This window comes from Aquarana catesbeiana, linkage group LG07, assembly GCF_042186555.1.
Source record: "Aquarana catesbeiana isolate 2022-GZ linkage group LG07, ASM4218655v1, whole genome shotgun sequence".
Taxonomy (NCBI): Eukaryota; Metazoa; Chordata; class Amphibia; order Anura; family Ranidae; genus Aquarana; species Aquarana catesbeiana.
This window is the reverse complement of record NC_133330.1, coordinates 235,484,820-235,994,734: the sequence shown is the minus strand read 5'-3', so window position 1 is coordinate 235,994,734 and position 509,915 is coordinate 235,484,820. Positions and strand designations below refer to the sequence as shown.

The following is a 509,915-nucleotide window of genomic DNA, read 5'->3' as shown; positions in this document are numbered from 1 at the left end:
ATAACATACTGACAACTGATTAATGGTTCGTGTCTCAAATGTAGTTCCCAATGAATCAGTGACACCAGCTATGTGCCAGCCTCTAAACATATTTCATATAGCCTTAAATGGGCATTGAGCACTGGGAGCAAAGTACATAGCATATGATATTGAGTGTTTTGTTACTCTACTTTTAACTATTAAAAAAAAAAAAACACTAAATATTTGCATCTACTAGACATACTGTAATCCTAATACAATTTTGAAAGAGCATGCAAAAATGTATACGGCGTGAGATCCCCAGATCTCTACACCTAGTATGGCCATTATGAGAAGGTTTCACTCATCCTGTTATACTTTAACAGAAAAGTCTAACCTCCCCATCAGTGAAGTGACAAACATGGTAATGATTAACAATACTATACAGAAATTTTTATATAGATTAAATTACTTATTTCTTTGTCATACATCATGGGACACAGTCAGGCTAATATTCATTACCTGCTGGGTTATACTCCATCATTTGGTAAATTGGACACTGGTAGACCAAAGGTCTTCAGACAGGAAGTGATCCCCTATATAACCACTCTCAAACAGGAAGTACTTTAGTTTTTTTTACCAGTGTCTGCAAAGGTGGATGGCATGGTTTGTTTGAGCTCCAGGTCTCTAGTCCCACAAATGTTTTCAAAAGTAAATCAAGGGATTGACCGATCGGATCCATTTGACACAGGCTTTTATGCTTAAATAAATGGTACCCGAGCCTCGCAAAGAAGACTCAAGATCCTGCAAGGTTTTGCCTGTAACATGGCCTCCAGGTGCTGGACCCTGCGGAGTGGAAATCCTGGACACTACAGTGCTAAGGCATTTCCTGCAGGGTGCTGTACAGGTCCAAGGGAGTGGACATTAAACATGAAGGTCCAAGTGACAGGAACCCACCATGAAGGGTGAAGATTGGCCCTGTGCCTGGATGGGTAAGTGAAACCCCTTTATTTTATTATTGTGGGGTGTCCCAGAGATTGTAACACTCAGTCAAGCTAGCTAAAGGCTGGACACCTGTGTACGGTGACCATACGGGGGTGTTCTGGGCTAGCTGTGGGTGTTTGCAAAGTGTACCTTTTTTGCTTGTGTCTGGCTGTTTTACCTGTATGATGGAGCGCCATTTTTGCCTTGGTTTGCCATGGCGCACGTGCGTTCGCAAGAGTGCCACTGGACTCAGCAGTTTCGCGGCCATGGCGCACGCGGCTTTGCTGCACATGCACCGTAGCTTTTATTTGGGCACACAAAGATTTGCGTCGTATGCAAATACAGTCACGCCTGCTCACCGGGACCACGCAAACATAGCACGTTCCGGCGCACACCCAGCTTATTTAAGCTGTGTAGGCCAAGCATGTGGAGCTTCCAGAAGGCAGCTGTGGGACACAGAGCAGGCTCTGAACAGACACTTGCAGTGTTTTTTTTTTTCCTTACTCGGGTCACGTGAGTCCCCCAGGTGTTGCTTGGCAGGCTAAAGGTGCTTAGCAGGATTGTTGCATAGGGGCTTGGTGAGCCCTATTGAAGGGTCTCCCTTCTGAAGTGTTTTAACTACACCCAAGTACTCTTTGTTTGCGGCATTGAATGTCTTCCAAAAAGAGGAGAGGGACTAACACCACAGGGAAGGGCACACCTATGTCATCAGTAGTTTTTGATGAACCTAGTTGTATCCCCTAAAAACACCAGGGGATCCCGGGCAATCTGAGCTGCTGCGCCTATCTGGTATTGTGCCTACAGTCAAGGCTGCTGCTTCACCCTTTATCACTAAGGATGAACTGTCCTCAGCCCTAGCCAGGTTAGAGCACAGGATTGTTGGCATGATTGCCTCCATCCCGCGGGGTGGCAGGAAGCACGACCGATCCCCCTCCCTGGAGTCTCCTTGTCTGAAGCAGGAATGGGTTGAGGATGGGGAAGAGTTTTAAAGCTCAGGAGTTGTTGGAGTGCCCGGCATATGAGTCTGCTTCCGAGCAATCTGGACAAGAAGATATCCAGTCAATGTCTGCCTCTCAGTCGCAGAGGCTTTTGATCCTGACTCTGACTGAAATGGTTCATTCTGCCTTTTAAGTTGCCTCTTCCAGAGGTGACTGAGCCCCCTGGTCCTCTTTGGGATCTCTGAGACCTTTTCAGGTCGCACAGACTTTCCTGCTGCACCCCCTATTGGAACAGGTGGTGTAGGCTGATTGGGAACATCCTGACCAGACTTTTTTGCCTCCTAAAAGGTTCTCCCTTTTTATATCCCATGGATGAAAAGTTTGTTAAAAATGGAGCGTGCCAGCAGTAGATGCAGCAGTCTCTTCCTTTAAACAAGAACTTGACTTGTCTGGTAGATAACGCACAGGGCTTGAAAGACCCTGTTGACAAGAAATTTGAGTTATTGTTTAAGTTATTATTAAAGGTTTCCTTTTCTTTGGCCAGTTCAGCTATTCGGCCAGCTGTTGCAGCAATTGGTATTTTCAAGTTCGTAAAGAACGGCCGGATAGGCCTAACCAAGAGGATGATCTGCCTAAAAGGAAAACAGATATTTCTTGAGCACTGTGTTTTGCTGTTGATGCTTTAAAGGATTCAATACAGCAGGTTTCTCGTCTGGCTCTCTTGTCTGTACATATGCGCAGACTTTTATGGCTTAAGAACTGGTCAGCCAAGCTTCCTTCTAAAAAGTTATTGGCAGGTAGGGATGAGCTTCATGGCGGAGCAAGAGAAGAAGACAGTTTTATTTTTTATTAAAGGACTTGTCCTCAAGCTGTGTCATGTCATTTTTACCATTTTGACACACTTTTTTTGTCTGAAATGGTAGGGGTACATTTGTACCCCGTTACCATTTCACGGGGGGGGGGGGGGGGAGAGAGGCTGGGATCTGGAGTCCCCTTGTTAAAGGGGGCTTCCAGATTCTGATAAGCCCCCCGACCACAGACCCCCACAACCACCGGGCAAGGGTTGTGGGGATAAGGCCCTTGTCCCCATCAACATGGGGACAAGGTGCTTTGGGGGGCTACCCCAAAGCACCATCCCCATGTTGAGGGCATGTGGCCTGGTACGGTTCAGGAGGGGGGGCGCTCTCTCATCCCCCTCCTCTTTTCCTGCGGCCTGCCAGGTTGCGTGCTAGGATAAGGGTCTGGTATGGATTTTTGGGGGGACCCCCCCATGCCATTTTTTTTTTTTTAATTTTGGCGTGGGGTTCCCCTTAATATCCCCCTTAATATCAATACCAGACCTGAAGGGCCTGGTATGGAATTTGAGGGGAACCCCCAAGCAATTTTTTTTTTTTTTAATTTTGGTTCGGGGTTCCCCTTAATATTCATACCAGACCTAAAGGGCCTGGTAATGGACTGTGGGGGAATCCCATGCCGTTTTTTTCAATGACTTTTATGTGTATTGCCGGGACCGACAATTCACTATAGCCGCGAATAGTTTTAAATGACCTTTTTTTTTTCCTTTAGAAATATCATTTTGCTCTCGGACTGTTCCAAGCACGGGAAACATGCGCCACTTTACAGGTATACTATAGACACCCCCCAGGTATGAAATTTAAAGGAATATTTCACTTTTATTGTTTCACTTCAAGCATTATTAAAATCGCCGCTCCCGAAAAAACTGCTGTTTTTAAAACTTTTTATAACAATAACTTGCATATAAGCCTTTAGAATGAGCACTTTTGATTATTCATGTTCGTGTTCCATAGACTTTCATGGTGTTTGCACAAATTTTTTTACATGTTCTGCTGCGAGCCGAATCGGGGGGGGGGGTGTTCGGCTCATCCCTATTGGCAGGTTTCCCGTTTTATGGGGATCGTTTATTTGGTGATCATATATCCAAAAGATTTCCGGAGGGAAGAGTTCTCTATGTCCTGTGAAGAAAAACACCAAACGTCTCTCGTTTAAAAACCCAGGGACTGCTTCCTGAAATGTCTCAGCGTCAGGGCAGTTCCGCTGCTAACAGGGCACTGGGGCAAGCTGCAAGGCCAGGGCTAGAAAAGGCCCTGGGTCCAAAATTCTTCTAAACCCAGCACCAAGCCCTCCTTTTGAGGGGATGCCCCCACTCCATCGGGTGTGGGGGAAGGCTGCTGCACTTTGCAGACATTTGGAAAACAACAATTCAGGATGAGTGGGCACCTCAATTATATCTCGCGGTTACAAGCTGGAGTTATGGGGGGTTCCCCCTCAGAGGTTTCTAAGATCCAGCTTTCCCTCGGATCCTCCAAAAAGAAACTTATTGCTTCATGCACTACATCATCTAGCGCAGGGATCCTCAAACTACGGCCCTCCAGCTGTTGCAGAACTACACATCCCATGAGGCATTGTAAAACTCTGACATTCACAGACATGACTAGGCATGATGGGAATTGTAGTTCCTGAACACCTGGAGGGCCGCAGTTTGAAGACCCCTGATCTAGCGCATCAAGGATTGATTGTAGAGGTTACGGTTCAGAAACCAAATGGGGACACAAAGCCTATTTTGGACCTAAACATCCCTGAACAAGTATCTCTTGATACAGTCCTTTCGGATGGAGTCTGTCCACTCAGTAGCAACTTCACTCCAGAGGGGAGACTTTTTAGCCTCCATCGATATAAAGAACGCTTACTTACACATACCTATCTTTCAGCCTCATCAGAGGTTCCTACGTTTTGCAGGAGAGGAACTTCATTTTCAGTTTGTGGCTGTACCCTTTGGGCTTGCTACAGCGCCCCAGGTGTTTACAAAGGTCCGTACTGGGTCTTTTAGAGGCCCAAGGGATCCTGGTGCTCGGGTATCTGGATGACCTTCTGCTCAGAGATCGCTCAGTACAGGCTCTAGAACAGAGCATAATATACACAGTGAGGTGTTTGAAAAGCTTAGGCTGGATCATAAATACAGAAAAGTCAGCCTTGAGACCAGCTCAAAGTCTAAGATATTTAGGTCTGAATGTAAATATGCTCCAAGCAAGAGTATTCTTGCCACCCGTAAGGATCTGTGCCCTGAAGGATCAGGTGCGTCAGATAAGGGGCACCAGACAACCCTCCATTCGGCTCTGTATGAGTCTTCTAGGGAGGATGGTATCCTCCTTCGAGGCAGTCCCAGTTCCATGCCAAGCCTTTACACCAAGACATCTTGTTGGCTTGGAACAGAGGAAGAAAAGCCCTGGATTATCCAATGTGCTTATCTCCTCTGGCATGCTTAGGCCTAAACTGGTAGTTGCAGGATCAGAACCCGTGAAAGGGAAAATTCTTTCTCCCGCTAACTTGGAGAGTAATGACTACAGATGCCAGTCTCTCAGGCTGGGGAGCGACCCTAGACAGGCTCACAGCTCGGGGAAATGGTCAGGGACAGAGCAGACCCTGCCCATCAACGTCCTAGAATTACGGGCAGTACATCTGGCCCTGCGGTCCTGGACGGTGGAGCTTCAGGACTGCCCCATCAGGGTTCAGTCCGACAATGCCATGGCAGTGGCCTATATAAACCACCAAGGCGGTACCAGGAGTCGTTCAGTTCTGAAGGAGGTAAAATACATACTAGCCTGGGCAGAGGGACATGTGCCAATGATATTGGCAGTCCATATCCCAGGAGTAGAGAACTGGAAGGCAGATTGTCTCAGCCGCCAGCAGATCTGCCCGGGGGAATGGTCCCTACACCCAGAGGTGTTCCAGAAATTTTGCCAACATTGGGGATGGCCAGAGGTCGACCTACTGACATCCAGGTACAACAACACGCTACAGCAGTTTGTGTCTCGAACAAGAGATCCTCTGGCAATTGGAAAAGATGCTCTGATAATTCCATGGAGCCAGTACTCCCTGGTTTATGCTTTCCCTCCGATCCCTCTCCTTCCACATTTGTTGCGCAGGATTAGGAGAGAGGTGTTCCAGTCATTCTGGTGGCACCAGCCTGGCCCAGAATGTCCTGGTACCCGGAGATTGTGAGTCTGACAATAGACGGGCCATGGATGCTTCCATATCGCCTGATCTACTGTCTCAATTCCACCCCAATTTACAGCCTCTAAATTTGATGACATGGCTTTTGAAGCCAGGGTGTTTAAAGGACCGTGGCATCTTGGGACCAGTGGTGTCTACTCTAGTGAATGCTAGAAAAGCTGTCACTAGGAAGATTTATCATAAGGTCTGAAAGACTTAAATTTCTTGGTGTGAAGCCAGAAAATGGCATCCTCGGAAATATGTGATTGGGAGAATTCTCTCTTTTCTACAGTCAGCTGTGGAAATCAAATTGGCTTTGAGTACAATCAGAGGTCAAGTTTCGGCCCTATCAGTATTCTTCCAAAGGCCTCTAGCCTCCCATTCACTGATCCAAACCTTTTATGCAAGGGGCAACTCGCTTGCTTCCCCCCATTAGGTCACCTATGTGTCCTTGGGACCTGAACTTGGTGTTGTCTGTGTTACAGAAACAACCATTTGAACCTATTAAGGAAATGCCATTTAGACTTGCTGTCACTCAAGCTAGCCTTCCTGATGGCTATCACCTCGGCTAGAAGGGTGTCAGAGTTGGCAAACCTTTCATGCAGGGAACTGTACTTTGATCTTTCACCATGACAAAGTCGTGTTAGGACCTGTTCCATCCTTTTTGCCAAAAGTGGTGTTGGTCTTTCATTTAAATCAGGACATTATTTTGCCTTATTTTTTTTTTTTTCTCTCAACCTCGTTTGGCGGAAGAGAGACAACTGCATTCTTTGGACGTTGTCTGTGCAGTCAAGGTTTATTTGTCTAGATATACGGAGATCCGAGGATCAGACCTTTTGGTTAAAAAAAAAAGACCAAAGAAAGGGCAGGCAGCTTCCATTGCCAATTGGGTCCATCAATTGGTCATTCAGGCCTACCTTCTCAAACATAAAGCTCCTCCCTTTAGGGTGAGAGCTCATTTTACCAGGGGTGTAGGAACCTCCTGGGTATCATCAGCAAACACTGAGATTGAGCTATTTGTACCGACCACTACAGTCAGGTCCATAAATATTGGAACATCGACACATTTCTAATCTTTTTGGCTCTATACATCACCACAATGGATTTGTATATGTGCCTCCCACTTTTTAAGGGACCAAAATTAATGGGACAGATTAAAAATCATCTATCAAACTTTCACTTTTCAATACTTGGTTGCAAATCCTTTGCAGTCAATTACAGCCTGAAGTCTGGAACGCATAGACCTCACCAGAGGCTGGGTTTCATCCCTGGTGATGCTCTGCCAGGCCTCTACTGCAACTGTCTTCAGTTCCTGCTTGTTCTTGGGGCATTTTCCCTTCAGTTTTGTCTTCAGCAAGTGAAATGCATGCTCAATCGGATTCGGGTCAGGTGATTGACTTGGCCATTGTATAACATTCCACTTCTTTCCCTTATAAAACTCTTTGGTTGCTTTCGCAGTATGCTTCGGATCATTGTTCATCTGCACTGTGAAGCGCTGTCCAATGAGTTCTGAAGCATTTTGCTGAATATGAGCAGATAATATTGCCCAAAATGCTTCAGAATTCATCCTGCTGCTTTTGTCAGCAGTCACATCATCAATAAATACAAGAGAACCAGTTCCATTGGCAGCCATACATGCCCATGTCATGACACTACCACCACCATGCTTCACTGATGAGGTGGTATGCTTTGGATCATGAGCAGTTTCTTTCTTTCATACTCTTCTCATCACTCTGGTACAAGTTGATCTTGGTCTCATCTGTCCATAGGATGTTGTTCCAGAACTGTGAAGGCTTTTTTAGATGTTGTTTGGCAAACTCTAATCTGGCCTTCCTGTTTTTGAGGCTCACCAATGGTTTACATCTTGTGGTGAACCCTCTGTATTCACTCTAGTGAAGTCTTCTCTTGATTGTTGACTTTGACACACATACACCTACCTCCTGGAGAGTGTTCTTGATCTGGCCAACTGTTGTGAAGGGTGTTTTCTTTACCAGGGAGAGAATTCTTCGGTCATCCACCACAGTTGTTTTCCGTGGTCTTCCCGGTCTTTTGGTGTTGCTGAGCTCACCGGTGCGTCCTTTCTTTTTAAGGATGTTCCAAACAGTTGATTTGGCCACACCTAATGTTTTTGCTATCTCTCTGATGGGTTTGTTTTGTTTTTTCAGCCTAATGATGGCTTGTTTCACTAATAATGACAGCTCTTTGGATCTCATATTGAGAGTTGACAACAACAGATTCCAAATGAAAACAGCACACTGGACATGAACTCTGGACCTTTTATCTGCTCCTTGTAAATGGGATAATGAGGGAATAACACACACCTGGCCATGGAACAGCTGAGCAGCTGATTGTCCCATTACTTTTGGTCCCTTAAAAAGTAGGAGGCACATATACAAACTGTTGTAATTCCTACACTGTTCACCTGATTTGAATGTAAATACCCTCAAATTAAAGCTGAAATTCTGCAGTTAAAGCACATCTTGTTCGTTTAATTTCAAATCCATTGTGGTGGTGTATAGAGCCAAAAAGATTAGAATTGTGTCGATGTCCCAATATTTAGGGACCTGACTGTATATTGTTTATAAACAAGTTAAACAGGACTGGTCCCAGGACAGAGCCCTGGGGTACCCTACTTCTAACGGCAGACCATTCACAAGATAAGCTTTTTATCACCACCCTTTGGGTGCACCCCTGTAACCAGTTTTCTATTCAGGTACATACACCATCATCAATACCAATAGACCTCAGTTTGTAAATGAAGTGTCTAATGCTTTGGAGGAGTCTAGATACACAACATCTACTGGTCTTCCTTTATCCAGATTATAACTCACTACCTCATAGAATGTTCATAGGTTTATCTGGCAAGAACTATCTTCCATAAATCCATGCTGATTACTACTAATGATATTATTTTCAGCAAATTCCTGGATATGGTCCCTTATCATTCCCTCCAATAGTTTACAAATTATTGATGTAAGGCTGATTTGGCCTGTAGTTTCCAGGTATATATCTTGGGCTAATTCATGAATATTGGTACCATGTCAGCTTTCCGCCAATCTGCTGGTACTATTCCAGTCAGTAGGCTTTCCTTAAAGGGGACCTTCAGTCACTTTTTCAGCTTTCCATCTATTAAACTTTCTGCCCTTGTTGTTTTAAGTTTGGATAGTAAAACATTTTTTTTCTGCCAGTAAATACCTTATACAGCCCACTTCCGTTTTCTTGTCTGGTAAAAAGGCTAGGCTTATGAAATCATGCACGGCTCTCTCACTCTTGTGAGAGTTTGCCAGAAAGGAAGGGGGGATGAGTCAGAGGGCTAATGAGAGCTGCAGAGCTGGAGGTGTGCCTCAGTGCAAATCCAGGAAGTGAACAGGCAGCAGCTTCAGCTGCCCACAGTTAAACTGGCTGCAGCCAGACTTAGTGGAGGGAGATTTCTGCAGCATATTTGGCAACTACAGAATCACAGTATATATAAAATAATATGCAAAGTGGTTGGAGGGAAGCTTAGAATGGCAAAGATGTTTTTATTACAAATTATGTGAGCAGACTACAGTTCCTCTTTAAAGATTAGGAATAATGGTCTAACAATGGCCTGGCTAAGTTCTTTGAGGACACGCGGCTGCAAGCCACCTGGTCCTAATGATTTGTTCACATTAAGTTTTTTTTCCGGTCCTTTTGGAACATGGGTTTCCCCAAACATACAGCCAATGTCATTGAGAACTGTCTTTAGTGTAAAGAAGGACAAGGAGTCCTGGAAGTGATGGTTTGGCCCCCACAGAGCCCTGATCGCAACATCATTGAGTCTATCTGGGATTATATGAAGGGACAGAAGGATTTGAGCAAGCCTACATCCACAGAAGAGCTGTAGTTAGCTCCCCAAGATGTTTGGTACAACCTACCTACCAAGTTTCTTCAAGAACTGAGTGTAACTGAACCTAAAAAGATTGATGTGATTTTGAAAGCAAAGGGTGGTCACACAAAATATTAATTTGATTTAGGTTTCTCTTCTGTTCATTTACTCTTCAATTTGTTAATTGATAAAAAATAATCTATTAACACTTCTATTTCTGAAAGTATTCTTTATAGCATTTTCTCACACCTTCCTAAAACTTTTGCACAATACTCAGTCCTAGTCCTTTTTTGATTTTGCCTTTTAGTACTGCTTTAATATAATTACTCAAGAATCTGTGTAATGATGTTAAAGTAGCACTAAAGTTTAAAGTAGCAGTATAGCCAGAGCTATTTTGACTATACTTCGCCTGGGGGTCACAGGAGTGCATTTCAATCAGCATTCCTGTGACCCGGTTTCAGCCAACAGTGGGATTGATGTCTCTCAGCTAGTCCAGGCTGTGGATCAATCCTGACTTTACAGTCAGGATCCACCCAGATCCCTGGATTAGCAACTGGCTCAGAGAGGCTCAGACTCTCAGAGAGCCACTGAGATCCTGACCCAGCCACTCCCACCCCATACACAGCTCAGCACTCCAGTGAGCGCTGGAGGAGAAGAGCAGAGAGCCAATGACTGACAGTCATTGGTTCTCTTCTCAGTGAAGACTTAGAAGCGGCCTTCTAAGTGGCAGGGGACCAAGACAGCATTGATTTGATGTTGCATCCACCTAGGTGAGTATAAACATATTTTTTAAACCCATACTGCTCTTTTAAAATGAAAAAGGCTGGATTACTTCCTCTGGAGAGCACAGTACAGCAGTTTTCCTATGGATGACTGGTATTACAGGCAGCTTCAACATTCTCTTCAGAGCCTGCCCCAAGCCATTCGCTCTCTCACCTCAGCGTCCCCGTTCGAGAAATTATGCATGTCAACCTCGGCGATTCCTCATTCCATTTCTCTGAATTATGGGATGTTGCAGTCGCTAGAGATTAGGGGGACACTTGCTTACATAAGAGAGTGGGAGAGAGGCCTGCAGCATATGTTTACTAAGACCTAACTTGACCACCTTTGCTGCCAACCCATTCTAGCTCCGTGGACACAAAAATGCAGGAAAATGGTTATAAGATACTTACTCATTGGTAAAGAGTCCCAAATTAAATTTTGGCCAATGTAATTTTAAAATTGTCTCAAGTTTACCCAACCGTGTGGGATGCCTGCTGGAGGGAGTGTGGGCATCGGGGGACATTCCTACACATTTGGTGGGAGTGCCCCAGGTCGGAACCCTAGTGGCTGGACATCCGATCCCAGGTAAAAGAAATTCTGGACATGGAATTACCTGATTCCCCATTGGAACTCCTGCTTTATGTCCCGATCATCCCTCTCAGCCACTATTGTAAGTCTGTACTGCCTCATCTTTTAAACGCAGCTAGGAGGCTGATTCTGATTTTCTGGAAGAAACCTCAGATTCCTAGTCGAATAGACTGGACCTGCTTAGTGAACGATATCATGGCTGCAGAGAAATGGAGGGCAACCTGCAAGGATTGCTATGATAAGTTTTACAGTACCTGGGCCACCTGGATAAATCATGTTAATAAGCCCTCAGGAGGATCTCCCTCACTCGACCTTGGCACCATGTACTGTGTTTCCCCAAAAATAAGCCCAGGTCTTATATTCATTTTGGCAACCAAAAACACACTAGTGCTTATTTACGGGGTAGGGCTTGCCATGCAGGAACCCCCCAGTATGAACATTGTAAAAGAGGTTTTGGAAACCTGTCTATTACAGGATTGTGTGGTGTAAAAGGTGTGTGTTGCTGTGGTATAGTCTGTGCAAATACCTTCTTATATCGGCGCTTCCATAGCCTGCCCCGAGGTGTTGAAGAGCAGAGCAGTGAAGATCAACTGAGCACCTGCAGAGGGAGGGGGGCCAAGATCCCCCGCTGACACCCGGGAAATGAGGAGAGATCAGCTGAGCGCCTGCAGAGGGAGGGGGCTGAGATCCCCCGCTGACACCCAGCACTTCCATGGCCAGCCCCAAGCTGTCTTTCCTGCTCTAAACACTGCAGGGAGGGGGGCCGAGATCCCCCGCTGACAACTGCGAGATGAGGAGAGATCAGCTGAGTGCCTACAAAGGGAGGGGAACGAGATCCCCCGCTGACACCCAGAGCTTCCTTGGCCAGCCACAAGCTGTCAAGTGGCCATCAATGCAGCCTCACCAGTGTCCATCAGTGCAGTCTCACCAATGTCCATCAACGCAGCCTGATCATTGCCCATCAATGCAGTCTGATCAGTGCCCAACTGCAGCCTCACCATTGCAGCCTGATCAGTGGCCATCAATGTAGCCTGATCAGTGCCCAACTGCAGCCTCATCAGTGCCCATCAATGCAGTCTCTTCAGTGTCCGTCCATGCAGTCTCACCAGTGTCCATCAATGCAGCCTGTTCACCGCCCATCAGTGCAGCCTATTTGTGTCCAAAGAATGCATAAAGGTATCGACAGCAACTGGTTAAAAAGAGCTATTTGTACTGATGCATATATTACCTTCAGTTATGGGAAAAGTAAAGACTCCTGTATAGCAATAATATACTGACATATGCAACTATAATTGTATCCTGTTTGCATTATTTTATACTCTGTATGTACATTTGGAAAATAAAAACCTTAAAAAAAAAAAAAAAAATGCATGAAGGTGAAAAACCTCCTTTACAACCACTTTAACTTATTGGGGGAGAGAGAGGGTTAATTAATCTACAATGCTATTTGTAATATGCAGCACAAAGGGGTTAATGGGTTGCCATTGGTCACTGATGCATTAGTGACCAGTGGCAATTAATGAACCCCTTTGTGCTGCATTAGTGGCACCAGTGTCAGTATTTATTAACCCCTTCATGCTGCAGCATCAAGGGGTTAATTAGCACTGCCACTGGTGCCACTGCCACTAATGCAGCACAAAGGGGTTAATAATTTGCCACTGGTCACTAATGCATTAGTGACCAATGGCAACCCATTAACCCCTTTGTGCTGCATATTACAAATAGCATTGTAGATTAATTAAACCCCCTCCCCCCTTAAAAAAAAAAAAAAAAGTTATGCCGCATACACACGGCCGGACTTTGCATCGGGCAAAACTCTGTCGGCATTTACGATGGAAAAATTTAAAACAGGCTCTATATCTAAGTCCGTCGGAAATGCAGACAGAAAAAGTCCGATGGGGCATACACACGGTCGGAATATTCGGTGAAAAGCTCCCATCGGACTTTTTCTGCCGGAAAGTCCGACCGTGTGTACACGGCATTAAACACTGCTGTAGGAGCACACAGATAAGACACAGCAGTACAGTCAGCAATGTTATCAGCCTCTGCTCAGTCACTTATCCATGACAGTGGATGCTCTGAGCAGGTAACAGGGCAGCACTCTTCTTCCATCTGTTTGGCCTACAGATGGGAGCACATGGCTTGCTGCTTCCACCATGTTTGTTTGGTTGATCGCTGTTAGGTGCAGTTTTCAACTTAACTGCTTCTAGTTTATATTGCTTTGCCAAATTTAGCTCTATTAGAAGTAAAACACAGATTCAGAAAGTTTCTGTATATCAGCTCCGAGCCTTAAAGGTCCCGTACTGTCAACTGACCTGTCGGCTCTTTATTGGGGCTTTTTATAGACTGGTTACAGGATCGCATATTTCAGCAAATTTCCATATAAGGTAACAAGCAGTATTTCAACATACATGACGCTGGTCTTACACATCTGGAAAGACTTAAGCTACGTCTTACAACATATACTGACACGCACACATAATACAGAAAAATTAAAAACAACTTAAGTAGAACTCTAGCCTATTATTTCCAACCTTATCAATTTCCCCCTTTGACATCATCCCCTCCACGATTCTGGGTCCTTGCAAACAAGTGAACAGCCGATACTTCAAAGAGTACGATCCCTGACCGCGGGTTGTCAGAGGAGGATAAGTCTTCTTTATTTACCCTCATCCCTCAAATCCATACCTGCATCTTATAAGCAAAGAGAATAGAAAAGGGGTGATGTCAAGTTACCCTTTTTGTCATTAGAGTTCCTAATACCTTTCTCTTTCCATTCTGTCTGTTCGTGCCTTAATCTTCCTATATAAGCAACAGTTTATCACGGTAAGCAGTACAAAAACTAAAATTAGAATAAGTATCGGATTGAGCATCCAATTAAAAATTGCCGTAGCAGTGGGTGACCATCCAGCAAATACATCATACCAATGATGTGTTGTTTCATCTCTTATTTGTGAGGATAAATGTATTCATTTCCCTTTATCTATAACCGCAGATATTAGATTATTTTGAAGGGTATGTTCTTGTGTCTCTATGTGTTTTCTAAGTATTTCGGACTCATTTAAGATTTGCCGTAAGGGCTCTAATGATATTATAAAAGGAGTAGTATCAGTAAGATTATCTACCGTCCATTCTAGATTAAATATTCTATGTGCATCTGGTTCAAAAAGGAAAGTGTCATTTTGCCATTTAAGCATTTTAACATTCTTTACGCATCCTGAAAAAGGGGCCGTTTTATTTAAACTTTCCATAGTTTCCTGATCAGTTGTGATCAAACAAATATGTTGTGGTCCTATCTCCATAAATCTGTTTCCTACACCTACTGGTAATCTCTGAAACTTACATATGTTAGATTGATGTTTCAATAAGCAAGGTTCATAGACTGGAGAACTTCTTCCACAGACTATTCCCTTATTAGTTTTAACACATAGACTTAGATCATGAGTCATGTTTAGTGTATCTACATAGTGTCCATAAATCTCAGGGTACCAAAATTCAGATAGATCCTTTCCTATCAGGAGTGGCATCACTATTAACTTACACATTACCTGGACCTCCTCCACTTTGTATACATCAAACCTTCCAGCACACCATCTTTCCTCACATTCAACTTCTTTTCCTGGTACTTCAAACCATGTACTTTGTAAATTTAAACCCTTGAAATAGTTCATCCAAGTGCGATAATTCCCTAATCGTAGCTCATCTCGAGCTCTATTAATTTGAATGTGATAAGATAGTGTAGAAAAAGCACATTGAGTAATGTTTATGAACTCCTGATTTTCTTTCCACAACTCCAGACTGGCTAGTGCTGTGTGATTAACCATAATATTGAGATATTTAGTTAATTGTACCTGGCTAATTTGTGTTTCGAATGTTGTAGGTAACCATTTGCTTGTGATTATTAAACTATCAGCTATGTGACTTCCTGCACGGTTCCACTTATTTTGTATCATTTCCATCTGTATCCCATTCATTATTCCCATTCCAGTTCCTGCAGCTCCCAGAACTGTATCATACCATTCTCGGCGATACCTACATTCTGGTTACATTAAATTTGATTTTTGTTTTCTGTTGTGATACCGAAACATTTATGCAAGATCTAGGAATAGGAGTTAATACAGAGGATTCGAAGATGGTGGGTAGAGTGTCCTCTATCTTTATATTGAAACCATAATGTTGCCATTGTATATATCCTCCTGTTGTGTTTTCCCATTTCCTTACTGGTACAAAATACCATGCTGTACAAATATAAGTTGCAGATTGATTGGTACTAAGAGGACCTATTAGATTGAATTGCCCACTTCCCCTTGCTGGTCTAGGACCTTTTCCCTTCTGTGCTATCTCGTATTCTTTTGAATTCGGAGTTCTAAGTAACTGTAGTAATTTGTCTTTTACTTCTCTCCATGTTTCAGATGGACCTAACTTATGACATTTATGTGGTGTGTTATTAAAGGGCCATGTTAAATTGTCCCTCCAATGGAAAGTTATGTTTACTTGTGCTTGTGATTTGGCTTGTATCCACACTACTGGCGATTCCATATTCTGCATCATATAAAAAGGACCCTCCTGTCCTGACACCGTGAAATTTCCTACAGTATACCATTCATAATAAGGATATTGCGTTATACTCTTATCCTGATTTACCCATCTAAGATCAGTACTATTTTCATGAACTGTTACATTGATACCCGAGTCCATGTATAAACAAACATTTGAAAACATTCAAGCACTATTATCATAGTTAGAAGGATCTTCATTCTGTTTCTCTCGGTTCAAGACTCTTTTTGCAGTGTGATGCGTGGATCCAGGCTGCTTTTCCTTCCAATTTCACTGAAGTGGCTGTGGTCAAAAGCACTTGATAAGGACCTTCATATCTAGGTTCCAATGTCTTTCTGGTGTGTTTTTTAACATATACATAATCTCCTGGTAGCAGTGTATGTGTACCTGCTATTGAATTAGGGTCTGGAAGAGAAGAATACACACTTTTGTGGATCTTAGTTAGACGTTGTTGTAATTGTATCACATATGCAGTCAAGCTATCACATTGCAATTGCATACTCTGTGGAAAGTATAAACCTAATCTAGGTGCATTCCCAAAAAGTATTTCATATGGGGACAATCCTGTTTTCCCTGTTGGAGTGTATCTTATAGAGAACAAAGCCAAAGGCAGGCATTCTGGCCATGGCTTGTTTAACTCTTGCATGGCTTTTTGTATTTTCAACTTTATTGTCCCATTTACTCTTTCCACTGATCCTGAACTCTGTGGATGATAAGGGGTGTGGAAACTTTGTTGAACCCCTAACATGGTCATCACATTCTGCATGATTTCTCCTGTAAAGTGTGTCCCCCTATCTGATTCTATAGTTTCAGGAAGACCAAACCTAGGTATTAACTCAGTGATCAGTTTCTTAGCGGTGGCTTTTGCTATGGCTGATTTTACTGGATAGCTTTCGGGCCAACCTGAGAATAAATCGATACACACGAGGACAAATTCAAAGTGGCCGCTCTTAGGCATTTGTATGTAGTCAATTTGCAGTCTCTGGAAGGGGTATTGGGCCCGAACCTGGTGTTTTCGTGGGGTTTTTACTCTCTGTCCTGGGTTATTCAGGAGACAGATTTGGCAGGCTGCACAGTAGTTTCTTGCAGTACTACTGAATCCAGGGGCGAGCCATCCTTGGTTCACAATCCTATACATGGAATTGGAACTGACGTGTGTGGGTAGGTGAACTGCCGCTGCCATTGCTGGGTACAGAGAGGCAGGTAGGCATACTTTGCCTCCTTCCCTCCATACATTGTCAAGGTCTGGTGCTGCTCCCATCCTGACCCACTTATCTTTCTCGCTCTCCCCTGCTTGCTCCTGTAATTTACTCAACTGCTGCCATGTTGGTTCTGGGATACTCACCTCTACCGCTGCTAAGGTCTCAGGGCTTCCTTCCCCTAAAGCTGCCTGTTTTGCAGTCAAATCTGCAAATGCATTTCCTTTTGCCTCAATTGTTTTTGTGCTCGTGTGTGCCGCTATCTTCATAATGGCCACTCGTTTAACCTTTTGAAGATTGTTCAGGACTCTCTTAATCCCTTCTCCATGTTTTACAGGTGTACCTGCTGCTGTCAGATAACCTCTAGCCCTCCATATGTGGCCATAATCATGCGCTACACCATAAGCGTAGTCAGAGTCAGTGTAAATATTCCCTTCTCGTCCTCTTAAGTATTCTAGGGCTTGTTCTAAAGCTTTTAATTCTGCTTCTTGTGCTGACATGTGGGCTGGTAAGGGCTGTACTTCAATCACCTGTGTATCAGTCACTACAGCATACCCTGTGTGATATTTACCCTTGTTATCAGCAAACCTACTGCCTTCTATATACAAAGTGTGCTCAGCGTTTAAGATTGGTGTATCTGTAACATGTGGGAATCCCATTGTCTCCTGTTCCATGAGCTGAAAACAATCGTGCTCATCTATCTCTTTAAACAGAAGGGTGTCAGTTTCCTCATCTCCTTCCTTATTAGCACTATTATTCCCCCTTGCCAAATCTGGTGACTGAAGAGGCAAAAAGGTGGCCAAATTTAAGGTTGTACAGCGCTGAAAAGTGACATTTGGAGGTAAAAGTAAAGTACACTGTAACCTCAATTGCCTAGCCATTGAAATGTGTTTGGGCTGTACTTGAGACAAGATTGCATGTATGTCATGTGTGGTGTGCACTACAACTGGATTGTCTAGAACAATCTCTGATGACTTATCTAGGATTATCGACACCGCTGCTACCGCCCGTACACAGGACGGTGAACCTCTGGACACTGGATCTAATGCTGCTGAAAAGTAAGCAACGGGTCTTTGTTTTACATGTGCCTGTGTCAAAACACCTGTGGCGTGTCCAGAGATTTCAGCAATGTACAAATGAAATGTCTTGGTGTAATCTGGAATACCAATAGCCGGGGCAGAAATCAATAACCTTTTCAAAGTGACAAACGACTCATAAGCTACTTCTGTAAGCATATACGGTACAATTTTCAAACAATCGTATAATGGCTGCATCAAAGCGCTAGCGTGTGGTATCCATTGTCTACAATATGACACAATACCTAAAAACATACGCAATTGTTTGAAATTCCGTGGGGGTAACATTCCCTTTATCACTTGAACCCTCTCCTCAGCGAGATGTCTTGTACCCTGTGATATACAATGTCCCAAAAAGATAACTTTTTTCTGACACACTTGCAACTTTTTCTTATTAACCTTGCAACCTTTTTCTGCCAAAAATCGCAACAAATTAAGGGTGGTAGCCAAACAAGTTTCCTTGTCCGGGCAGCATAACAATAAATCATCCACATATTGTAACAACACACAGGAATCAGGTGGTACCCATTCTCCCAACACCGTTTGCAATGCTTGCGAATACAAGGTAGGTGAATGCGCCATACCCTGAGGTAGGCGTATCCAGGTTAGTTGTCGATTTTTGAGGGAAAATGCGAACCACGGTTGGCATTCTTTCGCAAGCGGAACGGAAAAGAAAGCGCTGGCCAAATCTATAACCGTAAAGTACATACTGGTTGATGGTATTTGTGACAGTAACGTATGTGGATTGGGTACTAAAGGTGTCATCGGGGCTAGTATTTTGTTGACCACTCTGAGGTCTTGGACCATTCTGTACTTAACCGGACTACCGGCTACTGTTTTCTTTTTAACCGGATACAAAGGAGTATTCGCCGGTGATTTTACCTCTTTTAGAGCTCCACTTTTTAACAAGGATTGGACCTGCATTTCTATGGCCGCCTCTTGGGGTGCACTGAGTGGATACTGTTTTTGTTGGGGAAGCACTGCTCCTGGAATCAGCTGTAGGGTAACCGGAGGTATGGGCAAAAGTCCAACATCAGCTGGATGTTTCTCCCATAGTTCTTCCGGAAGGGATGACAAGATCTGATCCAAATCTGGAGGAGATGGACTGGACAGTTCCGATTCCTCCTCCAGGTATTGTATCAGGTTACACATCTCCATGTGTTCTTGACTATCCCCTATAGCTAAGGTGACAGTACCATCTGGGTGATAGGTAATGTTAGCTCCTATTTTCTGCAAAATGTCAGCTCCTAGCAAATTAGTAGGGGCTCCTCTAGATACCAGAAAACGTGAAAGGAACATGTGGTTCCCTATTTTAACTTTTAGAGGTTTTGTCAGCGGGGCGTCGGCTAAAATGCCATCATATCCAGTTATCAATATAGTGTCAGGTGATTCTTGCTCAGGGAGTAGTTCAGAATCAGAAAGCAACGAGCGTGAAGCTCCTGTGTCAACTAAACAAGAAATTTTCTTATTACCAACCGTCATAGTGGTCTTAAGCATCTTTGTTTTGGATCTTTCTAAAACCGGGGCGAGTCATGCCCGTGGATCATCTCCCTGTCGCCTTATGTCACCATTATTGTTATTGCCCCTGGGCTGGTTTCTTCTCTGATTAACTGGAGAATCAACACCTTCATCTCCTTCATCCCTTATTCTTTTCCTGCAGTGGCGTCTGATGTGACCAATCTTGTTACAGTAGTAACAGGTAAGGGGTTTGCGAGAGGAACCTCTACCTTGCTCTTGGGGACCCACAATCGCATTGATTGCATGATGTTTCCTCCCTTTGGTTTCTGCTAAGTCCGCCTCTATGCCTTGTGCCTTCTGTAACAACGACCCTCTATCTCTAATTGCCCTCCACTCTGGTGTGCAGGCTTTCAGTCTTTCACTTATCTGTGGATTTAATCCTTCCATAAACTGTCTATTGAAGGCTCGGATCGTGACTGGCAGAGCCAAATCCAATCCCTCATCTGCCATCATACTTTCCATAGATAAGTAAAATTCCGATACAGTCTGTCCTGGCATTTGTTTCATGGGTGATATTGACCCCCTCTCCTGTTGTTTTGCCTGACAGAAAGCTTCTAATCTAACAATAAAAGGGGCCCTTGAGTCTGTGTCTGATGTGTCCTGCCTCTAGATTGCCATCCCCATCAGCTCGGTCTGCAGGTCGGTGCGGACCTATTTCAGTCATAAACTGGTTAAACAGGGTCAGAGTCATTTTATGTCTGCATAAATCCTCCCCATCCTGCCAGGTTGCTTCATGTGTATTCATTAACTGTGTCACAAATCTACAGAAAGCAGCTGGCTTTGCTACCGGGTCTGGGGCGCTCTGTATTAATGCCATAAGGGTGTCTGCTGACCAAGGCTTCCAAGTCCTTATTTGCATCCTACGAGTAATAGTAGGTGGGGCGTGTGGATGGGCTACTTGTCCAAATTCTGGATTATTTACCTGTACAATGCGTGTATCAGTGCGTACGGGGGCTACAGTTTCTGAATGAGGTTTTTGTGCCCCACAATGCACACATTCTATTGCCCATTCTGGGTTCTGGGTTCCACAAACCTGACAAACCCATCCTCTCCCCTCAAGTACAGGATATAACCCTGGCTTATGCGAATTTTGCTCTATGTCAGTGTATGGGGGTGGGATGGTTGAACTAAGATTATTTAAAATTTCAACATTTTTTGTTCTTCTATCTTTCATATCCCAACCATCACAATCTGGATTATATTTCCACCCCTCTTCTTTCGCTCTATTTGAGACCTTAATTAAGCATTAGGGATGAGCTTCGTGTTCGAGTCGAACCCATGTTCGACTCGAACATCGGCTGTTCGCCCGTTCGCCGAATTGCGAACGATATGGGCCGTTCGCGCTAAATTCGTGTGGCGCGTCACGGCCCATAATTCACTGCGGCATCGCAGTGCATTGCTGGCTGATGATTGGCCAAGCATGCACTATGACCCGCATGCTTGGCCAATCACAGCGCCGTCAGTAGAGAGAGCTGTAATTGGCCAAAGCCAGGGTGGCTTTGGCCAATTATGGCTCAGGGGATTTAGTACACACCCCACACTATATAAGGCCGCCTGCACGGCGGCCCTGTGTAGTGTGTGTTCCGGTGTGCTGAGAGATAGAGAGAGAGAGAGACAGTGTCATTTGATTTGAGTTAGATAGATTAGGCAGAACAGTCAGTCAGTTAGCTGCACTTACAGTGTATTGTGTATATATATGCATCCCAGGTGTTGCATATATATATATATATATATATACACTGTATTCAGTTTAGCTAGATCCGTTCCTGTTATCTTCTATCTAGATTATTTACATTTAATGCAGTGCGTCCTGCTCACAGTGTTCAGCTAGATCCGTTCCTGCTATTTACATTTAGTGCAGTGCGTCCTGCTCACAGTGTTCAGCTAGATCCGTTCCTGTTATCTTCTAGACTATTTACATTTAGTGCAGTGCGTCCTGCTCACAGTGTTCAGCTAGATCCGTTCCTGCAATTTACATTTAGTGCAGTGCGTCCTGCTCACAATGTTCAGCTAGATCCGTTCCTGCTATTTACATTTAGTGTAGTGCGTCCTGCTCACAGTGTTCAGCTAGATCCGTTCCTGTTATTTACATTTAGTGCAGTGCGTCCTGCTCACAGTGTTCAGCTAGATCCGTTCCTGCTATTTACATTTAGTGCAGTGCGTCCTGCTCACAGTGTTCAGCTAGATCCGTTCCTGCTATTTACATTTAGTGCAGTGCGTCCTGCTCACAGTGTTCAGCTAGATCCGTTCCTGCTATTTACATTTAGTGCAGTGCGTCCTGCTCACAGTGTTCAGCTAGATCCGTTCCTGTTATCTTCTAGACTATTTACATTTAGTGCAGTGCGTCCTGCTCACAGTGTTCAGCTAGATCCGTTCCTGCAATTTACATTTAGTGCAGTGCGTCCTGCTCACAGTGTTCAGCTAGATCCGTTCCTGCTATTTACATTTAGTGCAGTGCGTCCAGCTCACAGTGTTCAGCTAGATCCGTTCCTGCTATTTACATTTAGTGCAGTGCGTCCTGCTCACAGTGTTCAGCTAGATCCGTTCCTGTTATTTACATTTAGTGCAGTGCGTCCTGCTCACAGTGTTCAGCTAGATCCGTTCCTGCTATTTACATTTAGTGCAGTGCGTCCTGCTCACAGTGTTCAGCTAGATCCGTTCCTGCTATTTACATTTAGTGCAGTGCGTCCTGCTCACAGTGTTCAGCTAGATCCGTTCCTGCTATTTACATTTAGTGCAGTGCGTCCTGCTCACAGTGTTCAGCTAGATCCGTTCCTGTTATCTTCCTACTGACAGGCAGGCTTGTCTGGTTACAGTATATAAAGCTACCTGAAGAAAATTACAGGTGTTCTATTTGATCCTATTAGTACCACGGTCAGGCAGCTAGACTATTTACATTTAGTACAGTGCGTCCTGCTCACAGTGTTCAGCTAGATCCGTTCCTGTTATCTTCCTACTGACAGGCAGGCTTGTCTGGTTACAGTATATAAAGCTACCTGAAGAAAATTACAGGTGTTCTATTTGATCCTATTAGTACCACGGTCAGGCAGCTAGACTATTTACATTTAGTACAGTGCGTCCTGCTCACAGTGTACAGCTAGATCCGTTCCTGTTATCTTCCTACTGACAGGCAGGCTTGTCTGGTTACAGTATATAAAGCTACCTGAAGAAAATTACAGGTGTTCTATTTGATCCTATTAGTACCACGGTCAGGCAGCTAGACTATTTACATTTAGTACAGTGCGTCCTGCTCACAGTGTTCAGCTAGATCCGTTCCTGTTATCTTCCTACTGACAGGCAGGCTTGTCTGGTTACAGTATATAAAGCTACTTGAAGAAAATTACAGGTGTTCTATCCCAGCTTAGTGCAGCTACAGGCCATTAGTATGTCTGGAAGGCCAAGAAGGAGAGGCAGACAGTCACAAGCCAATAAGAGAGGGCAAGCAGGCTCTGTGTCTAGTGCTGGTCGTGGAGACGGTGCATCCTCATCAGCACGTGGCCATGGGACACGCTTGGCCTTTTTTTCGGCAGCTGGCCGTGTTGAGCCGCAACATGCGGAAGACTTGGTCGAGTGGATGACCAAGCCGTCCTCATCCTCCTCATCCTCTCTCACCCATGCCCAGGGTGCTTTGTCTGGCAAAGCAGCGGCCTCTTCCCTCAGCTCAATGTCATCAGTGACTCCTTCCCTAGCTCCACCATGTCCTCATGAGGATTCCCTCGAACTGTTTGACCACAGTGTTGGGTACATGCTCCAGGAGGATGCCCAGCGTTTGGAAGGCTCTGATGACGATACTGAGCTCGATGAAGGCAGTAACATGAGCACGGACAGAGGGGGTGCCCAAGAAGGACAGCAATCTGGCAGTCATGCTCCCCCTGCTGCAGCATACTGCCAGGTTTGCTCCAGTGATGAGGAGGGAGGGGATGATGAGGTCACTGACTCAACGTGGGTGCCTGATAGGAGAGAGGAGGAGGAGGAGGAGGAGGAGGAGGAGGAGGAGGCGGCGGCACATCACCAACGAGGCAGGATGCCCTCCAGGGGCCAGCCTAAGGGCAGCACATTGACTGCATCACACCCCAAAGCTCCACATGTGCAGGGTGCTGCAGTCTCTGCGCGTTATTCAAAAAGTTCTTTGGTGTGGGCCTTTTTTGAGACGAGTGCATCAGATCGCACCGCTGCTATTTGCAACATATGTCTCAAGCGTATCTCGCGTGGCCAAAACATCTCCCGCTTGGGTACCACATGCTTGACCAGACATATGTTGACCTGCCATGCAGTTCGTTGGCAAGCGTATCTAAAAGACCCACACCAAAGAACAAAGAGGATCTCTCCTTGCTCCTCATCAGCTGAGATTTCCAACCCCACTAGACCTTCAGTCCTCTCTGAGACCTGCAGTGAGAGGAATGAAGGTGTAGAATTAGGTGTGTCACAGCCAAGTACTTGTGGGCAATCTGCTTTTGGTACACCGACGTCAGATTGTACCAGGCAAATTTCCCTGCCCCAGCTGCTGCACCGCCGAAAGAAGTTTGCTCCCAGCCATCCACATGCCCAGCGGTTGAATGCTAGCTTGGCAAAATTGCTAGCACTTCAACTGCTGCCTTTTCAGTTGGTAGACTCTGCCCCCTTCCGTGAGTTTGTGGAATGTGCGGTTCCTCAGTGGCAGGTACCCAAACGCCACTTTTTCTCACGGAAGGCGATTCCGGCTCTCTACCGGCATGTGGAAGGCAATGTCCATGCCTCGCTGGACAGGGCGGTCAGCGGTAAGGTGCATATTACCGCTGACTCATGGTCCAGCAGGCATGGACAGGGACGTTACCTAAGTTTCACGGCGCATTGGGTGACTTTGCTGGCAGCTGGGAAGGATGCAGGACAAGGTGCAGTAGTGTTGGAGGTTGTTCCGCCACCACGCCTCCAAAATGCTGATTGTGACACACCTCTCTCCTCCACCCCCTCCTCTTCTTCTTCCTCCATGGCCTCTTCCTCGGAACCAGCGGTGCTCCGTAGGCGTTCAAGGGGCTACGCAAGTACGCAGGCCAAAAGATGCCATGCGGTGCTTGAGCTGGTGTGCTTGGGGGACAGGAGCCACACTGGGGCAGAGGTTTTGTCAGCTCTGCAGGGGCAGGTTCAGAGGTGGTTGACGCCACGCCAACTTAAGGCAGGAATGGTGGTTTGCGACAATGGCACCAACCTCCTCTCTGCCCTCCGACAGGGACAAATGACCCATGTGCCCTGTTTGGCTCACGTCCTTAACTTGGTGGTGCAGCGGTTCTTGGGCAGGTACCCGGGCTTACAGGATGTCCTGAGGCAGGCCAGGAAAGTCTGTGTGCATTTCCGCCGGTCATATAATGCCAGTGCTCGGCTGACGGACCTCCAAAAGGAGTTTAACCTGCCCAAGAACCGCCTAATCTGTGACATGCCCACCAGGTGGAACTCAACGTTGGCCATGCTGCAGCGGCTGCACACGCAGCAGAGGGCCATCCAATGAGTACCTGTGCGACTATGGCACCAGGACAGGGTCAGGGGAGCTTGTTTTTTTTTCCCCACGCCAGTGGGCCATGATCAGGGATGCATGCACTGTCCTGTCACCATTCGAGGAGGCCACGAGGATGGTGAGCAGTGACAGTGCATGCATCAGTGACACTGTCCCCCTTGTCCACCTGTTGGAGCACACGCTGCGTGGAATAATGGACAGGGCACTTGAGGCAGAACAGAGGCAGGAAGAGGAGGACTTCCTTAGCTCTCAAGGCCCCCTTTATCCAGACAGTGTTCCTGCGTGCCCGCCGATCACACAGGAAGAGGACGAGGAGGAAGAGGAGGAGGAGGAAGATTGTGTCAGTATGGAGGTGGAGCCTGGCACTCAGCATCAGCAGCAGTCTTTAAGGGATCAGTCCCAAGAAACACATGGACTTGTACGTGGCTGGGAGGAGGTGGCTGCGGACCATGTCGTTCTTAGTGACCCAGAGGACTCCGGACCGAATGCCTCAGCAAACCTACGCTGCATGGCCTCCCTGATCCTGCAAAGCCTGCGTAAGGATCCTCGTATTCGTGGTATCAAGGAGAAGGACCAATACTGGCTGGCAACCCTCCTTGATCCACGTTACAAGGGTAAGGTTGCGGACCTTATCTTGCCATCGCAGAGGGAGCAGAGGATGAAACATCTTCGGGAGGCCTTGCAGAAAGGTCTGTGCAACGCGTTCCCAGAGACTGGGAGGTTACAAACTCCTGTTTCTGGACAACGTGTTGCTGAGGCTTCGGTCAGTCAAAGAAGGAGCGGTGGAGAAGGTGGCCGTCTGACCGATGCGTTCAGACAATTTTTTGGTCCGCAGCCCCAAGGTATGATCGGTTCCAGCAACCATCGCCAGCGTCTGTTTTACATGGTGCAGGAATACCTAGGGGCAAGATCAGACTTGGACACCTTTCCCACCGAAAATCCTCTGGGTTACTGGGTCTTGAGGATGGATCACTGGCCAGAGCTTGCACAGTATGCAATTGAGCTACTGGCCTGTCCTGCATCCAGCGTTCTTTCGGAACGCACATTCAGTGCTGCTGGAGGCGTGGTAACCGATCACAGGGTGCGTCTGTCCACCGACTCGGTCGATCGGCTGACCTTCATAAAAATGAATGAGTCTTGGATCACCACCAGCTACCAAGCACCTGATGCTGATGTAACCGAATAATTTTTTTTGAAATCTCAGATCCCTTCAAAGACTGCCTATGCTGATGCTGAGTGACTATCCCTGAGTAATTATCCTCTTCCTCCTCAATCATCACGCTGATAGCTTGTAAGAACATTTTTGGTTCTGGGCGCCACCACCAGTGCCTAAGGCACAATTTTTCAGCCCCTGTTTAACAGGGGCGTGTAATTACAATTTTTGATGTAATACTTTGCAGCAGGGCTCGTTCCTGCATTCCAACTAGAGTGTCTGTGAGGGGTTGCAGTGTTGTGGCACCAGCACCAGTGCCTAAGGCCCAATTTTTCTGCCCCTGTCTAACAGGGGCGTGTAATTACAATTTTTGATGCAATACTTTGCAGCAGGGCTCGTTCCTGCGTTCCAACTAGAGTGTCTGTGAGGGGTTGCAGTGTTGTGGCACCAGCACCAGTGCCTAAGGCCCAATTTTTCTGCCCCTGTCTAACAGGGGCGTGTAATTACAATTTTTGATGCAATACTTTGCAGCAGGGCTCGTTCCTGCGTTCCAACTAGAGTGTCTGTGAGGGGTTGCAGTGTTGTGGCACCAGCACCAGTGCCTAAGGCCCAATTTTTCTGCCCCTGTCTAACAGGGGCGTGTAATTACAATTTTTGATGCAATACTTTGCAGCAGGGCTCGTTCCTGCGTTCCAACTAGAGTGTCTGTGAGGGGTTGCAGTGTTGTGGCACCAGCACCAGTGCCTAAGGCCCAATTTTTCTGCCCCTGTCTAACAGGGGCGTGTAATTACAATTTTTGAAGCAATACTTTGCAGCAGGGCTCGTTCCTGCGTTCCAACTAGAGTGTCTGTGAGGGGTTGCAGTGTTGTGGCACCAGCACCAGTGCCTAAGGCCTAATTTTTCAGCTCCTGTTCAACAGGGGCATGTAATTACAATTCTTGATCTAATATTTCACAGCAGGGCCCTGTGAGGGCTTACAGTGTTGTGGCCACAGCAACACCTAAGGCCCAAATTTCTGCTGAGTATATAGGGCAGGACCCTACTTTCAAACATCTAACTTACAAACGACTCCTACTTGCAAACGGAAGGAGACAACAGGAAGTGAGATGAAATCTACCCCTAGGAAGGGAAATTCTTTCCTGTAAGAGTTAATATGGGAAAACAATTTCTCCTTTCCACTGATGCTTTCCAATCCTTGTTCCACAAAAAAACCCAAATTTTCAAAAAACATTTTTCATTGGGACAAAAAAGTGAGGTGAAATCTTCTGAAGAGGAGGAAAGACAGCAAAACAAATGTCACAGGGGTGATAACCCTTCCCTATGTTTTCCAAAAAGCTTAGAAAAGATTTTTTGGCTGGAGCTAAACACGTTAAAAATGTTCAAAATTACAAACAGATTCTACTTAACAACAAACCTACAGTCCCTGTCTTGTTTGCACCGCCTGTATACTGCTGTTCAGAGTATATAGGGCCTGGTGGCCCCACACCTTTCCTTATTTTAATTTGGGTGCGGGGTTCCCCTTAATATCCATACAAGACCCAAAGGGCCTGGTAATGGACTGGGGGGTACCCATGCCGTTTGTCTCACTGATTTTCATCCATATTGCCATGACCCGACATGACATTAAACCCGCAAGCAGTTTTAAATGAGATTTTTTCCTTTAAAAATGACATTTGGTGCAGGGACTGTTCTAAACATGGGAAACACGCGTCACTTTACAGGCATACTATAGACACCCCCCAGGTACGATATTTAAAGGAATATTTCACTTTTTTTTTTTTTTACTTTAAGCATCATTAAAATCACTGCTCCCGAAAAAACGGCCGTTTTTAAAAAAATTTTTTGCATTGATACATGTCCCCTGGGGTAGGACCCGGGTCCCCAAACCCTTTTTAGGACAATACCATGCAAATTAGCCTTTAAAATGAGCACTTTTGATTTCGAACGTTCGAGTCCCATAGACGTCAATGGGGTTCTAACGTTCGTGCGAACTTTCGGTCCGTTCGCGGGTTCTGGTGCGAACCAAACCGGGGGGTGTTCGGCTCATCCCTATTAAGCATTGAACCTGACGCATCCATTGCTTCTCTAACACCTCTCCTTGTCTGTCCCTTTTTATTTCACTCCATACATCCGGGTCTAAACCCGCTGCTCCTTTCACCTTAAATTTACGAAGGACATCCTTTAAGTCCCGCGCTTCATCTTTCCCATAGATGTTTTTAATTATCTGTGGCACCGTATAATGCGCCACAATTCCCTGACGGGGTTTTGTGTTCTGCTGGCCCATTCTGACAGTCCGTGCCTAGGTAGCGTATTGGACACTTAGTGTACAATACAAAATACTAAAAAAGCTACACTGGTTCCTTATAGCCTTCCTCCTAGGGTGCCAGAATACTAAAAACCTCTCCAGGATGAGATTTCTGAAATCGAATTACTTTATATGCTAGCCAACTGACAAATATTATGACCAGACTGACAGCTACAACATATACAAGCATTCCTTTAAGTGACCAGGTATCCGACTAGATCTCCGGGCTTTATGGAGACCTCATTCCCCCCCTGTATCTGGGATCCCTCTCATACACTCTTATCCCTGCTTTATGGAGCAGACAGGGCTTATACTTTCAACCCGTCTATGGTTTATGAATTAAATTGAATATCAAACTTAAGCGTCAGACCCCCCGAAAGGCGCATTCCGTTGCTCATTGGGATGATATTCTTTCAATTCATACCAACCTTGGCAAGGCTCATTCACTTTCTCAACAAGACAGACAGACAACAAACAACAAATAATTCCAGCAATATAAACCAAAATATGCAGTATTCTAGACTCACCACTACAGAGGCTGGTGTTTTAAAACCAGGAGAACCATAACTGACAGAACGGATAGGCACAAATCAGGGGAGCACAGAATATAAGAAAAATAAAGCTTTTTCTTACCTGGCCAGGTTTTCAATCTGTGGTTCCCGGAATGCCTGTCCTTTTGTTCCATCAGTCTAATTCATCCACCTCTTGTAGTATCATCGGTGTGTCCCTACTTCCGGGTGCCAGAAATGTTAGGTGCCGTTTTCAACTTAACTGCTTCTAGTTTATATTGCTTTGCCAAATTTAGCTCTATTAGAAGTAAAACACAGATTCAGAAAGTTTCTGTATATCAGCTCCGAGCCTTAAAGGTCCCGTACTGTCAACTGACCTGTCGGCTCTTTATTGGGGCTTTTTATAGACTGGTTACAGGATCGCATATTTCAGCAAATTTCCATATAAGGTAACAAGCAGTATTTCAACATACATGACGCTGGTCTTACACATCTGGAAAGACTTAAGCTACGTCTTACAACATATACTGAAACGCACACATAATACAGAAAAATGAAAAACAACTTAAGTAGAACTCTAGCCTATTATTTCCAACCTTATCAATCGCCTATTGGATGAAGCAACCCTGTGTGTTTCTGGCTCTTCACTGAGAAGCCGTGGTGTGACGCTACTTACCATTGATTGTCAGGCTATCTACAAGCTATCTAATAGCTTGCCGTCTGGTAAGCGTTTAGCATATACGGTGGTAGATCTTCTCACAAGTCGCTGTCTGTGTGACCGATTAACCTCACTTTCATTTGGTTTGAACACTCTTTGGATGATTCCATTTACGGATTCTTTATCATTTCTATATTTTTCACTGTTGGGACTAATTTTTATTACCCTTTTATGTTTTTACCAACCTTTTATGTTATTGTTTTTTGGCACTCATATTGTTCATTCTTTGGGTCCATCACGGCTCGGCTTATATTTATCCATATAAATTTCATATATTGTACTCACTTTTTGCAGCGCTGCTCACGTTTTTATAATTACTCTTCTTCCAACCCATGCTCCCAGCCTCTGCATGACATTATGCTGGGCGGGGCCTAGGAAGCTCCTGTCGAGCAGAGATCACTCCGCCTGACAGTGAAGTGTCTGTGTAACACTGGCTGGGTACACTCGGCACACTTGTACCGCTCCGCTGCAGACAGCTCTGCAAATATAAAACTGTGTAGCGGCGGCCGTGAGGTGACCACATTTCCAAACTGCCATTCAGGGACACTCCCCTTCCCAAAAAAGATGAGGCGGGGTGTAGTCTCAGTATTGACGGGGAATTCGGCGGTGGGTGTTTCTTTGGGCGAATGTCTGGTGTTAGCACTTAAATCATCCTGACACCATGCTTGATATGGTGTCAGGATGATGAAATCACACTATTTGTATTACTACATTGTAATATGAAATTAAATAGTTCAACTCACCAAAATGGAGAATCAGTGAGAACCCTGAGCTTGTCACTTGCCATCAGATGCAGCTTGCCACCGTTGCCTGCTACCTAATGCAACTTGTTAATTGCCACTGTCGCCTGCTGCCAAATGCAGTGTGCCACTTGCCACCAGCAGCCTGCCACCTGCAGCCATGTCACTGCCACCCACAGCCTACCACCTGCAGCAGTGGCAATTGCCACTGCTGCCTTCCACCTGCAGCCATGTCATTTGCCACCCGCAGCCTGCCACCTGCAGCCATGTCACTTGCCACCTGCAGCCTGCCACCTGCAGTCATGTCCCTTGCCACATGCCACCTGCAGCCATGTCACTTGCCTCACAGCCTGCCACCTGCAGCTATGTCACTTACCACCCGCAGCCTGCCACCTACAGCCAGGTCACTTGCCACGCACAGCCTGTCACCTGCAGCCATGTCACTTGCCACACGCAGCCATGTCACTTGCCACAGGCAGCCTGCCACCTGCAGCCATGTCACTTGCCACACACAGCCATGTCACTTGCCACATGCAGTCTGGTCACTTGCCACATGCAGCCTGCAGCCATGTCACTTGCCACACGCAGCCTGCCACCTGAAGCCATGTCACTTGCCACATGCAGCCTGCCACCCGCAGCCATGTCACTCGCCACCTGCAGCCATGTCACTTGCCACACTCAGCCTGCCACCTGCAGCCATGTCTCTTGCCACCTGCAGTCATGTCACTTGCCACATGCAGCCTGGTCACTTGCTACCCACAGCATGCCACCTGCAGCCATGTCACTTGCCACATGCAGCCTGCCACCTGCAGCCATGTCACTTGCCATATGCAGCCTGCCACCTGCAGCCATGTCACTTGCCACATGCAGCCTGCCACCTGCAGCCATGTCACTTGCCACACGCAGCCTGCCACGCAAAGCCATGTCACTTGCCACATGCGGCCTGTCACTCGCAGCCATGTAACTTGCCACATGCAGTTTGCCAACCGCAGCCATGTCACTTGTCACATGCAGCCTGCCACCTGTAACCATGTCACTTGCCACACGCAGCCTGCCACCTGCAGCCATGTCACTTGCCACACTCAGCCTGCCACCTGCAGCCATGTCACTTGCCTCATGCTGCCTGCTACCTGCAGCCATGTCACTTGCCACCCACAGCCTGCCACCCGCAACTATGTCACTTGCCACCCGCAGCCTGCCACCTGCAGCCATGTCACTTGCCACCCGCAGCCTGCCACCTGCAGCCATGTCACTTGCCACCCACAGCCTGCCACACGCAGCCATGTCACATGCAGCCTGCCACCTGCAGCCATGTCACTTGCCACACTCAGCCTGCCACCTGCAGTCATGTCACTTGCCACATGCTGCCTGCTACCTGCAGCCATGTCACTTGCCACCCGCAGCCATGTCACTTGCCACCCACAGCCTGCCACCCGCAACTATGTCACTTGCCACCCGCAGCCTGCCACCTGCAGCCATGTCACTTGCCACCCACAGCCTGCCACACGCACCCATGTCACATGCAGCCTGCCACTTGCAGCCATGTCACTTGCCACATGCAGCCTGCCACCTGCAGCCATGTCACTTGCCACACACACACAGCCTGCTACCTGCAGCCATGTCACTTGCCACCCGCAACAATGTCACTTGCCACATGCAGCATGCCACCCGCAGCCATGTCACTTGCCACCCACAGCCTGCCACCTGCAGCCATGTCACTTGCCACATGCAGCCTGCCACCCGCAGCCATGTCACTTGCCACATGCAGCCTGCCACCCGCAGCCATGTTACTTGCCACCCACAGCCTGCCACCTGCAGCCATGTCACTTGCCACCCACAGCCTGCCACCTGCAGCCATGTCACTTGCCACATGCAGCCTGCCACCCGCAGCCATGTCACTTGCCACATACAGCCTGCCACCCGCAGCCATGTCACTTGCCACCCACAGCCTGCCACCTGCAGCCATGTCACTTGCCACCCACAGCCTGCCACCCGCAGCCATGTCACTTGCCACATGCAGCCTGCCACCCGCAGCCATGTCACTTGCCACATGCAGCCTGCCACCCGCAGCCATGTTACTTGCCACCCACAGCCTGCCACCTGCAGCCATGTCACTTGCCACCCATGTTCTCCTGTGTCACCTTATCCTCACTAAATTCACTTGTCACCTTCATTACTGTCCAGTGTCCACTGGTGTGACTGTCACCTTCTTCTTCATTACTTTTTTCCCTCACCTTCCAAGTTCCAATATCCCCTGTGGTGAGTGGTCCCTCAGACAGTGAATCAGGCCCTGGGCAGAAGGAGGAGAATTAGAGCACTCGGGCAGCCGTTGACCAATCCAGCAGCAGCACACCAGACAGCTGCTGCCACTCCCTCTCCATGCTGTCGGTTGGTGGGCCACGGGCACCGGAGAAGGAGGTGGGTGGAGAGAAGACACTATCTGGACTCTGGAGAGTCACACACCAGTCCCTGCTGCTTGCCGCTGGGCACCGGAGAAGGAGGTGCAGAGGGAACAGTGCAGTGCTAGGTGCGGGTTTCACTCCTGGCCTCGCTGTCTGAGAGAGTGAGTCTGTGATGTCACTGGTTGCTAGACGCCAGGTGGGGCCAGCCCTAGCAACCAGTTCTGGAAGTGTAGGGAAATGTTACTGGTTAGCAGGGGTGGCTGTGTTTTCAATTTACCCGGCATCAGAGCAGCCCGCATAGCGGCACAGGCGGTGTATCCTCTGCCTTGGTGCACGTACCCCCAGAGGTACGCGTACCATGGGTTGAGAAACCCTGGTCTAGACCACACAACACTGTAATTTCAGTGCATTTTAGGACTTCACAACCCTTCCAAAAAGGGCTTATTTTTGGGGTAAGGCTTATATTGCAGCCCTCCCTGAAAATCACAGTAGGGCTTATTTTCGGTGTAGGTCTTTTTTCGGGGAAACACAGTACGGTCAAGGTTCCCCGGGGCCTCTGACCCTTAAGGCCACTAATTGTGAGTGGACTGAACCTTAGTCCTCATACCTCTAAAAACCTAACTTAAGCTGCTATGTTATGTTGTGTTACATTACGACGTAGAGTGTTGTTCTTGTTCCCCTTCCCTCCTGCCCTTACCCCTCCATGTCCCTTTACCCTATCTCTCTTTCTGAATATGTCCAGATCTATGTCCCAGTTTCAGGTATTGAGTCGCCATTGGCTCTAATATTTGCAGGGGGATATGAGACTTTAAATTGTGATAGTGTTCATCGGATGTAACGCGGTTCTGATGCTTCTCTTGCCTCACTACCCACCATCTGGATAATTTCACATTTGCAATGACTGTTACCTATTCAGACTTGTTTGTTGTTCTAACTGGTCTGTGAATTTCTTGTTGTATTTATGCTGGAAAATTTACATAAAGATTACATATTAAAAAAAAAAGTAAATGAAAAGGGCTGGCTCTATTTTGTAGAGGAGGCATGCAAGACATGCATAAGCTTACCTAACTGCTTGCAGTTTTCTGTGCATGCATGGAAGTTGCATGCCAGCCAAAGACCAACACACGAAAGAAGCCGGGTAAAAGGTCCTCATGGGCGTTGGACTGTAAGCATTGCTGACTTTAGTTCCAATTGTAGCTCTTAGAAGCTTTGTCTTTAAAGAAGTCTCATATCAATTTTTATTAACCACTTCAACCCCTGAAGATTTTACCCCCTTTCTGACCAAAGCACTTTTTACAATTTGGCACTGCGTTGCTTTAACTGACAATTGCGCGGTCATGCAATGCTGTATCCAAACAAGATTTGCATTCTTTTTTCCCCACAAATAGAGCTTTCTTTTTGTGGTATTTGGTCACCTCTGCCATTTTTATCTTTTGCGCTATAAACAAAAACAGAGTGACAATTTTGAAAAAAGAAACAATATTTTTTACTTTTTGCTATAATAAATCTTCCGTCCATAGTATCTACAAACTATGTGAAAGATTTATGACATTTTTATTCTTATTTTTTTTTACTAGTAATGGTGGTGATCTGCGATTTTTAGCAGTACTGCGACATTGCAACGGACAGATCGGATACTTTTGACACATTTTTGGGACCATTGACATACAGCGATCAGTGCTATATATATGCACTGATTACTGTGTAAATGTCACTGGTAGGGAAAGGGTTAACACTAGGGGGCGATCAAGGGGTTAAATGTGTGATTCCTAGATGTGTTCTAACTGTATGGGGATAGGACTGACTGGGGGAGGAGACATATCGTTGTTCCTACTTAATAGGAACAAATGATATGTTTCCTCTCAACCGGACAGATCAGGGATTTGTGTGTTTACACACACAAATCCCCATGCTGGCTCTCGTGCATGCGATCTTACTTTGCCGGTGGCACTCGCGCCTGCCGATCACGCGCATCGAGTTCCCCGCCATGCAGCGGGCGGGCACCCTGTGGCAGCTCTTAAAGGGAAAGCCTTACCCGTATGGGGTTTCGCCCAGGAGAGTCATTCTGCAGTAGTATATCTACGTGCGCCGGTCGGGAACCGGTTAATGAATTCTGTTCCCCAGAGGACAAAGTACATGTAGTATTTTGTCTCATATTTTGGGGTGCTAAGCCCAGCTGTGGGGTTGGACAGGGCACTGCCCTCCCCATACAACCATCTGATCATGCAGCTAGTGAGGAGACAGCTGCTTTGACAGATGGAACTTTTCTCCAATGTAAAGTATAAGGGCAAGTTCATACCACATGCAGTGTGGTGCTTTTTTGATTTTTTTTTTTTGCATCAAAAGGCATGGAAAGTAGGTTATATAGGTTCCAATGGCATAGTTCACAGCAGTGTAGTGTGCGCCACTGCTTTTTACTTCCAGAAAAAAAAGTACAACATGCTGCCTTTTTCCTGCACAGAACTGTACTAGAACACAGTACAAAGTACCATAAAAACCACTGGACCCCAATACAGTGAAAAAGAAAACAGGAAAAAAGAAGAAAAAAACACCTGGAATGCATCTGGAAAACACATAAAAAAAACTTGTTAAAAAAAAACGCATTCGGTAAAGCATCCAGAATAGATCTAGAGGACTTTTTTGTGGTGTGAACTAGCCCATCTAACTTTTTTACAGTTATCTTTTACACTTATTAACACCAGGTGATTTTACTAAGGTCAGCTCAGGTGTACCTAAGCCCTTGATTGACCTAACTTGTCCAAACTTCATGGAGGTGGAGTTCAGAAGATTCTTATATTGACATTCATTTTACAGATATCTTTTGCAACTGTACTGTGGTGGTGGTACTTACTGCAGTGTAACACTCTTTTGCCTAGTATTCTCTGTATGGTAATTTATTTTTTTATACTGTTTGTATTGGAAAAAGAATAAAAACTGTAAATAAAAATGGTGGACGTAGACATGAATTTATTTAACGCTGGATCAATGCTATGGTTTGCTACCTTCCTCAACCCTGTGTCCATAATAGAATAACATACAGCGTCCACTAACCCATAGCAGCTAATCTGCAAACATATTTCATTGTTTGGACTGCATTAACTGCAGAAAGGTGAAATCAAATCAATCCCTTTATTGATATAGCCAGATTTAATTACAGAAAATGTAACCCTGTAATACGTTTAAAGTGTTTCATATCAATTGCTTTACAGACATTACAAAACAAAAACTTCAGTCAACTAAACTTTATTGTTAAGCATGTAAAAAAAGGCCAAGCAAATCTATAAATAATGTAGCCTTCATAACATCTTATAGTAACACAGGCAATACGCAATGTAATTCAATTTGTCATTTGAAAAGGATCCAGCATTAGCCTGCATTCAGAAAAAAAATAAACTAGAGTTTAGAGTATAATTGGATTTTCACCATACATGATGCATTTGTACTAGGCTCCACAGCCAGTCATGAAAAATGCCAATATAATAGGTTATCTTTACGAAAGATTTCTTCACACAATTGATTTCGGGCCACCGCTAGACGGTGCCGTTAAAGCTGGCTACACACTATACAATTTTCTGTAGATTTTTTTCCTTTAGATTTACCAATACCATATAATATGAGGTCAAACCTTCAGAGTTTCAATTTTTATGCAATTAGGCAGGTCCTTGCACTACATGGTTTTGGTAAATCTAAAGGAAATCAGACAATAAAAGTTGTGTTGTGTGTATGGGGTCTTAGAGACTGGAAATCTGCTCTTGACTGAGTTGAATGAGCAACCTGTCTCTATTCAAAGCATACAATAGGTTTTGCTCACAGCCAGGTGGATGTGAGCAGTATTGCTGTAAACAGGAAATGTAAATGTAAGACATCATATTGATATTCCTTCAGAGACCGATGGAACAAATACACATATAGAATTTTTATTAAAAGTTAAAATATGCTTTAATTTGTAAGAGTGCTCAGAAAGAGAATTAGATGTTTGTCTGTACTTTGCTAGAATTAAAGTCTCACACATTTTTATATCATTATAGTCCTGAACTCTGCATGTTGTGATTTGTGACAGATTTTGCTAGAAAATGCCTAAAGTTACCATTTTCCTCTGTGACACTGCTGTGCACTGTTCTGACAGAGCTGAGTGACAATCACACCTCTTATAAGCTTTCCAACACAGATTTTTACTGCAGAGAATTGGAAGGGATAGGTCTGTTGCATTACCGAATGCACTGGATCTAACTCTGACACCTATTATACAGTCTTATTTAGACTCCCTGTACAGCTGATAACTAGAAAGGGGAAGTGAAGGTAAGACGTGGAAAACAGAGGTTGTTCTTACAAAGTGACCACATATCTAATATGTTTTCAGTTGGTGTGACACAGTATTGTAATTAAATGACATAAACCAAGTTTTGATAGCCATACGTTTTGAACCTTTCAAAGTAGTATATCTGTAAATCTGCCTTTGATGATTCAATTTGCTTATTCCTAAAGCTGAACTCCAGGTATGGACATTATTACATAGTTAAAAAAAAAATAAAACACAGCTTGGAACAAAGCATGCATATGCCATATCTATGGAAGCTGGAAATCACTGTTGTAGTGTCTGCTACTATAGTGATTTCAACCTATCTTCCAGGGCCTCTGTTAAGGTGTTTTCTAACTGGATTAGGTAGAGATTAGGGCATCACCGTCCTACTTTTCCATGTCATCCAATCAGAAAACACCTTGCATTCATTGAGAAAAATGCAAGGCATTCTTTGAATGGTGTCCATGTCAACCAAGCTACCCCCATTTATTTACTATGCAACAGGGCAGCCACACACAGACAAGGAAGATAGCAGTGATCTGATCATTGTAGTATTGGTTACTGCAATGATTTCCAGCTTCCACAGGGATCTGATAGGTAGGTATGGCATATGCATACATACATTATTCCAAGATGGAATAATGTAAGTAAGCATATGCCATACAAAATACAAACCATGGCTAAAATTCAGCTTTAAATAGAATTCATTAGAAACTGTAATGAACAGTCCCACCTACAGATAGAGGAAAATTAAATCAGCAGAAAAAAGAACTGTCTCTTCGTATGATTCATATATTGGATTTTAAAAGGGAATAGTCTTTTAGGATTAACATTTAGCATTTGTAACATGGCAGCACTCTGCAGTTCCAACAAAGGGTCTGAATAGTAATTTTGTGATTTAGCTTAGTTAGCATTGTGCAGTAAAATGTGGTGCCTAGAGAGAAATTTTTAGATCTTGAAGCTTAGGCAGGCCCAGGGTAGGAATCAATTTGTTGTTACTTTATATTTGTGTATTACTTTTAGAAGACATGTATTATATAATAACTGAAAACCCATAAAGGGTCCAGGTGCTTGACATTATAAGCCATGGCTACAAAGATTACTTCCATGTTCATTATTAATGTTCTCTGTATTTATCCAACATGCTAAAGTGTCAACCAAAAATAGATTTTACATCAGAGCAGCACTTTTGCAGATGCATTCTGCTCATTTTGCTCTAGGAAACTGTTCTGTAGTGAGGTATGGCAAGTACTGTCACTGTGTGCTAGTTTTGTATGCAGAGTTACAGCCCTCTAGGGTGCCTGTAGATATCATCTCAGGAATCCACTGTCACATTTGGTGAATTACACTGAAAATTAGAGCGAACAAAGCCAGTTCTTTACAAATTTATTTTTCTTTAGGTAGAGGGGCGGGTGCAACTTTGACGTCCCGTGTGGCTCCTGCAACACGAGGATGTAAACGGATATCCTCATCTTCTGTTTGTTGTTTAGCAAAATTTACAAATACCTGTAAAGAACAAATCATAGTTTATAATTATTGCATCATGTTCACAAGGGATGGAAAGTTGAAGCACAAAAGGTGGATTGGTTCAACACATTGCAGTAATTGTAAGCTAAATGTTTGGATGTGACAAATTCTACTTCATAATCCCTCCAATGGGATTTTAAAAGCAACAAATTTAATTTTCCAATTAGGAACAGATTTCTTTATATTGTATACATTACAAAACATGTGCCATGTAATAAAAACAACATACGTACTAATGGCTGAAAATGATCACAAATATTATATAGCAGCCAAGCCCAATTTTGACACAGATAGGACTTTTTACAAGTAAAGCCTATTTTGTTTCCTTATCTAAGTCCCTTGACAAGGTAACCCGATGCTTTTCAATGTCTTTGTCTTTATCTTAATTGGTGGCAAGGGTATGCCACTCTGGAATAAATCAAAAGTCAATCAGCACTGTTCAATATAATACCAAGAATTGCAGAAGTTGGATCTTTCTTCCACTTTAATTGTGGATTTTACATGAAGAAATCGATATTTAAGTGGTTCTAAAGGCTCAAGATTTTTTTACTTTCATGCATTCTATGCATGAAGGTAAAAAACCCTTTCTGTGCAGCAGCCCCCCTAATATTTACCCCATCTCGATACAGCAATGTGTGCAAGAGCCTCGGCTCTCTGAAAACTTTCCCTCCTCATTGGCCATTTGCTCCCGCTGCTGTCAAGCAAGCCAGTGAGTAGAGAGAGGGGTACACAAAAATAATGGAAAAAGAATCCAAACAGCAGTTCTTCAACAAGGACCCACTGATGTGTTTTTTGGTTAACTATCTTTATTGATAAACCCTCAAGTATAAATAAACATATACTGTATTTATTGGCGTATAACACTCACTTTTTTACCATGAAAATCAGGTGCAAATAGTGTGTGCGTGTTATACGCCAATACTTCAATTTTAACTGCCTCGGAGGGGACAAGGAGGGGGACCGGACGAACGCTGTCAGATTACATACAGCGAGAATCTCCTGTTTACTTGGCAGCCTCTGTAATAGGAAGTCCTGTCTCCTGGGCCGCCATTGGACCACTGTTCTGTCTATCATAGGAGATTCTCTTTTTATGTAATCTGTCGGCGCTCATCCCGCCCTCTCCCTGTCCCCTCTAGGCTGCAGGTGGACGTCAATCAGGCTGCACTGATGGCAATGGTGAGGCTGCTGCATTGAAGGCAATCGTGAGGCTGTATTGATGTGGACTGATGAGGCTGCAGATGGGCACTGACCCTTATTTTGCTCCAAAGTTCCTTATTTAAAATTTTTGTTTTTTTCCTGAAACTTCCCTCTTAAAATGAATGTGCGTGTTATACGCCTGTGCGTGTTATACGCCGATAAATACGGTATATACAAAGTAACTACAAATGAAAAGAAACTATTCCTCCCTCCAACCCATGATTAAAATAAAACAGACGTCTTACAGGGGACATGGGTGGCCACCCTACCAAATATACACACCTCTCAACCACTCGCCATGCATACACATACAGGCAATAGTCTTAGACCCGAGTCTAGTGGATAAGTTTAGCCAAAGTTGCTCAGATATAATACTTTGGCTAAACTTATCCACTAGACCCGGGTCTAAGACTATTGCCTGTATGTGTATGCATGGCGAGTGGTTGAGAGGTGTGTGTATTTGGTAGGGTGGCCACCCATGTCCCCTGAAAGACGTCTGTCTTATTTTAATCATGGGTTGGAGGGAGGAATAGTTTCTTTTCATTTGTAGTTACTTTGTATATATATGTTTATTTATACTTGAGGGTTTATCAATAAAGATAGTTAACCAAAAAACACATCAGTGGGTCCTTGTTGAAGAACTGCTGTTTGGATTCTTTTTCCAATATTTTTGTGTATGCTGTTGGTGTAGTTCAGAGGACAACCACCCCGTGATGAGCGATTTGACTATTGCTCACAATTAGGGATGATGATGTAGACAGGTGTTATATTTGAGCAGGTAGGAGGTAAACCTTTCAGACGCTCATATTCACCTGTGGTAATTAGGCAGTTTCATTGGTCTGTTCTCCCCCTTGTTTTCATTATAGAGTAGAGAGAAGGGGCATGGTCCAGCCATTGTTATGTGTGTGAATGAACACGCAGAGCTGCGGCTTGGGAGTGAGCCTTCTAGAGTGCCCCCATTGCAAGCTGTTGCTCTGGGGGCACTTGGCGGAGGGAAGGGCCAGAAGCGCCAGCAAGGGACCCGAGAAGAGGAGGATTGAGGCTGCTCTGTACAAAACGGCTGCACAGAGCCGTTAAGTATAACATACATTTAAAAAAAAAAAAAGCCTTTAATATCACTTTAAATCAGCCATTATTCTAAAATCTGGATGTCTTCTCTCTAGTTAGTAGGGGCACACATCTCCCTCTAAGATCTTCAAATGGATACACAAAGGCCAGCCCAAACCATTGTAAATATCAATGAAGCCAATCTCACATAATGTTTGACTTCTGTAATTCTTGGTAATATAACGCAAAACAGTGTTGATTAATTTTGAATTTATTCCAGAATGACATACCCTTACCCTGATGAAGATAAAGACCATTGAAATGCCTTGGGTTACCCAGTGAATGCTCTTCGATATAGAAACAAAATAGAATTTACATGCAAAAAGTCCTATCTGGGTCAAAACTGGGTTTGGCTACTATATAGTATTTGTAATTCTTTTCAGCAATTTTGCATGTATGTTTTTGTTTTTATTACATGGCATATGTTTTATAAAGTATAAAATAAAGAGAAATATGTTCTTAATTGTAATATCAATTTGTTGCCTTTAAAATCCCATTGGAGAGCATTTTTTATTTTTTTTTTTGGAAATGATTTTTATTAAAGTTTTCCTTATCAACAAAAAGAAAAATACATACAAAACATACAAAATTACAGGTACAACTCGGTATCAGATCTCACCGAGTTAGTAACCTCTAGTTGGTTTTCTATGTGTAAATACAAGAAAAGAACAAAATTCCCCCCACCTTCCTTCCCATATGTGCAACGTTCCTTAAGTGAATAGGAAAACTAGACAAGGACTAAGCGCCCTATCATCTACATTCATCATCATCATCGGATAGTAACCATATGAAGCAGTAAGGATCCCTTGGTTAAAACCCTACAATGCTCACGTGAGAGAAATACGTCAGTGCTACTACTAAAGACAACAATTCAGTTCAACCAAGATTGTCAGTGTCTGAAAGTCAACACTGCCATACTTTTTCAAACCTATTTGGACAACCCCTACTCAAGTATGTGGCCATGTACATAGATAAAACCTTGTTAATAATGCCCTTCCAGTATGGTAGTGAAGGGGCCTCCGGATTCTTCCAGCAGAGCAAGATGGCTCTGCGAGCATAAAAAAGAGCAAATGAGAGAAGGGTCCTTTGTGCCCTACATGGGGTGCTACCTCCTCCACTAGGCCCAGCATACACATTGGAGAGAATTTTGAAGTAGAATTTGTTGCATAGGATTGTGGCAACCCCAAAGAGAGTCCAAATCCCTTTATTGTAATTAAATGTTTGGATATGTGTAATCATCAAATAAATGAAGCTGCGATACATGTCATGAAATTGGTTTGCTGGGCAAAAGCCCAACTCCAGCCAAAATATTTGCATTTCATTTTGGATAAAGTAGGGAAAGGTAAGAACCTCTGTCACATTTTTGTTGTGTTCTATGTCCCTAATAGGGGTATTACAAGAAGTAATGGGAAATCTTGTCAACAGTGACACAGACAAAAACTATATTTTAGTAAAGTGTAAAAGAGTTGGAACACTATTATACCTGGCAAGTTGGCAGTTTCACTAGAAAGTTCCTCTTACCAACGCCCATACACTCACCCAACATGCACTACCTCACAGCTCCTTGCTTCTATGCAGCCAGTGCTGAAATAAGCTGTGTCGGTGACCAGGGGCCAACAATGATGTTCCTCCTCTGGTCATGCGGTGTTGGAGCCTAGTAAATGGCTGCTAGCCCCAGGAATGTCACATAGGAGCAAGTCACATGCTTCTCCATGCTTGGAATTTATTACAGAAAATTGTATGTGTTTTGTAAAAACAAATTTTGTCCTAAACTGAGATATGAGTTTCCATTTTGAGTTAAAGTTTCATCCATTCATAGATCAAGGAATAATGAAGACAGGCTCAGGACTGACTTGACAGTCAATTTCTTACATAGGTACTATCATATGTTACCTGGTCTAATGTTGTCTGAGACACAGAGTATTCTTCAATGTTGAGGCTGTCTTTGTTGGAGATGAGTAACTGAAAAATTTTGGCCAAGGATGAGGATGATATTTGATACTGTAACATATTGTAATGTTTCTCCCTCTGTAAGCTGCCAGGGAAGTTGGCCTGGATGAACTTCTCTACAGGACCTGGGTCAGGGACTGCTCCAAGCTTCTGGGCTCTCAGTTTCATGGTTACAATATAACCATCCCCAAATCTGCAGAAGAAAGTAAACTTTAAACAATAATCCAATATGGAGAAGGTTTGCTAATAACTTCATAGTGGTTTAAATACAAATTAACAATATTACATGAAAGACATAACTGATTCCATATACAAAAAAATGTGACGTTTTGAATCTCTCATGTACAGGATTTGTAAGGAATAAGATTTACCCTGCAGATGAATCTGCCAACAATGGCTTGCCAGTTAACTGTCCCTTTAAAAAAAAATAAAAAAAACAGCTTTCCTATCCCCTTCCTCAGTTCTAAATTAGCTTAGTACACCAGGTAAGTTAAAAAAAAAACACAGTAAAGGGATTGATACTCTCAGCTCATTTGCTATGCTAATACCAGCCTATGTGCCCTTCAGCATTTAGGGGTGCTTTGAGAGGGATTCCCCAAAAAAACAAGGGGCCCCCCTCCCAAGGCTGATGTGCACTAGGCTCTTTGGTACCCCAGGTGTCCAGTGGGAGGTGCTGACAAGGAGCGGCTTATGTACCACCCTATTGGGAGCAAGTATATAGCCATCTCTGATGACCACTGTGCTTGCAGGTAACAACAAATTAAAAAGAAATTACTAAAAAAAAATTATAGTAAAATCTACAGGATCCACCTTCCTCAATGCTCAAACTCTCAAGCAATAAGGAATTGCACGCCAGTGACATGGCTTTAATTGCCCAGGAAACTCTGAGATCTCTGCCTATATCTTTTTTTATAATGAAAAAAAAAACGTAAAACTAAAATTCAGTAATCTTCATGATCAAATTAAAACTCTTAGTTTTGCTCATGCCTACTTATAAAGTTTAAGTCAATTTAGATCAATGCAAACATTAAGTGTGTGACACATAGGAAAAAATCATGATACTTCAGCATTTACCCTGATCACACCTATATTAGGCACATTAGACAAGTAGGCTTAGCACCTCCATGGCCATGGTGATTTTATGGCTCCATAATCTGAGTGATTATGGTCAGAAGGCTTCCAATGAATCTGTTTATTTGTTTTCATGTGGCTGTAAAGGGTTTGTGCATGTGACTTCCCATTAACAGTAAGGGACAGTGGGAAGGGAATTTTTATAACAACTTCTGCACCACTGCTGGGTCAGGGGATCACTATTCTGAGAACAATCATCAGCTGGCAATCAATGTGTTCAGTTTCCAGCACATATATGTCAAACAATTTTAGATTTTTTCTAGCAAGAATGTGGTAGGTGACAATACTTTCTTGGTCAGGATTAAGGAAAACAGTGGTGTCACTATCTCACCTGCAGTTTGCTGACTGCACACCGAAGGAGCAGCAACACAATGATGCATTAATTTTATTCACTATTAATTAGCTTTAATACCATTCATTTTATTATTTGCTTTCAGCACATGTGAATGCAGCAGAACCTAATAGGTCCTTAGTGCTGCCCCACCCTATCACAGTTTGCATGCTGTTGTACAAGGGATGACAAGAGGTTGATATCAAGACAGATTTAGGTACTTACCATAATTATACGTAAATACATTTAATGATTTATAAAGGACACAACTGCATTAAATTGTGTTTTATATATACCTGAAGGTCAAATTAAAAGCGTTATTAAACTCACATAATTAAAAACTATTAATAAATGCTATATTACATGCTGTTCATACTCACTCAGTCACTATGAGATTAGTTTTCTGTATTCTGCTAAAAATCTTGTTCATCCTGCTGTTCTCTGTCTCCCCTCCTGTCCATGTCCCCACTACAGTTGGGTATTTTGCAGAGCAGTGATGGTAGCTAGTGCACATGCTCAGTTTTCAGCCCTCATTCACACTGAACAGGGCTTTGAAATCATGCGAGTTCATCTGAACTCGCACAATTTAAAAGCCGCATTTCAGTCCGGCTTCAGGGGCGACTTGAAAGACATCTGTGCGAGTTCATGCACAGATGTCTATTGAAATCACCCCCAAAGTCACCAAAAGTAGTGCAGTACTGCACTACTTTTGGAAAGCAGTGCTGCACCAGAAAATGGGCGTCAAATCTATTGGAACGCTCCTATTGCCGGCAATAGGCTCCGATTTGACATGCGATTTGACCTGTCAAATTGTGCCGATGTGAACGGGGGGCTCAGTGTGTTTTCTACCCTGAGCATTTCCTCCCTATTACATCTGAGCCGCCCATGTGACTATAGAGTATGACACAGTGCTAAATGACAGCCCACTCCCTCTTTCCTCCTCCATGCCCACTAACCAGCTAAACACAAGGGGTTGGGAAATTACATCCTGATTAATGAAAAATAATAAAGATTTGATTTTCCCCTCCCCTCTTCTTTCCTCTGCCACATTCCTTTTTTCGGGGGGGGGGGGGGGGGGGGCAGTGGAACAGGTATCTGGTTTTGACTACATGTGCACTGGGAATCCGGCTGTGAAGCTGCAAGGCTTCACTGCCAGTTTCCCTTAGTTAAGATGCCGGCACCTGACCCAAAGCCTATTGAAAAATTGGCTCGGTTGAAGACAGCGCTGGATCCCTGGACAGGTAAGTGTCCTTATATTAAAAGACAGCAGCTAGAATATTTGTATTTATTTTTACTCTGTATTCCAAAGGACTTTTTTTATTTTGAACATGTGACCAGTAGTAGAGGACTAGAAGTTCCTCCTGCCACTGTTTCCTTACAGACAGGTTGGGAAAGAGCTGGACCATGTGAAAGCTCTATATCGATTAGGAAAAAAGGTACTTACATTTTTTGAATTAAAATAATTAAAGTGCCATCATCCACATACAGAAAGAGAAGGAATAATGTACATTAAACAGTGTCCGCACAGTGCCTGCACAGCTGAGGCTGAAAGTACCGAACCCTGGACATCGCTGGAAAAGCTGAGGGAGGGGAAGAGGTGGCGTTGCGGGGGAGGAGACAGGGCAAAACACTGGCGGTAATAGGGGCGGTGCGCTTGCTTAACACGCCAGCGGCACGCCGGAGCAGTGCTCCCTACTGATGTGAGCTCCAGGCCGGTGCCTACCTTGCTTATTGGTAGCGCCGGCCCTGGATACAGACCCGGAGCATAGTAAACTGTGGGTACACAATACAGTTTTCCATCAAGTAAATTGCTGGAACTGTACAGGGGAAGAAACATTTCAGACAAGGAGAGAATGAAATGGCAAACAGTGTGGTAGTTTAGGAACTTTCCTTACACGTTGTAAATTATGTTTTGTCATTCTAGACCGTGGGTTGCATAAATTATACCCACCATTAACTATTATAAGTAGAAATGCTAAATAGGTTTTCTGACTGCAAAACAACACAAACATTTATGATGCCACCGATATAATATATAAATTGCCATACTTGTATTTTAGATGCTGAATTGTGCCAAGACATTTAAAGGTGCCTTTAACCATTATGGCAAGACGGGTGCAGAGAGCTTCACATTCTTCCATACTAAAGGAAAACGTAAAAAACAACATAAGGTTAATCTGCACATTTTCATACTGTAGTTGTGTTTTGTCAGAATAGTGGTCAAACTAACTGGCAGCTCTACCTTGCAGAGCTGGAATGCAAAATGTAATTCCCACTGAAACACTATATAACCTGTGTGAATTTCTTTGCACAATCAAAACCAGCTATTTTTAACCAGGATTCTGTAGAACCCTAGGGTTCCTCAAGAGGTTGATAGAGGTCCCTTGAGCTGTGGCTGACTGACTTCTCACCTGAGGGTGCTTGTATAACCCTAGGTCCAGCACCACTTTGGCATACCCAGGAGCATGATGCCAATCTTTTTTTTAACTTTCTAAGAGTGGCATTCTGATCACCTTTGTAGGGAAACTATTCTTCCCACTGACCATAAATGCAAGTAACATTTTTCCTTCTGACGCCATTTAATTAATTTGTCCCCCGAGGCATGAAGGGTTCCTCTGGAGTAAAAGGCTGAAAAGGGCTAATCTAAACATACACATAGGGGGTTATTCACTAAAGGAAAATCCACTTTGCACTGAAAGTGCACTTGGAAGTAAAGTCGCTGTAGATCCGAGGGGGACATGCAAGGGAGATAAAAAAGAGCATTTTAGCTTGCACATGATTGGATGATAAAATCAGCAGAGCTTCCACTCATTTCAGATCTACCCCTTAGATTTAGAGTGACTGCACTTCCAAGTGCACTTGCAGTGCAAAGTGGATTTGCCTTTCGAAAATAACTCCCTCAGTGTTATTAGCTTCCACTCAAACTAGTCATACTGTGTAGGAACGACTGTTGTAGAGGCAAAGAAGTCCAGTAAGCACTGTTTACATCAAACATTACTAAATCATTTATTGTTTTGGAGGATCTTTACCAATAATAATTATACATGTATGTGAAAAAACAGTAGTGGGATTTGCCCCTCTTCCCCAGCTAGTCATATTTATCAATGGTGGGAACAAGCATAGGCATGGCACGACTTTTGGTGCTCTTAACACAAGACATAAACACAAAACGAGAATTCTGTTATTGTAGCCACAAAGTCTTTGATGCTGAAAGCAGCACCTTTCACCTAATTTAGAGAAAACATCTCCTTCTCTGGTTTAGAATATTGTAGAGGTAAATTTATATAAGATGACTGTGTGTGTGGTGTGGCCAATATTTATACACGGAAATCCACCCCTATACCTATTGCCTATAAGCACATACCTTCTCTGCCTAATGGCAATGATATTCTGCTCAATTAGGTAACTAGAATAATTTGCTAGAAATTGTTTGTATATAGCACCACCATCTTTCATATCAACATACAAAGTGATACAGTAAAGGGTAAGGTAATACAAATACATAAAACAGCAAAAAGTATTAAAGGAGAAGTATGGCCAAAGCTCTTTTGGTCATACCTCTCCTGTGGGTCACAGGAGTGCACTCCTGTGATCCAGATTCGGCCGCCAGTGGGCTAAAGTCCGCTATCAGCTGATGTCACAGAGCCGGTCCCGGCTCTGGAGGGATCCTAATAATAATGTTAGGATCCTGCTGATCTCACCTCCTCCACAGCCCAGGGCTCTAGTGAGTGCTGTAGAGGCAGAGTACGGAGCGGTTACTGACAGTCACCACTCTCTGCTCAGAGCAGACGGTGAACTGAGCGATCAGTGGTCTTTGATTGTGCAGTTCTTCTCAGTGTAAAGGCGGTGGGGGACAGCTGAAGCTTGGCTCGATGCTGCAGCCATCTAGGGAAATATGATTGTTTATTATTTTCGAACCCCACACTTTTCTTTTAAGTACATACGGGTGCATAGTATAAACCTCTACATTCATAAAAAAGATATAATAGAATAGATCTTACAATCTAGAGGGACAGTTCTGTTAACATATTATAATTAGAAAACAAAATTACTCTGCCATTAAAAACTAAAGCGTTAATTTCAATAAAAACCGTTCTTTAAATATGTGATTTCTTTTCAGGGGTAGAAAACTGATGAACTGGCTCAGTGTGTTCTGTAAAGTGCTATGTAACATGTTGGCGCTATAAAATGACTGTAAGCAGACGCTATAAACATTTTTAAACAGGTTCAAACTACAACCAAGGGATTTTATACTTGGCATGCTATAAAGAAACAGCTGGGGAAGAGAGGATAATGCCAGTACCAGTAGCGTAGCATTGGTGAGGCAACAGGGGCAGTTGCCATGAGCACAAATTTCTTAGGGGCACAAAATTTCAAAAGAAACAAAAAATAAAAGTATTAATAATAAAAAACAAATAGCTCACTCTTGGAGCTCGCCCTAGGAGGGCTGATGTCACATTATTGCTTTGATTAATAGAGCTTTGTACACAAAGAGTGGCATGTCTAGGACTGTCTGATTCAGAGCCATCGAGGAGCAGAGCTGGGAAGGGGGGCATGAATCCAATATGCAGCTAGCTGGCAACCAGCTGCCACCATGTATGTCAGTTACCATTGGCATGTATCTTTGACCTATGCAAGGTCAGCCTGGGCTCCAGAATTAACTAATTGAACCCAAATATCCTGATTATGGGTGATAACAGGCGCTGGGCTTAGGGTCTGCAGGATCTTCTTCTGGATCCTCACCCTGGATTACACCCTATGGGTCCCCCCAGGGAAAACTGGTGCCACAATGCCTACTCATAAGGACTCTCATCAACTCTGCTCCAGGGGGCAGCCTGAGCTACAGTACTGTGCCTGACTGCTCAACTGTACAGGGCCAAGGGCCACTGCGTGTTGAGGTGTTGCCAGGTGGGCATCAGCCTCCAGTCTCTCCAGTGGTGGCAGAGGGCCACAGGAGGCACCACTAGGAGTGGGGTGGGGTGGGAAAGCCAGGCACAGAAACTCAGGGAAGGCACAGATTTGCCTTACTATGTATTATATACAGCGTCCAAAAAATGTATTTAAACCCATTTAAATTTTTCACATTTTGTCATGTTACAACCAAAAAAGGTGATATATTTATCTATATATATATATATCTATATCTATATATATATATAGATATAGATATATATATTTATTAGTGTAAGAGACTCAGGGGGTTATTTACGAAATGCAAATCCACTTTGCACTACAAGTGCAAAGTGCACTTGAAATTGCACTGAAAGTGCACTTGGAAGTGCAGTCGCTGTAAATCTGAGGGGTAGATCTGCAATTAGGGGAAGCTCTGCTGGTTTTATTATCCAATCATGTGCAAGCTAAAATGCTGTTTTTTATTTTCCTTGCATGTCCCCCTCGGATCTACAGCAACTGCACTTCCAAGTGCACTTTTCACTTGTAGTGCAAAGTGGATTTGCCTTTCGTAAATAACCCCCTCAGAGTGCAAACAGTCCATGAGGGAGGTGCAATACCTGCATTGCCCCAGGTGGCTGGCAACCCATGCTTTGCCACTGGCCAGTACTACAATCTACAATTACCTGTGAGAGGTTAACACAACAGCTCGGCCTTCTTTGATAATACCGACAATAGCATTCCACAGGAAGCGACGAGACTGTGGATCCATTCCGGTTGTTGGTTCATCCTAAATTGTCAAAGTATACACCATTATGGTAATATATTGATGAAATGGCAGTGGCACTTATTGCACAAATTAAAAAAAAAGAATCACTAAATTAACATTATAGATGATACTTTTAACTGCTTGCTGCCCGCCCACCGTCAAATGACGGCAGGGCGGTGCAGATCTCGTTCTGGGACGACGTCATATGTAAGAATAGACAGAGGAAGAAAAACAATATGCTTCACTGAATGGGGAAAGTAGGATAATAGAGGGGAAAAAATCAGCATATAGAAGATTCAAGGAAACAGGAGGTGCAGCTGACAGAGAAGAGTATAAAAATAGACAAAATTAGACCAAACACATTATCAGTGCTTTATACATAAGACGAATAGTTCAAATTGCTAACCAGTAGCAAATACTCATCAAAGTGGCGCTCCTGTCAATTAACAAAAAATGACTGGCTAGTATACGAACATCACCATATACACATAATAACCATTGCAAAACAGAAAAAGGCAGATGATGGTGAAGAAAAGTCTATAGTGGACACAGTAGGTGGTCTTAAACTTGTTAGTGATGCGTGCACCTTTCACCAAATTCCTCCACACTATGCTCCACACAACCCACTGGGGTTTAAATTCACCAAAACGATAATCATCATCATTATCAGTGTTGCCAAAGCACAGAAAGGGGGAAATTGCTAAATCTAGTAAGAAAGGAGATACAACCTTTTTTTAGGTACATTAGCAATAGAAAGAAAAAATACAATGGGATCACTAAAATGAAAACTGGGCACAACATTTATTTTGAGGGAGACCTGAATGTAGAAAACCATTTAAACGATTACTTCTGTGCAGTCTTCTCAGAAAAAAAACAATAAAAAGTTAGGAAAAACCTATTGGTTCTAATAATGACGGTTCATTTTTAGGATTTCTGAAAACAGAGGTAGCAGAGGAACTGGCTCGGTTAAAGCTTAACCACTTGCCGACCGGCTCACACACATTTACGTCGGCAAAGTGGTTCGTTACCGCAAAACGAGGTATTGGTATGTCGGCCCCTTTAAGAGCCATGGCAGGCGTGCGCGGGGTCAGCGGGCGCGATCGCCGCCGGCCACCTGCGTTCGTGGGCATGAGAGCCATAACGGGGATTTGTGTTCGTAAACACACAAATCCCTGTTCTGACAGGGGAGAAGAGACACGTTCTACTGTTTGTAGTAATTACGAACAGCGATATGTCTCCTCCCTCACTCAGTCCCATCCCCCCACAGTGAGAAACACTCACGAGGGAACACATTTAACCCCTTGATCCCCCCTAGTGTTAACCCCTTCCCTGCCAGTGATATTTACACAGTAATTAGTGCATTTTTATAGCTCTGATCGCTGTATAAATGTCAATGGTCCCAAAAATGTGTCAATAGTGTCCGATCTGTCCGCTGCAATGTCGCAGTACCGCTAAAAATCACAGATCACCGCCATTACTAGTAAAAAAAAAAAAAATAATAAAAAAATCCATAAAGATGCCATAAATCTTTTCCATAGTTTGTAGACACTATAACTTTTGCGCAAACCAATCAATATACGCTTATTGCAATTTTTTTTACCAAAAATATGTAGAATACATATTGGCCTAAACTAATGAAGAAATGTGTTTTTGAAAAACATTTTTGGGGATTATTATTATAGCAAACAGTAAAAAATATAGTTTTTTTTTTCCAAAATTGACGCTCTTTTTTTGTTAATAGTGCAAAAAAGAAAAACCGCAGAGGTGATCAAATACCACCAAAATAAAGCTCTATTTGTGGGAAAAAATGTTTTGTTTTTTTAAGTCAGGTAAATGAAAAAATACATTGCGTTTAAATATTATGTAGTCTATTCTGAGCAGGTGGAGCTTTTGGCTCTTTTTTTTTTTACACATTATCCTCTGTATTCTCTTGTTGTGTTGAAGTGGAGCTCCACCCGAAAGAGGAAGTTCCGCTTTAAGGACTCGTCCCCCGCTTCTCTTGAAAAATTGGCACATTTGAGGAGCGTGTGTGTGTGTGTGTGGGGGGGATGAGTACCCAATTTTGACAGGTACTCGCTCATACTTCCGTTCTGACCACCACCAAGGTGGTCAAAACGGAAGTTCTCCTCTAAACTCCCCCCCCCTTCCGCAGTCTTCTGGGACACTGGCAGGTCCCAGAAGAATGCAATCAAACAGTCACGATGCACAGCTCTACTCACGCATGCGCAGTGGACCCCCTGGTAGTGGAGCCGGGTGCCCATAGTAAAGATGCCGGCGCCGAGGAACGAAGATGCCCGCGACCGACTGAGGTGAGCACACCGCTGGATTGTGGGACAGTTTTTGTAGCTGCTGACTTTTATTTTTCTCACAGGTGACTGGAACTCTTCTTTAATATGTCAGTTATGTCAGGCAAGTTAGTAAGAATAGACAGAGGAAAAAAACAATATGCTTCACTGAATGGGGAAAGCAGGATAGTAGAGGAGAAAAAAATCAGCATATAGAAGATTCAAGGAAACAGGAGGTGTAGCTGACAGAGAAGAGTATAAAAATAGACAAAATTAGACCAAACACATTATCACATTATTCATCCTAACATATAGATATCTGTATAAGAATCTCAGTATTTACATTGAAGATCTCAGTGAGGCAGATCACAGGGTAGACTTTATGTTGTGATCCTACTGGTTTCATCCATGACCTCCCTCTCCCCCCCTTCTTCCCTCCCCCTTCCTCATCTCCCCCCTCCTCTCCCCCCTTCCTTCCTCTTCCCCCCCTCCTCCCTGACCCCCCTTCCTCCCCCCCCCCCTTTCTACTAACAACCCTTACCCCTCCCGGCATCTATGGGAAGTGGGGGGATCCTTTGTTCACCTTCCCCCCCTTCATATAGATAAGCAGCCCCCATACGAGCAGAGGCTCAGAACTTTCCTGCAGGAAAGCCAGGGATTTCATGTGGATGGGATGCTCTGACCAGTTGAACTCCATTTGCTTACTGGATGGGCCTCCAAATGGAACCTGACTGTTTTGGTGAAGTTCAAATTTCATAGCCATGTGTGGGTACATATTTCTGTTTATGTTTGCATCTTGCCTTAGTAATTGTTAACATGTCGGTTTATATGTTACTTATGTCCTCCTGCTGACATCATTGTGCAGGCGGTGTTCCTGTGAACAGCACCCATGGGTCTGCTAGGAGGAACATCCCAACTCTAAGGCATTTATTGCTCTGTACTGGCTTATCAGCCGCCATAAGTATTGCTATAGTGAAATTAGGTTTTTTTTTGTTTCTCTTTTCCTGTGGGTCGGGACGAGGAGCCTCTGACCCCCGCTGTGCACAACCACTTCCCCCACATAGGGTTACACCCTGTTGGTGGTCCTCGTTTTTTGTTTTGTGAACTACCTGGGTGTACAGAGAATAATCTCTTCAACGCCTCGGGCGTATTAGTTCTCTCCTCTGTTCTTTTTTTTTCTTTTTAAGGGGTAGGATCTTGGTCTACCCTCCTCTCTTCTTCTCCTACCTTTTCGTCCCCCCTCTCCTCCTCCCCCCTCCCTTTTTTTTCCCCTCTGCCCCCCCGCTCTTCCCATCCAGCCACCACCAAGTATTCAGGCGAGAAAAGTTCCGTCCACCTCATGTCTATTAATGTGAAAGGGTTAAACGCCCTGGAGAAATGCACAATGGTGCGCTCTAACTTGAAACATATAAAAAGCTCACATCTGCTTCCTCCAAGAGACGTACTTTTCGAGCTGACAAACTACCAAAGCTTCAAGAGCTCACTTTTCCGACGGTATACCACAGCTGCTCATCGGACTCCAGGTCAAAGAGAGTCAGCATTCTGATTCGGGGCTCGATCCCTTGGCGGCTGGGTGATCAATGGAGTGAAGTGGAGGGTAGAGCCCTGTTTGTTAAGGGGACACTGGGTGGCTCCCAGGTTACCTTGGTTAACCTATATCTACCTAACTCAAATCAGTTTACATATCTAGAACCGGTCCTAGCCAAGCTGGGTGAATTTGCAGAGGGGATGGTGATCTTGGGGGATGATATGAACTTTACCCCAGATCCTACCCTGGATGCCTGTAGGTGTACATGACAGGTCTCATATGCGGCTATTAAATGCCTGAAAAAGAACTTTCATGCGCTCCATCTCGTGGACGTATGGCGGATCCTCCATTCGGATCAACGAGATTATACCTTCTACGCGCACCCCCATTATTCTTACACCAGGATCGATTTTTTTTTGCTACCCCAATCTCTCCTGTCCATGGTTAAGTCCACGTCCATTGGCTCTATCACATTCTAGGACCATGCCTCAATCTTTGTGGACATAGATCTGCTATCCCCATCTCCTAAGCAATGGTCGTGGAAGATAAATGATTCCTTGCTTCAGAATCCGGAGGTTGCGGAGGAGATCTCCCGGGAACTGAAACTCTTTTTTGCTTCCAATGCCGGTGAGGGCACTGCCCCCATGATGGTGTGGGAGCACATAAAAGTTACGTCAGGGGTCTCCTGATCAAGATTGGGTCACGGATAAAGAAAGCCAGGTCCCAACAAATAATAGATATCTTGGCCAAGATTATATCTCTGGAGTCCATCCACAAGCGGTCCCTAGCAGACAAAAGCCTGGCTGGCCTTACAGCCCTCAGGTCCCAGCTGCGCACTTTGGCTTCGGACAGAGCTAAGTCCCCCTTGATTTTCATCCTGACCCTATAACCCTTTTTATGGACCGTTCGAAATAACCCCGACATCTCAGGCTTCCATCTGGATAACACTCTCTCCCCAAACATTGTGGCTTTTGCGGACGACCCTCTGATCTCTATTCCGAACCTGCTCTTGGAATTGAAGGCCTACGAAACGCTGTCTGGATTCCGAGTTAACTACCAAAAGTCAGAGGAACTGAACGTTTCCCTGCTGGCTTCCACACTAGCTCTGCAACAAGTGGACTCTCCTTTCAAATGGGCCTCGGAACACATCAAATATCTTTGGATTCGTCTGCCCAGAAAGCTAGAAGACGCATTCTCGCTGAATTCCCCCCCCCTACTGATGGCAATCATAGCAGAACGGCATGTTCTCATGGTTCGGGCGGTGCGACATCGTGAAAATGAACGTGATGCCTCGCCTATTGTATCACTTTCAGGCACTACCCATCAGGGTTCAGAGCTCGTTCCTCAGGGTGGGGAACCGTGCTTTGGTCACTTTCCTATGGACACTGAAACCACCTCGGCTGGCACAATCTACATTGAGATTACCCAAACTTAGGGGAGGCATGGCCTTCCCGGACACTAACCTTTACCATATGACATGCCATCTGACACGGGTCTTAGACTGGTGTCGCCATGGTGAACTCAAACAGTGGGTTAAGGTGGAACGTATCCTATGGGGGTTGCCACTCGAGTCCCTACCATGGTGCCAAGGGGACCTACCCCAGCAGGTAATGGACCACCCCATGATAGGGGAGACTAGGAGGATCAGCCGAAAGGCATTCTGGGACTTTTCAGTAGCGCCTCCACCATCTCCGCTCTTGCCCATAGTGGGGAACCCAGCTTTTACCCCTGGTCTCCAAGATCCCAGATTCCAGGACTTGAAAATAGCGGAGCGTTCAGAAGCTCGGCATTTCGTCACCAGCGGACATTGGATGACGAGACAACAAATTATGGCCGGCCCAGGCCTTTGAGGATTGTCCTTCTGGCAAAAGGTCCGGCTAGCACACTTTCTTGGATCCCTCTCTCCCCCAGCGTTGTTCCAGAGGTCTCTCACCACCTTCGAACAGCTTTGCTTGGAACAATCCACACTCCCCCATGCAGTCTCTCTAACCTACCAAATGTTGACAACACCGCCAGCAGATCACAAGCCTCCATATATAGCCGGGTGGGAGAGAGATTTGGGGGTTGAACTGACCAAGAAACAGGTAAACAGACTCCATCTATTTTCTTACAAGACTTCGATCTGCGCTAAACACCAAGAGGCAGGCTTCAAGTCACTAACCCAGTGGTAACACACCCCGGTAAGGATCCATAAAATGTTTCCCCAATGCTCGGATCTATGCTGGAGATGTGGAGAGGAGACTGGATCCCTTCTCCACATTTTTTGGTCCTGCCTGCTCTTGCAACCCTACTGGACAGAAGTTCATCGTATCGTCCAAAAATTTACCAACAGAGACATTCCACAAGATTCGGTCTTTTTCCTCCTGCATCATCACAACATCCCCAGGAAACCATATAGGAAGCCTATTCTGCCCCTCCTGGTTACAGCCGCCAAGGGATGCATCCCACTGTTCTGGAAACAGACACAGCCTCCATCGATTGCCACTTGGTTGAAAAAGGTTGCCAATATAAGTGCGATGGAAGACCTGGTAGCTACTGAGAAAGGCCTTTACGAGAAATATACTAAAAAATGGTACTACTGGTGTGAATTCGTATACTCTGAGGAGTATGCAGGACTAGCTCTAAGTCCCCCATGAAGGAGGACACTTTTGGAGAGCTCTTTCACTGGGATAAGGTTTTAGACTGCTGGATTCCCCCCCCCCCTTTTTTTTTAGTTTTGTTTTGCCCCTCCATTCCCCTTCCCGCCTCTTCCTTCTCTTCTTGTCCTCTTTGAGTCCCTTCGTACCAACTCTGACTCTTTGAACTTTCTATAACACGGTTTCTCCTGAGGAAAATTGACACACGGGATACGGAGACTCCTGTATTGTTTTGTAAGTCTTTTGAATCCAACAACTGCAGATGGTCTCTGTATTATACCGTGTGTCACCCTTTTTATTTTGCAAAAATAAAGTATTGGAAAAAAAAAAATTGCATGTATGCACACCTGGATAAGTCAGCAAGCACTGTAAGGCTGGGTTCACAGTATTGCGAATTGGCTTGCACCACATCCAATTCGCAGAACATTTGAAGGCATGTTGTTTTCAATGGGTATGGTTCACATAAGTGCGTTGCATTCGCACTGAACAAAATTTTGTGCGTTTTCTAGGCAGTTGAGGTGCAAATTGCAGGCACATAATCTTCAATGGCAACGCATCTGATTTGCAGATGTGTTACATTCTGAACAGGAATTCTCTCCCCCTCCTCCTACAGCTCCCCCCTCTCCAGCAGTGGCTTATTCATTAGGGGTGCCTGGACGCCACCCGTCTCTCCTCTCCACCCCCTATATGCAGTGGATAGATTCATGCATTGCATGAATCTATTCATGGCCACTGCTGCCACTCCCTATTTATGTGTCCAGCCCTTTTTGGGGCACCAGGCACATGAATTACAGTGGCCAGGTTTCTTTTTGAAGCACCTGATTAGAGCCATAGGCTCTAGTAGGCTTCAAAATCGGGCAGGCTTGGGTCACAGAGGATGCGTCCGGAGCCCACCCAGGTGTGTTGCAACAGCGAATGAATATTTGTTTTCCAATTGGCCAAAACGTCAGGCTATCCTATTGGACACCTAGCGCTTGGAGGAGAGGAGAGGAGATGCACCGTGGAGAGGACTCCAGGAGAGGACACCGGATCCCGGTGCGCTGGAAGATGGCCACAGCAGCTCTGACCGCTGCTCTCACCACCCACATCCACTGTAAGGACAATGGGTGGTGGGGGGAGGGAGGGTAGCTGGCATTTGTGCTAGTGCCGGCTCGGGGGGGGGGGGTGGTTTGCTACCCCCCTCAAAAAAAACCCACCAGCCACCACTGCCCCTCTCCCTGGTCAGCTGATCCACAGCTACAATGGAGAGGAACCGCTGAATGAATCATTTTTATCTTAGCAGGGAAACCGGAGCTGCAATTTACACCGGACTAGTGTTATACCAGCCTAAGGGTCACGTTCTTTGATTTCTCCAGTGCTTTTGATACTATCAGGCCGGTTCTTTTGAGCGAGAAACTAGCAGCAATACAGATTGATGTTTCCCCTGTGTCATGGATTGTAGACTACCTGACAGGAAGACCGCAGTACGTGCGTTTGCAAGACTGAGTGTCAGATAGGTAATCAGCAATATTGGGGTTCCACAGGGGACAGTTCTCTCTCCCTTTCTTTTTACTGTCTACACCACTGATTTCAGCCACCAGAGTCTTGCCATCTTCAGAAGTTTTCTGATGACTCTGCGGTAGTGGGATGTATCAAGGATGGGGAAGAGACTGAGTATAGGAGTCTGGTGGAGAACTTTGTCATGTGGTGTGAGATTAATCATCTGTATCTAAATGTGACAAAGACAAAGGAGCTGGTTGTGGATTTCAGAAAGAGGAAGCAACCAGTGATGCCAATCTCCATCTGAGGAGTGGATGTGGAGGTAGTAGAGAATTACAAGTATCTTGGGGTGCACATAGATAATAAGCTGGACTGGAGCAAGAACACTGAGGTGCTCTATAGGAAGGGCCAGAGCCGCTTCTAATTTTTCAGGAGACACAGGTCTTTTAACATCTGCCCAGATGATGCTGAAGATTTTTTATGAGTCTGTGGTGGCCAGCGCTCTCCTGTATGCAGTGGCATGCTGGGGAAGCAGGCTTAGGGTGTCGACACCAATAGACTTAACAAACTGATTTGCAAGGCCAGTGATGTTGTTGGATTGAAATCAGAGTCTTTTACAGCAGTGTTGTAGAGGAGAATGTTGCTTACGTTCAATCTTGGACAGCTCCTCCCACCCACTCCACAATACTCTGGTCAGTCTGTGGAGTACTATCAGTGACAGATTGTTACACCCACGATGCACCCCAGAGTGACACAGAAAATCATTTTTGCCTGTGGCGATCAAGATATATAAATTCTTTTCTGTGAGGGCTGGAGGTGAAGATTTCATTCTGGTTTATGATCAGGATTTTGTGTTGTTTTTATAGTATGTTGGTATTGTGTTGGTTATTATTTGTAGTGGTGTTAGAGAAAGTGGTGTATTATTTGTATTTAGTAGTTTGATTATCTGTTATTTTAATTGTATGGATATTTTATCTATCTTAAACTATTTTATGTTTATGCATCTTGTTCAGTTTATGGTTGTGATCTTGTGTTGTCTTTGTGTCGTAATAATTTCCCAATTTCCCTTGGTGGTGATACAGGTCCCTTAGGAATCCTGACTGGTTTTGGATAGTTTTTGGGTGATTTGACAAAAGGGAATGGTGAGACGGTCGAGTTTTGGACTCTGTTTTGTGACTCTAGTAACTACCGATTGGACCGATTGTGTTGGGACTTCTGAAGGCTAGTGAGATATCCAGTTTAGTAGACATCACCCACTGATGTGAGGGTGCCCCCTCATTGTGAAGAGTACTTTGGAGAGGGCTTGGTGGCCTTTTTGGGCCAGGCCTTATGCCAGAATGAAGGGCTGAACTTAGGTTTTGAAGTTGTTGCCTGGGAGAAGCGAGAAGGTGCTTTGCATTTAAAAGAGGTAAAAGCACCTAAAGAGGAGGGTTTTCTTACCTTTCTCTGAAGAAGCAAAACCTTTCCGCCTGTGACTTATTTATTGAATTGTTCAAGTGCCTCACCAAAAAAGGCATCTTCCTTGAAAAGGCATACACTTGAGGCATGTTGTGCTGGCAGGTTCAGCTGTTCAAGCTTTTAACTAGTGAATCCTGCGCATATGAACAAAGATAAGAGCCATTCTGGAAATTTGTCTCATAATGTGTTCCAGGGCATCCACACAAAAAAATAGAGCAGATAAAGGAAGCTGTAATTCTCCACAACTGCATGATACTTATAAGACGGTCATGTTGATTGTTCATTTTCCTGGTCTAATTTGCTGTGGTTGACATATTGAAATAGCCAGCCAGAACTAGTGACAAGGCTGGGCTTGCCAGGGTAAAGAGAGCTTTTAAAAGAGTCTGAAACTTCCTGTCTACTGAGTCTTTAAAAGATAGAACATCTTCAATGAGTACAGTGAGTTTGTTTAGGACAGAGACTGCAGGGTCAACCACAGGGATTGACCGTTTCTTAGTAAACTCTTTCTTAACTGGATAGAGTTCAGTAAAAAAGATTTGAGGAAGTAAAAATCCTTTCAGGAGTCTCCCAATCATCACAGACTGTCCATTCTATCTGTTCGTTAACATTGAATTTTTCCAAGGCTTAGTAGGTCTCTTTGTGCCCAGAGGGGCATGGTGAGACAAAGGTGAACCCTGTACACTACCAAGACTTTCGTGTACAGAGGCAACAAGCTTTTCGACATTAGCAAGCATAATGCGGGAAGCTCTCTATTCAATATGGTGGCAGTGTGGGAAGAGAAATCTCCTGCAGCTTACTTCCAAAACTACTACATCCTCTTCACTTCTGTCTAATTCAGACTCATCTAGCAACAGCATATCAGGGTCTGACACCAGTTGAAAAACAGAAGTAGGAGAAGAGGTGGTTGTATTAAGACCATAAGCTAACTGAGAAATTGTGACATAGATGCAGAAAATGCTGCTTTTGTCAAATCGGCCACTTGTGTGCCTGAAATAAAACTAGAATTGGATTCAGTAGCTAGTGTTAAGACCGGTCCCTGTTCCGATGCAAGGGGTGCATCGTTATTTTGAGGCAGAGTTTTGAGCGGGCCTTTGGCAGAGCAAATGTTCACCTGTTGTTTAGAGTTGGCCCCCTTTCGCCTGGTCTCTGCCATAACGTCAGGTGAGGGTATTCCTCTGGAGGTACTCACAGAGTAGAGTGTTGGTGATACGTAAGCGTGTCTGGTGGGAGTATGCAGTAACCCACGTTTAGACTGTATGCAACAAATGGCAAAAAGGCAGGCAGAAGCATCTGATTTCCTTATGAAGGTTCTAGGACAAAATGGTGGTAAAAAGAGTGAGTAGTGGTATGATGTAACATCTGGTAATTCACCTGAGGCTGAGCTCTGAGTGGCTGGATTTTAGCATCAAGATTGAAAAATGCAAATTGTAAGGTGAATATATTGCAAACATAGCCCCATTTTATATAGTCATGGTCAAAGATACAAGGTGACTCTGTCTTACTTGTTCACAATGCTAGTTAGACTGTATATAAAGTCCAGGCTTCTCCTATCACTGTGGCGTATCCACGGAAAAGTCTGCTAAGACTGAGTTCCATTGTGATGAAACATGGCCCTGGACCTGTATAACACCCTGCAGCTAACTCAGCTTGTTGCATCAAGTGCCAAAGCAAGCACCCATTGCAGGATTCAGTCCCAAAGCAACATTACAGACCATCCGCACAGCATGGGTTGTGGGTATGGTTCCCAAGGCTCTACTAAGGTCACACTGATATATTGCTTATGTAGACAGTGAGGTTGATTGAAGAAATATTTAAAAAATAATAAAAAAATAATAAAGTAGTGATGCAGGTTTCTCAGGGAAGAAGTAGAGATCCATCACCTACAGACACTAGCAAAAAACGGAGGACCCACAGAGTGTGGTGAGTGTGCCCCGGGGGGGGGTTTGGGGGGGGGGGTGGAATAAATAAGTTGGCTGTGTCCTGTACTGTATGAGTAAGGTATATTTTTACTGCCTTTTCTAGAAAGTATTATGCTGCATTTTGTGATTTTTTTGTGTACGCCTCTTTATATCAGTTTCATGTTACAATGTAGTTGGCATTAAAACTTGAATGATAATAGCCCACATAGTGAAGACACAGTAAAAAATATCACTAATAAAACTTAGTTTCAAAGAAACAGATAACAAGTTAAAGGGGTTGTAAAGGTAGAAAGTTTTTTTTCCTTAATACATTCTATGCATTAAGATCTAAAAAAAAAAAAAAAAAACTGTATGCATCTCTCCCCCCATTCCCAAACTCCCCCTTATACTTACCTAAGCCCATTCTCAATCCAGCCCTGTGCCAACGAGCAGCAGCTCTCTCCGCTATCTCTCTCTCTCCCAGGGCTAGACTGGGACAAAAATTTGGCCCTGGACTTCATCCAGACTGGCCCAGTTTGACAGGTCTCTCCCATGACGGCTTGCCACCCAAGCCCCCCCCCCCCAGTAGCCATTAGCCGTTCTACATTATTTCTCTTATAGGCAGTACCAGTGGGGAAGCTAGACATTATTTCACCTGGGGCAAAGAATCAGTTTGGCGCCCCCCCCCCCAATGGGACAAGATTAGGCAGGAAAGTGAGGCCGCCCTCCTTCCAGATCGTATGATGAGCTTCTCAGTGTTGACTCCTGAGCATCATGTCTGTATTCAGGCGCGCTGCATAACTAGCCAGGGAGAGGAGGTGAGCACTGCGGGGGGGGGGGGGACAGAGGACCGGAGGGAGGCAGCGGTCCACTGTCACTGAAATTGGCCCACTGAGCCATCGGCCCACCGGGAAACTCCCTGTAGTCCCAATGGCCAGTACATGCCTGCTCTCTCCTCACAGGGCAGATTGAAAGTAGCAGGAGGCACGGGGAGAGACAATAGGAGGCTAGTGGCAATAGTAGCAATAGTAAAGTAGGTTTGTTATAGTAGATGGAGAGGGGCATTTGCAGCTTCTGCTTGGTGGATGAAAGACTGTGTCCTCATAAAGCTTTCAATTTGGTTCTGGTAGCCTATTGATTGAGCTAGAATAAAATGAACCATTTGAAGAACTGAGATCAGACAGAAAAGAGAAGTATACAAAAATACCAACCAGCAGTACCACTGGAGGACAGCCTATCAAAGCAATCGCAGTAGACAGTTTGCGTTTGTTTCCACCACTGTAGGTTCCAGCTGCCTGGTCTGCATATTTTTTAAGGCCCAACTTTTCAATTCCCCAATCTGCAACCTGTCAAAGAGAATGGAGTTTACACAAAGGGCAGGATACTTATAATATTGGTATAATTACTATAATTATAATTATATAATACAGTCCCAAGAAGTTGCACCACTGATATACAATTCATTAATCTTACCATGTCAATTTCTTCCTCAGGAACTCCCCTAAGACGACCATACAATTGTAAGTGTTCACGTCCAGTCAACAGATGATCAATAGCATCAAACTGAGGGCAGTAACCCATGTTCTGATGTACGTCTGCAATGTCTGACAATATGCTGGAAGATAATCAATATATAATAAAACTTGGAAAATAATTGAGAAAACAGCAAACATGCAGAAATTGACCCACTTTCTATGTTTAAGGGTTACAACTCCTGTCAGGTTACTTGTTTTGTTTCTGTGTACAACTGTTCCAGTGACAACTCTAACATTTTTCATCTCCCTTTCAGTGGCGGTCCGTAATGCAGGGCACAGGGGCGCCGCCCCCCCCCCCCCCCCCCCCATCCATCCATCCATGCGTCTGGCCCCCTAGTCTACATGTGGACCATGGATTCCAATTTTTTTTTTTTTTTTTGAAGCAATTGATTAGAGCCAGAGATTTAGGCTTCAAAAAAGGTTTAGACTTCAAAAAAGGGTGGGCTCGGGGCGCATAGCACTGCGCCCCCGAGCCCACCCAGTTGTGTGACAATAGCAAATCAATATTCTCATTTCAGAGTTCCAGACATGATTAAGTATTTCTCCATCGCTAAACAATGCATCAAAGTTGGAATGGAACGATCTCTACTACTATAATATAATTAGAGCTTTTGAGTTCTCCCAAGATTTCGCACAAGTCACATGTTACGAAAGGAACCAATGAATGACAGACTGACAGAGATTGCATTTTTATATAGGTTACTTTTTTAATATTTGGATTTACTACCAGGTCTGGACTAGGGGGCGTGGCTGGGGTCATTCCCATCTCAGAAAGTTGGGAGGTTACCTGGATGATCTGAGCTCAGTGTAGGAGGAAGGGTTTGTAAGGTGCACACCATCCGCACTATATCTTCCATGGATACGTAACAGCTGGGATATCCAAATGCCTATATGACCTTCCATAATGGAGGGTGCACCATTTGGGGTAAGAGCACATCCTGACTTTACTGTTGGTGACGTCACAAGGTGGACTACTCCTTTTTGGATTTGCTTTGCACAAGCACTTTAGAGTGATGTTCATTCATCTAATTAATTGTTTTTTTTCAATCATCCTTTCTAGCTGAATGGACTTATATTAACACTCTTTGGATTAATATGTTCATGTTATTTATTAACTTTTCACTTTTCTCAAGATTTCTTAATATTTTTCAAAACTCCCACGGCACAGCTGCAAATCTCACGCGGCACACAGTTTGAGAATCACTGGTCTATTTCCTTGTACTAATTCGTAACCAAGTTAAAGGTATCTGCACTTGTGATCCTATAAGTGCTTGCAGTAACTTTCACTCAACCAGATGTATCAGAGGAGCTGAGGTTGTTCTTAGAGTCAAGGCACAGAACAGGGAATCCAAATTACCAAGTGACTTCTTCGAGGTAGTACAACACACAACAGCCATCACATTTACCAGAAACGCTATAAACAGAATACTTTTAGGCTTGGGATGATAATCATAGGATGCCATGTAGCAAATCACAAGAAGCCAATTGCAGCACCAGGGAATCATAATTTATAGAAGGCTGGAAGGTGATCTGCAGTGTACTCATGGCTACTGGTTCAACCTATAAATTAGTCATCATCCATATGAGCAAGCTCTGTCACTGGGAAAGGAGGAGGTGGAAAATCTTCCCAAGTGAATAGAATAAGGATAAAACAAATGAGAGAAAGGGGAACCAATAGGATAGGGCACACCACGATACCAACTGGTATTTATCCACACACTCAGTACGAGCGGGACTAATATAAATAAAAAGAAGATAAGAAAAATAGGTAGTGCACACACAGCATGATCTAAAATTTTCAATGGCTATTTAGAAACCGAATCAGCTCAGGGCCCAAACTAGCCATTATCACTTTCTTATAGCCAGTATTCGGCTTTACAGCTATGAAGAGATATCGCAGAAGTTCTTGAAAGCTCTGATCAGCAGTTCACAGCTGCGCTGCATAGTGCTGCCTTCACAGTTCCACATTAATAGTGAGTAACTGATCCGTTTGTGTCATCAAGCATTGCTATCTGAACCATTGACAATTTCTCACTTTGAATTATGCTACTGTCCGGGAATGGACCATCATTCATTATGTTGTTCCAGTGAAAGTTTGGCAAGTAATAGCAGCTTTGATCACTCATAGGCGAGTCATAGCCTATTGGATCACATAAATCTGTGGACATGCAGCTCTGATTACCCTTCATAGCCTAATGGACTACACATGATCTGTGGACCTGCAGACGGATTTTCTGTCCTTGTCTCCTTCTCACCTTTTGGACTGATGCTGTCACACAGCCCCCCTTATTAGCTACAGACTGGTATATACTCTTGTAGATTTTTTTTAATATTGCAACGGCCAATGCCTTCAATCCAATCAGATATAGACTTGGTTGGTGATGCAGTTACCTTAATCTGTACATACAGTACAATATTGGTGACAATACTTTATTTGGGTGGTGTCTCTCCTTTTGTCTTGAATCGCTGTATTCTCTACAATTGGTCTTTTCTCAATAAATTATAATTAAATTCACCATCATGCAATTCTGGTAATTATTTCCCAGGGCTCACCTATGTGGCACTTGGTACTGTGTCATCTTTATGACACAGTGCACATTTTTTCATTGAATAGAACAGGGGTAGGCAACCCCTGATACAGGTGTCGCAAGTGGCACGCAAAGCCTCTTTTGCCGGCACTTGACTCCCTCCCCATCAGCAGAGCAGCGCAGGGAAGTGTCAGAGAGACACTAATGCTTTCCAATTTCAGAATTCCCCACACCACACCTGCACTGAGGGGGAGGCACTGCACCCACACACATTGTAAAAGATGGGAAACATTATTTGGTTCCCTAACTTTATTGTTGCTGCGATCGTCAGCTTTTGTGATGGGGAAGAGATTGGGTGCAGTTCTGCTGGGGGGGTTGCGATCCCTGGGGGGGGGGAGAACTGTGATTGGCCACTGCTAAAGCCAATCACAGTCCTGCTAGCCCCACCCACCATCTGGAGGAAGATGAATCGCTTTGTTGCCACTACCAATCTCAGAAAGAAGGGATTTCACTGTGATTGAGAAAACCACAATCATGTGACAGTATGTGGAATTACTGTTGAGCTTCTGGGAATTTTGATGAAATTATTTCTGAACCTTTGCGTCACTTACTACTGAACCCCTGCACTCTGTGTCCCTTTAAGCCACAGCCAGTATTCAGCACAATGAAAATCACACCCAACCTTTGCTGCGGCGCAGAGAGCTGCACTTTCTCTCAGCTGCGGCGGCCCAACTTATGATCCTGCACACAGGCCCACTGCTTTCAGAAAATGCCCCTGACCTGAGCTCATCATTTTGCATCCATTCCAGATGCTTGTATGTGACATCACATACATCACATACAAGCACGTGGGCTGGATGCAAAAGGTGGATCAGCAGGATGAGTGTGCCAGGACAGTAGATGTGTCTCATCTCTGCTTCCTTTCACCACTCTGCATATCAGGCATATCATAGATGAGAAGAGGGTACAGCGGTGGAGCAGATGAGCAGGAGGGTACAGCAGTGGGGCAGATAAGCGGGGGGGGACAGGGTGGGGCAGATAAGCAGGGGGGGGACAGGGTGGGGCAGATAAGCAGGGGGGGGACAGGGTGGGGCAGATGAGCAGAGGGGGCAGGGGTGGAAGAGATGAGAAGGGGGTTCAGCAGTGGGGCAGAAGAGTAGGAGGGTACAGTGATGTGGCAGATGAGCAGGGGGGTTACAGTGGCGGGACATACAGTATCTCACAAAAGTGAGTACACCCCTCACATTTTTGGAAATATTTTATTATATCTTTTAATGTGACAACCCTGAAGAAATGACACTTTGCTACAATGTAAAGTAGTGAGTGTACAGCTTGTATAACAGTGTAAATTTCCTGTCCCCTCAAAATAACTTAACACACAACCATTAATGTCTAGACCGCTGACAACAAAAGTGAGTACACCCCTAAGTGATAATGTTCAAATTGGGCCCAATTAACCATTTTCCCTCCCCAGTGTCATGTGGCTCGTTAGTGTACAAGGTCTCAGGTGTGAATGGGGAGCAGGTGTGTTAAATTTGGTGTTATCGCTCTTGCTCTCTCATACTGGTCACTGGAAGTTCAACATGGAACTCTCTGAGGATTTAAAAAAAAGAATTGTTGCTCTACATTAAAATGACCTAGGCTATAAGAAAATTGCCAAGACCCTGAAACTGAGCTGCAGCATGGTGGCCAAGACCATCCAGCGCTTTAACAGGACAGGTTCCACTCAGAACAGGCCTCGCAGTGGTTGACCAAAGAAGTTGAGTGCATGTGCTCAGTGTCACATTTAAAGGTTGTCTATGGGAAATAGACGTATGAGTGCTGCCAGCATTGCTGAAGAGGTTGAAGTGGTAGGGGGTTAGCCTGTCAGTGTTCAGACCATACGCCACAGACTGCATCAAATTGGTCTGCATGGCTGTCATCCGAAGGAAGCCTCTTCTAAAAATTATGCACAAGAAACCCCGCGAACAGATTGCTGAAGACAAGCAGACTAAGGACATGGATTACTGGAACCATGTCCTGTGGTCTGATGAGACCAAGATAAACTTATTTGGTTCAGATGATGTCAAGTGTGTGTGGCAGCAACCAGGTGAGGAGTACAAAGACAAGTGTTTCTTGCCTACAGTTAAGCATAGTGGTGGGAGTGTCATGATCTGGGGCTGCATGAGTGCTGCCGGCACTGGGGAGCTACAGTTCATTGAGGGAACCATGAATGCCAACATGTACTGTGACATACTGAAGCAGAGCATGATCCTCTCTCTTTAGAGACTGGGCTGCAGGACAGTATTCCAACTTGATAACGACCCCAAACACACCTCCAAAACTACCACTGGATTGCTAAAGAAGCTGAGGGTAAAGGTGATGCACTGAACAAGCATGTCTCCAGACCTAAACCCTGTTGAACATCTGTGGGGCATCCTCAAACGGAAGGCTGAGAAGCGCAAGGTCTCTAACTTCCACCAGCTCCGTGATGTCGTCATGGAGGAGTGGAAGAGGACTCCAGTGGCAACCTGTGAAGCTCTGGTGAACTCCATGCCCAAGAGGGTTAAGGCAGTGCTGGAAAATAACAGTGGTCACACAAAATATTGACACTTTGGCCCCGATTTGGACATTTTCACTTAGGGGTGTACTAACTTTTGTTGCCAGCGGTTTAGACATTAATGACTGTGTGTTGAGTTATTTTGAGGGGACAGTAAATTTACACTGTTATACAAGCTGTACACTCAGTACTTTACATTGTAGCAAAGTGTAATTTCTTCAGTGTTGTCACATAAAAAGATATAATAAAATATTTACAAAAATGTGAGGGGTGTACTCACTTTTGTGAGATACTGTATGAGCAGGGGGGTTCAGTGTTGGGCCAGATGAGAAGGGGGTTACAGTGGTGGGACATATGAGCAAGGGGGTTCAGTGTTGGGGCAGATAAGAAGGGGTTCAGCGATGGGACAGATGAGCAGGGGGTTACAGTGGTGGGGCAGAAGAGCAGGGGGGTACAAAGGCGAAAGATATAGTAAGGGGAAGATGAGAAGATGGTTCAGCGGTGAGACAGGGCATGGGGGTACAGGGTTGGAGCAGATATGCAGTGGTGGGGCAGATGAGAAAAGGGGTACATTGGTGGTGTAGATAAGCAGGGGATTACACTGGTGGGACAGATGAGCAGGGGGATACAGAGGTGGAGCAGAAGAGCAGGGTAGTACAGTGGTGGGTCAGATGTACAGGGGGATACAGTGGTGGAACAGAGTTGCAGGGGGGACAGTGTTCTGAGGTGTGAAGGTCCATGAATTGGGGCTGATCTAAAGACTGGAGTTGCAGCAATTAGGGCTTATCTGAGGCATGAGAATGCAGGATGATAATTTCTCACTATTACTCAAATCCATAAGGATCTAAAAAACCCCCCGGGCCGTCCCATAGTGTCAGGGAATGGCTGCCTAACTGAAAAAGCAAGCCAGATGGTTGACGACCATCTCAGACCATTTGTAGAAGATTTAACTTCATACCTGCAAGACACGAGAGATCTTTTGAGAGCCCTTGACGGCTTGGCCCTACCTGAGGGGGCCTGGTTAGTATCCCTGGATGTGGAGGCCCTCTACAACTCCATCCCCCACACAAAGGGGCTGGAAGTTGTGGAGGGCTTCATTTCTCTCAACAGAGAATCCTCTCCTGAGTACAATCAATTTATTCTGGACCTTCTGCGATTCATTCTGCACAACAATATTTTCATTTTTGAACGCTCCCACTACCTCCAGATACAGGGTGTAGCCATGGGAACCAAATGTGCCCCTTCCTATGCAAACCTGTATCTGGGGGGGTGGGAGCGTGATTTATTTTCTGATGACAATATGCAATACTTTCTCGATTGGATGCCAATTTGGCGACGATATATAGATGATATTTTTTTAATTTGGACGGGAAGCCACTCTGATTTACTCTTGTTTTTTGAAAGCCTCAAAACGAATCAATATAATTTAAGCTTCACTATGGAAGCAAATCAAGAAATCTTGACCTTTTTGGACATTCAAATTTTCATTAATGAGGATAGAACTTTAGGCACCACCCTTTATCGTAAGCCCTCAGCGGGGAACTCACTCCTCCATGCCAACAGTTCCCACCCCTTATCATTGAAAACGAATATTCCCTATGGGCAATATCGTCGCCTAAGAAGAAATTGTAGTGACCATAGCCATTTTGAGAATGAAGCGAAGGCTTTACAACTTCGCCTAAAAACTCGTGGCTACAGCAACAAAAGTCTGAAAAAAGCCTACGCTAGAGCAAAAAAACAAAATAGATCAGATCTCATTCATGGTCACTCAATACCTAAATCTTCTCCAGAACTGAGACTGATCACCAGATTCTCAGGCCAACACAAACAAATACGTTCACTATTACAGAAATACTGGTATCTCCTAATGGGTGATCCACGTGTTGCCAAACATCTAAAAGATTATCCTGAGATTACTTTCAGACGATCACGATCTATTAAGGATAAAATTGTCCATAGTCATTATGATCCATCTTCCACTAACACCAATACTCCCAGAGGCACAAGACCATGCCATAAATGTGGTTTCTGTAGGTATATTCACGCAACACGAACCGTCGCCCTTCCCAATGGCCGCTTATATTCTCCAAAATTTTCAGTCACATGTCAGTCAGTCGGCATTGTCTACCTAATGACATGTGGCTGCAATGCCTTTTATATAGGCAAAACCAAGCGCCCATTCTTTCACCGAATACGAGACCATGTCTCTCTAGTATGTAAAAAAAGAATGGAAACACCGATCAGCCGCCATATGGGCTTATTCCATCAATTTGATGACACTTTGATGCGATTTGTCGCCCTGGAACATGTCCCTCCAGGTGATAGGGGGGGCAATTACGATCAAATTTTATTACAGCGGGAGGCAAAATGGATTGTAAACTTAGATGCCTTAAAAAACCCTGGCCTCAATGATGCTTTAAGTTATAAACCTTTTTTATAATTATTATATATTTTTTTTTTTTTTTTTTTTTCTGTTATAGTTCATCATTTTTTGCTTTGTTGTTGTATTTTTCAATATCTAACCTTGCCATAACTAATTCTGTCTATTAAGCACAGTATATTGCTGATAATTTGTGAAACGATCACCAGACAGAGTATTAAAACCATGCTATTTGATTAAACAGTTTTTGATTTTCAGTTAATTATACTGATTCATATACACTTTGTAATATTTATATTTTGTAATATTCACTCCATGTGCAGCTCGTTCTCCAATCTGAATCTCCCTCCTTTTTTACTTGCACGGACACCCAGGCATTTGGAAATTGGGGCTCCTAATCAATGATCCCCTTTCCAAATGCCTTCTGGTTCCCTGCGCTGTCTCCCACACTGTTGAATTGGCATCCACACACTTTAAACGGCGTATTGATCTATACAGTGAACGGCCGATGTCCATCATCAGCCGTGCTCACTTTCTCCTTAGCCGCTCTAACCCCCCTCCCATCAGGTGAGGGCAAAAGATTTTCTAAAATGGCGATTGGGGACTGCATACCCAGGCAGCCTTTCCCATCTGCCATTTCAGTTCGGAGCGCATGCGCAGTGATACCTCTCTTACGTCCGCGGAATGGCGGTGACGTCAGACGCCGTCCACTCCGGAGCTGAGTACTTAAACGGGGAAACTCATCTGTGTTCCCCGTCTTTCCCTCTGCTGGACACCACGAGACAAGGAGGATTTTTCCTCCTCGGACTAAATCTCTGGACAATTTTTCACCAGGTATGAAGCTGTATCTCTCTGGTAGCAGCCTATATCTTTCCCTAAACTCTACATTGAAACTGGATATGGTTATCTCTACTGTTCAGGTTTTGGATATTCAAGCAGATTGATCCTGCCCCCTTCAATTCCAAACATCTCCATATTGAAGCTTTTTGGTTCCTTACATCCCAAAACGGTGCTTATGTCCCTCTTTACACCTAGGATGTCATTCTCAATGAATATTGATTCTATTAAATAAATACATCAAAGGTAAAACTAATTGATAATTATTTATTCATCATGATTTTTGTTTTTGTAAATAATCAATTAGAGTTTTATATAGATACTTTATATAAATACTCTATACAATTATAATTATTATTTTTGCCCTGTTTTTCTAACTAGGACAATTTAATAGCCTAACCTTAAAAAGTACCACCTCTGCAAGTCATTTTGTGGGGATTCAGAAATTTAGTGAGAGCGTGTTCTTCCATGGATGAATTTTCCTTACTGTCTGGTGATCCCCAGCTGCATTTTAGATTCTCTAACTGATCAATTTTGGTCACAGAGCTTTTGTTTTAGGTAAGATGTTGAACTTTCTTTTGAATTTTTTTTTTTTTTTTTTTTTTTTGTGTGTATATAACATATAGATGCTTGTATTGTAGTATCTGCACTATATCAATGCAGATCTACAACATGTGTTTGCAATATCGTTTAGACTTTAAACTAGATTTTCAATTTGATCTCTTAATCTCTTTCACTATTAACAACTCTTGAAATTTATGATCTTGTATTGTAATGATTTACTGATATTTTCTTCTTTATATAAATTACAGTTCTAACGGTACCACATGATCTCCTGAGGAAGCTCCACAGAGCGAAACATGTAGAGAAAAATAGTGGTATCTGGAATGAAAAATTGTTGTTACAATTTTTATCATATCGTTGAAAATATTGTATTATATGTGGCCTCGATTAGGCTCTTTTTAATCTATTTGTAATAAAAATTCCTTTTTTACTTCAACTTGGTCTAAATACCTATTGTAAAATATCGACACCTCAAAAGTCCCTAGGCTTTATGCCTAACAGCCCCTTCTTTATTATTTATCTATAAATACGGGATGTGGTGTCTTATATGTTGGTTTTTCCTGTTTCTATCTTGTAACACACTATTACTCAAGTAGTTTACAGCATTTACTTTATAAACAACCCTTTTCGTGATTGAGAGTGTGAAGTTGACATTTTTTTGTTTAAAATTTATTCGGCACACTGTGTTCAAAAGGTTGCCTACGCCTCGAATAGAATAAGGACACTTATTCTATTCCCAACTAAAAAATAAAGTTTTGACTGGAGTTGGGTATCTTTTCTGTGATGCTGCAAATCAGATCATTATAAACTGCCCAAAACTCTTTTATTGTGCAATTTCTGTATGTTTTAATGCCCAGTTCTATCATTCTATTCAGAAACACTTGACCTATGTATAACTTCAGATTCAGATGAGAACATAATGAGATGCCATATTTTTATGAAGAACTCTTAAATTTAATATTCATAAATACAATGGCAGTTCTTTTCTCTAATAAACTCACTCATCCAGTTGTTGAAGCACTATTTTGGAGTCTATTTACCTTCCATTGACCCATGCCACGCCACCTTGTTTTTACATAAAAGCACTTAAAGTGGTATAACTAAGGCCAAAACTTTTTTTTCTGTTTTGGAGTGGAGGGGTAATAGAACACCTGTCACTGCTGCCTGTGTCCCTGTTAGGGACATTTACACTCTGTATTGGTCATGTTTACCATTATTACTGAAAGTAAAAAAAAAAAAAATCCCACATTTTGAGATATCCCCAGAACAGGAATAGAGGGTTAATCTTCCAATGGGGACACTCGTGATGGCCAGGGATAGTAACGGCCAGGGTAACAAATCTAACCGATCGTGGAATGATCAGGGCCATTCCATCGTGTCCATGCATTCCCCCAAAGTAGAAGCTGCTCCCCTAGTAGCCGATCTTGGAGTAGCCAGGACCCTAACATCATGTCCATGCACTCCCCCATAGTGAAAGCTGCTCCCCTAGTCCGTTACTATGTCTGGAATGCACGCCGCCGGCGGAGGGGGTTGCATGAACATGATGGTTTGGTCCTGGCTACTCCGCGAACGGCTACTAGGGGAGCAGCTTCTAATTTGGGTGAATGCATGGACACAATGGCATGGCCCTGATCATTCCACGATCGGTTAGACTTGTTACCCAGGTGAGTGCTACTAGTCTTGACACTTTGGCCTGAGAGAGACCTTTAGCCCATTTGATCTTGATTATTGACTACAAGCGATCGGTTTAATTACACACAGTGCATGTATCACATGTTGTACATGTAGTAAGGGTTGAGTCACGTTTTTCCAATGGGTGGTCTATACTGTTTTTGGGCCGTCCACTGGGAAAGGGGGAGGGGCCATAAGCCTTGGATTGGTTGACTGGTTGAGGGTGCATATGCATATATGGGGATTGCTGAAGGAGTGTACACTGCTGAGCTCTGAGGAAGAGGGGTTTTCCCCTCGAAACACGTCAGCTGGCAGTGGTCCTGTGATTTCCAAAGGATAATGCACAAGGCTGGTGCGCCCTTTCATTTCTTTTTATATCTTTGATCATTAGGATAGCCCTATCCTTGAGGGCAGCAAGGCCTGTGACATTATATAGCTTGTCCGGTAATCCACATGTGAGCAGGAGCGTTTCTTTTCTGCTATTAATTTCTATACAGGATGCAGACTGGGGCTATGTTCCTGGGAACTCAATGGGAGCACTGGAGGCTGGCGAGTAAAATGGGAGATATGTGTTGGTCTCTTAGTGTGCCTGATCTTCTATACTTGTGGGTTTCTAGAGTTTTTAAGATTACATAAGGTCAAATAAATAAAGACAAATGCACAATTTATCTAGAGCTGCAATGATTTACTGTATCTTGTTTATGCCATTAAATCGATTAATATGTATTACTTATCATGCTGATTTCATTATGACACATTTTAATGATGCATCAGTAGGAAGCATGCAGTCCAAAACAACAGGTACATTTACTGGCAAAAACCAAAACACTCCATCGGGGTTCTCTAATACCATATCATTAACTTGCAGACACCCTCCTAGACATTAACACTGCAGATAAACAGCAACGTGGGTACTGGCTGGCATCAGCTCTGCCCTGGGTCACCAAATTTCCATGAGCTGAACACGTGGCAAATGCTATTTTGCACAGTCTAGATATGAAAAACATGTTTTCAAAATGACCTGCCAGATTGGATGTAAATGCTTTACAAAAACAAATTCATTTTGCTGATGCTGTTTAGTTTAACTACACAAATAAATGTGCGTGTTGACTTTCTGCATCCTGTCAGAGCATGTCCCCAGCACAAGATGCTGCCTCTGGGCAGAGGGGGAAGGGGCATTCATCTGTGGTATATGGCATTTTTCAAGTTTTAGAGCTAGAAATCGAATAAATTAGTAACAAGAAAAACTAAATTACTAAAGCTGCCTGTAATAAATGGTTTTCCTGCATAGATGGTATTATTTTTGTTTTAATTGTTATCTTGGCATAACAAATCTGAGTTATACTGTATAAGGTTTTGAATAATATAGTTATGAAATAAATGTCTGAGATCAGTGCTGATGATGAATGGAGTTACTTCCTATGTGTGTGTAGCGCTACCCCCTGGGGAGTCATTGCCTGATGTTTGTCCCTGGTTGTTGCCCTGACCTTGCAAGCTTCCTGACCCTTCTGACACTCAAGGTTCAGACATAGTTTAACAATAGATAACCATGAAGCAAGAGACACAATTCTTTCGTAACACCTCTATATTAGAATTTGATCAACAAGTAGACCATAGAAAGTAATTGGACAAGTATAAACAGTCCCATTCAGAGCATAGAAGTAGTATATACTAAATACAATCGCATCAATCAATTAGCAATGTTTAACAGGTTTAAACAGTTATGTGTAACTAGATGCAACCACCTCAATGCAACATTGGCTGAAAGAGAGGGAAGAGAGATTTAAAAGTCTATCAACTCCCTCTGGGCCACCAATGCACCAAAAAGCGTGTGCAAGTATATGTATATCTAAGTAAGATACCCTTATGGCTGTAATGATGGCCTTTGGGAGAAGAATGTTTCCTCAACTAGAGAAATTGCAGTTGAGAGTCCTTGTGTTGCTTGAACAAGTTTCAATATTGTGGTAACAATTGTCTTCTGCTAGCAATGGTGGGGCCTGTGGATAGTATTGAGTATTTGTAGGCCAATATGGTTAAAGAGCTGAACAATTGTGCTGCTTACAGTAAAGGTTTCTCAGTGGCTTAGGTGTAAAGTTGTCTGCATGCAGTGTCTCTAACAGATGGTAGTCAGAAAGAGGTTGGGCATCCGCCCACTCACCAACAATGGCGTCCCTGGGGGGGGGGGGGGGCAGAGGGGGCCCTGACCCCCCCAACATTACGCTGTGCCCCACCATGTGCCCCCCAAAAAAACATTTATTTTTTTTTTTTTTAACAAAAAGGCATTCATATCGGATGCGCCGCATCTTACTAGGGCCACCGCTGGAGTAACACAGTCTCTATTGAGAGGGAGAGCGACCCCAGTCAGCTCCTGCGGGTGATTCCACCCCCTCCCTCTGCTCACTGACACTACATAATGCGAGTGCTCACACAACCACGGCCGCCTGATCTGCTCCTTCCCCTGCATCCTCATTGGCAGGGAGAAGAGCGAGTTGCAGGAAGGACTCCACCAGGACTCTCAGTTACTGAAAAAACAGACTGATTTCTCCCGTCCTTAGGACAGGAGAACCAGCCTGTAAATTCCAAGAGATGCCAGACCAGCGCTGTTAATATCAGGGGCAGGACAGCAAGAGGAAGCTAGGGAACCCCACAGTGGCAGAACACCAGGGCCCGGTGGCAAGACAACCTTTGCAACCCTGATAGTTGTCCCACTGCTTTGGACCCTTATATTTTCTTGGTATGCTGGTGACATATATCTCTTGTTTTCTGCCACCCTGGGGGGCCCCAATACAGTAGGAAGGGAGCTCACTGCAGAACATGTGAAATGGCCCATTGTGGGATCGTAGTAAAGGGCCCCAGGATATGTATGTATATATATATATATATATATAAAATTGCATGTATGCATGTATGTAGCTTGCACCTATTTTAAGCAGGTGACCTCTTTTGTTAGCTTCTGTTACAGGTAAATTTAGACAGGCTGATGCTATTTGCAGCAGGCCTGTTTTGTTTGATTTTCATTTTTGAGTGACAGATGGTTTATGTGTTGGTCTCGGCCAATCATTAATTTGCTTGGTAATCCCGGGACTCTCATATAAAAAGGGGGTCATGTGGTGCCCGGGGGGGGGGGGGGGGGGGGGGCGAGTCCAGTCATGCTCTGAGGAGCGAGAGAGCCAGCCTGGTTCCCGGAGGGGAAGTTAAAGGTCTTCCCCTCCGGGGAGCCAACGGAGCTTCACCTTAGCGAGAAGGGTGGAGATCCGAACAGACGACATCTTACCGCGTGTAGTCAGGGATGTCGTAGGCCGCCCCTGCGGGGAGGGGAACGGGCCACAAAGAGATAGAGAACACTGAGGATCATTGCGGATTAAGTAGCAAAATGAGTGAAAGCCCAAGGGAAAGGTACTGCCAGAGACTGAGGGTTGTTGGTGCACAAGTCAGTGAGGTGGGCAGTGATGGCCTATGACTTTCAGTTCAGCATTGCCCCGGGATTCCAATCAGTCAAGCGGGAGGAGTTATTCAGATTGGCTCTCCTTTAGCTTAATTTGGAAGTACCATGTCGGTGGGAAGTAGTGGTAAAGAGGTAGCAGTGAAGCTGCAAGCACACATGTAGAGATATGGATCGTTCTTTTAAAGTTATCCAGATGAAGAAGTTATTCAGAGTGACTCTTTATCAAATCATTCTCTATAAAATCTACTTCCATCGTCCCTGATTGAAGAGATCATTGAAAAATGATTTCTCGACTGTCCACAATTGTACTCAGATTTTCCTGTATGATTCATTGAAAGATGACAATGTAACAGAAGAGCATCTCAAAGGAAGTCCTTCTCCCTTCCCAGTTTATGTTGATGAATAAAGCATTAAGAAAAAGCATTAAGGACTGTGACCTTTAAATCTATGGGCTGCGAGGGTTGAGTAGTAAACGTGAATTACAGATATAGCAAATAATCAGCCACTCCTTCGGGGGTAAGCGCTACATATATATGCTTCCTCAGAATCCTCCTTACTCCACCTGCCCACTGGGATATGTAGTTTAGTCAGCACTCAGGAATACAGTATATATTAGCTGTGGGACCACAGGTCTCAACATCCTCTGCTCTACCAGTAAGTTCAGATCTACTCTGCTAACAGGAAGTGATGTCATTACCGAATACTGAGCACTTGAGGGGAAAGGCTTAATCTATACTGCCGCTTATAAGTGTCCCAGAACGTCATTATTACATAGCCGGCACCTGACTACAAATGATAAAGCCTGATTCTACCTAAGATCCTCCTAAAATATGTTTGTGTTAGAATAAGAGAGGCGATCGGTCACATGAGTGCTGGGAGGAGCTCTGAAATAAGGTAGATATCTGCTTTTTTTTAATAAAGGACATAACAGTGAGGCACATATTGTAACCTAACAGAGAGGGTTGTAGAGACAGGAGGGGAGGATTGGAGAACGGACAGAGCTGACAAGCAGGGAGGGGAAGGAGGAGAGGACAGAGGAGATGACAGAGGAGAGCTGCAGATGACGGAGGTACATAAAGATGAAATTAGATGCTGATTGGGTACCATGCATAGCTGCACCGGATTTTGCACTTTCAAATTTTAGTAAATCAATCCCACTTAGTCAATCATGAAACCATAAATGTTTCTGCATGTTTGTTTTTTGCTCCAATGCAAACAATGTGGTGGGCAAACAGTGGTGGTGGTGGGCAAACAGCAGTGTTTTTGTTCTTAAGCTTTATGACCTACCTTACCACATGCAGCAAAGGCCCTCATGTTAAACTCTTCAATATATACAGGCCTAGAGGAGCTCATCTTATTTCCACTCCTCAGTCTACCTGCTGTTCTGCTATTGAAACTAATTTCTGCTTTATTTGCCTCTTCTCTTTGGGCACCTTAGTCCAATACTATATGGTTTGTACCCATCACCATACCTAGACTTGTTCACCTAATAAATACTTTGCTCATCTAATAACTTTAAGAACCAGTTTACACTACAACTCACCTTATTGCATGAATTGATGCAGGCTGCATTTTTTTGCAGTGTAGCACAGGTACATTTGGGTGACATTTAGCATGAATGGCACCACAGCTTACCACCACACACATGGTTCATTACTACAACAAGATGGTGTGAAGTTTTAGAAAGCTCTAAAATGGTTCTAAAGCCATATTTTTTTCATAATTTTGGATAAACTAGGGAAGGGTTACAACCGCTTTCTTTGTTCTTGGCCTGTTCAATATTGTCCTCAGGTCTGAAAGTGGGCGAAAATCCAAAATGTTGTGTCTTCACTGAAATAAATGGGAATTCTTCTGATGGGGACACTTTTTTTCTGTGGTACTGTCTAAGAAAAGAATTCTCTTCCTTAAAGAGATCAACTCTGACTTGTTGTTGTGTCTTGAGACAGGAAGTGAAAGAAAATCTCTTAAAAGGTAACAGACCGCAGAAATAAACTGACAGGAGTTTTCACTATTCCACAGGCTATCCAAAACTAAAAAAAATATAAGATATATTTTACAAATTCAATAAATAACATGATCCAGGATTTTACATTTTTCCACAATGTATAAACCAATGGCACTGAATTACAAATGTGTTAACAGAGAAAGAAATAGATCTTAAAGGGCATCAAAACAAGGTATAAATTGCTCATTTTTTATGAGAGCAGAAATTTGTTAAATTTATTGGTGAATTCTAAATTACTCCTGAACTACTGAGATGACCAATATTTATTCATGTAGAAAACCAGTGTCAGAATGGCATCATGACTACAGCCTGCACTGGAGAATGGTAGCTGGTTGGAGAAAGAGCTGTATTAGCACCTGCTCATTCAGTCTGTTTCATTTAGCACTGATATACATTAAAGTGTTACTAAACCCACAACAGTAAAATCAGTCTGTATATGCAGTAATCAGTGCTGTATTTAGGCCTAGGCCGACAAGGCCCAGGCCTAGGGCGGCACTTTGCGGGGGGGCGGCAACCCCCCCACGGAAAAAAAGCACCTGCATCCTCCTCCCGACTTGCGCATGCAGGGCCGCCATCCGTGGAGTAAATCTAAATGAGATCGCTATGGGAGTGCGGGGGGGGGGGGCGTACTGCACCCGGGTGACACCAGGAAGCAATTGTAGTGGGTGCAGCCACCGCCCCCCCATCGGCAAAGCGGTGATCACACATCACAGGCAGCGGCGCTGTGACAGGGAGAGGAGAGCTGTGTACACAGCGGCTGTGTATTTCCCCCGCTCGCCCCCCTCCTTTCTCCTGTCAGCTGAAGTTGAACAGGAGAGGAGAGCGGCTCGTTCCCCTAAGCGCCGCCCAGCTCTCTGCCCGCTCTTGTCATAGCAGAGAGCCAATCCAAAACACAGGAATGGGCATTATGGGAAACATAGTCCCAGAAGATTGATGGCCCCAGTATGTCCACAGACATACTACAGGCTACAGTCCCCCAACATACATGCGCTGGGGGGGGACCTGACCTGGAACCTAGCAAACAGCAGAGTGCTACAGGGGAAGAAAAAGAGAGGACTGTGCTGGGGGAGACCAGATAAAGCCACGCTGTACCCGCACCACCAGATAAAGCCACGCTGTACCCGCACCACCAGATAAAGCCACGCTGTACCCGCACCACCAGATAAAGCCACACTGTACCCGCACCACCAGATAAAGCCACGCTGTACCCGCACCACCAGATAAAGCCACGCTGTACCCGCACCACCAGATAAAGGCACGCTGTACCCGCACCACCAGATAAAGCCACACTGTACCCGCACCACCAGATAAAGCCACGCTGTACCCGCACCACCAGATAAAGCCACGCTGTACCCGCACCACCAGATAAAGCCACACTGTACCCGCACCACCAGATAAAGCCACACTGTACCCGCACCACCAGATAAAGCCACGCTGTACCCGCACCACCAGAGAGGGAGCCACGCTGTACCCGCACCACCAGAGAGGGAGCCACGCTGTACCCACACCACCAGAGAGGGAGCAACGCTGTACCCGCACCACCAGAGAGGGAGCCACGCTGTACCTGCACCACCATAGAGGGAGCCATGTTGTACCCGCACCACCAGATAGAGCCACGCTGTACCCGCACCACCAGAGAGGGAGCCACGCTGTACCCACACCACCAGAGAGGGAGCCACGCTGTACCCGCACCACCAGATAGAGCCACGCTGTACCCACACCACCAGAGAGGGAGCCACGCTGTACCTGCACCACCAGAGAGGGAGCCATGCTGTACCCGCACCACCAGATAGAGCCACGCTGTACCCGCACCACCAGAGAGGGAGCCACGCTGTACCCACACCACCAGAGAGGGAGCCACGCTGTACCCGCACCACCAGATAGAGCCACGCTGTACCCACACCACCAGAGAGGGAGCCACGCTGTACCCGCACCACCAGATAGAGCCACGCTGTACCCACACCACCAGAGAGGGAGCCACGCTGTACCCGCCCCACCAGATAGAGCCACGCTGTACCCGCACCAGAGAGGGAGCCACGCTGTACCCGCACCACCAGATAGACCCACGCTGTACCCGCACCACCAGAGAGGGAGCCACGCTGTACCCGCACCACCAGATAGAGCCATGCTGTACCTGCACCACCAGAGAGGGAGCCACGCTGTACCCACACCACCAGATAGAGCCATGCTGTACCTGCACCACCAGAGAGGGAGCCACGCTGTACCTGCACCACCAGAGAGGGAGCCACGCTGTACCCGCACCACCAGAGAGGGAGCCACGCTGTACCTGCACCACCAGAGAGGGAGCCACGCTGTACCCGCACCACCAGATAGAGCCACGCTGTACCCGCACCACCAGAGAGGGAGCCACGCTTTACCCGCACCACCAGAGAGCCACAGGATCACTGTTGCGGTTACGCTGGGTCTGGTAAGAGGGCCTGTTGGCCATTATCCATTACTGTTCTTACGGACTGAGCCGTGCCTAACCTGCTATTCTCTAGGCCTTATTGACAACCACAACAACCCTCTCTGTCCTCCTCCCCCGACGTCCCTCTGTTTTCCTCAGATGAAGAGGACAGGGCGGGTCTTAAAAAGGAAGGGGTGTGGCCTTGACAGGAAGGGGTGGTTCATATTTAAATTAGGGGGTGCCCAAGTTTAGTTAGGCCTAGGGCAGCACAAAACCTAAATACACCACTGGCAGTAATGTTATACTTCCTGTAATTGTGGAAAAAGGCTGTTTGATCCTGTCTTCTCTGATCCTCCCCTTCTTCCACTGTACCCAATCCATCTCCTGATAAGACAAAGCCTTTGGAGTCACTCTGCACATGCTCATTTTGGTACATGTTGTTTTTTAGTTTTTCTTGGGATGGTGCATGTGATCAGCACATAGGCGTGCCCATGGGGTGTGCCGGGTGTGCCTGGGCACACCCTAATCACTCCCAGCTGTCTCCAAAGATCTGCCCCAAAATGTTGCATTTAACAGTGTGTAGCCTGTGCTGCCAGGTAGCCCAGGCAGCAGATCGCTGCGCTGAGTGTGTGAACTGTGCGGTAATGTCACTGCTTGCAGAAAGAAAGACCATCTGTCAAAACTGAGCTGTGATTTCAGGGTTGGGCGGGCCGAACAGCTGTCAAACACCAGCCAATGGGAAGGGGTCTGGGCGGGCTGCTTTATGTGGCTCCGCCCCTTTCTTAAGCAGCTCAATCATTGGCTGGTGGTTGTTAGCTCCTCGGTCCCGCCCACCCCCGACATCATGGCTATGTTGTGACAGCTGGTCTTTCTCCCATTACATGACAGTGTCACACACAACGGCTCTAGCAAGCCTCACTACCTCTCCCCAATCAGTGCCACTCTGTGCTGACAATCGGTGCCAATCTGTGCTGCCAATCAGTGCCACTCTGTGCTGACAATCGGTGCCACTCTGTGCTGACAATCACTGCCAATCTGTGCTGCCAATCAGTGCCACTCTGTGCTGACAATCAGTTCTGCCAATCTGTGCTGCCAATCGGTGCCACTTTGTGCTGACAATCACTGCCAATCTGTGCTACCAATCAGTGCCACTCTGTGCTGCCAATTGGTGCCAATCTGTGCTGACACTGACAATCAGTTCTGCCAATCTGTGCTGCCAATCGGTGCCACTTTGGCAACACAGATTGGCAGTGATTGTCAGCACAGAGTGGCACCGATTGGCAGCACAGATTGGCAGAACTGATTGTCAGTGTCAGCACAGATTGGCACCAATTGGCAGCACAGAGTGGCACTGAGTGGCAGCACAGATTGGCAGTGATTGTCAGCACAATCAGTGCCACTCTGTGCTGCCAATCGGTGCCAATCTGTGCTGACACTGGCAATCAGTTCTGCCAATCTGTGCTGCCAATTGGTGCCACTCTGTGCTGACAATCACTGCCAATCTGTGCTGCCAATCAGTGCTACTCTGTGCTGACAATCAGTTCAGCCACTCTGTGCTGACAATCGGTGCCACTCTGTGACACTCTGACAATCAGTGCTGACAATCAGTGCTGCCAATCATTGCTGCCAGTGTCCATCAGTGCTGCCTATCAGTGCCAAACTGTGCTGCCAATCAGTGCAAATCTGTGCTGACAATCTGTGCCATCAGTGCTGCCTATCAGTGCCCAACAGTGCGGCCTATCGGTGCTGTTTATTGGTGCTGCCTATCGGTGCCAATCAGTGCTGCCATAATACTGGTCTCTGTGATATGCAACTTTATATATAATACACATCAGTTTGAAAACAAGACATAATAGAAACTTAGCAGGAATGGCGGAAACCCCTCTATGGATAATTGCAATACAAATTAACTTCAAGTGCAACAACTTTTTAACTGGGAGGTTCACACCATTATACTTTGGAATTTTTGTTTTTTAAATGGTTACACTTAATGTTATATGTTTTAGTTACTATTATAATGTAAATTATTGCACTTGAAGTTAATTTTCCACCACCCTTCCTAAGTCCATGTCTTTATGGACGTTGCTTTGTGCTCTGGTGCGCAGTCATGTTGGGACAGGAAGGGGCCGTCCCCAAACTCCTCCCACAAAGTTGGGAGCATGAAATTGTCCAAAACTAAGGGGCCAAGCCCAACCCCTGAAAAACTACCCCACACCATAATCCCCCCTCCCCCAAATGATTTAGACCAGTGCACAAAGCAAGATCCATAAGACATGGATGAGCGAGTTTGGGGTGGATGAACTTGACTGGCCTACACAGAGTCCTGACCTCAACCCGATAGAAGACCTTTGGGATGAATTGGAGTGGAGACTGCGAGCCAGACCTTCTCGTCCAACATCAGTGCCTGACCTCACAAATGCTCTTCTGGAAGAATGGTCAAACATTTCCATAGACACACTCCTAAACCTTGTGGACAGCTTTCCCAGAAGAGGTGAAGCTGTTATAGTTGCAAAGGGTGGGCCAACTCAATATTGAACCCTACATGCGTGTAAAGGCAGGTGTCCCAATACTTTTGACAATATAATGTGTGTATCATATTTTATATATATATACACGTATGTGTGTTAGCGCTTTGGGGTGCACACCCTAATGCAATAGGCTGCGCACGCATATGGATCAGCACAGGGCCAATCAGCACTGTCCAGACAGAGGGTCCTGCAGACTGATTGGATAGTCATAGTAGAATGAAAACTCCTCCTACAAGCTTTAACCAGACACTGATAGAAGTCACAAGACTGCTATATACTGCTTATGAGAAAAGGTATTTAGCAGTTTATATTTACTAAAATAATTGCATTTCCATGTTCTCTGTACTGTGGGAGACCAGATATATTGAATGCAGGGTCCTGGGTTTAGTTTCACTTTAAATGTAGACTGATCCTTTATATTATATTTTATAATTCTTGCATAAATTAATTTAATACGTGATACAATCTATCTGAAACTCTAAAAAATGCTGAAACTTTATAAGGAGTTGCAGAAGAGGAAGGGGACATGTCCTCCTCTGTTGCATTTGGCTGTATGCATGCTCTGGATAGCAGATGGAATTACAACCTGTACAGAACAAAGTAATAAAATGCCATAACAAAAGTAACGCAGAGCAGACTGCCTGCTAGCCGTGGACGAAAAATATTAAATACATATATACAATATTTAATATTTATCTGAAAGGAGAAAATGAAATTATTTCAGCTCTAACCATCATAAATAGACTACAATATAAAACACTATACATTGCCTTTAAATATGTCAGGTTTCTTTTTTTATTGTAACAGCACAAATTAAGGACTATGTCTTTATCCTTATACACTGGGCTTACTTGCAAATGTAGACTATGCCTGCTTATTGTAACTTTTGTAACATTTCTTAACACTGTTAACTAAATTAAATAAAACAATCAAATTCAATGAAAATTGGTAACATTTGCATGAACAAAAAGCTGAGATGCTGCAAGTGGCAATGAATTAGAATTTGTTTTTGTCATGTATTTCATGTTTTCTTTCCTCTACCGTGTAGAGTAATCTTTTTCAATCATATTTTCTTTGACAGAGAGCATATCATACATGGCTATATTTTAAGGAACCACTAGAGCAAACATTTTCGAATATTATTCCAACACTTTATGGAGATCATACATGTAATGATAGTATTCAGTACAATTCCTTTTTGTATTTACATGCCTTCATTTATATTTTGCACTAACCTTACATGCAGACCAAGCTGTCCAGTACAAATGACAGTGAAAGAAATTGGAACAAACCACAACACTGCCAAGGGTACATGAGCATTTGCACCGCCAGTTTTTTTGTAAAGAGAAGATTTAAAATTTAGGTCCAACTTGGGCAAAATGATAAAAACAGCAATCCCCAGTAGCAACAAAAATGAAAATAAAAACTCTAACTGCAATATTCACCTTTGCCCGATGCTATCCTGTGCAGACTTAACTGCTCAGTGATCCAGTGCTGCTCCTAAAGATGGTTGAATGATGCCCAGTGTCATTCAACCCACGTCCTGTGCGATGTAGGCCTGCGCTGTCCAGCATTCAAGATCCGCCCACAGCCACAAGAAGAATAGGGATGAAGACCTATGGTGAAGGTACCTTTAGAAAAATAGGATTTTTTATAACAGCTTACCTGTAAAATCCTTTTCTTTCGATGGACATCACGGGACACAGAGCCACAGTAATAACTGATGGTTATATAGGTACCACTAGGTATTGGACACTGGTCACACCCTAATCAGGAAGTTCAACCCCCTATATAATCCCTCCCCTTACAGGGATACCTCAGTTTTGTAGCAAAGCAATATAAGTGTATTAGAAGCGGGGTGGGACCTCTGTGTCCCGTGATGTCCATCGAAAGAAAAGGATTTTACAGGTAAGCTGTTATAAAAAATCCTATTTTCTTTCTCGGACATCACGGGACACAGAGCCACAGTAATAACTGATGGGATGTCCCAAAGCAATGCCAACTGAGGGGGGGAATCACAACCAAGTAGGGTGCAATCAGACCTGAGGACCTTGTACCGCTGTCTGCAGCACACTACGCCCAAAGGCGATATCCTCATGCCTTTTCACATCCACCTGATAAAATCTGGTGAATGTATGGACTGAAGACCAGGTTGCGGACTTGCAGATCTGAGCCATAGAGGCCTGGTGATGCACTGCCCAAGAAGCACCAATAGCCCTTGTGGAATGTGCCTTGATCTGAAACGGAGGAATCTTCTGTTTCAAACCGTAAGCCTGAATAATCAATTGTCTAATCCATTTAGAAATGGTAGCTTTTGACACTGCCTGTCCTCTACTAGGACCCTCTGGCAGCACAAACAAAACGTCCGTCTTGCGAATTTGAGCAGTTGCTTCCAGATAGGCCTTGACTGCTCTTACTACATCCAAAGAATGTAGTACTCTTTCTTCCGGAGAACAGGGATCTGGAAAAAAGGAAGGCAGAACAATGTCTTGGTTTAGATGAAAATCTGAAACCACCTTCCGTAAAAAACTAGGATGAGGGCGCAGTACCATTCTATCCTTGTGTACAATCAAATAAGGCTCTTTACAGGAAAGAGCTGCTAATTCTGATACTCTTCTAGCAGAAGAGATGGCTACCAGAAAAATTAGTTTCCTTGTCAGCAAGATCAAAGGAATCTGCCGTATTGGTTCAAAAGGCTGTTTCTATAACACCGACAGAACCAAGTTCAAGTCCCAGGGGTTTAGGGGCGCCTTAACCGGAGGATTAAGACGCATTCCCCCCTGCATAAAGATTCGGACCAAAGAATGCAAAGCAAGTGGCCGTTGAAACAATACTGATAAGGCCGAGACCTGGCCCTTGATGGTACTCAAGGCCAGCTTCATCTCTAATCCTTTTTGTAGAAAATCAAGAATTCTACCTATCACATATTTTCTGGGATGCCAACCCCTGGGTTCACACCAGGATATATAAGCCTTCCAGACTCTATGATAAATCACTCTGGAAGCTGGCTTCCTTGCATTGATCAAGGTAGATATCACAGGACCTGAAAGCCCATGACTCCTCAGAACGTGGGTCTCAATAGCTGAACCATCAAATTTAGCGTTTGTAAGGCAGGATGGAACACTGGACCTTGAGATAACAGGTCTGGGCGTACCGGTAGGGTCCACGGGGAACCCACCGTCATCCTTACTATTTCTGCATACCAAGTCCTTCTGGGCCAGGCAGGGGCCACCAGAAGTACTGACTTCCTTTCCTGCCTGATCCTGCGAAGGAGTCGTGGCAGTAGCAGAATAGGCGGGAATGCATAAATCAGTGAGAACCGATGCCACGGAATCACCAACGCATCCGTCCCGCATGCAAGAGGATCCCTTATCCTTGCCACAAATCTGTCTATCTTTTTGTTTAATCGGGAAGCAAAGAGATCTACATCTGGAACCCCCCATCTCTGGCATATGGCCAAAAAGACGTCGGGATGCAGAGACCATTCCTCTGGGAGTAACTGCTGGCGACTTAGATAGTCCGCCTGTCAGTTCTCTTTCCCTTGAATGAAAACTGCCGATATGCATTGCACATGCATCTCCGCCCAGATTAAGATCTGGTTCACCTCCTTTTGAGCAGCCCGGCTCCGGGTGCCTCCATGATGATTGACATAAGCCACAGCTGTGGCATTGTCGGACTGAATCCTGATCGGGCAACCCTGTAGCCTGATAGTCCAGGCTTTTAGGGCTAGATATACCGCCCGGATCTCCAAAATGTTGATGGGTAAAGTCCTCGGTCTTGAACCATAGCCCCTGGATCGCAGACTGTTCCAGAACTGCTCCCCAACCTGACAGACTGGCATCTGTTGTTACCACCGTCCAGGTAACCGGTAGAAAGGATTTCCCCTTCTGCAGGTTTTCGGGTATTAGCCACCAATTGAGGCTCTGACGCACCGCATGAGACAGGTGCATCGGAAAGTCTAATGCCTGAACCCTCTTGTTCCAGGTCAACAGAATACTGTGTTGCAGCAGTCTCGAATGAAACTGAGCATAGGGAACTGCTTCGAATGAAGACACCATCTTTCCTAGCAGCCTCATACAAAGACGGACAGAAGGACCCTTCTTGGTCCCGACTGCCAGAATCAGTTCCCTTAAAGCAGTAATCTTTGCCTGAGGAAGAAATACTTTCTCCTGGCTTGTATCTATGATCAGACCCAAATACTCCAGTCTTCTTACTGGCTTTAGTAAAGACTTTTCTAGGTTGAGGATCCAACCTAGGTGTTCCAGATACTTGACCGTGGTCCTCAAGCTCCCGTTCAAGGAGGCTACCGACTGGTCTATCAAGAGCAGGTCGTCTAGGTATGCTATGACAGTTATACCTTGAGCCCTTAATCTGGCCAGAGGAGGAGCCAAGATCTTTGTGAACACTCGAGGTGCAGTGGCTATCCCGAAGGGCAGAGCCACAAACTGGAAATGCGGCCCTCCTATCCCGAAGCGTAGAAACTTCTGATGAGCAGGAAAAATGGGCACATGTAGATATGCATCTCTGATGTCTATCGATGCCAAAAATTCTCCTCCCTGCAGGATGGAGACTACTGTCCGAACTGATTCCATGCGGAAGGACTGAATCCTTAGGAATCGATTCAGATCTCTTAAATCCAGAATGGGTCTGACAACCCCATTTGGTTTTTGGACCGTAAAAAGGTTGGAATAGAAGCCCAATCCCTGATCCTTTGTGGGAACCACCATAATGACCTCTTGCGACAAAAGTCGCTCTAACGCTAGAAGGAGTGACTGCTTCTTCTCTGGGTCTCTGGGAACACTTGATCTGAGGAAACGAGGAGAGAGAAATTCTTGGAACTCTAGCTTGTACCCTAAGGTTACCGTGGAGATTACCCATCTGTCCTGGAAGTCCTCCTGCCAGAGCCTTGAGAACTGCAGCGGGGGCACCCCTTCAGGAAGAGGCCTTAGTGTTTTGTCTAGAAGACTTCTTCCCCCAGGACTTCTTTTGTCCCTGGGGTTTACTCTTGTTTCTTGCCCCAGACGGAGGAGGCCGTCGTGGCTGCCTGGAGGCAGATGCCCCTGGCACTGGGGAAAGAGTCCGTTTGAAAGAGGGACGCTTACTCTTCTTTTTAACAGGTAAGAGAGTGCTTTTCCCACAAGAGATTCTCTTGATATAATTATCCAAGTCTTCTCCAAACAACCTTGCAGCACGAAAAGGAAACCCAGCCAAGAGCTTCTTACATGGTGCTTCGGCTGACCAATTTTTCAACCATAAGATCATATGCATATGCACCAACCCAAGTGAAAGATGAGAGGTTTGCATGATAGAATCTCTGATGGCGTCAACAACATAACATAAGGCCGCTGGAAGGTTAGCCAACCCCTGGGCCTGCTGTTCGGGTAGAACCTTGATGACCTGCTTAACATGGTCTCTTAAGTATTGACAGACTCCAATCGCTGCTACTGCAGGTTGAGCCCCACTTATCCTGCTAGGGAAAAAACATCCTTCAATAAGGATTCCATCTTTTTAGCCACAGGATCCCTGAGCATCTGAGCGTTGTCTACAGGACAAATCAGACTACTATTTATAGAGGAAATGGCCGCATCAATGGCCGGCATTCCCCACATCTTGATACATTTTTCTTCCATAGGATAAAGTGTTGAAAACTTTTGTTGAAAACACTTATCTGGGTGATCCCACTCAGAATAATGGAGCTTTTCAAGCAAATTATGAACAGGACAAGCATGTGCTGTTTGAGAAGGTTTCAGCGACCCCAAAGAAGAAGATGGTTCCCTAACAGATTCAGATACGGGCAACTTAAATGTGGAGTGGACCAATCCAGTAAGGATCTGTACTAAGACTTTCTCCTCTTGGGAAGTCGAAGAGGGTCCCTCTCCGCCTGATTCCTCCGAAGAGGAATCATCCGTCCCATCCTGATCCTCTGAAAGGGATTCTTCTCCTTTATCCCAGAGCTCCTCTGTCTGAGGGTCTTGGGGAGCAGAGGAAGGCCTAGTGCGTTTTCTTACACTGAGTGAAGATGTAATCACGGCCATTAATCTTTCCTCTAAACCAATAAAGGTTGAGGAAAAAACCTCTTGTGTAATGTATACAGGGGCTGAAGTGCCAGAAGCGGGTATAGCCCCTGACCCCAACGGTTCTCCCTGGCTAGCCATCCCTGGCCCCTCAGGGGGGGAGGATGTTGCAGACAGGGGGTCCTCAGAACCTGACTGAGATCCCCTAGTGTCTCTGGTTCTGGGGGTATTTGAACCTCTTCTACCCATAATGTAAAGCAACAAGGTGGAGGTATCCAAAATGAACACTGACTGCTGAGCGATGTAGTCTGGCAAAAGCCTTGCTACCAAATGCCCAGTCTGGTGTTACCTTAGTAAATGCAGCCTAGGAGAATGCCTGTGTCCCACCTTACATGCGACTGTCAGCTCTGTGTCCCTCCAAAGGCTCAGAACACCTGTAAAGTGTGCTTTAAATAGCCCTGTTTCAGGCAATGTGGGCGTCTGAGCACGCTGATGCTGTGCTGACGCCCCGCCCCCCACCTCTACCACCCCCCCTTGTTTTTTTCGAAAAACGTGCGCTTCCCACGCGAGCCGCTTCTGGGACAAGCATGGAGGAAGGCTGGGGGTGGAGGAGGAAGGAGAGAGGCTGGCGGCGGCAGCGACAGTTCGGTGAAAAACCGCCTTACAGTCCTCCCGCGGCCTCCCCCTAGCCTGGGGGGAATATCCCAGAGGAGAAATCCCCCCATCCCATCCTACCTGGAGCCGGTCGGAGGAGCCTGTGCAGCATCGAATGCTGGGACAGAAATCAGCATGGAAAGGTATGTGCTCTTGGCAGCCCCCGGTGGTCACAATAGGCATAGCATGCATCTACCTTAAAGGAGAAAACCTACTAGAATAAAAAAATTCTGTGGAATCTCCTCTTACCTTATCCAGCCGCAGGATTCTGTATATACAGACCCAATCTTCACCTCTCACGGTGGGCTCCGTTTAAAAAACCTTCAGAGACCGGGCCCCCTACGGATAGGGGGATCCACAGTTCTGGCCCTGTAAAGCACCCAGCCAGAAATAAGGTGTTAAAGACCCATTTCTAATATGCGGGGTCCAGCTCTCTAAAAAGAGAAGTATTACAGGTAAAACCTCGTTTCTTCGGACACAAGGCCTGGGTACCATCCAGTTCGGCCATGAAAAGACACTTTGAATGGATCCGGTTCGCCTGGTTTGCCCCAGTATAGGATATCAGGATATTCCCTTTGGAGCTTCAGCACAGGACATCTTTACACGTCCAACACTTAAGACACTGGCGGAAAAACTGAGGTATCCCTGTAAGGGGAGGGATTATATAGGGGGTTGAACTTCCTGATTAGAGTGTGACCAGTGTCCAATACCTAGTGGTACCTACATAACCATCAGTTATTACTGTGGCTCTGTGTCCCATGATGTCCGAGAAAGAAATAATATTTACATTTTTTTTTAAAGGGGCAGGAGTGCTGCAAATGGGGGATGAGACGCAAATAGGGGAGAAGAAGCTGTAGACCGGCACTGGGCTTTAAACTATGGCAATCTTAGGTAACTGTTGAAGTAGGCTTGGCAGTATTATAGTTTGTTTCAATCTGGTTGTTGTGTCTTTTGTGGCCATAGTGGACTTGCTCTACATGTAAATATGAGAAAAAAGGCATGTGGAAAAAATCATATGGTAAATACTACTAGAACATATATCAACCTCATGCAGTTATCAGAATGCAATACTGGTCCTTTAGGTATAAAAAAAAAAAAAAAACTACAACAATGTTTGCTGGACGCTTTTTACACTTTTATTATCGAAAGGCATTTCAGAGAGAAAATATCTCCCTTGCCTGGTTGATGTTCCCCACTGGAATAATAAGTGAGAAGGCAGCAAAGTGCAAATCAATGAAGGTGCTTTGAGATTTAACATTTACAGCAATTCTAATTCTTGGCTTAGCACAAGTCTTTTTTTCTTAAAGTTATTGCTTCATTTCCGGTAAACTGTAATATCAATAAAATACCCTAACATTAAGAAATAAAAAAAATGCAAGCATGACAGAAATCGAGTGAGGTTGTCTAAGGTTAATAAAATTAGGTTGCTTTGTCTGTGTTTTCTGGCTATTTTGTTATGTTGTATGTTATGTTATTTACTATTTTCAACATTTTCAACATTTTTTGCCACCCAAATTCTGTATTCACACCTTCACAACATCATCTTTATGAGGAGCATTACGTTGGGCATATGTATACTTCTCAAACACTACATGTTTATTCATTTCCAGTATTCAAAGGTAGGAGAATCAGACAAAACCCAAGCTATTAACTTGCGTGCCACAAAAAGCAATCTCGCAATAGCCAATACCTGGTCAGGGTTCAGATCGTTGGATTTCACATACCCTTACAGGCATAGGGTCTAAAGTTAACGCAGAGCTGTATACAGTATTTAGAGTATCTAACACCTCCTGCCAATAAGGGTAAAGTTTAGGACATCTCCAAAACAGATGCATAAAGGATCAGGGGACTGAGCACATCTTGTGCATTTAGAATTATCCCTACTGCATACTTTGTGCAAAAGTTCAGGGATGCGATAGACCCTATACAGAATGAAAAGCTGGGTTACCCTGTGGATTGGCGAAAGTGAAACCAGCTGTACATTCTGCAATACTTGATCCCGTATATCTCCTAAAGTTACATCCATATCCATCTCCTATCTATGCCTACAAGCAGTAGGAAATTTAGAAAGAAATTTAAATAACAACCGTATATACAGTATCTCACAAAAGTGAGTACATCCCTCACATTTTTGTAAATATTTTATTATATCTTTTCATGTGACAACACTGAAGAAATGACACTTTGCTACAATATAAAGTAGTGAGTATACAGCTTGTATAACAGTGTCAATTTGCCACCCCCTTAAAATAACTCCACACAGCCATTAATGTCTAAACCACTTGCAACAAAAGTGGGTACACCCCTAAGTGAAAATGTCCAAATTGGGCCCAAAGTGTCAATATTTTGTGTGGCCATTATTTTCCAGCACTGCCTTAACCCTCTTGAGCATGGAGTTCACCAGGTTGCCACTGGAGTCCTCTTCCACTCCTCTATGACGACATCATGGAACTTGTGGATGTTAGAGACCTTGCGCTCCTCCACCTTCCATTTGAGGATGCCCCACAGATGCTCAATAGGGTTTAGGTCTGGAGACATGCTTGGCCAGTGCATCACCTTTACCCTCAGCTTCTTTAGCAAGGCAGTGGTCATCTTGGAGGTGTGTTTGGGGTCGTTATCATGTTGGAATACTGCCCTGCGGCCCAGTCTCCGAAGAGAGGGAATCATGCTCTGCTTCAGTATGTCACAGTACATGTTGGCATTCATGGTTCCCTCAATGAACTGTAGCTCCCCAGTGCTGGCAGCACTCATGCATCCCCAGACCATGACACTCCCACTACCATGCTTGACTGTAGGCAAGACACACTTGTCTTTGTACTCCTCACCTGGTTGCCACCACACACGCTTGAGACCATCTGGACCAAATAAGTTTATCTTGGTCTCATCAGACCATAGGACATGGTTCCAGTAATCCATGTCCTTAGTCTGCTTGTCTTCAGCAATCTGTTTGCAGGTTTTCTTCTGCATCATCTTTAGAAGAGACTTCCTTTTGGGATGACAGCCATGCAGACCATTCAGATGCAGTGTGCGGCGTACGGTCTGACCACTGACAGGCTGACCCCTATCCCTTCAACCTCTGCAGCAATGCTGGCAGCACTCATACATCTATTTCACAAAGGCAACCTCTGGATATGATTCTGAGCACGTGAACTCAACTTCTTTGGTCGACCATAGCAAGGCCTGTTCTGAGTGGAACCTGTCCTGTTAAACCGCTGTATGGTCTTGGCCACTGTGCTGCAGCTTAGTTTCAGGATCTTGGCAATCTTCTTATAGCTTAGGACATCTTTATGTGGAGCAATAATTATTTTTTTCAGATCCTCAGAGAGTTCTTTGCCTTGAGTTGCCATGTTGAACTTCCAGTGACCAATATGAGAGAGTGAGAGCGATAACACCAAATTTAACACACCTGCTCCCCATTCATACCTGAGACCTTGTAACACTAACGAGTCACATGACACCGGGGAGGGAAAATGGCTAATTGGGCCCAATTTGGACATTTTCACTTAGGGGTGTACTCACTTTTGTTGCCGGCTGTTTAGACATTAATGGCTGTGTGTTAAATTATTTTTAGGGGACAGGAAATTTACACTGTTATACAAGCTGTACACTCACTACTTTACATTGTAGCAAAGTGTAATTTCTTCAGTGTTGTCACATGAAAAGATATAATAAAATATTTACAAAAATGTGAGGGGTGTACTCACTTTTGTGAGATACTGTATACCTTAGGCCTTTAGTAGTATCTGTTTGAACTATAGTATCTAGAATAGGGAAAGATGAGAAAGAGATAATGGGAGACAGACTCTGGTTCTGGACTATAGTCAAAGCAGAGTTGATGATGTTTTAAGAACCCCTCCAGTAAATAACTGCATAAGAGTGGTAAATGGAGAAAGATTCAACACAGCTTGTATTGTAATCTGCACCACTGTGCTCTAAGTTGTAGAGCAGTGTTTCTCAACTCCAGTCCTCAAGGCGCCCCAACAGGTCATGTTTTCAGGCTTTCCATTATTTTGCACAGGTGATTTGATCAGTTTCACTGCCTTAGTAATTACCACAGCTGTTTCATCTGTGGGAAATCCTGAAAACATGACCTATTGGGGCGCCTTGAGGACTGAAGTTGAGAAACACTATTGTAGAGAATAGAACACGCGCAATTGTCTGAAGATAAAATATTTCCATTTTGAATATTAACCGCTTCCCGACCAGCCACCGCAGTTATACTGGTTGGCTCCCCTGCGCGAGCCGTCGTAGCTATACGTCAGCTCGTGGGGTCGGGATAGCAGGCGTGCGCCCGCTGCACAGTGGGGGTGCCAATTCTCGTGGCCAACGGTCGCAATGACCCCCGGGCACGAGCGATCGTGAGCAGGAGACACAGAACAGGGACGAGTGTGTGTAAACACACACTTCCCTGTTCTGTTCTGACAGGAGTGACGGATCGTGTGTTCCTATTAGCTAGGAACCACGATCCGTCACTTCCTCTAGTCAGTCCCCTCCCCTTCAGTTAGAATCACCTCCCAGGGAACAAAGTTAACCCCTAGATCACCCCCTAGTGTTAACCCCTTTACTGCCAGTGACATTTTTACAGAAATCAATGCATTTTTATAGCATGGATTGTTGTATTAATGCCAGTGGTACCAAAAATGTATCAGTCACAATCATGACAAAAATCGCAGATCGCCGCCATTACTAGTAAAAAAAAAAAAAAATAATAAAAATGCTATAAATCTATCCCCTATTTTGTAGACACTATAACTTTTATGCAAACCAATCAATATACGCTTATTGCGATTTTTTTTACCAAAAACGTGTAGAAGAATACATATCAGCCTGAATTGAGGAAAAAATTAGCTTTTTTTTTTAAAAAAAAATGGGGATATTTATTATAGAAAAAAGTACAAAATATTGTGTTTTTTCAAAATTGTTGCTATTTTTTTGTTTATAGTGCTAAAAATAAAAACCGCAGAGGCGATCAAATACCACCAAAAGAAAGCTCTATTTGTGGGGAAAAAAAGGACATCAATTTTGTTTGGGTGCAATGTCGCACGACCATGCAATTGTCAGTTAAAGAGACGCAGTGCCAAATCGCAAAAAGTGCTCTGGTCAAGAAGGGGGTAAATTCTTCCGGGGCTGAAGTGGTTAAAAGTGTATCTAAACCCCAAATTTTTTTTTAGTTTTGGATAGAATTTAAAAATATTATTAGAACCTCTGTCTGTTTTTTTTGACAGTCTGTGTTTCCTTTGGGGATTCAGTCCTTTCTTTGTGTCCTGGTCATGAAAGCTATGTGAAAATATTACATTTTCAGTTGCCACTAGAATAGGAACAGAAAGAAAATTTTAAAATAGGGACACTGATCTCTAGTCTCACTGTCAAAGTAAGGACTTACCCCTACACTAATGTTTCCTCTCACTTACTGTTGTGTCTACAGCAGTGGTCATCAACCCTGTCCTCAGGGCCCACTAACAGGACAGGTTTTATGTATTACCTTGGTGAGATGCAGACTAGAATACTGCAATCACTGAGCAGCAAATTATATCATCTGTGATGTATTTCAGTTATCTTGCAAACCTGGTCTTTTAGTGGGCACTGAGGACAGGGCTGATGACCACTGGTCTGCAGGACAGGAAGTTAAGAAAAATCTCCCCAATGGCAAACAGATACCAAAATAACTTGATAGTGTTTTTAATCATTCCCTGCTTTATCCAAAATGAAAAATGTTTTGGCTTTAGATATACTTTAACCTTTTTGAGGCTTTAAAGTAATTTAAGTTGGTCAATGTCACGCATTTATGTTCTGCAAATTCCAACATAATTGTAATTTTAGCATGTACAGCAAAAGAGTTGAAACTCTTTCTCTGTTCATTAGCTTCTGAGGAGAACATGATAGTCACACATGACTCCGACTAGCCTTATAGCACTATCAAGGTTACTAAGGCATACACTTTCCACAATTCTGGTTTGGAGATATGTTCCCCTTATCTGTAACTGGCTTGGTGAAGAAACCCACGTTGATATGCATAATCTACCAAACATAATAAACCAGAGGTCAACATTTTTAAGGAAGGGTTAGAACTTCAGACATTTTGATTGATGTCCGTGCCATCCTATCCAGGAGACAACTGTTTTCCCCCATTTGCTGTCCTGATGTCACACAGGAAAGGAAGTGAGGAAAACTCTCCCCAATGGGTAAGCAAACAGAAGAAAAAACTTAAAAAAAACCTAAGAAATGAACTCTTTCCACTCCATCCAAAAATGTTTTAAAGTCTTATAATCTTTATTGGGTGGAGTTAATTGTTACAGAAGACCAATGTAAAGTGGGTGGTGTGGATGTTATACTATACACTTTAAAAATTATTTTAAATTGTCACAATTGGGAAAATAAAACAACAACACTTCGTGAATTAACCCAGTTTCCTTCTAGTAAAGACTTAACCACATAGAGCAGATCAATATATAGTGATCAATTAAATTCTGTGGAGGACCCTAGGCAGTCAAAACCTTGCCCCCCCCCCCCCCCCTGCAGGTTTCTCGTGCGTCTGTTGTACTGGGATAACATTGACTTAAGTAGTGTGCACATCAGCTGCTGCATGGGGATGGCCATCACTACTGTACATTACACATACATAGGTTGCACCAAAATTTTTTATAAACTGATAGCTGAAAGAAGATGAGCTTTTAAGAGGCAAACTGTAATGTGAACCTGATGTCTATGGTTTCTGTTATTCAAACAAAATGTGGAGTTTAGGAGCAGTGGAGTCTAGGTAAAGACTGGAAATCGCAATCTGGGTGCCTAAGCTGTGGTGTCCCCCCATCCATAGAAAAATATTTTAAAAATATATGCATAGTAACATACAAATACACATACATAAAAAAATTAAGGGGAAAACTATTTGAGAAACAGAATTACATCGTAACGGTGATTCATTCCCTTTGGTATTCTCGTTTGTAGATTGAATATCCACCAAACCTCACGTAACAAAAGTTGGCAGTGTGTATCCCCACCACGAGAAAATGTTTTAACTCTTTCCAAACCTATTAACGAAAAAGATGACATATTCCCACCATGTTCATTCTTAAAATGTTTGGATACGTTAGATAGGTTTTTATCACTGTTATAAGATGCCCCATGGAAATGTTCACTAACTCTTGCGCTTAATGGTCTAGAAGTACAGCCTACATATTGTTTATTGCATTTGCTGCACTCCACAGCATAGACCACGTCATCCGTGCCACAATTTATATAATCACGGATGGAAAATTTTCATCCAGTGGCACACGAAACAACTGTCCTATGCAGTCTCGAGTGTCTACTGCAAAAGCGACATGTGCTGTTATTACAAATGTACAATCCCACAGTGTTAAGCCAGATTTTATTGTGTCTGCCAGACTCAAAGAGACTGGGAGACAGAATATTACCTAATGTTTTACCACAACGGCTTGAAAATCTACAGCCTGTCGTAATGATTGGTGCCAAATCATTATCTGTGGAGAGTATAGGTAAATGTTTTTGTATAATATTTTTATCTTAGTTGAACTCCAAGGAGAAGGTGGTCACAAATGTGACCAGACTCCTCTCCCTGGTATTCATGTCAAATTTACTAGTTTTAACTCTCCCACAGTTGGCATTTTCCAAAAAGGTATGTCTTTTTTTCTCTGAGGCCAGACGGGCTGCTCTAGCAACATTGAATTTGTCATATTGCCGTAACTGAAGCCTTGATGTAATAGTATTACATTCTTTATTAAAAGTGTCTTCAGTAGAGCAGTTGCGTCTGGCCCTAGTAAACTCCCCATCGGAATCGATCGCTTGGTGTGTGCGGGATGACAACTTGAAGCCAAAAGCAAGTTACCTGCACACTCCTTGTGTTATGTATGGATAGTTACGATACCCTGGACAGCATCTCCCATTAACGTTATGCTGTGGAGTGCAGCAAATGCAATAAACAATATGTAGGCTGTACTTCTAGACCATTAAGAGCAAGAGTTGGTGAACATTTCCATAGGGCATCTTGAAAGGAAAGGAAAATGTTTGAGCTAAGAATGATACTTCTTTTTGACACAAAAAACAATGGCCTAAATTTAGATATTGGTTTCCTCACCCACTATACTACAGTTTTATGACTCCCCCTGTGACTGTGATCCTCCCCCCCCCCCCCCCCCTTCCAGTCTACAGCTTTCCCTCTGTCTTATCTCACTTGCTGATAGCTTTATTACCATTGCCATACAATTGATTTGTATGTGTTTGTTTTTCTTTTTTCTTTTTCCTTTCCCTCAGATATTTTTTTTTTGTTTTGTTTTGTTTTAACATTTTATCTTCTGCTAAAACTTTTGTGAATCAGTACTGCTTGGACCTTGAAGAAGGGAACACACCCTGAAAGCTCGTCTACGAAAAATGATATGTTAGTGCAAATAAAAAAAGTATCATGGACAGTACTCAATTTTCTCTGTCACAATTGCACTAATAGGGCTACAATCACCTCAAGTATCACAGGGCATCTTATATCAGTGACAAAAAACTATCTAACGTATCCAAACATTTTAAGTATGAACATGGTGGGAATATGTCATCTTTTTCGTTTATAGGTTTGGAAAGCGTTAAAACGTTTTCTTGCGGTGGGGATTCACACTGCCAACTTTTGTTACGTGAGGTAGGGTGGATATTCAATCTCCAAATGAGAATACCCAAGGGAATGAATCATCGTTACAATGTAGATCTGTTTATCAACTAGTTTTCCCCTTTATTTTTTTATGTATGTGTATTTGTATATTACTATGCATATATTTTTTAAATATGTTTCTATGGGTGTATTTCTCTTCTCTATTACATATATATCAACATGGGATTATTCTGTTTTATGTCACCAGGTGCTGTATTAGGTATTGCTTCCTACCCTCCTTCTGTCAGCATTACACCTGCTGACATTTTGTGATTAATCACTGATTGGTCAAAACACGTCTGCCACTGTCTGTGTACTCACTTGTATGTCAAAATAAAATACTTGAGGACTATGGAGTTGCCAGCTGTCTTTTATCGATGACTGTCTTTGGTTTCTGTATTTTATGTTTTTATTGGATACATTATATTAATACAGGATTTTCTCTATAGTCTTTAAAATGGTAATAAACTGCAGCAAAAAAAAAATAAAAAATTGGGCCCCAGGTAGTTTAACTGCTTCAGCCCCGGAAGATTTTACCCCTTCCTGACCAGAGCATTTTTTGCGATTCGGCACTGCGTCGCTTTAACTGACAATTGTGTGGTTGTGCGACGTGGCTCTCAAACAAAACTGACGTCTTTTTTCCCACAAATAGAGCTTTCTTTTGGTGGTATGTGATCGCCTCTGCGATTTTTATTTTTTGCGCTATAAACAAAATAAGAGCGACAATTTTGAAAAAAACGCATTTTTTACATTTTGCTATAATAAATATCCCCCAAAAATATATAAAAAAAACATTTTTTTTCCTCAGTTTAGGCTGATTGTATTCTTCTACATATTTTTGGTAAAAAAAAATTGCAATAAGCGTTTATTGATTGGTTTGCGCAAAAGCTATAGCGTTTACTAAATAGGGGATAGTTTTATGGCATTTTTATTAATCATTTTTTTTTTTACTAGTAATGGCGGCAATCAGCGATTTTTATTGTGACTGCGACGTTATGGCGGACATGTCAGACATTTTTGACACATTTTTGGGACCATTGTCATTTATACAGCGATCAGTGCGATTAAAAATGCACTGATTACTGTGTAAATGACACTGGCAGTAAAGGGGTTAACCACTAAGGGGCGGGGAGGGGTTAAGTATGTCCTAGGGGGGTGATTACTAACTGTAGGGGGATGGGCTGTGTGTGTGTCGTCACTGATCTCTGCTCCGATGACAGGGAGCAGAGATCGAGTGACACTGTCACTAGGCAGAACGGGGAGATGCTGTTTACATCAGCATCTCCCTGTTCGTCCTCTCCATGAGACGATCGCGGGTACCCCCGCGGCAATTGAGTCCACGGGACTCGCGACCCGACTCACGGAGCTTCCAGCCGGCGCGCACGCAATGGCAAGGCAGGCAATTCAAATGGACGGACCTGTAAGTCCAATTGCCCAGCCGTGCCATTCTGCCGACGTACATCGGCATGCGCCGGTCGGGAACCGGTTAAGTCACAATGTGCTAGTATGCAAGCATACTAGCACATTATGACAGAGTTACCTGAAAACGAAGCCTTTCAGTGGCATGATGTCACCGTTGTAGGTGCTTCCATCTTCACCCAGTCCTCCTTCCAGGTTCGTGGGCTTTGGCGATATGAATGGTGGAGCCGCAATGACGTCACTCCCGCACATATGCGCGCGGGAGTCACTGTTTACGACACAGGGCTCTGAGGGTACGACACGTTATGCCGTTCCTTCAGAGCACATGTGCTGGTGATGTCACCGGCTGCTTCTAAAGTAAATATTTCCTAAATGGTGCACATTTAGGAGATATTTACTGTACCTATAAGTAAAAATTTGCCAAGGGGGTTTACACCCACTTTAATGTAAAGTTTTTATTTCTTATAGTTGATTAATTTTTTCTATCTTTTGTAAACAATTTAAGAAAACTTAATTGTAATTTTCTTTCAAGATCAATTCAATGTTATTTAAACTTTTATCACGGGATCCTTAAAAGGGAAGGGGCCCATAGGCCTATTTGGTAATCTGGCTCTTCCAATATACTTTGAAAATTATACAGTGGATTAGTGAGGCCTGGGATGAACTTCATACCTCTAGTTCCTTAGTTACAATCTAAATTCTTATCTAAAGAAAAGCATGTTTTCTTTACCTAAAAAAGGAATAGCAATTTTTTAAAGGCTTAAACTGAGGAACACCATGTTATTACAATGGAGAGTAAGAACCCCTTTTTGATTTGTATTTCTGTATGTTCACTGAATGTGGAAAAATGCCATTTTCTGACCTTGAGACACCCTGTGTATCGTCGGGTGATAAAGTGTCACTGGGACAGAAAGTGAGGATATGTTCTCCCTCTCCCCCAAAAAAACATCTGACAGATGTTAAGGATTCAGATTATACCTTTCAAGCAGGGTTCGCATTCCCTTACAAGTCTATGGAAAGGCAAAATCCACTTGAAGCTGGTGAAATGCAGGAGGTGGTCAACTGCAGGTCGAATTTACAATTTAATAAATTCTGGATGATTTCAGAAACATTCAAAACCAAAGTCCAAAGCCCATTGACATTGGCCCTCGTGTGGCAGAACTTTTTGGTTTCTGCCTTAACGTACAGTGTAGGAAACATACAAACTATGCATTAAATTATTAACAATTCTTTACTCTTTATTGCCCTAATATTTTGATGTCCAATTTCCATTTTGCAGAGGTTGCAGTGTTCGACCAGTAAGTTTTTCGGTCCTGGATTCACTCAGTCTAAACAACCCCAAATGACCAACTTATTCCACGTACCTGTATCCAGCAATAGTTGCATCTCCTGATGTCACATCAATATCTCCAGTGAGCATCTTGAATGTGGTCGTCTTTCCGGCTCCATTTACTCCCAGCAGCCCGAAACACTAGGTGGAACATATGTACTGTTAATCTATGCCCAAATCACCAAAAAAAAGAAAAACACCCTTTCAAGCATAATAAAAGCCAAATTTTTTAACTTTGGATAGAGTGGAAAAAGGTTTTGTCATGCATTTTTAGTTTTGGATTGGATTCCATTGGGGGAAATGTTTCCTTTCTATACCTGTGACACCAGGACATGAAATGGAGGGAGTGGATATCACTATTGAGCGCCTGTGGCATAAGACTAAGACCCAGGAAGACTTCACACAATATAAATCTGCCCTCCTAAAATACTACTCCTGCCTTCACACTGCCAAACAGACCTACTTTATCACACTCATCAACACCTTCTCATCCAGTCCACGTCAACTCTTCTCTACCTTCAACACTCTACTCTGTCCTCCACTGCCTCCACCCACCAACTCACTCACTGCCCAGGAGATTGCCAATCACTTCAAAACTAAGATTGATACAATTCATGAGGAGATCGCCAATGCGCAAAAACCTCCCCCATGCAACACTCCATGTCCACAGATACAATCATTACTTCCCTCATTCAACCCTGCTACTACTACTGAGGTTGCTAAACTTTTATCTAGCACTCATCTAACCACTTGCCCCCTGGATCCTGTTCCCTCGCAAATGCTACGCTCACCCTCTGACTCGATTCTACGCTCTCTAACTCACATTTTCAACCTCTCCCTCTCTTGTGGCATCTTCCCAAACTCTCTAAAACATGCGCTAGTCACCCCCATACTAAAAAAGCCCTCACTGGATCCCACCAATCTCAACAACTTACGTCCCATCTCCTTACTCTCCTTCTCCTCCAAACTTCTTGAAAGACTGGTCTACAACCGATTAAGCGACCATCTGACCATGAATAAACTTCTTGATCCCCTTCAGTCCGGTTTTCGACCTCAACACTCCACGGAAACTGCTCTCCTTAAACTCTCAAATGACCTACTAATGGCTAAAGCCAATGGACACTATTCTGTACTACTTCTCCTGGACCTCTCTGCTGCCTTTGACACAGTGGACCACCCCCTCCTCCTCAAAAAACTCCACTCCTTTGGTCTCCGTGACTGTACTCTTCGCTGGTTCTCATCCTACCTATCCCACCGCTCCTTCAGTGTCACTTACAACTCTACTTCCTCTTCTCCTCTTCCTTTTTCCGTCGGGGTCCCCCAAGGTTCTGTTCTCGGACCTCTCCTTTTCTCAATCTACACCACCTCCCTGGGTCAATTGATTGCCTCCCACGGCTTTAAATATCATCTCTACGCTGATGACACCCAAATCTATCTCTCCACCCCCCAGCTCTCTCCATCTGTCTCCTCACGCATTACCAACTTATTAGCAGACATATCAGCCTGGATGTCACATCACTTTCTCAAACTCAACCTATCCAAAACCGAGCTCATGATATTTCCTCCCTCAGGTGCCACTTCCCCTGATCTCCCTGTCAAGATCAACGGCTCAACTATCAACCCATCTCCCCACGCCAAGGTCCTAGGTGTAATCCTGGACTCTGAACTAACCTTTCGACCCCACATTCTATCACTATCCAAAGCTTGCCGCCTCTGTCTTCGCAACATCTCCAAGATACGCCCCTTCCTAACCAATGACACCACAAAGCTTCTAATCCACTCCCTGGTCATCTCCCGCCTTGACTACTGCAACTCCCTCCTCATTGGTTTACCTCTAAATAGGCTATCCCCACTTCAGTCCATCATGAACGCTGCGGCCAGGCTCATCCACCACACAAACCGCTCAGCGTCTGCTACACCCCTCTGCCAATCCCTCCATTGGCTGCCACTCAGTCACCGAATTAAATTCAAGATACTAACTATAACTTACAAAGCCATCCACAACCTGGCCCCTAGCTACATCTCTAACCTAGTCACAAAATACCAACCTAATCGTTCTCTTCGCTCCTCCCAAGACCTCCTGCTCTCAAACTCCCTTGTCACCTCATCCCATGCTCGCCTTCAGGACTTCTCCAGAGCCTCCCCCATCCTCTGGAATGCTCTTCCCCAATCCGTCCGATTTTCTCCTACCTTATCCACTTTCAGACGATCCCTGAAAACTCATCTCTTCAGAGAAGCCTATCTGGCCCCCACCTAACAACTGTACATTTATCTTCTCAATCAGCACATCACCCACAGCTATTACCTCTTGTATCTCTTAACCTTCCCTCTTAGATTGTAAGCTCTAAGTGAGCAGGGCCCTCTGATTCCTACTGTATCAAATTGTATTGTATTTGTACTGTCTACCCTCAAGTTGTAAAGCGCTACGTAAACTGTTGGCGCTATATAAATATTGTATAATAATAATAATAATAATAACAGGAAGGCACAGATAGTAGCAAAGACCTGCTGGATGTTCAAACCCTTCCTAATTCTACAAAATATGTCATTTTGTTTTTCCTCATTGGCGAGATTTCCCATTCCTTTCTGTTCAAGCAAAAAATTTCTAATAAGAACACAGACAATAATAAAAACACAACAGAAGTTCTAACCTTTCCCCGCCCTATACTAAAATAGAAAAAAAAAAGTTTGGCCCAGAGTTGGGCTTTAAAAATCACAAGCAGAGTTTAGTTCTATGCAGAATTCATTAATATATAATAATCAAAAATTGGTTTACTGCTGTCAGATCAGAGAAAGAGAATTTCTGATTGTTTGCAATAAGTTACTAGAGACAGTACGTAACGGAGATGAGAAAGGCAGACATGTTTTTAAGTCCAGCCTGGTTGACAACTATAGCTGCCTCTTTTGGTAAAGTAACCCAAGCACAGGACGTGTTTTAGTCTCAAGATTACCAGGCGAAAATAAAGGGAAAAATGTCTGAAAAGAAAAAAAAAAGGTAATGGAGCCTCCACATCTGGAGCCATACAATGCTAGTAAGCTGAAAGAATTTACATATTATTTGGATTTAGATATGCTTTAAACAATGTAGTTGCTTACTGAAGAGTAAAGGCAAAACAGGACACTGATGAGGTCACCTTTTGCTCTTTCCTCCTGTAAGCACATGCAGGAGAGAAAACCAACAGCACTATAAAAAGTGCTGACCTTCCCATTTTTGTTTGTGCTTCTATAGAGAGGAGTACAGTAGGCTTATATCAAGAGTGAAACTGGCAATTATGGTAGTTTTAAATATATATTAAATATATTTAATTATTTTAATGATTACATAACTGGATTAATTGGTGTTTTTATATCTGCCTATAGATCAGCTCCAAAGCTGTCGAGATTTGAGATTTCTATTTCTGTTAGGTATGTCTTTTCTTACCCATACATTTGTCAAGCATGTAACTTTGGGCATTGGAAGAGCTGACCAGTATGGAATCTTTCATATATTGTTACTCACCTCTCCAGGCCGGATACCAATACAAAGCTTGTCCACAGCAGGAGTGTGTTTACCAACATAAACCTGTATATGGTAGAGAGAACTGTGAGTCAGTTTACTAAAACATAATACATGCAGTATTTCCATTTCAGCGCATTATTTTTTTTATCTCTATTAGTTAAATTCTTTATCAAAATCAAGAAAAAATAGTTGAACTCTACAAATGTAAGGCTTTCAATAGTTAAGAAAGAAATCTGATTTCACATGTATATGATGTTAATGTTCATGAACTGAGAAAATTATCATGGGATACAGTAATGAACACAAAAAACACAGTCACTTCCAGCACTAATAGGTCTTCCAAGGTGTGCAGTGACAGATATAAAAAAAAATGGTGGTGTGAAAGGTGAATGGTATCCAAAACTGGGCAGATGCTGCCTTCCTCAGATGGGGTAATCCGAAAGGAACTAAAGGAAAAACAGAAATGGAAGGCACGCACACCTAAGATAATTTAATAATAAAAATGTTTTATATAAAACATTTTTATTATTAAATTATCTTTGGTAATGCACTAGGTGTGCACGCCTTCCATTTCTGTTTTTCTTAAAGTAATGAACACAGTTACAATAAAACTGACCATACACTGTAAGATATCTGCCTATTCCCTCATCCACGCTAAACAACATGGATGGAGGAATCTCCCCTGACAGCTATTGCCTTCCAACCAGAGGCGGCTCTCTAATTAGGCAAATTAGGCAGTGGCCTAAGGCCCCGCACTCTCAGGGGCCTCGCAATCACCTAATTTGCCTAATTGCAGAGCCACCTCTGCTGACAAACAATGCCGCTGCGGTGGCGCTGCGCTCCGGCCACTCAGCCAGCAGAGCTGCCTGAGCTCCGTGGAGAGAGAAGACGGAGCTGTGGCTGTGTCTTGGGGAGAAGGCGTGGCAAGCACTGTGTTGTCCGGGGGAGGAGAAGGGGAGGCAACTCATTACAGCAGCCGGACAATACAAATATTCCCGCTGCTCCGGAGCTGCAGATCGCCCCCCCTCACCTCCCACTCAAGTGCTCCACTGAGTGATCCCAGCACACCCGGAGGAGTCATCCGGCGCCTGACTGGTCAGCAGAGAGGGAGCGGAGGGTCCCGCCGGGGAGGAAGCCTCGCCAGGGCTGTACTGGAGCCGATAGAAGGGGGAGGGAAGAGAGAAGAGCTGAAGAGGTGTCCAGCCGCCCTGGGGCTGTCAATCAGTGCAGGGGTGTCGGGATTCGGGGCTCCAGCTGCAGGGAGAGGCACATCTACCATGCCACAACCCCTTCTGCAGCCAGCCACCACTATCATCAGAGAGAGCCAACCCCTCACCCCTGCTCCTCTAGCATCCCTCAGCCACAGCCACTTGCCTTTATTTCCACCCCTGCCCCATCCCCTCCACTTCCTTCTTCTGGATATCTGTGCCACAGTCAAGGCAGCTCAGTCCTGTGCCAGTGTGCCAACCTATGATTGACAGCCCCTGACCCCTCCCTCCACCCTGCCATTACCCCCACCTATGCAGGGCTCCACTGCGGGTTCAGGACATCCCAGCCCAGTCCAGTGCTGATCCTCAGCCATGGTGGGCCGGGTGCTCTTCATCCTGCGCTGGCAATGCCTGCTGATTGGCTTCTCCACTGCTATCTCCTTCACCGACACCAGCACCGAGATAGAGAGCACCGACACCAGCACCGAGATAGAGAACACTGACACCAGCACTGACATAGAGAACACTGAGACCAGCACTGACAGAGAACACTGAGACCAGCACTGACATAGAGAACACTGACACCAGCACTGACAGAGAACACTGACACCAGCACTGACAGAGAACACTGACACCAGCACTGACAGAGAACACTGACACCAGCACTGACATAGAGAACACTGACACCAGCACCAAGATAGAGAGTACTGACACCAGCACTGACATAGAGAGCACTGACACCAGCACTGACAGAGAACACTGACACCAGCACTGACATAGAGAACACTGACACCAGCACCAAGATAGAGAGTACTGACACCAGCACTGACATAGAGAGCACTGACACCAGCACTGACATAGAGAACACTGAGACCAGCACTGACAGAGAACACTGACACCAGCACTGACAGAGAACACTGACACCAGCACTGACAGAGAACACTGACACCAGCACTGACATAGAGAACACTGACACCAGCACTGACAGAGAACACTGACACCAGCACTGACATAGAGAACACTGAGACCAGCACTGACAGAGAACACTGACACCAGCACTGACATAGAGAACACTGACACCAGTGCTGACAGAGAACACTGACACCAGCACTGACAGAGAACACTGACGCCAGCACCGAGATAGAGAGCACTGACACCAGCACTGACATAGAGAACACTGAGACCAGCACTGACAGAGAACACTGACACCAGCACTGACAGAGAACACTGACACCAGCACTGACAGAGAACACTGACACCAGCACTGACATAGAGAACACTGACACCAGCACTGACATAGAGAACACTGACACCAGCACTAACACAGAGAACACTGACACCAGCACCAAGATAGAGAGTACTGACACCAGCACTGACATAGAGAACACTGACACCAGCACCGAGATAGGGAGCACTGACACTAGCACTGACATAGAGAGCACTGACAGCAGCACCGAGATAGAGAGCACTGACATAGAGAACGCTGACACCAGCACTGACAGAGAATACTGACACCAGCACTGACATAGAGAACACTGACACCAGTGCTGACATAGAGAACACTGACACCAGTGCTGACATAGAGAACACTGACAGCAGCACCGAGATAGAGAGCACTGACATAGAGAACGCTGACACCAGCACTGACAGAGAACACTGACACCAGCACTGACATAGAGAACACTGACACCAGTGCTGACATAGAGAACACTGACAGCAGCACCGAGATAGAGAGCACTGACATACAGAACACTGACACCAGCACTGGCATAGAGACCACTGACACCAGCACTGACATAGAGAACACTGACACCAGCACTGACATAGAGAACACTGACAGCAGCACAGAGATAGAGAGCACTGACACCAGCAGTTTAAAGTCCCTAATGCAATTTATACAGTTAATTTTTTTATCGATGTAATTCTTTTTCCCATTATGGGAGTGAGTGGGGCCTCATGTCTAGGTTTTGCCTAAGGCCTCACAAAGCCTAGAGCCGCCTCTGCTTCCAACAGTCAACACTTGCGGCTGTCAAAATACGCAAACAGTGGCTGCATCTGATTGGATATAGCTGTTGTTTGGCTGTCGATTTTCCTCCGGGTTCTTATATTTTTAGATCAAAAATGGTCAGACTGGAGGGCCACCCATGTTTTGAATTTTCTCTGGTTCATCAGGAACCAGCTTAAATTTGCTCCGGGTATGGCCTGCTTAACTCATACATGAATTGACCCTTTCAGGTTTTGCATGTCTATCTTTGTGCAAACATGATCAACATATACACAGTATATTTAAATACTTTTCAAAAGGGCAGAAACATTTACTTTTGTCAGTTCTTTCAGTTTTAATATATCACTTTTTCCTCCTCCTTTCAGGACTCTGAGTCTCTCCTGTGCAACATCTTCATCTTCTCCTTCAATTTGCTCTTTTGGAGGTTCAGCAAACCTATTAAAGAGAATGACAACTGTGAAAACAGAAGTATCTTGGACTGACCATCACATGCCAACAATAGTAATAAAGCATATATAATGTGAGCATACAGTATGGCTTGAGTTATTAGTGCAATATTTACCTAGAGGTAATTTTTCACGTGACGTTTTTTTACATACTTGGTCATCTATGTTTTCCCATTGTATTAAATCTAGAGATTTGTAAAGTAGCCAGTAGAGGGAGCTCTCTGTTTTTTCACTGTGTGATTTAAACCCTAATGCCGCGTACAGACGATCGGAATTTCCGACAACAAATGTTCGATGTGAGCTTGTTGTTGGAAATTACGACCGTGTGTAGGCTCCATCGGACATTTGCTGTCGGAATTTCCGACAATATAAATTTGAGAGCTGGTTCTCAAATTTTCCGACAACAAAATCCGTTGTCAGAAATTCCGATCGTGTGTACACAATTCCGACGCACAAAATTCTACGCATGCTCGGAATCAAGCAGAAGAGCCGTACTGGCTATTGAACTTCATTTTTCTCGGCTTGTCGTACGTGTTGTACGCCACCACGTTCTTGACATTCGGAATTTCCGACAACATTTGTGCGACCGTGTGTATGCAAGACACGTTTGAGTCAACATCCGTCGCAAAGAAATCCACGGTTTGGTTGTCGGAAATTCCGATTGTCTGTACGCGGCATTAGAATGAACTTCACTTAAAGTGTTACTAAACCCAGTAATATGAAAATAGTTCATCTGCCCACCTACAGTGCCCACAACTTATAAAACTTCTTCTCACTTTAAAATACTGCCACTATATACCTTTTTGGCTGATCTGTATACCAGAGTCCTGAGATAACCTGCAGAGTTTGTCCAGAGCTGCGTTCAGGTAGGAGGAGATTTCCACTATAGCATGTATACACGCCCACATGTGTAATGTCAATATCATGTGACCTGGCTAGCTCTGAGAACAAGGAAATGTTCTCTCCAGCATAAAAGACACAACTGAGCATGTGCAGGTTGGCTACCCTGCCTGTGTGTTAACTGGCTTTCCCCAGATAGACAGCGCAGGCGGGAAGGATCTGTGCATACAGGATAAAACAGCCTTTTTACACAATGCAGAGGATTAACCCCTTAAGTTCCACAGTGAGTATAACAAGCATGCTATTCTGCATATACAGACTGATTTTACTGTTGTGGGTTTAGTAACACTTACATTGCTCTCTTTTGGCCTGTTAAATATACAATTGAAAGCATTTTGTTATATGAATGTGTAAAATACCTGTGATCATTTCAGAAATTCAGAGCTGTCATAGGGCCCTTTAACATGGGTATTCTGATCAGGTCTGTCTGTCAGATTTTCAAGTGGATCTAATTATTATACAGGATTTATATAGCATCAAGAGCTTGCGCAGCGCTTAACAAAACGAAGGCAGACATTAGAGTTACAATAAAATTTGGTACAAGAGGAATTAGAGGGCCCTGCTCAATAGAGCCTACAATCTAAAAGGGAGGGTCAATTGATACAAAAGGTAATAGCTGTGGGGGATAAGCTGATGGAGGAAGTAAAACAGTGTATTAGTTAGAAACAGGATACGCTTCTTTAAAGAGAATGGTTTTCAGGGATCGTCTAAAGATGGATAGATTAGGGGACAGTCGGACGGATTGGGGTAGGGAGTTCCAAAGGATGGGAGAAGTTCTGGAGAAATCCTGGAGGTGAGCATGGGAGGAAGTGACAAGGGAGCTAGAGAACAGGAGGTCTTGGGAGGACCGAAGAGAGGAGCTTGACTAGTATTTTGAGACTAAGTTAGTGATGTAGCTGGGGGCAGAGTTATGGATGGCTTTCTAAAGTATTGTTAGTGCTTTGAATTTCATTTGTTGGGCGAGTGGAAGCCAGTGGAGGGATTGGCAGAGAGGGGTGGAAGACACTGAATGGTTGGTAAGGTGGATGAGTTTTGCAGCAGCATTTATTATGGACTTAAGGGGGGATAGTATATGTAAAGGTAATCCAATGAGGAGGGAGTTGCAGTAGTTGAGGCGAGAGATGACCAGGGAGTGAATTAGAAGCTTGGTGGTGTCATTAGTTAAAAAGGGGCGTATTCTAGAAATGTTGCAGCGGCTAAGGTGGCATGATTTGGACAGGGATTGGATGTGGGCTTGAAAGGACAGTTCAGAGTCTAAGGTTACCCCTAGCACCCTGGCATGAGGGGACGGATTGACAGATGTGCCATTAATCTTGACAGAGAAGACAGGGGAAGGGGCACGTGGGGGAGGAAATTGTAAGAGCTCGGTTTTAGATAGATTCAGTTTGAGGAAGTGGTGTGACATCCAGGCTGATATGTCTGTTAGTAAATCAGTGATGCATGAGGAGACTGATGGTGAGCTGAGGGGCAGAGAGATAGATTTGGGTGTCATTGGCATATAAATGGTAGCGGAAGCCATGTGAGGCTGACTCAGGGAGGATGTGCAAATCGAGAATAGTAGAGGTCCAAGGACAGAACCTTGGGGGACCCCAACGGTAAGAGGAGTTGGAGAGGAGGAAGTGGAGTTATATGTGACACTGAAGGTGCGATGAGATTCGAACCAATGGAGAGCGCAGCCATCGAGACCAAGTAAATTGAGCTTTTTGAGGAGGAGGGGGTGGTCAACTATCAAAGGCAGCGGAAAGGTCCAAGAGTAGGAGTACGGAATAATGACCGTTAGTTTTGGCTGTTAGTAAGTCGTTTGTGAGTTTTAGGAGGGCAGTTTCTGTGGAGTGCTGTGGGCGAAATCCAGACTGAAGGGGATCAAGAAGGGTATTCTCAATGAGGTGGTCGCTCAGTCGGTTATAGACTAAACGTTAAAGGAGTTTGGAGGCAAAAGGGAGTAATGAGATGGGTCTTAGGTTGTTAAGATTGGTGGGGTCCAGTGAGGCTTTTTTTGGTATAGGAGTGACTAGAGTATGTTTTAGAGGGTTGGGGAAGATGCCAGTAGAGAGGGAGAGGTTGAATATATAAGTTAAAGAGTGAAGGATATAGCCAGAGGGGGACTGTAGTATTTGAGAAGGAACAGGGTCCAGGGGGCAGGAGGTAAGGTGAGTGTTAGAAAAAAAGTTTATTGACGTCCTCTAGAGTAGTTGGAAAGTTCATGCAGCCATATTGGAATGGCGATTACACCTGCCTATATCCAAGTCCACCCAGGTCAAAAAAAAAAAAAATAGGCAAATAGCTGCTCACTTTGCAAGGGAAATTTTGCTTTTCGAATGAGGTGAAGCTCTGCTGTTTTTTTATCATCCACTTCTATGCAGTTTTCATTACTTAAGTATTCTTTGCAAAGTAAATGTTCAACACATTTACTAAGCTCTGGGGAAAATTCCCTTAATAAATGAAAATTCCCTTGCAAAGTGAATAGCTTATTTGCTTTTAATATTTAGTGAAAATGCAGTTATACATTTAGGTCCCAAATGCACAAATGTTCATTGCCTTTATCTATGGTAGTAAGGAATACTGTTGTTCTTTGTCTTTTTGTGTCTCTCTTGTAAATAGTTATGCTAAAATGAATTGAATATTTTTTTATTATTATTATTATTATTATTATGCAGGATTTATATAATGCCAACAGGCTGCACAGTGTTTTACAACATCAGGGCAGACCATACAGTTACAATAAATACAGGAGGAATAGGAGGGCTCTGCTCGTTAGAGCTTACAATCTAAGACCCCTTTCACACTGGAGCGCTTTGCAGGCGCTACAGCGCTAAAAATAGCGCCTGCATAGCATTTGTAAAGCACCTCTCCTGTGTCTCCAGTGTGAGACTTTCACAATGGAGCGGTGCGCTTGCAGGACGTTAAAAAAACTCCTGCAAGCAGCATCTTTGGAGCGGTGAAGGAGCGGTGTATACACCGCTCCCAAACCACTCCTGCCCATTGAAATCAATGGGGCAGTGTGGCTATACCGCCGTGTAAAAATTAAAAATAAAAGGTAAAATAAATAAGAAGCTCGCTTGCAGAAGCGAACACATACATGAGCAGCGCCCACATATGAAAATATGTTCAAACCACACATGTGAGGTATCGCCGCAATTGTTAGAGCGAGAGCAATAATTCTAGCCCTAGACCTCTTCAGTAACTTAAAACATGCAACCTGTAGAATTTTTTTTAAAAGTCACCTATGGAGATTTTTAAGGGTAAAAGTTTGTCGCCTTTCTGCGAGTGGGCGCAACTTTGAAGCGTGACATGTTGGGTATCAATTTACTCAGCGTAACATTATCTTTCACAATATAAAAAAAAAATTGGGCTAACTTTACTGTTGTCTTATTTTTTATTTCAAAAAAGTGAATTTTTTTCCAAAAAAAGTGCGCTTGTAAGACTGCTGCGCAAATATGGTGTGACAAAGTATTGCAACGACCACCATTTTATTCTCTAGGGTGTTAGAAAAAATATATATAATGTTTGGGGGTTCTAAATAATTTTCTAGCAAAAAAAACTGTTTTTAACTTTTAAACACCAAATCTCAGAAAGAGGTTTGGTCCCTAAGAAGTTAAAGAGGGAATAGTCTATGTCAGTGATGGCGAACCTTGGCACCCCAGATGTTTTGGAACTACATTTCCCATGATGATCATGCACTCTGCAGTGTAGTTGAGCATGATGGGAAATGTAGTTTCAAAACATCTGGGGTGCCAAGGTTCGCCATCACTGGTCTATGTAAGGTAATCCAGTGAGGATGGAGTTGCAGTAGTCGAGGTGAGAGATGACCAGAGAGTGAATTAGAAGCTTTGTCATATCATTGGTTAGGAAGGGGCTTATTTTGGAGATGTTGCAGAGGTTGAGGTGGCAAGCCGTAAACATGGATTAGATGTGGGGCCGAAAGGATAGTTCAGAGTCCAGGATTACACCTAGAACCCTGTCATGGGGGGACAGGTTGATAGTTGTGCCACAGATCTTAACAGAGAAGTCAGGGTCAGGGGGAAATATTATGAGCTTGGTTTTGGAAAGACTGAGTTTGAGGAAATGGTGTGACATCCAGACTGATTTATCGGTCAGTATATCAATATAATAAATACTGTACATTTTGAGGATGCTTACCATGCAGTGAAAAAGAAGCGGTTCTGAATGAGCAGATTTAAAGCAAAGTATACAATTCCTTCAACTGCCATTGCAAATATGTTTTTCCCCAGAAAATCCCACTGGAAAGGGTTTGTAATATGCTCCTCACCTGCAAGACACAGCAAAGAAATAAGACGACACACCTTGGGCTTTCTGATGACAAAGATTACCTATAGCATGTATAATTGGTTTGTTTTGTTCATTATTAAGCTACTAAGTCTGTACACCTGCCACAATTCATTCATCATAGTACAGCAGGTGTACTAACAAAATTCTCTTCTATAAACACTTGACAAACACAATACTTCTGACGCAAGGTGGTTTTCTCTTCTTAATATTCCTAATAAACCTTAATTAATTCAATAAATTCAATATTTAATTCTGTTCAATAAATGAATTACAAATTACGCTGTGCTCTGGATACAAATCAGCGGCTGTATGTTTCTTGGTTTCCTGTATTTTCAGAGAGGCCAGATGCCAAGACTTAGTATTCCGTGACTCTCTAATTTACGATGAACACAGTACAGCATTTCTTAATTAAACTGAGTGAGGAAGAATAAAACAAAGCAAAGACACAACATTTCATGCACATAAGGTTGGACATTAATCATTTGATTTAGGTAAAACGTTCTATTGTGTTTTTTAGCACCAAAAATGTCACAATGTGTATAATAGTGACCTGTTACTTAGTCTTTTATTTGTATGTCAACTAATTTGTTAAAGTCGCTCTCCCAGCAGCTCAGCTCCCCCTTCCCAGCAGTGACTCCGCAGCTCAGCTCCGTCCTCTCACCAGTGATTTAATAGCTTAGTTCCCCCTGCTCCCTCTTATCACCAGTGACACAGCAGCCTTCTAATCTCTGATTTTTTTAACATGTTTTCTTACAAGTCAGTCTATATCGTATAAAACAGAGCAGGGTGTTTTTAGCATTTAAAAAAATATGTCCTTAAAAAGATATGAAAAAATTAGGTATGCAAATTAGCCATAAAGTTACTGTTAAAGCGGGGGTCCACCTATCTATCGTTTTTTTTTTTTTTGAGTTCATTCACAAACTTTTCTTCTCAGCATTACATACTCACATATTGTGTGTAATATATCCGCCTGTGTCAGATTTTGTTGGAAAGAATAACTTATATTATTCACTGCAGGCGGTTTCCATCTTCATTGTGGGCATTTGAAGCCTAAACAAGCATTTATTTCCTGGATGCGGTGAATGCTGTGCTCTCAGCATTCACCGCTCGTTCCCGCACATGCTCAGTGGCATCCTGGGAAGCCTGAGACTAGCTCCCAGGAGTCTGTGCGGAGTCTGGGAGAGGCTAGAAACACGCCTACTCCCACGAGAGGAGAACCAGGAAGTGCAAAGAAGAATAGAAAAATAAAAGGTAATTACGGCGATTTAAATTTTTTTAAACGGCATGTCAGCATCTAGGCAAGGAAGAGAATACATACAGATATTGTTCAAAATTTGGGTGGAACCCCGCTTTAAATTAACTGACGAATGCTGATACTGCTACATTTTGCCTTGGCATATAGGCATTGATGACCTCTGATCATGACAAGTATGAACCACCAAGGGCATCAAGCAATAATTTGAAGTACTTACATACAGTATAGTTTTATATGATTCCAAATAACTATTATTTTAAAGGCAAAACACTTAAAAATACAAATAACCTTCATATAAAGGCTCTACTCTCATACCAGGCAAAACGGTGTATGTAAAGATATATACAATAAATATACTGTGTGTGTATATATATATATATATATATATATATATATATATATATACACACACACATATATATACTGTGTACAGTGGATATAAAAGTCTACACACCCCTGTTAAAATGTCAGGTTTCTGTGATGTCAGAAAAATGAGACAAAGATAAATAATTTCAGAACTTTTTCCACCTTTATTGTGACCTATAAACTGTACAACTCAGTTGAAAAACAAACTGAAATCTTTTAGGGGGGGGAGAAGTAAAAATAAAAAACTAAAATTATGTGGTTTCATAAGTGTACACACCCTCTTATAACTGGGGATGTAGCTGTGTTCAGAATTAAGCAAGCACATTTAAACTCATGTTAAATAGGAGTCAGTACACACCTGACCTCATTTAAAGTGCCTCTGATTAACCCCAAATAAAGTTCAGCTGTTCTAGTAGCTCTTTCCTAACATCCTACAAGCATCCTACAGCAAAAGCCATGGTCCGCAGAGAGCTTCCAAAGTATGAGAGGGATCTCATTGTTAAAAGGTATCAGTCAGGAGAAGGGTGGAAAAGAATTTCCAAGGCATTAGATACAGTTGTGCTCATAAGTTTACGTACCCTGCCAAAATTTATGATTTCTTGGCCATTTTTCAGAGAATATGAATGATAACACAAAATCTTTTCTTCCACTCATGGTTAGTGTTTGGCTGAAGCCATTTATTACCAAACAACTGTGTTTACTCTTTTTAAATCATAATGACAACAGAAACTACCCAAATGACCCTGATCAAAAGTTTACATACCCCAGTTCTTAATACCGTGTATTGCCCCCTTTAACATCAATGACAGCTTGAAGTCTTTTGTGGCATTTGTGGATGAGGCTCTTTATCTTCTCAGATGGTAAAGCTGCCCATCCCTCTTGGCAAAAAGCCTCCAGTTCCTGTAAATTCTTGGGCAGTCTTGCATGAACTGCACGTTTGAGATCTCCCCAGAGTGGCTCAATGATATTGAGGTCAGGAGACTGAGATGGCCACTCCAGAACCTTCACTTTATTCTGCTGTAGCCAATGACAGGTCGACTTGGCCTTGTGTTTTGGATCATTGTCATGTTGGAATGTCCAAGTATGTCCCATGTGCAGCTTTCTGGCTGATGAATGCAAATGTTCTTCCAGTATTTTTTGATAACATACTGCATTCATCTTGCCATCAATTTTGACCGAATTTCCTGTGCCTTTGTAGCTTACACATCCTCAAAACATCAGCAATCCACCTCTGTGTTTCACAGTAGGAATAGTGTACCTTTCATTATAGGCCTTGTTGACTCCTCTCCAAATGTAGTGTTTATGGTTGTGGCCAAAAAGCTCAATTTTTGTCTCATCACTCCAAATGACTTTGTGCCAGAAAGTTTGAGGCTTGTCTCTGTGCTGTTTGGCGTATTGTAAGCTTTGTGGCATTTGCGTAGCAATGGCTTTCTTCTTGTGACTCGACCATGCAGCCCATCATTCTTCAAGTGCCTCCTTATTGTGCATCTTGAAACAGCCACACCACATGTTTTCAGAGAGTCCTGTATTTCACCTGAAGTTATTTGTGGGTTTTTCTTTGCATCCCGAACAATTTTCCTGGCAGTTGTGGCTGAAATTTTAGTTGGTCTAACTGACCGTGTTTTGATTTTTGGCGTTCTCAATTTCTTGGATATCTTTTTATATCCCTTTCCTGTTTTATACAGTTCAACTACCTTTTCCCACAGATCTTTTGACAATTCTTTTGCTTTCCCCATGACTCAGAATCCAGAAACGTCAGTGCAGCACTGGATGAAAGATGCAAAGGTCTGTCAGGAGTCCAGAAACTCATTGACCTTTTATACACACACACTAATTACAAGCAAATAGATCACAGGTGAGGATGGTTACCTTTAATAGCCATTCAAACCCCTTGGTGTCAACTTATGTGCATGTTATCAGGCCAAAATCACCAGGGTATGTAAACGTTTGATCAGGGTCATTTGGGTAGTTTCTGTTGTGATTATGATTTAAAAAGAGTAAACACAGTTGATTGATAATAAATGGCTTCAGCCGAACACTAACCATAAGTGAAAGAAAAGTTTTTCTGTTATCATTCATATTCTCTGTAAAATTGCCAAGAAATCATACATTCTGCCAGGGTATGTAAACTTATGAGCATAACTGTATACCATGGAACAAAGTGAAGACAGTCATTATCCAGTGGAGAAAATATGGCACAACAGTGACATTACCAAGAACTAGACATCCCTCCAAAATTGATGAAAAGATGTGAAGAAAACTGGTCAGGGAGGCTGCCAAGAGGAGCAACATTAAAGGAGCTGCAGGATTATCTGGCAAGTATTGGCTGTGTGGTACATGTGATAACAATCTCCCGTATTCTTCATATGTCTGGACTATGGGGTAGAGTGGCAAGACAAAAGCCTTTTCTTATGAAGAAAAACATCCAAACCTGGCTAAATATTGCAAAAACACACCTGAAGTCTCCCAAAACCATGTGCATAAAGAAAGAGGGTCGGGACTAAATGAGGTGTGTATATAGCGGCTATTGTGGCATGTTACCATACGTCTCATTTAAAGTCCCAAAAGCCCCCTCTATTGCAACTGATTAGGAATGGAGGTGTAGTGAGTAGTTTTATCGTTGGATCGTGACCCTTAATGACCCTTAAAGTCCTCATATTAATCATGATCAATCTCCCTTATGGGCAGTTCGTTTTTCTATCATGTTTTAGTCCTTTACCCATTTACCATTCTAAGAGAATGCATTAAATATATTTTTTCTAACACTCTTTGGCCTGTGTCTACATGCGCACTGCCGGGGCAAAAAAAATGATTTTTTGCCTATTACCTCCGGGAGCTGCGATGCTTTCTCTGCGCCCCTCCCCTGTCCCCCCTACCCAATTCATTATTGGGTGCGGGGACGTGGGCGGGGCTGTTTTGCCTTGGCATCGGCGGCACGCTACCGCTTGTGCAGTCGATGCTTTTGCACCGTCTGCTTACACAGGCAGGTGTCACTATCTTGGCTGACGGCGAGATGGACGTCTGGGGTTCAGTGAGTGGCCTCCGCTCTGACTCTGGGGCCCGTCCTAAATGTCATGCCTTGTCAGAGCATTAAAACAGCCTCTTTTATTCACAGCCAGTTCTCACATTGATACACAATTTGTGCAGTCTGCACCTGTTACTACAAGTTTTCACTCCCACTGGGCGGGGTCCGCTCATTACATAGGGAGCGTTCAAACACACTTATTTCATTCACAGTCAATCCTCTGACTTATACACATCTTGTGCAGTCTGCACCAGATATCGCTGGCCTTTACTCCTATATCAGCAACACTAGGTAACTACCACTATCATTATGACATTTATTTCATATGTGGTTTCAATCCCAGGACTTTACCAATTTCTGGGGACCTACGCTGATATCAGTTCATACTCATGCTATTTGGGCTCCTTTCTTTGATTAGCTTACTTCTTTATATTTTCAGCACAATTTGGTATTCATATTTTTATTGATCCACAGAATGGAGCCAATTTTTCCTACTGTTCCAGATACTCTAGGTCACACCTACTTTTATGCTCCCTGTGTTCCTGTTGGACCCTACTACCACAGCTTTCCGGACCAGGCATTCCTTCCGGCCCTAGCACCCCGGCGGTGTGTCTGTTTCACACTAAGCAGATATGTGAGTCCTACAGGGATGACTATCCTATTCTCCCTGTATGTATATTTATTCTTTGACAATTTTTGTCTATGAATGGTTGATTTTGATATACTTACCTCTCTTTATATAGATGTATCATGCATCCGCCCATGATGATTTGATAGATCCCATGAAACACGACAGGCTTAACCTAGATGCAATGCATACATACCTACATGGATTTTGGATCCAGGCAATATCGGGGATTAGAACTGTTATATTATAGTGATTTTTTATTATGTAGGATATTTATTATTGTATATTCTATTTATACTTTTTACATATAAATGATTTGGATACATGATTTGTTATATTATGTGCCATTATTGCATGTATTGTCTGCCATGTACCTACTCAATCATGGCAAACAAATAAATACTTGTTCATGTTTTACGTTGACTCCTTCGATTAGCCACAATATACACACCTCATTTAAAGTCTCGACCCTCTTTCCTTATGTACTTGAATAGGGATGGAGATGCATGTTACCATGCGTCTCATTTAAAGTCCCAAAAGCCCCCTCTATTGTCCCAAAATGTGGGAAAATGTGTTATGGTCTGATGAAACCCAGGTTGAACTTTTTGGCCATCATTTCAAAAGATATGTTTGGTGCAAAAACAACACCAAAAGAACACCATACCCACAGTGAAGCATGGTGGTGGCAGCATCATGCTTTGGGGTTGTTTTTCTTCAGCTGGAACAGGGGCCTTAGTCAAGGTAGAGGGAATTATGAACAGTTCCAAATACCAGTCAATATTCTTTTACTAGAAAACTGAACATAAACAGGAACTTCATCTTTCAGCATGACAACAACCCAAAGCATACATTTAAATCAACAAAGGAATGGCTTCACCAGAAGAAGATTAAGGTTTTGGAATGGCCCTGCCAGAGCCAAGACCTGAATCCGATTAAAAATCTGTGGGGTGTTATGAAGAGGGCTGTTCACAGGAGATAGACTCGCAATCTGACAGATATGAAGTGTTTTTGCAAAGAACATTGGGCAAATATTGCCAAGTCAAGATGTGCCATGCAGATACGCCTGGAAATTATTTAGCTTTGTCTCATTTTTTTACATCACAGAAACCTGACATTTTAACAGGGGTGTGTAGACTTTTTATATCTAGTGTCAAAAAAGTAGTTATGATACTTTTCTGGCAGTATGGTCCCTTTAAAATGGCTTGCACCTAATGCAGAAAAGCATTGAAGCAGTTTTGTTAGGAAATTCTATATGTGTGCAAAATCCTTATTCTGCCATTTTAAGGCCCTGATGCTATGGCTGTCATGTGATTAAGGGGCTCCAGGGCTTATGGCTGATGGACAGAAAATTAAAGGGTAACTCCACTTTTGTGGGAAAAAAAATAGCAAATAAAGGAAAAATAATATAGCATATACAGTACAATTGCAACACAAGTCATATTGAAATGTAATGTTATTAAAAATGACCTTTCCTTTTCAATCTGCAGCTCTGTAATTTTCTGTAAAATGTAATGCAATGTGGCTACCTGGAGGTGTCCCCCAGAAACATAATTCCCTGCTTAAAAAAAAATCAAATGTAAAAGGTGTTGGTGCTAAAAACATTCAAAATGAATGTGAACAATATTAAGAAAAAGCATATGGTGATTAAAAAAGCAAATAAATATATAAAGTCCAAAGTGACAATCCCAACACCATAAATAAATGAAATCTTCTGGTTTGATGTTCCTTCAAATAAAAGCTTCACCACGAGTGCTCATGAGGTAGATGGCAACTCGCCAAAGGTGTCTGACCACTTTTTACAGGATAAGGGAACAGACTCCACCAAGGACACACAAAAAGATCTCTTATGGTGTAGTAAGTTTTAATAAAAAATGTTTTAAAAGTTAACGAAAGATTTTGCACTCACATGTGACTGTGCTATGCTCAGCACTAAGGTGGCTATAGCATGTGCGGGTGGATATATTGGAATCGCGGTAGCATGCTGGATATACCAAAAGAATGTCACATAGAGGACACAGAAGTGACGAGTCAGCACCTCTACGTGCGCTTCACCGTACTGGCATCATCAGGAAGTGCCGAACTCCCATTTCCTGTTTGCTTTTATAATGTACAAAGGGGTGTGATTGGCTAGGCTCCCCAAACATGGAGGAATCTACCGTAATACCATCACCATTTCATCTTCGAAATCCAATTTTTGGTATTTTAATTCCCCCACTAGAGGGAGCCAAAGAGTGTTTTGTCCACACATGGTTTACCCAACCTAGGAAACCATGTTTGTGATGGGGGATATGTTATATTAGATATCTATGTCATTTTAAACTAGTTTTATTTTTAAATAGAGGTTTTTATGAATTTATAGCTATCATTGTTAGTTGCAATTGTTTAGGTGTGTGCAGCATGGGCGGATGATATCTGGGAATGAGGTAGAATACTTTTTTGTCCCCAATCTCCATGTTTGGGAAGCCTAGCCAATCACACCCCTTTGTGCATTATAAAAGCAAACAGGAAATGGGAGTTTGTCACTTCCTGATGACGCCAGTACGGTGAAACGTACATAGAAGCGCAGACTCGTCACTTCCGGGTCCTTTATGTGACATCCTTTTGGTATATCCAGAACAAGGCGTGGATCGCACACTGCCGCAATTCCGATATATCCACCTGCATATGGTGTCTGCCTTAGTGCTGAGCATAGCACAGTTACATGTGAGTGCAAAATCTTTTCTTACCTTTTAAACATTTTTTATTAAAACTTAATAAAACTTACTACACCATAAGAGATCTTTTTGTGTGTCCTTGGTGGAGTCTGTTCCCTTATCCTCAGCTGCCATCTGGAGGGGGTCACTCAGTGGAGAGATGCATACCTAGGGTACCTCTGGTCCATTCAACCTAAGCGCATTTTGGCCTACTGTAAAAAGTGGTCAGACACCTTTGGCGAGTTGCCATCTACCTCATGAGCACTTGTGGTGAAGCTTTTATTTGAAGGAACATCAAACCAAAAGATTTCATTTATTTATGGTGTTGGGATTGTCACTTTGGACTTAATATATTTTTTTGCTTTTTTAGTCACCATATGCTCTTTCATAATATTGTTCACATTCATTTTGTATGTTTTAGCGCCAACATCTTTACATTTGATTTTTTTTATACGGTTCAGTGTTTACACTTTCTTAAAGGGGCAGCTATGTTTTAAAGCCATACACTAGGCACCATTTTCAACCCACTCATTATCACATAATTTCCTGCTTGTGTGACTGGCTCACTGATTTTCCCGGAAGTCTACACTAAGATACAAGTCAGATATCAGACATCCCCTGCAACAAAAATGTCATTTTTGGTGAGATTCTACCAATAGGAAATCACATCTAAAGAAATGCAGACCCTGCAATTTTCCTCATTTGTGCCCTGCGGGTGCTGCAGCTGATTGATAATCATGAAACCACTCCCATTAGATTCACTTTCCCACATGGACACAGACAAACACACAGGGATTTATTTGGAATAACAAAAGGTAGGAATATGCAACAAAATTTGTTAAAATTCTTGTAATGTACATATATCACCCAGAGGGGAATGTTTTTGTTAGTTACTGATGGATAGCAACATGACTTAATATCATACTTCTGGAACAGTAACATGTGGTCAGAGTTTTAATAGACTTACTAACTATAGGGATTAGACAAATTAATACACAGATACAATAATATTTATTGTACCATTTTACTTCAGTTACTCTAACTTTTTATTTCTCTGGGTCTCAATAAGGTTTGTTCTAGGTCTTTGAGCCTGGAGGATTGTTGAGTATTGGGTAGGATGAAGCCTCCATTTCTATGTCCACATCTTACTTGGTAGTCAAACCTAATTATTAGTCTCAGCTGACCACAGGCCTTTTATATGTGAGCTGAATGATGCTCAGAGCTGTCTCTCACTCTGTCTGATGTAAGATCCTACTGTTGTGTGAAAAGGCTGGCTGCTGACCAAACACTAAAATGGTACAAATGCTGCTTGTTTGTGTTAGGGAACCCATTAGGGATACCCTGTTAATCAGTTCAGTTAGTGGCTTAACCTTTTTATGACAGTGTCATGTGGCAGCACTGAGGGTGGACCCTAATGCTAAGACATCGCATATATGTGTCTCTGTGATGTTCTCACTGAAAAAATGCATTATTTCTCATTGTATTATTATGCAAAAGATGTCACACAGTGGCAATTGGTAATGTATGCCAAATTTACTCCAGTATGCATAAACACATTTTTCCTCCAATGTAATCATCTTTATCTCCAATATTTTCAAAGAGATAAACTGATGGAACATTTATATATTGGTATATAAATGTAAGCACAAGCCCATTTATAATGACTTTTCCTTTTACATGAAGCTAGTTTTATAAACACTACCAGGAATCTTAAAAACCAGATACTGTAAATGTGGACAAGTAGAATAAAACAAGTCTGCTTCACACTCACCAAATCGAGCATACACGTCAGTCACAGCTTGATTCATAGCCAAGTCAATAAGACCTCGACCAAGGCAGAAGTGTGGGAAGACTAAAAGTAAGTCCTTCAGCCTCTCATTGAATTTCAGCAGAGACTACAAGAAAAAAAAAATGATAATAAATCGAAACACCACTCTGCCAGTAGACTAACAACCACATCACATGATTTATGACAATACTGGCCATACTGACTAATTGTGCAAAAATGTTTTTTCTGTTGCCTCCTGTTGCATAATGTAATCTGCAAAGCATGCCCAAAACCACATGAACATTTCTGCTATTCACTATAGAGACTGTTGTGTTCAATAGTGTCCAGGAGTAAAAGCAATCATGGACTCAGTAAGTGTTGAATATACCTGAGTGACTGCAGGCAGCATTCTTATGTATATTCAGTGTCCACATACCTTTCTATGAGCACTGTAAGCATGTCTACGTCAACATTTAGATTTAGATCTAAAGTGCTGGTGTTTAGGAGGATAAGCAACGGAGGGTGGGGACGGGGCGGGAATATGATATTATTTTCAGAATGGAGGTGTTTGTCAAGGTGAATAACATATTAATATGTGGGTTGTTTTTTTTTTTCTTCCCTGCTCCTTCTCCCCCTTTCTCCCCGCATTTTTAGGGGGGGTTACCCCATATAGTGTATATGAGTAAGAGGGATGATAGGGAAGGTCTCTATAGAAGGGACAAATAGCCGGATGCAGTTATAAAGGGGAATATATTATGATGCCCGGGGGGAGGGATATATACTAATGCGTGGGAGTATGCATGGTAGTATGGGCGTGGGTAGCCCAGTAGGCCAGGTCCGATATAAGGGACTCGATATCCTGCGGTGTAGCAGGAAGGTGGAGAGGTCTAGTGGGGGGGAGACACCCCCTCTCAGAGTTCTTTATCATTTAGTACATATTCCTTGAAGTGGAATATTGGGGTGGAGGAGAGTGGGTGGGGGGGGAAGTGTGGGAAGGGAGGGAAGTGGTGAGGGTGGGATGTTGTGGGGGGGGGGTTTACTTCTCTTTTTGGAATTTATTTTTTTTTACCCCCCGGGGACACCTGCTGGGAGCGAAGAGATATACCAGCTATTGGATGAATATATTGGGCAGCAGCACTATTGGATATGGCAGCCCCAATAAAAGTGATATCATATAACGTGAGAGGTTTATGTTCACCACACAAAAGGGGTCGTCTCTGGCAGGAACTATGCCACCTTAGGGGTGATGTGGTTTTCTTGCAGGAGACGCACTTCGTGAAGGATTCCATTCCAAACATGCCCGTGCACTTGTTTAACCAGTGGTTTCATGCACCATCCCCGATTACGAGAGCCAGGGGGGGTAACGATAACCTTTAGAAAGACATGTCCAATGGTTGTAATAGCCTCACAAATAGACCCAGAGGGTCTATTTCTGTTTGTAAAGGGAAGACTGCATGGCTTCTGCTATACATTTGCTTCAATATATGCGCCAAATACCGCAACGGTAAATTTCCTTGTAAAGACTCTGAGGCTGCTGAAGAAATTTAGGGAGGGCTTTTTGATGCTGGGGGGGGGATTTTAACCTTACCCTAGACTCAAAGATAGATACGTCAACGGGCAAAACTCACATATCTTTTAAAGCGTTAAAGCATCTAAAACAGCTCTTACGTTCCCTTCACTTGGTGGATGGATGGCGTGTAACACATTATCGGAAAAGGGATTATAGTTATTATTCCAAAATACATGATACTTATTCTCGTCTAGATATTTTTTTGGTGGACCAGTTCTATCTTGAAAGGACCCGCTCTTTTACTATAGAGCCAATAACGATTTCAGACCATGCCCGTGACTTTCCTTCCAATTTCTGCTGGCCACCTAGAACGAACTTGGCGGTTGAATGAATCTTTACTAGAGGATAAAAAAGTGGTGGAGGCTTTATCTTGTAAGATAAAAACATATTTTGAAACAAATATGCCTGGAGAAGTTTCTGAGCAGGCTGTTTGGGAAGCCCACAAATCAGTGATTGGGGGGAACTGATAGCACACGGGCCACGGATTAAAAAAGAGAAACAAAATGAAATAGTAGATTTATTGAAAGAGATTAATGAATTAGAAATCAAACATAAAAGACACTTGGACCCAGCAGATTCCCAACAATTGGAGGACCTGAGACATAACTTAGCACAATGCCTAGACCGCAAAGTTAAAAACAAGCATAGATATTATGCACATCAGTTTTATGAGCAGGGCAATAAATGCGGTCGGCTATTGGCTAGACAGCTTAAAAAACAGCAAGAATCCAGGCATGTGTATAGCCTAATAGTCCAAAATAAAAAGATAGTGGAATCTCAAGCCATTGTGGCAGAATTTCACAAATTTTATAAGGCTTTATATAATATTCATACTGTTTCGCCGAGTGCGAAGGGAGAACAGCGCAAATTGGAAATTCGAGAGTATATAGAAGACTCAGCGCTGCCCTCGCTGCTGCCCACGGTAATTGAAGAAATAGATAGACCAATCTCTATCAATTAATTAAACGAAGTAATATCGAGTCTGCCGAAAGGTAAAAGCCCAGGACCAGATGGGCTCACCAATTTATATTATAAGAAATGTATTACCGGATTAGGAGGCCCATTATGTAGCTACTTTAATTCAGTTAATGCCTCCAATCCATTACCTCCAGAGGCCTTGTTGGCATACATAACGATACTTCCTAAACCAGGGAAAGATACCCAGCAGTGTGTGAACTACAGACCCATCTCCTTGTTAAACTCACTAAGGTCTTAGCAAAAATTTTGGCTCTTCGGTTACAGGACCATATATTGAAGCTAGTTCACTTTGATCAGACGGGCTTTATGAAGGGTCGTGAGGCCAGAGATAATACCATACGGGAACTACACACCCATTATTGGATGCAACACGGCCCTGACAAGGCCCCAAGAGTGATGCTGTCAATGGACGACGAAAAGGCATTTGATAGGGTGAACTGGGGATTCATCACGGAGGTGCTAAGGGGGATGGGTCTGGGGGAACGCATGATGGGCTGGGTTGCAGCATTATATGCGACGCCGAGAGCGAGAGTTAAAGTAAATGGCACACTGTCGGATTATTTCCAAATATGTAATGGCACAAGACAAGGGTGTCCATTATCCCCGCTGTTGTTCGCTATGATATTAGAACCATTTCTTTGCAAAGTGAGGGGAAATATTGAAGTTCAGGGGGTATGGGTTGGATCAGTTGAATATAAAGTCTTGGCATATGCCGACGACTTATTATTCTATCTTTCGTCACCACAGACATCACTGCCGGCTTTGATGACAGAGGTTTCTAAGTTTGGAGATTTATCCAACTTCAAAATAAATTTTGAAAAGTCCATATTGTTACCTAGTCATGTACCCCTAGGGATGAAAACGATTTTGCTAAATTCTTATCCCTTTATTTGGAACAAAAACTCATTGACATATTTGGGAATACATATTACAGCAGATCCTAAACTATTGTATGATTTAAACTATGGTTCCTTAATGAAGGGGGTAATTGGGGACCTGCAGAAATGGAGGGGCCGGTTATTAACGCGGTTTGGAAGGGTCAGTGCCATAAAGATGAGTGTACTACCCAAAATAATTTATCTTTTCCACACAGTGCCAATTACACTCCCACAAAGTTTTTTTAAAACCTTACAAAAGGCCTTCATAGCATTTGTATGGAGTGATAAACATCCCAGATTGGCGTATGATATTTTGTGTAGAGGCAAATTGGAAGAAGGAATGGAACTACCAGATGTAGCTATATATTATAGAGCAATGTCTTTAGTGCGGATCCTGAACTGGTGCCACGACTCTGCAAAGAAAATATGGGTCCCCTTAGAGCAGATAATGGCAGGCAGGAAGCTGGCCGGAATCCCGTGGATTCCGAGTACAGACAGGGGTCTCTCAAAATGGACATCACCATTTCACAAAGAGCACACTCTTAATTTGGGATAAATTAAATCAATCAGGAGACTACGCTCCTCGGATATCCCCTTTGACCCCATTGGAGGGGTACCCATGGTTTCCTCCTGGGGAGGAGGTGGGATTTTTTGGAGCTTGGGGGAGGGATGGGGATACGGCATGTGGCAAATTTGCCCCCCATGGAACATTAACCCCCCTGCGAGATCTGACATCGAAAATGGGGAGGATACCTATGGAGGAGTGGAGATACCATCAATTGGGGTGCTTTTTCAAGGGACTTAAACCTGGGACGAGACCAGTGAGTTCTCTTACTGCTTTCAAATCCATGTGTGTAAATATACCCATTGAAAGACACTTGATGTCACAGATGTATAGATTGATTCTCGTGACACAAAACCAAACGGTTCCATACTTTATTAGAGAATGGGAAGGAGAACTAGGTCATAATCTTACCACAGCACAAATTAAGAAACTCATTAACTTGACGTACTCTACATCTATAAGCTCACAGATTCAAGAAATGTCATATACATTTTTGACTAGGTGGTATTGGACCCCAGTTAAGATAGCAAAGAGGTTCCCAACGGCAGACGCCAGATGTTGGAGAGGGTGCGGACAGAAAGGCACCTTTCTCCACCTATGGTGGTCTTTCCCTAAGATTAAGGTGTTCTGGGAAGCAATCGCTTCTTGGGATGAAAGGTTATCCCCCGGACCAATAGAGGTGACACCCTGGAACTTTTTGTTTCAACTTCAATGTCTGTTAGAGCTTATAAGAACAGTGTTATTCCACATCTAAATGCTGCCAAATCATTAATACCTAGGCTATGGAAACAAACAAGAAGTCCAACCTTGGCGGACTGGAAGAAAGAGGTCAACTTAATAATGGAGGCCGAAAGATGGGTGCATGCAGTGAAAGACAAGAAAGATAAAAACATTGAAACATGGGCAGGATGGGTGCGCTGCTTGAAAGAGATTAGATAGAGTAATGATGTAAAGAGTAGTGTGGTCTCTGGGTTCAATCGCGGGTGTCCCGGTGGGGGGGATATATATAAATCTGTTAAAAAAAAATTTTTTCTCTTCCTCTTCTCCCTTACTAGTTTTTTCACTGGGGTTGAATACGGGGAAGGGATAAGGGGTGGGGAAATGGGAAGGGATAGAACACTTTGGTAGGAAGGGGGGCACAGAAGAGAAGGGATAGTCTGAATAGATATAGTAAAGGGAAGATGGTATATTTACTCACTGACCATGAAGGATGTATGGCTCATTGGCTCATAGAAGCCTCATATAGTTTTCCTTTTTATTTTTTTTTTTTTTTTTTTGGGATATTAAGGTTGACTCTTAAGAGTGATTTGAATTGGCTTAGTAGCCTCCTAAACAAGAATTTTTTGTACAGGCTGAAGTTTTTTTCTCTCACAAGGACGGAATGTCTTTTTAAATTTTGTGGATTTGGAAGGGAAGTGTGGAGCACAATGGAAACACTATATCTAGAGGAAGAGATGAGACAAGTGGGGGAGGGAACACTATTGGTGTAGGGGTGGGAGAAATAAGGAAAGGGGAAGGGGGAAGGAAATGTTTAAATTTTATTGGGATTTTTTTTTTTGTGTGTGTTTGAAAGGGGGAAGAATTGTTAATAATTGTTAATTGTTAAGATAAAATGTATTTATTTGGATAAACTCGAAATATTGTAGATTTAAAGTATGAAGTAATGTATATAATGGAAAATAAATAAAAATTTGATAATATAAAAAAAAGATCTAAAGTGCTCTCATGAGTAGGAGCCCACAATCATTCTATTTACCCTGTTAACTGAATACCTTCAAACTCTAAAGAAGATTTTAGACGTTGTATGTGCTGTATGTTCAGCTTTACAAAGCTCTAGCTTTATAGCTTCATGTATGCCATCTTGGGTTTGTACAATCATATCTATCCTTGAAAACCTCAGAAAAATTTTTTTTTTTACCCATCATGCTGGCCATATATTAACCCCCCCCCCCCCCCCCCTCCATGCCAGGCTATAATATTCTGACAGCTCCTGAACATTAGCTGCATCTGATGGGTTCATCCAAAACTTTTCCAGCGGGCAGTCAACTTTTGTCAGCTGGAACAGGGCCGACATGGCCACCCACTGAGTGAATTTCAGCAAGTTTATTAGGTTCCTGCCAAGTTCATTCAGCGTATGGCCAGCCTATATTTAATGCACATTTAAAGTATTTTTTTTATATTTTGGATTGAATAGGGAATGGTTCAAATCTGCCTTAGGTTTATTTTTTCCAAATCTGTACTCATCGGGAAGATTTCTCTTCACTTCCCATCCTGTAAACACAAAAGGAAATGAGGGGAAATCTCTTAAGCACGGTACACACTATAAGAAAATCGGGCGAACGAATTCCGACCTTCCAGATGCAAATTTCTGAAGGGACAAACTCCAAAAATGTTCTTGCACAGGAACAGAACGAACGATTTTCGTTTAATGAGTACCGTTTTCGAACGATTTTCGTATGAGAAATATCAGATATGAAAAACAAAAACAACAGATAACAAAAAAAAGCATTTGTCGTACGAGAATTTTTGTACATTATTTCTATCCTCAGTTACGACTTGCTGTGAAACACTGAGGAAAACCGGACGTTTGTTCGTCCGATTTTCCCATAGTGTGTATGGGGCATTAATGATATACCATTGCAGGCAGCCAGAGCAGATGTTCCCATTAAACAATTTTCCCTCTATTCTTGTTCTGGGAGCAATGTTACCATATCCATAACAAAAAACAAATGCCTTTGGATACATTCTAATAGCTCTAGTGAAAGTCATGCATAACAATGGAAAATTAATGATCAATAATGCTCTCTGCAATGTGTTTCTAAGCATATAGTTTGCAGCATCATTTTACTCACCCTGTTATTTTCAAAGAGATCAAGAATGAAAGTAATGGCGCTACTGTTTATGCCAATGAAGAGATTCATACAAGATAATGCAACATAGGCCGTGCTTGGCACATTGAAGAAATATGATGCTGGATACATCATAGGAATTACAGCCCATCTGAAAATAATCATTCATAGTTTTAAAGGGTAAACATAGGCTGACTACTGAATTTTGGTTTGACTATTGCACTTACTAAGCAAAAGCAAAACTGATAATGCAACAATCTCCATTCAAACCATATCTACTACAAATATTTGTGCCAATTTAACGTATAATGTATATTAAAGCTGAAATTTACTCTTATATTTTGCTTTTCCTGGTTCCCCTTTACCCCATCAACATGCTAATGACATTTTTACATAATACCTTTATGTTGCGTCATATACCTTATTTTAGACCTAGTTACGTCACTATGGAAGATCATGACTGGTGGAAGGGTACAGCAAAGTGCTGCACATAGCTCCTGAAAACATCTTACCCCAGCATTCCTCTTAAAAACCTCCAGCCCTGATGCAAGCAGTAGGATGGTGCTTGGGAGGCATCATGCAAATATCAAAATGCCCATGTAGGTGGATGTCAATCTGGAGGAGTGGAAAATCCAAGGGAAGACTGTAACTGCATGTTTACTTTCTTAGGTAATGCCCACATGTGATGATGAGCCTCCATGATTGAAAGAACTTAAACCCAATAAAGGAAAATGGTAGGCCAAGACACAAGATGATGCTGCAGCTGCTAATGTATGTTATAAGAAGCTCACATTATGCAGTGAAATAAGTAAGCAATTTCAGTACAGGATAGTCTGCCATTGGCCAAGACTGAGGGTAAGGTTTGAGTTCAGCTTAAAAGTGGAACCCCACAGCTGATTTAATCCCCTCCTCTCACCCATCTTCTGCTTCACCATCTTACAAATTTTACCTATGCTGGGTATTTGGGAGCTGGCAAAGACTGGCAGTGCTTTTGCGCGTGTGCTGGGACTTTCTGAGCATGCGCACAAACGTTGACAGTTTCTATGGTCACTCTAGCAGCCTACAGTTTTTGTGCACATGCACAGAACCAAAGGTTGCTGAAATTAATTAAGTTCCTCTTTAAGTTGTGTACAGTTCTATTTAGTATATGTATGTCAAAGTAATAGAGAGTTATCGTTTTTTAATTAAAAAAAAAAAAAAGATGTTTTACTTACCTGCTCTGTGCAACGATATTACACAGAGCAGCCTTGATCCTCCTCACAAATGTTTGTGATTCCCTCTGCACTCGGTGTCTCTTGTGAAAGCAGGAAGTGAGAGGACCAGTGCTGCAGCCAGGACAGCGCTGGATCCGTGATTCAGGCAGGTAAGTGTTTAGGGACAGGGGGTAGATTAGGTAACTGGGTTTTTTTTTTTTTTTTACCTTAAATGCAGATAATGCATTAGGGTAAAAAACAAAACGTTGGATTTAAAACCATAGTTTAGTATTATATTTGTGTAGTGAAAAAAATGGATGGTGGCAGAAAGTAACAGCTAAATATGTCAATATATTGATTTCCATTGTGATCATACTATTAATTCATATTAATTACTTTATTTTATGGTTAGTGTAGGTCAAGTACTGTAAAAAGTCAGTTTGTGAACAAAAAAACAGAGATAAGTGTGTACAACAGCTCTATCTAGAGGACATTTATAGACAAGGAATGATATCTTTTATATTAGCTGTTTTCAAACAAGTTTGGATATATATTTAAAATAAAAAGGATTAATGTAGCTATAAATCTGATCACTAAAATTTCATATATTGTCCTTAACATGTTTGTGAAATTTCAAAATATGTTATCAATCTCTTTGAATCCACGGCTTTTATTGACGGAGCTGCAATTGTATCTTGGGCTGGCTTTCCGGTGCACTGCACAGCAGTGGGAATAAAAGGGTATAAACAGTGTAGCGCTAAAAACATAAATCATACAAATATGAATTAATATGAATCATAAAGTGAAAAAAATTATACAATTGAATATATAGAAAAACTCATAAGCTCATAAACTGTTCATGTTTCAAAGGAGAGTCCATATATTCGTGATTCAAATATTAATGTTCAATCACCCAAGTGAAAAGAAATCATCGCTGTGAAAACCTTCTGCCACCAAATATAGTGTAAGGAGGCTTACCGGAACAGTGGGACCCTATTTAGCATATAACAAATGGGTCAAACGGACTTTGGTGTCTCAACACCTGAATAGGGAATCTTCACTGGAATCATCGCCAAATGCCAACAACCATCATAGCTAATGGAATGGTATGTAAACTTATAAAAACTTTCAGAGTGTGGAGTCCTCTCATCAATACTCCTTTAGGACATGAATCCAAAGAGAAAAGATAGGAGACTCGACAAAAACATAACATTTATTTTAAAAAAATGTAAATCACTCACATTTCAGTACAACATCAAAAGCATAGAGAGTAAAGTTGTAGTGGCATAGACAGGACAGTAGACCCGACGCGTTTCGTCTCAGTCAGCCATCATCTGGGGTGATTGAACATTAATATTGGAAACACGAATATATGGACTCTCCTTCGAAACATGAACTGTTTATGAGCGTATGAGTTTTTCTATATATTCACTTGTATAATTTTTTTCACTTTATGATTCATATTAATTCATATTTGTATGATTTATGTTTTTAGCGCTGCACTATTTATACCCTTTTTTTGCACAAGTTGTCTCTTTTAGTGCTGGCTGCTTTATATTTCTGAACACTAAGCGTGGTTTAACACTATACTACAGTAGTGGGAATGGCACACGCTCCCAACATAGTGCAACAGCTGCAGCCCTCCTGCACCAAACAGATGAACTTGTAGTTCTCAATGGAATACAAATGCAGTTATCAGCAAAATCGTAATTCATCAACCTTTATTCTCTAACTGGAAGTTCATACCCTGGTACAGACAGGGAGCTAGAGGAAGAGTCTACAGGCATTGCAGTTGTAGCCATCCTGCCCGAAGCATCTAAATTTAGTCTTTCTGGGTGGTAGACAGAGCAAACATTTTTATAGTCTATTTGCTCATTTCATTTTTCCCCTAAGCTCAGTGTTGCTGTTGTCTCTTTCTGTTACTAGTAGGTTTCACTGGTGTAATGATAGAGTGAGATGCAACAGTAATTAAGAGTTATGAATATTTATGTTTGCCTGGCCAGTCAGTAGGAGGTTTATTGCCACTGGTGAATGCTGGAGACAGCACAAATATTTAGGGTGCACCTTGTGAGCTCTCTCTTCCCCAGGGCTTGTTAGTCTGCAAGTTAGTAAGGGTGTTTGGAATTCCCTATCCCTCTCTCCCATGTGATGTAGTAAGGAATAAAATCTTTAAAAATACTTAAAGTGACTTTCACCCCATTGTTACACATCATCTATTTTTCAATCATGGACTCATGTCTGGGAAAATGGCAGCCTACCCTGTCTTTGGGAGTAAAAAAACATGCCTCGGGGTTCATTGGGATGCTACACAATAATTGACATGCTCATTTGTTCTCTCATGTGACCATGCATCCTGGTAGTAGAGGCAAGGGTGACAGGACACTGTGCAGATACATAGTGTGCTTGGATTCCATTGGCTGTTCAGCCTGAGACAAGATGCAGGCTGTGCTTGAGCAGAGGGGTTTGTTCAAGAGGCAGGCTGTGATTGGAAGGGTGTGTGTGCCAGAGGCAGGCTGTGATTGGTCAAGGTTGTGGCTGTGATTAGTCAAGGTTGTGATGGCTGAACAAATTACCCAATACAGGCATGATGTGTGTCCTGTACCTCTGAATGGCCAGCCAAAGGATAAAAGCTGACCATAAAAACACAGATCAGCTTCTGAACTTTGTGAGGTCCGTTTAGAACACAGAAGAAAAGTGACTGGCAGGATCAACCAGGTAATTCAGATGAAAGAACTATATGAAAATGATAGAGACTATGATTTATAAAATATGCATATGTAAAACACATAGGTACTGTCTCTAATATCTGTAAAAACACATGAACATGTATAATTACTTACCCATAGAAAAACAACAATGCTATGAGTGCTGGTAGGTTTGTGGATGATGTATATGCTTTCTTTTCAAACGCAATGAATATGACGACCACCATAGCCACACTTATGGCATAGTTTGCCTGAAGACACAGGAACACTTTTTATTTTTAAAATATGTACTATAACTATCACTTCACTAAATACAGTAAAAGTGAAATAAATGTCAACGCTATATAAGTATCTCTAATAAATAACAGGATAACCATATTTTAAATTTGGAAAGGTGCCAAATGTGGCAGTGGAGGGGGGGGGAGGAAGCAAACAAGCGGCGCTTCCCCTTTTGGGTGGAGCTCCACTTTAAGACCCCTTTCCCACTGAGCCAGTTTTCAGGCATTTTACCGCTAGAAATGGCGCCTGTAAAGCACCTGAAAACTGCCACCCATGCCGCCCGAGTGTGAAAACCCGAGTGCTTTCACACAGGGGCAGTGCGCTTGTGGGACGTTAGAAAATGTCATGCAAGCACCATCTTTGGGGCAGAACTCCCATGCCCATTTCAACAAATAGGCAGCACTTTCGAAGCGCCTGTAAAGTGCTTCAAAAGCGCCGCAACATGGGCGTTTATAACCCCTTCTCTGGGGTTAAAAGCGCCTCACTGGCAGACGAAAAGCACCGCTTAAACAACAGTAAAGTGCCGCTAAAACGAGCAGCGCTTTAATGCTAACGAACGGGCGGACCCAGTGTGAAAGGGGTCTAAAACCTTATACATTATTAAAGTGAATCACCTCTTAACAGGATACACACCGTTTAAACCAGACATTGCATAAAAATATAAGGTCCACTTATAAATGAGCCCCTCAAATCCAAAGAAAAGTAAGAAACTAGTGGGTGTTTCATGCATGCTAGGATCCACTAATGGCTGTGTAGAAGAAATGCCTTTTTCCGCTGTAATGCCCTGTACACACGGTCGAACATTGATCGGACATTCCAACAACAAAATCCTAGGATTTTTTCCGACGGATGTTGGCTCAAACTTGTCTTGCATACACACGGTCACACAAAGTTGTCGGAAAATCTGATCGTTCTGAACGCGGTGACGTAAAACACGTACGTCGGGACTATAAACAGGGCAGTAGCCAATAGCTTTCGTCTCTTAATTTATTCTGAGCATGCGTGGCACTTTGCGCCTCGGATTTGTGTACACACGATCAGAATTTCCGACAACGGATTTTGTTGTCGGAAAATTTTATAGCAAGCTCTCAAACTTTGTGTGTTGGAAATTCCTATGGAAAATGTGTGATGGAGCCTACACACGGTCGGAATTTACGACAAGGTCCTATCACACATTTTCCGTTGGAAAAATCCGACCATGTGTACGGGGCATAAGAGTTAATCTTTGATAACCATAGCCAAATACTTCACTAATACTCTCATTGTAAATCTAGGTAAAAAAAATTACACTGTATATCATGTATCCAATGACATTTTATTGGAAAATTCTCACTGAACTATTCTTGTCACTATAAGGCATAAAGTGTTATTAAACCCCAAAACAAAAATGTAATATATTGCAGCTTACAAATCCTTGAAAGCGGTGGCTGTATTTGAATTTTTTTTAGACTATTCCCTTTATTTTCTTATGATCTGGTCAGGATCACCAGGTGAAAATAATGCAGCCACCACATCTGACAATTGGTAAACTGCAATATAAAAAATTTTTGTTTTTGGGTTTATTACCACTTTACTGATTGTTTCTTTTTAAATGTTATCCATTATACTAACTGCAGTAATGGTTTGATTATCTTATTTTAATGAGGATGTGAAACCAGTAATGCTAATGTGAGCATTTAGATAATTATCTATGATTGATTAAGTTATAACTGTTTAACTATAGCACTTTTTAGCACTAGTACTGTACATCTAGGATGCAATATGGTATCAGCTTTAATAAACTAGTCTGACCTGAACTTTGACACTACATGGAGAAAACATTATGGATGACCACTGTACACATCTGAATAAAGATGAGTATTATTTTTGATTAAGCAGAATCTTAGAGGTTTGTATGCATCATTTAACCCTTCCAGACCCTTGTTATTCTTCTCAACATAATGCAAGCTGAAATATTTGTTTTAGATGGAGTGGCCATTTATCAAGCTGAATTTAATTACAGCATATTTCCCCATTTTGCTGATGGATCCAAGCATGTGTCCATGACACCTTACTGCTTTAGTAAATGGATAAATGTCCTGTACAGGCCTGAAACTGAGTGACCATTAGCTTGGCTCAATCTGTATCAGATTTAGAGATCCATGATGATGGTGACATCTGGCAGATATGAAGAATCCAGGCATATACCAACAAGCAATATTGTCTACTGGATATCCTAAGAGATCACTAGAGTCACATAAGTGTGATCATGTTGCCCTTACACCATTGCATCTTCCATTCTGGGAGTTCACTATTTAATCAGATATCAGACAAATGACCACAGCACAATTTTAACAAACACTAACAATAACACATACAACATTATCCACTGTATGTGACTGATGGTTGGCAACATTTATGAAACCTGGCACAAAAAAAGCTCTATTGACAGTATCCTAATGACAGAATCTGGACAACATTTTTTTGTAACAGAAACAGTTTTGAGAAATCTCCCTTCCTGTATTCTATAATGATGAAGTGTATTTACATTTAACAACAAAAACATATAATACTCACGATGTCCCATGCGAAGTTTGTGAACCAGTACACAGCTGGAGTAACTCCGCTAACAAACTGAAGGTGCTTGGCATTGGACACCCTTTCTTGGATCAAATACAACACAAAACTTGCTGGGATGAATGACATAGCAAAAATCACACAAATGGCAACTACAACATCCACTGAAGTAGTCAGCCTGAAAGAAAAAGGGTTTCACTGAAAAGACTTCCTCTAAAAACAAAAGCAATATGGTAAATTCAGTAACATACAGTATGGCAAACTATTGGCAAGTCATCCTTTACCGCTCTGACTTTGCTAAAATGAACCCTTTATTGGTTTAATGAGGATTTTTTACATATGATTACTACTCGCTGCTTTGATTTACTAAATAAGCTCAAATATGTTTAATTTGTTGGGCAGAATAAAGGGTCTAGACTAATGGTCTCCAAATTGTGAACCCTTCACTTGCAGTTATCTGCCCCCTAGGGTTCTGTTAACCCCACTAATATGAGGCACTATTACTCCCATTAACACCAACAACGGGGCATTATTCCTCCCACTGACACCAACAACGGGGCACTATTCTTCCCACTGACAACAGTGTAGCACTATTGTGATGGAAATGCATCAAAAGTGCAACACAAGTAGGACTTAAAGCAGGGGTTCACCCACACTGCCAAAAAAAAAAAATATTAAAAGCCAGCAGCTACAAATACTGCAGCTGCTGACACCTTAATACATGGCCACTTACCTGTCCCGGGGTCCAGCGATGTCGGCAGGGGACGCCGAGAACCCGCTCAGTTCTCGGCAGCTGCCGCCGCCATACTAGGTGAGGGAATCAGGAAGTGAAGCGTTGCGGCGTCCCTAGTGGTCCCCGCTCTCTCCTGGGAGCTGTGTGTTCCCAGCAGACAGCGCGGTCGGGACGGGAAGAGGCATAGACTCCCATGGGAGTCTATGCCGGAAGTGGGTGCAAATACCTGTCTTAGACAGGTATCTGCACCCCCCTCCCCCCTGAAAGGTGCCAAATGTGACACCGGAGGGGGGGAGGGTTCTGAAAAGCGGAAGTTCCATTTTTGTGTGGAACTCCGCTTTAATTTAACTTGAGACAATTGAGTACTGTCCGTGATACTTTTTTTATTTGCACTAACATACAATTTTTCAGGACATACTATCGGGGTATGTTCCCTTCATCAAGGTCCAAGCTCTACAATTACACTCAAAGGTAGGTTCAAATCTCACTGGTGTCTTTGAGAAACTTCTTAGTATTGGCATGCTTTATATGAGTCTGTTTGTGAAAGACAACGAATCTGCAGTGGGTGTGTTTGGGAATAGAGCTCCTTCATCAAAAGCAGGGGTTTCCAGAACTAAAGATTGCTGTACATATGGACCTGAGGTGGAATGATGTTCTATAGAAAAGCCTAGATGAAAAATTGGGGTACTGAGCACGAAGGCTGTGCTCCCTACATGCTGTTCACATTTTATTTTCAGTTTTGACTGGAGAGTATCTTTACTCTTGGATCATTATTCTCAAACCCCTGTGGCAGAAACTAGTGTATACCAGGGTTAGGTAAGGCCTCCTTCACGCAATCGGTTAGCTGCATTTTCCAAATTCCAACAACAAATTCTTACGAGTGGAATGACTGGGGTTTGGTGCTAGCATTCTCTTTGGCGGTATTAATTGCTACGAAGGCAAAAGCACAAGAGCTGAATTATCTGAAATGGCCATCTGTTTGTTCATCTACTTTACAAGCGCTATTGATCTCTTTATTTATAGAGATCAAGGAGCTCTGGTAAGAGGCTGCAAATTATTACATGTGGAGTATGGCTAGACAACATTTGTTTGTTTAAATCCTAGATCACATTTAAAGCGTGTGTTACCCCAACACTACATATTCCTGTGATGTGCCTGCTGTACTATGTACTTGTATGAGAAAGTCTCCTGTTCTCTTTGTATTGCTTCCTTTTATATGAAATCCCTGGTGATCCTGCTAGTCCCCTTGCTTTCTTATTAAAAACTGATCAGACTAAACAGGAGAGCACATTGTGGGCAGTTCTCTAGTTATGCTGGGAACTCAGTGTGTTCTCCTCCAATGAACACACTTATTCTGACACGCCCCTGCTGCACAGCCATTCACTAGGAAGCTCAGTGTACTGTTGCTTCTCCTCCCCCAGCTTTTATGCAACTGAAAACAGAGGGAATGTGATCACTTATAAAAAAAGGGAAAAAAAGCATTTATAATGTTTTTTTTTTTATATCTATAAACAAATGTTTTGCCCTTTATTTCTATTTTAAACTGAATGGGTTGTTTTACAAGGTGATCCTTTACAATCACTTTAAGGTGATGAGTGTACAGATTTTCACTATACTTTCACAATTTCTCACAATTATTGGCATGTGCGCTAATTGTTTTTTTTTTAAATATGTGTGATAACTTTTTTATTACTATTTTTTTGAGGATTATTATTCACTGATTGGTTTGATATGCACACGTATGATTTATCCACTCGTTTGTTTGTATTATCTGTAGCCAGGTGCTGGACCACAAAAACATGGAGAAAGACATTTCTCCCATTATAATCAGTTTACTTTCACTTTCTGCTGTTATGCTAAATGTTGTCAGCAGAGGGAGAATTATAGCCAGAAAAGCCTATGGGTTCCTATGCAGAATGCCGAAGATCATGGGATTTGAAGTCCAGGGAGTAAGCCATATTGTGGAGCTTATGGACTCTATACACTATAATTCCCAGGAGACACTGGGTCAAGGAGGAGCAGTGGACCTGTTTTTCTGAGACTGCTCAGCTATGCTCTCTTATTTGGCACTGAGGGAATAGAAGAGAGCACATATGCTGCATACTGACAAGATTGCTGAGAGGCCAGACCATTGGAGACACCCAAGGCAGCTCAGCACAAATCACAGCAATCACATTTGCACCGTTGCCACAGAGACCATAGCATCCTCTCACCTTCTACTTCCCACTGCTGAAACTACAGAGGCATTCTATGGAGAGACTGAGGGAGCCTTCCTTTTTACAAGTGAAAGTTCACAGCCGCACCACAGGGACTAGTGAGAGGGTGCTGCCCATCATTCACACTGCTAGCAAGAACTTAGTTACTGGAGGTAGGACATTAAGTATACTGCACCTGTACAGCTATACCACAGGTTTACTGCATCTTTACCACAACTTTACTGCTTCTTTACTGCACCTATACTGCATGTTGGTTTACTAAAACTGTTTTTAAGTGTACCAACAACAGCCAGCAGAAGAATAACATAAAGGACTACCCCTTCCGTAAAATCATCCTGCAAGTCCTCTTTGTTCCCTTCTCCCATTCCTTCATTTTCATTAACAGTGCACATCCAGTTTGACTAGGTCTAACATATTCACCATCAATACACTTTGGCAGTATAGTTCTTTTGTTCTGTAAATCAAGCTTTATCACTGCTCACTGCTGCACTTTAGGTGACCTTGCTACTGTTTATGCTGATCTATGCCTAGTCCTTATTGCTAATCACCCTGTATACTAAACTGTGTTATTACCATTGTTAATCCATTTCTATACTTATTTTGTTAACAACCATATAAGGTTATAATATATCAGCTTTGCCTTTACTAACTGGTTTGGTGCCTATTTTCTTTGCTGTACTACTACCAGTGGCGGTCTGGCCATTAGGGGTGCACAGTCGCCACCCCCCATCCATGCATTCGGCCATCTAATCATGTGGGGTGCCAGCACATTGATGCCAATGGGGGGGGTGTTTTTTTTTTTTTTTGAAGCATGTGATTAGAGCCTTATGCTCAAATAGGTTTCAAAAATGGGTGGGCTCGGGGCGCAGAGCTATGCGCTCCGAGCCCACCCAGTTGTGTGACAATAGCGAATGAATATTCCCTATCCTCACACTGATCCTCCTCCTGGCCAATCTGGAAGTGGGACCCGTCACCCAATAGGCTGAAAGGACAGGTGATCCTATTGGATGCCCCAGGAGGAGGAGATGCACAGCGGAAGCCGTCGTGTTGCAGAGAAGGAGACGCCCGCCGTCTGTAGGAGCACTGCCCGCCTGGAACCTAGATGGCATAAGTGCGGGACTGGATTACCGATCGTGTGACCCCGGGGGGATGGTTTGGGGGAAGTTTTTTGCCACCCCCCAAAAAAAACACCAGCCGCCACTGACTACTACCGGGTACTAAGTATTACTTTCAGTGATTTTCTGTGATAGTACATGCTTTGTACACTCAGCCTAGTGTGTCAGAGGGGCTGAAGTTCTTAAAGAGGTTGAGACAAAGAATAGAGGGCCCATCCTAACCAGCAGGTCCTGCTGGGGTAGCGCTATGTACTGATTCATATGATTGTGGAAGCACACCTATTTTTCAGTATTCTAGTTACTATCTTGTATTCAGGTAGTTTCTGTGCAGCATCCACAATTTAAATCACTAAGCGCAAAAAGAGTTTTCATTTGAATGCAAATAGCAGTGGCCGCTAAGCCTATATAAACTAATGAGAGGACAGCAGCTGCTGCTATTCGCATGTAGCCACACACCAAGCATTTACCTGCAGATATCCCTTCCTGAATGCAGCTGACTACATGTGGATGCCCAAGCCTGGATGCAAACACTTACATAGCACACAACTGTCTCTGATTTCAAGGGACTGTCCCTGATTTGGAGCAATGTCCCTCTGTCCCTCTTTCCTCCTCATTTGTCCCTCATTTTGGTTCGATCTATATAGTTGTATATAAAATGCACTTTTTATCTTTCAAAAAGTGTTTCCCAGAGCTAAACCTTTCATCCAAATTATAAATTGCTGCATTTGTAAATTTCAAGTTTAACTATTTTTTTTTTTTATTCTCCTTTAAGGGGGTGTGGCAGGGGGTGTGTCCTATGTCTTCATACTTTTGCTGTCCCTTGTTCCCATCTCAAAAAGTTGGGAGGTATGCACTTAATGTGCGGCTTCATGAGAACAATGGCAGCCACTGTCAGCCTGTTATTAGTTTATATAGGCTGAGCAGTCGCTGCTATTCGCATTCCCGGTCATTCTGGCAGCGAGAATCCGCTGATTCTTACCTCTGGAATTCAATGATGTATCAAAATGGCCATGTGAAAGGGACTCTATACTGGTTATATAAAACACTATCTGGTAATACTTCATATGATGGCTTTGTGCTTACACGGTGACCTCGGACAGCTGATCTTTGGTGAGGTTGAGGGGATGGTTCACTGCAGTTATACCATACTCTTCAGGGTCTTTATCTTCCTCCAGGTTGGCCCTGAGAATAGCATTGTTGGCAACATTGATGAAGATGACCATAGCATGCCAGCCCTTATTATTAAACCAAACCTAGAAAAAAAAGCCATATTATATTTATTAGGTGATGCCAGATAGTTCAAAAACATGTATTCCCTATCAATAATAACCATGATATATTAAATAAATATTAAATAATTATAATATTAAATACTTGCATCTACATATATCCTAAAACACAAACTGTAGCTCTGTCTAAAGGTAGACATTAGATAATCATCTCCTTATCTTGCCAATTATGGCAGGACTTGGCAATGTTGGTTTAATCACCACCACTGACCTTGGTAGACACCCCTAGATGACAAGTCTCTGATAAAAAATTCGATGTCTTTGCTAATGCAGAGACACCAGTGTGTGTCTCTTATAAGTCATCTAGGCCTATTTTAGCAAAATAACTGTAAGGAAGAGGCTTCACAAAGCACACAGCACATCTACAGTATTGGCAAACATCAAACATTCATATGATTATATTTTATAATTACCTGATTAAAAAGAAATTAAGTAAAACGTTTACATTTTATTAAGTATTGAACATAAGTAAATGATTACTGGTTAGTTTGCCTAAAAGGGCAGCAACTATGCACAGGTACACTATATTACCAAAAGTATTGTGACACCTGCCTTTACACGCATATGAACTTTAGTGGCATCCCAGTCTTAGTCCATAGGGTTCAATATTGAGTTAGCCCACCCTTTGCAGCTATAACAGCTTCAACTCTTCTGGGAAGGTTGTCCACAAAGTTTAGGAGTGTCTATGGGAATGTTTGACCATTCTTCTAGAAGCACATTTGTGAGGTCAGGCACTGATGTGGATGAGAAGGCCTGGCTCACAGTCTCTGCTCTAATTCATCCCAATGGTGTTCTATCAGGTTGAGGTCAGGACTCTGTGAAGGCCAGTCAAGTTTCTCACTCCAAACTTGCTCTTCCATGTCTTTATGGACCTTGCTTTGTACACTGGTACACAATCATGTTGGAACAGGAAGGGACCATCCCCAAACTGTTCCCACAAAGTTGGGAAACCAAAGTTGGGAGCATGGAATTGTCCAAAATGTTTTGGTATGCTGACACCTTAAGAGTTCCCTTCACTGGGACTAAGAGGCCATACCCAACCCCTGAAAAACAACCCCACACCATAATCCCCAGTCCACCAAATTAATTGGACCACATTGTGTGATGTTGCCTTTATTAGTGGGACTCATGCACACTGCAGCTCAAAAGAGCTCAAAGAAGCGGCTCGTACAGGCATTTGAGTTCTTTTGAGCTCTTATTTGTTTCTGCCTGGAAACTCACCTCCATGTTAGCCAATGTGTCCATGCACACTATGACTTTTTGAGGCGTTTTCAGTCATATGCTCCTACACGCAGAAAACCCCCCACCAAACTTTCGTTTTTGCGAAGAGCTAGTGCCCCAAAGAAGCTCGAAAATGCGCGAAAATGTTTGTTCCAGCTTTTTGTTTTGTTTATACAGTGGTTAAGAAAATACTATCTAGGAGGGTTTGTGAAAAAAACGCTTATGCTCAAAAAAGCTCAAAGGAGCTTGAAGAAGCTCAATAAAAATGTGTGCAAGAGCACAAAAAAGCACAAGCTTCTCCAAGCTGAAACAAAAGCTCAAATGCCTGTAAAAGCAGCTTTTTTTGAGCTGCAGTGTGCATGAGCCCATACTGTTAAGCCAAACATAAGGCCCAGTTAAGAGGGATGTATCTTAAGTGAGAGGTGGAGCTCAGGCTAGAAAATAGCTTCAACTGCTGCTTACTGCAGTCTAATGCCGCGTACACACGCCCGCTTTTCCCGTCGGAATAAACTCTGAAGGTTTTTCCGACGGAGTTCTGATGGAATTCCGCTGAAACTGTCTTGCGTACACACAATCACACCAAAGTCTAATCATCCAGAACGCGGTGACGTACAGCACGTGCGACGGGACTAGAAAAAGGAAGTTCAATAGCCAGTAGCCAATAGCTTCGGTCTCATACTTCAGAGCATGCGTCGTTTTTGGTCCGTTGGAAAAGCATACAGACGGGCGGTTTTCCCAATAGGAGTTGGTTGAGTCGGAAATATTTAGAACATGTTCTATTTCTAGGTCCATCAGAATTTTCGAAAAAAAAAAAGTCTGATGAGGCATACACACGATCAGAATATACGATGAAAAGCTTCCGTATGACTTTTTCTGTCGGACATTCCGCTTGTGTGTACGCGGCATTAGTCATATATTATCTGAAGGAAAATCATAGAAACAATCAGTAAAATTCAAATATCATTTGTAAACCAAAGAATTTAACAAAGGCTTTGGTTGATGCTAAACTCTGGGCAAACAGCTAGAGGCAGCACAGCCATTGACCTTTATTGCTTGGTCAGGTACACAACCCCAACCCACTGATAGGACAGTGAAGCAGATGCAGCACAGTGATGAGGCTAACATTCAGTTCACTTGCCTTCCTGTAAGCATGTACAACCTCAATTCTGAAAAAGTTGGGACGCAGTGTACAATCTATATAACAACAGAATGCAAATATTTGCAAATTTCATGAACTCATATTTTATTCACAATGGAAAATAGAAAACATATCAAATGTTAAAGTCATTTTAGGAAAAAAATAATGTAATTTTGAAATTGATGGCAAAAACACTTCTCAAAAACTTTGGGACTGGGCAATAAAAAGCTGGAAAAGTACAACCCCATTTCCAAAACATTCCTGTTGGGACAGGGCCATGTTTACCATGGTGTGGCATCCCCTTTTCTTTTAACAACACTCTGTAAATGTTTGGGAACTGAGGAGACAGTTGCTGGAGTTTTGATATTTGTTGCCCCATTCTTGCCTGAGCATATGCGGCTCTAAAACCTGGATATTTTAACATTGATGGTGCCTTTCCAGATGTGCAAGCTGCAATAATGCACCCCCCAAGCTGGAAGGTCTGCACTGTACTGTAGATGATGATATATTTAAAGTCTTTGAAATTTTACGCTGAGGAGCATTATTCTGAAATTATTCGACAATGTTTAGACGCGCCTTTTCACAGATTGGTGAACCTCTGCCCATTTTTACTTACTGAGACACTCTGACTCTCTAAGATGCTATTTTTATACCCAATTATTTTACTGGTCTGTTGTCAATTAACCTAATCAGTTGCAAAATGTTTTTACAGCTCTTCCTTGTTACTTTCTTTTTCAGCTTTTTGTTGCCTTGTCCCAACTTTTCTGAGAAGTGTTGCTGCCATCAATTCCAAAATTACCTTATTTTTTTTTCTTAAAATGGTAAATTTTTTGGAATTAGGGTTGTACCTGTAGCAGAGCCTGATTGGCTATATGAGTTGTTTCTCTCTCACTAGTCCAACTGCGGCAATAAAGGTGATTTACTGAATCCTGATATCAAAATCAGGAACTGATATTAGTTATATATATCAGTCTTATATTAGTCTTAGACCCCTTTTACACTGAGGCGTTTTTCAGGCACTACAGCACTAAAAATAGCACCTGTAAAGCGCCTGAAAAAAGCCTCCGCTGCAAACCCAATGTGAGGCTGGGTTCACACTGCTGCGGTGGCAGACATCGTATGTGATTCGCAGCGCACTGCTGTTCACATCACATGCGATGTCTGTGCTGTGCGATATCAGCCATACAGATAGTATGGCTGATATCGCACCGCATTCGGTCCAAACCCGCACAGGACCCTTTTTTTTGTTCGGACCAGAATCGGATCGCATGGGTGTTCACACTTATGCGATCCGATACATGTCCGAATTGTCAGTTCGCAGTGCGATATGCGGGCTGAACTGGGGGTGTCATTAACATTGTATGACACTCCCCAGCAGTTCGCATATGGCAGTGTGAACTGCCGTGCGAGTTGGTGCGATGCGGGAACCCACAGTAAATTTGCTGCGTTCCCGCACCGCAGCAGTGTGAACCCAGCCTTAAAGCCAGAGGGCTTTCACACTGCAGACCTGCGCTGGCAGGGCGTCACAAAAAGTCCTGCCAGCAGCTTCTTTGCAGCGGTGGAGGAGTGGTGAATACATCGCTCCTCCACCACCCCTGCCCATTGAAAACAATGGGGCAGCGCCGTGATACCGATGGCTGTTTTGCGGGCGGGTTTAACCCCTTTTCGACCGCTAGTGGGGGGTTAAACCCGCCCAGCTAGTGGTCGAATAGTGCAGCTAAAACGCCGGTAAAGCGGAGCTAAAAGTAGCGGCGCTTTACCGCAGACGCCTGGGGCGGCTCAGTGTGAAAGGGGTCTTATGGTAAACTTTAGGCTGCTTGTAGTGGAGGCATAATGTTTAGCATAACACAGCAAGGCCCTCTATCAGCTGCTTTGAAGTACTACATCAGTGCTTTTTAACCTTTTTTCAACCAAGGCACCCTTTAGAATCGCAAACAATCTTGAGGCACCTCTGTCTGAGGGCTCGTTCGCACCAGGAGGTGCATCTGAGTGAAACCGCTTTTTTTGCACGTTCCGATCCTAGCATGACTCCACCAAATCTCCCCATCTAGTACAACCCAACCAAATCCCTCCCTCCTAGCACAACCCCCCCACCCCCACCCAAATAACCCTCCTAGCACAAACCCCCTCCTCCTAGCACAACCCCCCCACCCAAATTCCCCTCCCAGCACAAAATGCCACACATCCTCCCTCCGAGCACAACCCCCCCCCCCCCCAAACCCTCCCTCTGAGCAAAACCCCCAACCCAAATCACTATCCCAGCACAACCCCCCCAAAATCCTCCCTCCTAGCACAAACCCCCCACCTGCTCCCAAATCCTCCATATAGCACAATTACCCCCAAATCACCCCTCTTCCTTACAGTAGTGACGGCAGCCAAGAGGGGAGAGAGCCAGGAGGAGGTGTGGGTTGTGCTTTTACCCCTCCCCCCCAAGCTCCTCTCCTTTCTGAGATCTGAGCGATCTTCTTTTAACCATTAACAGGAGGGAGAGCGCATAGATAACTCCTGTGTACAGAGGAGGCAGAGAGCTGTGCCCACACCTCCCCCGCTCGCTGCTCTTCTCTGTACTCTTGCCGGTGTTCTGTCTAGAAGTGCCCGGGACGAATCGTATGGAACAGCACAACAGCTGATTTTACGCACAGCTGTTGTGAGGGCGAGACGCCCACAATTTTTCTGTGAGATTGTGCCCCGCATTCCCATGAGCGAGTTCATGACGGTGAGGGGCGGATTTGTACATGTTGTGGGCAGATTTCTAAATGATGGGCAGTTGGGGGTGGAATTTTTAAAGATGGCCAGTGCTGCAAAACAAAACTTTTTATGCTATTGCACTGGCGGGGCATGTTTAGCCAGCTGATTGGCGAGTTTGCAGGGCATATTTAGCATAAAAAGTTTTGTTTTGCAGCACTGGCCATCTTTAAAAATTCTGCCCCCAACTGCCCATCATTTATAAATCCACCCACAACATGTACAAATCCGCCCCTCACCGACATGAACTCGCCACAGGAGCGCGGGGCACAATCTGACAGAAACATTTCTTCTGTCAGCTATTGTGCGCAGGCGCCGTCACAACATCTGATCGTAAAATCAGTTGTTGTGCTGTTCTACACGGTGCATGCATGGCTCATGCACCGTTCGTCCCGGGCACTTCTCGATAGCGGGCACTTCTCAACATAACTCCGGCAAGTTCTTTGCAACCGATGATGTCATCAGTTGGCAGGACGTGGTCGGGCGGCCAGCTGAGCTTTCTCTTTTGCTAGCGAGAGTACAGAGAGGAGCAGAGAGTGGGGGGAGGTGTGGGCACAGTTCTCTGCCCCCTCTGTACACAGGAGATAACCCTGTGCTCTCCCTCCTGTAGCACAGGAGCTAACAGACAACCGCTCAGATCGGGCTGTTGCCGTGGCACCTCTAAGGACTCCTCATGGCACCACAGGGTGCCGCGGAACCCCGGTTGAGAAACACTGTACTACATAATGGTTGTGTTTTACTGCATCTTCTCACAAAGCAAGTCTTTATGCCAGCTAACTCACTCATTAACACCAATGAACTATCTGCATGGCTAATCCAATGTACAACAATAATATAAAGATGGAAGATCAAGGAAAGACCTTAGAAATACTTTTTCGATATAATAACAACTCAAAAACCCTGGTGAATTAAAATACTCAATTATTTTCTTTTAAGGTATTCTGCTTAGAAAATTACTATAAACTGAAAGTTTATCATCTTACCACTTCTCCTAGAAATACCTTCCAGGATCTTTTAATCCGTTTGGTTTGGCAGTTCTGCAGGCCCTTGAGATGGTCACAGTGGATCAATGTTTTGGGAGAAATGATTATCATGAATTTGACAATAATGACTATGTACCTTGACATTGTTCTCTGTTTCCAGGTTTATAAGGAAAGCCTGCAAGTCACGGGAAACGGACTTCGCCACAGGGCCCTATCAGATACATAAAGATTTATTATCAGGACCCTCCAATAATGTTTCCCAATCAAATTCAATTTTTTAAACTCACTGCTGAGACATTGGTCATGTCACCCAGATGGCCGAAGAACTCTGCTATATTTTCTCCTTTTATGTCAAGAATAGGAAGCTTTGCTCCAACAGAAAAACCTCCATATCTACAAATAGCAGTGGGTGAAAAACAAACCAAAGTAATAAGTAAGGTTCAAGTTCTCAGTTCAGAACTGTTCAAATATATATTTCCATATATCAACAATGTCATATAATTAGACAAACCCACAATATGTTTACAGTGAACCTGTTCTCACCTGTGACTAATGTAGACGGGTAACAGGTTCACTCTACTGGAGTGTAAAAAAAGGAAAAAGTACTTATTTTTACCTGCCCCCCCCCCCCCTTTTTTTTCCAATCCATTGCCAGATTACCTGAGAAATGCACGTTATGTCTGAGTATGGATGAACATGTGACAATTCACCTCCCTCCTCACAATGCCTCACTCGTTGCCTGAATGGCCTGTCTCCAGGTTTTGTTGGATGGGGTAATGGGGGAGCAAAAAGTTCAAACATAAGCTGGCGATACATTTCTTGAATTTTCGGTTGGAAATTCCTATGATACATAGTGCCATCTAGGGGCAAAATGTTGTATTTTCCATTTTAAATCAATACAGGCATTCAAACAGCACAGGAAACAGCCCAATACTGTTCATTTTGTGTTCAATCTGCACAGAACAAATGTGCATGCCCTTTCACTGGGCAAATAGCAATGAAAATTGTTTTTATAAATACACACCTAAGGCAGTTTGGTAGTAAATCAGGGCAGAGGGGCTACAGGTAGCACTGCCTTCTTCTGATCCCTTTTGTAGAGCATACCTGTTATTTTGCCTGGTATGGGCAAAGTACAGGTTCACTTTTGTGCCACTTTGAACTTTATAAAGAAAGAACTGCACAGGTGATTTTATTGTAAGTGGGAGAGTTACCCACAATATTACCTATTGTGAGCAAGTAGGTAAAATGTTCAGTACCATTAATAAAGAATTTCACTCTGTATTTGTCCATGTGACAATTATCATCAGGACAAATTGTGCAGAGAAATAAAACATGTTATTAGTTGTCACAAGAACAATGAGTTGAGGGGAAAGAACAAGAGTTAAGGGAATTTTTTAAATATCTGTTCGAGTGACATATTTTGCTTATTTTCTAGAGATTCTGAACAAAAAGCAAAACACTAACCCGACAGGGGTTAAACCCTTTCTTACTCTATTAAAAAAAAAAAACTTGACATGGTCCTGGCTTCCTTACAAAGTAGGCCACTGATCACTGATCAGAAATGTGTTCTGAATTATTTACTAAGAAGTGAAGATTAGGATGACAGCCCCACAGCCTGAACCTTAAAAAATATCACCGGCAGTTGCATCAACCATGTTCTTATCCTTATAGGATCACTTCCAAATCACTTACATAGTTTAATTATACCAGCTGCTCCAGATCCAGAAGTAGATTATTAAAATTGCCACTAGAGGGCAGCACAGACCATAATGAAGTAAACATTAAGAAGTATTTTTTTTCTTTCTTTTTTTATAGTACACTTATTTTGAGTTTTTATTTGTGTCACTTACCTTTGTTCATTGACCCAATATTTGGTCTTCATGCTAAAAAATATTTATAAAAAAATGTTAATGATACTAAATAATCAACATCAAATTATAATTACAAAAAATTAGATAATAGGAAAAAAAACCTAAAATTATTTGAAAAACAATGCACTGCAAAGTGAAATTCAGCTGTGAGCCTCATTTTTATATACAATTAAGGAAAGTGGAAAAATAGCACTGGACCCATAGGATTATCTCACTGATATTGCTGTCTTAACTACTTAAAGACCAGCCTCGTTTTGAGATTTTGGTGTTTACAAGTTTAAAACAGTTTTTTACTTTTACTTAGAACCTCCAGAACCATATTTGCGCAGCAGTCTTACAATTCACTTTTTTGAATAAAAAAATAAGACAACAGTAAAGTTAGCCCATTTTTTTATATTGTGAAAGATAATGTTACACTGAGTAAATTGATACCCAACATGTCACGCTTCAAAATTGCGCCCGCTCATGGAATGGCATCAAACTTTTACCCTCAAAAATCTCCATAGGCGACATTTAAAAAATTCTACAGGTTGCATGTTTTGCGTTACAGAGAAGATCTAGGGTTAGAATTATTGCTCATGCTCTACCGATCGCGGCGATACCTCACATGTGTGATTTGACCACCGTTTTCATATGCGGGCGCTACTCACGTATGCGTTCACTTCAGCGCGTGAGCTCGTCGGGACGGAGCGTTTTTAAAAAAAAAAATTTTCTTATTTATTTTACTTGATTTTATTTATTTTTACACTGGTTTTTTTTTTTTTTTTTTTTTTTTTTAAATTGGGTCACTTTTATTTCTATTACAAGGAAGGTAAACATCCCTTGTAATAGAAAAAAGCATGACAGGTCCTCTTAAATATGAGATCTGGGGTCAAAAAGTCCTCAGATCTCATATTTGGAATTAAATGCAATAAAAAAATAAATGAATAAAATTTGTCATTTGAAAAAATGACATTGAAAAAATGTGCCATTAAGAGGTATGGGTGGAAGTGACGTTTTGACGTCGCTTCCACCCTGCAGTGTCATGCAGATGGGGGGGGGGGGATCTTCCCCTCACTCGTCTCCATGTCAGCCCAGGGGACAGACACGATCGCCTCCGCCGCTGCCAACGGCTCCGGTAAGCGGCGGAGGGCCCTCTCCCGCCACCGATAAAAGTGATCTTGCGGCAAATCCGGCGCAGAGACCACTTTTATCTTGTAGCGGACTGCCGGCCGTACACGGGGATACCGGGGTTATGGCAGCTAGCTGCTGCCATAACAACGATATCCATCCCCAAAAAAGGGACGTATATGTGACGTATAAGGGACGTATATGCGGCGGTTGGTAAGTACTGATGTTGATGTAAATAATTTGGTTCCTGGGCAGGCAGCTTCAACATCCAACAGGATCTCCACAGTCTCCTTGGCTTGTAGTGTAATGTAACAAAAATGGGAATGGAAGTGCCATACCACTGCTAAGAGGTCCAGATACAACTTTAATCCTATAAGAGGCAAGTTGTCTTGTCTAAAGCATAGTACATACTACTAGGTTTTTTTTTCATTCAACCCAACTTGCTGAAGGAAAAAAACTGACAGTTCAACTATGTACTAACTATGCAATGTTAGTACAGCGATCATCCCTGCTGTTCTATTCTGTTCTGACAGGGGGATGGCTCCCCTGCCAGAACACTCAGGTCAGTGCTCTCAGCCATAGTTCCCACCACTGTGCTGCCATGGTGTTCACTGGAAAAAGTAGCTCTGCTTTTTTTCAGTGCAGCATGTTATGTACACTAAACAGAATCAGAAACCGCTTCAGTGCATAAAAATCAATGAAATATCATTCTATGACAGTTCAATACAGTTGACATTAAACAAGTAAACACTGTGATGTGTCATTACAATTCATCTACATCTTTCCTTTCACAGAGCCCTAAAGCAAAAGACTGTTGAGATCAAATTAGTGAAAAATACATTGGTTGCTGTAAGTTCCATAAAGTACACTTTGCCTTATCCAAATGACTAGCTTTGTTTTCTTTTAATTGATTACCTTGATTGTTTAAACCAGAGTTTCTCAACCAGGGTTCATCCAGAGGTTGCTAGGGGATCCTTCAGCAATGAGCAATTTCTGTCTCTCAGATAAGTTCCTACTGACACCATTGATCTTTTTAGCTATCTGTAAGGTGGTAAATTTTCCCAATGACCACAAGTAAGGAGCATTCTTCCCACCGACCATCACAATAATGTATCATGAGTTGTAGGCTCCAGGCTTCCCTGAGCGTGGAGAGTTATTTCAAGGGTTCCTCTGTGTTGAAAAGGTTGAGAGAGGCTGGTTTAACCACTAGCCGTAGCTGTACGTCGCTCCTTTAAGACGTCACACAGCTGCGTGTGTCCCCAGAGCCGATGCACCGGAGCGATGACCGCCGGGCACCCGCAATCGCTCGTGACAGAGCGTGAACGGGGGTGTGTGTGTGTGTAAACACAAAAATCCTAGTTCTCTCAGGGGAGAGGAGAGAGATTGTGTGTTTATACTAAGTATGAACACCGATCTCTCTCCTCCCCTAGTCAGTCCCATCCCCCCTACAGTTAGAATACACCTAGGGAACACAGTGAACCCCTTGATCGCCCCCTAGTGTTAACCCCTTCCCTGCCGGTGACATTTATACAATAATCAATGGCTATTTTTTAGCTCTGATCGCTGTATAAATGTGAATGGTCCCAAAAAAGTGTCAAAAGTGTCCGATCTGTCCACCGCAATGTTGCAGTCCTGATAAAAAAAAAATAATAATAAAATTTACATCAATCTATACCCTATTTTGTAGACGCTATAACTTTTGAGCAAACCAATCAATATACGCTTATTGCGATTTTTTTTTTTTTTTTTTTTTACCAAAAATATGTAGAAGAATACTTATCGGCCTTAACTGAGGAAAACTGTTTTTTTTTTAAATTTGGGGATATTTATTATAGCAAAAATTTCAAAATATTGTGTTTTTTTTTTCAAAATTGTCGCTCTTTTTTTGTTTATAGCGTAAAAAATAAAAACCGCAGAGGTGATCAAATACCACCAAAAGAAAGCTCTATTTGTGGAGAAAAAAAGACACAATTTTTGTTTGGGTACAGTGTCGCAATTGTCAGTTAAAGCGATGCAGTGCTGTATCGCAAAAATTGGCCTGGTCAGGAAGGGGGCAAATCCTTCCGGGGCTGAAGTGGTTAAACTACATACCCAACACTGATATGTCACTGCAAAATGTCTATGTATGTTGAATCCATTTATTAGTTATTAGGTCTAAGATGTGGATGTAGATCAGATCAAAGTTTAGGGGCCCTTCATGCAAAAATTAATATGATTACAAAGGGCGCACAAAGGTTTTAGTGAAGTAACACTAGACTCTGGTTTAAAAAAATGAAATGTATTCAAGTACTGTATGTACCCTTAGGCTAGGTTCACACTGCTGCGAAATTTATTGCGAATTTGAGCCGCTGCGATCGCTCAAATTCGCAAGTAATTTTAATAACATCGTTTTCCATGAGTGCCGTTCAAATCAATGCGTTGCGAACCTAACCTGCGTAAAAAAAGGGTCCTGTCCGTGTGCGAATTCAGCTCCATAGATTGCAAAATTTGCAGTAGAATCGCAAGAACACATAAAGAATTCGCAATGCAAATTTGCAACGCAATTGGATCAAAATCGCGCTAAATTCGCACTGCAGCAGTGTGAACCTAGCCTTAACCCCCACAAAAGTACTTTTTATAGCTTTCAGGCTTCTACAAATCTCCAATTTCCTTTTTTTTTTTTTTTTGCTGCTGCTGCAATCCAACTTCCTAGAAGAGCAACTTCCTTAGAGGGTGGCTACATTCGTTCTCCATGGTCCCACCATATGTAGGAATGTACCACCCTCTCTTGCTCACTCCTGAGATGTACTATGGACTATAGGATGTGTAGTGTACATACAGCAGTGCACACAACCACTATTAATGTGTGCTGCTTGTTCCAAACAAACAGGAATAAAAGGGAAAAGGAGAGGTTCAGGAGCTCACTGAGGATATTACAAGGAGTCAGAAAATATAGTAAGAAACAATTTCGTGAAAAATATATTTTAGAACCATTAAAGCTTATCTTCACCGTACAACTCCTACTTAATTTTTTTCTTCCCCCAGCTTACCAGGAGGTGGGTTCTGAACATTTCAAATACTCACCCACCCAGTGGATCCAGCGTTGCCCTGCTGAGAATTCCTTGTCTTCTACCACCGTTCTGTCCCACGTCTCCATGATTTTTTTTACATCAGAGGCCTCTTGATCAGCTTCTGTACAACCAGCCTGTTGGAAAATGTTCTCTCGATCAGTGCCGCCAGCTATAGCCAGCAGTGCTGATGAGTGTATTGAGACAGCAGGGAAGCCTCTCCTCTGTCAGAATAAAATAGCCTCCTTGGGAGCTGAATCAATTCCTCCATCCACACATTTGAGGTGGATGGGGGAATCAATTAATATTCTTTCGTTCAATGCACTGGTTGAGTGAAATAAAATGTATTATGTATGATCTGCCTTGATACTCTTGCTGATTCACTATACAACGGTGAGGATTGGATACAGGTTACGGTTATCCTTGTAGGTGATAACATGAAGATTTGAGGTAGAACGTGCTCAATATCTCTAATAGAAACTTCCCAATTTGTGATCTGATTGGCTGTTTAAGGCAGCACCTACACTTTTCTTTGTTGCTTTGTTTTCTTATATAAATAAATGATAAATGATCAGAAAATGTATACTTTACACACTAATTATATGCCTTCTTATAAGGCCTCATTGCTTCCTTCTATTTCTTTTGTCACCCTAGATTCCAGTTACATGAGTAAAAGAATTTATAATCAGCTTATCCAAGGTCAGATTTAACTGGGCATAATACTACTTGTACACATATGAGATAAAGTCGCTGAGGTAATGACTGGCCAATAGGCGTTTACTAATAATCTGCCTGTCGCCGAGTGCTTTATGTGGCAACAATCCCACTCGTGTCAATAATTAACTTCATATGCAATCACAAAAATGCTTCTGTGCCACAAAGTTGTCTGGCGTTGATATGAATCTGCTAGACAGCTTGATTGGACAATTTACTATATCCCAGAAAATCCAATTTCTTGCTAAGTAAAACAGATTTATCCATCAAAATGACATAACCCAAAGTCCAACACACCTGCTTCTTATCAAAGTGGGGTATGTTTTCAGGAGAAAATCTGAAATATTTCGCTCTGTGAGGTCCTGGAGAATCTCTGAGCTGGGCTGAGTTCTCTGACAAAAAAAGAGATCACAATAAATAATCAGCAGTTTGAAGTTATGGAGTAGAATGAGCCCTACGCAGCATTCACCAACTGATTTATGAACTAAAGACAGTCCACCATTTGTAGTATAGCATAAAGTGTAGGATTCAAAAGTTCCCAAAAGAGATTTCAAGTATATAAAACTTTTATTTAGTTTTGGATACAGAAGGAAAGGTTAAACCCCCTGTCACATTTTTTTCTGCTGTCTTGTCCCTGCTAGGTATAGGTATTCTGTCTATTTCTCCAAAAAGCGAGGGGAAAGTACAACATTTTACAGCTGTCACCAGACCTAGAAGTGAGGGTAAATCTTCCAGTGGGGGCACTTGTTCTGGTGAGAAATGTCTAAGAAGGGATGTCCTCTTGCTTTGTAAGATTTCCTCTCACTACCTGTTAAATCTCTAGGACAAGAAGGGAAGGAAAGTCTCTGGAAATGGACATAGACAGCTAAAAAAAACAAAAAAAAACCCACTGAGGTGGGTTTAACATTTTCCTACTTTATCCAAAACTAAAAAAATACATACTATTTAAGTGTACAGTGCATACTATTGAAGATAATACTTGTATGGCTTCACTGCCAGTATGTTTTGTTTTATTTTATTGTAGCTATCTTAGATTTTTTTCTTTAAATGCTGCTTTACATAAGAAGCCTCACAAGCTTGCCAATAGAAGCTCAAGTACTGAACTATGTCAGTGTGGGCCAAGCTCTGCCATATAGGTTGAAAAAGCGGCATTTTCTGTTCTCATAGTATTTACTCCATTGAGCTTCCCTGTCTTTAGCTCATTAGTTACATTTCAACTGAACCTTCGGTTTAAATGAGCTAAATATATTCCAAATGCATCAAAACAGAAGGTGCGAAAAGTCGTACCTTTTGCTTTCTTAACAAAGCAGTCACATCTTGAGTAGAGAAGCCTATTCTCTGCCAGCATGCTGCTTAGAAATTTCCTTGCTCTCTATGTGAAATCAGTAGTCTCTCTGCAGAAGTCTGACATGTTTCTTGCTGTCAAACCTATAGCAAAGCTCCTGCTCTCAGATGATTAGAACATTTTAGCCATGATTTTGCATGGGGCATGCCGGACCTGTACAGAGAGACCACTGCATTCATATTGAAAGCAAGGGTCCTTCTCTGCTGCATGCTGGTAAGGGGCACGCTTTTCTACTCAGGTTGAGGCCGCATTTTCAAGTAAACAAACTGTAAACTGTACACCTTTTTGTTTTGATGCACTGAAAAAAGAAAATGTGCCATACTTACTGTAATTTTCTTTTCCTGGTGCCTATCTATGGTGGTATACCGGTATGTTGCCATGAAGGCACCAGGAAAACAGAAAATTGTATCATACTTACTGTAATTTTCTTTTCCTGGTGCCTATTCATGGCAGCATACAGGTAGGCACCAGGAAATATATTTACTAGGTTTAAAATGAAGGTTCAATTGTGCCTTAAAGTTGTTGTAAACCCTAAATACCTTGAATGGGCCGCAGCAATCATATGCAATCACCAAACATCTTTGTATGCCCCAAAAGATAAAAAGCGCTGTTTTTTTTACCTTTTTTTTACGTAGAAGTTCACCTATCATGTGACCGCAACACCCCTGCATTAGGGAACACAGTCTGGCCAGTGGGTGTGTACATTCTCTTCCAGCTCCGGAATGCCTCTTTCACAAGGAGGCGAAGTGAGAGGCGGGACTGAGTGGGGCAGAGCAGAGCTGAATGGCTGGGGAGAGCAGGGACCGACAACGGCATATTCAGCTGCACACATCAGCCGTTGTCAGTGTGAGATAAAAGGGCCCCTGAATGGATGGATGAAATGGGTTTTTCTAAAAAGGCCATTTATAAAAGTGAACAATACAGAAGTTAATGTCGCTCATACAAATTTAAGGGAGATTATAATTTCTGTCTGGATTTCCACGTTAATGTAGTATAAAGCCATAACTGCAATGTAGAAGAATCAATTATTGATATTGGTATAGTCAGTGTCATCTTGGGATAGCCCTATTTTACCTGTGGCGGAGGGCGCCCTCCAGCACCCTCAGGACATTCCGGCAGCATTATTAGCTTATTCTTTGTACTACAAGTACAGGAAGGCGATGGATTATTTGGAGTCCATTCGTGAGATAACAGAATGTTGGTTACACTTGGTGACACAGTAGGGATGATCCATTCACTAGAGATGTTTTTACAAGGGAACTTTTTACTGGGGAAGAAAAAGAAGTACAAAGCAGTAGGTCGTTATGATGATTATGCCTATGATTAAAAAGACAATAATGTTGATGATGATCTACCACACTGCCAAAATAGTGAAATTCAGACATTCTTTTTAATAATACTCATCGGACAATGCTTTTTCCTCTTCTTAGCCTTAAACATTGCTATAAAATCCAACATGCCCCCAAAGTAGGCCATTATGAGACATATTTACTTTAAGATTAAAGCTGGGCCACACCTATCACACATTTAGATTCATTGTGGCCACTGTGGTTGAACAGAAGTCATCTACTGATTAACTTCTATTCAACCACCATGTAGAATAAAATCTGTTCAAATAGCACTCCAGGAAATAGGCTGCAGCACTAATCTGTGTATTCTGACAGCGGGGGAGTCTCTCTGTGGCAATGGCAAAGTGGGGAGGATTGTTCTGCCGAGAAAGTTCCCCTCGGCGGATAATGACCCCCCTGTACAGCGCTTGCGCAGTACGAACAACAAGGGAGCCGCGGAAAATATCCGAAGCTGAACAGCTGTGAGTGAGCTGTACACGGCGCCTGCGCAATGAGCAAGACATTGTGGCCGACGCTGCCGCACACTCCCGATGCTCATGCTACTCTGCAAGGGGCGGGTGTATTACTGTGATAATGTGTTTATTATCTGCCCCTTGCAGAGTAGCACAAGCATCGGGAGCATGCAGCATTGTCTGGTAGCATCAGGAGCGTGTGGTAGAATGTGGTGTTAAATGTGCGCAGGCGCAGTGTACAGCTGACGCTCAGCTGTGTATGTTCGGCTATTTTCGGCTCGGTAGTGCTTCGTACTGAGCAAGTGTTGCGCCTGCGCAGTACATTGGGGTCATTATCAGCCGGGGGAACTTTTTCAGCAAGACAAGGATTCCCCCATCCACCTTTGAATAAGTGGATGGGGGAATAGGTTCAGTTTTTTTCATTCAGTCCACTGGTTGAACTACAAAAAAAAAAAAAACAGAACCATGTATGTCCAGCTTTAAAGTACAACTAAAGGTAACACTTCTTTTTTTTTTTTGGAGCGATTGGACAGAGTGAAACTGGATTAGAATACCTATTAGGTTTTTATCGCTGTCCCTGTTAGGGAGATTTATGCTCTCTATTTGTCCTATTTATCATTATCATTGAGTGAAAATGAAAGAATATCCTAAATTTTGGGTTGTCTCCAGAAAAGTAATAGAGGGGAACTCATGCAATGGGGACACTAGTTCTGGTGGCCTAGGGGGGCCACAAGTATATCCCTTAATTTTCAGGGATTTCCTCTCACTTCCTGATTTGGCTTTGGGACAAGAAGTGAAGGTAGATCTCCCCAATGGGACACAGGTGGCAAAATCTGACAGGTGTTATAACCTACCCTTACGCTATCCAAATATTACAAAAAGTTTTGCCTTTAGTTACTTTAGTTTAGCTACTTCAAGGCAGTTGTGCTTGTGCTATATATGTATTTCAATTCTGTTGGGGACTTCCTTGTGTCAGGACTTCTGATTTGAACCCTGTACTGTGATGCAATTTAAACTTGACACCTGTTTAAAAAAAAAAAAAAAAAAAACTTGCCATTTGCCTTTTTTATTATTACAGATGTCCAATGCACAATATGTCCTCATAACCCCTTCACCAGATTGTCCATATCATCATCACCATTCCTAATAGGAACCAGCATGACATAAAAAAATGTCAAGAGCTTGGTCTTACTTTATATATGATAGCTAGGAACAGCAAATCTCAAATAAACTTTACATTTTTGCTTATGTTTTTGTGCAGTCAAAACATGAAATCAAGGTAAAGTTACTGACAAAATTACTGGCATGTCATCTGACACATCATGCCAACTTCTATTTATTTATTTTAGGCTCAATAATCAATTTTATTTAAATTTTATTACAATTTTTAGAGATCCAGTTCCATATCTACATCATTTGGTTCCCATAACCCCAAAGGGATACGGATACACCCATTAAGTGGCTCAGAGCAGAGAGTCCGGTGCGTACCTGTTCACCGTTTCAGGTTCAATTTTGGTCTGAATTTTTGTCTGAATTTGGACCTGAAATGGACCAGAAGACACACAGGACTTCTGTGCAATTCGCTCCGCAGCCGTCCTGGAGCTGTGTGAACAGGCTCCATTGAGAGACGGTCACAGGCTCCTGACATGCAAATTGAATGCAGGGAAACTTGCATCCAATTGGCAATAGTGTGAACCCAGCCTTAATCTCAACGAATGCAGACCTGAAGGGCAATATGGAAACTTTCCATATTTGAATCAGCTTGCCTCAGCTTTTATTTACAAAAGGAAAATGGATCTTGCATGCAGTTTTCTAAATTAAAATAATAGCATGTTACAGTCACAGGATTTACTCCTCAAATGGCAACTCATCTGGGCTGGTAAATCCCACCTTTTCCTTAATATTCTGCCCATATGCAGTCCATGTTTGCCATAAAATCCTAAATCCTGGCCAACCCTCTCCTGTTTGTGTACCTATAAAGATAAATGAACAACCCTTACGTCAATGGCTGGTCTTTCATGCAGCGAGTTCCAAAGCCAGGACTGTTCAGGAAGGCATCTGTAATAGGTACCACTTGCTCACTGCCAGGGTGCTCATTACTGTAACATATTAGATGTAAGGAAAATATCAAACGTGCTCTTCAACAGACAGTATCAAGGACCTAAATGCACATGATAAAAAGCAGCAGAAACAACAGAGGTGACTTATGTAAGTGTGCTTGGTGTAGAGCACTATGAAAATGCTGAAGTGACTCATTTAGAAGTAGGGTACAAGACATTTTATATACTGGGGGTCTTAGGAAGAAGGTAATCTGTTTTAAATAATTCACTAGTGTTTTTTGGTACAATATACCGTTAGGGGCCATGTATGTCTATGCTTATAAGCCCTAAAATGTTTACTGCTTTACAAGCAGTAGAGGGAGGTCCTAGAGCAGGGACATGCAATTAGCGGACCTCCAGCTGTTGCAGAACTACAGGTCCCATGAGGCATAGCAAGACTCTGACAGCCACAAGCATGACACCCAGAGGCATAATGGGACTTGTAGTTTTGCAACAGCTTGAGGTCCGCTAATTGCATATCCCTGTCCTAGAGTATGACTTTGTAATTTTTTTCATAGGCTTAGTTACTCATATATTCATTTACACTAGGGGGAACACTTTACACTGCTGACCTGATGTCAGTTGTAAACTACTACATTCTACAATTACTTAAAATGGAAGTAAACCCTCCTATCGTTTTCAGCCAAAGAAGCAGCCATCTTGGCCTCTCTTTAATCTGCAACTGCCGTGATGCTGCACATGTGATCCATTATGACACCAGCCATTGGATGGTTTGACAGTATGGTTGAGAGCACACCCAATGTGACAGCTAGCATTTACAGCCAGGAATGTTAACTGTTTTTTGAAACTATCAAATCGATGGGTTTACTTCTGCTTTAAAAGGTCAGTCCACTTAATAATGATATTTCTCAATAGTGTTGTCTGATGGCCAGGGTCAATTACTGGCTTCTTTTACATCTAGGGAACCCCGCTTTAGTGTGCTCCCACACCCCTTGTCACTTGTCTGTAGAATAAAAAATATCAGAGATTTCTCCAGTGGAGTCGCAGAGACAATTAGGAAGTTGTGATTCTATCGTCTACAAGAATACAGTAGACACTTTGGGGAACTGACCCATTGAAGTGTTACCATGCTTTTGGTCCAAAGGCCAACTGTCATATTGTACATTATAGAACCACAGCTGATTCAAGATATTACAATAATTTTCTACAGTGCAAACTGGAACATACTATGGGAAGAATCTATTGACTATTCTACTCAGTTGTCTGACCTGAAGAAAATAAACTGTTGTCCGTAGATCCATGGATGAAGGGTTAAGCTGGGGTATTCTCCAAAGGGAGGTACAATCAGAGTAAATACTAGAGCCAGCAACACAAAGCTGGCAGGAAGCACAATCTGCAGGAAGTAAAAGCAATTGCACGTATGTTCGGCTCCCATCATAAAAAAAAGGTAATGATTTGGTAAGTTAGGAAAGAAACGTAAAAGGGTAACCAAAGGGCTTTTAGCATAATGTAATGTACAACTACTATCCTTTGTTTCTAACCTGGAAGTTATGTTGGTCATACATAGATTGCTCTTTTATTTGATAACACACAAAATCAAAGTCTTGAATGTTTTCTACAAAGTCAGCAAACACCATGTGATAGCAATCAATTATTTCTCTTTAAAATAATTTTGTCACAAGGATTTCCAAGACAGATCTTTCTCATTAAAAATAAATAAATAAATATTTACCTCTTTACTACACAGAAGATATTATTTCTGGTACTTTGCTAACGTTAAGATTTCAATAAATATTTTAGATTTCAGAGGGTACTGACATCCCCTCAGCCTCTGGAAAAAAATCTCCAAAAGAAAGGCAGACCTCATATGCAGACAAATCAAACTGATGATATAAACACTGGAGCAGTGTTTAGTATCCTCCAAAATTGAAGGGAAGTGTTGAAACACCTGTGAGGTTTTTATTGCTGTCTCTGCTTTACCCTCTGAAGGTGTCCTGATGACCCTTGGGATAGAAATTGATGGGAGAGCCAAAATTTGCCACTGGAAAAAGCAGATGAGGAGAAGTTTTTCAATGGGATATCTGTATTGCTGACAACTATCTGAGTTAGATACACTTTAATAATAGTGCATTGCATGGGAGGGCCATTATTCTCTATGCAATACTTGGTCCGAATCCTGTCATTTCTATTTGAAACTATACAAAGCATACACGGTCCAGGCAGTGGTGTTTAGAGTGCTCTGTGCTAGAGGATGTGTTCAGGTAAGTACATACTGACTACCAATGCTGGTGAGGAGTATTGGAGACTACAAGCCATTCCCGATGCAGAGACACCCACTTTATTGGCCACGTCTCCAGTGCGCCTGAGCTCCTGAATGGCAAGTGGATTGATATGCTAAGTTCTGTATCTCTGCTGTCTCCCAGCTAATTTTGCTCCCAATCCCAGCGTGCATGACATTTAATTTCATGATGATTAATGGAAATAATTTGGATGCATAGGAGGGTGCTAAAAATTATTTGCCCAGGTTTCAGATAGGTTAGGTACACCACTGGATCCAAGACAGGGTGGTAACTCCCCTAGCTCCTCTTCTAAGTTGCCCCTGAGATGGCTGTGCAAACTTTAGGTATCCAAACAAAAAAATACCTATTATAAAATGGCGTGACTATGCCTGGCTTGAAAGATGCTTGAAAGAAAAGGTTGATAAATCAGCAGATGGCTGTCTATATGGGCAGTGGAATGGATCTGAACTGACTAGATATACCTAACTTTGGCAAATATAACTTTCTTTTTCACATAAAAAATATTTTATTTTAAAGTTTTTAAAGTTCAGGGGAGTATATAAAAATTATGAAGATTAACACTGTAGTGGGAAAAATACAACTTTCAAAGCATTATTAGATTTAAGTATTTGGGTTCTGTTATAAAAATTAAAAAAAACGACCATAGAATTGAATGCTTCTGTAACCGTAGCCAGGAGATATCACGGTCTTCCAAATCTTATGAAAGACATCATTTTGTCTAGAAAATCGAATGCTCATTTTTATAATACACGTATTAAACTGGTAACTATACGAATATAGCAAAAACAAGATGACACTCGGTTGGGGGCCTCTAAGTGGAAAGTCCTCCAAATACAGTTGTGTGAAAAAGTATTTGCTCCCTTTCTGATTTTTAATTTTTTTTGCATACTTGTCACACTTAAATGACTCAGATCATCAAACAAATTTTATTATTACACAAAGATAACCCGAGTAAATACAAAATGCAGTTTTTAAATGAGGGTTTCATTTAATAAGGCAAAAAAAGCTGTCCAAACCTGCCTGGCTTTATGTGAAAAAGTAATTGCCCCCTAAACCTAATAACTGGTTGTGCCACCCTTGGCGGCAACAACTGCAATCAAGCATTTGCGATAACTGGCAATGAGTCTTTGCGATAACTGGCAATGGAGCAATTTTGGCCCACTCTTCTTTGCAGAATTGTTTTAATTCAGCCACATTGGAGAGTTTTCCAGCATGAACGGCCTGTGTAAGGTCATGATACAGCAACTCAATTGGATTTAAGTCCGGACTTTGACTAGGCCACTCCAAAACCTAAATTTTGCTTTGTTTGAACCATTTGGTGGTGGACTTGCTGTTGTGTTTCGGATCATTGTCCAGCTGCATAACCCAAGTGCACTTGAGCTTGAGGTCACAAACTGATGGCAGGACACTCTCCTTTAGGATTTTCTGGTAGAGCTCAGAATTCATGGTTCCATCAATTATGGTAAGTCATCCAGGTCCTGAAGCTGCAAAGCAGCCCCAGATCATCACGCTACCACCACCATGTCTGACTGTTGGTATGATGTTCTTGTTATGAAATGTTGTATTTGTTTTATGCCAGATATAACTGGAGGCACACCTTCCAAAAAGTAAAATTTTTGTCTCATCAGTCCACAGAATATTTTCTTAAAAGTCTTGGGGATAATCAAGATGTTTTTTGGTAAATGTGAGATGAGCCTTTGTACTCTTTTTGGTAAGCAGTGGCTTTGCCCTTGGAACTCTCCCATGGATGCCATTTTTGCCCAGTCTCTTTCTTATTGTTGAATCATGAACACTGATCTTACCTGAGGCAAGTGAGGCCTGCAGTTCTTTAGATGTTGTTCTTGGTTCTTTTATGACCTCCTGGATAAGTCATCGTCATGCTCTTGGAGTAATTTTTGTAGGCCAGCCTATCCTAGGAAGGTTCACCACTGTTCCAAGTTATCTCTATTTGTGGATAATGGCTCTCCCCATGGTTCACTGGAGTTCCAAAGCCTTAGAAATGGCTTTGAAACCCTTCATAGACCGATACATGTAACATTACTTTGTTTCTAATCTGTTCTTTTTCACATAGGGTCAGGCAGGTTTGAACAGATTTTTTCCCTTAATAAATGAAATAATAATTTAAAAACTACATCTTGGATTTACTCGGGTTATCTTTGTGTAATATTAACCCCTTCCCACCGAGCTTACGCAGATGTGCGTACTTGGCTTTGCGGGGTTATACCGGGATAATGCCCGCAGCTGCAGGCATTATCCTGGTGCTGTTTTTTAGAGCCGGCGATCGGCTATCCAGATATAACAACCGATGCAACTAAAAGCCACTCGGCTGTTATGCCAGAGGAGCGGGAGGGGAGGCCCCCCCTCCCGCTGCTCTTACCGGACCTCCCGTTCCATCGGGAGGCCCGATGACCAATCGGCCGCCTCCGGTGGCTGGGAATGGTCTGGAACGAAGCCGTGAATGGCTTCGTTCCAGCCTTCTAATCGTAAACACGGAAGCGACATCATGACGTCACTTCCCGTTTACTCGGCTGCCAATGGCGCCGGTTTAAAAAAAATACACAGTATTCAGAATCGCCGAAAATGGCGATCTGAATACTTTGAAGTGCAAAGGAGGGATCGGGGGTCTTTTAGACCCCCGATCTCTCCATAAAGAGTACCTTTCACCATCTATTACTGTCACAAGGGATGTTTAAATTAAAAGAAAAAAAGAATTGTGCTAGGTGCTAAATAAAAAAGCAAACATTGATAAGTAAAAAAACGTGAAGGAGGTCCTGCAGCTAGGCACTATAACCCCAATACGAGGGCACATAGGAAGAGACTTAAAATGGACAGTGCAGCGCTGGACCAACTGCAAAGTGGATATATATGTGATTAAATATGTTACAAATTATATATAAAGTATATAACCCAAAAAATTACCTATAGTAATAAAAAACAGCCAGAAATGATGGCTAATGAGAAACCATACAATACCGAATGTGCAAGTGATAAAACACAAATGACGTGAAAGTCAAAGTTCATAAATGTGATATAAGTGAAAAATCAAGTCCAAAGATAAATCAATGCAGAGTTCGGAGTTGAATAATCCACCGCTAGTATAGTCCGCCACCAGATGATAAGTAATGGAGGCTTACCAGAGAGCCTGCGACCGCCCTTACTCAGGGGGGTCAAAACAGGCTTAGTAGTGGAAGATGGACTCCTAGGGATGTCCCACGATAAACTCCATAGGTTGTCCTGCCGCTCTCCTTCTCGGGCAGCTGATCAACGGTAGCAGGGGCGCCAATACGGAAGGAATGCTTCCAGGGGCGCTTCCAATACTTTTTCCCAAAGAGATCAGGCGAAGATAAACCACAGATCCCAAAAAAAGAAAGGGGGACTTCAATAGTGCAGATAAACTATGACCGTTTAATTTATTAAGTAAAATACTCCAAGTAAATAGTTAAAAACTGGTATTCAACTCCGAACTCTGCATTGATTTATCTTTGGACTTGATTTTTCACTTATATCACATTTATGAACTTTGTCTCAAATATTTATGCTTTCACGTAATTTGTGTTTTATCACTTGCACATTCTGTATTGTATGGTTTCTCATTAGCCATCATTTCTGGCTGTTTTTTATTACTATAGGTACATTTTTTTGGTTATATACTTCATATATAATTTGTAACATATTTAATCACATATTTATCCACTTTGCAATTGGTCCAGCGCTGCACAAGGGATGTTTACATTCCTTGTGATAGCAATAAAAGTGATCAATTTTTTTTTTTTTTAAACACAATTTATTCATACAAAAATAAATAAGAAAATTTTTTTTTTAAAGTACCCCATCCCCGCGAGCTTGCGCAGCAAAGAAAACGCATACGGAAGTCGTGCCCGCATATGTAAACAGTGTTCAAATCACACGTGAGATATCACCGCGATCGTCAGAGCGAGAGCAATAATTCTAGCACTAGTCCTCCTCTGTAACTCTAACCTGGTAACCGTAAAATACATTTAAAGTGTCGCCTATGGAGATTTTTAGGTACCGTAGTTTGTTGCCATTCCACGAGTGCGTGCAATTATAAAGCGTGACATGTTTGGTATCTATTTACTCAGCGTAACATCATCTTTCACATTATATAAAAAATTGGGCTAATTTTACTATTTGTTTTTTTTAAAATTCATGAAAGTGTCCCTTTTTCCAAAAAGTTGCGTTTAAAACACCACTGCACAAATACCGCGTGACATAAAATATTCCAACAATTGCCATTTTATTCTCTAGATTCTCTGCTAAAAAATATATATATATATATATATATATATAATGTTTGGTGGCTCTAAGTAATTTTCTAGCAAAAAATACGGATTTTAACTTGAAAACACCAAATGTCAAAAATAGGCTTAGGCATGAAAGGTTAAAATTTGCTTGATGATCTGAATCATTTAAGTGAGAGAAATATGCAAAAAAATAAAAAATCAGGAAGGGGGCAAATACTTTTTCACACAACTGTAATGCCCTGTACACACGATAGGATTTTCCGATGGAAAATGTGTGATAGGACCTTGTTGTCGGAAATTCCGACCGTGTGTAGGCTCCATCACACATTTTCCATAGGAATTTCCGACACACAAAGTTTGAGAGCTTGCTATAAAATTTTCCGGCAACAAAATCCATTGTCGGAAATTCCGATCGTGTGTATACAAATCCGACGCACAAAGTGCCACGCATGCTCAGAATAAATTAAGAGACGAAAGCTATTGGCTACTGCCCCGTTTATAGTCCCGACGTACATGTTTTACGTCACCGCGTTCAGAACGACCAGATTTTCCGACAACTTTGTGTGACCGTGTGTATGCAAGACAAGTTTGAGCCAACATCCGTCGGAAAAAGTCCATGGATTTTGTTGTCAGAATGTCCGATCAATGTCCTGCCGTGTGTACAGGGCATATGTGTGGTACGCTTACTTGCAAGAGAAAGATGGCACTGAAGAATCAGCTATTAAATTTATCAGTGGTGTGTTAACTTTGTTGTAAAAATTCCAGAAGTTTAATTAATTTAGGCTTAGGTGTTGACCGATCAGGTCATCTGACAGATAAAAACAACCTCGATTTATTAACCTAATCTGAGGAATGCACCCAAAAGGAAGACCTGAACTATAACTGGAAAGGGTAACCCAACACAGCAAGGATAGGGTATGGAAATTTAAAAGCAGTCAATTACAACCAAAGGATGCCAGAAACACTTGAAGGGGCCCACTCCATGCTGTAAAGCTAATGTATGGATAAATAGGCCTATAGCATGTGTAATGATTTCCGAAGATGCCAACACCAGAAGATGTAACACTGTGCCGGTCTTGGGTAAACCAGGCAGTGGGAATTTGGATTTGCCTGAATCTGAGGCCTGTACATCTAATGTAGAATCTAATTAAAAGGTTGAAGGTGTTTTTTTTCTAAAAGAACACTTACTCTTTAAGCCATTTTAATTTTAAAAGCTTAACAATGTCCTACATTCTGTAAGATGCATTCAACCAGTTCTAGGATTTCTAATGATTATTTTTCATTGTTTACTGTCTGGCTAAGAAAATTAGACAATGCATGGCCAGCATTACTAAAGCAAACTATTGGTTAGTTTTATTCTACATCATTTATGACGATAATGAGCATAAATATAATAATAGACTTCTTGTAAGCAATCAAATTAATTTACGTGCTTTTATACAAAGTCAGTTGGCAGGTATTTTTGTGCATAATACAGAAAGAAAAACTATTGTGAACTACAGGTTTTATTGTCTAATGTCGTAAACATTACCTGGGCTAGGAAATCTTTGCGACTGCGTGTAGCATGCTGGAATCGCTTAATTATAAGTGCTGTAAACTGCTGGTGCATAAGATCTGAGCCTTTGATCTGACGGGATCCTTTGCCATTTGTTTCAGTAGGAGCAGGTTGTTCATTGCAGGCTTCAGATGTAGATGGGACATTTCCTGCACCAACTCTCTGACACTCCCTTCTGATATTTGATGGTTGGTCTGAGATTAGCAACAGTATTAACATGTATTTTATGCAACAAAGTAATCCTAATAATATATAACAGAAATCTTTTAAGGCACAAAGTAATAGAATTAATCATTTGTTTTTAGCATTGGCACTGTGGAGTCTCAGTGTATGCAAGTCAACCTAGGCAGGAGCCCAATGGATGTACAAGGGGCCCAGCTACAATCTTCATGTTCCAGCAGTAAACATGGGGGATAGCATAATCGGTCATGTTCCTGTTGCTTCACAAGACAGGATGCAATTGTAGGCAGTCGGTAGCTGATGGAACTGTTTTTCCAGTGCGGAGAATGTACATGGGGTGCTTCCATGTGCCTAATGCAGTTCTCATTAATTTGAACTCAGTGGATGGATGGCTTAAAGCTGCTACCTTGCTGAGGGCCTCAGTTAGACTTAATGTGTATACAAAGCAAAAACATTTTTTTTTAACAATTTGACCACCAGAAGGTTTTACCCCCTTCATGACCAGGCCATTTTTTGTTATTGCACTGTGCTATCTTAACTGGTAACTGCGCGGTCATGCAACGCTGTACCCAAATGAATTATATTGTTTTTTCACACAAATAGAGCTTTCTTTTTGTGGAATTTCACTGGAAGTTCACCAGTGGGTTTTTTTTATGATATAAACAAAAAAAAGACCAATTTTTTTTTTAAAAAAACAATATTTTTTACTTTCTGCCTTAAAACATCCAATAAGAAAAAAAAAAATCTAATTTCTTCATACATGTCCAATCACAGCGGGAGCCGGTCGGGGGGGGGAGGAAGGGTTGGGAGCGCCCAACCTGAACATGGAAAACAGTGGTGATGTACAGGTACATGATTGTGGCTGTACAAGCCGCTCGCCCGGAGTAAAATTGTTAATTTTGGATAGAGTAGGTGTGGGTTAAAACTAGGTTGTTATTGCTGTCTGTAACTCCCCTTGGGGGACTCACTCCCTTTTTGTCCTGGTGACTATTGCTTCCAAAAAACTGACAGGAAATCCAACATTTTTGAGTTGTCACAGAAACAAGAGGTAAGAAGAAATCTTTCAATGAGTAAACAGAGTTCTGGTTACAACAGTCTAAGACGGGATATTGCCTTGCTTTGAAAATATCTTCCTGCTGTGTTTTCTGGGTATAGAAAATCTTGTGGGACTACCCTAACAAAAACTAAAGAACTAAAAAAAATATTTTTGGATTTACATAGGCTTTAATCCAAGATATTCATTATGATTAGGTAAAAGGGACTGAGTCTACAGGCTTTCTTTCACTTTAAGCAAGTTTTGCATACCCATAGAAGTCTATGGCAAAAGCCAACTTTAAGCAGTCAAATGCAGGTTAGAAAGAGGTCAACTGCAGGTCCATTGCATTGGTCCATCGCACTGGTCAGTGAAATCTGAATGATATAAAACTTGTTTCAAACTGATGATAAATTGATGTTATTGACACAAGCCCAAAGTTAGGGGATTAATTTAAGGGTTAGATTACGTGTCAATGTTAAAGGAAGGGTCAGGAGTCAGTCAGTTGTAAGGAACTATTTTGGATAATTTTCACATGCCTTTAGTGGTGCTGAAAGACTCACACTGAGAGCAAACAGTGCTAGGCTCTTGACAGCAAAATGTATTGCAAACATTTTAGGCATTCTGAAGCTCTAAACTACAAATAATTAGCAACCCAAGCAATCCAAGCCAAGACCAAGCTACTATTTGCTTTATATTAAAAAAAAAAGTTAAGCAATGTTTCACTTAAGCTAGATTAACCATTAGACACAGTGCGCCTGTGCTTATAAGCGGCAGATGGAAAGGTGATCCTGGCAGAGATGTGTTGCTTTGTGTATCAAGGATGTGTGCTTATAGGCTCAAGTGCTGGAAATCTGGCCCTGGCTGTGGTATATGGGTCTGGAACACATTATAGTAAACAAAACATAATGAGCATCATGCTGTTTAGTACAGCTTTACTTAATGGCTCTGTAGCGGAGTGCCCATTTAATCACCATGCTCAGGTGCAGGTGCATGCCCCTCTAAATTATTTTCACACAACTCCTTGGGCTCCTGGACAAGCACAGGGAAGATACATTTTTCTGCTTTCCTCCCTCCCACTGTCAGAATAAGCATGTAGCCAGCTGGGCAGAAGCATAATAGCAACCAGCTTCACCAAAAGACCCAACCTCTTCCACAGTACTCCAGTTTCAGTGGGGTGGCCCTATGTCTTTGGATCCCTCCGGCTATTTGCCTATGTTACCCTGGACCATACTGTGAGTCACAGAGACAAAGCTGTGAAGAGTCCATGTTTGTGCAGCGTTCATTATTCTTCAGTGTATGTATGTTTTTTCATCCTGAACTTGTTTTGCATTAATGCTTCTAACTTTGCATCTCCTTAGTAAACTGCAAGTTACGGCCAGCCATACACGGAGCAAATTTCTCTCCTGCAATCACAGGTTGCAGGAAAGAATGTCGCTCAATTCCCCCTATCAACACAGACAGTGTTGCAGGAATCCCTCCTGCTGGGGCATTGACTTCTCCTAGCGGGGAAGGGGGGGAGAAGCTGTCCCCGCCGGGAGAAGGCAGTGATTATCGCTAGCGGCTATAGCAGCAGCCTGCGATAATCGCAAGCGAATTTGAACTGTGTATGGCCGGTCTTACTCTCTGTTAATTATGCAGATTATCCATTCTATTAAAGATCTTAAAAGGTGATGGCAGCACACATAGCAACCAATCTACCAGTGAATGAATAATTTAATTCAATAATTTAATTTTTTGTCACCTTTAAAAATAATTCCCTGATTAATTCCATGGCAGTATACAAATATGGCCATGGAGTTAATCAGGAAAGGAAAATTATGGTAAGTATTTGATAACAATTTTCTGTTTTATTTACACAAGTTTCTCAGATAAAATATAGATCGACACCTAGAGATGGCAGAATATTTAGGAGCTGTTTGGGTGTAGTCATTTACCAAAAATTTAACAATCTAACCTTTGGTTCATTTAATCCAATGGTCATCAACCCTGTCCTCAGGCCCCACTAACAGGCCAGGTTTTATGTATTACCTTGGGGAGATGCAGACTAGAATGCTGCAATCATTGAGCAGCAAATGATATCACCTGTGATGTATTTCAGTTATCTTGCAAACCTGGCCTGTTAGTGGGCCCTAAAGACAGGGTTGATGACCACTGATTTAATCTACAGCATTTTTAGACAGCAAGCAAGCTACTGCATCTAATTACAGTCATTACATAGACAATAATTAACCCCAGAGAAAAGTTTGTTTCAACCTATAGAGGTATGCTTCAACGACCATGGAAGAGAAGCAAAAGCAGGAAATGGCACTAGTATACCTAGCAAGGAAGGATTTTGTTTCAGGTAACAGATAAGGATGGGTAACCTAGGGAATGTCTGGCATTTAATAAACCATTTCATTTTTGAACAATGCTGAGTGTGCTAAAGTTCTGTATGCACAAACACCTGCTTTATTTAGTTTAGCTGTATTTTTATTGCATGTTGTAAGTCTTCAATATGAAACATGTTCAATTTTACTGAAAATGAGTGTTGTACAAGTATCTTGTGCTGACTTCTGAGTTTTATAATCACGTTTGAAAACCTCTTTTTTGGCCAATTTATCAAGACGGCCTACATAAATATTATTAAGGTTTGGAGTTACAGTTTGTAGTCTCATAGTGTAAACAGGCAGAGCTCAACTCTTCTGTCACATTGGATGTAAAACTGTCCTATGTATTTTCAGCCTGGGAAAGCCTTATCCAACAGACCTGAAGACTTCTACCTTTTTGCTGGTAACCTCGTTTATCACTGCTAAATATGTGGAGCTTATAAGAAAGTGTAAAAACTGGCTCTAAGGTGAAATTGATTAAAATGTCAGAGTCTTAGCAGGCATGGGTCCCTATGACTCTTTCTCAAGTTTTCCAAAATTTCAGAACCATCAAATGGTCAATCAAAGCATTATTATTATGGGGAGGAATTTCGATGCCCTGATCAATCAAAAGCATATATTACATTTTGATACTGGCTAATAAAACTGTCTTAACATTAGCAAAATAAGAAACCTAACATTCCTCATTTAATAAAGTACAAATAAGACTGCAAACCAGGAGAAAATATGTTGAGAAATACCTCTGTGTACAGCATTGGATAGCATTGTAAACATTATTCTCCTGACAATGCATGTGTTTGTACATGGGTCTGAGCATGTGTTAAACTTTTAAAGATGGAGACATCAAGTCTCTAATTAAGTAAACTTTTAACGTGCAGTGACAGTTATTTTATTGAGTGATTGTTGTATGTGGAAAGCAAGGCTCTAGACATTCCTATTATTTTACCCATCGTTATTCTGCCTGAGTCACCTTTATTCTCAATATTGACAACTGTTGACTTTGGATCCACTGCTAGACTGGTTCTGGACTTCCGCTGTTGTAACATCCATTCCTCTGTTCGTGCATTCAACCAGAAGAAAGTCAAAACAAGCACATGTTAACAATAGAATCTAAAATAGAATTGTTTAGAGCCGACTGCCTTAAGTAAATGGTTATAAAACCATTGTTGAATGGGCTTTAATTGAAAATGCTATGCACATTTGAAGGGTCAGCTCTGGAAAGAGCTTTCCCAGCGAAATCTCCACCCCAGACTGTAAAACCTGTATTAATATGATCTCTGCATCCTGCTCCCTTCTACTGACTTGCTGTAAATCAGTATGTGTTAACCAACTACAATCCAAAGACACTAAGGGGTCTATTTATAAAGCAGTGAATGATTTTCACCAAACATTCTATGGTGGAAAATCAACCACTGTCATTTAAAACTCATTGATCCGGAAGATTCATCTGCAGAAAATGTTTGTTAAATGACAGACTCTCTGCTTTAAAAAATATGCCCCAATTCCATGCAGGAGAGAACATGAAGTTGCAAGTAGTTTTACTAAAGCAAGAAAGCCCCTAACACCGAAATGTTCAAGTAGAAGTAAGTCGTCTTAGGAGTCTTGATTTTCATTTCAAAGCTTCAAATACTGTCAAAAACCTTGAGAAGACACTTCAAGTATTTCTACTTTCTACTTCTAGGAAACCTTCATAGGCAGTGGCACACTACCATTATCATGTAAATTTTTTAAAAGGCTTTACGCAACCTCCAATATGAATAACTGACTGTACTGATATACGTTATTATTTACTGTACCATGATATAAAGGAGGCTGCGACCTCCGCTGTTGATGGCTCCTACTGTAACCTGTGGGCCTTGCCCTATTTTTTGAAAATTTTATAAACTTATATTTGAAAATTTTTTTTTTTAAAAGGCTGCCCTCAATTGGGTTCCCAGACCCCTTCCACAAAACTCTGCAACCACCTGCCATTTTTGCTGTCCAGTCATATTAAAGGCACTTTACTCTTGATTAAGCATGAGCTCAGGCGTGTTCGCAAACAGCACGCACAGAGCCCGCCACGAAGTCAGCACTGGGAGCACTCATCACAAGCAGTGAGACATTTTCCGATCTCTGCAGCCGCGCATCGGGACAAAGTCTCACTGCTTGTGATTAGAGCTCCCAGTGCCGACTTCCTGGCGGGCTCTGCGCATGCTGTTTGCGAACACACCTGAGCTCATCCTTACTCTTGATCATGGCCATTTCTGCCAAATGTTACAGACGCTGCATCCCTGTTCTGATACCAAAGGGTAATTAACACCTACTAAGAAGTATAATGTTATGTACATTATAATGTTAACATATACAGCTTAGTACATGCATGATGTTTTTTTACAAATCCTGGGAGGCAATTTGCGTCAATTGTATTATCTTTGATGTATAATAAAAGCAACAGTCTCAAAAGTATGATTTAATACTTGCCAAGCTGTAGAGAAGGTGTCAATACCTGGAGTTTCAGTTCCTGTCACTGAATCAGCTGTAACCTTCAAGAAGATCTGTAAAAGTCATATTGAAAAGGTATACATTGTTATGTATTCTGATACTATAATATAGTATACCCAATGTAAATTTGCATTTAGTGTGTGTTAAATTTTATTTGTGATTGCATGTTTTTCTGGTCAGGCAGCATAGACATTGTAGACACAAGCACCATCTGAAGCCATGATGTTCTGACTACATGTCCCATGAACCATTGCAAGTGTGTACTGTACTGTGCATGTGTGCTGCTGTTTCAAAGACCTTCTGTTGTTTAGTAAGAAGCTGATAGATGAAGCAGACATGTGTGTTGCTTGTGCATAGAACAGTTACCCATCCATCTGCACACACAGTGGCTTCCTAGTTGTCTGTCTTTGCACAGAACAGCCTGTCATCAAGGTGACTATGCTGGGGCACCATAGGGAGTGTAGCCACCCTAAAATTGTAAGTCTGATACAACATTCTTTCAACTTGATATTAAGTTGCAAATATGGGACTGTGAAGAAAAAAAATGAGCCTATATAGCAAGAAGAAAGACTGCTTACAAAACTATATGCTAAGTCTCTTGAATCTAACAGCACTTACGTAACAAATACGTATGCTTACCTACTTAATATACATGAAAACACTGTATGTTGCCTTAATTGCCTACCGCAAAACTTTTACATCATAAAAAATCAGTATATGTTGAAGATTAAAATCTAAAATTAAATGATATGGCAATAATTTACTTGCTATCATTACCTCTTCCAGTGGAGTATCAGAAATGCCAAAGCTGCTGAGACCCAAATCCCCAATAGTCTCCTCCAGCTCTCGGAATAGACTGGCATAGGCTCTGTACTTGAAATCTTTACTAGGGAGCAGAAAAATCAGTTCTTGTCCAATACTTTCTATAAGTTTGGCTTCAGGAACATGGTGATGGATAAGCTCAGTCAATGCGGCTACATCGCCTGTTAAAAATATTTAAATATACACATATATATGAAACATTTTAGTGTTAAAGGATCATTAAACCTAAAACCCCAATTCCAAAAAAGTTGGGACACTATGTAAACTTGACATAAAAACAGAATGCAATAATCTGCAAATATCATAAACCCATATTTTATTGAAAATAGAAAATAGGAACTACAATAAATGTTTAAACTAAGAAAATGTATCATTTAAGAAAAAAATAGGGTCAATTTAAAATTAATGGCAGCAACACATCTCAAAAAAGTTAGGACAGGGCAACAAAAAGCTGGCAAAGCAAATGGTGTAGCAAGACCTTGTTAAAAGAAGAATAAAGATCACAAGAAAAACATCTAACTGGATGTAGCCAGTGCAACTTCCAGGTCATGTAAGGCAATTTGTTTCAACTCAAGTCCTCAAGTACTCCCAACAGGTCATGTTTTCAGGATTTCCCTCAGATGAAACAGCTGTGATAATTACTAAGGCAGTGAAACTGATCAAATCACCTGTGCAAAATAATGGAGAGCCTGAAAACATGACATGTTGGGGGTACTTGAGGACTGGAGTTGAGAAACATTGATATAAGGGGTACTATATGTCCCGTGACAGGAGATTTATTAGCGTAGACTGGAGGCCCTATGGAGGGCGTGTTTGAGATTGTAATTGTTGTTTGGAACCATTTTTGCATGAGGATCTCAGTATGGTTTCATGGTCCTGGCATAAAAAAAAACAGAAAAGGAGGAAAACATACAAGGAAAACAATAGACAAATACTGAGAAGGAGGTATAGGAGATTCAAAATATAGTTTGATTAGGGGTGAAGGAGGGGTAAGGGTGTTGGGTGCCAGGACGAGGAGACAAGCCCCCCAACAAGTCGATTTGCAATGAGAATTTAAGGGATAATGGTTCTGAATCCCGAATGATCCATACGGTCCAAGTGGACACATACATGGGTAACTGTCATGGTGTCAGGCTACTGGTTCTTCTAGGTGCTGGAGGCATGTCAGCTTAGTGTACCACTTAGCCATTGTGGGAGTAGATGTTGATTTCCAATGTCTTGGAATCACATTCCTGGTGGCAAGTAGAGAGAAGTAAAGCATGAATTTCGTGGCCAGGAAGCAATGGTGGGAAACACCGAATGAATACTGTATATGGGAGCCGTATGTTTATTCATTACTGCTTCAGAGCAGAAGTTGTGGATCAGTGGGCATGACCACTACATACAGTAGGTAGTATTTTTCCTGTAGCCCTCCCACATATCCAATACATGAAACACTGCTCATTTAATGTCTAATGCCAAATGTGTCTGCAAAGCATGCAGTGGAGTGGAAGGGTCTAATCGCTAAAATCCAAAAAATCTAAAAGGTACTTTGTTTTAGATATACAAAACTTTATGGGGTCTGTATAAACTAGCAAAGGGTGGGAGGTGTGTCTCTTCTCTGAACCCCTTCCCGCTGAGCGTACGCAAATGTGCGTACTCGGCTTTCCGGGGTTATACCAGGATGATGCCCGCAGCTGCAGGCATTATCCCGGTACTGTTTTTTTAGAGCCAGTGATTGGCTATCCAGTTATAACAACCGATGCGGCTAAAAGCTGATCGGCTGTTATACCGGAGGAGCGGGAGGGCACGTCCCCTCCCCCTCCCGCTGCTCTTACCGGGTCTCCCGTTCCATCGGGAGGCCCGATGACCAATCAGCCGCCTCCGGCGGCTGGGGACGTGTTTGAACGAAGCCGTGAGCGGCTTCGTTCCAGCCTCCTAATCGTAAACACGGAAGCGACGTCATGACGTCACTTCCCGTTTACTCGGCTGCCAATGGCGTCGGTTTTAAAAAAATACACAGTATCTGAATACTGAATACACGGCGATCTGAATACTGTGAAGTGCAAAGGAGGGATCGGGGGTCTTTTACACAGTACCTTTACAGTACCTGTCACCACCTATTACTGTCACAAGGGATGTTTATTCCTTGTGACAGCAATAAAAGTCATCAAAAAATCGTTTTTTTTTTAAACACAATTTATAAAATTAAAAATAAATAAAATAAATAATTAAAAAATTTTTTTAAAGTGCCTCCGTCCCCGCGAGCTTGCGCAGCAAAGAAAATGCATACGGAAGTCGCGCCCGCATATGTAAACGGTGTTCAAATCACACATGTGAAGTATCGCCGTGATCGTCAGAGCGAGAGCAATCATTCTAGCACTAGACCTCCTCTATAACTCCAACCTGGTAACCGTAAAAAAAATTTAAAGCGTCGCCTATGGAGATTTTTAGGTACCGTAGTTTGTCGCCATTCCACGAGTGCGTGCAATTATAAAGCGTGACATGTTTGGTATCTATGTACTCGGCGTAACATCATCTTTCACATTACACAAAAAAATTGGGGTAACTTTACTGTTTGGATTTTTAAAATTCATGAAAGTGTCCCTTTTCCCAAAAATTTGCATTTAAAACACCACTGCACAAATTCCGTGTGATATAAAATATTGAAACAATCGCCATTTTATTCTCTAGATTCTCTGCTAAAAAAAAAAAAAATATATATATATATATATATATATACATATATATATATATATATATATATATATATATATATGTATAATGTTTGGGGGCTCTAAGTAATTTTCTAGCAAAAATTACAGATTTTAACTTGTAAACACCAAATTTCAAAAATGGGCTTAGTCATGAAAGGATTAAGCTGGAGTTGTGAATAGATCTGAAAGGATCAAATCACACGGATTTCTCAAAAGTAATTGGTAAATAAGCTGCACCTCCTGCTGTCTGCAAACAGGGTAAATATAAAATATTCATAGTAAATATTTCGTATTTGCTTGCTTAAAGTACCCAATTGATATTTCAATTGATATTTTTTAGTCCTAAGTGTGATATTTAAAAAGATAAACAAATCATTCTACATTTCATTTAAATATCGTCAGCTCAATAATTTTCCCAAAATCATATATTGATCTATCCTCCCTTTACATCAACTAGTTTAGTTTGCAAAACTAGTAGCTATTTTACCTTGATAAGGCATGATCTATTTCAATCATTTGGCCATCTTACCATCTAACTCTTGTTCCAGTGGATTATCTTTGGCTTTGGGTGCACAGCTGGGACAAGGGCACGAACAATCTGAGCGGCACGAAGTCTATAATAATGATAACAAATAAAGAAGTTTAACCAATATAAAAATTTTGGGAAACAAAGAAAACAAATAACTAAACAATAACATACAGTATCTCACAAAAGTGGGTACACGCCTCACATTTCTGTAAATATTTTATTATATCTTTTAATGTGACAACACTGAAGAATTACACTTTGCTACAATGTAAAGTATTGAGTGTACAGCTTATGTAACAGTGTAAATTTGCTGTTTCCTCAAAATAACTCAACACACAGCCATTATTGTTTAAAACCACTGGCAACAAAAGTGAGTACACCCCTAAGTGAAAATGTCCAAAGTGTCAATCTTTTGTGTGGTCACCATTATTTTCCAGCACTGCCTTAACCCTTTTGGGCATGGAGTTCACCAGAGCTTTACAGTTTGCCACTGGAGTCCTCTTCCACTCCTCCATGATGACATCACAGAGCTGGTGGATGTTAGAGACCTTGTGCTTCTCCACTTTCCAGTTGAGGATGCCCCACAGATGCTCAATAGGGTTTAGGTCTGGAGACATGCTTGGCCAGTCCATTACCTTTACCCTCAGCTTCTTTAGCAAGGCAGTGGTCGTCTTGGAGGTATGTTTGGGTTTGCTATCATGTTGGAATACTGCCCTGCGGCCCAGTCTCTGAAGGGAGGGGATCATGCTCTGCTTCAGTATGTCACAGTACATGATTGCATTCATGGTTCCCTCAATGAACTGTAGCTCCCCAGTGCCGGCAGCACTCATGCAGCCCCAGATTATGACACTCCCACCATCATGCTTGACTGTAGGCAAGACACACTTGTCTTTGTACTCCTCACCTGGTTGCCGCCACACACACTTGAAACCATATGAACCAAATAAGTTTATCTTGGTCTCATCAGACCACAGGACATGGTTCCAGTAATCCATATCCTTAGTCTGCTTGTCTTCAGAAAACTGTTTGCGGGCTTTCTTGTGCATCATCTTTAAAAGAGGCTTCCTTCTGAGATGACAGCCATGCAGACCAATTTGATGCAGCGTGTGTTGTATGGTCTGAGCACTGACAGGCTGACCCCCCCCACCCCTTCATCCTCTGCAGCAATGCTGGCCTCTGCAGCACTCATACGTCTATTTCCCAAAGACAACCTCCGGATCTGACGCTGAGCATGTGCACTCAACTTCTTTGGTTGACCATGGCGAGGCCTGTTCTGAGAGGAACCTGTCCTGTTAAACCGCTGTATGGTCTTGGCCACCATGCTGCAGCTCAGTTTCAGGGTCTTGGCAATCTTCTTATAGCCTAGGCCATCTTTATGTAGGAAAACAATTGTTTTCTATAGATCCTCCGAGAGTTCTTTGCCATGAGGTGCCAAGTTGAACTTGCAGTGACCAGTATGAGAGAATGAGAGGTGTAATGTGAGGGGTGTACTCACTTTTGTGAGATACTGTATACAGGTATGCATAATTATATTCATAAGCATGTGGGTATTTGTAGGAAATTTTACAGTATGGGGGTGAAATGTATTACAAATTGAAGGTAAATACCTAAAAACCAACAGTACTGATAGGAAAGCATTCTGCCTTTTCACATAGCAACAGGTTCCCATAACAGAAAGAGTGAGAGCTCTGAGCATCAGTTAGCTCACATATAAAGCCTGTGGGCAGCTAAGGCTATTTTGAAAGGTCTGCCTACTAGGTGAGATGTGGACCTAGGAATGGAGGCGTTATCCTATCCAAAGCTCTGGGTTTCAGGCCCCAGAACTGAGCTTATTCAGATTCTGATTAAACAAAATGTTTATTTTCTCCACAACAGCCATAGACTCTGGAGCCCCTCCCCATGCATATGTAAAATACCTAGGTGACACATGCACACTGTCCACAATCCTGGCAGTGAGTGCCTCACAATATACAGTACTGCGCAAAAGCTTTTCGTGCATAGGACATGGAAACAAGGCTAAGCGACTCAACTATGCATGAAAACATTGGGACTGGGGAGCAGAAAAATGGCAGCAGGTGCTCTGGACTGATGAGTCAAAATGTGAAATATCTGGCTGTAGCAAAAGGCAGTTTGCTCATGAAGGGCTGAAGAGTAGTACAATAATGAGTGTCTGCAGGTGATAGTGAGGTATGGTGGAGGTTCCATGCAAGTCTCGGGCTGCATTTATGCAAATTGTTGTCCTCAATGCTGAGAAATACAGGCAGATACTTATCCATCATGCCATACCATCAGGGAGGCGTGTGATTGTCCCCAAATGTATTCTGCAGCAGGACAATGACCAGCCAATGTCATTAAGAACTATCTTCAGTGTCAAGAGCAAGGAGTCCTAGAAGTGATGGTTTGGCTCCCATGGAGCCCTGATCTCAACAGAATTGAGTCTGTCACGGATTACATGAAGAAATAAATATTTGAGGCATCCACAGATGATCTGTGGTTAGTTCTCCATGATGTTTGGAACAACCTACCTGCTGAGTTCATTCAAAAACTGTGTGCAAGTGTACCTAGAAGAATTTAAGAATTTGAGTTGTTTTAAAGGCAAAGGGTGGTCACACCAAATATTGATTTGATTTGGGTTTCTCTTATGTTTATTTACTTTCCATTTCTATTTTGTTAATTGATAAAAAAACTACTAAAGAGGAGTTCCAGCCTAGGGGAAAACAAATTAAAAGTCAGCAGCTATAGTATTTAATATAAGGACACTTACCTGTCCAGGGAGCCCGCGATATCGCCACCAAAAGCCTATCCATCCATCGGCTTTGGGTGCAGGTGCCAGCATCCTTACTAAGGGAAACAGGAAGTGAAGGCTTGCGGCTTCACAGCCTTTTTCCTACTGCACATGCGCAAGTTGCACGTCACTTTCTGAATGGTCCTGCTGTCTTCAGGGACCTGTGTGTCTTCCAGAAGGCAGCAGGGGTAAGGAGATGGGGCTGGAAGTTTCGTAGATCGCCACACAACGATGCGGCGAGCTTACACAGAAGTGGGAGCGGATACCTGGTTTTGACAGGTATACGCACCCCCTTGCAAGGTGCAAAATATGTCAGCGGGGGGGGGGGGGGAGTAAACAGGCAGCGCTTCCCCTTCTGGGTGGAGCTCCGCTTCAACACTTCTTTTTCTGAAGGCATTCTTAATTTACAGCATTTTTTTACACCTGCCTAATACTTTTGCACAATACTGTATATTCCATAAAGAGACAGTCTTCATTTTTTTAATTAAAAAATTGAATTTATTGAGCAGTCACAGATGGTCAGAAAATGGTCCATTACTGGTCTTTCCAACTAATATCCCACCTTCAGTTTCATTAATTAATAACAGGTTTCAGTATGACTGATAATTTGTGAGGCTTCTTAGTTGGAAGAGACACTTTGTGTACTACGTTGAACAAGCTGACCCACTCTTCCCAATTCATTTGGCAACATTTTAAAACAAAAAGAGTGAGGGGATCACAGACTTACAGAGTCTTTCTTTCCTGATTCCTTAACATTTCTCATCCTTCGGACCAGGGTGAGGTAGAAGCCAGTTCCAAAACAGTTCTTTAAGAACAATGGTGATCCACTGCAATAGAGCTTTCCTTGAGATATAATTGCAATTCTATCACCTAGGAGGTCTGCCTCATCCATGTGATGAGTAGAGAGAATAATGGTTTTGCCTGGTTTAAAAGAGAAGTCAATACACATAAAGTGGCAAGGCTTATTTTCTAAACACAAACACTACTCCTCCCATACCCCTAATTACACCACTTTTATTTTTTCCCTCTCCATTCTTCTCTCTTGTATGCACCCCTATTACCTTCTCTCTCCTTGTGGAGTTAAAAAGGACAGGAGAGTGGCCCCTCCGAGCTGTATCAGCACATTACACACTCTTACAAAAAAAAAACATTCAAGAAACAATATATAATAAAGCACTATGATTTATTATCCTAAAACCTGCAAAACAAATGTCATTAGTCTTATACATGTATATAATTGCAAACTTTTCAGCTGTACAGATTGTGTATATTGGGAGGACCTCCACCACCTATTATGATATGGTTAAAAAAACAATTTAAAACATAAAATGTATTTCATACTATTTTGTTAGCTCTAGATATTTCAGTCCCTCACTTGGTTTATATATACCCAATTTTACATTTTTTTAATGTTTTCCTGCAATTGAAAACTTGCCACTTACACACTGCTCTGCCATATGCACATATTCATATAGTAAAAATAAAAAGCGTTGATCAAGTTACAGTATATAGATTTGAATGTGATAGCATACAAAAAAAGTAGCTGCATCCAATTTTTTTTTAGAATACAGTCCCATTTTAAGACCTCCATAAAACAATAGTCATAAAACTTTTCTTCAGTTTTGCTTATCTGGTTTATATTAGATTGATCATCTTGGCAGAAAAGGAAAGAGATGAATTATAAAGACAACATTAGCATATTTTCTCGTCTTTACATGGAGAGCTCTCTAAAGGCTCATTGAGAAGTGCTTGAAAATCCTGAGTATTTACTAGATTTTTTATGGGGGGAGGGGCACATAAAAGCATTTTAGGTACGTTTTATAGAATTGCATTTTCATTTTACAAGCTAGTATTTTGAAGCATATTCTGGTGTTTCTTGGCATTGAAAACTTCTCTTGAGTGTTTATGACCTTTTACAGATTTACAAGCCTTTGTGAGTACATCCATAGATTACAATGCCAGTTGAAAGATTTCCAAAACACACCTATGCAATACATGCCCTAGTGTAAACAGTCTCAATTGAAAACAATTACTCAATTGTCTAAAACGATCCAACTCCAAGCATTTTGGCATGTTTTAAACAGCTGCAAAATGTTTGTAAATGGCTATAACGTGCACAGGATGCCAACAGAACTAGGGAGGTTACCCTAAGAAACATGTTAAATGAAAAAAAAAATGCATCAAGTTTTTTTTTAACAATATATTTAACAAAAACTGAAAGCGTAATGAGGTGTGAGTTCTGCTCAGTGCAGCAATACTGTGAGACCAGGCTGCATAATGATGCAGTCTCAGGAGGTGTGTCACTGACAGCTTGGAGTCACAAGACTTGGGTTAAATAATGCTGGGCAACGTTCAACCTGGAAGAGGTGGGGCATCTGGGACCAGTAGTTATGAGCCCAAAGGTAAGAGCACCGAAGTAGAGGCAAGTATTGATGCAAAAGCTGCCTTTTTAAATTTAACAGGTGTAGGGCAGTGTACATTTTAATTGATTTAGGGCTGGAGTTGTGCCTTAAGGTTAATAAAAAAGTGAAATCTTTCCTTAAAATCGATTTAATCCCTTGCCGTCCTGCGCACGACGATATACGTCGGCACAATGGCACGGCTGGGCAAATGGGCGTACAGGTACGTCCCCTTTAAATCGTGGCATAGCGGCCGCACGCGCACCCGCCACTTACTCCGTGAGCGTGCCCGCGGTCTCGATGTCTGCCGGGGGCCCGCGATCGTGTAACGGAGTGGCAGAACGAGGAGATGCCTATGCAAACAAGGTATTTCCCTGTTCTGTCTAGCAACATGACAGAGATCTACTTCTCCCTGTCATCGGGAGCAGCAGGGGTGGCCCGTGCATTGTGGGCGCACGGGCCCCACCCCCCTAATCCCTGCTGCCACCTCCCGATCCATATACCCGGCCCCTTTCAGGACGCTGGACGCATGGACTCCTATGGCAGGGGTGTTTTTTTTTTTTAAAGCACCTGATTAGAGCCTGAGGCTCTAATAGGCTTCAAAAAAGGGTGGGCTCGGGGCGCAGAGAGTGCGCCCTGATCCCACCCTGTTGTGTGACCATAGCGAATACATTTTCGCTATTTTTACACCACAGTGCCTCCCTCCCAATCGGGAGGCAGGTCAGTGAGACCTGTTTCCCGATTGGCCAAAGCGCCGGGCATCCTTTTGGATGCCCGGCGTTTTGGCGGAAGAGACACACAGGGGAGGAAGCTGGAGGATCGGACTCCTCCACCGCTGACACAGGAGGAGAGGTCCCAACAGAACAAAGGCTGCATAAGATGGGCACAGGCTGCATATGATGGGCAGAAGCTGCATATGATGGGCACAGAGGCTGCATATGTTGGGCATAGACTGCATATGATGGGCACAGAGGCTGCATATGATGGGCACGGGCTGGATATGATGGGCACAGAGGCTGCATATGTAGGGCACAGGCTGCTTAAGACGGGCACAGGCTGCAAATGATGGGCACAGGCTGCATAAGATGGGCACAGAGGCTGTAATTGATGGCACAGTGGCTACATTTTATGGGGCACAGTGACTGCATATGATGGGCACAGTGAGGCTGCAATAGATGTTTTTTTCAGAATTTTTCAGTTTGCTGCAATTGATGTTTTTTTTCAGAAATTTTCAGTTTGCTTGTGCCCCCCCCCCCCCAAAAAAAAATTGGGCCACCAGCCGCCACTGGGGAGCAGTGATCTCTGTCATGTTCTAGTGAGACAATCCCCCCTACAGTTAGAATCTCGCCCCAGTACACACTTAACCCCTTGATCGCCCCCTAGTGTTTAACCCCTTCCCTGCCAGTGTCATTTACACAGTAATCAGTGCATTTTTATAGCACTGATCTCTGTATAAATGATAATGGTCCCAAAATAGTGTCAAAAGTGTCCGATGTGTCTGCCATAATATCACAGTCATGATAAAAATCGCAGATTGCCGCCATTACTAATAAAAAAATAATAATAATAAAAATGCCATAAATCTATCCCCTACTTTGTAGACGCTATAACTTTTGCGCAAACCAATCAATATATGCTTATTGTGATTTTTTTACCAAGAATATGTAGAAGAATACATATCGGCCTAAACTGAGAAATAAATTTTTTTTATATATATTTTTTGGGGATATTTATTATAGCAAAAACTAAAATATATTGCTTTTTTTTAAAATTGTCGCTCTTTTTTTGTTTATAGCGAAAAAATTAAAAAACGCAGAGGTGATCAAATACCACCAATAGAAAGCTCTATTTGTGGGAAAAAAAGGACATCAATTTTGTTTGGGTGCAATGTTGCACGACCGCGCAATTGTCAGTTAAAGTGATGTAATGCTGTATCACAAAAAGTGCTCTGGTCAGGATAGGGGTAAATCCTTTTGTGGCTGTAGTGGTTAAAGTATTATGCCGCGTACACACGAACGGACTTTACGGCATACTTGGTCTGGCGTACCGGATTTCGTCGGACAATTCGATCGTGTGTGGGCTCCAGCGGACTTTGTTTTCTCAAGAGTTTGACGGACTTAGATTTGAAACATGTTTCAAATCTATCCGACGGACTCGAGGCCGGTTGAAAAGTCCGCTCGTCTGTATGCTAGTCCGACGGACAAAAACCAAAGCTAGGGCAGCTACTGGCTATGAACGTCCTTGTTTTAGTCCGGTCGTATGTCATTACGTACAATCCGTCGGACTTTGGTTGATCGTGCGTAGGCAAGTCCGTTCATTCGGAAAATCCATCGTAAAGTCCGTTGAAAAGTCCGCCAGGCAAAGTATGCCGTAAAGTCCGGTCGTGTGTACGTGGCATTACTAAACCCACAACAGTGAAATCCTGTTAATCCTCTGCATTGTGTAAAAAGACAGTTTAATCCTGTCTTCTTCTGTTCCTCCCCTTCTTCCACAGTTCCCAAACCATCTTCTGATAGAACAGAGGCTAGGGGACAAGCTGCACATGCTCAGTTTGGTGTGTATTGCTATAAAGTTTTTTTCTTTTCTTGGGAAGGTGCATGTGATCAGCACAGGGCCAATCAGCACTATCTGGGCAAAGGGTCAGGGGTCCTGCAGCCTGATAGGACAGTCAGAGCAGGAGGAAAACTCCTCCTACAAGCATTAACCAGACACTGATAGAAGTCACAAGACTGCTGATGAAAAAAGCTATTTAGCAGTATATATTTACTAAAACTATTACATTTTGATGTTCTGTGTTCTGTGGGAGACCAGATATAATGAATGCAGGGTCCTGGGTTTAGTAACACTTTATTGCTGTGTGCATATAGGCAATTTTTGGTAGAGCCATTGTGCTACCAAAATTCGGCAGCAATCGCTTGCAATGAACTCATATGTGCAAAAAGAAAACTGCACTGTATCCTAACCTCTAAATGTAGCCGCAAAGTGAGATAACACAAATAAATAAGTAAATAATGGGAGTTGCGCTCTAAATAATGACATGTAACCCAAAAAAATGAAGTATGAAACACACTTAAAAAAATGAATATCAACGAGTCCTATTAGTGAGGTGAATGAACCAAAACACACTGTGCTGTGACTTCCTCCTGTGATTATGACTAGATATTAAGAGACAATAGTGAATCCACCACCACAAAGAGTGCATGCTTACCAGCTGCACAAGCTTTAAAGCTTGTGGCCAACACCCAGCCAGGGCCGTTTCCTCCAAGAACCGCAAATGGCTGATCGACCACAGACAGCCTCCATAGACCACTATCAGATTAATGATCTTGTAGATGGTCGGAGAAACCAGCATTCAAATTCACACTCGAAAACGATGATCAAACCAGCCCAAATGAAAGGGAGGAAAGAATCACCATAGGTAAAACCAGATGGTGTTTATTAAATGTAGCGCTGGTAGATTTTCAATATACCGCTTATAGGTAAATTTAGTGGGTTACCTGTTCATACATAGTCAGATTTAGCCTCTGTTCCAGTTTGGCTATGTTGCATGTAGCTTCACACTGTGCCTGTGGGTGTCGTTGTTACCATGGGTTGGTGTTGGAAAGGCAACACGTTAAAGTGTATAAGTGCTCCTCTGTCCCGGAGATAACTCGATGGAGGTGGTCCTCCGAGTTGCATTCTGGGAGAGGGTATTTATGGGACAGACGCCATGTTTTAGGATCTTTCGTCGGCCCTCCTGGCCGACAGGTATGTGTTAGGAGTACTACCTCGTGGCCTCCGACCGGGAGCAGCGTGTGGGTGGGCCCAGAAGCCTGTCTGGGGCCTACCACAGCGGCGAAGGAATGGTCCTGTGCTGTCTGTGCTGCGGGAAGAAGCTGGACAACTGAGAAGATCCCAGGGGAGGACCCGTCATGGAAGGATCATGCAGAGTGCTGGTCTGGAGAGGGGCCTGGTGACTCAGTTGGAGGACGCATCCTAAAGTTAACCTACCACATAGTACTGCCGGGTCAGCTTAAAGGTTCTAGTGCTGTGTTTGCTATCCATCGTAAACCATTACATCCTGTGGCAGAGGATCGTACGGGTTTCTATTACATTCAAGTCTGTGGCAGAGACTTTTGTTCATGCTGCGTATCAGCTGCTATGTTAGTGAGAGAAACCTATCCGGGCGGGCAAAGATTCAACTCTAAAAGGAGAGTATATTCATCTACAAGATTCCTATTTCTAATACTATACAAAGAAAAGGTATTTGAACTTCCCTGCAACACTTCTTCTACCTCTTTCCTGCTACTTCCTTCAGTTTCTCTTTATTAAAACCTTGGAAAAGATACTCAAGTGTCCAATGCCTACATTGTCTGGTATTAAGCTTAACGGGACCCTAGACCCGGTTCTGGTGAAATTGAGGTAACGAAGGTGACGGTAACAGCCCGCTTTAAACCATCAGCTCCACCGAGAGTTAGTGCTACATAAATAAAAACAGTATCACTTACATGTGGGTAAATTGTTACCAGTGTGGAACATAAGCCAGCCGGCTATGGTACAAATGCCCGTCCTATCGGGACGTTAATAGCGCGGTGATGTCAGCAAATTGCTCCTCCCTCCGTATTTTTTAAGTGTGTTTCATACTTAATTCTTTTGGGTTATGTGTCATTATTTAGAGTGCAGCTCCTATTATTTACTTACTTGTAATTAACTGCTGGCAAATGCTACACATACAGTGCTATGTAACAGCGATTGATCGCACACGTTTCGAGCATTGTGTAATCATTAACAATTATTCACACATACATGCAACACTCCTTTTTCCTTATGTGTCATAACCAATTGCTATTAATTATGGACAATATTAGTAGCTAACTAACTTTAGTGTTTAGAATAACTGGTTGAAATAACGTATGTATTAAATTAGCACCTACCTGATCGATATTTCAAAAGCAGGTCCCAAATAGATCTTCTGGAATATGGATCTACACCTGAGGTTGGTTCATCCAATACCACAACTTTAGATTCACCAACAAATGCCATTGCAACAGATAGTTTTCTTTGCATTCCTCCTGCAAGTAAAAAAAAAAAGTACTGAGTGCTAAAACATGATAAAAAATGAAATGGGAAACACAAAGAAGTGCAATCCAACAACAAAAATATATATAGCTACCATACAAAAACATTAATGGTTTGCGAAACATTCTAACATTACATCTAGCATTGGACTAAGCAGTGGCGTACCTGGCACATCTGGCACCCATGCCCGTGTTTTTTTTACATCCCCCCCAAAAAATTAATAAGACAAAGAAAATTGGCATGCTACACATGCCACATCGACTTGCAGGTGTGGCCAATTTGTGCTAAAAGTATAAGGGGATTAAAGAGACATATTTAAATAAAACCTGAGCCTACTCCCCATTTTCTCAGTACACATATGCCACAGTCCTGTACCATAAGCAAGAGTGTAAGGACTTGTTTACACGTGAAGTTGATGGGCAGTAAAACTCTGCAGTTGAACCACACTTTTACTGGCCGTAACAGCTACCCCCTTTAAAGCTGCAAAGTTATTGGCCGGGGGTGTACGCATACCACGTCTATGATGCTTTGCTTCACAGCTGTGGCGGGAATTATAGCCCCTATCGCTTTCAGTGAATGGAGCCGCTCTGCAAGTGCCTGGTAACTGTATGCAGGATTCAAGGAATTTAAGCAGTTGGCGAGGAGGCAATACAATGTCTTTTCACCGCCTGTCAAATGTTCCCTGAAGAGCGATCTGAAGAAGGATCAGCAGCTGCTCCAGATTCTGTCTGCTCCAGTTTAGATAAATTCCCCTAAGTGTCTATAGCACAGGGGTCAGGGGTGGCACAGGGCGACTTTACAGAGTGCAACCAAAACTACCCCCTCTTCCCAGTACAAATCATCTTTCCCCAAGCCTTTCCCACCCCATGGACAGATCTCCCCTAACATCCAAAATCACCCCTCCCAATTTAACCCTTCAGTACAGACCCCCCCCAAACTTCTCAGTGCAGACACTTTGGCACAAACCCTTAGTACAGACTGCACCCAGCACAAACCCCTCAGTACAAACTGCCCCAGCACAGACCCTTCAGTACAGTCAGACCCCCTCCGCACAGTCCGACACCCCCCAACACAGATCCTCCTGTACAGATCAGGCCCCCTAGCACATGCTAACCCTCTTGAACACAGACTCCTCAGTACATTCCTCCAGCACAGACTGCCCCCCTCAACACAGACACTTCAGCACTAATGCCCCCCCTGTACAAAATTCTCATTACAGACTGAGCCCCCAATATTCCTAGATCCCCTGCCCAGTCCTCCCTTTCCAATAGGGAGGACTGGGCAGACTCTGCAGACTCAGCTAAGGGTGCTGGTTAACATTTCTTCATTTGATTTTCATGGTACTGCACTGGATGGGAAAGGGGTGCAGTGCCATACAACTCAAAGAAATGTTGGGTGGCACCCCCAGTCGAGTCTGCACCTGGTGCGAACCGCACCCCCTGCACCCTTATTGATACGCCACTGACTAAATGCAATGTACAGCATATAAGTCTGTCTGCTATGTATTGCTTCTTCCTGTTTGCCAGGTAAAGATGAGAGATTATTTCTTAAAGAGTGGAAAGATCAAAATAATTACCTGATAGGTTTTGGGCTTCCTCGTGTCTTTTTTGAGGAATTCCCATATCCTCCAGCATTGTTTCCAGTTCCCTCTCAGCTTGTCTCGTAGATCTGCCTTTTAGCTGGGCATAAAACAGGATATGCTCTTCCACGGTTAGACTGTAGGAATAAAAATATAGATATAATATTTACATCAGTGGACATAAAGTACTAAGTACGGTATGTAGTTACTGAGTGGCATAATGGTCAACTCCAACTAAAACCAACAATTCTCCTTAAGAGCACACCAGTAGATTATATCTTCTGTCTGTTCACTCCAGTTCTTGGCTGTACCTTCATATGTTACAGCACTATAGTCCCCTTATTTAAGTCTAATATAAAATAAATAAAATGCAGCAGGACCTGACAAATGCCTTCTACTAATTCAATTAAAATGATCACTTGCTAAAAATGTCAGAATTAAGCATATTGTGGAGATTCAGGATTTCCAAAACTAAAAATGATTTGATCGATTGTCTTTCTCTCATATTCACTCTCTTTCTCAGAGGTAAACCTCAGATCATAACTGATAAAATCTACTCTGTTGATATATACATAAACAATATAAAAAAGACATAACCAAGACAGGCCCCGCTATAGAGTACTATGGATCTGAGACACCTTTTCAAGTGTATCAATAGTTCCAACTCTTAAAGGAAGGGTCCACTGTGGGAAAGACCTTTTTATATTTGTTTAATGTTAAAAAACATGGAATGGCCTAGCACATACAACTAAACTCCAAAGTCCACAAAAAAACTAATAACATAGAGGATTTGCATCTGATGCTATCCTGCGTTGGTCAATGTTAATACAAGTTTAGAATGGAGCATGTATAGTTTATGCAGATTAAAGATGCAGTTTGCTTTTAAAATAAAGAAAACTTGTATACATAAAAAATATACACGGGCATTGCTTTTTTCCTGGCCATGTCTGGCTTCATTACTTTCTGGATAACTAACCTGACCAGGCCAATAACTCAGAAAGTATTGCAGTCACTGGCATGATGTTAAAGTGGAACTTAACTCTCTCAATCAACACTGACTATTTTAATTCTTATGCTGTTAGCATTATAAAATACATAGGAAAGTATATTAAAGTATATTATATTTATTTGTTTCAAACTGTTTTTTTTTTTTTTTACATTTCTTCAGTAACTCCCGGGTTTTCAGGCCAGGGTAAATTATGTCATACATCCCAGACTTTGGGCGTAAGGGGGGGGGGGGGGTTAGCTAAGGGCAGATGGATTCCAGAAAGTAAATGCTACATTAATTATTTGCCCTTAATCAAAATGGCCATGGCCAGAAATACTAGATCAGCTTGGTGTAGATAGCCTTATTAATATGCATTTATGCTTTAAAAAAATTGTGTTTCTTATGGGTTGTATTAATAGATGTACACAAAGAAACAATTTTAGCTAAATACAAGTGCAGGCTAGGCTTCCTGATTTGCAGTATTACACCATGGCTGTACTCGACTATTCCTTGTCACAAAGCAAATCTATGAGTCGGTTAAAACACTAAAAACAATGCACTCCCTGTGTGGCTGATATCTTATCTCAACAGTTGTTAGAAGAGAGACACGATAGCACTGAACCACTGATAGCTTCCTCTAGTGGCTAGTTTACAAATATCTACACCAAAGGCTCTATTATCAAAAACACAGAAAAGCAAGTTTGTAAAATGTGAGATTCTAAAATGATTTTAAAATTTAACTCCACAGAAAAATGTAAACATGAGTAACCCAGCACTGGTATCTTCGGCTGCAGTACTCACCTCCTCCCTACAAACTCCCCATTCTGTGATCCAGAGCTAGACTACTTCTCGCTTTAGGAAGGACTTATTTAAAATATTTGCATAGTATAAGGAAAGGTGACTTGAAGAGCAACTACTACATTACAGTTATTACGATTATCTGTCATATTTACTTCAATTGATCTGGGGCAGCTGGCCAAAAACAACATCATTCACCTGTTTTTGTTTTATTTTTCTTCTCATTTCAAGTTGGTGAACTCTTGTTTTAAGTATTTGCAAAAAAAAAAAAAACATTTCTGGCATGATGTGTTCTACTCCCACTCCCATTTTCACAGCCTATTTCCAGCAGGTTGCACATTATGTTCACACTTTATTTTGAGTAACAGAATGAATCCAATCAAATGTGTAAGTAGGAGGTCAGCTACTGTGTCATCTGGTGACAAGCCAGAGGCATCTTCCTTATGTATATTGCATTACCAGAGCTAAACATTTACTAAATGTCCTCATAGTCCTAGTGCAATAAACTCTGGGGGACATTTCTGATAGTCAGAAAAGTGTTGCAAAGGATGTCAGGTGAATAAAGAGATGTTAAAATAGATCAAATCCAGCATTATTTAATATTTAAAAAAATGAAAATTTGCACCATTGTATATGAAGAGTATGTATTAAACATTAGCAGGTGTCTGGAATTAAAGAGGAACGTCACTTGGTTTGTATAAAATTAAAAGTCAGCACCTACAAGTACTGTAATGGCTGACTTTAAGGAAACAGATACCAGTCCATGGAGTTCAGTATCACCTTCCACGCACTGAAATGAGCATGTGCAAGGCACAGCAGTGCAGTGAGATTGTTCCTGCAGCCTCCTAGGATGTGTGCCGTGCCCCAGGAGGTTGCAGACTGCACAGGGGATGGGCCATCGCCCATCATTATTGCCTAGGTAAGGATTGCAGAAGTGAAAAAAGTATCCTGGAAATGTGTTAGAGGCTGAGGGGAGGAAGAGGATGAGCTATAAGTTTCTTTTTGGATGGAGGTCTTCTGGATGCCGGGATCGACACCATACCTCCCCATACTGTGCCCTATGTACCATCTACTCAAAGTGATTGGACATTCCTGAGGAAACATTTGGGGCTCTCTGTATGGGCACATTTATGAGGTTTCAAGATCCCCGGATCCTTATATACATACATCATGATATTTGTGGCTACGCTCTTATGGTCTTCAGGGGGGATACTTGTGTGGAACATGTGGGGCCCCGACCATGCCTTTCGGGACATCTGAGACGCCTCATGTTGCAGCACTGGGGGATACATTTACACATCTGTGTTGATCTACATATGTTGTTTTTATAGTGATTTATTTATGACCCTCTCCTAAACGCCCCTGAAGAAAGGATTGAACTCTTCCTGAAACGCGGCGGGTATTAGAGAGGAGAGTGTCACTTATTGTATATATACCTTTACAAGTCAGCGGTTTTACTGTTGATGTTTTTTACTATTCATAATAATGTTGTACCATCCGATTTTATGGATGTATAAATAAAATTACATGTTTTATACCATAAAAATATCTTCTTTTACTTCAGTTGCCTTTAAAGCACCATCAGTACCTTTTGTAGGTTTCTCCATTTTTCTAATTTTCTACAATTTAGGGATTTAGGGAAAATTATTTACTGTTTTCTGTTTTTTATTGTTCTGTTTTGTCAAACAGGAAGTCCTCCCCTATATAACCCCTCCTTCACAGGAAGCACATCAGCTTTGTAGCAAGCAATAAATTCCCAAAAGAGGGGAGGGACCTCTGTGTCCTGTGTTGTACTCCAAGAAAAGGATTTTACAGGTAAACTGTAGGAAAAATCCTATTTTCTTTATCATACATCACAGGACACAGAGCCGGTTATTATAATAATAACTACTTGGGACGTCCCAAAGCAATATCCTTAAGGGGAGGGAGACACCATCATTAGAAACTGCCACCACAGAAGGACCTACTTGGCTATTTGTATTACGCTGAGGCCAAAAGGCAGTATCTTCTACGTGACTGACATCCACCTGGTAAAAATCCTGTAGAAGTATAAACCAAAGACCAATAGTGGTCTTGCACACCTGGGCCACTGACACCTGATGATGGATGGCCCACACCTGTAGAGAATCTCCCCCTAGAAAAAATGTGTTTTTGCCATTTAACCACTTAAGGACCAAACCTCTTTGTGAGATTTGTTGTTTACAAGTTAAAAACAGGGTTTTTTTTGCTGGAAAATTACTTAGAACCCCCAAACATTATACATTTTTTTTCCTAATAGCATCAAACTTTTACCCTCAAAAATCTCCATAGGCGACGTTTAAAAAATTCTACAAGTTGCATGTTTTGAGTTACAGAGGAGGTCTAGGGCTAGAATTATTGCTCTCGCTCTACTGAACGCGGTGATATCTCACATGTGTGGTTTAAACACTGTTTTCATATGCGGGCGCTACTCACATATGCGTTCGCTTCTGTGCGCGAGCTCGGCGGCAGGGGGCGCGCTTAAAATTTTTTTTTTCTTATTTATTTTACTTTTTAAACATCCCTTGTAATAGAAAAAAAACATGACATGACCTCTTAAATATGAGATCTGGGGTCAAAAAGACCTCAGATCTCATATGTACACTAAAATGCAATAAAAAAAAGTCATTTAAAAAAATATAAATAAAAAATGGTCCTTTAGGAGCTATGGGCGGAAGTGATGTTTTGACGTCGCTTCCGCCCTGCAATGGTATGGAGACAGGTGGGGGCCATCTTCCTCTCACTCGTCTCCATACCCAGCATGTGAAAGGTCCAATCGCCTCCACCGCTGCTGATGGCTTCGGTAAGCGGCGGAGGGCATCGGAGCGCGGCAGGAGGGGGGACCCCTCTCCCGCCGTCAATAAAAGTGATCTTGCGGCGAATGCGCCGCAGAAACCACTTTTATCTGAAAGCAGACCGCCGGCCAAAGAAGAAGATACTGGGGTTTTGGCAGTTAGCTGCTGCCATAACAATGATATTCCTCTTCAAAGTTAGGACGTATATCGGCGTGCGGCGGTCTGTATTAAACCATAGGTATCATTGATAAACTGGCAGATCCACTGCTAAATAATTGACCTGGATGCCCTTCCTTGGCTCTTCTGACAGCAGGAACCAGGATTTCTGACCTGTACTGACAACTCAAGTAGATCCTGAGCGCCTGAACAACCTCTAGAGTATGTAGCGATCTTTCTCCTGCTGACTGCGCATAAGGAGAACAATAAAAGGCAAGACACTGTCCTGATTCAAGTCAAAACTAGAAACCCCTTTAGGCAATAAAAGTGGATGAGTACGCAACATCACCTTATGATGTGAGACCAAGAACGGCTTCTTGCATGAAAGAGCCGCCAACTCTGACACTCCCCTGAGTGAAGTAATAGCAACCAAAGAAGCCACCTTCCGAGATAAAAGGACCAACAGAATCCCCCGATTGGTTCAAAAAGTGGCCTCTGCAAGGACAGTCAAGATCAAATTCAAGTCCCAAGGACACAAGAATGGCCTGACAGGCGGAACTGTCCAATTTACATGCTGTATGAGGTATGACACAAGCAGTGAAAAACAACGGCCTCTGGAAAAGAATGGATAGGGACGAACTCTGACCCTAAATGGTACTTAAGGTCAATCTATTTTCCCTTACTGATTGGAGAAAGAAAAAGAAAACCTCCCACTCACATATTTCTGCAGGTGCCACTTCCTGGCTTCACCCTAGGCCAAAAAAAAAAATTTCAAATCCTGTAATTGAAGTTCCCAGAAGCTGGCTTCCAAGGGCTCAACAATGCTGAGATACAGGACTAAAGACCATCACCTCCCGCTGGACTGGGAGTGTCCAAGGAGCAACCCTCATAATACTCGCTATGTCAGTGTACCAAGCCCTCCTGGGCTAATTTGACCAACACTAATATCAGTGTTACCACCTCACGGATTCTTTGCAAAAGATGTGTCAGATGTCGAAACAGGGGAAAAAACTTCAAACAAGGGAGAAACGATCCTTAAGGTGTTACCAGTACATCTACTCCTATTGGCAGTGGGACTCTCGTCCCGGACACACCTGCCCCAACCTGTTGTAGAACCTGGAATCTAGTAGATTCCCCTGCAGAGTTCCCTTTGCCACTATCCTATACCTGGAATATGTATTGGCGATAGAGACAGCAAGTGTACTGTCCCAGACAGAATGTGGTACACCTCCCTGAGTCGCATGACCTCTGTTGCCGCTCTGGTGCCGCCCTGGTGGTTAATATATATGCCTGCAGAGGCATTTCCAGATTGAACCTACAACTGGTTTGTCCTATAATCCAGCGCAGGGGCGTACTGGCCAAAAATTCCAAGATATTGATGGACAATATTCTTTCATATGGAGACCAAGCCCCCTGAACTGTAGCCAGCCTCAAATCAACTTGGAGACACAGGCATCAGTGGTTATTTCATAAATTCCTGAAAAGGAACCATCAATTTTTGCTCTGCAACACCCCGGAAACAGAGCCTTCCAGCAATCCAATGCCTGGATCTTCAAGTTCCAGACAGAGAGAATGATCCTCTACCAAGACCTGGATTAGGACTGTATGTAGGGAACGTGCTTTAACCTAGACACAGCTTCCTCCTGTAGAAATATATCGAAGGAACCCCTGGAATACACTGCTTCCAGAGCAAAAGATTGAGGCAATGAGTATTGAGGTCAGTCAGCAGCAGACTACTTTCGGAGATAAGCCTTGGTGTGCTGTGAACAAGGCATATCACCTAAACTAGTCTGCTGCAGACTGTACTGTGAAGGCTTTACAATAAATACGCTTGATGTTATGGAGTTGCTGGCTGCTTCTTTTTCTTGATGACCATTTGTCTATTGGTGTGTGGGAGGACACCTCGGCTTGGACACCCTGGCTGCAAACTTCCAAAGTAAGACTTTGTTTTCCACTGTTCTGAGCCATACGATCTTTGATCGAATCAGTATTGAGGTGTCCTTAGCAAGCCCAGCACTGGAGCTAGATGCTTTGTGAACCTTCCCGGAGCCTTCCAAAACCTTCCAGAGCTATGAACAACACAAAGGGAACACTCCCAAAAAAAGGCTTTCCACTGCAAATACAGAAATCCCAGATGAGCCTGGAAACAAACCGCCACATGAAGACGTGCGTTTACAGATGATTTTGGACTCCAAAATCTACCGCTTTCAGAGAGGTTATCACTAAACAGATCTAGTCTAGCTGAAAACAGAAGGATGTTCAGCGGGTTGAGATCTTAAGATAGACCTCATGTCCCTATTTGGTTTTGGAACTGCTACCATTTGATTGTCGCACAATAATGAGCCCATAACTTCTGCTTCAAGACAAAAGACTGACAACTCTGTGGCAGACCCAGACAGTCCCAAGAGGTGCACTTAACTTACCAGGTTTCTGCCGACTAAAGATGGAACAAACCACCTCAGAGACTGCCCCAAGATCTTCTGGCCTGAGGTATTCCCAAAACACAGCCACCTCAGATGCCTCCCTCACCAAGGTGGGGAAAAGCTTACAGCAGCTGGTATTCCTGGGCAGTCTCCCCTCCATATACTAACCAGGCTTGATCCTGCTTAGGCTTTGATCAACTGAGATCAGACATGATCAAGGTGATGCGGTCGCAGTCTATCTGACAAAAAATGAATACATCAGGAAACACTGCAATGCCAAACACCACAGTGGCTCAGGTGCACCTGACACCACTGTCCATCGGGAGATGTGGACACAACCAGATCCCTGAACCTGAGAGCGGTGCACCTGCCTCCCCCAGCTGCTTCTCTTTTCTGGAAGAACTTAACTGGTATAACAGGTAAATAACGCAGCAACTATATTAGCCAACCAAATATACAGTCCTCCAAGGATGCAGGCCTAAAACAATGTTGGTTTACTGCTATGCGACCCCTTAGGTATGTAAGTATGCAGTTACCCAAGTGTCCAGTTGTGACCCAGAATTCTCAACTGGACAGGTTGAGGGGCTCCAGGGAGCTTGTAACATGAAGAGGAAACTGGCCTTTAACCACTTCAGCCCCGGAAGGTTTTACCCCTTTCCTGACCAGGGTACTTTTTTACAATTTGGCACTGCGTCGCTTTAACTGGTAATTGTGCTGTCATGCAATGCTGTACCCAAACTAAATTTACGTCCTTTTTATTCCTACAAATAGAGCTTTCTTTTGGTGCTATTTGATCACCTCTGCAGTTTTTATTTTTTGCGCTATACACAAAAAAAGCAAAAATTTTGAAAAAAAACCCCTATATTTTTTGCTATAATAAATATCCCCAAAAATGTTTTTTAAAAACAAATTTCTTCATCAGTTTAGGCCAATATATATTCTTCTACATATTTTAGGTAAAAAAATCGCAGTAAGCATATATTGATTGGTTTGCGCAAAAGTTATAGTGTCTACAAACTATGGGAAAGATTTATGGCATTTTTATTATTTTTTTTACTAGTAATGGCAGTGATCTGCGATTTTTAACGATATTACGACATTGCGGTGGACAGATCGGACACTTTTGACACATTTTTGGGACCATTGACATTTATACATCGATCAGTGCTATAAAAATGCATTACTGTGTAAATGACACTGGCAGGGAAGGGGTTAAAACTATATCCTGACATCCTCTCCTATGCGTAAATGGAGCTGGATGTTACAGGCTGTACAATGCAGAGATTGCCAAAGTTAAAAGCATTTAATGCGATTGTTGTTAATGTGGAAAGTTGTCTCACAGTGTACTGGATTGCTTCATACAGAGGTTGTGTAAAGACACTCTAGAGTACTGTTGGGCAGGACAGAAGCCTTGGCGGAAGTGCCAGAGGGCACAAACATATGAGATGTGGTTGGGGTCATCAACCCAAAGCTGAAATTGGACACTGATGAGCAGGTATCAGGACAGTTGCTGGAGGAGGTTCATGTGCCAGTGGAGTCGGTGGTTAGTGATGTTGCCATGGGAAACAACCACTCCACTTTGTGCGATTCCCCTCTAGACACTGCCTTGCAGAACACTGGTGAAAATGAGTTCTGATAAATGTGGACAATGAGGAAAAGTGCAACGCACTGGTAAATGTTTCGGTTACCATGGGTAACAACAAAAATAAGGGTAGTCAAGGTGATGTGGTTGCTGTTAATCTTAAAAAATACAGGAAGATGAATAATGGTATGGCAGACACAGAAAAGGGAATAGGTGCAGTAGAATTAGGCCCCCTACAGGTTCAGGAGTGTATTTCTGGGAAAGATTTCCAGAGGTCCGGGAACCTCCCAAGTTGCAAGAGTAAAAGGTCAGAGGACACTGGCCAAAAGCTTAACATGAGGCCCAGGTACCATCCATTTTGGCGGATTGGCTTTTTTCGAATGGATCCAATTGAAGTCCATGATTCCTAATAGAACCGTTCAGACCTCCAAGTATGCTCCAAGAGCACATGCATCAGTGACCACCACCTTACAGACACTGGCAAAAAAACTTCCTGTGAAGGAGGGGTTTTATAGGGCAGGACTTCCTGTTTGATCGATCTACCAGTTTCCACTCACCTATAGGTGATGTATAACCCAAGGAGTTATTATTATAATAACTGTCTCTGTGTCCTGTGATGTACGATAAAGAAAAAGGAATAAGGAACTCTTATATGTACTATATGTGTCTTTCATTTTCAGACTACCTATTTATTTCATACCAGGAGAATTTTAATATTCTGTTTATCTATAGCCTTTTCACAAATTATTTTCTGCTGTCCAGTCTTCATCCAATGATAATGTGTTTGAGCAAGACTGCAGTTGCCTCAGAAAGGTGCTAGAACCATGAAACAAATTAAGAGGCATATTTCTAGATTTAGATTAAAAGCTATAATTAAGACATACATACTGGTAACTAGAGGAATGTAGCAGCAAGGTAAGGAGATAATTGCCCAAATAAGAGCCATTTACCAGGTAGGTTGTGTTAGCTGGCGTATACTGTTATATATTCAGTACTTACTGTCGAAAAATAATGTTATATTGAGGGCACATGCCAAGACTTTGCCGAATGGAGTCCATGTGTGTGTGAATATCTCTGCCACGAATCCACACTGTGCCCGAGGTAGGTGGGAATAATCCAGTTATAATAGACCTGTATTCATGTTTGGTTGGAAATGACAGAATAAAAATAACAGAGTTAAAATATATAAATAGAATTTACATAAACGTACATATTTTGAATAAAGAATGGGAACAAACTTACTTCTGGCAAGAAATCATATGATTTGTGTACATACTGTATACAGTGCCTTGAAGAAGTATTCATACCCCTTGAAATTTTCTACATTTTGTCATGTTACAACCAAAAACCTAACCTGTATTATATTGGTATTTTATGTGATAGGCCAACACAAAGTGGCACATAATTGTGAAGTGGAAAGAAAATGATAAATGGTTTTCCAAATCTTTTACAAATAAATATCTGAAAAGTGTGGCGTGGATTTGTATTCAGTCCCCTTTACTCTGAAATCCCTAACTAAAATCTAGTGGAACCAATTGCCTTCAGAAGTCACCCTAAATAGTAAATAGAGTCTACCTGTGTGTAATTTATTCTCACTATAAATACAGTTGTTCTGTGAAGCCCTCAGAGGTTTGTTAGAGAACCTTAGTGAACAAACAGCATCAGGAAGGCCAAGGAACACACCAGACAGGTCACGTTTAAAGCAGTTAGGTTAGCACGGAGCACTGTTTAATCCTTTATTCAAAAATGGAAAGAGTATGGCACAACTGCAAACCTACTAAGATATGACCGTTCACCTAAACTGACAGGCCGGGCAAGGAGAGCAGAGAAGAGGCCCATGGTAACTCTGAAGGAGCTGCAGAGATCCACAGTTCTGGTGGGAGAATCTGTCCACAGGACAACTATTAGTCATACACTCCACAAATCTGGCCTTTATGGAAGAGTGGCTAGAAGAAAGTCATTGTTGAGAGAAAGCTATAAGAAGTTCCATTTGTAGTTTACGAGAAGCCATGTGGGGAACACAGCAAACATGTGGAAGAAGATGCTCTGATCAGATGAGACCAAATTTTAACTTTTTGTCCTTAAAGCAAAACACTATGTGTGATGGAAAACTAACACTGCACATCACCCTGAACACACCTTACCTGGTGGCAGCATCATTTTGTAGGGATGCTTTTCTTCAGCAGGGACAGGGAAGCTGGTCAGAGTTGATGGGAAGATGGACGGAGCCAAATACAGGGCAATCTTAGAAGAAAACCTGTTAGAGTCTGCAAAAGACTTGAGACTGGGGCGGAGGTTCAACTTATTTATTTTATTTATTTCTCCAGCAGGACAACGACCCTAAACATACAGCCAGAGCTACAATGGAATGATTTAAATCAAAGCATATTCATGTGTTACAATGTCCCAGTCAAAGTCCAGACCTAAATCCAATTGAGGCAAGACTTAAGAATTGCTGTTCACAGACGCTCTCCATCCAATCTGACAGAGCTTGAGCTATTTTGCAATCTAGATGTGCAAAGCTGGTAGAGACACCTCCAAAAAGACTTGCAGCTGTAATTGTCATGAAAGGTGGTTCTGCAAAGTATTTACTCAGGGGGGCTGAATACAAATGCACGCCGCACTTTTCACATATTTATTTCTAAAAAATTTGGAAAACCATTTATGGTTTTCCTTCCACTTCACAATTATGTGCCACTTTCTGTTGGTCTATCACATAAAATCCCAATAAAATACATTTACGTTTTTGGCTGTAACATGACAAAATGTGGAAAATTCCAAGGGGTATGAATACTTTTTCAAGGCACTGTGTGTGTGTGTGTGTATATATATATATATATATAGATCTATATATATATATATATATAGATCTATATATATATATAGATCTATATATATATATATATATAGATCTATATATATATATATATATAGATCTATATATATATATAATTTTTCCTCCCACCCAGAAATTATATCAAAACTTTGACTAGTATATTAAAGATAACCCGTCTCCCTGACTGCAAGACCATCACTCAACTACCCATCAATAACCATAAATAACCAGCAAAAGACAATAATTGGAGTTTATTGACTGCAGCCTTTTATAAACATATTGCATAAATAATAGAGTATAGACAAATACAATCCTGATGACGGCAGATGGACACATACATCCTTTAGGTGGACACCTCTGAGGATTTTTGTTACCACACTTATAGGATAGACAAAATGGGCATAGTCTATCTCTGACTGCATTTCCTTAAAGGGAAATACAGCTCCCCTTGATAGAAGGATTAAATAAATAACCTGCCTCATAACTACCCCCTTCTATCAAGACCTTCTGGGTGACTGCAATTTTAGTCTCTTGTACTCCAGGATATCTCATGTACAGTGCATCCGGAAAGTATTCACAGCGCTTCACTTTTTCCACATTATGTTATGTTACAGCCTTACTACAGCCCTAATCACAAGTAGTATTCACAGCCTTTGCTCAGTACTTTGCTGAAGCACCTTTGGCACCAATTACAGCCTCAAGTCTTTTTGAGTATGGTGCTACAAGCTTGGCACACCTATTTTTGGGCAGTTTCTCCCATTCTTCTTTGCAGGACCTCCCAAGCTTCATCAGGTTGGATGGGGAGCGTTGGTGCACAGCCATTTTCAGATCTCTCCAGAGATATTCAATAGGGTTCAAGTCTGGGGTCTGGCTGGGCCACTCAAGGACATTCACAGAATTGTCCCGTAGCCACTCCTCTGTTATCTTTGCTGTGTGCTTAGGGTTGTTGTCCTGTTGGAAGATGAGCCAGAGCGCTCTGGAGCAGGTTTTCATCAAGGATCTCTCTGTGAGGCTGGGAGATGACCAAATATACCAAGATGGCAGGTTGTCCTCCTTTTCACACTTGAGGGAGCAGTTTGGCATACCTAGAACATGGCACTTCCGATATGCTCAGTTGCATCATGTAGCTATGGCCCAATTTGGGAGAGGAGAAGTTAGAGTACAAAACACTGCTTTAGAAAAGGTTCTGATTGACCCTGACCCGACTAAATGTATATCCAGATATTATAGAGTAATAGGCCTGGGCGACCCTGACCAGACTGTTAGCACTAGATCCCACTGGTTAGCGGTAATACCGGAATTGACTGAGGAATTGTGGCAGGAGGTGCTGGATACGTACCTTGTTTTGGTAATCTCCTCCACAGATAAAATGATACAGCTTCGATATCTACATCAGGTGTATTATACGCCGACCAGATTGTTTAAAATGCATAGGAAAAATTCCGCAGAGTGCCACAAGTGCAAGGGAACAGAGGGTACTTTTATACATATGGTATGGGACTGCCCTAAAATAAGACCCATGTGGTCCAGCGTGACTGAGTTCATTTCTGATCATTTTGCCCTTCTGAATATATCCTCCCCATTAAGATGTCTCCTGGGGGTTTTTGACCAGGAGGAGATGAATGTGCACACTAAATTGTTCCTCAGACTTCTGTACTTTGGAGTACAGAAATTGATCGTATGGAGATGGATTTATGAGGAACAACTAACTTTGGGCATGTGGGTGAAAATAGTAAATGCTGATGTACTTCTATATAAGATGACGTATGAGGCCAGAGGGGCCCCCAAGAAGTTCAGGAAGGTATGGTTTAGATGGATTGATTCCAAACATACCCTGGAGGAAGATGGGGAACTGGGCAGTGGTGACTGATAAGGCAAGGCACAGCAAGCGGGAGTAATAAGGAGGACGGGAGTATGGATATAATGTAATGGAAATGTTGCACTTGTTCAAGGTTTACTCTTTGGGTTGATGTCGACTGTTTCAACATCACAAAACACACACAAAAAAAAAAAATAGACCGAAACAAATGGTGGAGGAATGGAAAGACACTCCAGGAGCACTTATTCTGACACTACAGTAGAAATGAAGAAATGTATGTTTACTGTTATCAGTGTTGATTTGATATCAGATGTCTGTGATGTAATTTTTTAATGTGCTCAATAAAACTTTTTTGAAAAAAGGATGTCTCTGTACATTGCTGCATTCATTTTTTCCCTCGATCCTGACTAGTCTTCCAGTTCCTGCCGCAGAAATACATCACCACAGCATGATGCTGCCACTGCCATGCTTCACTTTAGGGATGGTATTGACCAGATGATGAGCGGTGCCTGGTTTCCTCCAGACAAGACACTTGTCATTCAGGCAAAAGAGTTCAATCTTTGCTTCATCAGACCAGAGAATTGTGGTTCTCATGGTCTGAGGGTCCTTCAGGTGCCTTTTTGCAAACTCCTTGTGGGCTATCAGGTGCCTTTTACCGAGGAGTGGCTTCCGTCTGGACACTCTACCATACAGGCTTGATTGGTGGAGTGCTGCAGAAATGGTGGAGTGCTGCAGAAATGGTTATTCTTCTGGAAGGTTCCCCTCTCTTCACAGAGAAATGCTGGAGCTCTGTCAGAGTGACCATCGGATTCTTGGTCACCTCCCTGACTAAGGCCCTTCTTCCCCAATTGCTCAACTTCTTCCATTTACGAATGATGGAGGCCACTGTGCTCATTGGGACCTTCAATGCAGCTGAAATTTTTCTGTACCCTTCCCCAGATCTGTGTCTCAATAATATAATCCTGTCTCGGAGGTCTACAGACAATTCCTTGGACTTCATGGCTTGGTTTGTGCTCTGACATGTACTGTTAAAGGGGTTGCAAAGGCAGAAGGTTTTTTATCTTAATGCATTCTATGCATTAAGATAAAAAGCCTTCTGTGTGTAGCAGCCTCCCCAGCACTCCCTAATACTTACCTGACCCCCTCTCTGTCCAGCGATGTCCACGATTCCCGTCTGGGACTTACCCTAATGATTGGCTGAGACACAGCAACGGCACCACTGGCTCCCGCGGCTGTCAATCAAAGTCAGTTAGACAATTAGGGGAGAGAGGGGGCAGGGCCGAATGGCATCTCCATGTCTGAATGGACACACGGAGCTGCAGCTCAGCTCGGGTGACCCCACAGCAAGCTGCTTGCTGTGGGGATACTCGACAGGAGGGAGGGGCCAGGAGCAGCAAAGAGGCACCCGAGAAGAGGAGGATCTTGGCTGCACTGTGCAAAAACGAACTGCACAGAGCAGGTAAGTATAACATGTTTATTATTTTTAAAAAATTAAAAAACAAGCCTTTACCATCACTTTAACTGTAGGACCTTATATAGACAGTTGTGTGCGTTTCCAAATCATGTCCAATCAACTGAATTTACCACAGGTGGACTCCAATCAAGTTGTAGAAACATCTCAAGGATGATCAGTGGAAACAGGATGCACCTAAGCTCAATTTTGAGTGTCATGACAAAGGCTGTGAATACTTATGTACATTTTTTTCGTTTTTTCTATTTTTAAGAAATGTGCAAAGATTTCAAACAAACTTCTTTTACAGTGTCATTTTGGGGTATTGCTTGTAGAATTTTGAGGAAAATAATGAATTTAATCCATTTTGGAATAAGGCTGTAACATAACAAAATGTGGAAAAAGTGAAGCGCTGTAAATACTTTCCGGATGCACTGTATATACATGGAATTGGGGTTCATGTATATTAGCCCATCTTTTGTGAGACTTTTAGTAGTTTATACCCTGTGTCCGCCCACCATACGTATGTGACATGGGTATATTTTTTCAGAATATGATACATCATAAGTTGGTCCTGAGGAAGCTATGCAATTTGCGAAATGCATTGACCAGCGGGTGAGAATAGACAGGCCTCTACCTCCATTTTGAATGTTTTCCATGTAAAGAGGTGTCTGTATATTGGTCCCTAGTAGGACGTTTGTACCATATGCAAGTTTCTTGATTTTAAATGATGTACTGATGCAGTGGCGTAATTTTTTAATGATTATTAATAAAATTTGATATTTTTTATAGAAAATTGTCTCATGTGGTTGCCAGTAAAGTCCACTATCAGCAGGACTGGTTCTTGCTAATTGTTCAATATGTCGTAAAGATTTGGATGTGGCACGGGTAAAGGTCTCTATTTTCTCTCTAGACAAATACACTGTAAATGGTGCTTTTGAGGCACTTTACATAAAACCATTGTGTGAGATATCCGTGTAAGCTAGGCCTCCAACACCGACTTGGAGGCATTGCACAATTAACAGAAGATATAGCCGTGAATACCCACTAGTTCATTGGCACTTGACCATACATAATAAAGGGGAACCGAAGCTAAGACGGGTCCCTACCTAGTTAACATTTGATGAGAATAACCACCTTCAAAAGCTTATAACCTCTATGAGTACCTTATACCAAATCCACTACCTTTAGCCTGTCATGCAAAAGCACCCAGGTTGCCAGTAGTGCTGTCCTCCTAAGAATGCAATGTGCCTGGCTATCATATTTACCTTCTGACCTTACAGTGATATTATACTCTCAGTTTTCAAGCACTCTCCATAACTGATTTAATAGTTTACTAAGTATGCAGCTTCTTTATCTTTTAATATTTGCCTATGTTCCTGTTTAACCTGGTGCTATGACCACTGACTCAAGTTTCCTGTTTCAGGGTGGCTCCATTCTCTTGCAGTATCCTATGGAGCCACTCTTGTATGCAGGGACAAGAGTTGTGTAACTGTGTGCATCAATAGAAATACAAAGCCCAGTAGCCTAGGATGTCAAAGCACTGCCCTGCTCCTCCCCCCCTCTTCTCTAAACTAACAGACTGGCTCTAAACTGCACTGTCCACTGTTACGTTTTCTCTGTGAAGACCAGATGTTTGAGAAAGCAGCACTGAGAGCACAGGAGCCAACAGCTTTGAAAGTTGTAAATTGCAAGTGCTGGCATGAGAATTTTAACAAATAGTTTACTGTAAAGTGTGTGTTCAGTTTATTGTGCTCAATGTGTTAGGCTAAAAAAATCTGAGGGTTTAATACTACTTTAATTATTTTAGTTATTAACTTTTCTCTTACTTTCCTAATTTACAATCTTTAATTCAGAGAGTACCGAAGCCAGTAGGTCAGCATAACAACAAGGAACTATTTTAGGAGGTCAGTAATATTAGGCCAACTATTTCTGTCATGGCAGGTTTACTTTCAGTAAAGCCTGCTTTGTATGCAAAGAAAAATTAAAATAATGCAAAGAGTTCTTATACACCCATGTTGTCTTTAGGTTTTTATATAAAGAAAAGTGGTAGAATAACTTACAATATTGTTGTTTTTCCAGCTCCATTGTGCCCTAGGAAAGCAGTAATCTGTCCTTCATAAAAGGTGATATTGACCATATCCACTGCAGGCTTGTAGTTGTTTGGATAGACTTTGACAAGATCTTGAATACACACACCTGGCATTATCCCTGGTGGTTCTGGCTCAAAAAATGGATTCGCTGCAGATGAAAAACAGGAATATCATGGGCTTCTATTTTGTTTTACAGTTTTAATGATTATACCCCCAATAATAGGTAATTAGTCCTTGTCCTGGAAATCACAGAGTTTTTCAACATGAGAGTAGTTAGGTTTAGTAGTATCTTTAGGCTAAGCGTTAATTTGAGGGTTATTTTGAAGTTAAGGGTTATGCCGCGTACACACGATCGGACTTTCTGGCATACTTGGTCCGGCACACTTTCTGACGGACTTTGTCCGCCGGGTGCGCCGGACTTTAAAACGGACGGACTTGCCCACACACGACCGGACTTTCCGGCGGGCTAAGTCCGCCCGTCTTTCCGACGGACTTTTGCCGGAGTTACGGCGGACTTTCAGAATGAACGGACTTGCCCACACATGGACAGGTCCGTTCATTTTGAACGTGACTCAAGTGCGACGGGACTAGAAAAGGAAGTCAATATTGCCGCTTTTATCGGCGAGATTGACACCTTGCAAGCCCCGCCGCGGGTCATACTAGGCCCTTAGGTCTAGTATGGATTTTAAAGGGAAGCCCCCCTACGCCGAAAAAACGGTACCCCTACCCATTCACCTAGGGAAAAAGTGTCAATAAAACACACTACACAAGTTTTTAAAATAATTTATTAAACAGCTCCGGGGGGTCTTCCTCCGGCTTTGGGGGTCCCTCCGGTTCCTCTTCTCCCGGTGTTCCAGTTTTTCGGCCGGCTCCTCCGCTGTCTCCAGGCCACTCTCTTGCCAGCGGAGGTCCGGACTTCTGGGCTTCTTGGCTTCTTGTCTTCTTCCCTCTTCTCTTTTCCAGATGTTGACACAATGCTCTCTCCGGCTGGACTGCTCTCTGAGGGCTCCGTTGTGACTTATATAGGCGGAGACCCCGCCCCCTTATGATGTCACAGTCCCTGGGCATGCTGGGACTGTGACGTTTTAGGGGGCGTGGTCAACATCACCCCTTGATTCTGATAAGCCCCCCACCCGCAGACCCCGACAACCAACGGCCAGGGTTGTTGGGAAGAGGCCCTTGTCCTCATCAACATGGGGACAAGGTGCTTTGGGGTGGGGGGGCCCCGCAGGGCCCCCCCTCCCCCAAGGCACCCCCCCATGTTGAGGGCATGCGGCCTGGTACGGTTCAGGAGGGGGGGGCGCTCGCTCGTCCCCACCCCCTTTCCTGACCTGCCGGGCTGCCTGCTCGGATCGGGGTCTGGTATGGATTTTAGGGGGGACCCCACGCCGTTTTTTCGGCCTAGGGGCTTCCCTTTATAATCCATACCAGACCTAAGGGCCTGGTATGCCCCACGCTCGCCGCAATAGGAAAATTTGTTTTTCCTATTGCAGCGAGCACGAAATGCAATACCCTGCCCTCGCATCGTATCTGGTCCGTTGGACCAGCATACACACGAGCGGGCTTTCCGTCGGACCAGCACACAGACGAGTGGACTTTCCGCCAGAAACTGAGTCAGACGGAAAGATTTAAAACTTGTTTCAAATCTAGGTCTGGCGGGCTTTTGGGAAAAAGTCCGCCGGAAAAGTCCGCCGGAGCCTACACACGGTCGGATTGTTCGGCGGACTCTGGTCCGCCGGACCAAGTATGCTGGAAAGTCCGACCGTGTGTACGCGGCACTAGTGTTAAGTTTACATTTCTGGTTGGTATATTGTATTGATTAAGGTCTCTTGATTTACATCTTCCCCTCTTAAAGCGGAGTTCTACTCAAAAGTGGAAGTTCTGCTTTAAGGACTCCTGTCCCCCTGACATACCACATTTGGCACGTTATTTTTTTTGGGGGGGGGCAAGTACCTAGTTTTGACAGATACCCAGCTCCCACTTCCACTCGGGCCGCCTAGCGGAAGTTCTCCTCTCCCCCTCCCTGCAATCTTCTGGGACACGTCACAGGTCCCTGAAAATTGCCTGGCCATTCAGGACGCGCAGCGCGGCTCGCGCATGCGCAGTGCGCAGCCGGCTGCGGAGCCGCTAGCTGTCACAGACGGGTGCCCACACTAGTGATGCCGGGAGAGGTGGGGGAGAGAACCAAAGCTTTGCTGAATAGTGGGACAGGTGAGTGTGTGTTTATCAACCTGTTCCTGACCAGCCGCCACAGTTGTACTGCGGCAGAATGGCACAGGCAGGCGAATCGCCGTTATGCTACATTGGGCGAGCGGCCAGCTAGGGGGCGCGCACGTACCCCCCCCCCCCGCCGGCTGCGACAACTGAATTAGTTCAGAAACCAGTCAATCCTCAGGCCCAGGCCAATGAAATCTGGCCTGGACCTGGTGATCGCTCCTGACGAATGATATCCTTCCCCTGTCTGTGTAACTGTAAACACTGACAGGGGAAGTAATGTCATCTCCCTTGTATCGGTCTTTTCCGTTCCAGACCGAGAGGAGAGAGGATCAAAAAAGTGAGTTGCACAACACTACACTGACACCAGGTCACGTAGGCACATAATTCACCCCCCGATCACCACCTGTCACTGTGTCATCCAGTACAGCAATCAGATTTTTTTTTGATCGCTGTACTAGTGTCATTAGTGACACTAATCAGTGTTGGGGTAATTAGTCTTAGGCCCAGATAGGTCTAGGGCCCCCCCAACCCCCCCCAATAAATGTTTAATCCCTTGATTACCCCCTGTCACCTGTGATCACAGTATAAGTGTCACGGGTGACGCAGTTTAGCTAGATTTATTTTTATAGCATCAGGGCACCCGTCGTATTTTACCCAATAAAGGTTTAACCCTCTGATCACCAGGCGGGTGATCAAAGTTAGGTTTTAGCGTCAGATAGGGTCTGTGTCGCCCCAGGCAGCATCAGATCAGTGCCAGTACCGCTAACACCCACGCACGTACCATACGCCTCCCTTAGTAGTATAGTGTCTGAACAGATCAATATCTGATCTAATCAGAACTATATTAGCGTCCCCAACAGTTTAGGGTTCCCAAAAACGCAGTGTTAGCGGTGATCAGCCCAGATACCTGCTAGCACCTGCGTTTAGCCCCTCCGCCCAGCCCACCCAAGTGCAGTATCAAATCGATCACTGTCACTTACAAAACACAACACACATTACTGCAGCGTTCGCAGAGTCAGGCCTGATCCCTGCGAATGCTAAAAGTTTTTTTGGTAGCGTTTGAATCAGTCGCTAACAGTCAGGAGCTTTTTTACCTGTGAGTCTCACTACTGTACCACTAAATTTAGAGACCAAAATGTCAAATCGAAGGTACACTAGTGAAGAGGCCTACACGTTTCTGAGCATGACAGATAGTGAAGAGGAAGTCACTCATCTGTCAGATTCAGGCTCAGAATACGATCCTGTAGACGACAGCGGCACCCCGACAGATAGCTCTGACGATGGAGTTGTGGTCCCTGCCAAGGTCAGGTGTACCAGACCCTGATCTTCTTCTGCTGTCGTTGAGGTGCAAGAACCGCAGGTCCCTAGTATGGAGTAGAGAGCCAGTACTAGCGCCGCTATTCCTTCCTGTGAACTGGCAAGCACCAGCGGCCTAGTACATCCTGGTCGTACATCCAGCACTGCAGTAACACTTGGTGATGTGGCGAGTCCCATAAGTGCAGTTCAAGCTGGCGAGGTGGCAAGCATGAGTAGTGTCCCACTGCCACCAAGAAGAAGATAAAGACAGGTCCGTCAAGCCCTTAGTGCCCCCCCTGCTGCATTCGCCAATCCTAATTGGGAACCCACCACTTCTGCAGCACCCATACTTCCCCCATTCACTGGCCAACCCGGCATTCAGGTGGAAACAGTTGATTTTACGTCACTTGATTTTTATTCCCTGTTTTTCACTGAAGATCTCTATAGATCTATTGTGGACCAATTTGTATGCTGGTCAATACATCGCCGCTAATCCCCAGCTGACCCTTGCCAGAGATTGGAGATCCATTACGTTCTCCGAATTTAAGACCTTCTTGGGCCTATCCCTCCTCATGGGCGTAACTAAAAAGAGTGAGTTGAAGTCATATTGGTCCACTGACCCAATTCACCATACGCCTGTGTTCTCTGCCTCCATGACCAGGACACGATACGAGCAGATCTTGCGGTTCATGCACTTCAGTGACAATGAACTCTGTCGTCCTCGGGTGACCCTGAATTTGATCGGCTCTACAAAATTCGTCCCCTCGTAAACCACTTCAACCAACATTTTGCAGCCTTGTTTACTCCCCATCAAGTTGTCTGCGTTGATGAGTCCCTGATTAAGTTTTCTGTCCGCTTGTCATTCAAACAGTATCTTTCCAGCAAGCGTACCAGATACGGGGTCAAGATGTAAAAGCTCTGTGACAGGGCTACAGGCTATACATGTAGTTTTATGGTTTAGGAGGGAAGAGATAGTTACGTAGAGCCGAAAAACTGCCCTGACTACATAGGAAGCGCTGGCAAGATTGTGTGGGGCTTGGTGTCACCTTAATTCGGAAAGGGGTACCACTTGTATGTGGACAATTATTACATAAGCATGCCACTTTTTAGTCACTTGTTTGATCATCAAATTGGTGCATGTGGCACCGTACAATCTAATCGCCAAGGCTTTCCCCAGCGGCTTGTAGATTCTCATCTTAGGCTGGGGGAGTGAGCCTGCTTGAGATGTAATAATTTGCTTGCTGTGAAGTGGAGGGATAACAAGAATGTTTTCGTTCTTTCCTCCCTTCATGCAGACACGACTGTCCAAATTACTACGGCGACTGGTGTTGTGGAGAAACCCCTCTGTGTCCACGAATATAACCTCAATATGGGAGGGGTGGACCTCAACGACCAGTTGTTGGTGCCGTACCTAACTGCCCTTAAGGCCAGACGCTGGTATAAAAAAGTGTCTGTATACTTATTTCAATTGGCTTTGCTGAACGTTCATGTGCTATACAGAGCTTCAGGACAAACTGGATCCTTATACAAGAAAGAAAGGGACCCAGGTGGTCCCAAGAATGCCAATGAAGGAAGAAGCTACCACGTTATGTGATCAAAAAAATATACAAAAAACTTTATTGAGACATCTATATAAAAACATGTGATAAGGATCCCACATCTGCGGATCTAAACCACACAGGTGGGATCTCTACCTCCACAGTATAATGAGACCATATAAAAATAGAAAAGCAAATGACAACGTTGTATTAAAAATAGACAGTGGTGGGTCGACCCACCTACCCCTTGGTACTCCTTCCACTTCCCAAAACCCCCAAGGAGACCACACAAATATATTGGTGAAGAGATGGAGTCCTTGGAGCTGCTAACTTGAATTGCAACCACTGGGGGGAGCCCACTCTGTTATAGAGGTATGGGCAGTAATACCCGATAATGCCTGTGTCACAGTTGGTAGATTAACCCAATATTATTAAATGCATCCACTGATAGGCAACATGAAATTCAAGTCCTCAACATGTAATGGTGTACCATGGGTGAGGATGTCTAATATGACCATGATAAGGAAACTCGCTGTATGTCAAAATGAAAGGTCAAACTGGATCCTTCCTTAAATTCCAGGAAGAGATCGTCAGAGCCCTTCTGTTTCCAGACGGTGTTCTGGCCCAACTTCCCAGTGCAAATGCAGTAAGCCGGCTGCATGAGAGGCATTTTCCGCATGTCTTCTCTGGTACCCCTACCCAAAGAAGATGTCGTGTCTGTAGAAAGCGCGGATTTAGGCGTGACACCCGCTTTTATTGTCCCTCCTGTCCTGACCAACCTGGTCTTTGCATTAGTGACTGTTTTGAACGCTATCACACACTAGTTGAGTATTAGCGTTGGGTACAGCACCACACAGTCATAGGCACACGTACACAGGGTCTCAGGGTCTTGAAAGATGTGATGGCCATCACATTTTGAGAGACCCTAATCTGCGGTGATTGGATTTCGGGGCCCCGTACGTGGCTGGGCTCCCAAAAATTTCCACACATGTGATATCCCCGTACTCGGGAGAAGCAGCACAATGTATTTTGGGGTGTAATTCCACATATGCCCATGGCATGTTTGAGTAATATATAATTTAGTGACAACTTTGTGCAAAAAAAAAAAAAAAGAAGTTTGTCATTTTCCCGCAACTTGTGGCAATATATAAAATATTCCATGGACTCAACATGGCTCTCGGCAAATAGATTGGAGTGTCTACTTTCCAAAATGGGGTCATTTGGGGGGGGGGGGGGGTTTGTGCCATTTTGGCATTTTATGGCCTTCAAAACTGTGATAGGTAGTGAAGAGTGAAATCAAAAATTTACGCCCTTAGAAATCCTGAAGGCGGTGCTTGGTTTTCGGGGCCCTGTACGCGGCTAGGCTCCCAAAAAGTCCCACACATGTGGTATCCCTGTACTCAGGAGAAGCATCAGAATTTATTTTGGGGTGTAATTCCACATATGTCCATGACATGTGTGAGCAATATATCATTTACTGACAACTTTGTGCAAAAAAAAAAGTTTGTAATTTTCCCGCAACTTGTGGCAAAATATAAAATATTTCATGGACTCAACATGCCTCTCTGCAAATAGCTTGGGGTGTCTACTTTCCAAAATGGGGTAATTTGGGGGGGGTTTGTGCCATATTGGCATTTTATGGCCTTCAAAACTGTGAAAGGGAGTGAGGAGTGAAATAAAAAATTTATGCCCTTAGAAATCCTGAAGGCGGTGCTTGGTTTTCGGGGCCCCGTACGTGGCTAGGCTCCCAAAAAGTCCCACACATGTGGTACCCCGTACTCAGGAGAAGCAGCAAAATGTGTTTTGGGGTGCAATTCCACATATAACCATGGCATGTGTAAGCAATATATCATTTAGTGACAAATTTTTGTAAAAAAAAAATTTTTATTTTTGTCATTATTCAATCACTCAGGACAAAAAAATAAAATATTCAATGGGCTCAAGATGCCTCTTAGCAATTTCCTTAAGGTGTCTACTTTCCAAAATGGGGTAATTGGGGGGGGGGGGGGGTTGTACTGCCCTGCCATTTTAGCACCTCAAGAAATGTAGAAAATATCATTTTTTTTCAAAATTTTCGTTTTTTTTCAGCAAAAAATAAAAATCACAGAGGCAATCAAATACGATCAAAAGAAAGCTCTATTTGTGGGGGAAAAAAAGGACACAAATTTCTTTTTGGTACAACATTGCATGACTGCGCAATTACCAGTTAAAGCAGCGCAGTGCCAAATTGTAAAAAGTCCTCTGGTCTTTGACCAGCCAAATGGTCCGTGGCTGAAGTGGTTAAAAGTTAGCAGCTACACTTTTTGTAGATGCTGACTTTTAATAAACACGGAAAGGGCTGAAACTCCGCTTTAACTACACTAGCACTTAAATTAAATGTGCTTAAAGGGGAAGTCCACCCTAACACTAAAATTACTACATCTACTGGCATCCACAATTTAAGACTAATCTATCTAGCCCTGTAAAGAAGAAATCGCTATATATACCTTTTTTGAGCTGATCCGGTTCGGTCTCCAGCAGCGGAAGCTCTGCAAAAGAAACAGCCGACAATGGCTGTGAAATGAATAGGAAGTGACGTCATCCTAAGAGTTACTATGGGGTTTCCATTGTCGGCTGCCTCCTCTGCACCCGCCTCCACAGCAAAGCACCACTGACAGCTCAGCGTGGGACCGGACTGGATTGGCTTCAGAAAAGGTATGTATAGCGGTTTCTTCTTTACAGGGCTAGATAGGTTAGCTTTAGATCGGATGTCTGTAGATGTAGAGATTTTAGTGTTAGAGTGGACTTCCCCTTTAAGACATTTTAAGTGTATTCCATATCTTCATTCTATTTAGTATTCGATCAGGTTCATTCAGGTTTCTCTTAAGAAATCTATCCATTGGTGGACAGGTCTTTCTGATGTACACTGATCAGCTATTTGGTTGCCAGAATTGTTGATTAGATGATTTTTTTTTTACTCTGAAGAATGGAAGACCAACATCTACCATTAAATCCCACTGAATGCCATAGTAATGAATATGATGATCATAATAGCAACACTACTATTATTACAGTAACAGTGGATATACAGTATCTTATGAGTTCATTTGCAAAGACATAAAACACTAATAGTTGGAAGGGTACTAAGCTAATTCTTTTTGAGCCTTTAGGGATGGCTATAAAAGGATTAGATGCCCCCCTTAAGTCTTACATCCATTGTGTCAGGAGAGCAGCAAATGGGCTATGAATAATACTTGAATAACAGTTTAAAATAAGTCCCTGAATTAAGGCAACATTAATTTAATAAAATACACCAAATCATTGCAAGAGGTATAATTTCACAAGCCATGACAGTGTTTCAGGAGGACAAAGCTACAAAACCATAATGGCTGTATGTATTGTTATATTTCCCATCATAGCTGTTATTGCAAACATTTTGTTGTATTGCCATGGTCCATTTCTCTCATATTAAAAGAAAAACTGCTAAAAAGGAGATGGGAAGAAGACAAGAAGGGATAAGAAAGGGATAAAAATGGGATAAAAAGCAACAGACTGGTGTTAAAGTGTACATATAGCCATTTTTTAGCTTTGGATTAAAACCCCTTTCAGTTTTTTTTGTTTTCTTTGCTGTCTGTGTCTCATTGGGTGAACAGTGTTTCTCAACCTTTTTTAGTCATGACGCTCCTTAAAAGTATGCAAAATCTTGAGGCACCAATCTCCATCACCTCAGAGCCACTCACCTCATTTGAGGTATCCTATCACATCAGAGGTCTGAACTCCCCATCGCATTAGAGTCCTCTATAATGTCAGAAACCCCCCATGACACCAGAGTCCTCTCTATATGTCAGCATCCTGCCTGAGAGGTGGAGAAGGTCTGAAGGAGTGAGACTTCCATCCTCTATTGCAGATATTGCTTGCCACTTCTCCCTGGATCAGCATCATAAGCTGCCAAAATGCAGTCAGGCTGGCTGCCAACACCATAGCAGCATACCGCCCTACAATGTCATTGGTTTTTAGGCTGCTGGTAGCCATCCCACCTGCACCATGGCAACTCATGACACTGATTTAGGACAAACTGCTTGGGGCACTAAGGGGAACCTAAATGGCACCCTGGTTGAAAAACACTGGGGTAGACCATACTCTTGGAAGGCAGCCAATGAAATAGTTGTGCCTTTTCTGCTTTGCATACTGTCTAAGAGACTTCTAGAGGTAGAAGCGTCACTATATTTAAACTTATGAATTTCTGTATCTCCCCCCCAATTATTGATGAAGGAAATTTTGGATTTTGCACCCAAATTTTGGGTCTTGGGCTATCAATAACTTTGCTAAACATACTCTTCTTTGGTTCAGGTTCTACTTACTATGTATTCTGGTCTAAAAGCCTACTACAACTAGATTTTACCATATGTTTCATCTTTGTCCTTGCTCTCCTTCTCCTGTTCATCCTTTGCCTGCTTCTCCTCTTTCTCTTTTTCTTTCTTGACTTTATGCTTGCAGTTATCCTTGTCTATGAGTTTATTGTCAAGGGCATTTTTCAGATCTTCAGCTTTTTCTTCTGCTGTTTTATTTTGGTCTTCATTTCCATGAGGTTTATCTAAGAGCATTGAATGACATATTACACATAGAAGAACCTTAACAATACAGGTATATTCATATAATGTCATTAAAAGAGAGCTACAATTTACTCTTTAGAAAGTATAGTTATGCACATTGAAATAACAGATCATTTTGATACATAGCAGTTTAAACTTTTTTAGTTTAAGAATCAAGTTTTTTTTTTTATTTTTTTTTTTTAAATGGGATAAACTTTGATGTGGAAATATATAAAAAAAAAAAAAAAAAAAAAAAACATTAAAGTTTCAATAAAATGTCATTCTATTTTTATATACAGCAATGCATGATTGTACCTTTTGCTGTTGGATTCATTTTACATTTAAAGCGAATGTTCACTTTTGCAGTCGAATTGAGAAACCCCACTATATGTTTGCTATTTCCATTCACAAAGCATACCCTATAATTTTTTTTTTTTATTGTAGATCACTAGACACAGAACAGGCTTTATACTTAACTATCTGGGTTATGCATCACCTATAGGTGAATGGACACTGGCTGACCAAAAACAGAAAGGAAGTCCCCCTCTATATAACCTCCCCCCCAAACAGGAAGTACCTCAGTTTTCCTGCCAGTGTCTCGAAGGTGATTGTTACAGTTATTAAGCTCTCTGTGAGTTCTGATTCTTTTAAAATCAAGGGACTAAAGTGATCAGATCCATTTGGAATGGCTTAAGGGCTAAAATAAATGGTACCTGAGCCTCATGTAGGGATTATGGAAGATACAATAAGGTTTTGCCTGTAATGCAACCTTTTTGCCACTGGACCCTGCGTAGCAGAATCCTGGGCAATGAAGAACTAAGGCAATTTTGGTAGGGTGCTGTACAGGTCCAAGGGAATGGACCCAGAAAGTGGAAAGTGTACCCAGTCCTTGAAGGTCCTTAGTGACAAAACCCACTGTGATGGGGGAAGACTGGGCTTCTAAATCTTATTAAGGCCCTTCAGTGAGATTGGTAAGTGAAGCCCTTTTGTTCACATACACTATATTGTATATTGTATTATACTGCTGATAACAAATAGGAGTAATTATTAAAGGCCTCTTTTTCTCTCACTGGGTCAGCTATTCAGCCTGCTGTGGCTGCAATTGGGGTCTGTTAGTCCTTAAAGAATCGTGTTAAATCGTTTACTAGGCCTGGTCAGGAGGATGATTCTTGTGAGAATATGGCAGATTTACTTCGGGTCTTGTGCTTTGCCGTGGTGCCCTCAAGGACTCAATACAGCAAGCCTCGTGTTTAGCTCTGTTGTCAGTGCATATGCACAGAATTCTGTGGTTAAAAGTTGGTCAGCTGGGCTGCCTTACAAGAAGCTACTGGCTAGTTTTTCCTTCCATGGGGTACATTTATTTGGTGAGGATCTGGATAAATATATCCAGAAAATCTCCGGAGGAAAAAGCTCTCTTCTACCTGTTAAGAGGAAGAACAAGCGTAATTCATTTAAGGGCCCAGGTGCTACTGCTACAAATTTTTCATCCTCCAGGCAGTTTTGACATCTGCAGGGGGCTGCGGAGACAATGATTGAAGACAAGTGGGTCATCTCCACGGTGTTTGTAGGGTACAGGCTGGAATTTGAGGTCTTTCCTCCTCATAGTTTTTTGAGATCCAACGTTCCCTCAGATCTTCTTAAGAAGAGCTTGTTGTTTCAGGCACTAGAACACTTGATGCTTCAAGGGGTGATTGTAGAGGTACCAGTATCCGAAAGGTTTGCAGGGTTCTATTTGAACCTGTTCACAGTTCCAAAACCGAATTGGGACGTGAGACCCATCTTAGACCCAATAGCTTACCATTCGGTCCTTTTCGGATGGAGTCAATCCATTCGGTTCCACTAGGGTTTTTTCTTGCATCCATAGACATTAAGGATGCATACCTGCATCTGCCAATTTTTCGACCTCATCAAAAGTTTTTTGTTTTGCAATAGAGGACCGTCATTTCCAATTTGTGGCGCTGCCCTTTGGACTTGCAACAGCACCCCTGGTGTTTACAAAAGTTCTGGCGCTGGTTTTGGGCCTTCTAAGGTCTCAAAGGATCTTGGTGTTAGGTTATCTAGATGACCTCTTGCTCAGGGAATAGTCAGGACAAAACTTAAAGCAGAATGTGGCTCTCATGGTTTACTTTTTGGAACACCTGGGCTGGGTCTTAATCTTTGAAAAGTCAGCCTTAGAGCTGGTTCAGTGCCTAGAGTATTTAGGACTAGTTCTAGACACAGCTCAAGCAAAAGTGTTCCTACCTACAAGAAAGGTCAATGCTCTGAAGGATCAGGTTTGAGAAATAAGCAGGGGGCATACCTCCATTCGGCTCTATATAGTTCTGCAGGGGAGAATGGTGTCTTTGTTCGAGGCAATTCTTTACATAACAGTTCCATTCCAGACCTTTACAAAAGAACATTCTGTCGGCCTGGAACAAGAGAGTACCAACTCTGGATTGTCGCATGCTTTTGTCTCCCACAGTCCAGCTAAGTCTCAATTGGTGGTTGGTGGATAGGAATTTGGAAAGAAGAAAGTCTTTCCTTCCAGTGAACTGGAAGGTAGTGACCACAGATGCCAGTCTCTCTGGCTGGGGGGCTGTCCTGGAGGACTCCACAGTTCAGGGAGAGTGGTCTCGGTCGGAACAAATTCTGACCATCAATGTCGTAGTGCTATGAGCAGTGTGCCTGGCTCTGATTTTCTGGACAGTCAAGCTCCAGGGTTGTCTGATAAGGGTTCAACCTGACAACCACCAAGGTGGCAACAAGAGCCGTGTAGCTCAGGAGATAAACCACATCCTGACTTGAGCAGAGAGACATGTGCCAGTTCTGCCAGCAGTCTATATTCCGGGGTTGAGAATTGGAAGGTGGACTATCTCAGTCACCAGCGACTGCATTTGGGAGAATGGTCTCTTCACTCCGAGGTCTTTCTGGAAATTTGCCGGCGATGGGGTACCCCGTATGCAGGGCTGAACTGGGACAAAAATTTGGCCCTGAACTTCATCCAGACTGGCCCATTTTAATGAAATAAAATGCTGCCCCCCCCCCCCCAAAAAAAATTGAACCCACCAAAAGGCCCCCACATCCATTATTGTATATCATGCAAGGTTGAGAGAGAGAGGTGGGAGTTAGAGAGAGGGGGGATGAGGGAAAGGGGGTGAGAGGGGGTGGGTGAGAGAGGGGGTGAGTGTAAGAGAGAGGGGGCGAGTGAGAGAGGGGGTGAGAGAGAGGAGGGGGCTGAGAGACAAAGGGGGGTCTGAGAGAAGGGAGGAGAGTTGGAGAGACAGAGGGGGCTGAGAGACAGAGTTGAGGACTGAGAGATGGGGGGGCTGAAAGAGGGGAGGGCTGAGTCAGACCAGGCATACACTATTGAATGCCATGAAGGTGGTCACTAGGAGTATCTATCACAGGGTTTGAAAATCCTACAATGCCTGGTGTGAAACCATAAAGTGGCATCCTCAGAAATATATGATCGGGAAAATCCTTTCCTTTCTCCAGTCTGGTATGGAGATGAAGTTGGCCTTGGGAACAATTAGAGGGCACATTTTGGACTTTCTTGGCTCTATATTTTTTGTGAGGCCTATAGCTTCACAATCTTTGGTTCAGACTTTTCTGCAGGGAGTGACTCGTTTGGTCCCTCCTGTCAAGCCACCCTTGTGTCCTTGAGACTTAAATTTAGTTTTGTCTGTTCTACAGAAACAGCCTTTTGAACCTATTCGTGAAACTCCATTGATTCTTTTGACATGGAAGTTAACCGTTCCGATCGCTATCACTTTGGCAAGAAGGGTGTCGGAATTGGAGGCTCTTTCCTGCAAAGCGACATATTTAGTCTTACACCACGATAAAGTGGTGTTGCAGCCTCTTCCGTCCTTTTTGCCCAAGATAGTTTCTGCTTTTCATTTAAATCAGGATATTGTGTTACCCTCCTTTTTTTCACATCCACGTTCTGCGACAGAAAAACTGATGCATTCTTTGGACGCAGTGCGAGCTGTCAGGGTTTATCTGAAAAGGTCGGCACAAATCAGAAATTCAGATGCCTTGTTTGTATTGCTGGAAGGGCCCAAGAAAGGACAAGCAGTATCCAAGGCATTTATTTCCCGTTGGATCCATCAGTTGGTCATTCAGGCCTATGGTTTAAAGGGTAAAGTTCCTCTCTTCAAGGTAAGGGCACATTCTACCAGGGGTATATGAACCTCTTGGGCAGTTCACCATCAGGTATCTGTTAGCCCGCTACCTGGTCTTTAGTGCATCCATAAGTGGATGTTAGAGCTGCAGAGGATTCTGCATTTGGCCATAGTGTGTTACAAATTGCGGTATAGGTTAATGATTGATGGGGGTTTTTTCTTTATGATGTATCTCCCTCCCCTCAAGGGTATCGCTCTGGGACATCCCAGATAGTTAAAGAGGAAGTAAACCCTTATGGGTTTTACTTCCTCTTTTTTCCCCTGCAAAGTAAAAGCATAATGGGCTAGTATGCATCGTATACTAGCCCATTATGTGGCACTTACCTGCAAATGAAGCCCATGCTGTCCCCGCTAGTGGCCGCATCCATCTTCCTTCCGGGGCCACGGACTCAGACTCTGTGACTGGCCGGAGTCGCGTGACATCACTCCCGCACATGTGCGTGGGAGCCGCCAGTCATGGTACTTGCTAGTGACATCATCAGCGCACTACAAGGTAAATATCTCCTAAATGGCGTACATTTAGGAGATATTTACACTACCAATAGATAAGCCTTATTTTAGGCCTCCCGCCCCCCCCCCCCCATTTGAATGGGTATTGAATACATTGTACCCCTACTCATTTACCAAAAAAGTGTCAAAAAAGTAAAAATGAAAGGAGACTGTTTTGGACAATTCCTTAATTTAAAAAAAAGTGTCTAGCGAAACGTCAGAAGGGGCGGGGTCACCGTTTTCGTCACCGGGTGGCCCCTCCCTCAACTATATAACAGCTGTCATCGTGAAAAGGCTGCAGTCGTGGGGACGCCTCCCATCGAGCCGGAGTTCTTCCGTTTTTTTTTTCTGGTCGTTGGCGCTGTGATGGAAGATGGATTTACATTGCGGGACACTTTTTTTTTTTAAATAAAGGAATGGACAAAAACTGTCTCCTGTCATTTTTGCTTTTTTGACACTTTTTTTGGTGAATGTGTAGGGGTACAATGTACCCGATACCCAGTCACACGGGGGGGCGGGATCTGGGGCGGCCCCCCTCTATAGCTGTACCAGGCCGCATGCCCTCAACATGGGGAGGATGCTTTCAGGTCCCCCCCAAAACACCTTGTCCCCATGTTGATGGGGATAAGGGCCTCTTCCCCACAAGCCCTGCCCGCAGACCCCCACAACCACTGGGCAAGGTTCAGGAGGAGGGGCACTCTCTCGTCCCCCTCTTTTCTTGTGGCCTGCAAGGTTGTGTGCTCGGATAAGGGTCTGGTAAGGATTTTGGGGGGACCCCCAAGCCATTTTTTCTTTTAGCGCAGGGTTCCTTGAGACTGTGGCCTGAGACTCAAGTGGAGACAGATGAAGCAGATGTTTGTGTATCTGTGGCAGGGGACACCATCTGCTTTACAGTGCAGTTCGTGTATGCTGAGCAGGGTTTGTGTGGCAGCAGTGAAAGAGTCACTGTACCACACAGGAAAGAGCGTGCCAGAGAGACCTGCCCAGCAGGAGGAGCCACCACCAGAGAGCCAGCTAGTCAAAGAACATGGGCGGAGTCGTCGCTGGCGGGCTGGCAATCCGATAAATGGGAGGGAGCTGTGACGTTACTTCCACCGCCAAGTACAGCTGAGAAGATGACACGTGACAGAAGCAGCAAGATGGTGGATGCCGGAGTGAACTGGAACCCAGGGGCTGCTCCATCTGTTGGCAGAGAGCCTGCAGAGTGGACTGATATGCAGAACCCAAATGCTGATGGACACCGGAGTCCAGTTGATACCCCGGGGAAGTTTAGCGCTCTGCAGCCAAGGAGACACGGAGCACCTTGGACTGGTATGTGGGAGATGCCAGTAACAGTGAAAAAACACAATAATTGTTGCACTAGGGTGTTCCAGCAGGCAAAGCTGTGTCATCTGAAATGATGACAAATGTGGTGTCAGAATGCTGAACAATGCAGTCCAAGTTCTAAAAAAGAGGCTGTGGGACTTTAAATGAGGTCCATGACCAAAAGGTCAAGGTTATCTCCATCCCTGGTTCTGATAAGAAACTAAATGAAGGGTTGGGACTTTAAATGAAGTATGCACAATAAAAATCAATAATTGTTCGTATCAAATTTATTCCATATAATAATAAATAAAAATCAAACCAAGACACACAGCACTATGAGTCATATAATACATTTCATATATATACATATAGAGTCAATACATATATGTACACACACATACATTGCATAGGCACAATATCACATGATAGTTCAATATAAGTAACTTAAAAAACGAATGATAACATGATAAAAAGTAAGTATCTAGTTTGGCCATAGATAGGCACAATGTTGCACATATCTGGATGTTGCTGTAAATAAAAGATGCATGGGTATAGCATTAGTAGCTCGACACATTTCGTGGTTGGTAACCACTCATCAGGAGCAATTGTGACCAAAAGCCTATAAAAATAATAAGTAATGGGTCAGACTGATTGCACAATTAAGCATATGGGTTAAGTTAAGGGGAAGTGGTATAACATCCACCCATACTTACAGAACCACCCAAGGAACTCGGTGTGGCAGGATCACGCATGGTGGGCCAGGGTCAACAGACGGCATGGGAACTGAGGCGGCATATAAAGGCATGGCATCAGGAAACAGAAAAAATATTGTGCTGATGCAATGGGATTGGACCATCACCAAACCATCCATGGTGATATGGGATTGATCGTCCCAAACATCTAAAAAGTGACTGTAAATGAGTGAATTCCCCTATCACCATGGATTTTATGATGGGAACTCAAATGCTTTTTTAATACACATTCACTCATTTACAGTCACTTTTTTTATTTTTCCTTAGATGTTTGGGACGATCAATCCCATATCACCATGGATGGATCCATCCACATTGATCGTGTGGTACTCAATCACCCAGACAAGAAGAGTCAAGCGTGGGCTATCAATATTCAGGGTCCTGATGGAAGGATGATCCGGATACCACATCCTGATCACTATTACTAAGTAATGTCGAGTTCATTACCTGTTTGAACTGAATGTGCTGTTTGAAAGAGGCTACCAAGCCTGAAGAATCACTGTTGGGCTAGATCCCTTTCCCAAATCCCATTCCCTTCTATCCTTGCAAATAGAGGAGGGGGCAACTGAAGTTTGTTTTTTAATCTGTGAGAGAGGATCTTCTGTTGCAGAGGACTTCTCCTGTTTGAACCAGGGGCTTCTACCTGGAGGGGGGTACACCCCTAGTTGCTAAAGACACCTTGCGAAGATACTCTGCTAAAGACACTTTGGAAAGATACTCTGTTAAAGCCAGTTTGCGAAGATTATTAGCCAGTGGGGCACCATAGTCACCTAGTTGAGCTTGTATGAGTTGCTACCGTGTCAGAAGGTAGTTGCCCGCTGTCTCTTCATGAAGGAGGAATTGAGGAAAAGACTTCCTTAAAGAGTTTCTGCAATTGCCCACAAGTAGGAGAGCCATTGCTATAGGCTCCAGCAATAATGGCTGGCCATCAAGGGAAGATGTGTTGCCTGAATTCTGCAGAAGGGGGTCACTGCGGGCGTCGGTCAAATGGACTCCACACTTCTTCATCCTAACACGTGGGTTCGGCTAATAGGAATGAGTCAGTACCCTGGTATTAGAGAGGGACTTTACCCATTATTAGCCATATGGTTTCTGCTTGGAACACTCTAAAATGTGTTTAGCCAGGTAGAATTGTAGGTTGTTCTGTTTGTCTATTACAGGAACACGATGGGACAACATGTTAAGAGTTGCCTTTAGGGGGCTGGATGCACAAGATATCTCTATGTGAAAGTTAGTGATAGGTGCCTCTTCGGGTGAGAAGGTCACCTCTGAGAAGAGGACAGTCTCACTGTAAGTATGTTAGGTCATACAAATTGCAATGTATTGTGTACTGTCTTTGCGGGCTTGCAAGAAGTCCTTATGCCTCGGCTGAGGTAGTCCATGGAAATTTATTGTACATATGTAATGATACTATTTGTAGTATAGTTACTTAGGGTGTTTAGCCATTTTACCCTACCAACCAGTTATGTTTAGCCGGGGGGGGGGGGTGCACTAATATAGTGCACTTGGTAGATGTTTCTTTAAAAATGTAAATATCTATTGTACAGCAGATGTCTTATATTTTTTCACTCTAATTTATTGTATATACTGGCCACATATGGGGTATGCCCCATGGCCTTTTTCATTGTTATTTCGCTTTTGCCCCTTTTCCAAATTTGTGGGATACTCTGTGTACATTTTTGTATAGGTATTTTTGTAGGGGCGGCTGCCCAAAGCCAATGAGGAGTTTTGGGCCTCCCTGCATACCAGGGAGGCTATCAGGTAAATTTAGGTGTTCTCTGCCTACCAGGGAGCAGTGATCCATTGATAGGGTCTGCTCATTGTGCTCAGATGCTGCTCATGCTGTCTGCCTGTTTTACACTGGTCCAATAGGATGAGGCATATTGGACAGTGGGAGGAAACTTGACAAATGGGAGCATAGGTGTAGTTACAGCCCTGGCCATTGGCAAAAGCAGATGCCTCAGGGCATGCTGGGTGACTGTATATATACCTAGGGCACATGGGCTTTGGCTTTGGATGACGAGCAGAAGAGTGTGTGGGTGTAATGTGGAAATCTCCAAGTGTCTGGCTGCAGAAAAATCAGAGGGAGGCCCAGGGAAAACTATACTCAGCGACTGCATTAAGATAAAAAACCTTCTGCCTTTACAACCACTTTAATTGTGTTTAGGAGACTAGGCATTGCTTCACAGGCTGTGGCTCTGTTATCTCCCCCTGTTTTTTTAAACTCACTGGAAACTTCCAGAACATGCAGGGGTGCAGGGACAGAGGCTGCAGTTTGAATTTTTTGTGGAGTTTCCACCAACCCCTGGGAGGGCGGGCACAGAAGGTGGGGAGACAACCCATAAATACGCAGCAGCCTGGCAGTCTGGGAGCAGAATCCAGGGTTCATCCACCTGGAGGCAACCCCTGTGCTGGGGGATCTGCCCCTGGGGCAGAAGAGAAGGAGCGAGTGCAGAGGAGAGAGAGAAAAGTGGAAAGTCTTCACTCAGCACAGCCTCAGGTAGGCTTATTTGCAGACTCCAAGTCAATCCAGGAACAGCCAGCCCATCAGATAGTCTAGTGCAGCAGCTTTCTGGATATAAGAACTACTTAAAGGGAACTGAGTGAGTACAAACCAGCGCCACACCCAAAGTCATAGAGAGGACAGTGTAGTGCAATACTCTACTATTTCTACTTTGGACTCAAAGCAGCCAGGTGTTGTGTCAATATGTCTTGTCAGCACTAACAGGCTTGGGTGCCCAGCCAGGGAACCCAGTGATGTACAAAAAGGTTTACATCCGTAAATCATATAAACGACATCATTAAAGAAAACGAATACAACAAATAACGGTAAACATAGTATCCACTTATACTTGGTTAGAGCAGTATCTGACCATATATATGACTGCCTTATAAACATGTTACAGAAGCCTGAGTAGACAATGGTCTAAGTGGAAGAACAGTGTGCCTGGTCTAGCAAGTTGGAGTGACTGTTAATCAGTGTGGGAAAGAACAACGCATCCCTAATATATGGGCGGGGGTTCAGCTGATGTAGGTAATCCCATGTATCCCAATCCCCATCCAATTTCAATGTTCCCAAAATAAACATTCTAAACTAAAACTCCTAGACTGTTTCTTAAGCCGTTTTGTTTGGCTGTGGGTGCTGTGTGGTGGAAATAGGCCAAATTCCAGTAGCTCCTTTGGGGGTAGCACTACATACACATCAATGATGATGTACAGTCATGGCCAAAAATATTGACACTCCTGTATTTCTGTCAGATAATGCACCACTTTGCCCAGAAAATTGTTGCAATTACAAATCTTTAGGCATTCTCATGTTTATATCTTTTGTTTGTATTGGTAAGACACAAAAAAGTGGAGAAACAAAAAGCCAAATCTGACACATTTCACGTAAAACTCCAAAAATGAACTGGAAAAAATTATTGGCACCCTCAATTTAATATTTGGTAGCAAATCGCTTTCTGTAACCATCAATGAGTTTCTTATGCCGTGTACACTTTTCGGCATCAAAGGTCTGATGGTCTTTCCGACGGACTTTCGACGGACTTCCGACGGACTTTCGAATATACAGACTTGCCTACACACGATCACACCAAAGTCCGACGGATTCGTACGTGATGATGTACGACAGGACTTAAATAAGGAAGTTGATAGCCAGTAGCCAATAGCGTCGGTTTTCGTCCGTCGGACTAGCATACAGACGAGCGGATTTTTCGACCGGACTCGAGTCCATCGGAAAGATTTGAAACATGTTTCAAATCTAAAGTCCGTCTGATTTTCACCCGAAAAAGTCAGTTGCAGGTCCGATGAAGCCCACACACGGTCGGATTGCCCGACGGATTCGTCCCGGTCGGACCAGTCCGGTCGAAAAGTCTGCCCGTGTGTACAAGGCATAACACCTCTCTACTGGGATTTTGGACCACTCTTCTTTTGCCAAATGCTCCAGGTCTCTCAGATCGGAAGGGTTCCTTTTCCCATCTGATGTTTTGAGATCTCAACACAGGTGCTCTATGGGATTTAGATCTGGACACATTGCTGGCCAGTTCAGTACTCTCTAGTGCTTTGTCTTAAACTATTTATAAGTGCTTTTTGATGTATGCTTTGGGTCATTGTCCTACTGTAAAACCCATGACTTTCTGACACTGGGCCCTACATTGCACCCCAGAATTTGTTGGTAGTCTATAGATTTCATAATGCCATGCATGCGGTCAAGACATCCAGGGCCTGAAGCAGCAAAGCAACCCCAAAACATCAGTGAACCTCCACCATGTTTGACTGCAGGGACTGTATTCTTTTCTTTAAAGGCCTCATTTCTTTTTCTGAAAACAGTGGAATGATGGGCTTTACCAAAAAGCTGTATTTTTGTTTTGTCTGTCCACAGCACATTCTCCCAAATGCATTTTGCCTTCCTCAGGTATGTTTTGGTAAGCGCCTATCTAGCTTTTTCGTGTGTCAGCCGTAGGGTCCTCCTGGGTCTCCTACCTATAGCAACCCTTTTCAGGTGGCGATGTATAGTGCAAAATGACACAGTTGTACTCTGTGCCTGAAGTTCAGCTTGAATTTGTCTGGAAGTTGATCAAGGTTCTTTTATCCACCATTCGAAAAATTCCTTTGTTGCAATCTTTGATCAATTTTTCTCTCTCGCCCACGGAGATTAGCTACAGTGCCATGGGCTGTAAACTTCTTGACAATGTAGCACACAGTGGGCACAGGAACATTAATGCACTTGTAACCTTGAGATTGTCCATGCTTTTCCACATTTTTTGTTCTCAAATCCTCAGACAATTCTTTGCTGCTCTTTCTTTTCCCCATGCTCTGTGTGGCACACAGACACAGACAACAGAAAGGTTGAGTCAATGTTTCATCATTTTAACTGGCTGCCGGTGTGATTTCTATATTGTCAGCACCTGTTAATTGATACAGGTGAGTTAATTTACAAATTAAAGGAGCATCACAGACTGGGAATGCAATTATTTCTTACAATTTTGAGAAGGTGCCAATAATTTTGTCCAGTTCATTATTGGAGTATTGCATGGAATGTGTCAGATTTGGCTTTTTGTTTCTCCACTTTTTTGTGTCATACCAATACAAACAAAAGAAATAAACATGAGAATAGCTAAACATTTGTAATTGCAACAATTTTCTAGGCTAAGTGGTGCATTATCTGACAGAAATGCAGGGGTGCCAATATTTTTGGCCATGACTGTAATTACATATTTCTACTCCATTTTTAGGAAGACTGTTTTCAGCTAGTCCTTACCAGTTCCATCCTCTGCACCATCTTCCACATGTTCATGAACAGAAAACTCTGTGTCTGTTGAATCGGCTGAAGGCAGTATGTTATTTAGGAAAAAAAAAAAAAAAACTTATTTAAGTAAAGTAGAATAAATAAATACAAATGTCATGTTAAAATAGGTAGATTCTAATTGGGTCTTTTTGCACTTAACATCTGGTATGAACCTCAGGCAACAAATGTAACAGTTTCTAGGGACAACCTTAAATAGTACTTAATTTAATTTCAACAAAATAGCAATAGCAAGATTTCCCCTGCAGTACTTTTTGACATTAGGTGTCCTCAGTCTGATGGCCAGCATCATTCAACCCACTTCCTCTGACCCCGGGCTGTCCTTGACCAACCACAGCCTACTGTTACTGGACATGGACAATGTAAGGGCACTTTTCACAGTGTTGAACTCACCTCCTCCTTTCACCATGCTTCTTGTCAGCACATGATTTCATTGATTGATTGATTGAATTGATTGGCTCCCTGTACTGCTTCCCCCTCTCACATCCCAGCCTTACTTTACAAGGACTGCAAAATGCTGATGCCAGGTCAAATTCAGGTACGGTACTTACATTTAATGTATTAATGATTACAAAGTTGAAAGAATTTGTGTATTTTATATTTGCCCAGAGTTTGGCTTTAAATATATTAGTTACTGCTAATATAATATATAATTACTTACCAATTAGTGATGAGACAGGATTCATGACTACCAGCACACTCAGATTGGTGGAAAGATTACATATAGGTGCATCCCACAAAATATGAATATCATTAAAAGTTCATTTATTTCAGTAACCCACTTCAAAAAGTGAAACTCATATATTTTATATAGATGTGTTACACACAGAGTGATATATTTCAAGCATTTCTTTCTTTGAATTTTTAATTTTTTTTTGTAATTCCTTTATTGAACCAACAGTACGATATATAAAGCACGAGTCAAACAAGTTGCAATAGTATACGCATATTAAAGACACATATTGAATATTTGTTGCAGCTTCAGAGGCAGCTTAACAGATTCAAGGCATACTCAGTGTAACATAACTAACACATATAAAATATTCTTAATTGAGAGGGCACAACGATAAGCAAGTCCATGTGACTAATTCTATGTAGAAAGCCCTAGCACAATAATGTAACCCTGTGGTGTAAAAATAAAACAAGGGGGGAAACACCGGGATCAGGGGAGGATCCCGAGCGGTCAGCATAATTTGATAAGCGGACAAAGTCCATCATATCCGATTGGCTACATAAACGTAGTGAGGAAACTACAGCAAGGGGGGTCTCAAGCTGGAAGAGCTCACATTGAAGGGGAGAGAGCAATAGGAGGGAAATCAGGTTGAGGAAGAGTGAGGAGAACAGAGAAGGCAAATTCGCTCACCCAGAGCTTTGCAAAAAACAGAGAGGAAATCACCTGTGTTGCGAGTCTGCCTGCAGATACATATCACTGAAAACTAAATGTTGCCATGGTCTCCATGTGTCATGAAAGGACTCCTCTCGATTGTGGAAGGTGGCTGTAAGTTCCTCCATGTCCCTAAGCTCATTGATTTTAGAGAACCAAAGAGACCTCAAAGGTAGATTCACAGACCTCCAGCACAAGGTAATACACACTTTGGCGCAGGATTGTCAGCTAGATCAACATTGGTCAGATGTTTGATAGTGCAGGCAACCTCTTGCCAGAATGGTTTAATTTTCAGGCAGTCCCAAAAAATGTGTAACATAGTACCTGTCTCAGTATTGCATCGCCAGCATGTGTCCGTTACTTGGGGAAAATAGGGTCGTAGGTACCCTATACCATCTCGTCAGGATCTTGTAGCTGGTTTCTTGCACCTTAGTGGCTATGGAGGGTTTCTGAGCAAAATGAAGGATTTTTTTCCTTTTGCTAGTCGGAAAATTGCATATCAAGGTCAGTCTCCCTGCGTGAGAAGAGAAGTCAGGCACCGGCCGTGTCAAGGCAGCGTAGATGGTAGAAAGGCCATGACGAATTGGTTCCCCCTTATGACACAGGCATTCCAGCTCAGAGAGCTGGCGAGAGATACCTGGAGCCCGACAGCATTGAGAAAATGTCGAAGCTGAACGCCACTTAAAGTCTAAGGGAGGGTCGGCTGCGGAGGCAAGCGCGGCTGGGGAGAGTTTGCCATCTGACCCCAAGAAATCCCAGAGATGTACACAGCTGCTGGACACCGGGGAGGAACTGGGGGTTCCGGAGACCAAGCTCAAACCCTGGATTGCCCAGGATAAGGATCATGGGGGAAGGCAGGGGAGAGATCTACGGCGCTAGGCGCTACGGAACGCTGCCCTAGATACTTGTAAGGTGCTTCCCAACGAGAGGTGGTCACTGAGTGATCTAGGGAGCGGGAGCAGAATCCACAGCCAACTTTTTGACGTGCTGTCTGAATCCTCCAATTCCATAGCCACCCAGTGCTTAGCCTTGGCATGACAGTACCAGTCAATCAACCTTGTGAGATGCGTCGCCCTGTAGTAGGCCCTCACATCAGGCAGTCCCACTCCACCCCGATTTTTAGGAAGATGGAGGAGCTGGAGCTGGATACCCGGTTTTCAATGGGACCAGACAAACTCATGAAATAGGGAGGTTATGCGTATGAAAAAGGAGGGAGGCAGAAGGATAGGGAGCGCTTGCATCAAGTACAGTAACCGAGGTAGTAAGGTCACCTTCAGGGCATTACAGCGACCGAACCATGTCAGGGTAAGAGTATGCCAGTGTAAGAATATATATATATATATATATATATATATATATATATATATGCTAGCGCTCAGGATATGGAAATAAAAGGTCAATGAAAATTATGGCAATAAATACATATATATGGGAAAAAAAGTCAGTGAATGCAGATTTAGAAAATGTCCATAGAACTATAACAAAGGCAGTCTTTTGAGATTGATGTTTATAACATCTCTGTGATGAAACCAACACTGATGGCACAGCTTTTCATATGAGCGAAGCCAGCTCTGGTAGATAAGACTAGAAGAAATAGAAGAAAAGTGCCTCTGAATGCAAGTATTTAATGGGTACAACAACATGTAATCCGACACTTACATGAAAGTAAGGGATAACAAGTGTTTCCCCTACACTCCAGTGACATCACACGCCGGGCGTCCTTACAGAGTGGAACACTTCCATCTACTCCAGTCATTGAGACCACCAGCAGCCTTCCCCGCACAAGTTGGCAGTCACCCCAGCTGGTGACTCCGACTACACAGAACATTCAGAGACGCTGTGGACTGACCCAGGAGCCCTTATCTCCCCGGAGCTTGTTATACTTTCATGTAAGTGTCGGATTACATGTTGTTGTACCCATTAAATACTTGCACTCAGAGGCGCTTTTCTTCTGTTTCTTCTTCTCTTCTTTATGCCAGTGTAAGAGATCAGCCCTCACTCGCGTAAGCAGTGGATCAAAATTGGTTTATTATAGGGCAGCCGGGTCTGAGGTAATGTTAACTACTAGATAGCGGATAACATCGGGCGCCCATCGGAAAGGAAAGGAGGGACAGAGGCTACCAACCATGGCCTGATCTAGCAAGATGGGGGGAGCTGAGGACTTCGACAGGTTAATTTGAAAGTTGGACAATGTGCCATATGTCTGTACCGAATGTAACAGCTTCGTCAGAGACACCAGTGAGTCAGACAAAAAGAAGATCAAATCATCCGCAAAAGTGGCCACCTTATACACCCCAGAGGCTTTCCGGTAGCCCAGGATTTCAGGGTCTAGCCGTACCGTACACAGGAAGGAGAGGATAAAGATTAGAGGCAATAGAGGACAGCCCTGCCATGTTCTGTTTGTGATCGTGAAAAAATCTGAGTGAGTTTTATTGACCTTAACCACAGCTGAAGGGCGTGAATAGAGAGAGGAAATCCAGCTCATCATTGAAGACCCTAGCCCAACATGTTCCAATGTTGCATGCATAAACTGCCAGCTCAGCCTTCAAAAGCCTTCTCCGCATCCATAGACAACAAGTGAAAGGGGGTGATGGGCAGTTCTGGCAGCATGGATCAGGTTCACAACCCGGATGGTGTTGTCTCGAAGTTCCCTCAAAGGAACAAATCCTGCTTGGTCTCGGTGAATTAAGTGTGGAATGCGGGGAAGCAGCCTATTAGCCAATATTTTTGCAAATAGCTTAAGGCCAGTATTTAATAAGGCAATGGGATAATAGCTTCCACATTGGGAGAGGTCCTTCCCTTCCTTAGGGATCAAAGAGATGTAAGCTCTCAAGGTATCTATGGGCATGGATTGTCCCTCTTTAAGGGAGTTGCACACAGCAACAAAGTGTGGGGACAGAGCCTCAAGAAATACTTTATAATAAGCCGGAGTGAGCCCGTCTGGGCCAGGGGCTTTCTTGGGCTTGGAATCCGCCAGGGCTGTCCCCTGCTCCTCTACTGTAATAGGTTCCTCCAATGCCTCCCGCACCTCAGAAGAAAGAAATGGCATGCCCGAAGATGCTATGTAGGGCTGAATTGCCGATAGTGCAGCTGTGGGAGGTCCCACCGCGGAAGAGTGACTGAAAATGTAAAGTCCTTGATAAAAGGTGCGGAGTTCTGATGCCATGGCAGTGGAGGTGGTCAAGGGCCCACGTAGAGCTTGAGCCAGTAATGTACCTGGTTTGTTAGAGTACTCATACATGGTGTGATGAGCCTATGCTAATTTATGCTTAGTTTTATGAAAGAGAAAAGACCAAAGTTCCTCTCGAGCCCTGATAAGGTCCTGGTAGGTGGACTGCATAAGGCCTGCTTTGTGAGAGCATTCTAAGTTGCGCAGCATTGACAAGAGCTCCTCTGTCTGACGGGTTCGTTCCCGCTTAATTCGGAACCCAGTCCTAATCAGGACCCCTCGGACAACAGGCTTATGCATCTCCCAGAGTATGAAAGGGTTGTCAACCGAATCTTGGTTAAGGGAGATGTATTCCATCAGGGCAGTCTGCAGCTCAGCCCTTGTATCTTCTGATTGTAACAGTTTCGCTTCTTGGCCTTTTGGCTAAGATCAAGTGTAGTATCTGTTCTTATTAGTTTCTAGAGGAGGCGCTGTGTCACTCTCATTGGGGAGGGCCAGCAAATCCAATGGTGTTATAGTGCCTGGAAAGGCGGTACTCAGCAGGGACTACGCCGTGTTGCCCAATAGATACTGGGGACCGGCCCATGGTTGAGTCTGAGCCGTCTGGAAGGGTGCTCCTGGTGAGGATGGGTGCTGCATTTTGGTCTGGCCGGAGGGTCGGGTCCCTGGCCTTCTGGCCTGGATTGTGGTAGCTCTAACTACAGACAGTTATTTGGGTAAGAGAACGCTTACTCCCCTTTTGCTGGTTGGGGGGAGTGGTTAGTATCTACCCGAATGTGAAATTGGAAGGGGTGATGGAAGTGACGGTGGAGCCTACGGGGCAAGGGCTCTCACCAAGCTTCCTGAACCTCATGCCTTTTCTGTCTGCGGTGGGGGCTGCTGTGGTCCAGGCTGTGGGCCAGGGTTGGTCTTGAAAGCCTATGGAGTATGTGCCCCTGGAGTGGCAGTCCAGGGGTGCCAAATAATCACTGTGAGTGGCAGTCACTTTGATTTGAAGCACCACGGTCACTGAACCATAACACACTTTTTTAGCACCTGCTTCTTGGGCCGGGCCTTTTGGCTGGGACCTGAGGAATTTTTTATTCCTGGCCGGAGGGCCTGGCCATTGTTTTACACAATGGCCACTTCTTTCACTCTCCTCTCCACTATCCCTTCCCCCACTTTTTATTTATTTTGATTGGAACCTATGTTTGTCCCACTGTGTGACGAGTAAGGATGCGGGTACTCGGGCCAGCCCTGAAAGTCTTGGGAAGGGGTGAACATGGCCTTTTGGCTTAGTTCGCCCTCTCTCATGGGGTCTCCCTTCGGGGGAGCCCCACCTAGTACTTGGGTGGGTCCTGTCTCGGCAGGCCCTCCAGAGAACGGGGTCTGTCTGGTTTCGGCCAGATGGACCATTGTAAAGTACCTTTGTCCCCGTCTGGAGCCTAACGCCCCGGGGGATCAGGGAATTGGCACTTTTTTGTGAGCACTCTTTATGTGTGTGCACATTTTTTTGGCACCGGGTGAAGTTTTTTGGGTATGTTTTGCACACCATAGGCTTTCAAAAAAAAAGAAAAAATCTTCTGATTGTAACACTGCTTCATTCAGCCTCCAAGACGGGGGGGGGCTCAGTGTAACTGGACCCACTTGGAGTGTCAAATGGACCGGGGCATGGTCCGAAAACGAGATGGCATCAATGCGTGCGGTTTCAACCCTAGGCAAATCTCTGTGTGTGATCATAAGATAATCAAGGCGTGAGTAAGTATGATAGGCGTAATCCTACTCTTGGGGATACAGTAACCTCCATGGATCCACCAGATGTAGAAGCTGCAAGTCTGCTTTTAAGCGCTTCAAACGAGAGTACGCAAGGTGAGAGGAACAACACAACACATCTAGCAAAGGGTCCATAGCAAAACTGAGATCCCCTCCGAAGACCAGGAGCCCCTCCGAGAATGCCAGAAGATAAGATAAGATCTTGCAGAAACTGGGGTTGATCTGTATTAGGGAAATAGACGTTAGCAAAGGTGACCTGCATTCAGAATCTTTCCCTTAAGTAAGAGAAAGCGGCCCTGAGCATCCATGTGCACCTCACCAAAGGACCATTGCACCGACTTGGCGATCTGAATGCTGACCCCTTTGGATTCTGTAACAGGGACTGTGGTATGACAACGGAAAGTCTCTATTGGTCAATCTAGGGACAGTGTCACTCATAAAATGCGTTTCTTGCAAAAAAGCAACTTGGGTTTTACATTTCCGCAGATCAGCTAGCAGCCGAGAGCATTTTTCTGGGACATTTAGACCTTGCACATTGAGGGAGGTGACCTTAAGGCGACCCATGGCAAACCACAAACAATTTGAAAGGGCAGGTGACTGGACTGGCAATTACTGCATGAGATGGCCCCAGGTGAGAGAAACAGAAATCACAGATAAAGGTAAGGAGAGAGGAAAGGAGAGAAGGCAGGGAAATTAGGAGAGAAGTGAGGGGGACAGCAAGAGGGGAGGCTGGGAGTAGTCTATAAAATACACAACACTTGGGTCCCTAACTGAGCACCCAAGGTACTCAGTCAGGGAGCCGCCCTAATGGGGGGTGGCTAGTAACGCCAAGGAGTAGTCAAAGATGGAGATGCAAGGAAAGGATCGGGTATCCTAAGAGAACACATTAATCTAAACATAATACAGCCTGACAAACAGAAAGAGAAAATATATAAAGTAATCATAACAGCCCAGGTGATATAGGGTTGGAGCCTTAGGCATCCAGCCCGGCAGCACCGGGCAAAAAGGATATCATCAACCTAGCACAAAAAACAGCTTATAGTATAGCGGTTAAACCTTTCAGAGATCAAGCAGTTGTGCCCAAGATCATCATACGCTACGGTACGGATCCCATAAGCCCCCAGGAAGGCCTACATCCCGGTTGACAGGGGTATAAACAAGGTGGGAAAAAAAAAACCCTATAGTTAAAAAAAAAAAAAATTCTCCCCTGGCACTTTATAGGGATCTAAGCCGAACTGGCAAAACCAGCCAGCTCGACAGGCAGAAAAATATATGGGAAAGGGGATTAGTCCGCTGCCCTCTAGTCATTAATCCCCTTGCATGTTCAATGATTGCCCTCCACCGATTTGGAAGTGGTCAAGCAAACGTCCCAAGACCGGAGCCAGCCACGACATCCCCAGGCACAGAGCACATGTAACAGGTTACTTATAGTAATTTCCCCTCCAACTCACAAAAGCATGGACCGTCTAAGCCCTGTGAAAAACAGCGGCCGAGGAGGGAAATGGGGATCCATATAGAGCCCAGGGGTGTCGCAGGCAGCAACAAGCGAGACTGAGAATGAAGTAACCTATATGGGAGACAATAATAGGCATACTTTATTAAGGAATTAGCCAACATATCATGGGTAACTACATAAAAAATGGCTATGAAGCCAATCCGAGCATGGCAAGTTCACAAAAGAGGAAACTGGTGAGGTTAGTCTTCAGAGGTAGCTTGTGTGGATCTACATGGCTCCCGACTAGTGGTTGGAGAGCGAGGGCGACGAGATTGCTGCGGTCCTGGTGCGGACCGATTGAAGGCCTCTGAGCACAGCAGATAGTCAGACCAGTTGGGAACTGCAACCGCAGGGTGCGCAAGTAAAACTCAGTCCCCTGTTTAAGCACAATGAGGTGAAAGGGATGGCCCCAGCGGTAGGTTGCATCTGCCTCACGTATGACCTCTAGCAAAGGACGTAGCATCCCCCGCATGGCCCGGGTTTGATTGGATACACCCCGGTAGGCTTGGAAAAGAGCCCCGTCAACATCAATGGGACCTCTGGCCCAGGCTTGGCGCAGAATTTCCTCTTTTATGGTGAAAAAGTGGACCCTGCAAAGAACATCACGGGAAGGAGCAGTGGGGCCAGCAACTTCTTGGAAAGAGGGGGGTGCACAAGGAACCTGCACCCGGTGGACATTATCTGATTAAGGAGTGCTACCACCGTGTGGTGTAGATCTGTACCCACGGTGGCCTCTGGAATCCCCCTCAGGTGCAAGTTGTTCTGTCGATTGCGGTTTTCGCCATCATCCAACTGTAGCTGGAAATCTATGAATTGGCAGCGGAGTGCCTGCTGATTAGCCTCTAGTGCAGTGAGGTGAGTGTCCATGGAGGTAGAGGTTTCCTGCACATGTGTCATCTGCTCCTACACAGTATCCACTTGCTTGCGGATGTCCTGCAAGTCCTTAGAGAGTGCATTCACTAAAGAGGTGGCCAAGGCCTGCAGATCATGCTTAGTGGGGAAGTCTGCCAAGATTTCCCGGATGGTAACCTCAGTGCGGCCATCAGTGCCCTGTGTGTCAGCCATCCTGATCAGGGAGTCCGCCTGCAGGAACACTGTTGTCAGTATCGGGGAGTCTGGCCGTGATGTAGCTGCTGTGGCATCACCCTGAGCAGACACCTGCAGTTGTAAGTTCTTCTTCAAAGAGGCAGAGCCAGCGGGGTTGGTGCGCGGCGGTGCCACCTTGGATATCGCCCCGGGAGAAGAGGCCGCATGCTGGCAAAGAAAATAGTGGGTAATATCGGTGACCCTGGCTTCTCCAGCAGTGTAAGGCAGGCACTGGTCTCCTGGCATGAGAAAGGGTCAAAGCGGCTTACGATTCCAGGCTGTTCTCCGGCCCGATCCCTGCAGAGCTCCAGGTTCAGCGTCCGCTCTCTGCCATCGACAAGCTTCGCCCCTGATAATGACTTACAGCTAGTGAAAACCCAAAATTCAGTATCTCAGAAAATTAGAATATTACTTAAGACCAATTAAAAAAAAGGATTTGTACTACAGAGATGTCGGCTTACTGAAAAAGTATGTCAATGTACAGTATAGTAAGCACTCAAGTTACTATGGAGCCATATCATCTGCTCGTGTTGGTCCACAGTGTTTCATCAAGTCCAAAGTCAGTGCAGCCCTCTAACAGGAAATTCTAGAGCACTTCATGCCCTCTGCTGACCAGTAGGGATGGGCCGAACAGACCCCTGTTCGGTTCGCACCAGGACTTTCGAACACCGCGAAAGTTTGGACCCAAATGACTAACCCCATTAAAGTCAATGGGACCCGCACCTCAAGAATCAAAAGTGCTCATTTTGAAGGCTTATATGCAAGTAATTGGGCATAAAATGGTTATAGGGGTCTGGGTCCTGCCCTGGGGGACATGTATCAATAAAAAAAGTGTTTGTGAAAAACGTCATTTTTAAATGAGCAGTGATTTTTTGATTTTTAAAGTGAAAGCCTAAAAATGAAAAATTCCTTCCAATGTAGTGCCTGGGGGGGGTCCCCTTAGTCTACCTGTAAAGTGGCAGATCTGTACCATGTCTAGAATCTGCTGCAGCAATAATTGCATTTATAAAGCATAAAAAAATGACATTTTCCCTGCAAGCTGCCTTTATTTTGCTCAGCAACAGCTGGGGAGCCAGTGTGTATGATGAGGCCACAATGTAGTGCACTGGGAACAAGATTAGAGATTTTTTGGATACATTCTGGTGTCACTTTGACTTTGCATAGAAGTAATGGGTGTGTAAAAATTGGTCTTTGGGTGTCGGTGGCGCCTTCCCACCGTAACCCTATAGAGGTACTCTTGATGAAAGCAAGAATTGGCCTTGATGTAAAAAATTGCAATGATATGCACCTGTCAAACAGGCGCAGAAAAATTACTCTTTGGGTGTCGGGGGCGCCTTATCACTGTAACCCTAGAGGTGCTCTTGATGAAGGCAAAAAAAATTGCAATGATATGCATATGGGTTGTTGCTTTTGCCACGTTTTATGTGCCTGAGACAGTTTGCAGATAGCAACAGTGCGATCTGCTGCAGAAGTGCTGAAAAAAGCCCAGACAGCTGAGCTTTGGGGAGTGGGCCAGGAGATAATAGCTGCAGAATTTGATGGAATAGGGTGGCTGCTCTCTACTCTTTCTTGATGTTGGCCTCCTTGGGGTTGTGCCGCCTCACCTTCAGTTTCCTCCTCTGCTCTATCTGGCACCCAAGTCGCATCAGTGACCTCATCATCATCATCTCCATCTTCAGCATTACCACTGGAGACAACTTGGCAATACGCTGTGGCTTGGGGAACATGAATGCCAATTTGTCTACGAGTGTTCCTCCATCTCTCTAGGCTCATGTTCCTGTCATCCTCAACCTCAGAACCAACATCTGAATCCAGTAATGGCTGGGCATCATCAAGGAGCAAGTGGCTGATGCTCTGGTCAAATAACTCAGCTGACTCCTCAATGGCTGATGTTGGGGCTATGGCAGGAATAGATGTGAACAAAGAGGCAGGTTTATCCACTCTGGCAACTGCAGAGGACTGCACACTTGTCTCTGCTTGCGTGACAGAGGATGAGGAAGGTTTAGTAAGCCAGTCCACCACCTCCTCTGCATGCTGTGGCTGGATAGCACGGGCAAACTCACTAAACAGGGGGAAATTATGCCCTGCCTGAGGACTGACCACCATGTCCACCTGTGGACACATTTGTTGCTAGCCCCCTTACAGTGCCAAGGGAACGTCTGCCTCTCCTTGTGGTCCTCCCAGACATTATTGGGCTTCCATAACACCTCAGCAGTGCCACGGGCTGATCACCTCCATGCCACACCGCATTGATGCAATAATTCATGCAAAAGGGGATCCCGACCAAATATTGCGTGCATACTACACTGTACATGGACATACTTTTCAGTAAACATTTCTGTATTCAAAACCCTTTTTTTATTGGTCTTATGCAATATTCAAATTTTATGAGATACTGAATTTTGGGTTTTCAATAGCTGTGAGCCATAATCACCAAAATTAAAAGAAAGAAATGCTGCTTGAAATATATCACTCTGTGTGTAATGCATCTATATAAAATATATGAGTTTCACTTTTTGAATTGAATTACTGAAATAAATTAACTTTTTAATGATATTCAAATTTTATGGGATGCACCTGTATAGACCAGTTCTTTGTGCAGACAGACTGTGGGGACAATCTTTTGTTATGCACTTTTTTTTAGGAAAAACTATTTGAAACAATGAATAGTTATTAAAGCCACTTTGTAAAAAGGGAAGGCATACTATATGTTAAGTCCAAGGAGCTGTATGATATCTCCTGGGCTTATCTTTATTATTTACATTTGACAGATGTATTGCTCTGGTCATCTGAGAGGAGAGAACACACAGAGCAGCTATGCCCGCCCCTCCCCTCTGCTGCCCATTCACATAGGCCTTTGTAGTTTGTGAATTTGTTCACATAATACCTAGACCTCTGTGATTGGGCAGGAGGAGGGGATGGGCGAGCATAGCAGCTGCAGTGACTCTCCTGTTCAAGATGGAGAGCTCAGAAGAATTATTGTCACTCACCCGGTACTACAGCAATAGCTTCTAGGCAAACTTTAAAGCTGTAAGATATAAATAATAGAGCTAAGCCCAGGAGGTGTCATGCACCTTAAGCGGACTCAACTCATAGTCTGCCTGGAATTCAGCTGTATATATTGTGAATTTGTGAAATACAAAACCAACTAGCAAAAGAGATCTGTGTTTCTGGACCTGTACATGGTTGAAATCCAGCTATTGGCAACTTCTCAGGTTGTGTTGAGCTCTTGTCTAGCTGCACATCTACTGCATTACAAACTTTTAATAAACTAAATCATGTAAATTTATCACAGTGGTTGGTGTTGGTTGATTGTATTATTTCTGTTTTTAATTTTGATTTATTATTATGACTCTTCATCATTTGTAAAATGTGAATTTGTCTCCTAAAATAAGATGTTTTTGGACTTTTGGTATACACTGGTGGTAGATAAGGAAAATAGGAAGGGAATTCCACAGACAAGTGGGTAAAGGCTAGGACTTCTTAGGCTGCTTTCACACTGGGATGGGCGTTGACGGTAAAACGCTGCTAGTTTTAGCGGCGCTTTACCATCGTTTTAGCGGTGCTATTCGGCCACTAGCGGGGCACTTTCAACCCCCGCTAGCAGCCGAATAAAGGGTTAAATGCGCCCGTGTAGGGCCGCTGCCGAAGTGCTTTGCAGGTAATTCGGCAGCGGGGCCCATTAATTTCAATGGGCAGAAGTGTCCCAAAGATGCTGCTTGCAGGACTTTTTTTAACGTCCTGCCAGCGCAGCACCCCAGGTTGAAAGCACTCTGGCCTTTCACACTGGGACTGCAGGGGAGGTGTTTTTCAGGTGCTTTACAGGCGCTATTTTTAGCTCCAAAGTGCCTGAAAAACGTCCCAGTGTGAAAGGGGTCTAACTGAGTTCTTGGATTATTACTCTTAGAACCCTTTCACACTGACAGCGTGGAGGCGTCGGCGGTAAAGCGCCGTTAGTTTTAGCGACACTTTACTGTCGTTTTAGAGGTGCTTTTCAGCCTCTAGTGGGGTGCTCTTAACCCCTGCTAGCGGTCAAATAAAAGGTTAAAAGCGCTCGCTTTGCAGGCGCTTCGGTGGCGCTGCCCATTGATTTCAATGGGCAGGGGCACTTTAGGAGCGGTGTATACACCGCTCCTAAAGCGCCACAAAGATACTGCTTGCAGGTCTTTTTTTAACGTCCTGCCAGCGCAGCGCCCCAGGGTGAAAGCACTCTGGGACTGCAGATGAGGCATTTTATAGGCGCTATTTTTAGCGCTAAAGCACCTGAAAGATGCCTCTAGTGTGAAAGGGGTCTTAAGAGTGGCTGGTCAAAGCTCATACACAGTGCTTATGAACCTAAGATTGCCTCTCTATTTAGCGGAAATTGGCCAGACTGGTAGATTTTAAAAACAAATGCAGGTTTTCTCTGAAGTAAAACTCAAGACAAAGTTCTTGTTATTTCTAATTTCTAGTTGGGTAGTTTCAAAGGGTGATTTCCCCTCAAATTGAAAATAGATCCTCTCACTTCCTGTTATGTCTCTGGGGCAATTTCCCCAATGGGGGCAGACAGCAATAAAAACCTGAGAAAAGTTCTAATCTTACCTGCTCTATGTAGAACATATAAATAAATAATAAATAAATAAAAAAATTACTTCTAACTGTGGTTCTACTTTAAAAACTGTACCCCGGGAAGATATAAAAGTCAGAAATCAAAGCAGCTCTGTAACCATAAATGCACAGTTAAATGCATTTTTAAATGCTAGCAGTGCAGTTACCTAAACCAAAAGGAGCCTGATAGTTGTACAGTTATATTTATAAGCTGTCAAGGGACATGCTGATAGAAGGAGAGAGCAAAATGACAGAGAGAGATGAGCTGCTTCTTCTTTCACTATCCAGTCACAGGGAGTGAGGGTAACAATACCTGTAAGGCCCCTTTCACACGGGCGGACCATATGTCCATTTTTCATCCATCCATTTTAGGATGAAAAACGGACATACATGTATCCCTATGGGATAGCGGATGTCAGCGGATTTTCCGATGGTATCAGTCTCCGCTATGCTCCGTTTCTGATGACAGAGGAAAACCCTACTTTTCCATCCATCTGTGGATTGGATTGGATGAAAGCGGACTCTACGGTCCGTCTTCATCCGATCCCCCATAGAGGAGAGCGGCGCTCTGACAGGTCGGTCCCTGCACAGTGTGCAGAGACCGACCTGTCATCTGCCTGCTCAGCGGGGATCCACGGAGCGATCCCCCGCTGAGCAAAGCTGAGCCCGTACACGGACACGTCCGTGTGAAAGGGCCCTAAGAGTTCATTACTGCAGGAGAGAAGAAAATCATGTCACCTACCCTGCCAGACATGGCTGTGCTGTGCGGTGGAGCTGTGTAAATCTCAGGATTAGATGGACAGAAATGCAAATCTTTTGGCAAGTAAAACAGCTCTCATATGTGTATTTCATCTGTGTATTTAAATGTTAGCCTGGAGTTCAGCTTTAATATTAGATCCCTGCATTTTTAAGATTATCATGAAAAAAATAAATTAACTTAACTTTTTCCAAGACTCTACCATATTATCTTTTATTACATGACACTAAAATTAGACAAGTTTTTATCTGTTTGAAATTTCTTATTAGCATCAAAGTCATTCGGATGAGTCATTGCCCAGTAATTCTCTGAAATAATTATAGGCCAATTAGAAGTTCAAAGCCACTCAATAATATTCCCACTGTACTGAATTTAATCTTTTTATGCAGTCACACAATACCTACATATTCTCATTCAGAAAGATTAGTACAGGATATTTCTTACCATCACCTTCCCAATAATTTTCAAAGGTAACCCAATAGGTTGCCAAGAATGGAAAGTACCACGGTTTTGGGATGCCATATTCCCCTAAAATACAGAAAATTTCAATATTATTGTAGAGCACAGACAGTATATTTTGTGTATCTACAGGTAAATGGGTGTAATGCATTATGCAGGGCTGCATTTACCATATGGTGAAACAAGGATATTTACAGTTTACATTTGCTCACTTATTCTTGGAGCCCAATTCAACCTCTTACTAGGGTTATGCAGTCAATCAAATGCATTCAAAGTAAAGAACATGTGAAATATTTTAAAAAGCGCTTGTAAATATGTTAGTGATTTACTACTATATACTGTAAACTTTCCATGTTCTGACAGCATGCTTAGGACCTGGACCACTAGCCCCACAATCCGGGTCTCCAGTGGTTGAACACGCACTCCACAGTGCTCCAACCAACAACACTGCGTAGAGAGTATAGTGTTATTGATTGGAGAAATGTTCAGGGTGCATGTAGGTCCACTGTGGATCTGGACCACTGCACTTGGTGTGAGAGCTGTAGTCCTATTGTCCAGCATGCTGCTGGCACATGGTCATTTCAAATGGTTGTAAAGCACTAACATAAACTCACATTCTTTACATTTTATGCAGCCTGACAGCATACGCCTGTTAAAGTTAAAGGTTCAAAAGGGATTTTCTTCGAACTTTGACTCCAGCTCCAGGAGCTCCCCTGTCTCTTATGGTTCAAAACTGGCGGACTGTACAGTTCCACAGCAGGAGAGGGGAGGACTGGTTTTGACTTTATCCTCAAAATGCAAGAAGCATATTGAGTGACAAAAGGGCAATCCTGTTGTTCAGAACAAATCTACTACCATCAAGTAGCCATTCAGATAGTATATTGATGATGTAGTGCGTAAACTTATATTTAGATAAAACTCTTTATCAGAAGTTGGAAAGTAGAATCTAAATTAGGACACCCACATTTATGATGATATGACACACCTATAAGGTCAAGTGCTGTTGTATTACAGTGCCTTCAAAAAGTATTCATACCCCTTGAAATTTTTCACATTTTCTCATGTTACAACCAAAAATTTATTTTAGTGGGATGATATATGATAGACCAACACAAAGTGGCACATAATTGTGAAGTGGAAGGAAAATGATAAATGGTTTAACATTTTTTACAAATAAATATCTGAAAAGTGTGGCATGCATTTGTATTCAGCCCTCCTTACTCTGATACCCCTAACTAAAATCTAGTGGAACCAATTACCTTCAGAAGTTACCTAATTAATAAATAGAGTCCACCTGTGTGTAATTTCATTTCAGTATACATACAGCTGTTCTATGAAGCCCTCAGATGTTTCTTAAACGATCTTAGTAAACAAACAGCATCATGAAGGCCAAGGAACATACCAGACAGGTCAGGGATAAAGTGGAAAAGCTTAAAGCAGGGTTAGGTTATAAAAAAAATATCCCAAGCTTTGAAAATCACATGAAGCACTTTTCAATCCATCATCCAAAAATGGAAAGAGTATGGCACAACTGCAAACCTACCAAGAGATGGCCATCCACCTAAACTGACAGGCCAGGCAAAGAGAACATTAAGCAGTGAAGCAGCCAAAGGCCCATGGTAACTCTGGAGGAGCTGCAGAGATCCACAGCTCAGGCGGGAGAATCTGTCCACATGACAATTATTAGTTGTTCACTCCACAAATCTGGCCTTTATGGAAGAGTGCCAAGAAGAAAGCAAGCATGTGAAAGAAGGTGCTCTGATGAGATGAGACTAAAACTGAACTTTCAGCCTAAAAGCAAAATGCTATTTGTGGCAGAAAACTAACACTGCACATCACCCTGAACACACCATCCCCACTGTGAAACATGGTGGTGACAGCATCATGTTGTGGGGATGCTTTTCTTCAGCAGGGACAGGGAAGCTGGTCAGAGTTGATGGGAAGATGGATGGAGCCAAATACAGGGCAATCTTAGAAGAAAACCTGTTAGTCTGCAAAAGACTTGAGACTGGGGCGGAGGTTCAACTTCCAGCAGGACAACGACCTGCTGGAAGCTGAGCTACAATGCAATGGTTTAGATCAAAGCATACTCATGTTAAAATGGCCCAGTCAAAGTCCACACCTAAATTCAATTGAGAATCTGTGGCAAGACTTGAAAATTGCTTTTCACAGACACTCTCCATCCAATCTGACAGAGCTTGAGCTATTTTGCAAAGAATAATGGGCAAAAATGTCACTCTCTAGATGCGCACAGCTGGTAGAGACATCCCCAAAAAGACTTGCAGCTGTAATTGCAGAGAAAGGTGGTTCTACAAAGTATTGACGCAAGGGAGCTGAATACAAATGCACGCCACACTTTTCGGATATTTATTTGTAACAAATTTTTAAAACCATTTATAATTTTCCTTCCACTTCACAATTATGTGCCATTTTGTGATAAACAGGATAATTACCACCGCTCTAGGTGATCGGGTTCAAGCTTCCCATCCTCCGCTGTGTGGATGATTGTGAGAGCCCCAGGTGCCGGCAATTGCTATTCCAATGGTATGTATGTGATGGAAAAATCTGGACAGCCGCACTCCGGATTGGAAAAGTGAAAAATAAAATCCTCTTTATTGAAAAAGTAATAACATGATTAAAATCCGTACATGGCTTTGTTGGGATAATGCAGCTTAACCGCTAACGCGTTTCACGCTCCCATAGAGCGCTTACTCATAGCTGGTTTGTACGAAAGTGATCACCACTTATATACACATAATTTATCTACCACATGACTACATATTGATTATCTGATTTGAAACAGCTGATCGTTAGTCTGTGTGGGATCTTTTTGGCATAGATGTGATTGGATGTGCGTCCTATAGTGGAATCACTAATGAAGACATGAATATATAAATGAAATGTATTCATATTGGCAAATGTCAACATATATAAATAATAAAAAATTCTATTCAAGGTTTTTGAAAAACATGTTTGTTATTTTTCAAAACTACAATAATGAGATGGGTGCTGGAATTTGACGTTCAAACGTATAAATTATCATACGGATAGGTGCAAGTATGGGCAAACTATGTGAGCTGGTGGCTGCGGTATAATGTAAACGGTGTATAGGATAAGAATTGGAATTGGGTCTATATGCATGTGATAAAAAAATGTGCATCCAACACCACTATCAGTGTCTACAAGAAAAGACTAAATATGTGTGTATGGTGCATAAATATATGCAAAAATTTTTAACGACATAAAGATAAAAATAATGATGAAAAGCAATTCTTTATATGTGTGTGTATGTGTATATACATGATGATTTCAACTTTCAAAAAACGTGGTGACATATGTGAATTGGAAGCTGGGCAGAAAACTGGCGTCCTGTCGCAATAATGCGACAAAAAGTCTCCTGATTTACAGGAGTCTATGTGTGAATAAATGCTTTTGCTTCAATTCCTACATGTGTGAATATTATTCTTTGCAACATATAAAGGATTGTGAAACTTATCACTCTCTGATAACCCCGCCACTCCAGCTTCACAAAAGTGCTCATTTAAAACCTTGCATCACTCCGTATGGGATGCATTAATCCCAATCAGGTAACAACATTAACGTTGCTGAACGTCTTTCTTTGAAGCAATCACATCTCTCGTGCCATTTTGTGTTGGTCTATCACATAAAACCCATTTATGTTTTTGGTTGTAAAATGGCAATATGTGGAAAATTTCAAGGGGTATGAATACTTTTTCAAGGCACCACCCCCCGCTGTTTGCCGGTCTACTGGCACTGACGGCATCGAGGATTGGCAGGCAAACAGAGGCAGGGATCGGCAAGCACATCGGCAGTGGATCAGACTGCGGTGGGTATCTGGCAGCGTCTCCTCTTCTCTTCTGAGATCACGGCGGCTTCCACCGTGCATCTTCTCCCCTCCTCCTAGGTGTCCAATAGGATCCCCTGACCTTTCAGCCAATCGGGAAACAAGTATCAGACCCACACTTCCTGAGTGGCGGAGAGGTGATTCAGTGTTAAAAAAGCGAATATTCATTTGCTTTTCTAACACACCTGGGTGGGCTCCGAGCGCAACTCTCTGTGCTCCGAGTCCACCCTATTTTGAAGCCTATTAGAACCTATGGCTCTAATCAGGTGCTTCAAACTCCGCCCCCACTGTAATTCAATTGCCCAGCGCCCTGAAAGGGGCCGGACGCATAAATAGGGGGTGGCTGTGGCGGCCGTGAATAGATTCATGTATGCATGAATCTATCCATTAACCATATGGGGGGGTGGCATAGATAGAGGGGACAGCGCCCATGTGCCCTTAATGAACGGGCTGCCACTGAGGACTGGTGATCTGTGGAAAAGGTCTGATCATCGCAGAGTGCTTGTTTTGCTGCAAATTCATGGTCAGGCAAACCAGTGAACTATTCATCATTGGGCTTTATTTCTTTTTCTCTGATCATGGACACTATTTGGTTGATTTACTAAAGGCACGGACACTATTCACATTCCAAGTGAAGTTGCACTCTGCAAGGTAATTTTCCACAGAGCTTAATGGATGTGTTGAAGTTTTGATAGGAAAAGAATACCCAATCACAAGGGAAAAAAAAAACAGCATTTCTAGGGGTAATTCCCTTGCACAGTTCAACTGCACTTGCAAAGTGAACAGTTATTCCTGCTGCACAGAACTAGTACAATTTCTCAACAATACTGTGAACAAAAGTGAATGATATTCCTGCTGCACAGAACATACTAATTTAAAGAGTAGTGCAACTTCTAAACAAAACTAGTCACTCCATTCACCCGTAAGTACAGAGCTCACTAGTTTTCTTATGCCCACTGGAATAACATTTCAACAGCCACAGAAGAAAATGGCCTATTACCCTTATTTCCTATGATAGGTATGGGGCAGGTGTTGAGGTTAAAATGTAGACTGACAGTGACACAGTGGGGTTGACTTACTAAAACTGGAAAGTGCAAAATCTGGTGCAGCTCTGCATAGAAACCAATCAGCTTCCAGGTTTCATTGCCAAACCTTAATTGAACAAGCTGAAATTAGAAGCTGACTGGCTACCATGCACAGCTGCACCAGATTTTGCAATCTCCAGTCTTAGTAAATCAACTCTAATGCTCTATAAGGCTAGGTTCACACTGCTGCGAATTCTATTGCGAATTTGAGCCGTTGCGATCGCTCAAATTCGCAAGTCATTTAAATTACATAGATTAACATTAGTGCCGTTCACATCGACGCGTTGCGAATATAACCTGCGTGAAAAAAAGGTCCTGTGCGAGTTTACTGCGTTGCGTTGCGAATTTAGTCTCCATAGACATCAATGTAAATCGTTCTTGAATCGCATTGATTGGTTCACATATGTGCGAATTCCACCACACTACTCTCCACAAAAACCAGGAAGTACACAGGAAGTTAAGACCCTTTTTTTTTTTACATTATGATTCCATTGGCTAGACTATCAATCGCAGCTATATCCAACTCCTGAAATTCGCGGTAAAATCGCGGTAAATTCGCGGTAAAATCGCGGTAAATTCGCGGTTAAATCGCGGTAAATTCGCACTGCAGCAGTGTGAACCCAGCCTTAAACACAATACACTACATCGCTACACTGTGGCTCTCACAGCAGACGGACTGACAGCTTCTCTCTCCACTCCAGCTGGATACACATTCTCTGGATGGATATCCGAACACCGGACACACCATCACGGCCACATAGGGCAGCCTGATGCCGACTCCCTGGCTCATTTCACTACTTCCATATGGCCTGCTTTCTTACAACCTCAGACAGAGATCTCAGCTCTCGGTTTACACTTGGACTTCCCATTCATCGCAAACTGTCATCCTTTATCCCACCCACTTGTGAGTGCTACTGTTGTTTATATCGATTTTTAATTCTTTATTACATTGTGCTACACTATGCCTGCCTGGTGCTTTTTTTCCCTCCCCTCACACAATCCTCTATAGCTAAACCACAGCCCTATACCATTTTAATGTAGAGGACACTGGAGCACCAGAAGACAGAAATACTGTGCCAGCCCTGGTCAGGCCAGGTAGCGAGAATTTCATTTCTCTCAATGTAAAGGCTTGTGCTATAGTAACTAAATTTGATATGAAGGACAGGAGGTTGGGATACTATTTTTTTTTATACAGTGCTGTAACCATTTAACTAACATTTTTGTACTCACTCTTAGCCAACAGAATAACATATTATACAACTAATATAATACTTGGAAACAGAAACAGAGGCAGAATTTTCAATCATGGGACCCGACAAACTAAACTGGAGGATTAACACACCTAAATACACAGTGGTTCCACCACACACAGAAAGTTCCATAGGAATGCAGAAGAACAAGTGTTCAGGTGTGAAAATTAGACCCACTCATTACTAATGCTTCTATTAGTTGACTTCAGAGAAAAAGCAGACAGATTAATCTAGTTGTATTTAAGTACACCTCGCACTTGCCCATTTAGGAAAAATGACATGTTCACTGAATTCCTCTTGCCCCCTTCACAGATACCTACCTTCACCACACTCCAATGCCTCTCATCTGCTGGGTGTGAGGGAGCATGTCACCTCCTCTCCTTCTCCATGATTGCATATCCAGTACTTGAGTAGCCAATCACCAAGCTCAAGCATTATTAAATGGGGTGTGGGGAAGGCCATTATCTGTGTAAGCTCTGACAGCTCTGGAGCTTACACTTGAATGGGCAAAATTACATGTTTATTGAAAAGAGCAGTTCCAGGCAACAAGTTAAATCAATTACTGAGCAAATAATGCCATCTATGCAGAAGAGCCTAAATTAAAAAAAACTGTATTCACTCACTTCAGCCCCCTGGATATTTTGGTCTAAAAACCTACAGCCATGGCCAAAGGTTTTGAGAATGACACAAATATTACATTTCACAAGTCTGCTGCCTCAGTTTTTTGTTTTTATGGCAAGTTGCATATACTCCACAGTGGTATGAAGAGTGATCAGATGAATTGCAATTAATTGCAAAGTCCCTCTTTGCCATGAAAATTAACTTAAACCCATAAAAAACATTTCCACTGCATTTGTAAAGAAGGCTTCAGGGTGCCCAAGAAAGTCCAGCAAGCACCAGGACCATCTTCTACAGTTGATTCAGCTGTGGGATTGGGGCTCCACCAGTGCAGAGCTTGCTCAGGAATGGCAGCAGGCAGGTGTGAGGGCATCTGCACGCACAGTGAGGCAAAGACTTTTGGAGGATGGCCTGGTGTCAAGAAGGGCAGCAAAAAAGCCACTTCTCTCCATAAAAAAACATCAGGGACAAACTCATATTCTACAAAAGGTACAGGGATTGGACTGCTGAGGATTGGCGTAAAGTCATTTTCTCTGAAACCCCTTTCCAATTGTCTAGGACATCTGGAAAAAACCTTGTCCGGAGAAGAAAAGGTGAGCACTACCATCAGTCATGTGTCATGCCAACAGTAAAGCATCCTGAGACCATTCATGTGTGGGGTTGCTTCTCAGCCAAGGGAGTGGGCTCACTCACAATTTTGCCTAGGACTACAGCCATGAATAAAGAATGGTACAAAAATATCCTCTGAGAGCAACTTCTTCCAACCATCCAAGAACAGTTTGGTGACGAACAATGCCTTTTCCAGCATCATGGAGCACCCTACCAATAAGGCAATAGTGATAGCTAAGTGGCTTGGGGAATAAAACATTAAAATTGGGTCCATAGCCAGTAAACTCTCCAGGCCTTATTGCCTTCGAGAACTTGTGGTCAATCCTCAAGAGGCAGATGAACAAAAAAAACCCCACAAATTCTAACAAACTTCAGGCATTGAAAAAGAAAAATATTTTTCCGCGCTCACAGATCAAGGCTTGCAGCCTCCCCTTACTCACCCCCACAGGAGTGAGATAAAAGTACAAAGTATATATGGATAGGGGCAAGTGGCGCTACCTATGTTGGATACGTACCAATTGTGCGTTAGCTATATAGCTGTATATTAACTGTGTGCTCTCCTAGAGGTGAAAAAATGTACTATTACAGAACCGTGTACAAGTTGTATATGTGCCCAATGGGATAGATATCCCGTACCAAAGGGTGCAACCAAATTATACAGGTGTACCAACAGAGTATATATATATACAAGTGTAGCAAAAATTACCATCAATAGTGAATAATGGTGACATTACTTATATACATAATAAGTGTATTAACACACACCCCCCCTCCTCATGTGTAAGGGGTTAACCATATATTAGCAGTTCGTTCTCCAGCTATATCACTGGCTAGTAAGGAGACTCTGTTCAGTCCATACCCAGTGCAATGTAATAATTAAGTATATCTCCACCGTGTACAAATGGCGTGTTATGCTGAGGGTCCAATCACAACCCCCTTTCTTACCATAAGTGCAATCAATATTAATACGAGCCAAGTGTAACGTGTGCCATAAATATATAAAAATATACCACATACAAAATAAACTGTGTCAAAAATATACCAATTGTGACATAAATATAAAAAATGTAGATAGTAGAGATCGCTATTTTGAAAATTCTAGCTTGAAGACAGTTCATTCAAAAATTCCTGCGTAAGGTGACTGTGGTGATAGCAGCAGTTGATGATATCCAGTGACTTAAGTGCTCCCCCTCAAGGGTCCCCACTCACCAACTCCCTGCACCCCTGCAGGGGTAACATGCATCCAGTATCCTCGATGTTTTCTTGGAATCCAATGGGGTTTCCGCTCCAGATGTAGCTATCCTTCAGGGTTGGGTTTTATCTCCTCCTCACTGGACACACACTCTCCACACTCACATCCGTCAGCAGCTGCTGGAAAGAGAAGAACAAAAAAATAGTAACATTGGGCTCCTCACATGAGCTACAAGAAAATGGCCGCCAGCCTGTGCTCATGTCCGCGAGTGCGCGTCGCCATAGAGCTCTAGCATCTCCTCTGCAGTATACCAGTCCAGGAGGAGGTACAACGCAGCCGCTTTCACCCACCTCTTTCTTGTCATGGCGACGCGCACGCGCGGACATGAGCACAGGCTGGCGGCCATTTTCTTGTAGCTCATGTGAGGAGCCCAATGTTACTATTTTTTTGTTCTTCTCTTTCCAGCAGCTGCTGACGGATGTGAGTGTGGAGAGTGTGTGTCCAGTGAGGAGGAGATAAAACCCAACCCTGAAGGATAGCTACATCTGGAGCGGAAACCCCATTGGATTCCAAGAAAACATCGAGGATACTGGATGCATGTTACCCCTGCAGGGGTGCAGGGAGTTGGTGAGTGGGGACCCTTGAGGGGGAGCACTTAAGTCACTGGATATCATCAACTGCTGCTATCACCACAGTCACCTTACGCAGGAATTTTTGAATGAACTGTCTTCAAGCTAGAATTTTCAAAATAGCGATCTCTACTATCTACATTTTTTATATTTATGTCACAATTGGTATATTTTTGACACAGTTTATTTTGTATGTGGTATATTTTTATATATTTATGGCACACGTTACACTTGGCTCGTATCAATATTGATTGCACTTATGGTAAGAAAGGGGGTTGTGATTGGACCCTCAGCATAACACGCCACTTGTACACGGTGGAGATATACTTAATTATTACATTGCACTGGGTATGGACTGAACAGAGACTCCTTACTAGCCAGTGATATAGCTGGAGAACGAACTGCTAATATATGGTTAACCCCTTACACATGAGGAGGGGGGTGTGTGTTAATACACTTATTATGTATATAAGTAATGTCACCATTATTCACTATTGATGGTAATCTTTGCTACACTTGTATATATATATACTCTGTTGGTACACCTGTATAATTTGGTTGCACCCTTTGGTACGGGATATCTATCCCACTGGGCACATATACAACTTATACACGGTTCTGTAATAGTACATTTTTTCACCTCTAGGAGAGCACACAGTTAATATACAGCTATATAGCTAACGCACAATTGGTACGTATCCAACATAGGTAGCGCCACTTGCCCCTATCCATATATACTTTAAACTTCAGGCATTGATTATTCAAGAATGGGCTGCTATCAGTCAGCATGTGGCCGAGAAGTTGACAGCATGTCAACGCGAATAGCAGAGGTCTTGTGAAATAAGGGTCGACACTGCAAATATTGACTCTTTGCATAAATGTCATGTCACTGTCAATAAAAGCCTTTGACACTTATGAAATGCTTGTAATTATACTTCAGTATACCATAGTAACATCTGACAAAAAGATCTAAAAACACTCAGGCAGCAGACTTTGTGAACATTAATATTTGTGTCACGGCGGTACGCTGGGAATCTAGTAAAACACTTTACTTCACTTTTTCATATTTTCATGCTCAAGTTTCATATACAGATTAATGGGTATGACTTCTAATAACTAACTTTATGTCAAATAGTGCAATCAGCTGTATTATTAATTGACTGGTGTAAAAAGTGTACATTACAACACACTTAGCACATTATTTCAAATTAAAACCACTTAACAGAACTTAAGTTCAAGTATATTATATATTGACATAAGACATTGGCTTTTGAAGGTGGTAGGCCTACCTGGAAAGACATGGTCAATGTACCATGCTAAAATCCAATACACAAGGGCATCAAAAAGCATCATGGATATGGAAAATAGAAAGCTGTATTCGTCACCCTCCACTGGGCTTTTCCGGATGTTTCCAAATTGGAGGCCCAGGCCTTGTTCTTCATATCTAGATAAATATTCTGTACCAAATCCAAAAGCCACTGGGGACAAAAGGCTCTGCAACAACATTGAATTATATTGCAGATTATCTGAAGATTTTTAGATCCACAACAGTGAGATAAATGTGGGACATGTGTAGAAATTATAACTGCATTGTCAAAATCAAGGGCGCCTATGTGACATATTTTGTTTTGATAAAGACATAGGTAGGCAGAATACCCTTCAATTGACTTCATGTTTTAGGAACAGACCTACATTAATTCTATGAAGGTCTGGATGTGACTTAAGCAAATATAAGCTGTGCCCTCTGCCAATCCACAGTTGCCATATTGCCATTTCTCTCCTGCTCCACCATCCACAGTTAGTTCTGTTTCTTTTCCAAGAGAACCAATTAGTCATGATCAGCTATTATTCCTTTACCCCCACACCATGATCAGCTTCCACTTTGTCGCTACTCCATTGATCAGTTAAAGTATGATGATACCTGACTAAATATTTAGGATTTATAAATAATTAATCTATAGACTCCAGCTAGCGCCCAAGCTTCTTTTATTTCTCCTCCCTCATCTACCCCAAGTTGATGACAAGCTCCTGCTCTGGTTATTTTCCCAGTGGAACATAATCAAAAAAATGTTTTGCGTTATTTAACTCATTGATGAGTAAGCCCATATTCGGTTATATCAATAATAATATTAATAATATTTAGCAATTAAATTATTTCCCCTATGTTTTCTGTCTATTATGTCTCTACAAATGGTCTAAAGTAAACAAACACCAGAATAGCACAGTACTCTGATAAAAGCCAAGCACAAAAACTCACTGCCATTGTTTTCAATTTAAAAGTCATGCGGTCCTGCCAAGCGAAGCACAGGATGTGTGGCAAGTAGAGTGTGAAATAGATGACCCCGCTGCAAGCTGCCGCCAGGTTGGCTTTAGAGAAGAAGACACTCATGAGGAAACCCTGCATGATGGTGGAGAGCGTGAAAGCCATCAGAAAGAGGAACAGGATTAAAGGATTGCTGTAGTGAAGGACTCCGCCACCCTGCAACAAAAAAGGAAACTCAATCAGCGTGAGCTCTTATTGTGGATAAAACAAGGGAGTGCAGGAAAATGTGATTCTGACACAGAGATAAGAAAAGAGAGGAAATAAAGCAGAACCTCTTTCAGAGAACATAGAACTGATAATAAAACAAAAAAACGAAACAAATGACAGAACATACAAATATATGGTAAGAATGAAGCATCACAGGAATTGCTGCTTTTGTAAAAGGCGTAAAATGAAAGTTTGTGGACTATGGAAATAACAGGAAAATAATTATTCAGCCCACAACAAAAAAAGAAGATATTTCAATCCTTAGAGGTCACATGTTCTGTAGCCCAGTTTCTTAAAGCCGGACTCCGGGCAGCTGTATAAAAAGAAAATCAAATGAATGCAGCTATGTACTTATTTATAATACATCATTATGAGCCCGTTCACACCAGATGTCATGGGGCTGCTCTGGCAGCTATTTCCAGCACAACCCTTACACATAGACAAGAAAAAATGCTTTGCTTTTGATTGTATCAGTTCAGGCCAAATAGCTGCTGCAGTATACACTGAAATAAAGTATTGCATGCAGTACTATTTTAGCTCAGTAGGTTACAAAGCAAACCATCACATTGCAATGTCACCATTGTGCATAAAACCACAATGTCGTTCCCTACACAGCAGAACTGGAAGAGAGAGGGGAAAAACAAATAGCCATTCAGTTATGGTGCAGTACTCATTTGTTAAAATGAAACATACTGATAGACAGTGAGAGCAGAGTGACATGAGCATATTAGTCTACTGCTTCTCCTTCACTGTCAAGTCACAGGCTGGGAGTAGGGACAGGACCTCCTCTTAATGTTACAAGGTCAGGAGCCATGAACCCATCCCTTTCTCTTGTTTGGTGGTCTAGATAGTTGACAATGATGAGTAGTTCTGCATATAAAGAGAACCCATGCTGCCTACAATTGCACACTCTAGCAGTGTTCTTTACTAAACTAGTCACATGATGTGGGGACTAAGCTTGTAGAAAATGTCATTAATATTCTGGTGTATGTGAAAAACCATAATCACAGTTATACAGTACATTTATTCGCAATATAACCTAAAACACCTCTTTATACATATACCATACATTTAGATGTAGTGCAATCCAAATAAATAAAAATAAAACAGAAAAGAAAAAATCTAAATGTCCCATCTTAAAATAATATTACAGAAAAGTCCTCCACCAATGTGCTGTGATCCCAATACTTCCTCTCAACTGATAAAAAATCCAATCCAGGTGTCACCTCTGTGCTCATATCAAACGCTCACCTTCTTTTATTGACCCCAATGATATATTAAGGTCATAACACGCTTTTTGCCCCGCCATGGGCTTTTGGGCATCTGCTCTCCTTCAGCCTTTTGTTCTCCACCTGCAATACTCCAGCAGCAATATTCCACTCTCGGGTAGATATGCATGCAAAAACAAAATGGGACCGGAAATAGTGTTCTCTATATAATCCTATTTTATTTTATAAAAACTCCCACATAAATAAAATCACATTAACAAAGCACCCAAGTGCTATGGTAACAGAATAAAATTACATAGGTTATAGCAAATGCATCAACATATCCACAGCGATGTATCTCACTAGTGTGGCCAGGAGATTATACTGAGAGCACCATTTGTGGTTCCATTTTGTTTTTGCATGCATATCTACTTGAGAGTGGAATATTGCTGGTAGAGTATTGCGGGTGGAGAATAAAAGCCTGAAGGAGTGCAGATGCTTAATATGGTGGGCAAAAAGTGTGTTATGACCTTAATAAATCATTGGGGTCAATAAAAGAAGGTGTGTGATATGAGCACAGGGTGGATGCATGCAACACCTGGATGGGATTTTAGAAGTTGAGAGGTTTGGAGTGGCTTTCATTTCCTGAATGCTGGGCATTGTAGTTTCACAAGAGGTAAAGCACTACAGGACACATATCTTTGCTCCAGATTTTCTACGTGCTTTATCAGCTTTATCAGTTCTGACAAGACAAGAAGATAATCGAGGCTTGATCTGGGCATGTGTGTTGGAATGTGGAAAGCATGTTTTCTCTGACTAAAATTCTAAGAAAATGTAAAGCCTGCAGATAATCATTCAGCCATTACGGAAATACAGGTCAAGCAATACACATGCCTTCAGACTGTGTGGAAATGGCTGAGAGGCACCTGTAGAGGGGAAGTCTCCCAAACATACATCTTTATATTTGTCTGCTAGAGGTGATACATAACACGTAGAAGGATGAATGCGTACATTTTTTTTAAACATATGGTGTAAGTATATTAGGATACGAGCTATTGGAACATTCAAGGTTCCAAATTAACACAAATAAAGGTAAAAGCATTGATTTATTGATAAGTCACTAACATCATAATATAAGAGATATGGGTACATGATAGCGATTTCAGAGGATAATTCGAAAGTGACTCTTCGTTAACAAGATTACCGAAAGCTACTCTCAACAAAGAGTCACGTTTGAATTATGCTCTGTAACTGCTATCATGTACCCAGATCTCTTTCATTGTGATTTTAGTGACTTATCAATAAATCAATGCTTTAAACTTAAAGTGGATGTAAACCCAACATTTTTTTTATTTTTTTATTTTTTTTTATATACTGTAGAGTATAAGATTTCTTATCATTTGAGCCCAGTCTTGCCACACAGAGTTAAACCATCTCTGAGCAATCTTCTTTTATTGTTCAGTGAGAAAAATCTTGACAAACTGAGAAAAACTTTGTCAAATCCTCCCCCTTGCTGTGAGTGACAAGTGATTTACATCTCGTGCACCAGCCTAATGCCCCATACACACGGTCGGACATTGATCGGACATTCCGACAACAAAATCCTAGGATTTTTTCAGACGCATGTTGGCTTAAACTTGTCTTGCATACACACGGTCACACAAAGTTGTCGGGAAATCCGATCGTTCTGAACGCGGTGACGTAAAACACGTACATCAGGACTATAAATGGGGCAGTAGCCAATAGCTTTCATCTCTTTATTTATTCTGAGCATGCGTGGCACTTTGTGCGTCGGATTTGTGTACACACGATCGGAAATTCCGACAACGGATTTTGTTGTCGGAAAATTTTATAGCCTGCTCTCAAACTTTGTGTGTTGGAAAATCCGATGGAAAATGTGTGATGGAGCCTACACACGGTCGGAATTTCCGACAACAAGGTCCTATCACACATTTTCCGTCAGAAAATCCGACCTTGTGTACGGGGCATATGACACAGGCATTATTTTTTAATTCCCTCCCCCACTCCTTTCTTCAGCAGCTCTGCAAGGATTGGCTGTTACACACCTCAGTATGATTTGGCATGCTGAAGTCACGTGGTTACTTTTCTGTCTTTTCACTGGATGTTAGTGATCATAGCAGAAGTTCAGCAGAAGTTCAGTGTAAGAAATACACAGGAGAAAATGCATATTCACAAGGGGAGTGTAGAGGTGGGCGGGGAGTCTACTGACATCACGACTCCACCCACCGAGCACCAGACAACAGACCCACCCACAGAATATGCAGTTTTTCGGGTCTAATAACAGACAGAGGGGAGACATTTGACAGGTAAAGATACATGCAGGAGGCATGTATATCCTTATAGATAACCCCTATGGCAGTAGTATAGAAAAGATGACATTGGGTTTACATCCAATTTAATTTGTGTTCATTTGGCACCTTGGAAGTCCAGTTGACTCTTACCCTTTCGTAGTTCCCATAAGTGGGATGTGGTTCTGTAAAAGTATTTTCCTTCCAAGAAAAACATCAGGCAAATGGTATTTTAAGGGCAAAATCAATTTGAAAAATTATATTCATTAAAAAATACAAATTTTATTCTACAAAAAGATTAAAAACAATTTGTACAAAGAACAAACATAGACAGCACAATTCTTCATCCGATGACACTTTGTCTGAGGAACAATATACCATCTTGCTCTTGTTTTCAACAATAGAGGGGTAATCCCCTCTTCTTTTGGCTGCTTCTGTGGTTTGGGCTGCCCTAGTTTCATCTGTGGGGGAGACACACGGCAAAGTTTGATGATCCCTATACTCTCCTTTCCCATCATCTTCCAGGGTTGGGATTTTTTGTTTTATCCCGAGTGGTTTAAATTTCGCCCCTCTTTTGAAGCAAATCCTGCCATATACTTCTCAGTTGGGATATCGCAACTTGCAAAATTTCGTATTTCCACATTACTGCTGCTTACATTTTCGATAAGGCGGTTTCCCGCCTCTTTAATTTGGTGCCTCTCTTGGATCATAATATCCGGGGGTTTCTTTGCACGATAAAAGGCCTATACAGATCGGGTGGATGTCCGATGAAGCATTGGAAATTCTTATGTCAATCACTATTTTTAAATGGCAAAAATTTTCCCTGAGGAAGATTGTATAATTAACCATTTAGAAACGCGTTGGAATCTCACTCATGGATAAGGAGCATCTGTGTAGTGGGATTTTTTGTCATTACTGTAATACACTGTGATTGTGCTGTCTTTATGTTGTTCTTTGTACAAATTGTTTTTTAATCTTTTTGCAGAATAAAATTTGTATTTTTTAATTAATATAATTTTTCAAATTGATTTTACCCTTAAAATCCAATTTGCCTGAGGTTTTTCTTGTACTGTTTAGGAATGGTGGCAAATTCTTGCATCAACTTCTGAGAGTCTATCCTTTTCTAAAGTATTTTCCTTCCAGTCTCCACCAACCTACCTTGGATATGGTGTAAGCTCACTGGCCAACCAACCTAATAAAAACCTGCAAAGTAAAATATACTTTCCAATATATTTTTTATGGGACAATCCAGATTTCAGACCAAAAATAACTGAAATTGGGTGAGGTTTTGGTAAGGTTATTGTAATAAGGAGGGTTGGGGAATGGCTCAAATTTAATGTAGATTCTAAAATGTTCAGTACTATGGGAAAACAGAGTTGAAAAATGCTGCTTCGGACAACACTTTTGTTTAATTTTTTTAACCTTGACTTTTAGAGAAGTGAAGGACTTGTATGCAGCCTTGGACTAATGTCCAGGGTCCTTACAAGCAGAAAGATGTTAATTTGTCAAATGCATCAAAATACAGGTACACTTTAGCATTAATGTTTGTTTTCAGTGGATGTGATGGGTACAATCTAAACCACAACACATAACTTGAGTTGGAACTTACCACAATAACAATGGTGAGAAGTAAGGTACTAAGGGTCATGACGCATAAACTATCAATGAACCATGTCAACCAAATGACATCATTAGTAACACCCAAATTTTTCATGGTCTCTTTCAGACGCAGTTCCTTTTCAAGAACAATGTCCTTCACCAACATGGAGACAGTGTATATCCAAGACAACACCATAAAAATTGGGAAACAGCGATTCAGTGTGATCATAAAGCTGCAAACAAAAAAAAATATAAACATTAAAATCTATAAAAAAAAAAAAAGCATTACATGTGTCACACCTAAAGGCTATGATACTAGATGCCACATAAACTAGTGGGCCAATTCAAAACACCATTTTGGACAAGCGTTGCACATTAGTAATCTTTGATCAGTGGTCAGATACACAAAGAAGCAAAATGGCTTTTTGTTCATAGTCACTACAGCACTGTAGTGAACAGGTATAAGTGTCCTAGCTATCCATATACATATTGACTGGGCAAAGAGCATCTTTCCTATATTACAAAATAAAGATACAAATAACTGATTGGTAAGGGCAGTTGAAGTAAAAAAATAAATAAATAAATTTATAAAAAAATTAAAATATTTTTTTTTAAGACTGTGCTTATTTTTAGATCGTTTAGATCCGCTTTTTAAAGAAAATAAATTATTTAGGTGGCATGGTAAGAAAAGATATTCACCTGAATACCAGAATATGTTAAAGTGAAACTCTAACAATACACTTCTGTTATTTGCTCCCTTGTTCTGTTAAATACACTATATTACCAAAAGTATTGGGACGCCTGCCTTTACACACACATGAACTTTAATGGCAGCCCAGTCTTAGTCCGTAGGGTTTGATATATTGAATTGGCCCACCCTTTGCAGCTATAACAGCTTCAACTCTTGTGGGAAGGCTGTCCACAAGGTTTAGGAGTGTGTCTATGGGAATGTTTTTGACCATTCTTCTAGAAGTGCATTTGTGAGGTCAGGCACTGATGTTAATGAGAAGGCCTGACTCAAAGTCTCCACTCTAATTCATCCCAAAGGTGTTCTGTCGGGTTGAGGTCAGGACTCTGTGCAGGCCATTTAAGTTCCTCCACCCCAAAAACTCACTCATCCATGTCTTTATGGACCTTGCTTTGTGCACTGGCACACAGTTATGGTGGAACAGGAAGGAGCAATTCCCAAACTGTACCCACAAAGTTGGGAGCATGAAATTGTCCAAAATGTTTTGGTATGCTGGTGCCTTAAGAATTTCCTTCACTGGAACTAAGGGGCCATACCCAACCCCTGAAAAAAAAACCCACACCATAATCCTTTACCAAATGATTTGGACCAGTGCACAAAGCATTTATCTCAGCCTTGCCCAGTTCACCTCAGTGAACTGCGGAACATCTACTTCCTGTCTTATGGAGGAAATTTGAAGTGTTCTGTAGTCTTTGGACACTTTCTCTTCAAGGCTGAAAACCCTCCAGAGATTCAGTGCAGCGAGTGAGTGTTGCCACCCTAGGACAGGAAGGATCGCTCAGTGTAAACAAATATGGAAATAAATCCAGAAAAAACTAAGTCAGCTACCACATCTAAGGACTGGCAAGCTGCAATATAATAAATGTTTATTCTTGGACTTATCTCTCCTCCTATCCGCATACTTTTTCAGCTTGAACTCTGCTGTACAGTGTACTTACACTATTTGCATAAAAAAATACATGTATGTTTTGTTAATGAATAGAGGGCTTCATTAATTTGCAAATTGTTAACTTCCTGGAGTTCAATTTTAAATAAACTAGACAAATATATTCTTTTTTTCCCCAGAAATAAAATAATGGTAGTATGATGACAAATAGGTTAATACTATAAACCTACACGTTTGGGGTCCTGTATTTAATTCCAACTCTATGGATCCTGTATGTCCTTGCAGCGTTTGTGTGGTTTTCTCCAGGTACTGTAATAACCTCCTAATGGATGGGAAATTTAATGTACAGCGGAAGGACCTCATGGAATGGGGAATAACTTTAAAGGGTTAAAGATCTTATCTCCTTTGCCCTTCAGTCCTAAACATATTGACTAGTTTTAATAGTCAGTGTATAGCAGTTTGTTTATTGCACCTCCTCATACTCCTTGGCCATTGGTAGCTGTGAAGACATCTGCCATCCGTTGGTCAAGTTGCTCTCCTAGCCTATATAGCCTCCCCTTAATGCCGTTAACATCCAATTGTCAGATCAGGATCACCACTGCAAATCCCTACTGTAGAAGGGACTAGTTTTTGGAAAATATTTGTTTTTATGTTGGCTTGTCCTAAAGCTGGGCCGTTTTGTATAGCTAGATCAACAATACACAGTAAATGTGTCTTTAGTCTTTTTTTTTTAATATATAGTGCTTAAGATTATATTGTAGTCCCATATACCATACCATGTACTATACTGATAAATAGGTTCTGTATAAATTGCTCCATGTTCCAGCAGTGAAGGAACATTAAACTGTATGAAAAACATGGTTATGACTTAATATAATAATTTATTGGAAAAACTCCATGTGGCATACAAGCGCTAGCTAAGTTGTTGTGTTTTGCAGATCCTTTAGTCATTTGACTTTGTAAACAGAAAAATCCATTGTGATTATGTAAATGAAAAATGAAGAATGCCAAGAAATAAAATGATCTATCATGTAGAAGAAATGTGCCAGCAGCGCTTGCCAGCTGAGCAATGACTGCATTACTTCTGAAGAGTTACAATTTAATATCCTGAGCACCAGGGGTGGCCAAAGCATGTATTATCTACCATTTAGCCATTCGGTATGATTTAATGCAGTGCAGGCTTAATTAAAGGTAATTCTATTGAAAAATATGGTTACAGCTATGGACAGAAACAAGGTTTATAAAATATTTACACATATTGATTAAAGCATTTATTTTGAGCTGATCTCTTTTACATGCTTAGCTTACAGAAAAGACTGTAAATAAACATGAAAGCCCTTATAGAATCATTGGGTTTAGTATCCCAACAATATGGTTTCTTCAAAAACAGTTCAGTTATACATCTTTAAAAAGACACTGTTCTCGCTCCCATTCAAGACAAGGTGACAGTGTGTTTGTAAACTTCCCCCTCCTCTATAGCAGTTATACTCACCTTACCAATGCTCCCTTGTCGCTCCTGCCCCAGACGTAGCCAGCGGCAATTCCCAAAAATTTCAGGTATTGGTGAGCATGTGACCTCCTCCTATGTGACAGTTGTTGGGTCTAGTAGCCAATACCTAGGCCTGAGCACAGGACTAGGTAGCAACTGTACCTCTTAACATCCACCAGCAGTCAACACCTTGGATTACTGTGTGGGTTACAGCAGACACAGGAGCTGTAAGGAGTGCTAGTAATGTGTGTGTGCGTGTTTGTGCATGCTTAGATGAGGCACTTTACAAACAATGGAAACACTTATGCTTTTATCAATAGAATTTCTAGAAATCATTATATATTAGTGAGATTAGCCTGAGATAACATAAATAGCCATGTTGGGATTTAGGGCAATTACACATTTGGTAAAGAAATGCATGAAAAAACTGTTCAGTTTCTGTGAAAGTTTCTTACCCCAATATCCATGATCGTTGTATTGCCAGGGTGTCAAGTTTTTACTAATTTGGCTGACTAACCATTAAAAAAATTGAGTATTTGATTAAAGCATAATACTTTCAATCTTGACTAGATTTCTACGTGAACCTAATCTGTACAAAACTTGCAAGCAAATCCACATTTAGATACAGTACATATTAGTTATATCTTACACTAGTAGGAGGAATTGTGGGGAGATATAAGCATTTCACTGCTTTTCTTCCATACTTCCCTATACACCACCCCCTGGGGCCACCTGTCACCCCAGCAGCTAGCAAAGGCAAGAAATGTAATGTACCTAGATATTCTGTTAGATAACTCCACTAGTCAATAATTTCTGTTTTTTTTTTTGGAGTCTGAATCTAATTATAACATGTTATTTGAAGTGGTAGAGCTCTTCCTAGTAAAACTTTCCAGCAAAGGATTTAACAGGAGCATAACTGATTGTAAGTACAAATCTGCTAGGTCTTACGAAATGTAATTGTGTACACAGTAGCTGCCAGGCAGACATAGGACAATCTCATATAAATAATCCCCTTTTACCACTAAATCATTATTATACCACAATGATATTTTAAATCGTTTTTGGTCGATGAATTCCACTAATACATTCTGAACGATGTCAAAAATGAGGACATGAGGCATGGTTCCACATTCTGTAATGCTAGATATAAACTATGTATTCATTCATTCCTTGACACCAAGGCAGATACTGAGTTGCCAGTAGATCTGCTAAGCTGTCCCTAAAATCAATGCAAACAACCATGAGACAACAAGTTTGTATTATATACACAGTTGTGCTCATAAGTTTACATACCCTGGCAGAATTTATGATTTCTTGGCCATTTTTCAGAGAATATGAATGATAACATAAAAATATTTCTTTCACTCATGGTTAGTGTTTGGCTGAAGCCATGTATTATCAATCAACTGTGTTTACTCTTTTTAAATCATAATGAGAACAGAAACTACCCAAATGACCCTGATCAAAAGTTTACATACCCTGGTGATTTTGGCCTGATAACATGCACACAAGTTGACACAAAGGGGTTTGAATGGCTATTAAAGGTAACCATCCTTACCTGTGATCTATTTGCTTGTTATTAGTGTGTGTGTGTATAAAAGGTCAGTGAGTTTCTGGACTCCTGACAGACCCTTGCATCTTTCATCCAGTGCTGCACTGACGCTTCTGGGTTCATGGGGAAAGCAAAATAATTTGAAAGGATCTGCGGAAAAAGGTAGTTGAACTGTATAAAACAGGAAAAGGATATAAAAAGATATCCAAGGAATGCCAATCAGCAGTGTTCAAACTCTAATCAAGAAGTGGAAAAATGGGAATTTTGTACTCACCATAAAATCAATTTCTCTGAGTTCATCGACACAGCACGTCCTTAATCTCGACCATATCGCAGGAGTAGAACTAGGCAGAACAAAAAACACGATGGGCTATCCTCAGTCAGTATATAACCCCCTGCCTGCTCTAGGTATTCAGTTTAGTAGCACGCAATAATAGAAGTATCATAAACTCCATAGAGGGGGTGGGTGCTGTGATGAACTCAGAGAAATGGATTTTACGGTGAGTACAAAAATCCCATTTTTTCTTTTGTTCATCGACGGACACACTCAGAGAAATGGATTTTACAGGGAGTACAAAAATCGACGGACACAGTGCCTCATCAATGATGCTCCTTCCCTTTTTTAGACTGTGGCAGGAAGGTACTCTTCCCCCTGGACACCCTTAATGGTGTTATCCAGGGTAGCCCCAAACAGGCGATCACCTTGAAAGGGCAAATCAATGTGCGCTTTCTTTGAGGCTTGGTCTGCAAACCAGTTCTTAAGCCACAGCATGCATCTAATAACAACCCTTGAAACGGAAAGTTTGGACAGCAGGGGAGTCGCATCCAAAGATGCATCACATATAAACTGCAGCCCTCAGACCAACTGGTCTGCCAGATTAACATAACCAGCAGGAACCTGCTCATTACCCAGACCTTGGTGCAAAACTTTGGCCCATTCGGTTAAGGTCTGAGACACCAGGGCCGAGGCCAGGACCGGATGCATTGCCGAACCAGCCATAGTAAACATGCTGCTTGCCATAGCCTCCGCTTTCCTGTCAGCCGGATCCTTAAAGGACAGGGTTCCTCTACTGGAATCATGGTTGCTTTATTCAACCTGGAGACAGGAGGGTCCACCATTGGTGGACCCACCACTGGGGTAGTCCACTTTTCAAAAAGTGATTCCTTAAAGGGGTAGCGTACTGAGAAACACTTGGGGATCACAAAAGGTGACTTAGGTTTACTTATAAGGAATGGGAGCAACCAATCAAAATAAGGTAGATAAGGAAACACCTTTGGCGTGCGAGGTGACTTATGCTTACCGAAGGACACAGCCACATCCATGGCCCCATCAGCCGCATCCTCCATTTTTAAAGTCTCACGCACCGCAGTAATAAGCGCGTCCACCGGCGCTTTTTTACTCGCTGCTGTGACCGTTGAGGATTCATCCTTACTATCGGACGGATCAGGGGGTGTGATATTAAGCCCCCCTGGATGGGCCTCGTCCCCAGCGGCATCAGGCTCAGAATCAGATGAGACAGACTGAGCAGGGGAAGGCGGGGCACGCTTCCTCCTGGGCTTTTGCCTACATGCTATTTCCACCTGGGATACAAATGACTCTAGGATCGTGGGAAGCTGGGGTTTCCGAGGGTCCTACCACCTCCATGAGGGGGTCAGTGGGGGAGAAGTGACCCTGAGGCTCCATTGGGAAAAAGAAGACCTTGTAGTACAAAAAGATCTTTTGCACCAGTAAAGGATCCCCCAGTGCTCTGGGTACCTATCAGCAGAGAGAGAAATATACAGGGACCCCCAAAAAGACTCAATCCTAACAGCCGGAGGAGCACTGCAATTCGGACCCAGCAACACCATGGACGCCATCTACTTCATATATCCCGGGAAAGGAAGAGGAAAAGAGAGGAGGAAGAGGAGGCATCTCCACAAGGTTCCACAAACATGGCCGCCTGCCGGAGACCAGCCAAACCAAGGGAAAATGGCCGCCGTTATGTCATCGGACCTCCCAAACATGGCTGCCGGCCGTTTGACATGCTGAAGCATGCTGCCAGGATCCGCTCCAAAAAAGGTACTGTACTCCACCAGGGAGGGTGGGCATTTAAGGGGACAGTGCTGTGCTCTCTACACTGGGACCCCCAAACTGCAAACTACCCAAGACAGCACACACAGCAGGGCATGCACCTAGGGATCTCTGCTGCACCCTCTGCACTGGAACCCCCCCCATACCGCCAGGGCAGGACACACACCACCCAGAAGGAGAATGGCAGGGGAGACCCCCAGGGGTCCCTGCTGCCTGCCCTGGGACCCCACCAATCTGTGGGGGGAGGGGAAAGCCCAGCTTAACCAAGGGACATTAGGATGGGAGGAGGGATCCTGCAGGCAGGTCCGACCATCCCTAGAGGGTACCCACGTCCACCCCAAACCACACGAAGAGGAGAGGGGGGACTGTACTTACTGATCCATGGTGCAGGTGACCCTCCAGACAGAACTCCTTGTCACCGAAGTGGGGGGCTGTCGGCCAAGGGACCGCTGCGACTCGGAACAGAGCCCATTCATATGCGACCCTGCGAGACGTTTAACTTGCGGGCCAGCCTCCGTCCATTGAGGCTATGTCATAGCTGAGGTCTGCATGTGCTCGCTGGCTGGCCTGGGGAGACCACTGTATATAGATTATCCAGCCCATCGCCCAACCCGGCAGTTGATTGTAGATCTTCCAGGAGAAAATGCATGGAAGAAAGAAAAAAAGCAAAATTTGCTAGGACCAAAAGATCCTCTGTCAATCAGAGTCAGCTAGCCATTCATGGCAGAGAGAGGGTGGGGCAGGGTCAGGGCTCTAGGTCTGAATGGACACAGAGAGCTGTAACTCAGATCAGGCGCCCCTATAGCAAGCTGCTTGCTGTGGGAGGCACAGAACAGGAGGGAGGGGCCAGGATCACAGAAGAGGGGCCCGAGAAGAGGAGGATTTGGGCTGCTCTGTGCAAATCCACTGCACAGAGGAGGTAAGTATAGACATGTTTATTATTTTTATAGGAAAAAAAAACGAGACTTCACTTTAATGTTTATGAGCACCTGAAAATCTACATTTGTAAATACCAAAGCTGAAAATCATATATCCAGAGGTTATGTGTTAGGCTGCATTCACACTGTTGCGGTGTGTTAACATGCATTATGCTGTTAACATGGCTTGCCTAAAGACAGTATTTATTTGATTAGGCTGCCTAAAAAAAAATGCACCAAAAAGTTGACTGTACTATACCTTCAAAGGCAGTGCATCACAAAGTAAAGTAGTGAATTACTGTACATTGTGGTGCACTGGCTCACAGGTGTGTAATATGCAGTGCTGTTTCTTGTCCTAGGGGCACTTAGGCCCCACCCCCCGCATGAAACCCCTGACCCGTCGTCCCGCCTCCCGCAGTGGTCTGCCAATAGTGTAACTAAGGAGGGTCTGTTCAAAGTAATACCCATTATTTAGGCATTCATCTCTCAATGAAGTGAAGAGGGTTACCTGTCCAAGATTTCCACACACCCCCTATAATGTTAGAATTGGCCCATGAGAGGGGGGGAGGGGGAATATGATAGGTGTACCTTATACTTTGGCCTTGTTAAATTCCCCTTAGTAAATGCTATCTGGAGGTTGCCCCATAATGTTTGTGTATAATCTGCTTGCCATGTTTCTGAGTAAAAATAGTAATGTTTATTGTTTTTTCCTCAACAGTTTCCTTCCACGCCACAGGAATGGCAGACTGTGGCCTCCCACTTTGCCCAGCGGTGGGACTTTCCTAACTGCGGCAATTGATGGGAAACACGTCCACATCGTCCCACCACCCAACTCGGGGTCGTACTATTATAATTACAAGGGGTTTAATAGTATAATGATGTTGGCGGTGGTGTCGGCTAATTACGACTTCTTGTATGTGGACGTGGCGAAGAATGGCCGGATGTCCGATGGTGGAGTCATCGCCCAGACGGAGTTTTACAGGCGTCTCCAGAATGGCAGCTTGGACTTGCCAGCTCCAGAGGACAATGTTGAAGGACTCCCATTTGTGTTCGTTGCTGATGAAGCGTTTGCGCTGGGGGACCACCTGATGCGGCCATTCCCAATGAGGACCCTCACCCCGGAACAGAGGGTTTTTAATTATCGGCTGGCCAGAGCCCGAAGAGTGTGGAGAACACATTTGGAATCCTGGCCAGCCGGTTCCGCCTATTTATGACACCCATCCATATGGCGGAGTATAAACTGAACCATATTATACTGGCGTGCTGTGTTCTCCATAACTTTTTAAGGAAACATTCGGCCAGCTATGCTGGCTCAGTTGGGCCTGAGGCCGGAATCCTACATCAAACCACACTGACGGCGCTTGAAAGTGTCCGTCCTGGCTTGCCCTCCCTGAGTGCCCGTGATGTCCGGTTACGCTACCTGGAGTTCTTTGCGGGTAGGGGGGCTATCAATATGCCAGACAATCTGTGAAGCCTTTTTATAATAAAAAAAAAAAGAAATTCTTGGTGGACATTTACTGCTTGTGTTTGTTTTAGCTGACCCTGACAGAAATGTTTTGAGTGCAGAAAATATCGTGATTGTGTAACCTTATACAAAGCACTGTTGGCTGTTATTTCCTAAATGCAAAAACACTTGCAAATGCACTGAAACTGCACTTGTAGTGCCAAGAGGATTTGCCCTTAGTAAATAACCCCCATTTGCAATGAAAACAGCAATTACATCACCCCAAAAGTGTTGTAGAGTTGAGACAATAATCCACACATTCTTGATTAACAATCTTTTTAATACCTGCACAATCACATGTGCATTTACCAAAGGTTTGGAAAAAAAACCAACATGTTTGTGGTATACCAATTTTTGTGGTGGCATTATCAAAACTCAAAATGTCCATTTTACATAAAACAGGTATGTGTAAAACCAACAAGAAAGACACAAATCTTGAACTTACAAAGTTCACATTTGGTAGAACTTGAAGGCAATATCATACATGAGTATTTAGGAACTGTGTTTGATATTACGTTCAGATGGGGGGAAATCACCCCTGGAAAAGCCAAATTTGGAAGATGCACACAATTTTGCCAATGTCAACATGTGCTAGCTGCCATCACGGGGGATCAAAGGATGTGTTTTGGGGGAGCAAGCCCTTACTCTCAGCTACTTTATAATTGAGGAAGGGGTTGCACCCCCAAAACGCGTCCATTGATCTCCCGTGATGGCAGATAGCACATGTTGACACACTGTGTGCATCCTCCAAATTTGGCTTTGGGAAAAATCACAAAAACATTTAGCACATTGTAGCACACAAAAGAAGAAAGTGATTTTGAGGGGCTTTAAACTCGCCCCAAAACATCAATGATTTTTTTATTTTTTGGAATAACATCATTGATGTTTTGCTTGATGATTTCCAATTGTAAATTACACCCCATGATCTCCCCAATCAGGATCTGGGCACTTTCGGATGTGAAAGGATCTGGATCCACAACCTCACGATCACCTAAAAAGAGAGGAACCCCAAAATAAATTAGGTCTAAAAAAAATGCCGCCATCCATCTCTTATCTGAACCTGTGGTTGCAGACACTCACCTGTTGTGGTGACTAGTTCCACCACATCTTCTTCCTCCTGCTCAGCTTGTGTTGGGGGGATTTCCCCTTCTTCCAGAGGGGGGGGTCTCTGGTCTCCTTGGATGAGGGGTGTCTTCCGAGTCTTTTCTCCCCTATGTAAAGCAAAAATTGTATAATTAGTACACAGATATTTGATGGCAGAACTATAAAGATGAAACATTGCTTGGAAGTGGGGTACAATTGTCTATTTTAGCAGAGTTCCAAGATGTAGCTTTTTTAGTGTCCTTTGTCAAGCTGCAATACTTTACCTGTTTGGTACAAGCTTCACAGATGGAGACCCCCCTATAGTATACACTGGAGCACCTGTGTGGCCCCCTAATAAAAATGGTGTTCTTTTGTCCCACACTAGTGCTCCAGTGTCCAGATGTGTAAACAGCTGCTGAGTGTCCTCTCCTTACACAGAATCTAGTTTGCATTTCCTTCTAGTAACAAAGCCATCTACACAACCCAATTCTTTGAAGACAAGTATAGGGCGTCAAAATGGTGGCCAAATGCATATGGCCTAAACAATGGTATTTTATAGTTGGAACGAAAAATGTTGGATCCGAACGAATAATGTGCCCATGAACATGAAAGTTGCCATTTTAAACTGTACAACAGTTCCTAAAAGCACATGGAGCAGCACGAACGTAATAAACACAAAAAGAATAGGAACACAGCACAACTACTTACTTTTTTGCAGCACTCTCCGGATCTTTCTGTACTGCTCATGTTCTCATAATTTGAGGTCCGACCACCGCTTCCTGAGCTGATCTTTTGATCGTTGTACCCCGAAATTCCGGTGCAGACTCCTGACCACTTTCGCCATGATCTTGGCCTTTCGGACATTGGGGTTGGGGTAAGGCCTATACTTTCCATCATAGTCAGACTTCTTCAGGATGTCCACCATTTCCAACATCTCCCCAAAGGACATATTTGAGTCCTTAAATCTCCTTCTGGATCGGGACGTTTCAGGCTCCGGCCTTTCCTCCCCCTCCTCCTCGTTGCTACAATTAGCACGCACCTGCTGTCTATCCGCCATGTGCTCTTCCCCCACTGCTCCGAACGAAAAGGGGCGGGGAATAGACTGGAAAGAACGTCAGGGGCGGGCGGAGTTATACGCATGCGCAGTGTGTATAAAGCGTAACACACGTGCGTATTACGTACGATCTGTGAGCGGAGGAAGGAGCATCGGAGACGCCGATCGTGATAACGAAGGTAAGATCTAAACTTGCGCCTATACTGCTTCGAAATGGAAGCCTATATTGTAACAAGATTAGGGGAGCTTGGCCTGACATTAGGGTTTGTCTTGTGTTGTGTCTTGCAGAGAAAATGGATGGGTTCAACGACCACAATTTCCTGCCCCTGTTCATTGACAAATACAGGGAGCTGCCCTGTCTGTGGCAAGTGAGACACCCCCACTATAATCACAAACAGAAGAGGCAGGCAGCGCTGGAGAAACTGCTGGAGTTGGTGAAGCCGGTGGTCGCCACAGCAACCATCCCTTATTTAAAATCCAAAATTGGTGGCCTGAGGAGCACTTATCTTAGGGAGCGCAAGAAGGTCACAGATTCCCAGAGATCAGGAGCTGCAGCAGATGACGTTTATGTCCCCAGGCTGTGGTACTACGAGAGACTGCGATTTCTGTCAGACCACACTGAAGTCAGGGAATCCCTCTCCACTCTTCCTTCCACTCTTCCTTCCATCCCAGCTGAGGCTTCCGATATCCAACCTGGGACTTCCAGCCAGGAAGAAGTGGAGGAGCCCAGCTGGAGTCAGGTATAGCATTGTTCTACTGATTTCTGGTCAATAAATAAATGATGTTTACTAGATGTTAGTATTGATCACTAAGTGCTGATTGAAAGTGTTTTACATATCAATAGACAGTAGTGGGCACCCAAAATTGGGACAAGAATGAAAAATGCTGGGCTCAGAATGATAGTCAGTTATATTTGTTAACATTCAATTTGCAACAGTCAGGAGGTGAAAATTGTGTGTGATTGATGAATAAAAAACTCAAACTATGTCCCTTTTTCATACACAGGAAGACCTCAGCCAGGAGGAGGTTGTGGAATGTGGCAGTCAGGAGGAGACGGAGATTAGTGGCAGCCAGGAGGAGGCGGGGCTAAGTGTCAGCCAGGAGAAGCCTGGGACCAGTCGCAGCCTGACTGAGTCTCAGGTCCCTCCCCTCCGCCTGCCATATAAACGAGCCAGGAAGGCCACTCCGAGTCCCGTGCAGGATTCAGCATTCAGGCTGATCCAGGAGGCTTCTGCGTCCCTCAGAGCCTTACCAACTCCTGAAGAGGCCTTTGCCTGCATGGCTGCCACCAAATTGCAGGGCATGCAGGAGGGTCAACGCAGGCTCTGTGAGGACCTTCTGTACAAAGTCCTATGTAAGGGGGTGAGTGGGGAACTAACACCCAAGACGGATGTCATTAAGTTGGACCATCCTCCTCCTCCTCCTCCTCCTGCTGCCACAACTCCACCACCACAGCCACCGCATGGAAGGAAGCGTGGAAGGAACTCCAAAGAGTGATGGCCCTGGGTTCAGTCTGGTCTGACAGAAGCTGCAGTCTCTCGTATGACCACAGCCTGGGGACACAGATGATATCTGCTGCTTTCCGGATCTCTGGGACTTCGGGACCAGACTGCCCTCCCTTAGATAAGGACTCCTCAGGCCACCAATTTGGCTTTCAAATTATTAATGTCTGCCCTGGGGGTCCAAGGCTTCACCCACTTCTGCAGTTTCTCAAGCGTTGCCTCCCTCTTTGTTTAGTTGTGACCCCTTAATAAAAATTTTTAGGTAAATTCTACTCTCCTGTGTGTGTTTTCATCCAAAAAGGACAGTTTGTTGGTGACGATTCAGGTACATTTCTAAAGTACAATGTGAAATTAACAAGGGACAACAACACCAAACAATCTCCTACAGATTAAATAGAACAACATATCAATGGTGTTGTGGGAACTTGACACAAAAAACACACACAAACATTTTCGGGAGTACAAAAAAAAATACAAACACAAAAAAAGAATCTACATTAAAGCCAAAAAATATATAAAAAATATACAAAAATATGTTGTCAGATGTGAGAAATCAAAATATATTGAGGGAATCACGATAAATAGTAACGAAATAAGTTTGTGAGAAGTGTGTGTGAATATGAGCAGCAAAACTACTTAATTTTTGGCACATTATAAAGAAGAAGAGATTGCGCTGTATTAAACCATTTTTAACATTGCAGCGTGACGAAAGTGCTGTATCCATTGCGAACGCTAAGTTTACCAGAACGAGCTGTTCCGTCTTGGAATTTCTTTTGAGCATGCGTGGCACTTTGTGCGTCGGAACAGGCCACACACGGTCGGAATTGGCGCGATCGGATTTTGTTGTTGGAAAATTTTATCTCCTGCTTTCCAACTTTGTGTGTCGGAAAATCCGATGGAAAATGTCTGATGGAGCCCACACACGGTCGGAATTTCCGACAACACGCTCTGATCGGACATTTTCCATCGGAAAATCCGACCGTGTGTACGGGGCATAACATGACGAACTATCATAATGACGTGGTAAAGCACCTTAAGCTTTCTTAAGAGCTGTTCCACAATCAGTGTCAGAACAAGGTCCTGTCAAGGCAAAGAAAGTATTTTTAGCCCTGTCATTCTTGTCTTTGGTGATTTACCCTCACTTTCTGCCTGGTGGTGAACCATTGTCAGCAGAACAGAAGATGTTAAGTCAAATCTTTCTAATGGAGTCCTGGACAATCCAACAGGCGTTTTAACCATCCCCCATCCTATCCATTAGTATACAATATACTGTATATGCTTTTTGTTAATGGACTCTGGGTAAAAGAAAAAAACACCCTTCCAGTGTGGGTCCTCCTAGAATCCAACTGTTAAATGCTAATTTTTACCTGGGGTACCAACAAAAATGACTTTTTTTTTACCTCATAACTTGCTGCCCTGGCAGCCGGCGCTCACCTCTTCTTTCTGATGCTCTAGCTTGTATGCAAGCCATCGGTGTCCTTACTTATAATGTAGGACTGGTGGTCCCCCATTGTACTTGATGATGCCAGAGCTGTGACTACTGGCTGAAACACCCCATAAAAGAGGTTTGGGGGGACCTGGTCTCTTGAAAAGAGGAGGCTGTGGGGATAGCTGCATAGGTAAGTCAACGTTCTTTTTCTAGGACCCTAGGCAAAAACAAGCATTTGACCATTGCACTGTGGGGGAAGCCCCGCTGCAAGGGTTGTTTTTTTACCATTGTACTTGATGATGCCAGAGCTGTGACTACTGGCTGAAACACCCCATAAAAGAGGTTTGGGGGGACCTGGTCTCTTGAAAAGAGGAGGCTGTGGGGATAGCTGCATAGGTAAGTCAACGTTCTTTTTCTAGGACCCTAGGCAAAAACAAGCATTTGACCATTGCACTGTGGGGGAAGCCCCGCTGCAAGGGTTGTTTTTTTACCAGGGCTTCAGAATTGAAATATAGTAAAAATAGTCCCTAGTTCTTAGCTGTTAGTCAGTAGGCACCCACAAATAGCAATCCCTGTTTCACTGAATTTACATATTGTTTGAAGTGTGCTGACAGGATGAGCTACAGGGAAAATACTATTACAGTGTGACATATGTTTAATTTTCTCAGAGTCATTTATTCTCCTCCTTCATCTTTATCAACATATGAGAAAAACAGATAATTGCCATGGCCTCAGAGATATGCTTTGTAGCAACTGTCTTGGGAAACTTGAAATGATCTTAAAACAAGGTCAGAGGGCAAACATCTAAAGTGGAGCAAGTAGGTTCAAGTTTATCAACTCTAACTTTAACTTTAACATATCATTTAGTGTTCAAACTTACACATCATCCACAAAGCAAGGGTATGGCATTTGCTGCACATAGAGACCTGTTGGCAATTTGTTGTTTGTCTGGGACTTAATAATTCCATGGTCAATCATGTCCTGAAGGTAAGCAAAACCTCCCCAGATATAACGAAAGTCTTCTAGTGGGTCAGCCCTTGGGCCTGGATCCCAATATCTATAGGAAAGATAAGTACATTTGTGATACAAAGCAAAATACCAAAAGTAAAGAGCAGAAAAAAAAATGATTATGAGCGACTTAAATAAAAACTGGGATGGCAGTACTCTTTAGTTCCCTTTCCTTCCATATGTGTCCACAAGGCTTAACATTTGGTCTGTTTTAGATACATATTTTGAACCCTTCTGTTTTGCTTTATAAATTACTAAATAATGTCCTGATGTCCCATATGCCATACTGAAATGGCTGATGTCACTTGACACTAACCACAATAGTATATCTTTGTTCACCTAGTTCAATCACTCTCTTTTTTTGTTCTTTAGTTAAAAACGCTGACAAGAAGGAAAAGCCACAGAAGCCACCCTAGGGGTAGTATTATTGTCTAAAGCTGGCCAAACTCACAGAGGTCAAAGCTGTTCAAGGTCACGGGAGCAACTAATAGGATTTCAATCCTGTTTTTCTTTGATCACATTAACCTGCATACTTTACCTGAGACCACCCAACTAAATGCTCATGTGCCATAATCCTGTTACATAGAAACCATGCGTACCAAATAGGATTTCATTTACCTTTACAAAGCTGCCTTGGCCTTGGTAGGGTACAAAATAAGAGCATCAGATCTCAAAAAATATACTGAAATGCTAACTATTAAAATTGTTTTATTGGTAAGCAGACATAGATCAGTTAGGGGAAGATTTCTGATTGGCTGCTGAACTTTGCATATCAGAAGTGCATATCAGAAGTGCCATTTGCGCTGTCCTATTAACGGCTTGCCGACCAGCCGTCGTCATTATACTGCGGCAGGTCGGCACGATCCCACGAGCCATCTTAGCTGTATGTTGGCTCCTTTGAAGCGGTTGTATACCCGCAGGGAAAAAAAACAAAAAACCTGTAAGGCAAAGACATAATGAGCTAATATGCAGCGCATACTAGCTCATTATGAAATACTTACCTTACCTTAGAATGAAGCATCGGTATCTAATCCCGGTCCACGCCGAGGGAGCTGACATTTTGCCTTTGGCGGGTCTTCTGAGTTTGTGACTCCGGCGCTGTGAGTGGCTGACGATGACGTTACTCCCGCACATGCGTGCAGGAGTTTTCTTCCCAGCAAGGTCCGGCAATGTCTGCCGGACCCTCAGCCGAGCACTCACAGCTCATGCGCCGCTGACATCAGCGGCTGCATGCAAAGTGAATATCTCCTAAACTGTACAGGTTTAGGAGATATTAATTTTACCTACAGGTAAGCCTTATTACCTGTATGTAAAAATGTATAATCAGGCTATACAACCGCTTTAAGCGGGATAGCGGGTGCGGCGCACTGCGAGGGTGCCGATGGGCGTGGCTGGAGGTCGCTCTGACTGTCGGCCACGCGCGATCGTGGGCATGAGAGCCAGAACAGGGACGTGTGTGTGTGTAAGCACACAAATCCCTATTCTGTGAGCTGAGGAGAGACAGGTCGTGAGTTCCTACTAGCTAGGAACAGCGATCTGTCATCTCCTATAGTCAGTCCCCTCCCCCCCACAGTTAGAACACGCACTAGGGAACACAGTTAACCCCTTGATCGCCCCCTAGTGTTAACCCCTTCCTTGCCAGTGACATTTACATAGTAATCAGTGCATTTTTTATAGCATTGATCGCTGTATAATTGTCAATGGTCTCAAAAATGTGTCAAAAGTGTCCGATGTGTCCGTCCTAATGTCGCAGTCCCGATAAAAATCGCAGATTGACGCCATTACTAGTAAAAAAAATAATAATAATAAAAATGCCATAAATCTATCCCCTATTTTGTAAAAACTATAACTTTTGCGCAAACTAATCAATATACGCTTATTCTGATTTTTATTACCAAAAATATGTAGAAGAATACATATTGGCCTAAACTGAAAAAAAATAGCTTTTTTTTAAAAAAAAAATGGGGATATTTATTATAGCAAAAAGTACAAAATATTGTGTTTTTATTTAAATTGTCACTCTTTTTTTGTTCATAGCACAAAAAAAAAAAAAACGCAGAGATGATCAAATACCACCAAAAGAAAGCTCTATTTGTGGGAAAAAAGGACATCAATTTTGTTTGGGTACAACATTGCACAACCACGCAATTGTCAAAGCGACGCAGTGCCGTATCGCAAAAAATGGCCTGGTCATTAAGCAGCCAAATCTTCCGGGGCTGAAGTGTCATAAGAGAAATACAGTATGTGGGCTACCTATGTTGACCTTTTGTTTTGAAAATGCTAGTTCCCTGGCTGTTGTGCTTATGCTTTGGCTGCAATATTTGATAGGTAACTGAGGCAGAACCGGTATAGAAATTCTAGAATATACATGTTTGATGTCTCACAAAGAAATACATTTTTTTATTAATGATCATAAAGGTGAAAATTTAATTGATTTGCTTGCAAAGATTTTGTGACAGTTTATCCAGTAGAAGACCAAGCCTTTTCTGGCACTTTTTGTTTACAAGTTGAAATCAGTATTTTTTTCTAGAAAATTACTTATAACCCCCAAACGTTATATATATTTATAAATATATAAATATTATAAAAAATATAAATATTTTGTTAGCAGAGACCCTAGGGAAGAAAATGTCGATTGTTGCAATTTTTTATGTCACACGGTATTTGCGCAGTGTTTTGTTTTTTTTGACAAAATACACTTAAATGAATAAAAAAATAAATAAATAAACCGTATATATCACCCCATTTTTTTTGTAAAATATGAAAGCTCATGTTACGCCTAGTAAATAGATACCTACCATGTCATGCTTTAAAATTGCGCACACTCGTGGAATGGTGACAAATTATGGTACTTCAAAGTCTCCACAGGCACAAGTTAAAAATGTTTACAGGTTACTTTTTTAGAGATTCAGAGGTCTAGTTGTAGAATTATTACTCTCGCTCTAACATTTGTGGCAATACTTTACATGTTGGGTGTGAATAGCGTTTACATATGCAAGCATATCTTACATATGTGGTCGCTTCTGCACATGAGCACGGAGGGATAGAGGCACTTTAAAAAAAATATTTTTATTTTTAAACTGTCCTTTTAATTTTTTTAACACTTATTCCTATTACAAGGAATTTAAACATCTCTTGTAATAGAAATAAGGATGACAGGTGCTCTTTATGGAGAGATCTGGGGTCAAAAAGACCCCCAAATCTCTCCTTTACCTTTAAAAGCAAAAGATCAAAAAAATGTTTTTGATCTTTTGATTAAAAAAAGTGGTTATTTCCGCCCTAGGCCGGAAGTGACATCATGACATTGCTCCGGTCCTGCAAGGCCATAGATGCAATCAGAGATGATCTGGTGTCTGTTTGCCTCTGTGACCAGCCATAATCTGGTAAACCACTTGCAAACCACAACGTATATATAAGTATTGCGGTTGGCAAGCGGATAATTAAAAAAAAAACTATATATTTTTCTTATTTTTTTAGATTCTTTGCATGTCATAAAACAACGAGTTCATAGCCTGGGTTAGAATGCTTGGAAGCAGCATCACGTTAATTTAAAACTGTATTTTTGTACTCCAAAATACTACTTAAGGGGGGTATGGTTTTGTGGGTGTGGCTACAAATGGAGGTGTGGTTTTGCTGGCATGGTCAATTGGGTATTCCCAGATATCATTTTGAAAATCTGGTAACCTTACCCTACAGAAATTCTACTACCCATGACATCACTGAACTGAACCAAAGACTTGTGGAAAAAGGTATGTATACAGATTTTCAAAGAAAGATGGTGAGGATACTTCGGGGGGAGGGGTTAGGGACAACAGACACAGCACATAGATACAAAAGTTTGTTTTTGGAGTGAACTTTGGTTAATGCTAAAAGCACTTGTTTGAACTATACGCTACTCTTTATTGGTCAACTGTAAAGACATTTATAAAGCATATAACATCTACCTATCTTTAATTTTGTTAGTCTTCTCCACAACATCAATATCCATGCGAATTTTGTACTTTACATGAGGTGGAATTTGATTGGTCCATGGGTACATGTCCATGAACACAAGACCAGCCCAAAATTTATTTTCCTCCAGAAGGTAAAGTGCATGGTGTGTCAAATGAGATTCATCATCATGACCTTCAAATTTATCCAAAGTTAGGCACTGCAAACACAAAACAGTATTACATCAAATCAGACAGGTCACAAAACGATATCACAAACATTTATTTATGCAAAAAATGGTTACATTTGCTTCAATATAGTGTTTCCCAAACCTGTCCTCAAGTCCCATCATGGAATGTTTTGCAGGTAACCTCACACAGACACCTATAGACACTATCTCAAGCATTGTTTACATCTACTCTAGAAAAATCTAGTGTGGGACTTGAATTACACCTGAATTGGATGTACCCATATTTTTTGCGCAATGTCCCATTCTACATACCTTTTAAATATCCACTTTGGCAGATCAGGTCCAATTTTCACGCAGTGCCACCAGTACAGCTTTTTGACCTTGGGTTTTGTCTAAACATTATGACTTTGGTGGAAATGTGGAATGGGGCTTAAGGATGTTTTTAGCTTCACATATCCCTGCATAAAATCTGTTTAACGCATTACCAAAGCCAAACTTCTTTTTTCGCTTTGGACATAGTAGAGAATGTTTAAGTGAGGGAAATAAGGGAAATATCCTCTTAAACAGTTGTCACAGGGCAAGTTCCCTCATTGGAAGGTTTCTACTCTACTCTTTTTGGTGACAACTCAAAATTTTTGATTTTTCCCTTGCTTTCAGTTCCAGTGACACAGGACACAGTCCAAACAGAGAGAATTAATCTCTTCAGTGGTAACACAGACAACAATAAAAAGCTGACTAGGGTTCTGGCCCTTCACTACACTATTGAAAACTCACTTTCTATATGCAGCCAAGGAGAGGATCATAAATCAAACTGAAAATGGTTTAGAGGTAGTAAAATTACGATCTTGTCCAACAATTAATAGAGGAAAAAAGATAGGGCAGTTCCAACACTACATTTTTGGATTTCTTAAATATTGTTTTTTTAGGTGAGCCACATATTTCATCATCCTGTGAGACTTGCACTTTTGACAGCTGGGTTTTAATATTGCCTAGATGTAAGCATTACCTATACAACCGGACAGGGCCAGCTTAGCCATTGCGCAGGAGAGGTAAAGAGGTGCATTTTCCCAGTGGTTATTGGTCATATATTTTTTCCCATCATTAACAGAAATACAGTTATTACATATAACCTTACTTACACAATGTTTTCAAATACTTGAGCCAGACATTTGATTTTATAATAAAATAAGCTGGAATTGTATTTGTGAAAGAGATTCTTTGACACATAACTCAATAGCAGGAAATTTGAAATAATCCTGTGCTTCACATTTAGTAATTCCAATAAGTTAAATTGCATGATCCTCTCTGCTGATACTCACTGTTGGTAAAAATCGACCAATTACCTTACATCAAAGTATATGGGCACAGGTCGTTAGTCTTTTGGCAGACATTGTTTAATATATAAAGGCTTCTTTGTCAAAGAACTCTGTTTGCTAAAATTACCTTTTACAGCTTTATAATGTTAGGAATATTTCAGAGATGATGTTCCAAAAGAGATGAAACAGAATATTTTAAATTCTATTATGATAATTTGGGTGTATTGTGTATCCTGTTAACTAATAACAATATAATGAGAAATGAGTCTTATATATTTTGGTTGAATTTATGCCCTCTGAGTAGATAAAGCATGTCTTAATCAAATGTATCTTAATGTACTCACACAAAGTCATTGCTCAATGTGGTTGGATAAGAAAATGGTTAGGGTCATGCATTCCATGACTTCTCTAAATATGTTCTGAGCTTTATTTTCCTGAAAGTGCTGTGGGGACTTTTCTCCTACTAAATCAGTGGTCAGATCATTTCTGCAGGTATATGACAGCTGTTTAACACCTATGGCTTTTTTAATTGACCATATACCATGATCACAGACTTTACCATATCTAAAGTTACCTTCATATCTTAGAGAATGTTTTTCCAATCTGATCATTTACAGTCAGATCAGGGAGGAACTGTATCTTGGTAAGCCTTCCCAGGTGCCTCATAGCCAAGTCTTATCATAGATAGGAGAGGTCAACCAGGATAGAGTTATGTAGGGTACAAAGTAGCTGTCTGTACCAAAGCAAAAAGGAGTGTGCATAGAAAAGAAAGGGTTTTACATAAACCACAGACCAGAATAAGGAACTCCATAGAGGCAGGTTAACATGTCTGGCAGCTATATAAGTAGCTACCAAGGAATATGTAGACAGTATAAGTATCTTGCAAAGACTACTTTATGAATTTCATAACCCATGATTGCCTATAAACATTCACAGTGGCAACCATAAATGATTGAATGTTTCCGGGGTTCAATGTTATACAACCTAGTTTGCATTTGATGAACTAGAATTTTGTACTAGTAAAGGAAGGAGTGCAGCAGGTGCTGCTTAACATGGAAGAGAAGCATAGAAGCTATGCTGTTTTACTCAGTCACTCATCTAAAAACCTCACACAAAAAAATTGAAAACTCTTATCATCATTCTAAATAGATTGTCCACACTTTTTACAAACTTAGCTGTTAAAATATTCTTTTTAATGGACTTATAATATAATGGAGAGCTATCGGGTAAATGAGTTCTCTGGGTGCTCCATTTGGACAGATTTGTGAAACCATGTCATCATGAAAGCTGCAATTTAGCAAGATGAATGAAGGCGTTCTGGGTCACTTCATTATTTTACAGCTGCCAGCGTCATTTAAATCAGTCACATTTTTGTATAGATGTGCAGAGAGTCAAAAGACAACTAAAGTGGTGCACTAAACCCTCCTACACTAAGATGAATGTAATAATGGGCTGTACCCATAGAAGATTAGAGAATGCTGCACAGCGTCTCAGAAGTGCTGGCATTGATTTGCTTGGCTCTGTGTGTAGGGTATGATACATTTGTTTACAGGCAATCGTTGTACTTTGTCTTGGCAGTAAACTCATTTCCCCATATTTTTCAATTATCTGCCTCCCTATGCTGCTATTTCATGGTGCCATTAAGAAATGGAAACAATGCGACATCCCTGCTGATAGAGAAAGAGCTAGATGGGAATGACAAGGGAGGACACGCAAGCCAAGGAATTAATTGTTTACCCTTTGATTAGACAGAGCATGCCTGACTGAGTTTAACTTAACTTCCTGCTCTTATTTTAAGAGCAATTACTAGCTATTTATTTGTATGTAAAAGGAGAAAGCAAGAGAGAAAAATAACCTAGGTTTCATCAACAAAACAGGACCACTCATTGGTTCATGCAAGAACAACAGGGAAATACAGTGCCTTGCAAAAGTATTCACCCCCCCTTGGCATTTTTCATGTTTTGTTGCCTCACAACCTGGAATTAACATGGATTGTTTGAGGATTTGCATCATTTAATTGTCAGAACATGCCCACAACTTTGAAGATTTTTTTTATTGTGAAGCAAACAACAAATAGGACAAAATAACAGAAAAAGTCAATGTGCATAACTATTCACCCCCATAAAGTCAATACTTTGTAGAGCCACCTTTTGTGGCTGTCACAGCTCCAAGTCGCTTTGGATAAGTCTCTATGAGCTTGCCACATCTTACCACTGGGATTTTTGCCTATTCCTCCTTGCAAAACTGCTCCAGCTTCTTCAAATTGAATGGTTTGCGCTTGTGAACAGCAATCTTTATGTCTGACCACAGATTTTTTATTGGATTGAGGTCTGGGCTTTGACTAGGCCATTCCAACACATTTACATGTTTCCCCTTAAACCACTCAAGTGTTGCTTTAGCAGTGTGTTTGGGGTCATTGTCCTGCTGGAAGGTGAACCTCCGTCCTAGCCTCAAATCACATACAGAGAGGTACAGGTTTTGCTTAAGAATATCCCTGTATTTAGCACCATTCATCTTTCCCTCAACTCTGACCAGGTTCCCAGTCCCAACTGCAGAAAAACATCCCCACAGAATGATGATGTCACCACCATGTTTCACTGTGGGGATGGTGTTCTTTGGGTGATGTGATGTGTTGGGTTTGCTCCAGACATAACATTTTCTTTGATGGCCAAAACGTTCAATTTTAGTCTCATCAGACCAGAGCAACTTCCTCCATACATTTTGGGAGTCTCCCACATGCCTTTTCACAAACTCAAAACATGCGTTTTTGTTTTTTGCTGAAAGTAATGGCTTTCTTCTGGCCACTCTGCCATATAGCCCAACTCTATTGAGCGTACGACTTATTGTCGTCCTATGCACAGATATTCCAGTCTCTGCTGTGTAACTCTGCAGCTCCTCCAGGGTTACCTTAGATCTCTGTGCTTCCTCTCTGATTAATGCACTCCTTGCCCGGTCTGTGAGTTTTGGTGTGAGGCCGCCTCTTGGCAGGTTTGCTGTTGTGCCATGTTCTTTCCATTTGGTTATGATAGATTTGATGGTGCTCTTAGGGATCATCAAAGATTTGGATATTTTTTTATAACCTAACCCTGACTTGTACTTCTCAACACTGTCCCTTAGTTGTTTGGAGAGTTCCTTGGTCTTCATGGCAGTGTTGGTGCCTCTTGCTTAGGTGTTGCAGCCTCTGGGGCCTTTCAAAAAGGTGTGTATATGTAATGACAGATCATGTGACACTTATATTGCACACAGGTGGACATCATTTCACTAATTATGTGACTTCTGAAGGTAATTGGTTGCACCAGAGCTTTTTATGGGCTTCATAACAAAGGGGGTGAATACATACGCACATGCCAATTATCCATTTTTTATTTCTGAAAAATAGTTTTATGTATATATTTTTCTAATTTTACTTCACCAACTTAAACTATTGTGTTCTGATCCATCACATATAATTCAGATAAAAAAACATTGAAGTAAAGGCTGTAATGTAACAAAATAAGTAAAAAGCCAAGGAGGTGAATACATTTGCAAGGCACTGTATATGAAATAAGAAGTGAAATCAGGGAAGATACCCAAAAATGTCAGCTGATATTTCAAATCAGACATGTCCAACTATCGCTTTTTACGTCATATGTGGCCCTCCCACTTCTTTGTGACCCTAGGTGAATAAAGATTAAAACTGACTAGGGCACCCATTGTTTTCTAGCTGATAATGGCTATACTTCCTTACATAAATTTGCAGGGTAGTAGTTGGAAATGTTTTAAGGTCCCTTCCTTTGAGATAAAACATTGTATAATTACACAATTGTTACTATAATGTTAAATCCTGATGTGCAATCATCTTTGGTCTGGATTTAAGATTGTGTAGACCTCAACAGACATATTTTTGCCCCATGCAACTTAATTTCACTCTGTTCAGCCAAATGTTTGACATGGCTGATCCATTTATATGTTCATCACAGACAGTGGAATTAGAAATTATGGCCTGGGAGGCAAATCCAATGAACTGACCCCTTCACAGTAGGGACAGTCACGTCTGAGCTAAAGAAAAGTGCATCATATGATGGGCAAGGTGAAAGGTAGGCGTTTTCTTATAGAGAATATAGTATATAAACAGACTTATTTACTGTATATGTGCTAAAAAAAAGGGATAAACTGTAAACAATTAAGTAATTTATGAACAGAGCAAGATGACTACTGCTCTGTAAAAATTAAATTGACTCACTTAAAAAAATACCATGTCATCAGTGGCGGCCCATCCATTAAAAGGGGAGGCCCCTCTTCACTGAACACACAGAGAAAGCTGGGAACTAGCTGCCGCTGAAGGGGACAGAAACAGACGTGGCATGAAGGAGGGCTGTGCTGCCAGGGATACATGTGGGAGGACTCTGCTCTGCTGATGGGGACACATGTGAGGAGGACTCTGCTGCTGATGGGGACACATGTGAGGAGGACTCTGCTGCTTATGGGGACACAGATGTAAGGAGGACTCCGCTGGTGGGGACACAGATGTAAGGAGGACTGCGCTGATGGGGACACAGATGTAAGGAGGGGCTCATATGATGGGGACACAGATGTAAGGAGGGACTCATCTGATGGGGACACAGATGTAAGGAGGGACTCCGCTGATGGGGACACAGATGTAAGGAGGGACCCTGCTGATGGGGACACAGATGTAAGGAGGGACTCCGCTGATGGGGACACAGATGTAAGGAGGGACTCCGCTGATGGGGACACAGATGTAAGGAGGGACTCTGCTGATGGGGACACAGATGTAAGGAGGAACTTCGCTGATGGGGACACAAATGTATAAAGGGGTTTTGCTGATAGGGACACAGATGTGAGGAGGACTCAGCTGCTGGGGAAACAGATGTGAGGAGGGCTCCGCTGCTGGGGGCACCCTTTGGAAAGAGGGACTCCACTGGGGACACTGATGTAAGGAGGACCTCTGCTGGGGGCACCTGATGTAAGGAGGGACTCTGCTGGGGGCACCTGATGGCATCTGGGAGCAGGTGACCTGGCAGGTGACACGCTCAGGGCTCCCACTGATTCTGCATTATGGTGAGTTGAATGATTTAATTTTATATTACAATGTAATAATAGAAATAATGCGCTTCAATCATCCTGACACCATATCAACCATGGTGCCGGGATGATTGAAGTGCTAACACCAGGTGTTTGGAGTATCTTTATCTGCTGATTGTTAAACTTTCTGGAATACACATATTTCTAGTGTTGTGTAGGATCTGGGCCTGCTGTCCCTCCATCCCTCTCTCCCTCCCTCCTTCGTTCATCTCAGATGCTCCACTAACCTTAGAGCCACACCCCTTTAAGTCACGCCCACTATTTTGCTGAAACCACGCCCATTTTCACCAAGTGGGAGGGGTCAAAAAGGAAGGGCAGGGTCTGGGCCCCCCATCCTAAAACTTCACCAGCCGCCACTGCATGCCATCATCACAAATAATCCTTATCACTCAGCTTACTTTACCAAATGTACTCAAGACATTTCATAGTTTTACACCGCTATAGGGTGCTTAGTCATAGCTGTTGGAAGATGGAATGACCATCCATATATATGGGGATGAAGAAAAGGTCATCCAAACAGGAAATCCCTCTGATAGACAACCCACATAGATGTGTCAGTCCAAATTCCTGGACACATACAAAACACCTGGATATCTTAATCAATAAACTTAACCTCTTCCCACCTGCCGGCCATCAAATGACGGCTGGGCTCTCGTTCTGGGGGACGTCATATGACGGCCGCCCAGAACGACCATCCTCACCTGCCGATCGCAGATGCGCCGTGTTGCTAGGACATGGCGCAACCTCCGATCTGTGTAAAGAGCCGCGGCTCTTTAACCATGTGATCGGCTGTGTCCAATCACAGCCGGTCATGTGTAAACACAGAGATGCCGGTAATCGGCGCTCCTCACCTCACACTGACAGAGTGTAAGGAGAGGAGAGCTGATCAGAGGACATCTAGGAATGTAATCAGGGCACTGATCATCAGTGACCTGATTACAATTAAGTGCCACCAGTGCCAGAACTGTGTGCCCACCCCTGCTAGCAATCAGTGCCAATCCAATCTGTGCCCACAAGTGCCACCAATCTGTGGCCACAAGTGCCAGCAATCAGTGGCCATTAGTGATGCCAGTCAGTGCTGGCTATCACTGCTGCCCATCAATGCCCATCACTGCTGCCCATCAATGCTCATCACTGCTGCTCATCAATGCTCATCACTGCTGCTCATCAATGCTCATCACTGCTGCTCATCAATGCCCATCAGTTTCCATCAGTGCTGCCTATCTGTGCCCACCATTGCCACCCATCAGTGCCACATATCAGTACCACCGATCAGTGCCCATAAGTACGTCATAGTCGTGCCTCCTCATCAGTGCCACCTAATCAGTGACCATAAGTGCCATCTCATCAGTGCCCATCAGTGCAGCCTATCAGTGCCCATCAGTGCTGCCTTATCAGCACCCATCAGTGAAGGAGAAAAATTACTTATTATATATACAAAATTTACTGACAGAAACAAAGAAAATCTTTTTATTTTTCAAAATTTTTGCTCTTTTTTTTTTTAGGAAAAAATAAAAAACCCAGGAGTGATTAAATACCACCAAAAGAAAGCTCTATTTGTGTGAAGGAAATGATAAAAAATTTCACATGGTTACAGTGTATCATGACCGCGCAATTGTCATTCAAAGTGTGACAGCGTTGAAAGCTGAAAAATGGTCCGGGCAGGAAGGGAGTGTAAGTGCACAGTATTGAGGTGGTTAAACATGATATCCAAAAATAACCTAGTAGACATACCAGATGCATCAGACAACACAAAAATGCATGATGAACAAACATAATGTGTAAATATTCATACTTAAAATTTAAAACAAATTCAAAAATGAAAAAAAGATATATGAAATGATGAAAAAATAATAAATAAAAGAATGAAAAAGCGAAAAACTGAAAAACCAAGTACCATTGTGCGTATGTATACAAATGCATTTTAAAAACATGAACTTTTGGAAATAAAATAAAACACATTGTCTTTTGGTTTTTCGGTGTTTGTTCTATATAACAGAGTAACCAGAAAGAAAAGAATAGAATAGAATCAGTATAAACCCCTTTCATGACTAAGCCTATTTTTGAAATTTGGTGTTTACAAGTTAAAATCCATATTTTTTGCTAGAAAATTTCTTAGAACCCCCAAACATTATATTTATATATATTTTAGCAGAGGATCTAGAGAATAAAATGGAGATTGTTGCAATGTTTTATATCACACGGTATTTCTGCAGCGGTGTTTTAGACGCAAATTTTTGGAAAAAGGGACACTTTCATGAATTTTAAAAAATCCAAACAGTAAAGTTACCCCAATTTTTTTGTATAATGTGAAAGATGATGTTACGCCGAGTAAATAGATACCAAACATGTCATGCTTTATAACTGCACGCACTCGTGGAATGGTGACAAACTACGGTACCTAAGAATTTCCATAGGTGACACTTTAAATTTTTTTTACGGTTACCAGGTTAGAGTTACAGAAGAGGTCTACTGCTAGAATTATTACTCTCGCTCTGACGATCGCAGCGATACCTCATTTGAACACCGTTTACATATGCGGGCACGACTTCCGTATGCATTTTCTTTGCTGCGCGAGCTCGCGGGGACGGGGGCACTTTAAAAAAATGTTTTTTCTTATTTATTTTATTTATTTTTATAAATTGTGTTTAAAAAAAAATATTTTTTTTTTTTACTTTTATTGCTGTCACAAGGACTGATTGCTAGCAGGGGTGGTGACAGGTACTCTCTATGGAGGGATCGGGGGTCTAAAAGACCCCCGATCCCTCCTTTGCACTTCAAAGTATTCAGATCACTGAAAACGGCGATTCTGAATACTATGTATTTTTTTTAAACTGGCGCCATTTGCAGCCGAGTAAATGGGAAGTGACGTCATGACATCGCTTCCGTGTTTACAATTAGAAGGCTGTAACGAAGCCGCCCAAGGCTTCGTTCCAGCCGCCGGAGGCAGCTGATTGGTAATTGGGCCTCCCGATGGCACGGGAGGCCCAGTAAGAGTGGCGGAAAGCGGCGGGAGGGGGGGCGTCCCCTCCCGCTCCTCCGGTATAACAGACAAGTGGCTTTTAGCTGCATCGGTTGTTATACTCGGATAGCCAATCGCCCGCTGTAAACAACGGTACCGGGATGATGCCTGCAGCTGCGGGCATCATCCCGGTATAACCCCAGAAATCCGAGTATGCACATCTGCGTACGCTCGGCGGGAAGGGGATACAGGGCTTTTTTTCTGCCGGAACTTGGCGGAATGCAGTTCCGGCACCTCTGACAGGCAGCCCTCTCTGCTTTGACCTCTCACACTAGCGCTGAGCACACAGGGCTGCTGCCTTTTGAGATTTTCGGGTCCCAGCATGGCAACATACAGCTGCCTGTGTTGATTCAAGCGGCAGCTTCTGTCCCCGCCTCTTCTCACACTGTAGCACGGAGCAGGGAGCAGAGAAGCCCTGAAACTCCGCCCCAGCTACAGTTCTCAATCATCTGAGGCATAACACATGGACTGGAGCACTGGATCATCAGTGGAAGAGGTGAGGGAGTTCTGAATGAAAAACGTGGGGGGGGGGGGGGAGCCCTCCAGAGACTGAGTTCACAGTGAGAGGATAACTGTGAAAGAAGGGAATGGGGGGGGTGATTGTGCAGTAAGATGGGGGGGTTGAAATTTGTCCAGAGAAGAGAACTGGGAAGGGAGCTTTGTACAGAGGTAAGAGCTGCAGAGGGCAGAAGGCAGGTTGTGTAAAATGAGAGCTGTGGAGGGTGGGGGAGGTTGTGTAGAGGTGAGAGCTGTAGGGAAAGCTGGGGGTGCAGAGGTGGGTGGCAAAGGTGGGAGCTGTGGATTGGGGCGAGCATTAGGCCCCTTCACATTTTTAGGCAGATCTGAACGGTCGCTCCATACATCTCTATGGAGCGACGGATGTCAGCGGTGACATGTCCGCTGAAATCCGATCCGATCTGCAAAATCCAGACGGATGGAAACCCTATTTTCCATCCATCTGGCGGATCAGATCGGATGAAAACGGACAGGCGGTCTGTAATCATCCGATCCCCCCCCCCCGTAGGGGAGAGCGGACTCTCTGACAGGTGCAGAGATGGACTTGTCATCCGCCGGGTCAGCGGACAGAGTGAGAAGGAAAAAAAAGCTGATCACTGGCGGCTGTGAGAGGGACATCAGTCCCGATCACAGCAATCTGCTGCAGACCCTCAGTGCCCACCTGTACCCCCTGCCAGTGCCGCCTAGCACTAGGCAACAGTGCCGCCTACCAGTGCCCACAGTGCCACCCATCAGTGCCCACAATGCCACCCATCAGTGCCACCTATAAGTGCCCGCAGTGCCACCTATCAGTGCCCATAATCAGTGCTTCAACAACAGTGCTGCACATCAGTGCCCATCAGTGTCACCTACCAGTGCCCATCAGTGCCACCTATCAGTGCCATCTATCAGTGGTACCTATCAGGGCTCATCATTGCCACCCATCAGAGCCCATCAGTGCCATCTTATGAGAGGCCATCAGTGCCGCCTTATGTGTCCCCATCAGTGCCGCCTTATCAGTGCCGCCTTAACTGTGCCTATCCATGCCCATCAGTGCCCACCAATGCCGCCTCATCAGCGCATATCAATGAAGGAGAAAAATTACCTGTTTACAAACTATGAAACATGATTTTTTTTTCAAAATTTTCCATCTTTTTTTGTTTGCTTAGCAAAACCCCAGCTGTGATTAAATACTACCAAAAGAAAGCTCTATTTGTGGGATAAATTTATAAAAATTGGTCTGGGCAGGAGGGGGGTTTAAGTGCCCAGTAAGCAAGTGGTTAAAGGCCTCTGGATGGTACCCCTGAATGCTGTATAATGGGTTTTGCATTATATACCCCTGAGCCCTGCACTCTGTATGCGGGACTGCATATTTACATAGCTTTACCACTGTTCTCTGTGTGCTGGTCTCTATGTTACATATTCCTGACCCTTGCACTCTGTACACAGAAATATATGCTTCATATTTCTGAGAACAAGGGATGCTTCGCATTGAATGTAAGTACTATCCTGTTTGCTGTTTTTTTTTCTGTACCCTGTGTGATATGCACCGCTCACAATTGCACAATACACACTCCTGAGCCCTGTGTGTTATAAAGTCCTGAGTCCTGTACTTTGTGTTTTACACATTCCTGAACCATGTGTGATACACAGTTCTAAGGCCTCGCTCATTACAGTTATTTGATGCCACTGTACTTCTCTTCTCTAAAGAAGGTGTGTTTTGGGGTGGAGTTTGGGCATGGTTTGGGGTGGGGTTTGGGCGTGGTTGTGGGCGGGGATTTGGGCTGGAAGGGTGAGTTCCTGCACCTATTTTCTGACAAAAAAAGCCCTGAGTATATATACATCAATAGTATTATAATGCAAAATATGTCACTGATTCCAGCACTACTATGTAAAAACTATCCAAAAGCACCTTGTCCCCTTTTAATGAGGGGGCCCCCAGATCCCAGTGCTCCCTATGTAAATGAGTATGGTGTACATAGTACCCCTACCCATTCACCAAAAAAGTGTCAAAAATAAAAACAGAGAGACAGTTTGACAATTCCTTTATTTAAAAAACAAAAAAAAAAACAGTGTCCCCCCTAAACTGTAAATCCATCGCCAATCAGGCCGGCTCCTGCACCTGAAAAAAAAAAACCCAAAAAATGCTCCCGCCATCCATGAAGGCTGACCCCATACTCATTCACATGGGGGGGGGTGCCAGGATCTGGGGGCCCTCTTGTTAAAGGGGGCGGATTCCGATAACCCCTCCGCCTGCATACCCCCACAGCCACCAGCCAGGGTTCTGGGGAAGAGACCCTTGTCCCCATCAACATCCCCATCAACTGCAATCACGAGTTAATTTAAATGTGATTTAACTTTTTTGGTTATTTAGAAATGTCATTTTTGCCGCTTGTTCTATACACCCTACAGATGTGCCGCTTTACAGGCAGACTAAGGGGACCCCCAGGCACAATATTTAAAGGAATTTTTAGTTTTTATTGCTGCACTTTATGCATTGCTCCTGAAAAAACAATTAAAATAAAAAAAATGTTTTGCATTGATACATGTCCTCCAGGGCAGTACCCAGACCCCCTTTTATGGCCAACTACTTGCATATGAAACCTTCAAAATGGGCACTTTTGATTTTTCCTGTTCAGCTCCCATAGACTTCGATAGGGTTCACCGTTCGGGTTAGAACTTTTCCCCTGTTCGGGCGTTCTGCTACGAACTGAACAGGGGAGTGTTCAGCCCATCTATAGAATAATGTAATACCATAAACTGTAATAGACAAATTACACAAGTATAGTAACAAAGTATCTAGCACAATATATATTCATTATTATATACTGTATCAATGTCAGGGCTGGGCTCAGCCCTTCCTTCTCTGAGCTGGCCGCTCAGCTGTCGGCTAATTGCCAGCTCCTATCTCTCCACAGTGACTCACCTGTTGATGATATCCTGCTCGTCAGTCCTGCTTACTTAAGCCGTCCAGCCCAGATGATCTCAGCCTTTGCCTTGGTCAACATCACAGAGACTTTCTCCTGCGCTCCTGTTAAAGACTTGCTTGGCTGACATTCCTTCTGGCTCCAGATCCTGCTTGCTGTTCCACTACGCTCATTCCTGGCTTCCTGACTTTCTGGCTGGTCTGACTATTCATTCCAGTTAACGAACTTTGGCTATGTTTTGACTACGTTTGTTATATTTACTTTTATTATTAAACAAGTGTGATTTAACTGTACTTCTGTCTCGGTCTGATTTATAGGTTTCTGACAATAAAATTACTTACCTCCATATATTTGTTAAAAAGACGCAAAACCTGATCAGTTAAATTAAAAACATTTCTCCAGTCAAAGTTTGGCTGTCCCTCTGGTCTTGAGTCGGGATTTCCATTGTACAAAAAATTTATGACATCATCAGCATTTATGCCATCATCCCCAAGCTGTCTGTTGAGGAAATCTCTCACTGTTGGGTTTTTAATGGTATCCTAAATTTAAAAAAAAAGCAAACATTAATATTCAACCTTAGTTTCTCCTGTTAAATTATGTCATAGCTAATATGTGACTTTATCTGTCACAACAGAATATATTTTAACGTAAACGCAACAGTAACTTAAAATATGTGCTTGCTGAGATCACGCAGTTCTTTCCCTTTAAATGGAACAACATACAGCATAGCAAATATACATAAAACCATGGAATCATTTAAAGTCTGCAGTGGAACAGGTGTCTTTTATAGGTAATTTGTGATCCTCAGCAATGCATCCAGGCTCACTGAGCATGGAACTTAAAGTCAGACAACAAGTTTTACTTCCAGGTCAATATCAACCTTGAACCTGATGTGACTGGATGACTCTGTCTTTAAAGTGGAGTTCCACCCAAAAATGGAACTTCCACTTTTTGGATTCCTCTCCCCCTCCGGTGTCACATTTGGCACCTTTCAGGGGGGAGGAGGGAGCAGATACCTGTCTAATACAGGTATTTGCTCCCACTTCCTGGCATAGCTCACAGCGGCGCTTGCGGTGACCTATGCCACATCCGGCGCCTACCCCGTCCTCCCCCTGCTGTATTCTGTGAGACACAGAACACAGCAGGGACCTGAGAGGACGCGCAGCGTGGCTTGCGCATGCGCAGTAGGTAACCAGGAAGTGAAGCCGCATGGCTTCACTTCCTTATTCCCTTACCGAGGATGGCGGTGGCAGCAGCTGAGAGCCGAAGGACGGATCGGCTTCGGGTGCCAACATCGCGGGCTCCCTGGACAGGTAAGTGTCCATATATTAAAAGTCAGCAGCTGCAGTATTTGTAGCTGCAGGCTTTTAATATTTTTTTTTCAGCGGACCTCCACTTTAACTACCATCACCTGCAATGTGACTGCTTGTCCAGCTTATCATATATACGAGGGATCTAGTGGTGGCTAGTGTGGTGGTAGATTTTTTTGGGGGGGGAGGGGCGGCAAACAATCCACCCAACACCACCCCCCTCCCGTCGGTCGGTTGGGTCACAGGCAGCCCCGCACTTACCCCATCTAGGTCACAGGCAGCACTTCCTCTGGGCAGCGGGGGGGCGGCTCCTCCTCCTGGTGCTTCATGGCGGCTTCCCCTGCGTCTTCTCCCTCCTCCTCGGTGGCCAATAGGATCGGTTATCCTCTCGGCCAATCGGGTGACGGGTCTCACCCTTTTTTGAAGCTTATTAGAGCCTCTGGCTCTAAATACGTACTTCTAAAAAAAAACCCCATTGTAATCCATGCGTCCGGCACCCCGCATGTACATTAGGGGACCGGTGCATGGATTAGGGGTGTGGTGCCCCTGGAGGGGTCTTCAAAAAGTTTCTGCACTTTTATATATATAAAATGTTTCTGCACTTTTCTTTAACTAAGTTATATGTATATATAAAAGTGAAGAAACACTTTGAAAAACCAACACATAGAGTATCACACAAAAGTGAGTACACCCCTCACATTTTTGTAGATATTTTCATTTTATCTTTTCATGTTGCAAGAAATTACACTTTGCTACAATGTAAAGTAGTGAGTGTACAGCTTTTATAACAGTGTAAATTTTCTATCCTCTCGTCTATACCGCTGGCAACAAAAGTGAGTACACCCCTAAGTGAAAATGTCCAAATTGGGGCCAAAGTGTCAATATTTTGTGTGGCCACCATTATTTTCCAGCACTGCCTTAACCCTTTTGGGCATGGAGTTCACCAGAGCTTCACAGGTTGCCACTGGAGTCCTCTTCCACTCCACCGTGATGACATCACAGAGCTGGTGAATGTTAGAGACATTGCGCTCCTCCATCTTCCATTTGAGGATGCCCCACAGATGCTCAATAGGGTTTAGGTCTGGAGACATGCTTTGCTAGTCCATCACCTTTACCCTCAGATTCTTTAGCAAGACAACGGTCATCTTGGAGGTGTGTTTGGGGTTGTTATGTTGAAATACTGCCCTGCGGCCCAGTCTCCGAAGGGAGGGGATCCTGCACTGCTTCAGTATGTCAACAGTGCATGTTGGCATTCATGATTCCCTCAATGAACTGTAGCTCCCCAGTGTTGAACTTCCAGTGACCAGTATGAAAGTGAGAGCGATAACACCAAATATAACACACCTGCTCCCCATTCACACCTGAGACCTTATAACACTAACGAGTCACATGACACCGGGGAGGGAAAATGGCTAATTGGGCCCAATTTGGACATTTTCACTTAGGGGTGTACTCACTTTTGTTGCCAGCAGTTTAGACATTAATGGCTGTGTGTTGAGTTTTTATGAGGGGACAGCAAATTTACACTGTTATACAAGCTGTACACTCACTACTTTACATTGTAGCAAAGTGTCATTTCTTCAGTCTTGTCACACGAAAAGATATAATAAAATATTTACAAAAATGTGAGGGGTGTACCCACTTTTGTGAGATACTGTATGTATATATATATATATATATTTTTTTTTTTTTTTTTTTTTAAATCAAGTCCATTCAATTTAAATAAAAGAAGGATAAAAGCTGAAAGGAACCCATAACTATAAGAAACCATACAGGGAAGAAAGTAAAGACATAAATATCAAATTTTGTATCTATGGCCGCCTACATAATGTAGTTTGAGTATAAATCTCACAAATAACTTGTAGTAGCATAGCTAACATTAAAACTTCATTGTAAATTGTTGTTTGAGATTGTAAATGCACATACCCGAATGACATTCATATGGACACTGCTTTGAAAGAAGTTCCACAGTTGGGGTCCCAATTCTTCCCAGGCCTTTCCCATTTGTCTCAGCCGCTCTAACTGCTCAAAAGTTGAGTTTGCCTGTAAAAGATATGGAGGGATGGATAGATAGATACATAGATAGATAGAACTATCGAAATCATTCAAAAGGTATGCACATAAGCCCACTTAAAGGAAAACTTTCCAGTATGCAAAAGCTAATTGTCTGTCTGTTAAAGCAGAATTCCATGTTTCAGTGAACTGTAATTAGTTTGTTTGGACCAAGCTGGAACTATTTACTTACTAACAATTACAGCACCTGTGAGCACTGTATAATCTGTATGAAGCCTCAGCTACATACAATATATAGCGATGTGTTATGGCAGCAGGGCAGCAACTTCCCATCCTACTCCCGAAACAAAATTGCTAAGGGCCATTTCACACCATAAGAATGCCGCCCGGATGCGTTCTGGATGCTTTTCTGCATGCGTGTTTTTGACCCATTTTCAGTGTATTTTTAATGCATTTTTAGTGATGAGTTGGCATTGATGGGCACTGATATGCAGCACTGATGGGCACCGATAGGTAGCACTGATAGGCGGCTGTGATGGGCACTGACAGGTGGCACTGATTGGCACTGACAGGAGGTACTGATTGACACTGCCAGGTGGCACTGATGATGAGGTACTGATGAGGTACTGACAGGTGTTACTGCTGGGCACTGATTGGAACTGTGATGGGCACTGTGGTAGGCACCAGCAGGCTATTATTGGGGCACTGCTTGGCAGCTGATGGGCACAACTGATTGGGGCTGTGCTGATAATCAATGTGCTGATTATCAGTACAGACCCCCCCCTCCAATAGGGAGAGCCGCCGATCGGCTCTCCCTGTCAGCACGAACCAAGGAATGCCATTAACCGGCACTTCCTGGTTCACGCGATGATCAGCTCTGATTGGTCACAGCTGATCACGTGGCAAGAAGCCTCTGTCAGAGGCTCCTTACCACGATCGGAGATGCAGCGTGTCAGACTGACTCACCGCGCTGCGCGCCAGCATGTTATCCCACTGGACGTCATATGATGCTCAGTCAGGATATCAGAACCACCGTCCAGCTGTCAATCTGCTATAGGCCAGGCGGGAAATGGTTAAATAACAAACTTGTCATACTTACCTGCTCTGTGCAGTTGGTTTTGCACAGAGTGGCCTGGATCCTCCTCTTCTCGGGTCCCTCTTCTGTGCTCCTGGCCCCTTCCTCCTGTTGAGTGCCCCTACAGCAAGCAGCTTGCAGTGGAGGCACCTGAGCTCAATCACAGCTCCCTTTGTCCGTTCAGACATGGAGCCGTGACCCAGCCCCGCCCCCTCTCTCTCCTGATTGGCTATCCGACTTTGACTGACAGCAGCGGGAGCCAATCGCACTGCGCTGTTGTCTCAGCCAATGAGGAGTCAGGTCCCAGGCAGCTGAGACACTCCTGCAACACTGCTAGATAAAGTTGGATTCATGTAAGTATTCGGGGGGCCGGGGGGGAGGGGGCTGCTGCACACAGAAGGTTTTTTTTATCTTAATGCATTGAATGCATTAAGATAGAAAAAATCTTCTGCCTTTACAATCCCTTTAAATAAGAACATGTGTGTTGCATTTAGGTGTGTTCAGGTACATTTTACTGCATTCCAGTACAGTTCAGTGTAGAAAAAAATTTCTACTTTTTTTTCTGGAACTGGGATGCCCTGAAACTGTCCACACTGGTGCAAACTATGCCATTGAAAACCATATAACCTACTATCCATGCGCTTTTGATGCAGAAAAAAAACGTCAGTGCACTGCATGTGGTGTGAACTGGCCCTAAGTGATACTCAACTGCTCACAGGAAGCTTTGTATTCTATGAATGAATACAAAGTTTCCTCTGATTGGCTGAGGCAGACAAGCGGGTGGATGGCATCACAATCTCCACCAGCTTGGTCCAAATAAATTATTCAAAGTTCACTAAAATCTGGAAATCAGCTTTAATGTGACCTTCTAACTTTAAAGCGGAACTAAACCCATCTATTAACAGTTTAAAAAAACAGTTACATACCCAGAACGTGCCAGGAATGTAATTGTTACGTTGGTTTGCTCTCAACCAAATTGTCAAACCATCAAATGGCTAATGTCATATCTGATCACATGTGCAGCATCATGGCAATTGAAGATCAAAAGGAAGCCAAGATGGCGCTTCCTTGGCTGAAGGCAATAGGAGGGTTTACTTCTGCTTTTGTGCTCACTTAACCAGAAGCAGCATGTAGATATAGAACACTAGGGATAATCTTCAGGTTCAGGTTTGGGGAGCGTTCAACTTGAACTCTGGCTGTTTGAGGTTTGCTGAATGGACAAGCTAAATGGCCAGATCTGGCCTCTTTGCTTGTCTTCTGCTGCAGCTGGAAGAGATTAGTTTAGTGCAGGGGCAGGCAACCCCCGGCAGGGGTGCCACACGTGGTATGCACAGCCTCTTTTGACAGCACTCGGCTCCCTCTCCATCAGCAGAGCAGCGCAGGGAAGTGTCAGTGAGACACTAATGCATTCCAATTTCAGAATTCCCCACGCCGCACCTGCACTGAGGGGGGAGGCACTGCGCCCCCACACACCTGTAAAAGATGGGAAACATTGTTTAACTTGGCTGTAGCTGTGATCATCAGCTTTCGTGATGGGGAAGAGATTGGGTGCAGTTCTGCTAGGGGGAGCAGTCCCTGTTTCCAGGAGGAGGAGGACTGTCATAGGCCACTGCTAGAGCCAATCGCAGTTTTGCTAGCCCTGTCCACCATCTGGAGGAAGATGACTCACTTGGTTGCCATTACCAATCTTAGAAAGAAGGGATTTCACTGTGATTGAGAAAACCACAATCAGGTGACAGTTTGTGTAATTACTCTTGAGCTGCTGGGAACTTTGTTGAAATTATTCCTGAACCTTTGCGTCACTTGCTACTGAACCCCTGCACTCTGTGTCCCTTTAAGCCAGGGCCCAAATTATGATCCTGCACACAGGCTCACTGCTTTCAAAAAATACCCCTGACTTGAGCTCATCATTGCGCATCCAATCCATATGCTTGTATGTGACATCACATAGATCACATACGAGCACGTGGGCTGGATGCGGGAGGTGGATCAGCAGGATGAGTGTGCCAGGACAGGTAGATGTGTCTCATCTCTGCTTCCTTTCACCACTCTGTATATCACGCATATCATAGATGAGCAGGAGGGTACAGCAGTGGGGAAAATGAGCAGGAGGGCTTCAGAGGTGGCACAGAAGAGCAGGAGGGTACAGCGGTGGGGCAGATGTGCAGGGAGGTACAGTGGTGGAAGAGATGAGAAGGGGGTTCAACAGTGGGACAGAAGAGCAGGGGGGTTACAGTGGTGGGACAGATGAGCAGCAGGGTTCAGTGTTGTGGCAGGTGAGAAGGGGGTTCAGTGGTGGACCAGAAAAGCAGGGGGGTAGAGCAGTGGGGCAGATGTGAAAGAAGGTGAATTGGTGGCACAGATGAGCAGGGGGTTACAGTGGTGGGGCAGGAGAGCAGGGGGGTACAGAGGTGAGACAGATGTGCAGGAGGTACATTGGTGGGGCAGATGAAAAAGCAGGTTACAGTGGTGGGGCAGATGAGCAGATGGGTTCAGTGTTAGGACAGATGAGAAGGTGATTCAGTAGTTACACAGAAGAGCATGGAGATACAGCGGTGGAGCAGATGTGCAGGGAGGTACAGTGGTGAGGCAGAGGAGAAAATAGATACACTGATGGGGCAGATGACCAGGGAGGTTACAGTGGTGGGACAGAAGAGCAAGGGGGTACAGTGGTGGGGCAGATGTGCAGGAGGTACAGTGGTGGGGGGGATGAGAAGGGGGTTTAGCGATGGGACAGAAAAGCAGGGGGGTACAGTGATAGAGTAGATGAGCAGGGGGTTACCATGGTGGGACAGATGAGTGGGTGGGTTCAGTGTTGGGCCAAATGAGAAGGGAATTACAGTGGTGGGAAAGATGAGCAGGGAGTTACAGTGGTGGCAAAGATGAGAAGGGGGGTTCAGTGTTGGGGCAGATGAGAAGGGGGTTTAGCGGTGGGAGAGAAGAGCAGGTGGTACAGTGGCGGTTCAGAGGAGAAAGAAGGTACATTGGTGGGACAGAAGAGCAGAGGGGTGCAGAGGAGAAAGGAGGTACATCGGTGGAACACATGAGCAGGGGGTTACAGTGGTGGGGCAGAAGAACAGGGGGAACAGAGGTGAGACAGATGTGCAGGAGGTACAGTGGTGGGGCAGATGAAAAAGGGGGTTACAGTGGTGGGGCAGATGAGCAGATAAGTTCAGGTTTAGGACAGATGAGAAGATGGTTCAGTGGTGAGACAGAAGAGCATAGGGGTACGGCAGTGGAGCAGATATGCAGGCAGTTACAGTGGTGGGGCAGATGAGAAAGGGGAAACATTGGTGGGGCAGATGAGCAGGGGGTTACAGTGGTGGGACAGAAGAGCAGGGTGGTACAGTGGTGGGGCAGATGTACAGGGGGTTACAGTGGTGGGACAGATGAGCAGGGGGTACAGAGGTGGGGCAGATGTGCAGGGTAGTACAGTTGCGGGGCAGATGTGCAGGGTAGTACAGTAGTGGGGAAGATGTGCAGGGGGTTACAATGGTGGGGAAGATGTGCAGGGGGTTACAGTGGTGGGGAAGATGTGCAGGAGGTTACAGTGGTGGGGCAGATGAGAAGGGGGTACAGTGGTGGGGCAGATGAGCAGGGGGTACAGTGGTGGGGCAGATGAGCAGGGGGTACAATGGTTGGGCAGATGAGCAGGGGGTACAGTGGTGGGGCAGAGGAGCAGGGGGTTACAGTGGTGGAGCAGACATACAGGGGGTTACAGTGGTGGGGCAGATGAGCATGGGGTACAGTGGTGGGGCAGATGTGCAGGGGGTTACAGTGGTGGGGCAGATGTGCAGGGGGTTACAGTGGTGGGGCAGATGTGCAGGGGGTTACAGTGGTGGGGAAGATGAGCAGGGGGTACAATGGTTGGGCAGATGAGCAGGGGGGTACAGTGGTGGGGCAGAGGAGCAGGGGGTTACAGTGTTGGAGCAGACATGCAGGGGGTTACAGTGGTGGGGCAGATGAGCAGGGGGTACAGTGGTGGGGCAGATGAGCAGGGGGTTACAGTGGTGGGGCAGATGTGCAGGGGGTTACAGTGGTGGGGCAGATGAGCAGGGGGTACAATGGTTGGGCAGATGAGCAGGGGGGTACAGTGGTGGGGCAGAGGAGCAGGGGGTTACAGTGGTGGAGCAGACATACAGGGGGTTACAGTGGTGGGGCAGATGAGCAGGGGGTACAGTGGTGGGGCAGATGTGCAGGGGGTTACAGTGGTGGGGCAGATGTCCCGGGGGTTACAGTGGTGGGGCAGATGTGCAGGGAGTTACAGTGGTGGGGCAGATGTGCAGGGGGTTACAGTGGTGGGGCAGATGAGCAGGGGGTACAATGGTTGGGCAGATGAGCAGGGGGGTACAGTGGTGGGGCAGAGGAGCAGGGGGTTACAGTGGTGGAGCAGACATGCAGGGGGTTACAGTGGTGGGGCAGATGAGCAGGGGGTACAATGGTTGGGCAGATGAGCAGGGGGATACAGTGGTGGGGCAGAGGAGCAGGGGGTTACAGTGGTGGAGCAGACATGCAGGGGGTTACAGTGGTGGGGCAGATGAGAAAGGGGAAACATTGGTGGGGCAGATGAGCAGGGGGTTACAGTGGTGGGACAGAAGAGCAGGGTGGTACAGTGGTGGGGCAGATGAGCAGGGGGGTACAGTGGTGGGGCAGAGGAGCAGGGGGTTACAGTGGTGGAGCAGACATGCAGGGAGTTACAGTGGTGGGGCAGATGAGCAGGGGGTACAGTGGTGGGGCAGATGAGCAGGGGGTTACAGTGGTGGGGCAGATGTGCAGGGGGTTACAGTGGTGGGGCAGATGAGCAGGGGGTACAATGGTTGGGCAGATGAGCAGGGGGGTACAGTGGTGGGGCAGAGGAGCAGGGGGTTACAGTGGTGGAGCAGACATACAGGGGGTTACAGTGGTGGGGCAGATGAGCAGGGGGTACAGTGGTGGGGCAGATGTGCAGGGGGTTACAGTGGTGGGGCAGATGTCCCCGGGGTTACAGTGGTGGGGCAGAGGAGCAGGGGGTTACAGTGGTGGAGCAGACATGCAGGGGGTTACAGTGGTGGGGCAGATGAGAAAGGGGAAACATTGGTGGGGCAGATGAGCAGGGGGTTACAGTGGTGGGACAGAAGAGCAGGGTGGTACAGTGGTGGGGCAGATGTACAGGGGGTTACAGTGGTGGGACAGATGCGCAGGGGGTACAGAGGTGGGGCAGATGTGCAGGGTAGTACAGTTGCGGGGCAAATGTGCAGGGTAGTACAGTAGTGGGGAAGATGTGCAGGGGGTTACAATGGTGGGGAAGATGTGCAGGGGGTTACAGTGGTGGGGAAGATGTGCAGGAGGTTACAGTGGTGGGGCAGATGAGAAGGGTGTACAGTGGTGGGGCAGATGAGCAGGGGGTACAGTGGTGGGGCAGATGAGCAGGGGGTACAATGGTTGGGCAGATGAGCAGGGGGTACAGTGGTGGGGCAGGGGGTTACAGTGGTGGAGCAGACATACAGGGGGTTACAGTGGTGGGGCAGATGAGCATGGGGTACAGTGGTGGGGCAGATGTGCAGGGGGTTACAGTGGTGGGGCAGATGTGCAGGGGGTTACAGTGGTGGGGAAGATGAGCAGGGGGTACAATGGTTGGGCAGATGAGCAGGGGGGTACAGTGGTGGGGCAGAGGAGCAGGGGGTTACAGTGGTGGAGCAGACATGCAGGGAGTTACAGTGGTGGAGCAGACATACAGGGGGTTACAGTGGTGAGACAGAAGAGCATAGGGGTACGGCGGTGGAGCAGATATGCAGGCAGTTACAGTGGTGGGGCAGATGAGAAAGGGGAAACATTGGTGGGGCAGATGAGCAGGGGGTTACAGTGGTGGGACAGAAGAGCAGGGTGGTACAGTGGTGGGGCAGATGTACAGGGGGTTACAGTGGTGGGACAGATGAGCAGGGGGTACAGAGGTGGGGCAGATGTGCAGGGTAGTACAGTTGCGGGGCAGATGTGCAGGGTAGTACAGTAGTGGGGAAGATGTGCAGGGGGTTACAATGGTGGGGAAGATGTGCAGGGGGTTATAGTGGTGGGGAAGATGTGCAGGAGGTTACAGTGGTGGGGCAGATGAGAAGGGGGTACAGTGGTGGGGCAGATGAGCAGGGGGTACAGTGGTGGGGCAGATGAGCAGGGGGTACAATGGTTGGGCAGATGAGCAGGGGGTACAGTGGTGGGGCAGAGGAGCAGGGGGTTACAGTGGTGGAGTAGACATACAGGGGGTTACAGTGGTGGGGCAGATGAGCATGGGGTACAGTGGTGGGGCAGATGTGCAGGGGGTTACAGTGGTGGGGCAGATGTGCAGGGGGTTACAGTGGTGGGGCAGATGTGCATGGGGTTACAGTGGTGGGGAAGATGAGCAGGGGGTACAATGGTTGGGCAGATGAGCAGGGGGGTACAGTGGTGGGGCAGAGGAGCAGGGGGTTACAGTGGTGGAGCAGACATGCAGGGGGTTACAGTGGTGGGGCAGATGAGCAGGGGGTACAGTGGTGGGGCAGATGAGCAGGGGGTTACAGTGGTGGGGCAGATGTGCAGGGGGTTACAGTGGTGGGGCAGATGAGCAGGGGGTTACAGTGGTGGGGCAGATGAGAAGGGTGTACAGTGGTGGGGCAGATGAGCAGGGGGTACAGTGGTGGGGCAGATGAGCAGGGGGTACAATGGTTGGGCAGATGAGCAGGGGGTACAGTGGTGGGGCAGAGGAGCAGGGGGTTACAGTGGTGGAGCAGACATACAGGGGGTTACAGTGGTGGGGCAGATGAGCATGGGGTACAGTGGTGGGGCAGATGTGCAGGGGGTTACAGTGGTGGGGCAGATGTGCAGGGGGTTACAGTAGTGGGGCAGATGTGCAGGGGGTTACAGTGGTGGGGAAGATGAGCAGGGGGTACAATGGTTGGGCAGATGAGCAGGGGGGTACAGTGGTGGGGCAGAGGAGCAGGGGGTTACAGTGGTGGAGCAGACATGCAGGGAGTTACAGTGGTGGGGCAGATGAGCAGGGGGTACAGTGGTGGGGCAGATGAGCAGGGGGTTACAGTGGTGGGGCAGATGTGCAGGGGGTTACAGTGGTGGGGCAGATGAGCAGGGGGTACAATGGTTGGGCAGATGAGCAGGGGGGTACAGTGGTGGGGCAGAGGAGCAGGGGGTTACAGTGGTGGAGCAGACATACAGGGGGTTACAGTGGTGGGGCAGATGAGCAGGGGGTACAGTGGTGGGGCAGATGTCCCGGGGGTTACAGTGGTGGGGCAGAGGAGCAGGGGGTTACAGTGGTGGAGCAGACATGCAGGGGGTTACAGTGGTGGGGCAGATGAGAAAGGGGAAACATTGGTGGGGCAGATGAGCAGGGGGTTACAGTGGTGGGACAGAAGAGCAGGGTGGTACAGTGGTGGGGCAGATGTACAGGGGGTTACAGTGGTGGGACAGATGCGCAGGGGGTACAGAGGTGGGGCAGATGTGCAGGGTAGTACAGTTGCGGGGCAGATGTGCAGGGTAGTACAGTAGTGGGGAAGATGTGCAGGGGGTTACAATGGTGGGGAAGATGTGCAGGGGGTTACAGTGGTGGGGAAGATGTGCAGGAGGTTACAGTGGTGGGGCAGATGAGAAGGGTGTACAGTGGTGGGGCAGATGAGCAGGGGGTACAGTGGTGGGGCAGATGAGCAGGGGGTACAATGGTTGGGCAGATGAGCAGGGGGTACAGTGGTGGGGCAGAGGAGCAGGGGGTTACAGTGGTGGAGCAGACATACAGGGGGTTACAGTGGTGGGGCAGAGGAGCAGGGGGTTACAGTGGTGGAGCAGACATACAGGGGGTTACAGTGGTGGGGCAGATGAGCAGGGGGTACAGTGGTGGGGCAGATGTGCAGGGGGTTACAGTGGTGGGGCAGATGTCCCGGGGGTTACAGTGGTGGGGCAGATGTCCCGGGGGTTACAGTGGTGGGGCAGATGTGCAGGGAGTTACAGTGGTGGGGCAGATGTGCAGGGGGTTACAGTGGTGGGGCAGATGAGCAGGGGGTACAATGGTTGGGCAGATGAGCAGGGGGGTACAGTAGTGGGGCAGAGGAGCAGGGGGTTACAGTGGTGGGGCAGATGAGCAGGGGGTACAGTGGTGGGGCAGATGTGCAGGGGGTTACAGTGGTGGGGCAGATGTCCCGGGGGTTACAGTGGTGGGGCAGATGTCCCGGGGGTTACAGTGGTGGGGCAGATGTGCAGGGAGTTACAGTGGTGGGGCAGATGTGCAGGGGGTTACAGTGGTGGGGCAGATGAGCAGGGGGTACAATGGTTGGGCAGATGAGCAGGGGGGTACAGTGGTGGGGCAGAGGAGCAGGGGGTTACAGTGGTGGAGCAGACATGCAGGGGTTACAGTGGTGGGGCAGATGAGCAGGGGGTACAATGGTTGGGCAGATGAGCAGGGGGGTACAGTGGTGGGGCAGAGGAGCAGGGGGTTACAGTGGTGGAGCAGACATGCAGGGGGTTACAGTGGTGGGGCAGATGAGAAAGGGGAAACATTGGTGGGGCAGATGAGCAGGGGGTTACAGTGGTGGGACAGAAGAGCAGGGTGGTACAGTGGTGGGGCAGATGTACAGGGGGTTACAGTGGTGGGACAGATGTGCAGGGGGTACAGAGGTGGGGCAGATGTGCAGGGTAGTACAGTTGCGGGGCAGATGTGCAGGGTAGTACAGTAGTGGGGAAGATGTGCAGGGGGTTACAATGGTGGGGAAGATGTGCAGGGGGTTACAGTGGTGGGGAAGATGTGCAGGAGGTTACAGTGGTGGGGCAGATGAGAAGGGTGTACAGTGGTGGGGCAGATGAGCAGGGGGTACAGTGGTGGGGCAGATGAGCAGGGGGTACAATGGTTGGGCAGATGAGCAGGGGGTACAGTGGTGGGGCAGAGGAGCAGGGGGTTACAGTGGTGGAGCAGACATACAGGGGGTTACAGTGGTGGGGCAGATGAGCATGGGGTACAGTGGTGGGGCAGATGTGCAGGGGGTTACAGTGGTGGGGCAGATGTGCAGGGGGTTACAGTGGTGGGGAAGATGAGCAGGGGGTACAATGGTTGGGCAGATGAGCAGGGGGGTACAGTGGTGGGGCAGAGGAGCAGGGGGTTACAGTGGTGGAGCAGACATGCAGGGAGTTACAGTGGTGGGGCAGATGAGCAGGGGGTACAGTGGTGGGGCAGATGAGCAGGGGGTTACAGTGGTGGGGCAGATGTGCAGGGGGTTACAGTGGTGGGGCAGATGAGCAGGGGGTACAATGGTTGGGCAGATGAGCAGGGGGGTACAGTGGTGGGGCAGAGGAGCAGGGGGTTACAGTGGTGGAGCAGACATACAGGGGGTTACAGTGGTGGGGCAGATGAGCAGGGGGTACAGTGGTGGGGCAGATGTGCAGGGGGTTACAGTGGTGGGGCAGATGTCCCGGGGGTTACAGTGGTGGGGCAGATGTGCAGGGGGTTACAGTGGTGGGGCAGATGAGCAGGGGGTACAATGGTTGGGCAGATGAGCAGGGGGGTACAGTGGTGGGACAGAGGAGCAGGGGGTTACAGTGGTGGAGCAGACATGCAGGGGGTTACAGTGGTGGGGCAGATGAGCAGGGGGTACAGTGGTGGGGCAGATGAGCAGGGGGTTACAGTGGTGGGGCAGATGTGCAGGGGGTTACAGTGGTGGGGCAGATGAGCAGGGGGTACAATGGTTGGGCAGATGAGCAGGGGGGTACAGTGGTGGGGCAGAGGAGCAGGGGGTTACAGTGGTGGAGCAGACATACAGGGGGTTACAGTGGTGGGGCAGATGAGCAGGGGGTACAGTGGTGGGGCAGATGAGCAGGGGGTACAGTGGTGGGGCAGATGAGCAGGGGGTTACATTGGTGGGGCAGATGTGCAGGGGGTTACAGTGGTGGGGCAGATGTGCAGGGGGTTACAGTGGTGGGGCAGATGAGCAGGGGGGTACAGTGGTGGGGCAGAGGAGCAGGGGGTTACAGTGGTGGAGCAGACATACAGGGGGTACAGTGGTGGGGCAGATGAGCAGGGGGTACAGTGGTGGGGCAGATGAGCAGGGGGTACAGTGGTGGGGCAGATGAGCAGGGGGTTACAGTGGTGGGGCAGATGTGCAGGGGGTTACAGTGGTGGGGCAGATGTGCGGGGGGTTACAGTGGTGGGGCAGATGAGCAGGGGGTACAATGGTTGGGCAGATGAGCAGGGGGGTACAGTGGTGGGGCAGAGGAGCAGGGGGTTACAGTGGTGGAGCAGACATACAGGGGGTTACAGTGGTGGGGCAGATGAGCAGGGGGTACAGTGGTGGGGCAGATGTGCAGGGGGTTACAGTGGTGGGGCAGATGTCCCGGGGGTTACAGTGGTGGGGCAGATGTCCTGGGGGTTACAGTGGTGGGGCAGATGTGCAGGGGGTTACAGTGGTGGGGCAGATGTGCAGGGGGTTACAGTGGTGGGGCAGATGAGCAGGGGGTACAGTGGTGGGGCAGATGAGCAGGGGGTTACAGTGGTGGGGCAGATGTGCAGAGGGTTACAGTGGTGGGGCAGATGAGCAGGGGGTTACAGTGGTGGAGCAGACATACAGGGGGTACAATGGTGGGGCAGATGAGCAGGGGGGTACAGTAGTGGGGCAGAGGAGCAGGGGGTTACAGTGGTGGAGCAGACATACAGGGGGTTACAGTGGTGGGGCAGATGAGCAGGGGGTACAGTGGTGGGGCAGATGAGCAGGGGGTTACAGTGGTGGAGCAGACATACAGGGGGTTACAGTGGTGGGGCAGATGAGCAGGGGGTACAGTGGTGGGGCAGATGAGCAGGGGGTTACAGTGGTGGGGCAGATGTGCAGGGGGTTACAGTGGTGGGGCAGATGAGCAGGGGGTACAGTGGTGGGGCAGATGTGCAGGGGGTTACAGTGGTGGGGCAGATGAGCAGGGGGTACAATGGTGGGGCAGATGAGCAGGGGGTACAGTGGTGGGGCAGATGAGCAGGGGGTTACAGTGGTGGAGCAGACATACAGGGGGTTACAGTGGTGGGGCAGATGAGCAGGGGGTACAGTGGTGGGGCAGATGAGCAGGGGGTTACAGTGGTGGGGCAGATGTGCAGGGGGTTACAGTGGTGGGGCAGATGAGCAGGGGGTACAGTGGTGGGGCAGATGAGCAGGGGGTTACAGTGGTGGGGCAGATGTGCAGGGGGTTACAGTGGTGGGGCAGATGAGCAGGGGGTACAATGGTGGGGCAGATGAGCAGGGGGGTACAGTGGTGGGGCAGAGGAGCAGGGAGTTACAGTGGTGGAGCAGACATACAGGGGGTTACAGTGGTGGGGCAGATGTGCAGGGGGACAGTGATCTAAAGTGTGGAGTTGCAGGAATTGGGGCTGATCTGAGGAGTGAGAGTGCACAATGTTAATTTCTCACTACTACTTAAGTAGTTTACAGCATTTACTTTATAAAAAAATCCTTTTCATGATTGAGGGTGTGAAGTTGACATTTTTTTGTTATAAAATCTTCACGCTCAATTTCTTCGAAAAAAATGTTTGGCATACTGTGCTCAAAAGGTTGCCTACCCCTGGTTTAGTGATTGTATCACTAGCACCTGTAAATGACAGCACTTGCTTGTTTTAAACATTAAACCAGCTATTGGGTATCCTGTGTGACGCTGTTGACCAAATATGGTCGTGCCCATATTTGGTTAATAATGTCAGCCAGCATCCCTGGCTAGTTTGTTGGCATTCAGCTGGCAGTTGGGAAGCTCTCATTCGTGGTGAGAGTCCAGCTGGAGATGGTCGATCACCATGTGTTTGTCAACAGAGCAATGTTCATCACGATTGATGATGGATCTACATTGCTGGACAATGTGATTAACATTGGATTTGCACATTGTGACTATTTTGGTTTTGTTTTTAAAATTAATGCTTATGAGCATGTTAATTTGCTTTGTCTTTTTTTTGTAAATTAACAACAAGCGGTAATATCTACCCCTTATTTGTCCAAGTGGAAGTCAGTCACCACCAACAAAATAAAAAGTTTGGGCCCCCACCCCAGGAGCTCTTTGCCATATTATGCAATGGACACAGCATATTAGGAAATTATAGCAGACTTATCTTGCAAGCGATCCCCTGCAGCTCTACAATGTCAGCCCTTTGCCAATGGCACACGGGAGTTACTACATCTCAACACAGAAATGTCTATGCAAGTGCTGACATGCAAGAAGAAGCAATTATGAAGAGACACAAAGAGTATTTTCTGTTAAAAAAAACTGCTGATTAAAAAAACAACTTTACTTCTGCATTCATGTAGGGGTGGCAGATATCCAGGGGCCCCCTTATTCTAAAGGGGGCTTCCAGACTCCAATAAGTCCCCCAACAGAACGGGCTAGGTATGCGGGATGAGGCTCTTGTCCCCTTCAACATGGCAAGGTATTCCACCCATGTTGAGTGCATGTGACCTGATACAATTCAGGAGGAAGGGGGAACATGGTTGCTGCCCCTCTCTTCTCTGGCCAGACAGGCTGTATGCCTGGAAAAGGGTCTGGTATAGATTCTGGGGGAGCTCCATGTTGCTTTCTTTTGCCTGGGGGCACCCTTTAATTCAATATCTGACCCTTTTCAAGGATAAAAGTCTGTTATGGATTTTGGAGGGAACTTCTGCCTTGTGCACACCTACTTATCTTTATCAAGGATAAGTGTCCGATATAGATTTTGGGGGGGGGCGGCACCACTTTTTCATTATAAACGACACAACACTTACCCACCAACACAAAAATGATGACCCGCGCTAATGCGCCTCTCCCACCGGACTCTTGTTGCAAATGACAGCTGTTCGCCATCTTACGTGCACTGTATGTGCCATTTTAAAGCATGTTATTTAAAGGAATTGTGTTTTTTTAAAAACTCACTCCCCACTTAACAGTATTTTTTTTTTTAAATGACAAGATTTAGCTCACATAGAGTTCAATAGGAGTCAAGCAAAATTAAGGCTGGGTAACAAATTCTTCTCTGAACCAAAACCCAGCCCAGTTTGCTCATCACTAATAAGTATCTCTAAATTCCTGATCTGTATATTTGTTTCAGGTCAGTGGATTAGAAAGTACTAAAACCATAAATTCAGTATGGCAAACAGGCATTTTCACAAGGAGGTCAGTAATGGTATCTCTCTTAAGAAAGGCTTACTTTAACCACTTACAGACCAGAAGATTTGGCTGCTTAATGACCAGTCCAAATCTGGCCTTTATGAAGGAGTGGCAAGAAGAAAGCCATTGTTGAAAGAAAGCCATAAGATGTCCAGTTTGCAGTTTGCGAGAAGCCAAGTGGGGACACAGCAAACATATGGAAGAAGGTGCTCTGGTCAGATGAGACCAAAGTTGAACTTTTTGGCCTAAAAAACTGTATGTGTGTCAGAAAACTTACACTGCACATCACCCTGGACACACCATCCCCACCTTAAAACATGGTGGTGGCAGCATCATATTTTGGGGATGCTTTTCTTCAGCAGGGACAGGGAAGCTGGTCAGAGATAATGGGAGGATGGATAGAGCCAAATACAGAGAAATCTTAGAAGAAAACCTGTTATGCCGCGTACACACGAGTGGAATGTCCGACAGAAAAAGTCAGACGGAAGCTTTTCATCGTCTATTCCGATCATGTGTATGCCTCATCTAACTATTTTTTTTTCGAAAATTCTGACGGACCTAGAAATGGAACATGTTCTAAATATTTCCGACGGAACCAATTCCTATCGGGAAACCCGCTCGTCTGTATGCTGTTCCGACAGATCAAAAACGACGCATGCTCTGAAGCAAGTACGAGACGGAAGCTATTGGCTACTGGCTATTGCACTTCCTTTTTCTAGTCTTGTCTCACGTGTTGTACGTCACTGCGTTCTGGGCGGTCGGACTTTGGTGTGACCGTGGTTAGGCAAGACCGCTTGAGTGGAATTCCGTCGGAGTTCCGTCAGAGAAACCTTCGGAGTTTATTCCAACGGCAAAACCGGTCGTGTGTATAGGGCATAAGAGTCTGCAAAAGACTTGAGACTGGGTGGAGGTTCACCTTCCAGCAGGACAACGACCCTAAACATACAGCCAGAGCTACGATGGAATGGTTTAGATCAAAGCATATTCATGTGTTAGAATAGCCCAGTAAAAGTCCAGACCTAAATCTAATTGAGAATATGTGGAAAGACTTGAAAATTGCAGTTCACCGATGCTCTCCATCCAATCGGACAGAGCTTGAGTTTTTTTGTAAAGAAGAATTGGCAAAAATGTCACTTTCTAGATGTGCAAAAGCTGGTATCCCCAAAAAGACTTGCAGTTGTAACTGCAGTTAAAGGTGGTTCTACAAAGTATTGACTCAGGGGGACTGAATACAAATGCACGCCACACTTTTCACATATTTATTTGTAAAATATTTTGAAAACCATTTATCTTTTTCCTTCCACTTCACAATTATGTGCCATTTTGTGTTGCTCTATCACATAAAATCCCAATAAAATACATTTACTTCTTTGGTTGTAACATGACAAAATGTGGACAATTTCAAGGGGTACTTGTTCAAGGCATTGTACTGTATATTCTAAATATATTTTTCTTTCTTGTTTTTAAAAAAAAAGTGATCACATACGGTAATTTTCAGCTGCATACGGGGATTGGGAAGCTGGGGTAAAGAAAAAGCAGTACAATTTGTTCTTCACAATGAATGGCTCTGTGGGGGAGGGGGGTGTCAGCACAAGGCTTGGCCATTGGAGGACAGGCTGGCTGTTCCTCCAGCACAGCTAGAAATGGACCACTCTGAGACTAATGTGTTTCCATGCCTAGCGTGGTCAGTTTGAAATAGGGAAGCAGGGGACTGGTAGGATCACCAGGTATTTCACACAAAGGAAGCAAGAAAAGGAGCGGCATGCTTTTTAAACACAAGTACATTGTGCAACAGGCACATATTAGCAATATAAAACGTTGGGGTAACATATTCTTTAATAAGACCAAGACCATGGTCAGCGTGCAAAGTGCAGTGTCACAATGCACATTCGCTATAAATAACAACATTATGCACATCATTTTTGCGCTGCAATTCTTATATGTACTTTGTACACTTTGAATACGTGTACCAGTCAGTGACTCAAAAAGTACTGAAGCCACTGGATCAGCATGATAGCCAGAATTCTAGCAGTTTCAAAAGGAGAGGTTGTCATTGACTGCCTCTTCTTTCAGTATAGGTCTTCTTTGATAGATAAAACTAAAAGAACTTACAGAAACTCTTACAATTAACAGGTAAAACTGCAGGTCTGTGGCAGAATTGTTATAGCAAGCCTTGGTCCCTGGTCAGTAAATATTACAAAAACACACAAATGCCTGAATTCACACACAACATACATTATCGAAAGGCCTAAAGCTATAGGCAGCAAAGACTACAATAAGGTTCTACGCACACAACCAATAGGGGGCACCGTGTGCATGGGACCCATGTATAAAACCTAGCATTCAAATTCATACACAGTAACCCAGACAGATGTAAATGTATAACCTGACACAAAAGAGTTATACTCTGCATTGTTATTACTGACTAAAACATAAAGAAATCATTCAAAGAAAACATTCTATGGCTAGTTACGGCTGACTAAGTACATTGAGAGAATAGCATATAGGATACGAAGGGATGGTGCAGTTTGAACTATGTTATATCAACAACACAAAGATGCCTTACGTGCTTCAGGATTTCACGAATAGCCGGAGCATCTGGGGTGTAAAGGATTTTTCCCATCAGCAAAGGTTTCATTGCACTCCAGGCTATTTTAGTAACAGGGTTAGACTCCATAGTCTGCATCAGTGCATTGCAAAAAGGAGCTGTTAATTCAAAAACATGTATGAGAAGACATAAACATGAAGTACGTAAATATCATTAGGCAACTTCTAGAAAACCTGGAAATGTTGACAAGTCTGGGTTCTATATTGACTGTTTAAAAAAAAAAAAAAAAAGTTATCAAAAAATAAAGTACGAACAATACCTGTGGAATTGATTACAAACTGTTGTTTTTTATCATTATACATTTTAGGCTGTGAAGGTGATGATGAGAGATTGATTGCTTGTATATTATCATCAGGATTTTACCTGCTCTAAAATATTATCCACCCTCTTACCTAAGTTATTTTTAAAGTATTTTTAAAGTTTGAAATATTATAGCTTACCAGTCTTTAGATGTGGTGGCTGCATTTGCTTTTTTTTAAGACTTAAGCTGGCCATAGATGGTTCTGATTTTTTTGTTCAGCCAGTGGGCTGAATGAAAAAACTAACCTGTGCAGCGCTACCCCCCCAGGAGCAGCTGGTATGTTGCCTGCGTCTTGCCCACTTTTGCTCCGCAGCCAGACTCAAGGTAGAGTCACACAGCTAGGTACACACATACACTTCCGATCGTTATCTTCAATGATCAGTCTAGGGTTTTTTGGAGAACTTGGATTGGGAAGGGGATTTAGTGGGATACTCCAATAAATAGAACTATTCACAATTGAGAATATGTAACTAATCTCTCAGTTAAGCTCTGGTGAAGTGCAGATAGCAGACTTCTCCTTAGCAACAGCACACGGTAGTTTTAGAAGTGAGCAACGTCCCTCAGAAGTAGTAGTAGCAGGGCAGAGCTCTTCAGGTACCAGCCAGTTTGTCAGTCCAAAAGTAGTAGAGCTAAGCAAAATCCTATGCAGAAGAAACAGTCCAAGCTCTTCATAACATTAGCCAGTGTTCCCTTTGTTAAGACCCTCCGCTGACTATGTAGTGTTGAAAGAAAAACAGCAGAGTTCCTTTTATAAACTGACAATATATACTGTATGCATTATACCTTTGTGTCCAGCAGGTGGCACTGCAGTGTTATAATGTGTATTCTATGGAAATGTACTGAGGGGAAGTGTTTGTCTTTCCTCACTGTGTTCTTGTATACTTATTCCTGTTCTGTGAAAAAGACATCCTCCATAAAAGCAAAGCTATGCACTTCCAGCGCATTATTTCAATACTCTGCACAACATGTAGTACACCAGAAGGACTTAAAGCACAAGTCTATAGATCCTTTGGGTAGTCTCACAAAATGGCCAGGGACAGCTGGTAGCCTCCTTCCACCTTCCAAGCAACACTATATACCAGTGATACCAGACCAGATCCTGAGTAGACAGCCCCTTTCAGCCAGCTCTCTACGGAACTAGGGTTTCTCCCACTAACTTTAAGCTCTCAGGACTCCCACCTGAGGCCACATGGAAGCACAATCCCTCTCAACCCAGGCCCTCAGGTCACCCACCTGAGGCCACATGGCAGCAAATGTTGGAAGAGCCAGCACCCCTCCCCCAGTTGGTGCAATCCTTTGCTAGGAATGACCACGAATATAAATACAGGCACCCAGCATGCATAGGGGCACCTCCCCTTGCAACTGGCCAGGGTTACATGAATATTCATGCTCCCATCTGCATGGCTTCTGCTTATTATCCAGCACTTTCCTTAGTTGCTAGGATCCAATGAAACTTCAGGACAGAATGAGCACCACCAGAGCACACTAAGCAGACTACACTAACCAATCACCAATCTCTGTTAAGCAGACAGCAATTAAATTTACCTATGTAGCCAGGACCTAACTAAATTGCCGTAACAGGAGACACTCGGCAGCATCTGCCAGAGGGAGACTCTTTCCCCCTAGTGCTCAGCACAGACTCTGTTTACCACATTCTGTATGCAGCGTGAGTGAGGACTTACGAGAGAAGAGCAAAGGATCTTGGGACATGTAGTCCGGAAAGCCAAGTTTACATTGGACCCGGACTGTTGTGGACTACAAGTTCCAGCCGGCTGGAGGGAGAAGACAGAATGCTGGGAGAGGGCATAAAAAGCCTGAGGAAGGGAGAAGTCGGCCTCTTGGGACCACGACCTTCATCTGAAAGAAGTGACCTGGATGGTCAGGGAGAGCGAGCCAGTGGGGGAGTGTGGACACATCCGTTGTTCGGCAGTGTCCGACCGGCCCAGTGACAGTCGGAAGGTCATCATCGTCATCTGCCTTGCACATCTAGCTCAGCTATGGCATCAAGGAGAGTGTGGCCAAGCTTTGTTCCCTGAGCACAACATCTGCAGGATCTTCACATCATCCTTTGAGCCTGGTATCATCCAGACTGGTGAGCGGACAATTGCCCACCCTCTTTGCACCTAAGAACACTGCATGCAGACACCTTTAGTTTGCCTTCCTCATTAGCGCTCTATAAGGAGACATTTACAACAACTATTATACTGCCTGAATGTCATTACTTAAAAGTTAATTTGGGCCCCTTCACTTAAGCTAGCTGAAGATTCAAGACACCTGCATCAAATAGCACTCCTTTGTCTCCCACCCTCCCCCCACAGAGAGAGGAATGCTGGGCATTTGGCCAGCCCCTATTACCAAGGACCCTTTTCTTAAGGACAAGGTGATATACTTGTGCACAAATTATCAAACAGTGTTTGTGTTTAAAGGATTGTGACGGCAGGACGGCCATAAAACTGGTCATTCTCCTTCCCTTTTCTGACCTGCAGCCGTAGGCCTTGATCAGGTATCTGTTTTGCTGTTTTATTCTATGGAGGACTATACCCATAAGCTTCTTATACATTTGTGCTAAGAGTTTAATCATAGCCTCATATTTGTTGAAATCACTTTCTGTTGATACTGTTAACCATCAAGCTTTAAGTAAACCTCATCTGTTTACTGTGTTGGTGTCTGTGTATCATATTTACTATTTCATAAATGTTTGAACTCAGGGTGTCAGGAGACTTACAAGGACAGTGCAACCATTGGGGTACAGTATCTTTAAGTAGCCCTCACTGGGGTAGTACTGCACCTAGTTGTCTCTCTGTTAAGCAGAGAACCCAAAAACTATTCTACATTAATCCTAGCACCTACCTACGAGGGTGCTTCACCTGATTCCCTCATCCGCACGTTCGAGGGAATCACTCCTTATGTGCTATTGTATTCTGACAGCGCAGAGCCTTTCCCGCTGTCAAAATACACTGATTGGTGCTTCCGGCTATAGATCGAGCAGCATTTATCCCACAGGCTAATTCTACAGAAGTCGATCGGGTGCCCATACATGGATCGAAATTTGACAGGTTCCTGTTGAATCGGCCAAATTTCGATCCATGTATGGCCGGCTTAAAGTGGAACTTTAATAAGTAAATGAAGTCCTGCTGGATCACTTCAGGCTGCTCCCTTTTGCAGGTATAGCTATGTAAAACATGAAGGATCCTCATAAATTGGCACTGAATTAGGTATGCCTATTCCCTGTGTAGGCATCCCTGTTAAAAACATTACATCAGTTACAATGTAATTTGCAATACCACAAGACCACTTACTTGTTGTCTTGTCATATAAATAATATGCTTCCTTCTTAGTTGAATTCACACCAAGAAAAGCTTTGTAGTTATTGTCCTCATACCAGTTGAAGGAGAACACTCTTGAACCACCCCCCTCTGGATAACCACAAAACAGGTCTGACAGAGAACTCATAAGTTGACTAAAGGTTGATGGTCCTCCCTCTTGAAGAATAGGCTGTATAACCCATAGCAGATCCTGGATACTTTGCTTCTGTGATAGCTACATCAAATAAAAACAAATTATTAGCAGGATTTGCAAATCAAACATATAATTTCATAAAGCAACAACAATGTTACCAGTATAAAATTTTGCATCTACAGTTTGTGAATTGCTCAACAAAGGACTTCAAGTGATGAGGCCCAGTAGGCTAAAGCGGTACTGTCTATGGTTGAATGTTCAGTCAGTATTAGGGTTGAGAGAAACTGAAAATTTAAATTTCCTTCAAATTTGGCAAAAATCTAAAGATTTTAGTGAAAATTCATCACTGTGGTAAAATACTTTGGAGTTTAATAGGGAAAGGAAAAAAAGATGGCTTTAAGGGTGCAATTTTCTAAATAGCTCTTTTTAATTAAAAAGCACAAGAATAATAATTACCAAATAAACTAAAACACCCTAAACACACATCAAATTTGGCCTAAGAAGCTCAATGAGAGTTTAGCCTTGGTTCACACTGACTGCGGGAATGAAATTATGCGAGTTCAGCTGAACTCACACAATTTAATTCCCCCATGTCAGTCCCGACTTCCAGGGGAATTTCAGAAACATCTGTGCAGGTTTCTGCACAGATGTCAATGGAAATCGCACCCCAAAATTGCCAAAAGTAGTACAGAAACTACTTTTGGGAATCGGTGCGGTGCCACAAATGTGGCGACGCACCGATTCGGACGCTGCCACTGACACCGATTTGGCATGCAATTTGACATGTCAAATCGCATGCCAAATCCTATCGATGTGAACCAGGGCAGACACTTCAGCAAATTTAAATAGAATCACTCCAATTATCTCTAAGGCTGGATTCAAATATGCTGCGGCCGTGGTTTATAGCATGGGATCCAGTGCGTCCCCATTCACCGATTAAGGTGCGAAACAGATCTGAATTTTGCCTGATTTTGCGACTGAATTGAAACCAAAGAGGCACAGGACCCTTTTTAGCGAACCACGGCCACCCTGGAGCTGTGTGAACCAGCTTTTTTGAGAGCCAGGCACACTCTTCTGTCATGCGAATTGGATGCGGGGAGACCCACATCCAATTCGCATATATGCGAATGTGATAATATAAAGTTCAAGTCCTGCTAATACTTATTTGTTTTGAACAGCGTTGGTAAGGGCTAGAGCCTCTGTCAGGCTTGTTTTGCCATCTGTGTCCCTATTAGGGAGATTTCCCCATAAATCTCTCCAACAGGGACAAAGATAAAAACAAAAACATGTTTTTAGTATCGTGAGGAAAGGTTCGAATTTCTGACAATGTTTTCATTACTCTAAGTGCTTTCCTATCCCACGGACACATGTGCCCTCATTTTTTTTATTGACATTAGAGGGACAATAAGTGAGAAAAAAGTCTTTATAGATAGACATCCCATTTATGTCTATGGAACTTTAGTGAGAAGGCAGCCTGGTACCAGATTTTTACTGGCAGACACAGCGGGAAACCACGGCCATCAGAAAAAGGTAAGTACAGACTTGCTGGAGGGGGACCCCAATTTATGTACTGAAGGGGATAGGAAGCAGGCTGGATGACTTTTTCTTGAAGCCTTTACAAGTATTTTAATACAACCCTGACTAATCTCTGCAGATGCAGATAATGTGGAGCAGTTCATCTTCATAGTCACAAGAGATGCAGTGAAGTAGTTTGGCTTCAACATCCTGCTTTCCCTCACTTCCTGTGCCCCTGCTCTGTGTCTACATTAGAAATGAGATATCTAGAAGGCTGTCAAGTCACTACTGGGATGGAAAGAGAAAGTAAAGTATTTTTGCTGTTCTCTTTGAGGATGTATAGATCCCATTTGTCTGCAGCTACTAAAGTCAGTGAAGGTTTATTTTAAAGCTCATGTAGTAGTCAGGAAGTTTTGATTTCTGACTTTCCCTTTTTAGGTTATTTACACACATCTTTTATGCTATTACACTGGATTAAAATAGCAGCTAATTGACTTACCTCTCTCAGTGATTCTGAAACATTAGAAGCAACTGTCCCCCAGAATCTGAGATCTATTCCACGAGAACTGCTGTCTATAACAGTTGGCAGCTGCCGAAAAAGCGAGAAGGAAAAAAATATATTAAATGTAAATCCAATGGATGCAGTGCAAGATTAGCATGTTGCTAACAAATTTCTAAAGATGTCTATAGATATCAACACAATAATAAAAGATGACAATCATTTGGCCCTAACTGCCTCATTGATTTGAGCTTTTTGGCACTCCTATTTTTATTCACTTTATGTCTTCACCCTAGGTCCCTCAATGGGAGCAGGGTAATGCTGGTTTTCGGAGCAGGCCACTTGCTGCACTGATACTACTAAATCTACAGTTCTCCACTTCATCAGGACCTTAGACCCAGCACTACTTCAGACCAAAGCCCTTCAGATCAGTAGAAAACTTAGCAAACTGCAAATCTTTTAAGCAATGCTCTATTTGGAATTGGTCATATCGCATCCCACAATCCTAAGGCCCATTCAGATCTGTGTGATGCGTTAATGTGGGTTGTGTTAAGGCAGTCCATTCATTTTGGAAACCAAAACCAATCACACCAGCTTTGTCCTGTGTGGTGCAATAAACATGGAGTAGCACACAAAAAAAAACAATAATAAACAAAAAAAATGTGGTAGCAAGCATTGTGTTGGAGGGAACATTAGCCCAACATGCATTGTATTAATTGAATGGGCTGCCTAATGTATTACAACCAAATCAAAAATTGTGCACATAGAATTTTTCACCAGCACTGTGTACCTCAACACATGACATTGCATTGGAATGGTGCTTTGGGGTACTATTCAGAATGAATGGTAGCACATCCCACCAGTGCTCATAGCCAGAGCTCACTGGTGTGAACAGAATGTGCTGCCAATGCAAAAGCAATGCTCCTGCACTATTTGTACCAATGCAGAGCACCACAAAACATGATGATTTGTGGCATTACACTGAAATGCACATGCGTTACTTTTGTATGTTGGGTGTAACTAAAAACACAATTAACAAGTCCATGGTGTGATACAGGACATCGTGGTAACATGTACAAATGTGTGAAACTGGCTTATTGCTGTCACAAGAACAGGTGTCCCTAGTAGAAGATTTCCCTTAACCTTCTGTTACAGTGACAACTGTAAAATGTAGGAATTCCCATCACTTTTCAAACAATGGTCACCAGGACACATAAAGAGGGTAAATCTGGAGACAGAAGGTGGTGCAGGAGTGACGAGAACACTAGTTTCCTGAGTCTCTATGTGGCTGCGACTAAAAATGAATGCTAGCATTTCTCAACCATTTTCAGACACAGCACCCTAAAAGTATGCAAAATCAGTATCACAAGACATCCTAGTCCCAAACTGCATTTATTGAGCTGAAGGACACCCACACCCTCTCCTTGGAGCCACATGACAGAGACCACCTTCACATCAACATTTCCCCTTCACATCACAGTCTCATTATATCATTGTCCTCCTTTCACATCAGGGCCTCTCCATCAGATCAGAGCCCCTCCATTACATCAGAGCTCCCTATTCACATTCAACAGAGTCCCCCATACATTAGATTCCCTCGATCATACCAGATCCCCCTTCACATCAGAGCCCTCCATTCACCTTAGACTTCCCTCCTCACATCAGAGTTCCCCCCTTCACATTACAGCCAGTCCCCTTGACATCAGGGTCCTCAGTCGTCCTTTCACAGATAGAGTCCAAGTTCAACTCTTCATCGCAGCTGCATCATGTCAGGGGGTTTGAGACCTAGCAGATCTGGATGAAAGCAGGACTTCCATCATCTTCTGAATCCCTGCCCTGGACGAATGCCATCTGTTTCCATGGTGCAGAAGAAGCTGGCCACCAACACCAAACAACTAATGATGTGATTGATGGTGGATTTACATTGCAGGACACTTTTTTTATGTTTTGTTTTTTAATAAAAACGGTCTCTTGTGGTTTTTACTTTTTGACAGTTTTTTTGATGAATGGGTAGGGGTACAATGTACCCGATACCCATTCACATGGGGGGGGCGGATCTGGGGGCCCCCTTGTTAAAGGGGGCTTCCAGATTCTGTTAAGCCCCCTGGCCGCAGACCCCGACAACCACCAGCCAGGGTTGTCAGGAAAAGGTTGTTGTCCCCATCAACATGGGGACAAAGTGCTTTGGGGTGGGGGGGGCGCAGAGCACCCCTGCCCCCCAAAGCACCCACCCCCCCATGTTGGGGCCTGGCTCGTCCCCCCTATCCTGAACTGCCAGGCTACATGCTCGGATAAGGGTCTGGTATGGATTTTGGGGGGAACTCCACACCAAATTCTTTTTAAATGGACTGGGGGGGGGCACACCACGCCATTTTTTTAAATTGATTTTTTCATCTATATTGACGAGAGCCGGCAATACATTAAAGCCGCGACCACGTTTAAATTACATTTTTCCTTTAGAAATGTCGTTATTGCTGTGGCATGTTCTATACATTGCACATATGCCACTTTACAGGCAGGCCAAGGGCACCCTCCAGGCATGATATTTAAAGGTATTTTTTATTTTTATTGTTATACTTTAAGCATCATTAAAATCACTGCTCCTGAAAAATGATTGTTTGGGCAGTACCCAGCAGTGATGGGAGTAAGTCACACATGTGCAAGTCACAAGCAAGTCTCAAGTCTTAACCTTCAAGTCACAAGCAAGTCTCAAGTCTTAACCTTCAGGTCACAAGCAAGTCCCAAGTTACTGTGGCGAAAAGCAAGCAAGTCAAGTCGAGTCCCTGCTAGAAGTCAAGCAAGTCAAGTCAAGTCATTTATTTTGGTCAAGTCACAAATTAAGTCAAAACACTGATCTACCCCGAAGCCGGGACTCGGGGGAGCTTTCTTTTGTGTGTGTGTGTGTGTGTGTGTGTGTGTGGGGGGGGGCGGCTTTTGCCTAGGCCAAGACACAGAACTGGTGGTGCCAAGTCATTGCAAGTCATTGCAAGTCAAATAGCCCAAGTCAAAGTCAAGTCGCAAGTCATTAGTGACAAGTCAAAGTCAAGTCGAGTCATTTATTTAATTTTGTCAAGCAAGTCGCAAGTCCTCAAACAGGTGACTCGAGTCTGACTCGAGTCAAGTCATGTGACTCGAGTCCCCCACCTCTGGTACCCAGGTCCCCATACACTTTTTATGGGAATAACATGCATATAAGCCTTTAAAATTAGGACTTTTGATTTTTCATGTTTGTGTCCTATAGACTTTATTAGGGTTTGCATGTTCACTAGAACTTTTTGCCTGTTTGAGGTGTTCTGGTGCAAACCGAACCTACTGGCAAGTTACAAATGCATACCTCCCAACATTTTGAGATGGGAATGAAGGACACCTACTTGTAAACATATGTAGGCATAGGACACGCCCCCTGACACACCACCTTAAAGGAGAATTAACCAAAAAAAGGTTAATTAAATCCACAAGGACTTTTTTTTACCACTCCTAATCATTTATATTGGCTTTTAAATTTTAAAATGCAGCAATTTAGAAACTGGATGAAAAGTTTAGCATTGGTAAACTATTTTGAAAGATAAAAAGTGCATTTTAGATACAACTATATGGATCAGACCAAAATGAGGGACAAATGAGGGGCAAAGAGGGACAGAGGGACATTGCTTCAAATCAGGGACAGTCCCTCCAAATCAGGGACAGTTGGGAGCTATGCAAATGACCTTGTGAATCGGATCGCAGGCCTGAAACTGATGGGCCATATTTGTTAGATCTTCTTGCTATACTATATACAGTACATGAGTATTCTGTTACAGTAATATTAAAATCTTCTACTAGACACTAAAAGGTGTCTAGTATTTGTAACCTAGGGATGGCACCAAACATTAACTTATTTTTTTGGAAAAGAATAGCCTGGTGGGGAGAATCAGTTATCTGACTCTCATTTTATTGTTGATTATAAAACATGTAAGCACTGAGCTTAAACCAGCCAGTTTTGTTTTTATTTTATGAATGATACTATGCTGCACATGATAAAATGTTGAGGAAGAACCTTATGGTTTATTATGTTTGCTTTAAACATTGCACAATATTTCTAAATATTTGCAAAGTGCCAAGAAGGCAAATAGCATGCATTGTTTCCTGGTATAAAGAGACTGATTATGTTTTGCTGTGGCTCACAGACAGCTCGGAGGCATACCTTCCATCAGATTACAAATCACTGGCACCTCATGTGTGGCTGAGTACCAGCAATGGTCTAGCAGCAGCTTTAATGTTCTCCTACAACACAAGGTTAAGTAACCTGTTGCTTAGGAAGCTTTCCATCAAAAGATATCTATGGCTTATCAGGCACATTACTGAGTGAGAAACTGAGGCAATATGACCATTTTGGAAAAGATCTGAGCTGAACTGATTAAATACAACCTTTCTCAACCAGGGTTTCTTCAGGTTGCTAGGGGGTCCTTGAGAAATAGTGTCATTGGTTGGATTAGTGGGATCATGCCTAAACCATAATTCCTTCCTGTGTATAGAAAAGATAGTCCATACTCTTGTTTAGGCATTGATTCAGCCATCTACACCAACCAGACACTACAAAGATTGAAGCAGGGTTAATGGGAAGGGAAAGGGGCCTAGGATCAAAGGAAATGTTAATGTTATTAATATTGCATTGAAAATTACAATTATTCATACTATCCTTAAAGTAGAACTAAAGTTGTAAAGTAAAAAAATGTGAACTGGCAGGCTCTTTATTGCAGAAGAGAACCTCCCTGTTCACAATCCCTGTAGAATTCACACTGAGTTGCACATACGCAGCTCAGTTTACATTCACTGTTTTGTGCCAGGATGGTTGCACTCCTGCACATACATGGGAGAGACGTCATGCCATGCACTCCAATCAAGATGGCTGATTACTGGCACCAGAAAGAAACCAGGGAGAAGATGCTGGCACCGGGAGGGGCCTCCTGGTTGTTGGACCTTTGGAACTAAGGTAAGTATTTTTGCCTTTAGTTCTACTTTAAATTCCCTTTAAATTACCTTTACCAAATTGAAATAGCAAAAAAGATGGAATTTTAATGTTTTCTAGAAATTACTGAACCCTGGATATTCCCTGGGTTAACTTTACCTATAAATGTTGGTATCCAGTTATATTATGTACATTTAAGAAAGAATCCAGGCCTTTTTTAAAGCAATCTACTGAGCTGGACAGAACCAGCTCTTGGGGGAGTCTATTCCACATTTTCATAGCTCTTACTGTGAAGAAACCTATCTGTATTTGGAGATTAAATCTCTTTTCCTCTAGACGTAAAGTGTGCCCCCTTCCTCTGTGATGACTATAAAGTGAATAACTCAACACCAAGTTCACCATATGGACCACTTACGTATTTATACATGTTGATCCTATCCCCCCTTAAGTGTTGGGCAGGCTTAAGCAGTTACTGTATACCCGAGACATACAGTATCTCACAAAAGTGAGTACACCCCTCACATTTTTGTAAATATTTTATTCTATCTTTTCATGTGACAACACTGAAGAAATTACTCTTTGCTACAAAGTAGTGAGTGTACAGCTTATATAACAGTGTAAATTTTCTGTCCCCTCAAAATAACTCAACACACAGCCATTAATGTCTAAACCGCTGGCAACAAAAGTGAATACATCGTAAGTGAAAATGTCCAAATTGGGCCCAATTAGCCACGTTCCCTCCCTGGTGTCATGTGACCCATTAGTGTTACAAGGTCTCAGGTGTTAATGGGGAGCAGATGTGTTAAATTTGTTGTTATCGCTCTCACTTTCTCATACTGGTCACTGGAAATTCAACATGGCACCTCATGACAAAGAACTCTCTGAGGATCTGAAAAAAAGAATAGTTGCTCTACATAAAGATGGCCTAGGCAATAAGAAGATTGCCAAGACCTTGAAACTGAGCTGCAGCATATTGGCCAAGACCATACAGTGGTTAAACAGGACAGGTTACACTCAGAGCAGGGCTCACCATGGTCGACCAAAGAAGTTGAGTGCACGTGCTCAGCGTCATATCCAGAGGTTGTCTTTGGGAAATAGACGATGTATGAGTGCTGCCAGCATTTCTGCAGAGGTTGAAGGGGTGGGGGGTCAGCCTGTCAGTGCTCAGCTCATAGGCCACCCACTGCATCAAATTGGTCTGCATGGCTGTCGTCCCAAAAGGAAGCCTCTTCTTAAGATGATGCACAAGAAACCCTACAAACAGTTTGCTGAAGACAAGCAGACTAAGGACATGGACTACTGGAACAAAGAAGTTGAGTGCACGTGCTCAGCGTCATATCCAGAGGTTGTCTTTGGGAAATAGACGTACGAGTGCGGCCTGTCAGTGCTCTGACCATACGCCGCACACTGCATCAAATTGGTCTGCATGGCTGTAGTCCCAGAAGGAAGCCTCTTTTAAAGATGATGCACAAGAGAGCACGGAAACAGTTTGTTGAAGACAAGCAGACCAAGGACATGTATTACTGGAACCAAATAAGTTTATCTTGGTCTCATCAGACCACAGGACATGGACCAGTAATCCATGTTCTTAGTCTGCTTGTCTTCAACAAACTGTTTCCGGGCTCTCTTGTGCATCATCTTTAAAAAAAGCTTCCTTCCGGGACTACAGCAATGCAGACCAATTTGATGCAGCTTGCGGCATATGGTCAGAGCACTGACAGGCCGCACTCTTACGTCTATTTCCCAAAGACAACCTCTGGATATGACGCTGAGCACGTGCACTCAACTTCTTTGGTCGACCATGGCGAGGCCTGTTCTGAGTGGAACCTGTTCTGTTAAACCGCTTTATGGCCTTGGCCACCATGCTGCAGCTCAGCTTAGGGTCTTGGCAATCTTTTTATAACCTAGGCCATCTTTATGTAGAGCAACAATTCTTTTTTTTCAGATCCTCAGAGAGTTCTTTGCCATGAGGTGCCATGTTGAACTTCCAGTAACCAGTATGAGAGAGTGAAAGCGATAACTAGGGATGAGCTTCGTGTTCGAGTCGAACCCATGTTCGACTCGAACATCGGCTGTTCGATCGTTCGCCGAATTGCGAACGATATGGGCCGTTCGCGCCAAATTCGTGTGGCGCGTCACGGCCCATAATTCACTGTGGCTTCGCAGTGCATTGCTTGCTGATGATTGGCCAAGCATGCACTATGACCCGCATGCTTGGCCAATCACAGCGCTGCCTTAACAGAGAGCCATAATTGGCCAAAGCCAAGGAGGCTTTGGCCAATTATGGCTCAGGGGATTTAGTACACGCCCCACACTATATAAGGCCGCCTGCACGGCGGCCCTGTGCAGTGTGTTCCGGTGTGCTTAGAGAGAGAGAGAGACAGTGTCATTTCATTTGAGTTAGCTAGATTAGGCAGGACAGTCAGTCAGTTAGCTGCACTTAAAGTGTATTGTGTATATATATGCATCCCAGGTGTTGCATATATATATATATATATATATATACACTGTATTCAGTTTAGCTAGATCCGTTCCTGTTATCTTCTAGACTATTTACATTTAGTGCAGTGCGTCCTGCTCACAGTGTTCAGCTAGATCCGTTCCTGTTATATTCCTACTGACAGGCAGGCTTGTCTTGTTACAGTATTTTGAAGAAAATTACTGGTGTTCTTTTGATCCTATTAGTACCACAGTCAGGCAGCTAGACTATTTACATTTAGTGCAGTGCGTCCTGCTCACAGTGTTCAGCTAGATCCGTTCCTGTTATCTTCTTACTGACAGGCAGGCTTGTCTTGTTACAGTATTTTAAAGAAAATTACTGGTGTTCTTTTGATCCTTTTAGTACCACAGTCAGGCAGCTAGACTATTTACAGTTAGTGCAGTGCGTCCTGCCCACAGTGTTCTGCTAAACCTACAAGTAAGTGGGGTGCGTCCTGCTCACAGTGTTCAGCTAAACCTACAAGTTAGTGGGGTGCGTCCACCTCACAGTGTTCAGCTAAACCTACAAGCTAGTGGGGTGCGTCCTGCTCACAGTGTTCAGCTAGATCCGTTTCTGTTATCTTCTTACTAACAGGCAGGCTTGTCTTGTTACAGTAAATACAGCTACCTGAAGAAAATTGCTGGTGTTCTTTTGATCCTATTAGTACCACAGTCAGGCAGCTAGACTATTTACAGTTAGTGCAGTGCGTCCTGCTCACAGTGTTCTGCTAAACCTACAAGTTAGTGGGGTGCGTCCACCTCACAGTGTTCAGCTAAACCTACAAGCTAGTGGGGTGCGTCCTGCTCACAGTGTTCAGCTAGATCCATTTCTGTTATCTTCTTACTAACAGGCAGGCTTGTCTTGTTACAGTAAATACAGCTACCTGAAGAAAATTGCTGGTGTTCTTTTGATCCTATTAGTACCACAGTCAGGCAGCTAGACTATTTACAGTTAGTGCAGTGCGTCCTGCTCACAGTGTTCTGCTAAACCTACAAGTTAGTGGGGTGCGTCCTGCTCACAGTGTTCAGCTAAACCTACAAGTTAGTGGGGTGCGTCCACCTCACAGTGTTCAGCTAAACCTACAAGCTAGTGGGGTGCGTCCTGCTCACAGTGTTCAGCTAGATCCGTTTCTGTTATCTTCTTACTGACAGGCAGGCTTGCCTTGTTACAGTAAATACAGCTACCTGAAGAAAATTGCTGGTGTTCTTTTGATCCTATTAGTACCACAGTCAGGCAGCTAGACTATTTACAGTTAGTGCAGTGCATCCTGCTCACAGTGTTCTGCTAAACCTACAAGTTAGTGGGGTGCGTCCTGCTCACAGTGTTCAGCTAAACCTACAAGTTAGTGGGGTGCGTCCACCTCACAGTGTTCAGCTAAACCTACAAGCTAGTGGGGTGCGTCCTGCTCACAGTGTTCAGCTAGATCCGTTCCTGTTATCTTCTTACTGACAGGCAGGCTTGTCTTGTTACAATAAATACAGCTACCTGAAGAAAATTGCTGGTGTTCTTTTGATCCTATTAGTACCACAGTCAGGCAGCTAGACTATTTACAGTTAGTGCAGTGCGTCCTGCTCACAGTGTTCTGCTAAACCTACAAGTTAGTGGGGTGCGTCCTGCTCACAGTGTTCAGCTAAACCTACAAGTTAGTGGGGTGCGTCCACCTCACAGTGTTCAGCTAAACCTACAAGCTAGTGGGGTGCGTCCTGCTCACAGTGTTCAGCTAGATCCGTTCCTGTTATCTTCTTACTGACAGGCAGGCTTGTCTTGTTACAGTATTTTAAAGAAAATTGCTGGTGTTCTTTTGATCCTATTAGTACCACAGTCAGGCAGCTAGACTATTTACAGTTAGTGCAGTGCGTCCTGCTCACAGTGTTCTGCTAAACCTACAAGTTAGTGGGGTGCGTCCTGCTCACAGTGTTCAGCTAAACCTACAAGTTAGTGGGGTGCGTCCACCTCACAGTGTTCAGCTAAACCTACAAGCTAGTGGGGTGCGTCCTGCTCACAGTGTTCAGCTAGATCCGTTCCTGTTATCTTCTTACTGACAGGAAGGCTTGTCTTGTTACAGTATTTTAAAGAAAATTACTGATGTTCTTTTGATCCTATTAGTACCACAGTCAGGCAGCTAGACTATTTACAGTTAGTGCAGTGCGTCCTGCTCACAGTGTTCTGCTAAACCTACAAGTTAGTGGGGTGCGTCCTGCTCACAGTGTTCAGCTAAACCTACAAGATAGTGGGGTGCGTCCACCTCACAGTGTTCAGCTAAACCTACAAGCTAGTGGGGTGCGTCCTGCTCACAGTGTTCAGCTAGATCCGTTTCTGTTATCTTCTTACTGACAGGCAGGCTTGTCTTGTTACAGTAAATACAGCTACCTGAAGAAAATTGCTGGTGTTCTTTTGATCCTATTAGTACCACAGTCAGGCAGCTAGACTATTTACAGTTAGTGCAGTGCGTCCTGCTCACAGTGTTCTGCTAAACCTACAAGTTAGTGGGGTGCGTCCACCTCACAGTGTTCAGCTAAAGCTACCTGTAGAAGGTTGGTGGTGTTCTCATACTACAGGCAGGCAGTTGATTTTGCTAGCTGCAGTATCAGTACATATATATATATATATATATATATATATATATATCCCAGCTTAGTGCAGCTACAGGCCATTAGTACGTCTGGAAGGCCAAGAAGGAGAGGCAGACAGTCACAAGCCAATAAGAGAGGGCAAGCAGGCTCTGTGTCTAGTGCTGGTCGTGGAGACGGTGCATCCTCATCAGCACGTGGCCATGGGACACGCTTGGCCTTTTTTTCGGCAGCTGGCCATGTTGAGCCGCAACATGCGGAAGACTTGGTCGAGTGGATGACCAAGCCGTCCTCATCCTCCTCATCCTCTCTCACCCATGCCCAGGGTACTTTGTCTGGCAAAGCAGCGGCCTCTTCCCTTGGCTCAATGTCATCAGTGACTCCTTCCCTAGCCCCACCATGTCCTCCTGAGGAGTCCCTCGAACTGTTTGACCACAGTGTTGGGTACATGCTCCAGGAGGATGCCCAGCATTTGGAAGGCTCTGATGATGATACTGAGCTCGATGAAGGCAGTAACATGAGCACGGACAGAGGGGGTGCCCAAGAAGGACAGCAATCTGGCAGTCATGCTCCCCCTGCTGCAGCATACTGCCAGGTTTGCTCCAGTGATGAGGAGGGAGGGGATGATGAGGTCACTGACTCAACGTGGGTGCCTGATAGGAGAGAGGAGGAGGAGGAGGAGGCGGCACATCACCAACGAGGCAGGATGCCCTCCAGGGACCAGCCTAAGGGCAGCACATTGAGTGCATCACACCCCAAAGCTCCACATGTGCAGGGCGCTGTAGTCTCTGCGCGTTATTCAAAAAGTTCTTTGGTGTGGGCCTTTTTTGAGACGAGTGCATCAGATCGCACCGCTGCTATTTGCAACATATGTCTCAAGCGTATCTCGCGTGGCCAAAACATCTCCCGCTTGGGTACCACATGCTTGACCAGACATATGTTGACCTGCCATGCAGTTCGTTGGCAAGCGTATCTAAAAGACCCACACCAAAGAACAAAGAGGACCTCTGCTTGCTCCTCATCAGCTGAGATTTCCAACCCCACTAGACCTTCAGTCCTCTCTGAGACCTGCACTGAGAGGAATAAAGGTGTAGAATTAGGTGTGTCACAGCCACGTACTTGTGGGCAATCTGATTTTGGTACACCGACGTCAGATTGTACCAGGCAAATTTCCCTGCCCCAGCTGCTGCACCGCCGAAAGAAGTTTGCTCCCAGCCATCCACATGCCCAACGGTTGAATGCTAGATTGGCAAAATTGCTAGCACTTCAACTGCTGCCTTTTCAGTTGGTAGACTCTGCCCCCTTCCGTGAGTTTGTGGAATGTGCGGTTCCTCAGTGGCAGGTACCCAAACGCCACTTTTTCTCATGGAAGGCGATTCCGGCTCTCTACCAGCATGTGGAAGGCAATGTCCATGCCTCGCTGGACAGGGCGGTCAGCGGTAAGGTGCATATTACCGCTGACTCATGGTCCAGCAGGCATGGACAGGGACGTTACCTAAGTTTCACGGCGCATTGGGTGACTCTGCTGGCAGCTGGGAAGGATGCAGGACAAGGTGCAGTAGTGTTGGAGGTTGTTCCGCCACCACGCCTCCAAAATGCTAATGATTGTGACACACCTCTCTCCTCCACCCCCTCCTCTTCTTCTTCCTCCATGGCCTCTTCCTCGGAACCAGCGGTGCTCCGTAGTCGTTCAAGGGGCTACGCAAGTACGCAGGCCAAAAGATGCCATGCGGTGCTTGAGCTGGTGTGCTTGGGGGACAAGAGCCACACTGGGGCAGAGGTTCTGTCAGCTCTGCAGGGGCAGGTTCAGAGGTGGTTGACGCCACGCCAACTTAAGGCAGGAATGGTGGTTTGCGACAATGGCACCAACCTCCTCTCTGCCCTCCGACAGGGACAAATGACCCATGTGCCCTGTTTGGCTCACGTCCTTAACTTGGTGGTGCAGCGGTTCTTGGGCAGGTACCCGGGCTTACAGGATGTCCTGAGGCAGGCCAGGAAAGTCTGTGTGCATTTCCGCCGGTTATATAATGCCAGTGCTCGGCTGACGGACCTCCAAAAGGAGTTTAACCTGCCCAAGAACCGCCTAATCTGTGACATGCCCACCAGGTGGAACTCAACGTTGGCCATGCTGCAGCGGCTGCACATGCAGCAGAGGGCCATCAATGAGTACCTGTGCGACTATGGCACCAGGACAGGGTCAGGGGAGCTTGTTTTTTTTTCCCCACGCCAGTGGGCCATGATCAGGGATGCATGCACTGTCCTGTCACCATTTGAGGAGGCCACGAGGATGGTGAGCAGTGACAGTGCATGCATCAGTGACACTGTCCCCCTTGTCCACCTGTTGGAGCACACGCTGCGTGGAATAATGGACAGGGCACTTGAGGCAGAACAGAGGCAGGAAGGAGGACTTCCTTAGCTCTCAAGGCCCCCTTTATCCAGACAGTGTTCCTGCGTGCCCGCCGATCACACAGGAAGAGGACGAGGAGGAAGAGGAGGAGGAGGAGGAGGAAGATTGTGTCAGTATGGAGGTGGAGCCTGGCACTCAGCATCAGCAGCAGTCTTTAAGGGATCAGTCCCAAGAAACACATGGACTTGTACGTGGCTGGGAGGAGGTGGCTGCGGACCATGTCGTCCTTAGTGACCCAGAGGACTCCGGACCGAATGCCTCAGCAAACTTACGCTGCATGGCCTCCCTGATCCTGCAAAGCCTGCGTAAGGATCCTCGTATTCGTGGTATCAAGGAGAAGGACCAATACTGGCCGGCAACCCTCCTTGATCCACGTTACAAGGGTAAGGTTGCGGACCTTATCTTGCCATCGCAGAGGGAGCAGAGGATGAAACATCTTCGGGAGGCCTTGCAGAAAGGTCTGTGCAACGCGTTCCCAGAGACTGGGAGGTTACAAACTCCTGTTTCTGGACAACGTGTTGCTGAGGCTTCGGTCAGTCAAAGAAGGAGCGGTGGAGAAGGTGGCCGTCTGACCGATGCGTTCAAACAATTTTTTGGTCCGCAGCCCCAAGGTATGATCGGTTCCAGCAACCATCGCCAGCGTCTGTTTTACATGGTGCAGGAATACCTAGGGGCAAGATCAGACTTGGACACCTTTCCCACCGAAAATCCTCTGGGTTACTGGGTCTTGAGGATGGATCACTGGCCAGAGCTTGCACAGTATGCAATTGAGCTACTGGCCTGTCCTGCATCCAGCGTTCTTTCAGAACACACATTCAGTGCTGCTGGAGGCGTGGTAACCGATCACAGGGTGCGTCTGTCCACTGACACGGTCGATCGACTGACCTTCATAAAAATGAATGAGTCTTGGATCACCACCAGCTACCAAGCACCTGATGCTGATGTAACCGAATAATTTTTTTTGAAATCTCAGATCCCTTCAAAGACTGCTATGCTGATGCCGAGTGACTATCCCTGAGTAATTATCCTCTTCCTCCTCAATCATCACGCTGATAGCTTGTAAGAACATTTTTGGTTCTGGGTGCCACCACCAGTGCCTAAGGCACAATTTTTCAGCCCCTGTTTAACAGGGGCGTGTAATTACAATTTTTGATGTAATACTTTGCAGCAGGGCTTGTTCCTGCATTCCAACTAGAGTGTCTGTGAGGGGTTGCAGTGTTGTGGCACCAGCACCAGTGCCTAAGGCCCAATTTTTCAGCCCTTGTTTAACAGGGGCGTGTAATTACAATTTTTGATGCAATACTTTGCAGCAGGGCTCGTTCCTGCATTCCAACTAGAGTGTCTGTGAGGGGTTGCAGTGTTGTGGCACCAGCACCAGTGCCTAAGGCCTAATTTTTCAGCTCCTGTTCAACAGGGGCATGTAATTACAATTCTTGATTTAATATTTCACAGCAGAGCCCTGTGAGGGCTTACAGTGTTGTGGCCACAGCAACACCTAAGGCCCAAATTTCTGCTGAGTATATAGGGCAGGACCCTACTTTCAAACAACTAACTTACAAACGACTCCTACTTGCAAACGGAAGGAGACAACAGGAAGTGAGAATAAATCTACCCCTAGGAAGGGAAATTCTCTCCTGTAAGAGTTAATATGGGAAAAACATTTCTCCTTTCCACTGATGCTTTCCAATCCATTGGGACAAAAAGTGAGGTGAAATCTTCTGAAGAGGAGGAAAGACAGCAAAACAAATGTCACAGGGGTGATAACCCTTCCCTATGTTTTCCAAAAAGCTTAAAAAAGATTTTTTGGCTGGAGCTAAACACGTTAAATATTTACCCGTTCAAAATTACAAAGAGATTCTACGTAACAACAAACCTACAGCCTGTATACTGCTGTTCAGAGTATATAGGGCCTGGTGGCCCCACACCTTTCCTTATTTTAATTTGGGTGCGGGGTTCCCCTTAATATCCATACAAGACCCAAAGGGCCTGGTAATGGACTGGGGGGTACCCATGCCGTTTGTCTCACTGATTTTCATCCATATTGCCAGGACCCGACATTACATTAAACCCGCAAGCAGTTTTAAATGAGATTTTTTCCTTTAAAAATGACATTTGGTGCAGGGACTGTTCTAAACACGGAAAACACGCGTCACTTTACAGGCATACTATAGACACCCCTCAGGTACGATATTTAAAGGAATATTTCACTTTTTTTTTTTTTCTTTAAGCATCATTAAAATCACTGCTCCCGAAAAAACGGCCGTTTTTAAAAGTTTTTTTTGCATTGATACATGTCCCCTGGGGTAGGACCCGGGTCCCCAAACCCTTTTTAGGACAATACCATGCAAATTAGCCTTTAAAATGAGCACTTTTGATTTCGAACGTTCGAGTCCCATAGACGTCAATGGGGTTCTAACGTTCGTGCGAACTTTCGGTCCGTTCGCAGGTTCTGGTGCGAACCGAACCGGGGGGTGTTCGGCTCATCCCTAGCGATAACACCAAATTTACCACACCTGCTCCCCATTTACACCTGAGACCTTGTAACACTTATGCCCCATACACTCTATCAGAAATTCCATCAGAAAAAACTTGGATGGTTTTTCCGACGGAATTCCGCTCAAGCTTGTCTTGCATACACACGGTCACACAAAAGTTCTCTGAACTTCCGACCGTCAAGAACGCGGTGACGTACAACACTATGACGATCAGAGAAAATGAAGTTCAATGCTTCCGAGTGTGCGTCGAATTGTTTCTGAGCATGCGTGATTTTTGCGCGTCCGAATTGCATATAGAGGAACGTATTTTCGGATAGGAACTTTTTCCGACCGAAAAATAGAGAACCTGCTCTCAATCTTTTGCTGGCTGGAATTCTGCCAGCAAAAGTCCGATGGCGCATACACACAGTCGCAATTTCTGACCAAAAGCTTACATCCGACTTTTGCTGGCAGCAATTCTGATTGTGTGTATGGGGCATAACGAGTCACATGACACCGGGGAGGGAAAATGGCTAATTAGGCTCAATTTGGACATTTTCACTTAGGGGTGTACTCACTTTTGTTGCCAGCGATTTAGACATTAATGGCTGTGTGTTGAGTTATTTTGAGGGGACAGCAAATTTACACTGTTATACAAGCTGTACACTCACTAATTTACATTGTAGCAAAGTGTCATTTCTTCAGTGTTGTCACATGAAAAGATATAATAAAATATTTACAAAAATGTGAGGGGTGTACTCACTTTGTGAGATACTGTATAGCCTGTGTACCGCTGAGACCAATAAGAACGTCTGGCGCTCAAGGTGTGGCCCTAGGAATGAGGGTTTCTGCCACCCAAAGCGCTTTAAAGTCTCTGAGCTTCAGGATCCAGTCCAGAACTTATTAGGATTATAAGAAAACAAGTAAATCGCATCTGACATGGGTCAGTTTGAAATCAGTTTGGAATACATTTTGACTGGCAGGAGGCGGAGCCTAGCGGAGCAGACATGCATTGTTAGAGCTCCACACCGCTGAGGAGAGAAGAGAAGGACAAAGCGGAGCCTGCAGGCTGAAAAGGTATCCATTTGAACCTTTTTGCCCCTGGGAACAAACTGTGAAAGTTTGGGCAGGAAATATGGTACTGGGAGGAAACCGTGGCAGAAATAAAAATCACCTCACAAAGAGCTCACAGGCACTCACTGCAGCTGAAGCAGCTCCAGTCACCTCACAAGATACAGCATCAGGGCGCTCTCACAGACAGAAAATGTCACAGCAAGACTCTCCATTTGAGTCAGATACAGAACAAATCCTCTCACAAACTTCTCCACAAGCCTCCTCAGTATCCCCAGTAATATTATTACAATTTGAAAAGATGCTTCATAAGGCTTTAAAACAAACCTCAGACCAAATAACAAAAAGCCTAACCAAAGAAATAAGAGAGCTGGGAAACCGCACCGCAGCCTTAGAAATAAAAATGGATGAAATTGAAATTACAACCCAAGAAAATATAACAGAATTGGAACAATTAAAAAAAGAGAATTTAATACTTCAAACTAAGCTCGAAGATTACGAAAATAGAGCCAGACGTTCAAACTTGCGCATAAGGGGAATACCTGAAACTGTGACAGACCTGCAATCTACTATTACTGCTCTATTACAAGAACTAAAGCCAGATATCCCTATTGAACGTTTAGAACTGGACAGAGTACACAGAGCCCTCACAGCCAAAAAGAAAGATGGACCCCCACGTGATATAATCACAAAATTTCATTATTACAGAACGAAAGAACAAATACTAATTGCTGCAAGAGAAAAAAAGGAACTTAATTTTCATGGACACAATTATCAAATTTTTGCTGACCTATCCCAACTTACTATTACTAAAAGACGATCCATGAAACCCCAACTAATGGAACTGCAACGCCACAACATTATGTATCAATAAGGCTTCCCCTTTTCAGTCAGATTTAACTACCAAGGTACAATTTACAGAAGCAGATCAGCAGATGAACTACAACAAACCCTTTTAAAATTAAATCTGACAGAACCCACAAGCAGCAACACTTCCACACGCAGAAAAATGGCATCATCTTCACCTTCAGGCAGCACCCAGAAAATTTCAGAACAAAATGGGAATCATCATTCTCACAAAAGAGGCCGTTATGCCACATCATCCATGGACCAAGAAGATTCAATGGACTGACATCCTAATTCCTGATATCTCTTCATTTATTATACTAAGAGATGGTTCTCTATAAAAAACCTGTATTTATAACTGAATGTAACTGCATTCTGATAGTCACACACTGTGTGGGATCATGTTACATTCCAGTTATATTTCTTATTACTTCTGATTCATATAGCCTTAGAATATATAAGCGAAATAAGGAAATTCTTGTTCAGTTATATATTATCAGGTAATAATAATAGATTTATTACTTTTTAGGACAAATATGTTCAATAATCCAGAAGTAATGGAAGCTTTTTCTTTCTTTTCTTAAAACAAATATATTATTACCTAACTAGTTCCTAGAATTATGTTTTTGTTTATTCTAATCTGAAGCAATACAACCTCAATTTTATGAGTTAACATATCTAAACAGTTACATATGAATAAAATATGTAATTGTTTACTCTAAAAGGGTTAAAATCCCAAAATAATTCAAACTATCTTCATCAATACCAAAGTTATTAACAGTACCTTTCTAACTGAATTATTTAGCCTAGGGCAAGACTAACCATATACAACCACCCTGGAATAAATAATTTCAACAAAAACTATATTCTGCACTCCAATTAATGAAACATCATTTTGATGTCTTTTGACATAGCACTTCTCTCCTGTAAGCGGAAGATCCGTGTACCCCCATTAGCCCTCCTCATTCTCCCAACCATATTATGTGGGAGTGTGACGAAGGCACTTATTCCCCTGAGAGAGATATTTATTCTCTTTCACGGGTAAATTGTGATTACTTGCAAAAAATAATTTATACAATGTATCATCTAATCTCATATGTTTTTTGTTTACTCTTTACTCCAGAATTCACTGGTTTCTTTTCTATCTATTCATCTCTTCAGTCCACACAGGTTGATCTGCGCAGTCAGCTCTGCATAACAAAACGTAAGTCAAAACTATTTGATCTATTGCCATGGCACCACTGAATATACTTTCCCTGAATGTTCAGGGAATAAATGTCCCTCAAAAAAGGACCAAAGCCTTCCGTACTTTCCATAACAAGAAGGCTCACATAGTATGCCTCCAAGAAACACACTTCACCAAAGATTCTACTCCAAAATATATTTCTCCTTTTTATCAACAAATTTACACGGCTTCTGCCTGTACCAAGCAAAGGGGAACTCTAATTGCATTTCACCGATCCACACCATTCACCTTATCATCAGAAATTAAAGACCCAGAAGGTAGATACCTGATACTCATGGGTTATATAATGGATACAGCAATCACGGTGATTTCCTACTATGCTCCTAACAAACAACCTACACCATTCCTCTCACATATATTACAAGTGATTAATACACACAAAATAGGAACAGTGATAATGTGTGGGGATTCGAACCAGGTCCTCCTCCCATTTCTAGATAAATCACCTTTTACACCATCCAAAATAACCTCTAGATTACCTTTTTCTCAACTTCTTTCCAAATACAATCTGGTAGATTCATGGAGAGAAAGTAACCCAATGAAAAAGAAATTCACTTATTTCTCGCACCCTCATCAAACCTTCACCAGAATAGATCATATTTTTCTAACAATAGGAATGATACCAGAAATTATTGCATCAGATATAATTCCGATTCCGTGGTCTGACCATAATGCAGTATACACTACTATAGCCTCAGCCATACCAAAAGCGCATGACCCAACGTGGTACTTACCAGACATAATGCTCAAACACCCACTACATCAGATGGCCATTGAACAAGCTTTAAAGGAATACATATCAATTAATAATACAACAGACATCTCCCCAATAACACTGTGGGAAGCTCATAAGCCTGTCTTGCGTGGTACAATACAAAGACAAATGGCACTATTTAAACGGGAACGCAAAAATCTAGCAAAAAAACTAGAACTCAATTTTAATGCAGCCTACATATCATTTCAAGATAATCCATCTCAGAGTACAAAATCTCATCTGGAAAAATCTAGATTGGAATACGATCTATTTCTCACTGAGTCAGTTGATAAATCCCTCAAACGCTCCAAACACAATTTCTACATGAATACAAACAAACCAGGTACATATTTGGCTCGGGCATTAAATTCAACTAACAAATCTTTCAAACCAATACGTTTGAAATTATCAAAAAATGTTTACACTTGTAATCCAGTTAAAATAGTCCATAAATTTCACTCACATCTCGCAACTTTATACAAGACAAACAATGAATTTAATCCTACAGAGGCTGAATCCTTCTTCTCAAAAATAACCTTACCTGAGTTATCTCAGAATCAAAAAAGCAGTTTGGATGAGCCTATAACTATAGATGAAGTTGCTAACACCATAAAAGACCTAAAACTTAACAAAAGACCAGGCCCAGACGGCTACTCGGCTTTATACTATAAAACATTCTCAGAAATACTCTCTCCCATTCTCACTAAAACTTTTAACAAACTTCTAGATGGACATTCTTTTCGGCAAGAAACACTAATGGCAATTGTTTGTATGATCCCAAAACCCCTTTCTGATGATACTTCCTGTGTGAATTATCGGCCTATCTCTCTGTTAAATATTAGCAAAAATAATAGCAAAACGCCTCAATAGCATTATAGGAAAGTTAATACATAGAGATCAAGTAGGCTTCATGCCAAATAGACAGGCAGGCGATAATATACGCAGGGCAGTGTTATTGGCACATATTGCTAAAAAACGGAAAATCCCTTTATGTTTTCTATCTCTCGATATTAAGAGGGCATTTGACACAGTATCCTGGCAATATATGCAATATTCATTACAAAAATGGGGTTTTGGACCCCACTTTTTAACATGGATCAAAGCATTATATAATAAACCCAAAGCCTATATAAAATATGCTGGATACAAATCTGAAGCCTTTAATATCGAAAGAGGTACTCGACAGGGTTGCCCATTATCTCCCTTATTATTTGCCCTTATACTCGAACCCATGGCCCAATACATCAGAACAAACCAAACTATAACTGGCATTGAAGTAGGAGGTATTACACACAAATTATGTATATTTGCAGACGATATATTACTTTTTCTATCATCACCACAGGTCTCTGGTCCTAACTTAATACCAGCTCTTGATGGATTTGCAGCCCTATCCGGCCTTATGATTAATCCTAAGAAATGCCTAGTGCTTAATATTTCACTCACAAACATGGAATTGATCCCGGCTAGGGCTGCACTCCCATTCACATGGGCAGAAAAATCAATCCCATATCTTGGAATTCATTTAACAGCATCTCATTCTGACTTATTCTCAACCAATTATCCTCCTGTATTAAGACAGATCACAAATCTAATAAAACAATGGTCGCAACTTCCTTTATCCTGGATGGGGAAGATTAATGCAATCAAAATGACTATTCTACCCAAATTGCTTTATCTATTCAGAGTCCTCCCTATTCCAATTCCTTCCTATTTTTTGAGAATAGTACAAAAAAGAGCAACTTCGTTTATATGGGGCTCTTCTAAACCACGTATACCTATACACACACACTACATCTTCCCAAAAATAAAGGAGGCCTGGGATACCCTAATTTTACTAACTACTACAGAGCAGCACATTTGGCCAGTCTGTCCAAATACCATGCAAAACAGGAAATCCCATTATGGGTATTTATAGAGGCTTCAGAAAATGACCCTCTATTAATATCAAATTTATTATGGCTTGATCCTAAAGACCGCTTTAAAATTCATAATCCCATAACTAAACACTTCTTATCTCTCTGGGATAAACTAAAAACCAAATATCAGTTACAATCTCCACACAATCCTCTCCTTTCTTTTATCAGAAATCCGGCCTTTTATCCGGCATGGATCTACCCAAATTCTTTTAAAGCTTGGACAACATCAGGCATTCAGACACTAAATGACTTCATAGCATCTAAATCATTCCTTTCATTCCCATCGCTTAGAGAAAAATATGATCTACCAAACTCTGAGATATTTAGATATCTCCAAATCAAAAATTTCTATACACCATTCCTAAAGGGGGATACACCATTATCCCAATTATCCATTTTTGAATCAATCTGTACAAAAGATCCATTTGCTAAAGGTACAATTTCATCACTTTATAATCAATTATATGGAGTAGCAAATCTTAATAGACCCTCTTACGTTCAGAGGTGGGAGGAGGACCTGGGACGAACTTTAGAAGACACGGACTGGTCTAACATATGGCTCACATCTAAGTCATCTTCACCCAACATCTTAGCACTGGAGACAAATTATAAAGTCCTAACTCGCTGGTACCTTGTACCCGCTAGAGTGGCAAAATATTCACCTAATATCTCAGCTCTTTGTTTTCGAGGATGCCCAGAAATAGGCACATATTTACACATATGGTGGACGTGCCCAGTAATCCAAACCTTCTGGAAGGAAGTCTTCGTGATTGCATCTAAAATATTTAAAAAAATAATACAACCAGATCCATATTTAACTTTACTTAATCTAAAACTGGAATGGTTAACACTCTCTCAATTCAAACTAATGATCCAACTAATAACGGCTGCAAAACAAACAGTGGCCAAGGCATGGAAATCTCCTACATTGGTACTAGCAGAAACAATTCACAGAATGAATAATACAATGTCCCATGCTAAGATGGTAGCCATCGATCAAAATCAAATTCCAAAATTTGAAAAACTTTGGCATCCTTGGATAAAACAACAGTTCCTGTCAAACTTCAATGACTCTGTCCTGTTGCCATGGTAACAGATTAAATGACTTACAGAGACACCCATTCTAAGACTTCAAAGAGAACTAAAAAGAATAATAAACTGACGAGCGGGACAACCTTGTGGACCATACCTCTACCTTTCAACCCTTTTTCTTCTTTCTCTTTCCTTTTCTCCACCTTACGATTAAAGCTCATTATCAGAATTTATTTGACCTATATACACTCTACTTGTAAACAATATGTATAGTAGGTATAAATCATTTAAATACCTACAAAAGTAACTAAGGAAATTATATATATCTTTAATTTAGGTTTATTTGAACCCAATGTTTAATATTTGAAATTTCATGATATTTACCTATATAAACCCTACTGTAAAACAATGAGCTTACTTTATAGATCCTTGTAAACTTACTTTATGTATCTTTATAACATTGTATACTCAATAAACTTCTTTTGACAAGGAATACATTTTGATACATTCACATTAACTTGTATGAGGGAATAAAAGCAAAGCAGTTTAATGCATTGCAAAAGCAACAATAACAGTAAGCGTACATGGTATTTAAGATCAAGTTCAAACCTTGCATTCCCCAATGCTAAAAAAAAAAAAAATGCTTTACAAGCTCATGTCAAAAGCAAACACAAATGCCCCCTGTGTGCTAGTCATTCAAGTGTCGAGAATGTGACTCTTATGACTAATAAATGAATAGCAAAAATATTTATTCCTTTATTTAATGAATTTCACTTTAAACCATTTTCCTGATACACATACCATGGCTGCAGTGAGCCTTTTTTCCTGGAACCAGCACAGTGCAGAGGCCAGCTGTAATAACAGGAGCGTTCCAGACAGAGGCTCACTTTACCAGCTACAGCTGAGCAAACCAGATATGAAGCCTTCAGATCACATGGCTTGTTCTCCGCTCTACAGGTACCAATGTGACTTGTTCTGTCCTGTGCCAAGAAAAACGTACTTCCCCTTTCCTATCAAAAGTTTGCCTATAAACACTCTCTGTTTTCCCTCACTGGACACTTTTTATTGAACACAAACATATTTCACTTAGCTGGGAAATAAATGGCTTAAATTGTTATAAACAGAAAATCTAGTTTCGGTTGTCCTCTTATCAAGTACAATTACTCACTACAATCTAGCAAAATTCAGCCAATTAGATGGTATTTAGAAGATAGTTTTCCAAAAACATCCTCTACTGGGCTGTTCTTCAGATAAACTTATGTATGCTTGTATCCCATGAATATATGTATGAGATACATATAAAAACTACGACAAGTAACAGCTGTATAAAGAAAAATACTTTTAATTTTTTTCACACAAACAGCAAACAGTACAGCCCTATGATCCGTGGTGGATCACTTTTGAAATCAAGGTCAACACCTGGTTTACAGGCGTTCAGTTAGCGATCCGGGTGGCATCTTAGATGCTTGTTTTTCGTTCCCCAGGGGATTTTTTTTTCTATCACGATGGGAATATTACATTGAACTACTGCATGGCAACAACTACAGATGCGTTTGGCATGCAGTTGTGGCACAATCCCATTGACTTCAATGGTCAAGTTTGGCAGGCGGGGCTGATTGCCAAACTCCACTTGCTGAGATAAAATTGCAGTGCTGCGACAGTGTGAACTCACCCCTCTGGCTTCCATTTAAATTTGTCAGGAAGTCGGTCAGGAAGTGGACAAAAAATGGATCAACGACCTGTTTTTACCACTCTTCTGCGGCCAGTGTGAATTAAGACTTAATTATTTTTCTTTTCAAAGTCCAAAGACTTAAAAAGGATCATCTTATTGTTATTAATCCTATTAATTAGAGATAGGCTTGATGTCCGTTCGACTCGAACATCCGGTGTTTGTTTGTTCGCAGAACAAATATGGGGCGCTCACGGGACGTTCTCAGTGTATTGAAGGTTGCTGATTGGCCAAAGCATGCACCTGACCTGTATGCTTTGGCCAATTACAGCGCAATGTGCTGTGAGAGCTATGATTAGCCAAAAGCAGGGTGCCTTTGGTCAATCATGGCTCAGGGACTTAGTCCAGGCCCCACACTATATGAGGCTGCTATCAACGGTAGATGTATGTAGTGTGTGCTACAGTGGAGAGAGATTAAGCAGGTTAGTTAGAGGATTCAGCATTCAGTCAGTGTGGTTTAGAATATATAATACAGTGTAGAATACAGTATATAATACAGTGCAGGCAGTGTAGTGTATATAATACAGTGCAGGCAGTGTAGAATATATAATACAGTGCAGGCAGTGTAGAATATATAATACAGTGTAGGCAGTGTAGTGTCTATAATACAGTGCAGGCAGTGTAGAATATATAATACAGTGCAGGCAATGTATATAGTGCAGAGTATATAATACAGTTTAGTGTAGTGTGAGTAACACGGTGTTGTGGTGCTACTGAAGTATTGGTGTGTTCAACACTTCTGTGTCACCACTGATCCCATTTTTTTTCCATTAATCATTTATTTATTTATTCATTTTTCTTTTTTGCTGTATCAGGTTCTGTTGCTGCATTATTAGTACTCCCCCTTCTGAGTCACAGGTGGTCTTCCTTCTGAGTCACCATTGTTTTTTTTTGTTTTTTTTTGCATTTTTAATTTTTTTTTAATCAGAAAGGAGTTCATTGAAAAAACGTAATACACAGAAAACTAGAGCACAGGTGCACTTCAATATACATCAGACATAACACAGTTCCAGATGTCAGCAAATAACCACTTAATCCACTCCACTAATGCCCGTCCTATGCCCCTTACCTCATGTCCATTTCAGATACATTTATTGTGGCCCTTTTACTATGACCCAGAGTCCAACTATTTTTTTTTTTACATTTATTTTATTTTATTTTTTTAACAGCAGCAGTCAAAAAAATCTCCACAATTGCTGCAACCTTATTTTCTTTATTAAAAAAAAAAACACTTTATAATAAAGAGTTATAAAACACCCCCCCACCCCAAAAAAAATGAAAAACAATAATAAAATTATTTATAGTGCACCAAGCACATAAGTATTGCACCCAAGCACCATATTTATTAAAAAATAATAAAAATCCCCCCAAAAAATCCCCCCAAAAAATCCCCCCAAAAAATCCCCATCATGTCCAAAAGGCCACCAAGGAGAGGCGGACACTCACAGGCCACTAAAAGAGGACAAGCAGCTGCTTCAGTGTCTACAGTGAAAAGTGGTGGTTGCGGACATGGTGCATCCTTGCAAGCAGGGCACGCTTGTCCTTTTTTTCTGCTGCTGGCCGTGTTATTGAGCCACAACATGCAGAAGAGTTGGTGGAGTGGATAACTAAGCCGTCCTCATCCTTCTCATCCTCTGTCACCCAGGCTCATACTAGTTTGCCTTTCACCGCAGCTGCCAAGGTGGCCTATTCCACCTGCTCCTTGTCCACAGCTACTCCTTCCATAGCGCCACCATCATGCATGGAGGAGTCACCTGAATTATTCGATCATAGTGTCGGTTACATGCTGCCGATGGTTCCCAGATTGATAAAGGGAGTAATGTGATCCTAGAGAGAGGGGTTGCCATAGAAGGACATTAAACTAGCAGTCATGTTACTCCAGCTGCAGCAAACTGCCAAGTTTGCTCCAGTGATGAGGAGGGAGGGGATGATGAGGTCACTGACTGTACTTGGGTGCCTGAGAAAACAGAGCAGAAAAGTGAGGGGGAAGAGAAGGCACAATTCCAATGAGGCAGGATGTCCTCCAGGGGCCAGCCTAAGGGCAGCCACCCTATTGCATCACACCACAGAGCTCCACAGGTGCGCTGCTGACTCCCCACTGACTTCCAAAAGTTTATTGGTGTGGGCTTTTTTCAACACATGCGCAGCAGATCGCAGCGTTGCTGTTTGCAACCTCTGTCTGAAGCGGATCAAGCATGGCCAGAACATCAGCCGCTTGGGCACCACATGCTTGACAACCTGCCATTCAGTCCCTTGGCAACAGCACCGGAAAGACCCACAGCATAAAAAAATGCAGACTTCTCCTTGTTCCTCATCTGGGATCTCTACCCCTACTATACCGAAGTCTTCTGAAAAACCTCCACTGAGAGGAATGATGGTATAGCAATGGGTGCTACAGGTACTTGCACTGAATCTGCTAGCAGTACACCACCTGTTGATTTCACTAGGCAAATTTCGCTACCCCAGTAGCTGAATCGTAAAAAAAAAACACTGTCTCAGCCATCCACATGCTCAGCGTCTAAATGCTAGCATAGCCAAATTGCTAGAACTACAACTGCTGCCTTTTCATCTGGTAGACTCTACCTCCTTTCGTGAATTTGCGGAATGTGCTGTACCACAGTGGCAGGTTCCTAAAAGCAAAATTTATTTTCACGTAAGGCCATTCCAGCTCTGTACCATCATGTGGAAGGCAATGTTTTGGTCTTGTTGGACAGGGCAGTTAGAAGCATGGTTCACATTACTGCTGACTCATGGTCCAGTAGGCATGGGCAGGGACGTTACATTTCTTTCACGGTGCACTGGGTAACTCTACAGGCAGCTGGGAAGGATGCAGGACAGGGTTCAGTGCTGGAGCTTGTTCGGCCACCACACCTTCAAAAAGCTGGTGGTGATTCTGCCACATCTGTCTGCTCCACCCCCTCCTCTTCTTTTTTCCTCTATGGTCTCTTCTGCTGAATTGTCCTCTGAACCAGCAGTGCTCCCTAAGCGTTCAAGGGGTACGCAAGCAGTCAGGCTAAAAGATGCCATGCGGTGCTTCAGTTGCTTCATAGTTCTGTGTGCATTAAAAATTAGTTCAGCGCTAAAATTGTTGAGCGAAAAAATTAAACATAATACTTAGGTGAATCAAACTAAAACAGAAAACTAAGGTGGACACATTTGAAATATGCTAATGTTGTGAAAATTAAATCACCTAGTGGTGTAAAAAAAAAAAAAACATCAAATATAAATAATTAATATGCACATAAACAAAATGACAATATTGATCCTCTGATGTGGATCAATACACTCCACAATTGCAATATTCAGAATGGCATATAATGTGAGTCTGTTGATCATAGGTGAATTATGATAACATGCGTGATAAATATTAGAATGAGTCCCAATAAACTTGCAAAAAGAAAAGAGAGAATGGCTGGTGAATAATACGATCAACACTGTGGTGAGAAGAAGAGTCCCTTATCCAATGAGGCGGAACACCCAAAGTGAGTAGGTTGTCTCCTTACCAGCTTAAAAGCCCAATAAGTTGGTCTCACCAAGCCCAGGGAATTGGGTCTCCCAAAAACCTTAAAGATAATCCAGGGCTGTTGCATCTGTTTTACCAGAGAAAATGTAAGGGACCAAGGGTTGCTCCATCTGTAGTTGGCGGTATCACTCAAAACATAAAGCAGAGAGGGGCTCCCATAGTGCAGTATGTAAATAAATTTATTAAACTCAAAAAAGATTTGCACTTACAAGAAGGCGGCTAAGTGAATGCAATCACAAACAAGCATGTCGATAATTCCGAACGGCGGCATCTCCAGAGGCTTCCTTCCCACACTAACAGCTATCATACCATCTCCTCCAAAGAGGAAAGGATGATGACGTCAGAGATGCAGGCTCCTCCCTACACGTTTCGTCACTAGCGGACGTCGTCTGGGGATTGGCTGCAGGGTGTGCATTACTGCCAGTTTAATGCCATATAGTTTTGTGTGTGTTACTGCCAGTTTAACGCCATATAGTTCTGTGTGCATTACTGCCAGTTTAACACCATATCGTTTTGTGCATTACTGCCAGTTTAACGCCATTTACTTTTGTGTGCGTTGCTGCCAGTTTAACGCCATATAGTTCTGTGTGTGTTACTGCCAGTTTAACGCCATATAGTTTTGAGTGCGTTATTACCAGTTTAACACCATTTACTTCTGTGTGCGTCACTGCCAGTTTAATGCCATATAGTTCTGTGTGCGTTACTACCAGTTTAACGCCATATAGTTTTGTGTGCATTACTGCCAGTTTAACGCCATATAGTTTTGTGCGTTACTGCCAGTTTAATGCATTTACTTCTGTGTGCGTTACTGCCAGTTTAACGCCATATAGTTCTGTGTGTGTTACTGCCAGTTTAACGCCATATAGTTTTGAGTGCGTTATTACCAGTTTAACACCATTTACTTCTGTGTGCGTCACTGCCAGTTTAATGCCATATAGTTCTGTGTGCGTTACTACCAGTTTAACGCCATATAGTTTTGTGTGCATTACTGCCAGTTTAACGCCATATAGTTTTGTGCATTACTGCCAGTTTAATGCATTTACTTCTGTGTGCGTTACTGCCAGTTTAACGCCATATAGTTTTGTGCGTTATTGCCAGTTTAACGCCATATAGTTTTGTGCATTACTGCCAGTTTAACACCATTTACTTCCGTGTGCGTTACTGCCAGTTTAACACCATTTACTTCCGTGTGTGTTACTGCCAGTTTAAAGCCATTTACTTCAGTGTGCATTACTGCCAGTTTAACGCCATTTACTTCTGTGTGCTGTGGAGAGGAGACCCCAAGTCACTGTGTGTATTAGCACCTTCAGCCTGTTTTTTGCAAAGACAGGCATGATGATTGCACACCTGTTGGCTGGGTTTATATTCCACTCAGGGCTCACACTTGGGAACAGCTCCACCCTACAGGCAGGTGGCCTGGTGTAGGAGTCGGGAGGGCTTTCAGGTGGATGGCTCCACAAAAGAGAGACAGGCAGTCTCTAGGAGTGTGAGCGTGTATGTCTGCAGGAGGCAGATGTGGCCCGCGACCAAGGAGCACGCAGCTGAGCAAGTAAGCTCCAGGAAGGAGTTTGACTAAGTAAGAGTGAGTGAGCCGGGAGGCTGAAGTTTTTCTGTTATACAATGATGGTGGAACCCCCTGCGAGGGAAGACTTTCTGTGAAGTTTGTTTTGTTTAAATAAAATTGGGCTGCCATGCCCTTAAAAAATACAGTCTGGACTGACTGGTGTTCCTGAAAACGCATACACCACTTGAGCATAATCACCCCAGATCGTTATACAGTGCGTTACTGCCAGTTTAATGCCATTTACTTCTGTGTGCATTACTGCCAGTTTAATTCCATTTACTTCTGTGTGCGTTACTGCCAGTTTAATGCCATATAGTTCTGTGTGCGTTACTGCCAGTTTACTGCCATATAGTTTTGTGTGTGTTACTGCCAGTTTAACGCCATTTACTTCTGTGTGCATTACTGCCAGTTTAACTCCATTTACTTCTGTGCGCGTTGCTGCCAGTTTAACGCCATATAGTTCTGTGTGCGTTATTGCCAGTTTAACCCCATATAGTTCTGTGTGCGTTACTGCCAGTTTAACGCCATATAGTTTTGTGCGTTACTGCCAGTTTAATGCCATATAGTTTTGTGCATTACTGGCAATTTAACGCCATTTACTTCTGTGTGCCTTACTGACAGTTTAACGCCATATAGTTCTGTGTGCATTACTGCCAGTTTAACGCCATTTACTTCTGTGTGCATTACTGCCAGTTTAACGCCATATAATTCTGTGTGCGTTACTGCCAGTTTAACGCCATATTGTTCTGTGCGTCACTGTACGTTTGGCACATTATATTGCAGTATATTATAGTGTATCCGAGGAGTGTGTCTGTATAGAGTGAGTACTCAAATTAACCACTTGCCGTCTGCCATTTAGCAGAATGGTGGCGGCAAAGTGGTTGCGATAACCTGACCGGACGTCATATGACGTGATCAGGATAACAAGCCACTTTGCCCCCCGGGGGCGCGCATCGTGGCGATCGTTGTTGCGGCGTGTCACTCTGACACACACTGCAACTCCGATCTAAAAGAGACTCTTTACCATGTGATCAGCCGTGCCCAATCATGGCTGATCAGGATGTAAACAGGAAGAGCCATTTATCTGCTTCTCCTCACTCGCGTCTGATCCGGGGAGCCAATCGGCTGCTCCTCTGCAGGAGGTCTGTGCTGATTGTTTATCAGGGCAGCCCCCCCGTGGATACCCGCCCAGGACCACCAGGGATGCCACCAGGACCACAAGGGATGGCCACCACTGATGACTACCAGGTATGGCATCTCTGGTGGCAATGTGTGCCCACACATAATGCTAATCAGTGCCCCTCAGCAATACCTGCCAGTGCCTCAATAGCAGCGATGCCCATCAGTGCCACTCATCAGTGTCCATCAGTGCCACCTATCAGTGCCCATCCGTGCCCACCTATCAGTGCCCGTCAGTGCCGCCTATCAGTGCCATCCATAAGTACCCATCGGTGCCGCCTATGAGTGCCCATCAGTGTCGCCTATCAGTGCCCATCAGTGTCGCATATCAGTGCCCATCATCAGCGCCACCTCATCTGTGCTCATCAGTGTCACCTTATCAGTGCCCGTCAGTGCAGCCTCATCAGTGCCCACCAGTGAACGAGAAAATGTACTTATTTACAAAATTTTATTTAAAAAAAATTTCAATCTTTTTTTATTTGTTTAGCAAAAAAATAAAAACCCCAGAGGTGATCAAATACCACCAAAAGAAAGCTCTATTTGTGGGAACAAAATGATAAAAAATTTGTTTGGGTACAGTGTAGCATGACCGCGCAATTGTCATTTAAACAGCGACAGCGCTGAAAGCTGAAAATTGGCTTGGGCAGGAAGGGGGGGGGGGGAAGTGCCCTGGATTGAAGTGGTTAAAGTGCACCAAACACCTCTTTTCATTGATTAAAGTGCATCTATGTACAGATTTCAACTTCTTCTTTACATTTGCTTATAAGCACCATCCCCTCCCTCCCAATAATGTCTAGGAGGACAACAAGGAGAGGCAGACATTCCCTTGGCACTGTAAGGGGCCAGCAACAAATGTGTCCACAGGCAAAGGTGAACGTGGTGGTCGGTCCTCAGGCAGGGCATCATTTCCTCTGTTTAGTGAGTTTGCCCATGCTATCCAGCCACAGCATGCATAGGAGGTGGTGGACTGGCTTACTAAACCTTCCTCATCCTCAGTCACACAAGCAGAGACAAGTGTGCAGTCCCCTGCACTTGCCAGAGTGGATAAACATGCCTCCTTGTCCACATCTATTCCTGCCATAGCCCCAACATCAGCCATTGAGACATCAGCTGAGTTATTTGACCACAGCGTCAGCCACTTGCTCCTTGATGATACCCAGCCATTACTGGATTCAGATGTTGGTTCTGAGGTTGAGGATGACAGGAAGATGAGCCTAGAGAGGGGGAGGAACACTGGTAGACAAATTGGCATTCATGTTCCCCAAGCCGCAACGTATTGCCAAGTTATCTCCAGTAGTAATGATGAAGATGGAGGAGATGATGATAATGATGATGATGAGGTCACTGATGCGACTTGGGTGCCAGATAGAGCAGAGGTGGAAACTGAAGGTGAGGCAGCACAACCCCAAGGAGGCCAACATCAAGAAAGAGTAGAGAGCAGCCACTCTATTCCATCACATTCTGCAGCTGTTATCTCCCAGCCCACTCCCCAAAGCTCAGCTGCCTGGGCATTTTTCAGCACATCTGCAGCAGATCGCACTATTGCTATCTGCAAACTGCATCTCAGGCACATCAAACGTGGCAAAAACACCAACCATTTGGGTACCACATGCTTAACAAGGCATTTAACGTCCAACCACTCAGCCCGTTGGCAAGAGCACCTAAAAGCCACACAAAAGGAGCACAAATCTGTCCCTCCTCCTCCTCCTCCTCCTTGCCCACTTCAGTCTGCCCCTGCTATACTGAGTCATTACCTCTCAGCAACCTCCACTGACAGGGATGATGGTATAGCACAGGGTGTCCCAGGTCTTAGCCGCACACGACCAGCTGTAGACTGTAGCCAGCAAATTTCTCTGCTCCATCTGCTGCAGCGGAAAAAAAATACAGTCCCTGCCACCCACATACCCAGCGTCTAAATGCAAGCTTGTCAAAGCTGTTGGCTCTCCAACTTCTGCCTTTCAGCCTCGGGATTCTGCCCCCTTCCGTGGATTCGCACAATGTGCTGTACCACAATGGCAGGTTTCCAGTCGCTACTACTTTTCACGTAAGGCCGTTCCATCTCTCTACCATCACATGGAAGGGAATGTTCTGGCATCGTTGGGCAAGACAGTCAGCCGTAAAATCCACCTTACTGCTGACACGTGGTCCAGCAAGCATTGACAGGGATGATAGTGAACTCTACCTCCTCCGCCACCTCCATGCCCTCCTCTGCAGAATTGTCCTATGAACATCAGGTACCCCTTAAGCATTCAAAGGGCTATTCTCAGAGTCAGGCTAAAAGGTGCCATGCAGTGCTTCAGCTGGTGTGTTTAGGGAACAGGAACCACACCGAATCAGAGATTCTTGCAGCTCTGCAGGGACAGGCCCAAAGGTGGTTCACACCACGCCAGCTGGAGCCAGGAATGATGGTGTGCGATAATGGCTGGCACATGTCCTCAGTTTGATGGTGCAGCATTTCCTAAATACGTACCCAGGGTTGCAAGATGTGCTAAAGCTGGCCAGAAGAGTCTGTAGCCATTTGAGGCGGTCATAAACAGCCAGTGCTAGGTTGGCTGATATTCAGCAGGAAAACCACCTGCCCGTAAACAGCCTGATCTGTGACAAGCCCACCAGGTGGAACTCGACTTTGTCAATGCTGCAGCAGCTATACATGCAGCAGAGGGCTGTCATCAAGTACCTGTGTGAATATGGCACGACAATAGGCTCAGGCCTCCTTAGCTTTTTGTTTCCCCATGCTAATGGCTGATTATTAAGGATGCATGCATGCACTGTATTGTCACCATTTGAAGAGGCCACAAGGATGGTGAGTCGTGACAGTGCATGCATCAGTGACACAATCCCTGTTGTGTTCCTGCTGGAGAAGACTCTGAGTGGCATTATGGACAGGGAACTTGAGGCAGAACAGCAGGAGGAAGAGGAGGACTTTCCTTTCCTCTGAAGGCCCACTTTATCCAGACACCATCATTCCTATGTCACAGAACACACAGGAGGAGAGAGGGGAGGAGGATTCTGGCACTTTCATAGGCTTCGAAGAAGAGGAAGACATGCATCAATCTGTAGGCGATGGCTTTCCAACCCCAGGACCCTTGGGAGTGATACGTGGCTGGGAGGAGGAAGTTCCAGACGCTATCATCCTGAGTGACCCCGAGGAGTCTGCTTCTCAAACCTCGGTAAATTTGAGGCGCATGGGCAACCTCATGCTTCAAAGCCTGCGAAAGGACCCAAGAATACGTGGCATAAAGGAGAAGGATGATTACTGGTTGGCAACCCTCCTTGACCACCGTTATAAGGGGAAGGTCTCAGAACTCATCCCGTCCCCACAGAGAGTGCAGAAGATAAAATCTCTTGAGGACACGTTAAAGAGGATTTTATTGAATGTTTTTCTTGACTCCAGTAGGTTACAGTGTCATGGAAAACATCAATTTGAGTCTTCTGTTGGTCAAGAGAGGAGCATTGGAGAAGGCGTTCGCCTAAGTGAGGCATTTTGGAATTTTTTTAGTCTTCGCCACCCAGGGCTGTCAGCTTACACATCCCATCAGCAGCGTCTGCATTACATGGTGGACGATTACCTTGGGGCCAAAACAGAGATGGAGAGCTTTCCAGCTGATGATCCACTGACTTGCTGGGTCATGAGAATGGAACACTGGCCAGAACTTGCCAGTATGCTATTGAGTTGTTGGGCTGCCCTGCATCCAACGTGCTTTCAGTGGACATTCAGTGCTGCAGGAGGTTTCGTTACTGATCATAGAACACGTCTGTCCACAGACTCCGTGGACCGTTTGACTTTTATAAAAATATATCAGTCCTGAATTACCAGCTATGAAGTCCCTGATGCCGATGTCACTGATTACGTCTTTTTGGGATGTGGAATCTCTGCAGGACTTTGAGGCTGCCTAGCTTTGAGGATGCTCAATCATTTCATTTGGAAGAACGTTTTTGGTATAGGTTTCATGGGCACAATTAACACCCAAAGACCAATTTTTCAGCACCTGTTTCAGGTGCATTTCATTGCAATTTTTTTGCCTTCATCAAGAGCACCTCTATAGTGTTACAGTGGGAAAGCGCCCCCGACACTCAAAGAGTAATTTTTCTGCACCTGTTTGACAAGGGCATATCATTGCAATTTTTTACAGCAAGGCCAATTCTTGTTTTCATCAAGATTACCTCTATTGGGTTACGGTGGGAAAGCGCCACTGACACCCTAAGACCAATTTTTCTGCACTTGTTTGACAGGTGCATATCATTGTAATTTTTACAGCAAGGCCAATTCTTGCTTTTATCAAGATAACCTCTATAGGGTTATGGTGGGAAGGCACCACTGACACCCAAAGACCAATTTTTATGCACCCGTTACTTCTATAAAAAGTCAAAGTGACACCAGAATGTATCCAAAACATCTCTAATCTTGTTCCCAGTGCACTACATTGTGGCCTCATCATACACACTGGCTCCCCAGCTGTTGCTGAGCAAAATAAAGGCAGCTTGTAGGGAAAATGTCATTTTTTTTAGCTTTGTAAATGCAATTATTGCTGCAGCAGATTCCAGACATGGTACAGATCTACCACTTTACAGGTAGACTAAGGGGACCCCTCCAAGCACTATATTAGAAGGAATTTATCATTTTTAGGCTTTCACTTTAAAAATAAAAAAATCACTGCTCATTTAAAAATTACGTTTTTCACAAACTTTTTTTTTATTAATACATGTCCCCCAGGGCAGGACCAGGACCGCAATAACCATTGTATGCCCAATTACTTGCGTATAAGCCTTCAAAATTTTTGATTTTTGACGTGCGGGTCCCATTGACTTTAATTGGGTTCATCATTTGGGTCCGAACTTTCGCGGTGTTCGAAAGTTCTAGTGCGAACTGAATAGGGGTCCGTTCGGCCCATCCCTAATAGTGAATGTACTGTTCCTATTTTATAATGCATGATGTAGTCACCTCTGATGTATTGCACTATTTTATTCTCTTTGTAGTTTTTGTGTTGTAGTAAGTTTTGATTTTTAGTTGATTTTAGCTTAGAAAATACTTAAAATTTGCTTTTGTGTGTTCTTCCTGCCCTCCCACCCAGCACTCTATGCTTGCATAGATGAGTAATGGCCACACCCCTTGCCATATTGTGCCCTTGTAGTGTGAAGGAAGAGCAGAGATGTGTCTGTTCAGAGAGGGGGCATGTCAAAGCTTGGGGCCTGTTGGACAATGCAGTCATATTTAGACATACAGTATAAACAAAAGTGCAGCGCTGGTAAAGCCATAAAAAAAATGTAAGAAAACTGTAATATAAATGAGTCCAAACAGGTTAGTGTAGCGAACAGTGACAGTCCCAAAATGATCAGTGAAATCTTCCTCTGCATGTCATCTTACAGCTCTTCTTAGATTATTACACCGCTGTGATGCACCACCAAGTGCCAAATAAACACGCTTACAAAAGCAACTGGACTCCTTTTAATAAAGAAAGGGTCAAAATGCGCTTGTGTCTCCAAATGGTCTCCGTCTGAGATAGTGTACACCTCCTCCTCCAGGTCCAATCACACCTTCATGGCAGTCATCTTGAGCTTGAATTATTATCTCACTGCCAGTGTCCGCAATCTACGCTCACTTGAACAGTTATGCTTGCTATAGATTCTTCTGATTCCAGCACTTCTTCATAATCGTCCATGTGAATGCAAAGAGGCAGGAGCTCACTTGTTTAACCAGCGATAGTGATAGGTTAGGATCAGAGGCATAGTTTGAAGCTTGTGGGCCCCCACAAGCTTCATGCAAAAGCTGACCTGGGCCCCCACTACCACTCATCACATGCCAAGATACTCCCACCATGTGCCAGGATACTCCAAGTGGTTAAAGAGTTATTTCAGATCTTTATTTACATTTTAAGAGGGTAATTCAAAAGATTTTGGAGAAACTGTCCACATTTTGACATACCTCTCCAATTCTTTTGAATACCCTGGAGTAGGCATTGAGGAATGGAGAACTACCTGAACAACATAAAATAGATCAAAGATCAACGGGGTTTGGCATCCTTTTCTAAAAAAATAAAACTAGCAATGCTTAACCAAACAGTAAGGAAAATTAAGAACTATATAATAAAACAAATGTCACTGTAAAAATAAACTTAAAAGTGGACAGTATCTGTCAGTAGAGCAGTGGACCGTGTCAGTAGGGCAGTGGACAGTGTGTGGATGGTGTCAGTAGGGCAGTGGAGTGGATAATGTCATTAGAGCAGTGGAGTGGATGTCAGAGCAGTGGACAGCACCAGTAGGGCAGTGGACAGTGTCAGTAAAGCAGTGGACATGTCTGTAGGGCCAAGGATGGTGTCAGTATGGCAGTGGACTTTGTCAGTAGGGCAGAGAACTGCGTCAGCAGAGCAGTGGATGGTGTTAGCAGGGCAGTGGACGGTGTCAGTAGTTTTGTATTTTTTAATTTTTTTAAAAAATTATATTTTTTTATTTAATTTTTTACAGATTTTTTTTATTTTTTAGCAGCCCTGTTGGGGGGCTTTGGTGAAATATTAAGGGTCTAACTAGACCCCTGATGTCTCACTTTTGAGACACAGTCCTCAATCTTCATTTCTGCAGCCTCAGCTGCACAGAGGGAATAAACAGAAAGAGCTCTGCGCTGTGTTCCTCTTTACTATGCTTCAGTTATGAATGAACATAAAGAGTGATATGGGCCTGAAAAATGCTGTTTTTTTTTTTATTTTCCTTGAAGTGGAGGAGTCCCATTGTCAGAACAGAATTTCCCAGCGGGGAGGGTTCCTCCTCTATCTCTTTGCTTCTGTGGATGGAGGAAGCAGTTTGTTTGTTTTTTAATTACCGTATTTATCGGCGTATAACACGCACTTTTTTCCCCTTAAAATCAGGGGAAAATCGTGGGTGCGTGTTATACGCCGATCCCCGCTATTTTTATGATCTATCAGAGCGATCGCCGCCGACATTCACATAGCATGTATTTTTAAATATGGTGCCGCGGAGTTCGGACTGACTCGGCGGCGCTCGTTCAACTGAACGAGTGCCGCCGAGAACACAGTGACTGGGCGGAGCCGAGATACACATAGTCGAGGGTTCTCGGCTCTTCTCGGCGCCGTTCACAGTCCCGCCCAGTCCCGCCATTGGACCTCCGTTATGTCCATCATAGGGACTGGGCGTGACTGTGAACGGCGCCGAGAAGGGCCGAGAACCCTCGGCTATGTGTATCTCGGCTCCGCCCAGTCACTGTGTTCTCAGCGGCGCTCGTTCAGCTGAACGAGCGCCGCCGGGTCCCTCCGAACTCCGCGGCGCCATATTTAAAAATACACACTAAACTTGTGTATGTCGGCGGCACTGGGGACAAGGCTGCACTGACTACTGGGGACAAGGCTGCACTGACCACTGGGGACAAGGCTGCACTGACCACTGGGGACAAGGCTGCACTGGGGCAAGGCTGCACTGGGGCAAAGCTGCACTGGGGCAAGGCTGCACTGACAATTCTGCACTGGGGCAAGGCTGCACTGACAATTCTGCACTGGGGCAAAGCTGCACTGACAATTCTGCACTGGGGCAAAGTTGCACTGACAATTCTGCACTGGGGCAAAGCTGCACTGACAAGGCTGCACTGGGGCAAAGCTGCACTGACAAGGCTGCACTGGACACTGGGGCAAGGCTGCACTAACAAGGCTGCAGATGAACACTGATGAGGCTGCATTGATGGGCATTTAAATGTAAGTTTTTTTTCTTAAACTTCCCTCCTAAAAGTTTTTTTCCTTAAAATTCCCTCCTAAACTTGGGGTGCGTGTTATACACCGGCACGTGTTATACGCCGATAAATACTGGCTAATCAAAATAAAAGTCATCTATGGCTAGCTTTAGAATAGCAAAAAACAAAACAAAACCTATAGTTACAATTGTACACAAAAAAGAGGGGGTGCAGCTGTAAATTGGACCATGCCAAGGTAGCCTTATACAGTACGTATATTGATAATGTTCTCTCCATGAACATCTCTGAAGTATGGGGTGTTGTGGTAGGCTCCACCAATATATAAACTGATTTAGAAAGACGGAGAGGGAAAAGCTTAAGGGCAGAGGAGAAGGAAAAGTGGCACCGGCCAAAGTACAAGTAGTAAAGAGTAGGGTACCAAGAGCAGGACAAGGAGAGGCAGAGAGCAGGGGTAGGGGAAAGGGGGGAAGGTGGGAAGGTATCAGGGACCTGGCCGGAGGTTCCCATCTCAAAGGGCTTTAGTACCAATGCAAAAGTAACAAGTGGTCAAGGTTTAAGTAATGAATGTACTCAAGCCACAGGGCATTTTCTGAAATTGACTGCAGTACCACTGTAGACCACGTACACATTCCAAGGAGTAAGAAGTAAAGGTGCAGGAGGGCAAATTGATGCATACAGGAACAAAAACCTAACAGAGCTCGAATAATTCTCCATCCATTCCAAAGCTAAAAAACAAAAACAAAAAGTCTGGGATTCTTCTTTAATACCCATACTATTTAACTGTTCTTCTGAATCCAGAAGTGATGCATAATAAACGTAGCCTAAATGCCTTCCAATCCAATACTTCAGGTTAAGTATGAAATGTAATGTTTCAGATATTTCTAAAAAGCCAGTAGAGAACTTACGATCTCAAAGAGTTTGAAGAAGTCGATGCTGGCATACAGGACATCTTCTATCCTCTGTAACCTCTGCTGAGACAAGACACACATGGCATTGCGGATTGCGTGCATTCCTCTGCGGCTGGTGAAGATAATGAACCGTTCCAAGAGGGTCTGGCTGCAAGCTATGTCTTTCAGTGCCAGATCAGGTATTCCAGAGGCAAACTGCAATGGGAAAAACACAAAGCAAACATCCATCAGCTCAGGTATCGATAAACTTGCTATAGATCAACATGCAACTAGAAGAAATTGTTTATACTTTTATAGAAACAAACCAGACATCACTTTTGGATATTATGCACTGTATTGTTACAATGTTTTTTATAACTTTGTATTGTGATGTTATAACATGTTTTTATGTGAAATGATGATGGCGCTATAGGATTTTACAAAATTGAGCTAATAAACTTGTAATTTTAGATAAAAAATGTTGTGCCTCAAAAATCCCATTTGAATTATTGTAGCCCCTTTAAGATGATGTGCTGTTTTATGATGTGACACTTGAATGTTCTTTAATCCTCCTAGGTATTCTCCTACTCTTCTAGTTGTCAGTTCTAGGCATATAGACATAGAGTGGGGTAGACTCAATGGACCACTTGGCCTTTTTTCTGCCGTCACTTTTCTATGTTTCTATATAAATTGACCCTTCCTGTCTCCCTGACCCCAGCCTCCATGTGTCTTGTTTTTTTGTTAGCATGATATTAAGGAAAGCTAGAAATTTGGCCTAGGATGGCCGGAAGTATAAATAGGTCCCTGATGTTTTTTCATTTTAGTTTGGGATACAGTATGGACCATTAAGACTCTGGCAGAAAGTGTTTTGCTTCATTTTTTCTGTCTGGGAGATCTTACCTTTACTTCCTGGCCGAGTCACATGAGGCTGACAAGGACAGGAAGTAAGTAGAAATCCCAAAGAAGCACACTTTTTATTAGTAGACAGGTAAAGCTATAAAATCTGCTAGATTTTGGTTGTTGTCTGTGACCCCACTGGAGCTTTCCTCTTACTGTATATACCTCTATAGTAACAACATTGTCACCAGGATAGTAAGCTAAAAAATCTCCAATGGGACACAGACAGCAAAAAATGGACAGGGGCTTTATTGGCTTCTTAGTATTTACTGATACCTGTTACAAGACCCCTTGTTTTTTATTTTCTATGGTTATATTCAATTTGATGGCAGCGCCTCGTTTGCTATATTGTGATCCATAAAGTTTCGGAAAATCAGTCTACCTTGGCGTGTGCATAAATCCTTCCTATCTTTCCAAAGGGACAACTCTCATGTATATACGTAATTGTGTGCACATTGTTCTTAAAGTGGTTGTAAAGGCACAAAGTTTTTTACCTTCATGCATTTAAAGCATGAAGGTAAAAAACCTTCTGTATGCAGCAGCCCCCCTAATACTTACCAGAGCGTTCTCTTGATCCAGCGATGTCCACGAGAGCCTTGCCTCTCCGGTGACTCACACTCCTGATTGGCTATTGGCAGCAGCGGGAGCTAATGGCTCCCGCTGCTGTCAATAACAGCCAGTGAGCCAATCAGGAGACAATCCAGCGATGTCTACGAGAGCCTTGCCTCTCCGAGGACTCGCACTCCAAATTGGCTATTGGCAGCAGCGGGAGCTAATGGCTCCCGCTGCTGTCAATAACAGCCAGTGAGCCAATCAGGAGACGAAGGGGTGGGGGCAGGGCCAAACAGAGGCTGTGTGTGTAAATGGGCACACAGAGCCACAGTTCAGGTGCCCCCATAGCAAGTTGCTTGCTGTGGGGGCTCCTGACAGGAGGGAGGAGCCAGAAGCGCCGGCGCGGGAACCTGAGAAGAGGAGGATCCAGGCCACTTTGGGCAAAACCACTGCACAGAGCAGGTAAGTATAACATGTTTATTATTTTAATGAACAAAAAAATTAAAGCTTTTCACTTTAACGTGGCTGTAAACTCTGCATCAAAACTGTAGCATTCTCAGCTTCCTGGCTCTCCCCTTGTGACTGTGAGACATCGATCGAGAAAAAGGGTTGGATAGCACGCGATCACGCATGTGCAATATTTCGGCAGGGGAGACGGGGTAGGGCAGAAATCCACAGGGGAGACAGAAAACATTACTAAAGATGGTGCAGCCTATTCCCTGAAGACAATTTTATTCAAAACACTAAAAAATAGTAAGTAAGAAGCGTTTTTAAAAACATTACCTTGTGCAATGATTGATAATACTTTTTATAATGACATTATATAAGAAAAACGAAATGGAATGCAGAGTTTACTTCCTTTTTAAGGTTCTACTGTTTTTGCTATTCTCTTGCTGTTGTCCCCAAACGATGCCTTACAGGCTATGTTATGCTTCTTTTTCTCATATTTTGTCTGTATGAGACACATGCATTCTTTTATACCGATGTTCAGCATCCTGTGCTGGTATGGTGTCTGTCTGTTTTATGTGCATAAATAAAGGAATTACAAAAAAAATTAAAAAATGGACAAAATGGACAAAAATGTTTCCTACTCTATACCTCCAAGACGTTTTGTTACAGACATTTAACTGGAACCTGAGGATCGGAAATGCAGATATTGCAGGTGAAAAAATGATTGTCTGGTCTGGATATAACTAATATTTGCATTTAGCAGCCTTGTGGTGTTTTGGGTAGACTGAGTTACATTGTGTTTAAGCTGGCCATACTCGCATAGAGGTTTTTTGTTCAACCTGCGGGCTGAATGAAGGATGTTTAACAGGTGGACAAACTAACTCTGCCGGCTATTGTAAACCCAGACAGTGGCTGCATCTGATTGGATGCAGTCACTGTTTGGCTGACAATTTTTCACTTGGCTCATTCAAGAGGTGTTGACTGAACAATCAACTTTAATCGAGCCAGTTGGTATCGACAGGGGCATGTATGGCTTGAATTTTGGCTAATTCAGCAGGAAGATAACAATGTACGCAACAAATGCTACAAAACTTATCATTTTGCTGCCCTTAGTTTTAATATCAAATTAGCCGGGAAAATGATTAAATGGGAGTTATTCTTTAATATATAAAGAAATGCTAAAATATATTTTGAAAGCATTCCAGTAATTCAATATTATTGGAAGATGAACACACATGAATGGATTGCTACTTCTGCTATCTAGATGGAACCATACTCATTCACTACTACAATTACCCAGGTGACCCCACCTCCCTCTCTTGTGAGAGCTGTTTCACATTTTTGCAGGCTTTGGATGGTTATGAATTTATGAATGTTCAGATCATTTATATACTCTATGTGGCATGAGAAGTCATAAAATAAAGTGAACAGACAGAAATTTAATGTACATTTAACAAGGAAATATGGGCCCACAGACTTCCTACATTAGTGTGTCTGTATAGAATAACCTGGAATACTTAATGTGTTACAAAGTGAGCACCTGATCTTAGTATTTCAGTCAATGAGTGGGTTATCAGTATGTAATGATTAGTCTGGCAAACAAGGTAATAGATCTTATACATACAGTAGACATATTTATCAGCTGAGTGCAGAATGGAATGTCTTTTTGTACAAATCAATATGGGAAACGAGGAATCATCAGAGTGGAACTAATGTTAGACTGGATGTATTTAGTTACCTATTGCTGGTTTGGGGTTTAAATATATGCTTCACTGAGACAGATGGCTTAAGCGATAGGGTGGAAGAATAATACGAGCATTCAGCACATGTTCAGATATACAGAGACATATGCTTATTATGCCACATCTGTGTTGGAGAAGTCCCTCTATAAAATGTATGTATCTTTACCTACAGGAATGTGGTAGAGTTATGTTAGACTAACTTAAACACAATTTGATACCAATTGATTTTAGTTTTTAAAAAATTACATTAGAAAGAAAATTTCCAGAAACACAAAGTAACCAATCAGAGATCAGCTTTTAATAGTATTTTAACCTGACATAAATGGCGTCATATTAGAGATTGTGACAGTTGCTCCTTTAAATGTGAAACACTCTATTTCTAAAACCGTAAAAAGTAAAGTAGGTGCTATTTCTCTACAGTAATCCTTACATACTTTGTGTTTACATCCAAATGTGATTAAAACATTCAAATGAGTGGTAAATCAATATCCCATTTATGAAAATATTTTCTAACTCTAACTTACATTAAGGTGAAAAAACACCTGGCAGTGACCCCCCCCCCGTTTTACTTACCTGAGCCCTGGAACTTCATCCGGCGGGGACGCACTCTTCCTCTGCCCAGGGTTCTCAGCTCTTGATTGGATAGATTGATAGCAGCGCAGTCATTGGCTCCCGCTGCTGTCAATCAAATCCAATGATGCGGACAGAGGGGCAGAGTCATACATTTGGACGCCGAATGCTGGACTCGGGAACACGCCCACAAGGTAACCCCCCGAGAGAGCGCCTCTCCTAGGGGGTTATCTGATGTGGGGAGGAGCCGCCGAGGTACCCCAGAAGACGGTGCAAAATGAGCTGCACAGTAAAATAAACAAAGCTTTACAATCACTTTAATCCATACACAGCCATCTGATTGTTCAGACAAAGGCACCGTCTGTCTTACCGTTTTACTGGTAAACGGATGTGACATCACCTGCGCTCCACGGATGTCTCAGCAGCGATCCGACCACTATGCATTTCTCTATATTAGCGTCATCAGGATTCAGGATGACTTGTGAGTCACATTTTATTGCATAATATTGCGGCTATATGACGTTTGCAGTTTTTTTGAGTTAGAAAATCTTTTCACAAATGGGATATTGATTTACCACTCATTTGAATATTTTAATCACATTTGGATGTAAACACAAAATGTGTAAGGATTAATGTAGAGAAATAGCTTTTAATTGTATGTCTGTATGTACATTAAACTGAAAATTGACATGCACCCGATTCATTTGGGTTATGCATATAGTTGTGCTTCTTTCTCTACCAAGACATTAAAAAGGCTGCTGAATGGACACCCATACTGCCTTTTATCCTAATCCTAAATTCTTTTTATTATCCGGTGTTGCTTCTATTACTGCCTGTACACAAACAATGATGAAGGGGGAGTTGTGAGTCACTGAAAGCGTTGGATGTACCTTCAGATTTTTTACCAAGACTAATACATTTATACTGGACTAAGTGCTTGTTTACACATGTGGTTGAGGAGCAGTAAAAATAGGTGTTTGAACTGTGGTTTTACCATCCCCCATCCCTTAAGCCACAAAAACATCTGGATGGGGTTATAAACCGCCGTGTCACCTTGTGCAATACGTGCAGTTGCAGTGCAGGCATTACAAGGTTAAAACAGCCAGTAACCACCTGTTAAATGCTTCTCAAGGGAGAATCACTTTTCAGAAGGGCAGCAAGGTCTGCCGCAAATGTAAACGTAGCTTTACTGTTAGCTTGTGGAGCTCTTCACCTCTGCACCCTTTTAAGAAATATAAAAGAAACCCACTGTAAACCTAGTCACATATTCCTTACAAATCAATAAATGTACTTACATTGTAAAAAAATTAAAAGCTAGTATTAGCTAAATATGTCCTACATTAGCTTCCTTCAAAAGCCCGTACAGCACATCGGTAAAGGGGGCGGTACTGTGGGCCATTCAGCCTCTCCTGTGTTACACAGTGCTGCACAAAGTTGTATAGGCTACAGCAGAGTGATGGTCTCATTAGTGTGATAGTATTGTCCAATTAGCTGTGAGCGTATGGCTGAACTGCAGTGGAGAAAAGTGAGCTCACTGAGCTCGTAATACTGTTTGGCAGGGGTGCCTTGATCACAAGACTATCAGAATGAAAATTGCAAATGCCTTTGGCAGGAAAACCATTTCACATATACTTTGTCACATATACCATATGCAGTTTAACTGTGCATTTAACTTGGTTTTAAGTTCCACTTTAAACAGGTCTTCTTAGAGTTGGTAATTATGCTAATTAAAGTGTCTGTTAAGCCACTGTGTGATACTGCTACACTTCACTCTTACATTAAATGATGTGCCCAGTGTATGTGTTTTAGAAAAAAATATGCCCCTGTATACCTTATTTCATAGCGCTCACATGGCTGCTCGCCGCTCTCCTCCCAAGTCTGATAACTAGAGTGGGAGGGGCTTGGAATCCCCAGCTGAGGTCAGCCGGGAGGAGTGGAGGAGAGGAGGGGAGGAGAGGAGGAGAGAGGCAGTCTGTCATCTCAGCGCCACTCTGAAATAAGGTATACAGGGGCATATTTTTTTTTTCAAAAACACATACATTGGGGCACATCATTTAATGTAAAACAGTGGATTGTAGCAATATTACACAGTTATTTTAGCAGCAGGAGGGGAGGATTGGGGAGCAGATCGGAGCTGACAGGCAGGGAGGGAGGAGGAGAGAGGGAGCAAGGAAAGACAGCGGCTGACAGGGGGGAATGAAAACTGACCATGGTATCAGGGGCTCAGCAGCCATGATAAACGTGGTCAGTTTACAGGGAGGAGGGCAGCACCAGGCAGAATCAACTAGGTATTTTATATGAAAGAAAGGGCCAAATTACACAGCACAAGCACTGTGCTGTATAACATGCTTTAAAGGAACAGGATCAATGTATTTTGGGGGTTACAGCCACTTTAATGCATAAAAAATATCAAATTGACATTACAATTTGATACTGTATATTCTGCATCTCAAGTTCAATTCAAGTGCAGCATTTTTCAAATATGCTGCATGTCACGTTTTACAATCAATACAGCCATAAACACAATCATTATTATTATTATACAGGATTTATGAAGTGCCAACAGTTTGCGCAGCGCTTTACAATATAAATCATCCGTTTCAGTCACTTGCATCTGACAACTGTTGCCTGGACAGGAAGAGAGAGAAAATCTCAAAGTTGGGATATTATCAGCCTGTCCTGACCTGACCTACGACTTATCATTTGGTACTATGTTCTGGTCCTGTCACCATCCAGGCACTCTGTAGGCATTGTATGCATACACTGTTTATAGTTTGTCTTGGGGGTACACACCCAGGTGCTGTATGCACATCTGAACTATCAGCGGCTCTAGCGAAGACCAGATATTACTAGACCCAACAACTTTGGAAAAACCTTATTGTGATGATAAAGAGGACCTATTTTTTGCCAATCATAAAAAAGGACCTATCTACCTCAATACGTGACACTTTGTCAGGTCCCATTAGGGATATTTTTTTCCCTACATAAGTAGAAAGCTCTGTATCGTGACACAAAATATGCCCCGGTGATAACGTTGTTAGGGCAGACCTGGCATAAAAATGCTAGGTCTGCTTATCTGGCATCCCATCCTGGTTTTATGCACTACTGCTTAGTATGAATCATTATGTAGATTATATTTTTATTATTATTGTTGCTATTATTAATAATATTACATAACCCAGTGTGCCTCTGCATAAAACACTATATAGGGGCCTTTGATTTCATGTTCATTGAATGTCATACTATCTAAGCCTATGAATAAGAAGTGAATATTCTTGTTTTCTGCTGCAACACTTCCTTTAAAAAAAATGACCTGTTAATGATTGTGAAAGTTAAGGGAGCTAATTTTATCTGCCTTTAGATTATTAGTGATGTTCTGTACTCATTGTGAAACCAGTGAAATCACTTCATTAGGCATCTCACACACACTCATTCTCTAAGAATGACTTGTCCAACCAAATATCTGGGGAAATAAAGAACATGTGTGAACCTCTTCACCATCCTGACACTGACTCAGTACTTAAGACATCTGCTTTAATGCTCACAGCAACCTAGGCTTGTAATTAGGCCAGATCAATGATTGCATCTCCCACGCATCAGAAGGAAAGTGAGTTATTTCATTTCTTTCTGGCCTTTCCCAGAAATCCATTGGCCATAAATATACAATGCTGTATTGACAATGAAGGCTGAGTCAGTGTGAATCTGGCAATTCTGAGTCTTCCTAAATTATCTCTAGCTAGTGTTCATGAGATTAGTCAGCAGTTCGAGACTGTCAGTATCAAATTCCCATAGAGCTGGCGTGGCACGAGCTACTTAAAAGTTGCAAGCTGGCTACTAGAATGATGACCTATTGATCTGTACTTGACCACAAATGGTTTACTTCACAAGGGGAGAGTTTTAGCGCTAAGACGTGAGATGACTCATATAATTTGGCTGATAATGCAAACAAAAGCAGTGACCTCTAGGCTGATTAGTTGAGGTCACTAAGGGACAATACCTGATCACATGGCTGAGAATGACACTTGAAACCGTAGTCATTTTTATAGAAACAAGAGTTCACAAGACCCCCACCTTGCCTGTTTAATGTGTATTTATCACCAACTTACAAAAGCCTTTTGATGCAGTCCTGCTATTCCTTTACAATTATTGACCTCTCCAACTGCCATGACAAGGAACCTTTGGGATTCCCTTGAGCATTGGGACTCTACAGTGGTAGATATTGAAACAAGCAACAAAGTGCTGCATTTAAGGAGGGGTTGACCTACCTGTTTTTAGGGAGGTGGTAACCTCTGGCGTATAGTGCAGATAAAGCCATGATTTTACAAAGCAAATAATTACCAATTACTTGCATAGAGCCGCTTCAGGCTTCTTGGCTTCATTAATTACAGGATATGGCTTTATTAGCTCTATAGTGTAAAGCTTGTAAGGCTGGCCATACATTATACAATTTCCTTGCACAATTTTCCTTTAAATTTACCAAAACCATATAATATGAGGTCAAACCTAAGCACTTTTAATTTGTATGCAATCAGGCAGGCCCTCGCACTACATAGTTGAAGGTAAAGCTAAAGGACATAGATTAAGAAAATTGTATAATGTATGGCCATCTTAAGTCTAGGGGCACAGTACTACCATTAATGTCACAGTGATGTGGTAAAAAAATAACCTAAAAGCCCCCCTCTAAAGTACTGTGAGATACAGTATTGCCTTCTTATAACAGGAGTAGGGATGAGCTTCGTGTTCGAGTCGAACCCATGTTCGACTCGAACATCGGCTGTTCGATCGTTCGCCGAATTGCGAACGATATGGGCCGTTCGCGCCAAATTTGTGTGGCGCGTCACGGCCCATAATTCACTGCGGCATCGCAGTGCATTGCTTGCTGATGATTGGCCAAGCATGCACTATGACCCGCATGCTTGGCCAATCACAGCGCCGCCTTAACAGAGAGCCATAATTGGCCAAAGCCAAGGAGGCTTTGGCCAATTATGGCTCAGGGGATTTAGTACACGCCCCACACTATATAAGGCCGCCTGCACGGCGGCCCTGTGCAGTGTTTTCCAGTGTGCTTAGAGAGAGAGAGAGACAGTGTCATTTCATTTGAGTTAGCTAGATTAGGCAGGACAGTCAGTCAGTTAGCTGCACTTAAAGTGTATTGTGTATATATATGCATCCCAGGTGTTGCATATATATATATATATACACTGTATTCAGTTTAGCTAGATCCGTTCCTGTTATCTTCTAGACTATTTACATTTAGTGCAGTGCGTCCTGCTCACAGTGTTCAGCTAGATCCGTTCCTGTTATATTCCTACTGACAGGCAGGCTTGTCTTGTTACAGTATTTTGAAGAAAATTACTGGTGTTCTTTTGATCCTATTAGTACCACAGTCAGGCAGCTAGACTATTTACATTTAGTGCAGTGCGTCCTGCTCACAGTGTTCAGCTAGATCCGTTCCTGTTATCTTCTTACTGACAGGCAGGCTTGTCTTGTTACAGTATTTTAAAGAAAATTACTGGTGTTCTTTTGATCCTATTAGTACCACAGTCAGGCAGCTAGACTATTTACAGTTAGTGCAGTGCGTCCTGCCCACAGTGTTCTGCTAAACCTACAAGTAAGTGGGGTGCGTCCTGCTCACAGTGTTCAGCTAAACCTACAAGTTAGTGGGGTGCGTCCACCTCACAGTGTTCAGCTAAACCTACAAGCTAGTGGGGTGCGTCCTGCTCACAGTGTTCAGCTAGATCCGTTTCTGTTATCTTCTTACTGACAGGCAGGCTTGTCTTGTTACAGTAAATACAGCTACCTGAAGAAAATTGCTGGTGTTCTTTTGATCCCATTAGTACCACAGTCAGGCAGCTAGACTATTTACAGTTAGTGCAGTGCGTCCTGCTCACAGTGTTCTGCTAAACCTACAAGTTAGTGGGGTGCGTCCTGCTCACAGTGTTCAGCTAAACCTACAAGTTAGTGGGGTGCGTCCACCTCACAGTGTTCAGCTAAACCTACAAGCTAGTGGGGTGCGTCCTGCTCACAGTGTTCAGCTAGATCCGTTCCTGTTATCTTCTTACTGACAGGCAGGCTTGTCTTGTTACAGTATTTTAAAGAAAATTACTGATGTTCTTTTGATCCTATTAGTATCACAGTCAGACAGCTAGACTATTTACAGTTAGTGCAGTGCGTCCTGCTCACAGTGTTCTGCTAAACCTACAAGTTAGTGGGGTGCGTCCTGCTCACAGTGTTCAGCTAAACCTACAAGTTAGTGGGGTGCGTCCACCTCACAGTGTTCAGCTAAACCTACAAGCTAGTGGGGTGCGTCCTGCTCACAGTGTTCAGCTAGATCCGTTTCTGTTATCTTCTTACTGACAGGCAGGCTTGTCTTGTTACAGTAAATACAGCTACCTGAAGAAAATTGCTGGTGTTCTTTTGATCCTATTAGTACCACAGTCAGGTAGCTAGACTATTTACAGTTAGTGCAGTGCGTCCTGCTCACAGTGTTCTGCTAAACCTACAAGTTAGTGGGGTGCGTCCACCTCACAGTGTTCAGCTAAAGCTACCTGTAGAAGGTTGGTGGTGTTCTCATACTACAGGCAGGCAGTTGATTTTGCTAGCTGCAGTATCAGTATATATATATATATATATATATATATATATATATATATATATATATCCCAGCTTAGTGCAGCTACAGGCCATTAGTATGTCTGGAAGGCCAAGAAGGAGAGGCAGACAGTCACAAGCCAATAAGAGAGGGCAAGCAGGCTCTGTGTCTAGTGCTGGTCGTGGAGACGGTGCATCCTCATCAGCACGTGGCCAAGGGACACGCTTGGCCTTTTTTTCGGCAGCTGACCATGTTGAGCCGCAACATGCGGAAGACTTGGTCGAGTGGATGACCAAGCCGTCCTCATCCTCCTCATCCTCTCTCACCCATGCCCAGGGTACTTTGTCTGGCAAAGCAGCGGCCTCTTCCCTCGGCTCAATGTCATCAGTGACTCCTTCCCTAGCCCCACCATGTCCTCCTGAGGAGTCCCTCGAACTGTTTGACCACAGTGTTGGGTACATGCTCCAGGAGGATGCCCAGCGTTTGGAAGGCTCTGATGATGATACTGAGCTCGATGAAGGCAGTAACACGAGCACGGACAGAGGGGGTGCCCAAGAAGGACAGCAATCTGGCAGTCATGCTCCCCCTGCTGCAGCATACTGCCAGGTTTGCTCCAGTGATGAGGAGGGAGGGGATGATGAGGTCACTGACTCAACGTGGGTGCCTGATAGGAGAGAGGAGGAGGAGGAGGAGGAGGAGGCGGCACATCACCAACGAGGCAGGATGCCCTCCAGGGGCCAGCCTAAGGGCAGCACATTGACTGCATCACACCCCAAAGCTCCACATGTGCAGGGCGCTGCAGTCTCTGCGCGTTATTCAAAAAGTTCTTTGGTGTGGGCCTTTTTTGAGACGAGTGCATCAGATCGCACCGCTGCTATTTGCAACATATGTCTCAAGCGTATCTCGCATGGCCAAAACATCTCCCGCTTGGGTACCACATGCTTGACCAGACATATGTTGACCTGCCATGCAGTTCGTTGGCAAGCGTATCTAAAAGACCCACACCAAAGAACAAAGAGGACCTCTGCTTGCTCCTCATCAGCTGAGATTTCCAACCCCACTAGACCTTCAGTCCTCTCTGAGACCTGCACTGAGAGGAATGAAGGTGTAGAATTAGGTGTGTCACAGCCACGTACTTGTGGGCAATCTGATTTTGGTACACCGACGTCAGATTGTACCAGGCAAATTTCCCTGCCCCAGCTGCTGCACCGCCGAAAGAAGTTTGCTCCCAGCCATCCACATGCCCAACGGTTGAATGCTAGCTTGGCAAAATTGCTAGCACTTCAACTGCTGCCTTTTCAGTTGGTAGACTCTGCCCCCTTCCGTGAGTTTGTGGAATGTGCGGTTCCTCAGTGGCAGGTACCCAAACGCCACTTTTTCTCACGGAAGGCGATTCCGGCTCTCTACCAGCATGTGGAAGGCAATGTCCATGCCTCGCTGGACAGGGCGGTCAGCGGTAAGGTGCATATTACTGCTGACTCATGGTCCAGCAGGCATGGACAGGGACGTTACCTAAGTTTCACGGCGCATTGGGTGACTCTGCTGGCAGCTGGGAAGGATGCAGGACAAGGTGCAGTAGTGTTGGAGGTTGTTCCGCCACCACGCCTCCAAAATGCTAATGATTGTGACACACCTCTCTCCTCCACCCCCTCCTCTTCTTCTTCCTCCATGGCCTCTTCCTCGGAACCAGCGGTGCTCCGTAGTCGTTCAAGGGGCTACGCAAGTACGCAGGCCAAAAGATGCCATGCGGTGCTTGAGCTGGTGTGCTTGGGGGACAGGAGCCACACTGGGGCAGAGGTTCTGTCAGCTCTGCAGGGGCAGGTTCAGAGGTGGTTGACGCCACGCCAACTTAAGGCAGGAATGGTGGTTTGCGACAATGGCACCAACCTCCTCTCTGCCCTCCGACAGGGACAAATGACCCATGTGCCCTGTTTGGCTCACGTCCTTAACTTGGTGGTGCAGCGGTTCTTGGGCAGGTACCCGGGCTTACAGGATGTCCTGAGGCAGGCCAGGAAAGTCTGTGTGCATTTCCGCCGGTCATATAATGCCAGTGCTCGGCTGACGGACCTCCAAAAGGAGTTTAACCTGCCCAAGAACCACCTAATCTGTGACATGCCCACCAGGTGGAACTCAACGTTGGCCATGCTGCAGCGGCTGCACACGCAGCAGAGGGCCATCAATGAGTACCTGTGCGACTATGGCACCAGGACAGGGTCAGGGGAGCTTGGTTTTTTTTCCCCACGCCAGTGGGCCATGATCAGGGATGCATGCACTGTCCTGTCACCATTTGAGGAGGCCATGAGGATGGTGAGCAGTGACAGTGCATGCATCAGTGACACTGTCCCCCTTGTCCACCTGTTGGAGCACACGCTGCGTGGAATAATGGACAGGGCACTTGAGGCAGAACAGAGGCAGGAAGAGGAGGACTTCCTTAGCTCTCAAGGCCCCCTTTATCCAGACAGTGTTCCTGCGTGCCCGCCGATCACACAGGAAGAGGAGGAGGAGGAAGAGGAGGAGGAGGAGGAGGAGGAAGATTGTGTCAGTATGGAGGTGGAGCCTGGCACTCAGCATCAGCAGCAGTCTTTAAGGGATCAATCCCAAGAAACACATGGACTTGTACGTGGCTGGGAGGAGGTGGCTGCGGACCATGTCGTCCTTAGTGACCCAGAGGACTCCGGACCGAATGCCTCAGCAAACCTACACTGCATGGCCTCCCTGATCCTGCAAAGCCTGCGTAAGGATCCTCGTATTCGTGGTATCAAGGAGAAGGACCAATACTGGCTGGCAACCCTCCTTGATCCACGTTACAAGGGTAAGGTTGCGGACCTTATCTTGCCATCGCAGAGGGAGCAGAGGATGAAACATCTTCGGGAGGCCTTGCAGAAAGGTCTGTGCAACGCGTTCCCAGAGACTGGGAGGTTACAAACTCCTGTTTCTGGACAACGTGTTGCTGAGGCTTTGGTCAGTCAAAGAAGGAGCGGTGGAGAAGGTGGCCGTCTGACCGATGCGTTCAGACAATTTTTTGGTCCGCAGCCCCAAGGTATGATCGGTTCCAGCAACCATCACCAGCGTCTGTTTTACATGGTGCAGGAATACCTAGGGGCAAGATCAGACTTGGACACCTTTCCCTCCGAAAATCCTCTGGGTTACTGGGTCTTGAGGATGGATCACTGGCCAGAGCTTGCACAGTATGCAATTGAGCTACTGGCCTGTCCTGCATCCAGCGTTCTTTCGGAACGCACATTCAGTGCTGCTGGAGGCGTGGTAACCGATCACAGGGTGCGTCTGTCCACTGACTCGGTCGATCGACTGACCTTCATAAAAATGAATGAGTCTTGGATCACCACCAGCTACCAAGCACCTGATGCTGATGTAACCAAATAATTTTTTTTGAAATCTCAGATCCCTTCAAAGACTGCCTATGCTGATGCTGAGTGACTATCCCTGAGTAATTATCCTCTTCCTCCTCAATCATCACGCTGATAGCTTGTAAGAACATTTTTGGTTCTGGGTGCCACCACCAGTGCCTAAGGCACAATTTTTCAGCCCCTGTTTAACAGGGGCGTGTAATTACGATTTTTGATGTAATACTTTGCAGCAGGGCTCGTTCCTGCATTCCAACTAGAGTGTCTGTGAGGGGTTGCAGTGTTGTGGCACCAGCACCAGTGCCTAAGGCCTAATTTTTCAGCTCCTGTTCAACAGGGGCATGTAATTACAATTCTTGATCTAATATTTCACAGCAGAGCCCTGTGAGGGCTTACAGTGTTGTGGCCACAGCAACACCTAAGGCCCAAATTTCTGCTGAGTATATAGGGCAGGACCCTACTTTCAAACAACTAACTTACAAACGACTCCTACTTGCAAACAGAAGGAGACAACAGGAAGTGAGAATAAATCTACCCCTAGGAAGGGAAATTCTCTCCTGTAAGAGTTAATATGGGAAAAACATTTCTCCTTTCCACTGATGCTTTCCAATCCATTGGGACAAAAAGTGAGGTGAAATCTTCTGAAGAGGAGGAAAGACAGCAAAACAAATGTCACAGGGGTGATAACCCTTCCCTATGTTTTCCAAAAAGCTTAAAAAAGATTTTTTGGCTGGAGCTAAACACGTTAAAAATGTACCCGTTCAAATTTACAAAGAGATTCTACTTAACAACAAACCTACAGCCTGTATACTGCTGTTCAGAGTATATAGGGCCTGGTGGCCCCACACCTTTCCTTATTTTAATTTGGGTGTGGGGTTCCCCTTAATATCCATACAAGACCCAAAGGGCCTGGTAATGGACTGGGGGGTACCCATGCTGTTTGTCTCACTGATTTTCATCCATATTGCCAGGACCCGACATTACATTAAACCCGCAAGCAGTTTTAAATGAGATTTTTTCCTTTAAAAATGACATTTGGTGCAGGGACTGTTCTAAACACGGGAAACACGCGTCACTTTACAGGCATACTATAGACACCCCTCAGGTACGATATTTAAAGGAATATTTCACTTTTTTTTTTTTTTTACTTTAAGCATCATTAAAATCACTGCTCCCGAAAAAACGGCCGTTTTTAAAAGTTTTTTTTGCATTGATACATGTCCCCTGGGGTAGGACCCGGGTCCCCAAACCCTTTTTAGGACAATACCATGCAAATTAGCCTTTAAAATGAGCACTTTTGATTTCGAACGTTCGAGTCCCATAGACGTCAATGGGGTTCTAACGTTCGTGCGAACTTTCGGTCCGTTCGCAGGTTCTGGTGCGAACCGAACCGGGGGGTGTTCGGCTCATCCCTAAACAGGAGGTATTTGTTTAATCTTATTCAATTAAAGCTTTGCAAAAACAGATATAGCTAGGTGCTAGTTGAACTATAAGTGCAGAACTCCCTTCCTCATCAACCTCTTCCCTCAACAACCGCCTACAAAATTATGTTTTTCCTCTTCTCTTCCCCTTCCCAGCTCCCCCTGCGGTTCCTCACACACCTTCACACACTAGAGGCCAAAGTCCCACTTGTAGGTGGGGTGCAGCAGATTAACACACTCAGCCCCAGTGCAGTGAAAGAACTTGTATTGAACTAATGCAGAGACAGTTCACAAATAACACGGTGGGAGACAGACCAACCGGGAACAGTCACAGTTCCAACAGCGTGTAGAGAGCAGACTGTAGTCGACTGTCAGCATCTGTAGAGAGGGGAAGAGTTCAGTCTGGCAGTCTTGTGCCTAACAGGCAGGTGTCCAGAGAGGTTGAGAATCCTATGCTTTCCCTCCTTGTCAAGAACCTTTCCTTGCAGCTAGGGCTGTCCCTAACAGGCAGGGTACCAGTCCCTACTGAAATCACAAAACAGAGGGCGCACAGGTCTAGTGCATTATCCTCAATAATATCTTTAATGAATAAAAGAGGTAAGTACCACCGGAAAGGGCCCCAACTAAGCTAGCAAAAGTAAAGGAGACTATTTCATCTTGTCTAACAATACTGATATTTGTCACACCATTTATATTATTGGGGATTGCTTTATTTCTCCCAACAAAGCCATGCAGGCAAATTTGGGCTTCACAGGACCACCTTAGAGTCTTAGGGACAGCCTAGCCTCTTGAATATATATATTTTTTCCTTTTGCTTTGCTGTCTTGTCTATTTTCTGGGTGGTCTGAAATGTAATTGTATGTGCCTTGTAGTGAAATCTCGGCCCAATTACCATTAGTGTTATTCCCAAAAGTCAGGTTTATTATTTGACAATATTGTGGTATGTTATAAGTTCACTATTGCAAACTTGTATAACTTTACCATTATTGACTAAATTGACTTCATAATATACTCTGGGTCAATTTAACCTGGTCTGGTTTATTTTGTCATAAGGGTGTGTCGGAGTGGTAGAGGTATTCCACCACTTATGCCGCGTACACACGAGCAGACTTTTCGGCTGGACTGGTCCGACGGACCGAGTCCGGCGGACAATTCGACCGTGTGTGGGCTTCATCGGACCTGCAGTGGAATTTTTCGGTCGAACTTGACAGACTTTAGATTTGAAACATGTTTCAAATCTTTACGTCGGAACTCCGCCGGACCCAGTTCCTATCAAAAAGTCAGTTCGTCTGTATGCTAGTCTGATGGACGAAAACCGATGCTAGGGCAGCTATTGGCTACCAACTTCCTTATTTTAGTCCGGTCGTACGTCATCACGAACGAATCCGTCGGACTTTGTTGTGATCGTGTGTAGGCAAGTCCGTTCATTCGGAAAGTCCGTCAAAAGTCCGTCGGATAGTCTGTCGGACCAGTCCGGTCGAAAAGTCCGCTCGTGTGTACGTGGCGTTAGGCTTGTTGAAAGAAATCAAGCTTCAGAGGGATTACCAAACTAGCCACATTTGAAAAAGGGAGATAAAATAATGACATGGCTAAACAACCTTTTAAAATGGGACAGATCATTTAAATGGAAAAGCACCCCCACACTTTATAACCACATATAAAATACTGTATACAGCCTCAAATTTTTATCAAAATAAATACAGGGCTAAAATTGAACTGAATGTGCTTTTATTTATAGCATGTTTCAAATCACCTTTGCTTTGTTTGAACATGCCTCCCTGCACATACTGTATGTGAGAACTTGAATACAGAAGAATTGTTTGTAAGGAACTCATGAAGTTTCTATTCACAAAAAACAGCACGTCCACCATCACTACACTCATTGTCTAGAAAGGCTTTATTTTTCAACTGCTCATTCTTGAAAGGCAAGATATGTCAATTCCAGGAATGAAAATGGCCAGAAAATAGCGCTGCACAATGAGTGTTTATGAGTGTCCATTCCCTAGAAACAGAAAGTACTGCAGCAATAAACTAATACTTATTGTAAATTATTTTTTTAAACATGTGTGCAAAAATTGTAAAAAACTGCTTTGGCAGCAGAACTGTTGACGTATCCCCCAAGCATGTTATTTAAAGGATTTGTGTATTTTCAGTGTTTTCCTCTTAAAGCCACATAATAAGACCCTCTCCCTGTTGTATGGTATGTTTGTACATCATTTTTGCATTGATGCATATGCCCCATGGCAGTGCCCAGCCTTCCATGCATTTTGTTTGAATGTAGTTTGCCTATTGGCCCTAAAAGTAGCCAGAATTTAAGTTTTGCCCTTTCCCTGCAGACTTCAATGGGATTCATTTCTGAATTTAGGTTTGCTAAATTTTGAACAAGATTCACTGAGCAATGGCAAATCGAACCCAGGCAAAATCACCGGTATCCAAGCACAACAGTGGTGGAGAGCTGGGGGGGATTTGAAGCCAGGGGGGAGAGCATAGTTCTGAAAATCTGTTGGCTTGCCCTGTATGAGCAAAGCGCATATTTACTCTAATAATATGATTCATTTTAAAATGACTTACACTTTTATGCTAAGCATTTGGTAAATTATTTCCCAGTGCCAGATACATAGAAAAAGGGACAGAAGGTGGAGTAAGGGAGAGTTCAAAATAAAAAAAATGGTCAATAATCTAATTTTAGATTAATAACACAACTATTCATTTTTAGGTTTGACATTTACCCTAAAAAAGTGTGCTATGGATGGGACAGGAGCTAAAAGTGACTGCTCACCTCAAGTCAACCACAAAATAAAGTGAAAGACAAAAACGCTTCCAATAATAAGAACAAAAAAAAGCAGGAAAGGGGTTATTTGCCCAAAGCACTAGGAATTAGAATTACAGTTTCCTAATTGACTCTAATCTCTCCCAATGCAGTTTGTTGGCTTTTATTGTAACAACTTACAATTCACTAACAGTATTTCTGCTCTGTACCCCTCTTTTTATAGTGAAAGGGCTGCCTTAACCAAAAACCTCTCACTGGCCTTTCTAAGCTCGCTGACCATAGTTTTAAGTCCATGCAGTGGATTAGAGTTTTTAAAAACCTCCCATGTGAATCTGCACATAAATCTTGATTGGGAAGACCAGGATAAGATGTACGTATAGGCTGTCCTATGATTTTGTATGCAGCTTGTCCTCTATTCTGTAAGTGACTGCTTGGTAAAAAAAAAAGTTATTTTATTAAAAATTTCTAGTGGCTATCCTTGCCTGGCTAACCAAAATCCATATGCTTCAGACATCCTGATAAATGAGGTGCTACATGGAATCTTTTGGGCAGAACCTTCATAGTACAGAGTCAGAATATGGTGTGTACAATGTAGAGTTTGGTGTCAGCATACTTTACAGAGATTGACATTTTAATCAAAGAACACCTATTATCCTTTTATTTACCTGTTCAATCCGAACTTGGGAGTTAATGAGCTGATACACCACAGAGTCAGATAGTCCAATATCTTTCAGCAAAAACAATGTCAGAACTTCATCATCCTTTAAGATGTCTCTGATTCTTATACCGCGCCCTAGGTAGAAAAACATTAGAGGTAAAGCGTTAAACTAATGTAAAAGATTGACATTGGAGCTAACAAATTATACTAAGCCTTTACTTTTAATACAGGTGCTCTAGTTGGTAATGTTTGGGCAACTTAAAAGAAATGTATATTTTTTAAAATATTTTCTTTATTATGGTCAGGACTTTTTTTTAATATTACATATTGCATATGGATATTTTGTGTTCTTTCTTTTGGGGTCTCTAGTCTCCTTTTCACATCTTTCTCAGCTTTGGTTAAAGAAGACTGATGTTTACAGAGCTCAATAGCTCAAGCTAAATGTGTCAAAGAGATAACTCACCTGTTTTTGGAGGGCTAAATCCCAGGTTTCAATTAGGGAAACTACTGACAATCCTTGGCAGCATGACATTCACAGGCAAAGCACATGTTACTTTAAAGGCAAGGCTTTGTGACAGCTGGCTGGTTATACATAAAGAACTTGGTAGAGCTGTGTTAAAGTATATTACAGTACAAACCGCTCAGCACATTGATGAGGTACTGCTCAAGATAAGTGTTTCATCCTTTATTCTCAATTTAGCCTCTAAACCTAACACTTAATCTAGGCCAACCTCTAAATCTTTATAGAAATCTAAAGGTAACCCCTAAACCTAAATTTAAAGTAACCTTAAACCTATTTTTGTTAATCCACCTCTAAACCTAACATTCACCCTTAAGCCTCATGCACACTGGATGCTATAATAACGTTATAAAAATGCCAGTAGCGTTGCAGTGAGTTTTTCAAAGTTGTTCAGCGTTTTTGCAATAGCGTTTTTTTGTGGTTTTTAGAGTTAGCTTTTTTAAGCATTTTTTTTTTAAATCAATGGGATCAAAAACGTTAAAAAACACCGGTGAGACGTGTTTTTGAGCATTTATCAGTGTTTATCGGCGTTAGAGCATTTTTACAGCTGAAAAACGCCTCTCAGAACCCACTAGTTTTGGATTTTTTTTACAGCCCAAAAACACCCCTGCCTAAAACAGTTAATAACAGCCTATGTGTGTATGGACACATAGGATAACATGATGGGGAGTTTATTGACTGTAGAAAAAAAGTCTGAAGCCACAAACAGCAGCTGTAAAAACATCCAAAAACGTCCAGTGTGCATGAGGCCTTAACCTAAACAGAGCTGTTAAACCCAACCTAACTTCATGGTTCTAACTCTAAACCCAATAATCATTGCACCTAAAAAAGATTATCTTAATAAAAAACATGCTTTAACCGCTTGCCGACCAGCCGCCGTCATTATACTGCGGTAGGTCGGCTCTCCTGCGCGAACCGCCGTAGCTGTATGGTGGTCCATGCATGGGAGATAGTGGGTAAGCCGTGCACTGCGGGAGCGTGCCCGTGGGTCCAGCGGAGTAGATGTCCGCCGGTGACCTGCGATCGCGGTGTACAGAGGCAAAACGGGGATCTGCCAGTGTAAACAAGGCGGATCCCCATTCTGCCAGATTACATGTCAGTAATCTTCTGTTCCCAGTGATCGGGAACAGCGATCTCTGTCATGTTCCTGGTAGCCCATCCCCCCTACAGTTAGAACACACCCAGGGAACACACTTAACCCCTTGATCGCCCCCCAATGTTAACCCCTTCCCTGCCAGGGTCATTTATACATTGATCAGTGCATTTTTATAGCTAAACACTAAACGCATTTAGCACCTTGAGGCGATTCAGTTCGCATTTGCAGCGCTTTACAAATCATTAATTCATTCATTCATTCACTGATCAATGTAATAATGTCACTGGTCCCCAAAAAGTGTCATCTGGGGTCAGATTTGTCCGCCGCAATGCTGCAGTCATGCTAAAAATCGTAGATCGCCGCCATTACCAGTAAAAACAATTAAAAAAATATAAAAGTCCCTAAATCTATCCCATAGTTTTTAGACGCAATAACTTTTGTGCAAACCAATCAATATACGCCTATTTCGATCTTATTTATCAAAAATATGTAGAAGAATATATATCGGCCTAAACTGATGAATGAATACATTTTTTTTATTATTTATTTTTTGGGGGGATATGTATTATAGCAGAAGGTTAAAAAAAAACATTTTTTTTCAAAATTGTCAATTTTTTGGTTTATAGGGCAAAAAATAAAACCACAGAGGTGATCAAATACCACCAAAAGAAAGCTCTATTTGTGGGAAAAAAAAGACGTAAATTTTGTTGTGTAAAGCGTCGCACGACCGCGCAATTGTCAGTTAAAGCGATGCTGTGCCATATCGAAAAATATGGCCTGGTCGGGAAGTGGGTAAATCCTTCCGGGGCTGAAGTGGTTAATGCCAAAATTACACAGAACAAAGCTAGAATTATAGTGCTAAATTTTTTTTATCCATTTTCTCCTGTTAGCTCTTGCTCTCTTTCACCCTAAACTTCAGGCTTTATTTTGACCATATTGTAATTTACTCTGTATTGTTAAATGAAAAGTGGAATTTTCTAAATATGTGAATGTTCCATATACAGTACATGTAAAATTCTTTATATAAATGAGGTATGTATACATGTACATGGTATATGGTAGTTTTAAATGTGTTGTTTTGGCAACAGAAGCCACCTACTGTTTAATATGTTTATGTGGTATGTTTCATAAATGTGATATGTTTTTAATAATAGTTATTCCTTTTAAAATAATAAACCATATACATTCATCTGCAAATGTGTTTGGCCATTGTACTACCACTGTTCAGTGTGCAGGAATTCTGCTTATAGTCTAGAACCCAGTTAGAGAACATTATTTATAATTGTTTGAAACTTTTGGTTGTCTGGTATTTGCACTTCAACAAGATCTTTCAAAGTCCCACTTAACTGTGACAGTGACAAACGAGTGAAGCCTAAGAGAGTAGCTTGAGGATATACAGGCATGGGGGTCTGTGTCCTACACACGTTAATCTGAAGTACAGTATCTACACCTAACTACTTTTATCCTTTGTTTTAAATGTATGCTGCACACTTGTAGTTAGCAAATCCCCTTGGCCTCTAATTGTTTAGCCTTTAAAATGCAGGAAATGAGCTTCAGCCATTGTCACAGATTCTGTTTTGGAGCTATCAAAAAGAACTGTTTTGGGTTACCATTTTAGTTTAGATTCTTTGTGGTTAAATTAATAAAAGAGAAGTATGGGGTTCTGTTTTTTTGTAGAATCATACTTACAGGTCTGATGTTGCATCTGTCACTTCCCAGCTCTAACACTGAGAACCAAGCAATGGAACACCACCGATCACTTTGTTCTCAGGGCTCAGTGAGCAGAGAGCTGCTGCGCTCATTGGAGTGCTGGGCTGTGGAGGGGGTGGGAGCGGCCCGCTCAGGCTCTCAGTGGCTCAATGAGAGGCTGAGCCGGGTGCCAGTCCAGGCATGTGGGAAGATCCTGACTTTGTTGCAAACTTGCCCGAGCCTGGACCGGCTCTGTGACCTCAGCTGACAGCGGGCTTCAGCCTGTTGTCTGCTGAAAACGGCTCACAGGAGTGCAGAACGAGCTTTGGCTGTACTTCTACTTTAAAGGAAAATAGGGTGTTCACTTTGAAAGGGAAGGTGCACATTGCAACAAGGGAATTTTCCTTTCACTTTGCAAAAAAAAAAACAATTATGTGCAAGGAAAAAAAAAATTGAATTTTTTCTTGCACATGATTGGAAGTCAGCAGAGCTTCACCTCATTCACTAAGCCCTGGGAAAAATTCCTTTGCAAAGTGAACAGTCTGATTTTCTTTTGTAAATGAACCTCTTTGTGCCTCGATGTATGTTGCTTACTTTTAATATACATGTGATTCTTTTTTTTTTTTTTTTTTGTTTGCGCAGTGAAATTTTCTAAGAAAGAGCAATATAATGTAACAATGCTTTAGAAATGGATGAACAAATACTATGCTGTTTATAGACTGGCTAAAATAACAGTGGAAATGCGCACCAGCCAGGAGCAACCAATCAAAAATCTGCTTTGCTTAGATTACAACTACTGTAGAAGACTATTTTTTTTTTTAAATGAAAAAGGCTATGAATGGCTTGAGGTTTAACAGTGGAACTATCTTGCAGCAGGTTTGATGTACAGTGTCCATGCACAATAAATGTGAAATTGAAACCCATCAGTGTCATGGATCACCACATCTGATCCTCATTAAAATAAATCATAAATTAGGAGAAATATGGAGGGTTGACATTTGTGACCTCCTTCTGAAAATGCTAGTTGCCAGGCTGTCTCCAACCTCATCTTTTCTGGCGCAGCCATCACTACTGCTCAGCAACTGTTGTCAAGTCAGTGCTCCATGTGGAGAGCTCAAAACTGGTTCTAATCGCTGAAGTCACTGTTTTCTCTGTGTCCAGCCAAGTTTTCTCCTGTCTTGAGCCCTGATGAAGGGGGAGTGGTGCTGCCTCGAAAAATGTTGGCTATTTTTATATGATGTTTTTTTACCAACAATTAAAATGATTGGTCTGGAGCTCCTTTCTATATTTCTAACAATTGAGCTACTGTTGGGTGTCCATCAAGGGAAGCCTTGCCTCACAGGAGCTATTGAGCTTGTCTTATGGTTTCCTTCATCTGACTACACATGCAAGTCCAATGCCCTGTACCCATGATCGGACATTGATCGGCCATTCCGACAACAAAACCCATGGATTTTTTACGACGGATGTTGGCTCAAACTTGTTTTCCTGTCGCATCATGGCAGCATACAATTTGGGTTGTGACTCCGCCCCCACAACCTGATAGGACCACATAACTATAAGTTGCAGAAAGGGCCCCCGCCCCAGTATTCTCTTATTTTTCCTCACCTGTCAGGACCGAACGGATTAAGAAGCACCCCCCTTCGCCCCAGCCAGGTTCTAGCCTCTCCTGGGTGGAAGTCCTTACCTGTACAGCCTCTAAACGAGCTAGATGGAAGGAGCCCCACTCTGGTGATCTCAGGGGTATGTCAGCGGCTTTAGTATAAGCCTTAAACAGGCTTAGTTGTTTTGCAGCGGTCTTCAATATTCTGTTTCCTTCACTGGGCGGCGGCCAGTTCGACAGCTTTAAAAACCTCCTGATGCTGTTTTTCTCTGCTCCAGTCCGTTCACTGTGTTTTTGGCTACCTGTGTGCTCTGTCTGCGATCCTGGTGTCCCCCCCCTTCTGGGTAAGTGGCTGTCTTATCGCATGTACACTTCTTGTCTTACTCTGCAGGTTCTTACCTTCCTGTCTCTCTTAGGTGAATCACTCTTTCTCTATGGAGGCCGCTGCCCCAGCAGATCACCATCAGCCTAATAGGTAAGGGGGAGGATCCTTTTGGTAAGTAATGAAGATTGAAAAAGAGAGCAGGATTCCACTAATGCTACCTAAATTGGTCATCCCTATCAGGTCCTCAAGATCGTCCAAATCAAGACGAAGAGAGACCTCACACAGGAGAACCCGCTCCAGCCACAGACGAAGCCACTCACGCGGAAGAAGTTGCTCAGGCTACAGGGGAAGTCGCAGAAGGAGTTGATCCAGATCCTTCTCAAGACATAGCCGCTCTTATCGCAGAAGATCCCCTGCACGCACCAGTCACCAGTGCACCCCTCCCGTCCTGTCGGGAATGTTTGCTGGGTTTGCGGGGGCCGCCGCCCTACCAGATGAACTGGCTTGTCGCAGATGCATCGACGAAGCCACCAAAGGGAAAGAGCCAGATGCCATAGAACTCTCCGGAGTCTCAACTCCGTAAGTCTCAACTCCTGATGCGGAGTTTACAGCCCTAAGCGCCTCACCCACTCATCCCAGTACATCAAGGGAGCAAGAACTCCCATCTGACACCGAAGGAAACATCAGCAGGATTTGATTTTCCGCTAATAGAACCATTTGTTAAATCGGTCAAGGAAGCGATAAACTGGGAGGAGCCCAAGGAGACCCAACAGAAACAGAGGAAATATTTCCCAAATCTCAAAAGAGTTCCAGAGGCTTTCCCGTTCATCAACGAGTTAGATGAGCTGATCAAGGAGGAATGGCAGAATCATGAAAAGAAGACTAGTCTAACTAACAGACTTGCCAAATTGTACCCGCTCAAGGTGCCCAAGGTGTCCCCTCTAGTCTCCCCTCCAGTAGTAGACGCATCCTTGATGCGTCTAGCTAGACATGTGACGCTCCCTATCGAAGATGCGGTGACGTTTACAGATGTGCTCGATAGGAAAGTGTACACTGACCTTAAAAGAGCTTACATATTTGCGGGAGGTGCCTGCAGACCAGCCCTGGCACTGGCCGCGGTGGGAAGAGCCATCTCCAGTTGGTCCTCAAGCACTGCAAAACTCGCTGCTGAGGGCGCGGACCAAGAGCAGATAGTCAAGGCCTTACAAGAACTTAGCCTTGCAGGGGATTTCGTAGCAGAAGCTTCTGTGGACACTATTAGATCCGCATCAAGGTCCATGCTGGCCTCTGTAATGGCCAGAAGGGCGCTATGGCTAAAGCCCTGGTCGGCAGACCCCGCCTCTAAGTCTAACTGGTGCCGAATACCGTATGACCGGGAAAACCTCTTCGGGACGAAGTTGGATACAGCAATTTCGAAAGTGACAGGTGGAAAGTCAGGCCTTATGCCTTCGGACAAAAGACCGAAACAGCAGAGACCGCCTCCCTTCAGACGCAACCTCCCGGAGAGATACAGGGATGCAAAATCCTATAGGCCTGGGAAGGAATATAGAAGGAGCTGGAAGAACCCTCAGACGTCCTTCCTTAAATTCCAGAAACCCAAAACCCCCGCCTCCGGCGATCAGAAGTCCTTTTGAAGGTGCGCCCACCCAGCCAGCGGTAGTGGGTGCCAGACTCACAAAGTTTAGGCTGGTTTGGGCGGAAACAATAAAAGACCCATGGACGGTGGCCACCATCCAATTCAGGCACAGATGGTCGTTCAAAAGACGCCCCCCAAGGGAGCAGTTTTGCTTAACCAAACTACCACCATCCCGGGAGAAAAAGCTGTCATTAATCCAGTACATCCAGGATCTTCTTCAAAAACAGGCAATAGTGGAGGTTCTGCTAACACAAAGAGGCAAAGGCTTGTACTCCCCGCTTTTCTTAGTCAAAAAGAAGTCAGGGGATTTGCGTCCGGTCTTGGACCTGAAAAACCTCAACCGATCAATCCGGATAGAGTCGTTCAAAATGGAAAGCCTACAATCGATCCTCCAAGCAATAAACCTCAGAGATTGGATGCTTTAAATCGACCTCCAGGATGCATATCTGCATATTCCTATCTACGCCACATTCCAGAAATTCCTTTGTTTCACCTTAAATCATCAGCACTTCCAATTCCGAAGCCTCCCGTTCGGGATTTCTACCACACCCAGGACATTTATGAAGGTCCTGTTACCCGTAATAGCTTACTTGAGGGAGAAAGGACTAAGGGTCCACCATTACCTGGACGATATCCTGCTTCTCTCAGACGGCCAGGAGTCTCTCATCCAACATCGGGAAATTCTAGTCTCCACATTGCAGGGTCTAGGGTGGCTAATAAATTGGAAGAAAAGCAATATCCCCCTTCTTTATATATTTTTTATATATTTTTTAAATATATATGTATGTGTATATATATATATATTTATTTATATATTTTTATTTAGAATCTTATGTTTTATGTTTCAATGTCTACTACCCATCATTGATTCCCTTTATTGTTATGGTATCTTCTATTATTTAAGTCTACACATCTGACGTTTTTTAATGTAAATTTATTATACGTCTCCAGTCTGTAGTGTACGTTATATATTTGCCATGTGCCCCATACTATACTGTTCTGATCTGTATTCCATCTAGAACGCCTGGACGGGGACTGGTATGGAACTTAGAATAACTAAATATCCATTACAGGACATACCTTCCAACTAGCCACTTCTTACCATGTACACATGTCGGCCTACCGGCCCATACAGACTGTGCTCCTGTTTCTCCTGGCTCTGATGAAGAGGTTACCCTTGAAACGTGTCAGCCTTTTTAAATTACCTGCCTCAACATGGGCATACCCCAATTTGAACTTTTTAGTACTTATTTTGTTACCTGTTTTTATGCTACGTAGTAATTGTATGATTTAATTTTTATATGTTTGTATTCCATATACATGATTAAACCTAACCTGTTTTGATGTGAGCGTCTGATCACGCGCCCTCCATCCACCTCCTACTAAACAGTCTTTTCCAGACCACCCCTGGTCAGTTAAGGCATTGGGACATGCTTCACTATCTCCTCCAGTCCTCTCACTTTTTACAATACTACCCTTCTCTTACAACAAACGGCCTCACTAGCGCAGGAGTATTAATCACCATACCTTGTCCACATTTTGCAATATCCAGCCCACCCAGAGAATGGTCTTCCTGGGAGCAGAACTGGACACCAGGGCGAATACAGTGGAGCTCCCTGCAGAAAAAATACCTCTCCTAATCCAGAGAGTAAGGAAGTCAATCTCAACCACAACATTACCAGCCAGAGCATGCCTCAGTATCTTAGGCTCACTATCAGCAACCATTCCAATGGTCCAATGGGCACAATGGAACTCAAGACCCCTCCAAATCTCCTTTCTGCGCCAGTGGGATGGCACGTCTATTTCCCAGCCGATCTCCATCTTAGAGGAGGTCAAGCAATCACTGCGATGGTGGACATGGCCTCACAACTTGAAGAGATGCAAGCACATAGTCATACTTCTGCAGGAGATAGTGACCTCAGATGCCAGCATGGAGGGGTGGGGGGCACACTGTCAGAACTACGCGGCTCAGGGCCGCTGACCATTCAGGTCACAGGATTCAGTTTCGAACATGCTGGAAAAGAATGCAGCATTCCAAGCTCTCCTGGCCTTTAGTCCTCACCTGAGGGGGAAGCAGGTCCTTCTGAGAATGGACAACAGAGTGGCTGTCGCCTACATCAACAGGCAGGGGGGCACCAGAAGCAGCTCCATGATGCAGGAGGTCCATCCTGTTATAGAATGGGCACAGCTGAACCTGCCAGACTTGAGGGTGGTTTACGTCCCGGGAGCCCAGAATCTTTTGACCGACTCACTGAGCAGGAACTTCATCTCCAACAATGAGTGGTCCCTGAATGAATGAATGATAGATGAATGAATGATTTTTATAGCACTGCAAATGCGAACTGAATCGCCTCAAGGCGCTAGATCTGTCCTGTGTTGTCCAGCTTCTTAGAAGAGGTAGGTCTTGAGTTTCTTCCTGAAGGTCTGATGGTTTTCTTGCATGCGCATGTGAGTAGGTAGAGCGTTCCATAACCGTGGTCCTTGGACTGTGACTCTTCGTTCTCCTTTTGTTTTGTAGTGGGTTTTTGGAATAAGGAGGAGGTTTTGATTAGAAGATTGAAGACTGCGATTGGGTGTGTAGTGCTTTATTTTCTCGCATAGGTATTGAGGAGCATTTCCTTGTATACATTTGTGTGTGAGGCAGAGGGTCTTGAAAGTGATTTGGTTCTTTACGGTTAGCCAATGTAGGCTCCTCAGGGAAGGGGAGATGGATTCCCAGGGTTTTTTTCCTGTTAACAGTCTTGCCGCCGTGTTTTGGATGAGTTGCAAGCGCGCAAGCTGATATTGGGGTAGTCCTATGTAGAGGGAGTTTGCGTAGTCGAGTCTGGAATTGATGATTGTTCCAACTACTGCTGCTTTGTCCTCTTCTGGGACGAAAGGGATGAGTCTACGTAGCAGGCGGAGGAGATGGTGAGATTGGCTGACTACTGATCCTATTTGTGCATCCATTGACATTTCTGAGTCAAAAATGACTCCGAGACTCTTGGCTTTGGTGCTTGGAGAGATGGTCTGTCCAAAGATGGTGGGCGGTGTCCATGGGGTCTTAGTTTTGGAATTTTGGTTTGCGTGTAGGAGAAGAAGCTCTGTTTTTGATCCGTTGAGTTTAAGAGAGCTAGTGGTCATCCAGTCGTCTATCAAAGTGAGGCATTTTTCTAGTTGCTGATGATGGTCTTTTTCTCCGGTGATGCGAAGGTAGAGTTGGGTATCATCAGCGTATGAGTGGAAGCAGAGGTCCGATTTTCTGTTGATTTTGAGGAGTGGGCGGATATAGATGTTGAAGAGCACTGGTGACAAGGGTGAACCTTGAGGGACTCCACAAGAGATTGCGCGGGTTTCAGAGGTGAAAGCTCCTAGTTTCACTGTCTGAGAGCGATTTCCTAAGAAGGATGCGAACCATTGTAGATCTGAATCTGTGACTCCTACTACTTCTTTGAGGCGGATGAGTAGAGTATTGTGGTCCACTGTATCGAACGCTGCACTCAGGTCCAACAGTACCAGGAGACATGATTCTCCATCATCAGCTGCTTCGAGGGCGTCATCCCATATTTTGAGAAGTGCCGTTTCTGTGCCATGGCCTGGGCAGAAGCCTGATTGCAAAGGGTCCAGGAGTTTGTGTATGTCCAGGTGGTGTTGAAGCTGTTGTACTACTGCTTTCTCGATAATCTTGGAGATGGTGTTGAGGCTTGTTATCGGTCTGCGATAGTTAGGGTTCTTAGGGTCGAGGTTGGGTTTCTTTAGGAGGGGTTTGACGATGCCATGTTTGAGGGCGATTGGAACAGTCCTTTCTTTGAACGACTGGTTGATGAGCTGTGTTATAGTGGGAGCCAAGATGTCGGAACATTCTTTCAGGAGTTTTGTGTGAATGATGTCGTTTGGTGATGTGCTGTCTCTGAGGCTTCTGATGATGTTTTTGGTGGTGTCAGTGGTGATTGGGATCAGTGAAAAATTCGGTGCTTGTGTGATGATCGTATTGATTTTTTCTTTTTGCTTTGGTTGAATGAGATTGGTTGTTTTTTTTTTGCTTTGGTTGAATGAGATTGTTGTTTTTTTCTGTTGAATTGTTTTCCGGATGTTGTCGATTTTATCGATAAAAAAATCCGATAATTCATTGCAGAATTCTTGGGTTTCGTTTCCTGGGGGCTCTAGGCAGGTTGGGTTCATAGTCTTGATGACTATTTTGAAGAGTTCCCGAGGGCGGTTTAAGGCTGATGAGATGGTGTTTGAGAAATGTTCCTTTTTTGCTTTGAAGATTGCTTTGTGATATTTCTCTGTGAGTGCTTTGTAGTTTGTGTGGTTTTCCTTTGTGGAATTTCTTCTCCAGGCTCTTTCAGCTCGTCTGCATTCCTGCTTTAATAAAGTAAGAGTGCCATTAAACCATTCAGAGGTTGTTTTGTGGATGTGTGTTCTACATTTTGGAGCCACTGAGTCCGCAGTTTGTAGTAATGCCTTGTTTAAGGAGTTGAGTGTTTGTTCTGTTGAGTAGTTTAAGTTTAACATTGCTATTTTGTTTGATAATGTGGTTTTGAAGAGTTCGGAGTGTAGTTTCCTCTGAGATCTTGTCCAGTGTGTTGTAGTTGCCTGTTTCTGTTTTTGGAGGGTGGTGTTGGTAGCAATATTAAATTTGATAGCGTGGTGATCCGTCCATGGTAGCGGTAGATTGTCGAATATGTTGACGTCCATATTTTGTTTGAAGATGAGGTCCAGAATGTGTCCTGAACCATGTGTGGGAGCATTTATCAGTCGCTGAAGACCTAATTCTTTCAGTTGGTTAATGCAGGCGGTGGCGATAGGGTCTTGGGTGGAGTTTGCCCAGAGGTTGAAATCTCCAAGTGCCAAAAAGTTTTTGGTTTTCAGGGTGTGAGTTGACATGAATTCTATGAAGGGTGTCAGGAAGTTTGTCTTCGGTCCTGGTGGTCTGTAACATAGAAGTATGTGGATAGTATTTTGGGGTGTTGTTTGTAGATGTAGGGTGAGTGTCTCCATGAAAGGCACTTTGTTCTGAACAGTTGGTTTGGTGAGCGCGAGGTGAGATTTGAAGATCACTGCTAGTCCTCCTCCTTTTTTTCCTGTTCTGTGCTCCGTTAGGATCCTGTAGTTCTCAGGTACTAATTCGGTTAGGATGGCGTTGCAGTCGGGTGTTAGCCAGCTTTCGGTAATGAAGAGGCAATCTATGTTGTTTTGGGTGATGAAGTCTTGTACTTCCAGTCTGTGCTTGACTGCAGATCTGGTGTTGATCAGAGCGCATGTTGTGGTTGAATTGTTGTTTTCCTATATTTGATGGTTGATTTTAGGTTGGTCCTTAGTAGTTGTTCTTTCTGTAGTATTTTATGAACGGAAGTTGTTAATGTTGAGGTGGTATTTCTTAGCCTGTGGAGCGCGTCCGCTGAGTACTTGAAGTTGCACATGGCGAGAAAATTACTGAAGGTAGGATGATGCGGTGATGATATTGATGTATCGATGGTGAAATTGCTAAGTAGATGGTGGTCCTGAAGGGTGCCGTTGCTTCTGTTGCTGAGAAGCTGATGGTCTGAAGAAAGCCGCTGCTTCAGGTGGCGTTGATGACGGTGTGATGGGACTTGGTGGTGGTGGGGGGGGGCACGCAGGCCTAACCGCCCTCCTGTTGATCCAGAGGAAGGCGAAAACCCCTAGCTGAGCTGGCCAATTGCTACAGCAGAGGAAAAATTCCTTCCTGACCCCGGAGGCGATCGGACTGAGTCCCTGGATCAACTGCTAGAGGGTGGCCCCGTGTACTTACCTGACCCCAGTTGGTCGGTGATGAGTAGAGGGGTAGGGGTCAGACCAAGGAGAGGACACTGAGGTTGACCTAGGCTACTACTTCCTGGTACTGAGCTGCGTCTGGAGGGATCAAGAAGGCCTGAGCCGAGGATTGATCTGCTCTCAGTATTGCCCTGTGTCCTTGTGGTGAGACGGCGGTGGTATTCAGGGGTGAAAGGGCAACTGCCCGCGGAGAGAGAGGGGTGGGCTGAGGAGGTGGGCTGGAGCTAGGCCGCAGCCGCGATCTGTCCCCCCCGAGTCTAGCAGCTAGGGACGAGGTGACCAGACTGTGGCTGTGGAGGTGCACTGGTGGGCTGGGGGCTGGTGGGTCCCTGTAGAGTGCTGCTGAGAGCCCGGGATGAGCTCCGGGTGGTCTGAAGGAGCTGCGGCCTCCCCGGGAGTACCAAGATGGCCGCCGGAACTAGGACCGAGCCGCTGTATGATAGAATGCTGTGGGGGGGCACTGGAGGGCAGGGGTCTGGGCGGGTAGGGGGACCGAGGTCCCAGTAGGACCCGCTGGAGTCCAAGGATGCGCTCCGGGAGGCTGGGGAAGTGCTGCTGCCGCGTCTGGGTGTCCCAAGATGGCCGCCGGACTAGGCCCGAGCCACGGTCTGTCCTAGATAAGGATCCCTGGTGAGACTATGATCTCGTCACAGCTAGAGGAGGGGTGAGGGGGCGGGTCTGCCGATAGGGTGTAGAGGCAGGGGGAGGAAGCGGCAGGCCGGGCCGGGCTGGGCTAGGCGGAGTGCTGGCCGGAGCGGTGTGTCCTGGGAGGCTGTGGGCTGGAACTGGGCTGGAACTGGGCGTCCGGAGGCTGGCTACGGCACGATGACACTGAGGCCCAGGTACCCGCTTCCGTTCCTAGATGTTGCTGGGGGGTGCTGGGGGACCTGATCAGTCCGCTGGGGAGCCTTGGGGGGGATCCTGGATGGCCGGTGCTTCTCGCACACACAAGTGTACGTCTGTTCTGCTCTGCTCTGCTCTGACTACACTGACGTAGTATCTGAGGTGTCAACTCGAGTCCCTGAGTCCCCAGGTGTTCGCTCTCATATCTCAGACCTGGGAATCACCGGATATAGATCTTGCAGCAACACCAGCAAATACGAAATGCCAGAGATTCTTGTCAAGAGTTCCCTTTCCTACAGCAGAGGGAACGGATTGCCTCCAACACCCCTGAAGTTTTCGCATGGGCTACATCTTTCCCCCGACTCCCCTCATAGCGAGATTCCTTCTAAGGCTCAAGAGATCAACGGCATTAGTGATTGCAGTGATCCCCTTTTGGCTGAGGAGTCCATGGTTCACCACTCTCCTGCAACTGAACACGACAGACCTGCTCCCTCTCCCGTTATCAGCGGACCTGCTCTCCCAGGACCATCTACTTCACCCGAACCCGGAAAAGTCACATTTGATGGCCTGGAAGCTGGAAGGGCTAGGTATTTAGATCAAGGCTGTTCCCAAAAGGTGGTGGACACCTTACTCCAGGCCAGAAGATCTACCATCAACAACACCTACAGAAGGGTCTGGGAAAAATTTGTCGCTTTTACTCAGCAGCAAGGGTGGGACTCATCCTCTCCTTCGTTATCACAAATTCTAGAATTTCTACAGTCGGGCCTAGAAAAAGGCCTTACATTAAGCACCCTGAAGGTCCAAGTGTCGGCCCTATCTGCCTTGACAGGAGTTAAATGGGCACAAGATCCCCTTATTATCCAGTTTAAAAGGGCCTGCCTAAAACTAAGGCCCCCTAGAAAACCTTCCTTCCCAGTCTGGGACCTCTCAGTTGTTCTGGAAGCCCTCTCCAAGGAACCTTTCTTCTCACTGGAGAACATCTCCCTCTGGGAGCTAACACTAAAGGTTTCATTCCTGATAGCCATAACATCGGCTAAAAGGGTGTCAGAGAGACAAGCTTTACTGGCTAATGAACCGTACCTGATCGTCTACCCAGACAGATTAGTCCTGAGGCCTTCAGATCGCTACATCCCCAAAGTATCTTCAGCCTTCCATTTCAACCAAGAGATTAATTTCCCAGCACTTGTCACAGATCAGGGTAACCCTCATCCATTAGACATCAAGGGCAACATCTTGGAGTACCTCTCGGCATCCAGATCCATCAGACAAACGGAGAGCCTTCTAATTATCCCGCATGGATCCAAGAGAGGTCAGGCGGCATCTTCACGCACCATTGCGTCATGGCTAGTAAAAGCCATCAAGAAGTCTTATTCGCTAAGTAACCATCAGATACCTGAGGGCTTAAAGGCACATTCCACCAGGGCAGTGGCAACTTCCTGGGCGGCCTACTGTAGAGTCTCGGCGGAAACCATTTGCAGAGCGGCCACCTGGTCTTCCAGGAACACCTTTATATCTCATTATAAGGTGAATTCAGCCTGCTTATCCACAGTGGATTTCGGAAGAACCGTTATCCAGGCCAACTCTTCTATTCTTTGTTAATAAACTTAATTTGCATTCCCACCCAGTTGTGAGTTATTCCCCAAAGTATATGCTGCCATGATGCGACAGGAAATTGGGAAAATTGTATACTCACCTTTCCGTAATTTTCCTTTCCTGTCGCATCTTCATGGCAGCATACAATCGCCCACCCTTCTGAGGTGATGTGTATATATACAGAGAATACTGGGGCGGGGGCCCTTTCTGCAACTTATAGTTATGTGGTCCTATCAGGTTGTGGGGGGCGGAGTCACAACCCAAAGTGTATGCTGCCATGAAGATGCGACAGGAAAGGAAAATTACGGAAAGGTGAGTATACAATTTTCTGTTTTGCATACACACGGTCGCACAAAGTTGTCGGAAAATCCGATCGTTCTGAACGCGGTGACTTAAAACATGTACGTCGGGACTATAAATGGGGCAGTAGCCAATAGCTTTCGTCTCTTAATTTATTTTGAGCATGCGTGGCACTTTGTGCGTCGGAATTGTCCACACACTATCGGAATTTACACGAACGGATTTTGTTGTCGGAAAATTTTATAGCCTGCTCTCAAACTTTCTGTGTCGGAAATTCCGATGGAGCCCACACATGATCGGAATTTGCGACAACAAGCTCCGATCGCACATATTCCGTCGGAAAGTCTGACCGTGTGTACAGGGCATATACGTTCCAAGCGTCATATGTCCAGAATATACATGTTCTTTAATGCTGTCAGAACAACAGAGTGGACATAAAGGTTGAGATATTACTCCTTGGAATCCGGCAGTCTTCAGCTAGTGTTATGAATAAAGTAATCCTGATGGTAGGATATAGCAAAGTTGGCTGATCTGTGGTGTATCTGTATTTTACTTCAAACTTTTCCCATATGGCTTTAATACTATTGTATCCAATAGAACTGCTGTTAAGATGTGAATAAGATATAGATGTCTGCATACAGTGTTCATAGAGGGTAAGGACTGACTTCAGTGGCACCACAAGTATCAGAAAGCTGGATTGAGTAGATGATGTCTATTATGCAGTGTTCTAATGGATCTATATGGGCAAATGCCCACTCACCACACTGGTTACAGAAGAGCTGGCAGCAATGCAGGTGATGGTTATGAAGGCTCTTTCAGGAACTCCCCTTGATTCCTGGCTGTGGGAATGGCGCCTGACCCTGTCACAACACGCCGTGGCCTACTCGGATCTGGAGTGCAGGAGTCGCTGAAAGATCTGGAACACTCTCCGGGCCGCTGTAGTAGAGAAACGATGCTGTCCACAGAGAACCCTCTGAATGCAACTGTACGACTGCCCGCTGTGCAGGCCACAAATCAGCAGCAGCTTACACTGACACAGAGCTCTTGCTGGCAGAATCCAAGCCGGCGTCCCAAGAGAGCGATGTAGGCCTAAGCCAGCCCTTTTATGTCCTCTTCCAGCAGTCTGTTCCATCTTCTCAACATTCTGGTAGTGGTAGTTCAGGCTAATCCCGCTGGAATTGAAACCTCAGCATCCTGAACTACACATCCCACAATGCTTTGCTCTGCTCTAAATTTAATCTGAAAGGAAATGACACAGAGTCCAAGCCAACACTAGAGGTTGTGGAGCATTCTTTATTTAAGAGATATTACAGTAATCAGTATTTGCATTGCTATAGTGTCTCTCTAATTGAATCTCATGCACCATGTCTGAACAGAGCAAACAAGGGCGGGGTGAAAGTCACACCTCAGAAACATTCAGCACATTTCTGAATATCGCTTGGTACCTGGGCCATCCACTGCGCACTGCAACATGTGATTAGCTATAGCCAATCACAGATCTCTAGTAATCACAGCTGTTATGAATGTAACCCATTCATGACAGTCCAAAACATTGCTGTTATTTATTATAGGTACTGTACTTATATAGAGCAATCAATTTATGCAGTGCTTTACATATATATTATACATTCACATCAGTCCCTGCCCTCAAGGAGCTTACAAGATAAGGTCCCTAACTCACATGTATACACTTACTAGGGACAATTAAGACAGGAACCAATTAACCTACCACACTTTGAAGTGTGGGAGGAAACCCTTGCAGACACAGGGAGAATATGGCAACTCTAGACAGTGTCATGGTTGAGATTCAAACCGGCAATCCTAGTACTGCTATGCAGAAGTGCTAACCACTTAGCCACTGTGTCGCAATCAAAGTGTAAAATAAAATTAAAAAACTAGGGCTGTTACTGATTAAAATTTTCGCGTTCGATTAATCGTTTTTTTAAATCGATTAATCGATCCAACTACTTTTAGCTGATTTAGCACCGTTGTTATGGCAACAACTGAAGCCGGACATAGCGGGGCATGGTTAGGACGTCACACGTCATAAACTCAGCCTCATCGTGCCCATAATCTCAGCCTTACCGGCGCCATAATCGCAGCCTCATAGTGCCCATAATCACAGCCTTACCGTGCCCATAATGCAGTCTCACCGTGCCCATAATCTCAGACTTACCGTGCCCATAATCACAGCCTCACCATTCCCATAATGCAGTCTCACTGTGCCCATAATCGCAGCCTCACCGTGCCCATAATCGCAGCCTCACCGTGCCCATAATGCTGTCTCAACGTGCCCATAATCGCAGCCTCGCCGTGCCTATAATCACAGCCTCACCGTGCCCATAATGCTGTCTCTCCGTGCCCATAATGCTGTCTCACCGTGCCCATAATGGCAGCCTCGCCGTGCCCATAATGGCAGCCTCACTGTGCCCATAATGCAGTCTCACCGTGCCCATAATGCAGTCTCACCGTGCCCATAATACTGTTTCACCGTGCCCATAATGCTGTTTCACCGTGCCCATAATGCTGTTTCACCGTGCCCATAATGCTGTCTCACCGTGCCCATAATGCTGTCTCACCGTGCCCATAATCGCAGCCTCGCTGTGCCTATAATGGCAGCCTCACCTTGCCCATAATGCAGTCTCACCTTGCTCATAATACTGCCTCACCGTGCCCATAATGCTGTCTCACCGTGCCCATAATCAAAGCCTCGCCGTGCCTATAATGGCAGCCTCACCCTGCCCATAATTCAGTCTCACCATGCCCATAATTCAGTCTCACCATGCCCATAATGCAGTCTCACCGTGCCCATAATGCTGTCTCACCGTGCCCATAATCGCAGCCTCACCATGTCTATAATGGTAGCCTCACTGTGCCCATAATGCATTCTCACCGTGCCCATTATCGCAGCCTCACTGTAGTCAGTGCCTGTGCCTGGATTACACAGTCTGCAGGCATCTCCTTCTGTGTGTCTCGGAGCTGTTCTGTCTATCACATGAGCTGATCTAGGAGGAGGGCGGGACTTTTCTCACAGCGCAGCCAAAGTTTTCACACTCAGCTCGGAGACACAAAGTGGGAGATACCCGCAGACTGTGTATGTCATATAGTGGAGGAGGAGGAGGAGGGAGCAGAGCACTGCGCTGCAGCCACAGCTTGGCCCAAAGTGGCCCCAGGGCAGGCAGCCTACCAATCAAAATAATTTTGATCGATCAAAAAAAAAAAAAAAAAATCGAGGAATTAATCTTTAATTTCCACAGCCATAAAAAAAAAAACCTGATCACACACCCACCCCCACCCCCCCCGGAGTACTACAGTTTTACTATGGTGATACTGCTCTGATGAAAGTATGTAAAAAAATAGTTACAAAAGAATAAAAAATGTTAAAAATAAAAAAATGTAATAAAAAATTATTTATTTATTTATTTTTAACATATCCTCACCAGTCAGTGTCCCTGATTGATCACTGCCACAGCAGTCATATGATGATGCTGTACTGCACTGGTGACAGTATATAAAAAAAGTCTTTTTTTTTTTAATTTAATTTCATTATTTTCCAAAATATTGTGACAAAAAATTGCAACTTCAAAAAACTGTCCATGCCTCTTAGTAAATACCTCAGACTGTCTACTTTCCAAAAAGGGGTCATTTGTGGGATATTTTTTACTGTCCTGGCATGTTATTATATAAATTTCATTTGTGTACAATGTCGCATGATTGCACAATTGTCAGTTAAATTAGCTAAAAATGGCCTGGTCGTGGAGGGGGTAATGCCCCGTACACGCGATCCGCAAATCGTACCAAAAATGTCGCATTCGAATCGATCGTACGATAATCGGATTGTTAGTACAGAGCTTACGAGAGCTGATCAGGACAGTTCATCCGATATTATTCTATCGGACATGCACGGAAATTTTTTTTAATCAGTACAGCTATCGTTCGAAAATGCAATACAAATGTATTGCAACACATGACATCACTTCCGAATTTTTATTCTGTCGTACGGGAATTTTCGGGACTTTAGTAAACTCATCAGATTCGACGTGAGATTAGCATGCAAACAAAAACGGACGATCATTCGTCCGATAATGGGATCGTGTGTACGGGGCATAAATCCTTCCGGAGGTCAAGAGGTTAAAATATTATAATTAAATATTTTACATTTGCATGACTAAACAAATTGTAAAAATATGTTTGATAATTGTATTTTTTAATCCTGATTGTAATAAATTCATAAAGAAAATATACACAATACATTCCCTTTAAAGGCCACCCCATCACTGACCAACCTTCTTTCCTAAGAGATAACCTTAGTAGCCAATAAAAGTGCTCTGATTGGACAAAGAGGATGACAGGAGGGCAGGGTAAGCCTTTAGAGCCAAAGACACGCTCAGAGAAGAGTTTACTGTCTACTTAAATGTATGTACAGGCAAAAACTTTTTTGTTTGACTTTTTTTTTTTTTTTTTTTGTTATTGCTGTCTGTGTCCGTACTGGAAATAATCACTCTCTTTTTTTGCCCTGGTAACTGTAGCCTCCACTTTATAGGAGGATGTGAAGGAAAATCCAAATTTCTGAACTGCAACTAGAACAGAAAAAGGGTACAAATCTCCTCAATGGGACACAGATGGCAAAAGTAACCTTGCAAGAATTTTAACCATTATCCACTCTATCCACAATTAAAAAAAAAAAAAAAAGTTTTTTTGCTTTAAATATACTTTAAGGTAATGCTGGCACATATTTTACTTGTAAAAAGAGTTTTCTTTAAGGGCTATTTACATCTTTGTGTTGCATGTGTTACTGCATTGTGTGTTATTCATTTTGAATGGCACCCCAATGCACTAAGGGTGGTTTCATACCAAAAGTCATGCATGCTGCATCTTTGGTGCACTTTCCGAAAAAGATTTCTGCACATAAACCACGGTTACACTGCGCTGCACCCGCAAAGTGGCTAAACTGCAGCACAGCAGTGTGAAACCACCCTAAGGCAATGCACTTGTGTTTAAGCAAGCCGCAATGCACGGCACTGCACAGTACTATAGGGTAATTTCATTATCCTATATGGGTTTTACTTCCTCTTTTTTCCCCTGCAAAGTAAAAGCATAATGGGCTAGTATGCATACTTGCCCATTATGTGACACTTACCTGCAAATGAAGCCCGCAATGTCCTTGCTGGTGGCCGCATCAATCTTCCCTCCTCTTCCTTCCTGGGCTGCGGACTCCGGCTCTGTGACTGGCAAGAGTCGCGTGACGTCATGCACGTGGGAGCCATTAGTTACGGCACTTGCTAGTGAAGTAACAGCACGGAGAGCCGTTTCTTCACAGCGCATGCGTCAATTACATCATCGGCGCACTACAAGGTAACTATCTCCTAAACGGCGTGCGTTTAGGAGATATTTACAGTACCTATAGGTAAGCCTTATTATAGGCTTACCTATAGGTAAAATTGACAAACGAGAGGTATACAACCACTTTGGTGCAAAGTTAATTAATACACAACAATATCTGTGTTAACGCACGTGGCGTTAACAGACCACAAAGATGTTAATGGGCCCCAGACAGGCAAACAAAATTATTATTATCAAATCTGAATTTAGCATCTAGAAATTTACCTGAAACCTTTCCGGGGTTGGTTCGAAGGGTATCCATGAAATTAGACATTGTAAATAGTTCCCTCCACACCCTTCCAAGGTGCTGGATGTCTGGCTTCTCTAAAAGGACATCTTGGGCATCTTTATAAGCTCTGGCAAGTCTTAGGAAAAGCAAAGAACAAACGGTTATTTGTAATGGAAAAAGGCTAAACCAGAAAACGGATAAAGCTTCAGAGACCTGCACTGTTCTCATGAAACACAGCACAGGTGCTTGTAGATTAGTAGACGCCAATTCACAGGTAGGGCAGTGAGTGTGGTGTTAGCTAGATATGCCGTAAGGAAAAAATAGATATCCTTTGAGTATGTTGATTATTTCATGAAATATTCCTCTTTTCTTAAAGAGGAACTTCAGTCTGCTTACATAATTTGTAAAAAAAAACATCTATATTGTGTCTCATTAAAGCCAATTTATTCTACCCCTGCATCATCCTTTATACACTGAGTAAAATTAGAAATGCAGCACTTTTGTGTTTGCCCCTATTTATCATGAGCTGAACTCAAAGATCTACGACTTTTTCTATGTACACAAAAGGCCTATTTCTCTCAAATATTGTTCACAAATCTGTCTAAATCTGTGTTAGTGAGCACTTCTCCTTTGCCGAGACAATCCATCCACCTTACAGGTGTGGCATATCAAGATGCTGATTAGACAGCATGATTATTGCACAGGTGTGCCTTTGGCTAGTCACAATAAAAGGCCACTCTAAAATGTGCAGCTTAATGCCCCGTAAACACGGTCGGGCATTGATCGGACATTCTGACAACAAAATCCTAGGATTTTTTCCGACGGATGTTGGCTCAAACTTGTCTTGCACACACACGGTCACACAAAGTTGTCGGAAAATCTGATCGTTCTGAACGCAGTGACGTAAAACACGTACGTCGGGACTATAAACGGGGCAGTAGCCAATAGCTTTCATCTCTTTATTTATTCTGAGCGTGCGTGGCACTTTGTGCGTCGGATTTGTGTACACATGGTCGGAAATTCCGACAACGGATTTTGTTGTCGGAAAATTTTATAGCCTGCTCTCAAACTTTGTGTGTCGGAAAATCCGATGGAAAATGTGTGATGGAGCCTACGCACGGTCGGAATTTCCGACAACAAGATCCTATCACACATTTTCTGTTGGAAAATCTGACCGTGTTTACGGGGCATTACTGTATTGGGGGAGTCCGAAAACCAGGCAGTATCTGGTGTGACCACCATTTGCCTCACACAGTGCAGCACATCACCTTCGCATAGAGTTGATCACGTTGTTGATTGTGGCCTGTGGAATGTTGGTCCATTCTTCTTCAATGGCTGTGCGAAGTTGCTGGATATTGGCAGGAACTGGAACACGCTATTGTATACGCCGATCCAGAGCATCCCAAACATGCTCAATGGGTGACATGTCCGGTGAGTATGCTGGCCATGCAAGAACTGGGATGTTTTCAGCTTCCAGGAATTTTGTACACATGCTTGCAACATGGGGCCGTGCATTATCATGCTGCAACATGAGGTGATGGTCGTGAATAATTGGCACAACAATGGCCTCAGGATCTCGTCACGGTATCTCTGTGCATTCAAAATGCCATCAATAAAATGCTCCTGTGTTCATTGTCCATAGCATGTGCCTGCCCATACCATAACCCCTCCGGCACCATGGGCCACTCGATCCACAACGCTGACATCAGAAAACTGCTCACCCACACGAGGCCATACACACTGTCTGCCATCTGCCCTGTACAGTGAAAACCAGGATTCATCCGTGAAGAAAACACCTCTCCAAAGTGCCATCGAATTTGAGCATTTGCCCACTCAAGTCGGTTATGAACTGCAGTCAGGTCAAGACCCTAATGAGGACGACAAGCTTGCAGATGAGCTTCCCTGAGATGGTTTCTGACAGTTTGTGCAGAAATTCTTTGGTTATGCAAACCAATTGTTGCAGCAGCTGCCTGGTTGGCTTGTCTCAGACGATCTTGGAGGTGAAGATGCTGGAAGTGGAGGTCCTGGGCTGGTGTGGTTACACGTGGTTTGCGGTTGTGAGGCCAGTTGGATGTACTTCTCTGAAACACCTTTTGAGACGGCTTATGGTAGAGAAATGACTAACACAGATTTAGACAAAATTGTGAACAATATTTGAGAGAAATAGGTCTTTTGTGTACATAGAAAAAGTCGTAGATCTTTGAGTTCAGCTCATGATAAATAGGGGCAAACACAAAAGTGCTGCATTTATAATTTTGTTCAGTGTAATTTACAGAAATGGAACTTCTTATGAATAATGCTATTATCTATAAATAAATATAAAAATGCATGTATTTATTATTGCTATAGTTCTGTATTTGAGATACATGGGCTGAGACTGGGGTAGGGTAATTTAAACCACCACCAATAAATTAGAAAATGCAAAATAAATGATATAACATGGAAAGCATATAAAAGATTTGGTACATAAGCTAAATTGTGCTATAGGAAGCCTCTTGTAGTGAAATTGGAGTGGAAGTGTCAAGTCTGACAGTGTAATATCTCTCAACCTTTGATTACATATAAGAACAAGTCTTCCCTTTGTTCGAAAACATGTATAAAACACACAACATATCTCTAACCTAGCGATAGTAACAAAATACTTCCTTAGATTCACTGATTCACCTGAAAGATCAGTAGGATATTGACAACAATATCTAGACATTTTAATTAAATAATGTGGCCTTCAATGGGTGCTGGGCAGTGTTGGAATCCAGGAATAAGCTGACAGGGGGGACATATCCTAAATACAGGTCATAATAAAGAGTATCAAGTGTCCGCCAAGGATTAATGTCATTGCTTACCTGTTACAATAAGCTGCTATCAAGTATGTTAGTAAAATGTATCTATATGTATATAGGCTACAGGATGCTTGGCGGGAAAAAATAAAAAACATACAAAAAAAATACACTGGCAGTGTTTAGGACTATATTCGACACCACAACACCTATTTTCTTATCACCCGTGTCACATATCCTGTAGCAGGCAGCTAGTGCTATCAATGAGGTTTTTGTTTTTCCAGGACTAAAAGGGGATTTAACCGCCTCTGCTTGCTGTCTGCAGCTTTTTACCTGTCTAGTGTTTGTAAGTTGAAGGCCTGTGTCCTGTCACTTGGTGACCCCATGACCACACAAACATTATTAAATAATTTCTTCTTTTTTTTTTTTGTTTGAGTTGAAATATAATTTGGATCTTGTTTAAGAGCACCGCATACCTTTGTATGTGCTAGACAAAAAAGTCAAAGTTTCCCCAGGGAGATGCTGCTCCACTGAGCTTTGGAATACCAATCAAGCATAAAAGCAGGTTGCAATTGTTCATTTTATTCCAAATTACCAGCAACTGGTCTTTTATATGGACCACTAAAGAGACCGTGTATCAGTCAGGTTATACTATGTTATGTTGTGGCTTGCAAAGGTATTTATTTATTTATTTATTTCAGGTACTTATATAGCGCCGTCAATTTACGCAGCGCTTTACATATATATATATTATACATTCACATCAGTCCCTATACCCTCAAGGAGCTTACAATCTAAGGTCCCTAACTCACATTCATACCTATACTAGGGACAATTTAGACTGGATCCAATTAACCTACCAGCATGTCTTTGGAGTGTGGGAGGAAACCGGAGTACCCGGAGGAAACCCACGCAGACACAGGGAGAACATGCAAACTCAAGGCAGGTAGTGTCGTGGTTGGGATTTGAACCAGCGACCCTTCTTACTGCTAGGCGAGAGTGCTACCCACTGCGCCACTGTGCCGCCCTATACATTAGCAGCCAATGTTTTGGGGTGCCTTAAGGCAGACACACACATATAAATACACAAACGCATAAAGGCAATTCATGTGATAAAAATGTAATAACATATTAGCAGATGTAACAAAAACATTCCTTCTGTCCCTTTAATTTAGTAGTCACTATAAAGTGTGCATTACGTATTTATTGGGATTATTCAAGTATAAGGGATGTACTTAAAGTGTAAAGGCTGGTGTTGATGTACTTTTTCACTTCAAAACTGCTTCACTCTCCATACAGGTCTTTAGGAAGAAAAAAACAGCTAAAGCAGATTAAATGATGGTCAATTACACCAGTAGAAAAGGTATTTGGGAAAACGTACAGCTGTGATTGTGCCTGCAGGGGTGGAAAACATGCTGCTCAGAATATGGCTTCACGCTGATGACTCCCGACTAAGTTTTCCCAAATACTTTTCTACTGCTTTGACAAAATTTGATATACTCTATAACAAAGTGTGGAGTGCAGATTGCCCCAACAGTATAAAGACAGAAGGACCGAAAGCACCAGTAATGATAGTGAAGAGGATTCTTCTCCAGTGAAAGTTTGCCCTTTGTCACTGTGATTATTGTGTTTCTAAAGTACCTCTGATGAGGAAAAACGGGGGTTATTCCTGCGCTACCAGTTAGGGAAATGGGTCTAATCGATTTTATAACCTATATGCAACTTCTCTTACTGGACAGCTGCATACACCGAAAACAAGGGCTCAAACACCAGCCCAAAAAAAGGTATAAAGAGAGAGGGGGGGGGTGCTGCGCTAACCAGAGGGGTCTTAGATTATAGGGATAGGTAGTATTTCCTAGTATCCATAGATCCCGAGGTTTTCAATAGTAAAAAACGTCAGAAAATCGCATGAATTGGAATAGAGAGTGTGTATAGATGTAGTGACTCAAAATTGATTATGTATATATAGATCCAATCGGTGATAAAAATATATAATAATAAACACTGGTGCATATATTGATTAAAAATTATATAAAAACCAATATTACATATGTTAAAAATGTTTAGAAATTCAATATAGCCAAAGTGCTCGTGCTCTTGTGCCTTAAATCTAAAGATCAAACTCATACATATGCTCAAGTGCAAAATGAGGCAATAAAATAAAAACAAAAACTAACAAGTCATATATCAAGTGAAAACAAACAAAAAACGAGTGAAGCAAACAAGAAAAAAAGGAAGAAATGGTCGCCTGATCCTTATGTTGCGACCCGTGCGACAGTACAAGTATAATGTGAATGATCACGTGAGTGAATAAACCCTCTTTGATAATTAGTGTCCAGAGTAAATTAATAATACAAGTGTCCAAAGAAATAAATAGTGTTCAAAAGCCAGTGCTTAAACGCAATACTCCAATGACAGTGGGGTGTTGCTATGCAGATCAGACACTCTATATCTTCTTCATGCAGCATGCACTAGTGTAGATAATGGCCCCTTACCTAGCGGTGCTAGGTCAACCGCATTTAAGTTGTTAACTCTCGAGGTCCTGGGTCTCTCCTGTGTCTCTGTGTCCAGACTTGCTGACTCTACAGGATCCTATTGGGGGCTGGGATATGTCTAGTTGTGGTCCTAACTGGGGTCCTGGGACAGTGCGGCTGGGACAGTGCAGTTCTTTACACGCAATGGTTTCTTCCCCTGCAAAAGGTGTTTCGCGTGCTTAAGAACTAAGCGCCCAAACGAAAAGAAACTCCATTTTGCATCAAATAGCACTGGAGAGACTTACGAGATTAAAGAGTTCATTTGCTGCAACACAGAGGGAGCAGTATACGCTCTAGAATGCAGTTGCGGCCTACAATACATAGGCCGCACCAAAAGACCCCTCAAAGTCAGGATTAAGGAACATGTGAATAACATCCTGAAGGGGTATGATAAACACAGTGTTTCCAAACACTTCCTGCTGTGCCATAACAAAGACCCCACACAACTAAAATTTTGGGGAATTGAACCGTATATAAAACACTGGCGGGGAAGTCACAAAGTAAGAACCCTCAGTCAACTAGAATCCAAGTGGATATATACCTTAGACACCTTTGCCCCGAGAGGTTTAAACATAGAGTTTGATTTAAACTGCTTTTTAAGTGATTTTTAATATGATTTTTTTTCAGTGACTTTCAATGCGATTTTTTAATGCGACTGTTTTTAAGTGATTTTTAATGTGACTTTTTATGCGATTCCCAATGAGTAGTGTGCATCACAATCTCCTCCCATTTAATACATATACTCTGGATTTTGATGTATATTCCCCTGGATGATCCCCATATTTCCCCCCCCCCTCCCCTCCCCTCCTTTCTTTCCCTCGGTTCCCCCCATTTCCCCCTCCCCCCCCCACTTACCCTAGTGTGTTGTTTACAGGATAGGGGAAATAAGCCTATTCCATCACCTCCTTGTGAAGTAGCTAACCAATTAACACCCCCTTTTTATGTATACAGATTTTATATAGAAGGAACTGGTCCTCCTTTACCAATTAATATACCCCTGGAGTCTTACATAAGTTTTTTATACTAAGAACCTGAGTGTTCTTCTTTTTTCTTTTAAAGTTAATATTTATAATAAAGATTTTATATATGTCTCATTTACATCGCTACACAGAATCAGAACCCACGATTAGCCTTTCATTTAAACTACATGCCAACGGTTTTCATCTTCTCAGAGTCTGGCGTGGTGTAACAACCACCTCTGAAAGATACACAAACGAGATAAGGACGTCCCGTTCCATCACCATGGAAACATATCAACAATTCGGTCTCCTCCCACTGAATACATTTGTCATACCTGTTACCAACCAAGAAAATGGCCGCGCACATGGGTAACCTAATGATGGCCGGCGCGGCTACAAGAAAATGGCCGCCAATCTATTCCTATGGGAGAGACTATTTAAGACTAACATCAGCCTATTTCGTTTATCCCCTGAAGAAGTCACGTGATCAAGTGACGTCACGCGTAGGGACGGAATAGGCTTGTTTCGTTTTACCTTCCTTGCTGAATGCATTGCGAGCTCGCTGCTCGTAGGATACCATGCTTTATGAGAACAACTGCTAATGTGAGTACTCTGTACATGGTTTATGTGAATAAAGCGACCTATAAAAACATTCTTCACTATCTGGGTACTTTATCCTATATCTTACATACAATGGAGACATGATGTGGAGGAGGAGCTAGGAGCCGCACTGTCCCAGGACCCCAGTTAGGACCACAACTAGACATATCCCAGCCCCCAATAGGATCCTGTAGAGTCAGCAAGTCTGGACACAGAGACACAGGAGAGACCCAGGACCTCGAGAGTTAACAACTTAAATGCGGTTGACCTAGCACCGCTAGGTAAGGGGCCATTATCTACACTAGTGCATGCTGCATGAAGAAGATATAGAGTGTCTGATCTGCATAGCAACACCCCACTGTCATTGGAGTATTGCGTTTAAGCACTGGCTTTTGAACACTATTTATTTCTTTGGACACTTGTATTATTAATTTACTCTGGACACTAATTATCAAAGAGGGTTTATTCACTCACGTGATCATTCACATTATACTTGTACTGTCGCACGGGTCGCAACATAAGGATCAGGCGACCATTTCTTCCTTTTTTTCTTGTTTGCTTCACTCGTTTTTTGTTTGTTTTCACTTGATATATGACTTGTTAGTTTTTGTTTTTATTTTATTGCCTCATTTTGCACTTGAGCATATGTATGAGTTTGATCTTTAGATTTAAGGCACAAGAGCACGAGCACTTTGGCTATATTGAATTTCTAAACATTTTTAACATATGTAATATTGGTTTTTATATAATTTTTAATCAATATATGCACCAGTGTTTATTATTATATATTTTTATCACCGATTGGATCTATATATACATAATCAATTTTGAGTCACTACATCTATACACACTCTCTATTCCAATTCATGCGATTTTCTGACGTTTTTTACTATTGAAAACCTCGGGATCTATGGATACTAGGAAATACTACCTATCCCTATAATCTAAGACCCCTCTGGTTAGCGCAGCACCCCCCCCCTCTCTCTTTATACCTCTGATGAGGAACCTCTGAGGCTAAAGCAGGGCTGGAGTCAGTTACTGTACTTGTTGTTCCTGAGCATTATATGAAAGAACAACTTCACAACATAATTTTAAACTTGCATCCATGCTGGCCAGTGGGCGCTGAAGACTTTAAAAGAGAAGTGGACTCAAATCCTGGCATGTGAAAGGAGTGTGGCGTTTTTCAGCAGCTGTTCCATATAATCTTTAAGCTTGTTTGTCAAACATGAGAGTGAATGTCAACATCATCTGGTGAGCTTGTTTCCCAATGGGAGTTGATCTCCCATTTATCACTTTGGTGGAGGAATTGGTGTCATCATCACACATATTGCTTTTTCACTATTCAATCAGGGCTGCTTTTTTGGCGTGTTTTTTTTTAAGACTGTTTTACTTTTTTATATATATAATTTTTTCACCGTATTTATATATATTTATATTCATTTTTTATCATTAAGGACATTTTTTGTCTTTTTTGTTTTTACTGGACACATTTAAGAGCGCTACTGTGAATTATATTATATATACACAGTTATAGATTTATGTTTTTCATCTTTTGTTATGTTTATGTTATTCAAGTAGCAACTTTGTTTTCGTGAATTTGTTGCATTCCTAAGCACATTGTTTTTGTATTTATATTTATTATCAATGCCTAAACTACAGATGGCTGTAGAGGTCACTCAGGGCTGCAGTGTCCAATCGAACCACAGCTCCCCTAATGACATATACAGGGTCTGCAGAGGAACAATGTTCCTTTCAGCCTTCACTTCCCCCTGCATAGCAGTACCACACACAGAGCCACCTACAGCAAGGAGAATATACTATACCTGCCTACAAGTTGGTGTAGGTTAGGAGCCCCTGACACCCAAAAAGATCACTTACAAACTTCTCCATGTCCAGCTTCACAGTGTCAAAACTTTTAAGCTAACCCGGGAACTCTGAATGTAGCATCATACACAAACTTATCCCTCTCTTGCTGGTTGAGGTATTTTACAATATGGTCTGCAGTCTCAATACAACAAAGTTATATATGATCCATACATATGCAGGTCAGGTCAACAGAGACCTTTACTTGGTGACCCAGTCGGTAATTTATCTGGTCAAAACTGGTATGGGCATTCTATGCAAGTGCCAATTGCCTATATCAATTGGGAGACCCTAGTACATGCTGAATCAACCCTATGAAATATGAACCAATCAGCTCCAGAATGTTATCCAAACAGATACATTAGGGAGGAAAGGTCAAGGGGAATCCGTATTTAGCAATAAGGTTTGAAAGAAACCTTATTTTTGATAAATCTTCACATATGTGGGCCCCGTAAAGTATTTCTGTCATTGGAAAAATATGGAGGCTTCCATTGTGACTTTCCTTTTAAAAAAGCTGGCAATGTCAGCAACCAGGAACAATCATGCAGAAAGCAAAGTCAGAGAAAAAACAAAAATATAATAAAAAATCTTTATCTCTGTTCCAGAGCATCAACATGACAGCAAGAACTAGCACTTTTAAAAGGAAAGGTCAGAAATGGCAGGTGTCATATGTCCCTCATGACAGATTTCCTTTAATGGTACTTTGGGGAGCACATGCTAGCAGTGAGGAAGTCATCTGTTTGTTAACAAGATGTGTACATACAGACATTGCAGCCTTTCTCTTTCTGGGTAAAAAATGAACTATTGTTACTAAATGTCTGATTTCTCTCCATGAAGACTAAACACAGGTGCCTTTGAAGAATTCCCCTACCCCCATACCCTAGCCACAGATTTTAAGGCATTTACCATGCCTCGTAATGTTTTTCAAAGAATTCAGGGGAATGTTTCACCTGCGCATGAACTTTTTCCTTGACGTTAAAAAGTATAGCTAAGTATGAAAAATCACCAACAAATGCCATGTCTCAAAGAGATATCAGTAGAATGTAAATATATTGCCATCAAGGCTAATCGCTTAATACAGGCATGACTGCTTACATGGAATTGTTGTAGTTTGAAACCACGCCAGGCGACTCTCCACGTGTAGGGCTTCGAAAACAAGGGTTATTGCTATTGCAGAAAATTCCGTGTAACCATGGCAACATCCCTGCTGAGGGCAGCGCCTTGTTTGGAAAATGGCCTATGTAAATGGATAAATATTGGGAGGAAAAGAATTAAAATTTAGCTTTGTGTGTTAAAATAACACTTGTGAAAACATTAGAAGCCTATGAGCTACATTCCATCAGTCGCTTGTTTTTTCTTTTCCCTCTTTCTTACTTGTGTCTGGATTTTATCTGTTGGAAGGTATGCATGTATTAAAACCCATGCCGTTGAGGGGCAAAGCATGACGTCCTATACTCTGCAATGACTGGTGGAAACTTTCCTATTCATGATAAGATAATAGTACTTTAAACAAATATAAATAATTGTCTTCTTAATGCTGCAAAGGTAACTGAAGGTCTGTATAGTTAAAGTAAAGTTAATCTTTACAATAAATCAAGTCATAAAATATACCTGCTGGAATATGTCATCAGATGTCTAATAATTTAAAGCTGTCTAACTAAACATGACCATAATGAAACAATATCAAGAATTGTGCCATTTTTTTACCCTTTCTCAAATGCATAATGGACATGCCTGTTTGTACTACACCAAAAACAATATATATGCAATAAACAAAATAAGTATAACACAAAAGCTTATGTTAAAATGGAACTTTACTGACAACAGCTCGATAAAAAAAAACGTTTTTTGGCAAGGAACATACATTTTGCATTAATAATTATGCTACCAAAATGAGTGTGTCTTGTAAATTGCCTCCAGCATTGTTCCCGTTTCTTCTTGCTGGAGGATGCCATTTTGCCAAAGCCCAGAGGCCCTAAAAAAAGTATATCTTTAGGCTATCAGCAGATCGACCTCTACAAATTTGGCAGTGCCTAAAAAAATAGAGAGCAACTGAGCATGTGCAGAGCAGGGTGAGACAGTGTATTACTGGATTTTAACCGCTTTCTGACCAGCACACGCCAATATACATCAGCAGAATGGCGCTGGTGGGCAAAAGGGCGTACAGGTACATCCCCTTTAAGAAGCGTTCTCCGCGACCGTGGGCCCGGCAGACTCGATGTCTGCTGGGTGTCCGCGATCGTGTCACGGAGAGGTAGAACGGGGAGATGCTTTTGTAAACAAAGCATTTCCCCATTCTGCCTAGTGACAGGACAGAGATCACTGCTCTCTGTCATCGAGAGCAGTGATCGCTGTCATGTGTGTTGTAGCCCCTCCCCCCACAGTTAGAATCACTTCCTAGGACACACTTAACCCCTTCATCACCCCCCAGTGGTTAACCCCATTTACTGCCAGTGTCATTTACATTTTTATAGCACTGATCACTGTATAAATGACAATGGTACCAAAATAGTGTCAAAAACGTCCGATGTGTCCGCCATAATGTCGCAGTCACGATAAAAAAAAAAAATTGCAGATCACTGCTGTTACTAATAAAAAAAATTAAAAATAAAAATGCCATAAAACGATCCCGTATTTTGTAGACGCTATAACTTTTGCGCAGACCAATCAAAATACACTTATTGCAATTTTTTTTCCCAAAAATATGTAGGAGAATACATATCGGCCTAAACTGAGGAAAAAACTTGTTTTTTTATATATTTTTGGGGGATATTTATTGTAGCAAATAGTAAAAAATAATGCGTTTTTTTCAAAATTGTCGCTCTTTTTTTGTTTATAGCGTAAAAAATAAAAAAACCACAGAAGTGATCAAATACCACCAAAAGAAAGCTCTATTTGTGGGAAAAAAAGGACGTCGATTTTGTTTCGGTACAACGTCACATGACCGCGCAATTGTCAGTTAAAGCGACACAGGGCCGAATCGCAAAAAGTGCTCTGGTCAGGAAAGGGGTAAATCCTTTCTGGGGCTGAACGTTAAAGGAGCTGTAGGAATATTTGGCAAGTACTGGCTGTGTGGTACATGTGACAACAATCTCCCATATTCTTCATATGGTTGGTCTATGGGGTAGAGAGGCAAGACGGAAGCCTTTTCTTACAAAGAAAAACATCCAAGCACGGCTACATTTTGCAGAAACACACCTGAACTCTCCCAAAAGCATGTGAGAAAATGTGTTATGGTCTGATGAAACCAAGGTTGAACTTTTTGGCCATAATTCCAAAATAAAGGTTTGGTGCAAAAACAACACTGCACATCACCAAAAGAACAGCATACCCACTGTGAAGCATGGTGGCGGCAGAATCATGCTTTGGGGCTGTTTTTCTTCAGCTGGAACAGGGGCCTTAGTCAAGATAGAGGGAGTTATAAGCAGTTCCAAATACCAGTCAATATTGGTACAAAACCTTCAGGCTTCTGCTAGAAAGCTGAACATGAAGAGGAACTTCATCTTTTAGCATGACAATGACACAAAGCATACATCCAAATCAATGAAGGAATGGCTTCATCAGAAGAAGACCAACGTTTTGGAATGGGCCAGCCAGAGCCCAGACCTGAATCCGATTGAAAATCTGTGGAGTGATCTGAAGAGGGCTGTGCACAGGAAGATGCCCTCGCAGTCTGGCAGATTAGGAGTGTTTTTGCAAAGAAGAGTGGGCAAATCTTGCCAAGTCAAGATGTGCCATGCTGATAGACTCATACCCAAAAAGACTGAGTGCTGTAATAAAATAAAAGGTGCTTCAACAAAGTATTAGTGTAAGGGTGTGCACAGGACGCAACCATATTTTAGTTTTTTATTTTTACTTCCCTCCACCTAAAAGATTTCAGTTTGTTGTTCAACTGAGTTGTAAAGTTTATAGGTCACATTAAAGGTGGAAAATGTTCTGAAATTATTGATCTTTGTCTCATTTTTTTTACACCACAGAAACCTGACATTTTAACAGGGGTGTGTAGACTTTTTATACCCACTGTAGCTATACCTGCAAAAGGGACCAGTCTGAAGTGATCTAGCAGGACTTAAAGGGATTGTAAAGGTGGCTTATCTATGCATTAAGATAAAAAACCTTCTGTGTGCAGCAGCCGCCCTCCAGCACCCCCTAATACACACCTGCACCCCATCTCTCTCCAGCGATTTCCACGAGTGCCTTGGCCATCCAAGACACTCCTCTTGATTGGCTGAGACATAGCAGTGGCGCCATTGGCTCCCGCTGCTGTCAAAGTCAGTCAACCAATCAGGTTAGAGAGGGGTGGGGCCGGGCCGGGGCTCCATCTTTGAATGGACACAGGGAGCTGTGACTCCGCTCAGGAGCTCCCATAGCAAGCTGCTTGCTGTGGGGGCACTTGACAGGAGGGAGGGGCTAGGAGCACAGAAGAGGGACCCGAGAAGAGGAGAATCTAGGGTGCTCTGCGCAAATCCACTGCACAGAGCAGATAAGTATAACATGTTTGTTATTTTTAGTGTAAAAAAAAAACTAGACTTTACTTTCACAGTAGAGCATTTTTTAGAACAGAAGATATTCAGATGTCTGTTTCCATCTCATATCCTAAAAATAAGGGGATTATACTTCATGTTGCGATAGTGGGTGGAGCCATGCAAATCATTTATGCCCCTAAGCTATCTGTGTATTCAGAACCATTGGTTGAGATATGTAAATACCTTCTGTTTTAAGAAGGCTTTACTGTACTATACTGGCTTAGTGGAGAGCTAATTGGTTTATTTTAGCCCTTCTGAACATAACCTGTTTGGTTATATTTTCTTGCTGGTACCCAATCCCTTCTCCATACAAGATTTTTTTTTCCCATGCACTGCACTGAGAATGGCCAACAAGCCGAAAACAGCTGTATGCAGTTTAAAATAAGTGGTTCTATAATAGTGGGCTTTATCTGTGAGATTCATCAGTGGTACTGGGTGAAATGTGAATTCCTTCTGTTTCAAGCAGACTCTGTTGTGCTATGCAATAGGGATGGGTGAACGGTTCGGCCCAAGCATAAGTTCGGGCCGAACTTTCGTTGTTCGGATGTTCGGCGATTAGTCAAACGGGTCGTTCAACCTTCTGGCCCGCCAAACCAACCACAATGCATTGCGGCACTGAACAGTGCATTGCAAGCCCTGATTGGCTAAAGCAGTGAAAACTTCAGGCAAACAGGGCACAGAGCACTGTCAGAGTCATGACTGGACACTGACATCATGACTTTTTCCAATCATGGCTCATTCCCACGCCACAGTATTAAAGTATTCTTTCAATGGCAGCCATTTTCAGTGTGATTTCGGCATAGAGAGAGATAGAATAGGGCTCTGTTCAGTGCTATTAGTTAGTGTGCTATACTGTGCTATTTTGCTTCAATTGTCAGTGTAGAATATTAGTTTAGTGTCAGCCTAGGGATAGTGTGAGTGTAGTGAGGAGGACCATCATTCAGCTTTGCATAGTGTGCAACTAGAGTAGGGACAGCTCAGATAGTTTCACTGTAGTGTGGTGAGACCATGTCATTCATGAATACATTGGTGTAGAGTAGGGACAGCTCAGATAGTTTCAGTGTAGTATAGTGAGACTGTGTCAGTAATCTTGACATTAGTGTATAGCTAGAGTAGCAGGGCTGGACTGGGACAAAAATTTGGCCCTTGACTTCATCCAGACCGGCCCACTTTATATATATACTGTTGGGGGTGGAGGACACAGGAGTACACCGCGGGGGGGGTGGAGGACACCATGGGGGGTGGAGGACACAGTGGGACACCGTGGGGGGGTGGAGGACACAGTGGGACACAGTGGGTGGTGGAGGACACTGTGGGGGTGAAGGACATCATGGGGGGTGGAGGACACCGTGGGGGGTGGAGGACAAGGCGACACCGTGGAGGACACAGGGGGACACCGTAGGGGGTAGAGGATACAGGGGGACACCATGGGGGGTGGGGGACACTATGGGGGTGGAGAACAAGGAGGACACCGTGGAGGGTGGAGGACAGAGAGGGACACAGTGGGGGGTGGAGGACAGAGGGGGACACAGTGGGGGGGGTGGAGGACAGAGGGGGACCCAGTGGGGGGTGGGGGAAACAGGAGTGTATTATGGGGCCTCCTACGATCCTGTTGGGGCCCAGGCCCCCTACATCTGTACTGGCTGCCTCTGCTCCCCCTCCCCAGTGATGGCGATAATACACAGCCTCACCCGATGAATGCAATAAGACCTCTCATGGCGCGCTGCTCTCTGCTTGCCCCTCCACTCTTCTCATCCTTCCCGGATGATGTTATGTACGGGGTGGACGGGAAGGAAGGAGGGCCCACCAGGAAACTCCCGGTAGTCCTGATGGCCAGTACATGCCTGTAGAGTAGGGACAGTTTAGATAGTGTCAGTTTAGTGAAGGTTGAAAATCACCTATTTGATTGCGTTACTGCCAGTTTAACGCCATTTACTTCTGTGTGTGTTACTGCCAGTTTAACGTCATATAGTTTTGTGTGCGTAATGCTGCGCACACACGAGCGGACTTCTCGTCGGACTAAACTCCGAAGGACTTTTCAACGGAGTTCTGACAGAGTTCCTACGAAACGGACTTGCTTACACACGATCCCACCAAAGTCCGATCATTTCGAACGTGATGACTAGGGATGAGCCGAACACCCCCCTGTTCGGTTTTCACCAGAACATGCGAACAGGCAAAAAATTTGTTCGAACACGCGAACACCGTCAAAGTCTATGGGACATGAATAATCATAAGTGCTAATTTTAAAGGCTTATATGGAAGCTATTGTCATAAAAAGTGTTTGGGGACCTAGGTCCTGCCCCAGGGGACATGGATCAATGCAAAAAAAGTTTTAAAAACGGCCGTTTTTTCAGGAGCAGTGATTTTAATAATGCTTAAAGTGAAACAATAAAAGTGTAATATTCCTTTAAATTTCATACCTGGGGGGTGTCTATAGTATGCCTGTAAAGGGGGGCATGTTTCCCGTGTTTAGAACAGTCTGACAGCAAAATGACATTTCAAAGGAAAAAAAGTAATTTAAAACTACTCGCGGCTATTAATGAATTGCCGGTCCGACAGTACATATAAAAGTTCATTGATAAAAATGGCATGGGAATTCCCCACAGGGGAACCCCGAACCAAAATTTAAAAAAAAATGACGTGGGGGGTCCCCCTAAATTCCATACCAGGCCCTTCAGGTCTGGTATGGATATTAAGGGGAACCCCGTCCAAAATTTAAAAAGAAAAATGGCGTGGGGTCCCCCTCAACATCTATACCAGACCCTTCAGGTCTGGTATGGATTTTAAGGGGAACCCTGCGCCAAAATTTAAAAAAAAATGGCGTGGGGTCTCCCCAAAAATCCATACCAGACCCTTATCCGAGCACGCAACCTGGCAGGCCGCTGGAAAAGAGGGGGGGACGAGAGAGCACCCCCTCCTGAACCGTACCAGGCCACATGCCCTCAACATTGGGAGGGTGCTTTGGGGTAGCCCCCCAAAACACCTTGTCCCCATGTTGATGGGGACAAGGGCCTCATCCCCACAACCCTTGCCCGGTGGTTGTGGGGGTCTGCGGGTGGGGGGGGCTTATCGGAATCTGGAAGCTCCCTTTAACAAGGGGACCCCCAGATCCCGGCCCTCCCCCCTGTGTGAAATGGTAAGGGGGTACAAAAGTACCCCTACCATTTCACAAAAAAAGTGTCAAAAATGTTAAAAATGACAAGAGACAGTTTTTGAAAATTCCTTTATTTAAATGCTTCTTCTTTCTTCTATCTTCTATCTTCCTTCGGTTTCTTCCTCCATCTTCTTCTTCTGGTTCTTCCTCCGGTGTTCTCGTCCGGCATCTTCCTCCGCGGTGCCGGCGTCTTCTTCCCTTCGTCTTCTGGCCCGCTCCGCATCCAGCATGATGGGATGGGAGGCTCCCGCTGTGTGACGCTTCTCCTCTTCTGACGGTTCTTATATAACGGAGGGTGGGGCCACCCGGTGACCCCGCCCCCTCTGACGCATGGTGACTTCCCTGTCCGCCCCCTCTGACGTCACGGGGAATGCCACAGGGAAGTCCCCGTGCGTCAGAGGGGGGCGGGGTCACCAGGTGGCGCCGCCCTCCGTTATATAAGAACCGTCAGAAGAGGAGAAGCATCACACAGCGCGAGCCTCCCATCCCATCATCCTGGATGTGGAGCGGCCCAGAAGACGAAGAGAAGAAGATGCCGGCGCCGCGGAGGAAGATGCCGGATGAGAACACCGGAGAAAGAACCAGAAGAACCAGAAGAAGAAGAAGATGGAGGAAGAAACCGAAGGAAGATAGAAGAATCATTTAAATAAAGAAAAAACTGTCTCTTGTAATTTTTAACATTTTTGACACTTTTTTGTGAAATGGCAGGGGTACTTTTGTACTCCCTTACCATTTCACAGAGGGGGGAGGGCCGGGATCTGGGGGTCCCCTTGTTAAAGGGGGCTCCCAGATTCCGATAAGCCCCCCGCCCGCAGACCCCCACAACCACCAGGCAAGGGTTGTGGGGATGAGGCCCTTGTCCCCATCAACATGGGGACAAGGTGTTTTGGGGGGCTACCCCAAAGCACCCTCCCAATGTTGAGGGCATGTGGCCTGGTAAGGTTCAGGGGGGGCACTCTCTCGTCCCCCCCTCTTCTCCTGCGGCCTGCCAGGTTGCGTGCTCGGATAAGGGTCTGGTATGGATTTTTGGGGAGACCCCATGCCATTTTTTTTTATTTTGGTGCGGGGTTCCCCTTAAAATCCATACCAGACCTGAAGGGTATGGTATAGATTTTGAGGGCGACCCCACACCATTTTAAAAAAAAAATTTGGACGGGGTTCCCCTTAATATCCATACCAGACCTGAAGGGCCTGGTATGGAATTTAGGGGGACCCCATGTCATTTTTTTTTAAATTTTGGTTCAGAGTTCCCCTTTGGGGAATCCCCATGCCATTTTTATCAATGAACTTTTATGTGTATTGTCGGACCGGCAATTCATTAATAGCCGCGAGTAGTTTTAAATGACTTTTTTTCCTTTGAAATGTCATTTTGCTGTCAGACTGTTCTAAACACGGGAAACATGCGCCCCTTTACAGGCATACTATAGACACCCCCCAGGTACGAAATTTAAAGGGATATTACACTTTTATTGTTTGACTTTAAGCATTATTAAAATCACTGCTCCTGAAAAAAACGGCCGTTTTTAAAACTTTTTTTTGCATTGATCCATGTCCCCTGGGGCAGGACCCGGGTCCTCAAACACTTTTTATGACAATAACTTGCATATAAGCCTTTAAAATTAGCACTTTTGATTTCTCCTATAGACTTTTAAAGGGTGTTCCGCGGCCTTCAAATTTGCCGCGAACACCCGATGTTCGAGTCGAATATGAGTTTGACTCGAACTCAAAGCTCATCCCTAGTGATGTCGTACGACCGGACTAGAAAAGGAAGTTCAATAGCTAGTAGCCAATAGCTGCCCATGCGTCGTTTTCGGTCCGTCGGACTAGCATACAGACAAACTTTTTTTTCGATAGGAATCAAGTCCGTCACAAACATTTGAAACATTTTCTATTTCTAAGGTCCGTCAGATTTTTCGACAGAAAAGGTCCAATGAAGCCCACACACGATCAGAATGTCCGTCGGACCTTTTCTGCCAGAAAGTCCGCTCGTGTGTACGCGGCATAACTGCCAGTTTAACGCCATATAGTTCTGTGTGCATTACTGCCAGTTTAACGCCATATAGTTTTGTGCATTACTGCAAGTTTAACGTCATTTACTTCTGTGTGCGTTACTGCCAGTTTAACGCCATATAGTTTTGTGTGCGTTACTGCCAGTTTAACGCCATATAGTTCTGTGTGCGTTACTGACAATTTAACGCCATATAGTTTTGTGCGTTACTGCAAGTTTAACGCCATTTACTTCTGTTTACATTACTGCAAGTATAACGCCATTTACATCTGTGTGCGTTACTGCAAGTTTAACGCCATATAGTTCTGTGCGTCACTGTGAGTTTGGCGCATTATATTGCAGTATATTATAGTGTATCCATGGAGTGTGTCTGTGTAGTGTGAGTACTCAAATTAAAGTGCACAAACACCACTTGACATTGATTAAAGTGTATCTATGTACAGATTTGCACTTCTTTACATTTGCTTATAGGCACCGCCCCCTCCCTCCCAATAATGTCTGGGAGGACAACAAGGAGAGGCAGATGTTCCCTTGGCACTGTAAGGGGGCCTGCAACAAATGTGTCCACAGGCAAAGGTGGACGTGGTGGTGAGTCCTCAGGCAGGGCATAATTTCCTCTGCTTAGTGAGTTTGCCCGTGCTATCCAGCCACAGCATGCAGATAGGTGGTGGACTGGCTTACTAAACCTTCCTCATCCTCTGTCACGCAAGCAGAGACAAGTGTGCAGTCCCCTGCAGTTGCCAGAGTGGATAAACCTGCTTCCTTATCCACATCTATTCCTGCCATAGCCCCAACATCAGCCACGGAGGAGTCCGCTGAGTTATTTGACCACAGCATCAGCCACTTGCTCCTTGATGATGCCCAGCCATTACTGGATTCAGATGTTGGTTCTGAAGTTGAGGATGACAGGAACATGAGCCTAGAGAGACGGGAGAACACTGGTAGACAAATTGGCATTCAGGTTCCCCCAGCCACAGCGTATTGCCAAGTTGTCTCCAGTGGTAATGATGATGATGGGGGAGATGGAGATGATGATGATGATGAGGTCACTGATGTGACTTGAGTGCCAGATAGAGCAGAGGAGGAAACTGAAGGTGAGGGGTCACAACCCCAAGGAGGCCGACATCAAGAAAGGGTAGAGAGAGCAGCCACCCCATTCCATCACATTCTGCAGCTGTTATCTCCCGGCCCACTTCCCAAAGCTCAGCTGTCTGGGCCTTTTCTCAGCACATCTGCAGCAGATCGCACTGTTGCTATCTGCAAACTGTCTCAGGCACATCAAATGTGGCAAAAACACCAGCCATTTGGGTACCACATGCTTAACCGGTTTCTGACCGGCGCACGCCGATGTACGTCGACAGAATGGCACGGCTGGGCAAATGGACGTACCCATACGTCCCTTTGTATTTGTCGCCGTTCCATGGCGTGCGCGAGCCGGGTCGCGGGTCCCGTGGACTCGATCGCCGCGGGGATACCCGCGATCGCCTCACGGAGAGGACGAACGGGGAGATGCTGATGTAAACAGCATCTCCACGTTCTACCTAGTAACAGTGTCACTGATCTCTGCTCCCTGTGATTGGAAACAGAGATCAGTGACGTGTCACATGTAGCCACGCCCACCCACAGTTAGTAACACATCCCTAGGACACACTCAACCCCTCCCTAGCCCCCTAGTGGTTAACCCCTTCACTGCCAGTGTCATTTACACAGGAATCAGTGCATTTGTATAGCACCGATTGCTGCATAAATGACAATGGTCCCAAAAATGTGTCAAAAATGTCCGATGCGTCTGCCATAATATCGCAGTCATGATAAAAATCGCTGATCGCCGCCATTACTAGTAAAAAAAAATTAATAATAAAAATGCCATAAAAATATCCCCTATTTTGTAAACGCTATAACTTTTGCGCAAACCAATCAATAAACGCTTATTGCGATTTTTTTTAACCAAAAATATATAGAAGAATACGTATCGGCCTAAACTGAGGAAAAAAAATGTTTTTTTTAAATATTTTTTGGGGATATTTATTATAGCAAAAAGTAAAAAATAATGCGTTTTTTTCAAAATTGTCGCTATTTTTTGGTTTATAGCGCAAAAAATAAAAACCGCAGAGGTGATCAAATACCACCAAAAGAAAGCTCTATTTGTTGGAAAAAAAGGCCGTCAATTTTGTTTGGGAGCCACGTCGCACGACCGCGCAATTGTCAGTTAAAATGACGCAGTGCCGAATCACAAAAAACGCACTGGTCAGGAAGGGGGTAAATACTTCTGGGGCTGAAGTGGTTAACAGCTCAACCACTCAGCCAGTTGGCAAGAGCACTTAAAAGCCACACAAAAGGGGCACAAATCTGTCCCTCCTCCTCCTCCTTACCCACTTCAGTCTGCCCCTGCTATACTGAGTCATTACTTTTCAGCAGCCTCCACTGACAGGGATGATGGTATTAGCACAGGGTGTCCCAGGTCCTAGCAGCACATCTGCCAGCAACACACCACCAGCTGTAGACTGTAGCCGTCAAATTTCTCTGCCCCATCTGCTGCAGCGGAACAAAAATACAGTCCCTGCCACCCACATGCCCAGCGTCTAAATGCAAGCTTGTCAAAGCTGTTGGCTCTCCAACTTCTGCCTTTCAGCCTGGTGGATTCTGCCCCCTTCCGTGAACTCAGACCATGTGCTGTACCACAATGGCAGGTTCCCAGTTGCTACTACTTTTCACGTAAGACCGTTCCATCTCTCTACCATCACGTGGAAGGGAATATTCTGGCATCGTTGGGCAGTCAGCCGTGAAATCCACCTTACTGCTGACACATGGTCCAGCAAGCATGGGCAGGGATGGTATATTTCGTTCACAGCACACTGGGTAACGCTGCTTGCAACTCGAAAGGATGCAGGACAGGGCTCGGTGCTGCAGCTTGTTGTGCCCCCATGTCTCCATACAGCTAGTAGTGATGATGCCAGACCTGTGAGCTCTACTCCCTCCTCCTCCGCCACCTCCATGCCCTCCTCTGCAGAATTGTCATTTGAAAATCAGGTACCCCCTAAACGTTCAAAGGGCTATTCCCAGAGTCAGGGTAAAAGGTGCCATGCAGTGCTTCAGCTGGTGTGTTTACGGGACAGGAACCACACCGGAGCAGAGATTCTTGCAGCTCTGCAGGGACAGGCCCAGAGGTGGTTCACACCATGCCAGCTGGAGTCAGGAATGGTGCTGTGCGATAATGGCTCAAACCTCCTGTCCGCCCTTAGACAGGGAAAATTGACACATGTGCCATGCCTGGCACATGTCCTCAATTTGGTGGTGCAGCATTTCCTAAATACGTACCCAGGGTTGCAAGATGTGCTAAAGCTGGCCAGAAGAGTCTGTAGCCATTTCAGGTGGTCATACACAGCCAGTGTTCAGTTGGCTGAAATTCGGCAGGAAAACCACTCGATTTGTGACATGCCCACCAGGTGGAACTCGACTTTGTCAATGCTGCAGCGGCTATACATGCAGCAGAGGGCTGTCAACGAGTACCTGTGCGAATACGGCACAACGACAGGCTCAGGCTGCCTCCGTTTTTTGTTTCCCCATGCCAAAGGCTGATTATTTAGGATGCATGCACTGTATTGTCACCATTTGAGGTGAGTTGATGGTGAGGATGGTGAGTTGTGACAGTGCATGCATCAGTGACAAAATCCCTGTTGTGTTTGTGCTGGAGCAGACTCTGCAGGGCATTATGGACAGGGGACTGGAGGCAGAGCAGCAGGAGAAAGAGGAGGACTTCCTTTCCTTTCAAGGTCCACTTTATCCAGACACCATCATTCCTATGTCACAGAACACACAGGAGGAGAGAGGGGAGGAAGATGAGGATTCTGGCACTTTCATAGGCTTCGAAGAAGAGGAAGACATGTGTCAATCTGTAAGCGATGGCTGTCCAACCAGGACCCTTGGGAGTAGTATGTGGCTGGGAGGAGGAAGTTCCAGATGCTGTCATCCTGAGTGACCCCGAGGAGTCTGCTTCTCAAGCCTCGGCAAACTTGAGGAGCATGGGCAACCTCATGCTTCAAAGCCTGAGAAAGGACCCAAGAATACGTGGCATAAAGGAGAAGGATGATTACTGGTTGGCAACCCTCCTTGACCACCGTTATAAGGGGAAGGTCTCAGAACTCATCCTGTCCCCACAGAGAGTGCAGAAGATAAAATCTCTTGAGGACACGTTAAAGAGGATTTTATTGAATGTTTTCCTGACTCCAGTAGGAGTAGTTTTGAGTCTTCTGTTGGTCAAGAGAGGAGCGTTGGAGAAGGCGTCTGCCTAAGTGAGGCATTTCGGAATTTTTTTAGTCCTTGCCGCCCAGGGCTGTCAGCTTCCACATCCCATCGGCAGCGTCTGCATCACATGGTGGATGATTACCCCGCGGCCAAAACAGAGATGGAGAGCTTTCCAGCTGACGATCCACTGACTTACTGGGTCTAGAGAATAGACCACTGGCCAGAACTTGCCCAGTATGCTATTGAGTTGTTGGGCTGCCCTGCATCCAGCGCGCATCAAAACGGGCATTCAGTGCTGCAGGAGATTTCGTTACTGATCATAGACTCTGTGGACCATTTGACTTTTAGTCCTGGATTACCAGCTATGAAGCCCCTGATGCCGATGTCACTGAATAAGTCTTTTTGGGATGTGGAATCTCTGTAGGACTTCGAGGCTGTCTAGCTTTGAGGGTTCTCAATCATTTCATCTGGAAGAATCTTTTTGGTATAGGTTTCATGGACACAATTAACACCCAAAGACCAATTTTTCAGCACCTGTTTGACAGGTGCATATCATTGCAATTTTTGTTTGCCTTCATCAAGAGCACCTTTATAGGGTTATGGTGGGAAAGCGCCCCCGACACCCAAAGAGAAATTTTTCTGCACCTGTTTGACAGGTGCATGTCCTTGCAATTTTTTACAGCAAGGCCCATTCTTGCTTTCATTAAGAGTACCTCTATAGGGTTACGGTGGGTAGGTGCCACAGACACCCAAAGACCAATTTTTCTGCACCTATTTGACAGGTGCATATCATTACATTTTTTTACAGCAAGGCTAATTCTTGCTTTCATCAAGATTACCTCTATAGGGTTAGGGTGGGAAGGCGCCACCAACACCCAAAGACCAATTTTTACGCACCCGTTACTTATATACAAAGACAAAGTGACTCCAGGATGTATCCAAAAAATCTCTAATCTTGTTCCCAGTGCACTACATTGTGGCCTCATCATACACACTGGCTCCCCAGCTGTTGCTAACCAAAATAAAGGCAGCTTGCAGGGAAAATGTCATTTTTTTGGCTTTATAAATACAATTAATGCTGCAGCAAATTCTAGACATGGTACAGACCTGCCACTTTACAGGTAAACTAAGGGGAACCCCCCCAGGCACTATATTGGAAGGAATTTTTCATTTTTACACTTTCACTTTAAAAATCAAAAAATCACTGCTCATTTAAAAATGAAGTTTTTCACAAACTTTTATGGGGTATGCTAATATGTCCCATGTGAACAAGGCCCTATCATGTATTTATATGTGTTACCATGTTGTTTCCATGCAATCACGTTGATTTGAATTGAGGAATAAAAGCGAAGCACAAATTTACCTTAGGGCCCTTGCACACTAATCTTGGAAATGGGTGGAGGTCACTGGGAGTTTGGGTCACTTACACACTAATTCATTAAATGTTAGGGTAGACGCTTAAAATCAGTTAAAGGAAACCTTACTGAAAGAACTATGTGCAATGCCATTGATGACCTCCTTCTGAAAATGCTTATTGCCTGACTGTCTCTAGCTTCACTAATGACTTACAACAAGCACAAAGCTTTGAATCTCTAACTTGTATACTTGTTGCAAGCTCAGTGCTTTGATGTTTTGAAGCTATTGGATCCACATGACAGGTAGGCCACTTGTACTTACAGAAGGAGATGTCAGCAATGGTAGCTAATATTTCTCTCACTGCCCTAAGGCCTGCCATAGAAAAGTATATCACCTATCCATTAGAAATATAAGGCAGCTCTGCCTATTGCATCCATATATTGCATGTATAAATAGGAAATACTTACATTCATGTTGGCCATAGAGTGGATTTGCATTTCTTAGCCACACCAGGACCAGGATCAATGACAAAGGCCAGGAAATTTCCACAAAAAAGCGAAGCTGGTTACATAAATGGTTAAAAGATCAATCGAATATCACAGTTAATACAAAGAAAACTAAATGCAAATAATGACTTTAGCTACAAAGTACATTGTGAAAAAAATGCTGAAAACAGTAGAGCTGTTATGAAATCTCAATGCATATTTTGGCTGTAACTTCACACTAAGGCGTGCTCAGGTGCCCTTAAAGTAACTACCTTTAGGCAAATATAAAATAACATTAGTTTCATCTGAGACAATTGATATGACACACATGGAACAGGTCTGTCTGCAGCCAATGATGGCTACTATAGGGTGAGGAACGTATAAGGTATGTGTCACATCTGGCACTTCACTTTCTCACCTCATCTTGATAGCTGTATAAATATCAAGAGACTTTTACATGAAATTCCAAATGTGTTAGCTCCATCTAAATGGCAATGTGTATTCACAAAGGAAATACAGACATACCCCACTTTTAAGTACACAATGGGGTTTATTTACTAAAGCTGGAAAGTGCAAAATCAGGCTCACTTCTGCATAGAAACCAATGAGCTTCCAGGTTTTATTACCAAAGCTTAACTGAACAAGCCGAGGTTAGAAACTGATTGGTTTCTATACAGAAGTGAGCCTGATTTTGCACTTTCTAGCTTTAGTAAATAAACCCCATTGTGTACTTAAAAGTGGGGTATGCCTGTATAATGCTAAATAATACTTTAAAAAGGAACTTGTCAAAAAGGTGTTTGCCCAAAGCAAGTAGACAGAATCTATTGTCCATAACTCTTGTGTATTTTTAAAATATATTTTATATACTGTATGTCCATAAGGCTGATTTTTGTATATGTTTATATGCTAATTTAGAAGGCCCTGCTAAAGTTGGTCTCAAACAGTTCAATAAAAACAGACAATGGTCCGGATTGTGAGCATTGTGTGTAATTTTAAGGCCTTTTTTTACCCTCAAGAGGATGATAACAAGATATGGTATTCACTGAGAAATCTTGCTATTAGCAGATGCAAAGTACCACTATTCGTTTTTTTTTTTCGTTCAACCTTGCGGGTTGAACAAAAAAAACCTGTCAGCTCCAGTCGGAGCCGCTGTATTAACCATGCGAGGTTGGTTCAGCGTTCTCCCCCACTGAGCTGTTGTGTTCTGACAGGGCGATGGTCCTCCCGCCAGAACACTCCGATCAGCGCTCTCTGCCAATGGCTGCCAATCACTGATTGGGAGTCGGTTGGCTGCTGGTTCTCTGGTATGCCAACATACACACGGGCCGAAATGTCAGCCGTTTTTCTCTTTTTTGAACCAGCCGCTATCTCCTGACATTTGGCCCGTGTGTACACAGCTTTAGGGCTCATGCACACAGAACAGTAAAAAATGCCAGCACTGCTGTCAGGGAAAAGCAGCCCTAAAAACGCACTTTTAGCCACATTTTTTGATTTGCGTAAAGCCGCGTTTTACCGTATTTTTGAGTGTTAGCATTTTTTAAGTGTTCTTACAGTAAAAACACTCCCTAAAATGTAAAAATACCTAAAACCGCCAAACGCGGCTAAAGGCGTCTAAAAGCTTTGTTATAGTGTTAAGCCGTATTTTTGGGCATTTTGGTCACAGCCTCTGCTCTCTTTTTTTTTACTGCCCTTAAACGCTTATGCCTCCAAACTCCTCTAAAAGTTTATGTGTGCATGGACACATAGGCTAACATGTTCAGAGGCAGTAAAAAAACCAAAAACGCCAGATGCCCCCAAAAGCAGCTGCAAAGACGCCCTGCTTGCATGAGCCCCTAAAGCTGTTCTAGGCAAACTCATACAGGGACTGACCACCAAGGGCACAAACCCTCAGAGATCCTCTTTCTCCCCTCCAGGAATACAAACACGTGAGGCACACTATACTGTGTTTTGTTTGAACTCAACAAACATTACCAGAAGGTGATCTCTACAATGATTGGTACCAGATAGGTCAGACAGACATTCTCTCCCTTGTCTGTCGAGACCTGTCATTAACGCGATTCACCCTATGGCCACCTATGCTAAATCCATTGGTTGAAATGTGTCAGTTGGAGAAGTCTCATTTGATGAGGGACAGAGAATCTGTCTGATTTATCTGGTACCAATAAAGCTTGTTGTGGTTCTGTAAAAAGCACAGATGAGTGTGGCTTGTATATATATGACAGATGGGATCAAAATGATATCTTAATTTCTAATTGAATCCATATACTTAAGTACATAACAGCATAAGCATACCATTTAGTTTCTTATTTAAAGCGGAGGTCCACACAAATTACTGACTTAATGCTATCCCCTTCTGTGCATTGCATAGATGCGCAAATGATAACATTTTTTTTTTAAGTGCTGTATTTACCTTATAATTTGTCTTTATTGTGGCACTTCCTGTCTGTAACTCCCGCGGGAGTAGGCGTGTACCTTCCTTTTCCCCGGCGGCGCACTGTCTCCTGGGAGCTAAGTGTCAGCATTTCCACGAGTCAGTGCGGATCGCTGCAACGAAATCTCGCAAGATCATCTGCTCTCTCCCCAGTACTGACCTTTGCTTCATCTGTGTTTGTTGTGTATATTTGTGGTTGCCATCACAACAGGGCGGGAACTTCTGACGCCGCCGCCCGTTGTGATGGCAACCTGCTCAGTTTATGGAGCACCGTGCCGTTACAACTGAGCATGCGCGGGAGCGAGCAGTGAATGCTGGTAGCTCAGCATTCACTGGAACCAGGAAGTTAATGCTTGTGGGCTTCACAAGCCCACAAGCAAGATGAAACCAGCCATACCCTTTTTTTATAACTTCGTTTTTTAATGGAAACCGGACATCGGGGGAGATAAATGAACAGAACAGTGAGTGTAACATTGCGATTATTTGATTATGTGCATGGTTGAAAAAAAAAAAAAAAGGAACGGTCGGTGGACCTCCGCTTTAATAAAACTACGATTTTTTTTTCAGCATGTACTGGATACCTTTTGTCGCTTTCTGAGTGTCCAGTTCTTCCACAGCAGTAGTTTCACCTTGGCACTGAACCTCATCCTTATGCAGCTTGATGGCCTGCAATCTGAAAATTAACAATAAGCAGTTATAATATGAAGTGGAGAGATTCATATTGACCTCTTTCCCTCTAAATACTTACATTAAACTAACCAACAGCCTGTCATGATAAATCGAATACATCGATTTGGGTGAAAGATCCAACACCTGCTACCTCAGATGCTCAGTTTTAAATACTGACGTGAGTGATTACTGGTCTTACTACTGTTTTCTGAGTGATATTATATGGCAATTTTTTATGGCAGTTTAAGTAATTGTGATTGCAAGATTGTTAAATTTCAATGTCTTAACTGTCCTGCAGCTTTCCAAAGGCACACATTCATACAGTGATCTCCTTGCGGTATCTCCTCCCCCCTCTGATGCCACAATAAATGTGCTATTATGTCATAGCAAGATTCCCCTTTCATTGGTTATTGTACATTATGGAGAATCCAATGTGGAAGGGTATGACACCAACCTTTGGCTTTCTAAAGTACTTGGGCAGAATGTTAAAGCAATCCTAATCACTGAAATCTCATACAAATTTTAAAATGTAGTTCCAAATTTTATTAAGTAAAATAATATCTGTTGATCGTGCCATAAGAGTCCTCATCGGGCAATTCCTATTATTGGGTGGCAACACTCTGTCCCTGTTTCACAGTTGCTCTCCTGTCTTTTCAAGCTATCACATTTGCTCCTGGTGGAGACTAGAAGCAGCTATGCCGACGCAAATTTTTCAGGCATGTTCTGCTATTGTGCCATCAGGAAGTTGGCCTTAAGCAGTGACATGCAGCCACTGCTGAAGAACATGCATGTAGACAGGAACTAAATTGCAAAGATGTGACAGAAGACACTGTAAAAGCAGCAAGGGATTCCAAAGAAAATAACTACGATTTCCTTAGAGAGAAATCGCTTAAAAAAAAAAAAAAAAAGTAGGATTACTGTGAATAAGGTTACATGCACACAGGGTGTGTGTGTCAAATCCAAGTATATTCGGGCCCCTGGGAGGCATGAGTGCAGGATCCTGTCAAATTCTATTACAGGCTAAAATATGTGGCAGTTGGATGCTGTACCAAGTCTACTTGCGTTTAGGGTCACATACTTTCAGGGATGTATGCCTTGAACACACATGGGTACCACTAGGTACAGAAAATACTGTATATTTAATAGATTTTGATGGGCTGCTGGCAGCAGGGCTGGATGTGGATTTTGTGCCTCCTGGACACCCGAAAGTGCTGGGATACACCCAGTAAGCATGAGGTCTTAATTCCATGAATGACAATGGCCCTTGGGTGTTGGACAACATTTACATATAGTATATGCTTTTCTGCAATATTCTATCCTTGATCCTCCAACTCATACTGTTAAATTGTCCCATAAGCCCTGGTTCACACTGGAGCGTTTTGATATGCGATTTGACATGTCAAATCGCGAGTCAAACCGGCAGCAACTGCCGTCAATGGCACTGTCCTAATCGGTGCGACGCCGCATCTGCGGCGCTGCACTGATTTCAAAAAGTCATTTCTGTAATACTTTTTGGGATTTCGTGCTGCGATTTACATTGACATCTGTGCAGAAACCTGCACAGATATCTCTGAGATTGCGTCTGAAATCGGGACTGACATGCAGCTGAACTCGCACGGCTTCATTCTTGCAGCTCAGTGTGAACCTGGGCTTAAAGATAAAACTTGGTTTTTTTTCCAGCAGTCTTATGAAAAACTAAATAGATTCCAACTTTAAAGCGGGGGACCACCTATCTATCGTTTTTTTTTTTTTTGAGTTCATTCACAAACTTTTCTTCTCAGCATTACATACTCACATATTGTGTGTAATATATCCGCCTGTGTCAGATTTCGTCAGAAAGAATAACTTATATTATTCACTGCAGGCGGTTTCCATCTTCATTGTGGGCATTTGAAGCCCACAAGCATTTATTTCCTGGATGTGGTGAATGCTGTGCTCCCAGCATTCACTGCTCGTTCCCACACATGCTCAGTGGCATCCTGGGAAGCCTGAGACTAGCTCCCAGGAGTCTGGGAGAGGCTAGAAACACGCCTACTCCCACGGGAGGAGAACCAGGAAGTGCAAAGAAGAATAGAAAAATAAAAGGTAATTACGGCGATTTAAATTTTTTTAAATGGCATGTCAGCATCTAGGCAAGGAAGAGAATACATACAGATATTGTTCAAAATTTGGGTGGAACCCCGCTTTAAGCTGTTCTTAAAAAGCAAACCAGTAAAGCTAATTTCATTTTATCTGTTGTCAAGAACACACTTGAACTTGTAACACTGTGTTTGAAGAAGCTCCGGCCTCTCTACAGTAATAAATCATACAATGCTTTTCCATGTGTTGGAGTGAACAGAATATTGGAATTTGTCAATATAATAAAACTTTCTAGTGTTGGCCTCACACAATTCTTGAGCACATTATACTAAGCTTATCATATATAATGCTGTTTGAGCTGGCTGTGGAGCATTATGTATTTCCCTGAATATTCTACTCTTCCAGATAATGTCAATTGAATTTATTATTTCCTCACAGTCACCAATTAGATGAACTCCAAGAAAGCAGTTAACCGCACAGATGTAATACATATATCTGAGCTGTTTTACTTGTCAAAGGATTTATATTTCTTTCCATCCAATCTGAATATTTATACTTATCTGAACACAGCAGTATTTTATGCAATGGACCTATTCACACAACTTTACTGTAGTGTACAGCATTTAGGTGTGTAAACCAAAACAAGAAAATTGTGCATTCACCATCCATATTAGATTATATTTTAGGCTGTACTATGTAAATGTTTGTGCAAACATGAATGGTGAATCAGCAGAGCATGCACAAAATTACTTCAGCCCTAGTCATTCCAAATGACTGAAGGCTGAGATCTTTTTGCATGTCCACCACCACTGACTACAATTTAATAGGTTGACCAGACATGACACTACCTGGAGTTTTAATTGCCATAGCAGCTTTTTGGTTTACCAAATATGAATAACATATTAAACATCAATATTATGAACATACAGACAGTATTCAAGGGGCCCCAAGGTCCTTGCGGGCATGCACTTCAAGTAGCTGCATAAACCACCATTTTAGGCCTCCAGCCACAGAGCCACTGACTCTGAGACAAACCAACATTGCAGGTACCACCAGCCAGAATAATGGGGGCTGTACCCGAGACGGGTCCCTACAAATGTAGCTTTTTGCCTCTAATCATAACACATCCAAGGACTTTGTGCCCAGTCACTGATGCACAAACATGAGACCTTATGTTTGTGCACCCCTTCACTTCCGCAGGGCCCTCTGAAGGCCATCCTGCAAGCCCAAGCACCACATGTTGATCCCAACTGCATTGAGGTGCACACGATCACCACACAGATACTGCCAAAAATCCTGTTTCATTTCCAAATGCCTAACCGCTAACCCACACATTACTATGGTGAGATACTCCTCTCGTCACAACAACACATAATATTAGCCATAAAAACCCTTCGTAATGTATTCCGAAATACACCGCTCCCCCCCCTTCTCACCCCTCTCTAGAACCTACCCATTTCCCTTTCTCGCTCCTGATCTATCCTATGCTTTTCGCCTCTACTCCCTCCATATATCTAGCTTATTGGTTCCTGTTCTGCTTTTTACTTTATGCTCCCATCACTCATGGGAATCTCATTGAATTTCATTGAATGCTTATATTCTGCCCATTCCCTCCATTTCTCTTCAAACTCCTCCATCCCCTCCTCATTGCTGAACCTCAGATACTCTAAGTTTTGTTTATTTTATTACACCAGTTCTTCAATGTAGGCCTTTCCGGTTCTTGCCAGTGACTAGGTATTAGGCTTTTAGCGGCATTTAAGAGCTTGGGAGCAATGTTCTCCTATATTGCTTGGTTGGCATTCTAATCGCGTGGAATAAACACCCCTACGGGTCGTCTGGGACCTCTATGTTTGTAATCTCTCTAGTTATTTGCCAAATCTCCTCCCAGTATTTTTTGATTTTAGGACATAGCCACCATATGTGGGCCATAGTCCCGTTTCTTTGCACCCCCCGCCAACATAACTGTGATGTTTCACTTTGGCATTGATGTGCCTTGTCGGGGGTTATATACCATCTGGCCAAGCACTTATAGCTTGACTCTGTCATGTTGCGGTTTACCGACGTAGAGTGAACCCGCCTCAGTAGTTGTCTAATCTCCAAATCTTTCACCTGTGTTCCCAGTTCCTTTTCCCATTTCTCGATGTATGACGGTATCTCTGGCACTTTCATGTCAATCAATATTTTATAGATCTTGGAGGTCACCCTCTTCCTGCCTTTATCTATACACATTTTCTCCAGGGGAAGTTGGTTCTCCAGCGATCTAATAGACTGGGGCAGTGCCTCAAAAAAAATGTTTCAATTGGCTATACCGCCATCCATCTATCACCATCAGTTCACTTTTGTAGGATGTCAGGTGCTCTGTCCAACCATGCAAACCTGTAAACCTTGGCCACCACTCAAATCCACAGCATGCTGGGCACACCGATCCAGTGTACCGTAGCTACATCTCTGGAAAACTCCAGCTGATGTCCATTCACCCTCCTGGCTCCCCAGGCGACATATGAATGCCCCAAGATCCATATTAGACAAAGGTCCTGAATGTCTCCCAAACCTTTCCCATGTTTCCAACTCCTGAAGCCCCACCTGCTCCACCCTTTCTACCAATCCGGTCAGTACCACCTTCTCCTAATATCTCTGCCACGATGTGTATCTTGGTTTAGAAGGGAACTTTATGTGGGATATTACATTTTATATCTCAGTTTGGTCATTTGATTTTTTTTATACTTTTCAAAGATGTGCTTTCACGGACTGTCAGGTTGAAAGTATATTGTAGTATATTGTAAGTATATTACTGTATGAACTTGCATAAATGGGTTATTTTGTTCATAAAATGCTTGGTCAGTGGTGATGCTATACTTCTGTTATACTTCAGTGCATGAATGTTTCCCAATTTTCCTGAAGAAGAGAATATCTTGAAACACATTGGAACAAATGTGCACAAACTGCATCATGATCACTATTATACCTGTTCTTTTGTTGTTATGTAATTTTAATTGAGATTTGTTGAATCAAATTTGTATGATTTTTATGATCTGTGTAATGATATCTGTGCATTAAAAGTCCAATTCTAAACCAATTTTGTTAAATGTTTCTAATGGGGACGTGGCATGGTTTATCTTGGGGGCTCGTACACAGAATGTAATACGCATATCAACTCAAATAGGTATACCTGCAGTACAGATCAATTGTTTTCCTTACTGCCAGTAAATCCTGCTTAATTAGTATATGGCCATGTGCATGTCACCTTAACGCAGAACTTAACTGTATTTGAGCAAACTGATTTATTTAATTATTATTCAAAACAAACGAACCCATCGATCGCGAGATTCTGTCCGCGATTCCAAAAGGCATGTAAAATGCACCAAAGTTGGATTTAAAAGACGGTACAGAAGCAACTTTGGTGCGTTTTTGGAGGGTTCGGTAGCCCATTCAAGTGAATGGTGTTGCTTCAAAATTCGATGCTCCCACATCACTCAGATGTGGATATCGCCTGAATGCAAGCAGCCTCTGCTGTGGTTTTTCTCTTTAAGAATAAATAATAATTTGTCAAACCAGCATCACGGGTCACCCTATTAAAAAGATATTATTGTACAATAAAGATTTTTATAGAAATAGAAAAAAATAAAAAAATATATATACTGAATCTCTCTCTCTCTGTGTATATATATATATATATATATATATATATATATATATATATATATATATATCACAGTGGTGTAGTGGATAGCACTTTCGCCTAGCAGTAAGAAGGGTCGCTGGTTCGAATCCCAACCACGACACTACCTGCCTGGAGTTTGCATGTTCTCCCTGCTGTGCCTGCGTGGGTTTCCTCCGGGTACTCCGGTTTCCCCCACACGCCAAAGACATGCTGGTAGGTTAATTGGATCCTGTCTAAATTGTCCCTAGTATGTATGAATGTGCGTTAGGGACCTTAGATTGTAAGCTCCTTGAGGGTTAGGGACTGATGTGAATGTACAACAGATATGTAAAGCGCTGCATAAATTGACGGCGCTATATAAGTAACTGAAATAAATAAATAAAATAAATATATCTATATATGGTATGTTACCCAAAACAATACAGTTTCCCTTTAAACAAAAAAGCTGACTGGTAAAAGTAAACAGCATACCAGCCTCTCTAGACATTTTACTTATGTCTTAATATATGCAATCTTTATCACAAAGATGAGAAGTGCTTTGGAAATACTTGGGAGGCTTTGTTTATATTGAGGAGTATGTGTTAGTCAGCAGAGATATGCCGCCTACCTTGGCTTTTTTCTGACAGGTCTAGTGAAGAAACACTTGAATAATTTTGGAGGAGGAGGCTGCAGAGAATGCAAAGACTGCAAATAGTTTTGGATCAAATCAGCAAGTCGTGCCAAGAGCTCCTGATTGCAAATACATCCAGCAGAAGTTAAGAGTGGTTCGGGTTTTGCTGTACTGTGGGATTTAAGAGCAGACTAAAAGGATGAAAAGGGACATGGAAATAGTGCATTTTTGGTAATAAAAAAATCCATCAGAAATTAATAATTTAGTTTTGGGTAAAGAACAGTAACACTACAGTATTGTGACTACAAAAATGAGAACAACAATAATCCTCTAGCTTCCTTTATACACTGATAAATGAGCATAGAATTTATTTTATTTTATGCATTTTATATTAGCATTTTATAATTGCTTACAAACTCAAAGCTCAAGTCTCCCAGAATATACTAAGCTGAGGTGGCCAATTTACAAAACAGCAAGATACAGACATGCACTATGTTTTCCAATGTGTGTTGCGATGCACTGGAGTGTGGGTCAAAATGAATCGCACAGTGGTATGTGTGTTGCCCTACACTGTAATGCACATTAATACAAATAAATGTGTGAATGGGCCCTTGGGGTCCATTTTCCTGCAGTAAAAATCATATGTTAAAAATCACATTACACAATGCAGAGGATTAACCCTTATGTTCCACAGTGAGTATAACAAGCATGCTTTACTGAATATACAGACTGATTTTAATGTCCTGGGTTTAGTAACACTTTAACCGCTTGCCAACCAGCCGCTGCAGTTTCACTGCGGCAGAATGGCTCGGCTGTGTGAATCGCTGTCATGTTACATCGCTTCTTATTGGGGCCAGTAGGGGCGCGCGCCTGGAGCCGATGCGCTCCCGCGATCGCTCGTGACATGGCGAGACCCGGAATCTCAGAAATATCAGAGATCCCGGTTCTCTGAGGGGAGAAGAGACAGATCGTGTGTTCATACAAAGTATGAACACCGATCTATCTCTTCCCCCAGCAAGTCCCATCCCTCCTTCAGTTAGAACACGTAGCAGGGAACACAGTTAACCCCTTGATCACCCCTTAGTGTTAACCCCTTCATTGCCAGTGACATTTTTACAGTAATTAATGCAGCTATAAAAATGCCAGTGGTCCCAAAAATGTGTCAAAATTGTTTGATGTGTCTCCCATAATGTCGCAGTCACAATAAAAATCGCAGATCGCCATCATTACTAGTAAAAAAAAAATAATAATAATAAAAATACTATAAATCTATCCCCTATTTTGTAGACGCTATAACTTTTGCCCAGACCATTCAATATACACTTATTGCGATTTTTATTACCAAAAATATGTAGAAGAATACATATCGGCCTAAACTGTGAAAAAATTAGCTTTAAAAAAAAAGGGATATTTATTATAGCAAAAAGTACAAAATATTGTGTTTTTTTCAAAATTGTCGCTCTTTTTTTGTTTATAGCGCTAAAAATAAAAACCGCAGAGATGATCAAATACCACCAAAAGATCTATTTGTGGGAAAAAAAGGCGTCAATTTTGTTTGGGTACAACGTCGCACGACCACGCAATTTTCAGTTAAAGCGATGCAGTGCCGAATCGCAAAACATGGCCTGGTCATTCAGCAGCTAAATCTTCCGGGGGTGAAGCGGTTAAACACACTGCTGCTATTCTCTCTTAATAGTCTGTCATTAGCATCCTTTCTCAAGCAGGATTTTGTGGAACCCTAGGGTTCCTCCAGAGATTGCTAGGGGGCCTATGAGCAATGGGCAATTATGTTTTTAGCCAGGACTTTCTTCCCAGTGACCACAAATGTAAGGAGAAGCCCGGAGTGGGACGCAGGCTTAATGGAGGGCTTGCATGACATGGGAGCCGAGAAAACCGGCAAGGATATGGGTTAAAAGAATGGGAGGGGACAGACTAGAGGAAAGGGGGGTGGTAGGTTTAGTGTTCCCGGAGGGGGTAGGAGGAGCCAAGGGCCTTTGCTCAGTCTCTTGCCACCGGATCAGGAAGCAGCTCCCACCCTCCCGCCCTTTTTTAAGTTCTTTGTGTTTTGGGTGTTGTTCTTTTGTATATGCAATATGTGTATGTGGCGGTTGGGGATCTTTGGAGGCATTGGAAATTAAGAATAAAGTGATGGAAGTGGGGAGCCATATTGGTATGGTATCCTTGGTTGATGCCAGTTAACTAAGGTTTAACTGCCATCAGGAGATGGGTATCAGCGTGTAGGTTTGAGTAATGTCGTTTGAGTCGGAGCGGCCATGACTGACGTGTGGGTGTGGACACGCTGATACGGTGAAATGTGGTCCGTGCCTCCAGGGATCCCTGACACTGGTTTAAAATATTTCTGATGGAATATCGTGTGTTTTTTACCTAATAAAAAGTTATGGTTAAAATGTTTAATAAAGTGGCGAAGTGTGGCCAATTTACTCCAATATGGGTGTGGTCTGGTTATTTTAGAGGTTAAGTACGGTATTGGGTATTTAGAAGTTTAAAATAGGTTTGGTATAAGCCATACCATAGTCAGGAACATTGTTTTCTGTGACCATCATGCTTATATACTGTGAGCTGTGGATAAAGTGATTATTAGCAAGGGTTCCTTGAGACTTGAAAATTTTTTCACAGGGTTGCTCAATGTTGAAAAGGTTGAGAAAGGGTGGTCTATAGTGAACAAATTCTAAATACTAAAAAATAAAACAAGCATTTGATTCTTTGCTTTAGGTAACAGGACTACAAAAAATATAAAGGTGAACTATAATATAACTTTAAACAAAAGTGAAACAAACAATATGTACAATACATTCATCCACTCTTGTGAATCATACACCTATGCCATGCCCCCATAATACATTTATGCAATTTTTCAAAGTCTACAGCCCATGTATGTTCTTAGTCCTCAGGTCCCACTTACAACAGGGTCTGACCAATTAATCATAGAATTTACTAAGCATATTGATGCAACTATGGTCTGGGCATCTAAGAGTTAGTGACTTCTGGTCATAAAAAGGTTAAGAATAAAATAAAAAAAATTGATAGTTAATTAGTACATTTATTTACACAGATCTAAACACAGGATATAGGAGGAAACATTTTAGAACATGTAGGATAGAGAGAGATTTGCTTTTAAATTAACTGCCCCCCCCCCCCCCCCCAAGATATACAATTGGAGGACATCCTCACTGATGCTTGCACAGAAGGTCTGGAAGGGTGCTTTCTCTATTTTAACGCTGGTACTTTGGGTCCGCTGTACAAATAACTGCTCCTACTAAAGTAAACTTGTTCTTTATAGCTATTAAAGTTTTAGAGGATATGAGCACTTGCGTCTTTAGGTGGCAACAGATATAATTACACTGAGCAAAATTCTAAACGCAACAATTTTGTGTTTGCCCCTATTTATCATGAGCTGAACTTAAAGATCTACAACTTTTTATATATACACAAAAGGCCTATTTCTCTCAAATATTGTTTACAAATCTGTCTAAATCTGTGTTAGTGAGCACTTCTCCTTTACCGAGATAATCCATCCACCTCACAGGTGTGGCATATCCAGATGTTGATTAGACAGCATGATTATTGCACATGTGTGCCTTAGGCTGGCCACAATAAAAGGCCACTCGAAAATGTGCAGTCTTATTGTATTGGGGGGGGTCTGAAAAACAGTCAGTATCTGGTGTGACCACCATTTGCCTCAAGCAGTGCAGCACATATCCTTTGCATAGAGTTGATCAGGTTGTTGATTGTAGCCTGTGGAATGTTGGTCCATTCCTCTTCAATGGCTGTGGGAATGTAGCGCTGGTAGATTTGCGATCTACCATATGTTAGGTAAATTTAGTAACTTGTTCGTTAAATCGGTTAGGTTTGCCTCTGTTCCAGCTTGGCTGACGTTGTGTGTGTTTCCGTGCTGACTGGTGGGTGTCGCTGTTATTACTGGTCAGTGTTGGAAATGCAACGTGTCAAAGCGCATGGATGCTCTTCTGTCCCGGAGACAACTCGGTGGAGGTGGTCCTCCGAGATGCATGCTGGGCGAGGGTATTTATGGGACAGACAAACAACAAGTCTGTGGCAGAGACTTTTGTTCGTGCTACATACTGGCTGCTAGGCAAGTGAGAGAGGCCTATCCAGGCGAGCAAAGAGTGTGTCCCACGAGGGGAGCGCATTCTATTATAATATCCAAATCCTACCAGGACATTTGTCAAGAACCTTACAAGGTGATATTTGAGTTTCTTCTGCAGTTTCCCTTCTGCCTCTTTCCTGCTATTTCCTTAGTAAATTCAATCAATAAAGCATTGAAAACATACTCAAGTGTTGGTGCGTGTGTCGTCCAGAGGTAAACTCAACGGAACCCCTAGACCCGGTGCCGGTAAAACAGAGGGAAGGAGAGTGAAGGTAACAAGCCCGCTTAAACCAGCAGCTCCACCTAGAGTTAGTGCTACACGAAGTTTCTGGATATTGTCAGGAACTGGAACACGCTGTCGTATACGCCAATCCAGAGCATCCCAAACATGCTCAATGGGTGACATGTCCAGTGAGTTTGATGGCCATGCAAGAACTGGGATGTTTTCAGCTTTCAGGAATTGTGTGCAGATCCTTGCAATGTGGGGCCGTGTATTATCGCGCTGCAACATGAGGTGATGGTCGTGGATGAATGGCACAACAATGGAACATTAATTGAGAGAAATACAGGCATACCCCACTTTTCAGCTTCTAAGCTCGGCTTGTTCAGTTAAGCTTTGGTAATAAAACCTGGAAGCTCATTGGTTTCTATGCTGGAGTGAGCCTGATTTTGCACTTTCCAGCTGTAGTAAATAAACCCCATTGTGTACTGAAAAGTGGGGTATGCCTGTAGGCCTTTTGTGTACATAGAAAAAGTCATAAATCTTTGTGTTCAGCTCATGATAAATAGGGGCAAACACAAAAGTGTTGCGTTTATAATTTTGTGTAAAAACTATAATGCAAGTCTTTACTAAAGCAAAACAAGATGAGCCCTAAACAGCACTTCACTATTCGTCATTGATGCTGCCCATCAATCTGAAAGGCCGATAGAGAGGTGTGTCAGGTCTTACGCCTCGGTAGATGCAAGCTCTTCATTCTAAGTGAGAGCTTAAAAAGACAACCAAGGGTTGGACAGATTAGAGGGGGCTGATGACATAGGGGGGTATTTACTAAAACTGAAGAGTGCAAATTCTGGTGAAGCTCTGCATACAAATCAATCAGCTTCCTGGTTTTATTGCCAAAGCTTAATTGAATAAGCTGATGTTAGAAGTTGATTGGCAACCATGCAAAGCTGCACCAGATTCTAAGTGCTTCAGTTTTAGTAAATCTTCCCCCATGGAATTTTGGCAGGTAGCCTTGGGGAACCACGGTAGTTACTTAACCGCTTCATATCCACGCTATAGCCGATTGACAGCTACAACGCGGACCTACTTTACCGGGAGGGCGTCAATAGATGTCCTCCCGTGATCGAGCGGCTTGCATGCCCCCAGCAGGGTGCGCATGGCGCGCTCTGTGATCAGCGAGTCTAGGAGACTTGCTGGATCACAGATCGGAGTAAGGGGTCGATCCCGACCCCTTACCACATGATCAGCTGTCAGCCAATGACAGCTGATCATGTGATGAAAAACAGAGCCGGTAATCAGCTATTTTTTTCTCCTCACGCTAAAAAAAAAGCTGATCACCGGCGGCTGTCAGAGAGACATCGGTCCCGATCAAGAAGAGCAGCCGCCAGCTCATCTGTGCCCACCTGTACCACCTGCCAGTGTCACCTGCCAGTGTCACCTACCAGTGCACAACAGTGCCGCCCACCAGCAGTGCCGCCCACCAGCGCCACCTATCAGTGCCCACAGTGCCATCCATCAGTGCCCACAGTGCCACCTATCGGTGCCCACAGTGCCACCTATTAATGTCACCAATCAGTGCCTCATCAACAGTGCTGCCCATCAGTGTCACCTACCTGTGCCCATCAGTGTCTTCCACCAGTGCCACCCATCAGTGTCCATTAGTGCCATCAGTGGTACCTATCAGTAACACTTATCAGTGCACTTCAGTGCCACCCATTAGTGCCACTCATCAGGGCCCATCAGTGCCATCTTATCAGTGGCCATCAGTGCCACGTTATCTATACACATCACTACCGCCTTATCTGTCCCCATCAGTGCCACTTTATCTGTGCCTATCAGTGCCCATCAGTGCAGCCTATCAGTGCTGCCTCATCAGCGCATATCAATGAAGGAGAAAAATTACCTGTTTGCAAAATTTTATAACAAACTATGAAATATGATTTTTTTTTCTAAATTTTCCTTTTTTGTTTGTTTAGCAAAAATTAATCCCCAGTGGTGATTAAATACCACCAAAATAAAGCTCTATTTGTGTGAAAAAAATTATAAAAATTTAATTTGGGTAGTGTTGCCATGCAATTGTCATTCAAAGAGTGACAGTGCTGAAAGCTGAAAATTGGTCTCGGCAGGAAAGGGGTTTAAGTGCCAAGTAAGCAAGTGGTTAATATTTAACTTTATAGTGTAAGACATTTTCATACAGTATATATCAAATCGTTTGATATTTTCTGGGCCACTCAGGAGACTGTGCACTATTTGTAGACAAATATTTTCTTATTGTTCTTTTACTCTGCAATGCAATGGGTCCTTTAATTTATAATATGTCCACTAACATTTATAAAACTAGGCCCACTCATTTAAACGTCACTCTGGGTCCACCTATATCATAAGGTAAACACAGTTCCACATTTAAACTGACTTCAGGTACCCATGCACATTTCAAACAGATTATTCAATAATCTGATCATTTTAATAATCCAGCCGTATGTATTAAAAGAAATAGCTGCGTGAATGAACCATTTTTTTTTAATCACTTTTGACATTTAGTAGGTTGAATCAAATAGGAAACAACTGGACAACTTGGAAAATGTTTGTTATATTTTATTTGTGGGCCGCGTGCAGCAGACTTTTTCCTGGTCATTATTTACATAGTACGGCAAATCTACCCCCTACATTAGCAGCAAGGATGGGAAGTTTCATTATAATGGGGGATTTTAATTATCCAGACATAGACTGGGCGGAAGGAACCGCACATTAGTCTAAGGCTCGCCAGTTCCTAAACGTCTTGCAGGACAATTTTATGGGTTATATGGTAGACGCACCAACTAGAAACAAAGCCTTACTAAACCTACTGATTACCAACAATACAGACCTGATCACAGATGTGGAAATAAGGGGCAATTTAGGAAACAGCGTTCACAGGTCAATTGACTTCAGTATAAATCACATAATTAGGAAACATAAGGGGAATACAAAAACATTGAATTTCAAAAGAGCAAACTTCCCAAAACTACGAACCTTGCTAGAAGATATAAATTGGGATAAAATCTTAGGAACAAAGAACACGGAGGAGATATGGGTTTGCTTTAAGAGCATAATAAATAAGAGCATTAGCCAGTGTATCTCCATTGGGAAATAAATTTAAAAGAGTGAACAAAAGTCCTGGATGGCTTAACTCCAATGTAAAAATGCATATAAAAGCAAAGGAGAAGGCCTTCAAAAAATACAAGGCTTAGCGATCATCATCAGCATTCAGACATTACAAAAAGTGCAACAAGAAACGTAAGGGTGCAATTAGGGCGGCTAAGATAGAACACGAAAGACACATAGCGGAGAAGAGCAAAAAAAATCCCAAGAAATTCTTTAAGTATATAAACAGTAAAAAAAGGGAGGACAGACCATATTGGCCCCATAAAGAATGAGAAAGGAAATCTGGTTACAAAGGATGGGAAGATGGTGAAGGTATTGAATGTATTCTTCTCCTCAGTCTCCACAAGGGAATTGGGTGGCTTCAGTAACCAAAACTGCAAAGTTTATCCTCATGACACCTTACAGGAAGCACCTTCATGGCTAACAGAGGACAGAATTAGAAATAGACTTGGAAAACTTAACATTAATAAGTCACCAGGACCAGCTGGCTTGCACCCAAGGGTCCTTAGGGAAATCAGTCAAGTAATTGCCAGACCGTTGTTTCTAATTTTTACTGACAGTCTACTGACTAGAATGGTACCAGCTGATTGGAGAAAAGCCAATGTAGCACCAATATTTAAAAAAGGGCCAAAATACATCCCTGGGAATTACAGACCAGTTAGCCTAACATCAATAGTATGCAAGCTCTTGGAGGGGATGATAAGGGACTATATACAAGATTTTAGTAATGAAAACTGTATCATTAGCAGTAATCAGCATTGATTCATGAAGAATCGTTCTTGCCAAACCAATCTATTAACATTCTATGAGGAGGTGAGCTGCCATCTAGATAAAGAAGGCCCGTAGACGTGGGGTATCTGGAATTTGCAAAAGCATTTGACACAGTTCCCCATAAACGTTTACTGAACAAAGTAAGGTCCATTGGCATGGACCATAGGGTGAGTACATGGATTAAAAACTGGCTACAAGGGTAAGTTCAAAGGGTGGTGATAAATGGGGAATACTCGGAATGGTCAAGGGTGGAACGTGGGGTCCCCCAGGGGTCTGTGCTGGGACCAATCCTATTTAATTTGTTCATAAATGACCTGGAGGATGGGGTAACCAGTTCAATCTCTGTATTTGCGGACAATACTAAGCTAAGCAGGGCAATAACTTCACTGCATGATGTGGAAACCTTGCAAGAAGATCTGAACAAATTACTGGGGTGGGCAACTACATGGCAAATGAGGTTTAATGTGGAAAAATGTCAAATAATGCATTTGGGTGGCAAAATATGAATGCAATCTACCCACTGGGGGGAGAATCTCTGAGGGAATCAAGGATGGAAAAGGACCTGGGGGTCCTAGTAGATGATAGGCTCAGCAATGGCATGCAATGCCAAGCTGCTGCTAACAAAGCAAACATAATATTGGCATGCATTAAAAAGGGGATTAACTCAAGAGATAAAGCGATAATTCTCCCACTCAACAAGATTTTGGTCTGGCCTCACTTGGAGTATGCCGTCCAGTTCTGGGCACCAGTCCTCAGGAAGGATGTACTGGAAATGGAGCGAGTACAGAGAAGGGCAAAAAACTAATAAAGGAACTGGAGGATCTTAGTTCTGAAGAAAGGTTACGAGCACTGAACTTATTCTCTCTAGAGAAGAGACGCTTGAGAGGGGATATGATTTCAATTTACAAATACCATACTGGTAACCCCACAATAGGGATAAAACTTTTCAGTGGAAGGGAGTTTAATAAGACACGTGGTCACTCATTAAGATTAGAAGAAAAGAGGTTTAACCTTAGACTGCATAGAGGGTTTTTTACTGTAATAGGGCGTACACACGGTCGGACTTTGTTCAGACATTCTGACAACAAAATCCTAGGATTTTTTCCGACGGATGTTGGCTTAAACTTGTCTTGCATACACACGGTCACACAAAGTTGTCGGAAAATCCGATCGTTCTAAACGCGGTGACGTAAAACACGTACGTCGGGACTATAAACGGGGCAGTGGCCAATAGCTTTCATCTCTTTATTTATTCTGAGCATGCGTGGCACTTTGTCCGTCGGATTTGTGTACACACGATCGGAATTTCCGACAACAGATTTTGTTGTCGGAAAATTTTATCTCCTGCTCTCCAACTTTGTGTGTCGGAATATCCGATGGAAAATGTCCGATGGAGCCCACACACGGTCGGAATTTCCGATAACACGCTCCGATCGGACATTTTCCATCGGAAAATCCGACCGTGTGTACGGGGCATAAGAGTGGCAAGGATGTGGAATTGCCTTCCACAGGTGGTGGTTTCCACGGGGAACATCGATAGCTTCAAAGAACTATTAGATAAGCACCTGAACATACACGGATATACAATGTAATACTGACAGATAATCACACACATAGGTTGGACTTGATGGACTTGTGTCTTTTTTCAACCTCACCTACTATGTAACTATGACAATTCTTGGGCCTGACGATGCTTTGCCCAGGCTCAGAACTGTACTGTGGATATATGAGTCGTGGGTGGAAGGTGAGGATGCCATGCTTTTTCGTCACAATAGGAAGTAATGATAGTGGTGGGAAGCTCAAAGTATAAATGTGAAGGTATGTGCTGTATCTTATGCTATCTGCATATGTTAATTTATATTATCACTTTTTGCTACCGGTTTAAAGCAGCACAACTAAATCCCTTCATACTGGCTCTGCCATCTGATTTTTTTCTAGCTATCCACTGAAGCTGCAGAGAACTTTACCACAGGCTCACTGACTTCAGACCGTTTCTGCAACTTCCACATCTGCTGGCCATGAAGCAGTGCCAATCCTCCCACCAACTCAGTGCCACTCCAACTTGCTGGATTGGGTTAAAAAAAAAAGGGAAAGGGAAGAGGAGGCAGTGGTGTCCAGGATGTTGCACAGGAGCCAGCTATGTTAAGTAACAAGAGTGGTAAGGTAAGTAACAACAGTGGCAAAAGAAGTCACCTATACAACACTGTAACAAATAAAAGAACTACAATGACGTTTGCATACAATTCTAAAAGTTTGTTCTGATGATACATTTCCATATCACAAGTTAGCTCTAATGGCAATTACTACTAGACTATTATGTAGCCATGAATATAGAGATCATAAATGTTGTTTTCTTTTTTACCCTGGATACTTTGCAATGCTAGTTTATCCATCTGTGAGTTTCTGGTGTGCCTTAACCCTTTGCATGTTTCAGCAGAGCACCTGTTACTGAACAACTGCTGCAGCAGGAGATTTAGAGATAGGAAAGAAAGCTATAATTACTCTCCAACAGCCTCTGAGATATATACAGACCTTTTTTTTTAGGGGGAACTTGGTGGAACTCAGTTCCACCACCTCTGGCTCAGACCCTTTGGTGCCTGCTCACCACAATCACTTGTAAACACAGAAGTCTGGTTTCTGTGTTTACAAGTGACAGCTCTGCACTCTGTATGTAATGCAATCCTGGTATTTAATGCCTCTTTAAGACCCTCCTACTGTTTTCGTGAAATTTGACTGAACACACCCACTATTTATGTGATTTGGAGGGTGTGTGTAGGGGGAAGGGTTTTGTGGGACCATGGTTAAGTTCCAGCACCTATTGTTTGAGAAAAAAAGCTCTGGATATATATATTATAGTTTCTCAAAAATAATTCTACTTTATTAGGACACAACTATTCTATGAAAACCACAGTAAAAAATACTAAAACCCCAATGTGGACTATATCTTGTACGTATTATTAATATGCTGTTTTTACCTTATATACACACACATATTGTACAATACATATGCTAATACAGTACATATACAGTCAACCCCACCACAGAAATTGATGACCAGAAGCCACTTCAAGTCTGATCTTGTTCAATATGATTATTTAAATATTGATATAATATAGAACATGGTGGTTCACAGAGAGAGGAGGAACTGGTAAATGGTTAAGAAAGATCTCTAAGCAGAGAGTCTGTTTTATGAATTATGTCAGAAGTAATAACTTCTCAGACTTTCAGAGAGCATTGAATGTCCGATGGCTATGCTATGTAGAGACCAGTGGTGATGATCTACACAAATCCCCATACCATATGGAACTGCCCCAAAGGACGTTAAGTTGTTTGGCATCCTTTGAAGCAGTCTCATTTGGGATGGGGATTTGTGTTGATGATTACCAATGGAATCCACATAGCATACGTCTATTAAGTACATTCTGACAGCGTGAGATGTTATTACTTACAATATAATTTAACAGTCTATCTTATTGAATATATTTTTTAATCATTTACCAGTCTTCCCACTCTCTGTGAATCACTGTATGGTTGAAAACATTGAGAAGATGTTTCCGTTTGCCTTCCAATGCACAGAATAGAATACGAACACGTTGTTTGGAAAGGTCTAACAAGTGAGTGTATTACAAAGCATAAGCTCATGTAATGAGATTATATTTTACAGACGGATGAGGCGATGCTGATGCGTCTATTCATTGATCTGACCTACTTCAACCCTGTGCAGTGTTTTGCTTATTTCGTTCTATGGATCTAATCATTGGATGAACTTTATTTACTGGCTGATACCATATTCCTTGTCTGTCAAAAATAGAATAATAGGATTTTTATTACAGCTTACCTGTAAAATCCTTTTCTTGGAGTAAATCATGGGACACAGAGCCTTAATTAATTACTTAATGGGTTATAGGCCACCTTCAGGTGTTGACACTGGTATACCCAATCAAGGAAGTTTACTCCCTATATAACCCCTCCTCCTTCCAGGGGCACATCAGTTTTTGTAGCAAAGCAATATACTTAAATCCCAAATAAGAGGGGAGGGACCTCTGTGTCCCATGATGTCCTTTTCTTGGAGTACTTTACAGGTAAGCTGTAATAAAAATCCTATTTTCTTTATAGTACATCATGGGACACAGAGACTTAAGTAATTACTTAATGGGATGTCCCATAGCAATGCTTCTTGAGGGGAGAGAGACACAACCCGGAGGGTACCCCCAGACTTGAGGATCTATACTGCTGCCTGCAGCACACTGCGTTTGAAGGCGATATCCTCATACCTCCTTACATCCACCTGATAAAATTTTGTGAATGTATGCACTGAAGACCAAGTTGCGGCCTTACAGATCTGAGCCATGGAGGCCTGATGACGCACTGCCCAAGAAGCAATAACCACCCTAGTAGAGTGCACCTTAACTTGAAACGGGGGAATCTTACCCCTTAAATTATAAGTTTGAATTATCACTTGCTGAATCCACTTAGCGACAGTGGATTTCGACGCTGTCTGTCCTTTATTAGGACCCTCTGGCAGAATAAATAAGACATCCATCTTAAGAATCTTAGTAGTTGCCTTTAAATAGATTTTCACTGCTTTCACCACATCAAGACAATGTAGTGACTTCTCTTCCCTGGAACATGGTTTTGGAAAAAACGATGGCAGGACAATATCTTGGTTCAGGTGAAAACTATAAAATATGGCTCTTTACAAGAAAGAGCAGCCAATTCCGAAACCCTCCTTGCTGAGGATATAGCAACCAAAAATACCAACTTCCTTGTCAGAAGGACTAGGGGAATATGTTTTATTGGTTCAAATGGATGTTTTTGTAACACAGGCAAAACTAAGTTCAAGTCCCAAGGGTTCAAGGGAGGTTTGACGGGCGGAATAAGCCACGTCACCCCTTGTATAAAACCCCGGACTAAAGAATGAGTAGCAAGTAGTCTTTGAAATAAGACCGATAAGGCTGAGACTTGGCCTTTAATAGTACTCAAGGCCAATTTAATTTCTACCCCTATTTGTAGAAAGGCAAGAATTCTGCCTATAATATATCTCCGAGGGTGCCAACCCTTGGATTCACACCAGGAAACATAAGCCCTCCAGACTCTATAGTTCTGGAAGCTGGCTTCCTTGCACTAATCAGGGTAGAGATAACTGACCCGGAAAGCCCACGTTTCTTCAGAATGCGGGTTTCAATAGCCAAGCCGTTAAATTTAGAGACCGTAAGGAAGGATGGAATATCGGTCCCTGTGAGAGGGACCATGGGCCCTCTGCTGCCATCTTTATGATTTCTGCATACCATGACCTTCTGGGCCATGCTGGTGCCACCAGAATTACTGGCTTTCTTTCCAGCTTGATCCTGCAAAGAAGTCATGGCAGCAACTGAATAAGGGGGATAGCATAGATCAGTGAGAACTGATTGCATGGGGTCACCAACGCATCCATTCCGCATGCGAATGGATCCCTTGTTCTGGCCACAAAGTTGATGAACTTCATGTTGAACCTGGACGCTAGAAGATCTATGTCCAGAGTCCCCCATCTTTGACAAACAGCCCGAAATATGTCGGGGTGAAGAGACCATTCTGGGAATAACTGCTGGTGTCTCAAGTAGTTCACCTGCCAATTCTCTACTCCCAGAATTAAGACTGCCGATAGGCACAGAACATTCATTTCTGCCCAAGTTAGAATATGGTTCACCTCTCTCTGCGCTGAGACTTCTGGTGCCCCCTTGGTGATTGATATAGGCCACAGCTGTGGCATTGTCGGATTGATTCCTGACAGGACAATCAGCTGCAGTGCTGGTGTAGTGGCATTGTTGTAATGGCAGTCTTCCTGCATGTTGCATGTTCTGAAAGTGCACAAAAAGTCCCACATGCTGCATCTTTGGTGCAATTCCAGAAAATGATGCAAAAGCGCACAAACTTAAAGAAGTCTGAGGGACTGCGGCTAAGGAAAACCGCGAGTACACCCGTACTGCAGCCAAACCACAGCACACCAGTGTGAGCCCAAAGGCTTGTACTCGCAGCAGGCACTGCCACTCCACTGAAAAGTGATCAATGCTCAGGTCACTCTTCAGAGGCATTTGACAGGCAGTGAGGAGGGGATAGCTAATCTCCTCCCTGCCTGTTTTAACCTCCTAAATGTCAGTCCCTTCAGGTAATGTTACGGTTCACGCTGAGCTCCATTACTCTCTGTAGATATTATATGTGCTCTCACCTTATTCTTTGCACATCTAATACATAATGAGAGTTATGGAAATAAGGTGGAGTTCAAAGTGAATTGCTAGACCTAAGTGGAGCACCCCTTTCAGATGATTTGATGTTATTATTAAACCCAGAGACTTGTGGACTTAGGCCACCATAGACAGACAGAAATTTCTGCTGAACTGGCAGAATTTCAATCTATGAGCAGACTGGTTGTACAGAATTCGATCTATCAACTGACTTCAGTACAACCAGCGTGTCTTTTTTTTTTTTGTCGATCACTGCTGGCTGCTATAGCTGCCAACGGTGATCACTGTATTCTGATGGCTGGGAAACGTTCACCTCAGAGCACACACCGACACGCGGCTCTTACGGAAGCTTGGTAAATCAAATGCCAGGCTTCCATAGCATTACACCTGTGCGTCTGCGACCAAATCTGGACACAAGCCAGCACAGGCTCCTAGAAACACAGGAGGGTAGCCAGTAAGAGGAGAGCTGGGATATGACATTACTTACATCATATCCCTGCCACTCCTAAACCTGCTCTGCTGCCGCACCAGGCCCACAATTCCCTTAATCTGGCCCTGGGGACTGGTGCATCGGCCTGTGCCTGCATAGAGAGAGAGACTGCTCAACATTGCTTTCACAGAGAAACTGCAATGTAGAGTGGTGGTCTCTCTGTGCCGGCAATGTGGATTGATTTCTCTCCCTGTGTCGGCAATGTGGAGCGATTTCTCTCTCCGTGTCGGCAATGTGGAGCGATTTCTCTCTGTTCCGGCAATGTGGAGCGATTTCTCTCTCTGTGCAGGCAATGTGGAGCAGTTTCCCTCTCTCTCTCTGCGTGCAATGTGGAGCAGTTTCCCTCTCTCTCTCTTTCTGTGGGCAATGTTGAGCAGTCTCCCTCTCTCTTTCTCTCTGTGCAGGCAATGTGGAGCAGTCTCCCTCCTTCTCGCTCTCTGCGGGCAATGTGGAGCAGTCTCTCTCTCTCTCTCTCTCTGCGGGCAATGTGGAGCAGTCTCTCTCTCTCTGTGCAGGCAATGTGGAGCAGTCTCCCTCTCTGTGCAGGCAATGTGGAGCAGTCTCCCTCCTTCTCTCTCTCTGCGGGCAATGTGGAGCAGTCTCTCTCTCTCTATCTCTCTCTCTGCAGGCAATGTGGAGCAGTCTCCCTCTCTCTCTCTGTGCGGGCAATGTGGAGCAATCTCCCTCTCTCTCTGTGCGGGCAATGTGGAGCAGTCTCCCTCTCTCTCTCTGTGCGGGCAATATGGAGCAGTCTCCCTCTCTCTCTGTGCGGGCAATGTGGAGCAGTCTCCCTCTCTCTCTCTGTGTGGGCAATGTGGAGCAGTCTCCCTCTCTCTCTGTGCGGGCAATGTGGAGCAGTCTCCCTCTCTCTCTGTGCGGGCAATGTGGAGCAGTCTCCCTCTCTCTCTGTGCGGGCAATGTGGAGCAGTCTCCCTCTCTGTGCGGGCAATGTGGAGCAGTCTCACTCTCTGTGCGGGCAATGTGGAGCAGTCTCTCTCTCTGTGCGGGCAATGTGGAGCAGTCTCTCTCTCTGTGCGGGCAATGTGGAGCAGTCTCCCTCACTGTGCGGGCAATGTGCAGATGGATGGTGAGCTAATTTGATGGTTAAATGGGCCACTTGACTGGACTTGCCCCCCAGGTCTAAGGCTGCCAGCCCTCCCCTGCCTGCTGCCTTCTTAGGACTGGGGAAGTCACGATGGCACACTATTAAAAAAAATCAGATAAGGAGAGGGTGCACCAGCCTTGTGCATTATCACACATACCAATTATTAGTAATCCAATAAAACACACTCACACAACATATAATGTACATAGCATAGCAAACAAGTTATCAGCTTCAACGTTGCTCGATCCACCCAGTGTACTCCAAATCAGGTGAGGACAGCAAGGGTCCAGAAATGTATGGAGATGAGAATGCTGCAAGTGTAAACAGTAAATTTGGACACTCCAGGTCCTTCCCATATCATTGGGCTATGTAACACCATGACTGATAAGGATTCCTCAAAACGGTGGGAGTCATTTGGTAAGAACAAATACTGAGTTATAAAAGCCTGATTTAATTCAACCACAAGAGAAAATAGATAACCATATATTACAACTTACTGGGCTAAATGTAATAATTTTATTAATTAAAAAAAAAACACGCACATTTGTAAGCTTAAAATTGTACCAAATTGTTACTTCATACACACCTAAAATCATACATCCACCTCACTCACATAATTATTGTTATGGGTTGTACCCATACAGTGCCTTGCAAAAGTATTCCCCCCCTTGGCATTTTTCGTGTTTTGTTGCCTCACAACCTGGAATTAACATGGATTGTTTGAGGATTTGAATCATTTAATTTACAGAACATGTCCACAACTTTGAAGATGTTTTTTTTTATTGTGAAGCAAACAACAAATAGGACAAAATAACAGAAAAAGTCAATGTGCATAACTATTCACCCCCCTAAAGTCAATACTTTGTAGAGCCACCTTTTGCGGCCATCACAGCTCCAAGTCGCTTTGGATAAGTCTCTATAAGCTTGCCACATCTTACCACTGGGATTTTTGCCCATTCCTCCATGCAAAACTGTTCCAGCTCCTTCAAGCTGGATGGTTTGCGCTTGTGAACAGCAATCTTTAAGTCTGACCACAGATTTTCTATTGGATTGAGGTCTGGGCTTTGACTAGGCCATTCCAACACATTTACATGTTTCCCCTTAAACCACTCAAGTGTTGCTTTAGCAGTGTGTTTGGGGTCACTGTCTTGCTGGAAGGTGAACCTCCTTCCTAGCCTCAAATCACACACAGAGTGGTACAGGTTTTGCCACCGCACTGCACTGAGGGAAACTCTATTGGTATAAATGGGACATCAATTACCCACCCCATCACTCCACCATTGCCTGTGGCCACTCCAGAAGGGCAGGAACTGTGTACCCAGAGTTTTGCTGTCCTTGTGGATTGTCCAGTATCTTTAATGGGGAGGGACCTACTCTCAAAACTGAATATCACCATTAAATTTGACAGAGGGGGCTCCCTCACTGCCAGCTCACCGTTCTGTGATTTACATGCTCCAAAGAGACACACTTTCAGGGGACTCTTTGCATCATTGCCACCCACTCTAGAAACACATGCCATATGGGCAGACAACAAAGGGAGTGTGGGTTTTATTAACTGTACACCTTACACACCACAAATGCGTCCAGACGCTGAAGTACAATATCACAAGCAATACCCCCTGCCACTTGAAAAAATTGAAGGCATCACACCATTAATCAATGATTACATAGCAAAAGGGATTCTGAAACACATTATAAGCCCCTGGAATACACCAATCTACCCTGTGAAAAAGGCAAATGGGGAGTGGAGGCTTGTACAGGACCTAAGGGCCGTTAACAAGCAGGTTATACCTCTGCCACCTTTGGTAGCAGATATTTCTTTCATCTTTTTGAAAATACCTGCTGATTCCCTTTGCTACACAGTAGTAGATCTGGCGAATGCATTTTTTAGCATCCCGATCGATGAAGGGGTATTGCCCATGTTTTCATTCTCATGGGGGAGGGGAAAACAGTTGACCTGGTCAAGATTACCGCAGGGGTATGTGGACAGTCCAGCAGCCTTCTCTATGGTCCTTAATGAGACAATTAAGTCATGGACTGCTGAGCGCGGGTCGGTACTAATACAGTATGTGGACGACTTGCTCCTGTGCAGTCGATCTGCTGAAGATTGTGCGGTCGATTCCACATCTCTGTTACATCACCTGGCCAGGTCTGGCCACCTAGCATCGCGGAAGAAGATACAATGGTGTCAAAGTCAGGTAGAATACCTGGGATGCATTCTGAAGGAGGGAACCAGGCTGGTATCCCCCAAACGTGCCGCAGCCCTGCAGGCTCTCAGTCCTCCAAGAGACAAAGCAACTTTGCTCTCATTCTTGGGCGCAATCGTATATTGCCGCCAATGGATCCCAGATTGTTCATATTATGATGGCATTCTGAGGGAGGCTACCTTGTCCACCGCCCCAAAGACAGTAGATTGGACAACAGAAAGGCTCTGTGCTTTTCAGGCCTTGTTAAAAAGTCTGACTCAGGCCCCCGCCCTGGGATTGGTAGAATATGGCAAACCCTTTCAATTATACTGTGTGGTATCGGGAAATTCTTTTGCTGCGGTTTTGACACAGCAACATGGAACCGGGTACCGACCAGTCTCCTATCTCTCAAAAAAGTTGCCTACCCAAGTACAAGGGATGCCATCTTGTCTACAAAACCTTGCTGCTTGTGCTATGGCAGTTCAAGAGGCTAACAAATCAGTATTAGGCCATGAATTGACTCTCTACACTACTCATTCAGTAACTCACCTCCTGCAAAACATGAACACGCAGCATATGACAGCACAGAGGCTTAGTGGGTATGAGATCACACTTCTGAATACTGATAACCTCACTCTCAAACACGCACCACCAAGTAATCCCACTGTCCGTCTTTTGCACTCTTTGCTCAGGTTACCGCGAGACCCTGATCAGAAGCACAATTGTGTTGAACAGGTTGCAGCAATAACCAGCCCTCGCCCAGATCTCACTGACATTCCCCTACCAGGAGTACAGGACGTCTTCATAGACGGCAGTTGTTCTCGCCCCTCCGATGCAACATTCCTGACAGGGTACGCCATTGTCCAACTCCCTGATGTGGTGTTGGAAGCAAAAGCCTTACCACCCTCCTCGGCACAGGTAGCAGAACTGGAGGCGCTCACAAGAGCTTGCATACTTTTCTCTGATGAGGAGGTAAACATCTACACAGATAGTAGGTACGCTTTTGGTGTCACGCACGACTATGGCGTAATCTGGGCGAATAGAGGATTTAAAACCGCTGACAACAAGCCAATCGCTAACTCTACGCAAATTAAAGCACTCCTGCAAGCGATTCTTCTCCCAAAGAGGATAGCGGTCATCAAAGTAAAGGCACATTCATCAGATAACAACAGAGTTTCCAAAGGAAACGCTCTGGCAGACAGAGAAGCAAAAAAAGCCGCTGCCCTATACATTGGTCAGCCAGCCCCCACAACAATGTTCTTCAAAGAACATTTTACATCACCCAACTTTAAAACCGTTGTGGCACAAATACAGGGATTAGCTACAGAAGAGGATGTTTCTTTTTGGGTCAAGGATGGCTTGACCAAGGACCAAGAAGGTCTTTGGTCAAAAGAGGGGAAGATATTGGGCATACCAGAATCAAGCAGTGTTCTCATACTTTCCTATCTCCATGGTCCAGGACATATAGGTACCACCGCCCTAACAAACATATACACAAAGTCTTTCTGTACGAACAACTTAAGTAAACAGGCAAAACTCCTCACCAGCAGTTGTCTGACCTGTGCACAAAACAATGTCCAAGGGAAAAATCATGGATTACATGGCCACCTGCCCCCACCCCTGGGTCCCCTAACAGATTTGCAAATAGACTTCACACACATGCCCAAACAAAAAGGCAATTTGAAATGCCTTTGCGTGATCGTATGCAAATGGTCAGGTTGGGTTGAAGGTATTCCATGTACAGGTGAGACTGCTAAAATTGCTGCCAAATGCATACTGAACCATTGGGTTTGTAGGTTCGGAATACCAACGGCCATATGGTCAGACAGAGGGCCTGCCTTCAGCTCCTCTGTTACACAGACTTTAGCTAAGCTACTAGGCTTACAGTGGAAACTGCACATCCCTTACCACCCACAAAGTGCAGGGGTAGTGGAAAGAATGAACAGGAACATTAAAGACAAGTTAAAAAAGGCCACGGGGGGCACCATGAAAGGATGGTTGGATTACCTTCCTTCTGTCCTATTTCAGATCAGAACAACACCACATGCTAGAACAAAACTCTCGCCCTTTGAGATTTTGATGGGAGTTCCTGCAAACATAGAGCTGCCCCTCTTAGATCAAAACACTGACATTAACATCTATTCTCAACAGGAAATGTACGTGAAAAATCTGGTAAGTATGCTACAGGATATGAACGAACAAGTCTCTGTCACCTTTTCTCCTCTTTCAACAGAACCTACTCATCCCTTCATCCCAGGAGACAAAGTACTGGTGAAACAACTGGCACACAAAAAGAAGGTTGGACCCATTTTCTCTGGACCTTGGGAGATAGAGAAGGTTTCCAGAACTGCTGTACTGACCGATCTAGGAAACACCTGGATCCACGCCAGCCGGTTAAAGAAGTGTCCACAGCAACCCCAGACCCCTGACCCTCCTCCAGCACCCCAAGACTCCTCTGACCAGGAACAGCGACCAGATTTGAAGGACATTCAAGAAGGCATAAAACAAATCTCTCGGACCGACGAGACGAATCCCCCACCAACAGGAAGAAACAAGAAACAGAACTTTGTACACAGTACCTGACAAAATGATTTCTACCTTTGTGTCAGGAAAAACATTATGCTTCTGGACATGTCTGATTCTGATAGTATTCATACCTACTTGGTAGAATGACCATTTCGATGATATCGAATGGTCAAAGGGAGGATTGTAAGGAGATTCCATAATACATTGCATTATGATTGATTATTGATTTTACCCTGAGGATATATGTTCAGGTTTTGCTTATTTGCTTAATGATTAGAGAAATATCTTGGTATATTTTAGTGAATGTGACAGACTGAATCTTATGACAAGTATTACTTAATGACTGAATTATCTCATTGCAATATCACCCTGTCTGTCTATTCCTGTCTGATGCCTTCATCTTAGGAAACATCTGTCTGTGGTTTTTATCTCTGTACACTGTTGCTGGGTATGAGAAGGCCAACAGCGGCTAGAATTAGTTTTTTTAGGAAGTTGTGGTTGGACATCTCATGGTCAGTAGACGGTGACAGAAAGTAAGGAATCAATGACCTATTAGCTTGAACTATAGGGGTTAACATTAAGGTCACAAGATGAAGACATTACCAAAATCACAAGATTAAGAAATCCCTGTATTTAGCACCATCCATCTTTCCTTCAACTCTGACCAGTTTGCCAGTCCCGACTGCTGAAAAACATCCCCACAGCATGATGCTGCCACCACCATGTTTCACTGTAGGGATGGTGTTCTTTGGGTGATGTGATGTGTTGGGTTTGCGCCAGACATAGCGTTTTCTTTGATGGCCAAAAAGTAAAATTTTAGTCTCATCAGACTAGAGCACCTTCCTCCATACATTTTGGGAGTCTCCCACATGCCTTTTCGCAAACTCAAAACGTGCCACTTTGTTTTTTGCTGAAAGTAACGGCTTTCTTCTGGCCACTCTGCCATAAAGCCCAACTCTATGGAGCGTACGGCTTATTGTCATCCTATGTACAGATACTCCAGTCTCTGCTGTGGAACTCTGCAGCTCTGCAGCTCCTCCAGGGTTACCTTTGGTCTCTGTGCTGCTTCTCTGATTAATGCCCTCCTTGCCCGGTCCGTGAGTTTGTGTGTGCGGCTGTCTCTTAGCAGGTTTGCTGTTGTGCCATGTTCTTTCCACTTGGTTATGATAGATTTGATGGTGCTCCTAGGTATCATCAAAGATTTGGATATTTTTTTATAACCTAACCCTGACTTGTACTTCTCAACAACATTGTCCCTTACTTGTTTGGAGAGTTACTTGGTCTTCGTGGCAGTGTTTGGTTAGTGGTGCCTCTTGCTTAGGTGTTGCAGCCTCTGGGGCCTTTCAAAAAGGTGTGTATATGTAATGACAGATCATGTGACACTTAGATTGCACACAGGTGGACATCATTTCATTAATTATGTGACTTCTGAAGTTAATTGCTTGCACCAGAGCTTTTTATGGGCTTCATAACAAACGGGATGAATACATACGCACATGCCAATTATCAGTTTCTTATTTCTGAAAAGTAGTTTTAATGTATATATTTTTCTAATTTTACTTCACCAACTTAGACTATTGTGTTCTGATCCATCACATATAATTCAGATGAAAAAAACATTGAATTAAAGGCTGTAATGTAACAAAATAGGTAAAAAGCCAAGGGGGGGTGAATACTTTTGCAAGGCACTGTATGTGTATAAACAAACAATATATCAAGTGAATGGGGTACAGGGGCTGGTGATCTCAATCAGAAATTCTTGGATTGGACTGGGAATTGATCACAGGAAGGTCCTATGTATATGGATTGTAATCCATGGCATCAATCTGAGGCTATCCCAGCATCCATCCCCTCACTTTGTGCGCTGGGTGATCCACCATGGACTGGGTTATTCACATTTAAGGAAGAGCTTTTCCTTCAACTGACGATTGGACTAAGGCATCACTTCCACAGGCATGAAGAATGTCTAAATATAACATGCATGCATGCACCTAATGGGGCACACAATGGTAATCCAGTTACTGTATATTGAAACAAATGGGCTTTGCACCTTTGATATCTAAAGCATTGAGGACTAATCTTCAAGGTGGAGATTGAATGCCTATACCATATGTGACTTGGAACTTTACTGGTGTGCGAGGGAGGCTTTTTCAACATTCATATACATATATAAAAAAAAAAAATATATATATATATATATGTGTGTGTGTATATATATATATATATATATATATATATATATATACAGTGGGGACGGAAAGTATTCAGACCCCCTTAAATTTTTCACTCTTTGTTATATTGCAGCTTTGCTAAAATTATTTAAGTTCATTTTTTTTCCTCATTAATGTACACACAGCACCCCATATTGACAGAAAAACACAGAATTGTTGACATTTTTGCGGATTTATTAAAAAAGAAAAACTGAAATATCACATGGTCCTAAGTATTCAGACCCTTTGCTGTGACACTCATATATATAACTCAGGTGCTGTCCATTTCTTCTGATCATCCTTGAGATGGTTCTACACCTTCATTTGAGTCCAGCTGTGTTTGATTATAATGATTGGACTTGATTAGGAAAGCCACACACCTGTCTATATAAGATCTTACAGCTCACAGTGCATGTCAGAGCAAATGAGAATCATGAGGTCAAAGGAACTGCCTGAAGAGCTCAGAGACAGAACTGTGGCAAGGCACAGATCTGGCCAAGGTTACAAAAAAATTTCTGCTGCACTTAAGGTTCCTAAGCGCACAGTGGCCTCCATAATCCTTAAATGGAAGATGTTTGGGACGACCAGAACCCTTCCTAGAGCTGGCCGTCCGGCCAAACTGAGCTATCGGGGGAGAAGAGCCTTGATGAGAGAGGTAAAGAAGAACCCAAAGATCACTGTGGCTGAGCTCCAGAGATGCAGTCGGGAGATGGGAGAAAGTTGTAGAAAGTCAACCATCACTGCAGCCCTCCACCAGTCGGGGCTTTATGGCAGAGTGGCCCGACGGAAGCCTCTCAGTGCAAGACACATGAAAGCCTGCATGGAGTTTTCTAAAAAACACCTGAAGGACTCCAAGATGGTGAGAAATAAGATTCTTTGGTCTGATGAGACCAAGCTAGAACTTTTTGGCCTTAATTCTAAGCGGTATGTGTGGAGAAAACCAGGCACTGCTCATCACCTGTCCAATACAGTCCCAACAGTGAAGCATGGTGGTGGCCGCATCATGCTGTGGGGGTGTTTTTCAGCTGCAGGGACAGGACGACTGGTTGCAATCGAGGGAAAGATGAATGCGGCCAAGTACAGGGCATAGGCGTGCGCACGGGGTGTGCCGGGTGTGCCTGGGCACACCCTAATCACCCCGTGCTGTGTCCAGAGATTTGCCCCAAAATGCTGCATCCAAGAAAGTGTGGCCAAGAAACAGTTTCACAGGCAGCAGATCGTGAGAATTGCCAGAGCTGTTCAGTGTATGAAAGTGTCAGATAATGACACTGCATGCAGGGAGAGACACCAGCTGTCAAAATGTCGGGGTGATGTCGGGGGTGGGCGGGACAGAATGGCCATCAAACACCAGCCAATGGGATGGGGTCTGGGCGGGCCGCTACATTTATGTGGCCCCGCCCCCTCTCTGAAGCAGCTCAAACATTGGCTGGTGTTTATAGCGCTTGGTCCCGCCCACTCCCGACATCGCGGCTGAGTTGTAAGTCATCACAACTCAGCCGTGATGTCGGGGGTGGGCGGGATCAAGCGCCAACACCAGCCAATGATTGGGCTGCTTCAGAGAGGGGGCGGAGCCAGGGAAATGTAGCGGCCCGCCCAGACCCATCCTATTGGCTGGTGTTTGGTAACTGTTCAGTCCCGCCCACCACCAGCATCACCGCTGACTATTAACAGCTGGTGTCTCTCCCTGCATGCAGTGTCATTATCTGACACTTTCATACACTGAACAGCTCTGGCAATTCTCACTATCTCCTGAATGTGAAACTCCCCCTCTCTCCTATCTGTGCCACCCAATGCTGCCTATCAGTGCCAACCAATGATGCCAATCAGTGCTGCCAATCAGTGCCAACCAATGCTGCCTATCAGTGCCAACCAGTACTGCCTATCTGTGCCAGTGCTGCTTATCTGTGCCAACCAATTCTGCCTATCAGTGCCAACCATTGTAAACCAGTGCTGCCTATCAGTGCAAACCAGTGCCGCCTATCAGTGCCAACCAATGCCGCCAATCAGTGCCAGTGCTGCTTATCAGTGCCAACCAATGTTGCCTATCAGTGCCAGTGCTGCTTATTAGTGCCAACCAATGTTGCCTATCAATGCCAACCAGTACTACCTATCTGTGCCAGTGCTGCTTATCAGTGCCAACCAATTCTGCCTATCAGTGCCAACCAGTGCTGCCTATCAGTGCAAACCAGTGCTGCCTATCAGTGCCAACCAATGCTGCTTATCAGTGCCAACCAATGCTGTAAATCAGTGCCAACCAATGCTGTCAATCAGTGCCAACCAATGCTGCCTATCAGTGCTGCCAATCAGTGCCCATCAGTGCTGCATATCAGTGCCCATCAGTGCTGCCTATCAGTGCCAATCAGTGCTGACAATTAGTGCCCATCAGTGCTGCCAGTCAGTGTCCATCAGTGCTGCCAATCAGTGCCAACGAATGCTGCCAATCAGTGCCAATGAATGCTGCCAATCAGTGCCAACCAATGCTGCCTATCAGTGCCAACCAGTACTGCCTATCCGTGCCAGTGCTGCTTATCAGTGCCAACCAATTCTGCCTATCAGTGCCAACCATTGCAAACCAGTGCTGCCTATCAGTGCCAACCAATGCTGCCTATCAGTGCCAGTGCTGCTTATCAGTGCCAACCAATGTTTCCTATCAGTGCCAACCAGTACTGCCTATCTGTGCCAGTGCTGCTTATCAGTGCCAACCAATTCTGCCTATCAGTGCCAACCAGTGCTGCCTATCAGTGCAAACCAGTGCTGCCTATCAGTGCCAACCAATGCTGCCTATCAGTGCCAACCAATGCTGTAAATCAGTGCCAACCAATGCTGCCCATCAGTGCTGCATATCAGTGCCCATCTGTGCTGCATATCAGTGCCCATCAGTGCTGCATATCAGTGCCCATCAGTGCTGCATATCAGTGCCCATCAGTGCTGCCTATCAGTGCCAATCAGTGCTGACAATTAGTGCCCATCAATGCTGCCTATCAGTGCCACCTACCAGTGCCCATCAGTGCTGCCAGTCAGTGCAGCCTATCAGTGCCCATCAGTGCTTCCAATCAGTGCTGCCTATCAATGCCAATCAGTGTCCATCAGTGCTGCCAATTAGTGCTGCGAATCAGAGCCTATCAGTGCCCATAAGTGCTACCAATAACAGCCTATCAGTGATGCATATCAGTGCCCATCAGTGCCACCTATCAGTGCCAATCAGTGCCCATTAGTGCCAAACAGTGCTGCCTATCAGTGTCACCTATCAGTGCACATCAGTGCTACCAATTAGTGCCCATCAACGCTGCCAATCAGTGCAGCCTATTAGTGCCCATCAGTGCTGCCTATCAGTGCCCATCAGTGCTGCCTTAGCAGGGATGGTGGAAACCCCTTTACAGATAATTGCAATACAAATTACCTTCGAGTGCAACAACTTTTTAGTTGGGAGGTTCACACCATTATAACATTTTGGATTTTTTATTTTTTAGAGTGTTACACTTAATTGTATATGTTTTAGTTACAGTTATAATGTGAATTATTGCACTTGAAGTTAATTTTCCACCACCCTTGCTAAGTCCATGTCTTTATGGACCTTGCTTTGTGCACTGGTGCGCAGTCATGGTGGAACAGGAAGAGGCCGTCCCCAAACTGTTCCCTCAAAGTTGAGAGCATGAAATTGTCCAAAATGTCTTGGTATGCTGACGCCTTAAGAGTTCCCTTTACTGGAACTAAGGGGCCAAGCCCAACCCCTGAAAAACAACCCCCCACCATAATCCCCCCTCCACCAAATGAAGGTCCATAAAGACATGGATGAGTGAGTTTGGGGTGGAGGAACTTGACTGACCTGCAAAGAGTCCTGACCTCAACCCCATAGAACACCTTTGGGATGAATTCGAGTGGAGACTGCGAGCCAGGCCTTCTTGTCCAACACCAGCGCCTGACCTCACAAATGCCATTCTGGAAGAATGGTCAAACATTCCCATAGACACACTCCTAAACCTTGTGGACAGCCTTCCTAGAAGAGTTGAAACTTTTATAGCTGCAAAGGGCGGAGCCAACTCAATATTGAACCCTATGGACTAAAACGGCATTAAAGTTCATGTGCGTGTAAAGGCAGGCGTCCCAATACTTTTGACAATATATATATGTATGTGTGCTTGAGCTTTCGGGTGCACACCCTAATGCAAAAGGCTGCGCATGCCTATGGTACAGGGATATCCTGGACAAAAACCTTCTCCAGAGTGTTCAGGACCTCAGACTGGGCCGAAAGTTTACCTTTCAACAAGACAATGACCCTAAGCACACAGCTAAAATAACGAAGAAATAAGTGGCTTCACAACAACTCCGTGACTGTTCTTGAATGGCCCAGCCAGAGCCCTGACCTAAACCCAATTGAGCATCTCTGGAGAGACCTAAAAATGGCTGTCCACCAACGTTTACCATTCAACCTGACAGAACTGGAGAGGATCTGCAAGGAAGAATGGCAGAGGATCCCCAAATCCAGGTGTGAAAAACACCTTTCATCTTTTCCAAAAAGACTCATGGCTGTATTCGATCAAAAGGGTGCTTCTACTAAATACTGAGCAAAGGGTCTGAATACTTAGGACCATGTGATATATCAGTTTTTCTTTTTTAATAAATCTGCAAAAATGTCAACAATTCTGTGTTTTTCTGTCAATATGGGGCGCTGTGTGTACATGAGGAAAAAAAATTAACTTAAATGATTTTAGCAAATGGCTGCAATATAACAAAGAGTGAAAAATTTAAGGGGGTCTGAATACTTTCCGTGCCCACTGTGTATATATATATATAGATATATATATATATATATACACACACACACACACATATATATTATATATTTATACTCTGGCTATCCAACACAGACAAGGCAATCTGCCTATAAAGTTAAGATTTAACCATATAGTCAGTGAACAAATACCCTCCTCTGGACCACATTACCCCCTGATTTCCACTAAGGGGGTTTAATCGGCATACACTAGTCAAGGATTTGCCCTTCATCCATCATATACCTTGGACTATCAGGATATCCCATTGCTCTATCAAATGGGCAAGGAACAGGTTTTCATTAACACCCATACACCCCATCATACACTCCCTTTTATTCATTACCCCGTCAATTTATATAGCGGGCAAGAGTAGTTTTAGACAAGGAGAGGCACATAACTCACTCCATGTGACAGAACTAGGCTAATCAACGCTGTCACCTAGGTAGCCCATAGTTCTGTGTGATTTCAGGTCCTCGTAACTTATACAGCGCTTTCTTTTGCTTCTGTGGATACATATGCACTGCTGGGGAGGCACAGGTTTACTTCAAGCAGTGTGGGGAGCTAGTATACAGACAAATCAGGATAAAAAGCACACCCTAAACAAATATGCTGTGCTACTTGTGTGCATTTCAAGGTGTAACCTTTAACCACTTCAATACCAGGCACTTAGACACCTTCCCGCCCAGGCCAATTTTCAGCTTATAGCGCTGTTGCAATTTAAATGACAATTGCGCGGTCATACAACACTGTACCCAAACACATTTTTTATCATTTTGTTCCCACAAATAAAGCTTTATTTTGGTGGTATTTTATTTTTTGCGCAACAAATAAAAAAAGAACATTTTGAAAAAAAACAAGTTTTTCCTTTGTTTCTGTTAAAGTTTTTTGTAAATAAGTATGTTTTCTTCTTCAATGACGGGCACTGATATGGCTGCACTGACGGGCACTGATACGGCGGCACTGATGGGCACAGATGAGGTGGCACCAATGAGGTGGCACTGATGATGGGCACTCATAGGTGACACTGATGGGCACTGATAGGTAGCACTGGTATGCGGCACTGATGGGCACTCATAGGTGGCACCGATGGGCACTCATAGGTGGCACTGATGGGCACTCGTAGGTGGCATTGATTGGTACTTTTGGGTGGCACTGATGGGTACTTATGGATGGCACTGATAGGTGGCACTGATGGGCACTGATAGGTGGGCACTGATGGGCACAGATGGGCACTGACAGGTGGCACAGATGACAGTGATTGGTGGCACTGATAAAACTGATTGGTGGCATTGCTGGACAGAACTGAAACATAATGGTGCCAATCAGTGCCCATTTGTGGGCACTGATTGGCACAGATTGGGCACATTGGGCACGTGTGGATGGCCATGGGGTACATACCTGGCCATCCACATGTTGCCCCTTCCCTGGTGGTCCTAGTGGCGATCCCTGGTGGTCCAGTGTGGTGATCTGAGGGGGAGCTGCGCTGATAAACAATCAGTGCAGACCCCCCTGTCAGGAGAGCCACCAATCAGCTCTCCTCTACTCGCGTCTGTCAAACACGAGTGAGGAAAAGCCGGTCAATGGCTCTTCCTATTGACATCGTGATCAGCCGTGATTGGACACGGCTGATCACGTGGTAAAGAGGCTCCGCCGGAGGCTCTTTACCAAGATCGGTGGAGCGGTGTGTCAGGCTGACACACCGCTCCACCGATCGCTGCGATGCGGGCGCGCGGCAGCATGTTATCCTGCTGGACGTCATATGACACCCAGTCAGGATAACGGAACCACCGCTCGGCCGTCATCTGCTATGGGCCGGGCGGGAAGTGGTTAAGATTTGAAACAGTTCTGATTTTCTATTATACGTCCTTTCTTATTCTATGCACACACTGATACCTGTCTAGATCCTGACTGAGTGTACAGGTAAAGATATATGTAAAAGTAAGAAGGTAAATGCCTTCAACAGGATGGAAATAGATGCTCATGTATTACGTACAGGCATAGACGATAGAACAGTTTAGACCAATAAAAAACTGTATATTTAAGGTAGTTGCGCTCGCCCTTGTATGCATGTTCCACCAATTAATTAAATCAAAATAGTGCCATTAATAATAAACAATGCATATATATCATAAATCAAAATAGTGCCATCAATAATAAACAATGCATATAAAGTGGATATAAAAAGTCTACACACCCCTGTTAAAATGTCAGGTTTCTGTGATGTAAAAATATGACAAAGATAAATCATTTTGGAACGTTTTCCACCTTTAATGTGACCTATAAACTGTACAACTCAGTTGAACAATAAATTTAAATCTTTTAGGTGGAGGTAAGTAAAAATAAAAAAAAATAAAATAATATGGTTACATAAGTGTGCACACCCTTAAACTAATACTTTGTTGAAGCACCTTTTGATTTTATTACAGCACTCAGTCTTTTTGGGTATGAGTCTATCAGCATGGCATATCTTGACTTGGCAATATTTGCCCACTCTTTGCAAAAACGCTCCAAATCTGTCAGATTGCGAGGGTATCTCCTGTGCACATGCCACTTCAGATCACTCCACAGATTTTCAATCAGATTCAGGTCTGGGCTCTGGCCGGGCCATTCCAAAACTTTAATCTTCTTCTGGTGAAGCCATCCCTCTGTTGATTTGGATGTATGTTTTGGGTCGTTGTCATGCTGAAAGATGAAGTTCCTCTTCATGTTCAGCTTTCTAGCAGAAGCCTGACGGTTTTGTGCCAATATTGACTGATATTTGGAACTGTTTATAATTCCCTCTACCTTGACTAAAGCTGGCCATACACCTATAGATTATCTGCAGATTTTCTATGGTTAGATGTAAAAAGTGGAAGATTCCTCCATCCACACAGTTTAGCGAACATGGAGAAATCTGTTGCACTTTTTCCATCTAACCATAGAAAATCTGCAGATAATCTATAGGTGTATGGCCAGCTTAAGGCCCCTGGTTTAGCTGAAGAAAAACAATCCCAAAACACGATGCTGCCACCACCATGCTTTGCTGTGGGTATGGTGTTATTTTGATGATAACAGCTGCCAGCAGACTTCAGCCCGGTGTCAGCTGAAAACAGGTCACAGGAGTGCAGAACAACCTGTGCTCTCCTGTGATCCTCAAGAGAAGTGTAAACAAAATAACTTTGGCTAGACTTCTCCTTTAAGTACTTTGTATATCACTGAGCTACAGCCTGTAGAATAAGCCTGTGGATCAGGAATTCTGATTTCACTCTCACTTTTTCTGATCTACATGCTTATTTCAGGTCAGTAAATCATAAACTCTTGATGTCAGGGGTTCAAAGGTATATCCAGGCAACTTGTAGGCAGGTGCAGTTTGATAGTCTACCACTAGGTTGCTCTGTTAAAGAACAGCGTCTGGTTACAGAAAGCAGTGTCATCAGGTGCTAAGCCCCTTTTAGTCAGAGCCCTCTTGCAGTGATGACATGGGTGAGTCAGTGCCCACTTATAGATATTATAGATTGGGAGGAGCCAAAGGGCACTTGGGGCATGGGAGTCGAACACCCTACACTAGCATGGATGTAACAAGCACAAGGAAGCCCTGGAGGCTGGGAAGGAGTAGACCTGCACCCCCAAAAGCACCGGCTGTACATTTTCTGACCCTTATGCAGGTGGGGGCTAGGGCGGGTTGGGCCTTTTAGGCCAGGCCAAGAGATCCCTGAGTGAGGCTATTCCCCTGGAGGGTCCTGGGTGGGGTGTACCTATGGAGGCGGTGCCTATAGAGAACCCAGTCCTGTCAGTAATAATGAACCTGGCTGGAAGGAGAGACTCTTTGAGCAAGATGGCTGCCTAAAGCATACAGTATGCTTTCACATGTGACTGCTGCGAACAGTCCACTAAATGTGATTGACTATGTATTGTCAAGTGACTTCCGAATGTATGTTGATGTGATATTACTGTTATGCAATTTCCTGAGCACCATCAGTAGAGTGCAGCAACCCTATTCATGTGTGGACATTCTTTCCTTGGGATACAAAGGTCAATGGCCGTGAATGTCATGTGAAGGTTTCTGGCATGAAGTGGGACACAATATGGAGGGAGGTTCAGTCTCAGCAGGAGGGACAGTATTCTAGCAAAGACAGGAGCAGGGCAGGGACTTGTGCTATTGGCATCATTCTTATCCAACAACAAAGCCCCTCTTAGAAACCAGCATTCTCAGAAGGTTAGTAACTGCAGCCTTTAAAGTTCTCTCATTCACTTTAATCACTTACAGTCACCAGAGGGGCAAAAAAACTGAAAATGTTACTGGGTTTTAATAATTCAAAAGCTATATGTAGGCAATAGCTTTGGAGTTTGACCTCCCACTCTATTGTACAATACAAGCTCCTCTACAATTCTACAGATATACAATATCTCAAAAAAGTGAGTACACCCCTCACATTTATGTAAATATTTTATTATATCTTTTCATGGGACAACACTGAAGAAATGACACTTTGCTACAATGTAAAGTAGTGAGTGTACAGCTTGTTAAACAGTGTAAATTTGCTGTCCCCTCAAAATAACTCAACACACGGCCATTAATGTCTTAACAGCTGGCAACAAAAGTGAGTACACCCCTAAGTAAAAATGTCCAGTTTGGGCCAAATTAGCCATTTTCCCTCCCGGTGTCATATGACTAATTAGTGTTACAAGGTCTCAGGTGTGAATGGAGAGCAGGTGTGTTAAATTTGGTGTTATTGCTCTCACTCTCTCATACTGTTCACTGGAAGTTCAACATGGCACCTCATGGCAAAGAACTTTCTGAGGATCTGAAAAAAAGAATTGTTGCTCTACATGAAGATGACCTAGGCTATAAGATGATTGCCAAGACCCTGAAACCAAGCTGCAGCACAGTGGCCAAGACCATACAGCGGTTTAACAGGACAGGTTCCACTCAGAACAGGCCTCGCCATGGTCGACCAACCAAAGAAGTTGAGTGCACATGCTCAGCGTCATATCCAGAGGTTGTCTTTGGGAAATAGACGTATGAGTGCTGCCAGCATTGCTGCAGAGGTTGAAGGGGTGGGGGGTCAGCCTGTCAGTGCTCAGACCATACGCTGCACACTGCATCAAATTGGTCTGCATGGATGTCATCCCAGAAGGAAGCCTCTTCTGAAGATGATGCACAAGAAAGCCTGCAAACAGTTTGCTGAAGACAAGCAGACTAAGGACATAAACCATGTCCTGTGGTCTCATGAGACCAAGATAAACTTATTTGGTTCAGATGGTGTCAATCGTGTGTGACGGCAACCAGGTAAGTAGTACAAAGACAAGTGTGTCTTGCCTACAGTCAAGCATAGTGGTGGGAGTGTCATGGTCTGGGGCTGCATGAGTGCTGCCAGCACTGGGGAGCTACAGTTCATTGAGGGAACCATGAATGCCAACATGTACTGTGACAAACTGAAGCAGAGCATGATCCACTTCCTTCGGAGACTGGGCCGCAGGGCAATATTCCAACATGATAATGACCCTAAACACACCTCCAAGACAAGCACTGCCTTGCTAAAGAAGCTAAGGGTAAAGGTGATAGACTGGCCAAGCATGTCTCCAGACCTAAACCCTATTAAGCATCTGTGGGGCATCCTCAAATGGAAGGTGGAGGAGCGCAAAGTCTCTAACATCCACCAGCTCCAGGATGTTGTCATGGAGGATTGGAAGAGGACTCCAGTGGCAACCTGTGAAGCTCTGGTGAACTCCATGCCCAAGAGGGTTAAGGCAGTGCTGGAAAATAATGGTGGCCACACAAAATATTGACACTTTGGGCCCAATTTGGACATTTTCACTCAGGGGTGTACTCACTTTTGTTGCCAGCGGTTTAGACATTATTGGCTGTGTGTTGAGTTATTTTGAGGGGACAGCAAATTTACACTGTTATACAAGCTGTACACTCACTACTTTAAATTGTAGCAAAGTGTCATTTCTTCTGTGTTGTCACATGAAAAGATATAATAAAATATTTACAAAAATGTGAGGGGTGTACTCACTTTTGTGAGATACTGTATATCATTTAATCAAATAAACCAGTTTTCCTTTGAACAAATTGGATGTCTCTATTGATCTGTAAGAGATAACAATACCAGACTTAGAAATATCAATATGTATAAAGAAATGTTTTAACACATGAAATGACCTTTTGGTTAAACCTTAACAATACATTATCATAATTTCAAGAACAATTGGAAAGATTCCATCTAAGAAGAAACCTCTTAAATGCAAGTTAATCATTCTTACCAGGAAAAACCTCTGTCCCCAGTGGGAATCCACCAAGAAGTATACACCCATTTCTCTAATGAATCAAGTCATACAAAAGGTATTTTGTTATTGTTTTTGTAACATTTACTAAGAGAAAAGGAGCAGTTTGTTATGGCCCCATACTTTAGGTCAGCCATTCTTAACCACGTTTCCTCCAGAGGCTGCTAGCGGTTCCTTGAGCTGTGGCCGATTGACCTCACATATGATGGTGACTGAAAATTTCCTGGACTAACACCAGTTGGTAATGTTAGCAGCATGCCATCAAGGGTACTTTAAACTATCTGTAAGGGTGGTATTCTGCCCACCACTGTAAGGGGCACATTCTTCCCACTGACTACCAATTTAAGGGCCACATTCTTCCCACTGACAATCAATGTAAGGGCCATATTCTTCCCACTAACCATGAATGTAAGGGGCACATTCTTCCCACTAACAATCAATGTAAGGGGCACATTCTTCCCACTGCCAACCACTGTAAAAGGCACATTCTTCCCATTGACCACTAATGTAGGGGCATTTTTCACGCTGACCCTAGAATGAGTTGGTTTTAGCAGGGATTCCCAAGAACTGAACATTTTTTCAAGAGTTACTCTAGGTTAAAAAAGTTCAGAAAGGCTGCTTCAAATTGTAGTTAAAAAAGGCAAATCCCTCAATTCATCTCAGCCAAGGCATAAGACCACTGTAGCATCAGCTAGCTTTAGTTTTTTTTTCACGCTCTATGTTAACTCTATTTTTCTCTCCATTTGTGGTAATTTGTTCTTCAATAGAGTTGTAAACAATAATCCTTTTATTGCAAAATATTCAGTAGAAGATAAATTTAATCATGTTGCAAAAGAGGGACTCTAAAGCCTAGTACAAACGGGCCAAATGTCAGGCGGCATTGGCCGGTTCAATAGAAACCGTTCGACATTTGGCCCGTGTTTTCGGCAGCCGGTCCAACAGAAGGGTCATAACCAAAAAAGGTCTGCCGACCGGCTCATGTTCAGTGCTCTCAACCGATGGCTGGAAGCGCTGACCGGAGTGTTCTGGCAGGAGGGGGGCTGTATCCCTGTCAGAACACAATAGCACAGCAGGGGAGACCACTGTACTAACATTGGATTGTTAGTACAGCTATTCCGATCTGAGCTGTCAGGTTTTTTTCGTTCAACCCAGCGGCTTGAAAGAAAAAAATACTGGTAGTGTGTACAAAGCTTAAGGCTGACCATACACTAAAAAATCTGACTGTACAATCTCCTTTAGATCTACCCATCAGCCATGTAATACTAGGGTCTGCATGATTTGACACACGTTAAATTGTTTAACTTTGATTTGTAAATACTATGTACTGTTTTATATGTTCCTGTGAATCTGTACAATCTCTTGTGCAACAGTTGGAATGGTCAAATACTCCTAACATAGATGGAGGACACATAGCAAAGATAAAGGGCTTTTGCCCCCCAAGTTTAGCTTTAAAGTGGTTCTAAAGTCATAACTTTTTTTATGTTAATGCATTCCCTGCATCAAGGTAAAAAATGGAACCTGGAAAAAAGAAAAGAAAGGGAAAAGAAGAAGGGAGAAAGGAAGAGGGGAAGGAAAAGGGAAAGAAAAAAGAAAGCGGAAAAAGGGGGATTAAGAAAAATAGAAGAGATCAGAAACAATGCAAAGGAGAGGTGGAAATAAAACCACAAAATTGTGGAAGGAGGGACAGGGGTTTTTAAATGCTGCAGCCCCTATGCAAGATGCTGGCGGATTTCCACAGCAAGCACAAAGCGGTTAATCGGTAAAAAAGAAGGCTAAAGAAGCTGCTGCTGCCAAACTGGCAAAATTTGCATTAATATCTAAAGATGGTGAAAAAAATTTGCACAGCAAGATGGCAAAGAAGAGTTGGAAGATTTGTGTATTGGAACAGATATAACTACTCTACATAAATATACGAACCAATCAATATGCGAAGTGGAAGAAACGGATAAAAATGTGAAACTGTATACTGATAAAAAGTTAAATGGCCTGCAGGTATTAACAACATCACCAACGTCATCAGAGCCCACATTATTAGATGTGCTAAAAGCGGTACAACAATGTCAGAACTATCTATGCTATTTGACAGGGCAGGTTTAGGGTCTTAAAGAAGAATTCATCTTTCTTTGTCAGGATGTACAGAAAATAAGGGAAAGAACATCTGTTTTGGAAGGACGTGTTAAAGAACTAGAGGATGCCTCACAGCCACTGGGCAAAAATATTAAAGAAGCAATGAAAAAATCAGATAGTAATGCTTGTAAGCTGGAAGACCTTGAAAACCGACTTCAACTTAATAACATTAGGCTGGTGGGCCTCCCAGAGCATTCTGAGGGAGCAAACCCTACAGAAATTTGTGGAGACGTGGTTATGGGAGACTATTGGGACAGAACATCTTTCTATGTCCTTTTCAGTGGAAAGAGCACATCGAGTACCTAGTAGGCCTCTACCAGCAGGAATTCCTCCATGGCCATTTTTAATACGATTGCTCAATCAACGAGAGAGAGACTTTTTCCTCAGGAGAGTCAGATTACTGAAGGAAGTTCTTTTTAATAGAAATAAAGTCATGTTTTTTCCAGACTTTTCTCCAGATGTACAAAAACAGCGTAAATTTCAAGATGTAAAAAAAAAAAAGGTTGCAGACCCTGCAACTACCATATTCAATGTTATACCCTGCCAAATTAAAAGTGGAGGCAAATCAAATTGCACATTTTTTTGATAATCCACAGGATGCCACTGAATGGCTGAATAGACATTTTTCTTCTCTATCCTTATAAATGAGAGGCGGTTAGTTTGACTTTTTATTTTTCATATAGAGTCGAAGGGCAGAGTCCAGTAAATTATTACTGAATGGACTCTCTATATTTTGTTCCTGTGGGAAATGTTTGGTTGTTGAATTTTTTTTTTGTAGGAATACACATAGATACAGTCAGGTCCATAAATATTGGGACATCGACACAATTCTAATCTTTTTGGCTCTGCACACCACCACAATGGATTTGAAATGAAATGAACAAGATGTGCTTTAACTGCAGACTTTCAGCTTTAATTTGAGGGTATTTACATCCAAATCAGGTGAACGGTGAAGGAATTACAACAGTTTGTATATGTGCCTCCCACTTTTTAAGGGACCAAAAGTAATGGGACAGATTAACAATCATCCAAACTTTCACTTTTTAATACTTGTTGCAAATCCTTTGCAGTCAATTACAGCCTGAAGTCTGGAACGCATAGACATCACCAGATGCTGGGTTCCATCCCTGGTGATGCTCTGCCGGGCCTCTACTGCAACTGTCTTCAGTTCCTGCTTGTTCTTGGGGCATTTTGCCTTCAGGTTTGTCTTCAGTAAGTGAAATGCATGCTCAATCGGATTCAGGTCAGGTGATTGACTTGACTCACAAGAAGGCAGGTGATCTGCAGCAGGTATTTGTCTTCTTTTTGTATATAAGATGACGTATTTTTATGCCACTTAGTACCAACATGAACTATGCTTCTTGTGTATATCAATTTACTTAGTTTCTATTGAGTTACAAATTTACTCAATATATCCTTCCTAGGTATTCATTTTAATATTCCTAAGAGACTCCTGCCTGCAGTCCAGTCACCTTTGGCCTTCTCACCAACCATTATTATTACTTATGCAAGTCACCTTTTTTCCCCCAGGTTAGCACCATCACTCCACACGAGCTCACTTTTATTATATCACCCTTTATTCTGGTTTTTAGATGTTAACCATCCTATTTATCACTTTTTGCACTCCCCTCCACATTCCACTCCTTCACACATTCACCCCCCTCCCTTTCACCCCTTTCTCATCCCCCCCCCCTTTTTTTCCCCCTCCCTTTCTCCCCCCTTATTCTTCCCCTTCCCCCCCCTCCCCATTTCCTTTCTTTCCTGGTCATCTCCCAACTACACCATCTTGTTGGTTAGATCCCAGCCCAAAGTTTATTCCGAGCCCCACTCGTGTTCCTCCATGTGCACTGCGCTTCTGACGGTGCTTCGTGACCTGACCTTGAAGCGCAGACGAAAGATCCTCTACTGGTTGAGCGATTGTTGATTGGTATGGTAGTTGACAGCTTACTTCTTTGTATTATCATTATTCTAATTTTAATTTTATTGTACCCCTAGTCCATGTAATAGTTTTAATGTAGTTTTGTTTTGGTTGTATACAGTGCTACATCTAAATTATCTTCAAAACATCCCGATGAGCCAAGAGTGGCGAAACATGTCGGGATAATTATTTTAATGTCATCTGTTTTGAATTTTTAGATGTATTTTTGTACATGTGCACATACATTTTACCATACCTCCTATCTTGTTATGTATGTAACAATAAAATCTTGCATTATTTATTCCTATCATGGTTTGACAATATTACTTATTTTTTGGTTGGCACCTAAAAAGTCCCGCTAAATAACCTCCCCTTCCTACAATTACGTACAGGGATGTTGGTGCCCTTTTTCTTCTTTATCATTGTCACCTACCCATTTTGTTACTTTCCATTCTACTTATACTACTTATTCTAGAGGTGTATCTATATTGATCGCAAACTACGTTGATTTCTCCTGCAGGCATGTACAAATAGACACTATAGGTCGCTATATCTTTTTACATTGCACAATGTATAGAAAATCATATGTGCTAGCTAATATATATATATATATATATATATATATATATACCACCCCCTATTCCTCAGAGATACTTAAAGAACTATTGAATTTTACTTCTGATGTCCCTTGGTTAAAAGTAGATTTTAACAACTACCGTATTTATCGGCGTATGACACACACTTTTTTACCTTGAAAATAGAGGGTAAACCGTGCCTGTGTGTTATACACCGATTTTTTTTTTTCCAACGGGGGGGGGGGGGGGGGGGCAGGGATCGGGTAGTCTGCCCCAGGTGCCACCCATTGGGAGGGTGTCAGGCTGGCCACCCGCCTCTCCTGGCCCTAGGACAGCGCTGGCATAGTTTAAAAACTTTAGAAAACATTACTGACAGCCCTTTCTCATAAAACTCTCATCCTGTGTCACTCTTGATATAAATGGAAGCCTGTAATATCTCAAGTAACGCCACTCGTTCTGGCCGCTCTCCTTCCGCTCTGCCTCCTCCTCGAGTGTAGCTTTTGATTGGAGGAGGAGAGCGGTCATGTGACCATTAATGAAACAGCAGAGGAGAGTCACATGACCGGGTCCACGAGAGAGCGGCGTTAATTGACGTAAATAGAAGCTTTGTTTTACAATGACAGTGACACAGGATGGTGTATAAGAAGGGGCTGGCAGTGATGTTTTTGCAACTTTAGAGTAGGCTGGCAATGCTGTCCCAGGAGACTGGGGGTCTCCTGGAAGTGCGGGGGGACTTGATAATGAAAGGGAGCTCTGAACTGTGCTGTGCAGGGGGGTCTGTGTGCTGTGCACTGCTGTGCAGGGGGTCCGTGTGCTGTGCAGTGCTGTGCAGGGGGTCCGAGTGCTGTGCAGTGCTGTGCGGGGTGTCCGTGTGCTGAGCAGGGGGGCCCGTGTGCTGTGCAGGGGTCCGTGTGATGGACAGGGGGCTGTGGAAAGTCTTCCCTCTTAAAATTAGGGTGCACGTTATACCTCGATAAATACAGTATCTCGACCCCTCTTTAGATAGATTCGGATTGACTTCCATTTCGGCAACTCCAGTATTTACCTCTTTTGCTGGTTATATGTGGGAGATTGGTCTCATGGATCTCTGGAGAATGCTACACTCTAATGAAAGAGTGTTTTCTTGCTTCTCTAGTACCCATGGGACCTTATCTAGAATTGATTTGACATTAGCAACTTCAATAATGCTACCTGCTATATCTGAGGTGACCTATGCAGCTTGTCAGATCATTCCCCGTTGGTTCTTAAGTTAGCTTTAAATTCAATTAAGATTCGCACTCTATGGAAAATGAATCCCTATTGGTTTGACCTTTTTCCTTCAAAGCAGAAAATAATACTTGATATTGTGGCATATGGTACTGTTAACAAGCCCTCTGTATCTTCACAGATCTATTGGGATTCTTTAAAAGCTTACACAGGAGACTTATTTATCTCTTAAATTTCAAGGATCAAAACAGAAATCTAGAGATTGGGAACGTTCCGTGACTGAAGATGTTTTAAAGGCAGAACTTCTATATATATAGCGACTCCTACCATAGAAACAGAAGTGGGTACAAAAACAACAGATATATGCTGATATTTCTCATAAAAAAGCAGAACATAAAAGCTTTTTCCTCCAACAACCTTATTTTGAGGGTGGGGAAAATACGGGTCATCTTTTGGCAGCAATAGTAAAAGCTCAGAAACCAATGACAAGTAGTGGAACTACAAGTTTCTCAACTGAAATTGCACAAACTACTTTTGCGATTTCATTGGTGTTTGTTGATTATTATAAAAACTTGTACAGTAGTAAAAGATCCTATAAGGAGGCTGAACTACAACTTTTTCTTAACTCTATTATGTTACCAGAACTACCAGTGGCTGATAGGGAGATGTTGGACCAGCCCTTGACACTTGTAGATGGGTTACCAAGGGAAGTCTATAAGGTTTATGGAACTGATTTATTGCCTGAATTAGAGGTATTTAATACCTCATTGGAATATGGTCATCTTCCACCCTCTATGAACGAAGCAATTATTATAGTTTTGTTAAAACCAGATAAAACCCCTAATAACCCTGAATCATATCGTCCAAAATCACTACTTATATCAGATGTGAAGTTATTGGCAAAGGTTTTAGCCATTAGATTGGCAAAAGTAATATCTAAGATAGTGCATATAGATCAATCTGGTATTATTCCAAATAGATCTATTGCAGTGAATATAAGGCGTCTATTTCTTAATCTGCAGGTCCCGTCTGAAAATCAGGGTAATAGAGCTATATTGTCACTTGATGCGGCAAAAGCCTTTGATAGTATAGAATGGGATTATCTATGGCATTGCTTAGAAAAATTTGGTTTTACCACAAACGCCAGTGTGAAGAACCCCTTTAGGAGATGAGAAGCATGGACACTGAGGCCCAAAGCTGAGTGTTATTTACTGACTATACTGATTGTCACCCTGTCCCGCTGATTACTGTGGTGTGGGATTACCCTTTAAGATTTTCTGTCATCTAGCTGTACTTTGCTCCGAGATGTATTTCACAATCACATCAGCCAGCTTGTGTCCTGTCTACATTTCACAGTGGAAGAAGAAAAAAAACGAAGTGTTATACGGAGTCTGTACCTGACACCCCCATCCGTCACTGAAAGGTTTGTTCTCATCAACAAGCAGCTTTGAGAAATCACAAGACTCAGTCTGGGAAAATATGTGGCTTTGGAAATAAACTAACAGGTTTAGGAACATTCTGCACTTGTTACTTATAGAATGCCAAAAATGTTCATATAAATAGCTGCCACTTGTAAACAACAGGGCAAGTCAGTGGTCAGTGTTAGGGAGGAATGGTATGTGTGGTTATTATCAGTGAGGGTCTGTCTTTTTACATCTAAAATCACTTTCTAAGGATTACCACCTGTTTAGGGTTATCCAGGTCACATTCTCAATGTCTAAGGAGGATTCAGTCCTTAATTCTAGAAAAAAAATGTCAGTCCAGTCTGCTCTGAAGTAAATTTCGGGGGCCATAGGTAGGTAGCCTCTATATACTTTGCTTGTGCTTCATCACCCAAGGCAACAATAACCCCAATCTAATTAAAATGTATGTCTGGGCAAATAACAAATGAAAAAAGCATATTTAGACAGAACCAAACAAAGCATCAGCATGACAGCCACGGAACTAGCATTTTCAAATGAAAAGGTCAGTCTCCATCATTCTCCCATGTTGAAATATTAAACCATATATCCAATTTAAAGAAAAAAAAACATATTCAGGACATCTTTGCAATGCATGTACATTTCCCCAAGGTTTTTCTCTTTGAAAATGCTGCATGCACAGGCCTGTAGGATGCATTCAGGTGAAAAAACACGAAGGCTTACAATCCCTTTAAGAGATGTATTTCTTAAACAAAAGAACTGTGGAGCAACATAAAAGTTAGCCTAATACTGTTTGACATCTTTGGAAATAAGTTAACCTATTCACTCCTACGTTATATCCATATTTACATACACCCATGAGCAAAAACCATGTACAGTACCTTGCAAAAGTCATCACCCCCCTTGGCTTTAGTTCAATGTTTTTTGAATCTGAAATATATGTGTATATTCAGTCTGAGTTGGTGAAGTAAAATTAGAAAAATATATACATAAAACTATTTTTCAGGAAAAAAAACCTGACAATTGGCATGTGTGTATGTATTCACCCCCTTTGTTATGAAGCCCATAAAAATCTCTGGTGCAACCAATCACCTTCAGAAGTCACATTAGTCACCTTATTAGTGAAATGATGTCCACCTGTGTACAATCTAATGCCCTGTACACACGGTCGGACATTGATCGGACATTCCGACAACAAAATCCTAGGATTTTTTCCGACGGATGTTGGCTCAAACTTGTCTTGCATACACACGGTCACACAAAGTTGTCGGAAAATCCGATCATTCTGAACGCGGTGACGTAAAACACGTACGTCGGAAATATAAACGGGGCAGTAGCCAATAGCTTTCATCTCTTTATTTATTCTGAGTATGCGTGGCACTTTGTGCGTCGGATTTGTGTACACACGATCGGAAATTCCGACAACGGATTTTGTTGTCGGAAAATTTTATAGCCTGCTCTCAAATTTTGTGTGTCGGAAAATCCGATGGAAAATATGTGATGGAGCCCACACATGGTCGGAATTTCCGAAAACAAGGTCCTATCACACATTTTCCGTCAGAAAATCCGACCGTGTGTACAGGGCATATGTGTAACATGAAATGTGATTACGTATACACACCTTTTCGAAAGGCCCCAGAGGCGGCAACACCTAAACAAGAGGCACCACTAACCAAACACTGCCACGAAGACCAAGGAACTCTCCAAACAAATAAGGGACAATGTTGTTGAAAAGTACAAGTCAGGGTTAGGTTATAAAAAAAAATATCCAAATGTTTGATGATCCCTAGGAACACCATCAAATCTATTATAACCAAATGGAAAGAACATGGCACAACAGCAAACCTGCCAAGAGACAGCCGCACACCAAAACTCACGGACCGGGCAAGGAGGGCATTAATCAGAGAGTCAGCACAGAGACCCAAGGTAACCCTGGAAGAGCTGCGGAGTTCCACAGCAGAGACTGGAGTATATGTACATAGGACGGCAATGAGCCGTAGGCTCCATAGAGTTGGGCTTCATGGCAGAGTGGCCAGAAGAAAGCCATTACTTTCAGCAAAAAACAAAATGGCCCATTTTGAGTTTGTGAAAATGCATGTGGGAGACTCCCAACATGTATGGAGGAAGGTGCTCTGGTCTGATGAGACTAAAATTTAACTTTTTGGCCATCAAAGAAAACGCTATGTCTGGCGCAACCCAACACATCACATCACCCAAAGAACACCATCCCCACAGTGAAACATGGTGGTGGCAGCATCATGCTGTGGGGATGTTTTTCAGCAGTCGGGACTGAGAAACTGGTCTGGGGTGGAGGGAAAGATGGATGGTGCTAAATACAGGGATATTCTTGAGCAAAATCTGTACCACTCTGTCTGTGATTTGAGGCCAGGACGGAGGTTCACCTTCCAGCAGGACAATGACCCAAAACACACTGCTAAAGCAATACTTGAGTGGTTTAAGGGGAAACATGTAAATGTGTTGGAATGGCCTAGTCAAAGCCCAGACCTCAATCCAATAGAAAGTCTGTGGTCAGACTTAAAGATTGCTATTCACAAGCGCAAACCATCCAACTTGAAGGAGCTGGAGCAGTTTTGCAAGGAGGAATGGGCAAAAATCCCAGTGGTAAGATGTGGCAAGCTCATAGAGATTTATACAAAGCGACTTGGAGCTGTGATAGCCACAAAAGGTGGCTCTACAAAGTATTGACTTTAAGGGGGTGAATAGTTATGCACATTGACTCTTTCTGTTATTTTGTCCCATTTGTTGTTTGCTTCACAATAAAAAAACAAACATCTTCAAAGTTGTGGGCATGTTCTATAAATTAAATAATGCAAATCCTGAAAACAATCAATGTTAATTCCAGGTTGTGAGGCAACAAAACACGAAAAATGCCAAGGAGGGGGTGAATACTTTTTCAAGGCACTGTAAATGTCAATAGTAGTTCAGCTTACTGAAGTCAAATAGAAAAAAAAAATTAGGTTGGTTACTATACATTCCTGCATATTGATTGTTTCTTATTTTTTTTTTTGTTTTTATGTTTTTTTTTTTTTTTTTTTTTTTAGAAAAGCCTCTATATCTTAAATTATGTGTCATAGAATTCACAGAGACCGCCATCTGAACTACAGAGATGATGAGAGAAGTAGTTTCTGTCAGCAGAGTCAGTACAGGAACCACTGCTTGCAGGCAGCAAAGTACCATGGGATATGTAGTCCTTAGAAATTGAAAGTAAACAAGAGAGGGGAAGCTGCAAAGCATGCAGAGAATCCAGGAAGCTATAGAAAGACATGGCCAGGAGACAGGAAGTACTAACACGAAAGGAGACTTTTTTTTAGTAAGCTTTTATTGGATTGTGAAATATAAATATTGTTTGTGATGTTATCACAATGCTAATGTTACAAAATTAAAGTATATTATATGACCAAAGGAATGGTAAAGACAACAATGGCTATGTTCTCTAATGTGCTGTTCAAAATAATAGAAACACATATACTTATATAATGGTCTAATAGAAAAATGGGTTACTATAATAATATGAGGAGCCCAGGTGAGGTGTATGTAAAGCTGTCCACATATCAGTGCTGGAGTATGACACATCCAGTGACTATGCTGCACCCGGAAGTTCTTCTCATGCTTACTTCAACTGAATCCATGCAGTGACAAACAGAAGTAGACAGTTGCTAATGATGATAATGAAGCTAGGTCTAATACTTCCAAACTTGGGCAACAAGTTTGTTTTAAAGTGGTTGTAAACTCATTACAACAACTTTATGCTACAGGTAAGCCTATAATAAGGCTTACCTGTAGCTACCCAGGATATCTCCTAAACCTGCACGGTTTAGGAGATGTCCCCTGCATGTGCCGATGACATCGGCACATGCGCACTGAGGCAAACTGAAGCAATGTGGCGTTGCTTCAGTCTGTGTGCCGTTACAAGCGGCTCCCGCGCACATGCCAATCACAGCGCTGGAGCCGCGATACCCGGAAGTAACCCCCGGGAGAGATGTCACCGGCCGGAGGGGGAGACGAGGATGACTGCGGGGGCTTCGTTCTCGGGTAAGTAATTATGCTATGCATACTAGCTCACTATGCCTTTTCCTTGCAGAGTTTTTTTTTTTTTTTTTTAATCAGAGTTTACAACCACTTTAATCCCCCTTTCTCATCAGGACAGTTACTTTTCCTGTACTCTCCCACAAATCCATTCAGCAGCAGGGATCATAGAAAATACCTTGTACTTCCAGGTATTAAGACTCACTCCATGTGAGAGTTTTAGGTTCAATTACCAGTGCTATCACATGGTGAGTCTCCATAGCCTAGCACACTAGGCGTACCTAATCCAGTCTTTCTTAGCCAGTGTCCTGCAGAACACTAGGGTCCTTCCAGAGGTTGCTATGGGGTCCTTGAACATTGGGCAGTTTCTGCCTCTCAGATAAGTTACCACTGATACCAATTATCTTTTAGCTATCTGTAAAAGAACATTCTTCCCACTGATTCCCAATGTCAGGGAGTCCTTCTCCCACTGACCTAAGGGCCCCTTCTCAAATGAAAACCAATCTAACGGACATGTCACTCTGCACCAACGTAAATGGACACTTCTCTAAGCAGCAAGGTAAGGGGGCACGCTTTCACTGACCATCAATAGAAGGGGGCATTTTTCAAGTAACCATTAGTGTTAAAGGGCACTTTTTCACTGGCGTGTAAGGGGGCACTTTTCCACTGACCATCAATGTAAGTAGATGCTTTTCCACTGAGCACTATAATTTTCATGGAATTTCTTTTCTGACCATTATTATAATTTGGTAATTCACAGGATCTAAAGTCTAAACCCTCCTATACTGTTGATCCTACCACTGCTCCATAACAGATGAGTAAAATAAATGAGTGAATATCTAGCTGCTACTGCCAGTGTATAACAAATCTACCACAACATTTATACCCTATGGGGAAGTGGTGGCATGTTTTTCACATGGTGTGGAGATCTCAAGCAACATTCGTGATCTATCACTGACGTTTGAATTTAATACATTTATGTGTTGTCATTTTTAGGATATCATTTGAATTGGACTCTATTCGCTTGCAGGCATACCCCACTTTTAAGTACGCAATGGGGTTTATTTACTAAAGCTGGAAAGTGCAAAATCAGGCTCACTTTTGCATAGAAACCAATGAGCTTCCAGGTTTTATTACCAAAGCTTAATTGAACAAGCTGGGGTTAGAAGCTCATTGGTTTCTATGCAGCAGTGAGCCTGATTTTGCACTTTCCAGCTTTAGTAAATAAATCCCATTGTGTACTTAAAAGTGGGGTATGCCTGCATTATTCACTGGGTGGTAATCCATTATCACTAAGGTTTATATATGTCTTTCACTAGTTTGTTATAGCACCACTATTTACTAATATATATATATATATATATATATACACATACACATGTTGTGTTAGATTTGTCATTATTATAATTTGTTTTATTACTGCAGTCATTTTGTAGCAAAGAACAGCCTTTGGAGTCAAATGCGCAAAGCATGACACTTTTATATACATTTTTATATCCACAACTAAATTTTAACACTAAATGCCCCATGAGCTGTAGATATAATAATTATTAGCATGGGTTCCCCAAGACCAGAAAGTTATTTCAAGGGTTCCTTATTGTTAAGGTTGAGAAAGGTTTGAGAAAGGTTGCTCTAATTGGTTAGAAATCCATTAATACCTAGCTTTAGAGTCTCTCTTGTGACCTTAGAAGATCTTTGAGAATGAATTCCTAAATAGCACAAGCAGCTAAAGGGGTCAGGAATGGCTTTTCTGAGTCATTTAGCAGTTTCTATAAACAAATCTCTTCTGTTATTTAAGTCCATTTCACAGCACATCTGTCAAACCAGCCTGCAAAAAGCTGGCCCTTATAATTTGCCACTCATTGCAGGTGACAAATAAAATGTTTATACGCAATATTTCATAAATTCCCTTTCCATTCCCAAAAGTAGAACCTCAAAGGAAAGTTAAAGTTCCCTGGAAATTGCATAATTGACATTAGGATATATCACCCTCCAGAGTGAATGTTTCAGTAATTGAGAATGGGAACGCCCATCATACTGAAAGAGGGTGTTATAAAATAGCAGATTACTTACAGCAAGGAGAGTTTGAAGCTAGATGATCTAGGTTACTGTGTACAGGCTATGCCTGGATGAAACACAGAAGAACTGTGAAGGTGTAATGTGTTTCCAACATGCAGTTCACTGTGAAATTTTCCATTTTGATATCCTCAGTGAGTTCTCCGGACCAGAGCCTAATGCCGCGTACACACGGTCGGACTTTCTATCCTACTTGGTCCGGCACACTTTCCGACGGACTTTGTCCGCCAGGTGCGCCGGACTTTAAAACGGACGGACTTGCCCACACACACCCGGACTTTCCGGCGGGCTAGGTCCGCCCGTCTTTCCGACGGACTTTCGCCGGACTTTCAGAATGAACGGACTTGCCCACACACGGACAAATTCCGATAAGCCCCCGCCCGCAGACCCCGACAACCAACGGCCAGGGTTGTCGGGAAGAGGCCCTTGTCCTCATCAACATGGGGACAAGGTGCTTTGGGGTGGGGGGGCCCCGCAGGGCGCCCCCCTCCCCCAAAGCACCCACCCCCCATGTTGAGGGCATGCGGCCTGGTACGGTTCAGGAGGGGGGGGCGCTCGCTCGTCCCCACCCCCTTTCCTGACCGGCCAGGCTGCGTGCTCGGATCGGGGTCTGGTATGGATTTTAGGGGGGACCCCACGCCGTTTTTTCGGCGTAGGGGGTTCCCTTTATAATCCATACCAGACCTAAGGGCCTGGCATGCACTGCGCTCACCGCAATAGGAAAATTTGTTTTTCCTATTGCAGAGAGCGCGAGATGCAATACCCTGCCCTCGCGTCGTATCTGGTCCGTCGGACCAGCCTACACACGAGCGGGCTTTCCGTCGGACCAGCACACACACGAGCGGACTTTCCGCCCGAAACTGAGTCCTACGGAAAGATTTAAAACTTGTTTCAAATCTAGGTCCGGCGGGCTTTTGGGAAGAAGTCCGCCGGAAAAGTCCGCCGCCGCCCACACACGGGCGGATTGTCCGGCACACTCTGGTCCGCCGGACCAAGTATGCCGGAAAGTCCGACCGTGTGTACGCGGCATAAGGTGAAGCTACTTAGCTCCAAAGATATTTAGGAATTGGTCCCCCAGCTCTGCTATAGCTGGGACCTTGCTGAACATCAGCAGACTCCAGCAGAACTGATTCAAAGGGGCAGCAGCCCCTGAGGCTGCAAACTTCTCCAGCAGGACAAGAACAGGGCTGCTCCAGACCCCAGACTATATGTGTTCCACTCAGCCACCTACTGGGTACACTTACCCTGGGATTGGCTGCAGCACAATAAGTATTCAAGCTGCCTATTTGACTCAATCTTGTTGGCTTGTATCGATGTAAAAAGAGGAAGAGCCTTTTGTGCCAATTCGTTCAACATGGCAAAAATCGTTTGTTAGCGAAAGCAGATAAGTGTTTTTAGTCCTCTATCTTCCACCACTGTTCATCATAATTTTTGTCTATGGCCTCTTATATGTTAGTCGTACCATTAAAACAGTAAGATACAGATTCGGTGAACATCGAAGGCTAAAAGAACAAGGGAATAAAGATTATAGTGCACCATGATGATTTTACAATAAAACATGCTAAGCCCACTGATGAACTAAGCATCTTGGTGATTGAGGGCATTCCGAAATGTGGATCAGCTGGAGAAAGATTTGGGAGGTTATGCAATAGCGAGACCTCCTGGATCTTTACTCTAGATATTTTAGCACCAAAATGGTTAAATGAGGGATTGGAGGTTAATGCAATTCTTTGACTAAACACCTTAAACTGTATGGTAGAGGGAACTGTTTGAACAAGATACATTGTTAAATAGAATCTTCATGGTAATAGTTACAGTAACCTTACTTTATGTTGTCTCCAGATACGTTATTACAGTGCTTGCTGAGCCCTGCATTAGGACTGGTCTGCCTCTGCTGTACAACCAGCCTGTATAAATCCCTAGTACTAATGATAGTGGGCAGGATTGAAGAATAGGTGTTACCTTGAAACTAGCTGTCTGACCCCACATATTGCCACTTCCCATGAGCTCCCAGAGCGGCCACAGACGCCGAGATTTGACAGCTAACATAGTGGGTCTAGTGACCCTAACTGGATTCCAGCAGCTATCTCCTTTCATGTGTTGCAGGATACGTTTGGCTGGTATTATGTTGTTGCTCTGTGAATGTCACCTTTGATGGAAACTAGCTTCTCTAGTGTAAGTGTGCTATAATTTTCATTCCAATAAATGTACTCACCTTTCTAACCTGTGATGCTGTGCCCTTGTCATCTGTTCTGTTTCAGCTTTGGATCCCCCCAGATCAGTGAGAAGAGCTGCAGGATTAGCCACACCAAGAACTGTATTTCACCAATAGACTCTCAATAAGTCATGTAAGTGATCAGCTAGGTCGGGGGTCTTAAAACTTTCTGTCATTATTAGACTATTTTGAAATCGGTTTGGCAACTATAAAACTTATCTACTAAAATATATACTGGAAAATTATATAAAGACTTTGCAGTATGCTTTTCCAGGATCTCCAGATAGTTGTGTGATGTTTGAATGTCTGAAGCTTTGTGTAGACCAGATATATAAATATCAGAGGCTTCTGGGAAATGTCACTCATTTACATCACCTCTATAGATTCCAGGCCACCTCTCTTACCATATTAGTTGTAGACATATATGGCCTTCACTGAATACTTACTGAATAACAGAAAAGCAAAACAGCTGCCATCTCTCTCTGATTTTCAGGGGCAGTTCAAAGTTTTCAAATCTTTTCTTGAAAATTCTTGCTTCTGAATTAGTCCTGATTATTGGACTTGACATAGTACAAACTTATGCTGGATGCAAACATAGCAATTTCAGGCAGCCAACCTTTAGGTAGAAAAAGTTTTGGCCCTGAGTTTTTAGGTATATACAGTATATACAAACAAGGGTTTACCAAGATAAACTTTGTGTCAACCGATCAAGCAGGCTGCAAACACTGCTGCACATAGAATCCACTTCCAACAGGGACCAAGAGTGAATTTTTGTGACAGCAGAAAATAATTTTATTCCACTAATTTCTCCTTACATAATACAGTGAACCAGAAAGTCCGACCAACCATTTAGGGCATCCCTGTCCTTCCTCAAGTTCAGGTGACACGTACAGTATATAACCATGTATGTCCCTAATGGGAACATTTTAATTTACTTCCCGTCTGGACAGAAAGTTCTGGGAACCCTCTCCAATGGAGGCATAGACAAAAAAACACATTTGTAAGAAGAGTGGGGAAGGTCATAATGTCTAACAACACTTTTATTGCTGCCCATGCCTTACTGTTTTTGACTTAAATAATGCAAATTTTTCAACTTTACCTTGGCTTTTTGAAAAAAAAAACATAAAACACATTTGATGTATAACCACAGTGTATCTAGGGATTTGTTAGGGTTACAACACAAAAATCTGTTTTGAAAACTACACTGCATAACACAGAGACAGAAACAATGGGGTTGAGTGTGCAGAGGGAACACTGTGCATGTGCATAGTTGGAAGGGGATGTGTCCGGATTGGGGGATCACCTTTAGGACAGAGTATAGAAGGGAAGAGAGAGTCTCCTGACATGCTGCAGTACTCTAGTCCAGTCAGCTGGAATTAGTCACCATTCTCATGTCTGTCCACTCCCCCCTGTATCTGATCAACACAGTTCTCTAAAGTAAATCAAACCTATTATGATAGAAACATGGTTGCTGCCATTATTGGTAACCTTATTACTGTATTTCCCTGGCTGATATTCTCATCTCCTGGTTTCACTATTTAGTGAGTCATTGACCTGGAACAAACATGAAGCCAGTGAAGTCAGAGCTCCTGATCTGCATGTTTGTTCTGGCTCAGTGACTAACTAAGCCAACCATTCTTAGCCAGGGTTCCATGAAACCCTAGGGCTCCTCCAAAAGGTTGTTAGGGATTCCTTGAGCATTGGCTGACTGACCTCCCATATAAAGGTGCCTGAATATTTTTGGCTCAATGTCACTTGGCAGAGTCAGCGGCATGACACCAGAGATCTTTTTTATCTGTCCTTAAAGTGTTACTAATCCCAGGACCCTACATTCACTATATCTGGTTTCCCACAGTACACAGAAATGCAATTTTTTTATAGTAAATACCTTTTCTCATCAGCAGTATACAGCAGTCTTGTGACTTCTATCAGTGTCCGGCTGAGCACCGGTTAAAGCTTGTAGGAGGAGTTTTCATTCTCCTCTGACTAACCTATGAGGCTGCATGACCCCCGCCTTTCTGTCTGGACAGACTGGCTGATTGGCCCTGTGCTGATCACATGCACCCTCCTAAAATTTTTTTTTTTAAAAACTCTAATGCCGCGTACACAAGGTTGGAATTTCCGACAACAAATGTTCGATGTGAGCTTGTCGGAAATTCCAACCGTGTGTAGGCTCCATCGGACATTTGTTGTCAGAATTTCTGACAACAAAAATTTGAGAGCTGGATCTCAAATTTTCCGACAAAAAAATTCGTTGTCGTAAATTCCGATCGTCTGTACACAATTCCGACGCACAAAATTCCACGCATGCTCGGAATCAAGCAGAAGAGCCGCACTGGCTATTGAACTTCATTTTTCTCGGCTCGTCGTATGTGTTGTACGTCACCGCGTTCTTGGCGATCGGAATTTCCAACAACATTTGTGCAACCGTGTGTATGCAAAACAAGTTTGAGCCAACATCCGTTGGAAATAAATCCAGGATTTTGTTGTCGGAATGTCCGATCGTCTGTACATGGCATTACAATACACACCAATCTGAGCATGTGCAGAGTGCCTCCAAGGCCCTGTTCCATCAGCAGATTGACTGGGGACAGTAAAAGAAGGGGAGGATCAGAGAAGACCCGATCAAACAGCCTTGTTACACAATGCAGAGGAGTAACCCCTTAGGTTCAACAGTGAGTATAACAAGCATGCTTTATACAGACTGATTTTATGGTTATGGATTAAGTAACACCTTAAGGGTGGCCATTCTGAAAACAACTGTAAGGGACATTTTCCCACTGACCACCAATGTAAGCTGCATTCTTCCCACTGACCTGCAATAAATTAATTTTTGCAAGGGTTCCCAGAGACCCTGGTGGAATAAAAAAACGGTTGAGAAAAGCTACACTAAGCAGTAAAACCATGGCCTTGACAAAAATCACAACTCACAAGTTTCAGTCATGATCGTTTTACTTTAACAATGTGCCATGCTGATACTTTTTGCTACATAATTAAAGATTGTTACTATGGTGGAAGAATTGACATCTGGTTCCCTGTATATAGTCATAGAAACTGTCCTGTCAGGACATATTTGCACTCCTGTTATGGCCATTATAATTGGTTCTGATTTCCTTATAGGATGTTATATTTATTTTATGTTATGGGGAAAGTAACAGGAAGAGCTGAAACCCACAAAGGTAGGCAGGGACACCCTCAACTCCCTGATTGGACAGGAGTTGGGAATTCTGAAAGGGAGATATCACTGTTGGAGAGCCCAAGACATATAAGTAGCCAAGGGCTAACTCAGCTTATGGAGCTCATTCTATACCCAAAACATAACTTTTGCATAGACTAACAGCTTAAAGGAGAAGTCCAGCCTAAGCTCGCTTGGCAGGGCTTCTCCTATGGATCACAGGAGTGAAATTCGTTTTTTCACTCCTGTGACCCGCTTTCAGCAGAGAGCGGGCAGAAGTCCGCTCTTTGCTGACGTCACAGAAATCAGTCCATGTACTGCGTTCATCACGACAATAAAGTCTGGATCCGCCAGGTGCCTGGACTGATGCCCGTCTCAGCCTCTCAGCGAGCCACTGAGAGCCTGAGATGGCCACTCCCTGCCCCTACACAGCTCAGCGCTCCAGTGAGCGCGGGGGGGGGGGGGAGGGTGCAGAGTGGAGAGGTGCTGATTGACAGTCCACTGGAAACCTAAGAAAATATTGTACCCCTTTTATTCAAAATGAGAGTCTTTTCTTTATGAATGCTAATTCTAAAACAACCCAAGTTAAAGTAGAACCAAAAAAAAAAATACTTTTTTTTTTTCATTTTGGATAGCGTATAAAGGGAAGACTAACTGCTGCCAGTTTTTTGCCATCTGTGTTCCATTGGGGAAGATTTCCCTTCACTTCCAGTCCCCTAGCCAAAAGAGGAAGTGAGGAAATCCCTCCATAGTGAGGGTAAATCCCTGGCTGTCACCAGGGTCACCAGAACTACTGCCTCGCGTGGAAGATTTCCCTTCTATTCCTGTTCTGAAGACAAAATTTGGTATTTTTTTTTTTCCACATTCACGCTTGGTGATAAGAGTGACACAGACAAATAGAAAGGGTGAATATCCGTAACAGAAGCACAGACAGCAATAGTAAACAGAGATGTTCTAATTTCTCTCCAACATATCCAAAAAAAAAAAAAAAAAAACTTTAGTTATACTGTAAGCAGCAATACACAATTCAATACATTCAACCTACTCTCTTGTTCTTACTCTAATAGGGCGTACACACGGTCGGACTTTGTTTGGACATTCCGACAACAAAATCCTAGGAATTTTTCCGATGGATGTTGGCTCAAACTTGTCTTGCATACACACGGTCACACGAAGTTGTCGGAAAATCCGATCGTTCTAAACGCGGTGACGTAGAACACGTACGTCAGGACTATAAACGGGGCAGTGGCCAATAGCTTTCAACTCTTTATTTATTCTGAACATGCGTGGCACTTTGTCCGTCGGATTTGTGCACACACGATCGGAATTTTCGGACAACGGATTTTGTTGTCGGAAAATTTTATCTCCTGCTCTCCAACTTTGTGTGTCGGAAAATCCGATGGAAAATGTCCGATGTAGCCCACACACGGTCGGAATTTCCGACAACACGCTCCGATCGGACATTTTCCATCGGAAAATCCGACCGTGTGTACGGGGCATAAGAATACATCCTAAATCAGTTGGGGGATGCTAGCTCAATTATGGGGGTCTCAGATGTGGTCCACGATCTCCTTTGGGTACAGCACATTGTATTTGTTTTTTTTCTCAAAGATGCTATGGAAAAATACAGATTAAAATATCTCACTAACCTGCAGCTGATGTGGGACCTTCTGTGAGACACTATAAAACTGCAGACAGCACAAATAGTGCCATGTATATTGGTACTGATGAAGGTTGGTATTTTTAACAAACATTTCTACAACAGTAAGAAAGGTCATTAAAGTAGTATTGGAGAGTCGAATCAATCCCCTGGACCACTATTTTACCATTGCTTTTCTAGGCAGAGCTCCAGAACTGTTTGTACTCATGCTGCTCCCCAAATTCTAAAAATATAGAACTAAAGAAACATTCAGAATTTATTTTTAAAAGGTTAAAATTATATTTTTGTACTACTCGTGGGATACATAATGCACACTTCTGATAAACCCCCCTAAATTTTGAAAAAAACAGACCTCAATTATATCATTGCTCTGGGTCCGGTGCTTGCAATGTAACTTTGGTGAGTGTACTTGAATATACTCGATTCTTAAAATAATTTAATCTTTAACTGTTAGAAAATTACTTAACAATCTCGTACATTATAGTTTTTCAGATTTTTCTCAATCCTGTCTTCAGATTAAACTTAACATTTAAGGCCTATGTGAGTCTGTATAACGGTCTAGCTTACACATCCTGAAGATTCGTATAAAAAAGCAATGACAGTGAATATAGCTGGCTTACCTTATATTCTAAGAAATCACAGCATGGCGGGGACATCCACAAACAAGGAAATGTGTAAAGAAGGCATTTCGTAAAAGGAAAGCATTCTCTCTTGAGGTAGTTTACCACACAGCTCAGCCTTAATCAGATTTCCATAATCCCTCTCTCAACATGGAGCAGACCTATAACAGAACTTAAAATCAGCTCATGGAATAAGAAAAAAAAAAAGAATAAGTATAATATATAACGGAGAGACTTTTTTTGAGATGTTATCTCTATAAATTCTGCCCTTCAGACAGCTTTAGGAATGTATGGAGAACATCCATAGTAATTAGTGTTGTACTACTGATGACCCTGTTAGAAAGATACAAGTGTCAGGACCAATTAGGATATTAAATTATGAAAGCCAATAGTCTGCAGAATCTTAAGTCGCAGGCATGGGACTTATCTGTGTGCTGCATAATTCCCTAACATATAATAAGCTCATGAAGGAGCCAGTTATGTGCTCATCAGCCTCATATATATATATATATATATATATATATATATATATATATATATATATCAAATATTTATAGAGATGCTCTCCAAATAATCAGATATTCAAAGAGATGAGGATTTACAATGAAAAGCTGAAATTCATTGTATTTTGGGGTGAAAATGTATTTACCAAAAACAAAACACTTAAAGTGGGAGTACACTCCCATGGTTGATATTTACCTATACCAATAGCAAAAAGGTACCCCCCGGTACATTGGGACTTTAAGGGCAACTCAAATATGCAAGTATGTATAGTAAAATATAAAGTTTTATTCATATACAGAGATAAAAAAAAATCGGCGCATACATCACCATGGAACAACATTCCAAAACATATTAAAATATGACTGTTAGTGAAGCTAGAGGTGGTAGTGAATCTCTTTGCACTATGCCGACACATTTCAGAAACAGTTTAGAATCCTTTCTTCAGAGGCATTCCATAGAGAAGATCATTAATTTGTAATACTCTATAACAGAATTAACACACATTAAAAACCATGAATCAGGGATATAGAGTGGAGATAATGTTGAAGGTGAACAGATGACATACCAACAAGACACAACAGGCCACACCAAGCTTGTCATAAATAAAACTAAACAGAGATTCTGTAAGCACCAGAGTCATAGTGGTCCCCCTCAAAAGGTATTTACCTATAGGTAAGCCTATAATAAAGCTTACCTATAGGTACAGTAAATACAGTATAGGTACAGTAAATATCTCCTAAACGTGCACCGTTTAGGAGATATTTACTTGTGAATGGGACGGTTATGTCACCAACGCATGCGTCCTTAGCTTTGAATAGCGGCTCCCGTGACATCATTACGGCGTTGCCATTCAGACGGCCGGAGGACGCGAACCAGAAAATAAAGACCAGGTGAAGGTGGAAGTCCTGTCAGCGGTGATAGCGCATCGCTGGAGGGCTTAAGGTAAGTTTCACATAATGTACTAGCACATTATAACTTTACCTTGCAGGTTAAAAAAAAAAAAAAAAGCATGGTGGTTTAGTACCACTTTAAGGAGGTTGGTTAAAATGCCGCCCTCCCTCTGGAAATGCCAAATTTCCTGGCTGGCTATGGCCTTCACTGATTTCTAAGTCACTAGTCCAAAACAAGCATGTAGCATTTGAAGTCACAGTGAACTCAGAACTCCTGATCTGTATGATTGTTCTGGGTCAGTTATTCAGAAAATATTGAAGACATTGAATCAAAATGACAGAAAGGTAACTAGCTTTTTTTTGAGAGATCAGCTGTGGTAGTCTATACTTCCATCATTTCAGTATTTGCATAGTTGCCAACATTGTAAAAAAATTTATAGGGACACCTTTTTGTCTGTGAGCGGAGTCTTATTATAATTGGGGGCGGGGCATGCGTTTTAAGGTGTGGTGTAGGGGGGAAGAAAAATGCGGCGTGCGCAGCGCGCCCCTGCGAAAAATGGGTGTGTTTTCAATGGAATAGTGGGCGTGGCTTAAAGGGGTTGTGGTCCGAGTCTGAGGTGAATGAGGGATGGAGGGAGAAAGAAAGAAATAGGGAGGGAGGGAAGGAGAGAGAAGGAAGGAAAGAAAGAGGGATGGAGGGACAGCAGGCCCAGATCCTACACCACAATAGAAATATCTGTATTTCATAAAGTTTAATAATTAGCAGATAAAGATACTCCAAACACCTGGTGTTTACGCTTCAATTATCCCGGAACCATGGTTGTTATGGTGTGTGGATGATTGAAGCGCATTATTATTATTATTACATTGTAAAATAAAATGAAATAGTTCAACTCACCATAATGTAGAATCAGTGGGAGCCCCGAGCGTGTCCCTAGTGGAGTCCCTCCTTCCATCAGGTGTCCCTAGTGGAGTGCCTCCTTACATCAGGCATTCCCAGAGAGTGCCTCCTTCATTAAGTGTCCCCAGTGGAGTGCCTCCTTACATCAGGTGTCCCTAGTGGAGGGCCTCCTTACATCAGGCATTCCCAGTAGAGTCCCTCCTTCCATCAGGCATTCCCAGCAGTGTCCCTCCTTACATCAGGTGTCACCAGTGCAGTCCCTCCTTACATCAGGTGTCCCCAACGGAGTGCCTCCTTACATCAGGGGTCCCCAGTGCAGTCCCTCCTTACATCAGATGTCCCCAGCAGAGTGCCTCTTACATCAGGTGCCCCCTGCGGTCAGTGTCCCCAGCGGAGTGCCTCTTACATCAGGTGTCCCCAGCGGAGTGCCTCTTACAGATCGGTGTGTTCTGTCACAAGCTCCAACCTACTCCACGGCCAAGGAGGGTTGGCTGCAGCTCCATGTGTCTCTTCTCGTTCCTCGTGTACAGTGGAGAGGGGAGGGGCCGATCCGTGCAGCTAACCCCGGCTTCAGTGCGCAGGAGAATTGTGAAGAGAGAAGCCGATTCATTGGCTGAATGTATCGAGCCCCCTCCTCTCTCCACTGAACACAAGGGGAAAGAGATCTCGTGGTGACGCCAGCGGCCATTTTGTTGGAGCTAGAACTGCTGCAGAGCCAAAAACATTCCCGATTTCCCCAAAGGCAAAATCCCGAATCAGGATGGCCTCCGATCGGGACGAGGGTCCCAAAATCGGGATTATCCCAGGAAAATCAGGACTGTTGGCAACTATATATTTGTCAGCTAACAGAGGTTCCAAAGTTTCACAAGGATCTGTACTACTCTCCTTTTGGAATAGCCATTCTTCAGCTAACTAGCAGATTGTTGCTTACTAATGTGAGTGGTGGTCTGTGTGAAGTAGAGGTGTTGATTGGCTGCCTCTGAACAGCCAGTGTGTCTACTTGAACATGCATTCTACTGCCTGATGCAGTTTACACCTGGAAATTGTGGTCTGTTGGTAAGCAATAGGGGATGGATGACCTGGTAAGTAAAGTCTTGGGGAAAAAATCTTATGGCTAATTTAGGTAAGGGGTTGCAGAATAGCTATATCCTTAGTTAAATTTTAGGTTTGCTTTAAAAAGGCTCTGCCACAAAAATGAAACATTAATTAGTAGATGTACCCCTTTCCCTCCGAACACTGTTCCAGAGAAGAGAAATCTCTGCCTAACGTTTCTTCTGAAACTAGAACTTATGATGGTATGGATCTCCTATATAGTTCTTTCGGCTGACCCGACATCACTATTGTGTTCTGTGACACAGATGTCTGTAGGAGGAACCAGCAAATGCAGTGGGAAATACAAGAGATTGACACTACTGGAAGGTTCAGTTTCAAAAGAAACTTCCGACAGCGATTCCTCATCACTGGAGCAGGAGAGGTATAGATCTATTCACTTTTTTACAGGCGCATTCTATTTAACATTTCATTCATGTTTTGGTTTTGAAGCAAGTACTAGGGATATCATAAAGAACAGATGGGAGGGTCCTGTGTCCTTTACTGTACTCTAAAAAAAGGATTTTAATGGCAAGTCAAAAATCCTTTTTTTCCCTAATCGTACGGTATAGGACATAGAATCTTAGTCCTAACCTTGAGATGTCTCAAAAAACAGTCCAACTGAGCGTTAGGCAACACAGTAAAAACGCTAACATCAGGGTAAACAAAGGTTCACCAGAGTAAGGAAAACAGCTTGAAGGACCTTACACCCAAAACTGCCATCAGAAAATGCCTTAGCATCAATCTAGTAAAACCTAACAAACGATTGAACAGAACACCAGGTGGCAGCCTTACAAATCTGAGAAACAGCTGTCTGGTGCTGAAAAGCCCATGAAGCACTGATGGATCTGGTAGACTATGCCAGGGCAAGGTGGAACCTTATCCCCAAAACCATATACTTGAATGGTGACTTTTATGATCCACCCGGTAATGGTGGAGGGAGAAGTAGGGAGCCTCCTGTGGGAACCCTAGGGACGGATAAAGAGAGAATGTGATTGCCTAAAGAAGGCTGTAGTTGTGAGGTAGACTAGACCTGCACAGCATGTACTACTTCCAGACAGTGGGAAGGAAATTCCTCGAGATCGTTTGATGCAGGACAAAGGAACAAGTGTCAGGACCAATTAGGATATTAAATTATGAAAGCGAATAGTCTGCAGAATCTTAAGTTGCAGCCATGGGACTTATCTATGTGCTGCATAATTACCTAACATATGATAAGCTCATGAAAGAGACAGTTATGTGCTTATCAGCCTCTTAAATATATAGCAAATATTTATAGAGATGCTTTCCAAATAATTAGATATTCAAAGAGATGAGGATTTACAATGAAAAGCTGAAATTCAGTGGTTGTATTTTGGGGTGAAAATTTATTCACCAAAAACAAACACTTAAAGTGGGAGTAAACTCCCATGGTTGATATTTACCTATACCAATAGCAAAAATATACCCCTCGGTACATTGGGACTTTAGGGGCAGCTCAATTATGCAAGTATATATAGTAAAATCTAAAGTTTTATTCATATACAGAGATAAAAAAATAAAAATAAAAAATAAAAATCGGTGCATACATCATCATGGAACAACATTCCAAAACATATTAATATATGACTGTTAGTGGAGCTAGAGGTGGTAGTGAATCTATTTACACTATGCCGACACGTTTCAGGAACAGTTTAAAATCCTTTTTTCAGAGGCATTCCATGGAGAAGATCATTAATTTGCAATACTCTATAACAGAACTAACACACATTAAAAACCATGAATCAGGGATATAGAGTGGAGATAATGTTGAAGGTGAACAGATGACATACCAACAAGACAGGCCGCACAAAGCTTGCCATAAATAAAACAGAGATTCTTTAAGCACCAGAGTCGTAGTGGTCCCCTCAAAAGGTATTTACCTATAGGTAAGCCTATAGGTACAGTAAATATCTCCTAAACGTGCATCATTTAGGAGATATTTACTTGTGAATGGGACGGTTATGTCACCAACGCATGCGTCCTGAGCTGTGAATAGCGGCTCCCGCGTGCATGCACGGGAGTGACATCATTGCGCCGTGGCCAGGCGGCCGGAGGATGCAAACCAGAAAGTAATGACTGGGTGAAGATGGAAGCCCTGTCAGCGGTGATAGTGCATCGCGGGAGTGCTTAAGGTAAGTTTCACATAATGTACTAGCACATTATAACTTTACCTTGTAGGTTTTAAAAAAAAAAAAAAAAAAAAAACAGGGCAGTTTACTACCACTTTAAGGAGGTTGGCCAAAATGCCGCCCTCTGGAAACGCCAAATTTCCTGGCTGGCCTTTCTTCAGAGGCATTCCATAGAGAAGATCATTAATTTGCAATACTCTATAACAGAACTAACACACATTAAAAACCATGAATCAGGGATATAGAGTGAATATAATGTTGAAGGTGAACAGATGACATACCAACAAGACAGGCCACACCAAGCTTGTCATAAATAAAACTAACAGAGATTCTGTAAGCACCAGAGTTGTAGTGGTCCCCCTCGAAAGGTATTTACCTATAGGTAAGCCTATAATAATGCTTACCTATAGGTACAGTAAATATCTCCTAAACGTGCACCGTTTAGAAGATATTTACTTGTGAATGGGACGGGTATGTCACCAACGCATGCGTCCTTAGCTTTGAATAGCGGCTCCCGTGCACATGCACGGGAGTGACATCATAGGGCATGGCCATTCAGACGGCCGGAGGACGCGAACCAGAAAATAAAGACCGGGTGAAGATGGAAGTCCTGTCAGCGGTGATAGCGCATCGCTGGAGGGCATAAGGTAAGTTTCACATAATGTACTAGCACATTATAACTTTACCTTGCAGGTTAAAAAAAAAAAAGCATGGCAGTTTACTACCACTTTAAGGAGGTTCGCCAAAATGCCGCCCTCCCTCTGGAAACGCCAAATTTCCTGGCTGGCTATGGCCTTCACTGATTTCTAAGTCACTGGTCCAGAACAAGCATGTAGCATTTGAAGTCACAGTGAACTCAGAACTCCTGATCTGTATGATTGTTCTGGGTCAGTTATTCAGAAAGTATTGAAGACATTGAATCAAAATAACAGAAAGGTAACTAGCTTTTTTTTGAGAGATCAGCTGTGGTAGTCTATACTTCCATCATTTCAGTATTTGTCAGCTAACAGAGGTTCTAAAGTTTCACAAGGATCTGTATTACTCTCCCTTTGGAATAGCCATTCTTCAGCTAACTAGCAGATTGTTGCTTACTAATTTAAATGGTGATCTGTGTGAAGTAGAGGTGTTGATTGGCTGCCTCTGTTTGAACAGCCAGTGTGTCTACTTGAACATGCATTATACTGCCTGATGCAGTTTACACCTGGAAATTGTGGTCTGTTTGTAAGCAATAGGGGATGGATGACCTGGTAAGCAAAGTCTTGGGGCAACTCTCAAAAATCTTATGGCTAGTTTAGGTAAGGGGTTGGAGAATAGCTATATTCTTCGTTAAATTTGAGGTTTGCTTTAAAAAGGCTCTGTCACAAAAATTAAACATTAATTAGTAGATGTACCCCTTTTCCCTCCCCTACACCTCAGTACACTGTACCAGAGAACAGAAATCTCTGCCTAAAGTTTCTTCTGAAACTGGAAGTTTCGATGGTATGGATCTCCAGTTCTTTCGGCTGACCCAACATCATTATTGTGTCCTGTATTGACGCAGATGTATGTAGGAGGAACCAGCAAATGCAGTGGGAAATACAGGAGGGGATCAACAGTACTGGAAGGTTCAGTTTCAAAAGAAACTTCAGACAGCGATTCCTCTTCACTGGAGGAGGAGGGGATATCATAAAGAACAGAGGGGAGGGTCCTGTGTCCTTTACTGTCCTCTGAGAAAAGCATTTTAATGGCAAGTCAAAAATCCTTTTTTTCCTAATCGTACAGTATAGGACATAGAATCTTAGTCCTAACCTTGGGATGTCTCAAAAAAATAAACAGTCCAACTGAGCTTTAGGCAACACAGCAAAAGCGCTAACATCAGGGTAAAGAAAGGCTCACTAGAGTGAAGAAAACAGCTTGAAGAACCTTTCACCCATAACTGGCATCAGAAGATGCCTTAGCATCAATCTAGTAAAACGTTTGAAACAGAACACCAGGTGGCAGCCTTGCAAATCTGAGAAACAGCTGCCTGGTTCTGAAAAGCCCATGAAGCACTGATGGATGTGGTAGACTATGTCTTAACAGGGCAAGGTGGAACCTTTGCCCCAAAACCATATGCTTGAATGGTGACTTGCATGATCCACCCGGCAATGGTGGAGGGAAAAGTAGGGAGCTGCCTGAGGGAACCCTAGGAAAGGATAAAGAGAGAATGTGATTGCCTAAAAGAGGCTGTACTTGAGAGGTAGACTAGACCTGCACAGCATGTACTACATTCAGACAGTGGGAAGGAAATTCCTCAAGATCATTTGACGTAGGACATAGGGAGGAAGAGATATGTCCTGATGAAAATAGGAGGAAACCACGTTGGGGAGAAAGGAGGCCCTAGGCCTCAGAACAACACATCCAGCCTTACCACTAAGAGTAGCTCTGTACAGGATAAGCCCGTTAATTCTGAGACCTGCCTTGCAGAGGTGATAGCAAAGAAAGACGCCACTTTGCAAGTGAGATCAGATAATATCCCTAATAGGTTTGAAGGGTGACCTCTAAAGGACAGAGAGAATATTTTGACAAAAGGAATCGTACAAGGGGAGCATTATGTGTGACACCCTGCACAAATTCCTTAACCAAGGAATGAGAGGCCAACAGTCTCTGAAACAGAATGGCCAGGGTCAAGATTTGTCTCTTGATGCTACACAGGGTCAAATGCTGATCTAGACCAGACTAAAGAAAGGACAAGATGTGTCCCATGGCATATTTCCTAGGATGAAATTTCCTAGCCTTCCCATCTATGCAAAGAAGGCCTTCCAGGTGCATAGCAGACTCTACCAAAAGTTGACCTCCTAGCCTGCAAGAATGTAGGGATGACAGAATCTGAAAGGTTCCTGACCCTCAGAACTTTCGCTTCAACAGCTATTCCATTAAAGCCAGTGACAAAGAAGCAGGGTGGTGGACCTGCTTTTGGTCTGGAAAATCTGGGACGTCCCTTGGAGAATGTGCGAAGAGTCTGAGAATGTTAGAATACAATGTTCTCCTTGGCCTGTTCTCTGCAATGAGGATCACCAAAATTGCCCTCCAAGTTGAACTAGTGGAGCAGATGAAGGAGCTGTAGAGACGGAAAGGTGTAGATCAGATAGAACTGATCCCACAGAGTCACCAGAGCATCAAATGCGAAGGCCCAGGGATCCCTGGAACTGGCAACAACTGGTCCTGTTTGTTGCTGAACCTGGATACCAGAAGATCCATGTCCAATGTCTCCCATTTGTTGCAAAGAATTTGGAACCCCTTAGGCTAGAGAGATCATTTCCCTGAGATTGAGGAGCTGATGACTGAGGAAGTCCACCAGCAAGTTTTTCTTGTCTGGGATGTGATTGGCGGATATGGAAGGAACGTAGACTTCTGCCCAAGACAGAAGTCCATCTTGAGGCAGCAGGATCCTGGACAAGGCTGCGTCCAATATTAGCTCCAGATATTCCAAGACGTCTGGAAACTGAGGAGATATCCAAAACGCTGCAGAGTCTGCACTGCCTGCTGGATATTGGCTGACAGCAAATTCCAATAGAAGCCTGCACGTCAAATCCTTAGTAAATGGTTTATTATTAGGTACACAAAAAGGCTACAAAAGGGGCTAACGTTTCAACACAACCGCCCTGATCACAGCTCCAAATATTGGCTGACGGCCTAGGCATTCTGGTTCTTCAATAGCAAAACATCCAGGTAGCTCACAATGTGGAAATCCTGAGCTCGAAGCAGAGCAAGAAATGGAGCAAGTATCTTGGTGAACATTGGGAGGGGTTGTGGACAGGCCAAAGGGAAAGAAACAAACGGGTTGGTACATCCCCGCTTCAAACCCCAGATATGAGGGAATGTGTACATACGTCTCCCTAATGTCCCCAGTGGCCAGCAGATGCCCCGGCAGAATGGAGGCAATTACGGACATGGCAGATTTTATGCAGAAATTCTGGACTCATTCCTGTCCAGAATGGGGGCAATCCCGGTAGAAGGAGCTGCTAAATAGTGCAGAGATCCGCCTGTCTTTGTGTAGAGGATGGCAAATGGGAAGGCATGAAGTGGGGAAGAGGCAAAGTCTGAAGATCCAATTTGCAGCCCCAGGAAACCACACTCTGGACCCAAAAATCTGATATTTCTTGACACCAAATGGCCAAAAAGGCTGATAGGCATCCCTCCCACTTAGTCAGGTGGGTCACTCCTTAATGGTGAAGAAGACTTGTTCCCGGACTTGTCAGGCTTGACGATCCATGGGTTTTGACGGAACTGTGCTTAAGGTTTTGGCTTGCAGCTCGAGGCCCGAGGGGGCTTAAAAGAACTCTTTTTAGACACTGGAAAAGAAGACCTGCTTGTAGGAGCACAAACCTTCTTTTTCTGGAGAGATTGATCTTACCCCAATGACCTCCCTTGATTTACTTATCTAAGATATCAAAGAGGTGTTCCTCTTCAAAGGGCATTCTTTTAGGAACATCTTACATAGAAGTACCACTGACCAGCATTTCATGCTCATGCTGGATTGTTGGTGAAGTGTATACACTAAGATGTCTGTGCTGAAGTGTAGGGCCACAGGCAAAAGTTTGAGGTGGTGGTAAATGGAGAGATTTATTAAAGTGGACCCAGGGTCACAGTCTAGACAGCCAGGATTTAGTAGATTGCGACTGATGTGCCAGCAAGTGAGGGTGAATCTTTTTAGCCTAGAATGTGCTGTCTATGAAGAAGTCAGTGATGCTGACCAGAAAAAAGAGCTCCCAGAGGAAGCTAAAAATGACATGTCCACATACAGTAAGCCCAGCAGTCTGAGGCCATAAAGATGCATCAGCAGCCTTATGCAACAGTTCGGTGACAAGTGCTTGAAAAATGGTACCATTATTAATCAGACCTTCTCTTTCACTCAACGGTTGCAACACATTTAAAAGTATAGCAGCCGCCGCACTGATAAACCCATGGAGATTGGAGCCAGCACATTGGGGACCATATTAAAAGGAGCTGAACCCCACTTACCACAGCAGAGCTTTTCAGTAATGGAGCCGGTTTAAAAGGACAGTCAAACATCCTGGCTATGCTCTCCTGGAGGGCATATCCATGAAGGGGTCCTCAGAGACAGGGCCCCACCTACTGATGGGTCTCAACTCTGGACCTATATACCTGCAGCTATCTCAATGCTATGCAAGTCATGCCAAGGTGAGTGCCCATACAGGACTCTGTGCCCCATGCAACATAGCAGGCTAGCGCCGTACCTTCTTCCAGGAGAGGTTGGGGGTACGGTACCACAAAGCTCAACCAAGGAGTCAACCGTTCCAGAAAGCTGCAAAGGAAAGTTGCAGTGACTATGGAGCAGCTACAGCTTGCAGAAGAAACAAAAAAAAAAGGTTAAAAGTTTTGCTGGAGAGATGTCCACAACCTATGGACACTAACAAACTGAGGCTAGCTTGAAATGGGAGGGGTTTTAGAGGGAGATGCTTCTGTGCCTTTTTTGCCAGTGTCCAATCTTCTAAAGATAGCTGCCTATAACCCAATCTTATGACTAAGGATTTGTGTCCTGTACTGTACCAGGGCTTTTTTTTTCAGGGGGAACTTGGTGGAACTCAGACCCTTGGGGGGGGTCTGCTCACCAATCCCTTGTAAACACAGAAGTCCGGTTTTTGTGTTTACAAGTGACAGCTCTGCACTCTGTGTGTAACCCCCCTGAACTCTGCACTTTGTATGTAATCCAATTCTGGTATTTAATGCCCCTTTAGACCCTCCTACTGTTCGTGAAATTTGACTGACCATACCCACTATTTGATGTGATTTGGAGTGTGTGTGTGGGTGGAGGGGTTTTGAGGAGTCGTGGTTGAGTTCGAGCACCCATTGTTTGAGAGAAAAAAAAGCCCTGTACTGTACAATTACAAAATTAACTTTTCTTATTTGCGCCATTTTTGTCTGTAAAACATACAATTGTAAGCATTTTCTTATTTCTGTTCAATAAATACAAAGTTGATTGTACCAGAAATCATGTGTACCGATACATCCTGTGCTTTCTGCTGACTGTTGTCAGCAATGTTCCCAGTTGTCTTTATGGACTATGGAACACCTCCCCCAAATGTTATGTGAGGAGAGGGGGAGGAGGTCTGTAGTTCTGTCGAAGGGTGACACTGTTGCTCCCCCACACATACATTGCAGGAAGTGGCTGCAGCATCAATTTAAGCTGCAGCAGTCTCCTGCCAGCTCTACTCCGAGAACTGAGAAATCAAAGACCACTGATTGCTCTGTTCTCAGACTTCCTGGAGCAGGGAGTGGTGAATGTCAGTCACCACACTCTGCTCTTCCAGTGCTCACTGGAGCGCTGGGCTGTGGCGGGCCAGGAGTGGCTGGCCCAGGCTCTCAGCAGCATGCTAAGAGGCTGAGCCAGCTCCCAGTCAGGCACCTGGGCAGATCTCAACATTATTGGACCAGCTCTGTGAGGCCAGCTGACAGCTCTGCAAAGTAGTTAGCAAAATCTGTAATTTAATAAGCACATACTGTATGGCTAGCCCCATATACATATTAACTAGATACACAAACTAGGTTTTTAGAACAAAACTGAAAAATGAATAATTAATGTACAAGTGTGCTGGATGTAGACACACATTCAATGCCTATGCAGAACCCAGGACACCTGCACCCCTATCAAAAGCTTTCTTGGACTATCTGTGTAATAAAGCAACATTACGTGAACAACTATGGTGGACTCAAAGCACATCCATGCTTCATTATAAAACAATGTGACAAGTTCTACTGAAAATAAGTTTGTATTAAGCCACTTGGCTCATTGCCATTTCCTTACAGTGAGCATTAAGGAGTACCGGACCATTTGCAGGAAAACAATTCAAGCCCTACTTTTTCTGCGTGTGTAGAGGGGGGGGGGGGGCAAATGTGTATCATCCACACTGCATTAAAGTTCTTCCAAAATTGCACCCTTGAAAGAGGCTATAAATTAGGTAGCGTAAAACTAAAAGGTTTATTGCTGCATTGTTTTTTTTTCTCAAACATATTCATGCAATACGGTCAGCCAAATAACCCTCAAGCATTCCACTGACCATGATTCCCAGCACAATCTTTGATGTCTATACAGAGAAGGTTAAAAGCAGATCTGATGATCCTTATAGACAGAGTTAAATGGTCAATAGATGATGAGCAATTAATTAAGTGAAAAAGACAATAGAGGGCAAAAGGGACAAAGACAAAGGGTACAGGTCACAGGCAATGAAGGGTTTCCCATGACCTAGTCACTCTCACCAGTGTGTCCTTAGTTTATTGTTGTCCAGAGCAGCACAAAAGTGAAGATATACTGTATATAGCCATTTTTAGCAATAATGATTTAAGCATTTATTAACGTACAATGTGGAATGGAAAAGGAACCACTTAAAAATTATTTCTTGCATAGACCTTAGCTTTTCAGCTTTTGTTTTAGTATTGTGGGTAAAGGTAAACACAAGGCACTCATTGGCTGAATGCAGAGCAAACATGCCAGAGCCAGACCACAACCTCCCAGCTTCACATTCTGCTTAACAGGATCTTGCTGATATTGGTCAGCTACTGGTAGGAGACTGGAAGACAAGGGTGGCAGCTCCAGCCTGAGTGCTTTTGTATATGGTGACTGAAGACATATGTAGACAGACGTACATCAAAGCAGTATATGTGTACTCAGGTTTGGACCAGACTTGGTAACAGGCAAGCAGTGGTGTACCACACTGGAGACAGATTCATGGCATGACCAGGATACAATACAAGGTCTATAATGTGTGGGTAGCAAATTAAAGAGATGGTAGGCAAAGAGTTACGAAACTGGCCAGAATCAAGAGAAAGTTAAGTTATGAACAGTAAGCCAGGTTGGTAACAAGCATGGTAGGTAACAGGTCAGGTCACAGGAAACTGTTGTAGAGCTCTCAGCACTAAACTTATATGTGATACAGATCGGCACAGTGCCAGGTGTGTATGACTGCACATGTGTGAAGCCAATGTAGCAGAGCATGTTCCATTACCAGTAATGTTGATAATGAATATGAATATGATTGACTGTGCTTCAAGTTATAAGATCAGCATAATTATAAGGGCCAAAACAATCAAATGAAAGTCCTGCTCTTTAATTCCCCCTCCATCCAGATGTCAGACAGAAACAGGAGCAGCTACTCAAAGAATACTCAATCTTTTTTTTCAATTGGATGGTGCCTGGGGCAAGGAAATCTTGTACAAAGACAAATTCTTAAATATTTTATTTCTATTTCACAAGAACACTATTTTGAACATGCACCTGCCCCTATGCACTTCCTAAATTACCCAAGTGGTTTCTTTCACACAAGAAAAACTATTTCCATCACCTTTATTCTTTCAACCATATGCTTTTCTGACTTTGGGGCTTGTTTATGAAATTTAATATAAGAGCTGATTTTACATCCTTACGAGTGTTAACTGTTTTAATGCATTGACAATGTTGCCCAAAGGCAACCCGTTAACTTTGGATGGACTTTCAACACACCTGCACTAGTTTAGGTAACAAAATATAAATGGTGAACCACAAAGAGAAATAATGTATTCTAGTAAAGTGTTGCCAACATCCCTTAAAAAGAGACAAAAGTACCCCCCGGTACAGTGGGACTTGCGGGCAAACAGAAAGAAAATCGTATATCATAAAATATGAGGCAAACTCACTAAAAAACCGCCTTTTAGATCGAGGATATTCATCCACATGCCTCAAAAAGACTTTTAAACGTGTATGCGGACAAGTGAGACAGGATGTACTTTGTTTCTAAAAAAAACATCTAATAACTCAAAACCCATCACCAGATTGATAACCACTTACAACAAACAAACAATACTGCTACGTACGCTGGACATGTTCATATATTACAAATGTTGATGCTGCTTTGAAAGACATTCTGATAAAACTGTTTTTGCTTTCTTTCAGAATATATCTATATCTTCTCCTAAAAAAAACGCCTCTGAGGAAGGGATATTTTCCCGAAACATGCTAGGCTATTGGAGGAAATCCATGTTCATTCTTGAATTTGTAAATTAATGTAATATGTGTAAACTTTTCTTTGTTTTGCACTAAATGTGCTGTACCAATTGTGGTCATGTTTTTATACATGCTTTTTAATTATCTTTCTAAATAAATGATATTTTATGATATACGATTTTCTTTCTGTTCACCCCTAAAGTCCCACTGTACCAGGGGGGTACTTAGTTCCTTTTTAAGGGTCCTCATACAATAGTTTAGGCAACTCTGCACATGACACCACAATACAGAAAGCATTCACATCTGTGTTGTGCTGCACTTTAGTACAGGTGCGTTTAGATCTATTACGTATATGTTTATTTTAGTGCCATTTAGAATTAATGGAAATAAACACACCACAATGCAGAAAAAGCATTCATTACCACAACCAACTGGATTCATGCTGCGATCTTACCAATTCGGAATGTAATGAGGATGCAAGATATACAAGGATGCATTTGACAAGTTATATATTTTGCATGTATTTTTTATAATTTACATTTTATGTTCTTAGGAACACGGTCATTCCCAGTATAAGGACAAAAATAACTGTACAACTCACAAAGTAATCATACACAGTATAAGAGTCTCTCCTGTTATATTACTTGACATTAAAGGGTAAGAAAGTCAGTCTTTAGGACACGTTTACCTCAGATTCTAAATTATTGCAGCTTGCCCAACAAGGGTCAAGACTTACAGAGCTGGGCGAGGGGGAACAATTCGCAGTAGATGGAGGCTGAGCATTGGTTTTGAGATCTGGCGACATGCAATGGAACTTTTGAGCAGTGCACATTGGACCATAGCAAGAAGCCACCTCCTTACAAATGGGAAACCAGCATTATCATCCTGAATTAGCCTGAAGCTGGAAACGGACATCATGCACTGCACGATCAGGGCATGGGGAGGAATTACAGCGCCTGTACAGAGGTTGAAGTATGAAGTACACGGTGAGTTTCAATACATCAGTGTATATGCTCCAATGAATTTTCGGTAAGTAGATGCAGGATTGGGGCAGGAGACTAGGGGAAGCAAAGGGAATCAGATGACTGGGGAAATTGGGTGATGTTAGGCATTCATATAATGATGGAGGAAACCATATTATACATAATTTGATAAAATTTGCATTGTTGTGACTCCTAACTTTGTAGAGCTGGCTCCCCCTAGATTTTTGGAAGACCTGGTAATAACAGCTTTGTCAAATGATCACAAACCTGAAACCAAGATACTTAACAGCAGCAACAGAAGTTAAATAGTTCTGTGCCTAGATGTGGATGTAAATCAGTTTTGGTGATATGAACACTGAAAATATTTTTTGACAGTACTTAAAAAAAAAAAAAAAGCTCCATAAACGAATGTAATAAAATACCTTTATATTTTAATATGAAAAACCCATAATAATATACATTTGTGCACAATACGCCTTTCATTTGAGATTGAGAATATGTTTGAAAATATGTGAAAAAATCTCATAGCACAAGCATTAAAATTAGCCAAGGTTGAATAATCTACATTTTAATAAGTTAAAAATAAACCAAAGATTATATAAACCATGAACTCTGAAAATAGGTTAAAAAGTTAATATATTTGAGCATATGTAACAGTTTACTTGTATATAAAAATATTTCATACAAAAGAACACTGGATGCACAAGCAGACATTTTTGGTATTTGTTTGGTTGGCTTCGGCCATTCTGTTTAAATTTATATGTTGCTTTTAAAAAAGCCAGGGGGCAGGATTCCTAAAATAAATACAGAAGACTTTCACTGTACAAGGAATATGGCAGCAGATAAATAAAGGACAATGAGGTGAACCAGTTTACCTGATTATTGATCTAGAACAGTTATTAAATATCATGCTACTCAAATGACTACATCTGTTTAACAGGCATCTGTTATTTACAGTCAGTGGAGAGACATTTTATCTACTTAATCAATATTTTTGAGATTGAGTGTACCTAGATGCTTTAAAAGCTGCCAGAAATTGTTTCACTCCAGGTTGCAGGCTACAATGAATATGCTAATCAGCATTTCCCAAGTGGGGTATGCAGAAGAGTGGTACATGTCTTTACGTCATACTCTTGCTCCATAGATTATATTGTTGTGTTCCTGCGAACACAGCTTCAATTAAACTGGACAGGGCATATTTATAAAGCTGTGAATGTGACTTCATTAAATATTCACTGGTGGTGAATCAAATACTGGAATTAAAACACATGCACCAAGAATAGTTACCTGCAGTAAATGTTTGGTGAATGTCAGATCCACTGCTTTATAATGTATTCATTTTATTGACCGATGCATAGAACAAAAGGGAGCATGCACGCTAAGGCTGAGGACCAGTAAGTGTACATAAGCTGCTGGCCATTTTCAAGAGTTGACACTTGGTTCTGTGAGCAGACAGGCAAGTATGGTAAAGTAGGGATTCATTGATGAGAAGCAAGGGTAAAAGAAAAATCACTTGTGCAGAGATTCAAGTGGCAGTACTAAGCTGGTACAGCTCAGATAGGCAGAACAGGTACCCTGAAAAGAATTGCTTCAAAAATCATGATTACAGGTGGTATATATATATATATATATATATATATATATATATATATATATATATATATATATATATATATATATATATATATATATATGGCAAAGGTCCATAGACAAGTCCTGTAAACGTTATCAGCGTGTGACAACTGAGCATTATGCCCACCAGTTAATCAGTTTTTAAATATCAAAGTCTATACAGATGGGATTGTATTATTAAGCCACAACTATCATTCTGAAAAATGAACATGAGCACTTCCAGATGTGAAAACTTTGGGTAAGGAACATTGGGGGAAAATCCACTTTGCACTGAAAGTGCACTTGGAAGTAAAGTCGCTGTAGATCCGAGGGGGACATGCAAGGAAAATAAAAAACAGCATTTTAGCATGCACATGATTGGATGATAACATTTTCAGAGCTTCCACTCATTTCAGATCTACCCCTTAGATTTAGAGCGACTGCACTTCCAAGTGCACTTGCAGTGCAAAGTGGATTTGCCTTTCGTAAATAACCCCCATTGTGTTTTTAAGTGGAAGACCTGAGAACAGCAAAAACGCTGAGATATTTGACACTTGCATATATGTACCGGGGAATATTATAAAAATCATTATTGTATCATGGGATGATAGTGATATCCATTAAACCACTATCTAAAATCTGCTGCAATTAATGGATTCAAAAAGAGGTAATACATAGAAAGGAACTAATATTAGCATAAAATGAATTTGTGCAAGGACTATGCAATGGGATACAGAAACACTATAAGCCTTGAGCGCTGGACTAAGAGTTCCCAGAATCCTCTAAATTCTACTGGACTCACTTTTTCGGTAAGGTAAAGAACTATGTATAAAATTAAGTAAATAACAACCAATCAACAGGAAAGAGCAATGATTTACACCCACGTCAGCTGTTACAATTTTTCTGTAGTCATGCTAACAGAAGATTGAGATGGGCGACTGTGCACCACTTCTTTGTCTGTGTTTCCACATAATAGCTTAAGAAATGTCAGCTACATATATGTAGTCAGCTTTTTACCTACGGAAAGGATATCTCCACTAAGTGTATTTTAAAGTATTATAATGCCCACCTCCAGCACACAAGTGCACCAATTTTCCCATCTTGTATGTTGCCAGGACCTGTTGACCTGTCTGCAGTAGGTGTCAGCCCACCAAAGGAAGAAACCAACACCCAGGCAAAGAGAGGAGCTAACCAACAGCCCTGTGCTCATACTAGGACAGGAGGTGGTGTTATGCATTACGATAACTCCAACAACCTGCTCTCAGTAGGGTTCTCTTTGAGTAGCATTTGTAAAAAATAAAGTTTTAAGTGCATCATCTTTGTAAAAGTAACATTAAAGTGACGACATGTAAAATGGCAATGGATGACAAAACAGATGTAAAATATACAGTTATGATAAACAATTGTACCCCGGGAGGGGGGGGGGGGAACTTTATACATTATTTATACAGAAGCAATTTTTTTTTTTTTTAATTGCACAGATTACATGCTTTCCTTCAGCAAGTTCAAATGTTTTTTTGCTGCTGTCATTAGAATTCAATATTTTTTTTTACCTACTTAACACAATTTACATTAGAAAACAGTTTGTTCCATACACGAATACTGTTTCTTGGTATAAATAAGCATTTCACTTTTCAAAACAATATACATTTCACTAAGTGCACCTTATAAACCACTTCTATTCTGGGGAATGCATACACAAATAGACAATCTGATGTAAAAAAGCATAAAGCAAGGCTTAAAAAGGGATACTTCAGTGTTTTGTTTTTCCAGTTAAAAGTTTCTTTATAAAAAATAATGTATTCACAAAATGGCACATAAAGGTTGCTGCTGGGCAGAGGAAGTATATGCTGCAGTTAGGCTACACAAAGTGGGCCTCTCTGTGTTCTAACTCCTGGACACGCTTTGGCCGAAGTCTTGGAAAGGCTGGTTTCATATCTGATGGTGAAACCTCCTCAGGAAGAGTTTTTTGTGAGGTTTTGCCTTGTCCATGTGTTTCAGATACCAGATCTGAGTCTACAACTAGATTCACATTATTATTGTTGTGCTGATACTGTACTTTGCTGCCGCTTGTAGATGTGGCATCAGTTTGAGAAGTCTCTTCGCCTGGCTTTGTTTTTTGGGAGGGTGGTTCATAAAAAGTTCCTGGCTGCAAAGTTCTTGGGGCTCTAAAAGCAGAAAGTGGGTTAGGTTCGGTTGAGTTGCTGTCGGTAGTGACTGGTTTGAACTGGCTTGCAGATGGCAGTTTTGGCAGCGCTGTACTTGATAACAAGGTGGTGGGACTTCCATCGTGGGCTCTTATTTCCTGTGGAACGTTCGTCATAATCATTGCAGTCCTGGGTGTGATATCATACTGTTTGTACTGCTTATCCCATGCTTTACGATAACTTTGAGAGTCATAACAAGAAGCTCTGTGGCAAGAATTCATGGTGGATGGGGGTTTAGTCTCTGAAACCTCTTCAATAATGGGACTCTTGCCAAACTTGTCCGAGGTGGCCACATCCACATTCCTGGAATTCTTCTCGTTCAGCATAGAAGGCGGAAGAAGCCGATCCATGGGCAAACTTACAGGGCGAATCATTGTCTTGACTCGAGGAGCCCTTAGCTGAACTTTAGATATTTGTCTATAGGATTTTGCAGGTACAGAATTGTTTGCCTTGTCTTCTGTATTATTTCTTACTTCACCTTCAGAAATAGTGTTCAGAGAGCCATCTATAAAGAGAAGGGAAACAAAAAATTGATTAGATAACTTTGTTCAAGCTGTTACTTGTGGAGGGTGTTCAAAAAGTGCACTTATTGCTAAATGAATTCCATGACTTTCCTAGCAACTTCTAACATTAATAAGCATAACAGCTTACATGCTCCCACATAATGAGGCAATTTTTATTGAAATTAAGCTCCAGCCAAAGAACAGTGTTTTGGGTTTTTTTTCCCCCCTCAGTCTCTGCCCTGTGTGGAAACTCACCTCACTTTTGGTGTGGTTACAGAGAAAGGAAGTAAAAGAAAATCATCAACCAAGTTGGACTACACATAGCAATACAAATCTGACAGAGGTACTAACCCCCCCCCCCCCCCCATTCAAAACAAAATAACGTTTTGGCTGGTGTTCTGCTATCAACAATTGTCAGTAGAAGCAGCCATGTTGTGTGTAAAACCATCAACAATATTTTATAGAACACCCTGTGTATTGGCTACCCACAAATAGAAACAAAACTGCAGCCCACGGCCCAAAAGTAACAAGTTAAAAGGAAAAAAAAAATTCTTGTGTGAAATATTCTGAAAACTATATGGCTTCGCCATAAAAGGTGAGCCAACAAGAACAATTCTTGTTGTTCATAGCGACCAAATCGACTTTGGTCTTTTTTATAGTTCGTTGTTGGAAAATAAAATTCTGATTAATTGCAGGGAGAAAGAAGAACTACTCTTAGTACATTTTTAGATCACTTTGAAGACCCACACTGGCTAGAGAGTGGAAGAGTTCCTAGCACAGAATCAGGTTTTTACTGTAAATATAAGTTTTCACATTTCTAATTTTTTTCTTACATTTCCACATTTGTATAATTTTAACTTTTTTTTTTTTTTTATTTTGGAATGAAGATGTCTAGATTTGCTACTATAGACAGGTTAGATAAGCTACTACAATGACTGCCTAACTAATTAGCAACTTGTGAGGTAAAATATCAGCCAAACAATGGGGTTGATTTACGAAAGGGCAGAGTCCATTTACCCAGCAAAGTGAATGTCAGTAAAAAGGGCGAAGGTTTGTTTGCTTCTTTGAACATCCAAATATATGTTAGTTAGTCAGGTTGAAAAAAGACACAAGTCCATCTAGTTCAATAAAGGGGGGGGGGGGGGGGGGAAGAATCATACAATCCCATACCCACACTTGATCCAGGGGAAAGCAAAAAAAAACCCCAGAAAAGCATGATCCAATTTGCTCCAGCAGAGGAACAAATTCCTTCTTGATCCCCCGAGAGGCAATCGGATATTCCCTGGATCAATTTTACCTATAAATGTTAGTACCCAGCAGGGTTGCCAACCGCCAGTAAATTTACTGTCAGTTTGTAAAAATCAGTAATTTTTTTTTACAACTGACAGTAAATATCAGGGGCTTATTTCATGTTATGTTGACTTTTTTAGTTTAAATCAAGCAAATGACTTTGTTATAGGTATTGTCATTGATTCCATTGTCTATACTGTTCAAATATCCTAGATGGCTGAGACACACCACAGCCATAGTGCTATCCAACTGGATCCAAATCAGGTGACCTGCCAAGGGGATGATCCAGCAATGTAAAAGGTACCACATTTTCTGAAACTCTACAAAGTTCCAGGACATGTGACTGGAGAATGGGAGACAAAAATTATCCTATCATAAGATCTTCTAGAGGGTGGAAAGGGAAGACATTACAGTTTCTGGAGTTGGAAGGCTGTTCCACCGGATCAGAAACTACCTGGTCCACAGGGCAGGCAATTTGATCTGCTCAGAAACACAGTCAACTTGGTTTACAAAAGCAAAGTGCAGAGTTGAGACTGTTTGAGGAGAGAATGAAGATTTTATGTTCACTTGTAATGGGTTACCCACAGACCCACAATTCTCACGTAACAGTTGGGAGACAGGTAACTCTTGAACTAAAGGACAAGGACATAACGCTCTTACAGAAGAAACAATACGGTCAAAGCTATGTACAGGTGATGACAGGATCCAAGCACCAATTTCTGAAGATTCAAGATTTGACCAAATTGTTGAGATCTGTAGCAAATCAGAGACAGGTTTGTCTAAAAAAGCCTGTGCCGACTATTTCCACCACAGTTTCCCACAATAGGTGATACCATAGGAATGCACTAAGGCCAACTATGCCACAATAGGGATACCATGGGAATGCATTAAGCCAACACTGGGCATGAGCACGCTTGAGAAGACCAAGGGGAAGACTGAAAAGTCAGGGGGACATGTAAGTTCATGTTCTAGCTGACCACAGAAACCAGAAAATCCCTCTTGTAAAAGGATGGGAATTGTAGATCTGGATCTGGTATACCAGGCAAAATGTTTGGATGAACAGGCCTCAAAGTAGGCAGACTTTCTTTTGGGAAAGAGAACAGTAACCTGGATGAAATACAACTCTTGAGAGCAATCGAACATAGGAGTTAGAAACAAAACCTTGGTCCAAAAGAGATCCTAAAAGGACAGAGGTAGGTTTGCTAATCTGTGAGGTGACACACAGGTTGAAGGTAAGAAGTTGAAGAGGGAGCTGGACATGAATGTACAGTTTGTTTCCCTGAAATAACACTCTCGGCGCCTATACACCTGAAGGGCAAACTATCCAGGGGTCCACGAGGATTAACAAAAGCACCACCACTCTTGAAAATGTGAGCACACCTTCATGCTTAGAGTGTTAGCAGGCTTCTTAAACCAGATTTTGCAGGTTACCAGAGTTAAAATGAGGAATAAGCCTCTTATTTTTTCAGTCTGTAAGGTAAGGGAGACATGCAAATACCTTCTGTCAAAAAATGCTCTACTGTGCACTTGAACTGGTTTAGTAGCAGACTACAGGTCCCTTTTAGCCCGTCTTACCAACACCAGCCAAGCTATACATCTCATGAACATATAGAATTAGAAATTATACTACGACAAAACATTTTGGAAACATTAACACTCACCAAGAAGATTTCCATCAAGCTGTTTTTTTCTTGTACTGTATATATAAAACTTCCTGATAAACCATTTCTTTAAAGAAACCTATAACCATACTGGCCCTGACTTGCTTTATATTGATTATAGCACTTGCTAAATATTTAAGCTCAATCTGAAAAACTTTTGACAGGCAGGAGTAACCAAAATATTTCCAAATGTCCCTTCTAGGAGTTCATGTACCTATGGCTGAGAAACTCTGCTTTATAGCATCACATATATAAACTATTATATGCATTAACTAAAAAAATTCCCTCCATTTAAACAAATTCATTATTGTCTTATAGTTACATAGTCAGTCAGGTTGGGGAAAAAAAAAAAATTTGCTATGGTGCTACACATGTGATCAGTTAGGACACTAGCGATTTTGTCCATGAACATAAGTACTGCGACAGTTATCATTCACAGCATGTCTTGAATGTAGCCATTTTAATAAACAGTTAAATTGGTAGGTTCAGTTCTGCTTTAACCTCCATAAGATTTAATTGAGGTTTTAAACCCACATCATAGAGAGTTAGATCAATGACGGTATTGACTGTTTCATCATGGTGAAAGGTGATCTCTCCTCAAACATTTGCTTGGCTTGAAATGTGTTTGTTTTGTCATAACTACTTATTGCCTGTTTATTAGACTGACTTTTAAAGGACTAGTATCCAAGCA

General features: G+C 43.3%; 2 protein-coding genes, 1 long non-coding RNA gene and 1 pseudogene across 5 annotated transcripts in view; 2 read left to right on the top strand and 2 right to left on the bottom strand.

The window, feature by feature from the left end:
- Positions 1 to 35,980: 35,980 nt before the first annotated feature.
- ABCA4 (ATP binding cassette subfamily A member 4) lies at positions 35,981 to 486,750 on the bottom strand. Of its 2 annotated transcripts, XM_073593112.1 has the most exons (52): positions 486,477 to 486,750; positions 424,958 to 425,049; positions 421,928 to 422,021; positions 407,264 to 407,405; positions 397,432 to 397,571; positions 376,449 to 376,576; positions 357,443 to 357,640; positions 319,104 to 319,193; positions 316,930 to 317,170; positions 313,288 to 313,427; positions 296,453 to 296,569; positions 293,558 to 293,755; positions 280,199 to 280,404; positions 276,127 to 276,303; positions 261,022 to 261,244; positions 255,623 to 255,844; positions 254,655 to 254,859; positions 244,103 to 244,186; positions 229,384 to 229,449; positions 217,228 to 217,419; positions 207,766 to 207,943; positions 200,597 to 200,728; positions 190,835 to 190,974; positions 189,114 to 189,251; positions 182,529 to 182,722; positions 179,017 to 179,101; positions 175,747 to 175,952; positions 174,974 to 175,022; positions 173,459 to 173,542; positions 168,883 to 169,100; positions 162,058 to 162,182; positions 160,730 to 160,828; positions 158,003 to 158,195; positions 155,881 to 155,975; positions 150,692 to 150,724; positions 149,129 to 149,234; positions 148,978 to 149,052; positions 142,549 to 142,718; positions 137,402 to 137,579; positions 134,702 to 134,817; positions 130,672 to 130,819; positions 123,832 to 123,955; positions 113,944 to 114,073; positions 108,772 to 108,892; positions 105,245 to 105,307; positions 101,780 to 101,886; positions 62,713 to 62,854; positions 62,451 to 62,585; positions 49,873 to 49,976; positions 46,346 to 46,438; positions 42,778 to 43,027; positions 35,981 to 38,559 (listed from the first exon to the last, which is right to left on the bottom strand). In XM_073593112.1, the coding sequence occupies exons 2-52, from the start codon at positions 425,021 to 425,023 to the stop codon at positions 38,440 to 38,442; spliced, it is 7,080 nt and encodes a 2,359-aa protein (XP_073449213.1). In that variant the 5' UTR covers positions 425,024 to 425,049; positions 486,477 to 486,750; the 3' UTR covers positions 35,981 to 38,439. The 2 variants fall into 2 exon arrangements, with proteins under 2 accessions (XP_073449213.1, XP_073449214.1); XM_073593113.1 differs by lacking the exon at positions 173,459 to 173,542.
- On the top strand, positions 234,385 to 234,489 carry LOC141103962 (U2 spliceosomal RNA; annotated as a pseudogene).
- Positions 470,572 to 481,255, top strand: LOC141102534 (uncharacterized). The gene is made up of 3 exons (XR_012235136.1): positions 470,572 to 470,649; positions 475,779 to 476,014; positions 481,068 to 481,255. It is a non-coding gene; the product is annotated as an uncharacterized lncRNA (long non-coding RNA).
- A 14,711-nt stretch (positions 486,751 to 501,461) lies between the features above and the next one.
- Positions 501,462 to 509,915, bottom strand: part of ARHGAP29 (Rho GTPase activating protein 29) — a 226,620-nt gene continuing 218,166 nt past the window's right edge. For both annotated transcript variants that reach the window (XM_073593109.1, XM_073593110.1), the window contains one exon: positions 501,462 to 506,275. In XM_073593109.1, the coding sequence (XP_073449210.1) occupies positions 505,425 to 506,275 (851 nt within the window). In that variant the 3' untranslated portion in view covers positions 501,462 to 505,424. The remainder of the gene's footprint in view (positions 506,276 to 509,915) is intronic.

Coding starts and splice junctions, on each gene's coding strand:
- ABCA4 (XM_073593112.1), bottom strand. CDS start 425,023: ATGAGGTTCAGTGCCAAGGTGAAACTACTGCTGTGGAAGAACTGGACA. Junction 376,577..397,431: donor CAACCCCGGAAAGGTTTCAG/GTAAATTTCTAG, acceptor TTTTCTACCTAG/GGCGCGGTATAAGAATCAGA. Junction 207,944..217,227: donor GGACAAAGATGAAACATATG/GTAAAATCTAGT, acceptor TTTCATCTGCAG/CGAATCCATTTTTTGAGCCA.